This window comes from Panthera leo, chromosome C1, assembly GCF_018350215.1.
Source record: "Panthera leo isolate Ple1 chromosome C1, P.leo_Ple1_pat1.1, whole genome shotgun sequence".
In the NCBI taxonomy this organism is placed as follows: domain Eukaryota; kingdom Metazoa; phylum Chordata; class Mammalia; order Carnivora; family Felidae; genus Panthera; species Panthera leo.
The window spans coordinates 61,496,750-62,073,465 of NC_056686.1; the positions used below are offsets into that span (position 1 = coordinate 61,496,750).

The 576,716-nt window shown below is 37.4% G+C and overlaps 5 protein-coding genes, 1 non-coding gene and 2 pseudogenes across 12 annotated transcripts; 3 read left to right on the forward strand and 5 right to left on the reverse strand.

Annotated features, from left to right (window-relative positions):
- Positions 1–22,498: 22,498 nt before the first annotated feature.
- Positions 22,499–317,552, forward strand: LOC122227592 (serine/threonine-protein kinase TNNI3K-like). 2 transcript variants are annotated; one of them, XM_042952200.1, is made up of 26 exons: positions 22,499–22,526; positions 25,400–25,556; positions 26,147–26,255; positions 36,684–36,769; positions 37,893–37,990; positions 58,195–58,305; positions 118,972–119,070; positions 125,369–125,507; positions 131,948–132,092; positions 132,179–132,283; positions 135,611–135,705; positions 136,296–136,445; positions 149,858–149,944; positions 151,036–151,092; positions 152,063–152,155; positions 152,240–152,297; positions 152,424–152,618; positions 153,364–153,468; positions 217,579–217,631; positions 217,952–218,004; positions 221,837–221,969; positions 234,429–234,538; positions 261,429–261,488; positions 264,536–264,705; positions 313,733–313,812; positions 317,039–317,552. In XM_042952200.1, the coding sequence occupies exons 2-26, from the start codon at positions 25,517–25,519 to the stop codon at positions 317,113–317,115; spliced, it is 2,508 nt and encodes an 835-aa protein (XP_042808134.1). In that variant the 5' UTR covers positions 22,499–22,526; positions 25,400–25,516; the 3' UTR covers positions 317,116–317,552. The 2 variants fall into 2 exon arrangements, with proteins under 2 accessions (XP_042808134.1, XP_042808135.1); XM_042952201.1 differs by lacking the exons at positions 313,733–313,812; positions 317,039–317,552 and adding an exon at positions 266,376–266,522.
- LOC122228993 lies at positions 78,177–78,280 on the reverse strand. Its single transcript, XR_006206869.1, has one exon. It is a non-coding gene; the product is annotated as a U6 spliceosomal RNA (small nuclear RNA).
- Positions 239,791–254,019, reverse strand: LRRC53 (leucine rich repeat containing 53). The gene is made up of 4 exons (XM_042952468.1): positions 253,932–254,019; positions 250,771–251,586; positions 245,029–245,544; positions 239,791–242,090 (listed from the first exon to the last, which is right to left on the reverse strand). The coding sequence occupies exons 1-4, from the start codon at positions 254,017–254,019 to the stop codon at positions 239,791–239,793; spliced, it is 3,720 nt and encodes a 1,239-aa protein (XP_042808402.1).
- A 20,820-nt stretch (positions 317,553–338,372) lies between the features above and the next one.
- ERICH3 (glutamate rich 3) lies at positions 338,373–442,701 on the reverse strand. The gene is given in 15 exon segments (XM_042948614.1): positions 338,373–338,443; positions 338,446–340,761; positions 344,427–344,552; positions 354,929–355,378; positions 366,286–366,522; positions 371,444–371,742; positions 377,979–378,165; positions 385,820–386,000; positions 399,103–399,321; positions 403,609–403,767; positions 408,565–408,693; positions 410,598–410,669; positions 414,171–414,296; positions 416,751–416,844; positions 441,826–442,701. Coding segments are annotated over 15 exon segments (4,770 nt in total). The 5' UTR covers positions 441,930–442,701.
- On the forward strand, positions 397,069–397,643 carry LOC122227774 (annotated as a pseudogene).
- A 20,513-nt stretch (positions 442,702–463,214) lies between the features above and the next one.
- On the reverse strand, positions 463,215–499,212 carry CRYZ (crystallin zeta). Of its 4 annotated transcripts, XM_042952351.1 has the most exons (10): positions 499,102–499,212; positions 493,654–493,770; positions 492,053–492,205; positions 488,082–488,245; positions 483,010–483,061; positions 478,663–478,812; positions 475,490–475,591; positions 475,294–475,389; positions 463,874–463,967; positions 463,215–463,550 (listed from the first exon to the last, which is right to left on the reverse strand). In XM_042952351.1, the coding sequence occupies exons 2-10, from the start codon at positions 493,762–493,764 to the stop codon at positions 463,357–463,359; spliced, it is 1,116 nt and encodes a 371-aa protein (XP_042808285.1). In that variant the 5' UTR covers positions 493,765–493,770; positions 499,102–499,212; the 3' UTR covers positions 463,215–463,356. The 4 variants fall into 4 exon arrangements, with proteins under 4 accessions (XP_042808285.1, XP_042808286.1, XP_042808287.1 ...); XM_042952352.1 differs by lacking the exon at positions 463,215–463,550 and having other exon boundaries at positions 463,785–463,967; XM_042952353.1 differs by lacking the exons at positions 463,215–463,550; positions 463,874–463,967 and adding an exon at positions 473,754–474,855.
- A 70-nt stretch (positions 499,213–499,282) lies between these two features.
- Positions 499,283–516,913, forward strand: TYW3 (tRNA-yW synthesizing protein 3 homolog). 3 transcript variants are annotated; one of them, XM_042952357.1, is made up of 7 exons: positions 499,285–499,538; positions 502,058–502,138; positions 504,764–504,862; positions 505,093–505,164; positions 507,420–507,553; positions 513,309–513,399; positions 516,358–516,391. In XM_042952357.1, the coding sequence occupies exons 1-6, from the start codon at positions 499,365–499,367 to the stop codon at positions 513,385–513,387; spliced, it is 639 nt and encodes a 212-aa protein (XP_042808291.1). In that variant the 5' UTR covers positions 499,285–499,364; the 3' UTR covers positions 513,388–513,399; positions 516,358–516,391. The 3 variants fall into 3 exon arrangements, with proteins under 3 accessions (XP_042808290.1, XP_042808291.1, XP_042808289.1); XM_042952355.1 differs by lacking the exon at positions 513,309–513,399 and having other exon boundaries at positions 499,286–499,538; positions 516,358–516,913; XM_042952356.1 differs by lacking the exons at positions 505,093–505,164; positions 513,309–513,399 and having other exon boundaries at positions 499,283–499,538; positions 516,358–516,913.
- Positions 516,914–568,898: 51,985 nt separating this feature from the next.
- On the reverse strand, positions 568,899–569,010 carry LOC122229108 (annotated as a pseudogene).
- Positions 569,011–576,716: the final 7,706 nt, after the last annotated feature.

Below are 576,716 nucleotides of genomic sequence, written 5' to 3' on the forward strand. Positions count from 1 at the left end.
CCAAGGAAGGCATGGGGAAAAGAAATCCAACATTTGGTATTAATCTTCTACCTCAGCCATTTATTCTAGAAACTAAGCAAAACAATACTAAAGTGTGCATCAGTATATGCTGAGTTGAAGTAAAGCTTCAAATATCCATCGATGCTGACAATCACAAAAAATGATAGTATTAATCCAGAATTAATTCCTATAATCTGTGATGATCTATTCATGTTTTGAAGCTTAAGCAACTTCCATATTTATACTAATATTACCAAATTCAGCATAGAGTCAAAATCAGAATGTATGCAAAATGTATGTATGACTGTCACAGACAGCCAGAAACCGGTTTGCTACACAAAATCAGGGATGCCATTTATATACACTGTGATGTCCTTTGGACTTGAGTAACTTAGAAGCCCATAGTTTAGGCATTTTGATGTAGTCAAGCAGAATTAAGATGGAAAGAAAATGTTTTTAATTTTCTCAGAATTGTCTAAAGGATGTCAGATGCCTTCTTTTTTGTTTAGCTAAGTGAAACAAGTTTTCACCTATATCAAGAACTAAATTATTCTTGTTAAAGAATCAAGACCTTTGTAAATTTACTTGAAACGTACCTTGTTAAAAAATTTCCTTAGTACAAGAGAAAAAACTGAAGTAACTTAGCTTCTAGTTTACTTTAAATCTTTTGAGCATCTAAAATTTTGTTTAGACAATGACAATTTCTATTGAGGTTGAAGAACACAACTTTTGTGCTGAACTCTATATAACTTACTAGTGTTCATACTCTTAATTGTTTATATTTACAGACATTTCTGACTTTTTTTTTTAATGAGGGGCAAAATATCAGTCTCCCCAGAGAAAGAAACAGTCCTTGTTTCCTTAGCAGAGCTGTCCACATGAACTACACAACAAACAAAACTTGGCACATCATTCAACTTACCAGTTCCGCTGTAGTCTAGTAGATCACAATTTGGGGTCAAGTTAAAGATGTAAATAAAAGATCTGAAAAACAGTATGGAGATTCCTCAAAAATGTAAAATTAGAACTACCCTACAATTCAGCAATTGCATACTAGTTTTTTACCAAAGAAAATAAAAATGCTAACACAAAGGGATACATGCACCCCAATGTTTATAGCAGCATTATCTACAATAGCCAAACTATGGCAACAGCCCAAGTGTCCATCACCTGATGTGTGTGTGTGTGTAGTGGAATATTACTAAACCATAGAAAAGAATGAAATCTTGCCATTTGCAACAACATGGATAGAGCCAGAGAGTGTTATGCCAAGCGAAATAAGTCAGAGAAAGACAAAACACCATATGCTTTCATTCATATGTGGAATTTAAGAAACAAAACAAACAGGCATAGGGGATAATGGAGGGAGAGGCAAACCAAGAAAAAGACTCTTAAGTATAGAAAATAAGCTGATGGTTATTAGAGGGGAGGTAGGCAGAGGGATGGGCTAAGTACATGATGGGCCTTAAGGAGTGCACTTCTTGGGGTGAGCACTGGTTGTTGTATGGAAGTTTCGAAACCTAAATTGTACACCTGAAACTAATATTGCACTGTATATTAACTAACTGGAATTTAAAAAAAATGGGCAGAGGGTTTGAACAGACACTTCTTTTCTTGTCCTGAAGCTTCAGCCTCTGGGGCAGGCTTCAAGTTTGGCACACATCTAGTGGCCTACCAAACTATGCTCTCAAGGAACATAGACAATGGATCCCATCTTAGCACTCCATGCCTGCCGTGCTTCAAGTCACCAGTATCTCCCAGAAAAGAGCTTATACACTTGTGTAGACCCCTAGTTTTGCAACTCCTGCCCAAAGGACACCCAGATTGCCTGGGTCTGGTGACTCGTGGGGCTAATGCTTTCCAGTCCCACAAGAGTATACTATTAAAAGCTGCAGCCTGAGGTTCTGGCCCCTAGTCAGCCTGAATCTAAGCACTGAGATTCTCCCCTATGGGACACTGAGAGGTTTGGCACATCCTCAACTGCTAGGACTTATTAAAAATATAATAGGTTACATAGACAAGCACAAAGGGGTGAGAGAAAACCAAGAGCTGGGGCAGAGTTGAACAATATGCTTCACCGCCACTTTTTTAAGACTGAGGTGTTTGTTTTATCTCCTGCATATAAACCAACACAGAGAGTCAAGCAAAATGAAGAAACAGAAATGTGTTCCAAATAAAAGAATGATATTAAACCCCAGAGGGGAAAATGATGAAACAGAAATGAGTAATTTACCTGATGAAGAATTCAAAATAATGGTTAGAAAGATAGATAGATTGCTCACTGAACTGGAGGGTAAAATGGGTGAACACATTCAACAAAGAGATGAAAAGTATAAGAAAGTACCAAACAGAAGTCACAGAGCTGAGGAATAAAATATCTGAACTGAAAAATGCAATAAAGAGGTTCAACAGCAGACTAGATGAAGCAGAAAAAAGGATCAGTTAACTGATAAACAGTGCAGTGGAGCAACAATCAGAGCAATAAAAGCAAAAAGAAGGGAAAAATGAAGAAAAATTAAGGGACTAAAAGGACAGCACCAAATGAACTAATATTCAATTTATAGGTCTCCCAGAAGGAGAGGAGAAGGAGAAAGGAGGCAGAAATCTTATCTGAAGAAATAATGGCTGAATATTTTCCTAACCTAGAGAAGGAAACAGACATCCAGATCCAGGAAGCCTAGAGTGTTCCAAATAAGATGAACCAAAAGAGACCCACACCAAGACATATTATAATTAAAGTCAAAAGTTAAAGACAAGGAGAGAATTTGAAAAGCAGCAAGAGAAAAATAATTTGCTGCATACAAGGGAAACTCCATAAGACCTTAAGCAGATTTTTCAGCAGAAACTTTATAGGTCAGAAGGCAGTGGCACAATATAGTTGAAGTGCGAAAAGGAAAAATAAATCCAACCAAGAATACTCTGCCCAGAAGTTATCATTCAGAATTGAAGGAGAGCTAAAGAGGTTTCTAGACAAGCAAAAACTAAAGGCGTTCATCACCATTAAACTGGCCTTACAAAATATGGTAAAGGGACTTCATTAAGCTGGAAAATGTACTAATTAGTAACAACACATGTGAAAGAATAAATTTTGCTGGGAAGGTAAATATATAGTAAAAATAGTGAATTAATCACTTTTAAAGCTAGTTTGAAGCTTAAATGACAAAAAGTAAAATATCTATGTGATACATCACATTAACAAAATGAAGGATAAAAATTACATGATCATCTTAGGAGATGCTGAAAAAGCTTTTGACAAAATTCAGCATCCCTCTATCATATTTTACGATAGTGATTTAGGTACTAAGGGAATATACCTCAGCATAATAAAGACCATTTGTTTTTGTTTGGTTGGGTTTTTTTAAATGTTTATTTATTTTTGAGAGACAGAGCATGAGCAGGGAAGGGGCAGAGAGAGTGAGAGACACAGAATCTGAAGCAGGCTCCAGGTTCTGAGCTGTCAGCACAGAGCCCAACGCAGGGCTCAAACTCACAAACTGCAAAATCATGACCTGAACTGAAGTTGGATGCTTAACCCACTGAGCCACCCAGATGTCCCTAAGACCATTTGTGAACAGAGCTAACATCCTACTCAGTAGTGAGCAACTGAAAGCTTTTCCTCTAAGATCAGGAATAGGACAAGGATGTCCACTCTTGTCATTTTTATTTAACATATATTGGAAGTCCTAGCCAGAGAAATTCAGGAAGAAAAAGAAATAAAATGTATATAAGTTAGAATGCAAGTAAAACTGTCACTATTTGTAGAGGACACAATACTATGTATAGAAAAATCCCAAAAACTATAGCAAAAAAAAAAAAAAAAAAGATTAGAACTAATAAATGAAATCAGTAAAATTGCAGTATACAAAATTAATATATAAAAAATATGTTGTGTTTCTATACATTGATATCAAACTATCAGGGAAATTAAGAAAATAATCCCATTTACAACTGCATCAAAAAGAATAAAATACCTAGGAATGAGTTAATGAATTTAACCAAGGAGGTGAAAGACTTTTATATTGAATACTGTAAGATATTAGTGAACAAAATTGAAGAAGTCATAATGGAAACTTATCCCATGCTTATGGATTCTAAGAATTGACGTTGTTAAATGCCCATACTACCCAAAGCAATCTACACATTCAGTGCAATCCCTATCAAAACTCCAATGGCAGTTTTTACAGAAATATGACAATCTTAAAATGTGTATGGAACTGCAGAGAACCTCTAATTACTAAAGCATTCTGGAGAAAGAAGAAGAAAGTTGGAGGCGTCATGCCTTCTGATTTCAAGCTATATTACAAAGCTGTAGTAATCAAGGCATTATGGTATTGGCATAAGAGCAAACACATAGATCAATGGAACAGAATATAGTCCAGAAATATACCCATGCATATATGGTAAATTAAGTTATGATAAAGGAGCCAAGAACATATAATGGGGAAAGAACAGTCTCTTCAATAAATAGCGTAGGGAAAACTGGACTACTATCTCAAACCACACACTAAAATTAACTCAAAATGAATTTAAAAATTGAATGTAAGACCTAAAATCATAAAAATCCTAGAAGAAAGCATAGGCAAGTAAACTTTTCGAAATAGGTCTTGGTGATAATTTTTCAAATCTGACACCTAAAGCAAAAGCGACAGAATAAAAAAAAAAAAAAAAGTGAGACTGTATCAATATATAAAACCTCTGCATAACAAAGCAAACTGTCAACAAAATGAAAAGGCAACCTACTAAATAGAAGAGAATACTTGCAGATTATATATCTGATAAGGTGCTTACATCCAAAATGTATAGTTTCCCTTCAGGTGTTTGAGGATTTTTTTAAGTAATCTCTGCACCCAGTGTGGGCCGTGAATTCACAATCCTGAGATCAAGAGTTGCAAGATGTACCAACTGAGCCAGCCAGGCACCCTATCCAAAATATATAAAGAACTCAGAAAATCTCAGAAAAACAATTCAGTTTAAAGATGAGCAGAGGATCCAAATAGATATTTTCCCAAAGAAGACATGCTTATGACCAACAGATTTTTGAAAAGATGCTCAACATCATTAATTATAAATAAAATGCAAATCAAAACCATAATACAGTATCCCTTCACACCTGTTAGAATGTCTGTTATCAAAAAGACAAAAACAAGTGTTGACAAGGATGTAGAGAAAAAGGAATGAGGGACGCCTGGGTGGCTCAGTTGATTGAGCGTCTGACTTCAGCTCAGGGCATGATTTCATGCCTGCCGAGTTCAAGCCCCACATCGGGCTCTGTGCTGACAGCTCAGAGCCTGGAACCTGATTTGGATTCTGTGTCTCCCTGCTCTTCCCCTGGTCTCGCTCTCTTTCTCTCCCTCTCAAAAATAAATAAACATTAACTTAAAAAAAAAAAAGAAAAAGGAATGATTGTGCACTGTTGGTGGTAATGCGAATTGTTGCAACCACTATGGAAAACAGTATGAAGTTTCCTCAAAAAGTTAGTAGACCTATAATATGATCCAGCAATTCTACCCCTGGGTATTTATCTAAAGAAAATGAAAACACTAACTCAAAAAGATATATGGACCCTCATGTTTATTGCAACATTATTTATTATAACCAAGATATGGAAACAATCTATCCATCAAGGGGTGAATGGATAAAGAAGTTGTGACACACACACACACACACACACACACTCACACACTCACACAAACATACACACCATGGGATATTACTCAACTGGAAAAAGAAAAAAAAAGAAATCTTGCCTTTTGTGCCAACATGGATAGAACTTGAGAGCATAATGCTAAGTGACATGGTGAGAGAAAGACAAAAACTGTGATCTCACCTATAGGTGGACAAAAACACCTCATAAATACAGAGAACAGGAACAAATTGGTGGTTGCCAGAGGTGGGGGGTAGGTGTGGGCCAAATGGATGAAGGGAGTCAAAAAGTACAAACTTCCATTTATAAAATAATGTCATGGGAATGTAATGAAAAGCAGGGCAACTCTAATTAGCAGTATTAGAAAGTTGATAGAAGAGTAGATCTTAAAAGTTCTGTCACACAAACAAAAATTTTGTAACTATGTATGGTAACAGATGTTAACTAGACTTATCATGGTGATATTTTGCAATATATACAAATATAAAATTATCATGTAGTATACCTGAAACTAATGTAATGTATGTCAGTTATATACCTCAAAACAAAAAAAAAAAATGCACTAAAAATTGTAGTAAAAGGTTAATAAAAGCTTCGAGTTCCCTACCACAATGATATTTTCAAGAACAGGAGGTGAAGGGGAAAAATGCCTGTAAATTAGTCTTTATTATCATCCACCTGTAAAGCAGCTTGATTATTTATTTGTGTCTAAAGATGTTCATCCCAAAGGCATTATTGTCCATACAAGTAAATGATTGAAGCTAACAGACTTAATGTTTCCTTCTGGGCTGGTTGGACAAATAGTCTATCTTTTGAAGCCTCTGGCTGCAGGAATCTAGTAGACTTCCAAAGTATAAAATTCAACCATTCAAACAGAGCAATTCATCTCTGATTGCTGCAGACTGGTGTAATCCATCTGCTACTGTCATTTCTCAGCTCTCTGTGCCTAAATTATATTCCTTCAATTGTGCTTAAATGCATTGCTAAAACAATCTAAATTCTAATGTCTGTATTTTGGGCACTGTTTTATGGTGTGTTACTGATCTGCTTGTTGAATCTCCAGCCTCCTTAAAGGCTCTTAAAAGCTTTGCTACAACCAACATTTTGTGGTAATATGAATGATTTTTTAAATCTTTTTTTTCACTAGTATCCACTCTTTTCTCTCTGCAGAACATTCAGATGGTTCAAGTTGGTTTTCATTTACCACTTCATTGTAGGAGAGTATCACATTGCCCAGAAAAGAATTAAAGCATTTACATCTTGCGGCAAAAATCTTTTAAAACACAACTCTGTAAATCAAGTAAGTATTCATTTCATTTGCAGGTTGAGAAATGCTGTACTACTCAATGAAGTTTTACATGATTGGTTTCTTTTCTATTATTTTTAGCCTTGGGGTTTGAGAAAGTAAATTATATCCCCCAATATCCTGTTCTTCAGAGAAGTTTCAAACACTTTTATTAAAATCTAGAACTGGACAACTTTTACTACACAAAGAAATACTTATGATATAACAAGTGGTCCAAGTGCAGATTTTTAAATGTACAGGCAGGCACATTGACAAGGTCATAAATTATGTTATAAAATTCACTGCTTATATATCACTGGGATCAATTTTTAATGAAATTTAATAAGAAAGATCATCACTCATTATAACTGGTTAAAGTTAATAGAGTTTCTAATTAAATATTATTATCCAGTCAAATCAAAAGCTGTCTATGGAAGCTAGCCTATGAGAAGGAGGAGGAAAGTATAGTTTTAGAGAAATTCCTTTTTACTTGTTACAACAGCTGATATTTAAATACAAAAGAAACATTTGCCATGAGTTCAGTTTAAAGGGAACAATTTGCAAAATTATCCATGTTTCCTGTATCTGCAATCTAGTTCTCCCATATTTCTAGACTACAAACATGCTATAATTCCCCAAAACATAAAAATAAAGAAATAAGCAACAACAAAAACAAACTTCTTTTAGCCATATCATTTTATCAGGATACAATCTATTTTATATGTTTCATTTACAAGAGTTTTCTTAAGTTTATTTATTTACTAAATGACGCATCCCTCATTTACAAGAGTTGTAAAGTTGTCTCTACTAGCCATGGTAATATATCAATACTGGGTTCCAGATTTGTATACATACCTGCCTGCTTCATCTCTCTTCCTCACTGAAAACAATCCAATAGACATCCCTGTTTAGAGGGTTCTTGTCTTCCTCTATCGGTCCTGATGGACATCAGGTAAAGATGGAATGCTGTTTCCATCAGGTAAAGATGACTAAATGTTCTGGTCATCCGTCAAATTACTTATGGCAAAAACCTAAAAGTCATCTATGACTCCTCACATACTTTTCTTCATCCTTTCCATCCAATTCTCCTTAGGGTGCAATCTACACATTAAAAACAACATAACCAAAATCCAGTCACTCAACCCTTATGCAAACTGGCATCTATTGTTACCTAGGCTAGTACACTTTAACACCTTCTTATGTGCAATAATCAGAAACTATCATCTGATTTTTATCGTTATACATTAAGGTGAAGCTGCAGAGAGACTGCCAAAGATTGGCATTAATGGGCACCTGGTCAGTTAAGCGTCTGTTTTTTTTTAAGTTTATTTAAAATTTTTTTTAATGTTTTATTTACTTTTAAGAGAGAGAGAGACAGACAGACAGACATAGACAAAGAATCCCAAGCAGGCTCTGCGTTGTCAGCAGAGAGCCCAACACAGGGCTCAAACTCACAAACCATGAGATCATGACCTAAGACAAAATCAAGAGTTGGTTGCTTAACTGAATGAGCCACCTAGGGGCCCTTAAGTGTCCAACTCTTGATTTCGTCTCAGGTCATGATCTCACAGTTGTGAGATCCAGCCTTGTATAGGGCTCCATGCTGGGCATGGAGCCTGATTAAGGTTATCTCTCCCTCTCCCTGTGCTCCTCCCTGTGCTCAGACATGTATATGTTCCCCGCCATGCCCCCTCTCTCTCTGTCTCTCTCTTAAAAAAAAAAAAAAAAAAAAAAAAAAGATATCAGCTAGAATGTTATTTCCCCTTTAGATATAGAGAACATTAACTCAACCTCTCTTTTAAGCCCTGTGGATGTCTAAATTTTTCCCAAATATATGTTAATTCCTGGGGAGTATATAGTTTCACAATTACTTTTAGCTTTAAGCTTCCACTTATGGTGATTTAGTTCTGTTTGGGCTTTCATGTGATATTCTCACAATTTGATGAGTTACCTGCCTGTTTTTCACTATGTGAGTCTTTGTGAGTCTCAGACTTTTCATCTTTCCCATACCTATCACTTCACCCCACTCCAGAAAAAAAAAAGGGGGCTTCTCACACAAATTTCTCTGAATAATTGAAGCTATGGTAGTGAGAGGAAGATGGAAATATATTGGACCAATGAAAGCAGCAAATTGAATAATAACTATTTTTGTTCTTAGAAGTCTTTTGGCATCCTCATTACTGAAAATTTCTTTACTGCTCATTTTATTGAATCTAAAATTATTTCTGACAACTATGCCTCCCTCATGTCCATCACTATGTGTATACACAAGTCGCTGTATTATTTCTGGGAACTTAAATCCTTCTCATTCTAATAGGTTGCTCAGTTATGCTGTCTCCAGACCATATTTCAAACCCTAGGCTGATGTTTACATATTCAGACACAACAAGAAACTTAACAGAACCTGAGGACCTTTCATAACCAAGATCCACTTTCATTAGAACTTTATAGATATAAATATACATTTCCCCTGTTGTACAGATGCTTTCTTTAACTTAGAAATTTGGGCATAAAGTAAACTAATACAACCCAAAAGTTTCCCTGTTATTAGTAACTGGCCATATATCATTACTACAATGCTTTTCTAAGTAATAGCCTCTGCTCTGTATTATTAGATGATGATTCCTGTTGTTTGGCGAGGAGGCTAATTGTAAAAAACACTATGAATAGATTCTATGAAGAGAGTTTTTGTCTATAGAACTAAGATAGCTTACTCTTATCAACTGGGCTTGAAGCATGCTCCTTAAGGCTCTGTAATCTTGTCTCTGTCCTTGCTGCCTTATGCTCCTGACTCCAGTGAAACTACAACTTTTGAAATTGGTTTTGGGAATATACCATATTATTCCTAAGGTTGCCTACCCTCACGTGAACATCTATTTCAAGTTTTTTAAAACGCTATCATTTAGCAAACCACATTGAAATGTGATGATTTCTCTGTAACTTGACATCCTTATGAACAAGGATACCATTCCAGAAATTATCTCTTCTCTCTCTAGTTTCAACAGTTTTCCTTCTTTAATGGATCATTTTCATCAGTACACAAATATACTGCTATTTTTCTAATTAAAAATTTCTTTCTTGACTCTGCTTCCTTCAGCTATTCATTTCTTTGATCCCCATGCAATAAAAATTTTAGAATAAATTGTCTGCACTTCCATTCTCCAATGTCTTTTCTCCCAGTCTTCAACCCAGTTCAAACAGTCTTTACCCTCATACCCCCAATTCACTGAACTTATTCTTCTGAGGATTCCCAGTGCTCTCCATTTTGATAAATCCAGTATTCTTGTACTTCTCATATATATTCTCCTTTAGCAACATGTGTCTCAATTGATTATTTCTTCTTTGAAATGCATTCTTCTTTAGTTTCAAGGAACCCCACACTACTTTTTTTTTCCTACTCTATTTGTCACTTTCTTCAAATATCCTTAACTCACTCATTACCATCATTCTTACCTCCTATCACTGGAAAGTCACAAGTCTTTGTGTTTAGGTTTCTCTGTCCACATTATATCTCCTTTGGTATATCATCTATTCTCACATCATCTATGTGCCTACCAACTCTCAAATCTGTAATTCTAATTATCAAAGTATAATTCTCAAAAATGTTAAAAACACAGTTATATGTATTGTGAGCATACACCAGAATGTCATGTAATCTATTAATGATTAAATCAGCAGAATGTTGAAGCTGATGTTATATTGTTCCAGATGTTACAAAGAAGAAAACATTGATACAGTGTTAGAAATAACTTTTTCCAATAATGGAGTGGGTTGCCTCCTAAGAAAATAAGATGCCTAATACCAGAAGTGTTTAAGCAAAGTGACTGGAAGTCCATCTATCAAGAGTTTTTCCAAGAAGCTTTTGTTTTAGGTAAGAGGTAGGATTAGATAATGATAGATGGTTAAGTTTCCTGGAAAGCAGGATCTTAGATGGAATTTAGAGTATATTAGTTAAGGACTGCCCTTGGGACTAATAATTGTACAAGGAAGGGACAAAGCAGGATTGAGCAGAAGGGAGTAGTCAAGCTGTGATATAGGCCCAGTGACAATCTTGACAGGCTTATATCAGGAGGATTGTTGGTGCTGGAATGACACTTTAGTGCTATCCTAAGTTGGCCCTGAGTAGCCACAGTTTATACTGCACATCAGTCATTATTGGATATTCCTTGGAAAGGAATATCTTGGGCAAGATAGCTCTCTGTGGCTGAGGCCATCTGTGAATGTTGCTGACTGCTGAAAGCTCTCTACTGACTCCATTCCGAGTAGCTGAGGTAATAAGCCCTTTATTTGAAAGAAATTTAGGTGCCACATCATAGTGTTCACTACAATAAACTATGAAGTCCAACCCAGCACCAAGAGTCTCTTTTTGCATGCAACTATTTTAATAAAACATTTCATGTTCTGATTCAAGTTGAATTATGATGACTTCCAAATTTCCAAGCCTGCAATATTGTACCTAGTTTAAGTGGACTCAATCCATGATGAAAGAAAGAAACTCTGCTTTAGTAAATGTGTCAATCATTTATTTATAGAAGCAAATTTTTTTATAATATATGTCACAAATCTACATGATAATCCCAAGTGCCAGATTTTACTTTTGACTAGCTGAGCAAGCTGAAATATTCATAAATTCACATGGAGCCAGATGGCTTCCCACTGAATATGCATTTGAATGATTCCTGTACATTATTTATTCCAAGAAGTACACAAAATACACCATCATCATAGTAGGAACTCCTAATGTTTGTTTCAGAAAGGAATCAAGAAATAACAGGTGTCCAATGCTAACCATATTTTAGGTTGAGCTTTGAGTCCATGTGTATTTGAAAATTGCTAAGACAAAATAAGTATAATTACTTCCCAATAGTTTCTGAAATATCAGGAATCTGAAATAAGAGGTTTAAGCAATAAGTTAGCATTGGTAAAGAAGAGAGCTAAACTTTGTGAAGATCTTTTTCTAAACTAATTTGCTAGGTCTCTAAAACTTCAAATGTATAACACTTAATGAAATTGTTAATTATTTATTATTAAGTTGATCAGTATTTTTTTGAGGGTGCATATATTTTGTTTTTCTTTTCAGGTTGGAGTCCCAGATGTGAATTAGAAACAAAAACATAACTTAATCATTGTTTCTTAAAAATATTTTGGAAAAGATGAAATGGCAAGTTTCTGATTTTTTTCTTATTTTTGAATTCTTAGAGTTTCCTTTCACTGAAATCTTCTTTTCCCTTTTTAGAACTCCCTGTACTCTAGAGATATACTTATCATTGTTATCTATCTCTCTCATTCTTGTTCTTTTTTCCTTGAAATATGGTAAGCAAGCACAGTTGTTTTATAAACTGTATTTGTAATTTTACTACCTGAAGTCAGTGTAGAATCTTCTTCTGATGGTAGTTTTTCAGCTCTTGTTGCCATACTTTCTTGTGTGTCTGATTAACTTTCATTGTTTTCTGGTCATTGTCCTTGGTAAAGTATCTGTAGAAGTACTCCATGGCCTAAAATGAATGGATATTCCTCCAGGGGTTTTACATTTGCTTCTGCCAGGAGATTGGAGAGGCATTACCAATTGAGAACAATTTTAGACTAGTTTAGCTTAAGTTCTGTAGTCTACTAGTCTTTGCATATCCAGAAGGAAAATCCATAGTGGTTATATTTATGGCCATAAATTCTCAGGGACCTTATTTTACTTTCTTTTTAATTGTTCCTGCTTATTACCAAAGGTAACTGTCATACAGTTTCTTTGGTCTGGAGTAAAGTATGGCAGATTTACTTCTAGTTGATCCTTAATCTGAAGTTTTTTGGGAAGTTCCAGCTTAATATGTCCAAGATCCCCTCTAAGAATCCCCAGTCTGTGGGAGCCTTGGGCTACCCTCTGATTCTTTGCAAATTTTTGCAAATGCCTGAAGGCAAAAATTGATTCCACATTCCAGTTATATTTCTGAGTTCAAGCTTTTCCCTAACATGGCTGTGTTTTCTGTTTTATTATTTTTATTTCATAAATATTTTTAATATTTTATTTAACATTTAAATATCAATCCTCTACTATTATTTGTATGATGCATAAATTATAATTATTTCTTCTATTTCTTCTACATATTATTAAATATTTTTGCCAGCAATGGTGTATATTTATCAGTTAGAGGTCAGGTTATAGTAGCAAAGGGGATGGTACCAGTTAATGGTATGTTTCAATAATGGATATTACCATCACAGAATGTAATGGACATGGAAATGCTAAATTTGGGAAGAGAAAAAAGGAAAACAAAAGTGGAATAATGTAAACATCTAGACCTTCATCCCTTTAGTCCACATTAAAGAACCCATATAATGATAGCCAACACCTAGCATAATGCCTCCTATAAAATAAACCACTTTAAATCTGTTACATCAGAAGTCAGAGTGTGCATAAGCAGACAAAAGGTTTGTTCAATTGTATGTGATTTGAAACAGAAAATAAGTGTACATAATTAACTCAAGGATAAGGTTATTGTGTAAAACAAATAATACAGGCCATTGTTGTGCTCTCTCTGACTTTAAATTATCACATATATATTGAATGTTAATTATATGTCAGGGCCTTTTCTAGACAGTAGGGATATTTTTCATTGCTTTCAGGGTTTTCCAGTCTAGCAAATGATAAAACAGGGGGAAAAAAGTAATTGTAATAACTTGTGAGTAGACCTACAATGAACAAACTGCAGGGCATCATGAGGAGCAGTCAGCGTAAGGGACTAACAAACGGTACATGATCAGGAAAGATCTCTCAGGGGAAGTGAAATTTATACTAACACCTAAAGGAATAATAAGAACTGGAATGTTTATAAGGTTTTTTTTTTTTTGTTTGTTGTTAAGGAGCGTGAACAGTGGGAACAGCATTTGTAAAGATTGATAGGAAAGGGTACCTGGTACATTGGAGGCTTTAAAAGAAGCCCTGTCTGAAGTGTAGTGTGTGAAAGAAAGAGTTGCTTGAGGAAATGTCTAAAGTTTAGTTTAACTTATAGTCCTTTATAAAAATGTTCAGGTACTTTCTTAGAAATTAAATAAGGTCAATTATCTCTTTCAGAGAATACAGAAAGTGGAATAGTAATGTGTGTGTGTGTGTGTGTGTGTGTGTGTGTGTGTGTGTGTGTGTGTGTAATTGTACCAGTATTTGGCCACCAAATGACAAAGTTGACTCTTTGACAGTAAGGAATAGGAAAATCAATCAATCAATCAATCAATCCATTGTCTTCCATGATCACTTCCTAGTAAAACACTGTAAATTAAGGGAAGGGGTGATCTATGTGATAATTTTGCCTAACCATAAGTAGTGCACACAGAACACTATAGAATTGAAATGAGAGAACTGGAAAAGAAGTTCAAAAGCATATTAACATAGTACAAATATTTCACAGAAGCTTATTTACTCTGAACTTGAAAAAATAGATTGATTTCAAAACTTTAGTGTTTAATCCTATATTTTATACCCTCTTTAAACACATATTTCTGGGAAATGTTTTTGTTTAGACATGAATAGCTACCTTTTGTCTTTACAAGACTTTATCATCATCTGTGCTGAACTAAAAATTCAGTATGCAGGTGGCTTTTTTATTGATATAGAAATGACACCACATACAGTATTATTATATCAATCTGATTTAAAGAGCAAAAAGAATGTGTTTATGTAGTTAGCTACACTGCATAAACCTTTTCTTTCATGGCTCTTGGTAGAAAAATAACATCGGTAACAACTAAAGTACTTACATAAATGCATGTTTTATAGCTCATAATCAGACATTAGCTAAAGCAATGAAATAATCTTCAAAGTTTTCCAGTGAATAAAAACAGAATATAATTTTCTAGTTAAGCATAAAGCTCAACATAGGGCAAAGTATAAAAATTGGACAATGTTTTAGTTTGGTTCCTAGCTCCACTGTTAACTCACTGTGGTCTGCATTAAGCCAAAAGTCAAGATATACGAACACTAAGAGCCACTGGTCCACATGAGTCTGGAATGGTTTCATAACACTTTACTAGAAGGCCTTTTTCAAATTAAAATAAAGACAAACAAACAAAATCTTCAAAGTGGGTGAAAATATGCTGTCCGTTTAATTATGATATCTAGGAAAATTTAATGGATTAAAAGAGCATTTGGAAAATATGTTCAAATACTCTCATTAGCTAGGACTAATATATTTCATAGTCCCTTCCTGCATATCCAAAAAGAGTTTTCTTTCTATGCTCTTTTTTTAATGAGAAGGAGGTAGGTTCCCTGCATTGAACACTACATTTCAAATCTAATTTCAGTAGACTCACATGCAAAACTTTTATGATCCTCTTTGTAAAATGATGCTTCTGATTAAACCACTCACTTTCCTCAATGTGTTTCTTGCCATAATATACCATGCATTTATATATAATTTACATATTCCTCTCACTGATAGAACACTGGCTTATGCTACTCCCTAAGTGCTTCCTTCCTCTGATAATTATGGTTTTCTTCGTTTTTCCAAGCAATGTTTATTTGTCTTTTTTTTCCTTTTGAAAGTCTTGTTTTCTTTCCTGCTCTTATTTCCCACTGTTGCTCCCACTTTATGTAATTTTTTTGTCATTTGGTATTTATGACTTTGCCTAATTTAATCTCATCAGTTATTAGTCTCAAAAAAAAATCCAAGTTGAAGTTTAAATTACTTTGATCTCATCAGTTTTGTTTAATTTGTTTTACTGTGCAGAGCAATAATAGGGATTTTAATGAACACTGCCTTAATAATTTCTCTGAATCCTCTGAAGTTATATAATGATTTAAATTGTGTCCAAGCTCTCAATTTATCATATGCTCAAGATTAAATAGTCATTTCTGTTAAGGTTTTAAAAACTCCTCAAGCAGCAAAACTTATTTCAAGTCATGCTGTGCCCCCAAAAACTTCTGTAGCCAGCCCAATAACCCTTTCCTCTTCTTAACATATATAGTGTGTGGTTTTTGTGCCGTCCATTTGACACCATCAAAAGTTACTTTGTAGAGTAAGTTATACTTTCAAATATAAAATTAGGTTTTAAACTCTTCACAGGCAGGAGCCCTGCTGTACACTTATGAAAAAGCTGTGTCCAAAATGTTTGGAGATTTGTTTTTTCCTAACTCAAGGGACTAACTCTGGCAGATTCTGATTTAGCTGATCATGAATGCATCCTGGTAATTGTAGTGTTTAAAGTCTCCCTGAAAGTCTGATTTGTAAACTATTGTGGGAGCATCAAATACCTTGTATAAATGACGAATGCTAGTAATTCCAAGTAATTAAAAAACTTCTTAAGGTAGAGGTAAATACTTAAAAGGAAGATGAGAATAAAGAGATTAAAAATTGTTTGGATGATGTTTGCATGGAATTTCAAAATGCTGCATGTTTCTCTGCAGAATTGGCAATGGTTTCATCTAAATTCACTTTACCTCTTTTTAAGAACTTAGAAGTATTTCCCTTAATGAAAGGATTGATTCTATTCAATTCAATTGGCTCAATCCAATTCAGTTTGGTTCAGTCGAGTTCAATTCAATTCCATCCAAAACAATTACATTTATATCTCTCAGGCACTGTGCTAGGCTGTTGTGAATGCAAAAACGAATAAGCTACAATTCTTGTTTTTAAGTTGTTTTAGCCTAACAGGAGAGGCAAAGGCATTATTAAATATATCTTCTGTAATAGTGCTGTAATACAAATAGGTATTGCATTCATACGGGCTTAACTTAGAGTACGACTTAAGAGTGTTATCAGTTGGTTTTATTTTCCTGCTGCTTTTGAATATATATATATATATATGTATATACATATATATGTGTGTGTGTGTGTATGTGTGTGTATGCTAGATATAATGTGTATACATATATAGTGTACCTATGTATCTAATATATGCACTTTTGTATATAAATACTGTTTACATGCACATACCCACGTATGTAATTGTAGATGCTTGTGGAATATAAATATGCTTGGCCATCAGATAGGAACAGATATAACAGCCACCTTTAATAACATTAAAGGATGCAGCCCTGATATGTTATCTTAAGACAATTTTCTAGATTAATGCATGTCCAGACTCAATAGAAGAAATGAGAATTATGGAGTAGTTCAAAGAGAGAAAGTGTGGTCTTTAGAGGATCTGTAAATAACTATTGTGATTAGTTTACAAATTAACTATTATGTGTAATCAGAACTAGATCTCAACTTGGGAGACTCTGGGCACCAGTTACGAAATGGTGTCACATTGAAAGCCAACTTAAACAATTAGACTCAGGACTTGGAATTTAAGTCCAGCATATTCTGTCATGACTTAATAATCCAAATTAGACACCCACATTAGAAGTGTCTGCATCATTTGTTTTAGCTCTCAGAGGCGGTGATTCTAAATGGTTATGTTTGTACTATGGGAAAAGTGGGGAATCCTTGAGCAGGATGGAGATGCTTCTCACAATTTCTACCACTTTGTAATTCCAAACATGCGTCTTTAGTATTGATGACAAGGTTTTAAAACTGAGCTAAATTCTAATCTAATTCACGTTTTTTTTTCTATTAGTATGAATCTCAAGTGACCATAATTATGGGTTCAAGAGGCAAAGCAGGGTACTAGATACAATGAAAACAACAAGGAAAAGGTGGTCTAAATAGTTTATGGAATTATAAAGTCTCCTCAGAGGTACTGACACCTCAGCTGAGTTCTTAAGTAACAGTATGAGGTATAGACAAAAATAGTATAGGTAATCACTCTCCATATTACCAAACTAGGAAAGTATAATACACATTTATTTTAAATGCAGTGGTAACTTCTAAAAATGGCTTTACCTGAAACAAGTTATCTCGAAAATCACAGTTATAGTCTACTCTTGATAATTCATTTTAAGAAGGGGAGTAAAATTTTGGAGAAAATATTATGTAACCTGTCCACAAATTCATATATATATGTATGTATACGTATATATATATATATATATATATATATATATATATATATACGTATACATATATATACATATATATATACGTATACATATATATATACACTTAGATTATTAAATTTGAATATTGAGTGGAAAGCATATGCTATTTGGATAGCAATAAAATAAGATACAAATCTATTAGGAAATATGTTTAATATATACAATTGGAAACTTGTATTTATTATCATAGTATGCCTGACATTAGAATGTACTCAAACATTATTTGCTATAACAAGTCCACTTGACTTGTTGGCTTCAGAGACAATAGCCCGTACAACAAGAAATCAGAAGGCTGTGTAGCCATATATACTGAGACTTTCTATTGATTCACCTAACCAAATATATTAATACATTCATGGAGTTGTAAGAATTGACTTTTTTGTACCCCCAACAGTTTCACGCTAACTTAACCATAGCACTCCTTTTAATTTATATTCAGAGTATTCAAAATTATATGTATATGAAATTTCAGCTGAGAAGGGACACCACCTAGTTCCACAACAATAGTCTAAAATGGGTAGAATATGTTATACAGTTGAGTCAGTGTCAGTTCTATTGTTAGGATGCTGAGGTGGACTGCATGAACAGAAGGGAGATCTTAAACTTCTGAGTATGTGCCAAAGGCTGATGCGATTTCTGGCACTGAGATGATATAGAACTGCAGGAGGATGGCATGAAAGTGTATGGCATGATAATTATTATCTCCATTCTTCCACTAAGAAGATACAGGAAGAGATGTAACAAGAAATAATGATAACTATGCTTGAACAGACTACTTACTGAGATTGTTCTGTTAAAGGGATTAAGCAAATAACTGGTCATATGGATCACTCAGCAGGCTTTCTAACAACTATGTTATATAGATCCACTTTTTTGAACCTTTAAATAATTTGTTAAACCTACATCAAATTGTCTTTGCACTTTGAGGAATAGCCACAAGTGTTCCAAATAGAACGATTTTTGTTTCCCTCCCTCACTTTTTCTTTATTTGTTTGATTTTTTAGAAGAGATTGGGTGCATTCAGAGTGGTATGGCTGTAGACTATTTGATTTTTTGAAATGTTTATCTCTTTACTTTTGAGGGGAGGGGCATAGAGAGAGAGAGGGAGACAGAGAATGCCAAACTCACAAACCAGAGATCATGACCTGAGCCAAAATCTAGAGTCGGATGCTTAACTGACTGAGTCACCCAGGTCCCTGACTACTTGTTTGATTTTTAAATGACATATCTCAGGCATGGAAATGTTATGCCCAAAGACAATAATTACTTATTAACATAACTATAATTATGACATAGTGTTATTTCCTTATCAGGCCAGCTAACTCAGGAAAGGAAAAGGAAAGATGAAAGGGAAACACAAGTGGCCTGTGTCATGATATTTAGATTATTCTGAAGGTTTTAATGCCTCAAAGATGCTTTATTCTGAGTGGAATCTGGGCTTTATTAGATGTAACTTCTCATTACCAATCATGTATATTTATCATAGAGCAAATGTTTTACTGCAATTGCCTGTTTACTTGTATATCCCTGGCCCCTATGAGCTCTTTGGAGTGCTTGGTATAGTACATGCTTATTGAATAAATAAATGAATCAATCCATCAATGAAGAACTGAACTGACAATTAAAAGAAACCCTATCAATTTGGAAAAGAAAGTTTTAGCCAATGACAGAGGTGTGACTCATCACAGTTTAATTTCGATTCTTTAATAAACTTTACTTCATGTTTACCCATCAATAAAGGAAAGTATAGGAAAGATCAAGATCTTTGCGTTTGCAGTTACAGTATATAGGAAACAAAAATAGCAATATATATTTTTTCTTTCTTTAATATACTCTCACAGTTTGAGATACTGAGAACACCTGTTTAAATTACTGTGAAATTGATTTTTTTACCTTTACTTTCATTATTATATATTTTCAAGTCCTATTTATTTTTGAGAATTAATCTGAATATTACCTCAGCAATGTTCAGATTCATGACAGTAATTTATAGCTCCATCCAAAATACATTTAGATATTCTAGTGGAAAAGAAAGGAAATTTGTTTGATAAGTAAGAGTCTTACAAATTATGCTTCTTTAAGAAGAAATATATTGTTTAAAAGGAAATTAACCAAATAATTTTTAATTGGATAGTTTATTCATCTTAGATAATACACAATTTTTCTTTTAGAAAATTTCATTTTAGTAGGAGGAATTTAATGTTTATTAAACATAAGGAAAAAGCCTAAATGCATACCAATTAGTAATTCTGGGTTATTATGTTTAAAGCAATGATTCTCTTAATTGCTTGTCAAATGGATGCAACACATCAAACCTCTAAACTTCCCTAAAACTTGGGAACATATTAATAAGAATTCATATACAGTGAAAGAACAATTTACATTTTAAGTGTAAATGAACTCAGACTCCTAAATTTGATAAGAATTGTTCCAAGTGCATCAGTTTGATTTCATAGGATACATGTTCTTTATGATTTCTCTGTAGGAATCATAAGGCCAGAAGTGTCAAGGTCAATTTTTGTATTTTTCAATTTGAAAGCATCTTTTTAAATATTTATGAAGAGACTTGTATGAAATATAAATAGCAGAGGCACAAATGTAGATTGGGATAAATAAATAATATGAACCCAAAATAAAGGAATTCAGAAAGAATGTAAGTAGGTTTATTGAAAGAGTATTGGAACATATCTGTGTATATGCTGAAGTGGTCTGATAAATCAGTTGAAAAGATGGAGACATTAGCATTAGATTCAGGCAATTCAACATAACATGAAGGTTGGTCAAAATAGGAATAGTTGAAGAACTATAGTATTTACTAAATCTACCCTGACATTTTGAATGGAAAAAAAAAATGTGAAAGAAAAATAAAATACTATTAGCTATGTACAGTAAAACCTTGGATCATGAGTAACTTGTTCTACAAGTGTTCCACAAGACAAACAAACATTTCTAAGAAATTTTAATTTGGTAAACAAGCAACATCTTGCAATACGAGTAGCACATGATGCCAAATGTCAAATGATCACAATGCAACCAATGGACTCTCTCTCTCGCTCTCTCTCTCTCTCTCTGAGGGATTGTGGGTGGTCATCTCCCATGCTTTAATGCTCGGTCTCAGGCTGAGGTGTTTGGCATAAATCAGTGATTTTTCAGAACATTGGAAGGTGCCTACAATTGGCACTAGTGTATTTTTTTGTCACTTCAAAGCACCTATGGACAATCTTTTGCTTCTCCATACAAGAGTAAGTTTAGGAATGCTTTGCTTCTTTCTAGTTGGGCTGCCTGCAGTACAGACCCTTCTGCTGCTGCCTTAATTGCCAGTTACATTAAATACTGCATATGACAAGGGTTTATTAATATGGTGCTGTAGTCAACATCCCTACAAGCATATACAATGGCCCCCATGCAGAAAAAGATTCCATTGAGCCAATGGACAGCAGTGATTCCATTAGTGATAGTGAAAGTCATCCTACACAATAACCCTCCTCCCTCTTGTCTCCCTCACACCAGCCAGGAAGGTTTTTGAAAACAAGTGTTTATTTTTCTTTATATTTTGTATTTTTTATTTTGTATTATTTTATAGTATTGTAATAATTTTTATATGAATATTTTTGGGTTATGGAACAAATAATCTGAGTTTACATTATTTCTTGTGGGGAAATATGCTTTGATATACAAATGCTTTGGATTATAAGCATGTTTCCGAAAGGAATTATGCTCACAAACTATGGTTTTACTGTATTCCTTAGAGAAGGCTTTTCCTTATAAGTTATAAATATTCCTTGAAACACTCAAATAGCCTTGTGAGAGAATTATTATTTTTGGTCTTATTTTATATTTTTCTTTAATTTTTAAAAATTAATTGCCTTTTCTGTTAAAACACATTTACATTTACAGAAAAATTGAGCAGAAAATACAGAGAGTTCTCATATACTCTTTCTTTCTTTCCTCACCCCCACACCCCCCCATAGTAGTTTGCCTTTTTATTGGCATCTTAAATTATTGTGGTACTTTTTTTTTTTACCATTGATGAACCAATATTAATATGTTATTATTAACTAAAGCCCATAGTTTACATTTGTATTTTACAGTTCTATTGGTTTTTCCAAATGCCAGGTATTCACTATTGCAGTATCATACAGAGTAATCTCACAACCCTAAAGAATCCTTGTGCTCCACCTATTCATTCCTCCCACTCTCCCTGCTCCCCCCACAATACTGAACTTTTTGCTGTCTCTTTAGTTTTGCCTTTTCCAAACTGTCATATAGTTGGAATTAAATAGTTTGTAGCCTTATCTAACTGGCTTCTTTCACTTAGCAATATTCATTTAAAATTCTTCCATGCCTTTTCTTACCTTTGTAGCTCATTTTATTTATTACTGAATAAGTTTCCATTGCATGGATGTATATATAATTTGTTTGTTTATTCATTTACCTTTGAAAAGGCATCTTGGTTGCTTCCATTTTTGTGATTCATTTTACAATAGAGACTGTACATGCACATCCAAATCATCTATTGTCCTGGTGATTAGCATAGTATGGACCTCTTATAGAATCTGAACAATCTTCTTTTTCTCTTTACTCCAGTGTTTTCTCTTCTCTTACAGTGAATTCAGAAATGCAAAACCTTTCAGGTAAGTTCACTTTAAGCAACCTTAAAAAGGTGCTACTCAAAGTAGCATCTACCTGAGTGATTAGAATCGCTAGGTATTTATGTTGAAATTCAGATTCCTTGGGGCTAGTACTGATCTAGTGAATCAGAATTTCTGGGAATGGAACCCAGAAAGTTCCTCAGTGGCACCTATGCTCACTAAAGCTTGAGAAGTTTACCACTTTTGTACTTAGGTTGTGTTTTTGATAATATATGAGATAATATGCTTTCTGAACTTTTGGGAGTCTCAGAGCTGAGAAGAGCAGGATTCAGTCTAGAGCATGTGGCCAACTCAAGGTAGAAAGAAGTAATTTTTACAGAAATGTACTCAGTAGTGGGAAAAGTATTTCCTGCTTCCATGTGTATCCCCTCCAACATTCTTTAGGAAAGAAAAATAGGATATATTATTCTGGGTCATTTACTTATTCCAGCCTTTTCTTCACCTTCATGAAGGCATTCAGGAGGGTTATTCCAGTGCCCTCAACCTGTGACCTGAATCACATTCATAAAAGTGGTTTGTAGATATTGTTCCTTTGAAAGTAGGAAATTGTTATAGTTCAATAACATTAATATTTTAGGTATCGAGATGATCATTTTTCCTGAATTTTTATGTTGCTATCCTACCCTTTTTTTTGGGGGGGGGGGGTGGTAGGATAAATAAAATTTATTGCCTCAGAGTATAGAAAAATTCAGTTGAGTTGCTGATTGGATTTTCAAACTGATAGCACGAATTGTAGATTTTGAAAGCCAAATCTTTTATTTTTAAGAGCCAGCCTTTCTGAAAGAATAAAAATATTGTTGAAAATCAAAAGGAAAAATCCTAAAAATTAATGCTTCAAATTTATATCCTAAACAAGAAATTGGAAAAATAATGCAAAATGATATAAGAACTAGTTTTTCCTTCACCGGTACAGGCAGTAAACAGACACACACACACACACACACACACACACACACACACACACACTGGTGTAAGGTTTGAGGGAGAAATAAGAAAGAAGATAAAGAAAAACAGATTTAGATGTCTTTTAGAAGGTCTGCAGCCCTGCTTCCCATCCCTGTCCCTCTGGATTCAAGGTATGGAAACCATGGATTGTTTAGCAAAATTTGAGAGAAGGGAGAGCTTGTACATTATTTCCCAAGGTGTAGCCTTGGAAGATTGCAAGTCTCTTAAAGAAGACTAACCAGTATGGTCTCTGGGACTATACTGAATGCTTGGTCTTCAATACCAAGCATTGAGGACATCAGTGCCTGGGTCAATGACCCTTAATGTAGTATGTCTGGGGAAAGCAAAGATTTTCTGACCTGAGGGGATGAGGGTCTCACAAGGAAAATGCAGAATGCATGGACCAAGTAACCAGAGGCTCCTACACAATAGCAGACAATAAAAGCCATGGCAGATGAGAGATAAGGAGAGTTTTATCTAAGGGAGGACAGAGATGTCTATGAAGTCAGATATCTACTTCTTTAGCTATATATTATGATCAGTATGGAAGCCCTCCCTCTGGAGCTTAGATTACCTTTGCTGAGAAAAGGTGTGAGGAATCCTAAATTTGTCTAAGCATTGACTTCAAAAAGGGAAAATTCTTTGAATATTCAACTATGGTAAATGTGAAATTCATACCTGTCACATTAAAACTATATCCTCTGGAGATGAATTTCAAGATTGAAATCTGTATCTTCTAGGTATAATTACATTACCCAAAAGAAATACATAGTTAAAAATCAGATAACTTTTCTTTCTGTGTTTTCCATTTATTCTACATCATACCCTGAGTTCATTTATATCAATAGATATATGCATACACAAAGCGAATATCCCCCATGAAATAAATGGAAGGTGAATAAAAGAGGAATTACGGGAGATTTAACATTAATATATAGCTTGAATTTCAGAAATATATAGACCCAGAATTGATTCCAGACTCTTCCACCTACTAGCAAATATGGATTTTCTCATCCATAATATGGGAATAATATATACTTTGCAGGATTCTATGAGGTATAAATGACAAATGTGTATAAAGTACTCAGACTAGTATCCATCCCACAGAAGACATTTAATCTAATTATTCATAATCTTGTTATTTTATGAATTGCTGCTGGTGGAACTCAGTGTCTTAGATTCTTCTCCATGATTCTTATGATTAACATAATCAGCACATGCTAAAAATTAATCATGGTCGGGGCGCCTGGGTGGCGCAGTCGGTTGAGCGTCCGACTTCAGCCAGGTCACGATCTCGCGGTCTGTGAGTTCGAGCCCCGCGTCAGGCTCTGGGCTGATGGCTCGGAGCCTGGAGCCTGTTTCCCATTCTGTGTCTCCCTCTCTCTCTGCCCCTCCCCCGTTCATGCTCTGTCTCTCTCTGTCCCAAAAAAAAAAAAAAAAAAAAAAAAAAAAAATTAATCATGGTCTATGTTGAGGATTTCTTCTTACAATTTTGTACTTTTAATATAGGCTAAATTTACATTTATTTCTATTAGTAGCGTGACATAAGATGTGGGTTTCCATATTTATATGGGGAGACAAATTCTATCACCAGTTACTCTTTTCCAATTGGCATTACTTTGACTCAGGGGTAAATGACTAGAAAGAAGCTCTAGATAGTTTTAATAGCTCTTTGTGAACCTCAGATGTAACTGAACCACTTTCTAAATTTACCTACTAAAGAAATGACCCATGAACGTATTCATGGGTAGATAATCAATTGATAAGGTAAATAATCCCATTGAAACATTTACTATTTATTTTTGATAGAGCTGTTTTAAACAGACTGATTAGTTCCCTTTATGAGTTCACCCTTGAAAGCACAAACTATTTTGTTCTTTGTCATTGTTGCATGACATTCCATTTGGCAGTCAGCTTATTTTTAGCCAGACTATCAAAGTATTTTTCAACTGGACTGTCACTGCACTTGAACTTGGAATCTTGTAACCTGAGGAACTGCACTGGAGACAAGAAGACACCTCTAACAAATGGGAAATTATAAATCTAGACCAACCCAAACTTGCACTGGTAATTATTCTTATACCCTAAATGTAACATGGTTCTGTAGTTATAGATAATTAACATTTCATTGGAGTATCTGTTATTTTTTACATGGAGGATATGATAATGTATTATATGAAACCGTTAAGAAGATACCTGAACTCAAATTATTTTTCTCTGAAAGATTTTTAGAGAAAACAGAAAATTTCTTACAAAAGTATATTAGTTGCTAGGTATAATGTTCTTAGGAATACTGCTGAATATAGGGATTTTAGAATTATATCTTAAATATCTATAATTTGAAACCTAAAAACTTTTGTCTGGAAACTAGAGATTGCTGTAATTAAAATGCAATAAAATAAAATGAAATAAGTCAAATATATTCTTCTATGTAAATATATTATCCAATATCAAATGGGTTCTTAATTACTACAATTCAATATGATTGCATTTTAAATATAAACATCTGCATTTTAAGCTCACAGTCAGCAATTTAAATTAAGTATTGTAGAATTTAGAATTAAAAACTGGAGTTTTAATTACTTGTATGTTATGATCTGTGTCTACATTTTGCAAAGCGCAGCTATGAATCAGTCTCATTTGTCTTTCTTTACTAGATGAATGGAAGAAGAAAGTCAGTGAATCTTATGTTATTATAATAGAAAGATTAGAAGATGACCTTCAAGTCGAAGAAAAAGAACTTGCAGAACTAAGGCACATATTTAGGTAAAGTTCTCAGAGTTATTATTTCTTCGTATAAGTACGTTTGTTGCTTATCTTGTTTTTAGATACATCTATATTTAAAAACACAACCCGTATAATCTCAGTTGTCACTAATCATGGTAAGCCTAAAAATGTAAGGTTACCCCTTTCTTGGCCATTCATATAGCCCCTAACATGCAAATATCTTATCTCCTTAAAATATGACTTGCACGCTCCCATCACTAAAGTTTAAAAAGAGAGGAAAATAAGGGCTGACTTTTGAATACAGGCTATTGCTGATCTGAGTATCTTCCCTGGAGTTAGATTTCTTGTAAACCATGCCAGCAACGAACAGCAGGACTTCTCTTCTATTCTCAAATGGTGGTAGAATATTGGCCATATTGTTCTTTGTGAGCTACTAGGGTAAGTCCAATTTTTAACAAACCTTCTGGTCTCTTGACATTTAAGGGCTGTCCCCTAATGGAACTGAGTATCATTCTGCCCCCTGAACAATCATATAACAACATGTAATACTGGCTTCAAACTTTCAGTGAGTTTTGCTCATGATAACAAGAGAAAAATAATCTGGCATAGTGTCACAACCTTGGAAGACACAAAATGTTCAGAAAAGAGGGGCAGGACCCTTATATACACAAGCAACCTACTGGAGAAATTGAATCTGACATTGAGAAACTAGATGCATTTTTGAGGGTCAGTTTAAGTTAGCTGCTTGACTGAGGAAAAGTTCCATGTAAGCCAGTTAAACATGTTGACTTATACCTGTGTTATTAATCTAATGTACTCATGACAAAGGACCTCCTCTATTTTACTTGGAAAACAAGTGTAAACCAGTGACCAAATGACATATTCCAAAAGAATTTTCAGATATAGTAAATATATAAAGTTAACACGACTGGCAATTAAAGTTATCCACATATGATATAGTTGTCAGTGGGTTAATAAGGCTTTTTCAAGTGATCAGTTTACTGGAAAAGAGATACAAATGTAGAACTTAATCATAAGTCCTCTAGCTCTTAGTGACTCAGATAAATATGCTGAATGAAATGTGGTTAAACTGAAAAGACTTCCCTCAACTTTATGAACTCAAAATCTCATTTATTAATTTATTTTTTAATTTAAGAATTACTGTGCAAATATGTCAAGACTAATTTAACTAGACATATCCTTTTAAGGATTAAGCTTAACAATGGACTCGAGATGTAGGTTTTATTCTGTGTTTTCCATTTATTCTACATCATACCCTGAGTTCATCAGTACATCATACTCCATCAGCAACGGGCAGTTGTTTTTCCAGCTCCTGCTATAGCTGACTTTTCCTACATTTCCACTATATGCAATAAATGTGACCTCCTTTTTACTAATCAGTATTGGGGATGAGAGGCAGGAAACAGTGTCAGGGAGAATATAGTTCATTATTTATTGTGCCAAATACATTCAAGTTGTTATTCCAGACACATGAAATATAAGACATTATGTAATTCTCACCATGACTCTGTGTGATAAAAATTAATTCTGATGGATAATAAACTAAGGACTAGAGACATTGTATCTTATTAAGATCATATGGTCAGTAAGTGCTGTAACTCTGATTTGTAGCAAGGTCAGCCTGAGTCCATAGAGAGAGTTCTTCCTACTTACTATACCCTTCTTCTTGCTCCAGGAGTTCATAATCTGGTTTAGGGGAAAGACATATATAAAGAACTCACAGAAGACATTCTATGACAAGTGCTAAATGGGAAGAAAAATAAAATGGTTTCAAATACAAAAGTAAAAAAAAAAGAAGATTTGGGAGCTCTTGATTTATCCATTTTAAAAAACATTCCAGGTAAATGGCATAGTTAAGTAAAGATATATAGGCAAGAATGGATGAGTACCATGGAAGGTCGAGAGGAGTCAAGAAAAACTAATGTCTTGACCATTTTATCTAAGTTGAGTAAGAAGGTTAGGTCAGTCAGTATAAGGGTTTTACAGTGATATAGTTTTAAATGCAGTTTCTTCTTTTTGCAAACTATGTATCCTTGGATATATTATTTGGTGTCTTTATGCCTCATCTGCATCTGTAAAATGAGGTTAATAATAACAGCCTCATGGATATTTGCAAAATGATGTTAATTAAAAGCTGAGAGCCTAACACACAGTAGGCATGAAATAATTGGAGGTTTCTATTTTCATCATTGATTGGGTAAATAAGGACAGTTTGAAAGACTGAAGACTTTATTATCCAGTAGAAGTAACAGTTTATTAAAAGTTAGGAAGTAAGAAAGTTAGGATTAAATGTTTTTATGTAAACAGGATGTTTTTAAAAGTTTGGGGCGCCTGGGTGGCGCAGTCGGTTAAGCGTCCGACTTCAGCCAGGTCACGATCTCGCGGTCCGTGAGTTCGAGCCCCGCGTCAGGCTCTGGGCTGATGGCTCAGAGCTTGGAGCCTGTTTCCGATTCTGTGTCTCCCTCTCTCTCTGCCCCTCCCCCGTTCATGCTCTGTCTCTCTCTGTCCCAAAAATAAATAAAAAACGTTGGAAAAAAAAAAAAATTTTAAAAGTTAAAATGTAAAATGTTAGGACAATTCAAGATGATGCCAAAATCTGAGCTATAACTTTTAAAGATTGTGATCAAGAGAGATTTGGCTAGGGTACTAGAAGGCTCATCAAAATGGATGTCAAATTCCCTAAGAATAATGGTAGGGTATTTTGTGGAGAGGCAGACTGGTGGTAGCTGTTAAGGAGGTGACAGAAATGTTGCATTAGCCAGAAATGATAATAATGAAGCTGAGGAGAAGATTACTCACAGCCTAGAATCATGTTTCTCCAAGGGCTAAGAACCTCATACAGTAGAGTAACCAGCAGTGCTTGCTAAAATTTTAGATTCCATGATTCCACCCCATATCAAATGAATCAGAATCTCTGGGGCTGACTTCCAGAAACCTGAATTTTTAACAAGCTCCCCAGGTAATACTTTTGCATGCTAAAAATTATACTTCTGCTGAAGTTTAAAAACTACTTTAGAAAGATACTCAAGTTGCACTGAGAACTCTGCCTGAGGTGTTATTGGTGAAGGGATGAAGAACTGAGAAAAAAGAAAGCAGGCAACTAGTATGGTCTACAGAGATTCAAGGGAGCAAACAAACAAACATAAACAGAGTATTCTGTCTGATTCCATCAAGACTGATAGCATCATCGGGAAAGAAAGGCAGTCATGCCTAGGGCAAAGTTCTGAGGATTTTCTTTTCTCTAGAATAAAATGATGGATGACAAGGAAGGAAGAGAATGGAGTGCTGAGAATATAAATTGTCTTACTCATTGACTCACATGCCAAAATTTTATGGCATTTGGTAAGATTAAGCATAGTATTGTATGAGATCACATTTGAGTATCTAGGACATTTTGGGTGTTTCTTTCTCATCTTTGTCCATGCCTTGTATGATGTAATTAGTATTTCTGTGGTGAACAACTGTGTTATGCCTTATGACACCAGGCTTTCTCTAAACATGTCGATAAGAGGAAATGGTATAAGATGCCCAAAAAGAAGCACTTAACACCAGAATCACAAGTTGAGGATCACTGATAAAAACACAGATTTGGGAGTTTTTTGGAGGTTTTTTGTTGTTTTTGTTTGCTAACAAGTTTCTTTATGGAATTCGTGGTAGATACTAATTGCATTCATTCAAAGAGATTTTCCACACCACAGTACACCAAGGCTTCTGTTAGCTCACATACACAATCTCCTGGTATATCTTTCACCCACAATATAATATAGAGCAATATGGTACTAAACTTTAAAAATATAAAGATAACCATTATATTCTTATGCCAATTCATAGCAGCTTTGGAATGAAAGCTTGATAGGGTAATGAAAGAGAATGGAAATGGAATAATCTCTCTTCTTCCACAATAAAATTGCATTCACTCATAGCTTTGGACATTTGTTGGGATAATAGATGGAAGATAGGAAGAAAAAGGGAAGGCAGAAGAAGGAAAGACAGAAGTGGCCCATTGATTACCATTATCTGATTATTTCCTCTTCTATGCCATCTCTAATCTTTATGTTTATCAATATAATGGCACTTATTACAAGGTGTTGTCTATCCACTTACAGGACTGTCTAACCACTAGTATATATGTTTACTAAAGGCAACTTCTTTCTCTTATTTGTCCTTATTTATATTTGTATTTATTTGTAATACCTATTTGCATGGCACTTGAAAGAAAAACAAACTAACAACTTAGTGCCTAGCACATGCTAGGCATGCTACCAGGTATTTTAATATGCATTGGCTCATATAATCCTAAATATATATATGTAAAATGCTTTGGCACAGTGATCAGCACATGGCAAACACTCAAAAATGATAGTTAAAAACTAATCATTATGTTTATGTTAACAACATCTGAGGTAGTCATTCATTGCACTTGCCATTTTATACCTAAGGAAAATAAGCTCATCAAATTAAACCGGTTTGAACTAGGATAAACAACGTGTATAATTGTACTGGGATTGTACCCACTTGTATTTAATTTCAAAATGTGTAATCTTCATGACCTTGGTTCTCAGCTTGGGAGGTGGAGTAAGTATGGATCAGAATTATCTTTTAAATATTTTTATTTTCCCTACACCACTCCACAATTTTGCTATATCCTGTGTATTAGAACTATCCCTGGGTGTGGGAGTAGAAAACTATATTTTAGCCCCCGACTCCTACCCCTGGTGATACACGTATCCCACCCACAACCTTTGAAAATGTTTTACATAAGTAATGGCCCTCCCCATGTAACTTTTAAAAGCCTCCCAATTACATTACTTTGTTTCAATAAGTTTTAAAGTCATTAAAAATTTTAGAGCTGTGCTCTACTAATTTAATTGTCAAGGCTACTTTTTTATCTGCTTAATCTGCAGTATGAAATTTGACCTCAGTGAGGAGTTCCAGAGAAGTTATATTGTTCCAATGCCACGATATTTCAAAGTAATCAAAATAACCCTATTTTTTTCTCATTTTAAATCTTATTTTGACATTGAGTAGACATACCTTGGTTAATAATGATAATATCTCATTTTGAAATTGATTGGGTTTCATAAATAAACAAAAATATCAAAAGAATGCTTTGTTCCATGAGCAAGCAGTTATAATACTTGCATGATAAAAATGTATTAGGGTAGGGGGAAGGGAGGAAAAAAATATGTATGCCATTCCTGCTCATTTTCTCCCTGAAAAGTTCCTCTGGACCCAGCTGCAGTCCACCATACCTATCCTCCAAATGAAACATCTTCCAAAAATCAACTTTTTCAAAACTATAACCAATTATGAAATTTAGCTATTGTAGAGTGAATAGCTCCAGGCACATGGCAGGCTGACTTAATCTAAAATGAGTGAAATTCTCCAATAAAGTAGAAAATGGACTACTGAGGGAGGACATGTCATCTTATAAAATTAAAATAGAGTGAAAGTATTATTTGACATGTTGGTGCATTGTGCTAGTTAGCAACAAAACAAAAACAAACCACAATAACAGAAAGACAATTCACATTTCCCCAAGACTGCCTACCTCTGTACCTCTTTTCTTGCTTGTCTAGGTAAAACTAGTTATGAATAATAATTGTAAAGTAATATCTTGCTAAAACATTATGAAGCAGCTGATCTCAATCTCTCTCTTTCAGTCTCTTTCTCTCCCTCCAGCTTGTTACCTCACTAGCTTTATCTTTCCTCCTTTTATCCACCCTCTAGTCTTCCCTTCCATCCTATACTGCCCCCCATCTTCCTTTTTTCTTTTCTAGTCTCCCTTCTCAAATGCAAAGCAAAGCAATAAAGTTGTTAAAATACCAATATAATAATCAATATCAGTGCATTATTAAAAATAATTATTATACCAGCTAATGTTTGTAAGTCTTACAAAAATCTAAGCCTCATAATAAATCATTATTGTCTCAATTTTATCATCCTTCGCTATTCTTGCTCTGCCACCATATTTCAATAATTATTTATTGTATGATGAATTAATAAATATACTTCATGTTATTAGTTTACTGATTGGACCTGGGTGATATTGGACAAATACATCCTGGATATTTTGGGGGGATGTATCTTGGGAACAGATCTTATTGATGATTTTTCTGTTTCTGTTGTTTGATGGAGACCGGATCAGAAGCAGCCACAAAGAACTACATTAGGAAGTTATAGCCAGTCCTTTGAAACCTAAATTACCAAATTGGGAAACTAGATGATCTATAACAAATCCATTTCTCCTTTCTACCTTCTTGGTCTTTTCCTAAATTTCAGCAAATGAATTAATTTAAAAAAATGTAATCTACCTATGAGAATACTTTGGACAGTAGTATGTTATTTAGGGCCAGCTATTCAAATGTTACATTTTAATTGGTTTCCAGTTGTGGTCATGTCAAATATTTTCTTGAAAGGATGAGGTCATGAGAAAGGAGTTTAATTGGATCACAAAACTGCATACTTTTCTGGATACAAGGTAAAGGCTAAGAAAAGAGTTCATTATGCTACAAGAAAGAAAGTAACCTTTGGGTACAGAACTACCATTTTTAATGATTAAGGACAGAATTTACTGTTAGAAATATATTCATAATAGTGAGTTCATTTTAATTAGGAACTTCATCCATATCCCAGCAAGCAGTATGAACTCATTAGGATATGTTAAGTTACAGTCTGGCATGGCAGGTGATGAAAAATATAAAGGAAAATTAAAAAATAAATTGAGCTTAGGGTATTAGAATACATAAGTGATGTTCAATTGACAGTGAATTTGACATACACAGTTCCTTTAGAAGAGGCAAAAGAAGAGAATATGAGGTATCTCTCCTAGGAATGATTGCATTAAAACCTTGAATATTTTAATTACATGTTTCAAAACAGAAACATTTGACTAAAAGTTAATGGGAAGTGAGAATTAGGATTCAAATATAGCCCCAAAGTAACTCTCATTAAAAAAATTACATTCCAGTTATTAAAGTTAAGATAAAAATTGTACTATTAAAATTGCACTTGACTGCCAAATATTGTGGGAGCCTATTCTCAGTTAATTCATTTTTGTTGGTATTAATAGAAGTTGCATGAGTTCAAGGAGGATATAATTGAAGAAAGAACAAAAACAACAGGAAACAGTTCAGTTTTGAGCAAGGAGATATTTAGGACTGTACATTGAGTCACTTATGAATGGTCAAGTCTACTTTAAAATTCAGTGAGCTGAGAATTGATTGTTGAACAGAAAGTAACTAATATAATTCATGCTTTCAATGTGACTTATGTAAACAATAGATATTCATTCAGGGTTATTCATATTTTAAATAAAGCAATAAACTGTGGCATCTTATATTTTGTTTATTCAGTGTTTACTTTCTTTGCAAAGCTGGTCTGGGCATTAGAGATCAGAATTAATGCAAAGATCAGTTGCAGGATTCTATGTAGCATGCATTTCCCCAGGACTGAGGCACCTAAAGGATCCAGAGATTAGTGAGTAGTTTATATCCAGTAGACTGTTGAGAACATAGTAAAGTGAGCATTAAGAACAGAGGTGGAGCGTACAGTTGGTGTTGTGCCAGACTGACTGAATGCATCATCAAAGTTAGATCATGCAATAAGAAAGCAATTGAATCTATCTTCTTAATAAAACATTTCAGTGCAATCTTTTTTCCCCTTTGGATTTTTAATATCTCTCTTTTCCCTTCATTCTTCTTTTAATATCTCCAGTGTTGATAATAGCCTTCCCATTGACATGATGACCTAGGACTTATGTTATAAAATTGTGATTCTAGTAGTTGCTCTGAATCACTGACAGGTGCTAGGTGTCACAACAGTGAGCTTGGTAGCCATTTTTAAAAGCATGTGAAGACAGGGTCTGACATTGTCTAGGAGCCTAAATGAGAGTCACCATGAGCATAAAATTGTCAAAATCAGGAAATTTTACAGGTTGTCAAATGTGAGAGATTGAAGAAGGTCAAACTTGGTTTGAAAATTATGCTAAAATCTCCCAAGGCATAGACTATGCAGGGGAAGTTGTACATTCAGTGATCTTGATAATACTAGTAATAATAATAAAATAATGATTTATTGATAACATATGTGCTAGATACTATAGTAAGCCCTATCCTCATGTATTCTTCATAACAATACAATGTCTATGTATTATTTTAATCATTTTATAACTGAAGAAATTAAATTTGAAGAGGTTTAATAACTTGCCCAAATTGGAGGAAAAAAAAAAGACTACTTAAAAAGCAGAAGCAGGATAGGATTTCAATCCTGGTGTAAATACAAGGACAAGTTTTTAAGGATTACCTACATTTCAGCTACACTGCTGAAATGATTTTCCACTTTTAAAGCATCAAAACATGGGAAATATTGCTGTATAATATTAGAGATACACATTGAAAAACTAATTTTCTCAGGAGTTTATTGCTACAGAGGACTCCCAAGCCTTTCTTCTTTCACCGTTTGCCATTAAGTTCATTATAGTTAGCTCAAAAGGTACTTCCTTCCCTGTTCTTCTTTTAGGATGAAGGTTATATATTTCTTTACATTTAACAGAAGGCCTCCCTGTCCTTCTCCACCCAATACTTTGTTTTCTGTCTTTTGATCTTATTGTGTGTTTTCATTGCTGGATAATGGAAGGACCAAGAAAGAAAAGCCAACACAGATCAGAACTTCTAAATCATTGTCAATCAACATCTTCAATTGCTAGTCACAGTTTTCTTTCCCTTTTTATTTACGGACACTGATTTCCTACAGACTTCAAGAGAAAAATCCCATCTACCTAGCTTTAAAAAGCAGAGTTCAGCTTTTCAGAAAACCTGTATTATTTGAAATCATAACCACAGAGAAGACCTCTGTGAATGCACTTGTAAGTCTGGGCTGCTGAGTGCACTTTGTTTAGTACTACCTATTAAGTTTTTTTTCTCCAAGACATCTATAATACAATCAGCTTTAAGAGTTTAGAAGCCTGACTCAGGCAAAGGCCACACATTTCCAAGAATTGTGTTATTTTGTGAAGTTATTGCACATACCATAAAATAGGTATACCATTTGCAATTAGTTTCATTTCAGATAGATATTTTAAAAAGTAGTATTTTCATCAGAAATATTTTGGGGGGGGGCATAATTCATTGAACTGTGGGAAAGTACAGATAGAAATGGGTTAAACTCTTAGCCATTTCTCCTGAAATACTTGGCTCCTTCCTCTATTATATTATTAACATTTGTAAAATTGACCCTGAGTTTACTGCACTCCTACATATAATATTCCAAAGCAAGTTGAGGTAGATTTCTCAATATGAATAAGCATGTCTGTGGACTTGGCAGCTGGGAAGTTGAACATTCAAGGCAAGATGGTTATGAGGATGGGGAAGTTTTAGGATATTCTATGAAAACAAACCACTGGGATTGCCATTGCTAATTACGACATTTCACTGAGATCCTTTGGATGTCTCTAGATTTAAAGGCTTTCTCTTTTTAGCAGCACCCTAGAGAATAGCACCTTTTCTTTTCTATTTTAAAATTCCAGTAGCTTTTGAAGTGCTTAACTGGGTGCCTTGATGATAATGTCCTGAATTTATAGTACCTTTCAAGTGTAAGTACTTTACAAATGATATGGAAGGCTCACTCACCAAAGACTATGCTATCTCACTAAAGCTGCTGGAGATTTAAATAGGCAGGAAGTGGCTTGAAATTGACCTGGGAGGCCAAGGATATGTTCTCATTTCTACTGAAAAATGTCCTGGGAGTACCAACGATTTCAAAAGGTCAAGAATTTTAGCTTTACATTCCTTTTCCAAGGCTACCTTTGGCTCTCTAGGGCCCTCCTGGGGCAATGGTCTTTGTTCAGACAAAGGCAAGGATTTTACTAATTGAATCACTAACACTACTCCTCTCAGGGGACTGTGTATCATAGTACCCGATCAGAGTTTAGACCTTCTTTATCTGTGAAACCTGACCCAGTCAGAGTACAAGGAAAACTTTGCTTCAGGCAGAATTTGTGAAACTTTGGGATTATATTCCTCTCTCCAATCTCTTACCAAAATGCTTCATTTTTTTTTTCTTTTTGGAGGGAATTTCTTGACTTTCTCCATAAATATGATGTGAAATTTTGCATGTGAATGATTTACTTTCAAATGTCTGTTTTCTATTTCTACATTAATTTTAATTCATAAAGTTGCCTTGAAACGTTCAAATTATACATAGAAAACAAAATGCATAAGAGCCCTTAATTTAAACCTGGGCTCTCAAACTTCCATATTATTTTCTCTTGACTTAAGTTTTCTTCATATAGATGTATATTCAAAATTATTTTTCTAGGTACAATGAAATCCCACAAAAGATGTATTTTTTAATTTATAGTAATAGTAGTCCCTTTTATATTTTTTCCAGTAAAAACTAATAAACTAAAAGGTGAAATTTTTGATCATATGAAAAATTCTTTTTCAGCTCCGATGATGCCTTCAGTAAAGTCAACTTAAATTACCGCACAGAAAATGGGCTGTCTCTACTTCATTTATGCTGCATTTGTGGAGGTGAGCGCTTGAAACTCAATACTTTATAAACTCATTATATGTAAAGATGGTCAATGATTTGAGCTGCTTTATAGTCTACAGGAGGATTCTATTCATACTCAATTTTCTTTTTTGCTTTATCCTTACAACCCTGATAACCTTCAGGTGAAAAGTAACTACCAGGCAGATGTTCCAGTTGATTTAGCTCTGAATTTAAGTTTTATGGTGTTCGTACCCTGAACCAAGTCACTTAGTTTGCTTGGAAATCAAAAAAAGCATTTTTCAGCATTGGGTTTGCCAGTCAGAGATTAGGTTAATTTCAGAAGCACTTAAAGCATTCCCTAAAATATCATCATGCAATTACTTTACAATCTACAGTAAGATATGTGGAAGGTAAGATAAATGCCAAACATAAAATCTCAAAGTGAAGATTGATCAAAGTGAAGATCTAGAGTTAAATTTGGCTCATATTTTGTTCTGCTTTGTTCATTAATGTATTCCAAGCACCTAGCATGGAGACTGGCATTTGGTAGGTACCTAATAAATTTATTGAATTAATGAATGGTTAGTATTTATTTTGTTAATCCAAACTAGTATTCCTTGAACTTGGGTTTTTAAATAAAACACTAATGTAGAAATATCAACTCTAATCCTATTCCTTAACCATTCCTCCCAAACAAATTAAGCATACTCAACAGATTTTCCTCCCAAATTTAAACATACTTTCCCCAACCTTCATCATTTCTTCCAGATATCTCTAATCTAAATAAGTTCTACTGCTAATGATGTTCTGAGGTATCCTGGGCAACTCGATTTTTATCTAAGCCTTTTCACTAATAATTTATTAAGATTTTTTTTCCTTTTTTTAATGCTTTAAAACCAACTAATGATGAAAGCACTATAGAAAAATATAACACAAATGCATTAAAATAAACAGCATTGATATAACGTTTTATAAGTGTAATAAAATGTTCACTACTAAGGAAGGCTGTCAATTAATAGAAAACTTTACAAATTACCTGCAGAACAGCAGTCTGACATTTTCATACATCTGTGTGAATTTATCATTAAGTCAAAAAGATATTTTAAAGTCACTTGGTCTATCCCCACAACAACATAAGTTTCTTTCACTCTTCTCATTCAGGCAACAAGTCACATATTAGAACCCTTATGTTAAAAGGGCTTCGTCCATCTCGACTGACAAGAAATGGATTTACAGCCTTGCACTTGGCAGTTTACAAGGTATAATATCTTTGTTCCCACAATACTGTATTAGAACCAAGGATGATAATGTATCTTCAGGCTGCTGCTGCTGTCTTTCTTCTTCTTCTTCTTCCTCCTCCTCCTCCCCTTCCTCCTTTTTCCCCTTCTCCTTCCTATTCCTCTTCTCTTTCTCCTTCAACTCCTTCTTCTTTTTCTCCTTCTCCTTTCCTTCTTCTTCCATACTTTTTTTTTTTTTTTTTTTTTTGCAAATTGACAATCGTGGGAAACGTTCAGAGGAACCAGAGCGTTATTATATTACTGGATGAAGTTCTTTCTCTATATTTAACAGGTATCATCTATATATCAGACACATACTCTTTTCAATGCTTTCCATGTTAAATTAATTTAATTCTCATAGGAAACCTGTGTGTGAGTACTGTTATTGTCCCCAAGATTACATGGTCAGTGGGTTAGCCAGGATTTAAGACCTGGCAGTCTGGTCCCCTTGCCAGAGCTTCTGACCAGGAGACCAAGCTGCTTCCATGCAGAAGAGGATGTATTTGAGGATAAAAGCAGCACATTGAAGCTACATTTCTTTTCCTTCACATTATTAAAAATATCTCCAGATATTAAAAATGTCTCTAGATTTCCCTTTAGTTTCCTTCTTTTATATCTCCTACTTTTGTTTTAGTTTGTTTCCAGTCCCTGTTTCCAAGCTAATCTCAGTACCTCATCAGAAAGTAAATGTAAAAGTGGATTGGAAAAACTAGGATACTCCATATTGGGATAGATCCTTGAGATTGTCATAAATATAAATTTATAGAATATATAAAATATTAAAAAATAAATTAAAAATTTAAAAAGTTGGAGGCGCCTGGGTGGCTCAGTCAGTTGGGCGTCCGACTTCAGCTCAGGTCATGATCTCACAGTTCGTGCGTTCGAGCCCCATGTCGGGCTCTGTGCTGATAGCTCAGAGCCTGGAACCTGCTTCAGATTCTGTGTCCCCTCTCTCTCTGCCCCCACCCCTGCTTGTGCTCTGTCTCTCTCTGTCTTTCAAAAATGAGTAAACATTAAAAAAAATAAATTAGAATATATAAAACATATTATTCTCTAATCGTAATGAGTTTCTACTTACTCTGCACTTATTATGAGTTAACTATCACACTAGGTTTTATATGCATTATTTCTTTATTAATATAACTTAGTGAGATGCATAATAGGGTTTATTTTATAGAAAAAGGAAATTGAAGGTTAAAATTAGATATCTAGTAAATGTCAGAGTAATGATTAGAATCAAGTGCAGTTGGCTCATACTTTCAGACTCTCATTGTTATATTGCATATTTTGTTCTTTCTCAATTTCATGTGAATCTGTGACAGGATTTTATTTCAATTTTGTATGTGCAGGTATGGGGGGTAGGCAGCTGTTTGCTCGTACCAGGATCACTTTGCACTACATTCTTTCCTTCAACCTTTGGAGTTCATCACTGAGGGAAGAGAGCCATATTTTGCCGTGATTCAGATTCACATATTCCTGTGATTCATAGTGCAAATGCTCTAATGCATACCCTTTTCTACCCCCAGTCAATGCCCAGTCAATTTTTTTTTTTTTCTGGGAGAAAGCATCAGTTATGTGTTGATAACTGCACATAACTGTGCAGGTATTAGGAGGTATTTAATACCAAGTTTCCTGTGAAACTTGTATTGAGGCTGAGTTCAGGAGGTAGGAAAACAGTGTCTGATGCTGGCTTTTCTGCTGACTAGCAGGAGGTGAAAGTAGAAGACCTCCAAGGAATAGGAAGGGAATGATGGAGAGTTAAGGCAGTATGCAAAACCATGAATCCTGAATCTGACTGGGAGATTCCTTTTTGCATTAGTTTGTTTTCCTAACACTTAGCATGACACAACCACAGAAATGCATTCTCAATGATTTAGTGCTACAATCTTTACAGAATCTATTTCTTCCACTTCTGTTTATCAAACTAAGTTTCCATTTTTAGGATTCCCTCTATTTCTTCTGTTTTCATATATTTTACAGAAGGATATATGGACTAGCTTTCTTGTAGCAAGTTTAAAGAAATTTAGAATCTTAGGACACAGAGTAGGCAACGTTTTTAAAAAGGCCATAGTAGAGTACATGATTACTCATTCTTTAACAAGAGCAAAAACAAATTAAATTTACAATTTCCCTTAAAACACAGAAACCATTGCATTAAATCTAGTTCTAACTATCCACTCTGCCCTACCTAAGAAAAAGAAAATAGACTTACATAATCATAATACAATGATCAAAATCAGAAAATTTAACATTGATGCAATACTATTATTTAATCTATTGTCCAAAGTCAAATTTGGTTAATTATCCTATTAGGATCATTTATAAAAAGCTTTTTATTTTTTTTCTTGTTTAGGATTGATTCCAGAATCATTCATTTTTACTTTTCTTGTCTCTGTAATCTCCTTTTATCTAAAAGAGATTTCCTTTCCTTTGTTTCCTTTTCTTTCCTTTCCTTTCTTGATCTAATATTTTGGTGCATACAGAATAGTTATGTATTTATATGTACTTATTTGGATGTTTATAAATATTGCAAATGAACTGAATTTTTTCTTAACACTCACAAAACGAATAATTTGATTTTCACATTTTTTATTGGTCACATCAGCAGCTTTTTCAAGTATACACCCTGGCATGCTGGGCCTGCCTCAGACTTGGGTAGTTTTTACCAGCAGGGCAACTCTGCTTTTATTGATAATAATGGAGCAGATGTTTTATTTTTTAATTCCATGTGGATAGTTAGCACTCCTCTGACTTTTTTGGTTTATTTTTCCTTTGTTTCTGCTTAGTTTATTTTTTTAATACGGATTAAATTTATTGATATATAATTTATGCACAATAATTTCACAATTTTAAGTGGACAATTTGATGAGTTTTAAAAATGTATAGAGTCATGTACTATCATCACAGTTGTGGACATAGGACTTTTCTATCATGTAAAAGAGTTCCTTCATACCTTTTTGTGGTTAATTCCCTGCCCTATCCCCTGGCCTCTGTAAATACTATGTTTTCTTTCACTATAGGTTTTCCCTTTCTAGAATTTTACATAAATGCAATCCATTTAGTATATTTTCTTTTATATATGGTTTCTATCACTTAGCAGAGTGCTATTGTTGTGTGTTTAGTAATTCACTTCTTTTAATTTGTAGTTGTATTCCATTCTATGGATATACCACCATTTGTTTAACAATTCATCTGCTACGGATATAAGGGTTATTTCCAGATTTTGACTGTTATAAAGCTGCTATTAACATTCATGTACAGATCTTCGTTTGAACATACATTTTTATTTCTCTTGGGCAATATGTAGGAATAGAATTGATGGGTCATATCATAATGATGCCAAGATCTTTACCAAATTAGCTATATCATCTTCTATTCCCATCAGCAATGTGTGAGATTCTAATTGTTATGTTACACACTCTTGCCAACACTTATCAATATTTTTTATTTTAGTGATTCTATTGGATGTATATTAATATTTCAGGATTAATTTACATTTCCCTAATGACTAAGGAAGTTGAATAGATTTTTATGTGCTAGTTTGTCACCATTTTTTTTTGATGTGGTGTCTGTTCAAATCTTAATTCCATTTTTAAATTTGGTTTATTGTTTTCTTAAATTGTAAGAAGATATGTTTATATATTTTAGATATGGGTTTTTTGTTGGATATACATTTTGCAAAACTTTTCTCCAGTCCATGGCTTGCATTTCATTTTCTTAGCAGTGGCATTTAAAGAGAAAAACTTTTATGCATTATTTTTTAACTGATTACTTTAGTGATTACACTATGGATCTTGAACAAACATGTGCATTGTCTGTTAATATTGGCCTATATCACTTTAAATGTAAGCACCTTCCATATTATAGTTCCACTTTATCTTCATTCTTTATAGTATTGTTTCCATGTACATTATTTCTATATATGAATTTATATATGAATATACTGTCAGAATTTTCATGATAAACACTTCATATATTTTAAAGAAAACGAGAGAAAATATCTAGTTTTCAGCAGATTGGTCATAATAATATTATGTATGATTATCTCTGTATAATGCTTTTTAGAGTTCACTGAGCTTCTTAAATCCATAAGTTTATGTTTTTATCAAATTCATGAATTTTGATTATTGTTTTTTCATATATGTATGTTAGAATGTTTGATAATCTCCCATAGGTTACTGAGTCTCTATTCATTTTCTTCTCTTTTTTTTCTCTGTTTTTAAAATTTGATTATTTCTATTTACCTGAATTCAAGTTCAAAGACTATCACTCTGCCATCTCCCATCTGATGTTAATCTAAGAATTATTCATTTCAGATACCATACTTTTCAGTTCTAGGATTTCCCTTGATTTTTAAATATAATCTCACTTTCTCTTTTATGATTACTCATCTGTTTCTTTTATTTTTCTTTATTTTCCTTTAAATTCTGGAAGCTATGATTAATGACTTAAGTTTTTTTAATGTTTATTTGTTTATTTATTTATTTATAAATTTTTTTTAATGTTTATTCATTTTTGAGAGAAAGAGAGAGACAGAGTGTGAGAGGTGGAAGGGCAGAGAGAGAAGGAGTCACAGAATCTGAAGCAGGCTCCAGGCTCTGAGCTGTCAGCCCAGAGCCTGACGGGGGGCTCAAACTCACCGGCTGCAAGATCATGACCTGAGCTGAAGTTGGACGCTTAACCAACTAAGCCACCCAGGTGCCCCATGTTTATTTATTTTTGAGAGAGAGAGACAGAGCGTGGGCACTGGAAGGGCAGAGAGAGAGAGAGAGGGAGACACAGAATCAGAAGCAGGCTCCAGGCTCCAAACTGTCACCACAGAGCCCAATGTGGGGCTCAAACACACAAACTGTGAGATAATGACCTGAGCTGAAGCCGAACACTTAACCAACTGAGGCACCCAGGCACCACAACGACTGCTTTTTAAATGCCTTATCTGTTGTTTCTAACACCTGGATTACCTCAGTGTTTATATCTAGTGGACACTTTTCTCTTGGCTGAATATTACATTTTCCAGTTTCTTCACTACTTATTAATTTTTTATTGCATGTTAGACATTATATATTATTTGTTTTAGTAAATCATCATGTTATCTTCCTTTAAAGGGTGTTGAGTTTTGGGGCGCCTGGGTGGCTCAGTTGGTTAAGCATCAACTTTGGCTCAGGTTATGATCTTGCAATTCCTGAGTTCAAGCCATGCATCAAGCTCTGGGCTGTCAGCAGAGAGGCTGCTTCAGATCCTCTGTCCCCAGGTCTCTCTGCCCTTCCCCTGCTCATGCTCTCTCTCTCAAAAACAAAAAAAAACATTAAAGGTTGTTGAATTTTTCTTTTGTTTTGTTTCTGGAAGGCAGTTACATTTTTGGTGGATTCATTTCACCTACTCAATCTTGATTTGATTTGTTGTTAGGATGGGTCTATTTGAGTTTCAAACTAAGCTTAATGGCATACTTCTTGCTCCAGGATGTGGTCCTCATTCCTGAATATGGTTCTTACCTTTTGATATCTTACCTGAATGCCCAAGTCACTCAGTAAAGTCTCCATTCTGCCTTCTGATACTCCAAAATCTTCTATTATTGAATGACCTCTTCCATCATTACCATTCACCTTTAAGCCATAAATCAGCTGATTTTATCTACTATAGAGTTTTTCTCCGTTCCTGTGTGGCCCAACTCAAAAACTTGCAGTGAATCTCAATGCAGGTATCTGCAGTTCTCTGTCTGTGAAGCTTCTGCTGCTGCTCGGTTACCCTGCTTGACAAATTACAGTCATTTTATAATCCCAGAAATTTCATCTCCATTGTCAATTCATTATGATTGCCCTTCCACTTTATCTTCTGTGACAGGGAAATAATCTCAGGCAGAAAGCCACAGCAATCATGGAATATTGTGGAGGTTTCCTTTGTATCTTTCCGTTTGTCCGAAGATCACAGTTCTTTGTTCATGTTCTTCATATTGTCATATGTTTTGTTACATTTTGTGGGTTTTTTTGACTTGCCAGTAGGGAAAATCTATGCAAGTTATCCAGTTATACCCCCATCTATTTTTAGATTACTTCCAAAATGATCTGCATAAGACACACATCTATAATGTCAATATTCTGTTTAAAACTTACCTTTGTCATCCATTACCTGGATAATAAAATTCAAGCTTTTAAATAAGAGATTCAAAATCCTTTAATTCATAATGTTTGCTGGAATCACTTTTCAGACTTTTTCCTGCAGCCTCTATTCACCCAACTCTAATGATTTTCAAATTTAATATGCATAAGAATTATATGGTAACTACATGTTTAAAATGGATATATCTTTTTCCATCTCACCTCAATCAAATTTGATATATGTAGAATATACTGGGAATCTAAAATTTTAACAAATGGCCTAGGCAATTTTGATGTAAGCAATGTGAAGCTACCTGATGAAGATCATTGTTCAAGTCTTGCAAATCAAATTGTGGTAAGACCAGCAGCACCTGCTTCAATGAGAGATTTTTAGAAATGCAGAATGTCACTTCCTATCCCACCCCTAACCATCCAGAATGTTTGTTTGTCTGTTTGTTTGTTCATTTTTAATTCTAGCTGACAGGTTTGCAGGCTAATGTTTGAAAAGCAGTGTTCTAGATTACTTTATTCTTTAGGACAAGGGTTTTTCATACTCCAATGTTTTTATCCTTATTATTTCTTCTGCTTAAATGTATGTTTATTTCTTTTCCTAATAGGAAATTATTACTTATTTAAAATCAAGATAAATTGAGCCTCTTTGAGCTTTCTTGAACTCCCAAGCAGATCTTATTGTACTGTCTTTTGGGTTTCAATTACAAATTTACATTGTTTTATATTACAGCACTTATAATTATTTGTTTGGATATTACACATATTGGTCTGTGAACTTTGAGCATTGAGATAGTCTTTTTCTTTAATTCCTCAGTGTGTAAGGACCTATAAAAGATCCTTTATAAATACCCATGAGATATTAATGATGAGTATCCAAACACGAGCACAAAAAATACTTGATTGATGTAATGTACTTTAATAAAGATGGTCAGCTTAGAAGCTAGACTATTTGTTTCCACATCTCAGTTCTGAGACTTGTTAGCTGTGTATCTTTAGACAAATTATTCTCTCCTTAGTCTTGAAATGGAGGAAATAGAATTACCTATTTCATTGGGTGGTTTATAGTTTCAGGAAGACAAACCATATGTAATATTCAGCAAAACACATAGCACACAGTAAGTACTCAATAAAAATTAACTTCGTTGAACTTCTGCTTCAAACAAACATTTTTTGAAAACCTAATGTTCTGCCGTTTTCTACAGAAAAACAAACAAAAAGGATCGTGTCTTTTAGATTATTAGATTCTAAAGAGATGAGAATATGTAATCCTAAAAACATCAAAGTAGTGAAATCTGCACTTATATCAATGAACTCCAAACTTTTTTATCATAATCCATATAAAATTAGCATTCTCAAATGCATATATTTGTTTTTAAATTAAAATTATGAACAAAAATCATAAATTTGTGGGTGTAAATCCATATTTCGAATATCCTTTTTGATAATATCAAAATATTTTGACAAATTTGTTTTCAAATATGATTAGATTGTCATTAATTTTGCCTGGAAATTTGGCCTACAAAAAGCTCAGATTTTTAGAAAGAAAAGTGCCAGCTCTGCCATTTTCCTTCCCTTCTTCTTATATTAATAACATACATATCATCTGTGATGGCTTCACAGGAGTCTTTTAAAGATAGCCTCCTAATTTTTTTAAGGATAAATTCAGATAAAATTAGATATTAAAATCTATAAATCTACTTAATTTAGCTCACATAGCTATAATGCATCATTATGTACTAATTGCTAAAAAAAAGTGAGGAGCAACTCTCAGCTTATCTACATTTGGAATTATAAGTATTTATTTATTAACTTTGGGTATTGTATGTGACACATGGCTCACTGATGTATGAGCTGAGAGCTGAGACCACCAATATAAATTTTCATGTTCAATATTAGTAAAATTTAATTATCTTTATTTACAAATAAAGATACATAGAATTTCTAATTTTTTTTTACATATTAATTTCTTACTAGATACCTGTCATATATGCATCCCACTTTAAATGGAGCATACTTTGGGTAAATTCCTAGCGATGCTATTGCTGGGTCATAAGGTAGTTCTATTTTTAATTTTTTGAGGAAGCTTTACACTGTTTTCCAGAGTGGCTGCACCAATTTGCATTCCCACCAACAGTGCAAGAGGGTTCCCATTTCTCCACATCATTGCCAGCATCTATAGGCTTCTGATTTGTTCATTTTAGCCACTCTGACAGGCCTGAGGTGGTATCTCAGTATGGCTTTGATTTCTATTTCCCTGAGGATGAGTGACCTAGACCATGGGGGAGGGAAAGGGGAAAAAAGTTACAAACAGAGAGGGAGGAAGGCAAACCATAAGAAACTCTTAAATACAGAGAACAAACTGAGGGTTGATGGGGGCTGGGGGAGAGGGGAAAGTGGGTGATGGCATTGAGGAGGGCACTTGTTGGGATGAGCACTGGGTATTGTATGGAAACCAATTTGACAATAAATTATATTAAAAAAAAAGAATGTGAAAAAAAAAAACCTGTATAAAATTCTCCAGTGCACAATAAATGAATATAAATATTTAAAAAAGAAATAAATAAAAATAAATGGGGCATACTTCTTTAAATGGTATCTAGGTTGTAGTCCTAAAATGAAACATAAGACTCTGGGGGAAATTTTGAGATTTCTACAGTTTCAAAGATCTTAAATAAGAATTTTAATGAACAAAACCATATTATACCATCTAATTAACCTCACATATATCTTTCCTTCACATAGGCAAACCACTTAAAATTTCTCAAGTGAAAGAAAAATAGCATTTTGATTACTCAACTTTTTAAAAAGCATTTTATGTGATGAAAGCAGGTGTTGAATGGTCATTTATTCCATCCTACAGATTTCTAGCAAGATCTCTTTCCAATCATTCAGAAGAAGTCATTTAAATATTTATTACAAAGAGGAAGGGCATGGGAGGGGGGTATTTAATTCAACCTATGACAGTTTGGCTTACTAGACCTAGGTTCTTATTACCACAAAACAATGCCTGACAGAAAGCTCTGTGTTTTCTATTCATGGTGATCTATAGCCTGGAAACTGTTGAATCTTTTTTTTCCAATGCTTTTTTCTTCCATAACGTGTATTTGACTGCAAAATTGATATTTTTTTCAACTATCCTAAAATCCAGGTCACAAAGCATGTGTTTCATAGTTTCTGAATCCTTTACATAGATAAGATTTTATCCGCGTTAGTTCTATTCTTATTTTAGATTGGATTATTCCATGTTGTGGGGGCTGTCCTGTGCATTTGTAAGACGTTTAGCAGTTTTCCTGGCCTCTAGCCTCTAGCTGCTGGTAGCCACTGCACTCATCCCCAGTGTGACACCAAAAATGTCTGCAGACATTGCCCCTGGGGGACAAAATCACCCTCTGTTGAAAACCATTAATTTAGAGGACAAAATTAATTGATATTTAAAAAAAAATTTTTTTTATTGTCTATTCGTTTTTGGGAGGCAGAGAGAGACAGAGCTCGAGCAGGGGAAGGACAGAGAGAGAGGGAGACACAGAATCCGAATCAAGCTTCAGGCTCTGAGCTGTCAGCACAGAGTCCATAGCGGGGCTTGAACTCACTGACCGAGATCATGACCTGAGCTGAAGTTGGATGCTTAACTGACTGAGACACGCAGGTGCCCTGATATTTCTTTAAATCCAAGTTACATTTTAATTGAATAGTTTCTTGATTAAAGAGAGCATTTTCTCCTGATGGGAATTGGCCAAGATAATAATAATAAATTTCTTTGGAAAAAAAAGAAACAAAATTCATACCCACAAAAAAAAGAATCTTATTTTTTGCATACTTAACTAAACTTTATAGTTAGTTGCAAGTTTTAAACACTGTTTAATACTTGACTCTTACTTTAAGGAACCAGAAAACATTTATACCCACAAATGAGAGTAAACATTAATTTTTATATTTATATTTCTTCTTAATAATCCAATATATCTCATAATCTCTAAATGAACATATTCTCAATAAAACATTGATAGGATATTAACTGAAGACACTAACACATGCTTCAATTCTTATATTAGCACTATTTCCTGGAGAATCTTCCCTGACCCCTTCCAAGTCTGGATTAGGTGCCCTTCCAATGTACTCTTGTAAGCACCCTGTACCTTATCATATTGTGAACAATTCTGTATTTCATTTCTTGGTTATTTCTCTACATCTTCCTCTAGTTTAGGAGTCACAATCTGACATGCTTGCAGGAATGATGCAGGTAACGTAAATGAATTAAGATGATAGTGATATGACAAAGTTAAATGGAACTAACACTCAATGTTTCTGAGACACAAGAAGTGGTGGAGACTTTGGAAAATTAGAGAATTTATGCTCCATGTAAAGGGAGTAGTAATTTATCTCCAGCTAATCATTGCCAACTAGGAATGTAAGCCCAGTATTGCCCCAAATTTCAGAGAATCAGAAATTATATGAAGCTTCCTGATATGCAATTTCCATTCTTTCAAATTTTTAGTTGTGTTATGCAGGCCAAACCATATATATCCCTCCCCTCTGCACCCCGCCACCACCTGACTTGTGGCCTGTTTGTAATCTCTGGTAAAATTATGAGCACCACCAAGGCAGAGACCGGATCTAAATTCCTTATCATTGTAATCTAAATACTTAGAAAAATTCCTGGTGTATATTCATCAATAAATACATGTTGCATAAATAAATTAGTAAGTTATAATTCTATGGTGACTAGGAAAAAGAAAAGCACTCCAAAGGAGGAAGAATTATGTTGACATTGGACAAAATATGGTTCTATTTTGGCCATTATAAGTGGAAATTAGGAAATTGTCATATATCTCTTTAAGGGATATATTAGTGAATTTGTGGGAATAGAAAGTGCAAAAATGGATTGGAAATAAATGGAGTTGGGAAAATGTAGGCAATGAATATTGATTGTTCTTTCAAAAGGCAAAAGACTGGGCAGTATCTTGAGGAATGCCAGAATCACAGAAAGATTTCTACAATAGAATGTTTTTGATCTTTTTAAAGTTTTGTTCCTTTGGATAAACATCAACACTCTCCTTTTCAAAAATAAATAAGCATTAAACAAATTTAAAAGAAAAAACAAAGGGAGGGTGCCTGGGTGGCTCAGTCGGGTAAACATCCAACTTCAGCTCAGGTCATGATCTTACATTACAGTTGGTGAGTTTGAGCCCTGGTATGGGCTCTGTGCTGACAGTTCAGAGCCTGGAGCCTGCTTTAGATTCTGTGTCTCCCTCTCTCTCTGCCCCTCCCCTGCTCGTGCTCTGTCTCTTTCCCTTTCAAAAATAAATATACACTTAAATTTTTTTTAAAAATCGACATTCACTGCCTGTTTAGATTTTTTTTAATTTAAAATAATTAAAATATAAGTGAAAACAAATTAAAGAAATTATAATATTCAATTTGCTTTTCCAAACAGCATGTATTTGCATTCTCCCAAATTCCCAGAGATTTTGATTAGCTCCTCCCTATTAAATCATCACTATATTATTTAAAAAGAGAACAAGTGTATTCAAAAGCCAACTGGAGGAAGCCCATAGGAAGTCATTATAGAAAACAGATGTGGAAGGGTCAGCAGAGGTGATGAGAAAAAAATAGGTCAAAAGCAAATTTGGAGACATTACCTTTAGTACAGGTACTCAATCTAAGAGTGGGTTCCTTCTCTTTTTTTCTTTTTTTTTTCAAAATTTCAAGCAAAGTCAAGTGCTTCTGCCACACTGATACCTTTAATAAGTGATATCTTTTGTGAAGATAAATTCAGAATTATTTCAACAAGAGGCATGTAGGTGTGAACTTTCATGAACAGTTATTTTTATACTGATTAATGGATCCTTTCACTGAAGCTGTCTATGACGCATGAGGCAGCTCTAGTCCATTAAACTTTAATGCTTGGAACTAAATATATTTCATACTGAAGCTCTGCATAGTCCCTTGCTCTAACGTAAACCTTAATATTCTTTGAAGTCTACAAAACTTCTTTATTAATTTTTTCCCTACTAACACAAACAGGCTATAATAATTACTGGGCTGGCTAAATTGTGTTGATACAAAAAAAATACTTAAATAAGCACATTATTAAAATATTTATTTCTATACCCCTGTTTTCACACCCAGAAACCCAGTCTTCTTTCCAAACCCAGTTCAGGTCTTCCTTGTAACTTGATGTGACATTTCAGGGACTATCTGAATATTTGCATTGGGTAGGGTGTTACAGAAAACAATTTAGCCTAACTTACATCTTACAGGTGAAGAAATTGAGATATTTCATGATTAAATATATTTAGAAATAGAGTGGACTATGATGTAAGGTGAATGTTCTCAAAGGTCAGTCTTTGAGGTGATACGTTTAATATTAATATATAAACTTGTAAACATCTTGACTTTATAGACATTCATGTATACATTATACAATTTGATCCTGTTACAATGCTATAAGATAGATACAGCAGATATTAGATTCCCTTTTTACAGGTGAAGAGCACTTGGTCAGGGCTTATACATGAAAGGCAAAAAATTGAGAGTAGATTAGTTGGGGGTGGAGGGTAACATGTCATATTGAGAAAAGCATACTATTTAAAATCAGAAGATTAAGTTCAAATCCCAGTTCAGCTTTGATTTGAATGTACATTAAATAAACATATTTTATGGTATGGTGTGCCAGTTGAGTTCTTGAAAACCAGGCTTTGAAAGGGATTTTGGAGTGGAAGAGATTTATTTGGAAGTGACACCTGTGAAAAGGAAAGGAAGGTAGTAAAATTAGTCTGGGTAAGATAGTAGAGTTAGACTTGTTGAAATCTTTGCCACCCCAATGGGAACCTCAGAGCAAAAATTGCCTATTAGAGGAGTATCACTAGAGTGGCTAGGTCCTTCTACCATCAGCTTTCTCAGTCCATGACTGGGGCCACCTTGGAAAGATAGTGATCTTCTTGGCTCTACTGCTACAGTGGATCCTGAAAGAGCTAGCTAAGGGAGGCTTTCAGCTAACCACACTACCAGTACACTCTTCTTGAAGGGAGATCTGAGTGGCATATATCTGCATCTGCCATGCAAGGGGAAATATCCATGATTCTATAATAAATGAAAAAGGGAGATTACTTACCTCTATATGTAGTATGAGCTCAATTGTATACATATTAATAATAAAGATTATGTGTCAAGCATTATGCAAAAATGCATTACATTTTTTTATTGAGTCCTCACAACTCTATGAGATTGACATTATGATCTCCACTGAATAGAAAAACACTCCATAACCTACGAAGTTAGGGGACCATGTCCCAAATGTAGGAAGTAGCTGTCAGTATGCAAACACAAGTTTACTTTGTTGTGATATTCTTTGCTCTATTTAGTTTCGTGAAGGTTTGTACCTAGGGAAAGAATGGAAGGAAATAAACACATAAATGATAATAGTGATTATATGGTAGTACTACAGGTTATAAATTGTTATTTATTCCTTTACTTTCTACATTTTCTATTATGACATGTTCTAGTTATCTGTTGAGGCATAACAAATTACCCCAACCTTAGTCCTCTAATACAACAATCATTTAATTATTCTCATGGATTCTCAGTTCATAAATTCAGACAAAACACAGGAGGGATGGCTTGATTCTTCTCCACTGTATTTAGGGCCTCAGCTGAGAAGACATAAATGACTGGTGTGCTCCATCAACCAGGGAATTGGAAACCTTTGAAGGCCTCACATATCTGGTTGTGCCTGGACTAGAATGACTAAGTCTGGCTTTAGCTAGGTCATTTGATTGGAAAGACTTTATGTGATATGTAGCTTCTCTATCTATGTGGCCTGGGACCTAGTATAGCCTGACTGCTTCAAATTAGTAAGACTTCTTGCATGGTAACTAACAGCTTCAAGAGCAAGTTTTCCAGAAAATAAGGAGGAAGGAATGTGGCTTTTTATGACCTAGACTTGGAGGTCATAGTTTACTTCTACCACACTCTTTTGGTCACAACCCACCCAGATTCAAGGGGAAGGGCCACAAATTTCACATCTATACGGGAAGATCATAAATTAATGTGTGCCGTGTTTTAAAACTTGCAGAACACATATTTCCAAATCAGAAGAAAGTAAATTTTAGACATTAAAATTCCCAGTTTAGTTTTTATTCTGAAATAGGATTGGCAAAACAAAACAAAACAAATGTGTGTGTGTGTGTGTGTGTGTGTGTGTGTGTGTGTGTATTTAACTTATGTAATTTGGTGGTAGAGAATCTGAGCTCTCTAACACTAATGGTTACTTATTTTTGGCTTTATCCATAGTAACAATCACAAAGCTAACAACAGGCAAGATATTAGATGCTGTGTTAGAGTTTTATGCATAATACGAATTTGGAGTTGCTACCATTACAAAAAGCTTTCACCCATTTACTTAAATCTTTGTAGATCTATTGTATCCTGAATCCTATTTTTTCAAGGATTTCCTGGACAGATTTTTTTGTCCAAGCCTTACTCTACCACATGCGGATTTTATTTTTCTTAAAAATAAATATTGTATACATTAATGCATTACAGAGGCTTATTTGCCCCACACTTCAGAAAGCTTCTGTGTTCCACTGAGTAATAATGATGTAAATTTGGCTAGACAATGCATAGAGGAAAACCTGTCCATTCTCCAGAAGACTATTCCCTATCCAAGGCTTAAGGGTCATTCTTTTAAAAAATTTGCCATTAGATACTTGTTATGTATCATAGAGCAAGCAATTAATAAGATAAGCTTTATCATATTTAAAATTTACCTAATATTATTATTTTTATGAATTGTTTTTCTGGGAGCTGTGTACCATATTGCTGAATTTTAAAATTCTTCCATTACAACTTAAGACTTCTGTAGAGGAGGATAGAAATATTTGGGACTTGTCACTTAAATGCAACAAAATACAGCAAAAATCACCTCTCTTCGATATTGGAACAAAGGAAAGATCGGCACCATGGATCATCAAACATGCAGCATGGAATTTGAAGTCAAACAGGCTCAAATTTGTACCTAGCTCCAACACTTACAAACTAAGTTTCTACAATTACTTCAAATTCTTTGAGTCTGATTTTTATCAGGTATAGTAGGGATAGTTCTATTTTTCTCATAGGTAACTTGTGAAACTTGAAAGAGATTATGTCAAAACATTTTACATGGTACTTAATCATAGTAAGCAAATTTTAAGTAGGAATGAATGTTTTGTTACATTCTCTTTAGCACAGCTTGGAAAGAGAAAACTTCTATTTTTATCGCATTTGGTAAAAAAAAAAAATTTAGATCAATCAGAGATCAACTTAAGAAATCCAACCAAGATATGAAAGGATAATTTAGTACTTTGAACTGACTCAACATTTGACTGTTCTGGAGAAATCATGACAGGGCACCTGGGCTCAGTCATTAAGCATCTGACTTTGGCTCAAGTCATGATCTCACAGTTCGTGAGTTTGAGTCCCACATCGAGTGATCTCAAGCCCTGCTCCGGGTGAGCCCTATTTCTCTCTCTCTCTTTCTCTCTCTCTCTCTCTCTCTCTCTCTCTCTCTCGCTCCCCTCCCTCCCTCCCTCTCTTTCTCTCTCTGTCTGCCACTCACTCACTTTAACCCTCTCTCTCAGAAAAAAAAAAAAAATCATGACATACTTTCTCTTACATTCCACAAAATTCGGCTAAATAAGAAAAAATATATAAGAATAGTTGAGATTGGGGTGCCCGGGTGGCTCAGTCGGTTGAGCGTCTGACTTCAGCTCAGGTCATGATCTTACAGTTTGTGGGTTCGAGACCCGCGTGGGACTTGGTGCTGACAGCTCGGAGCCTGGAGCCTGCTTTGGATTCTGTCTCCCTCTCTCTCTGCCCCTCCCCCACTCATGCTCTGTCTCTGTCTCTCAAAAATAAATAAAAATGTTAAAAATTTTTTTAAAAACTTTAAAATATTAGTTGAGATTACTAGAATCTGCCTGATAAATATTTTATATATTCCATTTTTTACATATAATTATTTTAATATAGTCTAGTACAGTGCTTGTCAAAAGGTAGATATTCATTAACACATATTTGTCAAGTTAAAGAGTATCCATCTTTCTACTGATTTGTACGAGTTCTTCATATATTAGATACACAAACCACTTGTAAATTTTACATATTACAGATGTTTCTCTAATTTTTAATTTATCTTATTGTATTTTTAATCGCTTTATTTGCCTAAATTTATCATATTTTTCCTCTACTTTAAAAAATGATTTTGTGCTTAAAAAGACCTCCACTTCCTGCATTGCCTACCCATCTGCAGAGAAAAACATTCTAATTTTTCATTTACCTCAGAGACTACTCCTGTCTTTAGCCTCACCATTTAAAATTAAAAGTTATTGATGAAGTTGGAATTAATTCCCATGATTTTTTTTGTTGTTATTCCTGGAGAAAGCAGAACTCATAGACATTTCCTGTTTCCAGTACTGCTTTAGAGTTTTCCTATGTTTTATTACTTTGATTATTTCAGTGGGTAACTAATGAATCAGAGGAAATGAAGTTGTGGGGAGGAGGCAAGGGGAAAGGAGAAACAGAAGTTAGATGATGGAGTCAAATCACTTGCTTATTTGGAAGCTTTCACTGAGGACCAAACTGAGCTCCAGTCTTCTATGTCCAATGGTGATAAGTTTATTGAGTTATTATTTTTCCAGGTACCTTTTAAGTACTTTAAATGTATTATCACATCAGTTGTGAATGCACAGTTTGTATGTATATCACATCAGGAGATGCAGTTAATGTCCCCTTTATTGAAAACCAACGAACTTCATGTGAAGAGGTTATGTAACTTGCCCCAATTGACACAGTCATTGGCAGAGCTGGGATTCTAACTAGGGAGGTAATTCTAGTACCCACAGTCTTAACCTTATGTTGTAAGTGTCTCAAACTTAACATGTGACAAATTAAACATTTTATTTCTCCCCCAAACTACTTCTTCCTAATTCTTCCCTAGCTCATGTCATTCTATTAGCTATTGCACTTGGGAAAAATTCGAACACCAAATACCCTGGTCTGCAAGACTCTATGAGATCATGTGGCTTTGACCTCATCTTGAACATTATTTTCCTTTCTTGTTTTTTTTTTTAAGCCTTCTCTTCAACACTGGCCTTCAAACACACTAAGTTTATTTCCATCTTAAGAAATTATATGTTTCACACTAGCTGCTCCCTGGCCTTTAGTGGCCATCCTTGAAATTGTGGCTTGGATTTCTCCTTTTTGGTATTTACTACATATCTCAAGTGCACATTTACCTCAGTGAAGCTTTCCCTGATTACTCAGTTTAGAGTAGCCCCTTTATCATTTGCCTGTTTTCCCTCATAGTCATTGGTACTGTATCATTCCATACATTACTTTTTACGTGTTATCTCTCTACTCTTACATACACACAGTAAAAATATAAGCTCCATGAAGGCAGAAATTTAACTGTCTTACTGCAGTGTCTCCACTGCTCATAACAGTGTTTCACATACTATATATGCTCAATAAATATTTGTTAAGTATATGAAAAGTGTATTGAAAAGGAGAATAATGTCATAAAAACTGTGTGTAAGAATATTTGGTAGCAATATGGAAAATGGGCTGCAGTGGGAAAAGGCTTCATCAAGGAGACTAGTTAGAAGGTTGTAAAATGGAGGGTGATGTTAGAAATGAGAAGAAATATAGGAAGTACTAGTAAGTTAAAACCAGAGGAATTCTGAAACTGATTGAGTGGAAGAGATTTAAAGTCATTTGGAGTAAGAAAATGTCATTAACATGAATAAGAAATACTAGAAGATGACAGATAACACTGGGAAAATTATGAATGGTATTTATAAGAGCAATTTTGAATTTTTAATTTGAGATGCTATTGATAGGCAGGGTGCATAGAATTTGGACTTAGAAGATCTGGACTAAAGATAAAGTTATCTGGTTGTGTAAGAATTACCAAAGGTGGCATTTGGAATGAGAAAGTAGCTTGGGCCTAAACTCACTTTTTGGAGGCAGACAGAAATAAAGAAGAGGCAAAGAGAAAGAAATCAGGAATATATGGTTTTAAGACAGCAAAAGAGGTAAGGATTTTAAGAAAAAAGAGATAATCTGACTATAGAGAGGAGATGGAGGATTGACATTGGGTTTGGTGAACAAAGTTACCTTCTGAAACTTGAGGAGGTGATTCAGGACCATGGTGAGTCCTTAAGTCTGAGGTGGAAGAAACTAGCATAGTGATTTCTCTTGATAATATAAGGCAAGGACAAAGGGAGAACCGATGGTGTGAGAAAGAGCAGAATTCAATGTGTAAGGAGTATAGTGAACTCAGTTGGGATTATGTAAGATTTGTGTATACATGGCTGGGGATTACTAAAGAAATGAGATTGGAGCTGTCAACAGTGAGCAGCAATAACTTTATTCAGAAGCTTGGAAAATGAAGCAAGGATAGAGATAACTGTAAGAATAAGCTTCAGTGGAATAAATTTGTTTTGTTCTGTTTGTTTTGTTTAAAAGAATGGAGAAGAGGAACCTGGGTGGCTCAGTCAATTGAACGTCTGACTCTTGATTTCAGCTCAGGTCATGATCTCACAGTTCCTGAGATGGAGCCCTGTGTCGGGCTCTGTGCTGACAGCACCGAGCCTGCTTGGGATTCTGTCTCTCCCTCTCTCTCTGCTCCTCCCCTGCTCACTCATGTGGGATTCTACCCCTCTTTCTCTCTCAAAATAAATAAACATTAAAAATAATAAAGAATGAAAAAAAATAATAAAGAATGGAGAAAACTTAAGTCTCTATTCTGAACAAAGGGAGTCAATGGAACAGTAAAGAAACACAAAATCTTTAACTTACTTAGTAGAACAGATGTACAGAGTAGAGAATTTTGAAACTATAACATTAATTTTGCTATTTGGAATTCTTTACCAAAGTTTTTTCACTTTTTTATAATTTCTCCTAGACCTTCAGTTATGTATAACAGGATTAAGAAATCAAACTTTTTTTTTTTTAATGGGAGGATTTTCTTAACCAACAGTATTTGAAATAATACTTTCATGCATAAATGCAGTGGCCTATCCCATGAAGACTTGACTTTCTTGCCACAGAGTATGTTTGAGATGTTGGTGGGTCAAATATTATACAGAAGTTGTGGTTTGAATTCTTGCTTCGAGTGAGAAATAATCTTCTCACTCAAAAGAAAGAAACATGAAGACCTTTCTTTGCATTCCCTTCCAGCTGTGGGGTTTTATGAATATATGACCCTCCATATCACTCTTTTGAATGTTCTGACTTATAAAATAAGGTATAAAATAATAACTTTTCATAGGGTAATTTTAGAAATTTTTTTTTTATTTTTATTGTTTTATTAACCATCTTTGAAGTCTTATCATATACCAGGTTTAAATAAGTTAATGCATCTGAAAGGTTAATTACATAATAAAAATTCAATGAATGCAAATTGCTATTAATATTGTGAAAAAGTTCCTTGTCTCTCCAAAGACAGAAATACAGTGCAAATAATAGTATGAGGAAAGTAAGGACCCCTTTGGCCATTGCATAAATTATTCTAACTTAAAGGCCTAAATACTACTTCAAACATTTTCACTGTTAAAATAAGTGAAGTTAAGAAAGACACTACTGATTGATTATATGTAGGCCCATGACACTATGTGTCATTAATTATGTATAGGTGCTATGACACATATGCAGAGAAGAAACAATTACTGATTACCATGAAATAATCCCCTGCAGTCAGTCCAATATCACAGTTGCTGGAGAAGCACATTTGTTGGAGTGACCTACAAGTAAGATTGAGTTGAGTTTTCAAGAACCTCACCATAGGTAGTGTCCTTTCTATCTTTCATGGTCCAATGATAGAGGATTGATTGTAACTGAATAGCCCTGTCATTTGGTCCTACATTTCAACCATCTCAGAGTTGCTCTCTGCTGTCTCGTGTGCTCTTATGCCAGAAATCACACTTAGGTTTTCTTTGAGCACCTGAACTGGCTGACAGTTAGGGATCAATATATCCTGTTGCACAGTGTCCAAACCTGCTATTAGTAGAAAAGTAACACTAAAGATGTGTTTCCTTACAGGACAGTGCAGAATTGATCACTTCCCTGCTTCACAGTGGAGCTGACATACAGCAGGTTGGGTATGGTGGCCTCACTGCCCTACATATTGCTACAATTGCTGGTCACCTGGAGGTAAGTCTCACCTTGATCACCTGTAACAAACCTGACTCTTTTAATTCTTGTTCTTAACTGTTTTTAAAGGCTGGCTTTTAGGAGCTGGTTTATTTTTTAGCTACTGAACACATCATTTATTTGGAGGGTCAAGTTAAGCTATATAAATGTTCTTTTGATAGTCAATTCAGTCTGTTTTGTAACAATGTAATCAAACACCAATTATAAAGATGGCTGGGTACACACAGGCTATATAGCAGTGATTAAGAGCATAGGTTTCAGGGACAAAAAAAAAAGAGCAGAGATGTTGGAGTCAGGCAGTTCATTTTCCATCACTTGCTGTGTTTTCCTCAAGCAAGTTACTGTACGTGATGATATCTCTGTTTTCTTCATTTATAAAATAGAAATAGTAATAGGCCTATTGTAATTATTAGATTAGACAATCCATATAAAGCACTTTTCAGATTGCTTCAGTAAATACTCAGTAAAAGATCATTCATTCATTCACTTATGTATTAGTTGATTTATTAAGCATCAGTTGTGCTGTAGATACTGTTCTAGCTCCGAGGTGAGAGTAGCAGGAAAGACAGGCAAGATTCCATTTTCTTGGAATTTAGTTGTAGAAAATGAGACAGGCAATAAAAGAAAGAAAACATATAACATCACTAGTGAGTACTAGAAAAATAATAAAACAAAGTAAAATGAAAACAGAGTGGAGAAATGGGCACCATTTAAAATAAAGTATATGGTAAAACTGTATATAAAATATATATGATAGCACATGCAAAGACCCTGTGGCAGAAAAGACTCAGGTGTGTCTGAGTGATATGAGTGAGCCAAAGTTGTTTATGTGGTATGAGCTAGAGATAGAGTGATGGAGATTGAGATCAGGTGGATGCTTACAAACCAGATCACAAAGTATTTTAAAGCTCATGGGAAGGATTCTGAGTCATGTCTTAGATTTAATTGTTGAAATATTGATTTCATACATACAAAGCACTTTCATTTGTATTACTTATTTAATTCACTGACAAATTCTCATGAAACAATTTTTAGCAACAGTGCCATTTGACAGATATAAAGATATAAAACCACTACTCTTGTATAGTAATTGTCTTTACATATTGCAAATCCACTGAAAAAAAAGAGCCATGTCTGGAATCCTGGTCATTTTTCTCAAAATTTCACACTCTATTAGTTATGGTAACCATGGTACCTTTATTATTAAACAGTTATCTATTTCTCCCTTTTAGTCACATTGCAAGTTAAATTGTATTTTCCTTGCTAACACACTCACGCGCGCGCACACACACACACACACACACACACACACACACATCAACTGTGAACAAATAGAGCTGCATATCATATAAAATACATAAAACTTATGAAGTTGGTGTAATCTACTTCCCTTAAGAGTGTCACTTTAAGGGGCTCTTACACTCGATAAATATTGACATATTTCATCGAGAGAAAAATCGTTTCCTTCGTGCTTACATTTCCACCCTTACTATATCTTATTTCCCCCCAAAATAAATCTTTTGGTGAGATTCACTGTAATTATAAGTGAATCTGTGTTATTTATGAGTAAGGAAATTTTATTAGAATCACCTAAATAACTTTTCCAAAAAAGAAACCGACTGAGGCCAGTAATAAAGTAAATGGAAGGTAAACTTTAAGGAGTCTGGGTGGAAGTTTTATGGGATAGACATTAAGTTCCAGTGAGATATATCCAGCCTCTTAATGCCGGGAAAATGGCAGAATATGTTTTGCAAAACAAAATCCTTTTTGTCTAGTGCTGAGCTGATTACATTTGTCAGGGATAGAATTACAACAGGGTCAAAAGCAAGGTGGTTAAGAGCCTGGTCTCTTCTTCTCCTACTGAAATATCTATTTTCTTACTTATGTAAATCATAGTGTAGAATGAAATATAATTCTACTAGCCTTAGGGAAAACTTTACCAGAATAATTCCAAATATGTCTCTAGTCTTGTCTTGCATTTCTTTATGGGTTCTCCAACTTCATTAGCTGTTGTATAACATTTTGTGATTTTTGTAGACAATTACTGATGGTACATAAAGCAGGTGTATATTCATTAACCTTTATTCTCTTTTTATCTAATAGATGAATTAAGTTACAGGTTGGATAATAAAATGGTATTTAAAAACCTATAAGTTTCATATTCAAAATACAAAATTTTTCTCTGAATTATGTTTTCAAAGCTATTAATTGCAATAAATACTTACTATTAATGTATTTTCTTCCCTACTCATATTCATTCATTTAATAAATATTTTTAGCCTCTACTTTTTCTATAGCATAGCGTTAGAATATGGGAATGATAGAAGAAAACATGTATGACATACTTTTTCCTTCTAAAGGTATTATAGTGTAGCTGGACACACAAAATGAATACACAGGAAGGGGCACCTGGGTGGCTCAGTAGGTTAAGCATCTGACTCTTGCTCTCTGCTCAGGTCATGATTTCACAGGTCATGGGTTCGTGAGCTTCGCATCAGGTTCTGCATTGGCAGCATGGAGCCTACTTGGGATTCTCTCTCTCTCCCTCTCTCTCTGCCCCTCCCCACTTGTGCTCATGCATGTGCTCCCTCTCTCTCTCTCTCAAGATAAACAAATAAACATTAAAAAATGAATCTACAGGAAGAATTATATAAACAATTCAAAAGTAAAATTGTAAGGAAGGAAGGAAGGGGAAAGAGTCAAAGATCAGAGTGAGTTTGATAATTAGAAACAATTAGAAATGTGATAATTGCATAGCAAAGAATGACAACACAAAATGAGAAGTGTTACGTGTTCACTGGGAATTGAAATCAATGTAGACTGAAAGATTTGGGGAAGGATTTATGAGAGGGGTTTTGAAGTTGGGCTGAACTTTAAGGAGTGGTAAGAACTTGACAGAAAAAAAAGAGGAATCATGTCCAGAAACTGTAAGAAGAATGAGCTGAACACACTTAGGAGAGAGTGAATGTAATGACAAACAGGTTGTGAAAAGTCCCTTTGGATGTTAGGAATGGACCAGACTAAGGAAACTGAGCATAAAAGTCCAAGGAGTTTCATTCAACTTAGTAAGCATATATTGTAGTTTATGATGTACAACACACATGACTAGATGAATAAGGAGATAAATAAAACAAATAAATCCCTGCTCTTTAAAGACATTTACAGCCAGTAGGATTTTTTTCTAATAGGAAATAAGGAGCCATTGGAACTTTTTGAGCAAGAGAATGATTGGAGTTTTGATAAGTAATGTATTGAAGAGGATTTCTCTGAACAAAGAATTTACTATGGATTCCAGAGTGATGATATGATGATTAAACAGAGAGAGATAAAAGATTGGGTAAAGGAATCAATTTGGAGGAGAACTCAATTAGTCCCAACATGTTGATCTGATGACATCCAAAGTTTCAAGTGGAAATGTTCCTTAATCATTTAGAAATATACAACTAGCATTCAATGGAGAAGTTGGGGTTTAATGTAAGGTTTTGAAAATTATATGTGAAGAGATGATATTTTAAACCATAATAGCTGAAAGTTGTAAATTGGGTCTAATAGATAGCCAGGACTGAGCCTATCTATAGAGACTTGAGGACTTGCTGCCCCATTGAGGGACAAAGATGCATTGGTCACAGTGGAATGAAGAAAACAAGGATATTGTACTATCACAGTAATTAGGACTATGGAGTCTTTCAGTAAAGGATCCTGGGTATCAAATGGTGTAGAAAGTGCAATGAGAACAATGGGATAAAATACATATAGCTCTACTTATTATACCAAAAATTTAGATGCTTATTTCACTCCTGTTTTTCACTCTTGGTTAGCAGAGATGGTAGCAGTGGATCAGTGGGAGTTCCCTTTCATTAGTAGCCACTTTCTTTCATTGCCCACCTGTCTCTGTGCAACAATAAGTGATGCTAAGTCTGACAGCCCTCTTTGTCTACACATATCAAATTCAGAACCTCCATTAGTGTCTCAAGTGTGTTTGTCCTCCCATAATTGTGAATTCTATTAAACAATTTTACAATAAAATTTACATTGACTAGGCAGCTGTCTCCTTCAATAATAGAAGAGAACATGTGCTGTGGATTCCTGGACATGCTGATTGCAATTTGAGAACTCAGATTTAGATTTACTGTGCTTTGAAAAACAGGCAAATACTAGTTATCCTGGGTCTCACTACTTCTCCCTGACCTATCCATCTATCAATACATGTACACATGCTGCTTTACGCAAGGCCTAAGATCCTTTCAGCAATTTACAAAAATGAACTAAACCCTCATCTCCCCTTTAAATCCAAGGGGCACATGAGTCATATGTTCTCTCAACCATGAGAAATGAAAAATATTAGCTAACATTTGTTAGTGCTTTGGTATTCACATGCATTTGTCATTTGGCTCTCCTGTTAGATAGTTACCATTAGATTTAGTTTATTAATAAGAAAACTGAGGATTAGAGTAGTTCAGTGGCTTCCACAGAGCCATTCAGGCAATGAATAAATGAGATGAGTAGGACCCACACCTGATTATCTATTTCAAATCTGTAGTCTTGTGTATAGAAGGACAATTATTCCCTTTTGACTCTTGCCTGTGTTGCTAAAACAGACCCATAAGACACAAAAAATATATTCATAAAATAAAGCATAAACTGAATATCTTACTATTTAAGGCCCAGATGTTGCTACATATACAAATAAATCAATATTAAATTAATTCAAGAATAGCTTTATATGGCACTTAGAATATGGGCACCAGAACCCATGGAGGTATAATGCATATGTGTGAGAATACAACACACACATACACCACACATACACACACATATCCCCCAAGTGTAAAACACTTTATACTTAGTCAAATAATTCTTTTAAAAGCTGTTACACTGTGATACTTCATACAGTAGTTTCTAAAGTTATCAAGAGACAAATCAATTATCTGTAGCTGTAGACAGCTGTTTGAATAGCAAATAGAAAAGCATGTCTGGGATGACACAATATGTAATGTATAGGGGTTGGGGAGTGTTTTATTTGTCACAGAAAGTCACAGTTTCATATACACTTTGTGCAGGTGAGAGTATTATTTTTGTAGTTGAATTTATTGTATCCTACCTTATCCTTTCTTCAGATTGTAAACACTTCTCCAAACACTGCTTCAGAAAGCCTTCCTAGTTATTTTGGAATTTATTTCTGATTTCAAGGAAATGCAATTGATGTTGTTCCAGTTCATTCTTAACTAAATCATCTGAATGTTTCAGGAGAGAGTTTTGTTTACCAAGAAGCTTCTAACTCTCTCTAAGTTATTTCTTTTAAAATGGCTTTAGTTTTCTTCCCAAAGGCACAAACAAGTGAAGGCTTGGAATTATAAAATGTACTCTCTCTCTTTCTCTGCCTCTCTCTCTCTCTTAAAGAGATAATGTACTCAGGAGTAGTATAACTAAAAAGTATTAGACCTGTCTACAGTCTTATGAATAGGCAATCGTCCCTTATGAACTTCATTCGGAATTAGAAAAAACAGAACCCTATGTCATTTCACAGTGTGCAACACCATTACCTTGTCTCTGATGTCTCCCCAAATTTTGCAAGCAGAGAAACAAATATTACATGAAGATCATGAGCTACTACAATTCAGGTACAAAAAGCATAGATAGCAAGGGCCAAATATACCAGTTAATGCACATTATTATAAATGATTGTTTAAACATCACCTAGTGAATGCCATTAATGATTAATAGGTATTCTAATTACCATTCGTTGGCATTAACTTTAAAGTTGGTCTGAATAGTCATTTGCAGTTCTGTGATGCCAAAGTTTAATATACCTTCCTATCAAATGGCTAAGTCTGAAACTAAATATTTATTATACAAATAATCTTTAAAAACTGAGACCTGATTTAGGAACAGTACATCTCCTGTGGCCTTCAAAAGTGGTTTTCTCAGAAGTCAAAACCAGAAGTTCTATGTCCTAATTGCTGAATGTGCTACAGAGCATACTGTTTATTAAAGGCAAGGAGACAGTCTCCTACTGTCTAGGTTTTTGGTCTAGAGACTGAGACAAGATCATAGACCATGCATCATAGCCAGTAATCTTATGGTTTCAGAAGAGGTACCTTGTGTATGTATCAATTGTAATATTGATACAAGAGGGCATTAGCTTGAGTGTCATTTTTTTTGAGGGGGGGGCATTTGAGTCTTTGCCAAAGGTTCTATTAGCTATCATTAAACATTAAGTATTGCTTTTGGGGTAAGGTAAAAGAGCATAAGCAGGAAAAGCTTTATAGGCTAATAAAAATGTAAATGAACATTCATCAGCCTGCTACCATGGAAAATGATGAAAGAAACATTACCTGAGAAATTAGATTCATAGATAATTGCTAGTCAAATCAACCTGAATAAGAAATCCCTTTGTAACCATTCAGCATTTTGTGTGAATTTACCTCTCTATGCCAACCCTTCTGTGCACTGAATTTGATTCCAATACCCTAGGTCCTCCATACATTTTTAAAAAGATAGATATAGAGATAACATATATATATGTTATGCAGTATGTCATATGTTATGCAACGTGTCAGCTAGGCAGAAGTAATTTCTGTGCTAGGTATCTGTGACAGTTGATAAGAAACAGCTGTATATTTTGATGCATGTGCATTTAACCTTCTTTTTCAATGCCATACTCCCTACCAGGAATTTGAATGCTGAGTTATGAATCAAAGCTTCTATAGCTTGCTTAAGTCACAGCCCCAGAGTTTCAGAGCTTCTAAGCTCCCTGTGTCCTAAGCAGGCAGGAAATTACTACTCTTCTCCCCCTCAATTAGGAATACATTGGAAGACCAATATTTTCTATCTGATCTTTAAATACAGTAGTAAAGTAGATGATGAGTACTACCTACTTTCTCTCAGGGATGATTCATTCTGGGATAGTATTTAGGGAGTAGAGGACTTTAAGTATTTTATCTTTTCTGAACATTGTGTGAGTTATTCTCCCTATGGCTGCCTTTTGTGGATCTCAAAAGAACCTTTAGAAAGTTGCTGAGGTTGGACAAGTGAGAGTGAGAGGCTAGAGTCCCCATGAGTGACTCTCAACAGTTGCGCTCTGTCACAGCATCTCTCTTCTGAGGTGTCCCTCAAAGACACTCAGCACCTCTGCCTCTTATCCCTTATTCTTGCACAACTGAATATCAGACTAATATAGCTATTATAAAGCAGGGAACTGTTAAGGAAATCACACAAAGCTTTCTAGAGTTACTCTGAGATGTAATTCAAGTACAACCACTTGGAGCATCTTTAACCTTGATGCCCTTTCACTTTGTTCTGTGCCCTGAAGTAGGCTACTAGCTCCCTTAGTTCTGGGATGAGCTGTCTCATAATTACTGCAGATTTCCACACCTGAGAAAGATCCTACCAGGAGTTGAAGAATCATTTTCATAATACTTCCCTGAAAGGTATTCATCAAGCTATCCAGGAAACTTGGGGGGAAATTCCAAATTAAATAAGACAAAAGCAATGGATGCAAATCTTTTGTCTAGAACTATCAAAGACATTACTGGTAGTGATCAATATGTTGCCTCATTCTGTCATTCATACTGTCATTATCTTACTCTTTATTCACAGTGTCATTATCTTCCTGGACTTCCTGCAATAGTATTCTGACTTATAAGGCCTGTCTTCCAATCTTTTACAGTCCTATTTTATCCTAAATACTCCTGAAATTTTGCCAGGTTCTCTAACATGTGGCTTTGATTGAGTCATTCCTCTGACCAAGAGACTTGCTTATCCCAAAACACACCCAGCAGGGATTAAGTGATAGTGATCTAATTCTCCTACCTTTTCAGCCATGGGTTTTCATACTTTTCATTTTGCAGCCCATGCTCTAAATTCAGTGAACTGCTATGCATTTATATTCCCTATGTTTTTTATTACACTATAGTCTCTTTATAGTTTGCCTCTCCCACCCATCCTCAAAGTTCAGCTAAAATGCCACTTTCATTAAACTGCTGGATTCCTTTAGCTTGAGGTGTTTCCATGTTTCTAACCATGGTACTTTTTCTATACCTTTCTCATAGTATTTAACACTGCCTGTTTTATAAACATGGTTATATTTACTATTTTATTATATAGTTTTCTTGAGCATAGGAACTGCATGTTAAAATCTCTATATAGCTCTCACAGATTCTAGTATGGTGCTTTTGCATATACTAGTTTTTGTTTTTTTTTTTAACTTAGAGCATTTCTTTTTTTTTTATTTCTTTTTAAACTTTTTATTTATTTATTCATTTAAGTAATCTCTACAGCCAACGTGGGGCTAGAACTCATAACCCCAAGATCAAGAGTAGCACGCTCTTACAACTGAGCCAGCCAGGTGCCCTGAATATAGTAGGTTTTTAATAAATGTTTGTTGAATGACTAAATTAATGATTATGCAAGTGTTTTACAAATCACACAGAATGAGGAAAATGATTTCTCTTCTCCATAAATGCACAAGAGATTATAATGATATCTTTAATAAGGAAAGTAGCTTATAAAATCACAAGCAATTTTCATAAATAGCTTCATACAAATTACTCTTAAAAAAATCTATAAAATGAAATAAGGGGGAACCTGGATGGTTCAGTCAGTTGAGCATCCGGCTTCGGCTCAGGTCATGATCCCACAGTTTGTGGGTTCGAGCCCCGTGTCAGGCTCTGTGCTGACAGCTCAGAGCCCGGAGCCTGCTTCCGATTCTGTGTCTCCCTGTCTCTCTGCCCCTCCTCTGCTCTCACTCTGTCTCTGTTTCTCAAAAATAAATAAATGTTAAAAAAAAATTTAAATGAAGTATATAGCCTATACAAACAAAAATAATGATCAAGTTTTGTTTTTAAAATTTTCTCTTTGCCCATTCAATATCTTTTTTTAAAGTTTTTATTTATTTATTTTACATATTAATGTTATATGTGTTAATATTATTTTCTTTATTATTTTAAGTTAAAATTTAAAAATAGTAAAATACACTTTCATTTAAGCTAGAACTCTCTTTTTCTTCTCTTAATATCTATTGGTGGAATTTTGTATGTTCTTATTTTTTTTCAAGTTTTTATTTCAATTCCAGTAAATTTTTATTTAAATTCCAGTTAGTTAACATACAGTGTTAGTTTCAGGTATACAACTTAGTGATTCAACGCTTCCATACAGCACCCAGGTCTCATGACAAGTGCACTCCTATTTAAAACATAATGGAGGAATTTGGACTTAATCTATTAAGTTTGATCTAACAAAAAAAGTAACAGAGTTTAAGTTTATTCTACTCCACAAAAAACAAGCCCAACATACCCATTAGGGAGCATGGTTAGTCTTTGAGATCTGCATGTCTCTCTCTGTGACTTGGCCGAAATTTCCTAATCTCCATTCTAATCAGTACTGTTGTCTCCAATCTCACATGTGAATTGTGCTTTCTGACATAAAATCAGTTACTGACTCACAGCAGCCTCAGCACTGATAGCTTGTGATCCATTTATGAACTGTCAAGATAAATAAAGATCTTCAGATTATTTATATCTGCTTTTTTTTCCCCAGTAAACTTATACTTAGAGAATTACTATATATCTAATCCCTCTCCAACTTGATTTTATGTCTTTTAGCTTAATTGGTTGCCAAACTGAATATACAACTTTCACATTGATGATGCAAGAAGAGTGGAAATGTGTTGTTCCAATAAGGAACGTGAATTGGTTTAGATGTTGGCACTCCCATCAGCAAGTGTGATAACATAAATCCTTGAAATCCAGTCAATAAATTCTGGAACTGTAATATTTTATAGCAAAAGCCTTGGAAATTTTTTTAGCACTTCCTTCTTTTTGGCGAGTAACCAAGTCTAAACCCTCATTGGAACTTCTGGAATTGTTGAGATTGTGTCTAATATAGATAGCCAAATCTTTTAAATCAGAGTTTAAATAAAATTTGTAATTGAACAAAACCCAGTACCAGTATATGAATAATAAATTTATTTTTGTTGTACTGCTGTCAAAATTATGATGAAAACTCTCTGTGTTTTGGGCCTTAATATTTTGTGTGTGTTATGATCCAGCAAACTGACTTCTAGAAATTTATTTTATGGAAATCATAAGAGATTAGATCGTAAGGGTGCTCATGTAAAATAAATAAGAAAAACAATCTAAATGCCAAGAAACAAATATTGATTGAATCAAGATGATACATGGGTACAGGGGGATACTATGCAGTCATTAAACATGGCCTTGCACAAGTGTATACAGTTACAAGATGTAAGGTAGTGGTCCTGTTTTATTCTTTTGCACGTAGCTGTCCAGTTTTTCCAAAATCATTTATTGAAGAGATTGTCTTTTCCCCATTGTATATTCTTCCCTCCCTTGTCATAGATTAATTGACCATATATTTACAGTTTTTTCTGGGTTCTCTATCTTATTCCAGAGATCTATATGTCTGTTTTTGTGCCAGTGGCATACTGTTTTGATTACTCTAGCTTTGTGGTATGTTTTGAAATCAGAAAGCATGATATGTCCAGCCTTATTCTCTCTCAAGATTGTTTTGGTTGTTTGGGATCTTTTGTGGTTCCATACAGATTTCAGAATATTTTGTTTTAGTTCTGAGAAAAATGTTGTTGGTATTTTCATAAAGATTTTATTAAATCCATAGATCACTTTGGGCAGTATGGATAATATCCTTATCCATGAACACAGAATATCTTTTTGTTTATTTGTGTCATCTTCAATTTCTTTCATTAGTGTCTTATAGTTTTCAAAATACAAGTCCTTTTACCTCCTTGGTTAAATTTATTCCTAGGTATTTTATTCTTTTTGATGTGATTGTAAATGGGATTATTTTCTTAATTTCTTTTTCTGATAGCTTGTTAGGATATAGGAAAGCAACTGATTTCTCTATGTTAATTTTGGGTCCTGTGACTTTACTAAATTTGTTTATTTGTTCTAACAGTTTTTGATGGAGTCTATACTGTTTCCTACATATAGTATCATGTCATCTGCAAATAGTGACTTTTATTTCTTCCTTTCCAGTTTGGATGCCTTTTATATCTTTATCTTGCCTAATTGCTCTGGGTAGGACTTGTAATACTATTTTGAAAGAAAGTGGCATTCTTACCTTGTTTCTGATTTTAGAAGAAAAGTTTTCAGCTTTTCATTATTGACTATGATGTTAGGTGTGGATTTGTCATATATGGCCTATTTTATGTTGAGGTATGTTCCCTCCATAGTGAGTTTCTTGAGAGTTTTTATCATACATAGATGTTGGGTTTTGTCAGATGATTTTTCAACATCTGTTGAAATGATCATATGATTTCGATCTTTCTTTTTGTTAGTGTGGTATATCACATTGATTGATTTGCAGATGTTAAGCAATTTTTGCATCCCAGAATAAATCCCACTTGATTATGGTATATGACCCTTTTAATGTATTGTTGAATTTGGTTTGCTATTTCGTTGAGCATTTTTCTATGTTCATCAGGGATATGGGCCCATAATTTTGTGGTGTCTTTGTCTGGTTTGTTATCAGGGCAATGCTGGCCTCATAAAGCATTCCATCCTCTTTAATTGGAATACTTTAAGATGGATAGGTTCTAACTGCCCTTACCTATCTTATCTTCAAATGTATTTGAGTTACTTTTCCTACTTTTTAAAGAATTTCTTTTAAATTTCTTAAGATGGATACATGGCTTAGCTCATTAATTTTTAGCCTTTTTTCTTAATCACTTACAAGTCTATATATTTTAAACTTCTACTTTAGCTATATTGTCCAAGTTTTGATGTATCATATTTTGTTGATATTAATTTCAAACTACTTTCTTATTCCAGTGTGAATTCTTTTTTGACCCACAAGTTATTTAGAAGTAGGCTTCCAACTTTATAAATTTGGTATTTTTTATTTACCTTTTTCTTAATGATTTTTAAGTTAATTTACACTGTGGTCAGAGAACTATGTCATTGTTTCCCAGTATTTGAAATGTGTTGAGGGTGCCTGGGTGGCTCAGTCAGTTGTGTCCAACTCTTAATTTCTGCTCAGACTGTGATCTCTCAGTTGGTGGCATCAAGCCCTGCATTAGGCTCCGTTCTGACAGTGCAGAGTCTGCTTGGGATTCTCTCTCTTTCTCTCTCTCTCTCCCACCCCTCTTGAGTGCATGCACTCACTGTCTCTCTCAAAATAAATAAATAAATAAACCTCAAAAAAGAAAAGAAATATGTTGAGTGTTGGTATATGGGCCAGTATATGATCAGTTTTGTGAAAGTTCTATGTGTTCCTGAAATGCATATGCACTCAGCCATCGTTTGTTAATGTGTGTTGTAAGAGCCAATTAGGTCAAATGTTTATGTCCTTCATATCTTTTATGTATTTTGTGGGTTTCTTGTTTGTTTGTTTTGGCTTATGCTTTCAACTCTGTGTTAAAAATTCTCTACTGTAGATCTGTTTCTTTGTTTTAATTCTGTACATTTTTCCTAATTTATTTTGATACTGTGTTACTAGATATGCACAAATTTAACATGATTATAGTTTCCTGGGAGAATCAATCCTTTCATTACAACAAATTAACCTTCTTTATCTCCAGCAATGCTTTAATTTACCCAAGAAGTCTAATTTTTCTCATATAAATACAGCAATATATACCTCTCTTGCTTAGAATTTATTGGGCATATCTTTTTCTATCCTTTTACTATAAACCTATATAAACCTCTTACTTTACAGGTGTCTCTTATACATAGCATATAATTGGATTTTATTTTATCCTACCCATAAATTCATTATTTTAATTAATCCATTTGCATTGTATAGAGTTAAATCTACCAACGTATTTTGAACTTCCACTTGTTTCATCTTGCTTTTTTTAAAAAATTAAATGTCTGTATATGGATGGCCTATTTCTAGACACTTTATTCTATCCTATTGTTCTGTTTGTTTGCTGCATGTGAAAATCACTCAACTTTCATTGCTGAAGCTTTATAACAAATTTTGATATCCAGGGGTATAAATGTGATAATCTTTTTATAATTATTTTTAAAATTTTCTTTGCCATTTTTGGCCTTTTACATCCATTATAAATTTTATTTTATTTTCTTAAAGTTTTTATTTATTTATTTTGAGAGAGAGAGAGAGAGAGAGAGAGAAAGAGAAGGAAAGAGAGAGAGAATCCCCAGCAGGCTCCACACTGTCCACACAGAACCCAATGCAGGGCTCAAACTCATGAACTGATAGATCATGACCTGTACTGAAGCCAAGTGTCAGACACTTAACCAACTGAGCCACCCAGGTGCCCTACATCCATTATAAATTTTAAAATCAGATTGTCCATTTGTGTGATATTACAGCTATGGGTCCTTTTTTTTGTCATTTATTTACTTTAATATTTATACTTCAATATTTACCTATATTCAAAATATACTTAACCCCTCTAATACCCCTCCAAAAGCCACATTCTATTACCACATCATGCTCAAATTCCAGGCTCTCCTCAAGTAAATCAGGTTCAAGTGTGGATGAGAATTCTTAAGTTTGGTGCTTCTACTATGGTTTATCTCAACTGGAATTCCTGTGGAATAGCAACAGGTTGTTTGCCTCCCACACACCCAGCATACAGTGGTAAGTAGGCATAGATAATCACAATAGACATATCTATTCAGAGTAGAAGATGGACACACACAGCAGATAACCTCATATTGTTGTCATAGAGACTCAAACATCATAGTATGGTCAGATAGTACAAATAATAATGAATGATTGTAATGAGATGTGAGGGCTCTTGGTCATTTATACAGTTTTGAAGAACATTTTTAGGTAATAAATGGTAATGTATGTGTATGTTGCATTTAAATATAAATGCACAACTGCTGTTTGATTATTATAATTTTCATCATGCTATATATTCTAATTTCTTGATCATTCAGCTTTGGGAGTTAAATCATGTAAAGTTTTAGAGATAGCATGTATCTGGAATAGATTAGGTCCTAGGTATTCAGCGAAATCTTCCCCTACTGTACTTTTCTCTCCTTTTAAATCTTCAAATCATATTATAGTTTTGCACTTACCAAGTTTGGGCAATGAAAACTGAGGCTCTTCTCCCTTCTACTACATAGAACATGCTTCCCTGTATCTTACAGGGGGACACATGAAGGAATAATATTAAGATCAGCAAAATAGTAGATATCTCTTGGTTAATAAAATTCTATAAAATATTTTAGATGTTTTAATTTTAATTCTGAAGGAATGAGAAAGTGTCCATCTTCGCTTATAAAAGAACATCAGTATCTCTTCTAAAAGTGCCATAAATAAGACAGAAACTGGCAGATTTATTGTTGATCTATGTTTAATTTAAATTTGTTTTTAGAATATAAGAAAAGTGGTGAAAGGAAACTGACAGCTTTGAATAGATATATGGTCTAAAACTCTGTACTACATCACTCATTTTAAATTAAGACTTGATATTATTCTTTCTGAAATATATCAGATGTGGAAAGACACAGAGTGTGGTCCTCTGAAAAACGGGAGAGAGGGGGAGAAAAGCAGAAATAAAGTACCTCTTAAATTATTGATTTTGTGAAATATATCAAATTACTTGTCATCATAAATGTGGCAGCCTATAACTTGAAGTGTGTTGACCAGTGATGACCTTAATGTGTTTGGATGCTTACTGGCTTTTGCACCTTTATGGCAGAGCATTAAAGTATATTTTATGTTTAGATAATTTATCAATGTATAGGTGTGTAATCCTATTTATCTTGCTATTTTATCAGCTTGCTAGTGTGAGGCCAATATTTTAATAAGCTATGTATCAAATAAGTAGACTTTAGCAATTTGAAAGACATTTTTGATACAGTAGATTTCTATACTAATAGTATGTCATTGGCCAAACTATTGGGAAGTAAATTATAGCACAGATTAAGCTCCCTCTCTATGAAAATAACTTTTATTGAGTGTTTTCAATATGCCAGTTGTTTTCTAAGCACTTTACATTATCTCTTTATATTCTCATTATAACTCCACAAGATGGGTGATATTATCACCCTCATTTTATAAATGAGGAAACTAAGTCACCCTACTGGGTGTGGGAACATTCAAGGTGGGAAAAATAGTATAAGAAACATCATGGTATATGTGGGGAAATATAAGCAATTCTGTGTAAACCTAACACATTAACAAAGTCATATATTTCACAGTGTATTAAATAGCCAAATCATATCTCAGCTTTATATGTGTTTTCTTTTAACAAAACTCATATCTGACCTGCAGCCAATGTTTGTTACTGTTCCTGATTGAAACTCCTTGAGTGGAATTACAGAATTGTCATCTCAATATTAAAGGTATTAAAGGTGAAGATTAAAGTGCATAAATGATTTGTCAGGGGGCAGAGTGAAAGTCAGGAGAGTGCCTGGAGAAGAACATAGAGCACTGAAATCTTACCCCAAAGCTTTGGTTTTCTAGGTTTAGTTAAGACCAGCTCCAACTAAGATGTTGGAATAGAATTGAGAATGATTATTTATAAGTCCCATCCCAGTTTCTAGCAGACACCAGTCATGAGGCAACACATCTATTGATTAAAAGTGTAGGTATGCTCTGGAGACCAGAAAATTTAGGTTTAACTGAGTAGGGGTGGGGCGAATACTTTATCTCTAACCCTAAATTTATTTCTCTCTAACATAATCATAACAGGATTTACTTTTTATGTTGTTGTGAGGAATAAATGTAACTAAAGAGCTTAGAACCATGATTGGTATTGACATATGCAGGTTCTGTTTCTTTTATTCTTTATAAATATGCTGACAATGTGTGATTGTGCATTTCTATGGAAATGTATACAGGAATTCTGTTAAAGATATGACTATAAAATGCACACATATTCCCTTTGTTTTGTTTGACATTTGGTAAGAACATTTAATGTGACATCTACCCTCTTAACAAATTTTGAAGCATACAGTACCGTATTGTTAACTCTAGGCAGTATGTTATACAGAATTTATGTTTCTAGAATTTATTCAACTAGCATAACTGAAACTTTATACCCATTAAACAGCAACTCCCGATTTCTCCAACCCAACAGCCTCCAGCAACCACTGTTGTACTCTCTACTTAAAAAATTTGACTATTCTATATACCTCATATAAAAGGACTCATGCAGTATTTGTCCTGTGATGCTTATCTCCTGTAGCGTGATGTCCTCTACATTTATGAATGTTGTTGCAAATGGCAGAATTTTTTAATGGCTAAATAATGTTCTGCTGTATATCCATTACCACATTGTCTTTATTTATTTTTCAATGGATTCTTAGTTCGTTTCCATATATTGGCTATTGTAAGTAATGCTGCAATAAACATGGGAGTGCTAATATCTGTTTGAGGTTCTGATTTCAATTATTTTGAAATATCCAGAAGTGGTACTGCTGGATCATTTGGTATTTCCATTTTTAATGTTTTGAGGAATATCTATCGTGTTTTGCATGACTGCTGTGCCATTTTGTATTCTGCCAACACTGTATAGGGTTCCTATTTTTTCACAACTTCACCAACACTTTTTTTTTTTTTTTTTTAATAATAGCTATTCTAGGGATACCTGGGTAGCTCAGTTGGTTGATTTCTGCTCAGGTCATGAACTCACCATCATGAGGCTGAGCCCTGCATGGGGCTCTGTGCTGAGCATGGAGCCTGCTTAAGATTCTATCATGCCCTCTCCATCTGCCCCTCTCCACTCATGCTTGTGCGTGCTCTCTCTGTCTCTCTCTTTAAAAAACAATAAATAAATAAATAAATAAATAAATAAATAAACAAACAAACAAAGGCTATCCTAACAAATGTGAGGTGACATTTCATTGTGGTTTTTATTTGCATTTCCCTGATAGTTACTGATATTGAGCATATTTTCATATTCATGCTGGGTGTGTGTATGTTTCCTTTGGAAAAATGTCTGTCCAAGTCCTTTGCCCATTTTTTAATGGATTGTTTGGGTTTTCTTGTTACTGAGTTGTAGGAGATCCTTATATATTTTGGAACTTAGTCCCTTATCAGCTATATGGTTTACAAATATTTTCTCCTATTCTGTAGGTCGCCTTTTCATTTTTTGAATTGTTTCCTTTGCCATGCAAAAACTTTTTAGTTTGATGTCTCTTTGTCTCTTGTCTCTTTTTGTGAGATCATGACCTGAGCTGAAGCTGGACGCCCAGGTGCCCCAGTTTGTCACACTTTAAATATGAAGCCAAAGCTTTTCTTTTTTTTTTTTTTTTTTAATTTTTTTTTCAACGTTTTTTATTTATTTTTGGGACAGAGAAAGACAGAGCATGAATGGGGGAGGGGCAGAGAGAGAGGGAGACACAGAATCGGAAACAGGCTCCAGGCTCCGAGCCATCAGCCCAGAGCCTGACGCGGGGCTCGAACTCACGGACCGCGAGATCGTGACCTGGCTGAAGTCAGATGCTTAACCAACTGCGCCACCCAGGCGCCCCCCAAAGCTTTTCTTTACATGCAAGTCCCTAAGTTGGTATTCAGGAAACTCTTTTTTGCTTACATAATACTTGTTAATGAATTAGATACAATTTATTGCTTTAGTTTCTTTTGAATAAACAATTTAAAATATAGTAATTGGAATATGAAATACCACTAAGTTCTTTACTACTTTTTTCTACTTATATTTCATTAGTTTTTATTAATACCCCTATAAATTATATACATAAAATAAACAGGAAACTAATATTATCAGTTTGGGAATGAAATATGACTGGTTTTTGGAAAGCACGGGGTTTAAATCAGAGGAGAAGTTTTGAAAAGATACCGACAAGCTGCAAATGTTTGAGCAATATGTCACCAAGTCTCTGTTTTGCTGCATTAGAAACAGTTATTTTGGGACTGGCTAAGTGAGATCCCCAGGTAGGTTTTGCTATGCAGATTTTTTTCAGCTTTATTAAGGTATTATTGACAAATAAAAATTGTATATATTTAGGTTGTACAACATGATGTTTTGAATGTATATATGCATTGTGTAATGATTACTACAGTCAAGCTAACGAACATATTCATCACCTCTCATAGTTACAATTTTCTTCATGGTAAAAACACTTGAGATCTACTCTCTTAGCAAATTTCAAGTGTATAATACATTATTATTAACTATAGTCATACTGTATATTGGGTGCCCAGAATTTATTCATCATCTAACCACAGGTTTTTAGCCCTGAACAGCATCTTCCTATTTCCTCCAACCCTTCCTCCAATCCTGTAACCAGTACTCCACCCTCTGTTACATTGAGTTCGATTTTTTTTTTTTTTTTTTTGAAGTCCACTTGTAAGTGAGATCATGCAGTATTTGTCTTTCTGTGCCTGGTTTAAGTCACTTAGCATAGTGTCTTCTAGGTGCATTCATTTGTCACAAATGGCAGGATTTACTTTTTTAATTTATTTTAATGTTTATTTATTTTTGAGAAAGAGAGAGAGCACAAGCAGGGGAGGGACAGAGAGAGAGGGAGACACAGAATCAGAAGCAGGCTCCAGGCTCTGAGCTGTCAGCAACAGAGCTCAATGCGGGGCTCAAACTCACAGACAGTGAGATCATGACCTGAGCCAAAGTTGGATGCTTAACCTAGTGAGCCACCCAAGGAAAGCCCTTGGATTTCCACTTTTTTAAAAAAAGCCAGATAATATTTCATTACATATGTATGTCATATTTCATATATCTGTTGGTGAGCACTTAAGTTGTTCCATATCTTGACCACTGTGAATAATGCTGTAATGAACTCATAGTACAGCTACCAATCTGACATAGTGACTTTATTTTCTTTGGCTATATACTCATATGTGACATTTTTGGATCATATGATACTTTTTTTAACTTTATGAGGGAACTCCATACTGTTTTCTGTAATTGCTGTTCCAGTTTACATTCCCACCAACAGCGTACAAGTGCTCCCTTTTCTCTACTTCCTCACCAACACTTATTTTTGACTTTTGGTAATAGTCATACTATTACTATGAGGTAATATCTCATTGTAGTATCTCACTGTAGTTTTGATGTGTGTTTCTCTTATGATTAGTGATGTTGAGCATCTTTTATGCACGTGTTGTCTATTTGTGTGTCTTCTTTATAAAAAATATCTTTCAGGTCCTTTGCCTATATTTAAATGGACTTATTTGAATTTTTTTGCTGTTTAGTTTTATGAGTTCTTTATGTAATTTGGATATTAATCTCTTGTGAGACATATGTTTTGAAGATACTATCTTCTATTCCATAAGCTGCCTTTTCATTTTGTTCATTGTTTCTTTGGTTATGCAAAAACCTTTAAGTTTCATACTGTCTGCTTCATTTATTTTTGCTTTTGTTATCTGTGCTTTTGGTGTCAAATCCCCCCTGCAAAAAAAAAAAAAAAAAAAAAAACTTATTGCCAAGAGCAATGTCAAGGAAGTTTTCCCCTGTTTTCCTCTAGGAATTTCATGTCTTCATTTAAGGCTTTCATCCATTTTCAGTTAAATTTTACGGGTAGTATGAAATATGCATCCTTTTTCTTTTTCTTTTCTTTTCTTTTTTTTTTTTTTTTTTTTTTGTATGTGGATATCTAGTTTTCCCAAAATAATTTGTTGAAGAAACTTTCCACATTGTGTATTCTTGGCAACTTTGTCAAAGATTAGTTGAATACATATGCATGGTTTTATTTCTGGGCTTTTTATTCTGTTCCAATGGTCTAAATATCTGTTTTTAAACTAGTACCATAGTGTTTTGATTTTTATCACTTTATAATATAATTTGAAAGCAACAAGTGTGATGCCTCCAACTTTGTTCTTCTTGCTCAAGATTGCTTTAGCTATCTAGGCTCTTTTTTCTTTTAATTCCACTAGAGTTAACATATAGTGTTATATTACTTTCAGGTGTACAATATAGTGATTCAATAATTAAAAATCTGAAACACTTCACAAATATGCATGTCATTCTTGCACAAGAGCCACACTAGTCTCTGTATCATTCCAATTTTATTCTATGTGCTGCTGAAGTGAGTACTATCTGAGCGCTTTTGTGGTTTCCATATAAATTGTTTTTTTTTCTATTTCTGTGTAAAATGCTATTGGGATTTTAATAGGGATTACACTGAATTTGTGTGCTATTTTGGGTAGTATGGATATTTTAACAATTTTAATTCTTCCAATACATGAACAGTGGATATCTTTGCATTTATTTGTATCTTAAGATTTTTGTACAACTAATTTTTGTATGTTGATTTTGTATTGAGCATCTCTATTGATTTATTTATTATTTTTAACAGATTTTGGTGGATCTAGATAAGATCATGTCATCTACAAACAGAGACAATTTTACTTCTTCCTTTCTGATTTGGATGCCTTTTATTTCTTTTTCTTGCTGAATTTCTTTGATGGGACTTCCACTATTATATTGAACAAAATTGGGCATCCTTGTCTTGTTCCTGATCATAAAAGAAAAACTTTCAGCCCTTCACCATTAAGTATGACGTTAGGTGTAAACTTGTCATATATGGCCTTTATTATGTTGAGGTATATTCCCTCTCTACCTAAATATTAAGAGATTTTACAAGGAAGGGATACCAAATTTTGTCAAATGCTTTTTCTACATATACTGATATGATCATATGATTTTTATCTTTTATTTTGTTAATGCAGTGTATCACATTCATGGATTTATGTATGTTGGACCATTCTTGCATATGAGTGACAAATCCCACTTGATCATAGTATATGAGTATTTTAACATGCTATTGAATTAGGTCTAATCATATTTTTTTGAGGATTTTTTGTGTGAATATTCATCTGGGATATTAAGCATTAATTTTCTTTTCTTTTAATGTCCTTAACTAGTTTTTGGTATCAGGGTAATGCTAGCCTCATAAAATAGTTTTGGAGTCATCCCTCTTCTTTTTGAGAAGGACTGGTATTAATTCTTTGAATATTCAGAATTCACCTGTGAAACTATCTGGTCCTGGACTTCTGTTTATTGTGAGGCTTTAATTACTGATTCCATTTCCTTTCTCATTATTGTTCTGTTCTGATTTTCTATTTCTTCAATATTCAGTCTTGGTAGGTTGTATCTTCTTAGGAATTTATTTAATTTGTTGGTATATAATTGTTCATAATAACGTCTCATGATGCTTTGTTTTTCTATGGTATCAGTTGTAATGTTTCTTATTTTATTGTTGACTTTATTTGCATCTTCAAGCTTTTTTTCATAATTAACCTACCTAAGGATCTACCCATTTTGTTTATCTTTTTTTTTAAAACCACCCTTAGTTTCATTGATATTTTCTATTGTTTTTCTAGTCTCTATTTCATTTATTTCTCCTCTGATCTGTTGTATTTTCTTCCTTTTGCCAACTATGAGTTTTTTTTATTGTTCTTTTTCTAGTTTCTTGAAATATAAACTTAGGATTTTATTTGAGATCTTTCTTTTTTATTAATGTAGACATTTATCATATTAGCCTTCTTAGAACTGCTTTTGCTGCATCCTGTAAGTTTTGCTATGGTATATTTCCACTTTGTTGCTTTCAGGATACTTCCCTTTTAATTTCTTCTTTCACCCTTTGGTTTGGCAGGAATACGTTGTTTTATTTCCAAATTTTGTGATTCTCTTTTTAGTTTTACTCCAGTTATTACTTTCTATTTTCATACTATTTTGATCAGAATAGATGTGTGATATGATTTCTATACTGTGTCCTAACATCTGATTTACATTGTGACCTAACATATGATTTTTCTTACAGAATGTTCCATTGTGCTTGAGGAGAATATATTGTGTTGCTATTGGATGGCATGTTCTGTGCATGTCAGTTAGCTCCATTTGGTCTAAAACATATTTCAAGTACAATATTTCCTTATTATTTTTGGTCTGGATGATCCATTCATTGTTGAAAGTGGAGTATTAAAGTCCTTTATTATTATTGAATTTCTGTCAATTTTTCCCTTAAGAGCTGTTAACATTTGCTTTATATATTTAGATGCTCTAATATTGGGTGCATATGTATTCATAATTATTTTATTCTCTTGATGAATTAATACTTTTATCATTATATAATGATCTCCTTTGTTTCTTGTTACAGGTTTGACATGAAGTCTATTTTGTCTGGTATAAGTATAGCTACCCCTGCTTGTCTTTGCTTTCCATTTGCACGGAATATCTTTTTCCATCTCTTCACTTTCAGCCTATGTGTGAGTCTATTAATAGGCAGCATATACTTGTGTCTTGCTTATTTTTTTTGATTAAGACTTAATTTTTTAAAGCAGTTTTAGATTTACAACAGAGTTAAGAGAAAAGTACAGAAATTTCCTATACACCCTCTGCCCCCACAGAGGGTGGCATATCCTCCCACATTATCAACATAATTCATCAGACTAGTACACTTTTTACAAAGAATGAACCTACATTGGCACATCATAAATCACCTAAAGTCTATAATTTACCTTAGGATTCACTTGTGGTGGTGTACATTCTTTGGGGGTGTACAAATGTTTAATGATGTATGTCCATCTTTACATCATATAGAGTATCTTCCCTGACCTAAAAATCCTGTGTTCTGCCTATTTGTCTCTTTCCCACTTCCCACCCTTGACAATCACCAGTCTTTTAATTTTCTTTGAAAAGGCAAAGGTATCATTTTGCCTTTTCCAGAATGTCATACATTTGGAACTGTACAGTTTGTATCTTTTCAAGACCTTCCTTCACTTTGTAATATGCATTTCAGGTTCCTCTTTGTCTTTTCATGGCGTGATAGATCAATTTCTAGCAGTGGATGATATTCCATTGTCTGGATGTAGTAGAGTATATTTATTATTTACCTGCTGGAGGACATCTTAGTCACTTCTAAGTTTGGCAATTATGAATAAATCTATAAACATCTGTGTGCCAGTTTTTGTGTGGGCATAAGTTTTCACTTCCTTAAGGTAAATAGTAAGGAGTATGATTGCTGAATCATATAGTACGAATGTGTTTAGTTTTGTAAGAAACTGCCCAACTATCCTCTAAAATGACTATGCCATTTTGTTTTTTTGTTTGTTTGTTTGTTTTTCAGGTGCCCCTATTTATTTATTTAGTTTTTTTTTTAATATATGAAATTTATTGTCAAATTGGTTTCCATACAACACCCAGTGCTCATCCCAAAAGGTGCCCTCCTCAATACCCATCACCCACCCTCCTCTCCCTCCCACCCCCCATCAACCCTCAGTTTGTTCTCAGTTTTTAACAGTCTCTTATGCTTTGGCTCTCTCCCACTCTAACCTCTTTTTTTTTTTTTCCTTCCCCTCCCCCATGGGTTTCTATTAAGTTTCTCAGGATCCACATAAGAGTGAAACCATATGGTATCTGTCTTTCTCTGTATGGCTTATTTCACTTAGCATCACACTCTCCAGTTCCATCCACGTTGCTACAAAAGGCCATATTTCATTTTTTCTCATTGCCACGTAGTATTCCATTGTGTATATAAACCACAATTTCTTTATCCATTCATCAGTTCATGGACATTTAGGCTCTCTCCATAATTTGGCTATTGTTGAGAGTGCTGCTATAAACATTGGGGTACAAGTGCCCCTATGCATCAGTACTCCTGTATCCCTTGGATAAATTCCTAACAGTGCTATTGCTGGGTCATAGGGTAGGTCTATTTTTAATTTTCTGAGGAACCTCCACACTGCTTTCCAGAGCGGCTGCACCAATTTGCATTCCCACCAACAGTGCAAGAGGGTTCCCGTTTCTCCACATCCTCTCCAGCATCTATAGTCTCCTGATACGTTCATTTTGGCCACTCTGACTGGCATGAGGTGATATCTGAGTGTGGTTTTGATTTGTATTTCCCTGATAAGGAGCAATGTTGAACATCTTTTCATGTGCCTGTTGGCCATCCGGATGTCTTCTTTAGAGAAGTGTCTATTCGTGTTTTCTGCCCATTTCTTCACTGGGTTATTTGTTTTTCGGGTGTGGAGTTTGATGAGCTTTTTATAGATTTTGGATACTAGCCCTTTGTCCGATATGTCATTTGCAAATATCTTTTCCCATTCCGTTGGTTGCCTTTTAGTTTTGTTGGTTGTTTCCTTTGCTGTGCAGAAGCTTTTTATCTTCATAAGGTCCCAGTAATTCACTTTTGCTTTTAATTCCCTTGCCTTTGGGGATGTGCCGAGTAAGAGATTGCTACGGCTGAGGTCAGAGAGGTCTTTTCCTGCTTTCTCCTCTAAGGTTTTGATGGTTTCCTGTCTCACAGTCAGGTCCTTTATCCATTTTGAGTTTATTTTTGTGAATGGTGTGAGAAAGTGGTCTAGTTTCAACCTTCTGCATGTTGCTGTCCAGTTCTCCCAGCACCATTTGTTAAAGAAACTGTCTTTTTTCCATTGGATGTTCTTTCCTGCTTTGTCAAAGATGAGTTGGCCATACGTTTGTGGGTCTAGTTCTGGGGTTTCTATTCTATTCCATTGGTCTATGTGTCTGTTTTTGTGCCAATACCATGCTGTCTTGGTGATGACAGCTTTGTAGTAGAGGCTAAAGTCTGGGATTGTGATGCCTCCTGCTTTGGTCTTCTTCAAAATTACTTTGGCTATTCGGGGCCTTTTGTGGTTCCATATGAATTTTAGGATTGCTTGTTCTAGTTTCGAGAAGAATGCTGGTGCAATTTTGATTGGGATTGCATTGAATGTGTAGATAGCTTTGGGTAGTATTGACATTTTGACAATATTTATTCTTCCAATCCATGAGCAGGGAATTTCTTTCCATTTCTTTATATCTTCTTCAATTACCTGCATAAGCTTTCTATAGTTTTCAGCATACAGATCTTTTACATCTTTGGTTGGATTTATTCCTAGGTATTTTATGCTTCTTGGTGCAATTGTGAATGGGATCAGTTTCTTTATTTGTCTTTCTGTTGCTTCATTGTTAGTGTATAAGAATGCAACTGATTTCTGTACATTGATTTTGTATCCTGCAACTTTGCTGAATTCATGTATCAGTTCTAGCAGACTTTTGGTGGAATCTATCGGATTTTCCATGTGTAATATCATGTCATCTGCAAAAAGCCAAAGCTTGACTTCGTCTTTGCCAATTTTGATGCCTTTGATTTCCTTTTGTTGTCTGATTGCATATGCTAGAACTTCCAGCACTATGTTAAACAACAAGGGTGAGAGTGGACATCCCTGTCGTGTTCCTGATCTCAGGGAAAAAGCTCTCAGTTTTTCCCCGTTGAGGATGATGTTAGCTGTGGGCTTTTCATAAATAGCTTTTATGATCTTTAAGTATGTTCCTTCTATCCCGACTTTCTCAAGGGTTTTTATTAAGAAAGGGTGCTGGATTTTGTCAAAGGCCTTTTCTGCATCGATTGACAGGATCATATGGTTCTTCTCTTTTTTTTTGTTAATGTGATGTATCACGTTGATTGATTAGCGAATGTTGAACCAGCCCTGCATCCCAGGAATGAATCCCACTTGATCATGGTGAAGAATTCTTTTTATATGCCGTTGAATTCGATTTGCTAGTATCTTATTGAGAATTTTTGCATCCATTTTCATCAGGGATATTGGCCTGTAGTTCTCTTTTTTTACTGGGTCTCTGTCTGGTTTAGGAATCAAAGTAATACTGGCTTCATAGAATGAGTCTGGAAGTTTTCCTTCCCTTTCTATTTCTTGGAATCACTTGAGAAGGATAGGTATTATCTCTGCTTTAAACGTCTAGTAGAACTCCCCTGGGAAGCCATCTGGTCCTGGACTCTTATTTGTTGGGAGATTTTTGATAACCGATTCAATTTCTTCGCTGGTTATGGGTCTGTTCAAGCTTTCTATTTCCTCCTGATTGAGTTTTGGAAGAGTGTGGGTGTTTAGGAATTTGTCCATTTCTTCCAGGTTGTCCAATTTGTTGGCATATAATTTTTCATAGTATTCCCTGATAATTGTTTGTATCTCTGAGGGATTGGTTGTAATAATTCCATTTTCATTCATGATTTTATCTATTTGGGTCACCTCCCTTTTCTTTTTGAGAAGCCTGGCTAGAGGTTTGTCAATTTTGTTTATTTTTTCAAAAAACCAACTCTTGGTTTCATTGATCTGCTCTACAGTTTTTTAAGATTCTATATTGTTTATTTCTGCTCTGATCTTTATTATTTCTCTTCTTCTGCTGGGTTTAGGCTGCCTTTGCTGTTCTGCTTCTATTTCCTTTAGGTGTGCTGTTAGATTTTGTATTTGGGATTTTTCTTGTTTCTTGAGATAGGCCTGAATTGCAATGTATTTTCCTCTCAGGACTGCCTTCGCTGCATCCCAAAGCATTTGGATTGTTGTATTTTCATTTTCGTTTGTTTCCATATATTTTTTAATTTCTTCTCTAATTGCCTGGTTGACCCACTCATTCGTTAGTAGGGTGTTCTTTAACCTCCATGCTTTTGGAGGTTTTCCAGACGTTTTCCCCGTGGTTGATTTCAAGCTTCATAGCATTGTGGTCTGAAAGTATGCATGGTATAATTTCAATTCTTGTAAACTTATGAAGGGCTCTTTTGTGACCCAGTATATGATCTATCTTGGAGAATGTTCCATGTGCACTCGAGAAGAAAGTATATTCTGTTGCTTTGGGATGCAGAGTTCTAAATATATCTGTCAAGTCCATCTGATCCAATGTATCATTCAGGGCCCTTGTTTCTTTATTGACCGTGTGTCTAGATGATCTATCCATTTCTGTAAGTGGGGTGTTAAAGTCCCCTGCAATTACCACATTCTTATCAATAAGGTTGCTTATGTTTGTGAGTAATTGTTTTATATATCTGGGGGCTCGGGTATTCGGCGCATAGACATTTATAATTGTTAGCTCTTCCTGGTGGATAGACCCTGTAATTATTATATAATGCCCTTCTTCATCTCTTGTTACAGCCTTTAATTTAAAGTCTAGTTTGTCTGATATAAGTATGGCTACTCCAGCTTTCTTTTGGCTTCCATTAGCATGATAAATAGTTCTCCATCCCCTCACTCTCAATCTAAAGGTGTCCTCAGATCTAAAATGAGTCTCTTGTAGACAGCAAATAGATGGGTCTTGTTTTTTTATCCATTCTGATAGCCTATGTCTTTTGGTTGGCGCATTTAATCCATTTACATTCAGTGTTATTATTGAAAGATACGGGTTTAGAGTCATTGTGATGTCTGTATGTTTTATGCTTGTAGCGATGTCTCTGGTACTTTGTCTCACAGGATCCCCCTTAGGATCTCTTGTAGGGCTGGTTTAGTGGTGACGAATTCCTTCAGTTTTTGTTTGTTTGGGAAGACCTTTATCTCTCCTTCTATTCTAAATGACAGACTTGCTGGATAAAGGATTCTCGGCTGCATATTTTTTCTGTTTAGCACACTGAAGATATTGTGCCAAGCCTTTCTGGCCTGCCAAGTTTCAAAAGAGAGATCAGTCACGAGTCTTATAGGTCTCCCTTTATATGTGAGGGCACGTTTATCCCTTGCTGCTTTCAGAATTTTCTCTTTATCCTTGTATTTTGCCAGTTTCACTATGATATGTCGTGCAGAAGATCGATTCAAGTTACGTCTGAAGGGAGTTCTCTGTGCCTCTTGGATTTCAATGCCTTTTTCCTTCCCCAGTTCAGGGAAGTTCTCAGCTATAATTTCTTTAAGTACCCCTTCAGCACCTTTCCCTCTCTCTTCCTCCTCTGGGATACCAATTATGCGTATATTATTTCTTTTTAGTGTATCATTTAGTTCTCTAATTTTCCCCTCATACTCCTGGATTTTTTTATCTGTCTTTCTCTCAGCTTCCTCTTTTTCCATAACTTTATCTTCTAGTTCACCTATTCTCTCCTCTGCCTCTTCAATCCGAGCCGTCGTCATTTCCATTTTGTTTTGCATTTCGTTTAAAGCGCTTTTCGGCTCCTCGTGACTGTTCCTTAGTCCCTTGATCTCTGTGGCAAGAGATTCTCTGCTGTCCTGTATACTGTTTCAAGCCCAGCGATTAATTTTATGACTATTATTCTAAATTCACTTTCTGTTATATTATTTAAATCCTTTTTGATCAGTTCATTAGCTGTTGTTATTTCCTGGAGAGTCTTCTGAGGGGAATTCTTCTGTTTGGTCATTTTGGGTAGTCCCTGGAGTGGTGAGGACCTGCAGGGCACTTCCCCTGTGCTGTGGTGTATAACTGGATTTGGTGGGCGGGGCCGCAGTCCGACCTGATGTCTGCCCCCAGCCCACCGCTGGGGCCACAGTCAGACTGCTGTGTGCCTTCTCTTCCCCTCTCCTAGGGGCGGGATTCACTGTGGGGTGGCGTGGCCCATCTGGGCTACTTGCACACTGCCAGGCTTGTGGTGCTGGGGATCTGGCGTATTAGCTGGGGTGGGTAGGCAAGGTGCACGGGGGCAGGAGGGGCAGGCTTAGCTCGCTTCTCCTTAGGTGATCCACTTCAGGAGGGGCCCTGTGGCAGTGGGAGGAAGTCAGATCTGCTGCCGCCGGAGGTTTGGCTCCGCAGAAGAACAGAGTTGGGTGTTTGTGCGGAGCGAGCAAGTTCCCTGGCAGGAACTCGTTCCCTTTGGGATTTTGGCTGGGGGATGGGCGGGGGAGATGGCGCTGGTGAGCGCCTTTGTTCCCCGCCAAGCTGAGCTCTGCCGTCTGGGGGCTCAGCAGCTCTCCCTCCCTTTGTCCTCCAGCCTTCCCGCTTTCTGAGCAGAGCTGTTAACTTATGACCTCCCAGACGCTAAGTCGCGCTTGCTGTCGGAACACAGTCCGTCCGGCCCCTCCGCTTTTGCCAGCCAGACTCGGGGGCTCTGCTTGGCCGGCGAGCCGCCCCTCCGCCCCGGCTCCCTCCCGCCAGTCCGTGGAGCGCGCACCGCCTCGCCGCCCTTCCTACCCTCTTCCGTGGGCCTCTCGTCTGCGCTTGGCTCCAGAGACTCCGTTCTGCTAATCCTCTGGCGGTTTTCTGGGTTATTTAGGCAGGTGTACGTGGAATCTAAGTGATCAGCAGGACGCGCGGTGAGCCCAGCGTCCTCCTACGCCGCCATCTTCCCTCTCTCTGACTATGCCATTTTGTATCCCCATCAACAATGTCTGAGAGATCCTGTTGTTCCACATTCTCACCAGAGTATGGTGGCGGATTTTGGCCATTCTAATAGATGTATATTGGTATCTCATTGTTGTTATAATTTGCATTTCCTTGGTAACATATGATGTGAAGCATCTTATATATATATCATATATATATATGATATATATGTATAAATATATATATATAAGATATATATATAAATATATATATATATAAGATATATATATAAGATATATATAGAGATATATAGATATATAGATATATATCTTCTTTGGTGATGTGCTTACTAAGGTCTTTGGCCCATTTTTTAATCAATTTTTCATTTTCTTATTGTTGGGTTCTAAGAGTTCTCCTGTATTTTGAATAAAAGTCCTTTATCAGATTTGTCTTTTGCGGACATTCTCTCCCAGTCTGTAGATTGTCTTCTAATTTTCTTGATATTGCCTTTCATAGAACAGAAGTTTTTCATTTTAATGAAGTTCAGCCCACCAATTATCTCTTTCATAAATCATGTCTTCAGTGTTGTATATAAAAAGGAACCACTATATTCAAGTTCATCTAGGTTTGTTCCTAGGTTATCTTAGGTCATAGATCCATTTTGAATTAATTTTGTGAGGGCTGTAAGGTTTGTATCTAGATTCATTTTCATTTGCATGTGGATGTCCATTTGTTCCAGAACCATTTGTTGAAAAGACATCTTTGCTCCATAGTATTGCCTTTGCCCCTTCGTCAAATATCCGTTGACTTTATTCATGTCTGTATATTTTTGGTCTCCCTTTTCTGTTCTGTTGATCTACTTATGTACTCTTTTGTTAATACCACTATCTTGATTACTGTGGTTTTATAGAAATGATTGAAGTCTTTAGTAGCATCAATTTTCTAACTTTGTTCTTCTTCAATATTGTGTTGGCTATCACAGTAGCCTATCTATAAACTTCAAAATCAGTCTGTAAATATCCATAAAATAACTTTCTGGGATTTTGATGGGGATTGCATTGAATCTATAGAACAAGTAGGGAAAAACTGATATCTTAACATATTTAGTCTTCTTACTTGAACCTGAAATATCTATTTATTTAGTTTTTTTTTTTTTATTTTGTCTATCAGTATTTTGTAGTTTTCCTCATATAGATCTTGTATATGTTTTGCTAGATTTACACTTAAGTATTTTATGTTAATGTAAATGATACTGTGTTTTTTCATTTCAAATTTTACTTGTTCATCTTTGGTATATAAGAAAGCAACTGACTTTTGTACCTTGTAAACTTGTACCTTGCAACCTGACATAATTGCTGATTAATTTTAGGAATTTTTTGTTGATTCTTTCAGAATTTCCACTTGGATAATCATGTCATCTGTAAACATAGCTTTATAGATATATAGCTTCCTTACCAATCTGTACACTTTTATTCCTTTTCTTACCTTATTGCATGAGCAAGGAGTTCCCATACAGTATTGACAGGCATAATGAGAGAGGACGTTGTTGCCTTGTAACTAATCTTAGTGGGAAAGCTTTGATTTTTCTCATCATTCATATGATGTTAGCTGTGGATATTTTGTGGATAGTCTTTATCAAGTTGAGAAAGTTTTCCTCTATTGCAATTTTCTAAGACTTTTTGTTTTGAATGAGTACTGGATTTTGTTAAATGCTTTTTTACATCTATTGATATGAAGTGGTTTTTCTTTTTTATTCTGTTGATGTGATGGATTACAGCAATTGGTTTTCAAATTTTGAGCCAGGTTTGCATATCTAGAATAAATACCACTTGGTTGTAGTGTATAGTTATTTTTATGTGTTTTTTATTTATTTTCCTATTTTTTGTTGAGGATTTTCATATCTATCAGAGTTTTCTTTTTTTGTAATGTGTTTGGTTTTAGTATTAGGGTAACACTGGATTCATAGAATGAGTTAGGATCTATTCCCTTTCCCTCTTTTGTTTGAAAGAAATTGTAGAGAATTGATATAATTCCTTCCTTAAATTTTGATAGAATTCACCAGTGAACCCATCTGAATCTGATGCTTTCTGAGCTCCCTGTACCTAGATATCAGTATCAGTATCAATACAATTGTTTTTGTGTTTCTTGTAGCCTTGCATTGATGAGTGCACATTTGACAGAGCAGTCACTTCTAGAATTTATGAACTGCTTTAAGTAGAGAAAGACCTTCATCCACAGGTGAGCACAAGGGTGCCAGTTGGGTGTAGTGTGGCAGTTCCATCTCTGAGGAGGGCTTAGGAAAGTATTCTTCTTGTAGCTCTGTCAGCTAAGGTCAGCATTGATGAAGATTGTAGGGGTACTTAGCAGCCAAGTTTGTAGGTATCCACAGTGGCAGCAATGGCTATTGGGTTCTTTGGTGCAAAGGCTTTTGGGATTCTTTTGATCTTTGTTTTCTCCCATGGGAGAATTTGTGGCCAAGGGGCTCCCTCTTGGCATCACGTCTGGCCCATCAGTGCACTCATGGTTACAGTGGCACTAGTATCAGATGCTAGATCTTAGAGTCCATGGAGTCGTGGTAGAGGTAGAGGTCCAGAGCTCAGGCACAAATGGAACTATATTGGCTCCAGGATCTGGGTTATGGGCATTCTCACTGTGGCAGTGGCTTTGCCATTCTAGGTGAGAGTTCTTGCAGAGTGACCATGGAGCTTGCGTCTAGAGAATAGGCATATTCCAAGCAGCCATGGCTCTGGGGTTTGAGGAGCAGACATGCTCACTGTGGCTCTGGCTCTGGAGTCTGAGGTACACATGCATATGACACTGCCATAGGTCTGGAGTGCAGGCATGTGTAAAGCAGCTGTGGCTCTGGATTCCAGTGCATGTCCAGGGTTGATAGAAGGGGAAGCCTCAGTTCCAGGGTGGTAGAACATGTAGCAGTTCCTTCTGGGGCAGGAGTCACTAGATGTGCATAGCAATATCTCCTTCTCCAGGGGTCTTCAGTGACAGTGGCTGTTGTTTACCTTGGTGGCGAAAGCTGCTAGTGTCCTTTCTGGAACAGGCCACTGGAGTCCACATGAGTAAACATTATGAGCTTCTCCACTGTGAAAGCTGTGAGGGTCTGTGGCTGCCATATGCTTCAGAGGCTGTTGAGATACTCAGGGCAAAAGCTACTGGGGTCCTCTTCAGTGCAGAACACTGTAGACCGTAGTGGCATTCGCTGTATGGCTGATACTGATGGACTTTGACCTTCTTTGCTCCTAGCCATCTCCAGACATCTCAAGTATGCCAATGTCCCCAGCAATCCTACATGTGTGATTATTCCCCATTTTTAGTTCCATTGTGTTGCCACGGTTCTTAATTAGCCCCTGGGCCCTTCCAGGTCTATTTTCCTTCATGGATAGTTCATTGGGATTTTTTAGGGAGACGAATGGGGCAAGAGAACAAAGATTGGTACCTCCTATTCTACTTTCTTGCTGATACCACTCCCAGATGCTCCTTCACTAAGTTAATTCTGAGTAGCTTCTAAAGAGAGAGCTGACTACATGTAACATCATGGAAAATCAACTCTTTTCCTTTCTAGCCCACACATATATGCCATCCCTCCTACTTGAATTATGTGACATGACACCTCTTATTCATTTAGCTTCAGTGATGAGGCACCTCCTTCTAGCTGGGAAGATACAAGGTAGCCAAGTGCAAAAGCTCTACCACCTTACTGTGCTTTCTGTCCTTATCTACAAACAAAATAGGGCTAACTTTTAGACAACTCCTATCACTTAGTTGCTAAACATTGTATCTTTTCAGGATAGAGGTTTCAAGTTGTGGATTAGTTTATTGTTGGATAAATTTCCTCACTCACCCGGTCCCTGCCCACAATTAATTTCAAGGTGCAAGCTTCATTGTCTTTGAACTATGCTCTGTAGTAAATTTAGAGCTGTTTGATATTTGAAAACAGAACTTTGAATCATTGTTCTTCTTTCACAAATGTGGAGCAATCTAGGAGTTAAACTGAATTATTCAAATAAGTTTTCAGTTCTCATAACCAGATAAATTAATTCAGAAGTTGTAGGCTTCTAGCTGTCAGGGGAAAAAAAAAAATCTATCACATACAGTGAAGGTTTTTTTTTCTTTTTTTAAATTATTACTTAATTAGTTTCCCTCATAGTAAAAAAAAAAAAAAAGAAAGAAAAAAGAAAGAAAGAAGGAAAGAAAGAAAGAAAGAAAGAAAATCAAAAAGTCATTAGTCCAATTATAAGTCCCCTTGGTTCCAGAGAACTAGGATTTGATATGTTACACCCCCTAGTTTTTCTATGAAAATAGCTAAAAATATATTAACACAGAATATAATACTTAAAACATGACAAAAGTGGATGCAAGCCTTTCTTTCCATAATAAACTCCCAGGGCACATTTTATGAAGGTATCAAGGGCAGTAAATTATTTTTAATATAATTAGGAAATTTCTGTTATCTGGACCAAATTTGAGGTTTCTTTATTCTTAAGATATTTTATCATGTAAATGGTAGTGAGTCTTGCCATGGGTCTAAACATGAAATTTTGGTCTCTTTGTTCAATGGTCTTCTCTGAATACTGAAATTTTGTGTATAGAAAATCCCCTGTTCCTTACCTAAAGGTCTTTGCTCAATGACAAATACAATATATTTTGTGTAGGTATGTGTTGTGAAAGAATTTACAAATTTCATGGCATTCTGGCCTAATCATGAGTAATTGAAAGAAAAATATGAATTTTTGCCTCTCTAACTTTATAAAATAAACAGCCTTTGATAACCTCTGTGATTTCCATTTCATATTATATGTATTAAGATTGTAGGAGTTTCCTGTTACCTTATTTTTTAAAAAGATGAACAGCTTTTCTGAGGACATATGATTATTATACTTCTTGTGTTAAGATTTACATACATTTATTCATTCATTTATTATTTTTTTTAATTTATGAAACATATGGCCATGAAAAGAATGTCAGGAGGGAGATGTAAATACAGAGAACTTGTGGAACCTCTCTTCTATAGATTATTAAAAACAGGATAAATCACCATCAGTCTTGCTTGTCGTAAGTAGTTACCTGCCTAAGAGACCAGAAGCAGGAGGTCCTTCTAGCTTCTCAGTGATCCTCTATCCTAAGATATACATGTCCTACAATGTATGGCATTTACTGGTTTGGGGTTTGGGTTTAGGGAGACAACATTTATGTAAGATACAAGGCTATCACAGAATTTGTTCATGGAATCGCAGTAAAGATGAGTTAAGGACAAATAAAATGTAAAGAAAAAGAAATGGGGTGTCTTGTACTGAGGTTATTTATGACTGGTCTTCTTGCCTTTGCAGCTTTACTGAAAGATGGTGATGAGGTCTTATACATTTTCTGTCCAAATAAACATATGGATTTTAAATGATGTAATAAGGACAGGTTAGAATAAGAGATCAATCTCTAATTATTCTGGACTACTTTCTAATTGGCAAAGTGTCCTAGCTACCCCTCACCAAATGGTCTTTTTTGGCCATTTCTGTCTTCATCATTACCTTGATGGGAGAATTAGGAAAAGAAGAGACCATGATATCTGGCTATTTTACTAGTCACTGATTAAAGTTCCAAATAGGAGAAATGAGTAATCTTAACTAAGATGAGAGCCAGGGATTATGTGTGTATTTCCCAGCTTTACTACTGACTCCTCTATTATTGTCCCTGTTCTCCTTGCCTCAGTTACTTAGCCTCTGCCTTCCTAGTTCATCCCATTGGGCTACTTGAGCTTTCCTGAGAAGACTCAGTTCTGCTTGAAGAGTAACCAGTCTGAACCTAAACAGTATTCAAAACAGCCTTGGCCACATTTTACCTGATTTCTTCCTATGAAGTTGAGAATGTTTCACTCTTGTGGACACTAAAGACTGAGAGTTCTGTAGTCTTTATATAGTTGGAACCTTTTTACCTTTTTCTTGGATAGCTCCTATGAAGCCTTCTAAGCAAATCAATATAGGCACTATCTCTGGAGAAGTCACTCCCCCAATCCAGTGCCTCATCTTTGCCCCATAACACCAGGTTTATCTCTAGCATACTTCTCTCACTATATTGTCTGTCACCCTAGACAATGAGTTCATTAAATCCAGGACCAGGCATCTCTGTTTGTCTCACAGGCTTGGCACCAAGTAGGCATTAGGCACTTCTAAATGAATAACTGGCTGACACAGTCTGAAATTGCCCTGGAGTCACAATTTCCTCACACCAATTTTCTGGTCTGGCCTTATGTTTAGGCTCCTCCTTTCCTAGCTCCATCTTGTCAGATTTCTTTCTAAGCCTGCAGTCCTAGTTTTTGTTTTGTTTTGTTTTGTTTTGTTTTGTTTTGTTTGAGAGAGAGATAATCAGGGAAGGGCAAAAGGGAAAGAGAAAATCTAAAGCAGACTTCATGCCCACTGGAGCCTGACGTGGGGCTCCATCTCACAACCTTGAGATCATGACCTGAGCCAAAATCAAGAGTTGGATGCTTAACCAATTGAGGCACCCTGGCACCCTCAGTCCTGTCTTCTAAAGTCTCTCTGAGGTTAACTGCTTACCCAAAGGATAATAATCCACCTGCTAGACTATCTTAGTGCACTAAGAACTCCCAAGTCCTGAGCTTTCTCCACAAATTCAGCCCCAATGAATTATTTGCCCATTGCAGCTAGACTTGCCTTGCCTTTAAACATGGCATCAGGCATGATTTAGATTCCTGGACATCTCACTGCCTTTTCTATCTGGTAGGAAGCTGCTCTCTCTATCCTGTTGATAGACTTGATGCTCTAACCTGAGAGCTGAGGAAATTAATATTTATGAATAATTTACTTTAGTCATATCTTTTGCTTATTACACCATTTAATTTAATCCTTGCATAACTTTATTGAAGAATCTGAGGCTCAAAGAGATGAGATGATCTGTACCAAATCGCACCACTATTAAGTATCTTACCCAAACTGGCTGACACCAAAACTGAGCTCCTGATCAATTTTCTGTAGAGCCAAAGACAGAGGACCTATGGAAAGCTTCCTCAGAGAATCTAACAGGAGAAAGTCCATTGCTTCTGTATATTCTATAGTATTTCTACTTCTACATTTGGCTTTATTCTTATTTTTAAGATTATTCCCAAGATTTCTCATCAATAAGACAATTTTTTTTTTTTGGAAATTATACTTTCTATTATGTTCTTCATCTGTCTTTGGTGAAAGGCTAAAATGCTAAGGATATATTTCAAAAGAACTAGAAAAGAAAAAAAATCTTGCTTGTCAAAACTTTTCATGATAAATGTTTTCTTTATCAATTCTGATTAGACCTTATTTTCTGTAGCACTGAAAATGTTTTTTAACTCAGTAAGAAGAATATTTTTTAAAAAATATTTACAACAATGAAAGTGTCACTTTGTCATTTTTTTCTATCTTATCATTGCTGTATCATTTGCTTCAGCTGCTGTCTTAAAACCCAAGATTTTTGGTTCTACGTATTGCTTTCTTCTTTGGTCAGAATTTTTATGTTTTTGCTTTGCTTGAAGGTTGTACTAGTCAATTTACTTGGATTAGCCATCTTTACTGATTACATAATTTGCAGCTCTCAACAACAACAAAAAAATATGGAGCCCCTTGTTTAAAAAAATAGGGATAACTTCAAGATAGCAAAGCAGAGCATTTAACTAAGAATGAGGCCATTTTAAGTATGGGATCTTGTGTGACTGCATAGGTTGTACATCATGGTGTTTGCCCTAGTTCTCATACAGTTTAATAAATATTACTGAAAATATTATTAGCAGGAAAAATTATCAAAATCACAATTAAATGAAAGAGTGAGAGGGAAAAATTTATATATGCATATTCTGTGTTCTCTAATTCAGTTAGAATTAAGGGTGGGGAGGACAGTGTGTTTAATTAAATAATAATAATGAAACTCCACAGCCTCTTAAGCTATAGGTTATATTTTGCTAGAGCTTTGGAAAATTATTTGGGTTGTTCCTAGTTTATACTTGAGAAATAGGTTAAAGGAAATGAAAGCAATTTGAAATATATGTTTTAGGTCTCATCGCTTGTCCAACCATGAAAGAATTGCAAGGTGCCTTCTACTAAACCTGCACTAATAGTGACCAAAACATGAGCATATTGAAGGATATTTCTGGAAAGGAGGCAAACTCATTGGAACTTCTCTGTTATATGAATGCTGCATATACTCTATGATTTGCATACAAATTGTTCACGGAAAGAAATTAGGTTCTGTTTTGATTTAGTAATGGGAATTTGACACATAGTGAAAGAGAGCTCATAATAGCAATTTTGCAAATAAAGGTGTCTTTTGAGAAAAAAAAGTAATCAGAGATAGTGAAGACTCTATTATTAGCCTAGTTTAAATACTATTTCTAAACATGGTATTTAAAACATTATATACGTTTTAGTCCAGCAAAGAACCACTAGAGAATGAATAATGTATTTATTGTGTATTTAAAATTTATCAAGTATTCCCAAGCACAAAAAAATGTATTATTGTTGCACATTTCAGTCATCCAATTAATGCCTACATTTTTATATAACAGTGTTAGTAAACTGGACTGAAACTTGATTGGTAAATACTGTAGCTTTGGTTCTCTCAGTATATTTTTGACAAGTATGACCGAGTCTTAGTTTAGTTTTTCTTATTTTAAATTGGAGTTATAAGGAAACAAGATAACTTGCCCCATTATTATTGCTTTCCTAGAGGCAATTTTGCAACTATGATTATAAATAAACTTCTATTATCAAGTCTTATTTCCCAAAAGACAAGAAAAAAAATCCATCATTGGTTTTCCCTTGTGTGAGTTTCATAGTTTCTGGCAATATGTAAACCTTAAGAGTTCATGTTCCTTGTTTAGGCTTTTTAAAGTTTATCTCGACTTTTAGAAGTTTTATTTTGTGATTCTACAAGTTTTTCTTCAAGAATATTTATAGTGTAGAAGATGTGAAAGTTGACCAGGGAAGAACAAATCAAGTTACTAAGTATTAACTGAGCATTTATAGTCTAGTTGTGATAGAAATTGAAAAAAGCATAAATCATAAATTTGAATATCACCTAGGAGCTTGCAATCTGTTCAAGAAATAAGAAATTGGAACATAATAATATACATTCTTCTTTCACTCAATTATTCAACAAATATTTATTGAGGAATTAATAGGTTATAAAATCTATGTTTGAGGAGGAAATGGGGAAGATGGCGGCGTAGGAGGACGCGGGGCTCACAGCGCGTCCTGCCGATCACTTAGATTCCACCTACACCTGCCTAAAGAACCCAGAAAACCGCCAGAGGATTAGCAGAAGGGAGTCTCCGGAGTCAAGCGCAGACCAGAGGCCCACGGAAAAGGGTAGGAAGGGCGGCGAGGCGGTGCGCGCTCCACGGACTGGCGGGAGGGAGCCGGGGCGGAGGGGCGGCTCGCCGGCCAAGCAGAGCCCCCGAGTCTGGCTGGCAAAAGCGGAGGGGCCGGACGGACTGTGTTCCGACAGCAAGCGCGACTTAGCGTCTGGGAGGTCATAAGTTAACAGCTCTGCTCAGAAAGCGGGAAGGCTGGAGGACAAAGGGAGGGAGAGCTGCTGAGCCCCCAGACGGCAGAGCTCAGCTTGGCGGGGAACAAAGGCGCTCACCAGCGCCATCTCCCCCGCCCATCCCCCAGCCAAAATCCCAAAGGGAACCAGTTCCTGCCAGGGAACTTGCTCGCTCCGCGCAAACACCCAACTCTGTGCTTCTGCGGAGCCAAACCTCCGGCAGCGGATCTGACTCCCTCCCGCTGCCACAGGGCTCCTCCTGAAGTGGATCACCTAAGGAGAAGCGAGCTAAGCCTGCCCCTCCAGCCCCCGTGCACCTTGCCTACCCACCCCAGCTAATACGCCAGATCCCCAGCAACACAAGCCTGGCAGTGTGCAAGTAGCCCAGACGGGACACGCCACCCCACAGTGAATCCCGCCCCTAGGAGAGGGGAAGAGAAGGCACACACCAGTCTGACTGTGGCCCCAGCAGTGGGCTGGGGGCAGACATCGGGTTGGACTGCGGCCCCGCCCACTAACTCCAGTTATACACCACAGCACAGGGGAAGTGCACTGCAGGTCCTCACCACGCCAGGGACTCTCCAAAATGACCAAACGGAAGAATTCCCCTCAGAAGAATCTCCAGGAAATAACAACAGCTAATGAACTGATCAAAAAGGATTTAAATAATATAACAGAAAGTGAATTTAGAATAATAGTCATAAAATTAATCGCTGGGCTTGAAAACAGTATACAGGACAGCAGAGAATCTCTTGCCACAAAGATCGAGGGACTAAGGAACAGTCACGAGGAGTTGAAAAACGCTTTAAACGAATTGCAAAACAAAATGGAATCCACGATGGCTCGGCTTGAAGAGGCAGAGGAGAGAATAGGTGAACTAGAAGATAAAGTTATGGAGAAAGAGGAAGCTGAAAGAAAGAGAGATAAAAAAATCCAGGAGTATGAGGGGAAAATTAGAGAACTAAGTGATACACTAAAAAAAAATAATATACGCATAATTGGTATCCCAGAGGAGGAAGAGAGAGGGAAGGGTGCTGAAGGGGTACTTGAACAAATTATAGCTGAGAACTTCCCTGAACTGGGGAAGGAAAAAGGCATTGAAATCCAAGAGGCACAGAGAACTCCCTTCAGACGTAACTTGAATCGATCTTCTGCACGACATATCATAGTGAAACTGGCAAAATACAAGGATAAAGAGAAAATTCTGAAAGCAGCAAGGGATAAACGTGCCCTCACATATAAAGGGAGACCTATAAGACTCGTGACTGATCTCTCCTTTGAAACTTGGCAGGCCAGAAAGGCTTGGCACGATATCTACAGTGTGCTAAACAGAAAAAATATGCAGCCGAGAATCCTTTATCCAGCAAGTCTGTCATTTAGAATAGAAGGAGAGATAAAGGTCTTCCCAAACAAACAAAAACTGAAGGAATTTGTCACCACGAAACCAGCCCTACAAGAGATCCTAAGGGGGATCCTGTGAGACAAAGTACCAGAGACATCACTACAAGCATAAAACATACAGACATCACAATGACTCTAAACCCATATCTTTCTATAATAACACTGAATGTAAATGGATTAAATGCGCCAACCAAAAGACATAGGGTATCAGAATGGATAAAAAACAAGACCCATCTATTTGCTGTCTACAAGAGACTCATTTTAGATCTGAGGACACCTTTAGATTGAGAGTGAGGGGATGGAGAACTATTTATCATGCTCCTGGAAGCCAAAAGAAAGCTGGAGTAGCCATACTTATATCAGACAAACTAGACTTTAAATTAAAGGCTGTAACAAGAGATGAAGAAGGGCATTATATAATAATCACAGGGTCTATCCACCAGGAAGAGCTAACTATTATAAATGTCTATGCGCCAAATACCCGAGCCCCCAGATATATAAAACAATTACTCATAAACATAAGCAACCTTATTGATAAGAATGTGGTCATTGCAGGGGACTTTAACACCCCACTTACAGAAATGGATAGATCATCTAGACACACAGTCAATAAAGAAACAAGGGCCCTGAATGATACATTGGATCAGATGGACTTGACAGATATATTTAGAACTCTGCATCCCAAAGCAACAGAATATACTTTCTTCTCGAGTGCACATGGAACATTCTCCAAGATAGATCATATACTGGGTCACAAAAGAGCCCTTCATAAGTTTACAAGAATTGAAATTATACCATGCATACTTTCAGACCACAATGCTCTGAAGCTTGAAATCAACCACAGGAAAAAGTCTGGAAAACCTCCAAAAGCATGGAGGTTAAAGAACACCCTACTAACGAATGAGTGGGTCAACCAGGCAATTAGAGAAGAAATTAAAACATATATGGAAACAAACGAAAATGAAAATACAACAATCCAAACGCTTTGGGATGCAGCGAAGGCAGTCCTGAGAGGAAAATACATTGCAATCCAGGCCTATCTCAAGAAACAAGAAAAATCCCAAATACAAAATCTAACAGCACACCTAAAGGAAATAGAAGCAGAACAGCAAAGGCAGCCTAAACCCAGCAGAAGAAGAGAAATAATAAAGATCAGAGCAGAAATAAACAATATAGAATCTAAAAAAACTGTAGAGCAGATCAACGAAACCAAGAGTTGGTTTTTTGAAAAAATAAACAAAATTGACAAACCTCTAGCCAGGCTTCTCAAAAAGAAAAGGGAGATGACCCAAATAGATAAAATCATGAATGAAAATGGAATGATTACAACCAATCCCTCAGAGATACAAACAATTATCAGGGAATACTATGAAAAATTATATGCCAGCAAATTGGACAACCTGGAAGAAATGGACAAATTTCTAAACACCCACACTCTTCCAAAACTCAATCAGGAGGAAATAGAAAGCTTGAACAGACCCATAACCAGCGAAGAAATTGAATCGGTTATCAAAAATCTCCCAACAAATAAGAGTCCAGGACCAGATGGCTTCCCAGGGGAGTTCTACCAGACATTTAAAGCAGAGATAATACCTATCCTTCTCAAGCTATTCCAAGAAATAGAAAGGGAAGGAAAACTTCCAGACTCATTCTATGAAGCCAGTATTACTTTGATTCCTAAACCAGACAGAGACCCAGTAAAAAAAGAGAACTACAGGCCAATATCCCTGATGAATATGGATGCAAAAATTCTTAATAAGATACTAGCAAATCGAATTCAACGGCATATAAAAAGAATTATTCACCATGATCAAGTGGGATTCATTCCTGGGATGCAGGGCTGGTTCAACATTCGCAAATCGATCAACGTGATACATCACATTAACAAAAAAAAAGAGAAGAACCATATGATCCTGTCAATCGATGCAGAAAAGGCCTTTGACAAAATCCAGCACCCTTTCTTAATAAAAACCCTTGAGAAAGTCGGGATAGAAGGAACATACTTAAAGATCATAAAGGCCATTTATGAAAAGCCCACAGCTAACATCATCCTCAACGGGGAAAAACTGAGAGCTTTTTCCCTGAGATCAGGAACACGACAGGGATGCCCACTGTCACCGCTGCTGTTTAATATAGTGCTGGAAGTTCTAGCATCAGCAATCAGACAACAAAAGGAAATCAAAGGCATCAAAATTGGCAAAGATGAAGTCAAGCTTTCGCTTTTTGCAGATGACATGATATTATACATGGAAAATCCGATAGACTCCACCAAAAGTCTGCTAGAACTGATACATGAATTCAGCAAAGTTGCAGGATACAAAATCAACGTGCAGAAATCAGTTGCATTCTTATACACTAACAATGAAGCAACAGAAAGACAAATGAAGAAACTGATCCCATTCACAATTGCACCAAGAAGCATAAAATACCTAGGAATAAATCTAACCAAAGATGTAAAAGATCTGTATGCTGAAAACTATAGAAAGCTTATGCAGGTAATTGAAGAAGATATAAAGAAATGGAAAGACATTCCCTGCTCATGGATTGGAAGAATAAATATTGTCAAAATGTCAATACTACCCAAAGCTATCTACACATTCAATGCAATCCCAATCAAAATTGCACCAGCATTCTTCTCGAAACTAGAACAAGCAATCCTAAAATTCATATGGAACCACAAAAGGCCCCGAATAGCCAAAGTAATTTTGAAGAAGAAGACCAAAGCAGGAGGCATCACAATCCCAGACTTTAGCCTCTACTACAAAGCTGTCATCATCAAGACAGCATGGTATTGGCATAAAAACAGACACATAGACCAATGGAATAGAATAGAAACCCCAGAACTAGACCCACAAACGTATGGCCAACTCATCTTTGACAAAGCAGGAAAGAACATCCAATGGAAAAAAGACAGTCTCTTTAACAAATGGTGCTGGGAGAACTGGACAGCAACATGCAGAAGGTTGAAACTAGACCACTTTCTCACACCATTCACAAAAATAAACTCAAAATGGATAAAGGACCTGAATGTGAGACAGGAAACCATCAAAACCTTAGAGGAGAAAGCAGGAAAAGACCTCTCTGACCTCAGCCGTAGCAATCTCTTACTCGGCACATCGCCAAAGGCAAGGGAATTAAAAGCAAAAGTGAATTACTGGGACCTTATGAAGATAAAAAGCTTCTGCACAGCAAAGGAAACAACCAACAAAACTAAAAGGCAGCCAACGGAATGGGAAAAGATATTTGCAAATGACACATCGGACAAAGGGCTAGTATCCAAAATCTATAAAGAGCTCATCAAACTCCACACCCGAAAAACAAATAACCCAGTGAAGAAATGGGCAGAAAACATGAATAGACACTTCTCTAAAGAAGACATCCGGATGGCCAACAGGCACATGAAAAGATGTTCAACGTCGCTCCTTATCAGGGAAATACAAATCAAAACCACACTCAGATACCACCTCACGCCAGTCAGAGTGGCCAAAATGAAGAAATCAGGAGACTATAGATGCTGGAGAGGATATGGAGAAACAGGAACCCTCTTGCACTGTTGGTGGGAATGCAAATTGGTGCAGCCGCTCTGGAAAGCAGTGTGGAGGTTCCTCAGAAAATTAAAAATAGACCTACCCTATGACCCAGCAATAGCACTGCTAGGAATTTATCCAAGGGATACAGGAGTACTGATGCATAGGGGCACCTGTACCCCAATGTTTATAGCGGCACTCTCAACAATAGCCAAATTATGGAAAGAGCCTAAATGTCCATCAACTGATGAATGGATAAAGAAATTGTGGTGTATATGCACAATGGAATACTACTCGGCAATGAGAAAGAATGAAATGTGGCCTTTTGTAGCAACATGGATGGAACTGGAGAGTGTGATGCTAAGTGAAATAAGCCATACAGAGAAAGACAGATACCATATGGTTTCACTCTTATGTGGATCCTGAGAAACATAACAGAAACCCATGGGGGAGGGGAAGGAAAAAAAAAAAAAAAAAAAAAAAGAGGTTAGAGTGGGAGAGAGCCAAAGCATAAGAGACTGTTAAAAACTGAGAACAAACTGAGGGTTGATGGGGGGTGGGAGGGAGGGCAGGGTGGGAGGGAGGGCAGGGTGGGTGATGGGTATTGAGGAGGGCACCTTTTGGGATGAGCACTGGGTGTTGTATGGAAACCAATTTGACAGTAAATTTCATATATTAAAAAATAAAAAAATAAATAAATAAATAAATAAATAAATAAATAAATAAATAAATAAAAAAATCTATGTTTGATACTGGTAATTTAATAGTGAGTAGAATTATGTACAGTTCGTAGCCTCATGGAGTTTAAGATCTAGCAGGAAAAAAAAGGAAATCAAATAATCATATAATCACCCATAAAATTGCCACTTAATAAGAGCTATGAAGATCACCAAAGGTGCCATGCCTAAAAGAGGGTAATTTGGTCTCCCTTCTACTGTTTTCCCTTCAACCTATTCTCTGGCAAAGCAGCCTGAGTGAGTCTTTTAAAATGTATATCAGATCCTGTCACTCTTCTGCTCTCCCCAAAAAGCCTCCCATATCAGTCAGAGCAAAAGTTCTCATTTCCTACCTAACTGTAATACTCTTTTCTTATTCATTCTTCATCCACCTTAAGTTCCTTGAACATACCAGGAATGCTCTTGCCTTAGCACCTTTGCACTGTTCTTCTTTCTGTCTACATGGCTCTTAGTAACGGACTATTTTACCTTCTTATCTTCTTAAGATCCTGGTTCAAATGTAACTTTATCAATAAGATCTTCCCAGACCATCCTATTTTATAATTTCTTTCTTTAGTTTATTTTTGAGAGAGGGGCGCCTGGGTGGTTCTGTTGGTTAAGCGCCTGACTTTGGCTCGGGTCATGATCTCACAGTTGGTGAGTTTGAGCCCCGTATCAGGCTCTGTGCTGACAGCTCAGAGCCTGGAGCCTGTTTAAGATTCTGTGTCTCCCTCTCTCTCTCTCTGCTCCTCCCTGCTCACACTCTGTGTGCGTCTCCCTCTCTGTCTCAAAGATAAATAAACATTAAAATTTTTAAAAAAGGTTTATTTTTGAGACAGATAGACAGTGAGTGAGGGAGGGGCAGAGAGAGAGGGAGACACAGAATCCAAAGCAGGCTCCAGTCTCTGAGCTGTCAGCACAGAGCCCCACACGGGACTTGAACCCATGGACTATGAGATCATCCTATTTTAAACTGAAACCTCAAATCTCTGGTATCCTAATCTCTTCCCTCCTTTATTTTTCTCTGGCACTGATCACTATATAGTAGCCTATTGTTTATTTACTTTGCTTTATTGTCTGTTTCCTATACTAAAATATCAGCTCAAAAAAGACAGATTTTGTTGTTCTTTTCTCTCTATTATCAGTTCCTAGCACAGGGCCTGCCTGGCACATAGTAGACATACAATATTTGTTGAATGAATATGTCAATTGTCATGGAAGTTAGGAGAGAATCTCTGAGGAACTGATAATTAGGTTTATAACTCAAGGACCTAAAGTAGATGTTAACCAAGTAAAGAGAGGAAGAAATAGTACCAGTGATAGTAATGAGAATTACCTTTAGTGCTATGTACTAAGTGGTTTATGTATATTAACTCTGAATCCTTAAAGTAACTGTCCAAGATACATAAAATCACTATCTCTAGTTCACAACTGAGAAATTGAGACAGGGAGAGCTTTCCAGCAGTGGAAATTATATGTGTAAAAGCTTTCTGACTGTAGGAAATACAGCAAGGAGACAGTAAAAGAGTGTGTGTTTGGAACTAAGAGAGAGCCAGGGGATGTGATAGAAAAGGAATAACCTGGAGAAAAAAGTTAGGGGTCAGGTAACTAAGAGACTTATTTGTAGTGTGACAACATATGCCTGATGCCTCAGGAAAGTCCTGGGTCTATTGCTGTCTGGGTCTATTCCTGTCTGGGTCTATTCCCGTTGGCCTGGTGTAATTAAGCGAACTTCCCTTTACTCTCAAAATTTCCGTAGGTTGGATGATAAACTGAGTTAAGGAGTTCTGTCTCCTAAGAGTAATGAGAAGTCATTAAGAAGTGGTAATGTTATCAGATTTCCATTCTGAGAAAATAACTTTGGTTGAGATGTTAAAAATAAACTAAATTAGAAGAATCTATGCAGGGGGTTGTATTAGGAGGCAATAATCTATAATGAGTGACTGAATGCAGGTGGTATTCGTAAAGGTGGAGACAAGAACAGATTTGCAAAATATTTAGAGAATAAAATCAAATTATTTTAGTGATGGATTACATATGAGGGGGTTTTAGGAGAAGATGGTACCAACAAAGACTTCTAGGTTTCTGGTGTCAACAACTAAATGACAGATTTCCAGTTCATTATGATGGGGAACAATGAATAATGGAAGACCTTTGTACATAGCTTTATGTAGAATGGGAGGTAAAAATGTTGAAGATAAATAAGTGTGAAATTTTAAAAAGTTCATTTCATGATAAATTATCAAATAATGTCTCCAGTCAGTGCGTAGTATTCTACCATTTGAATTTGCCACAATATTTATCTATCCACTCACTGATGGGCACTTAAGTTTTTTTCTAGTTTTTAGTGATTATAAGGAAAGCTGCAATGACATGTATGGACATATACTTTTATTCATCTTGCACACATATCTAAGAGTAGAATGGCTGGATCATTTGGTTAATTAATATAACTCTTCAAGAAATTAAAAAAAAAACTGTTTCCAAAGTGTTTGACAAACTGTTACACTATTTTACATTCCTATCAGCAGTGTATGAGAGTTCTAATTTCTCCATATCCTCACCAACACTTAGAATATTCACTCTTTTAAAATTTTAACCATTCTAATACATATGCAGTGATGCCTTATTATGATTTTAATTTACATTTCCCTAATGCCCAATGAGTTAAGAATGTTTTCATGTGCTTATTTTACATTTATTTTGATATAGTTTTCTCATCTTTCTTATATTCAGGATTCATCGAGTTTCTTGCATCTATGAATTTGTGGTTTTCAACTTTGGAAGATTTTCTGCCGTTATTTCTTTAATACTTTTTTCTGTCTCCCCTCTAATTACATACACATTAGGCTGTTTGGTGTTGTCCATAACCTCGGTGATACTCTTTTCATTTTTCTTAAATTCTCTTTTCTCTCCATATTTCATTTTGTAGAGTTTCTACTGCTATATCTTCAAGTTTAGTAATCTTTTCCTCTGTAATATCTAATATGCTACTAATCCCCTCTAGTGCATTTTTATCTCCCGTAATATAACTTGCATCTCTAGAAATATAATTTTGGTAGTTTTTGTATCTTTCATGATTGTACTTCCTTATCCTATGGAATAGTTTTAATAACTATTTTATTGTTCTTGTTTGAACATTCTTAACATGTGTATCAATTTGGGGCCAGTTTTGATCGATTATTGTTTCTTTTTATTATAAGTCACATTTTCCTGCCTCTTTGAATTCCTGTTAATTTCTGATTGGATTCTGGATATTACAAATTTTATGTTGTTAGGTGGTGGTGGTAGACATTCTTTAATTCCTATATATAGTCTTAAGACAACCTCTCCAGTTCTAGTGGGATACAGTTATCTTACTTGGAAATAATTTGGTCCATTTAGGTGTAGCTTTTACAATTGCTTGGTGGGACTAGAGTAGTGCTCAGTGTAAGGCTAATAGCCAACTTTTGAGGGAAGTCTCTTAGAGTATTTTACCTAGTGTCCTATGAATCATGAGGTTTTTCCAGTCTGGGTGGTAGGGGTAGGCATTATCCCTGGACTTGCGTGATCACTGAAAATTATTGCCACTAATCTCCTTTATTGGTTCTTTTCCCAGTCAGTAGTATTTCTTGACATGCACACACTGATCAATGCTCAGCTTAATCTTCTGGGTGGAAGGGTGCTCCTCCAGATCTTTGTAGTTCTCTTGTTACTCTCTTGTCTCAGGTACTCTGTCTTATGAACTCTGTAGCCACCTTGGCTTCTCCACACTAGTCTCTGTTACTCCATATTGGATGAAAAGGAAGTCTCAAAGTCTCTTTTTTAAAATGCAGATTTGTAGTATCAGTAATTTTGGGGAGATTATCTGTAATGAATTCTTTTTATGATCCTCAATGTGATTCTAAAACTATCAGGCTATTTAATCACATGTCTTGATAATTAGTTCAATGAGCCCAGAGGTGTAAAAGGATTTCATGAGGCCAGTAAGCTTTGATCTAGATTTTAAGAAATAATAGAATTTGGTCAATATGTGTTCTGTGCTAGGTACTACTGGATGATCAAGAAAAGTTTGAGAGATGAACGAATTAAGTGATTGATCTTTTCTGTTTTGCAAACTCCTACTTCAAGTCCCATATTTACATTTCTCCTCTATAGCTTTCTCTATCTTCCTCAGACTGAGTTTATAACTTGTGCCCTTTGTCTCATGTTATGATACCCCATACATTATCTCCATGAAATCCATAGTTACCTTATACCATCATTACTTTTGTTTCTTCCACTGACTTATATACTGCTTTTGAGCAATTAATTTACCTTTGACCCCTAGAATGCAGCAGAATACTTAGAATACCTAGGTGCTTAAAACTATTTGTTGCTTTGAACTGTTTCTTTTCTTATAATACTCACAAATGGACAGTAATGAAGTCAGTTCTGACCTGGGTGTTTTTAGTAATGAACTGAGAGGCACAATAGTATATTAGTTAATTATTGCTATGTAAACTCTTACCCCAAAACTTTGTGGTCTAAAACAACAAATATTTATTATTGTGCAGTTACTGGAGTTCAGGAATTTCAGTTTTAGCTGGGTCCCCTGGCTTAGGGTCTTTCACAGGGTGTCAGGTGGGGCTGTGATTAGTTCAAAAACCAAAAAAGGAGAGAATCCACTTTCATGGTCACTCACATAGATGTTGACAGGCTTAGATCCCCTCTGGCTGTTATCTTGAGACATCAGTGCCTTGCCATGTGATCCTATGCATAGTAAAGCTCACAGTAAGACGTCTGGCTCCCATGAGAGAGAGTGATGGAGAGATCTAGAGTAAGCAAGTAAAATGAAATTACAGTCTTTTTGTAATGTAATCTTGGAATTGGTATTCCTTTGCCCTGTTCTTTTCATGATAAATGAGAAATTATGTCAAGCCCACACACAAGAGAACTACTTATCCTCATATATAGTCAATACCACTTATATTTTCTCAAAGACAATAGCAAATATATACAGACATGGATTCAAAGAGAGATTATGTGTCTGTTTGGAAGATACACTCTGTTAACCCAGGAAATTTGGCATAATGCTATACTCATGTTCTGTGGCCCAGTTTTCTCCTAGGAGCAGAAGGTCTAGCAAGTCAATGTGGTGGCAGTTTTATTCTCTAAAAACTAGCAGCTTTCTTTTATGGAATGATAATTTCCAGTATGCATTCTCTGGATACCTAGGGTTTTAGTAGTGCCTCAGATGTCATACAAGGAAAGAAGGAGAGTGCTAGGCCCATGCCCCTAACCCCCAGGTGCCACTCCACCCAATTCTGTCATAGTACCTATGCTCAGTTCTGAATTCATAAATAAAAGTTTGGAAACATATTGTTTGAAATGTCTGAAAAACTGGGATCCTAGAGCAATGGTTTCTGGCTGTAGCAATATAGTATAGTGTGGTGGTTAGGCCTGTGGGCTCTGGAACCAGCCTGCCTGAGCTGCTTTGTATTCAGATTCTGCCATTAGCTAGCCATGTTATGGGATTTAGAAAAGTCTGGGCTTGAGTCTCATCCACAGTTATTTCTTGGCCCTTTCTGTTTCTGAAGCCAAAACTACTTGGGCAGATTTGACACTGCGTTTCTTTTTATTTTCATTGTAGGCTTCTATTATTAGCCACTCTGTATTTATCTTAGTTTAACATGACCAATGGAATGGTTAATGTATTTACCATTGCTATGCCTACTGTTTTCTGTCCTGATAATAGGTCTTTGACTAGATGATGTGTGTTCTTCATTTTAATAAAGTCCTTCTCTAGAAAGAAAATTATCTATAATTGATTTCTATACCTGTCAATGTTTAGTGCTTCATAATCCATTAAAACATTTTTACAACTGTGGATTTATCAATTTCATTGTGTTGCTTTTTCTAAGTTATTACAGACCAACATTTTCAATTATATTGTAAAATGAAGAGCCATTAGGTTGCAATTAATTACCCACATCTGCTGTTCTAATATGAATTAAGGTAGTATCTTGCAGTTCATCTGATAGTGAGTTTCTGAATTAATGAAAAAGCTCACAAAGGGGAACACTAAATATTTCATATATTGTGCTCATAACAGGACTAATCCTTGAGCCTGAGACTTTACTGTTGATGATGCTGGAAATTAATCATTGATATCATTTTTAGGAGGATTGTTATTACTTAGTCTTGTATAAGAGCCAAAATCTTTATGTGTCCCTTCTTATGTTCTATTAGTTGACTACAACTCACCTTCAAAGTATAATTTAGAAGTTGATTTTTCAAGTGGAGGTAAATCATTTATATTCAAAATACTTTGGCAGAAGAGTGAAAAATGGAGGAACAGGTGACTTGGGCTGGAGAATAAAAGTCATGAGAAACCTGGTTGTCATATGGTACCTGCACTCCATAGTTAGGATGTCCAGGGTATGAACATGCAGGGAGGAACATTACTGAGAGGAAACCTAAATGTTACTACAATTTTCAAGTCTCCACAATTGGACTATAATGAAAAATGTTGGGCCTTTGGCAAGCTACATAAGTAAATCTCACAAGAAAAAAAATTGCGGCTTTTGAAATGCATAAAACATGATATATTCATAACAGAGTAAATGTTGAAAGCCTGTTTTCTCAGCCAAGGATTTTAAAATAAGACCCTTACATAAGGAAATGCTGCAAAAAAAAAAAAAAAGAAGATGAAGAAGAAGAAGTGTATTTATAAAGAAGAAAATAGCATAGCAAGAGGATGATTAGCTGGAAGGCTTAGAAAATTTTGTCCCTCTTTTCTTAAAACTATCTCTTCCATGGACTTCCTTAATAAGCATTCCTTTGTTCTCTTTTTCTTTCTTAGATGACTTCTCCCTTTTCTGGCTCCCTTTATTATCACTTTTTAGCAGTAAATATCCCATAAATATCTCCTTTTACCTTACGGAAGTGATGTTATCTCCTGGTTTCAATTATTACTTTCATAAAATGATACCACTTGTATCTCCAGCCTTGACCTCACTGCTTCTCATTACTGTTTTTCATATATCAGCTTTTCTACTTATGCTCTCATCATTTCCTGAGAAGTGATACATTTATAGGATTGATGAATTCTTTTTTTTTATATGTATATAAGTTAATATATGCTTCAGCTCTATTTCTACAACTTAAGAATATGGAGCTTCCCTTTAATTTCTTTGATAATATTATCTTGTGGAATCATTTTCTAAGTAATTTTCAGACCAAATTTAATTTTAACCTTAGATAATAAGAGAAAGATCACATAAGAGAACCTCATTTCTGTGACAGCCTGAAGAAACTATTTTCCAATAAGTTTTTGTACTCAAATATTTAATTAGAGGTATGTCAGGTAAAAAAAAAAAGTCATTACAAAAATATTCAGCAAATATTATAAGAGAAAAACTCTGTGACTACATGATAGAGAGTTCTCACCTAACATTTGTAGTAGATGTCAAGAAATGAGTGTACATATTTAAAAATAGAAAACTTTACAGAAAATAGAGCATAAAGCCAAAAGAAATGCTTATTAAATCTAAAGAAAATGCTACTATCTGAAATGTTTTCTAAGTAATATAAGCCTTCAATACAAATGGATAAGCAATTATTGGTATCTTTGATTAACATAATTTTTGGTAGTTGTTTGAAAATTTGAGAATTATGTTCACATCTTGATTGAAAGATTGGCCCCAATCGAGACACCTTATGGTATTGGATAAGAACACAGTGAACTGTCAAGGGGATTTGGGAGAAATTGGCTATTACAAGTGATTAATCTGAGAGACAGAAACTGTAGGTAATGTTCTCACTTCATAAATTCATGAAGAAGATAAAAGTTTTATCTTCACACTCATCTCCCCTAAGAGGCTTCTTCTTTTAAAGACATCATTTGTTAACAATTTCTCATCATCTCTCACCGTCCCCAGTCTCATCTGCTGAGTCATATGATGCCACCATCCTAATTATCTCTAAAGCCCACTCCCCATTTCCAAGCCACTACTGCTACCTCAGCTCATTTTATCCTTACCTCTCTCTTTTTACTATAGGACCTTGCTAACTGATTACCCTGCTTCCAATCTTGCTCCTTCTTCAGTCATTGCTATACTATTACTAGACAGGTCATTTTAAGATGCAAATCAGAATATATTTTACTCTTACTTAAAGTCTCTTGGTGAGTTCCTGTAAGGAAAAATTTTAGAAAAAATTCTAACTCCCTGCTGAAGTATATAATACTCTTTAAGATTCCTAACAAACAACTCCTACTTAGAATAAATTTTATTTCATTTGTTTTTTAGTTGACTGCAAATGATTACATAGCGAGAATCAATCTTACTCACATCCTGGCTGTTTGACCATGTTTGAAAATCCTTGAGGGTAATAACTACCAAGAGCTACACCTTTCTGCAGGACTGTATAAGGTAGCGAGGAATTGCTAACTGACCACAAATAATAACACACATAAGAAGAAAAACAGCAGGGGATAGTATGGTGCTTTGAACTTCCATAGACCTAAATTTAAACTTTGGTGTTTTTCCTTACAAGCTGTATAATTCTGAACTTCATTATTCTTATTTTTAAAGTGAGACTATTAATAAAATTCCATGAGATTGCTATAAGCATTAACTGAAACAGGTATTCTCATTTAGCTCATAGATATTCTCAAAGTACCCATTCAATAAATACTAGTTCCCTTTGTCTTCTAGTGCTTCATTCACTTTTACAAGAATCAAAGTGTAAGTGACAAAGAGATCAGTGCAGGGGGGCTCTATCCTCCCAGACAAAAAGTGGTTGGGAAATAGAGTGGAAATACATAACAGGAATAGCGGTTGCCAAAGGAGGTAGGTCTTATGTTAAAGGAAGTCTGGGAAAAACACATATAACTGGAGAGAGGTGTAGTAGTAGTAGTAGTAGATGGGATCAACCAGAGAATGTATACTGCAAGATGGCTAATAGCTACCACTTATTGAATACTTACTATTATGTACCAAGTATTGTGCTAAGTGCTTTGTGTATATTAACTTCAACAAGAGATCAAAAAGAAACACAACGAAACAGTTGTCAGTAAGGAAAAAGCAACACTTCAGAAACACTTAAGAGATGAACAGTCACCTCTATAGAGGAATAATAATAAGTTCGCAGAGGGGTAGGGAGCAGACTCAATGACTACAATGTCAATCAACCCAAGGGAGAATAGAATCTCAAGGAGCAGACAAATAGTAAAATAAATAATAAAATAAGGAAAAGACTAAAAGGTATCTGTTGGAATGGGCAATTAGGAGGCCTTTGATGTCATTTTACACAGAAATTTTACTAAAGTGGCGAGGTCTAAAGCCAAATTGTAGTGGGATGAGGAATGAATAGGAGGTGAGGAAATGTGGACAAAAAGTATGGACTAGTTTTAAAAGAAGATTGTCTGTAAAGTTTAGGAGAGAGGGCAATGGTTCAAGGGGACATAATTGAAAACTGGTTGTTGAATGTTAGAAATTTTTTTAAAAAAGGAAATAACTGGGAAATACCAATCTAAATCAACTTGCATGTTAATGTCTCTGGGATCATTTTGAATTCATGAAGCATAGACTTTAGAAAACATTTTCCTCTATTGTAAATAACACTGCTATAAACATAGGGGTGCATGTACCCCTTTGGATTAGTGTTTTTGTATTTGGGGGTAAATATCCAGTAGTGCAATTACTGGATCATAAGATATTTCTATTTTTATGTTTTTGCGGAAGCTCCATACTGTTTCCCACAGTGGCTGCACCAGTTTTCATCCCTACCAACAGTGCAAGACATGGATGGAGCTAGAGAGTATAATGCTAAGTGAAATAAATCAGTCAAAGAAAGACAAGTATCATATGATTTCTCTAATAAGAAACCAAACAAATGAGCAAAGGGGAAAAGAGATGGGGTTAGGTAACCCAAGAACCAGACTCTTAACTATAGAGAACAAATGGATGGTTACCAGATGGGAATGGGTGGGGGGATGCTTTAAATAGGTGATGAGGATTAAAGAGCACACTTGTGTGATGAGCTCTGAGTAATGTATAGAATTGTTGAATCACTATATGGTGCATCCGAAACTAATATAATACTCTATGTTAACTAACTGGAATTAAAGTAAAAACTAAAAAGAAAAAAAACATTTTCCTCTAAAGTTTTGCCGATACAGATTTTCCAATAAATGGAAATGGGTATTATCCTAATATAGTCTCATGATTCTGCTTTCTGTAAGTCTCAATTATAAAGTGTAGATAAAGCCATACTGAAGTAAAAATTATGGCTTTAAATAAACTATAAATCCTATAAATAAACTATACATCAGTATAGACATAAATTTGAGGAACACTACAGGGGCCCCTGGGCAGCTCAGTTGGTTAAGTGTCTGACTTTGGCTCAGGTCACAATCTCACAGTTCATGAGTTCAAGTCCCACATTGGGCTCTGCCACAGCTCAGAGCCTGGAACCTGCGTCTCCCTCTCTCTGCCCCTCCCCTGCTCACACTCCGTCACTCTCAAAAATAAATAAATGTTAATTTTCTTTTTTTAATTTGAGGAAGACTACAAAAAGTCATGGAAAATGATACCACTTAAAGCAAAGAAAATTTTAATTTAAAAGTATAGATATTTACTGAACATCTACTTGGTATAAGACACTATATTGAACTTTGACAATTTCAACTGGCATTGATTGCCATTTTATTCCATTCAGAATTTACCTTATTTTACTTCTTTCCCCTGGGACATTTAGTTCCTCTTGATATGATCTTTTTTTCTCTTCATTGCTATCAATGGCTTTCATAAAATGAAGTATGGAGGGGTGCTAAATGAGACCAAGTCAAATAAGTTAAAGTCACACTGTAGGAGAAGTATTCAGCAAGCAAGAACAATAAGGGCCTTACTCTTATGGACATTCTTTTAGCATCTCTGGAATTTTAATTTATTTTATTTTTTAATTTGAATTCAAGTTAGTTAACATACAGTGTAGTACTGGTTTCAATAGTAGAACCCAGTGATTCATCACTGCCATATAACACCCAGTGCTCATCCCAACAAGTACCCTCCTTAATGCCCATCACCCATTTAGCCCACCCCCCATCTACCTCCCCTCCAGCAACTCTCACTTTGTTCTCTGTATTTAAGTCTCTTATGGTTTGCCTCCCTCTATCTTTTTATCTTATTTTTTCCTCCCTTCCCCTATGTTCATCTGTTGTGTTTCTTAAATTCCACACATGAATGAAATAATATGATATTTGTCTTTCTCTGACTGACTTATTTTGCTGAGCATGGTACACTCTAGTTCCATCCATGGAGTTGCAAATGGAAAGATTTCATTCTTTTTGATTGCCAGATAATATTCCATTATATATATATATACATACACACACACACACACACACACACACACACACACACACACACATATATAATAAAACACAGATTTTTTATCCATTTGTCAGTTGATAGACTTCTGGCCTCTTTCCATAATTTGGCTATTGTTGATACCACTGCTATAAACATTGGGGTTCTGTGCTCCTTCAAAACAGCACACCTGTGTCCTTTGGTTAAATACCTACTATAGTGCAATTGCTAGGTCATAGGGTAGTTCTGTTTTTAATTTTTTGAGGAACCTCCATACTGTTCTCCAGAGTGGCTGCACCAACAGTGCAAAAGTGTTCCCCTTTCTCTGCACCCTTATCAACATCTGTTGTTTCTTGGGTGGTTAATTTTAGCAACTCTGACAGGCGTGAGGTACCTCATTGTGGTTTTGATTTGTATTTTCCTGATGATGAGTGATATTAAGCATCTTCATGTATCTACTAGCCATCTGGATGTCTTCTTTGGAAAAGTGCCTATTCATGTCTTCTGCCCATTTGCTCACTGGATAATTTGTTTTTTGGTGTTGAGTTTGATAATTTCTTTCTAGATTTTGGATACTAATCCTGTATCGTATATGTCATTTCCAAATATCTTCTCCTATTCTATTGATTGCCTTTCAATTTTGTTGATTGTTTCCTTCACTTTTCAGAAACTGTTTATCTTGATGAGGTCCCAATAGTTCATTTTTGCTTTTGTTTCCCTTGCCTCTAGAGACATATCTAGTAAGAAGTTGATGTGGCCAAGGTCAAAGAGGTTGCTGCCTGTTTTCTCCTGTAGGATTTTGATGGTTTCCTGTCTTAATTTAGACCTTGCATCCATTTTGAACTTATTTTGGCATATGGTATAAGAAAGTGGTCCAGTTTCATTCTTCTGCATGTCTCTAGAATTTTAAATTGTAAGCACTGGCTATTTTAGTTATGATTAAATTGCAGTGACAAATTATTTTTCCTGAAGTCCAAACTTTTTACACTTCACTGAGGCACATTTAGAAAGGAAAATAAAAGTTTAAGATTTTGTATAATAGTGGTTTACCCCAGTGATAATTAATGGGAAGGTTAAGTTGTGAGGATAAGTATTAGAATCATTCAGAGAAAGAAATGATCAATATGGTAAAGTATTTGTAGGAACTTCTCTTGAAGAACATGAGCTTGATCAGGGGCGCCGGAGTGACTCAGTTGGTTAAGTGTCCAACTTTGGCTCGGGTCTCACGGTTTGTGGGTTCAAGCCCCGCATCAGTCTCTGTGCTGTCAGCTCAGCACCTGGAGTCTGCTAAGGATTCTGTCTCCCTCTCTTTCTGCCCCTCCCCTGCTCATGTTCTTTCTCTCTCTGTCTCAAAAATAAATAAAACATTTTTAAAATTAAAAAAAAAAAAGAATATAAGCTTGATCTTGAGAGTGGTTATATGACAGGCAGAGAAAGAGAAGGGAGGCTTTCTAGGAAAAAGAGCAGAATGTACAAATACATGTTTAAATTACAGCCTGAAAATCGAAGAGGCTCCACTTTGATCTTTTGGTGAGTTAACTGGTAAATAAAAATATCTGTAAAGTATAATATATATAGTAATTCCTAGTATCAAAATAATCAGGAGCTCTTAAAATAATAAGGATCCACTTTCTATGCTCATAAAACAAGTACTTAATGGGAAGCACTTTTTGGTATTTATCCTTCAATCAGGAAAATGTACCTAGTTACCAGACCATATTTGAGTATCATTCCTTTAATCATAATAATAATACTGACATATATGTCAGGTATACAAATCTAAATATAATACAGTTCACTTCCTTAAAGTGTTTAAAGATTATTAAGATATTCTTTCTGTGATAACACTTTTTTCTACTTTACGATTTCACTAGTAGTTTTGATACTGCTTTCAAGGAAAAAAATCAAAACTGTATTTTATCAAAAAATCTTAAGCCAATAATTTTGTGCCCTGCAAAAAATGTTTTTAATTCTTTTTAACATTTATTTGAGAGAGAGAGAGAGACAGAGCATGAGTGCGGGAGGAGCAGAGAAAGAGAGAAACACAGAATCCAAAACAGGCTCCAGGCTTTGAGCTGACAGCACAGAGCCCAACACGGGGCTCAAACTCACTAACTGTGAGATCATGACCTGAGCCAAAGTCAGACGCCTAACCAACTGAGCCACCCAGGTGCCCCTGCCTTGCAAAAATCTTAATGAGATAATGTATACATATAAAACTCTAATCACAGTTCCTGGCATGGAGAAGGCACGGGGGTTTGCTAAATATTAATTTAAAATAAGTGATCAATTATTGAATTGAATTATTTAAAATTTCTATCATATAATTGAGTCCTAATTGTTAATATATAAATTCCCTTATAAATGATGATATACAATTTCTTGTATATCATTATATATCAAAATTAATGTATTTCATAATATATACTTTTTTTTACCAGAAATACAGACCAATTGAACAATTATTTGGGTGTCTATCATATACTTAGCATAGTGACAAATAAATAGATTTAGACTGTGACTTTATGGGGCTTCAGAAAGCAAGTGAAATTGCTTTACCAACTTTTTCAAGTTAGAGAGAAGGGAAGCATGGATAAAATGATCTGATACATATATGTTCCAGGCTAAATGCTAATACAAGTGTATTTGTCTTAGCCACATGACAGACATATTTGTACATCACAATACATTACATTCCCATAATATATGCCATATCCCATATGCCAAGAGATACTCTCCCCATATGACTCCAAAAGTCATAAAAATCAATAAGAGCATTCTACTCATATAAGTAACATATAACATTTTTCAGATAATTCCAGTGTACATTGCTCTCAATAGTTAAATATTTCCTTAAATTTTAAAACAAACTAAATAAAGCCTACAGTTCAATAATGACTCTGTGTGGTTGCATTAAGACTTACATTTTGACAGTTTCTCAGAAGGCCAGCACTCCATAATTAATGAAGTTTCAGCCAAAAGATTGACCTTCTGAATGACTGGATAAGTGCAAACTTAGGAGGAAAAAAGTTTGCTTTGGACCACTTATTGAAGCCTAAGAGCTGTTATCTTTTAAAATGAAAGTAAGTTCTGGAACCATGCCTAAGAAATTGGCTCTATATGTTAACATCGGAGAGTCCCTATTACAATAAAAATGCATGCTGTCTACTTTATTTTATGCTATATTTAAAATAAGAGAAATTGTAAAAAGCTTCATTTACTTGATATTTTGTGACCTCTGTAAAGGTTCCTAAGATTGAACTCTCAGGCATGTGAAGTCTAAAATATGACACGCTTTATGTAAATGGCTCTGGTATTCATTTCCAAGCTGAATCTACAGAGCTTCTACTGAGAGAAAGTTTCCTCTCATCTGGGTTTGAGTCAGTTCATTTACTTAAAGGTTAGCCTTAATGAGGTCAAGGTCACAGGAGGAGCCTGATGGAAAATGTTGAAAATCAATGAGAACCTAGATTTGAATTCCGGTTCTGCCCTTTACTAGCTGTAGGAACTTAACTGAGTTCATGAGGCTTAGTTTCTTCACCTTTAAAATGGAAGAGTAGCACCTATATTTCTGTGTTTTGTGTGAAACAGGACACTCCAATTACCATTTATGCACTTAGTGCAGGGTCTGACACATAATATATCCTCAATAAATATTAAATATTAACTGTGCTTTTGATTTGTTATTAGAAAAACAATTCATTGTATATATTATGTATTCTATGGATCATTAGTTAGCAATACCCAAATATCAGCAAAAGCATAATTCCGGGAATGTATAGAAGCCTATACACCTGTTTATATTTTTGAACCCAGCAGAAATTTCAAATGGCCCAACAAGAATTCCTTTTTTGTATGTCAATCACTTCTAATGTTATTCTAGTGATTGAATAAATTTTGAGAATAAACATGTAAAACAACACAGTTTTAGCTCATACATGCTCAATAAATTGTGTATTGATGCATGAATAAATGGATGATTGAGTGAATGAACTATTTAAAACTATGGAGCACTCAGACACAGAGGTCAAGCAAGAGCCTAAAGATTCATTTCTGTGCTGACAATTGCTCCATGACTTTGAGAAATTTTCTACTTCCTCTCATTTTCAATTTCTTTCTCTTTCAAACATAGGGGTTTAATACGTAATGTCTGTCCATGGTGCCTCTCCAGTTCTGAAAGGCTATGATTCAAACAGGAAAGGAAACTTGATAAGGACGCAATTTGTTTATTGGAACAGAAGAGTTGTTAGAACATAAGTCATTTGAGCTTTTAGATCTTATCTTCCTGTTTTCTCTCCTAAGTCTAACAGACTTTTGAAAATGTTCCCAAATGTATATTATTTTACCACATGACAAATAGATAGTGCATTAGGAAAATCTACAATAAAAATGAACACATCTGAAGGAAATGATTCTAAACAATTTTCCAGAGAAGTGAGACATAGAGATAGGTCTTTGAGAGGAGAAGAAATCTGAAGGGCTAGCAGATTTGTTGGCAATCTGTAATTTTCCATGAAGACAGTTGCCCAACAGTTCCTGGTAGTGTTTTTTACTTGCTCATTCATTCATTCACTCATTCACTCATTCACTCATTCATTCAATAAACTTTGGAATGATTACTATTTGCATGGAAACATGCCAGGGTAGGATTATAAAGATGAATGTGACATATTTTGTCCTTAAAGGATTTATTCTTTAGTAGAGATGAAAAGACATGTATGTAATTTTTTTATATTCTATGTGGCATGAAACAAAGTTACATGAGATTTAAGAAGAAGGAAGACAAATTCAGAAAGTCAGTTGGCAATGAAGGGAGGAAAATCAAAGAAAACTGGGAGTAGAAGGTAATTAGCTTGGGTTTAAATATCTGTAGATTGGGCAGCAGATAATTCCTGGCTGAGGAAATGATGTGATCCAAGACTCAAAGGAGCAGGAAATGGAATGCAATCTTACTACATTATTGAGTTTAAGAAAGAGAATAATGGGGAATACATTTAAAGGATAATGCCAGATTGAGGAGACCTTTGGAAGCCACAGTAAGGGATTTGGTCTTCATTTTCTGTACAAAAGCAGCCATTGGAGATTTCAGAGAAGGGAGATGGAAGAAAACTCATCCTGGATGGTGATTCCTGAAGAAGAGTTGTACCTGGTGGTTGTAAAATGAATTTTGATAGGCAGATGCCCCAAATAAAGGTCTTACCTGAGCTCTCTTTCTTGTCCAGGTTGCTGATGTCCTGCTGCAACATGGAGCAAATGTCAATGTTCAAGATGCAGTTTTTTTCACTCCATTGCACATTGCAGCATACTATGGACATGAACAGGTATGTCTGATGGTAGGATTTCCAAAGGCTGGGGAACCATTCCAGGCTTTTGTGGAACTGCCCTAGCCTCAAAGAAGGAATATTTAAGCTATCCTTTGGATTATTTTTGCCATATTATCATCAGTTCCACCTTGAGGATCTGATAGATGCATAGAAACATTGCACCTGCCAAGTGATTCATTTTCATTAACTGTTTCAGTACCCAAGGGAGGCACTACAGTAAGTGTACACTCCCAGGAATCACCCAGCCTGTACTTGAAAAATTCCTAGCTTTGTGACCATGTGTAGATTATATCATCTCCCTGATCTTCAGTTTCTTCATCTGTAAAATGGAGAAAATATTAATAGTGCCTACCCATAGGGTTGTGGATATGATGAGATATTAATTTCAAGTGTTTGGCAAATTCTCAATAACTGTCACTATGATGATACTAGTGCAATAACAATAAAACAAATCATAAAGACCTTCCTTTATGAAAAAATGTGTCTTTCAAAAACTGGGCTTCTTTTTTTTCTACTGTCCTGGAATGTGGTAGACTGAAAATATCCCCCAAAATATGTTCATGCTTTAATTTTCAGAACCTGTGAATGTTACCCTAAAAAGGATTTAGCAGATGTGATCAAGTTAAAGATCTCGAGTTGGGGAAATTAGGCTGGCATTATCTGGGTGGACCTGATATAATCACAAGGGTTCTTATAATAAGGAGCAGGAAACCTAAGTGTCAGTGAATGTAAGAGGTTAGAGTGATGCTAGAAGGGGTAACAAGCTAAGGAATGCAGGCAGCCTGTAGAAGCTGAAAATGCAAGGAAATGAAAGCCTCCAGAAGGAATACAACCTGCCAACACCTTGGTTTTAGACTTCTGAACACCAGAACTTTTAAGAGAATAATCTGTGCTGTTTTAATCCAATAAATTTGTGGTGATTTGCAGCAGTGGGAAATTAATACATGGAATAACCTAGAAAAATTTAAAAAACAGTCACTAGGGGCGCCTGGGTGGCTCAGTCAGTTAAGCATCCAACTTCAGCTCAGGTCATGATCTCGCGGTCTGTGAGTTCCAGCCCTGCATCGGGCATAGTGCTGACAGCTCAGACAGAGCCTGGTGACTGCTTTGGATTCTGTGTCTCCCTCTCTTTCTGCCCCTCCCCCACTCATACTGTCTCTCTCTCTCTCTCTCTCTCTCTCTCTCTCTCTCTCTCTCTCAAAAATAATAAACATTAAAAAAAATACTCATATATACAATGGAATACTACTTGGCAATGAGGAAGAATGAAATCCTGCCATTTGCAACAACGTGGATGGAACTGGAGGGTATTATGCTAAGTGAAATAAGTCAGTCAGAGAAAGACATATCATATGTTTTCACTCATATGTGGAACTTGAGAAACTTAACAAAAGATCATGGGGGAAGGGAAGGGGGAAAATAGTTACAAACAGAGGGAAGGAAGCAAACCATAAGAGACTCTTAAATACAGAGAACAAAGCGAGGATTGATGGGGGCCAGGGGTGAGGCAAAAATGGGTGATGGGCATTGAGGAGGGCACTTGTTAGGATGAGCACTGAGTGTTGTATGTAAGTGATGAATCACAGGAATCTACCCCTAAAACCAAGAGCATGCTGTATACACTGTATGTTAGCCAACTTGACAATAAATTATATTAAAAAATTAAAATTGAAAATAAAAATAAAAAATAAAAAACAATCACTGAATGTGCTTTAAATATAATTTGCTTTAGATATATAATTATATAACAGGTAATTATTTTAAAATTTGATATTCTGTAATAAAATAATAATATATATAGAATGCTTTAAAGTTTATAGTGTGCCTTCATTCAATGAATAGTTTCATTTGACCTTCACGGAAACCTAATGAACTTAATGAGTTACCATGTGAGTGAGCTCATACTATGGGACAGGAAGTTTATGTGGATTATTTTGTGTGTGTATGATTTTTCCACAATCCTAAAGTTAACTATTATTTTCCCCCTCTTGCCAATGATATGCAAGGGCTCACTCAGGTCAAGTAGCATGCCAGAGTCACACAGTTAATTAGAAGAGCTGGAATACATATTGAGGTCTGTCTGATCCCAAAGCCTATAGTTATTCTGTTGTACCTAAGAGCCTCTTCTTATTTGTTTTCTATCAGTGAGACAAATCAGAAAGTCGAGGAAATTTGCTTGAGGGGTAGGGCTAGTTATTCAAGGCCTAGTGCTCTAACTCCCAAGTGCATTGATTTTTTTTTAAATTGTTAACTTTATTGAGATATAAAGAAATTGTGGTTTATATACACAATGGAATACTACTTGGCAATGAGAAAGAATGAAATACGGCCTTTTGTAGCAACGTGGATGGAACTGGAGAGTGTTATGCTAAGTGAAATAAGTCATACAGAGAAAGACAGATATCATATGTTTTCACTCTTATGTGGATCCTGAGAAACTTAACCGAAGACCACGGGAAAGGGGAAGGAAAAAAAAAAAACTTAGGGAGAGAGCCAAACCATAAGAAACTCTTAAAAACTGAGAATAAACTGAGGGTTGATGGGGGGTGGGAGAGTGGGGGTGGGTGGGTGATGGGCATTGAGGAGGGCACCTGTTGGGATGAGCACTGGGTGTTGTATGGAAACCAATTTGGCAATAAATTTTATATTAAAAAAAGAAAGATATAAATCATCAATTTAAATTGTGTAATTCAATGGCTTTAGTATATTCAAAGTTGCGCAACCATCATCACAATTAATTGAATGAAGCCATTACCCCCAGAAACAACACTTACTTCCACCTTCTTCCCAACTTCTTTCTTCCAGCCTGAGGAAAATACTAATATTCTTTCTGTTTCTATAGATTTACCTTCTGGAGACTCCCTATAAATGCAGTCATACAACACATGGTCTTTTGTGACTGACTTCTTTCACTTAGCACGTTTTTAAGATTCATCAACTTTAGGGGCACCTGTGTTGCTAGTCAGTTAAGCAGCCCTTTTCAGCTCAGGTCATGATATCACGGTTTTTAAGTTTGAGCCTGGTGTTGGGCTCTGTGCTGACGGCTTGGAGCCTGGAGCCTGCTTCTGATTCTGTGTTTCCCTCTCTGCACTTCCCCCACTCACGCTATGTCTCTCAGAAAATGGATAAACATAAAAAAAAAAAAGATTCATCAACTTTATAGCGTTATACCAGTACCTCCTTGCTTTTTAGTGTGGCATACTATTTTGTTGTATGGATATGCCAGGTTTTATTTATCCATTCATCAGTTGATGGATATTTGTATTTTTTCCATTTTTTGGCTATTTTGAATATGGTGCTTTGAACATTCTAATTTTTTTTTATTCACATATGATTAACATACAGTGTTATGTTAGTTTTGGGTGTATGATACGATGATTCAACAATTCTATACATTTCTGAGTTCTCAACAAGATAAGCATGTTCTTAATCTCCTTTATCTATTTTACCCATTTCCCCCCCGCCCCATGCCCACATCATGTACAAGTTTTGATATGGACATCTGTTTGCATTTCTCTTGGGTATATCTAAGAGTTGAATTGATGCTCATGTGTTAACACTATGTTTAACATCTTACGGAATGGTCAAACTGTTTTCTAAAGAGGTAAGTGCCTAATGAGTTAAAAATCAAATTGTCTCCAGAAAAGAAAGCCTATGTGACATACCTCCCAGGACAAAATAAGCCCATTGATTTTAACCTTAACATATTGAAAGACAAAATTTGTATGTGCTACTTTCAAACATCGCCAATTAGCTATCCTTAGGAAACTAAACTGACCCAAATAAAACAGAAATAACAAATGTAATTGGATAACCAAAACTTAACTCTTCTTTTCACATCCCATTTTCACTCTTCCTCACTTTATATCTCTACATCTCTAGTCTTACTCAATTATGGAGTAAAATTATACCTTTTTACCTTTGTAGAGGTCATGCCATTGCACTGCCTCAGGATCCCAAGTTAAAAATCAAACTTACTTGTGTCTCTGTGCTCTTCTAGTCATTGTGCCTTTATTTCTTTGCTAGCTGGCATATGCTTGGACACTCTCAGACCTGTGAAGCGTGACCTATAGCTAGGAAAGATTTCTCATTTCATTTGATGTGCTGCTCAAAGTGCACTGGAGTGTACTGGAGAGCTGGGCACTGAAAATGCTTTTGAAAGTACAGGGTCTAAAAGCCCAGATGATGAAAAAAATCCGTACTTTTCTGACTTTAGGCAGAAACAGGATATACACAATGCATATTATTTGTAGAGTCATCCTCTTTGGTGATTAACCTCCTCACCCACAGAAATATAAAGAGCTTCTATGCATGTTGGATGGAGAGCTAAATTTGTTTACTTTCGCTGAATATATAGTCACAGTCTTATAAAATTATGCTAAAATGTGGATGGCCTTTTTATGATAAGGGACTCACTTTCTGTGTGCAAAGACAGCACATAAGTAATTTATGGATGCTATTGTCATTTGCTAAAATATGCTGACAGGAGAATGGTACTTTCGATATATAAATGTGCCTAATGTTCCATGTTCCTTGCCATTTGTTTATTTACTTATTTTTAAGTGGAAGAGTAGATGTTTTGGACCAAGAGCAATATTTCCTAGGTATATAATAATAGTGCTTAATAGGCAATCGATTCCAAAGATAGTTTAAAGCTGTCCATTATAAAGTCACATAATCAGAATTTATGGAGTCTTTGTAAATGGAAGTATCTGCTTAGGAATACACAGTTCTTGAGACTAACTTTTACTGCTCCAATTTTTCCTGAATCAAGTATTGGTCTGCCCATTAGCCAACAAATGGATAAAATACACATGTTACACATTTGTGCTACCACTTCTGCTAATATTTAATGAGTACCAGACACTTTCGTAAGTGCTTTACATGTAATAACTTATTTAATCCTCATAACAACTCTATGAAGTAGAACTATTGTGATTCCCATTTCAGCAATGAATAAACTGAAGTTTTGAAAGGTCATATAATTTATTAAAAGTGACATAGCTAATAAAAAGAAGCCTGACTTCAGAACCCTTATTCTTTACCTACTACACTCAATAGGATGTTTTTCTACATCCGATACTGCTAATTTTTTTTTTTTTTTGCCTAGAATTTCTATCAAATATGTACCATATTCTTGACAGTTTTCTGTTCAAGACATGTCTGTTTGCTGCCACATAGAAAGTCAAAATAGTTTTAGAGTTTGAATTCACTTTTATGGTAACACTTAAGTTGTCAGGTCAGTTGAGGGCTTCTCCCATAACTGTTATTTTGATGGCACAAACTTACCTCTAATTTACCTCTTGAGATCATTATAATGACTTCTGCAATTCCCAGAAGAGACAATGTCAGATTTGGAGAAATTATTTGGAAATAATAAGTAGTAAGAAGATATATAAGTAATAAGTAATATTATTATTTAATATATTACTTATAACTTATTATAAATAAGTAGTATAATAAGTAGTATAATAATTACTTAAGATTAATAATAAGTAATAAGTAGATATTATAAATAATTTAAAGAAATCCTATGAGGGGCGCCTGGATGGCTCAGTCGGTTAAGCGGCCGACTTCGGCTCAGGTCATGATCTCACGGTCCGTGAGTTCAAGCCCCACGTCGGGTTCTGTGCTGACAGCTCAGAGCCTGGAGCCTGTTTCAGATTCTGTGTCTCCCTCTCTCTGACCCTCCCCTGTTCATGCTCTGTCTCTCTCTGTCTCAAAAATAAATAAAATGTTAAAAAAAAAAAAAAGAAAGAAATCCTATGAATTACCTGTAACAATCCCTGGAAGACTCCTAAGTTGAATAACATTCCATATCTCTCTCTTCCTTTGGGTGTGGATCTCAGCTAATTGAGGAAGATGCTGATAGTTCAGCTATGTCCCATTTATTCATAAATTCAGAAAAGAACCTAGAACTCCGGTAACAAGATGGCCATCAGTGACCTATGCATGGATTTGCTGTGAAAATGAAGAATCAAGTAAATACTGCTGGCTTTAGCCAGAAGACAGCTTTGGAAAAGGTGGTTCAGGGCAGATTATGAGTGACTTTAGAGAGGATTATTTATGTACACTGAAGATCCAACCTTGAAATTGCTCCAATTTTTGACTTCTTGTGAGGTGATACAATAATAAATTCCTTATTGTCTAGGCCAATTTAGTTAAGATTTGCTGTTATTTTCAGGTAAAAATAATCTAAGAGAAGTATTTAATGATATGTCTTCTTCCATATTTTTGAAAGCTTTGCTTCATTGTTTGACTTTTGATACTAATTTCAAATGAATGGATCCTTTAGGTAACCCGCCTTCTTTTGAAATTTGGCGCTGATGTAAATGTAAGTGGTGAAGTTGGAGATAGGCCCCTCCACCTTGCATCTGCAAAAGGATTCTTTAATATTGCAAAACTCTTGATGGAAGAAGGCAGCAAAGCAGATGGTAAGATTATATGTTTAGAACACTTTTGCTATCTTCTACTTTATGTATAGTTTTTACTTGCATTTTCCTTATTTAGTAGTGAATAACCCTGAAGCTGATTAATTGCATATGCTAATTTGTTTCACAAATCATAATTTATTATTTTAATATAATAATGAATCTATATGTTAATCCTTTTTATACATTTTAGTTCAATTCTTAATATATTAGATACTTCAAGAAAACTAAGGTTTTTTTCTAGACAAATCATTATTTTGTTATTTTTCACTAATATGTTTCTTAATTGAGGTAAAACTTGCATATAGCAATTAAGTGAATATTGACTTAAGGGAATATTTGTCATCGATAAATTCATGCAAAACCACCCAGATCGAGATATAGAACATTTTAATATAGAAAATTAAACTCTGGGGGGGGGGGGGGGGCGCCTGGGTGGCTCAGTCAGTTAAGCCTCCAACTTCGGCTCAGGTCATGATTTCACTGTCCATGAGCTTGAGCTCTGCATTGGGCTCTGTGCTGTCAGCCTGCATCAGATTCTGTGTCTCCCTCTCTCTCTGGCCGCTTCCCCCCACAACTCACACTGTCTCTCTCTCTCTCTCAAAAATAAATAAAGATTAAAAAAAAGAAAAGAAAAGACAATTGAACTCTGGAAAGTTCCCTTGTGCTCTCTTCTTAGTAAATAGCTTTAACAACAAAAGGTAATCAATATTGTGGCTTCTATTGCCATAGGTTAGTTTTTTCTGTTCTTGAAGTTCATGTAATTTGGGACTGCCTTCTTTTGACTGACAACATGATTTTAATTTTTATCCATGTTGTTGCATGAATCATAGTTTGTTCTTTTCTATTGCTAAAGATTATAGGAATATTCTACAATTTGTTTATCCACCATCCTTCTAATGGATGTTTGAATGTTTCTAGTGTTTGGCTTTTATGAATGTAGATGCCAGAAACATTCTCATTCAATTTTGTGTGTATGTGTGTGAACATATATATTTATGTCTTTTGGGTATGTATATGGGAGTGTGTGCATGTATGTAGCATTTCTGTATGCACATGTTTAACTTTTTAGGAAATTTCAAAGAGTTTTCCAAAGTGTTTGTACTATTTTTTACTCCCACAGCAATATATGAGAGTTCCAGTTGCTCCCCATTTCCTCCCCAATATTTGATATTACTATTATTTATGGTGGAAACAACATTACAGCATGATCAAGATGGGAGGAAAAAAAGTTTCAGCATACACAGAAAGATTTTAGGATGTGGTTAACAGAATAGAATTTCCCACAACTTTTAATTTTCTTAATAATAAAATGAATTTTAGAAAATTGATTAAAAGTAGAGTGTTGAAGAAAGTTCTTCCTTTCTCTTACTTTTTCTCTTCCTTACAAACTTTATTTTTTGACACAAATTCACTTAGAGTTACATCTTGTCATTAAATTCTCTCAGGCACATCCAACATTCTTCCATTGACCCCCAAGAGACCTAATTAAAAGCCCAGCTGTAAGAGCTGCTGCCCTTTGCAGCAGAAACGATGCACATTTACAAAAGGACGAGGTTGTCAGAGCTCTAGAACTGCCAGTTCCTTGGTCCAAAATTGAGATCAATATTCAGTTCATAAAGCTAATCAATGTTTTCACCTACATGTAAGGAAAACACAAAGGCTTCCAGAGACAAGTGTAGCAAGAGGCAAGGGTAGTTTCCAGTTTCCATGTTGGAAAGAGGGCTATTTTATTTTATAAAGTTTGAGAAATATAGTTGGTGTCATTTTCTATGAGCCAGTATGTAATAACGGAGGTATTTCTTCTATAGCATTATCATAAATAACCTGTGTTGTCAGGATACAAGGAATGCCGTTCCTTAGACCTTGTTTAAGCAGTCTCTTTGATTCTGTTGGTTTAGAATAGGCAGAGGTACACCTGTATGAACCACTGAACACATAATTGTGTTTTTGAAACTGCCTCGCTCTTCCAAAGGGTCAGGAACAGCTCACTTTTTTCCTTTTATTATCAATGCCAACCTCAGCTTTTTATTCCTCTGTGCAACTCCAAAGCTCGGTGGTGTCAAAATGAGTATCATTGATCAGCATGTCTCCAGGATCAAAGTTCCTTTCATACAAAAGACATTGAAATGAATATTGCACCCGTATTCCCCCTACATACCAGCATCATATGATAGAATTTTCAACACTTTCTTTCTGATTCACACAAGCACTACATGCTTTCTACTCAATCATTTAAAATATCAAGAGACAGCATGACTCAGATTTTTATGTATTTTTATTTCTTTCTAATACACACTTGATATTTAAGTCCCTTTTGTACTTCAACCAATTGCAAAGAATAAGCCAGAAGATGTGTTGTGCTACTGCACACTGCACAGGATTTATTATCAGCTAGTTCATTTATTCCAAAGTGTAGCTAAGCCTCCAGATGATTTATTTTAAATCTGGCCCTTGCCTGTGGTAAATGGACATAAGAGGAAGAGTAAATTAATGACCCCAATAGGGGCACAATTTGAAATCTGGTATGTACAGTATGTTTCTATGGTAACAGAATGTCACAAATGAAAATAAATTCAGATTACAAAATTAGCCAACATGTAATTCTGAAAGCAACCTCTTCAGTTTAGCATGTTTGGGAGGCTGACCTATTCAGTCATATATATGTTTCAAGTCTCTAGTTTTCTTTGTACTCCTTAGGAAAATGAAAAAAAAAAAAAAAAAAAAAAAAAAAGGAGAAATGTAATGCTTATTGAATGAGATTGAAAAGGTCAAAATGTTTCTGGACTCCATAAGAAGAAAGTAGTGATCGAGTCCTCACAACTTATCATTTGAATAAAGTTAAATATGGGGGGTGCCTGGGTGGCTCAGTCAGTTAAGCCTCTGACTTCTGCTCAGGTCATGAGCTCGCTGTTCATGAGTTAGAGCCCCGTGTCAGGCTATGTGCTGACAGCTCAGAGCCTGGAGCCTGCTGCAGATTCTGTGTCTCCCTCTCTCTCTGCCCATCCCCTGCTTGCTCTCTCTCTCTCTCTCTCTCTCTCAAAAATAAATAAACATTAAAAAAAAAATTTAATGATGGGCGCCTGGTGGCTCAGTCAGTTTAGCCTCCAACTTCAGCTCAGGTCATGATCTCCTGGTTTGTGAGTTCGAGCCCCGCTCCAGGCTCTGGGCTGACAGCTCAGAGCCTGGAGCCTGCTTCGGATTCTGTGTCTCCCTCTCTCTCTGCCCCTCCCCTGGTCATGCTCTGTCACTTTCTGTCTCAACAAAAAATAAAACATTAAAATTTTTTGTTTAATTTAAGGAAAATTTTAAATTCAGTTTATTAATTTTTTGTCATCTATTAAATGCTACAGTTCCTTTCACATGGAACTGGATATTATATAAAATCACAAAAATTTCTAGGGCATGGCCGGTAAGAGGAAGTATTTTATTTCTAAAAGTATATCTTGTCAGAGCTATTACACAGATTTGTTATTTAAAATGTGTTTAATATACATTTGGGAGTTGTTTTACAGAGCTAATGGGAAGTACTTACATTGCTGGGTTACTATGGAAATTTTTATTTTATCTTTAAGATCAATAAGGAGAGAGAAGCAAGAAGTAGCACTCATCCACCCACCCATTTACCTAATCTTTCTTTCAAAAGACTTTACTGAACACATGTTCTCTTCAGAAGTAGAGCACTAGGCGATAAATATTTTCCTAATAATTATTTACATCTACTTCTTTGGTTGAAATTCTTCTTTATTTAAATCTCCCAATAAAATGCTAAATTAGAGCAAATAGAATATCATTCATACATTCACTTACCCTTGGACAAGATATAATGATATATAGGGTTTTTTTGGTCACTGAAAATTGGCTCAAGACAAAACTAAGTAGATCACAATGACTGACGCAGAAATATAGATGTGTATATATAAACTCTGTGTCTGATCTGGATATCTCCTGGCTTGTTCCTTCCTTTGGTTGGTATTTATCTCTTCTTTGATGAGAAGACCATCTAGGCCACTGCTGGTAATTCACCAAGTAGATAATGTACTTTGAAGTTTATTGATTCAACTAGAGAAGAATAATGTTGGGTGGGGCTAGGAATGGCCACAGGCAAACTATGAATTAGTGGAAAATTGTGCTGCACTCTGCTTTACAATGTCCCCTCTGGACCTCAGGAACTCTTATGTGACCTCCACTTGCCCTGGACTCCCTACTGTTGTAAAGCATTGACTCATGGTATTGACTTTCCCTGGCTTCCAACAGAATGTGAACAAAGGAGAAGTAGCATAAAAAGAAAGATAATCAAAATAACCGGGAACATTCTTCTGAAGCAAGGGTGTCCTTCTGAGCCACTCATTAATAAAAAAGATTCAAAGATTTATTTTTCAATAACGGCCATGGGAGGAGAAGTTCAGCGACTTTGTTAAAGATTTCCCTTTGGCTTAAGATCCTGCAGGACAATAAAATAAGAATCATTGTCTACAAATAAAGCAGCTACAAGAACTGTGTTCATTAAATGTTAAATGTTAGTTATAACAACAAGTAGTAATAAACTATTTGCACATTTTTTAAATTAACAATTACCTTCCCTTTCTTTTCTTTCCTATCCTTTCATTTTTTTTTCTTTAATTCTTTTGATTCTATGGATACTTTTTATTACAGATACATAAGAATGATAACATATGGGTTTTTTAAGGATTGTTATTTTCTATTTTGAATAAAATACCTTCTACAGATGAACAAAGTAATCAAATTCAATAAATGGCTATAGAGCAGATGATTCAGTTATTTTAGTTTTAAAAATTGTGCTACAGCAGATCCAGAATTTAGCAGGTTGGTTCAGTTATTATTACTTCAGGCCTGTAATTATTGAATGTTCAACTAGATTGCAGGTTATTTGAGGGTATAGATGCTATACATTTATAGCATATTGACCTTAACACTTAGCAAACATCTAGGAGGCAAATTAGTGAAAAATAAGAATACACATTTTTATTAAGTGACTAATATGTTACAGGAATCATGTTAGATATTTTCTCATCATGACCTCTTTTAATCTTTTTCGCATCCCTGTAACAATAGTGTTATCATATCCATTGTTTTTGATAATAAAAAATCAGTATCTTCAACACTTAGCACCCTGCTTGGCACACAGTGATCATTTTATACTTGTTGAGGAATGAGTATGTATCAATCAGGTGTTCTTATTTGCAAGCATTGGAAACTAACTCTTGCTAATTTAGGCGTAAAATGAATATATTAAAGGATACAAATTAGTGCAAAGTGTCTCCCCTGAGCAGGATGGAAACCCAGGTTTGGGATTCTTACAGTGAGGAACAGTATCCAAAATCACACCCCAAAAGTAGTGATTTAAAGACACATTGCCACCCCTGCTAGCCACACATGCCAACACTCTGTGCTCCTGGCACCAACCTTGCAAGGCACCGAATCTGTGACTGGAATCATTGCCTCTGGAAATCGGATGGAGCTACTCTACCATTACTACATTGCCAAGATAGATTAGGTCTGCTTTTCTGTGTGGTCAGCTGTGATGTCAGAGTCTTATATAATGTGTCAGCTGGAGGAGCCTATGGAAAGTGTCAAAAGCAGGACACTGTTGAAAGTAAAAGGATCACCATTAAAAATCATGCCAGGATAAGAAGTCTAATCCAGGACATACGGTCACTATCTGCTGATCCTGTGCCCTAGCTGCAAAGGAGGCTTGGAAAGCATATGATAGAACATGGGCTTGGCTTCTAGTCAGTTCTCTCAGGGTAGGAAATTCCCTAAATGTCCAAAGTGGTTAGGAGGTTGGCTGGGCCAAAGAGGAGGACAGATGCCCATTACTGAGTGAACACCTAAATATCAAATAACTGTGGTAATATAATTAACACGGGCTGCCTCACTCTAAAGCTTATTTTCTTTTCTTTATGCCATGCTTTGTATTCTGTCATATGATAATTCTCAGTTACTGGCACATCAGAATTTCCTGAACAGCGTTGTAAACATACACAGTGCTAGACCCCAACCTAACCTACTAAACCAAAATCTCTGGGAATGGTGCTTTAGCCAGGATCTGTAAGTTTTAACATCTTACAGAGGAGAAAAAAATCACTTTGGAAGGAGATACTTGTGGAAATAAGACCACAAAGATCTTTTGGATACTTATTAGTTTCCTGAACTATTCCATTTGTGCAAGGTAGATTTGATTAGATGCATTCCATAGAATTTATGGAAGCTAGAAGAAAGCCTGTTTAATGTGGCAATGGGCAATGGAATAGAGTTATAACTTCTTTAATTGGTTGCACTTAATTTCCTTTATTATTATCATTAATTGGTAATTTCCAGGAGTCTCTCAGGCACTTAGAAAAGTCCCTGACACTACACCTAAGAAGGCTGAGAAACAGAGGATTCCAGATAACCTACTTTTCCTTTCTTGTTGATGACAGTGAATGCTCAGGACAATGAAGACCATGTCCCACTGCATTTCTGTTCTCGTTTTGGACACCACGACATAGTGAAGTACCTGCTCCAGAGCGATATCGAAGTTCAGCCGCACGTTGTTAATATCTATGGTGATACCCCTTTGCACCTGTGAGTAATATGTATAGTTCCATACACCCTCCAGCTCTACTACCTGTACTTTCTTACTACTATAAAAACATTTTCTTTAATTTTAGGGCATGCTACAATGGCAAATTTGAAGTCGCCAAGGAAATCATCCAAATATCGGGGATAGAAAGTCTGACTAAAGAAAACATCTTCAGTGAAACACCTTTTCACAGGTAAAATAATGTTTAAGTGCAATAGCCACTAAGGGTGGCTGATACACTTTGGCACCTGAAGTTGTGCACATAAAGCAAGAATGGAGAGTGGCAGATGTTGCAATCAGAGAGCAAGAGCAGAGGGTGGGCAGAGGACAAGGAGCCCAAGCTAGATGCACAGAAGAAAAGGTAGAGGCAGATGCTGCAGTCAGTACAACAGATGGGGCCAGAGCCAGATGCTGCATTCCTGGCAGCAGCCACAAAGACAGGGACTGATGTTGCCAAGGCAACAGGCATATCAACATCTGTAAGCATGTTGCTTCTATTCCACTTCACTCAGCGGAAAGCTGCCAAAAGGGGCAATGCCCATAATCCTCCTCCGACAAGAATCTCATTACCAGAATTCATCAGCATCAAATGTGACACTTTTTTCCTTACCACTTAAACCTTATGTGCAAATGTATCTACCTATCTAAGACATCCATCTGTCAGCCTGTAAAAGCCTAGTCGCGGTGGCCACTGAGATACCTAAGAAGGCATTAACTCCTTTCTAGGAATGCATGAGAGTCCTCTACAATGTGCTCTAGAAAAGGAGGGAAAAGATTGCTAAAAATAAGATCCATAGCTCCCTAAAATATCCAAAAGTGAGGCAGATGTTTTATAAAAATTGATATGCTTGTTTTTAACAATGAGCTACTTTTGCTATAAAAATAATACAATACTTTGAATTTAATACACCTTGAATATAAAATCATTTACATACACATTACAGATTTCTTGGCTAGTTTGCAACATCTAAAAAATATATTTAAGACTACTATGTTATTTACATAATGCTTGTATTGCACTGGTGACTAATAGAAATGAGGAGACTTTTTTTTTCATATGGAATTAATATTAAGCTTGTGCTTCCTGATAAGGCATCACCCTGTCCAATTTTGCTTGGATGTTCAGATTTATCTTATCATACAAAAAGTCCAGCCAAAAGGGAGGTGAGAAAAACTATTTATGGAGTGGTGAGTATATGTCAGATGATTTGCACCCATTATCTCATTTAATCCTCATAACCTTTTATGAAGTAGGTTTTATTATCCCTTTTTGACAGACGAGAAAATTGAGGCTCAGAGAAGGTAAGTATCTGCCAGAGAATATTATGACTAGAAAATCATGTATTAAATACCTACCCGATTCCAAATTCTGTGCTTTTTATATGTCTTCATGTTCTAATACCAAAATATTATGTCTGTGTTCTGCATGTTCTGTAACAGAACAGATGCAAGAACTCTTTGGACCATGCTTTCAGTCAAAATTGGTCAAAGGGATAATTGGCAGAACTGATATGTACAGTTACTGGTGTCCTCTTTCCCCATTAGGTCATGCTTGTTAAGGCTGACACCTTAGGCTAGTTTTCAAATCATTTTGCTACTCTGTGCACATAAATTGGAACAAACTATAATCAAAGGATGATTGTCACCTCTAGAGTCTCTATGACAAGTTCAGTGAAGTGAGTTAAAAGTATGTATCGAATCGTTTTATTTTGTATAACCCTGTGGCTACTACGAATAACATATTAATATTTTTATTCTATTCACTTTAAGCACATATTTATAAAAGAAACTTTCCCTTTACATGAGGAGTTCACTCTGGTTCTGAAATTTTTTCTATGAAAAAATCACAGTGCTTTGCACTCAGTAGAAAGCATTCAATACATTTCTGTTATTGTTTTCGTGTGTGTGTGTGTGTATATATATATATATATACACACACACACAAACATACACATGTAATACATATGTATACACATGTATGTATATATTCGGAACTCATCAATTCCTGTAAATGGTCACTTTGAAAAGAAACAATGAGACAGTTCAGACAATGGAACATTAAAAGTATAGTGTTATGGGTCCTACTTATAATGTGAATAATTAATGGTGCTTAGATCTTTTGCACTGAGTGGCAGCTTTTTATCCATTCAATTATTCAAGAAAGACTTATTAAGGACCTGCCTTGTATTGGCACTGGTAAAAACATAAAGATGACACCGACCCTTCCCTCCTTAAAGGAACTCTTTTGTAAGATATCAAGGTAATCAGAGGTGTGTCCATTACCATAATGCAATGTGATAAGTGCCATAAGACTGAAATGACAAGGAAACAGTGGAGATAGCAATGAACTTTGCCTTTGGTTCATAAGAAGTCTTCATAGATGGACTAACAGTTCGGCTAGATGAATAATGTATTTCTTTGAAGAAAATAATGATATTTAATTAAAGAATAAGGATTTGGGCAAGGTCATCTCAGAAAGAGGAAATAGTAAGATCCAGAGAACTACCTCTTCTAGAACTGAGTCTGGAAGGAAAAAACACTCAATACTTCACTTCAAAATACAGGATCCTAGCCATGTGTGAGTTGTTCCCACACCAAGCAGTTCTCCAAATCTTCTGCCAACACCAAGTGTGTGTCCTATAATTCAATTTAATTCTGATACTATCTACCTGGAATTAGTGTCAGATCCCACAGGTTAAGGGCTCAGGCCCACAAAACTGCCCACCCCCCACTTCAGATGCCAATCACAAGTCCAAGTTTTCACCTAAATCTCTCTGGATCCTTCTAAGTTCCCCCATTCAGTTGTCCTGCAGAATGCCTAGGGCCTATAGGTAAAACTGAAAGAAACTTGCAATATCTTTCCTCCTTTTATGAAAAAGAGCATCATAAGAAATATTTAATAGTAGTACACTAGAAGTTTTATTCAACTTCTTATCTTGAAGGCCCAGATTTGGGAATCTCAGGATTTTATTGCCACATGTGCTTGTTTTTTATCACTTCCTTCTCTCTCCTTTCCTCGTTCTCCCTTCTTTGTCTCTTTAACACTCTTGTATACACACTAGCATCTGGAATAGCCTGGTGAATCAGGACTGTATTCATGTTCTAGGGTTGCCATAATAAAATACAACACACTGGGTGGCTTGAACACCAGAAATTTATTTTCTCACAATTCTTGAGGTTGGAAGTACAAGATCAAGATGTCAGTGGATTTGGTTTCTTCTCAGACACCTCTCCTTGGCTTGTAGATGGTCATATTCTTCTTATGCCTTTTCATGATTGTCCCTCGGTCTGTGTCATCTGTGTACTAATCTTCCTTTCTTATCAGAACAGCAGTAATATTGGATTAGGGCCCACCCTAATGATTCCATTTTAACTTAAATACCTCTTTAAGTTGTACCCTTTTAAATACAGTTACACTGTGAAGTTATAAGGGTTGTAAGTTATAACATATTAATTTGTGGGGCACACAATTCAACCCATAACAGAAGTCTTTTGTTTTCTTTATGTTGTATTTTTGCAGTGCTTGTACCTATGGTAAGAGCATTGACCTGGTTAAATTTCTTCTTGACCAGAATGTTATAAGCATCAACCACCAAGGAAGAGATGGGCACACAGGTAAGACATTAGTGAAACATAACCAGTTTTTGATGTATATCAATACTTAAGAATAGTGGGATGCTCAAGAGGGAAGGGAAAAGAGGGAGTGGTCAACCCTAATGAGGAGGGATATTTTATCAATGACATCATTTGGAATTGATGGTGCATGGTGATAATAAAAAGCAGACTGACTTTTGGTCAGTTTCATTATTGTGCTAAATTATCTACAGTTGATGTATCTATTATGATCTGTACCAGGAGAGACTGACCGCTTAGCCTGGCTTGCTGCTCAAGAAAAACACTTGTTTGGGGTCTTTGTTCTTGTAAAAGGATGCTAACACTTGTTCTTGGTAATTTCAGTGGATGTAGAAATACTAGAAATTGTGCTAAACATAAGGAATTCTGTCTAGAAGATCAACTAGAATAGGATACTTCTTTTGCTTGAAGTATGTCATGTTTGTTCAATAAGTAGAATTAAATTTTCATCAAAGAAATCTATCTTTGATTTATATCTCTGGCAAAAATGCTATGATGTGGTAATAACTATCTTTTGAAAATTGGGGTTCGGTTTGCCTCTTTTGTCCTTTCATACTTTCATTCTATTATAGGATTGCACTCTGCTTGCTACCATGGTCACATTCGCCTGGTTCAGTTCTTACTGGATAATGGAGCTGATATGAATCTGGTAGCTTGTGATCCCAGCAGATCTAGTGGTGAAAAAGATGAACAGACCTGTTTGATGTGGGCTTATGAAAAAGGTATATATTTTCACCATTGCATCTCTGTAGTGATACATTGAACTGTGTGCATAGATTATGTCAATGCATCAACAAGTCTTTTGCTTGTATGACTTGTGCACTCTGATTTCCTCTGTAGATTATATTTGAGACTTTGGGAACTTGATCAAAGAGTCCAATAGACCATCAGTAAGGCAGCCAACTCCTGGGCTGCAGGTGAGCTGAAGGCACTCTTGGTACTGGCACTTTAAAAAGAGAATGAGCTATAAAATTCTTAGGTATCATAGAAATAAAATTGTGATATGTAACAATAGTTACTTTTTTAGAGTAGACCTAGAACTACACTGTATCTTTTATATATGGGAATTTTTATGTGAATTCAAATTTCTTTTGATGAAATAAATACAAAGGAAAGGAATATTTATTACATCTAACCTTGCTGACAATGACTGATCTAGAAAAAGTAAGGGAGCCAACGATTAGTGAATACATATAAACTTACTTCAGCTCAAAATGATGAAACTTTGGACTCTGATGTGAGAACACCTGGGTTTACATCAAACCATGTTCTTTGATCTTGGACAAGTCACCTATTCTTGCTGACGTTCACTTTCTTCACCTGAAACAAAACGGGGAATTATCACAACTTCTTCACAAGACTGTACAGATTAAATGAGAGGATGTAGGCAAATTGATTACAACACTGGCTAGCACATAGTAAGTACTAAGAATTGGTATTTCAGTAATGGTAACAGTAGTAATAGCAGTAGTTCATAAATAAAGGTGACAAAAATTAATTCTTCATTTAAAGGGAGAGGAAATTAGAAATAATCAACAATGCAGCAACCTCTGTCATTGCTTAATGATGTATATGTACCTCATAAGCAAGGTTTGCTTGTACACATACTCTCCTATGGAGTTTAAATTTCCAGGTGAAAAATAAATAAATAAATAAATAAATAAATAAATAAATAAATAAATTCAGGTGAAATGAAATGGTATACATCATCATTGAAATCAGAGGGTTACAACTAAATACCTAAAATATATCAAACTTTGCTGCCCACCTTTGCTGTCTTATTAGGATGTTTAAAGCACATAAAGAAGTGTTCTTATCTTTTTAAATGCTAGTAGAAGTCCATACTAAAAAAGAGAAATTGCTAAACTTGAAGATTTCTCAGGCTACCAATTTGACCTAAAAGGTTTTCTGCCTGAAATAGGACATTAAATTCTATTAATTAAAAGAGAGATGGGGTTTCATTGATAGAAATGGGGAGTTGTTGGGGCGCCTGGGTGGCGCAGTCGGTTGAGCGTCCGACTTCAGCCAGGTCACGATCTCGCGGTCCGTGAGTTCGAGCCCCGCGTCCGGCTCTGGGCTGACGGCTCGGAGCCTGGAGCCTGTTTCCGATTCTGTGTCTCCCTCTCTCTCTGCCCCTCCCCCGTTCATGCTCTGCCTCTCTCTGTCCCAAAAATAAATAAAAAAAAAAACGTTGAAAAAAAAAAAAAAGAAATGGGGAGTTGTTGTAAGCACATAGAAAGAAAAGTATAAATCTGAAGACTGCTAGTGAAAAAATGATTATCGGAGTTACTTTAATAGAGAAAAGTGAACAGACATAGTATAGTAAGAAATGAGTTAGATGTAGGCCTGTTATGTTTTATACTTTTTATTTGGGTATAGTGCAAATATACATGTGTGCATGCGTGCACACACACAAATTTTCACATTATAGCTCGATGAATTTTCACAAACTGAACTCACATCCAGTACCCGGTATCCAGATGAAGAAACTGTACATGGCCAGCACTCGAAATATCCACTTACATTCTTTTCCAGTCATTCCCCAGAGAGGGTACCACTGCCTTCTTGGGGCATAAATTAGCTTTGCCTTTTTCTGTACTTTATAAATGGAACATTATGGTATGTACATTTTTTGATATGACTTCTTTTGACCAACAATTTGTGAGATTCACTCATATTATTGCAGGCAGTTGTATATTGTTAATTCTTGTTATAATGTTTTGTTATATCACTATTCATTCTATTGCTTAGGGTCACCTGGATAATTTTCAGTTGGAGACTATTAGGAATACTTTTGCTATTAGCATTCACATACATGACTTTTGATGAATTTCTGAATGCATTTCTGTTAGTTATAATGACCTTGTAATTTGTATAAAATAAATTCCTGGTAGTCTGTATTTGAGTATCTCTTTGAAAATCCTACATATTCTGAAGCCTTAGGAGGCCTTACTAAGTTCTAGTTACTCAACACATTGCATTTATTCAAGTGATTCTCAGACAGTGTCTCTCAAGAAACTTGAATTTCAGAAAAAAGGCTGTTTACAAAGCATTAGTCTTCCGGAAGACAGCTCAGATATAGCTGCTGTAGGTAACTCTTCACAGGGGTTGGCTTTGTTTGTTTTTAGTTGATTGAGAGTGATAGTTGAAAACTGGTTTTAGTTTTAGTTTTTCTGGAATTCCACATTTTAAGAAACAATGAGTCATTGTGTAAGTTCCCAACATTCTGTATTGAATGACAACAACAAAAATCTTTTAGCATAGAGGATTTACCCACGGGTCTCTGCAACATATGCCATACTTGTCACCCTTATTTGTTCAACTAATGTGATAGGCATCGGTGTTCCATTTCATTATTACTATGAATTTTAACAAACTGAATGTTAGTGCTCAGGAGACAGATGGGTGTTTTGCATATGTTCTAGAGCAGAACAAGTCAAAACCAACAAAATGAAAATTGTTGCTATTTTCTCTTGGTAGAAAAATGTTGGGTTGTTTTTGTGTGTTCAGGAAAGATTGAAATGACCTTGTTAAAATATTGTCAACAGTGCCCTGTCCCTGTTTCCTTTGGATAAAGAAATGCATTCCTTTCTCCCTTAGGTAGGGAGTCACCAAATTGACTGATGTAGCAGACTAAGGATTTTCCTGAGAAACTTGGAGATGGAGTTGAGAAAACACTAAGGCTTCACTTGAAGTTCCTTCTCCATAGGATAGAGATGTTATATAAATGGTCCCATCGTGGTTTACCCATACCTTATTCTCTCCTGGGAGAGATAAACCCAAAGGGAGCTTTATAACCAGGGTCTCTCTTGAAAAGGCGTACTCTTTGGATGCATCCAATTTGAATAGCTCATCCTAGTCTACCCTCTTAGTAGAAAACTGGGAGTTTTTTGCAACAGCACCGATCTTTTCTAAGAAAAATTTTTTACCTGACACCAACAAAATTTTTAGCTTACCCTCTGCTATTCTGACATAGCAAATTCATTTCAGGGATGCTTTGGAGTTTTGTAAGAGTTATCAACTCTCTTTTGGAAATTCAGAAAAGAGTTCACTTACTATGGGTCCCTGTGGAATCAGATATGAAGAACTGTTTCCACTTACATAGATAGCCCTTTTACCCTAAAGATATCAAAATCAATCTTGGAAATAATTTTCCCTGTGAACTTGATTCTACACAGAAGCCTACTGGTTAAGTTGCAATATTTCTCTGCTAGACTGCTCAGAGCTCTAATTTTACAATATTTAGAGTGTTTCCCCTCCTCTAGCCTGCCACCCTCCCTTCTTTTCTACTATTCCATCTAACAGTAGCGATAGCTGTCTCACTCACTTGGATTTGTTCTGCCCTTTCCCTGGGGTACAAAGGACTTGTATGAATCAATTTAAATTGGCCAGAAGAAATAGCCAGCAGCCTGCTTATGTTCAAATCCTCTGCCCTAATCACCAGTATGGAAAACCCATTGAAAAGACCTACACATAATCTTACATCCATTGCATTAAAGATGAAACTGCCGAATTGAAAAGATCTCAGCCAATTAGAATTGAACACATAGCTCAATAGTGTGTCTGGCAGTTAGATTTGAAAAGGCTGCCTTTGACAAAGAAAAGCGCTTCTTTATGTCAGGCTGTTTAGGGTCAGAAAATAACCCAAACTAGAAACAGAACTAAAAACTTCTTATTTGCTTCAGTACTGACACCAGTTAAAGTAATTTACAGAGGCTCCTATCCCAATATCTAATTACACAGAATACAATATTTGTATACATCGGAACCACTCTAATTCACAGTGACAGGGAGCTGCAGTTGGAGAATTAGCGAGTAAGTGAGCAAAACCAATAAAAATCAAGGCTCCCGTACCATGATATATACTTTGTTCATTCCTTTTGACAAGTGTAGTATGGTGTGAATTATTTACAGTAAACGTACTATCGTGCATCCTCTAAAAGTAATAAAGTCTTACAGTTGTGAGTTTCTACAGTTTTCAGCCAGTAAAAAAAAAATAACTAAAAGAAAAGAGTGGGGAGGAGTTGAAGGAAGAGTAGATTCATTAAGTTTTTTTGATAAATCTTCATCAGTGGGTTATAAGTTCCCAAGTTTCTTCTATATTGAATTCTTACTTATTTGGAGTTTAGTTACTTAGTTTAGTGTGCTAGAGTAAATTATGGGTGGGGTAGAAGAAGGAAGAAACAAAAGATTTAGATGGTATTTCAAACTCTGTGTTCATTTGATGCATACTGGTTACCTTTCTACATGTTTAGTTACTCTCTCTTTTAAAAATAAATAAATAGAATAATATCAACTCTCGTTAGAATGGTCAGAACTTTCATTTTTGTAGGGGGATAGCACACTGAAATATTTTTTGAAACATAATAACTATGTAAAAAGCTGCATATACTAAAATGGATAGTAGAAGAGAACTTACATTCATTACATGCCTATTACACAAGCATATACATGCATGCATAATTAAATTATCAAGATAACCCTTTACATTGGGATTACCTTTCTATTATAGATTAAAAGTTTGAGACTTAGAGCTGTTAAGTCACAATTGCCCAAACCACACAGCTCTTAAGTGGATAGCTGGTACCAAACAGAGTTCTGTCTTATGGCAGATTTCAAGCTCTTACCACCTTGCTCTAGAATCAGATAGATCTAAGTCCAAATTCCATCCTTAGTATTTAATGACTTTGGGCAAGTCATTTAACCATCTCTAACTCTTAATCTTCAAATTTAAAATGAGTAAATTAATAACCACTTTACAGAATTCTGAAGTTTTGGGATAACATCTAAGTGTCAGGAACATAGCAGATTCTCAATAAAAATAATGATATTTGTTATTATTATATGTATAACAAAGATTCAGTCAAACTTCATATAACCCCAAATCTCATAGTCTTTCCTAATTTACAACATGTTTTAGTGTCCAGTAAGAAATATGACATATTGACATATTAGAATCATTGAAGGGTTTATATCCCTGCCAAACACCACTAGACAAACCTGGAATATATAAACACATGTGTTGTTTTGTTGTGTTTATATTTATTTATGAATCAAGCAATACCATTTATCTTAAAACCTCAGGACTAAAGCAAGATCAAGGAGGTTTTGAAAATCACTAATCAAAATATTTAAAAAGTAACTTAAAAGCATTATTCTAATTTGTATGGTTGCATGAAGATATATTTTAAAACAATACTCTAAAACTTTAGCACAAATTTGCAAGTCCCCTTACTATAGCTGGGTTTCCCCCTCAGTCATGGACAAGTGTCAGAGGATTTGTAGCCATGTTTTCAAACCAGCATACCAACTAACATGCTGGGTCTTTTTACCTGGATATCTGACAAGTATGCAAAACTCAGCAAGTCCAAAATTGAACTTAATATCTTTTTTGTCCTCATCAGTCAGTTTTCCTACCATATCTCTTATTCATTCTGTCATTAATGACACCACCATCCACTCAGTCACTAAAGTCAGAAATCTGGATTGATGCTTGATGACTTTTTCTCCCTCAATCTGCCTTTCTTCATATCCATTCAATCAAAAATTCTCATCATTTTATTTCATAGGTACATTTTAATCCATCCTTTCTTCTTTATTTTTACTGTCATTGTTTTAGTTCATAACCTTTTCATCTTTCTTCTGATCCATTTTAATAGCCTCATAACTCCTTTTTTCTTTTTCTTTCTTTCTTTCTTTCTTTCTTTCTTTTTCTTTTTTTCTTTCTTCCTTTCTTTCTGTCTTCAGCATCTTTGATTCCATTTTTTAACTGTAGTCTTAAAGAAGTATTCAAGGTGTAAACAGGGCCATAGCATTCCCCAGCTTAAAATCTTTCAGTAACCCATTATTACCTATAGTAAAAGTTCCAGTGTATTTTCATGGCAAATCCTGTGCCCATGCCCTGTGCCCTCCTATCTCTCAAACCTCATGTCCAGTCACTCCTCTCACATGTGTGACCCCACATGCCACAATCATCGTTACATTCACTGCATCACTAACATTGACTCGGGGTTCACTCTGTGCCAGGCATATTCAAAATATTTCATATGCATTAACTCACCATGTGTACACAATTACTCTGTAAGACAGTATGTATTCACGTGATAGTAATACAAAATACTTGTTCTTCCCATATATACCATGTTGTTCCATGTTTCCAAGCCTTTTCTCATACAGTCCTATCTCTACACCCTCCCCATCCTCTCTACCCTACTCCTCGCTATCAATTTCTCATTTCTACCTAACTTTCAAAAGTCAGTTTACAGATCCTCTCTTCCTGAAAGTCTTCCCTGCCATTCCAGGCTAGCATACATGTCCTTTCATTATGTTTTATTAAACCTTATGTGCATCTCTATTTCTATATTTCCACTTCATATTGAAACACTGTGTCCCTTACCAAACTATAAACCTTTATTTTATTGTCAGCTGGAAAACTTTTTTGTTGTTTTTCTGAGATTTTATTTAAATTCAAGCTAGTTAACATATAGCATATAGTTTAGTATTGGTTTCAGGAGTAGAATGTAGAGATTCATCACTTACATATAACACCCAGGGCTCATCACAACAACTCCTTAACACCCATTACCCATTTAGCCCATCTCCCAGCCCTCTCCCCTCCATCAACTCTCAATTTGTTCTCTATCATTAAAAGTCTCTTGTGGTTTTTCTCTCTCTCTGTTTTTACCTTATTTTACTTTTCCTTCCCTTCACCTATCTTCATCTGTTTTGTTTCTTAAATTCTACATATGACAAATTATAAACTTTTTGAGAGCAAACATTTGAGATATTATTTTTTGTCTTCCAAAAAGCTAATTCAATGACTGATTCCTAATAGGTGCTCAATACATGTTTTTTGAAGTGGATTAGAGAATAAGCAGATATTTCAGTCATAACGTTCTGTTCTATGTCTCACTAAATAGCATCTGGTTTGTCATAATATAGTTGATGTTTTCAAGAATACCACTTATCACTATTCTGTTGTCTATGTAGATATTTCTTTAAATATTGTGGGTTTCTTATTATCTGTGCTTAAATTTTAATAGGCAGATGATTTTAAAGTGTGCTCTAAGTAAATCTCCTATTCCTATGCATTGGAATTGTGAAAATTTTCCCTCTGTCTCTAACACTGTTCTCCTCCCCTTTTGCGTAATCAACTCATATCCATCTTTCAAGTTCAGCTTAAAAGACAGTTGCTCAAGGAACTCTTTCCTGAATCCTCTAGCCTACTGTGAAATAACACTGCTATGCACATTCACAGCATTTGCTACCTTTTCCTTCCTAGAACTTGGCCAAATAAAATTTGAGCCAGCATTTATATAATTAATTTTTCTCTTTTCTACTAGAAATTGTTTATTACAAGATTGAGGACATTTATATTTCAACATTACATCTCTCATACCCAGTTCCATTCATTTATTCAAAAAAATATATTACATACTTAATATGTGATAGACACTGTGCTAGGAACTGAGGTGAAACAGTGAGTTAGACAGTATTCCCTTGCTCTTAGGAAGTTTGTATTTCTAGCAGAAGAGACAGGTCATAAGCAAGAAAACAAATAGAAACTATCAGATAATAAGTCCTATGAATAAAATTAAAAGGAAACACAACAGTGAGTAAAAAGTTTAGGACACTATTTAAAACTGAGAAGTCATGGAGGGCTTCCCTGGGAAGATGTTACTTGAGCTGGTATTTAATGGATGCCCAATAAATATCTATAGAAGGAAAAGTAAGGGGGGAAAAAGCCAAATAAGAAGAAGAGAAAAGGAGGAAAGAAGAATGCTAAGTGACTTGGTTTATATAGTGTTCTTTTGGCAAAAGCATTCGTGATTGTGGATTGTTATCTCAAAGTGAAGAAGGACTGACAGCATTCTTGTTTGAGCCTGGTGATTAAGGGACAAGAATATGGGGAGAAAGGGATGTGTGTACCCTTTCTTATGAAAGCATCTTTCAGATTTAAGTGATGAGATGGTGTAGCAAATCTTGAATTTTTCTTGCCTCTAATTTAAATGACAGTGTTTAGACCAGAACTGGCAGGAGGAAAAACAAACATCAGGAGCCATCCTCTGGTCCCACTTTTCAATGCTTTTGGAAGATGAGTTTTTAACATGCAGGCAAGGGGAGATAACAAAATTGAGCAAAGTCTCATCTATACCATTACTGTGAAAGTTTTCTTCTTTGAGGCAGTCCAAAGAAAGGCTGAGACTGCTCCTTTGATCACCTGGGCATTTTGGACATGTGAAGTCAATAAGAATTCCTTAGCTTATGTAATCAAGACCCAATCCCTATGTTCTCCACCTCAGACCCAGGGGGCTTCAGAGTCACAACATCTGGGAGAAGATCTTAGTACCAGTGTCGTTTACTGTTAATCTTCAGACCTAGTACTTAAAATAATTTTTCATAGCAATAAACAGCATCTGTTATTCGTAAGACGAAGTGGTGGGGGTGGAGACACAACTTTATAGGGATATAATAAGATGGGTCCTTTTCCTTCTTGAATAATTAGGAACCCTCTGTTACATATATGACCATGACATACATAGTAAACTGTCTATGTAACAGCCCTTTGAATGGACGTGTAGCCTTACACAACAACCTAGATTTTAAGATACAGATATTCAGAAAGCTGAAAGCAAAGCAATTTGGGGTTGGGAGAAATAGCTCCCAAGTATAAGGAAAGCAACAGGAGATGAATTAAAGGGAAAACATGGAATTTGAATGGTACAGACAGACTGGAAGAGTGGGGCGCAAGATATGAAAGACACTCCAAGCTGGCAAAAACCTTCATGGGCTCCAGTGAGTAATTCTCCGAATGTGCAAAGCATTATTATAACTGCATTAGGCTAATAGCATAGCAACCTCCTGTTTTGGGTAAAATACTTGGATGTAGATAGTAAATTCTTAGATATGGGAAAACATTTTATTTAATTGGTGGAAGTTTGATTATCTCTGGATGTGTTCCATTAGTGTGCCTTGGTTATCTGGGTATATCCATTATCAGGAGTTTGCCTTAACAAGTCCATTTAGTGAGTTCCATCAAGGCACTTTTCTACTTAACTCCTTGTGCCCAAGTATCAGGGAGCTGGGCCCTAGTGGTTTTCAGGTTTCTTTGCATACACTTTGGTAGTTTGTCAGAGCAGTGATAGCAGTGGAGAATTTCCCATACATGTGCGCCTCAGCCCATAGTTAGCAGGAGGTGGGAAATCAGGCGGAGATGCCTTCCAGAGCCAAGGGGCCTCTTGGCATTTCCCTGGCAGCCTCGTGCTTATCATCAGCCAGAACCCAGGCACTCATTAGGCTCTTGATGAAAAGCATCCCAAAGAAAATGCCAGCAAATTGTGCCACTGTGCTGGCAGGAAATTAAAACTGCTCAGAGCAAGTGGAGCCAAGAGAGCTGTTGAAATGAAAGGTAACATCAAGGGTGTGATCACGGACTTACACAGACGGTCAGGATTCAAGATGCGGCTTTCTGCTTCACTAGGGAAAGCAGGAGGCCCTCTCCCTCTCTGCTGTCAGCCACAGTCAGTCCAACAGAGAGGCTGAGACAGGCAGGGATGTGGGCTTTGTGAATTAAGCTTTGTTATGCTTGGGTAAATGCTTGGGGTTTAGGTTGTTTTATTTTTCCCAAAGGAAAAATGGAAATAAGATAATTTGTTTTGTTTTGTTTTGTTTTGTTTTGTTTTTTTGTTTTTCTTGGTCCCAAACACGTAAAGACCAAATTAAGTAAAAGAACAACTTAAAGCAACACAGGTCCTATTAAAGTGGGGGCAGAAAGCATAGAGAGGAGCAGACAAACCTCAGAACCTATGAATCTAGCAGCAGGACAGATGAAGGGGAATTTTAATTCCAGATAACTTTTTGTTGGTTGTGCTACTTCTATCTTGAGATTAAAATGACCATCAGCCCTGGGAAAGAAAGGGAGGTGCACAACAGGAAGCAGTACCAACACGCAAACAGAGCACACTGAAATTTTCATCATACTGGGAGTGGTGGCAGAGTAATGCCCCCCAAAACTGTCCAGGGCCTATTTCCTGAAGTTTATGAGTATGCCGCCTTACATGGGAAAGGGGAATTAAGGCTGCTAATTAGCTGACTTTTAGAGAAAGACTATCCTGGATTATCCCAGTGAGCTCTGTGTAATAGCAGGGGTCCTTAAATGCAGAAGAGGGAGGCAGAAGCAGAGGTCAGAGTGATGTGGAGTGAGAATGATTCAGCCAGCCATTGCTAGCTTTGAAAATCTAAAAGGGGGGCCACAGCAAGGAATGTCAGTGGTCTTTCAAGGCTGGAAAAAGCAACAAAATTGACCTTCCTCAAGAGCCTCTAGAAAGGAATGAAGCTTGCCAACACCTTGCTTTAGCCCATTGAGAGCTATGTCGGATTTCTAACTACCAGAGCTAGAAAATAATACAGTTGTGTTGTTTAAGCCACGAAGTTTGCAGTAATTAACAATAGTAGCAATAGAAATGGAATATATTGATGTTTAGAAAATTTATCTGAAGTTCCATAAAGGAGTTTCCAAGTTCATTTACAATTCTTGGGGCTAAACAGTAAGGCAAAAAGCAGTGAAAAGATCTGAGAGGCATATTTATATCTTAAAATTGTTAGGCCTATCACATGCATTATCTCAATCTTTACAACAGCCTTACGAGGGTGTATCATAGTTCTAACCTGTAAATAAGGATCTTTTTTAAAAGGTAAAACAAGTCATGTCCTTCTACTAATTAAAATCCTTCAGGGGCACATAGGTGGCTCAGTCAGTTAAGCATCAGACCCTTGATTTCGGCTCGGGTCATTATCTCACAGTCGTGAGATGGAGCCCCACATCAGACTCCTGGTGAGTGGAGCCTGCTTGGGATTCTCTCTCTCTCCCTCTCTCTCTCTGCTCCACCCCTGCTCACTCGCTTACATTCTCTCTCACTCAAAATAAATAAATAAACGTTAAAAAAAATCCTCAAGTGTTCCCCATTTCACCTACATTAAAATCCAAACTCTGTCGTAAAATCCAAAACTCCACATCAGTAGCATCAAAGTGTGGACTCCTAATCAGCATCACTTGGGACTTTGTCAGAAAAGCAACTCTCAGGTCCCACTGTAGACCTTTCAGTCAGAATCTCTGGGGGCACGGCTCAGGAATCTGTGGTTTAACATGCTCTCCAAGTGATGCTTAAACACACTAAAAAGTTTGTGAAGCACTACCTGACGTGATGTGCACTCATCTGTTTCTCCAGCCAAGTCTGGAACCACTCTCATCCTTGCCTGTGATGCTCTGGCCACACTGGCCTTCTTTCATTTCTGAAGGTGTCACATTTGCTCCCATCTTGGAACTTTACATTATCTGTTCCTTCTGCCTACTAGTCTCTTTAGAAATTTGCCTATTGGCTAATGCCATTCGGGTTCTGAGGTTTCCCTGATTGTGATCACGGGAGAATCCAAAGAAAAAGTGGGAATAGGACTGGCTCCTCATTATTTCGTTATAACCTATGTCTGTGATTTGAGAAAATTATAGATCTACCACTCACAAATTGAAATCTACGGATAAGAAAATGAACACCAGTTGTTAACTCGGTAGATTTAAGTTTTGCTACAAATTTTATTAATCGTCATCACAATGTTGTTTTTCTTGAAGAAGCTGGTGTTGAGATATTACATTTGGAAAAGCTTTTTTTTAATGTTTATTTTGTTTATTTTTGAGAGAGAGAGAGAGAGAGAGAGAGAGAGCGAGCAGGGGAGGGACAGAAAGAGAGGGAAACAGAGAATTCAAAGCAGGCTGTGGGCTGCCAGCGCAGAGTTACAACACCTGGTTTGAACTCACAAACAATGAGATCCTGACTTGAGCTGAAGTCGTTCGCTTAACCAACTGAGCCACCCAGGTGCCCCAGAAAAAGCTTTTAATGCTACTTAGTATCTTAATTACTCCATCTCATGATCTTGCATGCTCTATTAAAATCTTTTTCTCTTTTTGAAGGGGGATTTGGTAAGCAGGCATAACTCTCAGCATATACTGTATACATTAGCTAGGTGTTTTCTGAATCAATGTTAACTATGAACCCTCTGTGATGGATAAGCACTTCTGCTTTCTCAATTCCTAAAGTGTACCATTTTTACAATGAGTTCTGTTGCATTTCACAAGTCTTTTGGCAGGGTCTTTAAGGCTGACTTTATTTTTCTCTTGTATAAATTAGCTTCAGTAGATTATTTTTATAGTTAAAACATAATACAATATCAAAAAGTTTAGTTCTATTGAAAATCATTGGTCTACTCAGAGGAGCATTTAGCATTTTTTATCTTACACAATAAGTACCTATTACAATTAATAACACCCCCCCTGCCTAATTTTGGTGGTGTTATGTAGTAGAAATTTATTTCTCGGTTGCGTAAAAGTCTAGTGTGGGCATTTCTGGTCAGTAGATGGCTTTCTTCCATCTCCCATCTCCCAACCATCTGCATCCAGCCAGCAGATAGGAAGAGTAGAGAAGGTCTTTTTCTAAAAGCCCAGAGTTGGAAGCAGCATCACTTTTGCTCATGTTCCCTTGGTGAGAATTTCTCTCAAGGCCATAACTAGATGCAGGGATGACAGGGCACTGACCTCCCGGGGTGGACAGCCATTCCCAGTGACAAAATCACTACATGAATGGGGAGTACAAATATTGATAGCAAGCCAGCCAGCTGTCTCCTGTCACAAAAACCTATGTAAATTATCTTAGGGCCATGTTATATACTGCAGTTGCCAATGAAATGTAATGTTCAATCAAAGCAAACTCATCCCTCTTTCCTGGTTACCATATGTGCTTTTCACCCTTTTAATGGTGCCCTTAGCACCTCATATTTCCTCATTTAAAAATTCTCATCATTATTCAACTACACTAAGCTTCTTGGGGATAGGACCAGAGTCACTGTTCTTTGTATATCCCCCACCCAGTATAGTGCTTAACATAGAGTCTCACATGTAGTAGAGTCTCAGTGAATTATTTTGACTGACTGAATGAATGAAAGTACTACATTCCTATTGCAGTATATTATCTCTTAAGATAGAGCCTGTGCTTCAAGCTGTCTCTAGTCACTTTTGAGTTATATGGTGAGCTGAATAAATCAAACAGAAGTTAAGACTCTTTGTCCTTTTTGTCTTTTCATGAAGGACATGATCCGATTGTCACACTCCTGAAGCATTATAAGAGACCGCAGGATGAATTGCCCTGTAATGAATATTCTCAGCCTGGAGGAGGTATCACTTTCTTACTCAGTTTTTGTTGTTAGTACAATATTGTGCCCAAAGGTAAACCTTTTTTTTTTTAATGAAATTTATTGTCAAATTGGTTTCCATACAACACCCGGTGCTCATCCCAACAGGTGCCCTCCTCAATACCCATCACCCACCCCCCCCTCCCTCCAACCCCCCATCAACCCTCAGTTCATTCTCAGTTTTTAAGAGTCTCTTATGGTTTCGCTCCCTCCCTCTCTAACCTCTTTTTTCTTTCCTTCCCCTTCCCCATGGTCTTCTGTTAAGTTTCTCAGGATCCACATAAGAGTGAAAACATATGGTATCTGTCTTTCTCTGTATGACTTATTTCATTTGTTTCTATTACTATTATATTCTGGGGTTAGAGAGGAGGGCATGTCAGATTAGCTTTATTTTAAGAAAACTTATGTCTGGGTGAGGCTGAAAATAAAGAAGCCTTCACTTGGGGCACCTGGGTGGTTCAGTTGGTTGAGAATCCAAGTCTTGATTTTTGGCTCAGGTTATGATTTCATGGTTTGTGAGATCAAGCCCAGCATCTGGCTCTATGCTGATGGTGTAGGGCCTGCTTGAGATTCTCCCTCTCTCTCTGCCCCTGCCGCACTCACGCTCTCTCCTTCTCTCAAAATAAATATACTTAAAACGAGAAGGAAGCCTTCATTTAAGCTGTTTTTCTAATTTACCAATCTGCAGTTCCTTCAGGTTTAACTAACATTCCCTGGACTGGGTTTCTATGAGGCTTATGCATGACTAGGAAGGCCTGGGTGAGCTGAGAGCAGTCATGTTCCATTTTAGTAATCTATTAAGGCAGGCCAGAGAATATCATACCCAGACACAAATTAAATCTGTTGGAGTCTGCTAGACCTTGTTTTTTTTGTTTTTAATCTTTTTGTGTTCTCTCTAAATAAACACTCACTGTGCAGTTTCAGTATACAGAGAAAGACCTGGGTTAAAGCTATATTCTCACTTGGTTTTCTTAGCAAATTTCTTTTGTCACCTGCTTCTTTTTATAATGTTTAATGTTTGTGTAGAAAAAAATGATGGCTACCTTCAATTCTATAATCTAATTTGATTTCTAGATGGCTCCTATGTGTCTCTTCCATCTCCCTTGGGGAAGATTAAAAGCATGACAAAAGGTATTTCAATATGGGACAATTGTTACACTTTATCACTCAGGATAACAACTGGCTTACATACAATAACTTTCTATTTTGTTTCACATATTATACATGATGACTATTTTGCATGCATAAATAATATTACCAACAAGCCATTCTTCCCACAGTTAATCTTACCTCTGTACTATTTTTCATATGGCATCTTGCTTCATGAAGGTATAACAGTGAGAATTTCTTAAGTATTAAAGAAAGATCAAGTTCTTAAAGACATTTGTACTTTCAATGAAATCTAAATTACCAATGTTAATATCTTTGAGGAGAATTGGGAATAGGTTTGCCATAGGAAAATAAATTTGAACAAAGAAGTTATTTTTCAAAAGACCCCAAATAAGTAATACCTTGGAAAATTCTTGTGTGGATGCTGCACATAGAAATAAATAGCATTGAATCAGGAAAATTTTTAAAATATATAATTCAACTATAAATTTATATGTAACTAGAATTTGAAGTTTTTTTAAAAAATTATCTTTGGTTTGGGATGTTTCCTCTGAATGATTCACATACTTATTTTTTGACATCTAACTGGCATCCCTTTGAGATTTAGCTGATGGATATTTGGCTAAACCTACTGTGGTAGGCTTCTGGGGTTGACCAGATAAAACTCCTTATCATGATGTGATACGAACTGTACTCCGGGGTTGCCATGTCAGGCAGACAAGCCAGTTATTGATCAGATTAGGAATAAACCCTTAGCCCTGATAACAAAGGTCAGAGAACAGAGACAGAAAACTAACATGACTTTAATGCCGGGAATAGGGATCATTTGTGATAAGGTTTTAGTATCTCCAAAGAGTCAACTGTATTTGGAAAATTAGATGTTACTGGGGAATGACATTTTTCGTTAAGTAAAGCATGTATGTAAATCATGTGGACACATCCATGTGTGCTTTTTAATCTTAAAAAAGAAAATAACAATTCCTATTTGCAGAGAAGGCAGATGTCCTCCTCCTAAGGGCTGGATTACCCTCACATTTCCATCTTCAACTCTCAGAAATTGAGTTCCATGAGATTATCGGCTCAGGTAACCTAAGAAAACACTAGTCTGCTGTTAGTTTCAAGAGCTCAAGATAATATGTGTTTATTCATTTCTCTTAAACAATTTTAGGTTCTTTTGGGAAAGTATATAAAGGACGGTGCAGAAATAAAATAGTGGCTATAAAACGGTAAGCGAGCAAATGAGAAAATTTAGTATCAGACTGGAGTTGTGAACTTTAAGAAGCATATGCATGGCAAGCCCCTTGTTTTGATCCATCTGTTGACTGAGGATTCCCCACTCCTGCCATTTGCAGTTACCGAGCCAACACCTACTGCTCCAAATCAGACGTGGATATGTTTTGCCGAGAGGTGTCCATTCTCTGCCGGCTCAATCATCCATGTGTAATTCAGTTTGTGGGTGCTTGCTTGAATGATCCCAGCCAGTTCGCCATTGTCACCCAGTACATATCAGGGGGTTCTCTATTCTCCCTCCTTCATGAACAGAAGAGGTATGGTTCTCTTGTTCTGACTTATCCTTTTAAGTGTCATTGGAATTATCCTTGCAACACCTCAGAGACTTTCTGCTTGGGTGACCCTTTACCTTCTGACATCTCTGAATGCTAGGAAAGGTAGCATTTTAAAGATGGCTAATAATTTATGCCCAAGAATTATGTTTTAATGAATAGAAATATTTCTGTACTTTCTTAACAGGAATTCAGTTGAAGATAACAAATCCAAGGAATTTAAATTAGCAACTGAAGCTTACACTAATTAAGTTAATATGACATACCAATAAAGCAGATATATGTAAGCTCAGAATAAAATAATTATCAGGGGTCCAAGCATTTATGCTTTAAAGTTAAAAAAGAATAGCCCTGCACAATCAATTCTAATTTACTTCCTAGATATATGCATACAATAATCAGAGTGTGGTTTCTCTCAGTTATTAAAATAGAATCAATTTTATATTATTATAAAAAATTAAGTATAATATTATAAATATTATAAACTCAAGTAAAATATTTTAAATATGTGGAGTTGATATCTAAACTGATTTAGAATTAAGCATTTTCTGATGTGGAAACCTATTTTTCCAGATTTTTTTGAATTTTTAGCTTAATCTTCAATAAAGCAAAAAAGGCTGAAAGATACACAGAATAACAAATCACACACACACCATTGATTTCTTTTAGAAAGATGTGTTATTGGCTTTGACCATTTCATTCTCACTAAATCTTTTTTTTTAAATTCTAGGATTCTTGATTTGCAGTCTAAATTAATTATTGCAGTAGATGTTGCCAAAGGTATGGAGTACCTTCACAACCTGACACAGCCAATTATACACCGTGACTTAAACAGGTATTCCCCCCACCTCAAATAATGAACATAGGATTGTGTAACTAACTGGGAGTTTAAGACAGATTTAAGTGTCTCTTCACTGAAGATATGTGAAGATACAGTGCAAATCAGTTTTCTTCTTTGTGGGTAAGGGGAAAGGCTACTTTAAGGCTAGGTGATAGAAAGTTTTGTCATTGTCTTTTACAGAAATAGAAAGCTATATAACTGCCTCTCAGGGATCTTTCAAATCTATGAGAAATGGCCACAAAGAGAATGATGTCTGTAATATTCACCAGCTAGCTTGTTCTCAAGTCAATAAAGTCAGATCAAAAATTTAGGTCAAAGACTATTATAGCAGGTCTCATACAAAGTCAGGTATTATAAGAGGTCCTGATTTAAATTACCTACTTTTGTGCTACCATTCTGGTATTTTTCTAATAGTAAATTCAGCCAAAAACACAGCAGCTCATTTACCTAGTTTTCATGTGAAGTTATTTTCGTGTGGGTCAGAGACTTGAAACAAATACGGAATTATAGTATTCTAGGGGTAAAACCCCAAGGGATTTCAAAAAAACTATAAAAAAATTTTTTTTTAATATTTACTTATTTCTGAGACAGAGAGAGACAGAGCATGAGTGGGGCGGGGCAGAGAGAGAGGGAGACACAGAATCAGAAGCAGGCTCCAGGCTCTGAGCTGTCAGCACAGAGCCCAACACGAGGCTCGAACTCACAAACCGTGAGATCAGGACCTGAGCCAAAGTCGGTCGCTCAACCGACTGAGCCACCCAGGCACCCCTCAAAAAAACTTTTTAAACAGTGAAAGCTTTCTAAGCAAAGTCTTACAAGAAGGCCAATATACAAAATGTAGCAGCTTTAGTTGAAGGCAGAATGCAGAGTACAGAAATCTGTTCACTTACCATTTTCTACTGCCCAGGAGGGAGATCCCCAGGCCACGTCTGTGGAGTCCCAAAAGAGCTGTGGAGAAGAGCTGGACAACCACTGATCTAGTTTATGAAACGAGTCAGATTATTCAAAGGCAATAATTTTCATTGAATGATTATCAATAACATTCATATAGATCCCATACATAATCTTTTGTATAAAGTCCACAATTCTGAGACTACTAAAAAGTAATCACTCCATTCAGCCTTTTGTTCAACAACTATTTGGGGATCTACTATGTTTGAAGCCTTTATACTTGGCCCATTAGAGCTTATGATGTGAAGCTGCCATACACTCCATTCTCAAGGGCTTTTCACAGTTTTAGTAAAGCAGAGAAACACTTACCTAGTATGTTTTAGGTATAAAGTAACAAGTTCCATAAGAGAGACATTTTAAAATTCGATAAAATTTCAGAAAGAAGAATATTAACTACTTCTGAGGAATTTAGAAACATCTTCATGAAAGAAGGGACATTTGAACTTGGCTCCAAAGGATGGGTAGAATTTGGGAGAGTAGACTAGGCTTAGAGAAAACATTAAGAAAATAGAGATTAGAATGTTAAAGGCATATACAGGAACAATGAGTAGTTTATCTTTAGTGGATGAAGTGTCTATGAATGTATGTAATATGTGTAATGTAGGAAGCATATGATTGGGAAAGAAATTCAGGAAGATAAATTGGAACAATAGCACAGAAATTAGTGAATCCTAGACTTTAGGTAGTTTAGACTTTGTTCTGTAAGAAAGTAGGCAGTGCAAATGGTTGAGCTAGGAATCAGAAGTTTGGAACTGTGTTATGCAATAATTAATCTAGCATCATTGGAAAAGATCAACTTGATGGGAAAGTCAAGAAACTGATGAAGCAGTTGTTGCAGTAATCTAACTGAGAAGTAATGAAAAGCAGAATTTTACTAGTGGCAGTGGAAATGAAAGGGAGGACATATTAAGGATAGGGGAGATAAAATAAATTAGATATGAGAGTGAATCTTAGATATTAGAAGTAAATGTGTGTGAGATTTAATCCATTTAAAATGATTAGTTTTCATACAAAGGTCATTTCTTTGTTGTTATTAGGTTTTTGGGTTTTTTTTTTACCTCTCTTTTAAAAACATTTATGTTAATAAATATTTTTTTCTTTGAGTTTCAGTAAAAATATTTAGGAAATAGATTTAAGTGATAAGTTAGCATAATATAAACTGATGATTTGTGAGTTTTAGGAGTGTTATCTTATCATCACAACCATTTTGGATGTGGTATTAAAACAAATGAGTGATCATCGAAAGTTTTGTCTAGCTGTAACTCTTCAATTATGGGGCAATTGAATGTGTATTCTGTTGCCCTGTGAGTAAATGCAAGTTGTTACCACCAGGTTGTAAAGCAGGACCAAAAATATAAATGATGATTAAAAGTAGAAATAGAACATTTACTGTGTAACAGATATGTTTATATTTACAATTTTTCTGTTTCTAATAATTCAAATGCTTTAAATCATACCAAAAAGTCTTCAAATTTTATAAAACACTGTTTCATAGGTGCACCCAATATAATAGAGTCCTAAACTATTGCATTTATTATTTGTGAACTAGTTTTTACTAATCTTAATCTGCCAACAATAAAACATTCAGTTTTTCAGATTAATGCAGATATAACACTGTATATTGCTCAAAAGAGTATAAGTCTTTCTGCTTAGAGGACTTACTACAGTATGGTTGGGTACATAGAACACGTGCCCAGGAAACAATTTATTTCCCATGTAAGGTATAAAATTACTAGGAACCAAAATGATTAAGTGGCAATTTTACTGGAAATCAAAGGATTTCGAGTAAGTCAAAGATCAAAGTAGAGTGGAAAGCTTCCTGGAGGATGTAGGGCTAAAGCTGGACTTTGAAGAATAGGCGTGTATCTTCCCTCAGTGTTCTCACAGCATACTAACCCTTGCATGTCTACAATGCTTCTGAAGTCCCACTGAAAGAGGTAAAAGGAAAGATGCCCATCAGAGTGAGGAACTTGGACATGTTTGAGTTTTTGTATTGAAATGACCTGTTTACATTTTTCTTTTTCCCACTAATCTGGGTGTGTCAGGGCTTCAAGAGCAAAGATCCTTTTCTCTTTATCACAGAGATGTTCAATCAATGAGTTTTTAACTGAACCAAGTTCTAGGGGCGTTTTGGTGAATAGCGTTTCAGGAAGCAATGGCATAGTTGGTACAAGTATGGCTACTTTTAGGTAGTCTAATTTTCCCAATACTTTTTTATGGTGCAAAGTAAAGAGGCTGTTTGAGCTTATTGATCAGCTTACAGAGAGGGGACACTTCTGTCTTTGGTTTTGTGGTTGTTGATTTATATGAGTGAGAGGAAGGAACTCTGCCTTTCCTTTGGCAAGCTTCTCACCATACAGGTCTGGAAGTTAATTTTGATCTTTAAGTATGTACTAAGGAGAAGTTGTAGGAATGAGTAAGGAAGTGGTTCTTTCCAATGATGATGATTAGAATGATGATAATACCCACCATTTATTTACCACTCACAATGTGAAAGGAAGTCATGTATGCTCAGTTAATCTCAAGACAATTCTATAACATACCTATTATTATCTCCACTTTACTGATAAGGAAACTAATTCCAAGGTGACATCCATAACATACAGTATTTTTAACATTATATTATGCTGTCCCAAGAACAACAACAAAACCAAGTCAGAACAGAGAGATAGACAGAGGTTGATGGTACTAAATAAGCATCATCAGCATTTACCAACTTTGCTTTTTGTGTTTCCTGTGACCCAAATAATTTCTCATATCATCTCCTTGTGTTTCTGTGTCCCTGCTTTATTTCTTCTTTTACAACCCATGTTCTTTTCGTGTGGAACAGAAAATCTATATAATATGTTTCCTTTGGTCTATAGTGTTTAAATATTTTTAAAAAATTTTTAATATTTATTCATTTTTGAGAGAAAAAGAGAGAAAGAGCCCGAGCAAGGGAGGGGCAGAGAGAGAGAGACAGACAGACACAGAATCTGAAACAGGCTCCACACTATGAGCTATCAGTACAGAGCCTGAAGTGGGGCTCGAACTCACAAACCGAGATCATGACCTGAGCCGAAGTCAGACGCTTAACCAACTGAGCCACCCAGGCACCCTTAAATATTTTTTAAATGTATATAGCTTTAGACAGGAATGCACTTAACAATTTGTTGTAGACCCCACTACCTACCAACTTACCAACTTATACTTGGCCCAATTTATACATTCATTTTGTAGCATTGGAGCTTACAAAACACGGTTTACAGCTAACGGCTTTGAGGCTTTTTACTGAATACAAACAGCTCTCTGTGTTTCCTTGGAAAAGTACATTTTCCAAATTGTTTGACATTGAAACCAAAATATCATTGCAAACATATATGGATCAAATGAATGGTCTTTTCCCCTGTATAAGTATATATAACAACACTGTATGCAATGAAATAGTGATACTTCCATCATAGAGCGGCCATTGTACTCCCATGAGATATGTATATCAAAGCATTTTGTAAACTGTGAAGCACTATACAAATGACATTTGCTATTGCTATTAACCCTTCACTTGTTCCCTTATATGTAGAAGATGGAAAATACTCTACAATATTCTCATACATATCAATATTTCTTTTTATGTAACACAAGTAATTAGTTGGGGGTGTAGGTCTACATCTGAGAAAGACTACTATTGATTTTTGAGTGTCAGCTTATTTGGGTATCAATAAAGGAAAATAATGACAATTTAAAAACAGCCAACTTACTCATGACAAATGACAGATACTATAAACTGACAAAGCTGGTAAAGGCTAAAAGAAGGTTAATTTTGAAGATCACATTTAACTAAATTTGTGAAGGTTTCAAAAAGCATGAGAGAAAAAATTATTGGTAAAAAATGTTTAATAATTGTTTTTAAGCTGATGTGTGGATAAGCCTTTCAATTGAATACACATATAAGAGCCTTGCATTGAAAAAAACTCAGTCAAGTACAAATAAACGAATTGTTAACAGTTTCTTCTAACTACTGAACTGTTGGGTACAGTGGTATTCCTTAGTTCTTATAGTCTACTCTCAGCTATGCCTTTCCCTGGTGACTTTCCCAATAAGTGGTTATGTAGAGTTTAATATTCACTGGCAAATATTACCTTGCAAAGAATTCTGAAGTTCTAAATGCAAACCAATTGATTACAGTGCAATAATTATAGTAGATCATGAAAGAGAATCCACTGAAACTCATGAAATCCTTCATAACTCTACTTTGTAATTCTCTAGTATTAAACCGGTCACAGTGACATTTTAAATTTTGTCAAAATTTTCTCATCCATTTCCACTTTCAAAGTGGAATGAATGAATTAATTAATATGAATACTTGAGTGCTTAATATGAACCAGAATCTGTGCTATGCCAAGGGATACAGCTGAGAATGATAGCCCTTAGCATTTTTTTTCTAGAAGAGCTTAGAAGCTAATGAAGTATTTTCCCAAATTTCCCTATCATAAGCATCATCTGGGACCCTCATAAAAAAAACAAGGGGTGCCTGGGTGGCTCAGTCGGTTAAGTGTCCGACTTCGGCTGGGGTCATGATCTTGCGATTCATGAGTTTGAGCCTTACATCCGACTCTGTGCTGACAGCTCAGAGCCTGGAGCCTGCTTTGGATTCTGGGTCTCCCTCTCTCTGCCCCTCCCCCACTTGTGCTCTGCCTCTCAAAATAAATTAAAACATTTAAAAAAATTAAAAAACAAAAATTCAAAGACTCCTCCTTTAAAGGCACAGATTGAGAATGTCCTAAAATGGGCCTAAGAATCCATACTTTTAAACAAGATTACCAGCTAATTCTTATGATCAAACAAGAAGGGGAAATATTGTCCTAACAGTTTTCTCAACCCCAGCTGCACATTAGAAACTTTGGGAGAACTTTAAAAAAAAAAACAAAAACCTGATGCTTCTTTCATCAGAATTTCCAGAGGTGGGGCCCAGTTACCATATTTTTATAGAGCACCCCTGGTGATTCAACCTTTGAGAACAACCTTCAAGTCTCATGGCAATTACACTAACCATTTGCCATACAGTCTCACCCTTCTCTGCTGCCAGAGTGGAGTGGGAATATTGAGGAATTAATTCATAGTAGAATTCTAAATGTTTTGAGAATAATTGCCCAAAGTACAGTATAATCATTCATTCATTCATTCATTCATTCATTCATCTATTTAATAATGAATGCAAAAGACTGAGTCCAAAGGCCCATGATACCTACAACATAGAGTAGATCCCAAGACCCAGCAGTTTCCATAGGAGTTGTGCTATGTATACTTAAGGTACTCTGGAACATCTAATTTCTAATTTGTGGTTAATACTAAAAAGTTCCCAGGAGTGTAGAATCTTCAAAGCCAGCCAAAACAGAAGTATAAGTTTCAATATTGGACAATTGCAGTACACACAGGTGATATGGGTATTCAAGACTATAAACTCTGGAAGAATACAGAACTATATATAATAAATCAATACACGTATAGAAGGATAAAGACTCATATAAATTGTGTCTGTGTATTATGTATCAATACACATATAAGCATACACATTTGCAGGTTTTTGTAAGGCTTCCAGCCTTTCTCAACTGGAATCCTGAATGAATTAAGCCCTATGGAAATGATTTGAGGGACAATTTTCTTAATTCTCCCAAGGATGAGACATAGCTATACCATTTGAGATACATAGAAGAGAAATGTATTCATTACCTACAATGGATGCCTTAGAACTTAGGGCCTCAGGGTTAAAGAGGTGCCAGTAGTTCTGAAATGTTTTTGTCCAAAAATATAATGTGAGTTCAGATTTCCAGATTAATTTTTAAAGCAATCTCTGTGCATTTCATTACTGCTTTGAGTAATAGGGGAAAAAAGACACTAAACTATTCAGTTTTCTAAGATGAAATCTGAATTTGTTATTGTATTATCTGCTACAATAATAGACTAAAAAAAAATGGATAATGGTCCCAAAACAATAGAAATGTGTATCTTGATTATGTGAATAAATAGGTTGTTGGTGTGGCACCTTTCCATGAAGTCACTCAAGACCCATTTTTTTTATTTGTTTTTTATTTTTCATTTTTTTTATCTTTTTAATATGAAATTTATTGTCAAATTGGTTTCCATACAACACCCAGTGCTCATCCCAACAGGTGCCCTTCCCAATACCCATCACCCACCCACCCCTCTCTCCCACCCCCCATGAACACTCAGTTTGTTCTCAGTTTTTAGGAGTCTCTTATGTTTTGGCTCCCTCCCTCTCTAACCATTTTTTTTCCCTTCCCCTCCCCCATGGTCTTCTGTTAAGTTTCTCAGGATCCACATAGGAGTGAAAACATATGGAATCTGTCCTTCTCTGTATGACTTATTTCACTTAGCATAACACTCTCCAGTTCCATCCACGTTGCTACAAAAGGCCATATTTCATTCTTTCTCATTGCCACATAGTATTCCATTGTGTATATAAACCACAATTTCTTTATCCATTCGTCAGTTGATGGACATTTAGGTTCTTTCCATAATTTAGCTATTGTTGAGAGTGCTGCTATAAACATTGGGGTACAACTGCCTCTATGCATCAGTCCTCCTGTATCTCTTGGGTAAATTCCTAGCAGTGCTACTGCTGGGTCACAGGGTAGGTCTATTTTTAATTTTTTGAGGAACCTCCACACTGTTTTCCAGAGTAGCTGCACCAGTTTGCATTCCCACCAACAGTGCAAGAGGGTTCCCGTTTCTCCACATCCTCTCCAGCATCTATAGTCTCCTGTTTTGTTCATTTTAGCCACTCTGACTGGCGTGAGGTGATATCTGAGTGTGGTTTTGGTTTGTATTTCCCTGATGAGGAGCGACGTTGATTATCTTTTGATGTGCCTGTTGGCCATCTGGATGTCTTCTTTAGAGAAGTGTTTATTCATGTTTTCTGCCCATTTATGCACTGGATTATTTGTTTTTCAGGTGTGGAGTTTGGTGAGCTCTTTATAGATTTTGGATACTAGCCCTTTGTCTGATATGTCATTTGCAAATTTCTTTTCCCATTCTGTTGGTTGCCTTTTAGTTTTGTTGGTTGTTTCCTTTGCTGTGCAGAAGCTTTTTATCTTCATGAGGTCCCAATAGTTCATTTTTGCTTTTAATTCCCTTGCCTTTGGGGATGTGTCAAGTAAGAAATTGCTGCGGCTGAGGTCAGAGAGGTTTTTCCCTGCTTTCTCCTCTAGGGTTTTGATGGTTTCCTGTCTCACATTCAGGTCCTTTATCCATTTTGAGTTTGTTTTTGTGAATGGTGTAAGAAAGTAAGACCCATTTTAAACATGTGGTTTCCAGAGTCTCCTTTGAGGTCATCTCCATTCATGTGAGCAAAAATGAAACAAGGGTATGTGAGACACGCATGAAATGTTTTACAGGCCAGGCATTGCAGTGTCATGCATCACTTTGAGTTACATCTCATTGGCTAGAGCTCAGTCACATGGCCATGTCTTACTTATGTGTCCAGAAGAAGAGGGAATGAATTTTCATGGGCAGCCCATAGTCCGTGCTACCTTCGCCCTATTTGCACTAGTGATAATAATTTTTACTAGGGTTACTAGGTTTTAGGTAAAGATAATAATTGAGAAGCCTGGTCTAGATTTGCATGAATCAATTGCACTAATATAATGTTAATTGCATGCTAAATATTTTTTATGAATACAATTACACAATTTATAAACTAATACCACTAATCAGGAAATATACCAAAAGCTATTTAATAAAGCATATTACGTATGAGTTAATTTTGAAACAGTTCTTTTCACTTACTTTTGTTGGTTACATTGAAGATATGAGAATAGCTTTGGGAGTGTGGAGACATATGTCCCTGAATCAAAACATGGTTCGAGAGCAAAACATGTACTGTAATGAGATACAATAGTATAGAATAGACTATACAAATTGAAAACAGAAGTAAATTCCATGTGCTCTGTGTCAATTAAAACATGCACACACATTTTCCTTTAAGAGTGAAAATTAAAACACAGAAGGACTATCATCACTCTATCCAGAGAACCTTATTGTACCATATCCAGCAGAAAGCATTCCTTAACTATTTAATTCTACAAATTACTCTAATGGTGTTTATGAACTCCATTCAGGTGTTGATGTTCAGTCATAATTTCCATTTCTGACATGCTCAGTCTCCATTTAAAGTCAATCTGCCTGTCCTCAGCTACACAAACTTCCAGAGAGTTCCCTCAGACTCTCAAGTTCCTACCTATTATTTAAATAGAAATTTCACAATCCAACTTGTCCTCATCTCCTCTGAATGTAGATCCATCCCTGCCTCCTCACCTGATTGCCACGGTTCCCAGAGGCAGTGTCCCAAACATTCCTATCACATTTCATTTTGGTTCAGGTTCCTCATTCTGAATTAAAATAGCAGGCCCCTCCGTCTCTCCTGCTCCACTTCTAGAATGTCCTTTAGTCCTGAGTTGTCCTCTCTTTGTACTCCAGTGGAAATAGCTAAAGTTCCCTCCCAGGGCCAGTTAAAATGTTCTTCCTTTCTCAGCTGCCTCCATTAGAACGTCTCATTTAATTTTGGCTACATCCACTAATTCTAAAAATAGTGCTCTTACTTAACACCCCATTAAGTAAATTCCCTTAGACACACACTCCCTTTAAATTAAAACGGTATATTTAAGTCAAAGGAAAACTCATCCATTCTGTTCACACTATCATATTGTTCACACAAACCTAGTCAAACCTGTCATCTCTCGCTGGCTTTCATCAGAATCTTGGCCTCAATGGTCCCAGTCAGATAAATCGCTGAATCTCACATTTACATTATAGAGATGGGTTCTAAGCCACCATATGCCATTTGAAACACTACACAAGATTGTGTGTGTACAAAACAAATGTATCTGTGTGTATAACAACACAGAAAGGGTTTGACTGAAAACAGGAATTCTGTGATGCCAGAATTCACTTTTGAATCACTCTGGAACCTGGCCTCAGGATTTCTTATTCCTGAGCATTTTGTGATGAAGTCATCCATTCTGTTGCCTCTTTCCATAATACAACACAGCTATTCCCTGAGAATTCCCAAAGTCAGGGAGACAGGAGTGCTTTTCCTGTAACAGTGTTACCTTCTCTCAGCCCAGGGCTGACCTTGGAAGAGTAGAGGTGATGCCCCCTCTTGATCCTCTAAAACCTTTCAAATGCTTCCCTGTGACTGGTGGTGAACTTACTGGCCTGCAATTTTCTAGTGTTACTGGTTCCTTATATTGCCATTTTCCATTCTTCAGGGATACGGCCTGTATAAAGTCAGCTTTTGAAAATGTCAACAAAGGCTTTGCTCTGTTCAGCCTCGTTTCTTCTCTGCTCTCATTTCTTGGGAGGCACTGTGAGTGCCCTCTTGGCGCCTTGTCGATTTCCTGAGCAGCTAACCTTTCAATAATGATATTAATGCTGCCTTGTGGTTATCTGTGCATTTCTCAGTTCATCATTTTCAACCCTTGCTTGCTGAGATTCATTTACGTTGTTGTGTTTTTAAGATCCTGGAATTTAATTGAGTGCAACCTGACTAGGGACCCAGAGCCAGAATTTCTAGCTAATAAAGCAGAAACAATCTTAATAGGTGGGTATTTCTTTTCCCATTGATTGAATTTCCAATAGCTATACATTGTATTTTGCCTTGAAAAAGAGATTCAGGTAATTGTAAATTTCCTTGTCTTGTTTAACAATTTTTATTTCAAAATTTTCCCTGTCACTCTTGGGAGGAAGCAACTTTTCAGATAATGTCAGTATTCCCATTTCTGGGAATCTATGTTGGTATGGTTTCCCACCCTACTGGAAGGCTATAGGATGAACCAATTGAGAGTACAGGCTATGGAGCCAGACGGTGCAGGTTCAAATACCACCTCTGTAACACCTCATCTGTGTCCTTGGACAATTTGTGTAAAAACCAGTTTTCTAATTTATGAGGTGGTAATAATAATGTATATTGTATTGAGTTTAAATGAGAAAATACATGAGCTATTATTATCATTATTTTTCTTCTTTATTTTTCTGAAAACGTATTTTCACTACTTAATATTCTTGATGGTGAAGTTTATTTACTGAATTAAATGTTCTTAAAGGCCTGTCTCTCCCTTTGATTGTATCACTATAAACTTTGATTATAATATCTCAGATGGCTAATTTCTTCTTGTCATTAAGATCTAGGAGATAACTGGATGGGTTTGACTGTAGATCTCTTACTATATATGAAGAAGGACCAGGGAATTCTAATCCTGTATCACTGCATGGTTCAGATTTGCAACAGGGATTCTGACACTCCCCTTAGGCAGATGCAGGTCTGGAACAGAACAGCTAAAGGTTGGAGGGGGTTATTTAATTATCCAAGACCCTTCTTGGTAAATCTTCTTCCTATACCTCATTCACAAAATTTAAGCATACAATTTAAACACCAGCCATTCGATGACTCAACAATCATTTGTTGGTGAATATAATGGCAGAGAAGGGGAAGCTTCATCCAAGGCACATCCCAGAGATCATGCCAAGCAAAAAAGTCAAGTAGGAGAAGTTCTGGTTTGGTAGAGGATTTGTGGAGCATCCATGTAGTGTTAGGTAGCTTTTCTTCTCTATGCCCAGTGAGTTCACCTAATGACTCTATTCAGCAATTTTCCTGTTCATTACAAAGAGCTCTGTAAGAAAAGGACAGAATGTTTTCAAAATTAGCAGTGAAAATGTTGTTCTGCCCTTCCTTCAATAGAGAAAAGGAAGGATTCATCCCATCATATCTTTCTTGATTCACAGGAGACAATCATTTTTCTCATTTCTATTCCTATTCTTATTGTGACACTGTTGTCATGTCACTTGACTTCTTTCTGCCTCAAGTTTCTCATTTGCAGATGATAATGATGTCTAATGTGTACCTGTCCACAGAGATATCCTTGCAATTAATAGGGGTGTCAGGACAATGTTACATGAAGAACTCTAGAGAAAGGTTCTACAAGAGAAACCCATATATCATTTTTATTAATCACATGAAACTGGGTTGCCAGAAAGTCTTAGAGTAAAACTCATTTTGTATCCAGCTACTGGATCTGTACTATTTGTAAGGTAATTGGATTATCTTCTTCCAACTGAAGTTGAAAACTGTTGTGGTTACTAACTGGTGTGGAGAACAACATACTCCTCTTCAGAAAGGCTTAGTATTACCTTGACCAGCATGGGAACAGAGCATACAACCTCACAGAATGATTAGAACTCTTTAATCCTGGAGGGATGGTCTTTGTATCAATTATATTTTAAGCCTTGTATGTGATGAACTGTATTCTCAGTCACTAAACCCTTATTTAATGGCTTTAACAACCTACAGAAAGTTAGAGAAAAGCAATGCCTGGTGCCATAGATGAAACAGTGTTAGAGCATTGATGATGTCTGGCTTCTTTTCTTTGGGGAGGGAAATCCCCTTCTAAATTCTTAAAATAGCAGTTGGCTTTCATTAAGTCTATTCAGAGTTAAGGGTCTGAGGATCTTGAGTGACCCTTTCTTTGGGAATGGGGCACATTTTAATAGGCTTTTTCCTGTCTGTGGTCCCTGAAAGACTTAGCTGCTGGCAGTCTCCTGAATTGCTGGGATTTGTAAAGGAAAGGATTGATTACATGCTTCTTCTAATTCTTTCTCTTTCTTTAATTTTTTTTTTTTCCATTTAGTACAAAGAATGAGAAAGATACTCTGAGTATCCTTCTATTGAGATATGGTTGGCCTTAAGGACAGATATTTTAGCATTGAACTGTTATTAACCTCTTCTGGGTTTGACAAAGTTTCTTCTTTTTGGTTCTTAAATATGAGGCTAAAGAGCTGTTATTTGCCAAGCTTGTTCTCTAGCACTGTAAGCAGTAGACAGAAAACAAAGCTTGAGGGGTTTTTTAATCTTTTTTTTTTTTTTTTGTCTTTGTCAGTTGAATTGCATCTGTAGTCTCCATCTGAAAAGTTAATTTTTAAAATTTTTTTTAATGTTTATTTATTTTTGAGAGAGACAGAGATAGAATGTGAGTGGGTTAGGGATAGAGAGAGAGGGAGGCGCAGAATCTGAAGCAGGCTCCAGGCTCCAAGCTATCAGCACAGACCCTGACGCGGGGCTCAAACTCATGAGCTGTGAGATCATGACCTGAGCTGAAGTCAGACGCTCAACTGACTAAGCCATCCAGGCGCCCCCTAAAAAGGTAAATTTAAAAAAATAATAGGCTTTAACACATACTGTTTGCTCTGATGGAAGCATCCACCCCTGCCCTACCTCCTTCCCTACTTCCCCTCGTTGCTCCTTCTCTCTCTTCCTCCAGTATCACTTTTCTTCTAAGTAATTTCTATTCCCTCCTCCAGGAAGCCTACTCATATATTCCCACAGCTTATCCTACTCTTGCTTATCTCAGGATAGCACTCTATGGAAATTGGTCATGTATTTGCATGTATTCCCTACTACACATGAGGCTTAATTAGGACTGGGGCTGTGGATTTTGTACCATTTGATCCTAATAAAAGTTCACTTTCCCTCCCCAGAGAAAAGAAGCCAGACATCATCAATGCTCTAACACTGTTTCATCTATGGCACCAGGCATTGCTTTTCTCTAACTTTCTGTAGGTTGTTAAAGCCATTAAATAAGGGTTTAGTGACTGAGAATACAGTTCATCACATACAAGGCTTAAAATATAATTGATACAAAGACCATCCCTCCAGGATTAAAGAGTTCTAATCATTCTGTGAGGTTGTATGCTCTGTTCCCATGCTGGTCAAGGATTAATTAATAGCATTTCAAGGAATATGAAAATATCATTAATGGCACAATTTCTTTGTGCCAGGCATTGCTCTCAGTGTTTCATAGGTATTAGTTTATTAAATACTCATAACTCTGTATCTTTTTTAAAGTTGATTTATTTATTTTTGAGAGAGAGAGAAAGAGAGAGTACGCATGCAAGTGGGGCAAGGGCAGAGAGAGAAGGAGACAAAGGATCCAAACCCAGCTCTGTGCTGAGAGCAGACCAGAGCCGAAGTCTGATGCTTAACCGACTGAGTCACCCAGGCACTGCAGTGTAAAATGTCTTTTTTAAACAGATAAAGACTGGGGAGCCTGAATGGCCCAGTCAGTTAAGTGTCTGACTTCAGCTCAGGTGATGATCTTGTGGTTTGTGAGTTCGAACCCCCCATTGGGCTCTGTGTTGACAGCTCAGAGCCTGGAGCCAGCTTCAGATTCTGTGTCTCCCTTTCTGTCTGTCCTTCTCCAGCTTGCACTCTGTCTCTCTCTTTCAAAAATAAACAAACACTTAAAAAATTAAATAAAAAAATGAACAGATAAAGAAAAAAAGGGCTTAAAGAGACAAAGAAATTGTGATACAGATGGTAAGTGACAGACTAAGGTCATTACTTATACTATATAGTCACCTGTATCTATAGTTATCCAAAACATAGGGATATATAGCCATTTAATCACAAACCAGGAGTAACTCTGATTGAATAGCAAAGCAATATTTGTTAGATTGCCTCACCAAGGAAGGCATAGATTATGAATTCATAGCTGAAATTAAAAGGTTGTTTTCACTTAATATTAAACAATTTAGTGGCATTTAATAATATGAAAGTTATTCTTTTACTCAGTTAAGACTGCTATTCCACAAGTCACTTACCTAGCTGTTTTGTGCTATAATTATTTGTATGCTGGTCACTAAAGCCTGTCCAAAAACACAGTGAAGACAGTGAGAAAAAAAGATATGATCAGTTGTTTGACTGCTGTGATTTTCTAATTTACTCAGGTGAAAAGTTAGCCAAACAAACTGATTTTGCAATGTAGACATAGCCCAAGACTATCTGATGATTCTTTAGAAAAAATATAATCCTCTGAAATTCTAGTGATTTCTAGTCACTACTGACTATGTAGATTCGAACCAATACCTGCTTTTTCTGAATTGATTGATTTTCCTTCTCACAGGCAACATTTTTATTTTCTAACCTGCAGCATTTCTGTGCCTGACTAGAATATTTTTGCATTTGATTAATGTTTTCATTTGACTTTCAATGAGGTCTCAAAACTGTTTGGCTTGTCACAGTCAAATTATTTAAATATCCTCTGAAAAGAGTATGTGGGAGCTAAAATCAGATTCAGGTGAACCTGAAAAACCAGTGGCGACATTTCTTGAACTTGTTATATTTTTATGTCTAAATTAATCATTTCACAATTTTGCTTTATGTTGATGCTCAGCTTCTTAAATACAGTGATTATTGTATGCCTTAATGGAAAAGTTTTAATTTTTAGCTGACCCAGAAGTTACTCTCTGGCAAGAATTTATATTCCTTTTTTAAAATATTTTTTGTGGTTTCAACAGCACAAATATATTATGTCTCCTATTTATATATTTTTTAAAATTTTTCTTTGGTTTCTTTAACACAAATACCTAAGTCATCCTTTTCACTTCTCAGTTACTGTTCACTCCCTAATTGATTGGAATTATCCCAACCATTTATTCAAATATGGTCAGCATTCTCTGTCTATATTCAACTTACGCCATGTCAAATAAAGCACACATAAAAGAATATATACCATAAGATCTAATTTTGTACAATTTTAAAAAATGGAGACTAATCTCTGGCATCAACAAGCAGATCATAGGGCACCTGGGTGGTTCAGTCGGTTAAGTGCCCAGTTCTTGATTCTAGTTCATTGGTTAGAGCCCCATGGCAGGCTCTGCATTGACAGCACAGAGCCTACTTGGGATTCTCTCTCTCCCTCACTCTCTCTCTCAAAATAAATAAATAAACATTTTAAGCAGATCAGTGGTTTCCTAGGGCTGGACTAGGAGGAATGAACTGAAAGGGTGGTCAAGAATCCTACTGGGGTGACACAAATGGTTTGTATCTTGATTGAGACGGTAGTTTCACAGGAGTATACATCTGTTAAAACTCATTGAATTGCTGTCTTTAAATGGACAAGTTCTTTCTTCCAATGTGGATACAAGGAATTTGTCTAATACAAATGGTAAATATAAAAAATGAAATCTTTAAAAAGAAATATATAAAGTAATACGAATTGGCGCCTTTCTAATCATGAATGAAAGGTATTGTTCTTTTGAAAACCTTAAAAAGGAGAAATAATCATCTGCCAAATAATCTCACTTGAGGATATCGAAACCAATTCCAGCTAAAGGAGAAGAATCAACATAGCTGAACTGGAAGAAAAAAGGTTTACTCAGATGACATCACTGAATACAAATCTGTATTGTACTGAGGTTAAGTTGGCTGTCTGCAAACGTTAGTTTTTAGTCAGAGGACCGTAGACATTGACAGGGAAGAAGATGAGAAAGCGTCCTTGAGACTCTGCACCTACCCTCTATTCACTTTTGCTGGTTCAGTCTGATGCAATGGTATTCAGTATGGGGATCTACTCCTCAGCCAAATGTGAAAGTGCATTCTTTGCATTGAATGGCAAAGAAAAGGCCCAGATTGTTTACATATCATCAAAAAACTGGTGGGTTGGAAACATTAGCTCTCAAAAATTGCAAACTGGCAAATACAACATGTGAAAAAGGAAAAGCTACCCTAATGTCACTAAGTTGATTAAAAGTGATGTGCTGCTAGATAACACAGCATGGATCTGTGGATCAGGAGGCTTCGGCTAGAATGGCTTTTTCCATCTTCCAAATGTCATTTACAAGAGGAGGTCTATGAATCTAATGAATGTTGATGCTGTAACTCAGAAAAGATACAATGAATTAATTAATTTACATTCAAGTTCAGAGAAGTGAGATAGCATAAACAACATAAGTCATGTGCAAGAAATATATAATTAGACTCCCTCTTCAAAATGAGACTTGTAGAGCATCTCTATATAAGTCTCAACAAATTAAATTAAAAAGTATATATCAAGTAACTGGTCTGTGGAAAATGTTCCCATTGTACTCCGATTTGGGGTCAGTTTAGCCCAAATTCAAAAAATTGGATTGGACAATCCAAATTTAGTTGACAGAAGGAAATGAGCAAAGAGAATGTTCAACTTTCAACAGTAAACACAGTGAAGGTATTTGTGATAAATTGCATTTTTTTCTTGATGACTATAAGTGATTCAGAAAGATACAGTTCAGATGGTTTTCATTTGAGCAGTAGCTTATTTTCTAAATTTAACTGGATGCTAAGCATTTCTACTCATTGTCAGGACAAGGCAGCTTTAGACATTTCAGAGAGCCATTTGTTTATTGTGAATGTTAAAATTCATATAGAAAAGCTACATAGTATGTGTCATCTATATGTATTCTTTTAATTTAGCAAACACATTTAATAATTTTTGCTACAAAAATAAACAAGCAATGAAGGAAGCTGGATTTTCTGGCTTTATAATCTTACCTCCTTTTTTCAAATGTCTCAGTAATTGGAGATTACAACTAGTTTATATATTTTTTTTCTATTTTGCTACATATTTTTTCAGAAATTTTTTAAGGAAAACTATGTTTGTTTGTATGGTTGGTAAATAGAACCCACAGTAGTGAGAACTAAGGAGAGTATACTCTAGGTGAAAGAAACAAACAAAAAGCTTAATTAAATTTAACATTTTGACATTTTAACATTTTTGACATTGTTAACTAAATTTAACAATTTAACATTTTATTTTGAGCATTTCATCAGTGGAGTACTATTAAAGTCCTAGATTGGTCAAGTGCTTGTATAACCAGCAAGTTTACAAAACTTTGTATAAAAAAAGTTTCCACTTTGGAGGTGAACCCCTACAACTAGGATTTGTTACAAAAAAAAAAAAAAAAGAAAAGAAAACCTTTGAGACTTCGGGAACTGAAGCTTTTCTCCCAAAAGTTAGGTTTGGCTTTCCTGCTCTAGTTTTCAGTATCATTTCTTATAAAAGAAGTTTCTATAGGTTTTGGCCAACATTGCAGACACTAAGAATTGCCATAGCAGTTTTCAGAGCCCTGGTTGTATCAGAGAGAATGCATCCTAGTTATGGCAGAAAAGACTGTGCACTTTCAAGTCAAATATTAAGACTTAATCCAAGCTATGCCACTCCCTAATGGTCTAATGGTTGACAACTTATTTCTAAACATCATTTTCTTCATTTATAAAATAGGGATAGTATCTACCTCATAGCAGTGTCTGGCACATAGTAGACATTCAATAAATATTAATTCTTGGTGCCTTCACTGAAAATGGTTCCAGAACCATTTGAATGTATGTTATCAAAGTCCCAACTTTCACATCTTTGCTACAAATAAGGGCCACAAAGAATATGTCTAAGGAAAAAATGCTTAGTAATTATTTCTCTATCTTCCCACTCTCCCACTCAACAAAAATTCTTCCTCCTGATGGTCATAATGTGCTGTTTAGCTCCACCAATCATCCTGATAAAGAGAGAGAAAGAAAAAAAAAGTGAGAGAGAGAAGAAGAGGAAGAGAAGGAAGAAGAGGAGGAAGAAGAAAACATGCAGAGGGAATGGCACTGCAGAGAAAGTGGTAGCCAAAAGGTCAATATTCAAAATATACCTTCTTATGGTTGAAATCGTATGATATCTGTCTTTCTCTGACTTCCTTCACTTAGCATCATACATTCTAATTCCATCCACATTGTTGCAAATGGCAAGATTTCATTCTTTTTCATCACCGAGTAGTATTTCTTTGTGTATATATACCACACCTTCTTTATCCATTCATCAGTCATTGGACATTTGGGCTCTTTCTGTATTTTGGCTATTGTTGATAGTGCTGCTAAAACATTAGGGCACATGTGCCCCTTCAAATCACTGGAGACTCTTAAATATGGAGAACAAACTGAGGGTTGATGCAGGTGCATTAAATGGGTAACGGGCATTAAGGAGGGCACTTGTTGGGATGAGCACTGGATGTCATATGTAAGTTATGAATCACGGGGGTCTACTCCTGAAGCCAAGACTATACTGTATGGTAACTAACTTGAGAATAAAAAATATATACATGTATATGTGTATACATGTATATATTTTTATTATATATACACATTATTTTTTATTATATATACATGTATATACATGTTATATATGCATGTATATACATAAGAAGTTAATTGAACTTAAAATTATGTGTGTGTGTGTGTGTGTGTGTGTGTGTGTGTGTGTGTACTAACAGTCAAACCCACTCAAATAATCTCCCTCTCCTCTCCTCTTCTGCAATGTTAGGCCTTGTCTTAACTCAGCCACCTGAGATCTTCTTAAGTAAAAAGGAAATATTGGATCACCAAAAAGAATTTATATATAGATAATTTGAAAAATGACACTATTCTACTTTTGTCATTTTTTTCAATCATAGCTTAGTTCTTCTGACTTATCTGGGAAAAAAAAGAACAAAGGAAATTGTTCTCATATTTGTACAGTTCCAGGGTATTTTATTATTTTATTTTGATTCTTTGGAAAATATACCATCAAATAATAGGTATAGAATCCCATTCTAAACCTCCACATTGCCCTGAGAAGCAACTCTCGGGGATGTCTCCCCACCTCCAGTCTTTCAAATGGGGCAACAGCTGGGAATCTAGGACAGTGAAAGAGCTACTGTTCTTGCTAGAAATTCTTGTTTACCATCCATGATATTTGCATGCTATCTGCAGCAGGCAACTAATGCAAACTGTAACCATCCTGAAAGCACCCATTCCTCTGTGAGAACATTGTTGGATGGAGACAGTGTGCTCTACTTTATTGTTAGCTAACAGGCAAGAGAATGGACTACAGACTCAGGACATCGTAAGATAAATTTTCAAAAAAAGAAGAAAAAAAAAACCCTCTGGCAATGTTATAGTGACTTATTACAAGAGTATTTGCCATGGGTTAGGAAAAAGTTAAAATAGCTCAGGCTAGAAGTGATAAGGGTCTGCACTGAGACAGTAGCAATGGGAAAGTGAAGGAATGTAAGCATTATAGACCTGTGGTAGAGGTGAAATTGACTGAATCTGGTAACTGGTCCAAATCGAGAAGAAGGTGGAGGAAAAAAGATAAAAAGATACCAAAATTTCAGCCTGGGTGGCTGAGTAAATGGTGATACACACAGTAAGATGCAAAGATTGAAACTGATTTCAACCATATGTATTTTAAATGTAGTGAAATAATCATCTTTACTTTATGGGACATTGTGGGGAATACGGTATAGGACATTTGGAAATTGCCTGAATGTTACTTTCCTTTGGACATCTTTTCTAATCCACTTCTCTTAGATCAGGATAGGTACTTCCTTGATGTGTAATGACACTTGTTTCCTTCCTTACACTTACGTCCCTTTAATCAGAATTGGTTCTGCTCACCTTAGTACCACTACACTAAGCATAGATCCTAATAAATATTAAATGCTCAAAATCTATTTCTTGAATGACTAGTAGTGCCTTGGAATCTTTAGAAGTTGTAAAGTGCTAGTTGTATATTTCAAAGAGGTGATAACTATGCCTATGGGATTAATTGACTTTATGTAAAGAGTACGAATAGAAACAGCAGTGGAAGTAAGAGCTGATACAGGTTGAAAAACTTTTATTTTTTTAATGTTTATATATTTAAGATTTATACTGAGAGAAAGAGAGAGAGCATGTGCGCATGCACGTAGGGGAAGGGTAGAGAGAGAAGGAGAGAGAGAATCCCCAGCAGGCTCCACACTGTCAGCACAGCCCAATGTAAGGCTTGATTTTACAACCATGAAAGCATGACCTGAGCTCAAGTCAAGAGTCAGATGCTTAACTGACTGAGCCACCCAAGGACCCCTGGATGAGAAGCTTTTAGAGAAGGGAAAAAAGAATAGTCACAGAGATAAAGCAAAAAGGCAGAAATTTTAGAAATAAGATGTCAGAAATGCCAGGTATCTCAAAAAGTCCAGGATGTCTAGAGAGAGGATAATGATACTAGTGATCTTTGAAAGGTAGTGGACGGGGGAGACCATTAGCAGAGCAGAATAATAGGATGCCCATTATTCAGAATTAAAAAGAACAGGCTTAAGAAGAATAGGAGGGCATTATAATGATCTATATATATACTAGATTCATTAATTCAGTGTTTTCCTTAAGGGATATTTTTCAAAATTCTAGTCAACTGAGATATGCCATGGAAAAAAGCTTTCTGAAAGAAGAAGATTGGGTAAGGTTGAATATTACCTCCCACATTTAGAGATGCAGAAAATCCATTAGAGCTTCTGTAATGTTCAGTTTCAGCAAAGTATTTTACCAACTTCTTTGACAATTTACAACTTGCCTATTAACATTCCAGAGGAAATAATATTCCCTGGAATGCGTTTTAAGATATGCTGCTTTGATTGTGTCACTACAAACACGTTTATATTCTTAATTTTACAGGTAAAATGGTGGGTACTATTAGTGTTTGTCAGAATTCTTTCTGATTCAGCTGACTTTGTGAAAGTGATGTATTCTTTGAGTTCCACTGAAGTTCATCTTGTAGCAGTGATAACATTGTACATTGACGTTCCTTTATTCAACCAACACTTACTGTATGTCTACTATGTACCACATACTGTTCAGTGCTGAAGATGCAGGATTAAACAAGATGGCAAAAGTTCCTGTTCTCATGAAGTATACATATTAGAGGTGGATAAGGGGTGATGGGAGGCAGACAATAAGATAAATAAACAAGATAATTTCAGATAATTAAAAATGTGCTTTAAAATGTATAGATGTGATAGAAGGTGATTGGTGATGGAGGGACTAATTTTGACTGTTGGTCTTGGAAGGCTTCTGTGAGAAGCTTATATGTAGAGCTGAGATCTGAATACTACAAAGGAGCTAGCCTGATGAAGATATGGATGGGATATGATTCTGGAGAAAAAACAAGGCAGCAAATGAAAACTTTCTTAGTTAGAATGAAAAACAAAGATATGCACAGAAAGAGAGAGGGAGGGAGAGAGAAAGAGAGAGAAGGAGAGAGGGAGAAGACCAGGATGACTGAAGCATACTGGATAATGAAGGAATGATAGAAGATAAAATCTCAGTTTAACAAGAACCAGTTCACATATGGCACATGGGCCATTTGGAAGTTCAAATCTTATTTTGAATGTGATAGTAAGCCACTGAGATAGACGTTCAAGCAGGAGAAAAACTTTATCTGATTTACTTATTTATTCAACAAATATTTATAGAGCATATAATATATGCCAACACTTTGGCATTGGGGATACTATAGTTACCAAAACAGATCCTGCCTTTTTGAAGATTACATTTAGTAGATTAATGGTTTTAACATAGAATATTCTAAATGTATTGTAGAGAATGGATTAATATGGGGCAAGAGTGGAGGCAAAGAAAGCAGTTAAGAGTCTATGCTGGTGGGGCACCTGGGTGACTCAGTCAGTTGAGCGTCCAACTTCGGCTCGGGTCATGATCTCACAGTTCATAAGTTTCAGCCCGCATCTGGCTTGCTGCTGTCAGCACAGAGCCTGCTTCAGGTTCTGTCTCCCTCTCTCTCTCTCTCTCTCTCTCTCTTTCTCTCTCTCTCTCTCTCTCTTTCTCTCTCTCCTTATTTCCCACTCACACTGTCTCTCTCAAAAATGAATAAATATATTTAAAAACAAAAAACAAAAAAACAAGAGTCTATAGCAGTGTTCCAGGTGAGAAACAAAAGTGAATTGGGCTAGAATGTTAACAGTGGAGATGGAGAGATGTCAGTAGATTTTATTTTGGTTTTGTTTTGTTTTGTTGCAGGTAGAGTCTTCTAGGTTGTGGATAGATACATATGGGAGATGAGGGAAAAAGAAAATAGACACAAGATGCCATTTTTTGAGATATTATTTGGGAAACAGAAATCAAGAGATCTTTTGTGGCCATTTTAAATTTGAGGAGCCTATTTAAGAAAAGACCTTAAGAAGTCAGTTGCAAATGAAAATCTAAAGCTCAGGAAGAGATCAGTACAACTATGAATTAGATGCAGTTTTTATTCCATTTTAGTGTTAAGGAAGTTGAGGCACAGAGACACCCAATTACTGGCCCTCACAGTGCTGGGATTTGAGCCTAGACTGGATCTAGGCCGGCTCCAGTGTTGAGACTTTACTACTTTATTGCTTCTCTAAAACCTTAGGGGTGATATGGAAGGCAGGGAAGTGGAGACCAATTTTTCAAGAAGTTTTGAAGTAGGAAACTGAGAAATTGGATTATAACTAGAGGGGTCTGTGGGTCAGGCAGTGTTTTTAAAGATGGGAACTACTAGAGCATGTGTGCATGCTGATGGAATAATCCGGTAAGAGGAAAAGTTGATGTTGCAAGATAGAAGCATCTAATTGTGTGAACAAAGTCCTTGCACTTGGCTCGGGGGCCTGGCAGCAGTAGGGACTCTGTATGAGTCTGCTGAATTACAATAAGTTACTTAAACCTGGCAAGTAACAGAACTGGGATTTAACCCCAATCTCTGAATCCTCTGCACTTCTCAGGCCACTAGACCGTGCTGTCTCATAGCCCTTAGTCTAGTCTACTTCTCATCTAAAAAGTCATTTCCCTCTGGTTCTGTCACTAGCCCCACTGTTTTAGATGCAGAAGTCCCTGATTCAATTTCTTGCTGGAATGGATTCTCCACAAATAAGGATAATCCTCCATTTCATGTTTACTCACTTGGTTGACTTCCTCTATTCCACACTCTCTCCACAACAGGCTTTGCAGTTTCTATTTTCTGAGACATTCAAAGAACTGTGAGTTGGTATTATAACCAAGTACTTCCTAAAATGCATAATTTTCCCCCTTTATCGTTTTTTAAACAAATGGATAAATTGCAAAGGAGCTACATTAATGAGATGTTTAATTTGAGGTTTTAATTTTGCAAATGTTGGGAAGTATAATTAAGATTCAGGCAGTACATAAGGGTCTTCAGGAATACAAAATAAACCATATTTTGCATCTAGAATTTTGGGAACATTTTCTGCTTAAATACAAACCTCAGATGGCTGTGTTCCTTTGTTCCACAAGCACCCTGGGCACTGTGAAGAAACCGAACATGGAGTCCTCGCAGAGGTGGCAAATAAATAATCAGCATGCCTGTTATTGTGACAATTAGCAGAAAACAATGTGCTGGGGAGGGTGTGAGGTGAAGGTGGAAGGGAGTGGGCACTGGTTTTATATTTCTTTTATTCTCAGAATTGCAGGGCAAGTTTCATTTTCATTCTAGATGATATCTCAGATAATTAAAACAGTGAGGGGAGAAAGAAATAATGAATTAGAGGGGGATACGGGTAGGATGCTAAAGGCTTCTGGGTAAAAAAGGTAAGCACCGAAAGGATTTGAAAGGTTAAGAAAAAAATGTATTTACAAGCATTTCTCTAGATTGGCATATCACATAATTATTTTAAGAAAACAACAACAACAACAACAACAACAACAAAAACACCTTACACAGACATGATACATCCATCAGGATGGAAGAAGAAGAGAAAGTGAGTTTAGATGGTAGAGAGCTACCGGTCAAGTATCTGAAATAGCTCTTTCAAACCTAGAAATGTAAATTAATGTCCCAGGCAATTTCTATCTCAGGCTGGCCTAGACACACAAGTCAGTTTGAATGAAAAAACAAGATGAGTCAGGTAACAAATCCTCATAAAATGGCTATTTCTACTCCTGTTGCATAGTATCATATGAGGTAAAAACAGCAAAAATATATTGATTTATTGATTGATTTGTGAATTCATCTGTTAGGTTGAACCATATGAAATTGTCCTTTTTTGCTCAAAATTGTTGCATATCAACAGTATCATACGATTCAAGGTAATACTATCATTAAGCTAATGGAGAAAACTTCTCTTGTGATTAAAGTCAATCAATATATGTTTACTAAACATGGATTATAGATTCAGGACTGCACCAGATGTTGCAAATCAGTGATAACAAAGATTCTGAATATGACAATTATTTTAGCATTAAAAGTTTGGCAGACCTCAAGTCATGCTATTGCTATTGTTCCTTTAGATGCTTTTGTACCATCAAGTGAGAGAATGCATAACCCAAGTTGGTGTAAGGTCAATAACACTTATTTATGCACAATTTTTTCTGTATTTTATTTATTACAGTAGTGTTGCATATATCTGAAAAATATACGTGTGTGTATGTGTGTGTGTGTAGTATTTTTTTAATACTATTTAATTTCTAGACAAAGCTTAGTGTAAACTTGGATTGTTAGACTGTATTAGACAGGACTGTTCAAGTTGCAAATGGCAGAAAACCCACGTAAACTTGATTAAGCAAAACAGAAAATGATTTTCACTTCTGTAACTGAAAAGTCCAGCAGATGTGTTTTAAAACACAGCTAGACCTACAATTCCATATATCATCAAAACTTGTTCTTTCTCCACCACTAGGCTTTTTCTCTTATTAATTTCATTATTGTTAGCTTGATTTTTATTCTCCACCTGGTGACCATCGTTGTAGTGTAAGGAGGGCTTCTAGTTCTATGTTACCAACACATGTCCTAGAATTACATATCATAATTCCTGAGCTAATCACTAGAGATCAGAGAATGTGATGTTCTGATTGGCTAGATCATTCACAGACCACTCCTGGAACCTTAAATCTACATGAAACTCATGAACTAAAAGTGAGGAAGGGGGGACTCCCCATGGAAAATAAAGAAATATGAATATATGCTTAACAAGCAAAAATAACAGTTTTCCAACTGTGTAATCCCCATGAAATAACCATTGCCACACTAAGGACCATGGAACATGGGTTGGATATCACTGTTGTAAAAATTATACAATGAAAGTTGTGTAGCCTTGCCTTGTTCTTATGGCTTATTATTGACGCATGCATTTATTCAGTAAGAATTAAAAGTCTACTGTGTATGATTTTTTTGTACTAGGGGATTCAAATTTAACTAAGACATAGTTTCCATCCTCTAGGAGCTCTGAACCTAGTAGGAAAACAAAATTGCTGAATAATAAAATAAGTAGGTACCATGAAAGTACAGAGTAAAATGTAACCAACCATGTACAAAGAATGTTAAAGAGATCACAGACACAGTGAATTTTGTCTGGAACAAAAAAAATAAAAATAAAAAATAAAAACAGCAATGACTAAGCCAGGTTGGTTCTTAATCAAGACACCTAAACAATTAATGCTGTGTGAGCTGATAGAAGAAGTCCATGAGGGTCAGGAGGGAAAACTTGGAGAACTCATATGTACCACAGACATAAACACCAACAGAATGAGGAAGGTCAGGACCAGTTTAAAGTATTATGGGAATTTAGAGAAAATTTTAGAGAAAAATCCTATACAACATTTTAGATCACTGTTTGATAGTGCAACTTTTCTCAAGAGCAGTTTAGCAAGAGAGAGAGCCAATTACAAAAGGGAGGGGGAAAATGGTCCATCAATGCCTTGTGGTGAGAAAGAGAGGAGTGGGAAGAAATTCAGATTATTGCAGTGATGTCTTTGGAAGCAGAGAACTGAAACACTTGCATCTCTTGCCTTATAAGGAAAAACATATCAGAAAAGATTTGTGTGATTTTTGTAATCTCAAGGAGACCTAACCTTAGTAGCTCCCAGAAAGAGGATGTCCAGAATATTAAAATGTTTTAAAGTCTTGAGTTCAAGATTCACTTTATTACTTTTCAAAATTAACAGTACGCCTTATACTAAAAGACAGTTTCTAAGTAGCTACTATGTACTGGCAAAGGGAATGAGTGAGCATAACCTCTATGTTTTTTTCCTTCTATATAGATAAGAGCTTTGATAAAGACATAGATGTATTTCTTTCTATAACTCATTCAAATCTATATGTATACATATATATGTCATATTTGGGTGATTTTCCAGGTCACAGCAATTTTGATACTTTGTACATTTCTTTGTGATGAGCTAAAGAAAAGCTCTTTTTAATGCATTCACAGTGGGAAGAAAGATTTTTTTAACTTTTTTATGTATCAATTTTAGTACTTAACTACATAATTCAGTCCTTTGTTACTCACAAGTGGTATTGAATCTTTAATAACACTATCAATGAAAAGGCATGTACCTGTCTGCACTTCGAACAAAAAGGAAAATATATAAATAGCTTGCCATTGTTTGGTAAATTCTACCATTCGGGTATGGGGAAGCTAAATAATCCATAGTCCATGTGAACAGGTTAGAAAAGAGCATTTAATGAGCTACAGAGGGAAGTATGTTCAGAGTACTATACTCATTTTCATAAATGTTGCTGGAGAGGCAATTGCTCAAATATAATTCTCCCATTAGGAGGTTAAGAGAGATAATAGCAGCTTAACACAGAAGGAAATAACAAAAGAAATAAGATGTCAAATATGATCAGCTCTGTCTTTGCCATATAAATTCAAACAATAAAATTGCTATGTAATTATTTAAAAACTCTGCCTATTTTATTTTTCAATATTAAATTTTTCAAGCACGGGTCTGCCAGGACATCTGGGCTTTGGATCACCCATAGTATTTGCATCAGGAGGGGAGCTCATTATTTTGAGAAGAAAATGCAATTTCAGATCTATGCTTATTATTGCCATCCTAAATGATATTCATAGAAATGATACAGTGTTTAGATCTGTATGTATGGATCACTGAATGAAAAACTCAGGTTGGAATAATCTGAGTATTTTCATTCTTCATATTTTTTTTAAATTTCTTTCTTTCTAATAGCTAACTTTTGTTCCATCATAGAGTTATCCAAGTGTAGATAAATGAAAATGGCACTTGGTCAAATGACGTGACTGCTTATCAACTCTTGACAGTAATTATGTGACTCTTGGAAGTGATGGAATGATGCAGTAATAAGGTGATATTTCAGTAGGCAACCCAAGATGTCTAAAGCCTGCCTTGATGGTGATTATACTGCTTTTCCTTTAGAAGTCCCTGAGGGAAATTAATGTGCAGAGAACTATGACAAAATTAGGAATAGTAAGGAATCATTCACTTAGAACTTGGCCCCCAAACCCACTGAAAAATTTTTCTGTTCTGGACCATATGTAAAGCTCGTTTTCCCCCCTTATTCTAGGGGTACAATAGAGTCTTGAACTATGGCAAGTCAGATGCAAAGTCAGACCTCTAATCAGTATCCCTTCCCCAATCCTAACGTAGAACACCATGGATTAATCTTGCCTGTTTTTTTTTTTTAAATTTTATATATGTAGATTCATAGGCAATGCCTTATATCTGGCTTCTTATGCTCAACATCCTTTTTGTGAATTCACCCATTTAAAACATTCTATAGTATTCCATTCAGCAAATATATTTATTTTTCCTTTTTACTACTGATGTATATTTGGGCCATTTCTATAGTAAGAATATCCTCCTCTGAACATTCTTTTCATGTCTTTTGGGGGTCAAATACACGTATTTCTATTGCTTCTTTATTTAGAAATGGAATAGGAAGATTCCCAAAGGGGGAAATTGACTCCTCAATTTTGGGCTCATATCTCTGGGTTTTCTTCTCCTCCTGATCTTAGATCCTTAATTCTGCACTGCTTTTCAGCTGTTTTGTGCCTTCAAATAGATTTTATTTTTTTAACATTTTGTATAGCTTCTCTCAATCTGCTATTACCAAAAGTGGAACTCTCAAAGCACATCCTCTTTTAAGTGATTTTAACTTGTCAATGTCAGGTTTCAGGTTCATTTCCACATAGCAAATAGGATTATATTTTGTTCTGAATTTTCTTAGTTCAGAAGTAACATTTATATTTCTCCTCTTCTGTATTACTGAAGATACCAGTATCCAAACTTTGGATACTACATTGGTAATTTAATTAAGCATTGCTGAACATCTAGTAGGATTAAATAAACATTTGATCAATAGATTCAAAACAACAGCAAGTTACTAGAAGGAAAAAAGCACATTGTACTGGCTATAGCTACCAAAACATCTACATGAAAAATGAAACTGAATCAGTGACTTTGTTTTTACAATGCCAAATATTTAGGTTTGGGGAGATTCCCATAAAACCTATTGGGTTTTAATTCTTATATGAATCTTTGGCATCATGTACACAACCACATGGAAACTATGTTCCTTGTTAAGAATTTTGCTACATAGTTAATGAGGAATATAGTTGAAAGATTTGGCTGAAGTCCATGCTAATCACATTACCATGGATAATGAAGAGTAAGCTGAGTGTTCGTTTTTAAAGTTCTACTTCTTGTGCTTCATGTTGCCTACATCGTGTTCTTATTACCATCACGTGAGTAAGGGACTGAAACTTCACAGTCTTCGTATGTGTTATCTGCTTAAAAATTTGTGTCTGTTAAGAATCTGCTCTCCACACCAATATCTTACTATTTGAGCTGGATTGGATACTTCCTACCTAGGCTTAAACCTCAGTTCTGGCTCCAATTCAGAATATTTGGATAAGGATTATAATAAAATAATGCATCTCAGGGGAGCTGGTTAAGCGTCCGACTTCGGCTCAGGTCATGATCTCATGGTCTGTGGGTTTTAGCCCTGCATCAGGCTGTGCACTGACAGCTCAGAGCCTGGAGCTTCCTTTGGATTCTGTGTCTCCCTCTGTCTCTGCCCCTCACCCACTCACTCTCTGTATCTCTTTCAAAAATAAGTAAACATTTAAAACATAATAATAAAAAATTAAATTAAAAAATAATGTATCTCACTTAGGACCAAGTGGTAATACACATCAGAATCACCTGGAAAGACTTTATTAAATATGAATTCTTACTCTCATCTCTTTTATCACCTCTAAGGATGTATCAGAATCTATACCTCCCATTATCCACTAGTCTATTGAGACTTACGACCTTAGGAAATATTGTTTCAATACTACAGTCTTATTTGCTTTTGTTTCCTTATAACTATTGCTCTATCTCTCTATACCTGTTCAATTCCATCAGGATTGGTAGCTTAACTTTTCATATCCAGTGTCTCTTAACTTTGTGCCTTCTTCCCAGCAACTTGATCTCTTAGATATTTGGCACTGCTTGCTAAAATCCAAGTTCCCCATCTAATTCACTTGGCCTATGCCAGTGGTTCTCAGACTACAATCTGGAGGGCTTATTAAAGCATTGATTTCTGGACTCCATTCCCAGAGTTCCAATATAGTAAGTCTGGTTTAGGCTCAAAACTTTGAATTTCTAAGAAGTTTCTAGGTGAGGCTGATGCTGCTGGTTTGGGAATCATACACTGAGAACCACTGGCCTCTGCTGATCCCCCAGATTTTAGACTCATTCCACCTAAGTTCAATTCCCTTATGGTTCCTTTCCTATATGAACTTCCAATATTTTTAGTTCTAATTCTTATCTGTATTTATAGCCCACTCTTCTTCTACTAAATTCTTGGTTCTGACTCTGTTTTTTTAAAACGCTGAAGAACAACCAGAGTTCTGTTAACTTATTTGATTGAATGATTAATTGGTTCATTTATTCATTCCATCATTCATTACATATTTAATTCCTTGTATGTGATAGTCATTGTCTCTACAAAATGAGAAAAATTCATTCCATATTATTAAGGAGCTTATAGTTTAAGGAGAGACCACTGAGTAAGCTGATAATGCCAATATAATACACTAAGTTTTATGATAGTGTTAAGCACTGGGTTCTATAAAAACACACAAAGGTGAGAGATTTAATCCTGACTACACAAGGAGCACAGAAGGCTTCTGGAAAGAGAAGATGCCTAAGTTGAGCCTTGAATTACCAGCTGGGTCATCCAGTTAATGAATAAAGACAAGGCACTCAGAGAAGATGGAGTATACACAAATAGCTTAAGAATCTCAGTGTGGTTGACCAAAAGTGAATAGACAGAAGTCTAAAAAGAATATGAGGCTGAAGAATTGAGCAAGGACCAAAATATGCACGATTATTTAGGCCAAGCAAATGAGTATGGAGCTATGGGGAGTCATTGAAGGATTTTAAGCTTGTAAATGATCTGATCCTCTCTATATTTTTATAATTGGAAAATGATGAATAACACTACTCATAGGGAAATAAGCCATGATCTAAGTTAACGATAATGAGAAAATAAACTGACATAGTGAGAACCAATATGCAGAGAACTAAAGACATTTTTACAAACTGTTTATGAAATAGCATTTCTACAACTTCATGGTATAGAAAAGTGCCTAAGATTATTTAGCTCTCTTATGGCAGAACCAACTGGCACACCAGGAGGAAAAATTGAAGAGGCTAGTTAGACAAAAGAGAGTTAAAGAAGAAATTTTCTAGGAATAGAAAGAGAGAAACATGATTTCTTATGATCAAATACTAGGTTCCCAAAAAGCATCTTTGAGTAATATTAGAAGAAGCCAACTGAAGTAGTGTTCCCTTATGATTTTCATAAAGTCAGCTGAGTACTAATCTGACATTTTTACATCTGAATATTGATCTTTTACTCATATGAACACCTTCATATTTCATTATATTCGTGTGTTAGTTTTTGCTAATTAGTTTCTGCTGTATAAATTACTACAAATTTAACAACTTAAAACAATATAAATTTATTACCTGATAGTTCTATAGATGAAAATTGGGTCAGCTTGGCTGATTTTTCTGGCAAAGAAACCCCCCCAAAATGAGGTATTGGTTAGCCAGGATCTTACTGAAAGGCTCTGAGAACCCACCTCCAAAGTTATTCAGGTTGTTAGCAGATCCAGTTTTGTAGGTGGAAGACTGAAGTTCCAAATTACTTGCTGGCTATCAGTTGGGAGCTTCTCTTAACCCCTAGAGATGCCTCTCCAGCATTGCATGTCTGTCACTACGTCTCATAGCCAGCCAACAAGGCACACTCAATCTTTCTCATGCTTGGGATCTCTCTGGTTTCTTCTGCCACATCTCTTCTGCTTCCATACCAAGAAAGTTCTGTGCTTTTAAGGTCTCAGGTGATTCTGTAGCCTTAACTACATCTACAAAGCCCTTTTTGTCACATTTAATTAACATATTCACAGTAACAGGTGCATCTTGGGCTGCCATTCTGCCTACCACAATTCATATTAAGGTTTTCCATTTACTAAGATAAACAAAAATTATAGTCCAGTGTGAATGGACTATGCCATTTACCATTGTCATTACAGAATGTCTTAGTTTCTCCCCTAATTAGCACAGAAAACCTCCATAAACAGCCCACATCAGGCTACCTGCTGAAAGCTTTGCTCCTTGCTTCTTTCTTTCTCCGAGTCTTCCATCACTCCACTTGTCAAAATTAGGGTCTTTAGTATCAGTTAAAATACATTTCTGTCAAAGCTATCCACAATAAACCAGTTGTTTATTTGAGTTCTTAAGCTAATGAACACACAGGATTAGCATGTATGGTTGCAGGCATAATGGTTCAGTGAAAGCCAAAGTTAATGGGAGAATCAGCAATATTGCATGAAAAATAATTCAACTATTGATGATATGGTTAACATTCACTAGAAATCTACCAGCAGTTTCCAAATTTGCATTAACTTGAGGATGTCATTTCATAATATCCTTTATTGCAGTTGTGCTGCTTTGCCTTCTAGCAGAGACTTCTAATATATACGATACATGAAAATATAATTCTGATACCTAATGTGAAAAGGAAATATGGTGGCAGTAACAATAGGAAATTAAATTAGCATTTTTACTAAAATTTTATTCAGGGAATTTTTAGGTCTTATGATTAATAGTTGCATTTTTGCATTTGACACAAGTCATTAACTTTTTGTTTTTCTAAGAACAATGTATTTTTCTTTTTCTAAAAGTACATATTGGAGTAGAATTTAGGCTTGGGTCCTTATTTTTTCTCCTCACGACTTACACACATTCTACTTTTTGAAATACTTGAATTGTCATGCATTATTTTCTTTTAGTGTTATAGAAAAGATGGAAGCACAGCCGTATTGGTGGTTTGGAAGAATTCAGACAGGCAAATGATTATTAGAATATTTCTCCTATTTTTTTTGGCCTTTTCCTAGTTCTTTTTGTTTTAATTTCTGGAAAAGAAGGCTGAATTCATTCTCAGTAAGCCCAAAATATGTAGTATCAGAGACAGAAATATGTAAGATGTCAGGAGAATGAAAAGTTCTACACGCAAAATAAATAAATAAATAAATAAATAAATCGAAATGAAATGAAATGAAATGAAATAACAACAATGTGTGCTAAGTATAGATAATATTACAATCCAAGTGGAGATGATGCCATCTGATACCAGACAGCTATCTAGTCTCTGACCTCCCTCCCCTTTCTATATTATGAATTGTGCAAGAGGTACAAAATAAAACCTACCTTTAGCTCCCAGCCAGTGAAGATGTTAGGATTTTTGCTTCTCTACATCTGCTATAAACTAATGTAAGGAGACAACACTTCCGATGCCTAAATAAGACTAAACGTAGGCTTTAGTATTATAGTAGCCACCTTCTCCTTTTTCAGTCCCTGCAGGTATACATTCATGATTATTACCAAGTTTTTCTCTCTATCTCATCATGTCATCTGTCCTCATAGATCACACTCATGAATGTGAACTACTTTACTCTCTGTTTCAGTCACTGCTTGTACCACCGTTACCAAGCCCATGGCAGATGAAATAACCATTCTTCTCCAAGAAATCTCCCAAGTTCCTAGAAAACCCTCCTCTACCACTTGAAGAACAAGATGTTTTTCTCTCAAACTCACCACATATATAACAGCTAGATATGAGAACCTTAAACCTCATCACAACCAGTCAACCTTGCTTCCTACCACAAAGTTTTACAGATATATGAGTGGGGTTTTCAATGCTAAGCTGATGACAATTTTCATGTATAGCTAGCCTTTCTCATGAAGTACTGACTTTAGAAAGGATGTTAGTGATCACTGAGACTCATTACCTCTGCCACTTAGTACCTCATAGACTAGACCAAGTATCCAATCTTATTCACTCACACTTTCTTATTCCATAAAAACTGAAATTAATATTGCCATCTGCATAACGATCCAGAGAAGCAAAAAAAAATAAATGACAACATGTTTCTAAAATACCTTCCGGATGCATAGCAGATACATACCAAAAATTCGTTTCCATTCCTCAATTCTCCTTTTGTTGCTTTTGTCAGATTTGCATTCTTATTTTCTCAGTCATTCATTCTCTCCAGGCAATCTACATCTCTGTGACACATTTTCTCCCCCCACAAATCAAGTTCAGAAAGATCAACACCCTAATTTTGAATTCCCTATTAATCAAGTTAACTCAAGTTAGTCACAAGTCATAGGCTGAGCATGTTAAATCTTTCTTTATTTAGTGTGTCTTGATAAACAAATCAAAAGCCAGTGATTCAAATCCAAATGCAACATGGTGTTGTATTTTTGAAGTCCTTCAGACTAAGGCACACTTTGACACTAAACTTGACAGTTTCATATCCCAAGTCTGTATAAGATATTTTGTAGGGTTGTACTTTTTGTAGAAAGCTTATTTCAACCCATCACACATACCCCTTAATTAAAAAGTCTCTCTCTTCATTGTATATATGTAGAAGACTTCAAGAAAGATGACACTTACCTAATGCCTCCGTATAGCCAAAAGAACAAAGGATCTTCTTAGTACCAGAATTAGCTGCTACTTCATCAAATAAAATTACATTGGTATACACTTTGCAGTTTATAAATACTTTCCATCCATTACTCATCTGATCTTCTCAACAGCCTGTAAGACAGTCAGGAAAGACACACTTATCACCAATTTGCACAAAAGGAAGCTGAGGCTAAGAGAGGTTATGTTGCTTGCTCAAGATCATGTAATTAGTCCAGCACTCAGTGTTCAAAACCAAGTCTGACTAATGACAGAACCCAGGCTCCTCGCCATTATGACCAAGAGACACCCAAAATCCCTTTACTCAAAAGTCAGTGCTCTTTGCTCTAATCCATGTTGCTACATTTTTTGGTCATTATTTTTAAATATGCGGAAGAGTTCTTTATTCCTTTGGTTTTATTTGAGGTTCCATCCATAACACTTTGAACTATGTATTCTCCAGGATGTAAACTATTTTGTTTCAGACTTCTAATTGCATTTGTGTATATCTTAAATTTGAATGTACATTTTTTGTAGAGATTTTGCAAATAATTTTTTATTATTATTATTTTTATTAGCACTTAGATAGGTTAGTGACTTTATTGTGAAAGCCAGTATATGAAACCGTACCAACATTCCAACTGATTCAGTGATTCCTAGATACTCTAAGAAACACAGGTTCTGTGGAAATACCTCAACCACTGAGGTTGCTAAAGATGCCTAGGCAAAAAGGTAGTTGAGTTGGAATAACTTATTTTTATTTATTTTTACTTGTTTGTTTGTTTGTTTTAAGTCTTTATTTAAATTCCAGTTAGTCAAAGAGGTGGTTGCCTGTGTTCTCCGGTAGGATTTTAATTGTTTCCTGTCTCACATTTAGGTCTCTCATCCATTTTGAGCTTATTTTTGTGTACAGTGTAAGAAAGTGGTCCAGTTTCATCCTTCTGCATGTCGTTGTCCAGTTTTCCCAACACCATTTGTTGAAGAGACTGTATTTTTTCCATTGGATATTCTTTCTAGCTCTGTCAAGGATTAGCTGGCCATATAGCTGTGAGTCCATTTCTGGATTTTCTATTCTATTCCATTGATCTATATATCTGTTTTTGTGCCAGTACCATACTGTCTTGATCACTACAGCTTTGTAATATAGCTTACAGTCTAGAATTGTGATACCTCCAGCTTTGCTTTGCTCTTTCAAGATTGTTTTGGCTACTTGAGGTCTTTTGTGGTTCTATACAAATTTTAGGATTGTTTGTTTTAGCGCTGTGAAAAGTGTTGGTGGTATTTTCATAGAGATTGCATTAAATATGTAGATTGGGGGCGCCTGGGTGGCGCAGTCGGTTAAGCGTCCGACTTCAGCCAGGTCACGATCTCGCGGTCCGTGAGTTCGAGCCCCACGTCAGGCTCTGGGCTGATGGCTCGGAGCCTGGAGCCTGTTTCCGATTCTGTGTCTCCCTCTCTCTGCCCCTCCCCCCCTTCATGCTCTGTCTCTCTCTGTCCCAAAAATAAATAAAAAACGTTGAAAAAAAAATTAAAAAAAATAAATAAATATGTAGATTGCTTTGTGTAGTATAAACCTTTTAGCAATATTGGTTTTTCTAATCCAGGACCATGGGATATTTTTCCATTTCTTTCTGTCCTCCTCAATTTCTTTCATAAATGTTCTATAGTTTTTAGCATACAGATCTTTTACCTATTTGGTTAGGTTTCTTCTTAGGTATCTAATTGTTTTGGGTGCAATTGTAAATGGGATCGATTCCTTGATTTCTCTTTCTGCTGCTTCATTATTGGTGTAGGAGTTATTCAAAGCTTTAATGAAAGAACAATTTTGTTTTAAAATAATTCTTGATTGATGAATATACTAATGGGATTCTACATGATTAATTAATTCTGATAACATGTATTAGAGGACACAGGCTACTAATCACATCAATAAAGGCTTTTTCTATTTTTTTAGTTGTATATTTTCATTTATAGATACTTACTAAAAATATAAAATTAAAGTAACTACTAACTCCCAACTTCCTATTTTAAAAATGTAGAATTTAAGACTTCCCAGAGATTATATTAATCCCCCCCCAAATATACTGCTAGTTAATGGTAAAAGGGTATTATAATACTATTTAACTCTGACTCTTAATTTACTGTTCTTTTCACTACCCCAGATTCCCTCAATGTTTGAATCTCCAAAATTTCATGAGAAAATAAAAGTTGTATCTCTTAAGAAAAAGAAAAGTATATTTAGTTTCTAACAGAATGAAAAATTTGTATTTTTATCTGCATTTTACCATTTACCTCAAGTTATGCTACAGTTCTTTCATCAACCTGGTTTCAGACCTTGTCCTGTATTTCTCTTAAGAGCATACCAGTTATAAAATTAAGCCAGGAAAAACCAGAAATAAACTTGACATCTAAGGCAAAAATGGGGGAAAAAAAAGAAAGAAAGAAAGCCTGGCATTCCTTTTAAGATACAGTAGTATAATAGCCAAGATGATGAGATAACTGTCAGAAGCCAATAGAGATCTTAAATTGAGATTTATTCTTTGAAGGCCTGACTATACTCTTATGGTGCTCTCAAAATCAGTAGTGTCTTACGAGTTATCACAGCCTGAGACTTGCTTTGAATGATCTCACCAAGACTTTCAAACAGACTGATTTCTTTCAGTGCTCACTCATGTCCTGTGGCGATTAAGAGATTGTTGAAAAGAAAAGGTTTCTCTCCTTGACAAATGGTGGGTTATTGTGGAAGGAATTTTTTTGTCTTTATGTAGTTATACCTTAGAGCATACATTGCATGCTAAGTTTCAGGGCTAGAAAAGTACTAATGGTCTTCCACATTTCAATTTTATACCATAAAATTGAAGTTGCTAGCAAAATGCATAGCATCACTAACTCTATCAGCTTCTAGGCTTTTATGATATCTATATTCTGTAGGTTTTTATATTTGAAGATTTCTCAATGAAGGATAATAGTGTGACCGTTCCATTAAATAATAAGCGTGGCTGTAAGGCCCCTGAATAGGTAAGCTTCTATTTAAATGCTAATTATCATCATTACAAACCATTTGGGATGCGACTAAGTGTGGATACCCTGAGATAAAATCTTTTTATCTAAAAGAGAGAATAATAACCGTGGTTAAAACTTATTGGCTCTTGTAGGTATCAACCCGAGACAACCCTCAGTTAGAAATTCTCTTCGTACCAATGCAGCAAAAAGGGGTATAATGTGTGGGTCAAATAGGTAACAAACTATGTAGTATGCATTGAGTAAGGATCTCCCTCACCCCATGTACACACATGCACACCTCTTGTCCAGAAATAATGGCTTTAAAGGACTGTGACTGCTGTCTGAAACTCTTTCAATGCATGTGTTCACTAAAACTTTCTAAATTGCCTATTTTGTATCTTGTAGTGAAGGGACAGAGAGATAAATAAAAAACAAGGTAGGTAAAAAAAAAAAAGATATTCAAAAGAAAGAAGAGAAGAGATACAGATAAAGTAGGGAGATACTAATATCCAACTGTTGGAGGAGTGAGCATGGAGGAAGAAGAATTAGAGAAGGTATAATTTGAATTTGCCCTTGAAGAATGGACAGGATTTGGGCACACAGAAACGTGGAGAACAGGCATTCCAGGCTGAAGAAATCAAGTAAATTAGAAAATTATTCCCTATTAATGTCCAAATACCTTTTGAATGTATACCTGTCAATTGATGGCAGGTGATTAAGATTAATTTACTAGATTCAACAATAAGATAAGTAGGTGAGTCAAGGAGGACTGAAGCCTTTAACATCTTTCTTGAAGTTTCTGCCTGTGAGAATTTTGTAAATGTTCAAATTTTTCCTATCTCTAACAAATTAAAAAATAAAAGAAATAAGTTCATTGATTCCAATTTTCCTTCCAGGTATCTGGAAGGTTTCTCCCCCTCACAGGTAAACTTCTGGTAAAAGTTGGAGACACTAAGCTATCTCTATTTCTTCTTCAATTCCCTATGCTATACTCATCAGTTCAATTTCTACCTTGATTATCCCATTGCAATGGCTTTTTCAAGGTGATCTCATGACTTTAATTATTATCTGAAATTTTATCTTTGGCACAGACCTCTCTCTCCTGTATTCTAGACCTAAATAGCCAACTATTTGGCATGTCACCTGGATAACTAAAGGACTCTCCAACTCAAAATATCTAGCACCAAATTTGTGATCATAGTATTGTTCTCATCTGACATCTCTCTTCTCAGAAGTGGTGCCACCATATGTGCAGGTTCACATACCAGAAATTTTAGAGTCATCCTATGTAACACCTAATCTCTCACTCCTATAGCCAATCATACCAAAATTTTCTATTGTAACGCATAGATAGCTTTCAAATTTACCCACTATCCTCATCCCATTGCTATTCTTTTAGTTCAAGCCACCAATACATCTCCTTTAATGTTGAATAGGCTGTGAACAGGCCTCCCCAAATTTTGTTTTCTCCACATCTAATCTAAGAAATTAACTGATCTCCTCTGATGAAATGTCTTTAATGCAAACTATATGTGTCATTACTTTTAATATAACTAAAAAGAAATTCAACTTTTGTGGAAGTTAATTGCAGGCTCTTTAAGTTCTATATGAAGAACACCGGAGTTCTGTTTAATTTGAATGCAAGGAAGTACCAAAAGTTTTATGTGTATTGTAGGGTACCACATTACACGTGGTGTTTTAGTGTGTATCCAAATTATTTTACTTTTGAATGTTATTTCCTAAAAATTCCCAAGATGCCTTTCTTTCAAAGAGAATAAAAAAAGAAATATGAAGTTAGAACAATATATAGATCTTACTGAATTCAGTTGCAATCAGTTCTTTCAGCCACATGATGGTAGGGGACTTACAGTTGGTATATTTATTTTGCATTTAGAATGCTGTAAGATACATATTGTGTATTGGATTTCATAACAATGAGCACATCCTTTTCAATGGCTATTTGCTGTGTGGTAGTAGAGTAGGAGCATTCTGCAAGTTTTAGCTTCATCAAAACCTACTGTAAAAATTTTGAATCAATGGATCATTGAGTGCATTGAGAGTAACCGTTTTGTAGTTGAGCTGTCATATTTATTATTATCATAGTTATAGCATCTGAATTGACCACATATTAAAAGTCCCTTGAAGTCTTTGCTTGAAAATGTTCTAACCATACATAACAATATATGCTGGTTATTTTACAACTTTGATTACATAGTACCACATTTCTTATGACTTTTTTCTAAAATTTATATTTTTGACATTATGATGTAAGAGTCTAATAGCAGCTCATTTTAAAAAATTAAATATGCATGAAAAAATTATAACAGTGATGGAAACATATGCCCACTTGGTCTAGCATATTAATCTTAACCTTTCTTCCAGTTGTACTTTAGATTGTTATTCTTCTTGTGAACTTATGTCAAGTAATGGGCAGATAATTTCTGAGTGATACTGAGTGCATTTTGCATTGTTCAATGTCTATTACCATTCCACAATGCCCATTTTTAAATATCTGGATACAGAAATTAAATTCAGTTTTAAAATATCAATTGCTCATTATAGGGAAAATGCTATATTAGTGCAAAGGATCTAAGCTGAATAATACAGGTGTTTTTTTATTATGGAACTCTTAGCCTTATCAGGAAAATAAACAAGCAAATCAACAGCTACAAAAGGCATCTAACCAGTTAGGAAATTCTGTCAACTCTCTCCTGAATATATGTTTAGAATTGGACTATTCCTCACTATGTGTACCACTACCATCCTGATCCTAATTACTATTGTCTCTCACCTGGACCATCACACTATATCTCTAATTCATCTTTTCCTTTCCATTCGTGCTCCCCTAACCCTTCATTCTATTTCCAACAGCAACAAATGTTATTTTTTTTTTAAAGCCTATGACATTACTACTATTCTCAAAATGTTCCAGTGGTTCCTCAGATCATTTGCAATAAAAGTCAAAATACAATCACTTAAAAGGCTGATCCTGCTAACACTCTGACATGAACCCCTGTTACTCTCCTGGTTTATTCCCTTTCAGTCCCAATGGCCTCTTTATTGTTCTTTAATGCTCCAAGTATGTCCAATTTCAGCCCTTTGCACTTGCTGTTCCATCTGCCTGGAACATTCTTCTCCCACCTATCCACATGGCTGTCATCTTTGCCTTCCATTCTCAGATAGCACCTCCTCAGTGAGGCCTCTCCTGACCATCCTAGATCAGATAGCAACTCTTGCCCCTTCAGCTCTTCCTGCTTTCCTTACTATGCTGTATTTTCTGTACATCCCTTCTCACTCACTCACAAACTGTGTATTCAAATGGTTTGTCTTGTCCTACTGTATGCATATTTGTGAGTGTAGATTGCTTAATACAGTATATTTTTTTTTATTTTTACTGTCCCTTCTTTCATTGTTTTTGCTTATTATATTTGTTTCGTAAATATTTCCTTAAGAAATATTTCTGTGAAAATCTTTGTCTTTTAATACTTAACTACAATGACATTTATTATCATACTTAGATTTTACTGCTTTCTGGTTTCTGTGCTCTTTCTACTTTACTATTTTTTTTTTATTTCCTTGCTGTTTCCTTGTGTTTTTTGTATATAGATTAAACATTCTTTATTTTATTTTCTTCCCCAGTAATTTGAGCAGTACAGATTCTGTTCTTGGTTCTGGATTATGGTCATCTTTATATTTTATAAACCATATTGAACCTTTTTTTCTCTGTTTATCATGAAGGAGACAAGATTCCTAGCTGTAACCAAGTTTTGACTACTGATGTGCAGCCATTTCCAGTTTTCCCTTCAAGAGAAACTGTACTGGGGCACCTAGGTGGCTCAGTCCATTGAGCATCTGACTTCCGTTCGGGTCATGATCTCACCATTCATGAGTTCGAGCCCCACATGGAGCTTGCTGCTGTCAGCTGCAGAGCCTGCGCTTCAGATCCTCTGTCCCTCTGCCCCTCCCCTACTTGTGCTTTCTCTCTCTCTCTCAAAAATAAACAAACATTAAAAAAAGAGAGAAACTATGCTTTAGTTGGTTGCCATAAGGAGTTCCACGGACAGCAGGAGCACCAAAAAGTCACCCCTGTAGAAAGGGGAGAACTTTTAGCATAGCCCAGGCTCAGCCTGGTCCCAGACCCTTCCTAGGACTCTCAGTTCCAGAATTTTTGGCAGAAGCAGCTGTACCTTAGAGTCACAGCTCCTCTTTTCACAGCAGCATTGTTTGGTTCTCAAATGTTCAAATATGGCACATAATTGAGGAGAGGGAATTTCTGCTTTGACAGGAAGCAAAGCATAGCACTAGAATTTAAAGACCAGAGGAATTCAGAGCAGTCAGTATTTCAGTATTTCGTGGACATACAGCGACCTCTGGTGATAATCACCTTGGAAGTCATGATGCGTACTATCAAGAGACCTTGGGATGGTGTCCTCTAAGGTCTGTGCTAATAATAGAGACTAATGAACAGAACTGAAATAGACTGGTGAACTGGCATAGAGCAATTGAAAAGAAGTATTTTTTAGCATGTGTAATATAGTAGTTCTGAGCATCCTAGAAATTATTAAATTAGTTTTTTTTTTTCCAGGAGATAGAGGCCTTAAATTAGTAGATGCAGTTGTAGTAAGATAACTTATAGAGTTAAGTCCAAGAACCATATCAAAACTTTGGATTCCCCTGATTGAAAGCAAGAACTTTAATATGCTTTTATTTCCCATCTTTAATATTTTCTAATATGATCTGAAATTAGATACATAGATTTTTATTAATACATTTTTCTTATTCTTATTAAAGATCTTGTCTTTCAAGAATAATTTTTACTCTTGCAATTTAATTTTGCTATATCACCACTCTCATTTGATAGAAACCTATACATTTTGCTGGTACTAATGTTCTCTGGAGTTCTATGATGCTACAATTTCTTCATTTCTGTCTTTTTATTTTCCATTCATTTCTTCTAGAGAATATCTTTGTGTAAGACCTCATGATGTGTGTATAATTTGAGCCTTTGACTATCTTGATAATTTTCTCTCATTACTTTTAGATATTAATAAAACCTTGGCTTGGTTGTCTATAACTTTTTTTACTCTCCACTGAACTTCAGAAGCTTATCATCAACTGCCTACTGGTTATCTCCACTTGAATGTTTAAAAGATATCTCAGGTTATACCAGATAATGTAACTGTGTCAGTGTGAAATTTCAGAGGCATAATAATGGCATTGTAGTTATGCAGGAGAATAATTTAGTTCCTAGAAGATACATAATTCTAGTTCTTAGGAGATACATAAAAGATGGAGGGCCGTCTTTCCTTTTATATCAGATACAATATTAGATGTTGTGGCAGTTATGAAAATGTGCCACCCCAATGTGTTGTGAGGAGCATAACTGACTGCTTCTTGATCCAACCCCACATACGTTTCCTGTAGGCTTCTCCAAGCCATGACTCTGCACAGTCAGGGTATTAATGCAAGCCCGTTCCTACAGGGAGTGGACTTCTTTAACAGGTAGTTTTTGCTCAAGGACTTCCCACTGTGCTGCCTTCTGAGATTCTTTATCCCCAATCCTCCCTCCTCTTCTCCTTCACAGGAATTTCAGTCTCACCCCACCACCTTCTCTTGCTTCTTGCTCCCTCTACTTTTATTGCTCAAAGTTTTCCCCTCCGGCTGGCCCACAGGCAGTTGCTTTTGAAGCCCCCAAACGCATTCCTGCCTCAGAGCCCTGAAACTTTCAACTCCTCTCTGGGACACTGCATCAGATATCATTCTGGCTCACTCTGACTTTCTTCAAGCCACTGCTCAAAGATTGTCTTTTCAGAGAGGGCTTTTTGAGCCACTTTTGAAAACTAGAACCCCCATCTCCATATTCCCTTTCCACCTTACTCTGTTTTGTGTCTTTCCCTAACATTCATCATTATATGTTATTAGGTACTTGTTTGTTTGTTGAATATCTTCTCCTTGGATGTAAGTCTCATGAGAGAAATAAGTTTTTCTGCTTTGCTTACTGCTATACCCTCAGTGACTCTAACAGAGCTTAGCATATAGTACCCTTTCAATAAATAATTGTTCAGTAAATGAGTAGGAGTACAAAGGCTTAGTTAAAATCCTATTCCCCCAAAATGCTGTTTTTGTTACTCTATTGCCTTCTGTCATGCAAAGTTGCCAAGGAAAAACCTACAGTAAACATGATTTTTATCCCTTTTGTTTAACTTAGTTTCTTTCTTGGATGCTTGTAAGATATCTTTAATCATTAAAAATTTTTAGACTTTAACAAGATATGTTTAGATGCGGCTAAATTGTCCACATAATAGGTAGGCGATAATCATGAAGGGGAATTTGAGTGCCTTCTCATTCCTCCTTGGTGTCTGGTGTTGCTCTGTTTCAAAACTCTGTGTATGAGTTAGCAGGGAATTATTTTTTTTTTTTATCTAGTCCATCTATATTAGTTCCCTATGGCTGCCATGACAAATTATCACAAACGTGGTGGCTTCACACAACAGAAATTGATTCCCTCACAGTTCTGGAGGCTAGAAGTCCAAAATTAAGGTGTCAGCAGTTTCATTCTCTCTAGAGGCTCTAGGGGAAATTCTATGCCTGGCTTCTTCTACTTCTGGTGGTTCTCAGCCACATCATTCCAATTTCTGCCTCTGTCTTCAGATCACCTTCTCCTCTGTATGTCTGTCTTCTCTTCTGTCTTTATTTATAAAGACACTTGTCATTGGATTTAGAGCCCACCCAGAACATCCAGGATGATCTCATCTTGATAATCTTAATCACATCTGGAAAGACCATTATTTTCCAAATAAGGTAATATTCACAGGGTCTGGAGACTAGAAGATAGATACATCTTTTTGAGCCACCATTCAAACCACTGTGTTAGCCATGCTGCAATTAAGGTTGTTTCCTTCAAATGATTAGCAAATCACTGATTTATGCTACTGTATACTGTGTGTGTATTATAGTGCTTGTGTAAATTTATGAATATATGTATTTGTGATGTGTGTCTGAACATATGTATGTGTGTTTTGGGTTTTTTTGTGTGTGATATTTTAAAAGGAAGCTCAAGAGTACCAAATAACCTGGGTCTACAATTTAGATATTCAGGATGTGTATTAAATGTTACAGTCAACTGTTTTTCAGGCAGAATTTCTCCCTAGTTTTCTACCATCAGCTAGAATATTTTGATGTAATAATTTTATATATTTTAATATGCTGTATAGGATATTATTGAAGTAGCCTAACAAATATAAATAGATGACAAAAGCTAAGTATTATTTCATTTCTTCATTAATTACACATTTCTGGAATGACTGCTATATGCCAGGCACCATGCTAAGTATAAAGGTAATTAAGACATATATTGTACTGAAAGATTTTACAATATTTTAAAAGGGTATAACATAACATAAATGGCTATACATCAAAAGAGAAAATAATAATGTTCAAAGAGAGAATGAAATCAAGTGACATATGAATCAGGAAGAAAGACAAAAGACCAAAATTATAGATGTGTGCATTTAAAAAAATTAAGACTATTTTTAAGAACAATTTGAGGGTCACATCAAAACTGAGAGGAAGGTAGAGATTTCCCATATACCCTCTCTTTCCCAACACATGAATAGCCACCCCCCCCAACACACACACACAATGTCAACATTCTCTATGAGAGGGGTACATTTGTAAAGTTGATGAACTTACACATCATATGATATGTTACACATCATATCACCCAGAGTCCATATTTTACATTATGGTTTATTCTTGGTGTTAAACATTCTATAGGTTTGAACAAATTCATAATGACACGTATCTATCATTAAAGTATCATACAGAGTAGTTTTACTGCCCTAAAAATCCTCTATGCTCTGTCTATTCCTCCTTCACTTCTCCCCACTAATCCTGGCAACCAGTGATCTTTTTACTGTCTCCATAGTTTCGCCTTTTCCAGAATGTCATATAGTTGGAATTATACAGTGTGCAGCCTTTTCAGAATGGCTTCTTTCACTTAGTAATATGCAGTTAGGTTTCCTTCATGTCTTTTTATGGCTTGATAGCTCATTTCCTTTTGGCACTGAAATTATTATGTTGTCTGGATGCACCAAACTTTATTTATCCATGCAACTACTGAAGAGTAGCTTGGTTGCTTCCAAGTTTAAGAAATTGTGACTGAAGCTTCTATAAACATCCACGTATATACTTTTGTGTGCACATAATTTTCAACTCCTTTGTCTAAATACTTAGCACAATTGCTGGATCTTTTGGTAAGAGTTATGTTTCCCTTTGTAAGAAACTGCCAAACTGTTTTCCAAAGTGTCTCTGTCCCGTTTTGCATTCCCACCAGCAATGAAGGGGAGTTCCCGTTGCTCCACACTCTCACCATCATTTGGTGTTGAGATGCACATTTTGATCGTTTACCACACATGTATGAAAAGATTGAATACATAGATTTGCGTGTGTAACTACCAGAGAGGTAGAAATCTGTGTAAGCCAGAAATTGCATGGAAGAAACCCCAATATATTTGGAGGAGTAAAACTGCAAATAAACATTTGCTAGATGTTTTCTATGTTTAAATTTACACATTTAAAAACTGCTGTTTGGAAAAAAAAGTATTTTGGAATGCACACGATCCATTCTATGCATCCAATTGCTCAAACAAAAGGAGAAAAGAACAAGAAAGAATTCTAGCAAGACCGCCAGCGGCAGGTGCTGGGATTTGCTTCCATGAAGTGTCTTTCTTGACTTTCATTTTGCCTTTGAGGACAGTCACAGGGCTTGAGAAATACTTCAAAGAAGTTTTCTGGCCAGCTATGTTTTGCCAAGCTGTCGTAGCTTTCTCAAAGCTTTCAAAATTATCAAATACCAACATACATCTCCCACACTATTACTTTATCAGGAAAGGACACTGCAAATAGCATCACAACTTTCAGAATTTTTTATCATGTCATAAAGCAGCTGCAGTCAAACTGCAATGCCTCCACTCAAGCTGTAACAAGGCAACGTCGGCATTAAGATGTAACGTTCCACAGATGCCAGTTTTAGCAATAGCTGTAATAAGTGTCAGAGGAAACATTATCACATAGTACCTCTTTCAAGTTGGGAATGTGACTTGCATCAATCCTGGAAAGTAATTTTTTGACTTCACATTTCATGCCACCCTAAAAGGGAAAAAATGGTTTGTTCTTACTCGTAATATCCAGACTTTTCATTTGTTTTACTCTTTTTCTTATCTTTTGCATATTATACCTCCATCCTGGTTGGACCATCAGTTACACATTAGCTTCTAGATGGGAGGCAAAGATTTTTTTAAAGAGTTCCTATGACGTTTAAATGTTCGTTCTGATATTTGACAACCCCCACAACACTGCCAGCATGAATAATATCTATTGAATATCCACTGTGTAAAAAAATTGAAACTTCACCAACTTCTAATCCCTGAAGATTCAAAGACATGAAAACAATGATTCATGCTTCTAAGGTGTTTATAGCTGAGTGGCAGATACAAAAGCACACATAAATAATGAAGAGTTACGTTTTTTAAATTTTTTTATGTTTATTTTTGAGAGAGAGAGAACATGCATGTAAGCAGGGGCAAAGAAAGAAGGAGAAAGAGAGAATCCCAAACAGGCTGTGCACTGCCAGTGCAGAGCTCTACAGCGGGGTTCAATCTCACTAATCATGAGATCATGACCTGAGCTGAAATCAAGAGTTGGATGCTTAACCAACTGAATCACCCAGGCCCCTGAAGAATTACATTTAATAGTGTTTTGCAAATTGCTAAGGTCTTACAGACTTACTGTTTAATCCTTACAATAACCTGACAAGACATTTATAAAGATAAGAGAATTTAAGGTAACATATTAAGAAATAAATAATTTGAGTATTTTTTTAAAAGACTATTGGCAGAACTGGACTAGAGTCAAAGTTTTGTTTCTCTAAACCCACTGTTCTTTCTACTACACTATATAACTGTAAGAGTTTAAACTGAGAAGAAAGATGGTTATAAAATGAGGAAATTGGTAGAGACTTCAAAAGGAGAGGTGACTTAATCTAATTGCTAAGGATAAGAGGACGGACATAACCTGAAAAGCTGGCAGGAATAAAGACATAAGTCATGTCATAGCAGTAGGCATTTTCTGGATCTTGTCATGCCCACTGTGTAGATTACCACTATAAGTACTCTTACATGGAATGTCCTGATCCAAAAACTACCTAGCAACCTTCTGAAAGCTTTCCCAGAAATCTAAAAAACCAAGAGTAACATACAAGTCAGTGAAGAAACAAGAGCCGTGGATTGTTTTGCTTTTAATTTTTTCAGTGTAATGACTTCTTCTTAGGAACGTACTCTTCCTAAGAAAGAGCTTTTAAATTGGGGGCTAACCTAACCACTTTGAGATATGTAATCATTTATAATCCTTGGAAACATAAAGGGTTAGCACGTCTTCTAGAAGACTTAATGCCTTAAGGTGATTTCTACCTAAGGATATTTGTTTTTGTGTCCAATATTTAAAATTGTTCACACATCCCCATTTATGTGTCATAAAGTAAAGATACATATATGTATTTATTATTATTTATTATTGTGAGGAATATCATTTGTTTGCATTGTCATCCTCCATCTTTCTTTTGAGAAACCAATTAATTCTCTGATTCTGGCATTTCATTTCTTTTACTTATTTCTTTTATTGAGAAAACACTATGTGTCAGGCTTATACCACATGAATTTTTTTCCACAAGTATTATTTCATTTAATCTTTATTTAGGGAACTCACAATCCTGAATAAGAGAAATTTGAAGTTCAACAAATTAATTACTTTCCCCAGAGTCACTCAGTAGCCTAAATGGCAGAAGTGATTCTTGAACGCAAGTATTCTGATTCCCAGTCCGTTTTCATTTCCACATTCTACTCACATTCTTTAACCAACTTTCATCATCTTTTAGAGACCAGACACCCAAATTGCTGTTTGCAATTGTTTCTTTGACTATACAGGGTGTGTGGGTAACATTTGTGACTGCTGTTTCCATCATTATGGAGTTAAATAGAAGACTACACACAAATCAAAACCAAAATGAAAAAAAAAAATCAAAAACATAAAAACAAACCCCACTAAATTCTTTAGGAACAAAATGTTCTGCCGTACTGGGTAAGCCCAGAATACAAAGTATCCACAACTTGCTGGATAGCTTATAGACTTCTTTCGAATACTAATCATTTGTCATTTCCATGCTGCGTACAAAGTCTGGGTAGCTGTTGGTAAGCTCGAATAAAATCACTGGGTGTCTTTTGGCTTTGTTTCAGCTGGTGGATTCCTGAGTAACCCAGTCACATAAAGCCAACATCATGAAATATGCATGTTGTTGAACTATTTAGTCACATGCCACAGTTTCTAACACATTCTCATTAGATTTAAATACCATCAAGGCAATTCATGCTTCAGCTTAGCCCCTCCTTCATGTCCCATTGGATCCACCACATCCCCTACTCCCCCACCTTTCTGTTTCCTTCCTTTGGTCCTGTTTCTCTTCCCTCTCTGTGTTCAGCCTTTTCTCCGTAGTCATTATTGTTTCTTTGTTGCACGTACTTTCTTTGAACTTATAGATTTCATTATTTTCACACTCATCCTCTTTGCTTCCATTAAAAACAATATCAAACACAAATTAATATGACAGATGAGAAAATCAGTGCATACTTTCCAATTTAGCTTTCCTTAAACCACTCTGTGTGGTGCTTTCAAAGCATGTGTGGAGGACAGTAAATGAATTTTGAAGCCAACTAGTGGATTCTAATCATGATTCTGACACTTTTACCAAATGGGTGGCCTTAGGAAAATTATTTTAAGCTTCTCAGCCTCAATTCCTCAGGTGTAAGGTGAAATATTAATATCACCAAATAAAGCTATAGTAGGGTCTAAATGAGATGAGGAATTCAAAGTACTTAGCTGTGTTACCTTAGGGAAGTTACTTAACCTTGCTGCGATTCCATTTATATTTAAAGTGAGGTAATAATTATATCCACCTCGTGGGGTTATGTGACATTGTTAACCATAAATTGGTTAATATATATTGCTTAGAACCATGCCTAGCACATAGTAATACATAAGCATTACTTATTATTACCTAATACCTAGCACCATGCTTAGCTTGAAAGATCTCCTATCGGTAGTACTTTTCTACAAATGGGGTACTAACAAACCTGTTTTTAGATTACTGACTTGTCAAAATGGGATAAGGGCCCAATGCAAAGAAAGCATAAATGGACAGACATAGAACATATTAGAAAAGCAAAATCAGTAGGACATAGTGACTGGTTTTATGAGGGGTTTAAAGGACAGGGAAGAATCAAGGATGGTTCCCTGGTTTTTATTTGGGTAATTTGATTCATGGTGATATCCTGCACTAGGAGAAGAGAAGCAAGCTTTACTCAGGAAGCAGAGCTCAGGATTAGATGGCTCAAGGTTAAAGAGTCCATGGCATTTAGCAACACAGATGTTCATGTTGGAGAAAAGATTTATTGGAAAGGAAGGAAAAAAGGTGAAACTAGTGGATTGAAGAGGAGGAGCTGGCCAGTAAAGAAGCAGAAATAAGTGTAAGAAAACCCTTCAAGAATATTGACTATAAAGGGGAAGAGAACTGTAGAATGTTGTCCAGAGGATTACTTTGAAAAAAGCAGGATGTTGTATCAGTAGCTATATTGATTATTCACAATGGTAATGTTTCTTGAGCAGCTATAATTTGCCAAGCCCTAGAGATCAAAGGATAGAAACTGGTTTAGGAATAGTTTTACTCTCTCTTTGGGAAATAGGAGATATGTAGGAAAAAAAAAAAACAAAAACAAAAACTAGAGCATATCCTAAGTACCAAATGTATTGAACTGAAAACTGTGTTATTGGCATTCAGTCTCAGATTTATTGGAGTGGTCTAGAATACTTGGGTAATATTTCAAAAAGAAGGCAAGATTTAAACTTGTTCTTGAAGCAGGGCTAGGATTTAGGTGGTCAGGAAAAGCATGGCAGGGAGGGGTAAATGAGATGAATAGAACTTCAGGCTCATGCATGGCAGTCAGTGATTAGAGGGATAGAGTGAGAAGTGTTTATTCAGCTCATTTCCTTATCTTTACTGGAAAGGTGGGTTTGTTCTAAAGCTTTTTCTGTGTCCTGCATAATATCCAGCAGTGTGGTAGATGCCAAATAAATATTAACCAAATATTTGTTGGGTAAATGCTGATTATATAGAAAACTGACAGATAAGAATTTGCCTGGAGTAAGACTAAAATGGGAAAATTAAGGTATTGAGTCTCAGAGAATTTATTCTGAGTCACAAATTTTGATCTTTATAGAAAATATGAAACATCAATTTGGCCTGAGTAACTACAGAATTCATTCTATGGAACTTAGAAAAAGTTACAGCTGAATAGTTCTTTTCCTTTATTCTGCCAGTATTAAAAAGATATTTTAATTAAATAAGATTTTATTGATCGCCAATAATTTCCCAGGTTCATGGGTCTTCCTCCTGTAGAGCTTATAATCTTATTGGAGACAAGCACTGTGAAAGCCCAGATAAGAAGAAATCACTGGACAGGGTGTTGAAAAATTAGGATATTTGTTTATAGGATAATTGGAAGTGAATTGAAACTTGGAGAAGACAGCATGAACAAAAGGAAGGAGAGAAGGAGAAAGGAGCTGGGGGTACTGTGGGGACAGTCACACAGCATTGACAAAGGGTTAGAACTAAAATAGCCCTAAACTGTCATGGTTGATAACTTGTGTTTCTGTGACTAATACTTCTATCCCACGGGGATAGACTATCTAGTGTCTTGAAAAAAACCTACAGCCCTCTTCTCGGCAACTGAAGAGATGCTGAATGGTTCAGTGAGTTTTTAAAAAATAGACCCGTTAGTTTCTTTTGAATTTTCAAAGTGTCCTTGATGGAAGGCATGTGGGACTAAGCACATTTTTAACCTGGCCTTTTGCACAGATACGGGCATTTAGTCTCCCTGTGCTAAGACGAGATAGAGATACCACGGTAAAAGCCATAGCTTCAGATTAGTCCAGTAGGTAAACGGTTCCTTTCCTGAGTTACCTACAAATCCCTGCCTCCAAAGGGGCTGGAAACAAATTCCCCTGAAGCCGTACTTTTTTAAACACTTATTCATAGCTCAGGTTAGAAGGAGACACCCCTTTAGAGGTCAGGCTCTGCAGGAGTACAGCCTCTGTTTGTCAGAGATAGAGCCACCTCGCCTGCTCTCGTAGAGTTGCTCAAGTCCAAGACTGCTTTACTTAATTCAGGAAACCTTATTTGTTGATAAAGCCCAGCTCTCCCCTCAGCTGTTATTTTTAAGCTCAGTCCTCCTCTGCCTAACACATGTACACCTACTTCAGGGTCTTTCTTTACACAGGAAACTTGGCACACAAAATATCAATGGTGTCTGCCATGCCAAACTCGAGATTTTCTTCTCTTACTTACATATTTGTGTTCTTATTCTCTTCTCTCTCTGTCCTTGTTTCTTTGTCCCCATTAGTGTCCATGATTTTATTTTATCGTGAAGAGATAGAGTTAGAACACACCTTTTGTGTTTTAGTGTTTATGCTCAGAAGGCACATTCCCAAAGAATCAGTATTGGACCTGGTTTCTTAAACGTGGGTGGGGAGAGTCCTAGCACACTTTTCAGTGCAAGTTGTGGGCACCCTTAGCATCTATATGTCTGCACTTAACAGAGGCTGGAGACATGCTTAGATTCTCAAGATCAGGGGAAAGGAAGTAGATGAGGCAGGAAAAAGAACAGTTACTAGGGGCTGAATAAGGTAACCTAGGCAAAACATAAAACAAAAAAAAAAGCTCTTCAAATTATTCCTTTATAGAGTTCAAATTCTGCAGTTTGCATACCTGACAGTCCTCATCCTCCTAAGATTCTATCCTGTTAAAAGTAATAAGCAAAAGCTGTAGCCATCCCTAGAAGCTGAAATTATACTTGCTTGTTGATTCTAGGATACTAACTCATAGAAACCTTACAATCAATAGCATTTGTGCATGTGGTTCGATTTATCCAGTCATTATCACTCTTCCACTTGCATTTCATGGTGTTGAGCAAATAGTAAGTGAAGAGTATGGAGTTTTTTTTCACATTATTCTCAATAAATGGGTTTAACCACAATACAAATCTTATAATCCACCTCTTCAATCCCACTGGCAATGGGACAAATCCAGTAGCTTTAGAGGTAAGCCTTCAAATATACTTCTACTGACAGACTGAAGTTTGTTTTAGGAAAAGTCAAGGTTCTGCAATCCTTTGAATTTATTGGAGTGTTCTGTTTCCATGGTTTCCAAGGGTTCACTGAAATTAGGCTTTCAGTGTTTAGAAGTTAATGATATGGGGCTTTGGTAAATTCCTCCTCTCTTACCTATGTTATGTTCAAGATCTGTATTTTACTATTCCTGAATGAGTTTGGAGGTCTATTTTACTGTTAACATGGGTTTTCCCCAGCATGCCATCTCTAAAGAACCAATGGTGGATACAAGCTATCTTGTCAGTGTGTATGAAGCCTAACTAGGGTTATTTTCTGGCAGCATAAAAAATAAAATTAAAGTTCTTAGTTTTAGTGAAGAACTAGCTTCAAAGGGATTAATAGGAAAACTTAGGCTTGGGATTCCCTTGGCCTTTGTCAAGGAGGGGCACCTGATAAAATAAAACCCAAACAAAACAGAGTTCCAGAGGCCTCACTTTTCGGAGAGAAACAACAACAAGAAAATCTTCTGGTTACGGTAGGAGTTCTGGAGCACTTTATGTTGGGCCCAAAGGTACACAGATGACAAGAATAGAGGTGGAGGCCTTATTAAACTATGAATCAAAGTACATGATATCCAGTGGTACTGTACCATTGTTATCAGGTTTGTGTGTGCAGTCCAAATTGTGAGGGACCCTCAGGTGGTCGCCGAGGGCCCCACATAGCATGCATAATAAAGAGATAGCAACCAGGTCTCTGAAACCAAATGTGCTATCTCATTATCTGGGGCTCACACCCAGGATCCCCAGCAGTTATCCCTCATGATGACCCTGAATTTTTGAACTTTTTTTGTTCCCTAAGGATGTAAGAAGCAGAGATAGAAAAATAAATCAGAGGAAGACAGATATCAAAAGAGAGAGCATGTGAGACTACATCTGTGACTGAAAGGAGCTGATCTAGATGACTTGGAAGTGTTTCTTTTTTAGAAAAGAGTGCAAAGCTCCAAAGCGAGTAGATGTGAGCTTTACTGCATTTCAAGGATCTAGAAAGCACCTTACATTATACTTGAAACAAATTGGAAGTAACTCAGGGTATGGGGGTTACATACTCAGAGGTAAAGAGCCACATTTGGTTTGGTAGTGGCAATGGCTTAGGAAGGGTTTTCAAGGGGAACTTGATAAGTGAGAACAGTGTATAGTTGCCCATGCTGAAAGTCAAGAAGGTGGTACTCCCTCCCGGGATGTCTGTAGCAAGATGAGTCCTGGGCCATCAAGTAGTACCACCAGCAAAATGTGGCAGCAGGCAGATCCGGGACTCCTCAGCATCAGGTCTGAATGATTGCTTGTCAGGCAGATGTGTTTGTAAACTAATGACTTTCACAGTGTGATGAGATTGAAAATGAAGCCTAATTGCTTCCACTGATTTAACCCTTGGAATGCTTCCAGGCATGCCGATAGCCATGTGTCTTTAATCATGTAAGTTAATCACCTTCAGGCATTTATCAGAAAACAGTGGCTTATAGGAAATCTGGGGAGCATTGCTGTTGCATTATTAGGTTTACACTTCTGAGGCTGTCATCTCTTCAAATAAGGACACTGAGAGGTTGGCCATGGTGCCCTTAAACTAGTGTTTGTTAGTAGCAACTGACACAGGCAATTACATGGCTCTATAATTCAGAAAAAAAGTGAATTAATATTTATGTGGGGTTTTTTTAAGTGACTTAAAAAAAGTGCTTAATGGTAGGAGAGTAGCAACTCACCTTGATCCTTCTAAGGCCATCATGAACTTCAGTCTGGCTCTGGAAGAAAGTCAGAATTGGAAAATGGTCTAATAATCAGGCCAGTCTGATTAATAGTGACAATTAGTATTGGACTATAGTGCATAACCAACTGATTATGAATCATTTGAGCACTTTAGGTAAATTTTCAATATAGGCAATTAAAATGAAAAGACTTATGATGCTTACATAATGACTTCATTAAATTAACTCAGTTCTGAGGTTGGAGTAAAAAAAAAAAGTCACAAAGAACCAGCAGAATTTAACTTCCATTCACTTTTGTTTTAAAAAAATGGAGAAAATACTTAAAAGATATAAATACACCCACCACATTGAAAACAGCTTATTCTTTTCTGAAAGTGAACTGTGTTCCTATGGAAGAAAGAACTGAAGGTCAGAGCTTGGATTGTATTCACATTGGATGAAGTAAATCTTGCCCTCTGTTATATTTTGTATTCTACTAAGTGCATGCATTGCTAAGGTTAAAAGAACTTTATTGTGGAGTCATCTGTAAGAGACAGACATTTCAAAGAGATAAATACTCAGTTCTGTTACATAAACAATTGACCCAAATCATTTGCTTCATGATAAAAGACAAAGCTGGAGCCAACTCCCAATTCTGCAGCATCAGTGCAGTCAGGGGAACAAAGATTCCTTTAGGTGAAATGCAGTCATTCAATCAAAGCAACAATAGTTTTATAGAATTAGACAATGGGAATGGAAGGAGAAGAGACTCTCTAGGGCTAAGAATGAGTTGAAGTATTCCACAGTGAAGTCAGTTTCTACTGTGGGTTTTGATTCAGAAAGTCATATTGCTTCCAAGACTCATCGCTTAATACCTAACAAGTACATGGCTGTATAGTTTACAAAGGGCATTGTTTGTAAGTTGTACAAACACTCTGTAAGCTAGGTCTTTCGTGTATTAAATAATAACCAATACCTATTTAGCAGTTTAGAATTTACAAAACTCTATGTATTACCTCTTAATGTTCTTCATTCTTCTCAAAATTTTTAAAGATAAGAAAATACTATATGTCCAAATTCGTAGGATTTGTAACAAAAAAACAACAAAAAACAAAAAAACAGGCATTCTGACTTCAGGTCCCTTTCCCACATACTACCTTCTGTTCATCCTATTGCTTAAGACCTTCCCTTCTACTTCAGTGATCTTCTCCAGAATTAATTCTCATATCCACCATATTCTTTGCTAGGTCTCTGACAGTAAAAGCTGCTTTACATTCTAGCTTGTGATAATATTTCTCCCTTTCAGTTGACATGTCATCCCCAATCAGATTGTCATCTTTTTAAAAGCAGGTGCTGCGGTTTCTACCACAGAACAAAGCCTTCACAGCAGGATGGGTAAACCTATGCACATATCCACATTGGTGAACACCATTCCAGCATACCATTTCTCCTGTATTACATGATCACCAAAGACAGCAATAAAGCCCTATGAGCTACTGACGCTGCAAGGTTGACTTGGCATGCTCAATAGCTAAGCTACTTGCTTCTGAGCCTGAGCTTCATTTGCCACAACAAAATTATTGTTTTGCAAACAACGTGGACTTTTGGAATCACATCATATTAATAAAAGAAAGGATAAGAACCACATGATCCCCACAATAGTGCACAAAAAGCATTTGACAAATTACATCCTTTCTTGATTTAAAAAAAAAAAAAAAAACTCAAGGAAGTGGAAATAGAATGAACATACCTCAATCATAAAGGCCATAAACGGAAGACCCACCACTAATATCATCCTCAATGAGGAAAAATGGAGAGCTTTCTCCTTAAAGTCAGGAACATGACAGGGATGTCCACTCTCACCACTGCTGCTTGACATAGTGTTAGAAGTCTTAACCTCAGAAATCAGGCTTCAAAAAGAAATAAAAGGCATTCAAATTGGCAGATGACATGATACTCTAGGTGGAAAACACAAAATACTCCACCAAAAAATGCCTAGAACTGATAGATGAATTCAGCAAAGTCACAGGCTATAAAATCAATGTATCTGTGGCATTTCTATACACCAATAATGAACAGCAGAAAGAGAAATCAAGGAATTAATCGCACTTACAACTGCACCAAAAACCATAAAATACCTAGGAACAAACCTAACCAAAGAGATAAAAGATCTATACACTGAAAACTATAGTAAACTTATGAAAGAAATTGAAGAAGACACAAAGAAATGGGAAAAGATTCCCTGCTCATGAATTGAAAAAACAAATATTGTTAAAATGTCAATGCTAGCCAAAGCAATCTACATATTCAATGTAATCCCTATCAAAATAACACCAGCATTCTTCACAGAGCTAGAACAAACAATTCTAAAATTTGTATGGACCCAGAAAAGACCCCGAATAGCCAAAGCAATCTTGAAAAAGAAAACCAAAGCTGGAGGTATCATAGTTCCAGACTTCAAGCCATAATAAAAGCTATAATCATCAAGACAGTATTGGCACAAAAACAGACACATAGATCAATGGAACAGAATAGAGAACCCAAAAATGGGCCCACAAATGTTTGGCCAACTAATCTTTTTTTTTAAATTTTTTTAATGTTTATTTATTTTTGAGAGAGACAGAGACAGGATGCAAGTGGGTTGGGGCAGAGAGAGAGGGAGGCACAGAATCTGAAGCAGGCTCCAGGCTCTGAGCTGTCAGTAGAGAGCCTGATGTGAGGCTCAAACTCACAAGCTGTGAGATCATGACCAGAACTGAAGTCGGATGTTCAATCAACTGAGCCACCTAGGTGCCCCAACTAATCTTTGACAAAGCTGGAAAGAGTATCCAATGGAAAAAAGACGATCTCTTTAGCAAATGGTGTTGGGAAAACTGGACAGAGACATGCAGAAGAATGAACCTGGACCACTTTCTTACACCATATACAAAAATAAACTCAAAATGGAAGAAAGACCTAAATGTGAGACAGGAAACCATCAAAATCCTAGAGGGGAAAACAGACTACAATCTCTTTGACCTCAGCTGCAGCAACTTCTTAAAAGACTTGTCTCTGAGGCAAAGGAAACAAAAACAAACATGAACTATTGGGACCTCATCAAAATAAAAAGCTTCTGCACAGCAAAGGAAACAATCAGCAAAACTAAAAGGCAACCGACAGAATGGGAGAAGATATTTGCAAATGACATATCAGATAAAGGGTTAGTACCCAAAATCTATAAAGAACTTTCAAACTCAACACCCAAAAAACAAATAATCCAGTGAAGAAATAGGCAGATGACACAAATAGACACTTTTCCAAAGAAGACATCCAGATGACTAACAGACACATGAAAAGACGCTCAACTTCACTATCAGGGAAATACAAATCAAAACCACAATGAGATACCATCTCACACCTGTCAGAATAACAGAAACAGAATAACAACTCAGGAAACAATGGATGTGGTGAGGATGCAGAGAAAGGGAAACCCTTTTGCACTACTGGTAGAAATGCAAACTGGTACAGCCACTCTGGAAAACAGTATGGAGGTTCCTCAGAAAATTAAAAATAGAGCTATCCTATGACCCAGCAACTGTACTACTAGGTATTCGTCCAAAGGATACAAAAATGCTGATTTGAAGGGGGCACTTGCATTGCAATTTTATAGCAGCACTATGGACAATGGCCAATGTATGCAAAGGGCCCAAATGTTCATTGACTGATGAATGGATAAAGAAGATGTGGTATATATACATATATACGCAATGGAATATTACTCAGCAATCAAGAAGAATGGAATCTTGGCATTTGCAACAACTTGAATGGAACTAGAATGTATTATGCTAAGCAAAATAATTCAATCAGATGAAGATAAATATATGAGTTCACTCATATGTGGAATTTAAGAAACAGAACAGATGAATATAGGGGAAGGGAAGGAAAAATAAACAGAGACAGAGAGGCAAACCATAAGAGACTCTTAAATACAGAGAACAAACTAAGGGTTGTTGGAGGGGTGTTGGGTAGGGGAATGGGCTAAATGGATGATGGGCATTAAGGAGGGCACTTGTTGGGATGAGCACTCGGTGTTATATAAAAGTGATGAACGACTAAATTCTACTCCTGAAATCATTATTGCACTGTACGTTAACTAACTTGGATTTAAGTAAAATTTAAAAATTAAAAAAAAAAATCTCATTACTCCAATGAGATTTTCATTGATTACGTGTCACTCAGAGTGTTTTGGACTGAGTCTGTGGCTGGTTTTCAGAAGAGAGGGGCTGGCATTAATTGCTTGCAGAATTGAACAGTTCTGGTTCTGGTGACTACTTGTTTCTTTGGCCACACAGACCAATGAATCTTTTCAGTGTGTTTGAACTCTAATTGAATCCCAATGTTCACTGATGTAGTTAATTTTCATTGAAAATAGTTTCATTTGTGGGGAAAAATGTTAAAATCAGAAATGCCAAAAATTACTGTAAGAATTAAGGATTGTTGATCTTTACCTCTTGAACTTCCTTGTGTGGTTTTACCAAACCTACTGCCTTCTGGAGAGCATTCCTCAGCATCATGTGACCCTTAAAGATGTTTCCAGAGAGCTTACATGGCAAGTGTGCATGTATATGTATGTGTGTGCACTGCTTATGTGTACATATGTGTGTATTACAGCATCTGTTCATCATTGTCCTCCTTCCTTTCAGTGTAACCCATCTCTTCTCATCTCCTGCCCCTTCTTTTCTCATCTCCTTATGCCTCTCTCCCAGATGGTAGGACTTGGGCTAAAGTGCTAGTTCAATCAATTACTGACAGGTTTGCATATCTACCAAATTCACATCAGAAGGGTCTGACTCAAAGGGATGTTTCCACCCAATGTTATGTACATGAAGATGCTCTATAAAGCCTTATCTGTAACAGAAGACTGTCTCTCCCCAGAATTTTATACAAAAGCAAGTAGATAAAAATGAACCTCCCAGGTGGTGTCCGGGTGGAGAAAAAGCCTTAGAATTCCCATCACCTTGTTTTCTTTCACTTTTCTGATCCTCATGACATTCTCTGTGTACCTAGCTTAATTCCCAGGTCAGATTGCAAGTTTCCTGTTCACAGGGATTGTGTTTCATTCACCTACATATGACACATTAACCACACACTGGAAGGGAGGAAGGTTAGTATTTGTCTACTGGTTCTTGGTGGATCAAAGGTGTATTAGATTTATTTCCATGTAGCTTGTTGACTTCATTCTTTTTACCTTACAGTCATACATTGAACACAGGAATTTTTAGCACTAGCTGGAATTTTGATCACTTTCTTCACTCAAACTTTCTGGACTTTTGCCCTAGACATCAAGCTGGAAGAGTTCTGGCTCCTCAGGGCCTATCTGGATGATGTGGGAGTCAACTTCTCCTAAAAAAAGTCACACTTTGGAGACTGAGGTTTGAGTGCTTCCTCCACCTCTTACTAGCTATGATACTGGCCATCTTAGGTGACCACTCTGATCCTCAGTTATCCATCTGTAGGGTAGATATGCTAATATCAACCACACAGTGGCTTCATGAGGGATGGAAAAATCTCAAAAACACCAGTGCTTGCCCACAGGAGGCTCTCATGCAATATTTACTCACTTTTTTCTTTACTGCCACCCTCTCTGTTACCTCTCCTCAATTTTTATTGTTCTTCTTCCTGTCAAAACTTGCCATTCATGACAAATCTCAGGTAAACTCTTCAAATTATCACTAATAATAATTGCATCACTTCTATTGTCCTAACTGGCTTCTTCTACAAACTCATCCTCTTCCCTAGATATCCTCAATCCCAATGCCAGTGACTCTCTGACACAGCACAAAGCCTACTTCAAAGCCTTGCTGCTGTCACTGATAAAATAGATTCTCTCAGCTTCACCGCCTGCCTGTCTCTCTCCATTTATTTCACTCCAGATAGGAAGTATGACTCAGCACCAACTAATAAAATGAATGGATGAATTTTAGGGGTAGTTTAAAAAGCTAGTTTCCATTATTACTGAGTGGTTAGAGAAGGAGTGGACAAATCCAGAAGACTATCTTGAAGTAAGCAGAAAATTCCCTTTTATTCCAGCACTTCCCAAAGTTCTGCAATATTATTTGCATAGATTCCCTTTTGGAATTTGGCCACATTTGCTGCTATGAACTCAAATTGTCCAGTGTCCTAAATTGTCTCTGCATCCTTTGTTTTGTTTAATTTGCTATTGCTTGTTAAGAACACAAGAGTTCAGGGGTGCCTGGGTGGCTCAGTCAGTTGGGCGTCCAACTTCTACTCAGGTCACAATCTCACAGTTTGTAAGTTCGAGCCCCGCATCAGGCTCTGTGCTGACAGCTCAGAACTTGGAGCCTGCTTCAGATTCTGTGTCTCCCTCTCTCTCTTTGCCCCTCCCTTGCTCGAACTCTGTCTCTCCCTCTCTCTCTGTCTCTCAAAAATAAATTAACACTAAAAAAATTTTTTTAAAAACAAAAAGAACACAAGAGTTCATGTTGCATGTTATTTCAATTTGATAAAAATAGTAGTTATTTGTCTGGTGAGTCCAGTCTTGCCAAGCACAACATTGACTTTAGTCAAGTTTCTCAGCCTCCCAAGTCAGCCACTATCCTTTTCATAAAAATTCATAGAATTTTTAGTAAGACAACCCTTTCTAATTGGATATTTTATTGCTTTGTACTTAAGAACTCTAAACTAGAAAACTCATAGTGTGATGAAGGATGATCCTTGGTTTTCTGTTCTTTTTTGTCCTCTCTATCTAAGCTATCCCAAGATCTAGGCACTTTATTTTAGATGTTTTGATGGATTTACCCTATCTTATTTGTTTTCCACTCTTTTTACTTTTGTCCTTAATACCCAGGGCCTAAAATTATTCTTGAAGGCTAATCTCTCTGCTTTCAGAGCATTGCACCCTATGCATAAAAATGTGCTATTTCCTTGTATCAAGCCTAGAATTCCCTTCCCAGCTTTCATATTTCCTTGTAATAATCCAATACTACTTCCACCTGATTTTCCTCCATTATTCTCCAGTATGCACTGTCTAATTTAGTAAGTATATTCTTCTTATAATTCCTGATACCAACTACAGGCATCCCCAACTTTTGGCCTTTACTAAGATTATCCCCCAACTTGGATTTTTTTTCTCCCTTCATCTGCCTCATTTCCTCCTCACTACAACATAAGCTCACAAACGCTTTGCCTATATCCACTATATCCCAGTATATAGGAAAGTTCCTGGTATATAATCCACGTTTAGCCAATTTATATTTATAGACTTACTGACTGTCTCTCAAGGCCCACTTCAAAGATAATTTCCTTTTTTAACCTACACTATTTTTTCTGAATTTTTACATAACCCACATTCATCTTTACTTTTTATCAGCTGATTATAAGTTCTTTGAAGATGAAATCTATAACTTGCCTCACTTTGCACCTCTCAGAGTGTCTTGATAATGTGAGGAAAGTAAATATCATCCTTGAGGGGAAAGGTCCATAACACAACACAAAGATGATTCATAAAATCATTTTTCACCTACTGTTTGCCAGTCCCTGTTCTAAGATCTGGGATGGTGGCCTACATGAACTGGATTCTGCGTCTTCACTGTTACTACTTACCTGTGTAATCTCTGTTGATACACTTAAGTTCTCTGAATTTGAGACTTCTGCAGGAACTAAGAGGGTTATACTAAGTTAGTTCTAATGTCTCTTCCAATTGTAGGATTCTGTGAATTCTAAATATTTATCAGTAGACAGATGAGTGGTATTCAAACAGTACTCATGACTGTCTATTTTCAGTTACTTTTAGTTAATTTATTTGCTAACAAATGTTTATTGAATACTCCTGTGCAATGTATGTGCTAAAAATGCTGGAGGTACAGCAAGGAGCATAATCCCTGCATGATTCCTGATATACCCTGCTTCTCATACTGTGATGCACTGGGTGGCCCAGTGACTAAATTCATTTAAATTTCTTTGATAAAAGAGTAAAATTTTGCTAAACTCTCCACCCCAACTCCAGCTAGGTGGTATAATCAGTCTTAATAGCATAAAATACTTACTTTGGAAGAAATTTAAGCAAACGAATAAATATTCCAAACAAATGTAACTTATCTGGTGGCTTCTCAAGATCCATGGTTTTAAGCTATTGCCTTGATGACTACTATTGTGGAAAAAGTGAATGTTTAATTGGTGGTTCAGGGAGCCTTTCCCTCTGTTTAACTTGAACAGCTCCATTTAAAAATCTATATTATATGTTGAGATTATGCTCCTAAAAATGTTTTTTAATAACTGTTCTAGATAACTGTTCTAGATAACTAATCAAAATTAAAATAAAATAACAGACAAGATGCTATACATATAGGTGTATTGTGTTTAGGGAATCCATGCTCAATATGTGTTTTAATGATATCTCTAAAATGTAACACCCCATATCCTTTGATAGACCAAGATATTGTGGTATTGAAACTCCCATAAATCCCTCAGAGAATCTGGTGGTACAACATTAGATGCATTTTCTTGTCATACTTGAACTTCCAGAGAGTTCCTGATGCTATCAAGTTCTTATGACTGTTGTCTCATCATATGTTGCAACTGATAAATTTGAAGTTAAAGAGAGCATCCTGGGGGTTTTGTTTTGACATCCTTGATTACTTCTACACTGGGTTTTTCCAAGCAAATTGGCTTTAAACATACTCTAGATTTTAAGTAGTTGAAAGAGGATTAAGTCTATATTACTGAAATAAAATTTATTAATGATACTAGGGAAATTCAAAAGTAACTTTCTTATAACGCCGCAGTCAGCCCCAGAAAGTATTTATGTAAAGAATTCAATATCTTATTTGGGTCTTATTCAGGACTAGAAAATAATAGTGTTTTCTATATTGATCACAAAGCAAAACAATTAAGGATAGAGCAAATACAATAAATATAGTATAACCTATAGACACTAAAAGAAATCCAGTGGATGATCTCCTAATACTGAAATGCCCCATTTACAAGGCAAAAGTGAAATAAGCATTCAGTAAGAAGCACTCCGTGACAATCTTGGATCATGATGTGTTTGTCCATCCATAAGATATCCCACAACTCATTTTACCAATATGTGGGAGGAAGAATGACCTTTTTGGGGGCTGTCTCAGCCTTGATTTACGTTTTGAAAAAGCAGGACATTCTTAATCTCGCTTGAATTCTGGGTTGGAAAGACTTTGGTGATCTTTATAACTTTTTCTCCCTACAACCTTAAAAAGGGGTTTAGCTAGTATCAGGCTTAAAAACACTCCTTCTTCCTGGGATTGTAGCTAGAACATGTTGGCCAAGACTTATTCCACAAAGGGGTATGTTCATGTCAGGCTCTGACTTGAACTGCCCTTACTTACGCTTAGGGTTCCAGCAAGCTGGTTCCCTTGCTCTGGCTCTCATATGCTCATGGATGCCTTTGACCCTGCCTGTTAACAAGTGTATTAGCAAATGAACCACAGAGAGCTGGGATACTGATCTTCAGCGAATGGGTCTTTTTGACAAGTTTAGAGGGCTTATCCAAAGTGAGACACCGCGTATACTTTCCAAGTTAGATATAAAATGATTTTGTAAATATTCCTTTTGAATTAGCAAAAATAAAAAAAAAATAAGAGTCACTAACCTAAGATCTCTGCCAGTCTTTTGCAGCTTGTTCAGCCTCTGGGTAAACAAATGATGACTATCAACCTCTTCCTTAAGGCACCAGATTCAGAAATAATGAAGTTTACTCAAAGTCAGTGTTTTGTTTTTTGTTTCACTGTTTTTGTTTTGTTTTGTTTTTTACAGTCACAATATTCTTCTCTGTGAGGACGGGCATGCAGTGGTGGCAGATTTTGGAGGTGAGATTTCCATGAAAAATCCCCAAATGACATCAGTTTCTTTCTTCATTCTTAGTTGGTGTCTCATATTGTATGATGAAGCTGAAAAAGCAGTTCACACTGACAGCTATACTTTTCTAAATCATTCAAATTTCAGTGACCCTGGATTTTAAAAGTATATCATTTATTTTCAGTTTTTTCTCTTTGATATACCCAGCTACAAGAAAGGAAGTAAGCCTTTAAATAAGAGGTTTCTAGGGGTTTCAAAATTTTAGTTGTGATTTTGACCTTGTTTTTAAAGATGTTTTCTTTAACATGAATTCATTTTTTCTTTCCATCAGAATCAAGATTTCTACAGTCTCTGGATGAAGACAACATGACAAAACAACCTGGGGTTTGCTGCTGCTTATGTTCCTTATAATTATGAAACAATTAAAATGTGTAAACTCAGCATGACAGGAAGTGAGATGAGAGCAGCTTTAACTGGAAGCATTGTCATTGTCCCAGGGGCAGGATAAAGTTTTATGTTTTTATTTTCAGGAAGCCCTCAAAAGAACTCTTTCAAGGCTGTACCAGAAAAATAGATTAGATATATGTCTGGAAAATGACATGGATAAAATAATACAGAATTTATTTCAGATGTAACTGAAAAAAGTACCAAGCAGGCATGGTTAATTGGCTTTCATTTTTAGATCTTCTTATTAAGTAGAGGAGAGAGTTAACATTTAATCTGTAACTAACTATAGAATTTGTAGTTAACCAGCATCTAGTAACAACTTTTTTCTGCTTCAGCATTATAAGGTAATATGGCATATAACCAAGTATTAATGTTTAACTAAAATATAAGTTTTAACATCTGGAGCAAACATAATTGTATTCAAAAATGTCTGCTATTAAAATCATTACCTGCTCTCTTCTTTACTCTCCTCCCCTCCCCCAAAAAGGTAACTTCTCTTCCTAGACCACGTGTGTTATTTAACTACCTAAGCTTAGGGTAATTTCCCATTCCTTCCTTTTTCTGCTTCCACAGACGCATTACTCAGTCATGTTTTCTGTTTGTTTGCATGCTTGTTTTAAGTTCATCCCAAACTCTCATTTTCCACTTCAGTTCATGTCTTCATCATCCCTTTTCTGGACTAGAAGTAGGATTCTAACTCCAGTACTGTCTTCCAGTTCCTTCTTTGCAACATCAGCCAAGTGTTAGGTTCTGACAATTCATGTCCTCCTATAACCATCACAGATACCCAGTACCCACAGGCCAAAATCCAAATTCATTGTCTGGAAGCCTCCTGCCCTCCCAAATCTGGCCCAGGGCCCCTCTGTGACCTCTTCTCCCACAGTAAGTTCTCTCAAGTCCCCCACACCCTAATACACAAGCCTCCTGCTCATTCCCCAAAAAGACCATTCACATTCATATCCCTGTGTCTCTGCTAGTGTGGCTTTCTCTGCCTGGACAGTCCTGCACTCCACCTCACCTAGAAAGGGCTTGCAAGGCCTAGGAAATTTTATCCATTGTAAGTGCCTTCCCTTCCATAACATCCCACACACACACATACACACACACACCTGCTGCCTCCTCCCCGTGCATTTTTCTGTCTGTGCTTTTGTAGCATTTTGTACTGCTAATTCGTACCCTTACTCATTCAGTCAACAAACATTTATTGAGGGCCTACCATGTGTCAGACATTGTGCAAGGGACCAGGAATGCAAAATGTGAAGAAAATCTTGATGTCAAGAGCTCATTTTCTATGGGGAAAACACAGTAATAAGCAGATAGATTTAAAGCAGTATGGAAGTCCTGTGATAAATAAGGTGTGACAGAGCATCTTGGGATGAATGGGAGTAAATTAGGTGCAGGGAGAACAGAAAAGAGTGCCAGGTAGAATGAACAACAGCATGAGCAAAGACGTAGGGAAGGATGAGAAATATCAGACTTCCTGGGGGAACTTCAAAGAGCTTGTCATTGTTGGCATGGTCTGGGTGAGGAAGAGAAAGTGAAAGATGAGTTAGAGAGGAAGGCAGGAAATACATCATGGACCATGTTGTAAGTGAGATTAGGCATGTCTGGTTTCCCCAGTTAGATTTCATTCATTCATCCAACAAATATTTATGGACTACTTACTAAATGCCAGACATCCTTCTAGGAACTGGGAATATTGCAGTGAACAAATTAATTTTCTTATTCCCATGGATCTAATATTCTACTAGAAGGAGATAGACACTGAACAAATCAACAAAATATGTATCAGGTTGTGATAAGTGTTACAGAGTAAAAACAAAGCAAGTATGTGAATGGATAATGGGGGTATCACTTAGATAGGGTAAGAGGGAAAGATAACATTTGATGAGAGGCCTGACCAGGAGTCATCCATGTAAGGGGAAGAGCAATGTAGGCAGAGGGAACAGTCAGTGCAAAGGCCCTGACACAGGAAAATTCTTTGTGTGTTCAAAGGCAGAATGACTAGAGTGGAGTGAGCAAGAGGAGAATGGCAAGATATGAGGTAAGAGAGGAAGAATGAGTCCTCTTTTGATAGGACACACAGTACCTGAGACATAGAGATAGCTAAATCAGTGATTCTCAACCCTGGCACCACATTGGAATCACTTCAGAAACTTTTTAAAAAGTATTTTGCCTGAACCCATCCCCCAGAAATTCTGATTTCATTGGCCTGGGGTTGATCTTGGGTACCTGTATCTTTTCAAATTTCCCCCAGGTGATTCTCAAATACATCCAAACTCTGGCTAAATAAACTTTTGTTGAATGAAATTGAATTGAATTTCACCAACAGCAAGTAATTTTTTTTTTAATCCTAGCAGCACAGTCTTTAAGCACAGCACTACTCTAGATTTATTTTGAAGGCTATTTTGTTTCTTACTAGTTATGTGGCCTCATGTAAGTTGGCTAATTACTCTATTACTCCCCTGTGGGAAAATGGGCATACTGTATGCCTACTTCCACTTATGCAATGTTGTGACACAAGGCATAATCTGCTACATAAGTGGAGGCTATTTGGAAGGTGAAAGCCCATGTGGAAGAATTGCATATAAGCATCATAATCGGAATACATATATTCTTAGAATGCTATAATTATGCATGATTTCAAAATAAGGTAGACACTTGAAAAGAATTATCAGCAGCCAGCTCTACATAGAATTTCAGTAAGAGCAATAAAAGAATGCTGGTTTCTTCCAGTGGAAATACAAAGAAACAAGGTGTTTGGCAAAGTTCACTGATAAGGTTATGGAGCCATGGGATTTTAGAGATGGAAGGGCTTGCCTCTTCTGTTCTGCCCTTAAGGAATCTGAGGTCCAGGAGCATACAAGACTTGCCCAGGGCTGCTCAAATAGTGAATGGTAGAGCTGGAGCTGGAATTTTCTTCTCCTAACTCAAAACCTAGTGCTCTTTCCCCTAAACTACAAATCAACCAAATGTATGCCATTTGCATCTCAGAATGCAAACTTATATTTCAAACCAAAAAATACATAACTGCAAGTGAAAAGAATGTAAATAATGCCATCAAAACATGAATATAAAACTTCATACAGAGAAAACTATAACATTTTATAGGTTTTCTTCCTGGAATACTGCACAAACCATATTCAGAAATAACACAACTGGGCAAACACAGGAGATATGACAGACCTGATCCTGCCAGTGAGCTATCTGCTTCATAAGAATGTTCTGGGCACTCCTCTAAGGCTCTATCTCTCCTCAGTCATGAGAGCATTATTTATGGGTCTAATTTAGTGGCTTCCTAAACTACAACCTGAAGATCTAAAGGAGGAAAGGTGTGATTCACCCCCAGGGAGGCATAGAGCTCTTGGATGAATCGTGGTTGGCTATTCATAAGTTTATAAGGCTTCTAGGGGAAACATGCTCAGAAGTAAACAAAAAAAATGCTGCTGCTGTGATCATTTTACAAGATGCAGGGTTACTTGATGATTAATATTGTTGCAATATTTTTGGAATGATTATGAATTTCATGATCTTCCAATAATTAAAAAAAAATGCCTTTGTAAAACTGAACAATAATAGTAAACATGTTATTAATGTATAAACACATCAGCTTATTGCATGGTACGGGGTAATCAGTGTTATTTTATCTTTATATCTTCTGAGAACAATGGGAGAACACTTACCAAATCCTCACAGAGAAGAGCACTGTTTCTACAATGGGATGACTAAACACTTGGCAAATGACTTGTGGATGTTTCTGGACACACAGAACCTCCGCTGGATGGCCCCTGAGGTGTTCACGCAGTGCACACGCTATACCATCAAAGCTGACGTCTTCAGCTATGCTCTATGTCTCTGGGAACTTCTCACTGGTGAAATCCCATTTGCTCATCTTAAGCCAGGTAAGACATCCTGAAAGGTTTCCAGAGTTCTATGCCTTGTCACAACTTCAAGAAATATTTTTTTCCCCAAAATGATTACTCTTGGTGGGTCCACAAGATAAGAATTAAGTAAACAACTTAAAATTGTTTCAAGGTATGTGCCCAATCCAGAAAACTTACTGACCTAACTGTGTGACTTTAGGCACAGGCACACACAAGTGTAGGTATATTTTATTAAAGTGTAGGGCTTTGATTTATCTGTTGTTAACAAAACAAGCAAATGACTATGGTCACATGGCAGGTGGGTGCAAATAATGTGGACAATGTAATACTTATTTTTTGAGATTAGATTCTAGAAACTCCTTTTTAGTGTGTATACAGGGGTGAGCTGAAAGTAGCAACACATAAAAATAACCTACCAGGACCGTTTTCTGCTTGTCTCATGTTATATAAAAGAGAATTGCTTTTCATAATAATTTTGTATTACATAAATAGATGCGCTCCAAAAATGGGGCTTTGTGAGAGAGCCTATTTTTGGTGATAATATACATTACACTCTATGTACATGTAGACAGTAGAGGCAGGAAATCTAATCACATGAAAAATATACACATATTTGAGCCTTAAGGTAAATTTTATTTGCATCTGTCTCTTCATTTTATTTGAGTTTCAGCTTTTATGTTTTGTCAATCTATTTACTTACTTGTATTCACTGTTAGACTGGGAACTCCTTAAGGGCTTTGCATCCCCAGAACCTAGTATGCTTAAAAAGTAGTTTTCAAATTAAATCACAATAAATTTTAAGTGAATTACTTTGCAAGCTCCTGGTGGCCACCCTATCACAATATATCAGACAAAGTCAAAAGGGATGTTAGGGAAAGACAAATCCCATAAATGTGGATACTCACAAATTAAAAGTCTTAACCAAGATCCCAATAATTGTTAGTGCTCATTTGCAGAGCAAAGCTACATCTCACACTCTCTTTTCAAGATATTTCCCCATAATATCATATGGTCTTCAATTATCCTCTGCATAGTTTCTAACTAATTGTCCTAATATTTTTCTATATACTTTTCATAGAAAATTATGAGAGTTAGTCCTTATTATAGTGTGAATGTAAAGACTCTATTTTGAACTGAAACAACATTGCCATTTTAGGTTAATAATTCCACTAGTTTCAACAAATACATAACCATGATCATCACCATATAGAGTATTTCCATCACTGTAAAAAGTTCCTAAGTGCCTCTTTTGAGTTAATTCACTGTTCCCACATCCAGCCCCTAGCAATCACTTATCTGATTTAGGTCTTTATAGTTTTGCCTTTTGCAGAATGTCCTATAAATGGAATCATGTTGTTGACTTTCAGTCATTTATTCCTTTTTGTTCCTGAGTAATACTCCACTGTGTGGATGTATCTCAATTTAATAATGCATTCATACATGGATGATTATTTGAATTATTCTCACTTTGGGGCTGCTGTGCATAAGATACTAAAACCATCCAGGTATTTGTGTGGATGGTTTTACTACTCTTGAATAAATATATAAGAAATGATTACAGTACTAGATCTTATGATAAGAGGTTTTCTAAGGTATCTGTACCATGATGGATTTCTACCAGCAATGTATTATAATTTCAGTTGCTACACATCCTTGCCAGGATATTTTTGTTGTCTGTTTAAAATAAGACATTGGCCATTTGAGTAGGTATATAATGGTGTATCATTGTAGTAGTATTTTCTATTTTTCTAATAGCTAATGATATGGAAAATCTCACATGTTTGTGTTCCTCTTTCTTTGGTGAAGTGTTTGTTCAGGTTGCCTTATTATTTACTTGTAAGAGTTCATAGATGCTAGGTAGAAGTCTTTCATCTGCTATGCGTTTTGAAAGTATTTTTCTTTAGTCTGTGGCTTGCCTTTTCATATTCTTAGCAATGTGTTGAAATAAGTTTTTAATTTCAATGAAGTCTACCTTATCAAACTTTTAAATCACATGTTTTTATATTCTTTCTAAAATATGGTTGCATCACTAAAGCCACAAAGATTTCCTCCCATGTTTTCTTATAGAACTCTTACAGGTTTAGGTTTTATATTTATAGAATCTACTTATGTTCTTTTTTTTAATGGTTACAGGTATGAGCTTTTGTTATTCTTTTGTTAGTTTATTGTGTTTTTTTAGTTTATAGTTTTAGTTTATAGTTTAGTTTATGGTTTTTAATATGCATGTTTAAGTTTTTCAGCATGATTTTTTGAAAAAACTTTCTCGATTAAACTAGTTTGGTACTGTTGTCAAAAATCAATTGACCATATATGTGTATTTATTTTTGGGCTCTGTTTAACTGATATATGTCTACCCTTACACCAATGCCATACTATATTCAGAGTTTATAGTTAAGTCTTGAACTCAGGTTATATAAATCTTCCAACTATGCCCTTCTTTAATAAAATTGCTTTGGCTCTTCTAGGCTTTTGGTTTTCCATATAAATTTTAGAATTGGTTTGTTTATTTCTACCAAAAAAAAAAGCCCACTGGAATTTTGGGTAGATTACATTGAGTTTATAGATCAATTTGGAAAGAATTTACAACTTAAGAATATCAAATCTTCCAGTCAATCCACATGGTATAGCTCTCCCTTCAGTTAGGTCTTCTTTTATTTCTGTTATCAGCCTATTTGTAGTTTTTAGCATACAAACATGGAACATTTTTTTAGACTTATCTCTGATACTATTATAAATGTTATTTTTTTTAATTTCAATATCCAATGGTTCTTTGCTAGAAGAGAGACTTAATTAATTTTTTAAATAACAACCCCATACTCTGCAAATTTGCTAAATTTACTTATCAATTCAAGTAGCTTTTTTTCTACATTCTTTGGGATTTTCCACATAAATTTTTTGGTCATCTGTAAATAAAGAAAACTTTCTTTTTATTCAGTATGTCTGTTTACACCTTTTTCTTGCCTTCTTGCACAAGTGAATGTTGTGATGAACAACAATGAAGAAAAAGTGGAAGTGATGAAATATATACCTCAAATCTATCTACTTAATTCCATCCACCACCATGCTAGTCAGAGCTGCCATCTTTTTCACTATAACTACCTCAATAGCCATTTGACTTCTTTCCTTTATTCTACCCCCTTCCTGTCCACTCCTTAGATATCCACTGAAATGGTATTTTAAAAACATAAAATTGATTATGTCACTATTCCTTAAAATCATTCTATGTCTTTCTGTGTTCTTAGGATTAAAGCTCAAAACTATTAATATGCCCTGTACAATTCTACATGATTCTATAGCTCTGACTGGCTCATATTATTTCACATCCTATGTTCCAGCCACTGTGCTGCTTCCTTCACTGTGTCCCATTTCTCCTGGCCTGTAAGCCCTTTCACAAACTCTGTTTCCTCAGTAAATGCAGTTAATGATGACTCCACGAAGATTACTGTGAGGATCACATGAAATGGTATTTGTGACTGAACTCTGTAAACTGAAAACTCTCTGCAACTGTAAGATTAAAGATGAGGGCAAAGTGTAACACAAGGTTGAGACTTCCTATGATTCTCTACCTGCATGGCACTCAGTCTCCAGAATGCTCATAGGAAACCTGCAGTCACCTTTCACTCTTCTCTTTCCTTCTTTTCCTCATTATTCCTTTCCTTTCTTCCTTGATTTTCTCACTCATTTTCTTATTTTTGACCCCACTTTCTGAACATCTTTTGAATCTTTCCACTTATCTCCTCTCCCCTGCTACTTCCTTATTTTGCATGTAGTATTCTGCACAGTATCTTAAATGGTGTTCTCGTCTCCAGTTTTTCTGACTATCTTCACCAGTTGCCATACTATCTAGGTTTAGCTTTCTAAAAAACTCAAGTTAGGTCATCTGGCCTCCTTTAGTTAAAATCTCCAATGTTTTTTCTTTGCTCTTAAGATAAGAACAAAATTTCTTAAAATAATCTACAAAGCCTCACACTACATTCCTACTTTCCTCCCCAGATCTACCTTTGCCATCTGCAGTCTCTCATCTATGTTCCAGCCCCAGAGCACCATTTCTCTTCCCAAATGTGACTTGTTTCCTATGACTTCCTGTCTTTGCACACATTAGTCTCTGTCGAGATACTCTTGCCCACTTTTCATCATACTAACCCTAATTAACTTTTAGATCTTAGCTTAAATATCACTTCTTCCCAAACCACCTTCCTTAATCCTCTAATGTTGACTTAAAGCAGTCTCCTCCATGCCCCAAGTCATCATTTTTTTACAGTATTTATCATATTTTACTCATATAGTTTAAGAATTTTCCCTACTCCATTATCCTTTGCTAATTATAAAGTGAATATTTCAAAGAGATAAAGACCCCTTCTGTCATGGACCCCCAGAAATATTTACCCTTTTTGGAGGGAGAATATTGTATAATAAAACAGTTAAAAGGCTTGCCTAAGAATAACTTGATTCCAATATCCTAGATATTAGAATTTATAGTATTTTATTGGAAAGAGAGTTTGTTTATGATAGATGTTGATTTTTTTAAAGTTGGACAGTGACCATGCATCAAGAAATGAGGCTGTTTATATCATTGCAGTGGTTAGGCAATCTAGCATATGTTCAGCAATAAATTATGTGAAGCGTCAGATTCAATATAAGCTACATATTAGCCATTTACAAAGAGGAACAAATCCATGACTACAATGTATGACAGCATTATCAATTATGGTAGTAGCAATATTACACATGGCTCATCCTCCTGGATTTAGCCCTGGAAGCACTGGAAGAAATACAAAAGTAGAACACAAATATTAGCATTGACTTCTATGTAAGTGATGGGTATTCATTGAGAATAACTTGAAGTTAGAGTCTCTTTTGCATAGTACATGTTCAAATTAACCTTATAATCTCAGGTCTAGAAAGAACCAAAAATCCATCACATTCAGCATCCTAAGGGTCATCCAAGATCAAATGGCCAAAGGGCTGGGGGAAACAGGCAAACACTCAACAGAGGACAGTGTGATGGACAGGACAGGAAATCACATGCTCTGACTCAAGGGAACAGCTGCTACCCAGCTCCAGCCAAACAATCCATGTAGGAATGCAAGGATTCCTTTACCATATCAGCCAATTTCTGTGTGTTTGTTTAGATACCTAAAGGGTTTTAAATGTTGGCAATCAATTCAATTTTTAAGAAAGCATTTTTCAGGCCAACACAATAGGGGCTAAAGAGAATTGGCATAAAGTGTAAGAGCATGAGCCTTGTAACTATGCAAGCTACTTAACTTAGCCATACTTCACCTTATTTTTAAAAGTGGGGTTAATACTAGGACCTACCTCAAGAGGTTGGAAGGATGACTGGGAATAGGAAGCAATCAATAAATATTAGCTATTTTTATTATGTTTAGGCTATCATTGAGTGCTCCTCTGGCTGGGAACTATGGTAGAGTTAAGAGGAAAACAGAGAAGAATAGAGTGTTGCTCAGGGCTTCATAGCACAGAGCAGAGGTAAGTCCCAACTAGAGAGAAGCAGAGAGAGAGTGCTAAGGACGCTCCCTGGAGGAGTCTCCTTCTGAAATTGTGAAAAATGGGAAAATGGTATCAGAGAAGGACTCTGAGAACAGACGATACCTGACCTGCAAAAAGATGAAAGCTAATTAAATATGTAAATTAGTGGGGAAGAAGAGAAGGAGTCCCAACAAAAAGCAGTATGGGCAAGGTGCAGAGGCATGAGAGATCCACAAATAATTCAATAGGGATGAATCAGAGAACACAAGGGAATCCATCACATCTAGAGCTAGATGGTGAAGGGCCTTGTGTGTCAACAATGAAAGTCACTGCAGGAGTTCAAGCAGGGCAATCATATAATGCTATTATTATTTTAGAATGCTCCCTCTTGCTACAAAGCAAAGGCTGGACTGAAGAGGCTTGAAACCAGAGGTAAAGAAACCAGGTAGTCTAGATAAGAATGTATAAAACCTTAACTAGGGTAGTGACTTTAGAAGAAAAAGGAGAGGCTGGTTGTGGGAAATTTGAATGGACTTGTGGATGGGTTCAGGTGGGAGAACAAGGGAGAGGGAGGAATCAGGGATAACTTCTAGGTTTCTGGCTCAGCCAGCAGGAGGATGATGGATCCAGGGAGAAAGCAGATTTGTGAAAGAAGTGACAAGATTAGGAAGAGAAGGAGCCAAGGTGTGAAGCCAAGCAGAGAGAAAAGAACCAGGCAAGATGAAAAAGGAGCTGGTATGACCTGGCAAACAAGAGCTGTCTTGGATACATTTCAGAGAAAGAAACCAACACCTGCTTCCCAGATTTTATATCTCTCCTGGGTCTGTCTCCTCTGATGTATCATGAAAAACTAAAGAAGAAATCTAGGATAAATCAATCCATCGATATGTATTCTATCCAATCCCATTCCCTTACAACTAGGTACCAAGTTTTATGGATCACTTTCAGATTATAGTTTGAGACCAAAGAAGAACGCCTCTTGTTTTCCTTTTGTTTTCCTGTGTGATGCCAGCTGGTTCACAAGGAGACTCAACTCTGTGTCCTGGGATTCCTTAATGCCAAGCTGTAACTAAGTCTCGGATGTGGCAGCAAATTAAGAACATCTGCCAATTTATTCTAGCCAGATTTGGGTGAGACTTCATATTGAGATTTTAACTCAGAGTTGCAAACTGTAGTACAGGGGCCAAATATGGCTTTTTTTTTTTTTTGTCTCACATATGGTTGTAAAAAATATGAATTTAAGTACGTTTAGAAACATAGTTATATCACAGGATCTCATATTTGTAGTCATTTGTGTTTGCTACCGCTGCTTAGATATTCCATATATGATTAGGATCCTAAAGCGTCCTAAATATTGTAACCTCAAAAAGCATAAGCACATCCATGATGTGGACTGTGCCTTGACAAGTGATAGGAAAATAGGAGTGAGCTAACGTTCTGAAATCCTGTGTTTGCTGTGTTAATCTTTATCAGTTTATCACTGATAGAGCCAGCCAATCACTACACAGATCACTAGAAAGATCAAATCGTTCCAATGGATGGTGATATTTCTATGAACATAGCTGATATTAACATTCCAATACTTCATTACACTGACAAAGATTGCAATGAGAATAGACACTGGTGCAAATTAATCTATTCTTCTGACAGTCTGTAATGAGAATGGGATGTGGTTTAAAAAATTAAGCCATTCTTACCGCAATCTCAAGATTGCAATCTCATGGTCTCTCTCAGATGCTATATGCTCTGGTGATACATCATTGAAAAGTGTCAGTTTAACAAAGAGTGTGTCTTAGCTCTTGCTGGGATAGCCGTACGCATTTGCTTTGTTTCACTACAGCTCTACCCATAAAAACAATGAAGTAGAATCAATTGTGTTTTTAGAACACACATACACACAATCAAAATTGAAAAAAAAAAAAACAAATAAAAAACATTCTAGCAGTTTTATCTTAGTCAAGGCTTACAAGTAAAATATTGTAGTTTATTGCTCTCTGTTTTTATATGAGTGCCTAGATTTATTTTTATAAAACATAAGAGTGATAGTTTAATTTAGGAATTCAGAATCTAGTACCAACTTATCCATAAGCAATATAGCTAATTAAGTTCATCATGAAGAGCTGCATAGTCATCCTCTCCACAGTAGCCATATTACATTATGAGCTGGAGCCAATGACAGATGAGAGGGTTTGTAGCCTTGTAATTTGCAGTAATTCAATGCAATATTTTACTTGGTATTCATACTCCCAAAAAACCTCAAAAGAATAGATGATTTCTGGTCTAAACAGAACAGAAAATATTCAACAATGTTTCTGATACCTAGTTCTCTAGATTCAGACTAAAAGGAAAAGGCAAAACCCTTAGATCTGTAGATGATAATTATGGCAACAGCAACAGCTAACACTTCTTGAAAACTAACAATGTGCCAGATGCTCTCTGTACGATGTCTCCTTTAATTCTAACAGTAACCTATGGTTTAGGTTCTATTAGGATAAGATATATGCTCAACATAACATGCTAGTAAGAGGGATAGTCAAGACTTAACTAGCATGGCTCCTTGTCCCCAAAGCCCATGCTTATTACCATTACACTGTGTCCTCACTGTTTCATCTTACATGAACAGAAATTAATACTCACACAGGCAAATTAGCTTAATTAGGATCTCTCAGGGAGTTAAAAGCAAAGCCAGACTGGAAATTAGGCCCCCAGATTTCCTTGTTAAGGGCATTTCTTAATAGTCATACTGTTTTGGTTTATTAAAGCCACCTCCCCAAATGTTCTGAACAAAATATAAGATTATTATCTAAATATGCCACCAAATATGAATAATTTACCCAATTGTGTCATAATTTAATATTAAATAAACATTACATTCATTCTACAGTGTTTCTTGGTGACCAGGCATTGTGCTCTGTCCTAAAGACATATAATAAAGAACAAGATACTAATAGGCATTAATCCATCATCTTTATTCATTTATACAATACATGTTTACTGAGTCCTCTATGCCATGATCTGTATTATTTCCAATGAAATCATATTTTGAACTGTCTCATTTATTGATTCACTTAGTGCACATCAGTTGGATGCCTACTAATTTCCTGTCACCGTGCTAAGCACATGAGATATGATGGTGAAAAGATACAGATCCTGACTTCAAGGAGCTTGTGATCTATCTGCAGAAGCAAACAAATAAATAGGCAATTAAGTATAATATGACATATATGCTATTGTAGTACCAGGTGCTATGGGAGTACATAGGAAGCGCACCCAGAGACACTTCATTAAGCCAAGACCTAAGTGACATTAGATGTAATGTAGGAAAAGAGGGTATGAAAGAACATTTCAGAAAAAAAAAGGATCACAATTCTGAATTTATGTTTGAACCATAAAAAGCAAGAAAAATCCAGTAATTCATTTCTTTAATAATTATCCATTTATTTGCCAAATTTTATTGACACCCTAACACTTTATTTTTTCTTAGCTTATTATCACTCATATGGAATGTTCAATAGATTTTGTCACATGAATAAATGAAGGTTATCATGTGTTGTATTGAATGCCTTTTGACAATCTCTAGTCATATCCATTTTTTCTTGATAAATTATTAACGAACAATAAAGAACTTGAATCCACAAATAAACACCATGGTTATATAAACCCTTGAGGCTGACTCACAAAATCATGTTTAATTTGAATCTTATTCAGGAAAATAGGAGTGGGAAAAGGCTATGCTCTAGAATTGTGCAGTACAATATGGAAGCTTCTAGACACACATGGCTGTTTAAATTTAAATTTATTTTAATCGAAATGAAAATAAAAATTCGATTATTCAGTCACACATTTTAATGCTTAATAGCCACATTTTAAGTGCTTCATAGTCGTATGCTACCATATTGAACACTGCATAACATTTCCATCATTGTAAAAAGTTCCATTAGACAGTCCTACTCTAGAATCTAGATTATAAGCTTCACTAAATCATTGGTAATTATCACAGTGCTGAAGAAATGGTATGTACTCAATAGTTATTGATATTTTTATATTTAGCCTTATTCTCTCTTAATAGCAAAGTTTCCATTGTGAATGTAGAAACCAACATGTACATAAATCACTTAACATATTTTATGTAGCAGTCAAGGTAAAAATTTGATAAATGGGCTGACAATCCCTGTCCTGAATCTGGAATACCAGAAAATTTCCCAGATGTTAGTGTAGCATGGCCACTCAGGCAAGACTGACAAAGCAATTTTAAAGGTGACAAATTTCAACTCCATGACGCCTCATGTTGCATTGTCCACTTTCTGCTGCTAATGAGTAGCATCACTGCCAAGGGTGTATAAAGCAAAAGAGAGAAGGAGATGCCAAGGCCTTGCAGAATCTACTTTGAATAATGAAGAATTAAATAGCGTTCATCTTAAACTGATTTTCCAGACACAGTGCCAAGAAGCAAAACAAGTAACTTTATAGACTTGGTATCAGAGTCTGAAAGGGTTTCAAAGGAGACATTTGGCACCTGCATCTGAGTTTAACTCACTTTATGAATAGTCCCTCCCCACGCATTAGGATAGGTATAATTAGTTTAAATGCATTCACTACACTGGTTTATATGCTTATAGCTGCACCAGCTCAACAATATCCAAATGGTCATAAGGTGAAAAAGTAGAGTTAGAAGATCAATGATTATTAAGCATTAGTTAATGTGTTTGCTTATTTATTTACCTCATTCCAAAAAGGAATTTAAAATACTCAAGAGTAGCCAATGGAAGGAATCTAACATGCCTAGTTTTTTTTTTGTGTGTGACACAAAAGACATATTTTGTAAGTCATGTTAAGTTTGCTAAATATGTTTTGGCCGGTCTTTTGTTTCTGTGTTTTCTTAGTGTCACCAACTACGAATCTAGCTGATAATGGCCAGAAATGGTGGGCAAATGTGACAATGCAAATATTCTATAAATGGCCTTGAAAATAAAAGCAGAAATGGAATTCTTGACTCTGCCCTCAAACTGGAGCCATTGTACAATTAGAACGGCTGTTGCAAAGAAACATTAAAATGCCAGGCAGCAAAGGAAATGAACTTAAAATTTCAAATACAAATAACTAATAAATATTTGGGAAAATATTAAGCCTCACTAGTCATCAAAGAACACAATTTAAACAAGAAATGAGCTGATATAATTTACCTCTCATGTTAGCAACATCTCTCACAAAATGAGAAAACCTGATTCCGATGTAATGAAAGATTGCCGATGTAATGAAAACTCTCTCACACATTGGTGACTAAGGGAATAAATTAGTACAACTGTTTAGGAAAAAAGCTTATCAGTATGTGTCAAAAGTCTTATGCCATTTGACATTAATCTCACCCCTCAAAATATAAACAATGTGTGAAATTGGGAAATTCATATTGAAAAGATATACTTTTTGAAGTGTTTATGTCCAAATTTGAACAACCTAAACTTGAAGAATGATTAAGTAAATCATACTGAATATAGAACCATTAAAAATATGTTAACCTGGAGTTTTAATAACTTGGAGAAATGCTGATATTTAGGGGAAAAAAGCATTACATAATTGTATATTGGATTGGACATGAGCTCAATGATACAAACAATATATGAGAAATACTCAAAATATTTTAACAATTGTCCTCTATTATAATTGTGTTTCTAAAATTCTACAGAAAACAAGTATAAAGGTCACATTTGTCAAAATTAGATAGTAATTCTGACTGATCCATAAAGCAAAATGTTGATTAAGTTACACTACATATAATTTTACTAGATGAGTAGATCTTAAAACAGAATTGAATTGGAGCAAAGTTTAGTGGAGAGTAGTGGTTGTAGGTCATATCTCAAAAAAAGTTATTAAGATATAGACAAATGTTTATGACATCACAATCTAGAAGATAGGAAGCAGCATTGTCCTGGAACTTTAACCTCCTAATCGTACAGAGCAGTTTTTCTGAAGAATAAAAAGAGCTTCATGTGTTGTGTACAAAGTATTTTCAATGTGAAGTGGCTGAAGAGAGCATAGAATCTGGAACAAGAGGCTACACCAACTACTAATTATATTTAATTTTTTCACAAATTAAAAACTAATTACATACACACACAGAGTAATACCTACTTTGCATGAGTGTTAGGAGGTTTAAAAGAGCTTTGTATGTATCTTCCATGATGCCTAATACAAACATGTTCAATAAAAGTAGCTGTGAACTTGCTTTCCAAGGGAGTATAGAAATCACTGGTTGCAGAATCAAAAAATAGGCAACAGGCAGGTATCAAGAGTGAAGTCCCAAGAATTATGACACCATAACGGGGAGTGTAAGATGAGCAATATTTAGAAATCCAAGCAGGCAGGTAACACTAGGGAATTCAGTCAATGAGTGGTATTAGCTAAAATGATGGATTAGCTAAAAGTTTAAAAACTAGTAACTACTTTATAAATATTAAATATTAAAATCCCAACATTCTTATAAGAACTAATTGTATTTAAACAAAAACTCATCTGTTTTGCCCAAGTGATACAAGTGCTTTCAGAACTGCAAAGTTCAGTGGCACCCCATGACTTGCTGTGTATAGTATAAACCCTTTATTCTAGGACTTATGACATTGTACTGTCTAATCTGCCTTTCAGTCTTTACTTCCCATAATATCACATACATACACACCCTATACTTCAGACACACACACAAAACTACTTGATGTTTGTGTGTTCTTTTGTATGTGTCTTTGATCTTTTGTAAATTCCCTCTGCTCACAATTTGTTGAATGAACAACTGAATGAATGGAAAATTATAAAGATAATCTTATAGTATCAAATTATCCAACATTTTCTTTAAGCATTAAAAAAAACAGCATGGAGCTCTCTCTGATTCTCTGCTAATGTTGCACAGATTGATTTCTGATGACTTTTTGTTGTCTGTTCATGTTTCTTAAAATAAATACGTGAATTTCAAAATTGACATGATCATTTGGTTTGCAGCGGCTGCCGCAGCAGACATGGCTTACCACCATATCAGACCTCCCATTGGCTATTCCATTCCCAAGCCCATATCATCTCTGCTGATGCGAGGGTGGAATGCATGTCCTGAAGTGAGTAATTTTTATTTCCTCTTAGAAAATGTGTTATGGTCAAAATCTGTCACAAATAGTGTAACTCCAAAGTCTACTTTCAGTGTGTATTTTAAGACTGTCAAGGCAGGAAGACTGATTTGCCTTCTGCTCTTTAGTCTCTAATTGCCTCAAGAAGTCTGAGTATCTCATATTTCTTTGCTGCTGCTCTCTGATTTTGAAATGTTTCTCACAACTGATTAGCAAAAGAGAGACCGGGGTATGACAGATGACTCACAGTTTCATCTCAGCTGCAATTTTATTAACTATGCTTGAGCCACAGTTAGTCATTTTCTGAAGAAAGAAGTTTGGCACAAGATGGATTTGTGTTGGCTTTTCACCATGAGGCAGGCCTTCAGGCAAAGGCCCCATGACAAGTGGTCTTTAGTAGCACTGGCTCAAGCAGGAGACAGGAGACCTAGCCCTAGTCCTTCTCTAACTCTCTGAGTGGTTGTGATAAAGTGGTTAAGAGCACAGATGGAGGGATCAATGTTATGGAAGGAATAAGTAAAGCAGAATATGTAAACAGTGAAAAAAAAATTAAATGTGATCATAGATCTAAGATCGTTGAGGGAAACACACATACAATCCCAGAATGAAATCGCAGACCACTTGTCTACAGGAAAGGATTCTTCTTATCTATGCCAGACATTTCAATGCCTACTTTGTTCTCAGAGAATGACAAAGGAGGAGATTCCACAACTTTCTCCTGATAACACAGTGTCTAAAATTTCCCTGCCCGCATATATTGTTGTCTATTGGTATCCTTGTGTTTGACGTCTGCCACATTGATTCTCCTGCTCTGAGTAGAGAGAACCAGTTCACATCCTTCATGCTGGAGGTTCTTATACATAAAAGCCCAATGGCCCTTATTTGTCCAGTCCAAACCACTCTAGTTATTGTGCTTTTCTTATATGACCTTGTTTCTCATCCTTTGTCTCTCTTCAACAAGGGAGCAGATAAAGTGTAACTATTGTTTTCTCAGAAAGCACCTCACCAAAGGAGAAATAGAGTAAGCCCCTGTCCAGATATTGGAAGGAGAAAGCATAGTTCCCCACTTCTATTTTCTATAGGCAAAACCCACACGAAATCATTACCCTATCCCACAAGTGTACACAGAGACTCTTAAGGAGAAAAATAAAGATTATTATGGCATGTGATTTGAATTATCTCAAAAGAAAAAAAAAAAAAAAAAGAACTCTTCTCCTAAGCATTCAATCTGGCAGATTATGTATTTATTTGTGTAGAACCTTCTTTCACTACCAGAAAGCAGGGACTAGCAGGGACTAGTTTGTTTGCTTGTTCTGTTTGCTGCTGTAACCCCAGCACCTAGAACCATACCTAGTAGATGGTCAAAAATATTTGTTGCGTAAATGAATATCACTATTGCTTGTCAATGACTCCAATCCACTCATCTGAATTTCAGTGTCCAAAAATTGTCTTGAAAATTACATGACTTAAAATGTTTGAGAAAAGGCTTTGTTTTTTTGTTTTGTTTTGTTTTGTTTTGTTTTCAATATGAACCTTAGGCATATTTTCTAGGAATAAGTATGTCAAAGAGATAATGCAGAATTTCTTTCTCTCTTTGGTGTGTGAGTTGTTCCAAAGTATAACATAAAAAAAAATCACAAGAGTCCCTTTGGTTTCTATTAACTGACTCTTCATGATTATGATTATAAATAAGAAACCTATAGATGTTTTCATTTGGAGATAAAAGCAAGTTATTAGCAACTTCTAAAAGCATTTGGGCGGGGGGGGGGGGTAGATGGATATCACAAGTAACAGGTTAGGAAATGAGAAAGAGAACCTGAATAAAGCCAAAGGAGGGTACATTTAAGGTTTAAAAAAAATACTAAGAGGCCAAAATCAAGTGCTTACTGGAAAAGTTTTATTGCTAAGCAGCAAAGCCTACCAGCCCAGGGCCTGGACTCCAGGAATGAAGTTCAGGGTGAAGGATGGGGAGAAAGCATAGTAGGAAGCAAAGTATCTGACTAGCTGGCTATCTCTGGGCTGGACAGTCAGGTTGGGCCCTGGCTTAACCATGGTACCCATCTCATTAAGAAGTTAACTGCCTCTGGATGTGACACACCTGAATCATCTTGGCATTATGCAATAAGGTCTTCATGTGAGTAGCCTGAGTAGTGAGGAAAAGGGAAACAATGAGCTGGTTTTCTTTCTTTCCCTCAACAATTATTTATCGAGTCTCTACTATATACTGCCCCAGGAACAAGTTCTGGGGATTCAGTGAAGATGCACTCTCCATGGAGCCTAAGGGCCAGTACCCAAATGGAGATTAATTGAATAAACACATTAATGATTTTATAGTTACAAGGCAGAGCAAGGAAAACAAGATTAGATGAGAATGCATACTACAGAAATTGGCAAGTGAGGGACAAGGAGTTAGTGTAGGTCAGGAAAGGCTTCCTGGAAGAAGTGTCGCTAGATCTGAGATCACAAGCATAAATAGGAGTTTACTGAATGAAGGGGGTTGGTGAGAGAGAAAAACAGTCCAAGCAAAGAGACCACGTACAAACTAATTGAGAGAAAGGACACAAGGGAGAGACTTATTAGTTATGGAAACATGTAGCAACTGAGGGATTAAATCTCTATACCATCATTTGAAACAAGTTCACCTTTAGATCTGAGAACTAACACCATGCTGTCCTGGCCATTGCTTTCTAGGTTATCTAGTTTACCACTGATTCTTTCCTTCTTGTTTGTCTTTGCCTCACTCCTTAAATTGAAAGCACATTATTATTTCCTATGTGTGGGAAATGGAAAATGCTGTTTGGAAAATAGTGAAAGGTGGAGGAAAAGTCCTGTTAGGTCAGATTTTGGAAAGCTTTGGAAACCAGAATAGGGAATTTGGATATGAAATTCCAGGCAATTATGTTTTTTTGTCTCTAAAGCAGTGCAGAGATATGATAAAAGCAATTTTTTTTAGAAAATCCATCTGAATTTGGTATGAAAGTTTAATTTAAAAGAATTATATGTAGTCTAGTGAGACAGGCACTGAATTATCTTCTAGTGTGCATTGGGATAGCTGAGCATTGTTTCTTAACATGTAAGCTACCTATTACCTGCTCCAGTTTACCTGGGAATATTTGTTAAAATGAAGGTTCTGGGGCCCTATTCTAAATCTACTGAATCAAAATGTCTGGGATGGAGTCTAGGACTTGTCATTTTAGCAGGCACCTCAGGCGGTTTGTGCCCAGTAAAGGCAGAGAATTAGAGGGCTGAAACGGGAGCAAAAGACAGGGATGTCAGAGCTTCCAGCTGGGCTGCTAGCTGCATTAATCCAGTTGATTACAACACAAAGACTATAATGGTTACCATGGGGATTCAGGAACAAGGGTAAATTTGAGAACTACTTCAAAGGAAACAAAATATCCTAAGGAAGTGAAAGACTGGATTTAGGAAATGAAGAAGAGGAAAGAGCCCTGGAGAACTGTCAATGGCTGCCTTCTGAGAATCAGCTAGTGACCAGAGTACTGGTTCTTTAGGCCCTTAGGTGTCAGGGATATTGTTGACAATGAGAGAAGAACAAAGCCAACAGTTCTGCAGCAAGGTGAAGTTGCTTTAAAAAAAAAAAGCATAGAAGAAGGAAAAAAAGAAAGATAGCTACCAAGAGATAAAAAAACAAAAACAAAAACAAAAACAACTAACCTGGTCTACAAAACTTAGGGAACTGTCAATTAGGAAAAAGTTATTGCTCAAGAAGTTGGCATAGCTGCTCTTCTCACCTTAAAGGCGCTTAACCAAATGAAGTAGGATCAGGGTAGGCAGACAGATGGCATAGGAGCTAAGCTCAAGCAGAGAGGCTGAACAAAAATAGAGGGGAGAGGAGTTGGAGTTAAAAGCAAGGAAATTTTAAACCCAGAGAGAAAACAGAAGAGAAGGAATAAGGTTAGGGACTTTCAAAATAAGAAAGTTACATCATTTGCTGGCAATTCTGAATAGGAGAAAAAATAGGAGATAGGTGGGTCATCTAAGAGTATTTACATTATTCTAGTAGTCCTTTAAGCTTAACCATTTGCCAAATATAGACATAAAGATAGTGATATATAAATATATTAAGAAATATATAAATATATAAAATATATAAAGATACAAAAATATAAAAATATATTATATATAGATAGGAGCAGAGAAAGTACAACCTTTTTCCCCCCACTAGGAAATATAAAATAGGGTAATATTTTATACCATGAAGGTATGCTTTGAATGTTTTACTGGGATATCAAAAATAAAATGGTTTCAGTATACCTCTATTTTTCCAATAACTCTGGCTTTGAATGAGAGAGGCTTATTCTACTATTACTTTTAAATCTAATATTTATAAGGACATTTAATTTCTGTGCACAAGGAGTACTCACACCAAAAAATTGTGACATGCTAAACTCAAGAGATCAAACCTTGAAAGCTTATACACTAATGGGTTATTTAGTTTTCAAAATCTTAATAATAATTGGCAATAAGGCTTGTTAAAATTCCTTTTGTTCAGGATCCATTGTGTTGATCTTGAAGCCCCATTTGTTCTTCTAAAATGATTGAAGCTGAGATCCCCACCTAGTGGATTTAGAGGATTTTACAGATTTACAGAACAAGCCTACTACCCCTGGAAATCCTTAATTTTTTTTCTCTTACTGAAATAACAGGTTTTAAAAACTCTACTTAAGACCTAGGATAATTGTCAACAGAACAGTTGCAAATGGTTGAAATATACCAATATGCATATCAGCTAGACTACAGTTAACAAACAAAACTCAATTTTTATTTTCATACCATAATTAGGAAAACAGATCAGGCACAAATATGAATACATAATCATCTGTGTAGAAAGCAATATTGTAATACCACTAATTGAGATGTGTACAGTAATTTCCATAAAATAAACATCAAGTGTAAACTGTTCAAGTACTTTTTTCTTATTTAATCTTTCATTTGCTTAAGGCTTTTTTTTTTTTTTTATGTTTGCTTTCTTTTCCAGGACTAGACAAAACTTTTCTTTCCCATTTTTCTGTTCCTTAGAGAAGCAAACTCAATGAATTGTGTCAAACATATCTTGTGGCTCCATCTTTGATTTTTGCATTATATTCAGTCGTACTTTTATTTCATTGATAACAATGAGGTACTGAGGATTTTTTCCTCCAAAATAATGCATTGGAAATGTATGCAAAGGCTAGGGGGTGTTTGTGTGTCCTTTTGAAGAAAGCTAAAGTAGAAAATGATTATTAGTTGAGTTCTGCCTCTAAAGGTGATGTATTAACATAATCAGCAGATGGTGGATACAGTGTAGGTTTTGAAGCAGAGTTTTCAGCTTCAGTTATTTTTCTAGGAATTAGAGGCACCTTAGTTTTTGTCTCAAAACTAACGTCTTTTAACTCTGATAAGGAGGAAAGCACCTCATGTGTCTCCACTCTTACTGTACCTTCTTCATGTGTATTGTTATCTTTATCTGGTTGAATAGTTTGAATGGCTCCCAAATCTTGCATATTAGTGTTAATTTCACTACAAGAAGGTCTATTTTCAGTTTCAGGGGAACACGTGATACTCAAATCCTTAGCCGTAATTGTAGCCTCAACAGAACTCGAATCATACAACATGTGTTTTTCACTTTTTCCATTTCCCCAAGTTTGCTGCATTTCTTTTCTGCTGCCTTTTAAGGTCATCTGTGAAGTCCTAACTAATGTACTAGAATTTGCCTCACTTTCATCGAGCATTTTCTTCTCTTCTTTTTCTAATATTTTTATCTGTAGTGCTTCAGTGCCATCATCTCTAGGTAATGCATTTGTGCTGTCAATTTCTTTTTTGCCACTATTGGTTAGATTCCAAACGGCTTGAGTACTGAGAGAAGTACTGATATCTTTGGGAGTCTCGGTTCTATTTTGGTAGGGAATAGAATTTGTCTTCATCATTGTTAGGTCACCCTTGGCTTGTGTCTCAGAGGGAATGAGAGAGGAATCATAAGTTTCTGTTTGAAAAAGTTTTTTTCCTACATCATTTCCCTCATCCGTAATACAACTTTCCACAATTTGATGTGATAGTTTCGGTTTTGTCATTAATGTTTTTTCTTCATTTCTAAGTTGTTTATGACTTGAGTGTTGCTCTACGTGTTTTAAAGTTTGATTTTGATCTAAAGTATGTTCCTTATAGGTGTCAGTCTTGTGGACACCTACAAGTTGTGTTTGATTCCCCAGGGACAAAGAAAGCTGATTTGGCTCAGTGGTCTTTGGTTTGTCCTGCTCCATGTGCTGGGTGGGCTCTGTTGCCTCTTGGTCAGTCGTTTCCCTGGTACTGCTGGGTGGTAAAACCTCACTTCCTGTACTTTTCCAGGTAGCTAGTAAGTACCCAGGAACATCCAATGCAAGCGGAGTTGCACCTTCCATTTGCTCAGTTGAGAACTGAGAGCTTGAATGCCTGTGTTCAGCTTTGATGGATGTGGGCTGAGGCAATGTTGACAGGCCGCTAGCAAGAATGAGGCCAGTAGGGTGACAGTTGACTTCTGTAGAGCTCTGGTTGACTAGAGGTAAGTCATTAGCACTGAGCAGAAGAGTCTTTTTAGTGTTTTTTTTGTAATGTGGGGTCTGCTTTGGAGCATGTTTGAGAGGCACACTCTTTGAAATGAGTCTAACATAGTTGTTACTCTCTTGCTGTTGGGAAAATTCTGCAGAGGACACAAGGTTTATACTGGCTTCTTTCTGAGAAGCTTTAGATAATTTATTCGGTGGTAACAATATGTGTTTCCATTTCCTTGGAAGTTCTGGCAAGGATTTTTCTGGATGGACTTTGACTTTTCTAAAAGGGTGTAAATTTAATTTTATCCTTGAAGTTTGTTTTTTAATTTTCCCTTTGAGGTCAGTTTGATTGGTTCTCTTCTTTTTCAGAATCTGTGGATCAGTAAGCCATTTTCCTCCCTTGTTTTCCTCCTGATGATTGACACATTTTTTAAGATCCAAGTTGGTCAGGTGGCTACTTTGACTTTTCTGCTGTTTCCAATGGGTTGATGTTTTGGATACTAAATCAGGATCACAGAAGCTAACCCTCTTTGGGGAATATGTTTTCTTGATTTTTGTTGACAACCTTGATAACTCCATGTTGTCCTCACTCATAAGGAATTTTTCTATTGCACTGTTAATTTGGAATTGCTCTTTCTTAGCCTTTGAATGTTCTTTACGATTTGGCTTCTTTTCTTTCACATAATCTTGAAATTGATCACAGGGTACATATTTACAGATAAGAGAATTTTTTGGCTGAAAATACCTAGGCCTGCTCTGTTTTAACAGTCCACAAGGATCATCATATTTTGATCTATGTTTTTGTAAGACCCTTTGTACACAATGTTCCTCAGGCTCACAAGGCTTGGATGATGAGCCTGTAATAAAATGTCTCTGCCTGTGAGGTTGTAAGCCATTGTCTTTTTTTTCTATTGGAGGCTGCCATGATTCATTTGTTAAATGCTTTTCAAGACTTTCTCTTGCCAAGGCTGAACCGGATGTTGCATATCTTCTACTAAATGTGTCACTGTTGATATCTGCTGAACAATAAATGCAGAAATTTAGCACTGAGCAGAGTTTTATTACCCCAACCAAACAGATGCTTAGAAACCTTATGAAAGGTGCAAAAATGATTCCTCTGATTATGGCAATTCTTGAATATTTCCTGATTTTTAACCAAACTCACAAAAGACTTTGGGTAGTTTAGTGTGTTTACAAGGCTACTCTTTATGGCCACATTTTAATCAGTTGCAATGCTGACCTAAAAGTTGCAGAATTAGAAATGAAAACATTCATAGTTGTATGTTTTTACATTAGTTGTTGGTTATGTCAGCTTTAAAAATGAATAATAGCTAAACTCTTTTCACATGGCCAGCATAATTTTTTTCTGCATTAATTTCCCAGTTGGAACTAAATATTAGGGAGAACATGATACTGTATTGAGTAATGTTCAGATTTCAAAGATAGAATAACCTCAACAACAACAACAAAATAGTTATGATACTATTGGCTACAAAGCAGAGACCATATCTGCCTTATTTCCCATCACATAATATGGTATTAATTAAGGGGTGTCTGGGAGGCTCAGTTGGGTAAGCATCTGACTCTTGATTTTGGCTCAGCTCATGATCTCATGGTCCATGAGATTGAGCCTTGAGTCAGGCTCTGTGCTAACAGCAAGGAGCTTGGTTGGGATTCTGTCTCTCCCTCTCTCTCTGCCCCTCCCCCATGCACATGTGCACAGGTGTGCTCTTCCTCTCCCAAAAATAAACTTTTAAAAAATATATAGTATTAATTAAGTATTTGTTAAATAAATGAGTATTTTGGAATATGGCCTTATCTTTATTGCAGAAATCTCTGTGAGTTTTAAATTGTACATGTTAGCATAATATTAATGATACATGTTAAATAATATTAATGACAAAAGTAATAGAAATATTTACCATTAATTAAGCATCTGCTAAGAGCCAGGCATTGTGCTAAGTATTATACCTTCATTATCCCATTTAATATTCACAGAAGATGTGATCCACTGGACAAGTTCTATCATCCTATCACTTTTAAGGTGAAGAAATAAGCCTAAAGAGGTGAAACATTTCCCCTCATCACATGTCCATTAATGATATGGGCAGAACTTGACCCAAGTCTGTCTGACACCAAACCCCATCCTCTTAACCCAATGCATATTAGACTTAAAATTACATCTTATAAGCGTACTGTCTCTTGTCTTCTGAAATTGTTTTACCAAGAGGAAGAAAGAAGTATTTCTGTTCAGCAATAGAAAAGAAGAGGTGAACTAAGCTTCACATTAGCATCTAACTTGAAGATCTGCCTTCAATTTTCTGCATGACCTTGGAGAAGCTATTTACTCAATGGGTATCAAGAGACAAGACTTAGATGAGAATTATATGTGGGTGTAAAATTATTCTAGGGAAAGAATTTTAGCCTTTATCAGATTCTAAGAGAGTTCTATGACTCAAAGATAAATACTAGGAACTTTTGTACTACATAGTCTCTAAAGTCTCCCTTACTCCTGAAATACTATGGTTCTGTGTCCCCAAGTTTGAAGACATAATCAGAGTGACATCACCTCTTACTGACTTCTTTTGTGGTCTTGGTTGTTTTTTCCTCAAATACCTGTCTTCTCTATCTCCATCTGCCTGGTAGGTAGCAGAATTTCAAGTCTTTCTTAAAAGTAAATATATTGATTTGACAAACAAATGTGTTCTCTGTGTGAAACAAGGGACTGGGTTTTAAATGGTTAAGAGACAGCATTCCCTTCAGTATAAGAGTTTCCCATAGAAAAGTTAAGGCATTGGACAAAGCTAACCATCTGTCTAAGGTGTGACTCTGTTGAAAGGGTAAGTACTTACTTCTTTATAAAATAAAGCCAATCTGATCTGGTTTCTATGGCAGATGTTTTGTTGTTGGGGTTTTGTTTTTGTTTTTGTTTTTTTGCTTTTTTTCCCCCCTTAGCTATTCCTCTCTTGAATCAAATAATCAGTCCCCAGAAACTAGTAAGAACTGGAGTCTGGGGAATACAATGGAATAAATTCACATCCTGCCTTATGCCACATCTGAGACAGCATACGGGTTCATTCTTTTCCAATTGTCCCCAAATCCATCCTTAGGGCCATATCCTCATGGTGCGAATTTCTTGGTGCAGCACCTCTGCCATTCATATTTGAGAGAAAGCCCTGCTTGTTGTAAACCAATTCACATAAATGACAGGAACCTCTTTACAGAGAAACTGTCAAAGTTTTCACTGCTGATCCTGAAAGCATTACCTTACTATTCAGGAAGGAAAAGGAAGACATTTAATTCATTGCCTCCACCTAAATATTGACATTGCCCATGTACGGTGGGTAGATGTCATGGCCAGATTCACTTGGCTCCCAACATGGGACGATGAATTAAGTCCTGACTTTCCCTGGACTGGGAAGTTATCATCCCTGACAGCTCAGCAAGCAAAGTGTGTGTCTTCACATCATTCCTGAAATGAATCACTAGCATTAGAAGGCTCATTCTTCTAACATGTCATGCTCTGAGAAGGTTGCTTACTGCAGAATTGGCATTAGAGCTCGAAGGATGTTGGAATAGAAGCCAATACTCAGCCTCTCATAAATCTTAACAGTATATTGCTATTTAAAAGGCTTCTTTTCTTAAAAAAAAATGAACAAAACAAAAATAAAAACCAAAACACTGTTAGGCATTGGATCAGAAAATTCACTTTCAAAAGGCACAATATATACTTACTCTCTGCTCCTGGCCGGGGGCGGGGGGGAGTCCTCATCTACACGTCACCCCCAATCCACACCCACACCACACCCAGGGGGGTCCAGTATGTTTAGAAGAAGGATAGACTGGTGCTACACAATGATTTTTATGGCATTCTGCTATTGAGAAAATTAAAGGAGATTACCTCTTTCAGAGAAATTTAAACAGAGTGGGATTTTCTAAAACAAGACAACTCACCTATTGTTCTTGTTACATGCTGTGGCAGACTTTGAGGTTGGACTTCCCCCAACTCATGATTCCTTAGCTTTTTAACTCTCTTTGGACAGTATCTTGTAAGTAAGCTGGCTTCATTAAAAGCTGCCACATTCCCAGGAGGCTGTGAACATCCTGACTGCAGCAATCTGCCACCAAAGCAGAAGAAAGTGCTGTCTGCCCCATGGTCTTTCCCTTTCAGGTTTCTAAATGATCCGTCAAGGGCTGTGGACTCAGAGGCCAGTGCTGCTTGATGGCTGTTTTCCTGTAAAAGCGGCATTTCCTTTCTGGACCCCACAATGGACATGACCTTTATCTCGTTTTCCTGAGTTAAGTGGCAGTTACAGTATCCCTTAGTGTGGTAATTTCTTGCCTCATGAGCACACAGGGATTCATCGAAGGTTCTGCAACAAAGGTTTTCTGATGTGTGTTCATTTGCTTTGCCTTGTTGGAGTTTCCAGTTAAATACAACTAAACCTAGGCAAGTGAGACCAACAGCTCCTGTGACAAATAGAGAGACCATTAAAAGATAACATCATAGGAAGAAACGTATAAATCACCAAATGTGAAATCCACAAATATCAAGGTTAATGGTTTAAAGGGCATCAGAATAGGTGGGCAGTCTATCACCATGTAGAAAAATATCAGTCCAGACAGAGGCTGTTTATTCAACATTGTTCTGTTTGTTAATTTGGATCTTTCTTTGTCTCTATTAAAAATTTTAAGAAAAAAGTGTCATCTGGGATATCTTTGGTAGAAAAAAAAGGGTTTTTTTCATGGACTGAGATTCATCCAAGATAAAATAATTCTTGCATTAAGGTTCTTTTTCTGCCTATAGGAAACCAAATTTTCTATTTCTTAATCCCATAGTGAATAAAAATAGACTATATTTAGTGCGTACCTGGAAATTCCCATAGAACATAACCTCCTCCTATTGCCATATTTTCATCAGCCCTAAAGATTCACCCACACCTCTGTAAAAGTCATTGGCTTCCTATTAGCATAAAGACCAAACTCTTGGCATCCAAGATTCCCTGCAGTCTGGCCATAACCTCCCTCCCTTGCCTACTTTTTCATTTTTCATTATTAAAACACTGTGTTTCAAACTCTTCATTAGTCTTAAAGTACTTCTGAGCCTTTGTGCACACCCTTAGTGATGCCTGCAATACTTTCTCCTATCTCTGCTTATTTGAAATTTATTTATCTTTTAAAAACTAAATCAATACCTCAAAATTTCTTGATACGTTTGCTGTTTTTTCCATCTTGTAAAGATCATTCCCTTCTATGAACTCCCACAATAAAATGACTGACATCTAATCTCAGACTGTCTGGTACTGTTCTTTCATGTTCTTTGTATGTGTAGCTTATTCTCTGAATAAGTTTATTCTCTAAATAATATAGTTTATTCTCTGAATAAAATTATAAAGGGCAGTGTTTCTCAAACTCCCATGCAGAGTCTAACCTGTTTAGACATCCCTGTTTCCCATCTTGACAAACATCATGCTCAACCACCTAGATGTTCAAACCAAAGTCTCTGAGTTATACCCAACTCCCTCTCTGTCACAGTGATTTCCTTTTTTCCTCAGAGCTTATAACAGTATAAAATTATTGGGTTCACTTGCTTGCTTGTTCACTGTCTGTCTCTCCCCCACCCCCCCACCCCCCCACCCCCCGCCCTGCAACGCTAGAATTAAGCACTATGAGGAAATGGACCTTTTCAGTCTTGTTCACTCTGTATCTCCAGTACCCTTAACTCTAGCACAGGCACTCCAGAAATGTTTATTGAATATTCTTAAATAAACAGAAGGGATTCTGTTTATGAGTTCTAATAATGAAATGCACTGAGTGGTCTAATGTTACAAATGGTGATTGGGAAGACATGGCATCGCTATCAACTGAGCTAGGAGCTCTGTCTTCTAAGTCTAGCTCTGACCATAAATTGCCTTGTGACCTCAGGCAAGTCATTTCCCCTAGAGAACACAGTTTCCTGACACTGGAAATGAGAACAGTGAAAGAGATGATGTCAGCATTTTAGACTTTTCAATTGACTGCACCATGCCTGGTTCCCTCCACTGCAGGCAACTTTAATGAAAACATGATGTTATTTTTTGAACTTGAAAGAAAAGGGAAAGTGTCAGGCATGGTCGCTTCCTTGTTCTGTTAAGGATGAAGATTCCAAAGAGAACAGCAGCCGCTGATACAAACCTTCAACCTTTGGGTAGTTTACTAGATCTTGAAGTCTTATAAGCCCCATTTTAATTTAGTTGACAACAGTATATTCTTAGTGCTGTCACAGTTTGAAATAATTGAATATCTATTGAAGACTCAACATTTTTTTAAAAGTAGTAGCAAAATGTAGACCAGAATGTTTTTATTGCCAGATCCTAGAGCTAGGGTTATTCCAAACAACGGTTTCAGCTTTAAAATATTAAAAACATATGAAAATACGAAAATTTTGGAAACACTCCGTATCTCTTACATGGGGTAAGAAAACTCAGGATTCAAAGCTTTGTTCTGACACTTCCCTTGGGCAAGTTTTCTTTAAAAAGAAAGAAAGAAAGAAAGAAAGAAAGAAAGAAAGAAAGAAAGAAAGAAAGAAGAAAGAGGGCATTTATTTATTTATTTTGAGAAAGACAGAAAGAGCAAAAGGGGCAGAGAGAGAGGGATACAGACAGAATCCCAAGCAGGCTTCATGCTGTCAGCACAGAGCCCGATGCAGGGCTGGAACTCATGAGCCATGAGATCATGACCTGAGGGGAAACTAAGAGTCAGATGCTAAACCAATTGAGCCATCCAGGCACCCTCCCTTGGGCAAGTTTTCTAACCTCTCTGAGCCTTATTTTTCCACCTCTGTCAAACAGGGATGATTACTACCACTCAGAAATTAAGTGAGGTAATATATGTGACATATTTAATGCAGTGCTTTGATTAAAGTAAGGTTCAGTGAATTATCATCATGATTCATGGTTATGATTGTTGCTTCTATTGTTTAGGTTTGATATTGCCCTATTAGGTCCTAGAACACTTAATGTTTGGGGGAGGGGAGAAGGATTAAAAAGTCCAAAAAGTAAAATCATTAAGAGAATACTTTGTATGGCTGGTGCAGTTACTAAACCAAATAATAAAGGAAATAAAGACCTAAAATTTTTTAAACACATGCATCAGCCATTGAAATGAGAGTAGGCATAATCTGATTATAGGGTAAATTTCTCCTCTAATTGTGTCTAAATGGCAAGGAACCACTCACTCTCCTGCTGTTGATGCTAGAAGTATGTCTGTATCACATTACCACTCAGGTATGGTCACTTTCTATTAGTGCAGGGAGCAGAAAGCAGCAAATGAAGCTTGTAGGCAGGCTGAACGTGCTATTAAGGAGATGGTTGAATTTTCATTGCCATGGGCATTGTTGCTATTTTTAAGAGGTTGTTCTAACAATCTTTCTGAGTTGGAAAAACAACAATAACAACAAAAAACAAATTTAGTAAGTTCTCATTGGAAATGTTAGAGCTTCATGAAATCTTTCTCTTTTCACCCACCAATTCAGAGTAGGAAGTGTTAAGATGTTAGCGTTTGATGCCAAATAATCACTTAATAGTTTTAAATTCACTGAATATGATTATATTCCCTGGAATTGTAATGATTTACTGTAGCCAAAGAAGGAAAGGGAAATCAGAGGTCAAATTATAGTTCTAAGTCTTTTACCCCACAATCTACAGGTATAGATTATTGACTACACTTTTACTTCAAAAGGAGTAGAGTCTTAATAGAATAAATTGTACAAAATCAGAGTTTTTTAAAAGACAAACACCTTCTCAAAACAACATCTGTAACAATTACTCAGTGAAAGATGCATTATGATACTTTCACACTTCAAAACTTAACATGTGTGTATTCATAACTATAAGAATTTACCCATGCTTCCTATTATAAGCTTCCTATTATTTTAACAAACCTTTGAATCTTCCAGAATTTATATCCATCTCTACACTAACATAAGTTGTTAGTAAAATCTTTTCCGAAAATAGATATAAAAATACCTAGAAGATACTGAAAATCTCTATTGTAATATTTCCAAAATGATGCCCTTCAAAACACTAATGTAATGAAATCCTCTGTGAAAAAAGAGTTAATGGTTAAATGAATTTGAGAAGTGCTCCACATTGTATGAACTTTGGGGTTCATAATGCTTATTAGAAAATGAAAGGCAATGAGGAAAATACTGCAGTAAAGAAGCCCGTTTCACTTTGTTTAGTCCAGCATTACCCAAATCTATTTGAGCCCCACAACATTTTGCATCTGTGTATGTTCTTATCGAAATATGTATTAATTATTCCCTAGAACTAGTCTTTGAACTCTAGCATTCTCGGACATTTAGGGTAAAACTCCCTGCCCTATTACTTTTGTCTTTTATGGTAAATTATTTCTTAACACTTATAATTACTGACATGGTTACACAGTTTTTAAAACAATTTATCTTTCTGAGAGGATTAAGTTCACTTCCAAGTGAGTTTGATTATTGCCGATGGTAGTTCATTGTTTAGACCTGACTCTGGTTTCCATCTATTCTGATTAAAAGTGTAACTCTCAGGAGGAGTTGAAAATATGATGTTCAGATTTCACTGGAAACCTACTATAGAATAATTATATATAGCACATATTCAAAACCTTCATTTCAGCCCTGGATGTCATTTGCCCAGCCTCTGGTCTTCTAGCTTTGAGGCACCACCTCCCACCCCACCCCACCCTACCCACCACTCCTCGCCATGGTTACCTACAAGTGCTAAGGATTTCACCACGAACTACAAGCATAGGGGGAAAATACACATTCCAGGTAGATGACTCAAGAAATCTCATGTGTATTTGGTCTTTGACTAATGACACTAAGTGCCACTTTATATCATTCATCCAGTGACAGGTAACAATAGCTGATGCATAGTTAAAGAAATGGTTAAACTACCACAGCAAAATAATAGAGTTGAAAATTATCTTCTGCTTAGTCAATCTGGGGAGGTATGCGCCAAGTTTAGGAATGAGTTAGACAAACAGAAATCTTGTAAGAATTCAGAACCCCCAAATAGGAGGAAATCAAGGCAGAGAGAGGCTAAATAACATGCCCAAGGTCACATAGCAAGTAAGAGGGGAGCCAGGATTCAATCTTGGACAATCTAATTGCAGAGCTCGTGTACTTAATCATTGTGCTGTACAACCATTATAGAGCAGGATTGCATGTGATTGTCCTAATAGCACATCCTCGTGCACGTGGTTAAGCCCACCAATTCTTACTATCCCATGGGGAGACATACACATGTATGTGAGTGCCTTGAGGAAAGAGACCACATCTCATCACTTTTTAATCCCCATTTCTAGCATTTTAATGAATGTACCAGTAGTTCATGGCAGATGGATGATGGATGAAATATAGATACTATTCCCACACTAGACAAGATAACTGAAGTCTAAATAGCAAGGTAATAGACTCAGGATTACAGGGGTAGTTATACCAAGACTAGAGCCCTTGAATTCTGGTCCAAGCCCCTTTCTTCTGTTAGCTTCTCTGCAACAGGAAATTCTAACAACCTGTGCCAAGTAAATCACTATCCTCCCACATTCAATGACAACCTCTCCCTTCCAAAGCCCTGGAAAATTTCCCCAATTGCCTGGGATTGGCATCATTTAGTGTATTTTAAGAATATGGAGAAGAGTTGGACACATTTCTCCGTGGCATACCTGCAAAGCCAAGGACAGTCAGCAGGGCCACATCCTGCCCTGGGAGGAGGGAACTTCTGTCCTTTAGAACCAGAGTCAAGTTGGGAACCTTGGAATCACAGTTGGTCTCAGACAGCTTTAGCACACTCTTTGCAATGGCCACCGCTGTGTCAGACGGCTGACAATTTAGGTCCTTGGCATTCCTGAGCATGCGAGCAGAAGACTTAACGTAGTTTCTTAAAAACCGGGCAAGAGGGTAGAGATCACAAGAGCAGCTCCACTGGTTCTTATCTAAACTCAGAAGGATCAACTGCTTCAGTGGAGTGAAAACATCTGGCATGTGGGCCAACCTATTTCGAGAAAGGTCCACTTCCTGTAGTTGAGGCAAGGGCTGGAAGGCATCTTTCCCAATGTAGGAAATAAAATTGTTAGATAAATCCAGATGCCTGAGACTGTGGAGCTTTGTGCCTCCAAAAGAACTGTCTGTCAGATTAGTGATCTGATTCCCATCCAGTTGGAGCCGGGTCAGGCCCTTGGTGTTTCTGAACCAGGACCCTTGCAGGGTGCGGAGAGCGTTATTGCTAAGCACCAGAACCTGCAGACTGAGAAGCCTGCTGAAGGTGTGATCAGTAAGCGAAGAGCTGGATATGCGGTTGTGCTCCAGCAACAATGTCCGCAACTTTGAGAGGCCATGCAGGGCATCTTCCCGAACATCCTCGATGCCATTTCTGCTCAAGGAGAGCAAGGCAAGATTAAACAAGAGGGACAAGTTTGTGCTGTCTATAGTGGAGAGGTATCCATCAGTGATGATTAAAACCCTCGTGGTCACAGGGGCTGCTGTGGGGAAGAAAAGCACACACCAGAAACAAGGCACACACAAGTGAGAGGAGAGTACGGTGGAGAGCCGAGACAATCGATGCCCTCTGAGCAATCTTATCACCTGGGTAAGAACAATAAACAAAATGAAAATAATTCTCTGATTTCTCAGTTTAAAAGGAAGCTGTCTCTTTATCAGAATGATGGATTTTTATATTCTTTGTTTCTATGACATGTTTATTTGAGAAACATAAACCCATCTGTTCCTTTCCATGTTGAAGTTAATTCACCGTTTAGAATTATCACCACTGATTTTTTTTGAAGGTGGCTTTATAGGCTTCTCCTCTGTGAGGCTGTGCAGTGACCTGCTCCAGCCCTGTTGGCCCCAAGCAGATTCCCCCAAGAGCCAAGCCTGGGTCTGAGCTTCCTAACCCATTTCCCACCATCAGTGTATATTGATGCTGTGAAAGCAGTCACCTTTTCTTTCAAACTTAAAGGTATAGGTTGGATGGGAGGAGTGAAAAGGAGGGTTGGTTTCTGCTTTTTAGCTCCAGGTTAAAAGTTGGCAACTTGGTAAGGATCCATATTCTCTCCGGATGACCTGAGGATCTGTCAGTGGGGTTCTCATTATAGTCTGGGCCATCTTGGCCTCCTCCCTAATATCTGTTCCCTCCAATGAAGTATATCATGTGATGGCAGGTGGTACTCAGGGCTTCCGACTGTTAAATCCCTTCACCATAATCACCTCAGAGCCATCACTGCTCTGTCATTAGAAATCAAAGCATTTTAACTCAATAAAGATGTATTATAATCAGGAGTTATTGTAACACATCTTTATCATGCTAAAATTGTTTTGACTGCAAATGACAGTGTCATAAAGATGGAAGAGACCACTGTCCCTGGGAGGTCTACAGGTGATATTTGAACAATCAACCATGGGGGTAGCAAATCACAATTCCCTTATGGAATTCAGACTTGCATTGCTGAAACAAAGAGATAAAAAAATGTAAAAAAAAAAAACACAAAGAATTTTCACAGTGCCTTCTCTTGGAAGAATTGTTCCCATCTCTACAGCACCAGCAAGCTTAAGTCATGGTGGTTTTTTTTTTTTTCCTTTATAGTATTATCACTGATTATTTGAATTCTATTAATTCTGGCCAGTTTAGCATTTTGTTTCTCTCAATATTGTTTTTGATATGGGTTGAGGGAGTTTCATTTTTATGGATCCCCAGTTCTCTAGGGATTTATCGAGTCTGAGGGAGCAGGCTATTGATTCTGTCAATTACTTCTTGTCTAGGACTAGACAGACGCTCCACCCACAGGTCATCCATTTACTGCTCTGTGTTTATGAAATTTAACTTCACAAATGTGATGTACTGTAAATGAGAAGGAAGATAGAGAGGTGCGACAAGGTAGATGAGGAATATTTGTTTCTTACTGACATCAGCTATCTCCGATGGGGGGCTGGGGCAGGGGGAAGGAGTGAAGTCAGGAAATCTATTTGAGAGCGTAGGATTTTAGTGTTTAAGTGTTTTTGATACTAATTGGAAGCCGTGTACAACAAACTACCCTTGAAACTGTCTCTCTCCTGTCAAGGATGACGATAACTTCTATCTCTTAATTCTCATAGAGTCATAGGATTTTCAAAATGAAAAAAAAAAATCAGCTTCATTCGCTCCATCTTAACTCGGACTTGTTTCTGAAATTTTTCCATTGGAAGAACTTATAGCTTGTTTATCTCATCTTGGATATCGGAATGTAAATCACATTCTCCTCAAATTTGTTAATAAGGTGTCTTATTAAATTGTTGACTTAAGCAAGCAATATGTAATGAATACAGGCAGTGTATCTTGTTAGCATTTCTACAGCTCATTTACCACCAATAAAAAAAGACTAGACTTTCAAAATTAGATGCACTTTGATAATAATCTGTTTTGCTGGTACATCACTTAATCTTACTAATGTTGAGCAATTGTAGTTCAGGTTTCTGATTCATTGATATTTTTTTCCAGCCAGTGGTAGGGTTCACATATGCACAAAGTGTGGACAAAAATATAATTAAAGTGGCTTGCTTTTTTTTTCTTTTCTTAGAAAAAATATGTAGTTGCATGAAATGGTAGTATTCTTTTGTAATAGCAGAATATTTCAGTTGCCTCTGCAGGTCTTAACATAGCTTTGGTTGAGACCACCAGGAATAGGAAAAATAAAATAATAGTATCAGTCTTCAGTCACTGTGAAAAGCTTGCTCTTTAAAAATTTACCTCTTTCAGGCTGAGCCCAGAGAGCACTCAGTGTAATGAAAGCCATGGCAACGGATTTGCCAGATACATTTAACACTTTCTTTTAAGAGTTATTGGTTTTATTACCTACTATATAGGTGAGCTGGTGACAGAGGGTCACATCTTTGGCGCACACCACACATGACGCAGGGCAGGCCGCCACCACCTGCAGCATCATGGCGAAGAGTATGAGCCATCCACCTGAAAGGAGAGAGCAGGCACATCATGATGTTGGTATTTATTATCCGTGCTTTCAGTATAGTCAGCTCAGGAGCCATTTGGGTGATTTTTGCTATTTAATGAGCACCTTGGGTTCTCACAAGATGCCAGATAAATAGCTAGAATTCTTAATTTGTGTATAATTTAAACCAAACTTTTAAAGCATTTGGCCATAAATTTAGAGACCTCATATCCACGGCACACACATTAGTACAGATTACTTAAGAATTAAATTACTTTGTAATTTTTTTTTTTGCTCATACATTATCTTATTTAATTCTTTTAGCTCTGCAACTCAATTTGAGGCCGAAAAACTGAAGTTCGGAATGGTTAATCAACTATCTAAAGTCGCATAGCCCTTCAGTATTTAACCTCACCATCTTTTAACTCTCTGTTAAGTGTTCTTTCTAGTGTGCAGAAGTTAATCTCAGGCATTGAATCTTACATAAGTACAAGCAAATTATTCTGTACAGATTTAGATGCCATACTTAGAAAGGGAGTCTGGAGGAGCATTAAGATCACAAGCTCTACCTAGCTTTGAATTCAGTTCTGCTCTTTACTGATGATAGTATCTTAGGTAAATTACTTCTTTTTTCTTTTATGCCTTTTCATGTTTGAAATAGAAATAATAACAAATGTTTACATTATAGAGTATATTGTAAAAATTCAATAGAATGCCCTATTTAATAAATGTCAAATTCTACCATTATTTTTATGCTCTTTCAGCCCTCCAATGAAATGTTAACATAATTTGGATATAATATTCCCCAAAGCCTATTTATTTATAATGTATTCTCTCACTGATTTGGGGAGGGGGAGAATATGAAACACATTTTATAATAAAAACTCTCTATATGATAACATAGTTTGTGAATTAAATAAAATGTAAATAAAACATAAAATCATTAATTCTGTCATTCGTTCAACAATATATATTGAATGCCTTCTGTAGTCTGGACACTGCTAACATCAGTGGGAATAATGTAGTGACAACAGTAAATCCCTGCCCTCATGGGGCAGACATCCCATAAGAGATATAAACGACAAATAAAGAAATATGAAAATGGGTATTAAGTCATCTGGTAATAAGAGCTATGAAATAAATCAAGCGAAAAAGGGAGCAGATAGCACTGGCTTGGGGGTTCTAAATATGGTGAACAAGGGAAAACTCTGATAAAGTAGCGTTTGAACAAAGACCTGGAGGAGGTGAAGGCACTGGTCAGTTCTGGTAGAGAGAATAGAGAGAATACTGAAAGCAAAAATCCATGGGAGCCTGGTGTGCTTGGCCTGAGAAGGTCAGCGTGACCAAGTACACAGTAGGAAGGGAAGGTCAGGCAGTCTAAGGGCAGGCTATGTGTGCCTTACAGATGAATGTAAGGGTTTAGGTTTTTATCCAGATCAGATGAGTGTAATTGGAGTCTTTTATGAGTGATATTACTTGATCCGTAGTACATTTTTAAATGATTATTTTGGCTACTGTGTTGGTTACTCTAGCTTTGTAATATAGTTTGAAATCAGGCAGCATGAGGCCTCCAGCTTTGTCCTTTTTCAAGATTGTGTTGGCTATTTGGAGTGTTTTGTGGTTTCATACAAATTTTAGGATCATTGGGGCGCCTGGGTGGCTCAGTCGGTTGAGCGTCCGACTTCAGCTCAGGTCACGATCTCGCGGTCCGTGAGTTCGAGCCCCGCGTCGGGCTCTGGGCTGATGGCTCAGAGCCTGGAGCCTGCTTCCGATTCTGTGTCTCCCTCTCTCTCTGCCCCTGCCCCGTTCATGCTCTCTCTGTCTCAAAAATAAATAAAACATTAAAAAAAATTTAAAAAAAAACAAATTTTAGGATCATTTGTTCCATTTTCATGGAAATACGCCTTTGGAATTTTGGTAAGGATTGCACTGAATCCATAGATTGCTTTAGGTAGTATGGACATGTTAACAATATGAATTTGTCCAATCCATGAGCACAGAATATCTTTCCATTTATTTGTGTATTTTTCAATCTCTTTCATCAACATCTTATAGTTTTCAGTGTACAGATCTTTCACCTCCTTAGTCAAATTTATTCCTAAGGGTCTTATTCTTTTCAACGTAAGTAAAAATGGTTTTGTTTTCTTAATTTCGCTTTCTGACAGTCCATCACTAGTGTATAGAAATGTAACAGATTTTTGTACATTTGGTTTTGTATCTTGCAACTTCACTGGATTTTCTTATTAGTTCTAACAGTTTTTTGGTGGAGTTTCAAGGGTTTTCTGTCACACCATCTACATGTAATATCATGCCATCTACAAATAGTGACAGTTTTACTTCTTCCTTTCCAATTTGGATGCCTTTTATTTCTTTTTCTTGCCTAATTACTCTAGCTAGGACTCCCAATAAATACTAGGTTGAATAAAAGTGGCAAGAGTGGCATTCTTGTCTTATCCCTGATCTGAGAGGAAAAGCATTGAGTTTTTCACCATTGAGTATTATGTTAGCTGTAGGTTGGCTATCATGTTGGGAATACTTTTGATAGGCAAAGAACAAAAGCAGCAAAAGTAGTTACAAGGCAACTATACGACTACAAGAAAGAGATGATGATGGTTTAGATGAAAAATAGAGGTAGATTATGGATAATTTTTTATTATGATGCAATTTAATGTAACAAATTTGAGCTCAGACAAGCTATCCTGTGCAATGGAACATGTGAGGTAATCAGGAATAAATAAGGCATTGCTTATTCTCAAAGCACTTTCTAGTTAGTGACATAAACACATAAATATCTAGTTATAACACAAGGAAGAATGAAGTAAATCTAAACAAAGTTGCAAAATTAATGTTTGGAATCACTTGAACACTTAACAAAGGATGTATCTTGTGAGTTGGGCCTTGAAGAGAGCAGAGGATTTCTACAGGCAGAGAGTAAGAGTTAGATAATTCTAGTCTGAGAAAATAGTAACAATGTCCTACATTAGGCAAAAGACCTAATGTCAGTTCATTTTTTTAAGCCTACCTGAGCTGCTTAGTCAACCCCATGCATATGTGGTCCAGAGGTCAGCCAGAGATTTAAACAGAGTATATGCAGATCCTGGGGCTCCCTTTCTCAGACTCTTTTCTTCCAGAATCTCCCCTCATTTTCTAGCAGGATTCTAGGATGGCCACCAAGATCCCTGCCCCCTGGTATACGTGCCAAGGATAATCCCCTCCCCTTAAATATGGGCAGAACTCATGAATATGATGAAATATTACTCCTATAATTATGTTTCTTCATATGGCAAAAGGAAAAGCATCCTAGGTAGGCCTGATCTAATCAGATGAGCCCTTTAAGAACAGAGACTGTTTCTCCAGTTGTCACAGAGGAAGAAGAGAAACATGTCCTTGCTGGCCAGGAAGAAAACAAATGGCCATGTTGTGAACGACTTAATAGGGACCATGTGGCAAGAAACTGTGCATTCTCCAGAATCTGAGTCATCCCTGAATTACTATTGGCAAGAAAACAGCGACCTGAGTCATACAACCACAAGGAAATGAATTCTTAAAAAAAAAAAAAAAAAAAAAAAAAAAATTAACATGTATTTATTGAGACAGAGAGAGAAAAGCATGAGCAGGGGAGGGGCATAGAGAGAGCGAGACACAGAATCCAAAGCAGGCTCCAGGCTCTGAGCTGTCAGCGCAGAGTCTGACACGGGGCTCGTACTTGTGAACCATGAGATCATGACCTGAACTGAAGTCAGACGCCCAACCAACTGAGCCACCCAGGAGCCCCTGAAATTATTTCTTCAATAACCAGTGATCTTAGAAGAGGTCTTGAGCCTCAGATGAGAATCACAGTGCTAGCTGACACCTTGATTTTAGTCTGGTGAGACCCTGAGCAAAGGACCCAGTTATTCTGCACTCAACTCCTAACCCATGGAAACTGTACGATAATAAATGGGTATCGTTTTAAACCACTAAATTTGTGATAACTTGTTATAAAACCATAGCTAAAAAACTTTGATTGCCCTGAATTTTATCTTCTGGTTTTTTAAGCAACCAAGCCTGCAGGCTTTCATAAGAATTTTAATTGTTCCCTAAGACGTAGATGAGGTCTGCCCTTAGGGTAGGTGTTGTAAAAAAATTTTTAAAGCGGAAGACTTACTACATGCCTTTCCTTTTTTCTAATTGACTCCCCTCCAGAATCTACCAGCTTTTGTTCCCTCTCTTCTGCCTTCAGGTAGCTGTCTTTTATATTTAGTCCAGAGTTTACAGCTGTCTGGGGGAGGGTCCATCTGCTATAAATGCTATCTGACCATTCAGTTTCTGGATACCCTTTGAAAGCAGAATGAATGTGATTTCCTGGTAGATTAGGAGCAAGAGTATGACAAAGAAAGAAATTAGAGATTAGTCTATGGTTTTTGGCCTCTGTAAGTGAAAGGATGGTGTTGCCATTTACTGAAGCAGGGAAGACTATAAATATAAGAAATTGCATATGTGAATTTAGCCTAGGGAGTATACTGGGCTAGATATAGATATTTGGGAGTTGTTTTTTAAAACCATGAGACAGAATTAAACCCTCAACAAATTAACTCTAAAGATAGATGAGAAGAGACCCAAAGCCTGAGTCCTGGTGCAATCCAGAATTTAAAGATAAAGAAGAAAAGCAAAATTAACAGAGGAGACTAAGAAAGAGCAAGTGAGAGAAGAGAAAAATAGTGAGAAGTAGTGACCTTAAATCCTATTAAAGAATGTTTCAGGCATAAATGAATGATTATCTGTATTTAATGCAGTGCCAAATAGGCTGAGCTTTGAAACTTAACCTTTGAATTTAGCAATGTGGAGACAGGTCTTTGTATCCTAAACAAGAGCAGGGTTAGCAAAGTGTTACAGGAGAAAACATGATTTGGGTGGAGGTCACATGGAAGGAATAAAGTAAAAGACTGTGAATTTAGGCAATTCTTTTGAGCAATTTTGGCGAATAGAGAAAATGGAGTACTAGCTTGAGGAAGAAGTGGAGTCAAGAGTTTTATTTTGTTGCTTATTTGTTTTTAAGATGGAAGAATTAATAGTATGTTGGGATTAAATAAAAGAAACATTGGTGATGCAAGAAAAGTAGAAGAGAAAATTATTGTTAGAGCAATACCCTTGAAGATAGGCAGGGATAAGAATTGGCCTCAGAGAGAATCAGGCAAAATTCATCCATAAAAGTGAGACTGAAGACAAATTATGTGAATTTAGGCATTGGTGAGTGGTCAATGTAGTAGTAGGAATTAGACATTTGAGGAAAGAGGAGAAGGTACAAGACCAGTCTGGAGTGTGAAAGAGTGAGTGAACTAAAAATGTGTAATCTCCCAAGGGAGTACTGAGGGTGCACTTGAGGTTAGAGGGAAATGATTTTTTGTTGTTGTTGAGAAAGAAAAAGAGAGAGAGAGAGAGTGCACACACATGTGTGGGCGAGGGGCAGAGAGAGAAGCGGGGGGGGGGGGGGGGGGGGGGGGGGGAGGGTGACGGGATTCCAAGCAGGCTCTGCAGTGACAGCAGAGAACCTGACGTGGGGCTTGAACTCACAAACCATGAGATTATGACCTGAGCTGAAGTTGGACACTTAACCAACTGAGCCACCCAGGCTCCCCTAGAGGGACATGATTTTGAAGTAAGTCCAGTCAGGATGGATTCAGTCAAGATTGGGATTTTTTCCAATACTGTATAAAAGGCATGATAAGGCAAGGGAGTTGAGGTAGTATGGAAGAGAGTGATTATGATTGCCAGTGAAATCTAAGCTAAGCACAGGAAGAAACAAGGTGAGTAAATGACAGTGAAAAGGTGGTAAGATGAACAAAAAATAGGGGAGATTAGATGAAAAGTAGGTAGGTAGATAGATATGGACATATGTATGTACATAGAAAATATTAGCAAAAACATGTTTTTTTAAGGCTGAGTGATAGATACATGAAGGTTTATTGAATTGTTCTCTCATACTTTAGGGTATATTTGAAAATGTTCACAATAAAAAGTTGGTTTCTTAAAGTGGTAAGATGGTTTGTGTAGTTAAAGATTGTTGGAGTCAGGGTTTCAGAAGAAGTAAGCTAGAAAGAAAGGAGATATAGGGCCAAGATAGTGATCTGACAGAAATTGACAGATTGGAGACACTGAAGGGTTGCAGACCTTGTTAGTAACAGGGTCAATCTAGGGAGCTATGTGACTACCTACCAGGAAGGTGGGGTGTAAGATCAAGGCAGAAGAGGAGACAAAGGAACCCAGAGGTCAGACTATTGTGATGATGAGCTACATGGATATTAAAAGCACTAAGTAGTGTTAGCATGACAGGAAGCCAAACACTAAAGCCTTCAAAGAATGGGGGAGAATGACTGGTGGGAGAGCTTGATGAACCGGTGGTTTTTAGAGGAGAAACCATTCGGAAGTTGCAGGAACAGTAAGGAATACCCAGAACTCTACTCACCCCATCACCTCCCCCACCAACCAGAAGGTACCAGGAATATGCAAGATAAAACAGCTTCCACTTGAGTGGGCTCTAGGGGAAATACTGTCCTCAGGGGAGGGCTAGATATTAAGGGAGAAATTGTTCTACTAGGAATCTAAATTAGTCGGTTACTGCACCTGAATGTTAAATTGGGCTATCCACCTCCTGGCAGTAAAAGTTACATAAAGGAGAAATGATAGGTTATATAGTCCTTAGGATCTGACAAAAGGAGGCATATAATTTCTTCCAAAGAGAACAACACTTTCTAAAATTCCCAGAATTTTTTTCATAGATCCATAATCATTTTTGCATCCCTAGCAACTAGAACAAAGTTTGGAATATGATCAGAATACAGTAAATGCTTGTTTAAGCAGACTCATCTGACACAGAAGTTCATAACGAACAATGTCTTTAAGGGCAGGTTTTTTAATATAAAAAGCTTATCTTAACCCTAAAATAGGATATAGTCATGAGGTTTCTATTGATCTCAGCTTTGAATCTGAGGTGGCATTTTTCAAAAATGAAGCTAATTATAAAATTTGCTTTAGTCGTTCTTTTCCTACAGACACATTGTACAGTATATTATAAGGCACTGAGATAGTTAACAGTTTTTAGTATTCACTTTTATTCTTTCATTTTGAAGAGGAAAACCTGCCATTTAAAAGCATGCAAAGCTAATTAAAGCTTTTCCACTATTTCATTATCTGAATGTAGTTGCAAATTCTGACTTAAAACTCTTATCAGAAGGAGACTCAACATCCCTCCCTGAACAGCAAATGAACATTCAATTAACACTTCAATACAAGTGTATTTTAAATAAAAATATACTTTATTGTTAATCTCATTCTTTACAAATGCAAATACCCAATTTTAAAATCCAAAGAGAGTTGCCTCCCTTTTATTCTTTGGGGGAAAAAAGTCTTTTCTTTATTTACAGGGAAGACCCGAATTTTCTGAAGTTGTTACCAAGTTAGAAGAGTGTCTCTGCAACATTGAGGTAAGAACTTTAGCTTCTGAAATATATCCATAAAAAAAGTCTTGAGTATCCAAGGGTGTTGGGGAATAAGTAAGATGGTGCTTCTAGAAAGATAGTAGGTATGGAGGTTATAACTTCATTCATATTTTTAACCTGTTCATTAAGTTTCTAGGGTGGACTAACTGAATCTATAGGGATAAAAACAAATCCAGCATGAATCTAGGCCTTCCCAACAAATAATCAGTCAGGCAAATGGACACAGGTATGCCAAGCTTTAAAATTAATATGTAAAAACTTGAAAATACAGTAGTAACCCCTGGGGGGCTCAGTCCCTTAAGCATCTGACTCTTGATGCAGCTTACGTCCTGATCTCATGGTTTGTGAGATCAATAGAGCCTGCTTGGGATTCTCTCTCCCTCTCCCTGTCCTCCTCCCCTGCTTGCTTGCAAGTGCATGCAAATACGTTAGAAGTTAATTGTTTAAATCAACTTTTTTCTATACAAAAGCTCCTATATACAGTGAAACATAAATTAAATTTTAAGCCACTGTGTATTTATGCTCAATAAGAAAGGGAAAATTATCACTAAAATTAGTGCATAAATTAATTGGGATGCATTGCTTTTATACCACACATATGTTGCATAAAGTGATATATATTGGTAATCAGGCTAATGGAATTTTCTTCCCTTAATATCAAGGAGCTGTTTGCTTTAATTTTCTCTCTAATTGCCTTAATTTTCTATACACCTGGTCAGAAGATAGCATTTGAAAATAAGTAAGGACGCTAAAACATGAGCACTAATTCAAAAATAATAATATATTCCCAAGGCTGCAAGAGAGGGGGGTGGATATCACACATATAGGCTCATATATACATATGCATATGAAGGGAAGGGCCAAAACAGGGGGAACAGCATCAACCCGAGATTGCACAGTGAAATTCCAAAGTGGAACCATCCCACTTTTTTTCCCTAAAAAAAAAAAATTTCAACTTAGTGTCATTAGAACCCAGTTTATCGGGAAAGGGTTCCAGGTCTTCACTTACAGCCTGGAGTGAATGGCTCTGTCTCATAACTCTTTACCAGAACTTCTAAAAAGGAAGTTTTGTATGTAGGAAGTAGCTTCAGTCTTTGGACATTAAACTTTCATTCCTTTCTCTTCGGTCCTGAAACATATATATTTGGTGGGGCTTGAGCAGCCCCTACCAACAAGAGAATCTGCCAGAGGCCTTGAATGTTGAAAGACACTTTTAAGGCTTGAGTTCCAAGTGTCCTCTCACTTGGAACCTTTGAGTTTCCCAGGGCAAAACTGCTGGGGATATAGCCAATTAGATGAAAGAGATATCCAAGTCTGGGGAATATATCCAATTAGATGAAAGAGTGGATTCCAGAAACAAGAGACAATGGTAGGACTTCCTAAACTAGTTTGTCTTCTTATACTGACCAAGCCTCTTAGCACAATCTCCCCTCATAGAGAAGATGAATAACTATATGCAAGAGAACTTGCTGGACTGGGTTGTACTAAATAATGGACCCAAATCAGCTTTCAGGGGCTTGGTTTGTGGAATTCCATATCTCAGAAGATAAAATGATGGGACATGTCTAACAAGAATCAGTATAACATCACACACCAGGGTCAAAGAAACAACAGTAAGAATATCAAATGGTGGAGATATGGTTTAGGAGCATCATGAATGTCAATGGATAACAAACTCTGTGGAAGTTAGAATGTGAAGTAGCTGTCTTGCTACAGAATAAGGATGGGATTATTCCTCTCTCTTCTGAGATAGCCAAACAAAATAGTACCCAGTTTTGTCCTTTTAAAAGGATAATTATAACTGGAACACAAATTTTAGGGGAGAGATATCAGAATGATGAATGGATTGAAATCATGTATGTAAGAACCAATTAGAGGAACCAGGGGTGTTTGTCCCAGAGAAGAGAAAATCAGGATGAGTCCAAGAGCTGTTTTTTAAACATCTGAAAAATGATCACATGCAAAGGGATTGGTCTTGTTTTCTATGGGCCAACAGATAGAAATGAAGGGTAATTAAGGTTTTTGTTTTGTTTTGTTTTGTTTTGTTTTGTTTTAATGAGAAAGAACTTTCTTTCTAATTGTCAGATCTGTCCTAAGATAAATGAACAGATCTGGAGGCAGTGAGTTCCCCATCACTGGAAGCTCCCCATCAGCTTGTATAGCTAACTTGGAAAAGAGGCACGGAAAAGATTCAATCATTGAAGAGTTTGAAGGTTCATTTCAACACTGATATCACATGATTCTCAGAGCTTTACTTAGAAATGTCTTGGCTACTGTGAAGAGCCTAGAATTTACAAATATTATATTTTTGAACCCAAACCTACTGTCTACATGTCTTAGGAAATTATAATGTCAAAGCACTAATGTTCTCAGTTGGGTTAGGTAAAGTGCATAAACAGCAAGGTCGTCAGAAATTCAAGAAAACTACTTTCCTATTTTTTCTCTACTCCTTCTCATTTTCTTCCCTCAATACTCTTCTATTTTCTAGCTACATTTAACTATTTGTAACTATTTTTAAAAATGCTCTCCCAAAGACTCTCTTTAGTCCTCATGCTTGCCAGACATTAAAGCATCCTTCATTTTATAAAATGGATGTATTCTTGGAAAAGTGTATAAATTCATTTTATGTAAAGGAAATAATTTCATATAAGGGGGATAATTTTAAGCTACAACTTAAAGGAACTCTGCCATGAATCTTATCACCATTGTGAAAAATGTAATCTTTTAGCCATTAAATAATCACCTTCTAAATATCTATTTTATGAATCTGATTTAAGCCTACCATGTTTTCTGAAAGATGAGTGTAAGTTTAAAGGGCCAGCTCTCAGCATAGAACTGGGTCAAAAAAGTAAATTAAGTGAGCCATGTGTTGCCATCAGAGGCCGATAGGAAAAGCCAGAAGCAAGCTGAGATGAATAGAAATTAAAAATGAGAAATCCTAGAATAGAAAGCTAAAATAAATCTATATTCTATTCTTTGCCCTAAGCCTGTTGGTTTTATTAAAGGATTGAAACTACCCCTTCTTCACTCAGCTGATGTCTCCTGCATCAAGTAACAGCAGTGGGTCTCTGTCACCTTCCTCTTCTTCTGACTGCCTGGTGAGCCGTGGAGGGCCTGGCCGGAGCCATGTGGCAGCTTTACGAAGTCGTTTTGAGTTGGAATATGCTCTAAATGCAAGGTCCTATGCTGCCTGGTCCCAAAGGTGAGTAGCAATCTAAGCAACAATCTCACAGTCCAGATGAATTCCAGAATCTCATCAAGATAGTTATCTGATATGGTTAGTATCAATGGGGGATTTACCACCCCATGCCAAACTTTGAAGTAAGAGGATTTAGCCCATTTTTCTTATAATATTATATTAATATTATGGGACCAAAAAATAGGAATTTTATTATTTGTTAGTTTAGTAATTCTAAGTTTCAAGTAACAGCAGTTAACTCTAGCTTAAGTAAGAATTGTGTAGCTACAGCAACAAAGGGAATTTATTGAAAGTATTTTGTGGTTATCTTATGGAATCCAAGGAAGAATTCCTTGTGTGGCAACCAAGAAACAGCTTTAGGATCTGAGCACCAAAGGTTCAGCACACTGAGGATTACTCTATGACCCAGCAATTCCACTCCTAGGTATATACCCTAAAGAATTGAAAACAAGTACTCCAACAAATACTTGTACTCAAATGTTTAGAGCAGTCCTATTCACAATAGCCAAAAGGTGGAAACAACCCAAATATCCATTAACAGATGAGCAGATAAACAAAATGTGGTACGCACACAATAAGATGTTCTTCAGTCATGCTACAACATGGATGAACCTTGAAAACTTGCCTTCATTGGAAAGAGACCGAGCACAAAGACCACATGTTATATGATCCTATTTATATGAATATTCAGAATAAGTGTGTGAGTCAATTCAGGCTGCCATAACAAGATACCACAGACTGGATGGTTTAAATAAGAGAAATTTACTTTTTCACCAGGGGAGACTGAAAGTCTGAGATTAGGGTGCCAACATGGTCAGACTCCAGTGGGAATTACAGATGCTCATCTTCCTTGCTCACAGATGGCCTTCTTCTCACTGTGCTCTCACATGGCAAAGAGAGTTCTGCAATCTTCACCTTTTTATAAGGGCACCAGTCCTGTAGGATCAGGACATCACTCTTCTGACCTCATGTAAACTTAATCACCTCCTTAAAGGCCCCATCTCCAGTATCCTCACATAAGGGGTTAGTGCTTCAACATACAAATTAGGTGGGAGGGTGACACAACTCAATCCATAATTGGTAATATGTAAACCCATTATAAAAAAAAAAGAAAATATCAGATTGGTAGTTGCCAGAGGCTGGGGTGGGGATGGGAAATTAGGAATAAAGGCTTAATGAGTACAGGGTTTTGTTTCGGGGTGATGAAAATATTTTGGAACTAGATAGAGGTCATTGTAAAACACTGTGAATGCACTAAATGTCACCAAATTGTTTACCTTAACATGGTTAATTGCATTTATATGAACTTTACCTTAGAGAGAGAGAGAGAGAGAGAGAGAGAGAGAGAGAGAAACTTAACTAAAGGAGCAAGTCAGAAAAAGAGGGGAAAAAAGTTCAACATTCTTCCATAGCAAGCTCTACCATTTACATGCCCCTGTTCCTCTCAATAGGAGATCTTTTTGTCTCTCAGCTTAATTGTAAAGCTTCAAGAAGAGATATATTAGTTATGTAGTGCCATAATAATTCTTTATAAAATGCATACCAAAATTCAACAATATTTGATCATAAGCTTTTATTTCTTGCTCATGTGCCTGTGAACTGCTTATTGGTGGGCTTGACTCTGAGCACAGATTTTATCCAGGGCTATTCCACATGTCTTTCTCTGTCCTCAGACCAGCAGCTACCTGAGACATGTTCTTCTCATGGACAAAGGCTAGGAACTCAAGAAGACAGACCCAGCTTCCCATGCTCATTTAAAGCCTATGTTCAAGTTGCATCCTATGGCTTTCTATGGGCCAGCTCTAGGGGCAAGTCACATAGCTGAGTCCAACATCCAATAGGAAGAGAAAATATATATACACAGCCTCTAATAGAAAGAACTGAAAAGTCACATGACAAAAGGCATAGATACAGAAACCATAATGAATTAAGAATAAATGGAGTCTGCCATGAGAGAGAGAATGTGATTGGCCTTTTTTGGATCAAATGGCCACTGCTGGTATAAGCAACATGATTGGAGTGGCAGTGGGGTCATATTTCATTAATACAAGCATGGCTGCCAGGAACCCCTGTTCTGGATGGGAAACAGAAAAGGCATTTACTTGTAAGCTGAATGGATACCCTACTGCATATATACTGCAACCTATGGAAATCTGAAAAAAAATGGCTTAAAATATCTGTTCTTCTGCATGAGCTCCTGAGCATTTACACATGAGCTGCTCTACATGTATACTCAGGCACACATATAAATGCCTACACACTCACTCACAGTCTCCATCATCAGAGTAAGAAATTTTACCCTGAAGATGGAGAAGGATTATCTGGAGTTATCAAGGATCTTATACCATACACAAATTGCTCATGTTGCTTTATTAGCTGTAGTTATTATATTCTAGGTCTAACAAAAGAGTGGCAGCTACAGCTATGAAGAGATGGGAATCTGAATCATGAAGCCTTTAATCTACAGAATGTCATAAAATTAAGTATCAGCAGGTTGATTGATAACCAGGCAAACTGGACACAATTCTTTATTAGATTCCAGTCTCTTATATAATTTCATAAAGGGCCCATAGGCCAAGATTAGATTAGGCTCAGTCACAGCATTGTCTTCTAGTTCCATTTGGTCTTCCTACTCTTTACTTGTGGTTTTAAAATGAATTCTCTGAATGGTCAGATTTTGATATTTCCAAAGCACAGTCACCTGAAGTATGTCTACTCTGAGGCAGAGGTTAAGTTGTGGAGTCATACAGACTGAGGTTCACTCTCAGCTTTGCTATTTACCAACCCAATGACCTTAGGCACGTTTCTTAAGTCTTATACATAAAATAGAGATAATAACACCAGCTGTTAGGATTGTTATTGAGAGAGGCAGTATTGTCACAGGAGTGAGTGATTGATTAAAAGATGCCAGTAGACCCAAGCAAAAAATACAAGTTCCAGGAATGTAGGTAAGTCACACAATTTACAATACAGAGACAGCTACACAGCACGGGAGGCACAGGTGTGCTCCCAATCAGGTGAGTTGGGGGTGGAGGGAATACAACTTCTCTGGCCTTCAAGAACCCCGAGAAATATACCACTGCTAATAAAACTGCTCAAATGGGGTGGGAAAAACCCATCAGGTTTTTTGAGATGTTCCTTTGGATATTCTCATAAGATTTCTTCTACCTTTCTGGCCCTTCACAACTGTTGCAGAATTCTGCTAAGTCTTTGTCTCTCTACTTGGTTCAGGTTTCTCTTAACAATGTAGTACATCCTGAGTATTTGCTGTGAGGGTGCATTGAATGTCAGTGTGTTAGCTGTACTATCCCTCCAGCAAGTTCAGTCTCTGGACTGCTTGAAATCAACTACAGAAATAGGTGAAGCATTTAGCTAAGCTGTCAGATTCACTAAAATAGGAATCATGTCTGTTTTATTCATAACTCTACCCCTAGTATCCAGCAGTATGGTTGGCATAAAGTCGATACATAGTAAATATTTGTTTCCTAGATAAAGATTTGGATACATTGGCTCAACAAATTATAGTTGTTATTAATTTTAAACATAATCAATGAAAAAGCTTTAATTTCTCTGTGCTTTCCATTTATATACCTATCACTATTGAGTGCATGCTGCATGCTGGATGCTATTTTAGACACTGAGTTGTCATCTAAGTAAACCTTAGGAAGTAGGTATTCCAATTTTACAGATGAGGAAACTGAGGCTTAGAAAAGATAAGTCACTTTCCTGAGTTTATGGAGGCAGAGCTAGAATTCTCACCTAAGTCTCTTCTATGCTTACTGAATTTCTCTGGCACAGGAGTTGGCACTTTTCAGAAGCTTGATATATTTTGCCAATACTCATATTGTTGGACTTCTTCCAGTTTCTTCTGGAAGTCGGTCGGGGAAAGAATTCAGCTACTTCTCCTAAGCCTGCCTTTTCAGCTTTTATATATGAAAGACAGAGCAAGTGAGACCAGAGATCAATAGGTTCTTAAAGTCAAAGAGCCTAAGGATACAGGAACTGATGGAGTAAGCCCAGCAGGGCCACGAGTTTAACAGCCTGCAAGACAGTGGCTCTCCACTCTGGCTGCACGTTAGAATCACCCGGGGAACTTTTACAAGTACCGATGCCCAGGACTAATTAAACCAAAACACATGGGGGTGGCACCCAGACGTCAGAAGCTTGTAACATCTCCCAGATGATTCTAATATACCTCTGAGTATGAGAAGCACGCTGGAAGAGAATGCTACAGTGCTAACCTGTCAGTCACTCCGGGGGAAGGGTATACAACCAAGGGGATAAACAAGGAGAGGCAAGTGAGAGCAGAGGTGACCCAGCAGCTGTAACCAAAGGATATCGTTTTGAAGGTTGACTACCTGTGTGGCCTCTCCCAGAAATCCTTGCAGTGTGCTAGTGACTGCTGATCTAAGAGGCATCCTAACTCGTTAGAATCACACAGGTGGAATTTTTAGCCTGGCATCATGCTTTTAAGAGAATGGTGTAGTCCTAACTAATGTATGCTTCCAATTCTGGGTCTCACAGCCCTCAACAGTGCCTTTAAAATGGTGCATTTATTTTTCAGTTTTTGGTTATGAAGTTCATAGCCTGTACTTTTATGATGCAGGATTTGGTGATGGCTTTGGTTGCTGTTCCTTTGCATATTTGTTTTTACTGATTATTGTTGTTCTTCCTAAAATAAATGTCAAGGTGGGAAATAGTCAGATATTTTTTCCACAGGTTATAGGGATTTGCCAGTTCCTACTGAAACCACAAATTGCTGAAATCTGAGATTGAGGAAGGCGCTTCTGAAGTACTGCCTCTTTTAAAATATTTTGTGTCTCTAGATATATTTGGAAAACTAAGCATGTGGCACTTGCTCCTCCCACTGGGTATGAAATCTCTCCCATCTTGTACATGGATTACATCATGTAAATTTAGAAATGACAAAGTGATACACAACCTTTCAGATGCGAAAACCAATTAGTGTTTGTGTGGGGCTGGGCTCTGAGAATAGAACGCCACGACCTAGTTAGCTGTCCAGGAGAAGAAAACCAGAGATCCAGGGACTGCAACTGTAAAACAGATACATTTGGAATTAATTTTTCACATTACGAAAGGGTCCATCAAAAGGTTCCTTTAAATAGAAAGCTTGCCGAGTGCACTTGGAATGCAATTTGACTTATAAAAGTTGAATGTAAGTTATAAAATTTTAATTTACACATAGTTTTTCCGGAATGCAGCAATTGTGTAAGATGATAGCACCCTGAAACTGATGTTCCTGGGAGGAATGAAAAAAAAAAAAAAAAAGGAGAGTGGTGAGAAGAGTGTGGCCATTTGCTGTTATGGAGCAGAATGTTTATCAAGTACAAGCAATAGTGTCTCCTTCTTATCAGCAAAGGTCAACACTCTCTTTTTCATCTACCACCTCTCCTACATGCATCTTTGTACTGAACCTTCCCTCAGGCTCTTTGAATGTGCTCTTCCGTTCTTCATCCCCATTTCATTCCCAATTTATTTCTCTCACCAGCTCACCACATCAGCAATCTCAACACTGTGCTCATGAGCACTTTCAGCTCCTCCTACCTTGCTTCTCTCGTCTTCATGAGTTTTCTTGTGATGTCATATTAACCCTCAGCTCCAACTCTCACACACACACAGACACACACACAGTTAACCCCCCAGTCCTTATGTCTCACTTGACCATTCTGCTTCCTTTGTATGTAACCTTCTCTCCCCTTCCGGCTTTCTTCTGGCCTTAATCCACTTAACACTCTACTGCCAGCATGACCTTTCCTTCTGTAGAACTCCTGTTACATCATTACTCTACTTTGAAACCGCCAATAATTCTCCATTACCTCTAAAATTAAGTGAAATTATGTCATCCTGGAATCCAAAATGATCAATGGTACGTTTTCCAGTTATACCTTCTGCTGAGTATCATATGTTCCAATGGTTCTAGGCAGAGAGCGATACGGTTACTTCTCTTCTCAAATGCATGCTAGGAGTTTGGGATCTGTGTGAGGCACTTTTTGGTAGTCCCAGTGACTAAAGGAGGTGCAACCACTGTTTAGTTGGCTAAGGCCAGAGTATTGAACTTCCTACAATGTTTTGGACAATTCCACAAAATAAAGAATTATTCTGTACAGGGGTACCTGAGTGGCTCAGTTGGTTAAGTGTCTCACTCTTGGTTTCAGCTCAGGTGAGAATCTTGTGGTTTGTGGGATCAAGCCCTGCATCAGGCCCTACATTGACAGCATAGAGCCTGCTTGGGATTCTCTCTCTCTCCCTCTCTCTCTCTCTCTCTCTCTCTCTCTCAAAATAAATAAACTTAAAAAAAATTATCCTGTATAAAATAGCAATAACATCCCCAGTAATGCACACTGTTAGACAAACTAGGAGTTCTACTATGTCCCATACATACCCTATGTTGAACCTATTGTTAACCTATCCCCATACCCTATATTTTTTAACCTTGACACCCCCCAATCTTGTCAAAGTATTAATAAGCCATCAGTAATATCTCAATCAGCTTAATCACTAGATCATAAGGGAGGCTTTTCTGGGGCTACCCCATCGCCACCCATGCCTTACTATGGGTCACAGAATTTTGTGCCACTTCATGCACTTACATGATTTTGTCTTACAATTATTTACTTTCTTATTCTCCATTAACCCATAAACACTTATAGGACAAAAATTGTCTTCTCTTTTGTTTTTATTCAGATGCCTATAATATCTCTTTTATAATTTAATTGTGGATGGTGAATACTAAATATGTTTATTTATAGTAAATTAGAGGAATCATTAGTTGGGCTATGAATGCCATGCTTTGTATTTCTGCATTTTAAGTGAGTAAAACTCTACCATTCAGAGTTTTTGGCCCCTACATTCCTATCAAGTTCAGATATGTTCTTATCCAAAAATAATGAACCGCCAAATCATTCAGACCTCTTTCTATACCACTCTGTCACCATTAGAGTATTAAATGTCTACCCACATTTTTTAATGAACAAAAGGATAGAATGGAGGTACCTGAACTCTGTGAGGAGAGAAGTGACTGATCCATTCATTCCCAGTGTGTTTGTAAAAGAGAGAGATTGCTATGAGTTAAGGTATTTAGGAGAGGTCTCACTGAAGATGGAGATGTTGTCCAGGTATAAAGAGAATAGGATGAACAAACATGAAATAATGATTATAAACTTTCTCTCCTTCTTTCCTAAAAAGAAGAAAAAAATAAGCATCCCTTCCCCAACTGATCTGTAATGGTAGTTCTTTTATTCATCAAGGATCTACATTTAGATAGATCTCTTTTCAGCTTTTATATTCTGTCCTATTGGAATATTTGTTTATCCCTATGTCAACAATTCACAAGTTTAATTACAGTAACATTTTTAAAGTTTTGATATCTGGTAGGGCATGTCTCATCTTGGCTATTGTTGATTATTCTTGGATTTTTACTCTTCCATATAAATTTTATAATCAGCTTGAATTTTCCACACACAAAAAAATAAGATTTTGATTATATTTTTTCCAAGTTTATTTATTTTCTTTTAGTAATCTCTACACCCAACATGGAGCTCAAACTCACAACCCTGAGATCAAGAATCTCATGCTTTTCTGACTGGGCCAGCCAGGCACCCAAGATTATAGACATTTTAAAACTGTAGATCAATATTGGAAGATCTGACGTCTTTATGATATTGGGTCTCCCTTCCCATGAACTTGGTGTGTTTTTGCATTTATTTAAATGCTCTTTAAGATCTTGTAGTTAGATTTTATAATCTTCTCTGTAAGGTTCTTATATACTTTTTGTCATATTGATTGTTACATTCATTGATTGCTGAAATAATTTGAATTTGTTGCTAACATATTATTTTATTCTCTCTAGTTTTTCTTTTTTCTCACCCTATCCTGTTTTTGTTTGTTTGTTTTTCTTTGGATTCTTTGAATATGCACTCTGTTTTTCGATTCTTGGTGGGCACCCTAGAACTTTAACATACTTAACAAGTTCTATAAATTTAATATATGTTATTAAAATAAAAGATCTCCCAAACAAAAGGTTTTAGAGCATTTTAGTTGCAAATCATTCCCTCCTGAATTATCTTATATTTATGTCCATTGTTTTCATTTCATCACGATTTTTTAAAATTTAAAAAAATTTTTTTAACATTTATTTATTTATTGAGAGACAGAAGAGATGAGGGTGAGTGGGGGAGGGGCAGAGAGAGAGGGAGTCACAGATTCCAAAGCAGGCTCCAGGTTCTGAGCTGTTAGCATAGAGCCCGATGTGGGGCTCAAACTCATGAACAGCGAGATCATGACCTGAGCCCAAGTTGGATGCCTAACCGACTGAGCCACCTAGGTGCCCCCATCGTGATTTTTTTTTTATTCTACATCTTAGGTATTATTTTATTGTTTTATCCAACTATGGTTCATTTTGACTTACCCATATTTACTGTTTCATTATTAATTGTGCTTACATTTCACATCTTCCTTCTACATCATTTTCCTTTTCCTCAAATACATCTTTAAAAATTCCTTTAACATGACTCTGTTAGAAGTAATCATATGAAAACACCTTTATTTTCCCTCTTTCTTGAAAGATACTTTAGTGAATATGGGATTTGAAGTGTTTAATTACTCTTCCCCTATACCTTCAAGATGCATTCAACATGTTTCTGACTTTCCTTGCTGCTGTAAACTTTCATCTGTGGATCTAATTCTTTCTTTTATTTTCAATCTATCCTTTACAACTGCTGTTAGAACTTCTCTGTGTCTTTGGTATCCTACAGTTTAACTATGTTGTGTATAGTAATAGATTTAATTTATTTATCTTGCTTTGAATTTGTTGGGTGTCCAGAATCTGAGAACTGTCATCTTTTTATACATTCTGGATAATTTCTCACCACTGTCTCTGCTACTATTTTTGTACCCTATCTTCATTTTAACTTTCTGCAACTCTAGAAGTTTTTTAGATATTCTCTATTTTCCACATTCCCCAACCTCTTTACATATATTTCCCACCATTTACTTTTTCTTTGATGCCTTCTGGTAATTTCTTCAAATCTATCTTCCAGTTCACATAGTCTCTCGGTAACTGGATCTAACATGTTTTTCTATTCATCGCACTTTTATTTCAATTGATTTCTAATTTCTACTCCATATCTAGAAATTGTGTGTGTGTGTGTGTGTGACAATTTTGAAAGTCTCATGTTTCATCTACATACTTTTAATTGATTATTTTCTTTCTTCAAACACATTAACTTTATATTCTATATCAGAATGTCTGGTATTTCCCATCTCTAATCTCTACCATCTTTATAGTCTAATTATGTAGTTTGTTGTTTTTGCTAATTCTTGCTCCTGGTTTCATCACATATTTAGACCTTTGTGTTTCTACTGTGAGCTCATCCTCCTTGGAACTTTATCTCTGGCAATTTTTTTTGGCACTTATTTGGTGTAAACGACATCACAGATGCTTTGTATTTCTTCTTGCTAATCATATAGGTACACTAACCCCACAGAACCACTTTAAAACTTCAACTTATAGTTTTACATAAAACACATGTAGTACTATTTCTATTTTAAAACTTGGGTCTTTGTGGACTGTGGATGGGACTTCTCAAGGTAAATGTTTCATTTTTAATTTTTTTTTTTTTTCATTTTACCCGGAGCCAAAGATGAATTAGGACACATATCCTCTGCTCTCTTTATGCAGGGTGGATTTTACTTTTTCTGGTTCACCCTGGGGTTGTCCTTTGAGGATTTTAGCTTTATACCAGTGTTTCTTATTTGATCTCCCACCTTGCTTGAGCCCAAGCTGTGTTTTCCCCCCATGTGGTTCAACAAAATTCAAGCTTTAGATCAACAGGAATCAGTATCTTCGTAACCCTTACATTGACCTGGAAAATTTTGGCCAGTCATTTACTTTTTCATTGGTATCTACATTAACTGTAAATATCATGAGAGCATGAACTTCTCTTCTTTTTGATGCTGTCTCTCCAATACTTAGAACAGTGTCTGGCATATGGTAGGTGCTAAATGCCCCTTTGTAGAATGAATGAATGAATGATCATGATAGGTCTTCACAAACATTAACGCCATTTAATCCTCACAACAGTCTTATAAATAGGCCTCATGGTTTCCATTTTTTGGGTAAAACAACCTGAGACTCAAATGGTTTACGGAATTTGTATGAAACTAGATAGTGGGAAAATGGTAGTTAATTGCTGAACCTGGGCCTGCTGGTCGGGTTTCCATTACACCATGCTATCTCTGGATACTAAGCCTGACCAACATGTCTGAACCATCCATAAGAAGCAGAAGCTTGTATCCTCTCATTTGAGCTTTCAGAGTCAGCAGCAGCAAGCTACCTACCTCTAAAGTTCCGCCAGCTCTAATGGAACATAGAGCACTCTCAGTCTACAGCCAGTACAACGTGTGATGGAGGGAAATTGTCCCTTCTCACTCCCACTACCTCTGATACTAGCCACTTTACCTCGGCCTATGCCTGCTCATAACAGACCTTTATAATCAGCTGTCTGCACTGATATAGCCTAACATGAACACAGCAAAGTCCACATCTGCTGCCTCATCCATCAGCATGCCATGGCCTAACCCTGCCCTCTCTATTTTCTTTAATCATGTTTCTGAAAACGAGCCTGACTCCTTGGCCACATTTCAAAGGCACAAAAACCAATCAGAACATTAAAAAAGACACACTCTTTCCTTCTAGACACCATGGGGCCAGTTTTGAGGATAACTCCACTTTACTGTGATTCCTTTATTGAATTACATACATTGCAAAACTAGACCTTTTTTTTTTTCATTTCTTCATTATATATTCTCTAGTACAGCAGTCAGTTGCATTCACTGTAATTTTTTTAAGGAATCTTTTAGCTGACATTTTGGGGCAACAAGTAGCCTATCTAACAATGAGGGTTTCAAGAGTTTCTTAACCTGGAAATGAAACACCACACTTTCTCACTCATAAACACAATCCTCTAGCCAATCCTAAATTGGAATAATTTTAAGATTTATAAATGTAAGGAATAATAGAAAGATATCATCTTTGATTTCAGAACTCTTATTAAAGATTGTTGGTTTAGCCACCTGGGTGGCTCAGTTGGTTAAGTGTCCAACTTCGGCCCGGGTCGTGATCTCGCGGTTGGTGAGTTCAAGCCCTGCATTGGGCTCTCTGCTGTCAGCGCAGAGCCTGATGCAGATCCTCTGTCTCCCTCTCTCTCTGCCCTTCCCCCACCCCCTCTCTCCCTCTCTCAAAAATAAATAAACGTTAAAAAAATGCATGGCATCAAAGAATTTACAAAAGACCTCAGTGTGTATCAGGGCCTCACAGCAGTATCTACCTCTCACTTCAGCAATGTCTTCTAAGTTTGTAGAAAGAGTTGTCTTGGCCAGTTCTGTGGGCCTTGCTCACATTGTTTGTATAATGAGGACAGGAAGATGTTGCTTGCCTCATCTAGGGACAAGAAAACTTTTTTTCTCAGGATAGTTATCAGCCACAGGATGTGTAATTTTTGTGACATCCACTTGCTGAAGGTCAGTTATCAAGCTCATTAAGGGTCCACACTGAAAAAATATAAAAGCCAAAGAGAGCAGCTAGAATCTAAGCAAGTGCCATAATGCCTGTCAGTTGCCTTTTATCTCTTTCTTTTTAAGCTCAGATCTTTTCAAGGTGCCCATAAGTTTTTCTAATTAACAAAAGCAGAAAATTTCTTAATGCCACAGGGTATGGGGTCGAAAGAGAAAATATACGGCTATTCACGTTGATACGAGGGTGTGAAAGTACTCTGTATGCCTCCTCATTATGTCCCCAAATGTCATCTAATAAGGAGGGAAGATTAAAGAAAGCGGAAGAAAGTGGAGAGGGCTTCTACGGGAAGTTAAAACTATTTCCTCGAAGGGCCAAACAACAAGCACAGCTGTTTATATTTACAAACCTCTTTACCACAGCCCTAGGTGCCCTACCCAGAAAGCACTACAGTGAAATAAGCAAACGATTCCCATGTGTACACATACACAAAAAAACTGGAAAGAAAACTATAAATTGATTGCTCATGCCCTCTGCATTTTATGCTGCTGCTCTCCTACAAATCAGCAGAACTGGAAATCGTCTGTGCTGCAATGTGATAGAGCTCTAAGAACTTCCTTTCAGCTGATGTGAACCTAGAGCAATCAATCGTTATCAGTGGCTCTTGCCTAGTTGCCTTGCTCTCTAGCGCCACCTAGCAATCAGTTGACAAACCACACGTGGGGCCTCCAGCCTATCTGACTGCTGTACTGAGAGGCTTGGAGATTTCACACTGAACAAAGGCATTCAGCCTTAAAGTTAGGAGCCTGTATGTCAGCCCTTTCCTCCCGTTCCTTGACTTTTAAAACCACCCTAGGGTGGAAACAACGCTTTTCTATGAAAAATGTAAAAGAACACCAAACCAAACACTGTTCAGAAGAGGAAGTGATGAAAAACGGGAAATTAATAAAAGTGAAAATATGAGAAGCGCCCTATGTGTGTAGAATTGGCACCTTTTTATGAGTCTTAAGGACCTGAATGTATGGCCAGGCATAAAAGATTTACATGAAAAGAGCAAGCGAGTGACATATCTAGGTTACAACACGCACTTGAGAGAGAATGAGACGCAGCTCTCGCCGTGGCTATTCTGATGCTGTATTTTCATGTTCTTTTCTGTCCTCCAGCACCGCCAGTTAGCAACCTAAAATGGGCTCCCTGGTAACCCAAAGGGCGAGCCTGAGTGCATTCACTTCTTCGTGTTTTGTAATACTAATTAACTAATTCCCAGCCACGAGAAGGGAACCTGCAAAGATTCGCCAGAGGCAAACTGCTAAATAAATGGTGACAGATTTCTCAGTTTTCAATTAGATGAAATGACATATTGGGACAACGAATAGCCCGACTTTCTAATGATGAGCGTTTTATGAGTTTTTTTTTTTTTTTTTTATGATTATTATTCCTGGAAATGAAGAGAAACCCTGGCCCTTTCTCCATTCATAACCAAAACGAGGGCCCAGACCCACTCTTGGGTACACCAAAGCATACATCCTGCCTTTGGCGGTGACATTTGTTTAAGACCGAAAGTAAGACTTGGTCCAAAAAATGCTGCTTTTGAGACTGCTTCTGCTCTACTGAAATGTCTGACAGGCCACAGCACAGGGACCAAAGAGAACAACCGGCCTAATTAAATCTGTACAGGCAGCACAACGCTGTTCACCAGCCGTGACTCCAGCGCTGGCCCCGCCCTGCCCCCTCCTGACTCCAGTGTTTGTGCTGCGAATCTCTTGCTAGCATGGCAACTGTTGCTATGTTTGCAGTAATAAGAAGTGGGTGATGCTGGTGTGTCTGTAATGATTCAGATACAAGAGCAATGATTTCTAAATAGATTTCTGAAGCAGCTCTTACAATGGCCGTGCACCGTGTAACAGGTTTAATTCCTCCCAGACGTTTTTTCTTCTTTTCACTTTCAGCACCTTCCATGTGGACTAATTCTAACCCTCCTATAATGCAAAACTAGCAACATCCTTCCTTTTCCTTGCTAGTATTTGAAACAAAGTTTATTGTTAAAGAAGACATTTCACAAGTTATTGTTTCTCATTATCTCCTTGGCAACTATGAGATTGAGTTTTTCTTGGTATGTAGGTAAGCAGCTAAAACAAACAAAAAAATTGTGGACCCAGACAAAAGAGAAGTCATGTATTCACCAGAGTAGAAAGAAAAATCTCTACCATTAATATTTGTGATGTTAGCTGAGCATTTTCTATTAATGAGCAGATGTTTTAAAGGCCTCAATTGCAAAGAAGTACAAAAAATTCATTAGTGGATATATGTTTACCTTCCTGAATCCTCTTCCAAAGAATCAGGAAAAAAAAAAAAAAAAAGGAAGGAAGGCAGGAAGAAAGAAATCTTCATTTTTTGGCCCAACCAAGCACCTATTTGCCAGCCAGTGTTAACTGCCCCCGCCCCTACTTATCACTGGATGCCAGCACAGCCCACACCCTCGAGATAAGGCCTTGTTCCTTGATGGCAATATTAACATGGCCAAAAAAAGGGAGAAGAGAAGACACATTATGTGTTTTGATTACTTACTACCTGCCAGACACTATTGTGCCTTTTTTCTTCGTCAATCATAACTCTGACTTATCACAACTCTTCTACAAGGTAGGCACTATCTGTCTGTATTCCACAAATGAGAAAACTGGAATACAGAAAGAATAGTCTGCCAAGGCTTTGCACCTAGTAAACAGCAGGGCCAAGACTGAGCCTCGATCACTCTCACTGCAAAGCCCATGGTATCTCATCACTTCCTGAGCTGCCGTAATGTGAAACAGAGAGTTGCTCTCATACTGATCAGCTGTGTGGCATGGACAAGTCCCTTCCTTAGGAAAACCAAGCACCTGGGTTTCAGGATCCTCTTCTATCCTAATGCATGTGAACTGGACCCTTGCTACTCAAGGGGTGGCCCCCAGACCAGCAGCATAAACATCACCTAGAAGCTTGTCAGAAATTCAGACTCCCAAGCCCCACAGGGACCACCGAATCACAATCTGCATTTTAACATGACTTGTGAATGTACATTAAAATTTAACAAGCACAGGACTTACCTAACTCTGGGAACCTTTCTAGCTCTAGTATATTTGGAATGTTGTCCCCTCATCTCTATATTTCTAGATCCTACTCCTCTAAGCTTGCTTCACCTTTCCTTACAAACTTTCGTAATCCCATCTTTATGCTTGATGAAAAGATTTTTCTCTCTCATAACAAAAGTTTCATTTACCTTAATTCTTACACTTTCTACTTAGTATCATGTCTATGTGTAGGTTCCTATGTGTAGGCAGAGCCATCCATGTGAAACAATTTTATACCTGTAATGCCAACTGGCATAGTACATTACACTAAAGAAAACATGTTGAAAGAAATGTTAAATAAATCATTATATGAATTTAGTTATAGAGATCATATAGTGCACTAATCATAAGATCCCTGTATTGTCCACTATGAATATTTCAAGGCAATCACACTCCAAGAGTTCTATAAATACGGATCCAAAGAAGCGTGCAAATTGTACACATAAGAGCAGTTTTCAAACTTCCTCACCCCACTCCTACCTTTTTAGCACACAAATACATTAAAGATTCAATTAAGACCAAGCTCAACTCCAAATTCTCTCTTCCAGGAAGTTTCCCTGGATGCCCTCAACTGGTTAGATACCCATCATGGATTGTTGCCATCTTATCTTGTGCATACTTCATAGAAGCACAGAAACTATATTATAATCATATAATTATGTCAGCTGCCCCCCTACACACAGACACACACATACATCATACATTCCTCAAGGTCAGGAATTGTGTCTTTATTTGTGCATTCTTAATATTTATCACAATGTTTGGCATATAGTAAGTGGTAGGTATATGTATATTGAATGAATGAATTAATCAATCAATCAATCAATCAGTGCTAATGTTTTTACTCCAAAATATCATTTTTTTGCTCCACATTAGGGTTTGTTGACACCAAGAATGTGGAGAAGCACTGTCTGTGGTGAGATTTAAGAGGTACTTGTTTTAGGGGCACCTGGGTGGCTCAGTCAATTAAGCATCCAACTTCAGCCCAGGTCATGATCTCAGGGGTCCTGGGTTCAAGGCCAATGCTAGGACTCTGCTCTCAGCACAGAGCCCACTTTAGATCCTCTGTCTCCCTTGCTCTGTGCCTCTCCCCCACTCGCTCACTTGCACTCTCTCTAAAAAATAAATATTTTTTTAAAAGACTATAAGAGGTACTTGTTTTAGTCACAGTGACATTCTCTACCAATATGGCACTTTAATTTAGTTTCACGTGAGCTAGTTGTCTAGGCATATAAGCCCTGAGACTTAGGAACTCAATGGTCTTTGGGATACCAAAGATTGAAAATTGAATCAGTGTTTGTTTCCTTTCTCAGTAAGTTAGTCATCCATTCATTCAATAAACATTTACAGAGCACCTACATTGTGCCAGGAGTTTATAGGGATTGGGGATGTCAGGAAGAGTACATAGTATAATCTTTCTTTCCTTTCAGTAGTCTAGTCTTAAAAATATACCTCAAATGTATGTATAATACAATATGATACATACAGTAATGGGCAGGTGACTCTTGGGTCATGTGAACACAGAAGGAGTTATTACCGAGAATAAGGAGAGAGAGGCCATTCACTGGCCTGTAGGTGTGAACATCAGGTCACCCATTTGTCCTTCTCTGGAAAGAACAGTGAATTTGGGGAAGAAGAAGAACACTCCCTAGTAATGAATCTGTGCTAGGGAGGAGAAACACTGAAAACATAGAATGGAAGAGGAGGAAAGTTGGTGGGGCACAGACTCACTAGTGGCGCATGGTAAATTTAAACAGGATTTATAGGAGAAAGTTATAAACAGAGAAATATCCAAGTGCACACAATCTCTTGAGCTCGTATCATCCCTCAGAATGGTCTACTCTCTAGAAGGATCCTATGCTTTTACTCTCTATATATTTAAAAGGAAACTGGAGCAGGGAACATCTGGGTGACTATTTAATGATGAAATTCCCTGCCTGGGGTGAGAAATAGTTTTGTTAGAAAAGTAAAGTCACTAGTGCTGACCTCTACTATCTTGGACATAGGAAGCCAGCCCTTTTTCTTTTCTTTTCTTTTCTCTTCTTAAGTTTGTTTATTTATTTGTGTGTGTGTGTGTGTGTTTGTGTGCGTGCGTGTGTGTGTGTGTGTGTGTGTGTGAGTGAGAGAGAGAGAGAGAGCTCAAGGGAGGGACAGAGAGAGAGAGAGAGAGAGAGAGAGAATTCCAAACAGCCTCTGCACTGTCTGTACAGAGCCTGGACCGGGGTTCATGGGACTCACAAGGCTTGATATCACGAACTGTGAGATCATGACCTGAGCCAAAATCAAGAGTGGGAACTTAACTCACTGAGCCACCCAGGTGCCCCAGGGAGCCAGCCCTTTATTATGCTTTTAAAAAGGGAAAGCGAAAAGCCTTCAGGGACTATCAGATCTCTCTCTTGTAAAGATGGTGTCAGGATAAGGAATAGGCAGTGGGAAGGGAGAGAGATCATGTTCTTCCTCACCTACTCAATACATCATTAGTTACCTAATATCTAATTAGTCAGATTTCAGCTAACACTAACGTATCAGGTAGGAAAGCTTTCAGCTGAAAGTAACAAACTCAATGATAGTTATTTAATAAAGCAGGAACTTGTTTTTCACACATAAGAAGTCTGGAAGAAGGTATTCATGGGTAATCGTTCTGCTGCTCCCTGGGCCGTAGAATACCCAGGTTCATTTTCTCCCCTCATCATGTTCAGCATATTGGTCTTTCTCATGTTTGTGGCTACACGGCCACAGAATGACCGCAACAGCTCCAGACATCATGTCTGCGCTTAAAGCAGATGTAGAGGATGAGATATCACCTCACACCTGTCAGAATGGCTAAAATCAACAACACAAGAAACAACAGGTGTTGGTGAGAATGTGGAGAAAAAGGAACTTTTGTGCACTGTTGATGGAATGCAGATTGGTGCAGCCACTGTAGAAAACAATATGGAAGTTCTCAGAAAGTTTCTAAACACAGAACTACCCTACAATCCAGCAATTGCACCACTGGGTGTTTATCCAAGGAATACAAAAACACTAATTCAAAGGCATACATGCACCCCTATGTTTATTGCAGCATTCTTTACAATAGTCAATATATGGAAGCAGCCCAAGTGTCCATCCATAGATTAATGGATAAAGAACATGAGAAGACATGGTATATATACAATGGAATACTACTCAGCCACAAAAAAAGAATGAAATTTTGCCATTTGCAATGACACAAATGGAACCAGAGAGTATAGTGCTAAGCGAAACAAGTCAAGAGAAAGACAAATACCATATGATTGCACTCATATGTAGAATTTAAAAAACAAAACAAATGAGCAAAGGGGAAAAAGAGATAAACCCAAAAACAGATGCTTACTTACAGAGAACAAACTGATGGTTACCAAAAGGGAGGCGGATAGGAGGATGGGTTAAATAGGTGATGGGGGAGTAAGAAGTGCACTTGCTGTGATGAGCAGCAGGTGATGTATGGATGTGTTGAATCACTATGCTGTACAGCTGAAACTAATATTACACTGTATGTTAACTAACTGGAATTAAAATTAAAACTTAAAAAATAAATAAATAAAGTAGGCATAGGGGGCTAGTGCGTACTGCATGTTTTTTTCTGTCCCATATCTTTTTAGCAGGAAATCAACAGCCTTCTGGGAATACTGACTGTGAGTTAGTGGTTAGAACCTGGCCCAGAGAGGGCCAGATGGAAGAATGGCTCAGGAGGAAGGGGATGATTTGCTGATAACAGAAGAGAGGGTTAGCACGCTACACTACAAAAGTACACGTATCTTAGAGCCAGAGATACCTGTGTTCAAACCCCAGTTCCAGACTAAGAACAGTGTGAACGTGGGCCTGAGTTTGCTAAAATAGGCATCATGATATTCCCTTGGCTAGTTTTTGCAAGGATTGGAGAAAAGACATATAAAACAGTTAATATTATCCCTGGGAAATTTGTGTTGTTTTGTTTTAAACTAGAGTTAATTGTCCACTATTTTATAGTTCTACCCAGAGACAGATAAATACCTTTCTGAAACCGAGAAAGTCTATGTCTGCCTGGAGTTCAGAATCCTAATTCAGGCACTCTGTTCTCCTTGTTATCACTTATTCTCTTTGAGAGAGTAGGACATTCCCTTTTCTCATTAAATAGCAGCTTTACCCATAAATTTCTCATAGCTTCTCCTCACCTATCTACACTACTTGTTTGTCAAATTCAATAATGTTGACCATCCCCTCATTAGGTTGCCATTTGGATTAAAGTCAGGGTTTCTGGATGTTTTCTATCCAGCAGCTATTTCCATGAAAATGACAGAAATCAAGAGAAATTGCTTTCAAAGATTTCAATTTTTCTTTTTTTGTAGGCCTAGAAGGGAAAACTGTAGTTAATTGTGAATGTTCCTGCTAAATGCTAGCGTACTGTGTGAAAATGGAAAAGATTTAAAATGCTCGAGAAACAACAAATCTAAATATACAGGTTTTACCCCCCAAAAACATTTTTCATTCTATTAAAAAGCAATCCTTTATTATTCAAGGAAAGATGAGACTTACACTCTTATCTTCAATAATAGTTTACCAAATCAGTCCAGAGAAGAAAAATGGAATCATAAAATAAATAAAATAGGGGTGCCTGGGTGGCTAAGTCGGTTAAGCCTCCAACTCTTGATTTCGACTCAGGTCGTGATCTCATGGTTCATGTGTTAGAGCCCCACATCAGGCTCTGCGCTGACAGTGTGGAGCCTGCTTGGGATTCTCTCTTTTCCTCTCTCTCTCTCTCTCTCTGTCCCTCCCCTACTCTCTTTCTCTCTCTGTCTCAAAAAACAAATAAATAATTGATGACACGACACCATGTTAACATGTTGGTTGTTGTTTTTGATGTATGATGTATGTTAAGGAAGAGAGTATTTGACTATGAAAGTTACCTATGAACTACTTTCTGATATTGAGTGATCTGAAGTTCCTATTTTTAAAACAAGTTTTCTGCTGCTTGTGTATTCTTTGGCTCTCTTTCTTTCTTTTTTAAAGTGTGGACAATTCTGAGTTTAAAGATTACTTTAGGAAAGTTGAACTACATTATTCACTTCCAGATTTTTACTTACTGAGTTCTTTACCACAAAAGACAATAAATTCCCATCATTTTTTTTAAATATCTAAATGGAAGGGGAAAAAAGAGATAATTGAAGTATTATCAAGATTCTTCTATTTTTTTTTCAATTACTGCCCATTGAATTAGGCCAGCACCTTGCGCTATAATTTGTCGTAAAGTACAAAGATCTATGTGTTACGTTTATTTAAATAAATTCCTCTTTATCTTAGGGGAACATATAGGAATGTGAACAGTATACAAAGTTTAATTGAATATGGCCAGAATTGGAAAGTTCATGGAAGTAATCAACTAGCTCACAAATATGCATTGAGCTCCTGCTAGGTACATAGGACTGTGTCTGGCCCCATCCAGAAAGCACCCTATATTTTGATAGCTAGTCTTATGTAAACATTCTTGGAAAACTGAATAAATTGTCTTTTGTTCTTTCCTCCCTCTTTTATCTTTTCCTTTTTTTTCCCTTTACTTAAAAGATTAACAATATTTTACATATAGATGAGAAAAACCCAATGTGCATCATGTTCCCTTATTTTTCTGGCCCCTTCATGTATTCTATTGCTACTGTTGATTCTATTGCTCTTTCTTTATGTTGTTCCATGGAGATTATTCATCTAACACTTACTAAGCATCTACCATGTGCCAGATCCTATAGTCAAGCAGTAGTCTTTGATGAAATTGCACTGGGGCATGAGTCTAAATTTCATGTGACTGAATGAGCATGACCTCTGCCCCTGGGTTTAGAATGGGTCATCAAAAAGACTCAGGTGGGTAGAGAAAATGTAGTGATGCAGATGAGACAAGAGTGACATAGAAAAGCAGAGGTCCACCTTGAACCCAAGAACATTCTCTGGAACTGTGCAAACCAGGCCGCACTGCAGAGGTGGTTCTTGTCACTCAGCTAATCTTGCATTGATGACACAGTGCACATGATTATGTTTATGAGGCTGTCTCTTTAAATGGTGAGGAAAGGGAAATAAAGGTGTAAGGATCCTGGTGGAAGGAAGGAAGGAAGGAAGGAAGGAAGGAAGGAAGGAAGGAAGAAGGAGGGAGGGAAGGAAGGTGAGAGGAAGGGAGAGAGGGAGGGAGGAAGGGAGGAAAGATGGAAGGAAGGTAGGGGAGAGGAAAAAGAAAGGGAGAAAGAAATTAACTTACCCAAAGGTTTCACAGCTTGTAGTTTGCTAATCTCTACATTGAAAGGTGGACGATGAAACTGAGACCTACTGAGTTAACTGCCCAGTGCCTCAGCCATATGCCTTATTCCTCTTTATATGCATCTCCACTCCCACACCGCTCCCATCTGCCTTCATCCTTAGTGCCTAGAATAGCATCTAGCACATGGTAGTTCCTCATCAAAAGTTCATTGATGACAGAACCAATACCTACCACTGACAGAGTGCTATTTATACTGTCCTGTCTTCCCTGTAGGGAGCTCATACTATGTTTTTCAAAATAGGACTCTACTGTGGCATGCCTCACTCCACATGGGGAACTTCTCTCTTAACAAGCATAGGACTGGGAAGACTGTGCAAGCACTCCAAGTTGGCCTTTTCTGTCTCTCCCCCAGGAAAATGGCTCACCATGGAAAAGCATAGATGACTTTTACCCTCTCGTGAGCATTACTCATGACAAGACACTTAAAAAAGAAACACTCGACTCTGTAAAGCTGATGCTAGTTTTGGATTGCTAACAGAGGCTTTGTCAAAGGATTTTGTTGTTAGATCATCTGAACGCACAGGTTGCTCAGAGTCAATGCTGTTTGGCTGGCCCGAGATCACAGAAGCACCTGAGATGAGGAATTGGTTGTGGACAAGGAACTGGCATGAGCCAGAGGGCCACACGTGCTTTTCTGATTCATTCACTCAGCTGACATTTACTGAGCACTTATAGTGGGATTTGGAAATGTACTTGACTGAAGCTCCATCCCTTCTCTCCATGAACACATTATTTTAATCTAGTGCACTAAGTGCACTTATCGGAGTGAGTCCATGGAAAGGTGGAGACACAGTGACACTGCTAGGAGTTGAGATCCTGGTGGTGACTCTCTTGCCATGTTCCCTCAAGAGGAAAGGTTTGTTCAGTAGGCATATCCTTCTTCAGAATCCTCCACATCTGCTGAGAATTTTGGATTCTCACTACAAGAATAATTCCTTTCCCGTCCTTCCTTCTTTCTTTTTTCTTCTCCTCCCTTTTTCCCTAAACCAAACCTAAGCAAGTCTACATTATCCAGAAGCAGCTGGTGCCACAATGTGGGAGTGTTAAATGTTTAACATCTTGTCACTTGTGAAACTGATGGAGTCATCCTTTTTGTTTCAGAGTTTCGTGTTTAGGGGTTGAAAAGCTAGATTGATGAGCATTACCAGAGAGAAATATTTTTTGAGAAGTTAGTGAAGCTGATGACACGTTACTTTACAGTTTAGTGAAATTCAGCAAATCTAATTCTATTATCCTGTCAAAGTTTCACAAAAGGGAGACCTGAAAGCATATTTAAGATGAATCTTTAAAGATTTCAGAAGCCACAACCACATCTGCAAAAATCAGATGCATCTGGTGCTGACAGACCTTTGTTTTTTTATAGACTAAGAGGAGTAAATAATCTCCCAACAACTAATTAAGTTTAAATAAAGTTATCTTGGTGATTCAGTGCCTGCATTTTCTCCCTTAAAAAGACTGTCAAGCAGTAAACCATAACTACATTTTTTAATTCAAAGGCTTTAAGAGTTTACACAGCCACATTTACCCAGGCACACCAAAATGGAAGCTTCCTTTATGAATCAGAGAACAGAGCACTGAAATAGAGATTTTATAGAGCATTTAAAGCCAGATCATTTAGGCCCTTGTTTATTTTCACAATCAAGTATGAGATATGGTCTAATAAATGCATTCTTGCCAAAATGTCAGGGGTAATTGTTTTAAAGCATTTACCCGCAACTCTGTTTTATTTGAGGTTCACAAGCTGACAAGCTGAAAGGGCTTTATGATCCTTTCAGCAGTTGGTGTAACTATATGCAAACTTGTACTGAAGTGTTCATTATTAAGTCCAAGAGAAGCATTGATGTAAAGGTCCATCTTAATAGAAATTGCTTTTCTTTCTCTCTGCTATTTAATAATCATTCATTAAAGAAATATAATTAAAGAAGTTATATTGAGAATTTACTATGCACTATACTTATATTATCTAACTTAATATTCCTAGCTATCTGCAAAATAGATATTTTTATTTTGAAGATGGCAAAACTGGTCAAAACAGAAGTTGTGCCCTGAAATAGTCAGCAGGGAAGCTGGGGTTGACCCCAGTTGGACTAACCATAAAGCCCATATGTGCTCTTTCCAGAACAGCATAAGAAATTGTTGGGGGGGAAGGGGGCAGGGGGAAGAAATTGTTTGCAATGCATTATGGCAGCAAGGTCAAGGCTGTGGTTTCAAATGTGAGGGGATGTCGTGGATTGAATTATGTCCCCCCAAAAAGACATGTTTAAGTCTTAACACCCAGTACCTCAAACTGTGGCCTTATTTGGAGCTAGAGTTGTTGCAGATGTAATAAGATGAGGTCATACTGGAGTAAGGTAGGCCCTTAATCCAATATGAGTTGTGTTCTTCTCAGAAGAGAGAGAGATAATGGAGGTGGAGGTGATGGCATCTACAAGCCAGGAACATTGAGAATTGCTAGCTGTCTCCAGAAGCTAGAGACAGGCATTGAACAGATTCTCCGTCAGAGCTTTCAGAAAGAACCAACCTTGATTTTGGACTTCTGGCTTCCAGAACTGTGAAAAAATAAATTTCTGTTGTTTTAAGATGCCCAGATTGTGGAACTTTGTTATAGCAGCCCTAGGAAATGAACACAGGGATGATATTTACTGAGCACAGAAAGAAAACAAGCCCGAGACCTGATGTTAGTTAGGCTGATGCCCTATGTGAGGAATAACAGTCACTTGTAATTTTCCCTTCATCATTTGTGGTTCTACAAAAACCCACACCATAGCAAATGAGATTTGAAAGCCATTTTTTTTGGTGTCTTCTTAGAAAGAAAAAATATATGACTAGCCAAAGTTATGATTAAATTCTAATATTTTGTAATACCCATATGTGTCACAAGGACACTGGGAGACAATGTGCTCTCTGAGGTCTCATTGGGGTCTCTTTGATGGTTGCTGTTGGCAACCAGTTCTACAAGAGGCACAAGTGAAGGCCTAATTAGGGCAGGAGTCAGGAAGAAATTGCAGGTAATTGAGGTCAAACACAACTGAGGTCTGGGCAGGTGACTGACATCCGATGTAGTCAAACTAAGGAGATCAAGGTTTTAGGCGGGCAGAGATAACAGGTGAGGGCTGGAGACAGATCACTGATGGAAATAATTAAAAGCTGGATCTGACAAGGACATTCAAGCTAGGTCAAACAATAAGTGTGATGGAATCTAAGATAAGTCTGAGGTTTTCATCTCCAGAATCCTAGTCTTCCTCAATTGGTGCTTACCTTGAACTGAAGATCTTCAGTTGTTAAAAGGACTATACATACCCATGCCAGCCTAATGCCCTGTAGAGCCAGGTTACCTCCCTTATTCTCTCAAAATGCTGACTCAGTTGAGAAGGAGAAATTTACCTTCTGTGGAGAATATAAATAGAGAATAGCACTATTGGCTTAAGAGGCTCACTAGAACAGGGCACCTGGGTGGCTCAGTTGGATATGCGTCCAACTCTTGGTTTGGGCTCAGGTCATGATCACAGTTGGTAGTTTGAGCCCAAATCTGGCTCTGTGCTGACAGCGTGGAGTCTGCTTGGGATTCTTTCTCTCCCTCTCTCTCTCTCTGTCCCTCTTCTGCTTGCTCTCTCTCTCTCTCTTTCTCAAAAATAAATAAATAAACTTAACAACAACAACAAATGAGCCTCACTGGAGAGGTGGGAGAGATCATCCACTTACTGATAAAATCATCCTCTGGGGATCTTCGAGCAGGAAATGTTGCTGAGAATGTGAATCTGAAATGTAAATCCTTCACATCTATAATTTTATTGATGATAACTTGGACATTTCAAGATTTTAAAAAATCTGGCTATTTCTTTTTGTTCTGAATTTTCCCATTAGCCAGAAAAAAAATTAGCTAATGTTGAAAACTAGTCAATGAATGCTGCTATCCACTCATTCATTCATTCATTTGTTCAAGCATTACTTACTAGAATAGGGAGAGGGTTCCAAGTTTCCAGATGTTTCACTAAATGCTGAAAATAAAGGCAAAAATAAGAAATGGTTCTTGACTAAAGATGACAAAGGTCTAGGCAGGAAGCAATTATCAAATCCATACAGTATGATGCAGGAAATGCCTATAATCAAGACAGAGAGTCCTTGTAGTGTGGTGCTTATGTGAGGGTACTGTGACAAAGAAATTCACTGGGGGTGGGACCTATCCATATAAGGTGGAGAGCACCTGGAGATGAGGCTGGAGGAGTAGACTGGGTCTGCTGCTAGGGACCTGGGCCATGGGACCTCAGCAGTAGGTGGCATGGTCACCCTTATTTTATATGAAGGTCATTTTCACAACTTTGCTGTGGCTTGGAGAAGGAAAGGGGCTGCCTGGTAGTAGAGTAAATCAGTTACAGTGTTGTTAGATACAGGCTTTAGTTAAAACCTCACTAGGTTCAAAAGAGAAATGATAAGCCATGGAGAGTGTTACAGATTACAAGTGATACCATGATATCTACTTCATATATGGAGAAGGCATTGCTATTCCTCATCACCAATTCAAACATTTTATTTCTCCAGCGGTAGTAATGGATGCGCCCTCATACATCCACTTGACCCGACCCTTATTATCACAGCTTAAGGCAGATAATTTCTGGGATTTTCCAGTGTCCAAACATTCTACATGGATGATATGTCCTTATTGATAATTCACACAAATGATCTCAGGAATTGCTAACCACCCAACAGACAATACTTTCTCTAGCATCCTCTCCCCAAATGTGACAGAAGTCTAAAAGAAATATTTATAGTGCCTTTTCCCATTAGCAGAATTGAAGAAACACTGACAACAATTAAAAATAAAACAGATACACCATTGTCCCCAGTCCCCAGATCTGTTGATGAAGATTATGTATAGCTTTTCCCCCTTTTGGCAAACAGGATTCATTAATATTTATCAGAGGAATCATTTTCAACACCTGTGAGAACTTTCTGTGTGCAATGTATCTGTAGAGGTAATTCTTTTAAAGGAGGTTAATGACATTAATCCCATTTTACAGATGGGAATAAAAGCAACTGGTTTATCATATTTTCTCGGGTCAGATAGTAAATCAATGTCTCATTAACATTCATTAGAATTTTCACTGCATTCAATTTCAAACTAAGCTCCTTCCCTGAGGCACTTAATTATTATCAAGAATTTTCTGGCATTCGCTCCTAACTGATTCAAACAGTTGAACCCATATATGAGCAAGGCACTGTGCTAGTGATCTAAGACCTGCCTGGAATGGTGAGTGGGTCAACTGAGCCAGACTATGGAAAGTAGTTTAGGGTCAGTGCAGGGGTAGTCTTTAATAACAATAGTAATAGTGATATTTATGGAGGGCTCCATATGTGTAAGCCTTGTATTGAGCATTATATATCATCTGCTGCTTATAACTCATAGTAGCAATCTCAGTTAGACCCCCATTTTTAAAATGAGGAAACTGAAACCTAGAGAGAAACTTGTGTAAGGAACACAACGAGTAAACAGAAAGAAGATTTAAGGGGTGCCTGGGTGGCTCAATTGGTTGAGCATTCAACTCTTGATTTCAGCTCAGATCATCATGTCACAATTCCTATTGAGCCCCACATCAGGCTCTGTGCTGACAGCACAGAACCTACTTGGGATTCTCTCTGTCCCTCTTGCTCTGACTCTCTCTCTCTCTCTCAAAATAAATAAATAAACATTTAAAAAATAATAAAGGGGATTTGAGACTAAGCCATCTGAAGCCAGAGTTCATGGTCTTAATCACTAAGCCAATGGTTCTCAAATTTTCATATGCATCAGAATCACCTAAAAGTCTTTTTTTTTTTTTTTCTAAGCATAGATTTCTGGGTCTCCTCCCAGAGTTTTTGTTTCGGTAGGTGTGATGCAGAGTTAAAACTCTGCATTTCTTTTTTTTTTTTTTTTCATCTTTTTATTTATTTATTTAAATTTTAGTTAGTTAACATACAGTGCAATATTAGTTTCAGGAGTAGAATATAGTGATTTATCACTTACATATTACACTCAGCGCTCATCACAAGTGCCTTCCTTAATACCCATCACCCATCTAGCCCATCTCCCTCCATCAACCCTCAGTTTGTTCTCTATCATTAGTCATCTTTTTTTTTTTTTTCTAATTTACATCCAAATTAGTTAGAATATAGTACAACAATGATTTCAGGAGTATATTTCTTAATGCCCTTACCCATTTAGCCCACTGCCCCTCCCACAACCCCTCCAGTAACCCTCTGTTTGTTCTCCATATTTAAGAGTCTCTCATGTTTTGTCCCCCTCCCTGTTTTTATATTATTTTTGTTTCCCTTCCCCTATGTTCATCTGTAAAACTCTGCATTTCTAACCAGTTCCCAGGGGATGCTGAGGCAGATACCACACTTTGAGAACCACTGCTCTAAGCGAGACTTAATGTAATCATATTTGACCGTGTTCAGCATCAAATAGTGGACAAATAGTGAGAAGCCACTCAAAGTTTTTGAGCAAGTGGTGACCTAGTCAGAGTTCTTCTTAGAAAATATGAATCTGGAAGCTATGTGTAGGTGATAGAAGACAGGTCAAGAGGTTCCCAGTGAGAGTAAGGAGAAACAGAGACAGTAAGAGATGTTGGGAAATATTGGCCTGGTGGAGTGGACACAGAGGATTTGAGGATTGCGAATAAAGGGGTCATCATAGGTGACCCTCTACTTTTTGGTCAGGGTAGCTAGAAGAATTGTTGGGCCCTTAATAGGAATTGAGAGGACAGAAGGGAATTCTGCCTTCTTAGGTACTTTATCTCCTGCTTCCACATAGCTTCCTGCTATTTTTTCCCTTTATTTTTTGTGTATATTTCCACAGCCTTTTTCTTATTCCTCTTTACCTACAGGACCCGGTGTATCCTAAGGGCAGCTATAGATTCTTTTTTTTTAACTGAAAGAAAATTGTTTTTAATGTTTATTATTGAGAGAGAGAGAGAGAGAGAGAGAGGAGGAAGGGCAGAGAGAGATGGAGACACAGAATCCGAAGCAGGCTCCAGGCTCTGAGCTGTCAGCACAGAGCCCAACGTGGGGCTTGAACCCACAAACCATGAGATCATGACCTGAGCCAAAGTCGGACACTTAACCAACTGAGCCACCCAGGCACCCCAGGGAAGCTATAGATTCTTGTTCTCTTCTGAGATGCGGTTCTTATCCCCAGAGGACTTTTGATTCTCTTGCTTCTACATCAACTCCTCCTTTTTAGCTCTGCTTGAAGGTCTTAGTGGATTCTACTAATCATGACTAAGTTTCTGGTTTCTGTTTTACCAGAAGCCCACCTGGGGAGCTTGCTGTCAGCTATGGAGGCCTCTTAACCCATCATAAATGGTGTTCAAAACAATATCTGTTTTTTAAGTTCAAAATTATTGTACTGATTTTTTTTGGTCTCACATTTTGCTTTTATGTAATTTCTTTTCCATAAGTAAAGGATGCATTTTTAAAACACCATTTACAAATATGCATCCTTGAGAAAGCATTTAGTCTTCAATTTCAAACAAATTACCCTACCTTAAAAGTACAATTTTTAAAAGTCCTTAGATTGATTTTTTTATAAACTAAAATAATAGGGAAGCTACTGTAATACAAAACTTCTGAGAATCTCTTTATTAAGTAAATAGTTTTACCCAACAATCCCACAGAATGTATCTTTAAAAGAAATTTCTGTTTTATACATGGAATTTTCCTAAAGTGAGGGAGGTATCCATAATGAGGATACATTATGGCTGAGATAAACCAAAGGTTAACATTTAGAATGTTCACCATTGTATTGTAAAATATTTGTTACCTACGCCTTGATTATGAATGACAGTTCTTTTTTTTTTTTCTTCAAAACATTGACTGAACTAGGTTCAGAATAGGTTGTTAGTATGAAAATGTAAATGCATGTCATTTAAATACATTCACAGAATTCATGTGACCTTGCCTCCTACTTTTCTTAAAAATTTGAGACCATCTGGGGTGCCTGGGTAGCTTAGCTGGTTAAGCATCCAACTCTTGATCTCAGCTCAGGTCATGATCTCACAGTTCTTGAGATCGAGCCCTGCATCAGGCTCTGCCCTGACAGTGAGGAGCCTGCTTGAGGTTCTCTCTCTCACCCTTTCTTTCTCTGCCACTGCTCAACTCATGCTCACTCTCTCTCTCTCAAAATAAATAAATAGACTTCAAAAAACAATTGCGACCATCTCCCATGATTGCCACCAACTTTCCCCCTCAATCCCTCTAAACCTCTTTAAAACTTCACAAATCCTCTTCTGTTTACCTTCAGATAGAGAAAAAGTGCTTCTCCTTTTGATGCTGGCCCCTCCCTTTGCCCCAGATCTTTCCCCATCCATACACGGACTCTGATAAATTCCTCTGCCTCTGGCTCTTTCTTCCTCTGTCCCTACTTGTCTCCTTCAAACTTCTCTCTGCCTCCTGTCCTTTGACACCAAAATGTATGTCTTGCAACTTTAAAAAGGCAACAACCTTATTGTTCTGCCTCCGGTGTTGATATACTGATAACTAAAGAGAGGGAAGAAGGGAGGGAGCCCTGGAACATATTAAGAGGTAGGGAGTCTTGGTCCACTTGGGGGTGACAATGGAGTCCCCTCTGAATTGTAACATGTTTAAGCAACTGGGTTGGGGGGACTTGAAATCAGCCTAACAGAAAACAGGATTCTGACTCTACACTTAGACCTGGAAGTTCCACGTGGACTTGATTCATCTTGGGATACTTGCTTGAAGCTTTAATTCCCTCAGTTGTGAATAATGGTAATATGGGAGCAGAGGTAAAGGGAAGCTTGAGTAGTCCCTAGTGTTCCCTACAGCAGTGTTGAGGTCCCATCTACGAGAGCACAGATCCACTTTCTCTATGCTCTGGGTACCCCGGCTGGACAGGTTCTTACAAGTATTTCTCCTTTGGGCAAGAGCTCAACAACCAGCTTTAATCCCAGAACATTTTTTGGAAGTGTCCTAAATGTCCTCTCTCTCTCACTATGGGGGTTTGCAGAGGGAGGGATTTTGATACATCTATATGGAGGCTGTGTATAGCAGTGACAAGGAGCACATTCTTATGGCCCTACTGGCTGTGTTCATATTCTGGCAATGCGCCTTTCCTATATGTTATGTTGGCCAAACTAACTAAACTCTTTCCATGTGTTTCCTTACCTATAAAACAAGGAAAATAATAGTACTTACTTCATGATTACTGTGAAGATTAAGTGAAACAGTGTCCATAAACCTTAAAACAATGTCTGGCACATAGTTACTGCTCAATAAGTGTTAGCTATTATAGAAAATCTGTATTCCAACAGAATAAATTTCTATCTAATCATATACATACACACTCACACACATATTTTATATTAAATGCTATTTTCATAAAGATTTTTTCATTTTTTTTCTTTCTTCCTTCTTTTGTTTAGCAAATAATTGGTAAGGACCCACTATCTTCCAGGGGTGGGGCATACAGTGGTCAGCAAAGTGGACTCATCCCTGCCCTCACAGAGTTGTTGAACAGGCCATTTAGCAAAGCATTATAAACTTTATGATAAGAGGGGCACAGGGTTTAACAGGCAAATTCATGATTGAATAAATTGTGAATGGATGTTTCTAGTTACTTCTACATAGATATTAAGGTTTCGATCCTGAAAGTTAAGTAGAAATTTCTTTCAAACCCATGCCATTTCTGCTATGACTCCTAACTGCTCCAAAGCCCAGGGTGATTGTGGGTTTGCATCTGACCATTGTTAATCTCCTAAACAGGTAGCTGGGATCCAGGTAGAGCAGAGAAATCCAGATGAAGGAGATCTATCAATATCCTTCCAAAGATAGATCTTAGGAAGTAATTACTGTCTGCCTTAGTTCCCACCCTTCTCACTTTTCCAGCTCTCTCATGCTGAGATTCACTGGCTGGGGATTGTTCTTTTTAAAAATCTGGTTCAGGCTCTATTGGAAGCTTAACATAGCAGGTGAAGCATTCAGGCCGTGATGGATCAGAGCCAGACACAAATAGGAGGCTTGGACTCAAGGGCTTCAAAGAGAGACATTTAGGGCAGTTCTGTGCTTGGAGCTGCTGCTGCTTGCACTTGCGAGGAGCCAGAATCCAAAGGATACAGCTGCTGCAAATGTGCAGGAATAAAGGGACCGCGTTCCTCGTGTTCCTATGGGGACCTGGGCAGCTCGGCTTACCCACTCCCTTAACACGGTTTCCATTCAGCCTGGTGTCTTACATTAAAAGGTAGACCAAGGGGTACACTTCCAGAGTCGTGCTTGGGGGATAGTTGTAGTGGGCGTTGCATGACTAATTCCTCCAATGTAGTATGGAAGACTTAACTCCTCAGGATACTATATATTTAAAACACAGCACGAGAAAGAGAGACTCTGACTCTCCCCCACACATTCCAAAAATGTAGATCAGTTGTTTTCTTTCTTTTTTTTTTTTTTTTTAGTTTTTTTAAATATTTATTTATTTTTGAAAGACAGAGAGACACAGTGTGAGCAGGGGAGGGGCAGAGAGACGGAGACAGAGTCTGAAGCAGGCTCCAGGCTATGAGCTGTCAGCACAGAGCCCAACGTGGGGCTCGAACCCACAGGGCTCGAACTTGGGAGCCGTGAGATCATGACCTGAGCCTACCTGACCTATACTACATTGGTCACTCAACTGACTGAGCCACCCAGGCATCCCTGGATCAGTTGTTTTCTAAGTCTCTAAAGTGTGTGTGTGGCGGGGGTGGGGGTGGGGGGGGGTGCACACACCTGTGAGAAATATCTAGGGAAGCAATCCCAGCATAACATTCATTTTCTGGTTGGAATATTGATTATGGATTCAAATCTAGTTTAAAAATTGGTGTTTTTTCAGGTTCAAAATCCATTGTCTTTTTACCTTAGCCCCTGACTTTAGTGGAAACTTTGCCTATTTGCCTGTAGAGGGAAATCAGCACGAGACTGAATTCATAAAACTCAGCTTCTTATGGTCCAAAGCATCAATAGGTCCACGATCAGAAACCCAAATTTCTAACACCAAGCCCACTTCCACTGGAAATTGAAAAATCCAAATTACTAATGAGAGGAAAGAACCCCATGCATTCACTTCACTCCACAGATCACAAGACTTTCCGTGATATAGTGACACTGTAAAGCAGGATGTTCTGATTCTTCTCCTCCCTGTTAAGGCGAGCTCACTCACCTCAGGCAAAGCACCTAGCCTTTCCGCTCTGTAGTTTCTTCATGAAAATAATGATGCTAATAATAATAATAATACCCATCCCTCATGGTTGCTGGGAAGATTAAATGATATTTTAAATATATATGTGGAATAAATATTCTAACACTTATGATGTTAAAAAGTGCTCTTATAAACATTATCTTAATTGACACTTCTGTGAAACATACGGCTTTGTAAAGTCATGTATTATAGAATTGTGAGCGTGACATTCACTATTCTCTAGGCCATCCATCTAAGAGAACAAGGCAGTTCTCCTAAGCCACAGTTCCAAAGGTATGGGTGCATATGGAGTTCTTGCTTTCACTAGAGAAGTGCTTTTGCTAAACTTTGGCAGGGGTGACAGCCCAACTGTGACCAGCCACAAACACAGTTGAGTAATTTTTTGCTACAGTGTCCACAAAGACTCCAGTGAATTCTTCTATGTGAAAAGTCTTTAAAGCACACGGTAACTATGTGGTAATTGACAGCAGATAGTATTTGTAGGCATTCAGGAGAGCCTGTGGGGTTATTTTAAGAGCCTGATCTCTGCCCCATGCAGCTAGTTATGGAAATCTGCAGAAGGCATGCTCTGTGGGCCTGCCTAGAATACAGGGGTGTGGCCCTTGTATGGGGAGGTGTAGGCCCTCTTCACCTGGTACTCTATGCACTCCAGGGCTGATGCCCAGCCCCATTGGCTGTGGCCAGACCCAAGGTAGGGCCAACTGGTAACTCACTGGAGGGCCTCTACAAACCCTTTCATGCTTAAAAACTGTACACAAAAATGCATTGTTAGCAAAAAGCCACATAAACCCCTCCAGAAAGAAACTCGTAAATGATTTTTCATTTTTCTCAGTTCTGAGGGCTGTGGATATTCTTTAATTTAATTCATTCATTCATTTAGCAAATATGTATCCAGGGCTTACACTTCTAGGTTCTGTAGTACAGCAGCAGATAAAAACAAAGTAACCCCTTCCCTCATGGAGCTTTTATTCTAGTGGGGGAGGAGAGTGACAGACTTTTATTTTATTTTATTTTATTTTATTATTTTATTGAAATGTTTTTATTTATTTTTGAGACAGAGAGAGACAGAGCATGAGCAGGGGAGGAACAGAGAGAGGGGGAGACACAGAATCTGAAGCAGGCTCCAGGCTCTGAGCTGTCAGCACAGAGCCCAAAGCAGGGCTCGAACTCACAGAGTGTGAGATCATGACCTGAGCTGAAGTCAGACGCTCAACCCACTGAGCCACCCAGGCGCCCCAACAGACTTTTTTTTTTTTTTTAAAGAAAATTCTGTAGTATATTAAAACAAAGGTGAGGAATAGGGAGAGCAGAAAGAGATGTGGTTTGCAATTTTATTTTATTTTTTTAATGTTTATTTATTTTTGAGAGAGAGAGAGGAGGACAGAGAATCCAAAGCAGGCTCCAGGCTGACACCAGTGAGCATGATGTGGGGCTGGAACTCACAAACCGCAAGATCATGACCTGAGTCGAAGTCAGATGCTCAACCAGCTGAGCCACCCAGGCACCCCGTGGTTTGCCATTTTAAACAGAAAGATCAGGGAAGACCTCACCCATGAGGTAACATTTGAGCAAAGAGGTGAACAGAGTGAATTAGAAAACCAGAAGCCTCTAGAGAAGAGCATTCCAGATTGTGGGAACAGTAAGTGCAAAGTCCCTGAGGTGAGATCATGTCTGTGAATTCAGGGAATGGCCTGGAGACCAGAAGGAGCAAAATAATCATAGGGAAGAGTCATAGGAGACAGAATAGAGAAGTGACAAGGGGCCAGATCATGAAGGAGGCTCAGGCCATTGGGAGGACTTCGGCATATACTGAGATTCAGACACATGCCACCACAGGGATCCGAGCAGAGAAGTCACATGATCAGGCTGCTTTCTAAAGGATCACTCAGGGCACCTGGTGGCTCAGTCGGTTAAGCAGCTGCTTTTGGCTCAGGTCATGATCTCACGGTTTGAGAGTTTAAGCCCCACATTGGCCTGTGTGCTGATGGTGTGGAGCCTGCTTGGGATTCTCTCTCTCCCCTCTCTCTGCCCCTTCCCTGCTACCCTGCTTGGGTGCTCTCTCTTAAATAAACAAACTTAATTTTTTTTTTTAAATAAATAAGTAAAATAAAAGGATCACTCTACCTGATGTACTTTGTGGGACTGAGAGGAATGGCAATCAATTAATTTGTTCTTTTAAACCTAATTTCCTCTCATTCAATTATTTAATAAATATTTTATTTAGCACAGGCTGTGGGCTAGGTGCTGGGGAAGACAGATGTGAAAAAAAGCAGTGATGAACAATTTGACAAAGAACATACTAAAGAGGGCAGCTAACCAAGTGAGGAGGAAGCCGACACAAAAGTGAGGCACAGGAAGGTTATGTAACTTGGTCTAAAGCCACAGCTCTGCAGGGGAGGGAGGTGCCAGGACTAGAAACCTTATGCCCCTGAGCACGTGGCCAACCTGCACTGAGTGCCGGGGCTGAGAGACAAGGCTGGAGGAACCACCAGGAGTTCAGTTCCATCAAAGTCACTTTTAAAATACGTGTGGAGAGCATACTCTATGCCAGGCCCCAGATGCCGGGGCCACAGAGGTAAATAACCAAACGTGGCTCCTGTTCTGAAGGAGCGTGCAGTAGGGAGTGCACATATCAAGGCTTAATAAACACCAGTATAAAAATAACCATGGAGGTCTAGCTCACAAGCCAGCCACAGAACACTTCTTACAGAATCCATAGTCATGTTCCTGCCAAAACAGAAGGCAGGAGCAGTTGTGGGCTCAGCAGGAAATGTCAAACCCTGAGTTGCCCCAGGATTCAAAGAAGCTTCGCAGCACTTCACACAAGAGTGGGGTAAGAGCCCCCACGTTACTGGCAGTGGAAGAGTTTTCAATAAGAACAAGGCACCCTAGCAACATAATAACCATTTTGTTATTCAGGGTCTGACAGCAAAGAATACACAGAGGAGGGGAGGAAAGCTTTGGTGTTGTATGATGAGGCAAAAGGTCCCCGAGGTTTAGTATACATTCACTTAAAACAAAAAAACATTGCTTGTAATTTTGTAACCTCCTTAGGGTGTTTCAAATGGTTTGTGAAGATCAATGTTCCACATGTTCAAAGAGTTTAGGGAGTTTTAAAATCTCTCCATTCAGACTGGCCTGTCATAAAGAACAAAGGAACATGGAATTTCTTGCAGGGATCTGAATTCACACAACAGAGCCTGGAGATGTTAAATCAACAAAGATGGCCTTTGAACTTTCCTCAATCCAAAAGGGGAAACGAATATGTACTGCTCTGTAGGTGCCTATCTAGATGCCACTTTTATCTTCCATCAATAAAATTGGTTTTGCAATTTTTACTTATATACCCACCAAGGGACCATTATTATAAAATAGTGGTTAAAAGCTTGGGCTCAGACGGGCCTGAGTTCAAATTCAAGCTCCACCACTTATAAGCTGTGTGACTTTAGGGAAGTTAGTTGAGCTCTCCAAGTCTCAAGCATCTTACCTATAGGATGAAAATAATGATGTCGCAGTGAGCGTTAAATGAGAATACACTTTGTACACATCTGACATATGGTAAACGCTGAATACGTATAATTTTTTTTTTCTGTTTTGCCATTAGCTCATATATTTTAGTCTTAATTATTCCTCTTCTAAGACAAACTACTAAAATGAAAGATGCCTGGAGAGCCTACTTTCATTGGGATTGCATTGTTTGGCCCAAAGGTGGAAGACAGCTTCGAGAAGCACCACATAAAAGGTTTATCTCTTGCTCTAAAGGAGAGGTTGATAAACTATGGCCCATGGGCCAAATCTAACTCTGCCTGTTTCTGTAAAGTTTTTGTGAACACAAGCACACTCTTTTGTTTACATATTGTCTATGTCTGCTCTTGTGCTATCATACCAAAGTTGAATCATTGCAACAGAGACCATATGGTCTACAAATTCTAAAATGTTTACTATCTGGCCATTTACAGGAAACATTTTCTGAGCCTGGCTCTAGGAACTAAAAACTCCAGTTTTCTCAAGTCACATAGCTCTAAAACTGCTTACATTGGAAACTCCTCTCCCCATGGAAAAATAATAAGTCTACCTTCAAGAAGTCAACACATTTACTCCAACTAGTCAGTGCTAGGTGCTATGTGAGGCCCCAGGGACACTAAGATTCCTAAGACAGGGTCCCTCCCGATAAAGAATCCACAGCCCGCTTGTTGATCAGGTGAATATGCAATATGAGGCGAGTTCTGCCAACGGTGAGAGCAAATGGCTGGGGCAGCACTGTGGACCCTGAGGTTCCTTCTTCCTTTCCATATGGCCATCACCTCTATCCCAGAAGGCATGTTTGAAGAGACATCTCCATCGTGTTCCATTTCACTTTCATATCTGGAAAGCCATACCACAAACCAGTGAAGGGATGAGGATACCACAACAAAGAATCCTTCTCAGATTTCCCTGGCAATGAATGACATAGAGGGTGGAATAGGCTGGACAGGAAACAGGAATAAGGAGCCCTCAGTGGAGGTTACTGTTCCAATACATGTAGCTGGGGGAGCACAGCTTGTTCCTGAGGCTAAGAAAATGGAAGGAGGCTGACCAATGAATCAGAGGTAAATAAACAAAGATTAAACTTGAATCAATGAAGTTGCTAGGGAGGAATCATCACTCATTCATTTAATACATATTTATTGGGTGCCTAGTTCATGACAATGAGTTTAAGGCACTGGGGAACAAGACACAGTAGTACACAAGATAAGTCCCTGCTGTCATGAAGCTTACGTTCTAGTTGAAAGAGGCAGGCCATCTTAATTTGTATTTCTTCCGAAACAGACCATGAGACAAGGATGTGAGTGAAAATTATTTTTCTGGGGTATGATCTCAAGCACAGTGAAGGAAAGAGAAGGAAGAAAAAATAAAGGGATATGTATGTTAATGAGTAAGTCACTGCTGTGGGCAACGAAGGCTTAATTTTATGTTGTAAACTCTGAGGGTATAGACCATGTCTCAGAATTTCCCCAACAAGCAGCAAGGACACTGGAGTCTTTATCCACCAACTCTTGTTCCTCACTGATGGTGACTCATTTGGGTGGGTGGGAAGGAGCATTAGCTACCCCACCCCCACCCCACCTTTAAGTACAGAGAAACACAGGAAACCATGAGCATGTATGCAAACTTCTAAAGGTGACTTCCCAAGTAGACCAAGGTATACAGGCAGAGTACTGTATCTGCCTATACAGGTGACAATGGATAAATACACAAAATGAGATTGTGGTAAATACTATGCAGGCAGTTAGAATAGGTTGGTAGGCTAGAGTGACTGGAAAGGTAGTTTAGATGGGCTGGTTAGAATCATGAAATCAAGGAAGAAGCCTGGGAAACAACATTCAGCAGGGCTAAAGAGCAAAAGTGCAGAGTTCATAAGACAGGAAAAAGAGGAGAAATAGAAGGCCTCTGTTGTGGACACAGGATAGGAGGCAGGCAAGAGTGTCACAGGGTGAAGTCCCAGGTAGGTAGCTAGAGGTCAAACCATGAAGACTTCAGCAGCCAGGACAGGGCATTAGAAGGTTGATCAGCCACTGAGGGATTTTCAGCAGGAGTGTGACAGGATGTAATTAAGATTTTAAAAAGTCCATCCTTGTTACTCTTCTTTTCCTTTCTTCCCCCCACTTCCTAAATGCCTTAGTCCCAAAGCCATTAGATAGGGCTGAGCAAGAGTGACTTCTCCATGGGGTGTGGAACAGGATGTTTGAATCCAAGTACGGTGTGGAGAATGTCCATGTGGATGGTGAGAGTGGTGGTGGGTGGCAGCTGGCTAGCATGAGGTGTCAGAGCTAGAGTGGGAGGAGGAAAGAGTTTTCATGAGGGTTTGGGGCTACCCAGCCAAGGTGCTAGAGCCCAGGTATGGTGAGGAAGGCATCTACATGGGAGAGCAACCTGGCATGGGAGGCCAGAGTGCAAGCCTGGGAAGGAGGGCATGCATGAGAGGGGTCAGTGAAGAAGTTACCCCACATAGAGTGTCAGAGCCCAAGCACAGTGGGAAGGGCATTCATGAAGGTAGGTGGTGGCCACTGTGGTTCCATGCAGATTGAGAAGGGTATCAGTTACAGGAAGGTGCTTGATGTGGTGAAGTTGGAGCATGAGGGTGGTGAATAGGGTATAAGTGTAGACAGGCAGCCCTGTCCTAGTGACTGGAACCCACACAGGGTGAAGAAGGCGTCACACCGGGCACAGCTCAGTGGAGCCCAAGGTAGGTGAGGTGGCACCTGCTTAGGGCCGACAGGTGGGAATGTAGCCCAGAGTGGGGTTTCAGAACACAAGAGGGTAAGGAGAGCCACCTGGAGATGACAGTGGAGCCCAAGTGGGGTAAAGGAGGACATCTGTGTATGTGTTGATGGACGCGGGTGTGACAACAGTCAGGGATTTGTACTTTCCAGGGCACTGATCATATTAAGGATAATGGGAACCAGGTTTCTCATTGTCAGAGAAGAGTGTTAGAAACATGGAAAGGGAGAAAACTAGAATGGGCCTTGTGACGTTGGATTGTATTGGAATTATATGAGAGTGGAGGAAGAGGTCTGAATGTGTTTACACATGTATGTATGTACATACATGTTCTTCAGTTTTGCCTGCTCTGTGAGAGGGTCTGGGAGCAGCAGCATTTCAACCAAGCATCTAGGTCTTGATTTCTAAATACTATTCTCCACTAAAAGTAAACAGGGTACTTTGGAGAAATGGCAGATTTCAAGGCTGGGACAAGGAGTGTACAAAATAAGCCTGGAATGTCTGGTGCCACAGAGTAGAGAGGTTTTCAAGGGTGGGTGTGTATCAAAGGGACAGCTTGACGGGGCTCTTGCTTGCCAACTATGGGATAATTTAAGCATCAAAATGAATAATGACAGTAACCTTACAACCCCTTGAATAAAATAATAACGAAATTCATACAGAAATAAATAAATGAAGATACTGAAATTTGGTTGAGATATGGGATATTTATATAGTCTCAAAGTAACACCCCACAAAATCCTTACTAATTACAGAAAGAAAAAGAGTAGTTTCGTAGTTGAGAGTCCTGTCAGACACCGCCTTAACCAAGTAACGAAAATAAAGAACACAATAATGGGACAAATCAAAATGTGATGGGATAGAGTGAGGAGAACACAGCAACACCTGTGTGATGCTTCCCACATCACATGTAATTTTAATTTAATCATTAGTAAACCTCAGATAAAACCAAGTTGAAGGATAGTCTGCAACATCACTGGCTTGTCATCTTCAAAATTGTCATGAAACTCAAGTAATGACAGAGAAACTGTTTCCAACTGAAGGAGATTAAAGAAACGTAACAACTAAACACAGTGTGTGATTCTCAGCAAGAATCACACACTTCTCGCTGTAAAGTATTGAGATAATGGGCAAAACTTGAACGGAGTCCGAGAGAAGATGAAATCAAATGATTATATTAGGCTATGTAGGAGAATGTCTTTATTTTAGGAATACACTAAGGTATATGGGAAATGGTAGGCAATCAGATTGGCAACTTACTCTCAAATGGTTCAGGATTAAAAAGAAAATTATACCATGTTTGCAACCTTCCTTTGTTTTGAGATTGTTTCAAAACAAAAAGTTAAGAAAAAAATTCATACATTTACTTTGGCCACTTCATTTCCCAGGTCTTTGCACAGGCCCCAACCTATTTCTATCCCAGTAATTCCCTCCCTTTGAGAATCCACTTATCCTGCAGCTCCTGTGTGTAGGGAGGGTACCCTTTATAGTATACTGTGTCCCCAGGCATTGAAGTTCACCTGCACGTGTCTACATTTCTATTTACCCCAAAGGGTAGAGTACATGTCCATCACACTCATATCTGGGTTCCTAGCACTTAGCACTGAACCTGGCATTGTGCTTGACAATCAATCATGAAGAGAAGGAGAGAGACAAGGTTGTGGGTATAAATTTGGAATCATTTCTAGAGCTAACAGTGTTAAACGGGAAAAGCAGATGATTTGGGTCCTGCCTAGCCTACATTTGAATTACAGCTGTGTGATCCTGGACAAGACTTAAACTTGTTTTCCACATGTGTAAAATGGGTTGTTAGGTGCAGCAAATGTATGTAATAAGATTGGTGGGGCATCTAATAGACTGTGACACTTAGCAGGTATGCAACAAAATTTGGTTTCTGTGTTTTCTTTAAAAACAGGAATAAAAATTAACAAAGAAGTCTAGAACCCCAAGCTGTATCCTGATATCACTATAACCTTGATATATGAACTTGGGTAAATTATTTCACTTCACAAGGCTTCAATTTCATTCTTGGTAAAATGAGGTGGGAAAATGGAGGAGTGAGAAGTGAGCTTTATGACCATCATGCTCCTAAGATCTCCTAGTTCTAATATTTAAAATACTTCCCCTTTTTGAGGGGGAATGATAGTAAGTACAGAAGGTGAAGGATAAGAAGGATGTTTGCTGGGGTGCCTGGGTGACCCAGTCGGTTAAGTGTCCAGCTCTTAACTTCGGATCAGGTCATGTTCTCATGGTTTGTTAGTTGGAGCCCCCCATCAGGCTCTATGCTGGCAGTGTGGAGCCTGCTTGGGGATTCTCTTTCTCTCCATGTCTGCCCCTCCCCCACCTATGTGTGTGCACGTTCTCTCTCTCTCTCTCAAAATAAATAAATAAACTTAAAAAAAAAAAAAGATGTTTGGTATATTTAAAGGATGTTCCTCAGTTTTGAAAGCAGTCAAGGCATGCAAAGTTCACCTCCTACTGGATTGCACAATTCCTCATTTATACCTGCTTAAAGTATAGGTAAATTGAGAGGTGGTAGTATTGTTACGTTACTGTTAAGCACATTAAAAATTGATGAGCCATCAAGGAATTAGCGCACAGTTTCAATTCTTGCTGCATTTTTCCTTGTTCATAATTCTTTTCCTAATTGCTTTTTCCCTTAAAAATGGGGGAGCTGAGACCTTGGATATTTGCCTAATGGCTCAAACAGAGCCATGACCCATTGCCAAGTCTTTCAGGCCTTTTATAGCTGGGGACATTTGCCACTGAAAGAAAGCTGATGGGTTTGATTTTCCTGAAAGAGATATTTTGCACTGACCCCTGGCCCCATTAAATATTTTGGCCATTGCCCATTCACTGTAATGGGAGCAATAAATTTGTTTTAATTTAGGACATTATCAAGTAGGGAATATTGACAAAGACAAAATAATGTTCTGAAAACAGTGGGATGAAATCATGAATAAATAAATATGTTGAACTTAACTGATAAATTAACAAATGCTTATTCATAAGAGTCTGACTGGACTATTTCAAAGTTAGGCCAAAGGTGATCCCATTTCTAATAGAAATGTCGCCTCTCTTTAGGCCAGAGAAAAGGTGGGCTACATAGAAAGACATTGTAAGGCATGGAGAGGCATTTATCCCTTGTGACAGATCTGTTTTAAATAGATCTATTTGTTTTCAGCTAAATGCCAAAAGGAGCAGCCAGATGACTCTAGTAGCCTTTTCTATGGCAAAGCGTTTACTTTCCTTGTGTAAACACCTTTATTAGGGATCTCAGCAGGCTGCTTCTCTATCTTTTCTTTGTATTAGTCCCTTAGATTAGTGTCAAAGAACTGAAATTCTGGTTAGCTGTTACCTGTATGTGTTTCATGTTGAGTGAAAGAAATGACTTTTCACTTGGATACATTCCTCTTGAGGAAGGGGATAAAGGTGCATATGGCACTGATCTTCTTGCTAATATTCTTTCACAAGTAACATCATTATGACAGATGGCAAAAAAAAAAAAAAAAAAAAAAAAAACACACCACAAAGCATATTTGCAAAGCTGTGCGGCCTTGGATGGTGTTGCCTGGGCAAAGTCCAAATGACTAACTCTTCTAGGTTACAGGTAGCCTGAGGGCACTTTTAGCTGCGTAAAAACTAATTGGACCAACTTGAATGGAAGAAAATTGTGCCTGAAGTCTTTAATCACACCAGTAACCTAATGGTTTTCTGTTCAATATAGCCGGAGCAGTGTTTAGGAAGATGAATCCATGCATGCAGCTTAGAAAACCTTGCACAGGATCAGAGAGTTGTGGAGAGTTATAAACATCTTATTTAGAAAGGTTGGGTAGGGGAAAATAAAATTTTCTTAAAGATCTAACAAAGCAAGTCATGAGAAAGCTGACTCTGGCTTCTTTATGATGATAAAGGATATTTTTCTATGAGGATCTTAGTGTTGGTCTTTATATGCAAAGAGTGCAAAACTGTAACTCATGACTAATTCAGTGAGCTCCTCAGATGGAAACAGAACAAGAGTTTGACAGGGACTGCTATTAAATGTAGTGTGCTTTAGAAGAAAGAGCATGGACTGGAAGTCTGAAGACGTTTTTGTTCAAGTTCTGTCTCTGCCTCTTGTTAGCTCTGTGAGTTTATTCAGGTTGTTCAAATTCCTGAGCCTGATATAGAATGGAGGTAAAATTAATGCTTTCCCAGATACCTCATGGAGGTTTTGTAAAAATACTCTAAGCTAATTGATATAAAAGTATGCTCAAGCTATAAAACCCTCTACAAATATAAGAGATTATTATATCATTATGGTAGAACTTAATGTTGTAGGTCTCTTTGTTTTTATCTAGTTGTTTTAATTTCAGTCTTGCTTTCAATCCATGCAGACTATATTCATTTGCTCTAATTCACCCAATCAAAGACCCCAGCTCTGTGAAAACCATACTTGGACGAATATGATAAAAATGGTTTCTTTTGGACTCTATGCCCACCTGATGTCTTCTTTGGAATGTAATTCAGTCAGAAGCCATTATGACACTAGCAAATACTCTGAGAATTTATGAAATCCCACAGCCAAAACCATGATTCATTGCTCCAGTACCAAAAGCATTTGGCAGGCTTTTGTTTGGAAGCCACAATACTGGCTGATTTTGAGGCTCTAAATGGGGCCATTTGAACTCATTGTGGCACTGCCCGCTCCTGCCACTCTGAAGAGATGACACCAGAGTTCCCTGGACTCTCTTTAGACAGTACTTTTCTTACTTCCTCATAGGCCCTGGTTAACAATATACCTTTCTGGATTAAGAGATGACATAGTGTGGGAGCACCTGGGTGGCTCAGTCAGTTGAGCATCTGACTTCGGCTCAAGTCACGATTTTGTGGTTTGTGGGTTTGAGCCCTGCATCCAGCTCTTTGCTGTCAGCCTGTCAGTACAGAGTCCCCTGCAGATCCTCTGTCCCCCTTTCTCTCTGCCCATCCCCTGCCCGCACTCTCTCAAAAATATGTAAACATTAAAAAAGAGAGAGATGAATTAGTGTTTTAGAGTTTTTCTCCACCCCTCAGGCATTGCAACATGAATATTCTACAAATTTATCTTCTTTTTAAAAAATTTTATGTCTCTATTTTGAAAGAGAGAGAGAGAGAGAGAGAGAGCAAGCAGGGGATGGGCAGAGAGAAGGAGAAATGGAATCCTAAGCAGGCTCTGAGCCGTCAGCACAGAGCTAGATGTGGGACTTGAACTCCCGAACCATGAGATCATGGACCTGAGCCAAGATCAAGGGTGGGATGCTTAACTGACTGGCGCCCCTACAAATTTATTTTCTATAAAAACTTTTGTGAAGGAGCTCAGGAGTTTTTAATACCAGACTTACACAACCCGTCAGTCAAATCCTTAATGATGGGTTTATGTGAAAGTGATTTCTCCACACTTTTCCTTTGCTTCAACTTAGATGGCAATGCGGTTCTTCCTTTGAAATAGACCACGAAAAGAGATGGTTCCTTCAGGCAAATAGCACGGTTCAGTTACTATTTCAAATGAAAAGTATATAGACAAAAAGCTACAAACACCACCTTGAGTAGTAGCAGTAATGTGTAGCCAGGTATGCTGTGGCAGGTATAGGGAAATGAGGCACTCAGCCATGGACAAATGTCAGACACTTCAGATAAGGAAGATAAAAATCTTCTGCCTGAGTGGGAAATGTAATCTCAAGCTGCCTTTCCAACACATCAAAGCCAGTTTCACGAAATCTACATGGTTCATGAATACCTTCCAAAGAATCTTAGAATGTAAAAAACAGAGGGACCTGGAATGGCACATCACTTGGATCCCTCTACAGCACCCACGGCCACGATGTACTCTAGCCATACCTTCAAAATTTCCAGGAATAGGACAGTACCCCCTTTTAGAACAACTCAATCTATTTTGGGACAATTCTAACTTCAGGAAATGTGGTGTTTTCTTTTAACTATTCCCAGTGTCTAAGGCTCAGCTTAACCCTTTGGAGAATGTCACCTACCTGAAGTCTTGATCAGTCCTGGATATCCACCCAGTGACAGTTCAATCCAACCACTTGTCATTTGGCACAGATCTCCCCCTCTTACTTACAAGCAATCAGGAGAAACAGTGTCCAGCATCTGAGGAAAGTAGATGTGCATATTTCCCCCTTGAAATTTATCCTCACCAAAAAGAAATAAAGCAAATCTAACATGATGGATTTTTTCTTTCTGAATAAACTACTCATTCCCCAGTGCACCTTTGTAAGAAACGATGGCCAATGACTATGTTTATCTGTACATGTACATCACAGAACTAATTTGAACTATTTAGCCTAAAATAACTGAAATTAATTTTAGCACTAAAAGTGAGATGTATCAGTATAATGTGGTAGTGTGCAAAAACTAACATAAAGATTCTATTCTCTTTATTTTTTTAATGTTTATTTACTTTTGAGAGAGAGAGAAAGAGAGAGAGAGAGAGAGAGCATCAGCATGGGAGGAGCAGAGAGAGGGAGACACAGAATCCAAAGCAGGCTCCAGGCTCTGAGCTGTCAGCGCAGAGCCTGATGTGGGCCTTGAACTCACAAACTGTGAGATCATGACCTGAGCCCAAGTCGGACACTCAGCCGACTGAGTGAGTCACCCAGGCACCCCTCTGCTATTCTCTTCAAAAGAGAAAATTTCATTACACTGTCATTAAACATATACATGAAATCACTCATATAATATTCTATATCATTGATATATATGCCTCTGTATGATATATAGGTCCTTTTAACATAAAGAAGGCCACCTAGTTGACCAGCAGTATTGAAACACTGCAAAATCGAGTGCTTTTCTTACCTGCCATTGGTTCACATTTACTTTCATTCAATTCATGGGACAGCTGCATCACTGGAAATGCCTATTTTCACTGGCCACAACTTCAGCCAACAGAGGTCCCGGTATGTCTCTTAAACTCTGGGCTTCTGTGAAACTCCTGCTGAATTCTGGATGTGCATGAGTTGAGGACAACTACTTCCATGGATCAGGGTTTGGTTTCTTCTGCTTTGTTTGACCTGGGCACAGTTAGCTTCCATCTGTCTGTCATCCTAGAACAGCGTCCAGAACCAGCCAATGTGGTATCTCCTGGGCAGGAAGGTTAAGTCCCCTGGCATGAATTGCATTTAGCAACTGAATAAATAAGACAACTTGGAGATGGGCTTTTATTCATAGGAAACCAGATAGCCTTTTTGATGATAAAATATTTATTCCCTATTATCTTGTTGTTGCCAAGACCACTATGTACAGCACATTTCTTAAAAGGAGCTGGAGTGCTTAAGAGGTTCTAGTAGGTAGGTAAATTTTAGGGTATTAGTAGGGTAAATTTTATCTTGAAAAATATCTTGAATGACAGTCTGTTGCCCAGAACCGAGTGTGGTTTGCCATTTAATGTTGATTGAGATGATCCCATGTCCCACTTTATGGCAATACTTTTTCTTTTTTAATCATTGCTCCCCTCTAAGAAACAGCTTCACATTATCCCTTAAGAAAGTGAGGCCAAACTTGCAGTCATTTTAAGGCAGCTAAGTGGATGAAGCAGTGTGAATTTATATTAGATTTTAGAAAAATCTCACTTCTCCAGGTGAACATTTTGTAATAATTTTATTTTAACTATTTACAAAGTACCAGCTAAGCCCTGTGGGAGATCCAAAGATATCAGATGGGATGTCTGACCTCCGGGAATAGGCTGTTTAGTGGACTTCACTAGCATACAAATACAGGCCGTTGCCACACACAGAGGCAGACTCTGATAAGCACTGTGCTAGAAGTACAAAGTACTAGAGGGTATGAAATTCTAAGTGGGGTTTCCAAGAAGACTTTGAGGAAACGTTTCCTTTGAGTTGGACCTTGACACATAATAAAAGTAGGTAACATTTATTGAGCGCTTACTACATACTAGCACTTCCCAAAATCTTTTAAACTTCTTAATCCTTTAATTCTCATGATTAACCTTATAAGTCAAGTGTTGTTATAATTCCCATTTTATAGTTGCATAATCTAAAGCAAAGAGTAGTTAAATAACGTATGCCCAAGGTCATTGCTAGTAAGTAATAGAGTCAGGATTCAAATTCAGGGAGTGTAGCACCAGAATCTTCCTTCTTAATGCTTCCCCTTAGAGACAAATAAGATGTCACTGGGGCTCCTGGGTGTCCCAGTTGATTAAGCATTGGACTTCCGCTCAGGTCATGATCTCAGGGTTCATGCACTCAAGCCTCGCGTTGGGCTCTGTGTTGAGAGCTCAGAGCCTGGAGCCTGCTTCGGATTCTGCGTTTCCTTTTCTGTCTGTCCCACCCTTGCTTGTGCTCTCTCTCTGTCTCTCAAAAATAAATAAATGTTAAAAAAAATGTAATGTAAAAAAAAAAGATGTTACTAAGCAGACTCAAGTAGTGGGAGCGGCTGAACCACAACCGTGGAGGAAGGAAAATTCAGGATGTTTTAGAAAGTACAAAGTCTATTAGCGTGGCTTGAACTTGGGGTGAAAAGATACTGAGGAATTGTAGAACATGAGATACACACAGAACACAAGTAGGTTTGGAAGCAGAGGGTTTGGAACATGGGCCTGAGGAACCGCAGTGGGGAACAGGGGAAAGTCCTGGCAGGATTTTTGTTACCAGAAGACCTTGTACAGGGGAGGATTGAGTGACCTAAGAGAAGGACATTATTTAAGGACCTATCAATTAATTAAATTGTTCAAAACTTTTTTTTTTTTTTTTTTTTTGGAGTTTCTCCTACGTGCCAGGCACTGTAAGTGTTGAGTATATAGCAGGGAATAAGGGAGATAAGATAGACAAGGCTCCCAACTTCATCGTGTGATAGAATATATAAGTAAATGGATAAATGGACAAGATAATTTTATATAGCTTCATGTCAAAGAAACACATTGACATGAGATAGAAAGTGATGATAAGCCAAGGAAATGCCACTTTGGAACGGTGGTCAGGGAAGGCCTCTCTGAGGAGGTGATGTTGCAACTGAGGCCTGAATGACAGAGGATCCAGGCATGGGTGAAGGCAGGGCAGTGGTTCATTAAAGCAGAATTTGGGTTCATTAGGAAGATCATTCCATGCAGAGGTAGCAAGTGCAAGAGCTCTGGATTAGGAAAGAGCTTGGATGGTGTAAGGGACAGAAAGAACATCATGAAGTGCTTACCAAAAGATGGGGAGAAGGGTACGAGTTGAGGTTGAGGTAGGCAGGGCCAGGGCCTTGTAGGTAAGGGGAGAGCATTGGAGTACATTTTACTCTAAATGAACTGGGAAGACACTAGAATGATTTAAGTAGGAGAATGTCTTAATCTGTTTTATACTGTGAAAAGAACATTCTGGATAATATATGGAAAATGGGTTATCAGGAGACAGGAGTGAAAGCAGGAACATCAATTAAGAGGCAAACTGCGGAGATCCAAACAAGAAAATTATATGGCCCGGATCTTGAAGGAGAAGGCAGATGAGTGGATTAGGGTTCCATGATGGAGGCAGAGCTAAAAAACATTTGCATTAGGTGAGAGTTGTGAAAAAAAGAAAAATTTTGGCATAAGTAACTGAATGGTGTAGTGCCGGGAACCGAGATGCGAGCTCTGGCTTGGGACGGGGGAACTGAGAGTTCTGTGAGCACAGTGAGGGGAGCACTGGGGGGAACTAGGGAAGCCTCCTGGAGGACGCTAAAGTTTGGGTGAGACATGGACACAAGAGAAACCACAGATATATGATTAACTGACAGATGTGATTCGACATGAGGGTGAGGGTTTTGATGACTTCAGGTTTTGAGTCTGAAGAGGTAAAAAGAAAACAAGCCCATTAACCAGTGTGGTAAAAGGGTAGCAGAAGTCTGAGGAAGAGAAGGATTAAAGAAGAAATTCCTGTTTGAGTACCGGATAAGCACACAGGCTTTGGAATCTAAAAGACCTGGGTTTGAACCATAGATGAGCCAGTTACCAAACCTGGGTAACAAGTTACTTAACTGCTCCGCCTCAGTCTCCTAATCTGTAAAATGAGAGAAACGTTTGGTAATAAGGATTAAATGAGATGATAGATTTATGCGTTTAATGCATTGGAATCATGCAGTAAATCTATTATCACTATCTCATGTAATTCCGACTATAATAACAGCAATATAATAATATCTCTTGGCATGTGTTTTACTGATAGTGATTATTACTAAGATAATACTCTGGCTATTAGTTCCTTTTAAGAAATACTTGCAATTATATTAACTCAGGATTTAGATTCAACACTCCTTTTTGTTACATTTAATCATCCAAACAAACTGGAAATCATTTATGTACTTTTCCCATCTTACAGGTTAATAAACTGAGGCTCAGAAAGGGTGGCGTGCCCAAGTTTACACAGCTGGGAATCGTAGCCTACCTGGAAGAGCCAGCACTCACACCGAGATATGACTTACTCCAAATAATTCTGAACTCTCTCCCAACTAGTCACTTGTAGCATAAAAACACCTTTGTATTACTTTGCCAGTTTTCTGGGATCTATCCTGAGTGAATAAGATGTGTTTTATAAAAATGTTGTTAGCAAACCACCACCGTAATTTTCACAGTGCGAAATCATGTGTTGCATGGAATTTTCCAGTGCTGGACAGTGTTCTTCTCAAGGCCTGTCTTTGGAGGAGATGAAGAGGGGTCTTCAATTATCACCCATTGACAAATATGGTAAGTACATAGATTGTTCAGAATGATTAAGGAAACTTCCCCTAGGAAGGTGATATTTATTCATAATAAGGAAGAATAGATTCTATTTTATAATAGGATGCTTTAAAAACAGTATGTTATAAAAGTACAAACTTTGATCTTATGTAACTCTGCATTTACCTTTGAGTTTACTAATGTGTGTGCATAAGTGTGTAAGGATATGTGCAAGTATATCAGAGTGTGTATATACATGGAAGAAGAGATAAGTCTCCTGCATCTTGTGATATTCCAAACACCCCGTTGCCACCTTCCTGAGTTCACTGCCTGTAAGCCTCACATCACAGGTATGTAGGGAGGAGAAAAACAAGAGATGAGTTTCTACAATTATGTCATATGCTGGGGGAGCTCCTCCCCTTTGGCAAGTACCTAAGGGTAAATTGTAAACCCAGCCATCCCCTCAAAAACCTAGAGAGGCGATGGAGGTATCACTGATGGTATCTTTTTGCACAGGTCTACTTTAGAAGGAATTAATCAAGCTCTTTGAAATAATTAACACAGTTCTATGCAGGCCCTTGGAAGCCAGAGGCTGGGTAATCACCCTTATCACCAGCTGCCATATTAATGTGCTAGGCCTGTAATGTCCTTTTTCCAACCTCTAAGCCCGAGAGTCTCTATATTTAATTGGAATTTTAGCACAATGGGCTCATTTATTCATGGGAACTTTCCTTGACAATATGGAGGACCGAAAAAAAATGTATGTCAGTTAAAGAGATCAGATTTATTACAAGAACTGGGTTTGGGGAAGAATAAATTGGATGATGTGTTCCTGGTTCTCTGATTTAGTGAATGGTAATAGACCCTGGAAACCCTCAGCTTTGGGATCCTCACCAGTGCACCTCGTTTGCCAAGTATTATTACCTAAGGCATTAGAAAGCCTTTAAGAAACGAAGGAAAAAAAAAATGTTCTGGATAGATGCAGACAAACTACTTGGGAACATTAAAGAAAGGAAACTTTGTGCTCCGACTCCCAGGACGTGTCTAGAATGCAGCCGAGTGCTTTTTATCATCAGCTTTACAACATAATTGGCCAGTCCAGTAACCGGGGAAAATGTGCTCTAAGTGTCACATCATCACATTTTTTATAGATATACTATCGTTTTTTCAAACCTTTACAGATGTGACCACACAACCACAAAATATAGGGCACGCTTTGAAATGTGTGCTTTGACCAGAAGTCTTTCCTTTCATGGTGGATGAAACATTTCAAGATGAAGCATTTCGTTAACCTAACGATCTGTTTCTTAAAGGAATAAGACTTTGGGCAGAATTCTTCAAGATGGAGAAGACAAAAGTAATGCAATAAGGCAAAAGTTGGGTTTCCCTATGCATGTTTGTGCCAGAGTTGAAGAAAACATTAGGGTGTTTGAAGGGAGTGAGAGCCCCAACAGGCAAAGAAGATATATTTAAGATCTCCCTCTAGGAACATCACGTAGTACAAGAAAGAATGCTTTAATTGCCCTCCATTTCCATTTTATAAACCAAGTGTGGTAAAATAGCTACATTATGAACCGTTTCTTCCTCTCCACCCTCAAAGACAGGGCTAGAAAATGAAGATAAAATTACATGCATTGCAATTTTCTCTGTATGTGAGACCTTTCTCCCTACAGCAACAAAATGTGCAGACACGGCTCAGTCTTTTCCTAAAGCCTGTGGTCAAATTTCAGTTGGGTTCCTCTTAAGCCAAGTGGCCACACAAGGGCCTGTCGTTCAACTTTGGCAGGATGCATCAATAAAAAATGTCAGCACCCAGGCCCTGCTGGTTTTGCTACCCGTCCCAGAAGGAGAGTGTCCCCCCTTCTCGCCGCCACACACACACACACACACACACACACACACACACACACACACGAGGGATGTGCACTCACAATCAGATTTCCACTGGAGCATCACAGGCCAGTAAAATCGCATGTGGTACACTAGAAGGTTATTGATAGCAATAAAAGGATTGCAAGCTTATGAAAGCATCTATCCAAGCCTGGAATGAAGGTGCAGTTTCAGTCTGAACAAAAGGAACTATTTTGCTTTAGGATGTAGATTTTATGTAGGTCCACCCGAAATTAGGATTCAGTGGTGTGTATCCTGCCTCCCCTCATCTCAGCTTCCCCTGACCACAGCCTTCCTGCCAGCTGACCGGGGTCAACCCTGCTGGAGGTGAGCGAGACAGGCCAGTCAGCAGCAGCCCCAGCACCTCCTCTCTGGAGAGTTTATGTGCTGCCTGAGAGACGTTGACAGAGACCCTTCTTATGAAAATAAATAAGCCTATCCAACTGCATATTGCTAGATGCCTTGATGAAAATGTAGATGGCTGAGTTGGTTCTGAAAACTCAGCTATCACAGGGAGCAAAAGCAGCAATAGCTGTTGACAAATGTGCCCATTTTCCCAGAAGCAATGAACGGCTTCCTCACTTGCACTGGAAAAGTTAACTGCTTCCCTGCACGTGTCCTGTGTTCTCTAGGACAGCGGCCGGATCCTGAGCCACTAGCTGCATTCTGTGGACACAGGGCTACTGCTTCAACGAGCAGCAAATACCACCGGTATTTAGACCTAAGCATTGAAGTACACTTAAAAACCGGGTGCTCAGGGAGGAAAAACAAAACAAAACCCAACCAGAGCTGACCTGCTGTAGAGAGTGGCTCTTTCCTTTTTCTCTCTGCTAGTTCCACCTTCTTTTTAAAATTGCCATTTGCTCAACACTCACTGTGTCACACACTGTACGGATTGTCTTACCAACGTTACCAACCTTACAAATAAGTGACGTTAGTGTTCCTATTTACAGATGAAGACACTGGGGCTTAGAAAGGTTAAGTGGACAAAAATCACAGAACCGGTAAGTAGTGGGGCCAAGGTTTAAACCCACACTGGCCTGACTTGAAAGCCCATGATTTTAGCCATCGTGATACACCCCCTTCTGGAACAGTCCCCTTCTTTACTCCAAACTTGGCCTGCGTGGGTCTGAGTCACACATCCATCATTTGTGTTCCTCTGGTCTCAGCTCTATGTTTGCATTTTAAATTTTGCCTGTGTTTTACGACTGCCTGCCAGCAGCCTTCGCCCAGACTCTCTGTTCACGTGAGCCGAGAGGAGCCGCTTGGCAGCTGTGGTGCACTGGGTGAGGCCGGTTAAGAAAAATTGGGAAGATGGACTGAAAGGCCGATAAGTAACAGCTGAACTTCTATTCTGATGCAGGCTACGTGTCCGATCCCATGAGCCCGATGCATTTCCATTCTGGCCGGAATAGTGGCAGCTTTGAGGACAGCGGCTGACAGCGTTCCGCATATACCTAAGGAGAGATTTCCCCCAAACTGACAGCAACAATTCCTACCGTGGCAGGCTTGCTTCCAATTATAATATTTTACCCTCTAAGGTCTCCTTAAATTGGCTTGTTTATACTGGTCCTCTTTAATTCCCTACCACAAGTTGGGCTTTGGATTTATGGCTAAGGAATGAAATGCAAAGGAACCAAGACAGAATGTATGTAAAAAATTTGTTTGAATTTTGTAACTGAAAGAGCAAATTTATATCATTACTTGGAGATGGGGCCTAAGACTATGGTGGGCACTTCACAATGATTATGTTTTCCTAGACTGAATTATGTGGACTTGCATTTGAGAGCCACGGGTTTGATTTTGTAGAATATTGTTCTTTTTCTTCTCTCATTAAGTTACCTCTAGTGTTCAGCTCTGTGATTAAAGGTTCTTTGTTGGCATCCAAAATGGATTCAGAAGTGTACTGACGTCTGAGTAAGTGTTCTTTAAGACATATTGGTACAAAGAAGTAATGACCTTCAGATCAAGACGCTTGCAAAATACTGCATGTACTTACTTAGCCTCCTTTCTACCTCATACCGAGTGCTCTGTGGTGTCTGGGCATCCTGTTACTGTCAGCATCAAGGTGTCATAAATGCTACTGGTACAGTTATGACAACTGATCTGCAAACGCAAACCTGCTGTTCATACCCGAGTCCGGCACAGTGCACTGGGAGGATGTCTGAGGTACCCCTGGCCTTCCTTCAAAAAGTGAGAAAGCTGGGGGCACCTGGCTGGCTCAGTCAGTAGATCATGGGCCTCTTGATCTCAGGATTGTGAGTTTAAGTCCCACATCAGGGGTAGAGTTGACTCAAAAAAGAGAGAGAGAGAGAGAGAGAGAGAGAGAGAGAGAGAGGGAAATCTGCTATCCATGTTCATTCCACTCAGGAAGAAGGGAGTCCTTCCACCAAACAAAATAGTTTTTCTACTGAAAGGCAGACTTGGGAAAAAAAAAAAAAAAAGAGGCAGGAAACTATGAAAATTCAGTGTGATAATTACTGCTTTTAATCTTGCTAATGAAAAAAAAGAGTTAGTAAAGGAAGATTGGGTAGTCGCTAAATCAAGGTTTCTAGATCCCAGCACTATTTACAGGTCGGAGGGAATCATCTTTGTGGGGGCTGTCCTGTGCACAGTGGGGTGTTTAACAGCTTCCTGGCCTTTACTCCCAGATGCCAGTAACAGCTCCCCTAAAAAGCCTCCAGACATTTCTAAATGTGCCCTGGGGGACAAAGTTGCCCCAGGATGACAGGATAAATCCTGAGAGGACAACTAGGGTCTTGAGGAGCAATGAAAGGAATCTAGAGCCGAGCTTTGACTACATTTAGACAAATCTGCTTTCTTCTCCTGAGCAATGTGGGCTCATAGACAAATGGAACTGGATGGGAAAAGTGCTGATTGTTCCTCCCATGTCTGTGGTGAGCTCCTTCATCCTCCCCTCTCCCCCTACAGATTAGAAATTACGTTTCTTGAGGGCAATTTCTATCAGAACAACGACCCCATCTCTAAAACCTCTCCGAGCCTTTTCTATGACCTGTGGTTACAAAGTTGTAAGTCCTCTGAACAGCTTGGGGCTAGCCTGTTACAGTCCAGTAGAAGTTAAAAGCACGGAACTTCCATTTACATTCATTCCTTTTTAGCCCCCAGCCTCTTCGTCTCCCCACCCAGTCATTCTGGAGTCATAGATGCTCTTTCCCACCGTGCAATTTGCCAAGGGGCTCTCTAATACACAGGAACAAGGAGCTTGAAGTGGTCATACAAGCACAAAGCTTTCTAGTAAGGAGCTGGCTGAAGAGCCCCTGTCTCTACATCTCTCTCTCTCTAGGCCTCTCCTCTGGCTGCTTTAGGAAATGAGCCGGCACCTAGCCTGGGGTGGCCTTGATCCTTTTATGAGTTGAGTTGAAAGGAATACCTTAGAAAGTTAACAAAAATAATAATATAAGTAATTAAGTAACTTAATACCCAGTTTTAACTAAAGATTCACAGTAGGGGTGATGATTATATGTATAATCAGGACAGCGCTGGGGTAAACCTGCAGTCCTTCCAGTTTCCCATGGAATGCAGCCATGTCCTGAGGAAGGACAAAATTTATGTCTGAAATTTATGTCTGAAATACCTCTTTTAGAGGGGGATTTTCTAGAACAAATTTGTGACACTCCCTTTCTTTGTTTCCTTTAATTAGCCACCTCCTCTCTCCACAATGTATCTCCCTACGTTAGTGCTTCCCTCTGGCTCTTGTCAAGTATCTGCAAATAATGAGACTAATACGTCTTGATTCCTGAGAAGGGGAACCTTTTCACAGATGCCAACCTGTAGCTCGCAAGCCCTTTTCATTACTGCACCTTTAATGGGGCCCAGCTATCATCTCAGAGCTAGTCTTGAGATCATGAGGCTGTGTGTGTGTGTGTGTGTGTGTGTGTGTGTGTGTGTTTTTTCCTCCTTGCTGAAAAATGTCTCACTAATTGCTTTCTTTTTCTGCTGGTAAAAATGAACTTCTGTGATCATGTTTTTGCATGCTTAGCACATTACATTTTTTTCTATGTGCATGCAGCACTGAGCTCACTTCGAAGATGTTCAATTAGCTATAATTGTAAGCCAAATTACAGCAGCACCAGGAGAGAGTTATTCCAACAGAGTGATTATTTGGGTTAAATTATTTCCAAAGCTGACATTTCCCTGGGAAAGAGGAAAAAATGGATGCTAGTGGTAGAGGAAAAGGCTAGTGCTAGATAATACATCTGAAATGAAGGACCTGATTTCTTTCTCTCTCTCTTGCTCTGTCTTAATTTCCTTTCCTTTTTTTTCCTTCCTTCCTTCCTTCCTTCCTTCCTTCCTTCCTTCCTTCCTTCCTTCCTTCTCTCCCTGAAGTCACTCAGACCTTCTACGGTACTTGTATAGCCTTGGGCAAGTCACTTAACCTATCTGAGCTCCAGTTTATTATTATTTGTAAGATGGTAATAAATAACATTTCTCTTGTAGAATTGCTATAAGAATTGCATATAATATAAAATGCATTGTATAGTTCCTGGAACACCATAGCAGATATTGTTGTAAATATTGTTTATTGTTATTCTTAAATCACCATGCAGCCAAAGAGCTGTACTACAAGAGGAGAGCATGAGAAGGGTGGAGATTTTTTTCTCTCATGCGGCAATAACCATCAGTGTCCCTAAAACCCCCTAGCAAATAGCAAACTTCTGAGCTTATCCTTCTGAGGCAGTGTGAGCCAAGATCCAGCAACCTTAGGATGGTCTTATTTTGTAATGTCTTATTTACACCTGAAATCAAATTAGAAATCAAATCCTTTAAATCAAATACAAGAACCAAAAAAGCATTCTCCAACAAGGAGGATGCTAAGTAAAAATAGCAAGAAAACACATTTATTGAGCACTTACTATGTGGCAGGAACTGTTTTTGGTGATTATAAGTGCTATTATTTCACTCATTTCTCCAAATAACTCTGGAAAGGGAGAAATATTTTTTTTCTTTATTGCTTAAGTGGATAATGAATCTAAGCTAGTATAGACTGGAACCAGGTGTCAAAACTAGGTTTGCCTTGCACTAGTATCCGTGATTTGTTCACTACCCAGTACTGCCTCCTTTGTGTGGAGGGAACAAAATAAAAATAGCAAATGTTCACAAGCCAGAACTGTGGTAAAAGCAAAGAAATCTGCACTTTTGCAGTCCTGGGGAAAATTTGGGAATTACCCAGGAGAAGTTTCAGGGACCAGAAAAAACAAACCTTTCCTGATTGCTGTGGCTCATTATTGCAAAGTAAAACCAAAAATATAATCATCATCATTTTCTCTGTGTTAATTATGGAAAAGAAGGGGCTGGAATAATCTCAAGGCTCAAAAAATACACATTGTTATTTTCTAGGCAGAATGAACCAGAAATGATTGACAGAAGCAAGACTCTCACCGTGATAAGCAGGAACAAAAAAGTTATGAGGGCAAAGCACAGCAATTAGGGAAGCCAAGGAGTTTCACGTTTTCCACTCCTCATTAGCACACTGGGTAGGAAAAGCAGGGAGAGATAGTGTAGCCATTACCGGTAAGATTTGAATACCTTATTCCTTCCTAGTTTTGTGTTGCTTGAAGTTACTCAAGCATGCAGACTGAAGAGCTCCCCCTGATCCGTTCCCTTCCATATTTCAAGAGCCACGAGGGCAAAGATGAGCCATTTGACATTTGCAGTCCCTTCCCCGGTATCAGCTGAAGGCTCAGCTGCTGAAGTAACAGACTGTGGTCCAAGACTGTCAGCTCAATTAGCACCGTATGCAAAACATGATGGAGAAGCAAAGTTCCTCTCCCTCCTTGGACATCCTACCTTTTATGAGGCTAACTGGAAATAAAAAGAGCAGGGGTTGCCCATTTCTCCTCAGGCCAGAGATCCAAGGCAGCACAGCGGCCGACCCAGTGGCAAGGCACTAATTAAATTAGGCTTCTTGAATTGAAACACTGCCACGGGTGCCAAGCCCTGCTGATGAGGACACATCTCCAAAGCACTCTCAGTCAGGCTTTCTGTGTAATTAGTGAGATAAAAAGAATATTATCTCAAGTATCTGTCTTTTAAGCAATGGGCTCATATGCAGAAGAAAGGTATCTTCGCCATCTTTAAAAAAGGGTTTGAAGCTCACTGATTTCACTAACCTCCATCTCTTCTTTTATCTCAACTAATCAGTAAAGGGTAAGACTCCAGCCAGACCATGAAATGCAATAAAAATCATTTGAATGTTGGTTTGCCCTTCAGTTTTCTACTCATATAATAATTGGTGGTCTGCTCAACGCCACTTCAAAAATGAATCCTCAGTGAAGAATACCAGATTCTTCTTTCAGGGTTTTTTTTTTTTTCTTTCCCGAAACTCAAATTAGTCTAAGGGGGAAAAAATCAATGTCAAGATTGAGGATAATTTGAAGTAATCAGAATAAAAATGAATGGGACATTCGATGACGTATGTTTATCCTATACCAAGTGCAAAACTGCAGGAAACAGAATAGCATAAAGCAGTTCTTAAATGTCAGCCTGTGTCAGCATTACTAGAGGACTTATTCAGATACAGATTTCTGGGTCTCAGCCCCAGGGTTTTAAAATCAGAAGCTTTGGAGTGGGGCCCAAGCCTTTGTATTTCCAATAAGTTCCCAGGAGATGCTGGTGCTGCTGGTCCTGGGACCACATTTTGAAAAGCACTGACATAGGGGTACCTGGGTGGCTCAGTTGGTTGAGCATCTGACTCTTGATTTCGGCTCAGGTCATGATCCCCAAGTCGTGGGATCAAGCCCTGAGTTGGACTACACACTGAACATGGAATCCACTTGGACTCTCTATCTCTCTCTCCCTCTGCCCCTGTCCCCTGTTCTCAAACTCTCTTTAAAAAAAAAAAAAACAACAAATAGAGAAAGAAAGAAAGAAAGAAAGAAAGAAAGAAAGAAAGAAAAAGAAAAGCACTGACAGAGTGGTTAAGGGTATAAGTGTTAGAGTCAGACTTGGTGAAGTTCTATTTTTTCCCCTCATTGTGTGACCTCTTGTGGGCAAGTTACTTAGTCACTTTCATCCTCAGATTTCCCATCTGTACCTCACAGAAAAGGTTAAGTAAAACAATGCATGAAAAGCACATATCCCGGTGTGAGGCACATGATAAATGTTCCATAACAATTGGCCATGCTTTAATATAACATGACTGAGAGGGGAATCAATCAAGCACTAAGGGCTAATCATTTATTTCCTGGGAAACTAATGAAAGGATTGTGGCTGAGAAAATTTAAGTGTTTGTAAGACAACACCTAAGTTAAGGTCCAACAATTTAGGCCGTATAACAAAAAGAATGAGAATAACACAAAAGGCACAACATGGATAAAATTATAACCAGACTTGCAATGCAGTTAAATTAAACATAAACAGTTAATTACTAATGTCTCCAAGATTCAAGCATTAGACACCTCTTAAGGGTCATTTCAGATCTTCTTGGCCTCACCTATGCCATTTGCCATTAAGTCACCCACCATCACCATAACCAACTTCTTGTGGGCAACCTGACCATGCCTTGCCTCAGGTCAGGCTAGGTCTCTACTGCCCTGCACCTCCCAGATCACTGCTATTAAGCTCCCTCCCTTATTGCTTGAGGAGACATGTCTCAGGTTCTGTAGACCTTTGCAACAGAACCTGGCTGTTAACACCTGTGCACCTGTGGAGTAATCCTTTGACCAATGAGACACCAGAGCCAGGAAATCAGTTCTTCTCCTCTCTTTACCACAACCCCTTGTCCTGAGGTAGTCATAGTGCTTCAGAAAACAATTTGGTGAGTCGCCAATCAGTCGCCCTTGATACCAAATGGCATCCAGCTCAACACCACACTGTAGGGTTGGCTCTCCCTCCTCTCCTCCATATTCCTATTTTCCTGGTTCCTGCTACCAGGGATTGCATTACTGAAGAAGTAAACAGTTTATGAGCTTTTGCTGGGGGTCTGCCTTCTTCTAAGACCAAACTAGGATAGCAGGCATGCAAATGATTTGAATTTTGACCACTAGCTCCTCCATAGTAAGGAGTGGTTTGTGGAATGAAGGAGTAAGTGGTCAAAGAATAATTCAATTAGAGTAAGAATGAATTAACAAATGAATGAAAGGTTCAGGAGGCAGCTAGGCTAAGACCTAATTTTAGCCTTGTTTCTTTCAGCACTTTTTGAGTATCCTGTTTATCTTGTTACAAGATAAAGTGAGGCATATTCAAAATGTTAAGTTTGAGTGAAAATCTATTTGAATAGGGCAGAACCAAACCAGAAGTGATTAGGACTGCTTCACCCACAGGAAATGGGACCAAGACTTTTATAGAAAAGACAAGGAAGCAAAGCAAGGAAATTATTTGATTGACTACAGCTTAAGCAGTTGCCTTATTTGGGAAAGCTTAGCTGGCTGCTTGTGATTGGTTGTTCTTAGGTTTTAATTTCTTAACCTTGAGACATTGAGAGGCCTAGGTTTGGGTTCGCTTACAGAACGTACTGAGGTGTTAGAACCACCTCACTCTCGTGGCCTCCTTTTTTAATGAATCTAACACCATTTTCACTCTGTTTCAGCTGTTAGGTGTGATGTACTCAGCACGACTGTGTTTGGTCATGTCCTCTGTAAGTCCCCCTATCACCAGCAAAAGTGGTAACAGTTCTGGATGTTTGTTACCCTTGCTCTAAATTTCTATAAGCTGATTTTTACCTCTTTCCTTTTGATTCTTGGGATTTCTCCCATTCCACCAGTCTCTCACTCATTTTTCTACTTTATTAGGACATTCCTATTTAGCCTTCTCATCATCACTGGTATTTATTCTCCTCCCTAGTTGTGTGTTCAGTGTCTCTCTGCAAGCTGGAAATGACTTTTTGCATGCCTTTTGGGAAGTCCTGTCATTTGCATGAAAATAACTGGCTTCCTGACAGTGCCAGGAGGGTACTAACCCCCCCACCCCCCCACCCCCCTCCCCATCCCCATCCCCCACCCCCTCCCCCTCCCCATCCCCCATCCCCTCCCCCTCCCCATCCCCCACCCACCCTCCCCACCCCACCCCCGACCCAACAAACTCTGTGTGTGTGGTGCTCATTCTTTCAGCGGAAGCATCCCTCACCTCCATGGAGGTCTAATTAATGAAATGTCTTTCTATTACTTTTGCTTTTAACTCTTCAATGCTCATTAAATATGGGCTTTGTGTACTTTTTCGTACCAGTCTCAAGAGAATAAGGGAGCACACCCTCAAGTTTTGTTATAATAGAGCCCACCTACTACCTTATAGCTCCTCCTTAGTTTCGGTAATTGCCTGCTCATCCTTCAAGCCATGGTTCTTCACAAAGAGAATAAGGAAGCTGAATTAATTAATTAATCAAGCAATAATTATTAACAAAAGACTGCTGGATTGGAAAGGCACCAAGTTAGAGAGGAGGATGAAAAGCAATGGAGTATTGACACAAGATTGTTAGTCTGCTGCTCTGCAGAACCCCAAAGTTCTACAAGTATTTTTGGCATCCACATATTCACCAAAAACCTTCCATCTTCTAGAATACAAAGTCCATGCATTTGGGGGAGGGGGGGGAAATTCAACTGGTCAAATCTATGCAAAGCAAGCACATTTTTAAAAAAATTCTAGTAATTAAAATAATTGGCTAGCTTAGAAAAGAATGTCCCAGTTAATTGGTCTCCACTGAAGAAACATTAGGCTTTAGGGAAAATGCATGTTTAATAGAAGTAATAAGTTATTAATACAAATGGAAATTCTGCAAAACGTAAAATAGTGAGTGGTGGAGAATGTTCAAGTTGCTTGCTAAAGCTAAATTAGTTTGTTCCTTTCTCCCACCCTATCCATTAAGCTTTTAATTGCTTTAAAATATTAATACAGCTCAAGAATCACAAAGAGACACCTCCTTATGTGCAATTTTCCTGTCAAATGTCTTAATACTGTATCAAAAGTGATTATTCATAATATAAGCATATATTGCAATTAATCAGAACCGCAGTAAATACTCCTGTTTACAAATGTTTATGTGTTTACAAATGTTATCAGTGTTCTTAGCCTGGTTAAAAACAGATCCTCCTATGCCCCACATTTTAAACAATGTGCCTTGAAAGTCATGTTTCCTCCTATTTTCATAGACTCTATGGAGTTCATTTTTCCCGTGGTGCTAATTTATGGTGTTTATTTGTAAACATCGCATGAATAGCTATCAACATAACATTTGAAGGGAGCCATTAGTTGGATCTCCAAGGAGAAGATGACTGGTTGTCTACACTCTCATCCAGGGGCTTGTCCTTGCCGGGACACTCAGGGATCTCACAGCAGGCAAATGATGTTTGTTATAACTAGTTAGGGCTCTGGCCCACTATGCCTTTGGAGAACTAGGACAAATCCCAAGGGTGCCACAAAGAGTCCCTTCTTCCAGCTCTTTGGAGGCCTGGTAAGAGCCAGGTACAACGTTCTCCCTCACACCCCCTTGCTAGCTTCAGCCTTACTCTAGTCTCCCCACTGCTATTTTTTTTTCTTGTTACTTTTAATTTTAAATAATGATCATTTCACAGGAACTTGCAAAAATAGAGAGTGCAGAGAGGTCCTGTGTATTCTTCACTTAGGTTCCTCCAGTGGGACATCTTATAGAACTATAGAACAATATCAAAACCCAGAAATTGACATTGGCCTATTCCCCTGTTCCTCGCTTCTAAATCGAAAGAGGACCTAAGCCCTTATTCTACCATCTGTAGTGGACAAGTTACAGGAGAGTGAAAGCAATTGAAAAATGAGGTGAGTACTCAGAGGATAGACTACGTCAATTCTTTGCTTCTCTAAAGTTTCATACAACCTAGTTATTTCCATGACCCATACATGAACTCTCCCTTGGAGTTGAAATATGGGAAGAAATACCACCAACAAGAGAACTACAATTTTAAATGCCACTAAAAAGAGCACTACAATGTTAAATGCCAATAGTAAGAGCATTGCAATTTTAAAATCTCTTCACAACCATTTTAAGACAATTGTGTTAAACCATCATTTGAGAAGCTTTAGTTGCTGGAAAGTTTAGTCTCTATTGCTGGTATCTTCACAGTCAATCCAAACCTTATTTGGGGGAACTTGTACCTATGAATATTTGAAAAAAAAATATTCTCTTACTTTACAATTAGATGATGTAATTATTTTGAAGATTATGTCAAAAAGTCTGCCTTTTGTAATATAGAGACTCACTACCTCAAGAAATTTCTGACTACAAAACAAATAGATTCTGCCTAAAACTTAAATTTTTATTTTACTGCTGAACTTGCAGGGAATAGGGAAACTCTTTTTTTAAAAAGTGAACCAAAACCATCAGTGATCTGGGTAAGCACAAGGGAGGAGCCAGGGTTCCCTGAGAGTGATGGAATATTAGAATTGAAATTGGAGATTAAGCCTTGAGCCCACATGAGGGGAAGATTTATTAAAGACTGACACATTAAACTGGACCCCAAGAGAATTATTCACAAATTCAGATTAACTCAATACTCACAAACAAATGAGAAACAAACCACTATGAATGAAAGTCAGCAGAAATAACAAACTATAGATCCAGGCTTCCAAGGATGCTAGATATTAGAAGAATCCATTTCAGAATAGGAAATAACTAAATTTTAAAAAATGACATGAAGTAGGAAAAATTTAGCAAGCAGCATGCGATCACCAAAAATGAACAGGTAGACTTGGATTAAAGAGTAAATACAACTTGAAGAAATGAAAAAATTGTTGAAAGCACAAGCTTAGAAGATTAGACACAGATAAATCAAAGAGGATTGGAAGATAGCCCTGAAGAAATTTCACAGAATGCAACATTTAGGAACAGAAAGGTAGAAAAATTTCAGGACCTTTTTACTCATTTGTAAAATAAAAATTAGAATTATTGCCCAATTTTCTTCTGTTTACTATGCGATTTTACTTCATGAGAACAATGCAAGGTTTATGTGATAATGACCTGTAGGCACAAACCACTATTATACACCAAGGTATAATCCAGACTCTCTCTGTCCCTTTCCATCTCTTTTCCTCAGGCTACCCTTTCTGATTTATTTTTCTCTTTATCGGTTTTCCTCAAACCATTGTTGTTTATTTTACCCTGATGTTCCGTGGACCTAACTTTCGGAAGGCAAGGTGGATATATACTGTGATTTTGCCTTTCCCCAATGCTTGAGGATCAACTGAAGCACTTGTTTTGTTAGGTGTGAACTGGACAAGTCTGAAGCTGTTTCTCATCCTGGTTAGAAGTACTCAGTATAGTGGAAATCCCTTGACTTGGGTCGCTCAGAGTGCCTAACCATTTTACACTGATTCTTAGGAGACACATGGGCTAGAAATTGCCATGTGTACAGACTCTCTTGGTTGAGAAATGGCGTTTAAGATGTGATGGCTGGCCATAAGCTAAATCACCCACAAATCCACCAGGATTCAGCTTCACAGATCTTACAGTTTGCAAATGATTTGAAAACAACAGCATCTCACTACTGATGGAGAAGTGTTTATTCTCCTCTAGAAGGGACCTCCTTGGTAATGGGAAGAACATTTATAAGCATCATGGAGCCTAACAGAGTATAACTCAAATACTGCCTCTCCAGTGACAGAGCAATGATCCCAGCCTGATTCTTTTTTAAGTTTTTATTTTAATTCCAGTTAGTTAACATACAGGGTTGTATTAGTCTCAGGTGTATAATATAGTGATTCAACACTTCTATCCATCACCCGGTGCTCATCACGACCAGACCAGTGTTGTAACTGTGGCAGTACAGTGCTTTCGAAGCCTTCATCTCCACATGGAGGGCAGGATAGAATGTTGTGGCTAAGAGAGTACACTCTAAAGCAGTGATTCTCTACCGTAGCTGCATGGGGAGCTTTAAAAAAGACTGGTGCTGGTCCTACTCCCCAGAGATTCTAATGGTCTGGAGTGCAGCCTGGCATCAGAGCTTTTTAAAGCTTCCCAGTAGATCCTAATGTGCAGCTCAGGCTAAGAGCCATTGAGAACAGGGTTTCTCACACTTAAGTGTGCATCCATATCACCTGGCAGGCTTTTTAAAACACAGTTTGAACTCTAGATTCTCAAAGTCTGGTCCTTGGCCCAGCAACATCAGCATCATATAGGGACTTGTTACAAATGCAAACTCTCAGGTACCCTGCAGCCCTAATGAATGACCAACTCTAGCAAATTCTAATTGAATCAGCCCTCCAGGACAGTCTCATGCCAGGTAAATGTTGAGAACTTTTACAGATGGAGCCATTTTCTTTTGGGTTAAGTCCCAGTGGAGACACTTCCTAGCTCTGTGATTTGAGCATGTTACTTCACGTTTTTGTGTCTCAGTCTCATCTATAGAATGGGGCTAATAATACCTTCCTCATGGCATTGTGAGGCTTAATGAGTAAAGGAGTAAAAGAATAAAATGAGCAAAGTAGTAAAAGCAAAATGTGTTAAGCTATATTATACCTGTTAAGTTAGAATTCTGAAATCACATTACAGTCTACCTTTTCAAATCAGGAGTTATTCAGACTTGAAGTCTGTGGTGTAAAACCTTGACTACATGGATTAATCACCTGTGGAGATTTTTTTAAATCCTGAAGACTGACTCTCACCATCAGAGATTTAAAAAATTTCCTCAGGAGAATTCTTACGTGCAGCCAAAATTGAGAACCAGAGATTTAGATTTGAGTTGTTAAGCCAATCTGTACATGCTTAAATAGGTTTGTAGTTTGTTGAATTCTCCTGCAGAATTCTGTGCTAAGTAGACAGCCACTAACATTATGATTATTTCAGTGGGGAGAGTTTGTTCATTCTCAGAGATTTTCTTTTCTTTAAATTAATCCATGACAGGCATGTGTGTGTGTGTGTCTGTACGTGCGCATGCACACACGCGCCTGTGTGCGTGTGTGCATAAAATAGCTAGCATGTGGGATTTCTGCTGTCTCTAGCTATAAACCTTTGCATTGTCAGTGGGGATTACAAACAGGCAATGATAACCTTGGAGACATCCATAATCCACACAACCAAAATGTTTCACCTACACTGCGTTTGAAAACTTGCATTTCAGTGTTTGCAAAGCAATGACTAGGTTAGCAGTCCTAAAAAACAAAGTAAAAACAAGCCAAGTTTTAGAGAATGGATTTGATTAGAAATCAAGATTTTGCATCTCCAAAAAGAAAATCTGGCCGACGAGCAGCAGCATTGTGAAGTGAAATAGGCTCTGGACTAAAGATAGGCGTTCTAATCCCACTTTGTCCTTAACCAACACGTAGCCCAGTCCTCAGAACTTTTGGGCCACTGCTTTCTCAACCTGGTATCTGAAAAGGAAATGGTGGAATCTCTGATCTCTAGTGTCCCTGTTACCTCTAAAATTGTATGAAAATATCATTTTCAGTCAACAAATTTAGATGCTTCCTGCATCTTATCAATTTCAATTGAATTTGGGCTTAAATGTTCAGGACAACCTATAAAACATTATCTCAATCTGCATTTTATATCATTTAGCCATTCACTTACCAGATATTTATTGAATGTGTGCCATGTGCCAGACAGTGTTCTTGGCACAGGGAATTGAACGTGGGCCAGAACAGAGCATGCTTCTTCTCTCATGGAGCTGACACTCTATTGCAGAACAAGTCAGCCCATGTTACATGAAGTGTGATTGTCAGAACTCTCGGGTTCCTTTTTCCTTCTTCGCAGCACCTCATGTTTGCACCCTAACAGATGTACCAGAGAAGATGGCGAAGGAGAGGAAGGATGGAGCGAAAACATGGCTAAGATTTAACAACAGTCTTAAAGAGAAAGAAAGATTCTAATAAATCATCCGTTCCACCGAGGGATTAAAGGGCAATTTGTTCCTCATACCAGTCATTTCCAAACCTTTATGATTCGGGAGTATTTCTGACAACTAAAATTTCTGTGGCATATTGGGAAGTGAGGATTAGTCTACGTAGTTTTAGAACTACTTGATTGCTTTCTAGCGCAGGTTAGAAAAATAGTGTTCAGGCCAAATCTAGCATTCTACCTTTCTTTTGTCAGTAAAGTTTTATTGGAACACAATCTCTCTCACATAAGCATTGTCCATGGTTGCTTTTGCCCTAACATGGTAGGATTGAGAAGCTGTGACTATACATCCCACAAAACCTAAAATGTGTAACATCTGTTCCTTTATAGAAAGACTTTGCTGACCCCTGCTCTCCAACCCTGAGTCACTGTTTGAGTACAACTGTTGACTGCCTTGACTGTGTACTTGGACACACCCCAGAGGCACATTTCCTTCCCTAGAAACAGCTAGACATTGTGCTAGGATTCTTCTTCCCTGTAGCACCCCCAAGCTGCATGACCCACTCATTTATTTTTCTGACAATCACTTCAATAGTACGTAGCCAAAATAAACTTCATGCATTACTCGACCTTTTAGCAACTCACTTGAGAAAGCTGCCATGCCTTGCAGCTAGAGGAACAGCAGCCATGTGCTAGTCACCTGGTCCATTATACCAGTGCTCTTCAAATATGTTTGCTTACATAACCACTGAGAGAACTTTGGAAAGCTGTCAGGACCCCCTCACACATTTTTTTTCATTGACATCTACAAATTTTCCTATAAGTTTAAATAGTACTTACAGATGTCGTTTCTAGCATGTTATAAAATGGGATGTTTTAGGTAAAACTGTTATATCTCTTTCTTAAATGGGTCCAAAGAAATCAAAATGCTATCGCAGTTTCCTATGCATTTTATCCATGTATTGGATGTTGGGGGGGTGCCAAGATACCCCATTCTCAGTCAATACATTCATTCCCTTGCTGGGGTGGGGTCTGCTGCTGGCTCATATCTGAGTCTCTCCACAGGAAGTGATTTTGACTGAAGGGAGCTACCACTCAAAGGTTATGCTCCCTCCTGAGGAAACAGCCAACATCAGTGACTGGCCTATAGTGGGGACTCAGAGACCCGGCTCCTTCTGCCTTTTTTTGCCATCAGAGCTCCAGAGCTCCCCACAGGATGGACTGCGGCCTTAGCGGCAATAGAAGTTTCTGGGGTGATGACATCACAGCCCATCTTCTCCTTCCACCCATTTCTGCTTCCCTCACTCTCCCATACTGTTATTCCCAAGAGCATGCCCCGGTAAACATTCTGCATGCAAGCTTTTGTTCTGGAGCATTTCCTGGGGAAACTGAACTAAGATATCCATTTTCAAAAGTATATGGCTAAGCTCTTCTTTAGCATTAGGAAATCTCACATTCTTTTTTTTCTTTTTTAAAAAATATTTATTTTTGAGAGACAGAGCATGAGCAGGGGAGGGGCAGAGAGAGAGAGGAGGGCACAGAATCCAAAGCAGGCTCCAGGCTCCGAGCTGTCAGCACAGATCCTGATGCGGGGCTCGAACCTACAAACAGGGAGATCATGACCTAAGCAAAAATCAGATGCTTAATTGACTGACCCACATAGGTGCCCCTCACATTATTTTTTTCTTAATTTCCATTCCACTTGGCCCACAGATTTTTATCCTACTGTGGTGTATTTTTATGTTTGAAAGTCTTTTTTTTTAATTATTTATTTTTTTTTAAATGTTTATTTTTGACAGAGAGAGAGAGACAGAGCATGAACAGGTGAGGGGCAGAGAGAGAGGGAGACACAGAATCCGAAGCAGGCCCCAGGCTCTGAGCTGTCAGCACAGAGCCCAACGCGGGGCTCAAACTCACAGACTGCGAGATCATGACCTGAGCTGAAGTCGGACACTCAACCGACTGAGCCACCCAGGCACCCCATGAAAGTCTTTTTTGATTGTCCTGTCATACTTCTCTGTAACTAAATTATTGTATAATATTTAATTCAAATATTTCTTTTTTTATTTGAATTCCAGTATAATTAACATACAATGTTATATTAGTTCCAGGTGCAAAATATATTGATTCAACAATTCCATAAATTAATCAGTGTTCATCATAAGTGTGCTCTTAATCCCCTTCATCTATTTCACCCATCCCCTCACCCACCTCCCTTCAGTTCTTCATAGTTCAGAATCTGCTTTTTTGTCTCTGTAAAAATTTTCTTTTTTTAAAAAAAATGTCTACTTATTTTTGAGAGAGAGGGAGAGAGAGAGCGAGCATGAGCCAGGGAGGGACAGAGAGAGAGGGAAAGAATCCCAAGTAGGCACTGCTCTGTCAACGCAGAGCCCCATGCCACGAACTTTGAGATCATGACCTGAGCTGAAATCAAGTCAGATTCTCAGCCACCTCGGCACTCCTAGAAAACTTTTCTTATGAATATGTTTCTATGTGTTAAATTTCTTCTGGGCTGAGCTATCATTGCAATAATGAGTAATATGCATTTGATCGAAACAACATACATGTATGATAAGGTTTTATAAACGTTACACATAAAAAGTAAAAGTAGAAATGCATCTCTCAAGATGGTGACTTCTAGAAGCATCTGGGTGGCTCAGTTGGTTAAGTATCTGAATTTGTTTCAGGTCATGATCTCGTGGTTCTTGAGTTCGAACCCTGCATCAGGCTCTGTGCTGCCAGCTCAAAGTCTGCTTCGGATTCTGTGTCTCCCTCTCTCACTGCCTCTCTCTCTCTCTCTCTCTCTGTCTCTCAAAAATAAATAAACATTAAAAAAAAAGATGGTGACTTCTATTTTTAATTAGTTTGTGTATCTGTGAATGGATACTTTTACACTAAATGAGAGTGTTGACCATCAGTTCTATTGCATTTTCTGTTTTATTCGTATAGGTGAACAAATGTCGGATTTGTGCACATTGCACAAGAGATGGGAGTGGAAGCGGTTTGGTGTATTGTGCTGCAATATCTTCTCCGACCTCCTTCTGAGTGATTTGCCAAAAACCACAGACTGATCAAATACCAAAACTTATTTTAATGGCTTATCAGCTGATAACTCAATTAAGTCCTCAGTTGGTTTTCTTGAAAACAAAGAATTGAAAACCACTTGACTTTCAGAAGGATTCATTAACCAGTCACTGAGGTCATTCCCATTCTCAATACCTACAACCATATTTCAAATTGTTCAGAGACCACACAGAAAGTTGGTAAATGAACGGAGACTTATGATGACACCTATGGTGAAGAGAGAACAGGAACCTGGCAAAGGGAGACCTTGAGTGCAGGCTAGTTTTTAAGTCCATTTTATGACAAAAGTGCATGTGGAGGCTGAACACTTGGAAAGTAGCCTTGCCTGTGAATCCCTTGAAACGCTTCATTTCCCTTCAGGGGACCCCCACGCCAGCTTGAAGATCTCTGTGTCACATTAGTAACAAGCTCCTGAACAAGTAAGAGATTTCTCCTATAATTATTTCTTTAGCGTAACCTTTAGTTATAAGTAGATATTTAATAAAGACCAGGAAACATTTCACAAAGGAGGCAGAGAGCTGTTTCTTAAATAGATTTTGGCTCCAGAATCTCTGTCCCAGGAATCTTCCATGTACTCTCGTTTCCCTAATAAAACATGGGGGTATTGCATCATTGCAAAGTATTGTAAGGGTTGCACAGATTATTAAATAGTCTGAGACTTCTGGAAGGAATTTCAAAAAGAATGTGTATTTCTCAAATAATCCAGCATTTTATCTTACAGAATTTATATTTCCCTTTATAGATTTCCTGTCACAGGGCACAGTATTAAAAGAAAGGAAAACACCTAACAAAGTAAAAAGAAGGGTGAGTTTGAGAGTCACTTGAAAAAAATTCTAGTTGTATTTATTCCCTGTTCCCTTGTACCTCTTGTTCCTGGCTGTGGTGACAGGGAGATTCTTTTAAAGGACACAATCAGGTGGTATAGAAGACTGGAAGGAAATATTGTCCAAGGTCAGAAGTGGCCTCTCCTGGGCTGTCCTTGATGCTGTTGGAATATTTCACTTATTAGATGAATCTTTAAGGCTTTCTTTTCTTTTCTCAAACAATCATTTTCCAGGGGCAATAATTGTGGCAAAATTATTGGTCTTAGAAATTTTAAGGAACTCAACTATACTTCAAACTTATAACAAAGAATTTATAAAGCCATTGAAAAGGCTTAATTAAAAAAATAAGTAGCCTATTCTGCCTACCTTTACTTTGGTTGTCTACCTTTCTCTCTTCAATTATTTAAATAATTTACCATATTCTTTGATTGGCTGTAAATATAATTCCCTTCTTGCTGATACAGTATATATTAATGAGATTTGTTCGTTCCTCTTCTAAGCCACCTGAATACATCATTTAAAAGAAGTTTCCTGTCACTGTAGCCAGCTGTAAGAGATAAAAGAGAACAGGGGATAAATACAGCTGGAATTCTTTCAAAGTCACTCTCAAACTCACCCTTCCTTATTTTCTCTGTAAGTTTTTTCTCCCTCCTTCTACAAGTAAACGAAAACATGTATAAGTGTGCATATAGTATCTTAGTATCTATTAAAACATCTCTTCCTAGAAGATAGTGTGCGAGATGAAAAACATCAGTGTTTGGGGTCAGAAGACCTGAGACCGACCATGATTTTAGACAAGAACATGATTTTGAGCTTTTATTTACTTATTTATGAAATGGTGATAATTTTCCTAATATTATCTCATGTATATGAAAGACATGTTTGAATATAGACAGTCAATATAAACAGCTCAATAAACTAATTTTCTCTGCTTTATGGAGTCTAAACTTTGTAATGAAAGGACAAAGAAGATGTTCAAAGTCTAATCTTGATAAAGAATCATTCACATGTCTCATCTGTAAACATATAGTTTGTTTATGCTTTTAATGATGAAACTAGGGGAAAAATCAGTTCAGTTTCACATACAGTTTTATCAACATAGTATTTGCAGAGAAAGAATTAATTCATTTAATCAAAATATCACAACACTGAATTTCACACTTAAACCCACATGCAGATTGTAGAATTATGTTGCAGAATGTTTTGACGGAATGTGTTAAATATAAAAATAATTCAATGCAATTTCCATTTAGCACATTGTACAAAACTCATTCTTCAATGGAATTAACAAGTTTACAATCTTTCCCATAAGGTGCTATGTATTCACAGTGCTCTATGGCATTCAGGTTGAGATCAGGAAAAAATACTGTAGAGCTCCACAGTAATGCAGCTCAGTAATAAATGGAATTGGATATAATGTAGATGAAACCCACTCATAAAACTTAAGACAGACGATGGAGATCTATGGTATGCTATGGCTGATGTTCAAGCCTCAATGGGGGATGGGGCTGAAAGACCTCATAAACACATCATTGCAGCCAGAATAAAATTGAGCTTAATATGAATCCATCACTTTTATAGTGAGTGCCCTTTCCTAGAGAAAGGAAGAGAAATAGACAGAAAAAGAAAGAGAGAGACAGAGAAAGTTCACAATGCTTCTGCAATCCATTTTCCAACTGATACTAATCCTCGGTACAATCCATAGTCCACAACAGCAGTTTCCAGACTTTAGAGTACATCAGAATTACCTGGAGGGCTTGTTAAAACACCACTGCGAAGCCCCAGCCACAGAGTTTCCAATTTAATAGGTGTGAGATGAGGGCGGGAATTAGTATTTGGAACAGTACCAGGTGATGCTGATATCCTGATCAAGGGACCACATTTTGAGAACCACGGTCCATTATAGCTTTGATCACTCAACAGCTCCTTTATTAAAATGAAACATACCTAAAAAGATAATATGCCTGGCCCCTAGGGACACAGAGTGTAGGGCAGCCAGCATAGATTATATGATGATTAAGAGCAGCTCTTCTCAATTTTAGCTCCACAGTAGAATCAACTGAATTTCAAAAACAAACAAAAAAACCCAAAAAACAAAACAGCTGACATCGACACCCATCTAAAACTAATTAAATCCAAATCTCTGGGGGAGGGGGCCAGGGGTTGAATCATTCATGAAAGTACTCCACGCAAGTCTAATGTGTACTCCAGCTGGAGAATCACCGCTTTAGGAAATTTTGTTTCACCTCCTCATGTGAGAAAAGATGGCCAAACATATGTGCCCTTTAGGGTACTGCTATATGAACAAAGATGTCTTCAAGGAAATCGAAATCTCCAGTAGGCACGCTGATGCACAACTATTTCTAGTAATATCAAGGGGTAATTTAGAAAGTGATTCTGACTGTTGATTTACAATGCCCTGCAAGGTTAGTTCACAGGTTTGAAATAACAGAACTTGGGAAGGTGAGCAGCACATTAATTTAATCCGTTTCTTTTCCATCAAATGACATCAACCAAAGAATCTAGAGTTTAGAATGTTGGTGTATGTGCTCATGTGCACTGTTTACCTGCTATAATTATTGCTACTCATTTCAGTCAGCTAAATTATTTATTACTTTGATTTAAATTTGAATGGACCTATAAATAAGGCCCCCAGGGACAAAATGCCACAAGCATTTATGTCTACGTCAGAAAGCAGAAGTACAGAAACCCACACACACAAAAACAAAGGGCATTTTGAAATAAGATTGCCACTTTACCCTTCTGGTATAAATAGGATGAATGACTATTCCTAAATGTAAGTGAATATACATGCCATAGAATCCCTTCCTGGGAGGATTTACAGGGTTAGAGCAATCCTAGTACTGAGTGTTCAAGGAAGGACCTTTAGAGCTCATTCTCACAAATCAAGTCATTAACACCCCAAGCCACGGACTTGAAATAAAACTCTGATGTTTGAAACTGGGACTAACATTCGATTAGAAATAAAAAGGAATTTAAACAGATGTGAGGACTGAGCCTTTCAGGTGCTCTTTGGTAAAAGTCAAACACGTGAGAACCATCAGTTTGGTTTGAACAGAGACACGTTAACCATGTTGAATACGTAACAGCCTCACCGCCCTCCATTAGGAACCAGTGCCCCTAGAGAAGGTCCTACAGATCTACTCAGCTATTCTCAAGGTGTTCACCATGCTACTGACCAGCACTGCCAGATTGGGAACCAGCTCAGACAAGCACAATGATTTTTTTTTTTAAGATAAAATCTAAAGTTCTAGTGAGACGATTGGGTGCATCTTTCCCCACTCTTTCAGTCTTCTGGAAGACATCTTTGAAATATCCTGAAAAATAACAAAAAGGATAGAACTATGAGTAAAATCACTCAGGGTAGTAGAAACAGGCACTTAAGGACATGAGGCATCAAAGAATTAGCAGGAATGCAGGAAATGCTAAAAAAATATTTTTGGCCTTTAGTTACAATCTTCAATATTTTACATATGTTTTCATAATTTGTATATATTTTTAATATTGTCATATATTTTATAATTTATGCAATATCTATATTAAACTTCACGAAAGCTGCAGAAATGAAGGCAGAGAGCCCATTGCAAGGCAAATAATCACAGCCATCCTTTTAACCACTAAAAGGGAAATGAATTCGGGAATAGAGAGTGATTCTTTTTGTCTGTGGTACATCCCTGTGGCCCATTCTCTTGATTTCATCTCTGGAGCCCCGAAAAGGAGCCACGGATTTCACCACTGCAGAGAGCTGTGCCCGCAGAGCAGAGTGTGACTCAGGGGCAAAAGGAGTAGAAATGGGTCGGGGGTGCATGTTGGCTCCACCTGGGCCTTACCCAGCCTCCGTCCTCCTGGGCTTAGGGTTAAGCAGCACAGAAGTGAAGCCGCTGTGTGCAGCTGCATGCAAGGACTGATGAGGCTTTGAGCCCACGGGGAGAGCAGAGGACCTCAGGTGGGGAATCTGTTTAGTCCTGCGAACAGAGCAGGCTTAAACTCACCTTCTGCCACAAAGTCTCTTAGGCCTTCATGTTGCTCAGGGAGACATCTGCGTTCTCACTTTCTCTTTCTCTCTCTGCACTGTAAACGCTTGCTTCTCTTGGGTTTCAGGGCAATCAGGCTTTGCAGGGAGTGTTTCCACCCCCTGTAGACTCTCTCTCCCAGGCTCTGACTCCCTCCCTGGGGACATTCTCAGGCTGAATTCTTTAGCTGCACCCAACTCCTTCTCCCTGGCACAGCCCTCCAGGCCTGCCTCGGCTCCCACCGACTCCGCTCCCTGCGTGGAATCAAGTCCCCCGCCCTCTGGATCCTGCCCTAGCTGTGGGGCCTTCCCTCCGGGATCCGAAGGGTCTCGTGGAGCCCCCACCCAGGTCCCTGTCACCATCTCCACGGCCGCCACCTCCCCCGTGCCCAGCGCTGTTTCCTCTACCACTTCCACCTTCTCTGCAGCTGCCATTTTCCCCGGTAAGTCATCCACTTCGTGCCAAGGCCCCTTGCCAGCATCATCTGACAAGGAGGAGGCTTTATTTGCCTCTGTTTTCCCCTCAGCCGTCTTCACATCTGCCAACACCTCCCTCTTCTCCTCGGTGGCCGTTCCTGCCGCTTCCCTTGGGTGGAGATCTTCATCAGCCACCGCCACTCCCCCTTGCAAACTCCCAGCCCCGTCTGTGTCCCCATTGGCCAACACTCCTGTCCCCAGGGGGCACTCTTCATTAGCCTCCTCTTCTGCGTCCCCACCCATAGCTCCTTCACTCAGCTTTTCTGCCTTCATGCAGTCTTCCTCAGAAACACCTTGGGTCATCACTGTGACCCCGGCTCCTTGCTGCCCCTGCACGGGCCCTTCCTTATCCCCGCCTTCCAATCCTGCCAGGCTATCTTGATCTTTGGCTGCACACTCCTGGGCCTCACCTGTAGCTGTGGTCATCACCTGGGGCACCTGCCCCTTTCCCGCTAGCTCAGTTTTAGGAGCTCCTAACACCCCCTCCCCTTCAGGGCCTGGCCCCTGGTTCTGCCCTGAGGGAGCCCCGTCCTCCTGGGGGAGCAGCTCTGCTCTGTCTTTGGGCTCTGGGTCCTGGGCTTCCCTCAGTCTTTCCCCTCCTTCCTCTCTCCTCAGAGCTGTTGTGTCTTCCAGTGACTTTTCGTCTGCGGGTGCCGCTTCAAACATGGTCACCTCTGTCTCTCTCAGTGAATCTCCTCCTTGCGGCCCTGTGTCTCCAAGTGATTCAGATGCCCCCATGGGTGCCTCACCCTCAGCATCACACTCCATTTCAGCTGGGGGGACTTGTGTCTCTTCCTCAGGTGTCACTTCCTTCGCGGTTCCCTGCTCTTCCCCTTTAAAGTTTTGCTCTTCTTCTAAAATGTCTTCACCCTGATGTGCATTTGCCCTCCTCACCTCTCCGCTCTCAGATTCAGTTTCCTCCAGAGGTTCCTCTGGCCTCTCAATTTTCCTCTTCTCTCTCACTACACCTAATTCCTTGGGTAACATTTCTTTCCTGTCATCTTCTTTATTAGATTCTGGCTCAGTCTCAACCTCCTCCCTTTCAGCATCTTCCTGACAAAGCTCTTCCAGGCTGTCCTCCAAAACTCCCATCCGGGGAGCCTCAGCCTTCTCAGAAGTTGAGGAGCTCAAGGGTGTCTGCCTTCCCATAACTACCTTCCTTTCTTTGGCTGGTTCTTCTCCCCCAAGCACTGCCTCTTCTGAACCATCCTCTCTCTCAGATGCAGCATCTTCCATGGCTCCCAGGTCCTCTACCTCTGTAGATGCTTCCTCTTCACTGTTCATCACATCAGGCTTTTCAGGCCCTGCCTCACTCACGGCCTCCCCTCTCTCAGCCTCTCTCATTTCCACTGTCACTGCCTCCCTCGGGGCTGCTGCCTCCTGCACACACTCTAAGTTCACAGCCGCTGCCTGGCTTGCAAACACTGTCTTCTCCGAGCCCTGCTCCTCTTTGGCAGCCACTTTCTCTGTCTCTAGCACTGTAGGCAGCAAGGCCCCCCCTTCAGGAGCCTCATCCTGACCTTCATGCAGACCTCCAGAGGCTCTGGCTGCTTCTTTCCCCCTGGGGCTTACCTCCTCTTTACCCAGCCTCTTATCCCCTTCTGCTTCTGCCTCAGCCCCACGAGTTACGCCCTGAGGGATCCCTCTTTCCTCTGTAAACTCTTCTACTAATACTGGCTGCTCTGCTGTTGGCTTCCACTCCCCCAAGGGAACCTCATTAACCCCAGCTGTTCCCCACCATGCTGCATCCCCTTTCCCTTCTATTGTGTCCACATCCCTGTGCTGGGCAAGTTCAGCTTCCTCCACTGCCTCTTTCTTCTCCAGTGTGTCCACTTCCGAAACAACTTGATTGGATTCCTTGTTTGAGTTGAGTGGTACCCTTTCCTCCAACACAAAATTCCTATTCAGTGCTGCAAAATAAAGTTAGAAAGCAAGGTTGCTTTAATCAAAGTGCACAGGGAAGAGAGATTGTGTATAATCATACATGAGATATATATATATAATATCAAGGAGCCACTGATATATATAAAACATTTCCTCGATTCTAGGATGCCATCGACTACATCATGCACCATGGTTAAATAATGGCTCTTCATGATGAAAAGAAGTGCTATCAATTTAATGGACACATTGATGTTAAAGGAAAATTGAATATCAGAAATGTTAAAAACAAACAAAACCCCCATATCTTACAGTAATCTCTCTCTCTCATGCACACACATACCCCTGCACACACACACACCTCCTACTTTCATTTGAAATATTAGGACTTGCAGAAAAATACACAATAAGAAAAATAGTAATTCACTTCTTAGAAATCATTGTTCCCTATAGCATCATAATATGCCTGTCCTCGGCCTGTGTTTCTTGTACTCATGTGGGCATTCGGCAACACAATCACAAAAATACAGTGTGAGCTGATTATTATCCCACACATTACTCCCACATTTTAAAGCTACTATATCTAGATTTAGTCATCAAATAACTTTATAGCTCAAGGTAAGACTTTTTACTAAAGACACCAATTTGTATTATAGGTCAGGATACCTCCCATCTAAGTTCAGAAACTGATTTGCCTTTGGCAAAACAGGATCACAGAACAAGACAGAACTTTGTAGTCTGGGACAAATTTCAACATAAATAACCTTCTTGAAGTTATTTCATAAGTTCTCATCCATAATTCCCTGGCAAATCTGGGTGTACTAGCCATCATACTTCAATAAATGTAAGTTCAGTATGTTTCTTAAAAGCTTCAAATACATTTCTTACTATTTAACAAATACATGCATTTCTGTTGAAATGACCCACGCAAAATAAATAAAGGTATGCCGTGCCAAATACCCAAAGCATTTAAATTTTCCATCTGCAGAATAATACTTAGGGAGATAAGAATTTCTAAAATGGTCATCTTAATAATTTCGCCATCAATCTAGTCTTTTTCATTTATAGAGGCTCCTGGACTAGATACTATAGGTTATCACACCAGTGTGTCAACCTCCAAATTATATAAACTTATAAAGTGGGCAAATGTGTCTTCCTCATATTTTTTATTGCTTGGCTTTTTGGTTAGCCATCTAATCCCCACCCCCCACCCCACTGCCAACAATCTTCCAGAAACCTAAAGCCCTGATCTTCTTCCCTATTCTGATATCCCATTCAGGACTGTCTTATCATTCCATTTCCTAACACAAAACACATCTGTCCTTTGTGGCATTTCCTTGGTCTCTTGCAGCTATTACAATAAGCCATTTTGAAGTAAGGCAGTGATAGCTGATATTACATTCCCCTTAAAAATATATTTGGAAGGTAACTTTTGATGTCTTCTTTCAAAGAAGTAACAGAAATTTCAGGCCTGTCAATAGGGTTGGTGCTGACTTTTATAGGTGGTCCTCAGCATGTCACAGCAGTTATTTACTAAATTGTACCTAAAAGCTGCCAGAGGGAAATGTAGAGCCAAATGTTCATTCAGAGAACACGTAGCCAATTCACCTGAATTTTATTTCATTATTCATATTTCATTTCATCGGTCCATTGTATCTCATTTTAGATTATTACTGGATTTAAAACAAATTAAAACAAAGTGTGTCAAGTCTCTTTAATAGTATATTTGTTGCTATTCAAATTCTTGCATGAAATTATATTAATAAGTCAGTTATGAAAAACATTTAAATAAAATTCTCTGTTTTGCTAAGCTAGCCTTTAAATTTATGGATTAATTAAAGAACATTAAGGAAAATGGGGGAATAAAACTGCCTAGCCACCATATAATAATATACTGTGCCTAAATTCTGGGAGAGAAAGGGCTAATGGCATCCAGCTGAGCTATTATATGAACACGAACACCACGGGGTAGTCAGACATGACATTCCTGAGGTAAGAGAGAGAAAGTAATTGAAAGCCTTCTAAGAAGTATCAGTATGAAAACATGACATGTTTTTGGATAGTAACATCATGGACTTTTGGGGGAAAAGGAATATAAGAGACCAAGCAATATTCATAAACAGAGGCAATTTGATTTAGTGGAATGAGTGTGGACTTCAGGGTCAGATAGATCTGGATGAGAACATCAGCTCTGCCACTTCTATGTGTGTGAACTTAGGAAACAATACCTCTCTAAGCCTTCATTCTTCTATCCATAAAATGGGAATAGAAATGCTTGACTCACAGAATCCTTGTGATAGTAAACCATAAAATGCTTAGCATAGTTTCTGGCACACAGGAAGCCCTGCCGAGTCTTCCACACTGCTCTTCCACTGCTTACAATAAACCAAATTTTCTTGCTTGAATCAGAGTTGATCAAGAACAACTGCCAGGCCCGCCTTGCAGAATGTCTGTGAGCACATTGGAACACCTCTGGTGGAATGCCCACCACAAAGGATTTGAATTCTCTAAGCCCTCGGGCTCCTTCTCCTATAACTTGTCTGCTGCATATTCAAGCATCACTGGCGGTCTCCACATTACTCAGGGGGGAACTGGAGCTCAGGGAACCGGCATATGTGCAAATATCCTTGCTACCATTTATTGTGAGTAATAATGTCCTTTTTCTCTGACCCAGGAGACTTGTGTCTTCTGCTAGCACCATGAAACCATGGCTGGCAAACTTGTTTGCTTGAAAATGGGGTAAAATCTCAAATAACCTCACAGTGCTTAATGACTGTCATTAAAAATTAGAAGTCGGGGTGGGGGGGGAGGGAGGGTGCCTGGGTGGCTCAGTCGGTTGAGCATCCGACTTGGGCTCAGGTCATCTCACGGCTCATGAGTTCGAGCCCCACATCAGGCTCTGTGCTGACAGCTCAGAGCCTGGAGCCTGCTTTGGATTCTGTGTCTCCCTCTCTCTCTAGCCCTCCCCCACTCATTCTCTCTCTCTTTCTCTCTCTCTCTCTCAAAAATAAATATTCAAAATTAGAAGTGGGGGTAAAGTGACCATAGGATGAATGAAATGAATAACCCCTCCCCCTATATATACATACATAAATTCAAATCAGGGTGGTTTTAAAAAGCCTGCTACTAAATATGGGGAAACCTGATTTCAAGGACATGGGATGTTTGCCCCAATGCATAGGAGTCATGGTGTGTTGAGTCACTCTAATTGGAAATCTTGCAGCTGGAATACTCACCACCAAGAGCCAAGTCATATGCTGATGGCAGCAAATTCTTCCCCAATTTTAAAAAATAAGGAGTTCAAATAAACCATTATGAAATGTGCCTTGGCTCTCCGGGTCTCCAGTGGGTCAGTTAGGCAAATCTTCCTCTCTAGTCAACTGACTGGGAGGCCGACTACGAAATAAGACTGATCTGAAAATCCCTACCAATATTTTGTTTTATAACCTAAAGTCTTTTTTCCCTCCAAGCTAGGCACTAATGCATTCAAAAAAGAATAATAACCTTCATATCTGATGTCAGCTTTAAAGCTCCCCTAAGGCCTCTCAACCACCTCCTGCCATCAAATTCATTAGTTGAAAAGAAAATAAAGGTGGAAGAAGGAGGAAGCAAGGGTCGGAAGATGAAAGATGGAAACGAGGCTGTCTTGCAGAGGATTTCTAAAGGTCTTTCCTAGGTAATGATGTGCCCTTACCTGCACCTGTGTCAATCTCTGGCTTCCTCCAGTGCTTCTCCTCCTCGTCTGTGCTGCTAACACCAGGCTCAGTGTCAGAGTGACAGTGGCAGCCAGGTTCCACAGCTTCTGCTACAATCTGCCCAACTGATTGGAGATCACATGAGATATCAAAAGGCATAAAAACAGGTCATGGGAACATTGCTGAGCTATTTCATATCATTTCAACAAGTGGGGTTAATTTTAAAGCATTCACATTAAAATGTGATCTTGTTTTTAAAATCTATTAAGATTAAATAGCTTCCAAGCCGTAATTTCAAAAGCACAATGGAAGATTATGAAGTACAGAAATCCATGCAAAGAAGTACTTCAAACAAAAAAGACAATAGCCAGAAGCAGTGACAGATTTGGCAAATGCACATGCAATGAAAAGATTTAAAAAGAGGTTTAGTTGCCTTTTCCTTTCTAGAAATACGTGTTATGGCTTTTATAACACCAATCATCACTGCTCTTTGAAATTGCTGAAACTACCAGAGCTGACTATACTATGAACATTTCATCCATTAGATTTTAGTGATTTGACCCCAATACTTGCTCCATGTGGACAGAGCAAAAAAGGCTATTGCATGATTCCTATATATTTGACAATGAAAGCTGTTGTAGAAATTCCTGTTATCTGCAGCTGATTACTAGTCATGGAACTTCAGAAACACAACAACCTAAGTTCAAGTCCCATATTCCATACTAACTGTGTTACCTTCGGTAAGTTCTTTGACTTAAGCCTAAGCCTCAGTTTACCCATCTGTCAAAAAAGATACCTACTCAGTGATTATTGGAAAGATTTAAAAAGTAATATATGTAGAGCATGCTTATCTTTCACTTATTAGCAGGTGCCTAAGCATTTAATAAATAATAGCTCTGATGTTGATGAGCATGTCTATTATAAGTATAACCACCCAATCTGGTAGGATTCTAGGCAACACTGTAATATCAGTTGTCTTTAGCTTCTGACATGTTCCTGTCTACATCCCTTGCCTATCATCTGATGATCCATGTTCCTAAATCCCTGACATCTACCATTATGCCACCTTCTGGTTAATTAAAGCTCACTGGAATAACACATTCTAAATAACACATTCTAAATAAACACATTCTAAATAAACACATTCTAAATAACACATCTAAAACATTAGACCTAGATCTGCCCTCCCAGATAAGAACCTATCTCCAAAATACCCTTTCCTTCTTCTCTCCCCTCCTCCCCTCCTCCCTCCCTCTATATCTATATTTCTCTTTCTCTTTCTCCCCCTCCCTCCCTTCCTCTCTCCTTTCCTTCCCTCTTTTCTTTCTTACTTTTTCTCTTTCTTTCCTCTTATGTATTGTGATTCAATTGACCCAAAGACTGTACTTCAAGAACAGAATTAGAATGGGTCTCTTGCTCACCTTAAGGTGAATTGCTAAGGGGTAGTTACTTACTGATCCATCTGTGTTTGGAAGCAAATAATGAAATGTCTGTGTCATGTGGCTTTTGGGGGGGAAAATGGAATGACTTAACTTTATTAATCTTAAGAGAACAAGCATGAAAGTGAAAATAGGTGCATCAAATAGTTCAAATATGTATTCTGTTTAAAAATTTTTGAACATCAATTTTCCTCATTCATCCAGTATGCCAAATAAAAAAGTTTTTTACAACAATATAGTTTAGAGATGACATCAACTCATGACAATTAGATTATAGTTGGGTTTGTTATCAAGTCAATCTTTATTTTAGGAACATAGTACATATAAGCTAAATATCATCTTGCCCACTATAATAATGTTAACAGTATATTACTAATGAGTTTAAATAAGCAGTGTTTTATGTCCTTGTGTATAAATTTGCTTGGCTGATTTCTTAAATAGAAATCCCAAAGATGGTGGGACAGGAGGATGGGAGCAAGTCTGATTTCATAGCAATTACTTGAAGCTTTGTTTCATCAGAGCCAATGAGACATCTGGGTTTTTTTCTAAGTAACCTGTAGACTATAAAGGAATATGGTTTATTATATAAATATGGAGTCATTAGGTTGTACACCTAAAATAATATAATGCGCATCAATTATACCTCAATAAAAATTTTTAAAGAAATATGGTTTACAATAATAATAATAAAAAACAATGATTAAAATACACAATTAACAACTATTGAACCAAAGACTATTCTAAGAAGCCAAAAGGTATTAGCATAATGTGGAAATGACAACTCACTCAGAATGGACAGTGAAGCATGTAGTCACTCTGTCTCAGGACTGTCATCAGCACCTGGCCACGTCTGCTGGCTTGCCCCTGGAGGGTTAGGCTTTGGAAGTAGATGAGAAGGCTTTTGGAAGTAGATGTATAGTTAGGTGATGCCTGCTTCAGATTTAGCAAGAATGGGACCCTGGCCTGAGCATCAAGGACTTATTAGGTATGAGACCAGAAAAGGCTTCACTTGGTCATTTTTTCCTCAGATGTTCTGAAACTGAAACTTAAAAGCAAGAACTTGGCCAGGGTCTAACCTTGAGGGTTTCTACACAGAGGAAAGGACTGTGCACGCTGATCCCTGGCACCAGCAATGTGACACATCACTTTGTGTCCTTAACTACTTAGCTCTTCACCCCCCGAGGCTCCTCTCCTTCCCTCTCTCTAAAGATGACCATTAAAAGCAAAGGTAACTGTCAGTTCTCATAGCCTTCATAGCAAAATAGAAGAGGCTCACACAGAGAATTTCTTAGAAAAGCACCTTTTCCACTCAAATGATGTAGAATATTTTAAGATGTTTTTTAAATACCAAAATATTATTATCTGATAATGTGAGCTTTTTCATTATGAAAACATTTTAAAATAATATATACAATACTTTCCTTAACTAGGGAAATATTCTTACCTAAAACCTTAAAAGACTATAAAGTACCAAAAAGAAAAAAAAAAGGGGGGGCACCTCTGTGGCTCAGTCAGTTAAGCATCTGACTTCCAGTCAGGTCATGATCTCACAGTTTGTGAGTTCGAGCCTTGCATTGCACTCTGTGCTGACAGCTCAGAGCCTGGAACCTGCTTCAGATTCTGCATCTCCCTCTCTCTCTGCCCCTCCCCTGCTCAAGCTCTGTCTCTCCCCCTCAAGAATGAATAAACATTAAAAAAAATTTGTTTAGGTGGATTAAAAAGAGTGGGTTCTGTGTCTTTGTCTCTCTCTGCCCCTCCCCCACTCATGTTCTCTCTCTCTCTCTCTCTCTCTCTCTCTCTCTTTCGAAAATAAATAAAACATTAAAAAAAATCCTAGTTTCACCATTCAGAACTACTACTTAACATATGGGTGAATCTATGTATTTTTTTAGCCTCCTGTTAGTATAGATGGCATTTTTACCCCATTTTATTCATTTACCAATGTATTGTGACTATTTCCACATATCATCAAATAAAAAAAGATTCTTCAGTAACTGCATAGAATGTTCTAATAAGTTTTTACTAAAATTTGGCTAACCAGGGGTGCCTGGGTGGCTACACTGTTTAAGCGGCGACTTCAGCTCAGGTCATGATCTAGTGGTTCACGAGTTTGAGCCCCGTGGGCTCGAGCATCCGGCTCTGTGCTGGCAGCTCAGAGCCTGGAGCCTGCTGCAGATTCTGTCTCCCTCTCTCTGCCCCTCCCCAGCTCATTCTGTCTCTCTCTCTCTCTCTTTCAAAAATAAATAAAACATTAAAAAAATTTGGTTAACCAACTGCCTGCTGTTAAATTTTGAGTTATTTCTATTTGTCCGTGTGTGTGTGCGTGTGTGTGCATGTGATTAGAAAGCTATTTTAAGGGGCGCCTGGGTGGCTCAGTCGGTTGAGCGGCTGCCTTAGGCTCAGGTCACGATCTCGCGGTCTGTGAGTTCGAGCCCCGGGTCAGGCTCTGGGCTGATGGCTCAGAGCCTGGAGCCTGCTTCCGATTCTGTGTCTCCCTCTCTCTCTGCCCCTCCCCTGCTTGCTCTCTGTCTCTGTCTCTCTCTCAAAAATAATAAACATTAAAAAAAAAATTTTTTTAAAAAAGAAAGCTATTTTAAATACCACTTATAATCATTTTTGTATTTTTTTCTGACTATTCCCTTAAGGCAAATTCTTGGAATTGGAATTACTGGCTCAAAGAGCGTATTTTTAGAAGCTTTGATACATGTTTTTTATATGTTCTTCAAAAAATGAGGTATCAAAACTAACAACTTCACCTGTAATGATGAAAGGCCGTATGTCCCCATGCTTTGCCAACAATGCCACAATCTCCTCCAATTATTTCTATATTTGATAATTTTGTAATTGAAAAGTGGTGACAAGAATAGAGTTTTCACTATTAGTAGGCAAGCTTTCTAAATACATTCCTTCTTCTCTGCTTGTTTTGAAACAAAATAAACTGATCCCATCTGAAAAAATGCTAATAATCCTGAACATTTCAGTAGCAGGAGAAAGTTTTGCTAAGAACTTCTCATCTTAATTTTAAGAAGGTATGAAGTCCATAAAGGCAAAGTGAAGACATATCCAAGTTTATCCCAAGTTCCGGGTCACCTTGAATACCATCCGTGTGTTTCAATCGTTCTTTGCGTGGCCAATTACGTTCCCAGCTAGTCACCATGACAAACTTCATGACTAACACCATCTACCTACACCGTAAAGATGCTCCTGTGTTACCTCCGGCATTGAAACATGGCCCACACAAACCCAGGATTAATTACAAACTCAAGACCACAGCTGTTCGGAGATAACAGCTGCAGAGAGCTAAAGTCTGTCTTCCACACAGTAGCTAGAATAATCTTTCTAAAACTTCCACATCATGGCATCTGTATGCTAAGACTTTTCCAGTGGTTTCCTATCTCAGAATAAAATCCTCCCTTTGGCATGCAAGTATCCTCCCCCCCCCCCCCCCACCTTACCCCCATCATCTTCCCCCACTTTCTGTCTCTCCCATTCTGATCCTGTCACACCAGCCTCCTTTCCGGACCCTTCACTCAGCAACTATGCTCCCCATATTTAGAGTTTCAATTTGTTATTCCCTCTGCTTCCTGTGCTCTTTCTTCAGATGACCACCCCTTTCTCAAACCATTACTCTGCCCTCTTCCCCTGATTTATTTTTCTTCTACACTTAGTCCAGGATACCTCATTACTTGTTAATTTTTTACTTCTCAGGTATATCTCTCACTACAACATAAACTCTGATACGGGCAGGGACTTGATGATGTTCACACCAAGAACAGTGTGGCATAAAGCAGATAACCAAAACATATTTATTGGCAGACGAAATCTATTGGAACAAATAACTGTGTGCTTTCACAATTCATCCAGAAATGGTATTTGGACTGCAAATCATAACACATGATTGTCTTGTTCTCTCATCAGGACCATCTAACTTGCCTGCATGATGATCAAACTGAATATTACTTTAGCCATAACATTATTTAGGTTTATATTTCCTAGCCAAGCACTATGACATCTTCCCATTTACATATAAATATATATTTTACTTTATATTACAGTACTCTATTCTTAATATTTTATTTATATTCGTGATGTATAAATTATATTAACCTCACAAATTAATCTACCTTAATTGTTTCGCCATTACAACATAAAACAAAGATCGTGCCATAATGCATTAATACAGCTTAAACTGAAAATAACAGAGAAAAATAGCACAAAAATAACACTGTGCCCTATCATATTGAATTACTTCCCAAGGACACTATCTCATTGTAGCTAGCAATTATAATCTTTCACTTTACCCACTTCACTGCATATACACATCTTTTATATCAATTCATCTGATTTGTTGGTGACAAAGCTCAGTTAATAATGTGAGATATAACATAGAAGGAAAATATCACTTTACGTTATCAGTCTGAAAGGTATGTAGGCACTGAATATAGCACTTTACTACTTTATCCACTGCTTTGATTTTAGGTAAAAACAATTCAGATTAAGTTGTGTTACTTTGGACACTACAAAACATCATTAACTGAATGTAATTTTTATAGCCCACAGACCTATTCTTAACATAATCACGGCTTTTATTCTAAATCTGGTTGAAAATGATTAATTTGGCACCATACAAATATGAGAGATAATCTTCTACACATTACCTCAGCCCCCATTTTGACCTAAGGTTCTAATCAGAGATCTAAGTAAAATAGTACACATTTCAATCTTTACCACGCCTTCTAATCTAATTTACATAAGCTGTGTTTTGCAGCATAGTCACCTGTGTGACCTTCACTTCAAGCATTAACTTCGGTTCCATCCCTCTCTCCCTGAGCCATCTAACTGAAGGCTCAATTAAGAAAAAGGAACTAGCCATAACCTCTTTGCTTGGCATCAAGCAAATCAGGACCCAGCTTATTTTATCTGAAATTTTCTTAGAATGTTTATTCATATAAGGGTCTTTGAAACTATTTATGACTTCTCTTAATCTGTTATTTTAAGTATTTACAAATTCATTGTATCATTTCCTTGAATATACTTAAAACATCAGCACCCAAGAGTTATAATCTATGCATCCTTGAATTTTGATAGTATTAATCCTTCTACATCATTCTGAGCATTTTACATGTTTTTTTGTTTGGCTGTTTTTTTGGGTTTTGTTTTTTTTTTTTTTTAGTCTACCAATGTTTTATTTTCTACCCTACTTTATTATCTTTGTCTCTGGGCCTCCATAACCCAGAAATTTTGTTCTTTTGTGGAAGATGGGTCATAGAACAAATCTACCCATTCTTGCACAGAAGGCAACATATTTTTAAGAAAATTTGCAAAGTTATAAAATAAGCACTACGATGGAATACTATGTATAGTAGATAAGAGTAAAATACAGTTATGTGCAATGATATGAAAAGATGTCGAAGACACAGTACTAAGTGAAAAAAAGCAAGTTGTAAAACAAAATGTATCATTTCCATCTGTATGCAAAAATAATATATGTATATATGTAATACATACATTCATTTATATATGTGTATAGAGAGAATTTTTTCTGGAATCAGACCTAAAAAAATATTCTCCACAGTTATGACTCTGTTGCATGGGAAAGAATAGAGGGAGAAAAGGAAAACTAGCTTTCATTTCATTTTCTTTTCATTTTCTCTGTCCCATATTGTTTAAACTTTTCAACCAGGCTTTTGTAAAAAACACATTTTATCAAAAGCATTAAAATGTAATCCAGAAATTACACTTTTTGGAACTTATCCTAAGAAAATAACTATAGGCTTTAAATTACCCTAGGTAATAAGATACTAAAGTCCTATTAACAATAGTGAAAATAGGAAAAATATAAATATCAATAATCGGGTAATGATTAAATTATATGAAAACCACAAAACGGGATAACACGCAGACACGAAACATATTTGTAAAGATTACATAATGACATAAAAATGCTTATGGTATAACATTAATAATAAAAAGCAAGATAAAACATTTTATAAAAAATATGACAACGTAAGTTTGTAAACCCAAAGTTTAGAAACTGACCAAATGTTGAAAGTAATTCCTGTGTGTGTGCTAAATCTATGGGTCATTTTTTAAAATCTGCTCTTCTCCATTTTCTAACTATTATTTCATAAGCTATTAATAAAAAATAAACACTAACAGAGAGTCTTAGTACATGTGTTAAAGCCTAAGAAAGATTAAAAATGTCACAAACCTTGCCATCTAGTGTTGAACCTGCCTTAATAAAAAGATAACAGGGGCACCTGGGTGGCTCAGTCAGTTAAGCGGCCGACTTCGGCTCAGGTCATGATCTCGCGGTCCATGAGTTCGAGCCCCGTGTCCGGCTCTGTGCTGACAGCTCAGAGCCTGGAGCCTGTTTCAGATTCTGTGTCTCCCTCTCTCTGACCCTCCCCTGTTCATGCTCTGTCTCAAAAATAAATAAAACGTTAAAAAAAAAGTTTATAAAAAAAAATAAATAAAAATAAAAAGATAACAAAATGCTTTAGAATTATAGATGTTATCAAATCAAGAGTACAGACTTCTCATAATATTTAAGAAAAATATTTAAGATAAATCTACACACTCTTCATTTCACACATCTGGAAAAAAATAAACCACCTCACTTTCTTCCAAGTGGCATAATCCTAGACTAATGTTTCTGCTATTCCATCCATCATCTAAATACAGCCTGCATTATATGCATCTTACTTTTCAAAAAGATGTCTATGTACACAAGTCCAGGCAAACAATCTATTTGTCTGAAATGGAGGTAAAAGAAGTCATAGCATCAATGTTACTAATGAACTTTAACATCTCTACCTTTTTTGAGCAGCAGCTTGTCAAATCGTATAAATTTCCTAGATTATACATTGTATGCTCCAGAAATGAGCAATGAAATCCAAGATTGAAGACTTGAATTATTTTATAAAAGGGTTTCAAATTATTTTAACAAGAATCTCAACTCTTATATGAAAAAATCCTTTTGAAAATCTCAGGGGTCTGTGTTATAATCCCAGGGCAGAAGATGGCAACCTTTTTCTATTTAGGGCCAGTTAGTGAATTCTTAGGGCTTTATGGGCTATACGGTCTCTGCCGCAATGATTTAACTCTGCCCTTGCAATGCAAAAGCAGCGTTAATAACAAACAAATGAGCATGGCTCTGTCACAGTAAAACTTTATTTTCTGACCCTGAAGTTTGAATTGAATTGAATTTTTATGTCACTACATATTAATATCCTTTTGATTTTTTCCAACCATTTAAAAATTTTAGGGGCACCTGGCTAGCTCAATCAGAGGAGCATGCGACTCTTGATCTTGGGGTCATGAGTTTGAGCCCCAACGTTGAGTGTAGAGATTACTTAAACAAATAAATAAATAAATTTTTAAAATTAAAAAAAAAATTCTTAGCTCACTGACAATACAGGAAAAAAATAAAAGTGGTAGGCCAGATTTGGCCTGTGGGTGGAAGCTTGTCAAGTTGTTCATTCCAAAATTATTCAAATTTGCTACATAACACCATCTGAAATGTTTTTATTGTCCTCCATTCCATCTTAATAATCATACCTAACCTTTAAAGCCTTCCTCAAAAGAATCCTTCACAAAAACGTTCAAGGTGTGCTTAACCAAATGGGACTTTCCCCTTCTTTTGAAATGCCGTAGCATTTGTACCTTCTCTGGTTTTACGAATGACTACTTACTGACCTTTGTCTAATTATTGGCGTGCCAAGATTTCCCCTTAGCATTTGATGGCAGGTACCCTCTGTTTCACATTACACATTTCTTATTGACCATGGTGTCCTGCACATAGTAGAAAGTTAATGATAATGATTGAATTGAAAGATAACTATTCAACATCTTCAATTCCTATATGTAGGCCACAGTGGTTTCATTACAACTTTTAAGGTCCTATAAATGTTAGAAACATTAAAAGTATTCATAAGTTTTAAGCAGATGAATTTTAGTAATACTAAAATATGAGCACAGATTTTATCTTGGAATTAAGAAGAATGCCCACTATGTTGGCAAAGGAGACAGACGAGAGGGAGCAGGGAACAGAGAGAATTACAGGCCACAGGATCTGTGTGAAAGCCAAATATCTGGCAGGTCCAGCTGTCCACAGGACACAACTTGGTCCCTTACCTGTCCTACTAAAGTTGAGAAAGACATCAAACTTTCCACATGTCTAACGTCCTGGGACCTGATTACTGTGGGACACTCTCCACTCTTCCCATGTCAGATGGAACTATGCTGCATACTCATTCAGGAACCCCTGGGTCAGGAAGTTACTTAGTTTCAGAGAAGAACTCAAAGTAAAGTTAGGGGTTTTCTATGAAATTTTCATATTTTTATCTAAATTTAAATTCCTATTGCGCAGATACAATAGACAATCTTTAAAATCTGGAACTACTGTGCTTGAATTCAAATCCTAGGAATGCTTCTTATTAGTTGTATAATCCTTGACAAGTTATTTAACCTCTCTGAGACATAATTTTGTCACCTATGAAAAAAGAGATGATGATAATAGAACCTAACTATGGGGATATTGGGCTATTATGGGGAGTAGATGAGTTAATATATGTAAGTGTTTAGAACTGGCACATAGGAAGTACCTACCAATGTTAGCTCTGTGTGTGTGTGTGTGTGTGTGTGTGTGTGTGTGTGTATACGTATATGTGTGTGTGTATATATATATAAATGCATATATAGCTAAGAACAAATAGTATTCCTAGTATTAAATAACCTCTAAAAAGCCACACATACCCTTGCCTTCAGACACATATTGTGTTTTATTTGATTCTTGAAAGAGAATTACCATAAGAAGGAATTTACAGAAAATAGGAAACAAGCTATATAAGGTTTATCAAGTAATTTTTAAAACGCAGTAGAAGAAAAACAGCAAGCTGAGTGTACATGTATGATTATGTGATGAAGAGAGAAATAAGAAAATAATTGAATGACTCTGGCATTATCACAATAGTATTTCCCAAGCTTTGGCAGAATGCAATGACCAAAATCAGCTTCCATGCATGGGAACAATGGCAGGTCAACTCAATGGCCATACTTACCACCTTTCTCCACCCTATAGGGACCTGCTTTTTTGTCCTTCACCTTAGCAGTGCTTCCTTCCCAAAGCTTACTTTTATCCTTTTCTTTTTCTTCCTTGGAAACATGTTCCCTGGACTTCTCAGATATGCCCTCTGCAATCACTTGGGTTCCTTTCTCCATTTCTTCTTCAAGAACATTCTTCAAGCATTCCTCTATTGGCAAAGGCTTGGTCTCTACATCTGCTGTCATTATTTCTTGGTCTTCAATTTCAACTTCTTGGGAATCCTCAATTGGAAGGCAGGATTTTCCTGCCTCATCATTTTCACTCGACTCCTGAAAAGATGAACTTCTGGAACTTTTGTTTGGACTGTTCTCAGTGTGGGCTTCCCTATCCCCCAGTGTGGATTCATCTTCACTGCAACTAGAGCATGGGTGACTTCTGGATGAGGACGATGAAGCAGTTTTTATATCTAAAAAACAAAAATGATGATATCATTGTTTTTCCATTAAGCAATTGGTTTAATTGTGGGAATTTTGTTAGCAAAAATAAAACTAAAATTTTTTAATATAGGTTAATAGACTTGATACCCTTTTCACATAGGTTGTGCATAATTATCAAGATAAAAATCTATGTAATCTGTGAGTCTCCAGAAGTTTTCAATAGGAAACCACATCTAACTGAAACCCAACTGTATTTATTGATTGATTGATTGATTGATTGATTGAAAGCCATTTTATTGGAAAACATTTGTAAGTATCTATTTCATTGTAGAAGTAACCGATTAATCTTTTATTTATTTAGTAAGAGCACTTATTTCATTATCATCCTTGGTAGCCACAGTATTCTCTGTGCGTAAAATTTAAATTTGTATCTACTGTAACATCCACCATATCCAGCTAGCAAGGTGTACTAGAAAGATCTATGTGTTTGCAAACTACCAAGACACTTTAAAAATATTTTGAGGTGATGCTTCTGTGTGTGTGTGTGTGTGTGTGTGTGTGTGTGTGTGTGTAGGAGGAGATGTTGTCTGATCTCAGGTTCCCCCAAAAGCAGACCCTGAAGTCAGGATTCATGAGCAAGTGATGTATTAAGGATATGTTCCAGGAGAAACTCTTACAGGAATATTAGAATTTTTCCTCCCTTAAGGAAGGAGTTTGGCTTTCATATTCTGCTCCAGTCAGACATGGCTACCGGCCACCCCAGGGGAAGATAAACTCCTTGGCACTTTCAGGTGCCTTGCACCTGTGGGTGAAGCAGCTCCATGGCCCAGGGCTGTCCTCTAAAGAAGTATCCTCTGAAGAAGGTAGAGAGTGCAGGAGCTGGGAGACGTGCACATGGAAGCAGTAAAAGGGATTCTAGGAGACTTAGGCAGTAATGCTGATGTAATGCAACCGATACACAGTCTAGAAACTAACTGAAGCCCAAAATGTGCTTACTACCCAAAAGCACTTTCAAAAATCTCCAAGAAAGCAACATACACACTGAATCTCTGTAAGGAAGATGCACATCCTGAAAGTCATGGCATATGCTGTGGGCCAGAGAAAGACAAACTTGCTTTTGAGTTTTTAATCAACAGATCTGTGTTAACAATTGTTTTTTACAGAATATATTTTCAAATGAAATATCCTACACTTAAAAGCTTCCTAGGTTTCTTGTTTTCTCTGTGTTCTCCTTACTCTTTTCTCTGTTTCTTTTATTTCTGCTTGGCAGCTACACAGATGGCTCTAGCAGCTGATGCAGACTTTAAGGGAAGAAATACCTGTCTTTACTCTTATCCTTCTCCTTCACACCCTCCAGCCCAAATGGCTCTCCGTGACAGGGCTTAGAATTTTAAGTATAGTCACAGAGACTTATCAGAGTTTCCACAAAGATTTGAGAGATGCTACACAGCGGTAAAAAAACAAACTCTAAAAAGCCTTTAAGCAACAGAACCCCTTAAGCACAATTCCATTTGTTCTTATCTCCCAACTACCTTGACAGGCACCAGATGACCACTGTTTTCCAAGGAAACGCATACTTGAACCACTCTTTCTTTATCTCCATTTTATAAAATCTGGATATACCGTCTCTCAGTAGGGAGCACAGCAGATCAAGGACAACTGTTCTCTATCTTATTTGTCCCAATTCAGACACTCTAGGGAGTATGATCTCCCTCTCTCTAAAGCATCTCATTTTTTTTTAAAGGAAAAGAACTCTTACTTGCTACTTGTTCAATCGGTAGCTTTCATTAACTGCACAATGAGCTAGAAGGCCATATTATACTCGTTCTGCACTTCCGAAAATATTCGTGTCTACCATCTTAGTGTTGATATAATGGCTCTGACTTTTGGCTCTGAGAGTTGTTCACATAATAAAAAAAAAAATGAGCGTTCCTCGACTTTTCTTTAGTAGCTACCTTTCTTTGGCTTCTATTAATTGTGTTACTTTAATTCAAAAGGCTGGAACACACTCTGGCTCATTTTGAGCCAGTCCCATAGAGAAGAGAGATCAGGAGAATGAATGACCTTCAAGAGGCAAGGGTACCTGACCTCCCATATAAACTCATTCCAGTTTTCCAATTTCTCTCTAACCTTGCCATACAAGTTAGTTTCTCTCTCATTCCTTTATCTCATTTTCATGCAGACACTGGGGCAAGACTTTGCCTAAAAAAAAAAAAAAAAAAAAAGCTCAAAATGAAATGTTTTAGGGCCATGGACTGGGATTTTCAACACTAATTTTATTTATTGTCTTAGAAATGAAGCAAATTTTTATATAGAAATTTTTGCCTAAAAGAACTTTGAGGTAACATATGTAATTTTTTTTGTCATTAGTAGGGAAAAAATTAGCTGGAAGTCATGTTAGTAAGCAACTCTGCCTCCCACCCAATACTATTTGTCTCTCTGGTGCTCCCTCCAGGTACTGATGCTGAAAGAATCTGCTCTTGGTGTTACAGTAAAGAAATGATCTGCACTCATTGCCCAAATCTTTGGCCAAAGCCAGCATGTGTGGTACTATGATTCCATATCATAAGCAGGACCTCTCACTTTCCACTCTGCCCATTCAGTCAGTCTCCACATCCTTCACTGTCTTCTCTTTTCATGTCATTGACAACCATTCCTTCTTCTGCATCACTACTACTTCACACAACATGAGACTGAGAGAAAATAACATGTCCTCCTGTAAGATAAACCTTGGTGTTTCAATCATGACTCAGCTACTTACTAGCTTTCACTTTGGCTGTTTCACTTACCCTCTCTAGGCTTCTGTTTTCTTGCCTATAAAATGGGGCGAATTCTACTTATTTTTCTCTGTAAGTCATTGTAGAAATCACATGACACAAAATTAACATAATCAAATTGAATAATGATTTCTTTATGACTTTTAGTCTTTCCCCCTCTATGAAATCATCCATGTTAAGTATAGCTTAATACATTTCTGTCTTGTGATTTCACCCTGTGTTATATGAAGCATAGTAACTGCAGCTACCAATTGCTTAGGAAAAAAAAAAAAAAAAACAATAAAACCTGATCATGGTTATGCACCTACTGTGTACCAAAAAATGAGGTAAATACTTAAAAAACATCTCACTTAATCCCACGGAATAGCTATGTTCTTTTCTAGATCTAGAAAGTAAGGCCCAGAGAAGTTAAATAATACCCAATGTCCATTAGCTATAAAGTAGCAGGTTTTGCAAAACATTTTTTTTAATGACCCACTGTAGTAAAGCCAAGACCACTCTTCTTGCCAAAAGGCCTTCAAACAGAGAGCATCCACTGTCATGGACCTACTATTGCTTCTCTTAACTAACTCTCTACTGTCAGCACCCTAGAACAACAAATAAAAAATAGTTCTTTCCAAAACATCTGAACTCATGGAATTCAATCTGTCCTCCTTTTATATCTCTAGTGGTCATTCTCCATTTTGGCCACTGTATATATATGTGTATATATACACACACACACACACACATATATATATATATATATATATATATATATATATATATACACACATATATATACAGTAATCTCCACTGTTTATACTGCCTGCCTAGCCAAGTCAATACACACCTGAACAAGGGTGCCGACACTCACACATCCACAGTCAACACCAGTCTCACAAATTCATGAGGAGCTATGCTATCCCCTCTCATAACTGCGCTGCTGAGTTGTTTACCTTTCTACCCACTTACATAGATTCATTCATTAAATGCATATGGAGCACCCCTTATGTGTCAAGCAATGCGTTAAGGTTTAAGGACCCAGAATAAAAAATGGCAGGCCAGGTCCCTGCTTCCACAGAGACTACACACTCTAGCCAGACACTGCTTCCTTTTGTGAGAACACAATGGATCAACCACACATGTTCACTCAGATGTTTATTCATTCTCCTTACAACGACCATGGCTAGCTCTCTCAGAAGCTGCTGTTATACTCTCACCATGATCTCACTATGTTGTTTGCTTTGAACCAATCTTAAGTCCCAACCTTAGCTTTCAATCATTTCCTCACCCTCTAGCATAGAATGTTTTTTTTAATTTTTAATGTTTATTTACTTTTGAAAGAAAGACAGAAAGACAGAGTGTGACCGGGGAGAGGGACAGAGGGAGAGGGAGACACAGAATCCGAAGCAGGCTCCAGGCTCTGAGCTGTCAGCACAGAGCCTGACGGGAGGCTCAAACCCACAAACTGCGAGATCATGACCTGAGCCGAAGTCGGATGCTTAACTGACTGAGCCACCCAGGTGCCCCGAACATGGTTCTATTATAGTTTAAATTCACCATTTTCTCCATTAGTGTCCTGATTTTAACTACTTTGTTTTGGGTTTACTAGCTTGAAACCCTATGGACACTTTAAAAAGTGCATAAACTCAAATATGTAAATTCAGTTAATAATGTAGATCACCCCAGGAACATACCATGCATCCCAACCCAATGAACCCAATACTCTTTCGAACTCTAATACAAATTGCTTCTCTCTCCCATTCTTTAGTCCGAGGGTTCACAGAAAAATCTGCATAGGCACTGTTCCTACTGTCTTCAAATTGACCACGACACATGAGTTTATACATCCTGCTCATACTAATAGTTCTATCTTGATTATACCCATGAGTTCATAAAACTGTTTATATTTTATATTAGATACTATGATTTAGTCAATAGTTTCATATACAATAATGCCTAATTAGGCAAGTGCTTTGTACTCATAAATATTATCGAATGAACGTATGCTTAAGAAAATAAAACTAGAAGTCATTAAATTCTAGCTATGAACTAGTTATTTGTCTTAAGGGAGACCACATGTCTTCACACTAATAAGTCATTACTCAATTCATCAATGAGACAAATATATGCATTACTTTGTAAGAATAAATATCTATAGGTAAATACAACTCTGTTAGGGGGAGAAGAAAAAATTTTAAAAAACTTAAAAGTTTCTCCATATGTACCTTTAATTGCACTTTTTAAAACACTACAATGAATACTTAAAATACTAGGAATATAATCAAATCCTGTGTCACACTGTCCTGCCTAAGTCCTTTTATATTTATCATTAATCTACTCCATCAGCCATATATTCCACAAGACTTTACTGGGTGTCTTCATAATGCCTTTGTTGTGTACAAGGCAGATTCAAAACTGTAGAGAAATACCTCATAGGAAAGTATTTTATGTGGACTAAAAGATGAGTCTGCATTTAAATATTCACCTGAAAGCCATGCCTTCTTGCTTCAACAATCAAAAAGTGAATATGGATTGAGGAATTCTTGCCATTCAGAAAAATTAAAGTTTGACTAATCATGTAAAAAACCAACCAACCAACCAACCAGCCAACAAAAAACCCACACATATAGAGTCTGACCAGAAGGCCACCTACAATCTTCCCCTAATCTTCTCTGCTCCAAGGAGCAGTCAAGTTACACTGAAGTCCACAGAATGTGGTTTCACATCACTTATAATTCAACACGGAGGGAGGAGGCTTCCCTCATGCTCCTCTTCAATAGTCAGGCCAAGAAATGAAGAGTGAGATTGTTGAAGTCAGTAAGTCCAGTAAATAGAATATCTTTTGTGACTCGGGAATTTTATAAGTCTATAAGGACTATTTCTTCAACAGACTGGAAAATAGCACAAGTGAAATATTATATTTCTTACTAGAAAAAGCATTTGTTTTAATTATTATATTCTATCTTTTGCAATTCTGGGAAGAGTTTCTCTCTCTGTCTCTCTTACTCTACTCTTTTTTTTTTAATTTTTTTTTAACATTTATTTTATTTTTGAGACAGAGAGAGACAGAGCATGAATGGGGGAGGGTCAGAGAGAGGGAGACACAGAATCTGAAACAGACTCCAGGCTCTGGGCTGTCAGCACAGAGCCCGACGCAGGGCTTGAACCCACGGACCGTGAGATCATGACTTGAGCCGAAGTCGGCCGCTTAACTGACTGAGCCACCCAGGCGCCCCTCTCTTACTCTACTCTTAAGGAGCTATTTATTCTTTACCTCTTACTCATAAGCATTATCAACCAAACTGTCCATAAAAGCACAAAAGTGTATTGTCAGTGACATGACACTTTTCCCCTCAACCTTATAACATTCATCTATGACAATATATTTTCAACTAGTGAATTAGCGCCTAGGGTTGCCAACACAAATGCAGAGAAAAGGAAGGTGTCATTCTTTGTAAACGATGGAAAGTCTCACCCGTCATTCCTAAACCAGGGTGCTCTCCTAGTGGCTCTCGGTCCCTAGCGCTCATCACTCATGGGCTGCTCAGCAGAGAGCATTCATCAAGGCAGGCCCACGCAATTGTTAGCTGGCAGTTTAAATGGGACCGACTTGTCACTAGAGTGACAGCCTGGGCAATTGTTTGCCCTCTGGGAACAGGTGCAGGCAGGTTCAAATGAAACACATCCAAATACTAACAGCAAGATTCTTAATCATGTCAATAAAAAGGATGAACTGGTGTCTCAGATTCAGTGGTCACAATATGCCTCTTACACTTCTGAAGATGAAATGCTGTCTGGCTTTTTAATAGAGTGTTCCAAGGAATCTATTGTGTCATTATCAATTTTAAAGCATGCTACTTTGTTTGCTGGGTGAAACCTCTAATTTTGATACTCCACATGCTAAAAGGAATGTTTCTGAATAACACAAGGCCAGATTATCAAAATCAAGGGAAGGGAAATAAAAGAGCCTGGAGGTAGAAGAAAGAAACAGTAATAAATGATGAGATTTTATTTCAGAATAATGGCAAAGCTTTATTGTAAATACCAAAAATGCAAAAGAGCTCTGAAAAAGGATAGCTTAATAATATCATTATTGAAACAACAAAATAAAATAGTTGGTGGGGGCGCCACGTGGGCTTAGTTGGTTAAACATCTGACTCTTGATTTCAACTCAGGTCATGATCTCACAGTCCTGAGTTCAAGCCCCACGTTGGGCTTTGCATTGGGTATGGACCCTACTTAAGATTCTCCCTCTCTCTCTCCCTCTGCTCCTCCCCTGCTCTCTCTCTCTCTCTTTCTCTTTCTCTTAAAAAAAATAGTTGGCAAATTTAATTTTTGCCTTTTAAATTTCCCAACCTCTGCGTGCTAGATTTCGTACATTGTGGTAGCTTTTATTACATATCTCTTTAAAGTATTATATATTCTACACCTAAATTGCAGCTAACTCTATACAATCTTTTTCAATAAAATTCTAATAATAACATACAGTGTAAATGTAACTAGATATCATGGCATCTTAGTATTCTTGGTGTTAAAACAATCAAGTATTCCTGGTGTTAAAACAATTAAGTAATTAGGGTGCCTGGGTGGCTCAGTCGGCTGAGCATCCGACACTTGATCTTGCCTCAGGTCATTATTTCATGGTTCATGGGTTTGAGCCCCACATCAGGCTCTGTGCTGATGGTGTGAAGCTGCTTGAGCTTAGCTCTTCGCCCTCTCTCTCTGCCTTTCCCTCGCTTGTGCATGCTCTCTCTCTCGCTCTCTCTCTTTCTCAAAATAAATAAACTTAAAAAAAAACAGTCAAGTAATTGCTTAATATTTATGAAATATCTTTTAAGAAATCACCTTTGTGAGGAATAACAAAGACAGCATACAGTCCTAGCTTTCATAGTGTAAATAACTTTGTCAGTAACTTGTGTAATGAACTTGAAAGGTAAAATTTAACATATGAAACAATAAAAGAATAAAGAATTACTGAATGATAGAGTTTCATAAAATAAAGAGATCAATGAAGACTGCTAAAGGAGGAGAGTGTGGGTGGAAGAGAAGGGGGCTAAGCTGGAATTGAATGAAAGGCCTGGAGGTGGACAGGGAGGCCCATCCAGGGAAGAGAAAGGTAAATTTGAGTAAAAGCAGAAAATGTCTGTTTTTATCTCCTCTGTTTAAAAACAAAACAAAAAACAGAAGCTAGAGAATAAGATGAACTCAAGATAAGTACCTCTAAACTGTATTGTCTTAAGGAAGCAGAATCCTTTTATTAGGGGGATTTTCTTTACTTTTAGATAAATAGATATTTTCTCATTTGGAAAAATCATAGTTCTGTTGTTTCTCCAAAATGCAGGCTCTAAACTTAAGTAATGTTTATGTCTTGGCTCTGTTACTTTCTGGCTATGTGAGTTACTTAATCCCGCCATTACCAAGTTTATTTGAAAAAATGGAGATGAAAAGAAAAAGTACCTTCCTTTTAAGATTGTTTGAAGTAAATCAGATAATTCATATAAAATATTTGGTATAGTGCTTAGCACTGAGTTTTAATAAACAATAAATACCTTTGGAATACCTTTCCAAACATAGGGTTCCAATTATTTATATGCAAGCAGTATTCAATGATAAAGCTTACCAATCTCTGCCTGTTATTCAATAATTACAGGTCTAAATGACTAAAGCTTTTCCTCCAGGAATATCCAGGTACTGCCTACACCCCTCTCTGTTTGAACATAAAAATTAATCTGTCATAGAAAAAATCCATTTGATCCCAAGAAAAAAAGATGATTAAGCAGCACAAAAATAATCCCAGATGCCCAACTACTGAAAGAATGTATTGAATCTTCATGAAATCAGCCCTTGATAATTCTCCACCATACTGAAGAAGTGAAAAATTGAGTCCTTTGTGTTTTGAACCAGTTATATTTACATGCAAACACATTTTCAAGTATTTTCCAGGTTCAAGTCATTTGTACAGCTTCTTTAAAATTTGACTCAGGTGACATCACTTTTTCATAGAATTCTTTAACTTTCCCTATATCAGATAGTAATGTAAATTTAAATTCGATGCTCACATTCAAATTGAGGGGGAAAAAAGCTTACATATTAAGCATGCCTGGAAACATAAAATATAAGTATTAAGAGAAATTATAGAAAAGGGCTAGTTTAAGACTTCACAAAAAATATTTCAATGCCAGACCGTTAATCTTGAGTAGTTCTTTCAACTATAATGAAAGTGACAGCAAATCTTGTTTTCAAGTTTACTAATAGTGAACATCATTCTAAATTTTCACATCATGCTTCACTCTTTGCTTTGACTGTCAGGAAACTCAGGGTTAAATTTTTAGTTCAAGCTTATTGATGGTCTCATCTATGGTTCCTAGTAAAATTATCTTCCCTTTTACTCTAAATTATTTCTGCATGTTATTGCCTTGTATATGTGTGCATGAAATTTTAGAATAGGTTTGCTTAAATTCTTTCTTGAAGAGAGTGAAACTATAAATATTTGCTCTTGTGATTACTTGATTACTGAATTTACTTTTATTTTATATTATCCTAATATATTTGCTGAATTCAAAATTTTGAGATTTAAAAAAAATATTTATTTACTTTTTGGAGAGTGTGAACGGGAGAGTGGCAGAGAGAAGGGGACAGAGAATCCAAAGTGGGCTCTGCACTGACAGGAAGACAGTAGCAGTTAGCCTGATGTGGGGCTCGAACTCACGAACCGGGAGACAATGACCTGGGCTAAAGTCGTACACTCGACCACCTGAGCCACCCAGGTGCCCCCAAAGTTTGAGATTTTATACAGAAAAAATGCTGAGAGCTGGAAAGAATGGTGAAAATAGACAGCAATTCAAAAAGTCATCATGGGGGCACCTAAGTGGCTCAGTTGGTTGAGTGTATGACTTTGGCTCAGGTCACGATCTCGCAGTTCCATGGGATTGAGCCCCTTATCGGGCTCTGCACTGACAGTGCAGAGCCTGCTTGGGATTCTCTCTCTCCTCTCTCTGCCCTTCCCCTGCTTGTATGTGCTCTCTCACTCTCTCTCAAAAATAAATAAATAAACTTTAAAAACAAATAAAAAAGTCATCATGATATAAACTTATTTTCTAGCCCAACACAAACTACAAAGACATACACATACTTAAATATGACAGTGTTACGGTTATAACTATTAATGTTCTGGATGTACCAGGAAAGATCTCTGATTAACTAAGAATCACATAGCCTTGGCCAAACCCTTATGGGACAAAGCAGGAAATCGGTTCCTTCTTTGACCAAACATTACTTCGGTAAATTGACATATTAAAAAAAGTCTTCAAATGTTTGAGATAAGCCTCAGATGATGGTTTCTTTGTCTACCTGAAAACCTCTCTGTATTTTTCCCATGAACACTCAGAATCATTTTAGGCTTAAGGACTATGAGGAGGTCTCCTTTGCCATGAGAGATGATCCTTACATGAAACTAAGACGTCAGCACCCTGTGTTCAGGTAAGTTAAGACAAAAAAGTGAACCTAAGGCAGGAGTTTTCAACTTTCCCTTTAACTGAAAAGGAGCTACTTTTCATTTTTCTAAGGCCACAAAATGGTGTGTGTATATGTGTAAGAGGGAATTCTTTGGGATTAAAAAAAATAAGAAAAAGAAAAAGGAAAAAAAAAGGAGGGGCACCTGGGTGATTTAGTTGGTTAAGCATGACTCTTGATCTCTGCTCAGGTCATGATCTCAGTTTGTGAGTCCAAGCCCTGCTTGGGCTCTTTGCTGACAGTACAGAATCTGCTTGGAATTCTCTCTCTCTCTCTCTCTCTCTCTCTCTCTCTCTCTCTCTCTCTCCCCCTCTCCTACTCATTCTCTCTCTCTCTCTCTCTCTCTCTCTCTCTCTCTCTCTCAAAATAAATAAACATTAAAAAAAAGGAGTAACTTTCTAAGTAAACAGAAGACATGTCACAACAAGCTTTACCTGACCCCTATTAAAAAATCCCAGCAAACTAAGGAAAGAGAAGGGGTTAAGGACCCACCCCGTAAGTTGGGTATCTATGGAAGACTGATTGATCAGCATCCTCTGGTTAGGGAACCAGCCTCTAAAAGTTCCCTTAAAAGAGGGTCATCTCATCAAATATAAAGAAAAGAAAAGTAGTCAGCATCTTTGCTGAACAGCACACATCACATGGTAAGTAGAACAACTTGCCTTGTTTCTCCTCCTCCAGCTCACTGTCAGAGCATCCGTCACCTTCATCTTTCACATTGTCATCAGCATCTGCCGCCTTCTGCCACGAGGTTTCACTCTCCTTTGCAGGGTCTAAATGATCTTTTTCATCATCTGAGGGTGACTTTGACATCCCATTCATTTGATCATCAGCCTGTCCTTCTTCATTAGCTTTCTCATCTTGTTTCTCCTCATCTGCTTCAAAATCTTCTTCATATTCTGAGAAAAAAAAATCTCCACTATGAGAATGAAAACAGAATCCCTGATACTTAAGCCATTTTACTTTAATGAGAACCTTGACTCCATGACTTTCTCTTCTCTGGGCCTTTCTTCACATCTTTTTCACACAATTAATGAACATGGAAAACTAATAGCAAATGATCAAAGACTGCAATCAGTCACATATACAAGAGCACAAAAGAAATAAGGCTCCAAATGACAAGCCTGCAACCTAATGAAAGTTCATTTACAAATGTACATCATCATCTACAATAACCAAAATGGACAAGAGAAGAACTTGATAGAAAACAATAAATTAGAAATAAATTAAAAATGAAGAGAACAGGGTTATAATAATGAAAGTTAATTTGGAGACTCAGTGAGGTCATATTTCATATGAAGAATGTTCAAAATATTTGGATATCAAGTTAATGAATAGCGAAGTGGAAAAATTCAATTAATCAAGTCCAAAGGCCCTGAGAAGTAACACCATGAATAGCACATTCTCTGAGAACCAAATGGACATCAAGAAAAGGCATTATGAGGGATTCTATACCTAGACCAGAACCCAAATCATATGCATTATTCATCCTTACAGTCAATGAAATAATTACATTCCAAGGATAAAAAAATTCTTATAAAATAGAACATTCCTGTCACAGCCACTAATTTGCTTCATTCCCTACAGAGGTGCAACAAATCTGTAGCAGAAAAAGGAAATTGTCACATCAGATAAACTCCAGCTGTCCCTTGTGGTTATAATTTTTCACCTTTCATATTTAATTGTTCCCCTTTTTCCTCCACCAACAACTAAAAATCTTGAAGTGACAACATGCCAAGGATGGAGAGCAAAAGGATTTCATGCAGAACCAATTAAGCACATAAACAATTATCTTTAAAATAAAAATTACAGGGAAAATAAAGCTTTCCTCATTTTGTGTGTTTTAGTTATTAGATATTCTGGCTTCCTTTCCAGTGGTGGGGGCCTCTCAGGTAATTACTTGAGAGCTACCCTGCTGCAATGAAAGAAACTTAATTTAGAAATGCATGCCCTGTGCATATGAAGAAAGCGCTGTTAATGCAGAGATTGTATGAGGGAGATGTAAGGGGAAAAGTGAAATCAGAAACTGTAACGAAGAAAGGCAAACAAAGAGAATTCATCACAAGAATGTTTTCATGAGAGAGATTTAATATGGGGAACATGAAATGCAAATTATTATCAGCAAAACAAAATTATAAATGAACAAGAAGATGAAAAATTTGGTTTATATTGCATGAAACAAATAGGAAATACTAATAAAAACAAATATTTGGATCCAAATATTTCAGACCAAATAATAGAATAGTTCCTCACTTGGCCTAGTTAGCTATCAATCAATAAGCCTTTATTGAGAATCTTTAATGTGCAAGCAGATAAAATAGCAAAATAAGAGACACTACAATAACACAACCCCTGCCATCAAGGAATCTCCAATTTTTGTTGAGGAAATAAGACTCAGGTACAGAAGAGATAACTGTACTCGTAGTAGTTTTTATACATGGTTCTCAGTAGTGTTAGTTTCAACACTACTGTGCTTGATTGCCTATGGATTTTTATATAGGACTCATGATTAATTATATGAAATAATGTCAAATGAGTAGAATGGAATTTTAAAAAAAAAGGGCAGAAAGTCATCTGGAGATCTTGGAAACTTCATACAAAAAAGAATTCAAGTTAGCTACAGAACTTGCATGTGCATGCATACACCCCCCCCCCCCCCCCACACACACACACGAGGAAACACAGGAATCTGTCACTTTACAGATATTTCTTCCTGGTCACAGGATAAGCAGGGGGCCCAACAGAACATGAGTGAATTGCTATAATTCCATCAATAGTATTACATAGTGGTGACATATGAGGGTTTTAGAAGCAGGCTGTCAGGTGCCGAAGTCCAAGTTAAAACAGTCGCTAGCTGTGTGACCTTAGGCAATTTGCTTAATATCTTTAAGCTTCAGTTTCTTCATCTGTGATGGTAGCTCCTGCCTCACAAAGCTATGGTCAGTATTAAAGCAATGATCCCTGGAACATGCTTAGTACAGTGTCATGGACAATATGTGTCTAGCGATTACTAGAGATTAGTAGTAATAGTGATTGTGATTGGAAGTAGAAAGAGTTGGTTGTAGACCAGGAGAAATACACTTTAATGGAGGCACCTGACTAAAATTGCAGAAGTACTAGGGCCCACAATTAGGACACAATTGCTGTTAAATTACTGAAGCAGAGAATAAAATTAAAGGAACATGTAGTGAACCATAAAAATAGTCCCTACATCCTATTTTACAGGACCTTCTGTGTTTCTCTCAAAGTATGGGCTTCAAGGCTGTCCTGGCTTAGCCCTACCCACTACTGCCTTCACATCTAAGTAAATATCATCCCTCCATTAACCACAAGTGCTCAATTAGCATGGCAGCTCAAAGCCATATACTTTGTGTTAGCTATTCATGTTCTCAATATGAATGAACTGGTGGCATGCTTTCTGGATTCCTTTTCATATTTCTTCTGTTTCTCCCATTTTATCTTCCTTCTTTCAGAGAATTTAATTAGCTTGTTGTTTACCATCCTCACTAATGAGGAAGTGAGTCGACATAAGGTTGACATCAATCCAGCTGCAACTCTCTCGCGCTGACCTCCACTCAAGTTTCCTGCTGCTCTTACCATCAGTGGATGCTCTGCAGAGAGCAGAAGCCTTGCTGCTACTATTTTTTCTTCTTCTTTTTTTAAAGAACAAGTCCATTAACTAGCCAACACAGAAGAAGACCTTAGGAAAAGCTATAAGCATAAAGTACACTACTCATAACACTGGCCATGTTGGTTTAAGGAAAAAAAAAAATGAAGAAAATGAAAAGCCTCTCTTGAACATAGCTTTAATAAAACTATATGTCTTGAAAGTTAAAACACATAAAAACACAACCCATTTGTTAATCTCTCCACTATTGCTGTTGCCGTAGATCATTTTAAATTCTCAGTCTAAGATAATAAAGACTAGAAGGGATCACAGAGATAAACTGAGTCAAAGTGTTATAAGTGAAATCCATTTTAAGATGATCATGTTATTTCAGTAATGAACAAAGTGCAGTGTTATAATAGCTCTGTAATTATTCCCTGGGATTTCTGAACCCTTGAGCAAGATGAGATGAGAAGGAAGTACCTGGAATCTGCCCCTTGCCTGATGCCAGCTCTTCCACAAGTCACCCCAGCCCACAGCTCTGCTCCCCTAATCCTGCTCTGTCTCCTTGCTGTAGGAGGGACACCCAGGCAGCTCTCTCTTTCTGACTCTTTGACATATCACCCACAACCAGGCAACATCTAAAATAGCTTTTACAGAATAGGAGGTTGTACAGTGTGGGAAGTCTGGGTTTTTGAATTAGATAGGCCTGGCTACTAGAGTATGGCAGAGTATGTGGCCCAAAAATACCCACTTTGGTATAAGATTATTTTGAGCTTAAAGCAACTGAGTAATAGTAGATGTACGAAGAGCCCTCTGCCCTCTCCCTAAAAGCACAGCATACATTTTTGAAGGTGTCTCCCCTCCTCTCTCTACCAAGATGGACACAAGTTAATCATAGGAGACAACTTTAGACCCTTATCAGCCCAGACAAAACACCAAAGGAATCAGCATAATAAACCTCACTGAAACTAGCCCGTATATCATTAGTTTTGCTACATATTTGCCTTCCCACAATTTGCTGCCCCAGAAGCTTAGTCCTTTCCTTTTTTTCCTGTCACTTCTCTAAAAATGATTGTTCTTTTGTAAGATGCCACATAAGCCCAAGTTCTAACCACCCCTTTGAGTTACTCAGCTGAGTGCTCCTGCGTGTATGTGTGATGCACATACTAATAAATTTCTTTGTTTTTCCCATTTTAACCTCTTTTGTCAGTCTAATTAATTTATAACGACCCAGCCAATGAACCTAAATGGGCCCAGGAAAAAGTTTCCTCTCCTACACTATGAATCTTAGTTCTGCTGCTTTCTGTCTGTATTCCTTAGCCTCAGTTTCCTGTCCTGTAAAATGGAGGGAATAATAATATCTATCACAATGAGTGGTGAGGATAAAATGAAATAGTGTGTGAAAAGCTCCTGACCTGGTGCTCAGTGACTGGCACTTCCATTATTGTTATTATCACTACTATACATATGAGTGAGTGTGTGTGTGTGTGTGTGTGTGTGGAAAGAAAAAGGAAGGAAGGAAAGGAAGAAGGAAGGGAGGAGGAAGAAGAAGAGTGCAGGAGAGGAGAGAAGAAAAGGGGAGAATAACAAGGCAGACAGATAGGCTCTAGGACCCCAAGCCTATGTCAACTGTTTTTAGTTATGGAATACTCTTATTGCTACATAAGCATCGATTTCACCAAAGCAAGTACATGGAAATACTTAAAAAAAAAAAATGGTAAAATTCTATTTGGTCAACCTGGTCTCTCTCTGTAGAAGTGAACAGACCTTCTGGTTCACACAGACATAAACTCCCCTTCCTCTCCTGCCCCTATGAGCATCTTCACCTCTCCAGAGTTAGCTGCCTATGGACTATAACTGAGTAACATTTAATAAATATTGTTGCAAATTTTGATAATGGGTTTTTATTTTTATTTATTTATTTATTTATTTATTTATTTATTTTGAAAGTGCGATTGTGTGGGGGAGGGGTAGAGAGAGAGGGAAAGAGAGCGAGAATTCCAAACAGGCTCTGCACTGTTAGCTCAGAGCCCGACATGGGGCTTGAATGCACAACCACAAGATCATAACCCCGGGATCATGAACTGAGCCCATATCAAGAGTCAAACACTTAACCAACTGAGCCACCCAGGAGCCCCTGATAATGGCATTTTAAAGACGTAAGCAAAACAACAATAGCAACAACAAAAGAATTCCATGTTATCCATTACCGTATTTAAATATATTTTCCTGGTCATCTTCACAAACATCTTGTCCTGGATTTCCTTTACGTTCCATTTCTTCCACAGCTGTTCTCACTTCTCCATTCCTTGTTTTTTCTTGAGCTGAAAAAATGACTGAAGGGGAAGTTTTGCTCCCCGCCATCTCATACCTTCTTGGTATCATGTACCCTCTATCCTTCCTCAGTTTCCCCTCACCTTTCTTTAGTTCTTCTCTTTTCTCAATATTCTTTTCTTTCCTAGGTTTTGGTGAAGTTGGATTTTTGTCAAGGCCCATTGCAATAATGCACCTGTGAAAAATATAAACACAAGGTGATGCTTAACCTGTATTTATACCACAGTGGAACCTCAGAGCTTTTTAAATCACTTATTTCTTACGCCAGTAAAAAATGTTATAAGAAATCTTCTTATTATAGTATACATAGTTAATTAGAATAAACTCTTTTCTCCTTATTAATACTAAAATCTTGTAAGTGAACACAGTATTAACAATTTTACCCACAGTAATAAACAAGAAAACAACTTAACAACTAAGAACGGTAGTTTCAAACTAAAACTTGTGACTTCAAGCATATTTTTGGCTTTATAATGGAGTCCAGTAAGCATATCATTCAAGTCCTTAAATGAGAATTATGTGCGAAAAGAACATTCAGGTTTATAAACATATGGAAGCTGAGATAAAAATAATCGGAAGAAGAAAGATGTCAGTCTTTGATAATTTGTTATTCCAACAACACAGCAACAAAAGACCTACATACAAGGTTGACTCTCAATAAATATGATTGATTTTTTAAGAAACATATACAGTCAAATGTTGTTGTGCCCTTTAAGTAAACACCTCGGGAGCCTGCATGCTTATTTTAATAGAACTGTCATCATTGTTTTTAGAATGGCCTTTTGAAGCCTGTACAACAATCTTTTTTTGACTTTTCCCTGCAATAAGCTTTTTTTCTTTGGAGATGGCAATAATTTGTAGAGGTCATAAAGTCATTCCAAGTCAAATCTGGTGAAATAAACATATGATCTGAATGTACTGAGACATTAAAAAATATTTTAAAAATCAGTTATAACAAAAGTAACATGAATAAAACCTTCTATAGCTTTTTTCCTATCTCTGAAGTTAATATTGAAATAAGAATTCCAGTCATGACAATAATACAGACATTAATAAAAATATGATTGTGATAATAATAAGATTCTTGAGCATTTCTTCTGTGCCAACCTCTTTGCTGGGCACCATATACACATTTTCTTGCAGGATTCATTACCCTGCCCAGAACAATAAATTAAGAACCAACATCACAACTTTACAAATGAGGAAACTGAGGCTGACAGTTGCCCAAGCTCACCCAGCAGGTTAGTGATGGAGGCAGATTCTGGCTCAGGACTGCTAGACTCCATCACCTCCCAATGAGGTACACAGATATTGTTAGATTACAGCCCGCTCAGATGAACAGCCACATGGACAGATGATACACTGCTGGGCTGCCCACTGGGGAAAGTGCTCACACTCTTCCCCAGAAACTAGCACAAACTGGAGAAGTTTTCACCAAGGCTTAGAGACAATCTGTGACCTGAAAAAGGTGCCTGGCAGTTGTCAGTCTCCACCATCCTTCTCCTCTAGCACCAGTTGCGTCCCTTTCTCTACAGGTTACATGACTTAGCGGGAAACTGAGTCAATATAGTGCATAGGTGAAAACAGATCCGAATGCAGTCAAGACGTGTCAGTCCAGAAGGAACAGAAATAATAAGTAAAATTTGAATCAAGGTGAATCAGATCCAATGGAGAGTTCTTGAACTAAAGATTTCACTGAATTTCAGCCATTCCCACTCTAGAAATAGCAAAGGAATCAATTATCCCAGCTTACGAGAACTTAGTTATATCACTTATCTTTTCAATATCTCCCCACAAAATAAAGCTAAAAGGATTTGCACTCAAAGTAACTATCAGGCTGCAAAAAATGAGATAATAAGAATACACTTACCTCCCCCATATTAAGCATGATAAATTCTTGACTGTAATGATGATGTACTTAGCACACCACTTTCCTTGGAATAAAGGTGTCATGAATCTTCACAGAATATGATTACTAGCACTGCCTTCTGTTCAAGCTGTTCTTCCCTTATCAATGGCAACACCAAATCCATCGATTTGGGGCTTCTGATATGCTGTTACTTTTAGTTTATGTTGTGGCTGTGTGGAGGCTTTGATGCCTCCCTACTGCACGCACAGACTTTTTATTGCCCATCTGCTTGAGGGAATTGGACGAACAAAGTGAGCAACATCTGTGCTCTCCTCGTCACTGACTACCTATTTGACTTCTGAGTATAATTTGAGGTGTTGATTTTGATTACTAAAGCTCAGAGCTGTCTGCGTTCCACTTGGCTAGGCAATTCTTCCTCCTGGTGTTCCACTCTAGCGACTGGAAATAACTACCTTGTCTTTTCAGTTTCCATGACTGAGGGATGGGTGCACCGGTGGAATCTCCACACCTGTTGGTGACCGCTGCTGAGCCTTTCTTGTTTTCTGAGGACCTCAAACAGGTAATTCCTAGTCATGTTCAGAAACAGAACTCCCTCTTGTTGTATCAAACACTTCCCTCCTCATAACAAAAGTTCCAGAGTCTGTATTTTTTTTAAATGTTTATTTATTTCCAAAGGAGAGAGAGACAGAGTGTGAGTGGAGGAGGGGCAGAGAGAGAGAGAGAGAGAGAGAGAGACAGAATCTGAAGCAGGCTCCAGGCTCTGAGCTGTCACCACAGAGCCCAATGCAGGGCTCGAACTCACAAACTGTGAGATCATGACCTAAGCCGAAGTCGGACGCTCAACCGACTGAGCCACCCAGGAGCCCCTGGAATCTGTATTTTTAAAATGAGTTAAAATTAATTTAATTTTTAACAAATTAGAGGAATTAATGTACACCCCTTAAAATGGCTAAAAGTGGGGCACCTGGGTGGCTCAGTCGGTTAAGCACCTGGCTCTTGATTTTGTTTCAGGTCATGATCTCACAGTTTGTGAGTTCAAGCCCTGCCTCGGGCTCTGTGCTGACAAGCATGGAGCCTGCTTGAGATTCTCTCTCTCCCTCTCTCTGCCCCTCCCTGCTTGCACTCTATTGCAAAAATAAATAAACATTTAAGTAAAATAAAATAAAATAAAATAAAATAACTAAAAGTGTTACTGTAGATATGATCCTGCCAAAAAGTTATATAATATTACAAGTGAGTTTATATATATATATAATATATAACATATAATATATAATATGTAATATAATATGTAATATAAAAGTAATAATATATATTATAAGTGATTATATTATATTATATTATATTCATTATATTATAAGAGGGGTGGTTCTCCACTGGAGAACATTCACTGGAGCTGTGCAGTGTAGGTGCTTCCGGAATAATCTGAGTAGTCTCATGTGGGGCAGACCCAAACAGGCAAAGCTCTAGCATATATCACCCATATATCCCTGCCCCATTTAAAACATTCTGCCTTGACTTCTATTTGGTCTGCAGCAGGGAGGCATGAAATGACACCACACTTTTCTACTTTGGCCATGCACACATTTCATTTGGAGAAATGATGATGAAGCCAACAAAACACTGAAAACCAGTGTCCTTAAAAACTATGCATTTTAGTTAAGGATAACAGGTCTTATTCTTTAATACCACAACCATTTTTTTTTTTATTTGAAAAGGTCAAAGAAAGAAGCTACAGTGAACCAAATGAAATCATATAAAAATTGACTATTAAGTGTTAAATAGGAAAGTAGAGGTCATCAATCAGATTTCGGTACTGATTATTAAACCTGCATAGAAGGTGTTTACAACCAAACATTTACAGCTTGGATTTATATAGTAACTCTCAAAGAATGCAATGTGTTTGTGCTTGGAGGATTGTATGTAAGCTCATTAGCTTTCCTAGGAGTTAAACAGAAATTTGCTATGTGACTTGCCCAACAAATATGGAGAAAGCGTGTTTGTGCTGGAACAGGAAAGCAGCCTCAGGTGGGTCCCAAGTATCCTACTATATTGCTGTAGACCATTCACTCTGCCACTTGCTGCATGACTCCTCCACACCTTTTCTCTCACCAAAAACCTCCAATCCCTCTCCCTTAAGCCTTAACCTAAGCTGATAAATTATTATTTGGCTGAAAAAAATAGAAACTATCAGCAGAGAACTTCCAGTTGGTCCCAACACATGCATCAACTTACCTCTCCCTCTACCCTATATGCCATCTCTCCTACAGTTACTCTAGAAGAATGATTCTCCTCCTCTAAGGCTAACGTCTTAATTTCAGCCCTAGATCCCACCTCCTCTCGTCCACTCAAGCCCTTGCTCCAGCAATTTCTCCCTCCATGTCATGCTTGATCAAATTCTTTTTTTGATTTTTGATATCTCTCTCTAGTGTATCAATTCTATCTATCACATATAACATATTACAATATCTCCCACCTTAAAAACTAAAAAGCCCCCTTTGGCCCTTACATCTTCCTTCTTGGCTGTCACCCAATTGACATCTTTTATAGCAAAATTCTTTAAAAAGAGTAATCTGTATTCTCTGGCTTTACCTCTACTCCAATTATTTGTTAAACCCACTCCAATCAAGTTTGCATTCCTCTTCACTACAATAATTTGTGTCAAGGTCACCAATGACCACCACATTACCAAATCATACTCAATCCTCAGACTTCATTTTACTTCACATATACACACATTTGACCTAGTTGATTATGCTGTTCTTTGTTCATTTCCAGGACACCATGTTCTCGGCGTTCTCTTTGTAATCCCTTGCCTTCCTTCTTAGGCCTTTTTCCAGTTCCTCTTTATCTCCTTCATCTTTAAACTGGAGTGACCTGGACACCAGACATCTCTATCTGCATTCAATTCTTAAACAGTCCCATCCCATCTTATGAGTTTAAATGCCATCTACATGCAAACCATTCTCAAATTTATATCTCCAGCCTGGACCTCTCACCGGACCCCAGATTCACATATTCAAACACTTAATTAACATCTCTGCTTGCATACTCATAGATGTCTTACATTTAATGTGCCCCAAATCAACATCCCTTCATTTCACTCCCAAACCTGCTTCTTTCACAGTCTTCTCCATCTTAGTACATGTTAACTGGACATTTTTGCAATTGTTCAGAACAAAAGCTTTTCAATCACCTTTAACTCTGCTTTTTATCTCATGCCTTGCATCCAATCCATCGATAAATCCTGTGGACTCTACTTTCAAAATATATCTAGAACCCAATCACTTCTAACTCTACCATTCTCTCTCCTCTGGATTAAATTAGTTTCCACTCTTCCCTTGCCCCCACCCCCTTGTTTATTTTTCCCATAGGAGCTACAGTCAAATCAAGACAGGTCATTGCTCAAAACCTACCTTAGAAGCTTTGCATCTCGCTTAGAAAAAGTCAAAATCCTTGCAATCACTTTAGGATGTTCCATGTCTTGGCCCTACTGTCCCTCTAATCTCGCCTTCTATTATTGTCCTATCCCTTACTTTTGCTCTGGCTACGGTAGCTTAAGCACACCAAGCATGCTCCTGTCTCATGCTCTTTGTATATTCTTTTCGTCTACTTCCAAAACTTTTTAGAGGGACTATTTAGGGAAAAACTATTTAGAAAACTATTTTTCTGATTTCTGCTCAAAAGACATCAAAGAGGCCTTTCCTGATCATCCTAGATAAAATAGTACCACCTTCTGCCCCTTGTTCCCCTTAACTCCATATATCTCACTTCCCTGCTTTGTGTTCATCACTCTTAATGCCATCTGGCACCTATTAATTGGTTTACTTGCTATTTGCCTTCCCCCATTAGAATGGGCTCTATGAGAGCAGGAACTTTGGTTGGTTCACTCCTATTTTCTAGCTTGGCATACATTAATTCTCCATGAGTACATTCAGAAAAAAATTAAAGAAAGCCTGCACGTAAGTGTCCTAATTTCAAACAGAATGTCCAATATGAAAGCTGGTAAACAACAGTCAAAATTGACCTTTTATCATGCCTGAGATAAAAACCAGTCATTTCATTATGTCTGAGATTAAAACCAGGAGCATGAGAATGATAACCGGGCCACACCATAATGAAGCACACCTCTGGTATGACCTGTAATACCCAACCATACAAGACACATGCAGGACACATGCTCGGGAATTCCCCAAACCAGTTCCTAAGAAGACTGAGAATAAAATACCCTTTCTCTTTCACTTCAGAAACAGAATTTAAAGCAGTATGAGAAAGGGAGAGAGAGAGAGAGAGACAGACAGACTTTGAAACACCACCAGCTTTTACCCCCATTATATAATGCATCTGGAAATCTAACTCATATCTTATAATTTCAAATACAACACACCCGGTTATAGTAAGCAACCTTTAACTTAGACATTTTAGGCTCATCTACACTGATATCTTTGTTAACAGACTGTGCTGAGAAATGCATCAGTAGAAGCATGAAAAGAAAAATGTAGCAAGACTTGCCCTCTACCAGAGGACATTTGTTTCCATACTTGTAGCAAGGAGATGATCTCTCCACGCACACAAACCCAAAGTAGCCTCGTTTGCCTCCAAGTCTGGAACCTTTCCGATGCTTATATTCACAGCAGGAGCTCAACCTGTTCACTTGCATCCCATTCAGGAAAAAGGTGAGACTGAAGGGGAAACCATGGTGCCTTTTGGAAATAAACTGAAAGGTCTCTGGAATTAAAAAAGTAAATACATCAGTGAAAGCAACTGACTTTGGACTAATATGTTCAAAATCACAGTTTTCTATTAGATAAGTACAATAGTACGCTCTAGATCACCTTTTTAACTTGAGGACAATTTTTAATCATAAGAACACCTTCTATTACTTTTATTTACAATAAATACTCCAAGGCATTATAAAAGTCTGATTTGTAATAAAATAATAACATTATATGAGCTCTTACTATGGCCGGGCATTCTGCCTGATGATCTTAGGTGTCTTATTTCTCAACAACCACATGAAATGAGAATGTTATTATCAGTAGTTATATGCAGAAATTAAAGTTTAGGAGGACTCAGTAATTTATCCAAGATCATACAGTAAGTAGGACAGTTAGTATTTGAGTCCAAATATCTCTCTTGAGTCCATCTTGCTATGTTAGCTACTGTTAAAGTATATGACAAAAGGTTACTGTGAGCTCAGTAATGCTTTTAAATAAATTTGTATTTTTAGCTATGACTTGAAACAGCCTAATACGTATGGATGAGGGGGAGTTATTCCACCTCCAATTCATTCTCAATTCTGCCTGGATTGGTTTCTCCCACTTGCTCCCCCACCCACCCAAAAATCCCACCAATGAATTAAGAACCACTGCTTGTAATTAGTAATTTTTAATCATTCCAAGTCTTTATAATGCTCTTTGAAAAGGTTTCACCTTAGAGAGCCCAAATTCTAGGTCCAAGAAAACCCTATTCTACAGAATGACTCAGAAATCTTCTCATGACACTTCTAATGTTACTTCCTACAAAAGAAGGCTCCCTGGACTCTTCCACTTGCACTAATAATGGGGTTGATCATTTAATCTCTCTGCATGTACACCTTTCTTGTTATTGCAGTATTTCAATGTATAGTAAAAATTTGGCTGTACCACTGCTTCTCAAACTAGTGTGCATCAGAATACCCTGAAAGGCTTATTATAACGCAGATTGCTGGGCTTCCTGCCAGCGTTTCTGATTCAGTAGGGCCCAAGAATTTGCATTTCTATCAGGTTGCCAGGTGATGCTTGCGATTCTGGTCCAAGGACCATACCTTGAGAGCCCTGAAGTGGATGTCTGTGACCTGCATGCTTGTGAAATCCATGAGAGCTGGAACTCATCTTCCTCACCTTTGTTTCCCCAGATCCCAGGACAATGGCATAGGAGGCCCCCGATAAATAATTAATTCATTATTACTTTAACCTGTTTCTTTCACTGTCATCTAGAAATACTACGTTTGGACCACGTTCTGCTCCTAAAAAAAAGTCTAAATCAGATGCAACTTGTATAAAGAACAGAATTATTGAAAAAGTAATTCCATTATTTACACCTTAGTATTTGTGATGCAAAATTAAACACACTAGGGAGGAGAAAATTGAAAAGTTATTGTCTAGGGAAACTAAAATACAACAGATTTAAAAATCTACTTGTCTTTTGGTGCCTGAGTGGCTCAGTAGGTTAAGCATCTGACTCTTGAGTTTGGCTCAGGTCACGATCTCCTGGTTTCCTGGGCCCCAGCATTGGGCTCTGTGCTGACAGTGCAGAGCCTGCGTGGGATTTGGGATCCTCTCTCCCTCTCTCTCTACCCCTCCCCCGCTGCTCCTCTCTCTCTTTCTCTCTCTCGAAATAAATAAACCATTTTTTAAAAAAAGTTCATAAAAATCCACTCTTCTAAATGACATATGGGCTCCTACGTATTGACTAGAAAGCTAGTTTGGCTGCTTTCTTTACCGAAATTTGAATGGGACATTCATGTAACAATGATCTATTCTGCTGCAGCATCACACACTGTAACTACCTAAGTTCCCAGCCTGGGAAGAGGGTATAGGCAATGAAATGCTGAGAACGGGCACAGGAGATGAACTGCTAGACATGACTGCCTTTCCATTTTGTACTCATTTGGCTAGAGAGCACATCCACCTATTATTCCATTTCTTTCATTTTTTTTTTCCAAACTTACTGAACAAGAATTGACACCATCTGCTTTTCTTTCCTTGTTATCTATTTTTTAATTTTATATTTTAGTTTTTTTAGTGTTTATTTTTGAAAGAGAGAGAGAGAGAGAGAGAGAGAGAGAGAGAGACAGAATGCAAGTGGGGGAGGGGCAGAGAAGGAGACACAGAATCTGAAACAGGCTCCAGGCTCTGAGCTGTCAGCACAGAGTCCAATGTGGGGCTCGAACCCACGAACCGTGAGATCATGACTTGAGCCAAAGTCGTACACTTAATTGACTAAGCCACCAAGGTGCCCCTAATTTTACATTTTAAAATTTATTGATGCTTGGCAACCCTGACTTAATGGTTTCTGTGTGAAATGATGGAATGCATATAAAACAGAAGTCAGAAGATTTGGGTCCATGTCCTAGTTCTTCCCTTACAAGTTGAGTGTCCATTGGTAAGTCATTTAATTTTGCTGCATTTCAGAATTCTCATCTATAAAATGAGGATGGCCGGGGGTGGGGGTGAAGGAGTGGGGTGGAGGGAGTGACCCAGTCTGCAGAGTAGTCTTAATTAAGGATTATATAATGTCTAATGTTAGAAGGCATTCCAGACTATTTGTAAAACGTGGTTATTCATTGTGGACTGGCAGTGGTTCGCACTGTTTTAGGCACTAAAGAGAAACTAAAATACCAAAAAAATATCAAATATGGTCTTCTCCTTCAAGAAGTTATAATTTAGCAGGAGAGATGAAAATAATAGACCAGCTTTCTGGAGTGAGGTCACCAAATCCTCTCCCCTTAAAATTTTGTCTCTAAAAATGGGCCAAAGACTTAAAACAAACTGAGCAGCAGTTATTCATCAAAAATGACTGAATGTTATGTAAGAACAGAGGGAGTCTGAGGCATTCTTGCCTGGGGCTGTTCCCCCCCCACCCAGCCACCATTTCATCACCTCGTTCTAATATGGTAGGGCAGGCCAGAAATAACCAGCAGCTTCACTGTCAGTGGGGGCTGGCTTCATTGGGAGCAGAAAACAAAAACTCCTTGGCCAGTAGCATTACCAGTAATAAGTAGCAATCTTGGAGGCAAGCTAACGTGGAAGGTCAGGGATTCTGCTAGCTGAGACTGTATTTTTAATTAGGGCAAGCAGCAGGCCAGTGGACTAGTCAGAAATTTAACAGGGAGATGCGGGCCATAAGGCAATTATAGACACATTCAATAAGCTCTCAACACATCCCCAGCTAACGGGAAGTGGCATGGATTGGAGTAGACCCAACCTATTCACACATCCCTGACCTGCTCAGAGCTTCCATCTGTGAACAAAGAAAACACAAGAAAGCCTGGTGGAAAATAAAAGTTAAAGCAGACTTGGAAACTGCCTGAACTTTGTACTCCTGAACCCGTTACAGCGGGTTGAATATTGCCCTCTAAAAATCCATGACTGGGGTGTGTGCAACTCAGTCGGTTGAACGTCCAACTCTTGGTTTCAGCTCAGGTCATGATCTCAGGATTCGTAGGAATGAGCCCCATGTCATGGCTTGGGATTCTTTCTCCTTTCCCTCTGCCCCTCCCCTGCTCATTCTCTCTCTCTCTCTCTCTCTCTCTCTCTCTCTCTCAAAATAAATAAGTAAACATTTTTAAAAAATAAAAATAAAAATCCATGACCATGCAAAACCTCAGAATGTAACCTTATTTGGGTATGGTTTCTTATTTCTTTGGATAAGTAGTGAAGGGTAAAGATGAAACTATGTTGGATTTGTTCTATCAAACAAATCCAATGACGGACGTCCTTAGAAGAAGAGGACCCAACACTGACAGAGACACAGAGAAGAATGACATGTGAGGACAGATACAGAAATGGAATTGCCAGGAGATGGAAGAGTCAAGGGAAGATTCTCCCCTAGAGCTGCTAGATAGAGTATGGCCCTGCTAATACCTTATTTTAGACTTCTGCCCTCCAGAACTGTGAGAGAGTTAAATTTCTGCTGTCTTAAGCCACTAGTTTTGAGGATTTGTTACATTAGCCCCAGGAAACTAATTCACCTACAAAGAGATCCACCAGCAGAAGTTGGAGGCTGTAGTGGTTCAAAGTGTTTGAACACAACTTCTGACAAATCACTAGATGATCAATACACTATGAAAACACAGGGATAACCCTAAGAGACCAGCTGAAAAATAAAAATAGATAAAATCTGAGCAGAGACATCACACTGGCTGTCTACCAAGGAAAGGGGGCATGGATTTCACAGATTTGTTTCAGAGAAGTTACTAAAGAACAACAAAAACAGCAAGAACAATAACCTTCAAGTGGGAAAAGTCAGAATCTAGAATCCACAGCTGCTATATGATCAAAACTATTCTGTTTTCAACAACAACAAAAATCAAAGAACATGTATGTAAAAAACAGAAAAGTGTGACCCTCACTCAGGAAAAAAAAGGCCATCAAATCCACCTCTAGGAATCTACTCAAGAGACATGACCAGATGTCTGCACAAAAACTTGTATTTGTAGGGGCACCTGGGTGGCTCAGTCGGTTAAGTGGCTGAAGGGTGTGAGTTTGTTTGGGATTCTCTCTCCCTCTCTCTCTCTGCCCCTCCCCTGCATGCACGCTCTCTCTCTCAAAATAAATAAATAAACAAACATAAAATAGACTTAAACAAACAAAAACCGAATTAGAAATAGTACGAATGTCCATGTAGTGGAATGCATTCAGTGGTACAAGAGAACAATTATTGATAAATGGTATGAATTAGACGACTCTCAGAAACATTATGCTAAGTAAAAAAGCAAGACACAGATACTGCCTATTGTGTGACTTCATTTATATGAAATGTTCAGAAAAGGCATATTTGTAGAGATCGGAAGCAGATCAGTGGCTGCCTGAGGCTGGCTACAAAGAGTGAGGATTCTTTGCCAATGGGCACAAAGGAACTTTCTGAAGTGATAGAGATATTCTGAAACTGGTTTGTGATCATAGCTGCACGACCCTATAAAAATGTTTAAAACTCAATGAATTGTACACTCAATAGATGAATTTTATGGAATATAAGTTACACCTCAGTAAAAACTAAAAACTCAATATATATAACAAGTAAAAGAAAAATAAAAACACAGTTACTCTAAGTCACAGTGTAATGAAATGTTCGGTTTTCGGTGGAGACTAAGAGCCAGAGCCATGGAGGGAGGGATAAAACGGTAGAAGTCAGCTGAGAAAGCCTCACAGCCTCAATCTGATTCTTAAAAGATGGGTACGATTTGAATTTAAAATCCTATTTTGAATTTAAAATCCTTTGTCCTATTTCAGACAAAGGAAATAGCACCAGAAGAGACAAGCTAACAGCATGGGGGTGGGGACACGGCAGCGCCACCGGTTTGTGAGGGAGTAATGAGGAATGCACAAATCAGTACAGCAGGTTATGAAAATATGGGAAAATGGGGCAGAAAAGGAAGGGATTATAAGGGGCCCAGAAAAAAAAAAAGTTATTTTGCTCTTTGATTCCACATGAACCCAGGAGGCCAAGGTTTTCCTTGTTTGAAAGGATGAACATGGTAAATAAAAATGCCTGTGAAGAACCAGACTCTTTACAAGCAGCAGAAAGAGTCCGTGACTTCATAGGTGTACCTAACAATCAATATGAGGCTTGATATCTACACTCAAACTGTAAGACATCAATGAATTACTGTGGGAATAAAAGATGCACTTGCCACACTCCTAAATAATTAATTTTATTGTTATTTCTCATCCCAAAGCAAGACAAATTAACGAATGCCACATTTTTAATTAGTTTACTGCTCCAAGCAGAACGTTAAACGCCTTTTTTTTTTTTAAACAGAACTCTTCTAAAAACCTATTCACATTTCACTGAATCATGCACAGCTTTGATTTGTAAAAACGGGCAGATTCTTTTCAGTCCAGCTAAATTGCTAAGATTGCTGAACCGCAAGTCAACTCTGAGCCAACCAACTTTTCAATTTTGAACAATTACTTTCCTGGCAATCAAAGGGCAAGCTGAGACAAAATTATTGTGTGGACAGGATTCAATTATTTAAGCTCCCATTCCATCCTATTATTCAAGTCCATCAAGTGACACAACAAAAGTCAGTCCCAGGATCAATATGTATGCAAAACAACACTTAGCCAAGTCACACTCTCCCTTACTGGTTTTGCACCGTTCCTACAGAGTATGTATCATCTCCCAGAGAAGCATTCAGCTCCCCACTTCTTGTTTTTGTTTCATTTGTATGTACCATGTTTTCCAGTGGGCAGAAAGGCATGTAGGCATCGTCTGAAATAAAGCGTGATCCAAGACCCAGGAAAAGTTTCATTGCATTTGTTCCAATTGTAGACTATAGCTAATTTCAGCTGTTCTTCTAAATTAATAGTTGAAAGTCACACTTTCAAAAAATAAGTCTATCTATGCCACTATCATTAGGGGTTTCATGCCACTCATATTATGAAAACGTAGGAAACCCTTTGCACTGATCGCTAACTGAGCAAGGATCCTGCACCAATTCAGAGGCCCAGTATCTGCTCTTGACCATGCCCCAAACTGTACATGGGACCATACGAAGCCACTATATCTCTGGTCTCCTCATTTTCCTCACCTACAAAGTGGAAGGAATGGACTTTCAAATGCTATGACAGAATGACAAAGTAAATTACATTCCAGCAAAGTAGAGAAAATGAGGAAAAATCATTTCTAGAATATACTGAGGATTATTTTTTATAAGTTTTACAAATTTTTATAAAGTAAAAGTTAAAACTAACATTCAAGTGTTTACTCTTTTTTTTTATGTTGGAAAGTTTTATATATGTAATCTTTAAATCTGTTTAGTTTCTTTTTAAGTACCTGAAATTTTTAAAATTAATAGTCATTATTTTTGAGTGATGAGGGAAATCAGAGAAGCCAAAAGTAATAATTCCATGCTTGCCCCCAATTCCTAAGACTCCCTAAACCTATATCAAGATTGCCCAAGTGTAAATATTTCTTTCAGTTAGTAAAAATACAATAACTTTCTAAACAGAGTTTCTTAAACAAGGAAATAACAAATATAATCCTATATTATATCCTCGTCCTTTTAACTGCTACTCCAAAGAACTAAATATTGATGAAAACCATTTCAGTACAATATGAGAAACCCTGTATTGAATATAAAAATTATCTTATGGTAAGAAACATGGATTTATGATCAAATGAAAGCAGAAATGTACTAAAATCCATCTAGCCAAATTCTGCACCAAGTTATTTAGGTGTGATTCACCCTGAAGTTTATTGGATTTGTGATTTTATCTCAACATTTTTCTAAAGAACAAATTGCCAATCTGGTATTTTTCCCTTAGAATAATGTGTGATATAATTCATTATGGCAAGCCAAATAGTTAACTTGTAATTTGGGGGACAGTTTATTCGTGCAACATTTTAATGATCATATATCTCTATCCCAAAATTAATCTGTTAGTGGGTTAAATCACTCCAAATTCTTTCTTCCACAATCTTCAAGAGTAATTGCTGCTTCGGTTTCAATCACGGAGCAGTAAATCTAGATTTACTTTTAGGCAGCTGGTTTATAAGTCCCTGGATATGCATAATTTCATAGAGTGATTGAAGTCATTTTGATATTATATCAACGATAGCTTATCTATAGCATCAACCTCAAGCAACTTAAAAAAAATTCACATTTCATGTGTACCTTTCTCAAGTAGTTTGCCTTTGTAAACACAAAGGTTTTCCCCACCACAGTGTTGTTGATAAACTTTTATTTCATCCCGGAAGTCTGGGTGATCATGAGATAGGTGCACGTTTTTCCCCAAATAGATCATTGTAATAGCTGCATTACTATGCAGTGGTGTTCTGTGAACTTTTCTTGAATCCTAGAGTAAACAAAAGAAGGGGACTTATTAATTAATTACCTTCTAATCAGAGGGTAATGGTACTGTAATACGAGTAGAGAAGGCTCGTTTTATGTACCTAGCAACAAAACCTTTATAAAATGTCAACCTTCACAGTGCACAAAAAGTCAAGCCCATTACAAAACAAATCGCTCTAATAATTACATGCATTTTGGGTTTATATTTTTCATGTAAATGCCAGGGGTCTGGACAACGTTTGTCACTTTTTATTTTAGTTGTGTATGTGTTTTACATACAATGAAAATACCAGAGATCCCAAGATGAAACTGCGCTTGGTTCTTTTAGCTGATTCTTGAATCAAAATTCAAATCAAAATAATTAAATACCGGTGGCATAGTTTTGTTCTAACTTGAATTGATTTTGTGATTTAGCAACTGTCTTTGCAATTGAGTGCTTCATCTTTATACTTGAGCACTGACAATATATCCTTCCGTGATCTTCTATGTGAGAGGGGGCCGGCACATGTCCGATTCCTTCTACGGTTGCTCTGGGGATTAGAGACATGTGCTATATGCCTAGGACTCTCCGGTTTTACAGGAGACATTCAGTTCAATGAAAAACCAACATTATTAGTATTATTTTTAATATCAAACAGTACACCCAATCAAAAAAGTCTGTTCTATGGTGTTCACAAATTTAGAACATAAACAATAAATTGATATGCCAGAGAGGGAAAGAAATGTCCTTTTTCTTGCCTCCTGGTTTGTATTCGATTTTCACAATAATGAATGAGCAAAGAGTTTAATCTCTAAGAGGAATATGAGGAAAGAGAAGCAGAAAAAGGAAGAGGAGGAGACAGAGAAATAGTCATGTAAGAATACTGTCAGATCAAGAATTATACAGAGGCCAGGCAATAATTTTAATCTACTTCACTTTTCTAAAAATCAGTTTTCAGCTAAATGGAAAATGTGAAGAGACCAACTTTCACTGAACTCAAAGCAATTATTTAAGTTTGATTTCCCTGAATTACGAATGCCTTGGAAACATGCATTTTTTTAAAAATAACAAAGCTACAACAAAAATTTCTGAAGGAACTCCTAAAATATTTCCATCTCCAAATCCATCCTCTTCCACTTCAGAGGATTCTTTTTTCCTCATTCAATTCCATTTCTCTGAAGCAAAAACCAGAGGAAGTACATCTGATTAAATGAAATTCTGCAAATGACAGTCTGAAAAGTATAAATGGGGAAGAAATCCCAAGATTTAAAATTTAAGCAAATGGTCTTGCCTATGGCAGACAGAGCTCCCAAATAGAGAGGTAATCACCAGAAATATTTCAGGAACATCAGTAGCCATGAAGGTAAATCAGCAACCTGGATAATTCTTTGCAGATTAGAAACATCTCTCTGAGTCACAGTGGAAAGCAAAGGGGTGATGGCAGGCCTGACTCCAAGTTGCAAAAGCATGCCACGTTTGCTCTGGCCCGGGTAGCTGTGGAGCTGTGACATGCACTTGTGCGGCCCAGTGCACAATCACCCGCCTACAGCAAATCCAGTTCCAAGCTCCCACTAGAACATTTAATGATATGACGATTAAATAAGAGCATCTCCTTTTTGTCAAGCAATACTTTCTAACGTGGCACAGATTCAGAAGTAGCCCTGTGAGCTTCTGGGAGATAAGCTCTATATAAATGCAAGGTAATAGTGAGATTATGGTGGAGGAAAGGCCTGCCTCATATGTACAAAATGAGAAAGTGGAAGTTGAAATGTTTAAAAATAAAATAAAGGAAATGACAGCTCTTCACCTTTTTCATTTATTCTTACTCATTTTTTTTTCCTGCCAAAATGTGTTCCTGATAACATCTCTTTTCTCCTGGGTCTAGTTACTTCATTCTTTTAAAAAATATTCCCCAATTATTGCCACCAAGTAACCTTTTTTGGATTTTAACAGGAGGCCCGAGTGACAGCTCGTGATTAAATACGTGCAGTAGGAAATGAATAATTGTTTCCTTCAGTTGACTCAATTGCCTCTATACTTACCATCTTCCAAGGTTATAAGGACCCAGGCTGATGAAACGTTAACAAGGTTTCACGGCCCTTTCTGCTGTCCTCAAGCAAGTATCAAAACCTTCCATGAACATTCAGTTCCATTTCAGGAACCAGAGCAGGGCCTCATGCCCTTGCACAACTAAGGGTTATCTTTCTTACTTCCTGTACCACTTGCTTATGACTTTCCTTCTCATTTCTTTCCAGATACCTCAGGCAAGTATAATCTGAGCTGACAAAGAAACAGCATGCTCGTTGAGTGGTTAACTAGTCAGCCATCACATATGTATAATATTTAGCATTCAATTAATATACTCAATCTTCAGGGGCACCTGGGTGGCTCAGTCGGTTAAGCATCTGACTCTTGATTTCAGCTCAGGTCATGATCTCATGGTTCCGGACATACAGCCCCACATCGGGCTCTGTGCTGACAGTGTGGAGCCTGCTTGGGATTCTGTCCCCCTCTCTCTCTGCCCTTCCCTGTCCCTCTCTCTCTCAAAAATGAATAAATTTAGTATATATATATACTAAATGCTCACTGGGCCCTCTTTTATCTCTGCTTAGGCCTGAGTGAGAGGTGGACGTAAGAGACTCTAAGGGGATCAAAGGGCCTGTTCTTGCTGATAGCATTGGGCAGTTACTCCTCTTCATCCACTTAGCCAAGCCCTGATGAACTCCAAGCACCATAGAGTCTTTTTCCAGGCCACTGGGATAAATCTGTAGTTAGTAGAGCGGCCACAGAATTTATCATCCAAACTGGGAGACACAGTGAAAGAGGTATCACTAATAATTATACTAGAAAAAAACAAACACAAATTTGAACTGTTCCAAGAAAACAGATGTTACTCTATTCGCTGGTCTCCCTATTTCTAGCCTGATGTCTCTCAAAACCTCCTTCCTCTGTGGTATCACAGTGATCTATTGTCACTAAATAGATTACGTGACTCTTTTGCTTGAAGTCCTCCAAAGATTCTCAATATCCATGGGATAAGGTCCAACATTTCTCAAATAACAAAAAAATGTCTTATATTCTTAACTTCTACTATCTCTCAACTATTTGCAATTTCTTTTGATACCTTTAAAGGCCCAGCAGCTGCACCAATTGTAGTGGTCCGAACACTACCAAATACTTTTAATCTCCAGACCTATATAAGTCTGTAAGTCACATGGCAGTGAAACCATTCCCCTGTATCCCTCTCACTGTCAGTAGATAAGGACAGTATCTTACTGAACTTTATGCCCCCAGCGTCTTGCCAGTGCTGACACCTAGCAAGGGCCTAATAAACATTGATCTGACTGGACACAGCCATGGAACAGTTAGGGATTCCACATTCTTTCCTTTGCTGAGACAAAAGCTACAGTGCCAGTATGATGACACTGCCCTAAGTCAGAAGCTCTGCATTTATAGGAACTCGATAGGTACCACATCATGAAAACAGATTCACAGGGGCCTGTTAGACAACACCTTTGGTAACTAAGCCGTGACAAAGATGGATTCAAAGCGTGGATAAGGAGTAGCAGGCAGTCCCCACGTTGACTCTGATTCAGGTCTTAGGGAGAGAAAATTCCCAAGTGAGCCAGAGTTAAGAGTGTGCCATTGTTCGATGTTCGTATCCTAAGGATTCAAGAAGCAGCTGGTTGTAAGGGAAACCTCTTCTCACAGTATTCATTTGGTTCCTCTCTTTCTCTTTCCTTTCATGCTGGTGTTTCCTTGTTCTCTCCTCCTCCCTCCTTTGCTTTCGTTATGCTTCCTCTTTTCCCTCTCCTCTTGCCCATTTTTCTTCCCACTATATCGCATGTCTGGGGCTTATTCCTGACATGCCCCCCAATGCCTCAACCCTTCTGGAGGTATCAGAGCTCCAGATTTTGAGGAGGTGGGGTTGACACATGAGCCTTCCCTTCCTCATCTCTTTCAACAGAACACATTCAGTAACTCTGCTCAGAGGTAGAAAAGATCTGGCTGCGTTTTGCTTTTGGTGAGAAAGTCTGGAAAGCTTACAAGATCTGCCAGTTGGACTGGCTTTTGCACCTTTTTAAAAGTCTTTTTTAGTAATGCAGTTACCAAACTGCGATGTTAATTTTAAGCGAAAACGTTCTTTAAAGGAAAGTGCCTGAAATAAATCAAGCCTATATGAAATTTGTTGAATTATCCTATATTAAAATCATGCTGATGCTTTCCTTTTTCATTCTCAAATCTGAGTCCACTGGTGAGGAAAACCAAGAATAAAAAATACCAAGATAATATGTTGACTAGAATGGAAATTAAAAAAAAAAGTTAAAGTAAGTCAAACAAAGGAAATATGCAATCTCTCTCACAAAGCTAACATTTGTTAGACTTTATTTGTTGTTGAAGAAAAGGGATCTATGTCTGAAAGGCATAATTTATTTCTATAATATTTCCATAAGCTAAATAGTACAATTCAGAGTTTAATTTTTTGTATGCATAATAAGGTAATACCTCTTTATGAACACAATACTAATAAACACTTGATTAAGTGTAAGTGAAATCAAATGCCTGCCCTCAACAAGCTTCATAATCTGGGAGTAGAAGTGACAATTAACAAAAGTACATGAATATTGATACTAAGCAGAATATATGAGGGACATAAGAAAGTAACAGAATCATTTTTTTTTTTTTAATTTTAGAGAGAGACAGAGAAAGAGAGAGTGCACGAGTGAGGGAGAGGGGCACAGAGAGAGAGAATGAGAATCCCAAGCAGGGTTCATGCTCAGTGTAGAGCCCAACTCGGGGCTCAACCCAATGACCCTGGGATCATGACCCGAGCTGAAATCAAGAGGGAGATGCTCAACTGACTGAGCCAGCCAGGTGCCTCACAAAATCCTTTTGAAGAGAGGAAGAGATGGGATCCTATTAGGATGTATAGCAATCACTACAGAACATAAGGCCTCTCACAGGGGCTGGGAGAGGTGAGAAAGAAGATACAACCTCCTTCTTATATCTCAGGCACTCACAGGCAATTCATAGAAGAAGAACATCTCTGCATTGAAGAAGCACCTGACCAATTGTGATTAATATCTTCAAGGATTTGAAAGAAAAAAGACTTGTAGATAAATTCCATATAATATGGATTTGAGGATTACAAATGTAGGCTCTTAACTGTAAGTATAGTGAGTGTATACACTTAGTCTGCCACTAACTAGTTATGTGATGATGGCCAGATTATTTAACCTTTCTTGCCTCAGTTTCCTCATCTTTAATATGGATAAATTATCTCATCTCTTTCTTGAGTTTATTGTGTGTATTAAATGAGAAAATGTATGTAAAACACGGAGCAAAACTCCTGGAACAAAACTCCTCCTTCTATCTTCAAATGGAAGATAGAATCATTGCTGCCATCATTGAATATAAACATAAACATTTTATTTTATTAAAAGCTAACAAAGGTAATTAAATAAGAAAAAAGTTATATAGATGATTTAAAAGGGAGTAAGCATCAAGCAGAAAGTAATAACAGAAAAAAGCACAGATCAGAGGTGGGGAAGTGGTGGGCCAACCAGCTGAGGGTCCAGGGAGTAGCTCAGTTTAGCTTGGATGGGAGCGGAAAGCTGGAAAGGAGTCAAAATATGAGAGTCCTTGAATGCCAGTGTATAAGCATATGTTTTTATTCTGATGTTTTGACATCTGGAGCCTTACTGACTCTGGGGAAACTACCCCTCCCAAGACATTCCTAGAGAGGGTAAATGACTTCCCTGGGAGCATGCTTTTCATGTACAAACTAACCAACCCAAAGCTCACATCCACCCTCCCCCTACCTCTGTGACCTGGCTCTTAAAGTCTGGGCCAATATTCCCCTGCCCTTAGAACCCCCTTCTCTAGGACCAGAAAACTCAGGACAGCTTCCACACTCTGGAGCCTGTCGAAATTCTTCATACTGTTCAATCCTAAGCCTGCTCACCCCATCTTTCCTGTTCCTTCTCTCAGAAACCACAACAAAGGCTCTTGCCCATGTTTCCCTCCCACTTCCCAATCTCCTGACCAACCCTGGTGCTGCCTTGTGTAGTCCTGAATGACTTATGTGATGGTTAGTTTTATCTGTCAGCTTACCTGGGCCACAATGCCCAGATATGTGGTCAAACCTTATTCTGGATAGAACCCTGACTATCGTACATGGCATGCCCCTTCCTTTTGGGAACTGTTAAGTGCAAAGTGTCCTTTCAATGACAAACATCTCCTGATCTATAAGTCTCAACATACCTGAATAATCATAAAACCTACATTTTAAAGCAATGAAGCAGAAAACATACCTGCTTTCATTAGGAAAGAAGCTGGTGAAGGTTTTAATCAGGGGAGGAGTATGTTGGGAGCTATTCTATCAAGTTTTATTTAATTGCATCATGTAGATTCTGTCAATACTGAGATGGACCCAGCTTGCTCTTGCTTCGCCTTCCTGCCTTTTACCCTCTGCTCCCTGAGTCCATCTGCTCGCTTCCTACTCTTCTTTCAAAGCCCATTTCAAATGTCATCTTCTCTCTGAAATGCTCTTCAATCTCCTCAAAGCAAGTATTTCCTTCATTGTGCTTTATTTATACCACTATGACTATACTCACCACAATGTGTCATGGTTAATGGTAGATATTTCTGTCTCCCTTGCTATACTGCAATCCTTCTGAGAATAAGGATTTGGCTTCACTCATCTTGGTAACCTCAGCACCTAGCACAGTGCTTGTCACAATCAATAAGAGCTAACTTGAGCTATTTGTTGACTTAAAGGCATAATGGAAGTATGTAGATGACTGCAACAGCCCTGTGAAGAGTTAGGTAGCCAGTCCCTGACCCGGGGATGTGGCACTGAGAAGGGAAAGGGATTATCAGACACATGAGCCACCGTCCAGGTGCTAGAGATGTACAGCCTGGGACAGCAGCCACTTACCACATTTGGCTGTTGGGCATTTGAAAGGCAGCTCATTTGAATGAGATGCACCATAAATATAAAATGCTTACTGAATTTCAAAGACATAGTATGAAAAACATTGTACAGTGCTCATTAAAACTCATACTGATTACATGTTCAAATGATAATATGTTGAATACACTTGATTAAGTACAATATGTTAATAAAATTAATTTCACATGTTTCTTTTTACCCTTTTTGGTATAGTTATGAGACATTGAAATTGCATATGTGGCTTGCATTATATTTCTATTGGATATTTCTGATCTGGAGGACTTAGCAATTAACTGATGTGTGATCAGACAGAAGAAGGAATCCTAGATTTTGAGCCCAAATTACTGGGAAAAAGGTCATGCTTTATGAGATACGTTAACTGAATGGATGGAGAAGCTGGCTAAACCATGTCAAATTTAAGGGGAAGCAGAATCTACCAGTCAGGCACCAGTAATTGCACAGGACTCATGGGGACTGTAGGAGGTAGGGAGGGGACCTTGACCAGATACAGAGAAAGCCCAGACTAGTTCATGCCTGGAGAAGCTCTTTGTCCTTTATTTCATAAAACATATAAAAAAATAAAAACAAACCTTGTTTGTTTGTTTTTTTAGATTAGTAACTATAATGATTAAGTAGCTTCTTATTTAAAAGCTTATGTTTTCACATTTATATACACCATTTATGGAACCATTCACATTTTAATAGAGGTGACCAGCAATATTGTGTGAGAACATAAAAATCTGCAGATGTGTGAGGTAAACCTCAGGGCAAAATCTAACTAGTCTGTAAAAGCGGTATAACTAGTCTCACAGATTCTGTAAAAGCAGTGTAACTAGTCTCAGATTCTGTAAAAACAGCGTAACTAGTCTCACAGATTCTGTAAAAACAGTGTAACTAGTCTCACAGATTCTGTAAAAACAGTATAACTAGTCTCACAGAGTCTGTAAAAGCAGTGTATCTAGTCTCACAGATTCTGTAAAAGCAGTATAACTAGTCTCACAGATTCTGTAAAAACAGTGTAACTAGTCTCACAGATTCTGTAGAAGCAGTATAAAAGCTCTGCTGGTCCTAGAACAAAAGGAAACAAAGCAACAGGGAATAGTAGCAACTTGCCAGGCTGTAAGATCTACCACACCTTGTCATTTAGCTCCATGGATCATCCCCTAGAGACACAGATCACAGAAGGCAGAGACTGTGCTCTACAGAAGAACAGGCCTTATTTCTTTGCCTTTTCTGACATGGTTTTTTTTTTTTCCTTTTAAGATGATTTGGAGGATGCTTTGGGGGTGTTAGGCATAAAATGAGTAAATTTAATGTACAAACTACTCATGAGAGCCACCTCTCCTTAAATAAATCTTTTCTAGATTTCTATAAAGTAAATCAAATTACTGAAGGAAAAGTGCAAGACTTTCCCCACTGTGACAATTTTATTCTATACCTGAGGACCCAGGAGCTAGTGACAAATCCAAGAAACATCTAGGAAGTTCCTGAAGTCATGTGACAAGATGACTACATCTGGAATACAAAAACAAGAGTCAAGGTTTAAGCCTGTAGTGATGGCTAATAAGTGTGAAGAAGAGTCACAAAGGAGGCAAGATGAGAGGTAAAAGGAGATGGCAAGGAAAGATGAAGGTAGAGTGTCATGGAAGGCAAAGGAGGAAAGTTTCAAGGAAGAGGCAATAGGCAATAATAGCATAAAATGCTACTATCAAAGAAAAATCATGGTAAGTAGAAAATACAAATGAAGATGGCAGAAGTAAGTCTAAGTATAATACTAAATCAAATAAATGTGATTGACCTAAACTCACTTATTAAAGAACAGATATTTTCAGATTGAAATAAACACAAAGCATCCACATGCTACATAAATACATTTAAAACCTAAAGTTTAAATTCAAAGATATTAAAAGGCTGAAAGTAAAATGAATATATATACACACACACACACATATATATAATATTAAATACTATATATTAAATACTAATTTAAAGAAAATAAGTACTGAGACAACAGAGATCTTAAGGCTAAAAGTAATGTGATAAAGAGGAACATTTTTTAATCATAAAGAATAACTTCACCAGTAAAATAGAATAATCCTAAATCCGAGAGCATATGACCAGGGATTCTCAACATTACAAAGCAGAATTTGACATAATTATAAGGAGAAACTGACAGGTCTACAATTACAGAGAATGAATTATCTCTAGAAGTTAGGAACTGAGAGAGCAGATAAACAAGAATGCTAAGCATGTGAAAACAGGAAAGACATAATTAACATTTCTTATCTACTGGACATTTATAGAACTCTATTCCCAATATTAAGAGATTCACTTTACAAAAACTGAATATATATTAGTCCACAAGGAAGTCTCCACAAATACCAAAGAATCAAAATCATAGAGTAAGACATGTTTTATTGATTTTTTAAAAAGTTTATTTATTTATTTTGAGAGAGAAAGGGGGCATGAGCAGGGGAGGGGCAGAGAGAGAGGGAGAGAGAGAATCCCAAGCAGGCTCCATGCTATTAGCATGGAGCCTGACCCTGGGATCCATCACGCAACCATGATATTAAGACCTAAGCCAAGATCAAGTGCCAGATACTTAACTGAGCCACCCAGGCACCCCAGAGAACAAGATGATTTTTAAAAGTAACATTGAGTGGCGGGACCTGGATGGTTCAGCCATTTAAGCTTCTGACTCTTGATGGTTGTGAGATTGAACCCCACATTGGGCTCTGCACTGGGCGTGGAGCCTGCTTAAGATTCTCTCTCCCCCTTTCTCTCTCTGCCCCTCCCCTGTGTGCTCTCTCTCTCTCTCTCAAAAAAAAAAAAAAAAAAAAGTAACATTCAGTGAACCAAAAGTGAGTTCTTAGAATTAAAATAAGGCACCAAAAGAAAAAACTCAGTAGAATGTGTGGAAGATAAAATTGTGGAAATCTCTTGTCAAGTAGAACAAAAAAAAGAATGAGAAAATAGAAGAGAAAAGCTAAGAATATTAGAGTTTCAGTCTAGTAGCTCCAGCATTCCCCAAACAGAGATTCCAAATAGAGAGAATAGAAGTTTGGAAACAAAACAAAAGACCAAGTCAGGCTAAAACCCTGTAACTCAAAAGACAGACATGCTAAGGTCTATGGAAGCCAGGACGCCCTCTGACACCATGGTGTTGCTAACCCCAGTGCAGAATGCCCAGCAGAGGCTGGCTTACATGCTTATCTGCACTTCACTTGTCATGGCCACAGGGTGGAAAAGTCCCTGCTCTCCCCTCCGTGCCCAGTACAGAAGCCCAGCCCATCCAGTGGCTGACCCACACTAGGACTTGCCTAGATGCCCTGACCCTGGTGAGCCCCATCTCCCTGGGAAACTCTCATGACCTGGCTTCTCTGACTTATCCAGAAGAGGCTCTTAAAACTATCAAGGAACCAAACTTGGACTCTGACCCAAAGACTCCATTCAGCTTCTTTCTCCTTTCTCCTATAAACATTGTTCTTTCATTACAATGGTAGATTTGAGCTTATTTCTGAAGTTTCATGCATCTAAATCAGAGAACTCTGAAGAGAAACAGGACTCAGTTAAGAAAGAAGTCAGTATGATGGTTACTCTGGGAAGCAGTAGTGGATGTGATGGGGCAGGAAACGGGGGCTCATAATATGACAGCAGTGTTCTACTTGGTTAAGAAATAATGATGTGTACATGGGTGCTTGCTTGATTACTGTTATTTAACTTGCACATATAGATTTAATATGTTCTTATGGTTTATGAGATATTTAAACCCTTTTTTAAAAAAATTAAAATATGAATGGGTCGAGCTTATTCCTGTAATATATTTTAACATCAGAAGATCAAATGCTGCCAGCATGGGAATATCATGAGAAACTCACTATTCTCATTAAATAGAGGCCACAGACTTCAAGAGCACATGTTTGCTGGCTTAGTGCAGGGGGACCAATGCCAGCATGTACAGTTCAGAGGTAAGTTAGTAGACATGGTGGGTTTTATTATTGGCCCAAATATTCACTGCCCCACTCCGTGGGAGGAAGATACTTCTTCTTCCACCGCTGTCAGGCTTTGGTAATGGAATTCAAACAGAAGTTTCCCTGCTGAGTGGAATCTTAAAAACTTTCCATGGTTCTGTCGTCCATGAAGGCAACATACCCCAGACATACCCCAGACAGGGACTGTTTCTCCAGTCTGGGTCTCAGAATTGCAGCTGATCAACAACAGACGATTATGCGAACAAGAAATAAACTCCGTTCTTCCCTTCTGCAGCCAGCCACCGCTGAAGAGCCAGCAGCCAAAATGAAGCCTCAACTCCTTGTGACTTCCGACCCAAGCAAGAACCATAAAAGGCATCCCAAAGCACCTTCCCACATTCGCAGAAAGATTAGGTCTTCCCCTCTTTCCCAAGAGCTGAGACAGAAGTACAACGTTTGATCCATGCCCCTCCAAAAGGATGCTGAAGTATAGGTTGTGCAAGGACACTACAAAGGTCAGCAGACTGGCAAAGGAGTCAGGTTTACAGGAAGAAATGGGACATGTGCATTGAGCAGGCACAGCGAAAGAAGGTGGGCCTTCACCCTGGAAAGGTGGTTATCACTAGACTAAAACTGGACAAAGACCACAAAGAGATCCTTGAATGTAAAGGCAAGTCTCGCCAAGTAGGAAAGGAAAAGGGCAAATATAAGGAAGAAACCATTGAGAAGATACAGGAATAAAGTAATCTGATATACTACTTTAAATAAAAACTGTTAGGGGTGCCTGGGTGGCTCAGTCGGTTAAGCGTCCGACTTCGGCTCAGGTCATGATCTCACGGTTCGTGGGTTCGAGCCCTGCATCTGTCTCTGTGTTGACAGCCTGGAGCCTGCTTCGAATTCTGTGTCTCGCTCTCTCTCAGTTCCTCCCCTGCTCATGCTCTGTCTCTCTCTCTCTCCTTCAAAATAAATGAAAACATTTAAAAATTAATTAATTAAAAACTGTTAAAATGAAAAAAGAGAGAGAGAGAGAGAAATCAACCTTTGTTGTTGTAAGCTGAGCTGCCTGGGGTTGTTTGTTAGACTAAACCGACAGCCAACTACTCTTCAGGGGACTTTGTTGGAGGAGAGAAGACGAATCTCAGGCTACGCACATGAAGAGAAGATCCAGTTCCTCTGTGGAAGCCTGGGTACGCTGAGAGACAGAGATGTATGTTACAGGGAGGATGAAAATCCAAATTAGAGAGGAGAATGACAGGCAGTGGAAAAAGGTAAAATTGAGGACCCATGGGACAGTGGACCTCTGACATGAGGAATACAAAGTTCTTCAGAAGCCATAACAAAGGAAGAATAACGGTGAAAATGGAAAAGAGAAAATTTGGGCAAGTGCAAGGAAGACAGCTCCAATATTTTGAGGTTATTGATGCAGAGAGCTGTGGGATTCAGATATGGAATGAGGTCAAAAAAGAATGCTGGAATGAGGCTGGTTTAGAAGAGTCAGTACGCAATCTGCGTGCAAGTCAGAACTTCACTCCCTGATTCTCAATCAGTGAAAGGTAGACCTACCTATCTGCTAATAATCACAGAAGTTACACATAATTTTCATTAGTTGTGTATTTACATGATAAAAATTAAGAGATCTTTTGCCTTTGTCCTATAAAGTGTCCCCGTACAGTCTAACTGGTCTTAGGGCTATTTTTTTAATCAGTATTTTGAGAAAATGAGTACAACAAGCTCTACTATTTTCAAAGAACACTGAAAGAAAAGATTATACAATATTTTCCCAAAAATCACTAAAAGGAAGCTCTAATAGGTACTTGATGTGGGATTTTATGTTTTTTGGTATACTTAAGTCTCTAAATTTTCACAAATTACATGTTAAAATACTTCTGATAACACGTGATTGAATGGGCAAATTGAAGGAAATAAATAATTTGGAAATGGGCATAGTACAAACTAAATTTGACCTCAAGATTTACTGGATTTTTTAATTAATTGTGCTAAATTACTGAACTGAACTACTCAAGTATCTGATTTCAGATTCATTCAAGCTTACAATTACATTTATAAAATTATTATATTTATTTTTGTAAGGCACTTGCACTTGATTTCCCTAGATTCATTTTTACTATACATCCAGAAATTTAAAAGCATAATGTAATCTGTGCTAAATTAATAAAAGAAAACTTGATTCCATATTCACCCTGGTAAAGAGAGGCTCTAAGCCATTGGGAGCAGTGGTTGGACGAAATCTTCTCCTTCTCCATGATTCAAGTCTATTTTCCCTTGTGATTTTTCCTTTGTGGGGAGGAGGTGAAGGAGGAATAGGCATCATGTAATTGTTAATGTTTGGAAGTTGATAGCGATTCACTTCCTGTGAATTGTCCATGGAGTTCTTGAACTTCATCACTGCTTTCTTGCCCTGCAATCACATTTCATGACATAACAACCAGTAAAACAGAAGTAGTGACCAACATAGCCCCAAATTTTAAGACTATGGTTTACATTGCATGTAAACACAACTGACATCAATAGGCAAACTCAAAACACTTCATGTTTTTATCGAAAAGTGGCTTTTTGTAATATCCACAGCAAGTTAAATTTTCAAAAATTTTTAACCTTAAGTCTATTTTTAAGCCAAATACACAGTTATGGCATTTTCAAAGTACTTTGGGATTTTTCTTCAACAATCCATTAAATCTATGAGGACCCAGCACAATTAAACAATTTAAAGTCAGGAAGTTTGGAGTATTGTACTTTGAAGCAGGGTTAGATAGTCCACTTAACAGTGGAGTGTTATTATTACTTTTTTCACACTGATTTTCACCCATCCTGGTGTTATTACATTCCTTGATAATATAATATCTAGGAACTAAATGCAGACTCTGACCCAAAGACTAGAAATTTTTCTCCTAGAAATTCAACTTGTAGGAATAAATCCTACTAAGATACTGCACAATACATTGATATAAATGTGTATAAGGGTACACACACACACATGCACACCAAATTTAGTTGAACCATCAAGTGCAACAATAGAATATTTAATTACAATTTTTTGTGTTTTTTGTAATAGATTCTCACCAGGCTTCAAAAAGAACAGTATGAATCTATTCATCCTGACATAAAAAGGTCCATGCAATGTGATCACACATTTCTTTTAAATAATTTGTATGTGGATTTTGATAAAAATCAAGGATGACAGGAAGACTTTGAACTAAGGGTTGCCTTTGGGGATTTGGATTATTGGAGCATATCATTTTCCACCTTATATTATTTCCACCTTGTATTATTTGCAAAAAATGTATCAATCAAAAATTAAAGAGCACCAAAGGTATAATCAATAATTATATCACATTTTTCAAGTATATTTGAGTATTTGAATTTTCATAAATTGGTCATTTTTGTGTATCTGAGGTAGTTTCCCACACTTTAAGGCATGTTTAATCACTTTTATCCATTTTATACCCATTTATTTGGTATGGTGTTTTCAGTCAATTTATTCTTTGAGATGCTTTAATATAATGAAAAGTTATTGTTAATAAAGGGGAGTCATTCTCCAAACATTTCTCATTGCTAAATAAGTAAAGGAGGATAAATAAAGGCACATATGGTTCATATTTTGATTGAAAGCAACATTTATGTGAACATAAAGGGATTTAAATAGGCACCAAGGAATTCAGAATTGTTAAATAGTTGATATGTAGGTGCCATTTATGTTCTCATTTTTCTTTTTTCACATTTTCTGATTTTTCTGTGATGGGGTGCATTGATATTGTAATACAAATATAAATTAAGTGAAAATAATAAGAACAATAAAATAAGAACAATGAATCCAAACTTTGAGGCTTTGGGTTTGTTTTTTTCTAAGTAGTTATCAGTCAATAGTATGCCTTATTTGGAAATGGATTAGTGAATTTTTTAAAAAATTAATATGCCATTCCTTACCTTGCTTTTTTAGCCCAAAGTGTCTTGGACATCTTTCCATGCTGGTACAGATAAGTTTACCTTATTATTTTGTTTAACATACTTTAATAAACTATAATATTTTTATACAACATCCTATTACATTGTTAGGTGTCTTCAATTGTTCACTATTGCAAATATTATAATATTAAATATTCTTGAATCTATTTCTTTCCACATATGTGTATATTCCTAAATTCCTATATATAAAAATGCTTGAGCATGTTCATTTAAAATATTGATATTCCCACATTGTCTTCACAAATAGTTGTACCAATTTCTACACCTATCAGTAGTGTATGAGAAACTCTCATTCTAAGGATAATCATTTTCAATCAAGTCACTATTTTTACTCAGTTGCCTCTTAACCACCCTGTTTTGACCAAATTGCTTTTGCCTGAATCAAAGATCCTCATTCCTGATGCTTAGAAACTTGCTTATGCCTATTTTCCCTTCAAAAGATTCTCCTCATATGCATAACTTTGGGAATGCTGGCATCTTTGTAAATAGTTTCTTCATTAAACTCTTTAAGAAAGCAATAAGAATTTAGTGGGTACTCATTACATACTCAGCAATCATACAGACTACTATTCTTGAGAAATTTCTAGTCTGATTTTATATTAAATCATCTTCATCATCAAGGCAATGGAAAAAATTACTTGTATTTCTGGCCAGTAGAGTTTGCCTATGTATATTACAGTAAAAACTCCAATAAGTTAGAGACTTTTGTCTGCCTTGATAATTGACATATCATCAATGCCTAGAGCGGTATCTAGTCCATAGTAAGTACCTGATATTTACTAAATGAAAAGTGTAAGTTTACCTAATTTAAATTAACATGGAATTGATCTCAACCTTGTCAGCCTAAGTAAGCTACCACTAAGTGGCTATCTCTTGCTCATACCCCAAAATTTGAAAACAGGAAAATATAAGGCCCTATGCAGATTTAATAAATCTACCCAGTGTCTCAGAGCAGAGCTGGAAAATCACCTGAAAGAAAAAAAAAATCCCTCCCTAGCCAGCAGAACTTGAATATTACTTGACTGATAGTATTTATATATCTAACAGGAAAATGTGTCTACCAAAGTATAGGAGCTTAGGAAAAAATATAATCACGTTGGCAAATGTGGAAAGTATAAAGTATATCCCAGCACTATCTAGGGGAGAGAAAATCCCACCTATTGGACTTTAAATATTTCCAGTCCTAATGGCAAAATTATCCCAGGAAGATACACAGGATTTTAGCCAAAGACCTTTGAGTTTTCTGGTACCTTTGGCAAGCCCATTCCTAAGATGAGATAGGTACATCAAGCCATTTTAATCTGATTCCATCCCCCTACATACCATCATTCTGATTCCATGCTCACTAGGCAACCTTCTCATTGTGATCTGACTTCCCATGTGGGTCTATCTACAGAGGGATAATGACCTGCTTCTACAGCTTTGATTATTTGATGTCTGGTGAATTAATGGCACTTGATTATGATTTGGCTCCCTATTTTGGTTTACTAAAGGAGAAAAATGAACTTGTTCTGTATTATTTTAGTTAACCTGAGACAATCTCTCAGGATCTGACCGTTCCTGGACACTAGCTGAAACAGGAAACCTCTAGGCTTTCTAGCTGATCCTAGAAGGTCAGCTTAATTGACTTATGAATTCACAAGCTTCTGCCTAGCCCTAAGCACCATTCCCTATACAAAGTGCTACCACTCTTGGTTTAGTTTCTCCTACTTTCTAGGAAACAACTATTAAATTAACTAAAGGTTTGGGAAAAGTGCTTCATAAGCTGAAAAGCATATTAAATGGATAAAATATTAGTTATTTGTTAGAGTTATATTTATACTTTTATCATGAAACACAATCATTTGTCTGAATTAATTTCTTAGTATCAAGGTTATCTGTCAATTGTAGATGAAAAAATCTTAATTTCAAAAAAAGAAAAAAATATCTTAATTTCATATGTCTTATATTTCCTAATAAGAAATGGAACTAAATTCACCTATTTGAATTCAGTGACAACTGAACTCGTGACACAGATTCTTTCTTAAGCTCGCAAATGTTTCTTCTTCATGTTGGAAATACAAAGGATACCCTCCCTAATTACTGAATGTTCTAATGATTCCTCCCTGCTTAACTAACTCATATTTTATGTTTACCACATCTCCCTCCTCAGCTCTATTAAAATAAGTTCAAATTACCAGAGATATAACCTTGAAAATGAAGCAAGTCAAGCTCCTATGTGTGATTAATTCACCATTTTTTAAAGATGGACATTCTTTTTCTTCTGTATCCAACTTTCTCCAGAGTCAAACTTGAAGCAATTTCATACACTGATGGTAAAGTAAGTCAGCATGCAAATGTAAGCCTATTCTTGGAAAGTTTCATTTTCTAGGTTTCATGCATTTAAAATTTAGAATCAGTCAACACTGGGTCTATTCTGATAGAAGTCATACCTGGCTATAAAAAGTTTCTCTTTGTTTTTTACACATCCATTCGAATTAATGAAAGGTGACCTTATATTATTACAAATCTATTCCTTACTCTTTTTGCTTAATAGCACAGAAATCATAGGCCTTCCAGTTAGAGTAAGATGTAATTAAACAGAAGTACATAGTAAATGCTTAATAAGTGCACAATATAAATTTCACTGAGTAGATTAATTGAATCTTTGTATCTTAAAACCTTGGTAATCTAATATTCTAATGAAGGATAAAAAGATATTTCTTGAAAAAGTAACATTTACCCCAATGGGAAATGGAGCTTCATTTTCCAGCAATGAGGTTTTCAATCTGGACCCCGAAGTTATCTTTGGAACGGTTCCTACTGCAGGATTACTGGGAAGAGGCTTTAATCGAATTGGAGGCTGCATATTTCCTGGGGCAGTGTATGGTCGAGGGGCTGTCTAGACAATTAGGGAAAAAAATTCCATTTAAATTAGTATCTTGACATGTTTCCAGAACCAATTAATAACCCAACAAATTGCCTAGAGTAATTAATGGTGCCTTTTTACTGAACAGATTAAACTTTAATTATGTCCTTCCATTATACATAGCCTTATGACCCAAAGTATTTGTTAAAACATATGGTGTGGAAGTCCTCTACATAACTAAATGCCACAATTATAGAGTATTCTAGACAAAGGAGATGTTCTCTGTTAGGTTCCTGTATTTTATTCATTTTGTAAACTTGCTGACAATACCTAATTTATTCGGTGCATGAAAATGGCTTTGCTCAATTAAATGTTACCTTGAATAATGTTCCTATTTTAGAGATCTAAAGAGATATGATTGGAATGGACTCATTTCCATTTAAATGTTTTCAACATAAACTACTGTTGAGTCCTTTACATCTTAAGAATGGTGCTGAAGTAAAAGCAAACAATATGATTCAAAAAGAGAAAAGGCAGATGCCTACTATAATACATTACCATTTATTCAACTTCTCCCTTGAAATATCAGAAAAGTAAAAATGAAAAACGGTAACCGGCAAATGGAAAACACTGTGTAAAAATGGAGAGGTTTTCTAGGCTGGATCTTTTCCATTTGCCCCTCTTCTGCCTTCTCTGCCCTGCTCTGCCCTCTGGGAGTCATTTCTTTACTGACTGCACCAACTAATCTCAGGATTCCAGTTGGATTTGGCCGATGATAGGCACTGGCAGGGGATCAGAAGACAAGAGGCAAGAGGTTGGGGTCTTAATTCTCCTGGACCCTTCCCACCAAAGGTTGTGTGTGATGGGTCAGCTGAGTCCACAGCTCCTGTCAGGCAGTCCTCTCCTAGCTGACAAGTCCTGCCTGCTGGTGCTGATACCCAATCATTCCATCTCCCTCTCTGGTCTAGGTGCGTGGTTTCCCATCGTGTTGACCCCAGCACGTTTAACATCCCCAGTTGGTTTTCCTTAACCCTGGCGGCATCTTTGTAAATAGTTTCTTCATTAAACTCTTCCTAATTACCCTATTTGTGTGAGCCATCTGTTTCCTGCTGAGACCCTGACTGATGCATTTTCTAATCAAGAATGTACTATAAAGAATATAAAAAGTGCGGGTATGGAGCATCAGAAATGCTTTTTGTGCCACTGACAGAACACTTTAAGTTTAGTATAAAGATCAGCAACCTTTCAAGAAGGAAAAACAAGGTTTTTGGCTCCATTGTTCTATTACAACAAAAAGTAGGAACTTGTTAAGAATAATACATGTATATTTGGGCAAGAGAATTAGAAGGATGGTGTATAAATGCACTGACTCAAGAACAGTGAACAACAAATATTCAACTCTGGAAAAGTGTTGTGTAAATACATAAAAAATGATGAGACAGCTCCTACCACCACAATTTGGTCTGAGTGCCATCTTTACAAGTATGTCATATGTCACTAAATGTCTGATTTTGTTAAGTCAACATTCACTGGATTCCAACTATAGGCACTATGAGGAAAATAAAAAGTAATTTTTAACATCTAATGCAACACAAGACAATTAGTGCCAAATAAACCACACAAATACTGCCAAAGAGACAATAGCAACAATAACAGAATATCTAAGAACTAACAGGACTTAGAACTAAATGTTGTTTGGAATAAACCAATGAGACTAGGACAAATTCAAGTTTTCACAGAAGCATTTTATCCAAATGGATGATCAAGGGAAGAAAATGGATGAGCAGAGAAGAAGAATGATAACTTTGAACATCGAAGTAAGGAAAGCTACTTGTTGAGACAGACATGGGAAGGGTATCAAAAATAATATTGTTCAGTATCTGTTTTTCTTTCTTCACTAGTAATAGAATTTTTATCAGGGAACGTGGCTCTCATAAATAAAAACTATATTTCCCAGCATCTCTTGCAACTCTGTACAGCTGTATGCCTAAGATTTGGCCAACTAGATATGAGCAGAAGTGATACATGAAACCACTATATCGAAGAGATGTGCTGTCACTTTCCCTTTACCCCCTTCCCTCAGATTGAAATATTCACATGGTGATATGCCGTCCTGGCTTATGTATATGAAGACAACACACTAAGTTTGGCAGATCAATGACACAATAGGAGTCTGAGCTTTTGATGAGCTCACACAGTAGCACTGGGCACAACAGCTGAAACTCACATAAGTGTGTTACAGTAGGGAAGGCACCGTTATATTTAAGTCATTGCTATCTTGGGTCTCTGCACACAAACCTCTTTCATGACCTATATGGAATCCTTAGTGGATTGACTAAGGCAACATTTGATTTAAAGAAATAGAACACAAGATTCTATGAGTCAAAAGGCAAAATGTCTTAAAACCCACAAAGATATATCAAACTAGAGGTTTCTGAACAAGGAAATCAGATCATCCAAAAGAATTCTTTAACACTCTGTAAAACAAATATGCTTAAGACTCTCTCTTGTCAAATAATTCAACTGAACACAAACACATTGAAAATCTAATATAGGATTCAAGAAAGCAGGTTACTATAAACTAGAACATGATCTATTCGCTTCTGTGCTCTAAATTTTATTTCCCCCATTTGCATACAGATATCATTCAGTTAGATGAATATGGCAGTCAAATGTTTAACTGATTACATTTATCTCTAAAAACAAATCTGCATCATTCAACTAACAGCTGTGAGCTACAAACTGTTGTAGTTCACATCAGAAGCCACCTTAAATTTTGCTATATTTGAAACTGTTTGTAATATATTTTCTTGGAATAAATACGGCACTGTAGCTTAACATTTTCAAAACTGTACCAGAATGTGAATTGAAAGTGACTACCTGGTGGTTACTCAGCTTAGCTGAGCATTTTTAATTCTTAGTAGAAGATCTCCAGGGGTGAATTTCCCAAGCTTGTACAGAATTAGTTGAATGGTTTTCCACAGTTTTAATGGGAATGGTGTAGCTAAAAGCCTATATGCTACTCTGAAAGTTTAGGTTCAATTAGTGACCAAGTGCAATAACTATTCACTGGATGGTTTCTTTCTTTATTCAAGAAAGTTAAAAGAAAAATCAATGGCAATATCCCAAAAGGATTATTTTCTCCATCTCAATGGCACACGGAGGTCAGGAGTCAAATTTAAAGGATATGTATCCAAGTTGGGAGAATTAAAAGGAAGATTTGAATTTCTGTAAAATGGGAACTACAATTCAGAGATCACAATAGGTATCCCCTATGGTGCTTTTGCACCATAGGGGGTGACCAAGTGAAGAATGGTGGCTTACCAGATAGAAAGGCTTCTGAAGTGCTGGTGTCAGTGTTTCCTGTAATTTTTAAATTACTTTCTCACTCCTGCCACATTAAGATCTCCTGGATGTATCATAAACTACTTATTGAGGGTGTTCAGCTGGAAAATTGAAAAGAAAGCCTTTCAAGGGTTTTTCCTCTCTGAAACAGGTGGGAAGATGGAAAACAGCCCTTGATTGTTTCTTTTGTTTCAACCAGGTTAAGCTTTTGAGAGCCTAGTGAATTTGCCATCCAAAACCAAAAAGAATTATTTGTGTACGTATACATTTAAATGAAGCTTGGAAATATGGTATCAACAAAGGGAAAACGGTTGCTTTTCATAACTTGAGCTGTTCATCGGGAAATGTCAAAACATATTTACCTTTGAAAAATGTCAAAGCTTAACACTATATGCGATGAACCTACTTCAACAATCTGGGAAAGCTTTGCAATTTCTCTACAAATATTGTGCAATCCAAAAAAATGTTCATGCTAACAAGAAAATATATTAGGCCACATAAAATAAGAATAAAGATGTGATCAAGCAATTCATTTACAACTTAAACCATCAACCTCCAGCAAATATTTTGCAAATCTTTTCCTGTATCTATATTGTTTCAAGCTACCTTACCTTCTTTCAAACAAATATCATCTCTATATTATAAGTGAATCAAACTGGAATGAAATGTCGGCATGAAATTTCTTTAAACAGAATCTCTGTATATTTAAGTATTTTTGTTAGGGTATGTGTACATGCTTTTGATAAAAGAAACACAAATATAAGTATATAGCCCACCATGCTATACAGTATGACTGAGTTTGTGTGCATAAATAAGTTTTACAGATAAGGTGAGAGTGGAGGGAGCAGCAAGACAAAACCCAGAGGTCAGAAAACACAGAACATATGTGGAACGACTCATGGTTCCACAATCTTGCTGTATTGTAGGGTGCTAAAGGGTAATCATGAGGGGAAATATTGAGTTGGCTAAATTGAGGTCATAGGGCTTAGAGTTTTAAATGTCAGGTGGAAGGATCCAGGTTTTTCTAAACATGTCACAGAGCCAGTAAAGTCATTTCGGTATGTAAGTAACATAAATAATCTTCACTTCAAGAAAACTAATCTATGGGGCACCTTGCTGGCTCAGTCAGTTAAGTGTCCGACTTTGGCTCAGGTCATGATCGCACGGTTCATGAGTTTGAGCCCTGCATCTGGCTCTGTGCTGGCAGTGCTGAGCCTGCTTGGGATTTTCTCTCCCTCTCTCTCTCTCTCTCTCTCTTTCTCACTCTCTGCCCCTCCTCCACTTGTACTCTCTCAAAATAATTTGAAAGGGGTGATATTGATTGTAACTGGGACATTCAGTAAAGACAGTTGAACAGATACAAAACCACATTGTCATTTAGTAGGATTCACAGAATTATACAGACAAATAGAATTCTTTCTGAGAGTCATTGGAAATTATAAATTAGTTGGGATGGCACATGACAGAGTGTTTAATAAGACTCACCAGTGTTATTGGACTGGAATGTCCTTCATCAACCAGAACACTATGGCCACGGTTAGTCTTTGGGCCAACTGGGGGGTGAGGAGATAGGATTGGCATGTTATTTTCTATAAACCATCTTGTGGATTCTCCCTAGGATAAGAAAGTGATTTGATAAGTTGATGCATCATTAGTAATCTAGGTTAGGTTATTGCCTGACAGGTAAGAGATACTTTATTATTAAAGAAGTCCTTTCTCATTACTTTCGAAAGTGTTCCTTCTGGGGTGCCCGGAACGGAAGTGTTCCTTCTGGGGTGGCTCAGACGGTTAAGCATCCCACTTTGGCTCAGGTCATGATCTCGTGGTTCATGAGTTTGAGCCCCACATCAGCTCTGTGCTGACAGCTCAGAGTCTGGAGCCTGTTTCAGATTCTGTCTCTCTCTCTCTCTCTCTGCCCTCCCTCGCTCATGCTCTGTCTCTCTCTCTGTCTCTCTCTCACACAAGAATAAATAAAATATTTTAAAAAATTTAATTCAAAATAAATAAACATTAAAAAAAGTGTTCCTTCTGAAGTCTATCATGACAGTCAGAAAAAGTTTCACAGCTGTACTGGGGCTTTGGGTGTGTTAGTAAGAGTCAGGAATTTCAGTCTCCTATGTTGGAAGAAACAGCTGTACTCAAAGAAATAGCAACGGATACAGTGCATCCTGAGTTTTAGCAACAATAATATTTATTTATCTGCTTTAAGCAGATCATTACAAGAAGCACAATGCTCTTCACAGCTCTGATTAGTAAAGACTACCAGCAAGTATTACTTTTCTATCTTAAAAAATAATTAAATCATGCCCCAAGCAAGAGGGTTGCATATTACATACAAGGAGCCTAAATCATAGGTCTTTCACCAAGTACAGCTATAAAGTGAAAACCGTTATAAATAAAAATCATATAGGGAGGAAGTGGAGTGTCCATCAGGAATTTCTGCCACTGTTGTAATACACCCGTGTGCTTAGTCAGTGTGTCTGGCAACCTGGGTGAGGGTGAACCACACACTGCTTCAAGCAGTGTTCGTCACTATTTCCAGTGACCATTCTTCTCCATGAGTATTTAATCAGTAAATCAGAGAATCTAAAACTCAGTCCTTGATGCAGGACAATATTGGCAAAGTTGATCTCTACATACCAACTTTTCTGATCTTGAAAAACTCCCCTATCTGCTGTTATTTAACAACACTTTCCTAACAAGATTTTCTTTTGACCATGATAAAATAGATTTGAGTCTATCAGGTAAGAGGGAAATATGACTGTCTTCTATGGCAAGTTGTTCTACAGAAGCTTTACAAATAGTTCTCAGTCTGTGAAATGTGTCTTAGGTCCCACATTTGTAATACGACACGGAAAATAAAGAATAACATGTGAGTTTGAGTGGCTCAAGAATAAAACTGCTAACCTAAACTGAAGCCTTTCAAACATGCTTAATTGAATCTCTTATCCTCCCAATTCAAATTTATGTTTTATAAGTTCACTTCAAAGAAGAGATGTCAAATACAAAAATGGAAAAACAAGGAATTTTTAAATGCCTTGTACAGAATGTCTAAATCTTATGCTTTTGTTTGCCAAATAGATCTTTCCTGCCATCTATTTCCAAGGGTCATGCTTGCATGAAAATGTGCCATTGTATAATTTTTAGAATGCCATTTCCCACCACTTTGGGAACATCACCATCTATTTTCAGCTTTTTAAGACAAAAAACAAAAATCCTTTGGCGTCTATCACATATCAATCAAGAAAAGATAAAAGCAAAATTTCAAACTTGAAAAGAAAGTTTTCATGTTTCCTTTGAAAGGTTTGTACCTTGTAAAATTTATTTTGCACAAGGAGCTCCTATTTTGCCAAGATCTCCTGAAATAATGGTGGCCAAGACATAGTCTTGGTGAAACTATCACCTGACTTCAGCTGAGTTACCCAAAGGTAAAGTGCCTTGAAAAACTTCAATAACAGCACCACTGACTTTTAAAATCATAAAATAATTTAGTAAAAGAGAATTGTGTAGCTCCTTACCTTAAATCTCTGAATTCGCTCCTTCCTAGCCAAGCTCTCCAGTTTTTTCTTTATTTCAAGCTGATGATAACGCTAAGTACACAGGAAAGAATGGAGGAAAGGATCCTATCAATTATAGCAAAGAGTTTTTTAGAGGAGAATAATCCCCCCAGCTAGCTGTATTCCAATTCCCCACCTTGTCATTGAGATGGAGAAGAATCACCTGCATACGTGTGCAAGTGGGAATATAAATTGATACAACTCTTTGGAAAACCAATCCCTAACATAAAGTGGTGAAAAGGGTCCCAATCCTTTAACCAATACATTCCACTTCAAAACCTAGGAGAAAATCAGAATTAAAAGACAACATATCTGTGTGGTACACAAAGATGCTATCTGAAAGGATTTTTCTCTTCCAAGCAAAAATTCAGAAGCAATATAAACCGTATAGAGAAGGGTTAACTTTTGGCCACATCTGTATAATGAAATAGAATATAATCGTTAGAATAAGATTCATAAAGACTTTGTTTAAAAAGAAAGATTGAAAATGCACGTAATGCAGGAGCAAAGTAAAATACAGAATTGCACAGAACTATGATTTAATTGATCACACTTATACTGTGCGGCTGTCCCTGTGCCAGGAAGTCACATCCTGGGCAACATCTCTTCTGGAACAATGCTAATTGCTAGGCAGTCTCACTCCACAAGTGCAGAAGCTGAGGCAGAGGACCATGAATTTGTCCCAGGTCACATATCTAGTCAGTGGTGGAAATGTAATTTGAAGTTCAATCTATTGGACACTAATTTCCTGTTTGTTTGGTTTTTACTTACTTATTTTTCATAAAATGTGTCCCTGTCACAACATAGCATATTTTTATCAATGTATATGTATAAATAGAGACTAAAAGGGAATGTGAGTATGTTAACAGCAGTTCTTTCTGAGACAAAGATTTTATGTGGTTATTTTCCTTTTTATGCTTTCTTGCATTTTCCTAACTTTCTGTAATATATTAATTATATAATTTAGAAATAAACCCCATATGAAAATAATCTGCTCACAATTTTGTTGGAAATCATTCAGACACATTTGAGAGCGTTTTAAAGAGTGGTTTTTTCCTGTTTTTGATCTCTTCGTGCTTCCTTTTGGACCCTGCAGGCTCCATCCTTCCCTACCCAAGTATTATCAACCTCTTCAGATACTTCCCTTTCTTCTCTCCCTCTTCCTTGCTCTCTCACCCACTGATCACCATTTTGTGAGATTCGCTACCAATCATTTTCCATCTTTTATTTATTTCCAAGTCTCTGCAGCCCTCTCTCCTACTGCCCCTCCTCTTCACCAAGGCCACCAATGTCTTTGCCTCTGGGTCAGACCAAGGTCCTTTTCCCCCCAGTACTTTCCTGTTTAAGCATTGCACATTAAGCTTGTGAGAGCCTGCTGGCTTCCAGGACACCTTTCCATAGGGCCCAGGTTTCCACCACGCGAGGGCTCTCTCCTACTCCCTGTGGTAGGTAGTTCCTGAGCCCCAGCAGTGCACTGCCACCCGCCAGGTTAGCGCCCCCAGAATTGCTCTGGCTCCTTCTTCCCCACTCCATCCTCATTCAGTGTCAGTCTCTCTCCCCCTTCACATCTCTAGGGACAGCTGCCTTTCCCCAGCGTGTCATGACTGCTGTGAGTCCTTACCCTTGGGCAACAGCTTCCTAACTGACCTCCCATTTCCACATCTTTCTAATGATGCTCTGCTCACTCATTTTACGCCGTTGCTGAAAAACGTCTCATCGCCTCATCACCTATGCTCCAAACCTAGTTAGGAATTGAAGGCCTTCCAGAAACCAGGCCCCAGCTTACAGAAGAGTGCCTCTTCCTGCTGCTCCTTCAACCAACCTGCCTTGCAGTCTGGCCTCAGTGAGCTTTCCTGCCCATCCACAATGGCCTTTCCCCTCTAACGTCGTGCCAGCTGTCCTCACTCTCTCGAATGTTTTTCTCATGCTTTCATGTGCAGCTTCACTCAGCCTTCAAGGTCCAGTTCAAATAGCAGGACCTCCGTTCTGCTTCCTCTGACTTTCATAGAGATAAGTCATCATTCTCTACTTCCTGGAACTCGGTCTGTTTTTCCTCTCTTCTAACACTTGATCACTTTCTACAGTAGGTTTTTGTTTTTGTTTTTGTTTTTTTTGCTTTTTTGTTTTTATATATCACAGCTATATCACATAGCTTCAAACTGGTACGTGGTAAGCCTACAATTAATGATTAATGTTTGTGGTATGAACAAATACATGAATATTAATGTAACAACATTAGTAAATAGCATCAGCATAAAATAAATGTGAGATAAATGTAACAATTTAGAGACAGCTATTCTATTTGTTAATTATATTAATATATTACATATCATAGTTATATATATTACATCATATGAAATTATATTATATATTCTATATTAACACTTATCTAAGACATTTATTCCAAATTTTAAGAATATACAAAGACTCTTAAATGATAGCATATTCTAGTTATGATATGTAAGTTACATGAAAGTTTGGAAAGCCAAAACTTCAAGGATTAAAGCTAATACAAAATTTAGTGCCTATTGGGTAAATTTGAAACTAAGTATAGATTAATCTACTGTACTATTTTTTTTTAACATTAGTCGCAGAATTCCAACTAATACTTTTATAAGCAAGTGAATTTGAATGATTCCATATAACTCATGCACATGTCATAAAGCACAAAATGAATTCCTAAATTAACAGATCATATACATCTTATCTGAATGCAACACTTGTTCGGTATAATGGTAGCATAATAATAAATATTTTCAGTGCCACTACACTTAGTATTGGTTTACTGGTGATTCTACAGTTGTTCATAAATGTTTACTGCACTCACAGGTCAATGATTTTACCAGCCAAGTTTTCTGATTTACTGCTGTATGGTCAAGCCAAGAAGTGACATGCTTTTTCACAGAGATTAAAATGGTGTTGATGCTTGAAACTATAAGTTCCATGGAGCAAGGCTAAAATAATTTATCAAGTTAGCTATATATCCTACTAAAAATGCCATGTCAGGTTTGAAAAAAAAAGTTGTTGATGCTCGGTTTATGAATCTATGCTGACCAATGTGGCCTAAAGTGGGAGGGACAGCAGATGTTTCAATGCCTCTTCCCTGAAATTTAGCATACGGCCCAGCTTCAGAGCCTTAAAAGAATAACAAATCTGAAATAATTCATGGCAGTGGAATTACTGATATTTAAACAGATGTCACTTTTTTTTTTTTTAGCAAATGGAAATTGGGGTACAGATGGTGAGGGCTGGTATGTTTAAGAGTAGCCATTATGGATTAAAAATCTACATTTGTTAAATTAAATATCACAAAATATATAATGATGTCCATATTTTTCTGTAACTGAAATCGAGAAAAGCTTACTTCAGTCTCTTGGCTCCTTGCTACCCAGAGATTATAGAGTATTTCTCAGGGCACCTTGTTCCAATACTTTTTAATGAAATACAGGAGGAATTCCTCTGCTTCTAGTACAGAAGTAGTATTAATTATCATATTAGAAACTATCTACTATAAAGAAAATATGAATACTTTACCTCCATATCAAGAACCTTATGGAAAATAGCCTGAGCTAGGCACTCCCGGATATATTTTTGGTGATCCCTCTTCATGATATTTAGTTTGTATTCTTTTTCGGAAAGTATTCTCCCACTTCTTGTGATCTGTCATGAATAAATAAAACATACATGGAAATACAAAGCAAAAAATGTATTGTTTGTTACCAAAAATGGAGAGATGGCGTGACAAAGAGACAGAGAGAGGGGCAGCATCTTCTAAGCCTAAAAGGGCATACTACTATGGCTGGTAAACTCACTCTTCATGAATATTTCATAAGGGAAAAAAATCGGTCTCATATACCAGCATTGGCAAAACACACACAGGTGGTGCACTTGACGTTTAAAACAAGGTTTTCATTAGAGTCACAATTTCTCCTTGATGGAACCCAGGTGTTCTTTTCACGTCTGTCTTTTGAACACATTTGGGAAGAAGAGGTGGAGCGCTACCTTGAAACAATGAATAGGAGCAGTGATCACAGGACTGATGATCTCACAGGAAATAACGTTGAAGGGCAAAACATGTAAGCTATAGAGGTTCTCATCAGTTTGTTTTAAAAACAATTGGTTTCATTACTTTATTTTCACAGTTTTTTCTCCTTCCACTCTCCAACCCAGAATGTAATTTAATGTGTCATGATTCAGATTTCTTTCAGATTATGCAGTGCTGCACATATAAAAGACTCCAGATTGCTTTCAATTGGCATCATTGAAAATGCCAGGAGTGGTAGTTTCTGGTTTTTATTTACTTATTTTTCTTTGCTTTTGCTTTTAATCCTTCCTGAGAGCATATTTGTGGTATTTTTCTGTATCTTCTATCCTGGATTGTTCATCTTCTTCCTTTCCACTTAATTATGCCCTGCTCTTTCAGGTCTAACCCAAGCCCACATATTTCTTAATTTTGAAAACTGTAGTTTTTTAACACTGTTGTGGCAACATATTGGAGCACTGCGACCAAGGAGATTGGTGTTACAAGTGATTGCTTACTGATGATCTTTTTTTATATCTTTTTTTTCCCTGATGAAAAAAAAAGGGTGTGTGGTTTCCCTGATGAAAAAAAAAGTGTTCCCAATCACAAATAACTCAGTTACGGTCTTTGAGATGTGTTCTCCGCCCGGGATATCGTGCCATATGTTTCCAGATGAGAATAAATGTTGAGAACATTCTGCACTGTGGCTCCCTCCTCAGTTAACAGGTGTCATTGTTCTCCCCCCCCCCCACCCCCCCTGGGGGAAATCTGATCTCCCCAAGTAGACTGGAAGCTCCTATAGGGCAAAAGTTCTTAAACTGGAGCTCACATTAGAATTACCTGGAAAAGTGTTGAAAATAGATTGGTGGGCCTCACCCTACAGCTGTTGACTCAACAACAGGTCTGGAGTGCGGCTCCAAAATTTGCATTTTCTAACAAGTTCCCAGATGATGCTGAACACAAACAAGTTCTAGAGAAATCTTCCTTATTTGAGTTGGCATGCTACATAACCAATGTTCAATAAATACTTGCTAATGATGTTAATAAGTAAATACAAAGTCCTTTCCATTTATACATAAAGCTTACCAATTGTTATCCAAAGAAGGAATGTTAATAGTAACCACAATAATTGCAACAAGCATTTATTACACCTCTCTTATTGCCGCAACGATCCTGAGGGCTGGGTATCATTATCTTCATTTCACAATTGAGGAAGCTGGAGCTGAGTAAGTTAAGTATGTGATTTGCTCAAGATTCTATGACTTGTAAATGGCTGAGCCAGGTTTCAGCCAGGTCTGTCTGATAACAAAGCCCCAGGAGACAAAAAGCAAGCTCTCAGGAGATCTACCCTGCCAGAGTTCCAAGCACAAAAACAACAATTAGAAACACAATGCATATCCTTTCAACACCATGGCAACAATAGTTAAGGAAATCTTTGTGTTTTAAGAAGGTAAACAGTTAAAATCATTACTCACACTTTGTATAACCACGCCTATTTCTTTCAGTGGAAAACTGTAGTATTTTTTTAAAGATTTTCACATTAAATACATTTAGAGGAATAGAAATTTTGTGGAAATGATAGTTTTAGAGCTATGAAAAGACACTAATGTTATCAATAAACCCAGGAAATGAAACAGGTTTTCAAAATTCAAGGGGAAATTTTGAACTGTTCGTGTCTTCCACACCTTATTCTGTGATTATTAAAAATAATATTTTTTTTTTCTGAAGACAGTAAAGTCTTCTCTGTGCTTAATCCCTAACAGTTCCTGGCTCATACAATGTGTTCAATGAATACGTGTTGAATAAATAAATGAATTAACAAATAAATAAAATATGCTATTGGAAGCTCATAGGGTTTTTCCTCAATAATTTATAAGTAGCTTTAGCAGTCATTGTGACCTCTCTTCCTATCTTTTGAAACACAGCTTCAAAAAGATAATCTGAGCTCTGGAAAAGAAGTAATTTTTCTAAAAAAAAAAGGGGGGATGAGGAGGTAGGTGTCACTGATTAGCTCAAAAAGAAAACCAGAAAAGGGAGGAAATTACTGGATTTAATGAAACAAGAGGGCAGGTAGAAAGTAAACCAAATCTTACCAGCCCTGATCTTAAAAGATGCCGTCTTATCCTTGTGTTGTTAAAATATCCAGTCAGGTGTTTATCAGTAAGACTATTATATGCTGCAAGTAATCTGGAAGATAAAAATGAAACCATTAAGGTTTTATGAAGTGTTGCTTGATAACCAAGGCAATTCTTGACTTTCTCATCCCCAAACTGTGCATAATCATTCACTTGTCCAGACAGACAATCATTCATGTGTTTAATAAACAGGTTTTGAGCAATTACTGTTTTCCAGGTTTTATGATAAGAACTGGGACAGTCCTGACATTGTTTATTTTGCACACAAGTATGGAAATCAGGCATGAACAATTAAATTGGGTGTGAAAAATCCAACAACAGAAATATGCATAACTCACGGGGACACAGAGAGTTATGGACACCACCAACTCCAGTTGTCAGGAAAGCCCTCACAGAGGAAGCCTGATGGAAAACTTGGGAATTCCTTCAGAGGACTCTTCAGCCTCCTGCTTCACCCTAAATTCTAGCAACAAACTTACGTGCACCTCCTCAACATATTCATTCATGACTTCAGCATACCACGCATGGTCCCTCTACTGCCAAGGCCTTTCCCCGACCCTTTAGCTAGTGGATAAAGACCCATGATTAACAATCATCTCTTTCCAGAAAACATTCCCTGACACAAACTGGATGGACCTGCCACTCCACTCCCCCCACCCCCTGCGAAACCTTGAGTTATATTACACATGATTGGAAGGTCAGAATCGTGTGTTATTCTTGGTATCCCTATAGATATTATTTATTGTGTTCCCAAATAATGATGTGTCAATAGATGAAAACACAATTTTGCTTGAGACTTATTTTTACTGGTGTAAACTTCTAAATTTAAGGTCAGCAGCTTAGAACTCTTAACTTCCAGATAGATAGATAGATAGATAGATAGATAGACAGATATCTCCAGACAATGTCATTAATTCCACATCCAGAACTCCCCACCCTTCCCCCAAAATTCACAAATTACTTTTGATTTCTAGGATCTTTTATTTTAAGAGTTAAAAGAAAACAAATTGATTGATGTTATACTTGGGTAGATGGTCAATCCGAGCCTATAAATCAAAGTTTGAAGCTATTTTTTCTAAGTTTTAACTTATCCTCTACTGATTACTATCACCTTACAAAAGCACATACACATACATGTACATGTAGGTATATATGTTCATCCATATACGTCCATATACATAAAGGTGAATATATGTACATATATATATATATGTATACATACAGAGCGAGATGAAGACAGACAGAGGCAGAGAGAGAGAGAGAGAGAGAGAGAGAGAACACAAGTCTAAACATAACCCTAAAATAAGGCTGTCTTAAAAAAAATGTATACCCTATTACCTGCAACACAGATTACAGTGTATACATACTATGAGCAGTTGATCCTTAACTTACTTGGAGGCTAGAGCAGGGACTTATAAAATCAAGTAAATGTCATTAGTGACAATTTTATTTAGCTGCCTTAATTACATGGAGATGGTATTGGTGACCTTTTCCTTTCTCTTTTCTCCTTAATGCCCATCTTAGGAAAGTTATATACTGTCAAATGGTAAGAAAAGTTTAATTTTGTCCACAAAAGACACCGAAAGCCGTTACAAAACCCAGAAGGCAAGATGCCACACGAGGGTTGCCGACGTGTGAACAACTGTGGAAACCATTATTTCACTGGGTTTATGTAAAAAGACAACCTGAGGGCTTCAGTAATGCACATACGAAACCAGCCCCAGATAATGCTTTGAAACTATCTTTTAAATGAACTGTCTTGGAGTCCTATAGTTCATCAAAGGTTTCCTGTCTCCAAAAGGTCAACACTGTATCCCTTACCCTTTCTGAATCTCAGAATATCTTTTCAGCAACTCATTTCAGAAAGGTGAGCAGGTGTCTCTCGGTCCTAACAATCATGATTCCACAGCTCACAGATTCTTAAGATAAATCATTAGACAGATATCATATATAGTCTTTTGTCTGTTTTTCAGGCTCAAGTTTTTAAAAAAAGTCAATAGTTTTAGGATAGCTATGAGCGCTAAAACCCTGATTAAATGAAATAGGGTCAAAAAGTTAGGATAACATAAACTTTAACTTCCCTACTGACTGAAAATAACCCCCTTCTTTCCATTCAGAATTTGTTGCAATATTTAGGTCCTAAGGATAAAGCTTAGCCAGCTTTGGCACCACTTCATCTTAATTCTTCTCTCTCAGGCTCCTACGAAACGAGTTTGTGTCCACGACACCCCTCCAGTCTTACTAAAATGCCCAGTTGAGTTGAAACCTTTGAACACATCAGCTTTCTCACCTTTAGGAAAGACTGAAAATCCCTGGTTGGGATACCATTTGTAGAGCTACTCTTTCCATGACTATCATTTACAACTGGACTTGGCAGAAAAGCTGAAAAATAACTAGCTGGGTCGATCCAGGGTCAGTCATTTCTTTTTCAGCAGTACCTAATTTATTTTTTGTACTGAAACTTTAGGTTAACAAACTGATAACAAGACATTGTACTAGAGTAAACTGTATATGGATTTAGTAAAACAGCTGTTATGGACTCAATGTTTCCCCCCAAAATTTATATGTTAAAGTGCTAACCCCCAATGTGATGGTATTAAGAGGTGGGGGCTTTGGGAGGTGATATGGTCAGAGGGTAGAGCCCTCATGAATGAGATTAGTGCTCTTATAAAAGAGACACCAGAGAGCTCCCTTGTCTCTTTCCCCATGTGAGAATACAGCAAGAGAATGGCCATGTATGAACCAGGAAGCAGCTCTCAGAAGACACTGAATTTGCTGACACCTTGATCTTGGACTTTCCAGCTTCCAGAACTGTGAGAAATAAGTTTCTATTGTTTAAGGTACCAGTCTATGGTACTCTGTTAGAGCAGCCTGATGGTACTAAGATAGCAGTCAATGCAAACATTTCTCTTGTATACATATAAATGTACCCTGTCCTGACCATGAAGCCTCCTCCACAGGGAGATGGTAGTAATCCTGTGTCTCAGCCACAATCATGGTCTGTTTGATTCCTCCTGCTCTGCTTCTCTTCATTTGTGCTTGGTATGGGTTTGTAGCCTCCCTTTGCATTTACTCAACTATAAGAACTTTACTGACCTAGCCACAAATTTATATTGGTAGAGTTTTTCTAATGTTTCTGCCTTTGTCCTCACCACTCACTGCCACTGTTTCCCCAACACACACACACACCGTGTTCTTTTCTTTCTTATACTCAGCAGAGCCCTGGGCCAGATGAGGTCACCTCACCTGAACTTGGTGATTGTGTTGGTAATTGTGTTGCACTGGGAGCACTCCACTCCCTTTGTAAGTCACTCTCTGCATCTCAGGTCAAAGCTGGACTTTTGGTCACACTACCCAGTCCTGAGATCCTCCCCTGCTGCCATCCATAGGATCAACAACAGCACTGGTCACAGCAATTACCAGGCCACTGGGACTGTATCATTTAAAGTCCATGCTGTTCATACCAAGTCCCACAGCTAAATGCCCAGATCAGATTAACTCATCGGCTTCTTTATCAGATGCACAAGACTGCTTACTCACCTCCTGGTCTCTGGGTGGAGAACAACCGGCCACCTGGCTCAATGCACCAGGGAAAACAGTACCCCAGGAAACAAAGCAGCCCTGTCCCTTTCCTCCACTTCAATACACACCCCACATTCCTGTGGTGCATCGGGATTAGAGGAGCAGGCTGCTGAGACACTGGGAGTGCTGTCTCTCCAGCTGCAGCGCTTCAACACTAAACCCTCAAACCCATGCAATGTTGAACATATAAATAAGGCTCTGAAATAATAAAGTTGGGGTTTCTTATCAATCCCTCCATCTGCCCCCAAAGAGAGAATCTATCCCATAAAACCCCCAAATGAACAGACAGACACTATAATATTATTAATCACAGACATTTATTGAGCACTGACTATTTTCAGGGTATTCCATAAGGTACTAGGGATACAGAGACAGCACAGACCCTGCACCCACTGAGTTCCCAATCTAGTGGGGAAGTGTGTGTGCACATACAGAGTGTGTGCATATGTGTGTGTGCATGCACATGTGGGCATCCTTCATTTCTGCCTGTGTCATAAACTGATTCATTCACAAATAGATCGTGAGTGTTTACATGTCTCCATGTCAGATTCTGTGCCCTAAGCTGGGCAAGGAATGTAATATTCCCATCCCATGCTGCAGATTGCAAGCATCCCCACATACATAGTCTCATGTGATTTCTTTTAGGCCCCTATTATAGATCTTCCATTTTCCTAAAGTATAAAAGCTCTAAAAAAAGATTATCATTTAATGAGTCAGTCCTGGGAAAACCTAAGGTAACACTTTTTCACAGTGATAGAATTTCTTCAGGCCTCAGCACTCTTGAACCTCAACCTCCTCTCCCAGCACTGCCTGTTCCCACACTGCTTACCCTTGGTGAGAGGAACAGATGTCGTGGTTAAGACTCAGTTCCAGTTCAAGCCTGGCTTCACCATCACTGGCTCCATAACTGAGAGCCAGTGACCTAACTATGCCTGGATTGTTCCACCTTCCACAAAACACTAAAACATGAACACAACTCAGCCAAGTTCCTTGACACTTTCTAACAAGGATCACCTTCCCTCCAGTTTCCAATAACATGTTCCTCATTTCCATCTGAGACCTCATCAGAATGGCCTTTACTCTCTGTTTCTACCAACATTTCTACCAACATTCTGTACATGATTATTTATGTATTCTCTGAGAAGTAAACTTTCTCTTCAGCTCTCTTTTCTTTCTGAGCCCTGACCAGAATCACAAGAAAATCCCTTCACAAGAAGATATTGGCAAACCAAATATCTGATAAGGGGTTAATATCCAAAATATATAAGGAGCTCATTACAACTCAGTAGCAAATCACCATCATCATCATCACCATCCAAATAAAAATGAGCAGAAGACCTGAATAGACATTTCCCCCCCAAAAAGCATACACACGGCCAACAGGTATATGAAGGGATGTTCAACTAATCATCAGGGAGGTGGAAATCAAAACCACAATAAGATACCACCTCACATCTGTTAAGATGGCTATTATCAAAAAGGTAGGACATGAGTGTTGGTGAGGATGAGGAGAAAAGCGAACACTTGTGCACTGGTGGTGGGAGTATAAATTGGTGCAGCCACTGTAGAAAACAGTATGGAGGTTTCTCAAAAAATTAAAAATAGAATTCCTTATGATTCAGCAATCCCACTTCTGGGAATACATCCAAAAGAAATGAAATCATGATCTTGAAGAGGTATCTGCACCCCATGTTCACTGCAGCATTATTCATAATAGCCAAGGCATGGAAATACTCTAAGTGCCCATCAATGGAAAAATGGATAAAGAAAATGTGATATATTTGCATTGTAAATGTGATGCCATTTGAAATAACATGGATGCATCTTTAGGGCATTATACTAAGTTAAATATGTCAGAGAAATATAAACACTGTATGATCTCATTTGTATGTGGATTTTTTCCTCAATTTTAAAAATTTAATAGGCTGGAGAGCCTGGGTGGCTTAGTCGGTTAAGTATCCAACTTTGGCTCAGGTCATGACCTTGTGGTTTGTGAGTTCCAGCCCCATGTCAGGCACTGTGCTGACAGCTCAGAGCCTGGAGTCTGCTTCGGATTTTGTGTCTCCCTCTCTCTCTGCCCCTGCCCCACTTGCACTCTGTCTCTTTTTCTCCCTCAAAAATAAATAAACATTAAAAAAATTAGGAAAAAAAGATCTAATAGACACAGAGAGTAGAATGATGGTTGTCAGGGATTGAGGGTGGGAGAAATGAAGAAATGTTGGTGAAACGGTACAAATTTTCAGTTAGAAGATGAGTAAACTCTGGGGATCTAATGTACAATACAGCATGGTGACTATAGTTAACGGTATCATATTATATAGTTGGAAGTTGCTAAGAAAGGAGATCTTAAATGTTCTCACCACACCAAAAAAAAAAAAAAAAAAAAAGTAATTATGTGAGGTGACCGATGTGCTAACTAACCTTACTAAGGTAATCATTTTTCAATATATACATTTGTCAAATCATCATGTTGCACACCTTAAACTTACACAATGCTATATGCCAATTATAGCTCAAGAAAGCTGGGAAAAAAAAGTTTTTGCACCTTAAAACTTTTCCAGTCTCTACCCATTACCAGTTCCAAACCTGCTTCCACATTTTTAGGTATGTGTTATAGCAGCATTCCACTCCTTGGTACCAATTCCTGTCTTAGTCTGTTCAAGCACTGTCACAAAATGGACTAGGTGGCTTAAACAACAGACACTTAGTTTTCACAATACTGGGAGCTGGAAGTCTGAGATCAGCGTGCCAGCATGGTCAGATTTCTTGGTGAGAGCCCTCTTCCTGGTTGACAAACAGCCATCTTCTCTTTGTACTCTGCACAGTGCAGATAGAAAGGCAAGCTCTCTCTCATCTCTTCTTATAAGGGCACGAATTCCATCATGAGGGCTCCATCCTCATGACCTATCTCTCAAAAGCACCAGCTCCAAATATCATCACACTGGGGTTGTGGTTTCAACATATGAATTTGAGCCTTAGGTTAAGTCACTTGTTGAAGATCATATAACCTAAAACCTGTTCCTGACAATATTTGTCAGATCACAGTGAAACGCCACTCACAAGGGCTTGCTCAGGTAGGGACCAGAATGCTAAGTATGATGACAGAAAAATAAGAATCATGAAATATTCACAGAAAAATGTAATTCCATAAATTCCCCAGTATAGAAATAGAAAAATTTTAATGAAAATTCTTATAGACAAAAATTAACAAATACATAACTTTCCTTTATAAATGGCCATATCCTTAGCATAAAAGAGATGTACCAAAATCTTTAAATTATCTTATTCTTTAATATATATTTCTGTAATTTGCTTTACGATGCAAATTTCTCTAGCAAACTTGTTCAGAGAGAATATAAAGAATAATTTTGACACAACCAGTTTTATTTAGCTCAAATTGTGACCTCGCCCATCTGAAATAATGAAGCTTATACTAATTTATTATTGCTGTTGTACCAAAGTACATTAGTAGCTTAAATAACACAAATTTATTATCGTATACTTCTAGAGGTCAGAAGTTCAAAATGGGTCTCACTAGACTAAATTCAAGGTGTCATCACATTTGCATTCCTTCTGGAGACTCTAAGGGAGGATCTTTTCCACATTCCAGAGGCTCCCTACATTTCCTGGCTCCTGGCCCCCTTCCATTGCCAAAGCCAGCAATGGCCGGTCAAGTCTGCACCATCACTGAGTGGAGCTCTATCTCACAAACTGGGAGATATGACCTGAGCCAAAATCAAGACTTGGACGCTCAAACAACTGAACCACCCAGGCGCCCAAGGTTCTGGCTTTTCTGCCTCCCTCTTGCCTATGCAGATACACTTGTGATTACTTACAAAAGTCTACCCACATTAATCTAGAATGATCTTTTTATTTTAGGGTCAGCTGATTGGCAACCTTAATTCCATGTGGAAACTTTACTCCCCCTTGCCACATAAATTAATATGTGCACACGTTCTGATGACTAAGACGTTGACTTTTTTGGGGGGCCATTATTCTGCCTATCATGTGCCTTTTCCTATATTCCAGATGCCAGGGAGCAGAAACACTGGCTGTTGAATGTTATGGCAATTAGGCTACAACACATATTTTCCAATGACCATGTTCAATCGTGTCAGTGATCCTCACTTTCAAAAAGGACACTTCCCAGATGGAAGAAGGCAGTTCTTGGAAACACACCAGGAGGAATAAAATAAACGGGAGCCTAAACTTTGATGTGCCAAATGTGAACACTAAGGCAAAAGAACAAGAGGTATACTGTGGGACAAATATATTCAAACAGTATCTTTTTCTTAAAAAAAATTTTTTTTTAACATTTATGTCTTTTTGAGAGACAGAGACAGAGCATGAGCGGGGGAGGGGCAGAGAGAGGAGACACAATCTGAAGCAGGCTCCAGGCTCTGAGCAAGCTGTCAGCACAGAGCATGATTTGGGGCTCCAATCCACAAAGAGTGAGATCATGACCTGAGCATGACCTGGCTCAACCAACTGAGCCACCCAGGTGCCCCCATATATTTTTCTTGTAAGGATAACAATATAGAGATAACTTCTTTAGGTGAATCTAATATGTGAAATGACAGATTAGCCCATAGGATATAATTGTAGTCACGTCAAACACTAATTAACCAGCATTTAACATATCTCATTAAATTCAAATAATTATTATATGAAACATTAAGAAAGAAGAAAATGTTGCCAATTACACCGCAGCATGCCACTGACGTAAGCACAAATGATTTTAGTAATGTTAAAATGTGAAAAAATAATCTTAGCATTGATGACATAGGTTACTATACATGCTTGATTACTGCACATATATAGATATATCTGAGGAAGAGGAAAAGAAGACATATATAAGAATATGGCAGGGTTGCCACCATTAGAAGCCTCAAATTGAGGTTAGAGGATTTTACACATAAAATAATCAAAAAGCATACAAAAGTATATTTTAAAAGTAGTAACTGTGGAGTATTGGAGCTGACTCATACTGGATCTAATGAGATAATTGTTAAAATTTTCATGAGTTTTGCAAGCCATTTTTAGCTTGAAATTGGCCATTGTGGGAATAGTTACACCACAGAAATTAACAGACACTATATAAATCAAGGTTCTTTTTCTTTCTGAAAAGCCAGTTTACCAGCACACCACTAACTAAATTTCAAAAGTAAGTGGCAAGATATATCATGGGAGCTATTAAATAAAACGATTCATTATATGAGTCAACATATAGAAGTATGCCTTACATAGTATTATCCAGAAATTCATCTTCTATATGCAATATTTGACCAAAGGGGCTTATATACCTGTTCAGCCATTTCCTATCCCCAACAAAAAGAGCATGAGGACTCTGGAAAACACATTGACATTTGTCAGTGGCATTTCAATCAAGAAATTTTATGCAAGATATCTCTTTACATTGCCACAAATGGAAAGGTTCAACTCACCTACCAGTCTGGAAAAACTGATTACATCATTTTATGCTCAACAAAATCAAATGAGACTTAGGTGAATGAGCACGGTTTTATTACTAAAGATGATCAAGATGTGCTTTGCATCTACAAATCTGCAATTTGTAGAGTCTGATAGTGTTCAAAGAGGGCCTACCTTCACTTGATCTTAGCCAAAAGGCCGAGAAGTGATGGGGAGGGCCTACCTTAAGTCTCCACTGGCAAGATAGGGTTCTAAGCAATGACAACCAGATAAAATGTTTCTGCAACTCACTTATCAAGTCTTTGTATTGGGAAAGCAAGTTAAACAAATCATAGAATATTGTGGTTTGATTGGCATTATGTTACAATTCACAAGCAATGGAGCTCCATCTCCTGACCCAAATAGATTTCTCACTGTCCATTAAGAAGACTTGTAAGAATCCCCAGAATTTCAGCTCTGTGAGGAAACTCATCATACTCAAGCCAACAAACCAAGACTCAGATTTTGAATCTCAGTAAGATTCTTAGCAAAGAAGTAAATAAAATCTAGATGGGAACAACTTCCCCAAATAAAATCTCTGAAAACAGCACCAATAACCAGAAAACTAAAGAAAAATTAAACTACATAGCTTCCAATCACTGAACACTGCATGTCTGTCATTTAAGAGTGAAAAAATTTAAGAAATACGTGACCAGACACTTAAACTCTTAACAGATGCAATGATTTTCCTGTAGTTATTTAAGGCAAATAAATCTATATCAAATACTTCAGCCCAAAGTAAATTTGATGAGATAAAAAAAAGGATGAGATTTGGGGCTAGAAGGCTTGAGGTCAAATTCTAATTCTGCCCTTTATAGGATGCATGACCCTGGAGAATTCAATCTTCTCCCTTTTGCAATTATCACCATGAAGTCAAACGCTGTGACTGCTTCCTGAAGTGGATGATCTAAGTTTACTGGTCTGGAAACGTATTTACCTGGAGCCACAGGATTATTTATAGAAATGACCACATGAGGTCTAGTCAACTCTCTCATTTTATATTCAGGATACTGAGGTTATATTTATAAAAGTAGGCATAACTCATCAGTAAACTCAGATCAAAGGACTCAAAAAGAAGATGCCTGAATGTCACAGAAATTCTCATAGAATTCTACCTGTCCCTTTCCTAGGGTCCTTGTCTCCCTACCTTACACCAGAATTTCTTTCATCATGTTTGAGCACTCCTTTTATTTATTTTTTATATTTAAATCTATTTATATTAATTTTGAGAGAGAGAGAGGATGAGCAGGATAGAGGCAGAGAGAGAGGAAAGACAGAATCTCAAGCAGGTTCTGCACTGTCAAGGCATAGCCTGAGACTGGGCTCAAACTCATGAACTGCGAGATCATGACCTGAGCCAAAATCAAGAATTGGACGCTTAACTGACTGAGACACCCCTGATCACTCCTTTTAGATTCATGTAAGATTCCTCCCTGTATCCCTCTTGCAGATTGTACTGTGATGCCATGTCTACAGTAAACACTCTGCCAATTTTTGTGGAATAAATGAATAAATAGTTAATGGAAACAAAATCAATTGGCCAAATTCCTTGACATAGATCCTTTCAAAAAATCCATGTGTAAGGATCATAACCCCTCTTTTGCTTCAGGATAATAACTGAAAAGAGTTTATACCAAAAGAGATTCAAAAGCTTGCTTTGCCTAGATTGGCTTTTTTAAAATTCAGAATGCACAGTGTGGATGATCATGCCAACAATATGTTTTGTTGTTTTGTTTTTGTCAAATAAGTGCTTTTGCAGTGTAATACAAAATTGCATTGAAAGAAAAGTTCCTAGGGAGGTAGGACAAAAAAACAAAACAAAACAGAACAAAAATCTTTTGAGGAAACTTGAAGAAAGACCAATACAGAAGAGTAATTGACAGAAGGGTCAATTATTTTCCAACACTTTATAAGAAAAGTCTTTGCCAACTAAAATTAGACCATGAGTCTCTGCTGCCTGCCACTTTGTAGAGGGTGATTGAACTACTATTATACTAATGATTTTATATTACATTCTTCATTCCTTTTATTTGCATCCAAACCTGCCAGATCTCTGCAATTATGCTAAATATTGATTTACAATTTCTCTCAGCTTATTCCAACGATGCAGACAGATGAGAACCACAACATTATTTTATTTATAGCCTTAATATGATGGTTTGAAGTGACTAGTAAAACCAAAACTACTCCAACTGTGCTGACCACTGGTGGGATAGTTTTGCAATGTTCACAGATGAGGCAGTAAGAAAACAGCATGTGGGAAGTCAGTAGGCCTGGGCCTCCCTGAGGTCGACAGTTCCCAAAAGATGAAGTTTGAGCCTCTAAGCTCTTCTCTGGAGACTTAAGAATTTTGCTTCTTTGAACAGGAAAAAAAATTGTGGCCACTTAAAAAATATGCATTAATAAAAAAAATAGTATGCAAACCAAGGGAGATAATGAAGTTGTTTGGAGAAAAGATGATGGGGGGGTGGGGAGTTCTAGAAATCAGTAACTTTCATCACTAGTATTTATTGATCATTTAATTTTTTTGTAGTGCACACAGTAAACACTCTATATAACATGAGTTATATATTTTAATTCTCAAAGCAATCCTGCAAATTACTATTATCTGCCTTTTTCACAAAGAGTAAACTAAGGTATAGAGTGCTTAGATAAGTAGCTTACATCTAGTTAAAGACAAATCCACAGTTCAAATAAAGGGCTGTTCTGCTTTAACCACTACACTGAACTATGTTCTACAAGGTATGATCAATAGTCCTGAAGAGCTCAGCCTGAAGAAGAAAAAGCATATGGGGGCCAGATAAGTGAACAGTTGATCTGTGAAAGATGCTAAGAAGGCAGGATCATCTAAAACCACGAGTGAAAGTACAGCGAGGGCTGTCTGGCTCAATAAAAGGAAAATTGTTTAAAAGTCAAAGGAATGACCTATAAGATATCACACCCAACAAGCCTGGGACTGGACAGTTTTGTAACAGCAGTGAGGGTTTTAAGCGGGGAAATAGCATGACTAGATTATTCTAAGTCTCCTTTTAATACTAAAGTCTTTCTGCTGTGTCTTGAGGACGCATAGTATGGTAGTTGAGAGTTTCACTTCTCAAGTCCAATTCCCTGAGGTTGAACCTTAACCATTTAACTATCTCAACTATTCAGTAGATTAGCAATGAGGGGCAAGGTAATTAACTTCCCTGTGCCTTATACCTTCCTCTGAAAATGGAAATAATAGTAGTGCTACTTTAGAAAGTCATTTGGTGCATTGAGTGAATTAATACTAAAAAATTATCAAATTACCAACCACATACTAAATGCTCAATGGATTTTGGAAGTTATCAATGAGTTGATGTACTTTAAGAATTAATTGCTAAAGACTTAAGGATGTGTTAACTAATCTTATTGTAGTAATCATTTCATAATATATACATATATAAAATCATCATTTTGTACACTTTAAGTTTGCATAGTGTTATTTGTCAATTACATCTCAGTAAAGCTGGAAAAATAAAAATGAGAAAAAAACAAAAAAGACTTAAGCAACATACGTTGTGGGGTTTTTTTTAAGATTTTCTTTTTTAAATGTATTTATTTTGAGCAGGGGTGGGGGGCAGAGACAGAGGGGGGAGAGAATGCCCTCTCTCATGTGGCTTGATCCTATGAACTGTGAGATCATGATGGACACTTAACAGACTGAGCCACCTGGGTGCCCCTTAAGCAACATATATTTTGTACAAATATCAAAATAAATACATAATAGCTGCCACTCACTGAGTCTCTAATATGTGTCAATATTCCCGCAAGGAAGGTAATTATAAGCCCCAATTTTTGAAAGAGGAAAGTGAAGCACAGGGAAATTAACTTTTCTAAGTCCATGTAAGGCACGACTGAGATTCAAATCTATGTCTCTCTGACCCCCAAAATATTCCTCTTTCTACTATAGCATACTTAATCTCATATTTTTAAATGAAACACTGATTTTCCTTTTGGAATGTCATCCCTTTTCATTTAAGAGAACACAAACAATAAGATGATTTTCAGACAGTTCTAATCTTTTAGACACTTTAATCACTTGTTTGTGCCTCCTTTGAAATGCTCTAACCTTCTGTTCACACTCTCCCAACAGTTTCTAAGTTTCCTTGGGCCTTATCTCCCGGCGTCCTTCTTGAGCCACCCTGCTCCTTGAAATAGGACTTTGGGATCTGGTTCATGCCCCATGCTCTTGCATTTGGCCCTGATACTTCAGGCTTTCCTTTTTTTTTCTTCTGTGGGCTAATTTCTTCACCAAGGACTGGAACCTCAATAACCCACTTCATAGACTACAGCCTGAGGTCAGCCTCACTCACTCCTTAAGCCCACTTTCTATTCTGGAAGGTTCTAGCCTGGGCCAAAGCTCTAAGTCTCAAGTTTGACAGAGAAGAAAGAAGAATTTGTAGGAAAGAAGAACTTAACAGTGCTAACCTCATATAAATCCCTATGAATTATGATAAAATAGTCATTTGCTAGTAGTTTGAGAGAGAGATTCCAGGTGACTGATTTCAAGGGGAAGAAATATTCAAACTCACTTTTATAAAGGTTGACAAGATGAACAGAAATAAATCTGAAATTAATTTAACCTAGAATTAAAGGCAACGATCTTTCACTTAAAACAAAACAAAACAAAAACAAAAACAACTAGTGTGCACATTTAGTGTTGTATCTGAGGTTCCAAAATGGGCAAAAGACATTACGTGGAACCTAATGGTAAAACCAAATTTGAGGTATCAACTTCTCAGGCCAGGCCAGCTTTCACTTGGTTTTATAGCATCCTTGCTTGCTCCTAAGAAGATGTCAGCTAATAAACAAGAAATGTTGTCTCCTCTCACTTATTCAAAGTCATAATAGGCTACTATTACCCAGGCAATGATAACTACAATTATAATACAGTTTTCTGTTAACTGAAACCAGAACATTTCTATGAAATCTTTCATAAACCAAAATGGCAGAAAGCAATGAGGTGATTACCATTGATTTATATGAAAACATTTTTTAAGTATTCCCAGACCCAAGAAATAATCTCTTTTAAACTTTTCTGATACATTTGGACACATCTTGCTAATGATTGAGCAAAATAAATCAATATAAAGCACAGATACTAACAGACACAGATCAAAGTTATAGTGGCTAATGCTGATATGCAACGTGTAGTTCCCAGGGAAAGAGCTTGGCGGGGCCGCTCTTGCTGCTTGGACTGCATGCTACCTGGCTAAAGACTCACTGCAAAACACATGCTGGATGCTGTTCTTGCTTTTCACCTTGTTTTATAAAAGCAAAAATCTTCTCCAGATTTCTTCTGTTAGCAAAAACAGGTACTAATAACATAGGTCTTTAGTAAACGCAAAATGGCTTAATGCAAATGCACAAAAAACAGGGAATATCTGTATTATGTTTTTAGAGAGTACTTTTTACTCTCTTTAAATGTTTCTGGATATTTTATGTATCTCTACATATTTTTAATGCACCCTCTTTCAAAACTCTTCCTGAAAATTAATCTCTCCAGAATGCCTTGTCCAATTACTCCAACTCTACATCTAGCTCAGGACTTAGGAGTGGAAATTCTCCTACAGAAATCTGGCTTATTCTTGTACATTAGTACCTACCTTACTGCTATGAGGCACTACGTTAGCATATTTAACACTTGCTATGTGGCAGGCCTTGTGTTAAATGTTTTAAAATAATTCATTTAATGCTCACAACAATCTACAAAACGGACATATTTTCCACATGGATGAAAAAAAAAACAAAATCAGAGAGATTATACAGAATTCATGTAGGGCCACATGTGGCATATCTGAACTCAAACTATCCAAGTCTAGAGCTAGACAGCTAACTACTAAAACACTGTGCTACCGGACACGGTTGACTAGTACCAGAAGCAGTTCCCAAACCCTTCTCCCTTGACTGTCTCCCACTAAAGTTACAAAGATCAATACACTCTTTCCCGCTCTCTCTTGCAGGTAGGCATACCCACTGATGCAGTTCTGGTCAACAAGATATTAAAGGAAAGTGCTGGAATGTTCTGGCAATGTTTTCCCCCTTGACTTAAAAAAAAAAAAAAAAAAAAACCTTCTTTCACCCATCTTTTTCTATTCTGTTTTGGATGCTTTTATACAAATATAATGACTGGATCTAGGGTAATCATCTTGCTACCGTAAGGAAAAGACCAAGAAAATTGTACAGGTAAGAACCCAAGTCCTGATATTACAAAAAAAATAGTCACCTACCTCCAGACTACTTGTGAAATAAATAATGAATGTTGTTATGGTTTAAGGCACTTTTTGTTTGGTTTTCTATTACTTGCAGTTGAACATACTCCTAACTGAGAAAACTACCCCACTGCCCCTGGACAGCAAAACTCAGTGAGGTTCAGTGACTTTTGAAGTCTTAAAAAAAAAAACCCTCACTATTTAGGTTTTCTTCAAGAACTCAAATGAATTTCTGGAACAGAGTAAGTGCTTCCTATGATAGCTTAGTAACTAGCACATACTCGGCACTCAGTACATATTAACTGAATGAATGAGCAAATGTATTCTTGAAATAATCATAAATGATCACTAACTTAGGAAACGTATGTCAGCAATTATTGAGCTAAGTTCAGGGCACAGTCCTGAAGTACACAGAGGACCAAAGTATGTAGAGGGGTGAGGCCTCCACCCTCAAAACATTTGTAGGTATACGGGAAATACGAAGACGACTGCAATGCAATGAGGAATTCCCCTCCTGGGATTTGTTGGTGTAATTTTAAAAACAGTACAGTCTTAGAAACAGCTTTTCAAACAATACATCATTGTCAAGATAGCTTTAAAAGTAGGTTAATACATAGGAAAATGGAGAAAAAAGAAAATGACAAAAAACCTGATTCTAAATGGTAGGATTTCAAGCAAATTTTATTTTTCTTTGTATTTTTCTTCTCAAAGTAGAAATTTTTAAAAATACAGATAAGAATAAGGAGGAAAATTAAAAACTACTTGTAACCCTAATATCCAGAAATTTGAGATCCCTTCTAAGTATATTATTCTAATTTACAGCAGATCATTTTTATTTGAATCTAAACAACAGAAACAATATTATTATAAATGTCTTGGAGCAATCTATGAAAAGAGACAACTTCTTAATATGAGAGCCACATAATATTAACAAATATAAAATATTACAATCCATGGTATATCAAGAATGTCAGATTAACTGCTACTATAAAACACTACGATTCAATTCAATTTAAAATCCTTAGTTTTTAATGCTGTTTCATAACTACTATGTGCAATTTATACTCTCTGTTTAGTTTCCTGCTGGTTTTCTCTTGTTTCAATATTTTGCCCTAAGAATTTTCATTAATTTATAAATGCTCATTACTATTATAAGAAAATAATAACAGTCACAGAAAAATGGATCACCAGCTTAAAAATGTTCAATTTTCTGTCCCAACTAGTGTAAGATGCTGAGAAGTAGGGAGTAATTTGATTACTAATCAGACTAAAAACAAAGTTTCAATACTTACCAGTAGAGACCATTGACTTATTATCTTAATTACTTCTCCTCACTAGTGTTTTAACCATATTTTATGTTTGCTTTGAGTTTTATCTCCCTGTTCAACTTTTGGCTTCCAATTTCCACTCTTCATGACCCTTATATTGTTAAATCATTTATTTTCAATGACTGCTTTTCTCATAAAGACCATCTTTAGTTTTCGTAGGGCTAAGAAAGAAAGAGCATCAGCAATGACAAAAGGTTGTATTAGTGTGGTAGGGCTGCCATACAAAGTAGTACAGACTGGGGGTCTTAAACAACAGAAATTTGTCTCATAATTCTGGAGACTAGAAGTCCATGATCAAGGTGTCAACACGGTTGGTGTCTTCTGAAAGCCATGAGGGAAAGGTCTATTCCAGGCCTCTCTCTTTAGTGTACAGATGGCCATCTTTTCCCTGTATCTTCACATGGTCTTCTTTCTGTGTGTGTGATTGTGTCATAACCTTGTTCTTCTTATAAGAACACCAATCATATTAGATTAACTGACCCAACTGACCTCATTTAACCATAATTACCTCTTAAAGACCATATCTCAAACTATAGTCACATCTGAGGCACTGGGAGTTAGCACTTCAACATATGAATTTGGGTGGGGTACAATTCAGCCCATAACATAAGCACAGCCCAAAAGATGACCAACTGAAGTATGTAACATTGACTTAGATAGAAACAAGGAATGTATATCCCAAGTACAAAGAAACCTACACTTTGATTCTGAATTATCTGTGCTGGCAAACAGAAAAGGATCATTGATGATCCATCCGAAAGGGGAACAGATACCTTCTGGATCCCACCACATCCATGTGGGTAGTTTGGATGGATGTGGAGAAGATAATGAAGCTCTCCAAAGAGAACCCCCAGAGCACTGGGCAGAAGAAGAAATTATACCTCACAATGGCTTTCCCATAAGCCAAAAAAGAGTTAACCATATAAAAGAGACCAGGAGACAAGAAGAGTGGGGGTCAAAGGGGACTCTCAAGAGAATGAAAAGTTATTAAGGAATCCTGACCCATACATCTGCACTTTGAAATGTTCTTCACTTTTAAAGTATATGTTTTGTGGTTCACTATAAAAGCAATGCTTTGACAACAATTCTCAAAAAACTTTTAGTCCTAATATTGACAGAATCTCAGTAAAGCGTGATTTTTCAAGCTGCATCTACTGAACTTATAACATCTTTTTCTCTTTCCCCTGGAAAGGCATTAATCCAGAAAGGCAAGCTCTCAGGTGACTTACTTTAATCCAAATATATTTTCTGATATAACAATCTGCAGCAATGATGTTGTCAATGAAGGATGTGTTTCCTAATTGGAAGTCTTGGAAGGAGAGAGTTATTTAGAGCTTCTAGCTAAGAAAAAAAACAAAAACAAAACCAAAAACAAATGGCTTCTGATCAGTTAGAAACCAGAGGTATAATGGAATCCTATTTAACATTTGGGTTTACTTTTTTTAGTCAGCACACAATGCAAATATATTATACGGTCTCAAATATCATTAAAAATCACGAGCTTAATCCATAAAGTACAATACTCATGGTTTTGTGTATACCACACTATCCAGTAATTCTTTGTATGCCTTAGTTTCAGAGCCATGGAGTTAGGCCAAAGCAAGGAACTAAAGAGAAATAAAATGCAGTGTCTATACCCTCAAATAATTTGCCTTTGTGGGCACTACCTAAGATTTATTCAATGAAGTCAGGACCAGTAGTTGAATATTCAAACAAAACATTAAGTTAATGAGGTAACTATATATAAATGTATTTACCTTAAATGTTTATTTTAACTCAAGGCATAAATGTATGTCAGCTTACTATATTTACTTTGTTTGTAGTGCCAAGGGTTTACTTTGACTGTGACTCAACTTATTATCATCTTTCCTTATCCTTTTTAAAAATATAAATCATATTTGTAACACATCATTTGGGATTTCAAGTTTAGGGAAAGGTGATAGAGATACTTGCAAACCAATATGAATGTTGAATCCTAGATATTTTTTCTTTTTTACAAATTTTACCCCCCATCTAATTTAACAGTTTATTTTAAACTGATGGACATATATGGAATTATTCCAAAGCCTACACTACTTTCAACTATTTGTGTGGGGAACTAAGTTATTGGTGGGAAAGATCCAGTAATTCAATCTGCATACTACTTCTCTTGATCTGTACCAAAATTATTAATTAAAGCTTAAACAATTATTTCAGTACTATCTTCCAGAATCTGGAGTTTTCATTGAACATGGTATTGGGAAACTTAAAGTCTTGAAAATACATCAATACCCCAGGCCCAGATTATTTCAGGCTGATTTTAGTTTTGAAAATTGGGTCACAGAAGTTTTGTTTTCTCCTCTTCCTGAAAAACTTTTTGTAGTTATTAGCAATCAAAGTAAGTTGGGCAAGTCTCCACTTTTCCCAGTTAGAAATACGTTTCTTCAGCAGAGACTGGGAGAAAGGAAACAGGATGCCACAGTGACTGCCCCTGACGGTACACTGTTCTCTACACCAGAAGTGTAGATACTGGGATACTCACATCCCTTAGAGACCTAAAGACTTTCCTAAGGGAATCTAGGCAAGGACCGTTTTAAGGGAATTAATTTCTAGATGCTCTAGCTTCCTCTGCTCTCCTAAAACTGATCTGACTGAAAATGCACCTCCAAGTCATATTGATCTGCCAGACGCTTCCCTTTTATAATCATCTTTCCATTTTTACCAAAGGAAGGCACACCTCTCACCATTTGGTGTCTTATTAGGGTGCACTGAACTTGGGAGAACATCTGAAAAATAAATGGACCATTTGAAGTATTGTATAGATGTTAATACAATTCGCTTTCATGATCAGGCAACAAATATGATTGCAAGTAATTTCCAATCCTTTGCTTTCAGCACAGTTGAAGAATCACATCTGAAAGATCATGGAAAACATTTTTTGGTGATAGATCATTATGTGATTTGGGCATATAACACTGAAGGAATTCAAAGAATTGAGTGATGTTGAATAAACAAATATCTTTCCAATCCCATCTACGTATGTGAGCAGATTTGTTAAGCAAAGAGCTGAGAGAAGACATCCCACGCATAACAAAAAGGGCAGACTCTAGAACAAAGGATCAGAGAGGAAGTGAAGACAAATGATCATATTCAATTCACCTCGTTTAACCAGAAACAATTTATTCCTGAAGTTAAATTGTTAATATGTAATAGGAGAGTGAGTAGAAACTACCCCATTTGAATTCAAATAATTAATGATTTCAAGTCTGAAATTTTGTGTCACAGAGATAATTTTGGTGGTGGGAGTGAGTGGGGAGCAACAGACTAGAATGTTACCTCAGCCGTCGAAAGTACGACACTTTACTAAGAAGGCAGAGACACCACAATAAATCTAGTTAACATTCATTAGCATACATAGTTACAAATTTTGTGTGTGCGCATGATAAGAACTTTTAAGATCTACTCTTTTAGCAACTTTCAAGTTAAAAAAACAGTATTATTAGCTATAATCACCATGATGTACATTATATTGCCGTGATTTATTTATTTATCAGTTGGAAGTTTGTACCTTTTGACCACCTTCACTCACTTCACCACCACCTTCCCGCCACTCCCTGTCTCTGGCAACCACCAATCTGTTCTGGTCTCTGTATCTATTAGTTCATTCGTTGCTGCTGCTGCTGTTATTGTTTTAGATCCCACATGTAAGTGACATCCCACAGTATTTGTGGTGATCATTTTGCAATATGTACAAATATCAAATTATTATATTGCACACCTGAACTAATATAATGCTATTTGTTAATTATATCTCAGTCTTTAGAAATACCATGTTGGATCAAACAACCAAAAAGGCAGGGACAAAGTACAACAGGCACTCCAATTGTAAATGAATGGTGGGTTATACTTTCTTGCCATTTTTGGATATATACATATACATATCCACTCTCTAAAAATTGACAATTTTACTCACAGCAGTTTTTATTCTGCCTTTCATGAAGAAGGACTAAGTTATCCGGGAGTACTAGGGATGTGTTCATTCTTTCTATACCACTCTTAGGTACACAGACAGTCCCCAACTTACAATGGTTTGGCTTACGATTTTTTGACTTTATGATGGTACAAAAGCAATATGCATCCAAAAGAAACCATTTTGCATTCTGAATTCAGATCCTTCCCCAGGCTAGCAATACGTGGTAGGATACCCTCTGGTGATGCTGGGCAGCCCCAGCTCCCAGTCAGCCATACGGTCACAAGGCTTAACAACTGATATACTTACAACCCACACAACCATTCTGCTTTTCACTTTCAGTATAGCATTCAGTATAGATTCAGTATAGCATTCAGTATAGCATTCAGTATAGATTACATGAGCTATGGAGAACTTTATCATACGACAGGCTTTGGGTAAGATGATTTTGCCCAACTGTGGGCTAATATAAGTGTTCTGAGCACATTTAAGGTAGGCGAGGCTAAGCTATGATGTCCAGGTTAGGTCCATTAAGTGCATTTTTTTATTTACATTACAGTGGGTTTATTGGATCATAACCCTACCATGAGTTGAGGTAGATCTATACTCTGTCACTACAGAAACACTTGTTTACATTTAAAAAGATACATTAATAAGTCTAAACAAAAAAAAAAAGTGTGTCTAAACCTTGGAACAATTTTTCCAAACATACCTCTTTTGCATTTTTATCTTGTCATAAACCATAATGTTCCCCATTCTTCCAATTCCTCAAAGCAAATTTACAGACGAGTGTGACTATCACTACTTAGAGCCAAGCTTATCTTTCACACAGGGAGTCAACTTCACATGGATTCAGTGACGATCCTTTGAAGGAGTTAGAAGAGCCGTATCATTTTATCCTCATGCATGACCGAGGGGTATAAAATCCCCATTCCACCTCCGGGACTAGTGCCCAACCCACAAATACACACACACACACACACACACACATACACAAATAGTAACCCAGGGTGAGATTTAGCAAACCAGAGGGACTATCGGTTGAAATTTTCCACACTGAAACAATTCCATTAGAGATGGCAGTGCCGGAAGCAGTATTTTATAGTTGACTTCCCCCAAATTACAATGCAGCTCAAATTCAAAGTCTCTATTATAATCTTTGGCAGAAGTTTTTAAGACCATTTTTATTTACTCCAAACTCTATCCGAACTAAGTCAGCACAGACCTTTAGCAATTTTTTCATCAAGAGTTTCATGCTGTAATTAAGTGAGCAGTGGAACTCAAAAGGAAGCACCAAGAGAAAGCATCAGGGCGTCTCTTATTGATTGGTGGAATTTTAGGGATTTAAAATTTCTGTTTTATTGTACAACTGCACTTCATTACCATTTATCCTTAAAATGTAATAAGTACAAACTGCTTCAGCAATGATGGAAAAGCTTTCTCAGCTTTAATGAAACCTTTTATTTGCTACTGAAACTTTTATTATTTCCAAATGGTGTCACAGGCAAGAAAAATGATCACTACTTATATTGAGGAAAAACTTGAGCAATTTGAATAATTTTGTTCTTGGATGAATTCTAAGGCATTTAGATTTGTTACACTTATGTTTATTGCTTTCATTTACTTTTGATGAACTAAAAACAAAAAATATACACATACACACACTATTACAAAAGAATTTTCTAATTGTATATCAAAATACTACATAGTTATGTACAGCAATCACTTGTCAGATGTTGGTCTGATGTATCTAGGGCTCCAACGCATCTCAGCTATTGGCTGTGAGAGGCAATGGAGTGTAATTGTTCAGTGCACGTGCTCTGAGGCTGGACTGACTGGCTTTGCATTCCAGCCCTGACATCTCCCCACCCCACCTCTGAGACCTTCAAAACTTTTCAGTCCTCCCCAGCACCTGGATGGATTAGTCTGTTGAGCACCTGACTTCAGCTCAGGTCATGATCTCATGCTTTCTGAGCTCAAGCCCAGCATCAGGCTCTGTGCAGACAGCTCAGAGCCTGGAGTCTGCCTCTGATCTCTCTGACCCTCCTCTGCTCACCCTCTCTCTGACTCTCTCTCTAAGCTAAGTAAACATTAAAAAATTAAAAAAAAAAAACAAAAATGAAAAGCTTTTCGGTCCTCAGTTTCCTTCCCTGTGAAAATGAGGGTGAGGTATTTCATGTAAAACATTTTAAAAAATGTTTTTAAAATTTTTTTAAAAATTTAAAAAGCCTGGCACATTGTAAACACTTAACACGTGTTCAGCTCTAATACCATTTTCATATGTGAATATGTCTACCTTTAGACTGGATGCAGTGTCAGAATATGCCATTCATTCAACATTTATTCAGCTTTACTTTATGCAGAACATTGTCCTAGGTAAAGGGGGCACAAAGATTACTGAGACATTCCGCCTGCTCTCCGGGGGCTTACAATTTTAGTGCAAAATCATTGTCGCCATCTTAATATCTTTCTTGAAGAGTATCATGAAGCATACTCTTTCCCTAGATCATAAATTTTCCTTTTGTCCATGGGCTTGGAACTAATGGAGCTTCAGAAAAATTTCACTTCAGTTTCTGAAATCTTAATCATGCACAATTTAATAACCAGCTACAGGTTTTTCCACATTTTAAAATGGATGATTAAATGGTCTAATAAGATTCTAACTTAGCCTAAAACTTGAAAAACATAGGAAGACAACCATGACTGACACATTCATTTTCCTGAATGTGGACATACTGCAAACAGCAGCTGCAGAAAAATAGTGCCATTTACATCCCACATGACCCACGGCTAACTAAAATTGCACAGGAGTTCAGCATCAAAGCGTTAAAGTACCTAAACCAAATTCAATTTGAGATAAAATGAGAAGCTTGTTTAGTCATAGCTACATCACTTTCCAAAAAAAAAAAAAGTTCTTAAATTGACTTCCAACATGGCACCTTGTATACCTTGAGTTTTTCAAACGTTTTGTTTATGTCATCACACTCAGAGAATTCATTAAAAAATAAAATCTTTAAGTTCAGCTATGAATCCGAAACACAACTAATGTATTTCAGACGTCACAAACTCCAAATGATCTTAAATATGTTGTCCTTTGCTAATTTGCTGCTCTTGAAAATGTGCAATAAATTCAATTAAAAAGGAAAGCATTTTCAAATTAGTTGCAAGATCAACTAGGATATTATCTGCTTACTAGATGTATCATAATAAAAAACCATCTAATACGCATTACATTGTTTAATTCGGGAGGAAATTGGATATTCTCCTTTCCAACAAAAGGACTTTTTTTTAACAACAGCCAATAATGACTGTGTTAACTTTCTAGAATAGATTGAATAATTGCCAGATATATCTTCAGAGGAGTCACCCTGCCCAAAGCAACAGGATATCCTGTGTAAACACACAAGGACACAATTCCTTCCTTCTCTCCTTCCTCTCCAGTATCATACCACCTTCCCTGTCAAAACACTTTTTAAGGATCCCTACGATCCTGAAATAAGGGGCATCCCTCACAATAAAACCTCCCTCGACATTAAATCAACTCACACCTCGTTTCTATGCAAGACGCCACAGTGAAAATTTATCTTAGTTCCAAATCTCCAAACGAACGCATATTTTGGTGACCTCTTCTTTTACATTCAAACACACATGTCCCACACTACAGGATCCTTTTGATCCCAGCTAACGTCCCTGCTTAATGTATGCGTTTTTCACATCCATTTTTTAATCCTTCCAGAGTGAAAATTTCAAAGAGACAACGTCAGTGAAAGAAGCGAGGAAAGGGAGGGAGGCGATACGAAGCCTGGGATTTCTGCCATCCTCAACGCAACCCAGAATTCGTATTATTTGTTTCTTCTTCCCCAGCCTTCCCTCTCGCTTCCCCTCTCGCCCCTGTCTCCTCAGCAGGAGGGAGGAGGAGGAGGGGCCGCTGGCTGAAGCCGCCACCTGCCGCGGGGTGGAAAAGCTCCAGTTGTCACTTACCCAGCGGGTTGAGAATGGCTCATTTTTGCAGGATCCCTTTTGGACCCCGCGGCAGGTGCGGAGGTAGGGTGCGCGGCCCCCGGTGCGCGCTGGCGCAGCAACACTCGCGCTCGCGGGGTGGCTCCGCACTGCGGTCGCCGGTGCGCGGGGCACCTGAGCTGGGCCGCCACCGCCCCCGAACTACCCCGTAGCCTCCGGGGGCCCCCACCCGCTGGCGGTATCCACAGCCTTGCGGTTGCTAAGGGAGGAGGGAAGGCAAACGCAGAGGTTCTGGAGAGGCCCGAGCACTGCTGGAACGGAGCCTGGGGAAGCTGGAAATGAAGCTCGGTCTTCCAGCCCCGGTTTGCGGGCCCTAATGTGGGAGGAGACCCAGGCCCCTGCTCTGTTGCTCTGGGCGCGCTTTCCCCAAGCATCTGTAATTTGAAAATACAACAAACACACACACACACACACACACACACACACACACACACACACACACACACACACACCTGTTTAGGTGCCTGTGCTTCCTGCTAGGCCCTGGGGAAGGAAGGGCTGGGTGTTGGCTGAAGCTAAGGTAATAAAAGTCCAGAGCTGCTCCACTGTGATGCATTCCAGTTGTAAAACACCCTAGCTTCTAAGTTCAAGGGAAGGAGAGGTCCTTTCAATCTGTTTAACGTTTTGATTTTCACTCTGATATCCAACGCATGGTAGTTGGTTCATTTCCTCTTTGGAAAATCTCCATCTTTGCTCCTACTGAGGTCCCAGCTCCCAGCAGGCAGTGCTGATGGTTCTGAAGTTGAGAAGGTGGGAACGACCTAGCTTCTCAGTGAAGCATGCGAGAATCGTACTTGTGTTTGAATCCAGCACATAGAAGGCAGAGCTTAGATGAAGAAGCCTGGATTTATACGAGAGGGACTTGATGTGGAGGAAGCTTAAGGCACTGGACTTAGATGATCTATCCCTAGTCCTGTGTTGCTTTGTCAAATTCTTTGTTGCCTGACTTGCTCTCTGGCCTCAGGTTCCTCCTGTGTAAGTGACAGGTTGAACACATCTGTGGTGACTGAGCTCTCCATGGATCTCTGTTCTAGCTCAGCCACACTTATAGGAAGGATGGGTGTCAGCTCACTAAATGGCATTTTGCTTTCCCACACATCATAAAGGCCCACGGACAATGTCAGAGTCCACTCTCCTTTGCATATTCAAGGTCCTTCATCACCCAGCTTTCACATCCTTTATCAGCCTCACTGTGACCACTTTGTCCACCTCTGCTACCCTGAACTCTAGCAAAACCAAATCTTGCCCTATCCCATGAATGGAAACATGCTTCTTCCCTTGACTGCTGGACAAACTTCTAATCTTTCTTTTCTTTCTTTCTTTTCTTTTCTTTTCTTTCTTTCTTTCTTTCTTTCTTTCTTTCTTTTTCTTTTTCGAGGGACGGAAAGAGCAGGGGAGAGGGGCAGAGGAAGAGAGAGTGAGAATCTTAAGTAGGCTCCGTGCTCAGTCCAACGTGGGGCCTGATCCCATGACCCTGGGATCAAAACCAAGAGTTGGACACTCAACTGACTGAGCCACCTAGATGTCCCTCTATTCATCTTTCAATACTTAGTTTGCACACTGCCTTCTTTGATGTCCCAGGTGTGGTGATGACTCCCATTTCTGGGGCCCCACTCTGCCTGGACATACTTCTGTGTTACACTCACCTTCTGTACCACTGTAGTTACTGGTATATGACTGCCTTTTCTATGTTCTATGCCTCTGTTTCATGTGGTGCATTGATTTTGTTTCTCTGTATTCTCAGAAGCAAACAACAGTTCGACAAATGTTTGGTGTATAAATGAAGGAAAAAAAATTTAAATCTCTTCAAAGTGGTAGTATTTTTATTGACTGTTTACTCAATGCTCTCCTCAGCCTTTTATCAAGCACTTACTAACTGTTCATTATCTCACTTAATCCTCCTCTCCACTCGGTGAGGTAGGTTTTCTCCCCCATTTCATAGCTATCCAAACTAAGACACAGAGGAGCTAATTATTTTGCTTGAAGTCTACAATAGCTCCTAAGTGGAAAAACCAGGATTCAAATCCAAGTCTGTCTGATTCCAAAGCCCACAAGTGTTTTTTAACAATGACAACATTCCTTCCCCCGTAATTCCTGTGAGTTGCCGCAGGAGTCAAATTTCCTACACTATCAGAGTTTTCTGACCTGAAAGATCAGAGCCATCCCAGCAGGGGGAAAATAGAGTTCTAGTACAGTAGCTTAGATCCTGAGACTGAGGACTCAAGGCTGCTTTGGGGACCAGAAGGCTAGAGCTAGAGAGAAGCAGAGGTTGTCAAAGAAAAAAAGATGTGAGATGTGAGAGTGGCATCTTATGCTTAAACAAGGAAGATCTATAGATACCTAATCACTGTGCAGCTGTAAGTGGGACTTGAGCCAGTTCTGTCCCATATGTGTCTACTCCCACAGACTGTGGTTCCCGTTTGATGGTGTCCTTATGCTCCCTGTGACTAGGTTTCGCCTGGATAAAAATTGGCAAGGAGGGAGGAGGTACTCAAGAGAGTTATTATAATTTGCCCAAGTCCTGCCAACCCCTAAGGATGGTGTAAATAATATAATCTTATGTAGGTACTAGTTGTTACATATTAATTCATTTGTGCAAATAGAAAATGGTATTCTCTCACTGGTGGAATGAGAAAGAAAATTCAAATACACTATTTAGATACTCAGGATTCTGTAGAAAAGGATCCCCGGCACTCAGCAGACAGCAAGGTACCCTTGGCAGCATGTATTAATTCATAAATGGGGTTTGAGTTCTCCACCCCTGTGAGCTGCACAATTTCACGTCCCTGATGAAAACTGCAAGGAAGCTACTAATTTTCACTTCAGAAAATGCTCACTGTGAAAATGTATTGGGAATTTAGCCAGAAAGAATTTTTATGTTAATTTCTAGTACGGAGAGAGGGAAAGGGAGAAAAGGAAAAAAAAAACAAAAAAACTAAATTAAACTGTTTCAGAGACCAAATAGTCACTGGAGTCATTTTCATTTTCTCACAGGAAAACAAGTCCCCAGATGTCCCCAGTAGTATCATAAATTTATAAAAAGATTTTTGTTTTGTAGAAAGATCTGTGGAGTTGGGGCTTGGGGGCCAGAGACTGATATCAGTAGGAGTGACGAAAAGACAAGTGGATCTCCACTTTGGTTAAACAAGAGCTAGACATAGAAATCACAGATTTGAACTACCAGTGACCATCTCCTAGGTCAGGAGTGGGCAATCTATGGCTCAAAGGCCAAATCCAGCCCCCAGCCTCTTTTTGTGCAGTCCACAAGCTAAAAATAGTTGCTACATTTGTAAATGGTTGGAAAAAGACAAGAATAATATTATTATATGATAACATGAGGGTTACACAAAGTTCGTATTTCCTTAAATAAAGCCACATCCATTTATGAATCATCTATGACCACTTTGGTGCTATAAAGGCAGAACCGAGTAGTTACAACAGTGCATGGCCCACAAAATCTAAAATATTTACTATCTGGCTCATTACAAAAAAGTTTGCTGACCCCTGGCCTACAGTGTTTCTGCAATCAGAAAGGTAATTTCCCTTTATGGACTTTGAGAACAGATACCACATCTTTCACTGTTTTATCCTTAGCACCTGTCACAGTGCCGCTCACAGAGTAAGTGCTCAATAAACAAATGAAAGAATGAATATATTGTTGGGAAGAATACACCTTCCCACCGGTTTATCTTTCTCCCACAAAATAAAGGTGAAGTCATCAAGACTTCCTTATAATATAATAAATATATATCATATCATATCATATCATATCATATCATATTGTATCATGCATGATGATTTGATGTCACCCCAGGATGACTTTCTTTTATCAACACCATATAAAGCCCCAGTAAATAATGTAAGCGTTTCATTAGGGCACAATTGTACAGCATGCTATATCCTTCAACATTAGCTTAGGTCACTCAAAGCTATAGCACTGAGAAGCTGGAGAATGAAGATCACATGTACAAGGATTTAACTTGAAACCCGAATTGTTTTCCAGCCTTCCCTAATAAGCTTCCTTAATTAGCTTAATTCCAGTAAGCCATTTAGTGAAGCATGGTGTTATAGATATAGAAAAGGCTGAGAGGGCATGTACAACAGGTAGAGTGACAAACTTAAAGGGACATTCTTTTTTTTTAAATTTTTTTTTTTTAACATTTATTTATTTTTGAGACAGAGAGAGACAGAGTGTGAACAGGGGAGGGGCAGAGAGAGAGGGAGACACAGAATCCGAAACAGGCTCCAGGCTCCGAGCTGTCAGCACAGAGCCTGACGCGGGGCTCGAACTCACAGACCGTGAGATCATGACCTGAGCCAAAGTCGGATGCTTAACGGACTGAGCCACCCAGGCGCCCCTTAAAGGGACATTCTTAATTCAGAATTCAGAGTAACCCAGATAGGCAGATAGATCCTTCTATCCCTATTTGTGGGTTGGATTGAATCTGCAGACAGATCAGTTGAATTAGGGCAATGAACTTTTTTGGTGGCCATGGGAAATCTATGGTATTTACTACACCTGAGATTTCAAAGATGACCAGGACTCCCTTCTGCCCTCAAGCTTGAAGTCTTAACTGGCTCTGCAGACATGCAGACAAAGAATGATAGACTGCTAAGTGCTATGATGAAGTATGCATAAGGTGCAATAGAGGTGCCCTCTGACTAATGCTCCTACCCTATCCTATGCTCATCCCCCACCACTTCCAGCCACATACCCACTCTTTGTGATGCTGAATATCACTTCTCAGTAATCACATTATTCCCTCTAGCTTTGACCACCCTAATTCTTCCTCACCATCCTCTCCCAGGTATTCTGCACCAGGAGAGAGGGAAGACATTGGCCATGAGGGAGGGGAGAGAGAAGGAAAAGAGAGAAACATAAAGACTGTTGGGGGGGGGGGGACACAACCACTACAAAATCTGCAAGAAGAATAAAGGGTATTCATTATTTTTATTGTTTTCAAGTAATCATATTACTGATAAATACATTTCCCCACCTCTACCTCAAAAAGCTTGTCTAGGAAAGTCAGAGAAAAACTCAGAGGAAGCAGTGCTTCAGATAAGCCCTAAAAGATGTGTAGGAGTTGGCCAGGTAGATGGGGCCTGGGGAGAAGAGGCATGTCTTCCCCAAGCTAACACCTCCTCATTTAAGCTTCTTAAGCCAACACAGGACTCAGCCAGTGTCTGTAGACCCTGTTATTCTAGCCCAAACGTTAATGGAACAGAGAAAAGGGAAAAGGAAAAAAAGGGGAAAAGGTAGGAAGGCAATGGCTTAATCAAGGAAATGGGATCTGAATAGGGCTCAGGTATGAAGCCGCAGCTGCAGGGTCACCTCCTCCTCTAGTGTGTACTGTCTGGAGGGATCATGCCACACATTCATACACTGTGTTGGTTGCATGCATGTCTTACTCTCGTCCAGCCTCAAACTAAGTTCTGGTTCTCTCCTTCAATGCCAATCAAACCCCCATGAATTTAGAAAGTGTTTAATACGTATTTCTTGAATAAATAATAGAAGAAGTATAATCCATATTTTCCTGGACACTCCAGTTGGAGTAAAGGACGTCAAGAAGGTTATGTAATAAGAGTCATAAGTAATTATTTCCCTGGCTCTGGACCCACCCACGCATGAATGAAGTTGTCAGATGTCAAGGAGCTCGCCACATCCATGATTGTTCACCATCAGCCGAAAATGCATTTGAAACCACAGGCATTACATCTGGGGAGAGGAACTGAGCAGAACCATCACAATGGCCTGGTGCAATGGAGGCCAGGTTTGCTTACTTGATCCAGTGCTTCCCAAGCAGCTGTAGATGGCAGACACCACTGTTTGCCAAGAGAAGAGACCATGCTTGGAGTACACAGAACTCAGAGAGTTCTGAGGCTCCACTGGGCCTAAGGTCAGAGAATATCCATTGACTTTACTATTTATCAGGCTCTATCCTCAGGGCTTCACTCATTGAATCCTCACATACTTTAATCCCTGTTTTACAGATGAGAAAGCAGAGACTCGGGTAAATTAAGTACCAGCTGGCAAGCGTCCCAGTTGAGATTTAAATCCCATTCTCCATGATTCCAGAACCCACACTCTCTCTTTTCCTTTTTTTTTTTTTTTTTTTTAAACCAGTAGTGCCATCTGGGAGCTGGTTAGAAACGTATAGTCTCAGGCCCCACCCAGACCTATTGAGTCAGCACCCGTATTTTTTTTTACTTCTAAATTTTTTAAAGTTATTTTATTTTATTTTTTTATTTTGAGAGAGAGAGAGAGAGAGAGAGAGAGAGAGAGAGAGTGTGTGTGTGTGTGTGTGTGTGTGAGCAGGGGAGGGGCAGAGAGAGAGGGAGAGAGAGAATCCCAGGTAGGCTCCGTGCTATTAGCACAGAGCCCGACACAGGACTCGATCCCACGAACCTTGAGATCATGACCTGAGCCAAAACCAAGAGTCAGATGCTTAACTGACTGAGTCCCCCAGGTGCCCCCAGAACCCATACTCTTAAACACTTCGCTTGATTCCCTCCCACACCTCAGAGGTAAGGAAGCATGACCACACAATGGGGAGGGTAATAAGTGTAAGGTCACTGATCCCAAAGGAAAATTGTTCTCAGTTGTAGCAACTATTCTCCTCCTCCCAACTTCTCTAGGAACAGCAGCTCGATAATGTGACTGGTGAAAAGAAACTGAAGAGCAGGAATTTCATTTATTACTGCACATCTGTTTTCTGACACAGTAAAGCGAACATTCCACATTTTCTAGCCCTTAAGAGTATCCATCTCTAAAAAACTTTACAGCTCCATTTGGTTTAAATGACAATGGACTTGGCTCTTCCCTAGAAGCAGAACAGCACTGGTCTTCAAGTATACCGGCATCACAGACTGCTGACTGAATTATTCTGTTCTCCTCCTCTCTACAGCTAGAGGGAAAGGGGGAACTGTAACCCCTTGGATTTGATCATATAAACAAAACTGCACTTCTTAAACTCAGGTTAGAAGTACATCCATGGCTTTGAGCAGAAGACTGGGATTGTTCACATGGGAGGTAGGTGATAGTCAAACTCATAAAACAAACATCAGGACTACAGCAACTATTTTAAAATAAAAGCATAGCTTTATTACTTACAAATTCATGTTGCAACTCAAAACTAGATTGAGAAAGTGCTACCTGATAGGTCCTCAGCAAATAGATATTGACTAGATAAAGATTTTTTTTTGGTAATTAATATTTTAGCTTCATGTAAATAAGCACCCCTAAAGGAGTTTGAGGGTGCTTTCACTAACAATTGCTCAAGCCAACACTTTCTCCCTAAGAGCACAAAAGTTTAAAAACAAGTTTCATCATTGTCAGAGTGATCACAAATTCTAAACTAATGGGACTTTCCTACTGTGACAAAAGAAATGGAAGTATGGATCAAGCCTCAGAGAACATGCAAGCAGGAAAACCATTCTGGAGTGGGAGTTACAGATAAAGATTATCCACCGGTCAACTGCAGGAAAACCCAATGCAGATTAAAATAGCAAAACCATGAGCTCCTGAGCTGTATAAATGCAACTGGAAAGAAAAACCTGGCAATTCCTTGACATATGTATAGGTTTGTAAGACAGGCCCCACAGGTGAACCAAGATCAGAATTGTGGGATTTCTCCCTTCCTTGAAGTTTCGTTTTTAAATAAGTTTTTCTCTCATTTAATAAAGGCCACTTCAGATTCCACATTTTGGTTGAGGAGAGCATGCTCATGACTACAGGGTTGATTGTCTGCACCTGTGCAGGGCTGTCACCGCAGGGAGCTTTTATCCCTGAGCTAAATGGGCAGTCAGGCAGGGATGCAGGAGAATGCTCTGATGAGCCCAAGTTCCACAACATAGGAAACAGAAGCATACAATGTCATGGCCTTGTCCCTCCAATGTGTTCTATAGTCACACGTAGCAACTGAGCTATTTCCTCAGCTGTAAACAAATTGTGGGGGGAGGGGAAGCAAACTTGTTAGCACTGGGGTCTGCTGTGATGTAGAGAAGCATTTAGCAAGCAGGAACAGGAAGTCAAGAGGAGGAAAATGCAGCTTTACTGACCTAGAAGGCAAATAAATGACAAAAAGAGGCAAAGTCTTATGTGGAAAGTATTTACTCCGTTCCAATTATCCATAATCACAAAAGGTAGAACACTCATAAATGCCCTTCGTTTTGCTTGGCATCATGCCTTTACACTTAGACTTGAGTAGTCACACCTAAGTGATCTTGTAAATTGTGAGAATTGTCTTTAGATGTACAGTGGAGCCATGTTATAAAGAACTGGTTTAAGAAGAGGTAAGAGGTTCTGGCTACCCTATTTTGTCCCTATTTAAGTCAAGGGCTTGGGTTTGATTTGGAATTCTTTCACTGTGGAAGGTGTTCCTATTCACCAACGTCTGGTTCTTGTCCACTTCAGGATACAGGAGAGGCTTCCATGTCTCCATTATCTTGAAGGTAGGCATGGCCATAGGACTTGTTCTGGTTAAAGACACGTGAGTGAAAAATGATATGTTGCTTCCTAGTAGAATATTTTAAGAGCTCGTGCAGGATTCTCTGTCTTTCTTTCCCTGGGCCAAGCAACCAGCAACATTCTAGATGGTGGCACTTTCCTCAGCATGTCCTCCCAGGTGAGGGCAGCATGGAACAGAGCCCCCCCAAGGCCCCCACAAACCCAAGATCGGCCAGAACACAGATGAGGAACAAACCTTTGCCATTTAAAGCCACTGATATCAGGGGGTTGTTCATCACAGCAAAGCTAGCCTGTGGTGATCAATAAGCCATATAATAGTTATGTGACTTTGGGAAAGTCACTATCTTCAGTTTTTTCATCAGAAAATGAGGAAGACCTGTAAGCCTTGAGGAATATAGTATTGAGGAATACAGTAAGCATTCGGAAAATGGTAGCTTGTTCATCCTCATAATAATAACTAAGCTTTAATAACTACCTACACTGTGCAAGTCATTATCTTCTCTACACATACATCATCTCTCATCCTCAAGCCAATCTTATAAAGTTATAATATGGGTTTGCAAGCTATTCTCAGGATTTCCACAGGTCTAGAAGAAATAATATGTTTAGAAAGGGCAAGCTGACCAAAGCTAAATCAAGATAAGTTTTCATTTTTTTCTTTTTTATCAGAATTTACAATGATCATCTCATTGTGGTACGTTTGTACATTGGTACAATGTACAATGTGCTTTGGTCCATTTATGATGATTTTTTTTTTTAAAAGTATACAAGGGGGGCACCTAGGTAGCTTAGTCAGTTAAGCTTCCGACTTCGGCTCAGGTCATGATCTCGCAGGTTGTGAGTTTGAGCCCCGCATTGGGCTCTGTGCTGACAGCTTAGAGTCTGGAGCCTGTTTTGGATTCTGTGTCTCCCTCTCTCTGCCCCTCCCCCGCTCATGCTCATGCTCTGTCTCTCTCAAAAATAAGTGAACATTAAAAAAAATTAAAAATAAAAGTACACAAGGAACTCTTGGTTATATAAAGGTTGTTAAATACTACTATATCCCAAATCTCAATTTTTGGCCAGTACAAGCCTAAATTAACCTTCTTCTCTCTCTTTGCAACTTAGCTCCTAATAATCCAGGTTATCCCCTATAGTTCTGAGATGTACTGGGAAGCACCACAGCAGAAACACAGATGGCTCTTTAGTTAACGTGATAAAAGGAAGAGCTGATGAATGAAATAAAAGTGACAGAGCAGACTTGTCACTTTGGGGGACATGGACAGGACACCTAGAATTTGGGGGAGGATACCTCTCATAGGAATTGGCAAGAAATTTTAGTAGAAAATATGGGTCAAAATTAAGGGGAAACCATCAAAATGGCATTCTGTGGGCATTCCTCCCTCTACTTCCCTCTGCTAGAAATCAGCTAATCATTTTCAGACCAAATTAAAGGCACTTAGTTGTCCTCAGAGCAACCTTGACAGTGGTCAAGGTATTTCAAATAGATCTTTTGTTCAGATTTCTAGAGGATAGTTACAGGCCTTGTCATCAAAGAAAATAAGAAACTATTATAGTTGCGGGAGTAATGACAATTTTAAAAATTACCGAATACATGCCATGTGCCAGGCTCTGTGCTAAAATACTTCACATGTTATGTCTTATCTTATACTCAAATACCATTATTTTCCCCTTTTTACGTAGAAAATTTCTGAAAAGCAAAGGATTGAAGTAATTTGCCTGGAGTCACCTGCTTGTTGTAAGTGGTGACATTTCCTTAGCAATGGCTCTCAGTCCCTGTGTTATACTGTCCCCTGCAGGGTGTCTGGGGATGACACAAACCGAGGGTGTCATCAAGAAGGCAGAGGGGAACCATTTATCAAGTACGCCCAAAGTGCTAACCATACACTCGCACCAGCTCATCAAATTCTCAGAATTCTGAGGGTGGGGGAGGTGAGGTACCATTATTCTCATGCCACAGATGAGATAACTGAGGCTCAAGGAGATTAATGGGTCAACCAACAAAGAAGACAATGAGATACAAACCAAGGAATTCTAAATCCACATTGAATGATCTGTCTCTGTAGGAAGCTGGTTCTGATTTAACTGCAAAAAATTATGTGCTCATAGAAAATATCAAGATACCTAACTGAGAAGATATCTAACAGTCGGTATGAGAAATACCTGGAAGGTTGCTTGGAAACTCCACATAAGGCAATTTTGAGATCAATATAATCTTAAAACTAAAGATCAATACGATACTGGTTTACATTCTCAGATATGCAAGTTCTTCTATATTTTGCCTTGATATGATCACATCTGGAACAGTGAGCTTCCATGAGGCATAGCTCAAGATGTGTATCATTCACTGCATTTTTCAAATTCAGAGGCAAGGCCAAAGCTCTCTGAGTTGTGCTCTGAAATCCTTTCTCATTTGGCTCAAGGTAAGGGGAAAGCATTCCCTCTCATCCATGGTAGGTAGGTGTAGGAACAGGGAGAAATCAACACACTTATAGCTCTCTCCAATGAAATCCTCATCACCAGCTTGTTCCTTCTTACAATGAATTTTCTTCCTTATACCCTGGTAGTAAGTGAAGGACTAATACATATACTACACGTGTGTCCAGCACTTCTCTCTGGAAGCATCTGGGAATTTCATGCAGGGTCACACAGGGTCATGCAGAACTCCAGGGTATACTGCTGGTACACATGTATACTCCAGGGTATACTCCATGGTACACAGACCATGATGTGAATGGTGCCCCCTGCATTTATGCAACTTGGCGGCCTTACTGACATCTATTGTTTTATTCTCTGCTTATTATGGAGCCTCTCCTGAAGCTTAGATAGAAAAAGCCTGTTTCACTTACTCCTGGGTATTACAGTCACCATTTCAAAATAAAAGCGTGATACTTAAAAATGCAATTATCAGAAAACAACAGATGTTGGTGAGGATGCAGAGAAAGGGGAACTCTCTTACACTGTTGGTGGGAATGCAAGCTGGTGTAGATACTGTGGAAAACAGTATGGACGTTCCTCAAAAAGTTAAAAATAGAGCTACCCTATGACCCAACAATTGCACTACTAGATATTTATCCAAAAGATACAGGAATGCTGATTCAAAGGGGCACAGGCACCCCACTGTTTACAGCAGCACTATCGACAATAGCCCAAGTACAGAAAGAGCCCAAATGTCCATTGACTGATGAATGAATGAAGAAGATGAGGCATATGTTATGGCTTTGTTACTCAGCCTTAACAAAGAGTGAAATCTTGCCATTTGCACAACAACATGGATGGAACTAGAGTGTACTATGCTAAGCAAAATAAGTCAGTCAGAGAAAGATAAATACCATATGATTTCACTCATATGTGAAATTTAAGAAACAAAACAGATGAACATAAGGGAAGGGAAGCAAAAATAAGATAAAAACAGAGAGGGCGAGACTCTTAACTACAGAGAACAAATTGAGGGTTGCTGTTGGGGATGGGTTAAATGGGTAATGGGTATTAAGGAGGGCACTTATTGGCATGAGCACTGGGGATTATATGTAAGCGATAAATCACTAAATTCTACTCCTGAAACTAATATTACACTATATATTAACTAACTAGAACATAAATAAAAACTTGAAACATTAAAAAAAATAAACTTAAATATCTGCAGAAGGTAAAACAAATAAAAAATTAAAATGCAATGATAAAATATGTTTATTAAAATGGGGAATACCTTGGAAATCATTTTATAGAAGAAACCATTGAAATAACTTGTGATGTCTAAATTAAACATGATAGGACTATGGAAAGTATCAATGCCATCAAATATTTGAAAGGGTTTGATGGAGAAGAGAGAAGAGACTTGAGAAGTTTCATGGGAGATAATTAGAAATCGTAAGATGATTTTTGGCTCAGTAAAAGAAAGAATTTTCTAGAGCCAAGCACCAATTAGAAACTGTGTTGCAACAACCCTAAGTAAGAGCACACCTCTGTTATACAGAAATGTATCCAAAAACGGAATGGGAAGTGTTTGATAATAAATAGTTCCTTATCCTGAGAAATGATCAAGGGGAATCAAATGTCCTAGAGGAGATTTTCACATAGAGTTATACTGAACTAAATGGATTAAAAGGCTTCTTCTAGGAAACTCTATCTCTGTGATGGTATAGAGACTGTGACAGTTCGCTATGAACCTCCACCAGCCCAGAAAGAAGGAAACTCCTTCACCTTCCCCCTGAAGGAGGCTGAGGCCTTATATAAGGTACCTGATCCAACTTGATATGTGACCATTTCAAATCTCCTATCAGGTCTTATGTAGTTAAGCAAATAGCCAGAGAGTAGATGGTATAGTAACAGACCTGTTTTATTTTTTATTACTTCATGATCCAAGAATCACAATTTTAAGAGGGAGAGGGGTGCCTGGGTGGCTCAGTCGGTTAAGTGTATGACTTTGGCTCAGGTCATGATCTCAAGGTTTGTGGGTTCAAGCCCCGCATCCAGCTCCGTGCTGACAGCGTGGAGCCTGCTTTGGATTCTGTGTCTCCCTCTCTCTCTGCCCCTCCCCAACTCACGCTCTGTCTTTCTCTATCTCTCAAAAATAAATAAACATTAAAATAATTTATAAAAGGGTGTGAGAATAGAAATAAAGAACATAACACTGCTCTGTGTATTAACGAGTTCTGCCAACTCCACTGTGAGAGAGATGTTCAATCTTGAATGTTTTTCTTCCACGTTATGGTTTTAAACCAGGAGTCAAAAACTCAAAAGGGAGGAAGAAAAATGTAAGATGCCAGGGAGTGACAAGCCTGTACAGATGAGGCTGCATGGCCAGTCTTAAATTAAAGGCCGGTTTTATAAGGCAACTGCCCTTGGGCTCAGCTGCTCGTTGCCTTCTAGAATGTTTTCTAAAATTGCCACATCTTATTTTTCCAGAAAAGCTAAAAAAGCTTTTTTTTTGGTGAATTTTTCTAATTTTGAGAACATTATCAGGCTGCACAAAAATTACTTGTTGTGAGAAATCTGTTCACTGGCTTCCAGTTTATGGCTGCAGGAAGGCTGATCCTTCCCAGAAAAGTGATGGGAAGCCCATGCATGCACTTACATCTCCATGCGAATTACCACGTAGCTACCGGGCAACTGAAGATAAAGTACAGACAACACTGTTGGTGGGAAGATCTAAGGGAGGCTGGATGAAAGTTTCTGCCCCCCATGAGATTGCTCAGCAGGGTTTGAAGGGTAAGAGGATGCCCTGCCCTGTGCTGCTCGAGCTCCTGTGTAACAGACCTGGGAAGGCCACTGGATCCTCAGGCAACTCCAGCCCCTGTAGAACTCCCTGTAGAAGGGAGGAGATTTTTCCCCAAAGGGTAAACAAAAATTCTCAGGGCAAAGAGAAAATTATTTTAAAAAAAAGTTTATTTATTTTGAGAGACAGAGAGAGCCATGAGCAAGGGAGAGGCAGAGAGAGAGAGGGAGACACAGAGAATCCCAAGCAGGGATCCCAAGAGCCTGATGCGGGGCTTGAACCCAGGAACCGTGAGATCATGACCTGAGCTGAAACAGAGAGTCAGATGCTTAAGCAACCAAAGCCATCCAGGCACCTTAAGAGAAAAATCATTTTTATTTTTTTTTATTTTTAAATATATTTTCTCTAGTTCTTTTTTTTTTTTTTAATTTTTTTTAACGTTTATTTATTTTTGAGACAGAGAGAGACAGAACATGAACGGGGGAGGGTCAGAGAGAGGAAGACACAGAATCCGAAACAGGCTCCAGGCTCTGAGCTGTCAGCACAGAGCCCGACGCGGGGCTCGAACTCACAGACCTCGAGATCATGACCTGAGCCGAAGTCGGCCGCTTAACCGACTGAGCCACCCAGGCGCCCCGAGAAAAATCATTTTTAAAGAGAGAGGCATTCTTATGAAGGAGCAGAGATCTAAGAAGTTCAGCAAGGACAGACATGGGGAGGCCACCAGAAGACCTCATGAATGCTTTCGTTCCTCGGATTTTGTTCCCCTCACACTGGAGGGAAAGTCTTCTTTGCTGTGTAATTTCCTCTCTCCCTGATTAAGGTATAATCCTTCAGTACACGGTGCATCTGACAGCAGTCCTGTGTTTATTTATTTTTTTCATGTTTATTTATTTTTGAAGAAGACAGAGACAGTGTGAGCAGGAGTGGGGCAGAGAGAGACAGAGACACGGAATCTGAAATGGGCTCCAGGATCTGAGCTGTCAGCACAGAGCCTGACGCGGGGCTCGAACCCAAGGACGTGAGCTGAAGTCGTATGCTTAATTGACTGAGCCACCCAGGCAACTCAGCCCTGTTTTTAGATGGAAGCTCCAACAGCTTGTTCATGTAAATTTGAGTTTTGGTAGAAGTTTGGTTAAACTGCAGAGCGCTAGAAGCACCAAAAAAGTGACAGCACAGAATGATGGTTTCCCTGTGTGGGGGAATGTGTTTAAAAGGAATAAATGGACAAAGAACGGAGTTTGAGATAGACTGTAAAGGTGATGGATGTAATATATAGATATTATAGCAATGTATTTTATAATCATGTGTGTTTCCTAAAATTATAGGCAAGTCACAGACAGGCAGTCTTTATAATTTTCTAGATTGAGAAGAAATGTGATGAGCGGCATCAGGGTTTGTGCACTGTGTTTTACTTAGCTAATGCCTGACACACTCTGCTATTCAGGGAAATCCATCAACGTGGAGAACAGCCGCATGATGAAACGGCTGGCCAAATCAGGCCAGATGGCATCCGGTCTGAACCACCCCTGCACACAAATGGGTGTCAAACAAGGTCATCGAGAGGCCCTAAGCCATCCAGCTTTTCCTGTACGGGGCTGGTCAGTGATGCAACAAGCATTGTGAACACCTGGGTGAGAAAGTGCTGCCGCTCCTCCCCGGAGCTCTTCGGTCTCATCAGATGGCTGGCCTCCACTAATGTCTGTGGGGCAGGCCACCCTGAGTGACTGAGTGCTAATGAGTATGAGCTGGAAGGTCACATACCTGAGGACGTATATCCAGTCGTCAATCATTTCTCAAGTTTGGCACCACCATACAGGATGACAATTAGCCTGAATAAAGCTAAGGTGATGTTTTTAGTTGCCCCAGGCAAATTAGGCGAGCAACCAAAACCTACCATCAATGGCGTGGAGTTAAAAGCCATATCCAATTCCCATTGCCTATGTAGTCCGCTGTCTAGTGACAGGTCCTCTGCTTCTCTGTGGTTCTCCGAGCAGCCACCAGTGGTGCAGCTCATTATTGGAACAAGAAGTAACAACCTGTATTAATAAATCCAGCTTATTTGGGGGGAGCTTGACAGACAGGATTTTTGGTGCTAAAGCATCTGATTACAGATAAAGACCAAAGTGCAAGACTGCCCTGCTGCCCAGTCTCCACTATGGATGTGAAGTTTAAGTTCATTACCATTACCTCCTGGAACAACATTAATTCCACTCTGCAGAAAACATCATATGGCAACACTGGTAAACTAATCAAGGAATAGATCTACTAACTATCAGCTGACATAATATTTGCCCTGCCTTTTTACTAACTGGCAATAGTTTCAGCTCAACAGTCTTGGAAATAATGAAATTCTGCAGAAGTACGCAAAAAAATCTATAGAAATTATGATCCATTGCATAGATTGCTAATATTCTAACAGTGTGTGATACCAATCCAAACTTCTACAATGTTTTTAGGATGAAAATTTAATTTCCTGCATTATTTGGTTTCTTTTGGCAGCAAATACCTCAAATATAATCTCTATAAAAGCTAAGGATAAATAGAAGGATTGCATTGAGGACACACACTGCTGCACGGTTTGCTTTCTACACCTTAACCCGAGTAAGATCTTGGAATTTCCTTACTTTCACTATATTATTTTTGGCTACTTCTTCACCCAGCCCACATGATGTTCATTAGAATAATAACCCCCTTGATCCCAGTGCATCCAAAATTATGAATGTGCAAGAAAACATATTTTGCTTGTCCAAATCCAATCATTCCTGGAATGGAAATCACAAACTACTAAACAAGTTATAATTCTGTTCATGTATTGATAACAATAACCTTAGAAATATGGATTGCTAATATTGTCAGCTATAGGAACTAATCTTAATTTATTTCGTAAACATTGATTGAGAGCACATCCAGGGCTAGGTTATTCCTGCTGTCTCAAAGTGTCATCTTCCCAGGTCATGATCTCATGGTTCACAGGTTCGAGCCCTGTGTCGGGCTCTGTGTTGACAGCTCGGAGCCTGGAGCCTGCTTCAGATTCTGGGTCTCCTTCTCTCTCTGTGCCCCTCCCCAGCTCACTCTCTGTCTCTCAAAAATGAATAAATGTTAAAACAAAAACCAAAAAACAACAACAACAACTGGTTTCACCCTGTAATAGAAGGAACCTTTTCAGGGAAAAACAGTCTCATCTATTCACCCCATGAGGTCTAAAAGGTCTATGTATTCTTGATCTGATGGCAGATTCCTTTACGTCTTTTTCCTTCAAAAAAAGCTTCCATGAGGAATTTGTTAGCAAACACATCCAGAGGTTCCCCAGAAGCACTAATTCTAACTGACCACTACCCCAAGGCACCTGGAAGCTGAAAACTACAAGTTGCGATAAAGCTCACCGCTGGTGAAGATCCTTCAAAGTTTAGGGACGGCTAGAAATATCCATACTTTCTATATGTAAGGGATATTTATTGGAACATGGTGATAGGGCCAAGAAAGAAAGGGGATATGGGAAAGAGGAGGGCGGTGGCTGCAGTTCATTGATTGGGAGAGAATCTCACCCAACTGGAAGAAATTGAAGGTGTTTTTATGTGAAGTGCCCAGCACTTACCTGCTGCAGGAAATGCTCAAAAAAAAAAAAAAAAAAATGTTGCCTTCACTTTTCTCCTGTAAGACTACTTTATGTTAATGTAGCATTTTAAAGAGCATGATTTATGTTTACATGCATTATCTTACTTGACACTTGTGACACTGGAGGTAACACTTTATTTTTTGTTTGGAAACACGGATGATGCAAGGTCAGATCTATTGGCCCTAGGGCACACAGCTAGTACATTTTAGAGTCCATAACCCGGATCTTCTAATTCCAATAACTATCTCTTTATTGCTCTGAGCTGCAAGTACTCAGTGATTGTACCTGGCCGCTTTTTTTTTTATTTAAAAAAAATTCTTCCTCACTTATGTCTTCATATCTTCAAGGATCATGTTATCATTTATTTCCTCACATTTCCTTTTCTTTCTTTTTTTTTTTTTAAATTTTTAAATGTTTATTTATGAGAGAGAGAGAGAGAGAGACAGAGCAGGAGTAGGGGAGGGCAAAGAGAGAGAGGGAGACACAGAATCCAAAGCAGGCTCCAGGCTCCAAGCTGTCAGCACAGAGCAGGACACGGGGCTCGAACTCATGGACCATGAGATCATGACCTGAGCTGAAGTCAAAGGCTTAACCGACTGAGCCCCCCAGGTGCCATCACATTTCCTTTTGTTTGCTTCTCAGTTTCCTCTGGTTCTGTTTGTAAAAGTGTTACAAGTATGATGTTCACGGATCCATGATTAAGAGTTCTTTACACAGGATCTTGAGCTCTTCAAAGTTAAAGAAACTCTACAAACAAGGCACATTTCATTCCAGCCCTTGTTTTTCCTTTCAGCACTTTTGCTCAAATACCAAACACAATTTGCGTTTTGAGATGGAAAGAAACACTTGTGTAGCTATAGCTATTACTGGGCCATTACCATTCCGAGGTGTTGATTTTGTGCTTCACATTTTTCCTGTGTTCTTCACTTGATGCCCTATCTTGAATTTTTATTTCACTCTAATCATTTTTTAAATTTGAAGTCTTCCTTTTTACTTTGGCAATTTCAGTTGGAACGCTAGGTTTGGGGGAAAAATGTTCGCAGAAAAACTGAAGGTTAAATCAGTTTTATTCTGTAAACACTGCCTAAATTATCATCTCCTTCCCATAACAACCCAATTAATATGTTAGAGCAAAGCTGGAAAGCCAAAAACTGTGCTGAAAACGTAGAGTTAGTGTGACACCTTCTGGTGAGGAACAAACTGCATTTGTCAACAGCAGCAAAAACTAATTCTGACAAGGGTCCTCCCGGATAGCTTTTATTCCAGCAAACCCATCTTTTGTGAACACCCAGCATATCTCAGGCTCTCCTGCAAGTTACCAGAGATACTGACACATTCAACAGTCTAACCACCTCTTGGGGAAGAAATATCTCTTATCTACACTCCTACCTACAGAGATGACAATCAAGTATGTTGGCAGTCTAGTTAGGTTGGGTGTTTCATAAGATGCTACAGGGGCCCACAGGGCCAGCCAGTCCTTATGGATCAAGGACAGCCTCACAGAGGTGGTGCTGCTTAAGTCTTGAAGGATGAGCCATTTTTGTGAAGCAACGAGGTAGGAGGTGGGTATATAGTGAGGAAAGTGCCACACACTGGAAACTAAGGGGACAGCACGTGGGCAAGGCTGAGAGGCTGAGAATGCGGGTTTACTGACCAGAACTTATTTCAGGTGCCTGGAGAAGACAGAGCGTGGAGAGAGATGGGGCTAAAGCACAGAGAGAGCCTCAACTCAGAAGAGCTTTGGAAGCTTAGTTTAAGAAGTGTGGGTTTCACGATCAAGGCTTCAGGGACCCACTGGAAGATGTAACCGTGACAGTGATTCGGTCAGATTTTTCCACTACTAAAATCAGCCTGGCTCCAGGGTGGAGGGAAGGGAGGAGGACTCAAGTCCTTGTAAAATAGGAAGCTGTTCAAAGCGATGAGAACCTGAACTGCGCAGGGAACGGGTGCAGTAGAAAGTGTTTTAGGAAAGAGTGGCAGCCGGTATTAGAACACGTTTAAACGTGGGCTCTGAGAAAAAAGAAGGATTATATCTCATGCCCCAAGTAAAAGGAACATTTCTTTTCCTTAAACAAAGAGAGGAAAGCCCCTCCTGTGAATGTAGACGTCTTACTTCTCTTTGTAAGTGGTCTTAGGAAAGAGTTAAAAATATTTCTCATCACATGAGAGCATAATTGCTCCACAATCCAAGCATGCAATTTTACAAACTAAATTTGGAGACTTTCAAAAAAATATTGATCGCACCTGAAAACATTTAATGAATGCAATTTGGAAACAAGGGCCCAGAGACACCAATTTGTATCAACAGTGCTTAAATACTCCCATAAAAAAACAACACACCCAGGGCCTTGGGAAATTTGGATCACTATAATGTGTTTTCAGAGGAAGGTTTGAAATTTTTAGATGAACAGCTATAATTATAAATTGAAATTAAATACAATGCGAGAGAGGCTATGATTTCCCTTGCCGTCAAAATAAATCTAAGGAATATATCGTGTCCACTGAGTATCAGACAAGGGCGTGCACTTATTCCCTGTATAAACCACGTCCTGCTTTACATACCAGAGTGCTTTTACTTCTGTATCCAAATGCTAATGGATACATTTATCCATCTAACTCACATTTAAAATCTAAATATTTCCACTGATGTGCAAGGCTCCCTGTTACCTCACTGATGTCATCTTCTGTTACTCTCCCACTCCCTCATTCCACCCGGGTCAGGGCACCTTCATCATCCTGAAACACTACAGAGATGCTCCTTCCTCAGGGTTTTTGCACTCACTATTCCTTCTGTCTGGAAAGCTCTGTTCAGATATCTACTTGCATGACTCAGTCTCTCATTTCCTTTAGGTCCTCTGTTCAAATATCACCTTCATAGGAAGGTTTCCCTGACCACACTACATAAAATAGCACCTGCTCTCAACATTCTCTTGCCCCTTACTCTGCTTTATTTCTCTGTATAGCTCTTATCACCACTCCACGTTCTACGTAATTAATCTATTTGTGTATCATTGCCTCTCTCCACTAAAATTCAAATGTTATAAAACCACAGACTGTCACCGACGTTTAATCAGGGCATAGAACAATGTCTGGTTCAGAGTAGGTGCTTAACAAATATTTGTCAAATGGATGATGTTTGTTTGAAATATTTATTAAGTTTTTAGTTAGATGGGCAAGCTAGAGGTTTTCAATCAATTTACCAACCACTTACTCTGTGGCAGGTACTATTCTCTAGCTTTTATGAGACAAAAGACCACCCATGGATCCCTGGATAAACAGAGCAGTGGGGGTCGGACAAGTCAGTTGATAATTGTAGTCAATTATACTTCAATAAAGCTGGAAAAAGAAACAGATAGCTGTAATCCACCTGTTCATTCAACATGTACTTATTGAGTACTTAATAGAAGAGAGCGGAGTTTCTTCACAGGCTTTTTATGTGCCAAGCATTGTGCAAAGGCATAGAAAGATGTATCTATTATATTTTTTAGAACAGCCGGTAACCATTATCCCCGATTTACAACCATGAAGTTTGAGGCTTACCAAGGCCCAAGGTTGCCACACTAGTGAAAGATTAAGACTAGACCAGGTCTGGGGGCCTAAGTGGCTCAGTCGGGTTAAGCATCCGATTCTTGGTTTTGGCTCAGGTCATGATCTCAAGGTTTATGTGCAAGTCCTGTATGGCACTCTACACTGACAGTGCAGAGCCTGCTTGGGATTCTCTTTCTCCCACTCTCTCTCTCTGCCACTCCCCTGCTTGCTCTCTATCTCTCTCTCTCAAAATAAATAAATAAACATGAAAAAAAAAAAAAGCCTAGGCTAGGTGTAACTAAACCAGCCCTGCGAGAAATATTAAAGGGGACTCTCTGAGTGGGAAAGAAAGACAAAGCGACAAAAACTCGAAAAGAACAGGGAAAATCTCAAGACTAGACCAGGTCTAGGTCTAACTCTGTATTATAGTTATTCTGCTAAAGAAACTCAGAGAAGAACCATCTAACCTATGAGTGAGCTCAGAACAGCCTTCCAAGCAGAAGTAACACCTAAGGTAAACCTTCAAAGTAATGGGCCAGAATTGGGCAGGGTGGAGGGGAGGGCACGCTGAGCTGGATGGACAGCCTGTGTGAAGTATCACAACATTGCACTTTCCATAAAGAAACTTCTGGACCTTTGTTTTCATTAATACAGAAGGTTAAATTTTGGCTCTCTGAATTACTGAAATATAAAAAACACAAACACACACATACACATCCCATTATAAACAATAGCAAAATCAATTTAATATGTGATATAACTCAATCATGCAATGCAAATAATCAGCAGGAAAGAATAATATAAACACAAGACTGAGGAAGATCCAGTATTCCAGATTTTAACAAAAGAGATATGATTGCCTATAAACAACATTTTCCATTTATAGCATATAATTAAATAACTTATGTGGCAATTAAATTACATGCCAATTAAATAGAATTGCAAGCCTTAATAAAACAAGTTAAAAACAAATGGAAGTTATTACTGAAGCACATCAATTGCTTTTTTCCTACTAAGTTGAATTGACATCTAAAAATTAATACTTACCTGTGTTATATACTTTCTGTATTTAGAATAGAAGTTTAAAAATTAGACAGTTACAGGTTTTTCAAGCTAAAATTAAGTAAGGTTATGACGTCTGGATGTTTGTTTCATTCAAGTAAAATAATAAAGGAAAATGAATGTTTTAATTCATCGGTTTTACTTTTATTTTCTTCAAAATTCCATTTTTTTCCTCTTAACCATCCAGAGTGAGATTTTCTTTGAAGCAAGATGGCAGGTACCCAGAGCTGAGCTTTGACAGTATACAAAGCCAAATTTTTCATACTTGATCCAAGTGTTAAATCTGCAATTTACAGTTAATGTACCAACATGTTTACATACCTCTGTGGTATGTAAACCATAATACAGTTTAAACTTCAAATTAAATATATATATATGTATATATATGTGTGTTATATGTGTGTGTGCATATATATATATATATGTAAATTGCAATACAGTTTCAACTTCAAATTAAATATATATGTAATATACATCGTGTGTGTGTGTGTGTGTGTGTAATACTTGAGATATAGCATTATTTGTAATAATACTTGATAACCAAGTATTGTTTCTGGGAGATGTGCCTCTCCCTTGTTTGTGGTTGTGCAGGGTTATGTTGCATACCTGAGGCTTCATATGCTTCAGTGAGTTTAGATAAACACTGACCAGGATTACTGGGAGCAAAAGATCCATCTGTCCACTTGAACCTCCTTTGTACCTGTCCAGAGAAAAAATATAGAGTACACTAAACCTAACTAAGGTTATTATGGTCTGGTTGTTAGAGTACCACATTGCCCTCATCCTGTCTTTTCTTCCTACTTTGCAATGTACTTGAGAAAACTGAAAAATCGTAATGGATCAATTTACAATATTTTATTTTCTAAAATTCTCTTTTGCGTGTTTACGGTGCAGAGCCCCCTTCTCCTCTGATAGGAGAGCTAGGCAGTTACCTGAATCTAGTTCAAAAAGGTTATATAAAAAGGGGCCCCTGGGTGGCTCAGTTGATTAAGCGACTGACTTCAGCTCAGGTCATGATCTCACACTCTGTGAGTTCAAGCCCTGTGTTGGGCTCTGTGCTGACAGCTCAGAGCCTGGGGCCTACTTCGGATTCTGTGTCTCCCACTCTCTCCGCCCCTCCCCAGCTCGTGCTCTCTGTCTCTCAGAAATAAATAAACGTTAAAAATTTAAAAAAACAGGTTATGTAAAAAGAAATTGTAATAAGAGGCATACTCTGCTTTCCAAATCCTTGTTTTCTCTTAATCTATGTAAGGCATACCCAAAATAGACAGGTAAAGAAAGAAAAAAGTTGTCTTTATGGAAGAAACAAAACAAAAAGCCTTAAAAACATATATTCATAATAAATATAAGTGGAGCTATAAATACAACTTGATATAGCAAAGCTTGCAGGTAGGAAAAACCTAACTGGCCATTATAATCCTTCACTCCCCAAACACTTGAATGCCTGCCCTCTACAGCGCTATTAGGTTTTATTCCTCACCTCAAGAAACTTAAGTTCTAGTGCAAAAAAGTTAAATCAAAAGATAAAAACATTCACTCCTCCTGATTAGCAACTGCTTATCCTACTGAGCTTCAGCTATTCCATGCTCTTCCCTAGCTTGTGGTTTACAGCAATTTGCTTTCGTTAAGTTTCAGTGATATCTGATTAGTAGCTGCTCCCACATTCTATCTACCGTCCAGAGGGAAAAATGCCTTGCTCATCTTCCAAACACTGCACACAGGGATATAGTGAGATCATCTTGTGATTAATCAAATGCTTAATTCCTGAATATATATGGAGAAAGGGCAATAACGGGACATAAATGGCATGAACAGGAGTACAGGCGGGAAAGTTCTGGGTTTGAAGGGCAAGTGAGAGGGGGCAGCTCAGCGGCACATGTTTCATTTGATTGGCTAGAGCCTCAGTGGGCAGATGACATGGTGAAAGGAAGACTGGAAACTGGAGGTTGACTACAGGTTTGATGCAGGGCTAGGTTTCATTGAGTGATTCTGTAGATGGATGGTGTCCGTACTAGTTGAGGGTATTCCAGTCACCACCTAGGCCTGGTGGAATGCGAGGGCTGGTTATGGCTAACCCACTGAAGAGCAATGAGGGATCAAATGAGTGGAAGGACTGAATGCAGTCAAAGAACAGGTATATTTAAAAATGTTTTAAAGGACTTTAAACTACCTCTGCTTTGGAAACTGATTTCTTCACTGTCTAGTCACTTTAGAAAGGTGTGTTAAATTAAATCTTCCCAGTCCTCGCCACCCCAGGGGCTGGAAGTGAGGTCACAATAATAGTAATAACACAAATCCTATTATTTCAAGTGAGTCCAGTGTCTGGCCTAGGGCATCCAGCTCCCTGAAAAATCTTCCCCAAGTATTTCTAGGGGATCCAGAGCTGTCTAGATCATGGCTCTTTCCCTGGTCCTATGGCTGCTGCTTTTCTTCTGTGTACCCCTGTCCTCCAGTCAGCCTCTGACATGCCTCTAGGAAAAACAGGCACAGTGCTAGGATCCCACTGGCTGCAAATTCCCCATTCCTTGGTCAAACCATAGTGTTTGGAATTTACATCTGAAAAATGCATTATGAACATAATTTCATGCAGAAGTTAAGGCACATTCCACAAATCAGTGCATAATAAATATTTATTAACTTATTCAATAAATGTTTGCTTACCAGTGAGGTACAGAGACAGATTTAGGAAATAAAAGACAGAGTCCCTTCACTCAAGAAATATATGCCATTCTCGTCAGGAAAGCAGACACATCAATAGTAAACTGCAATGGTGTAAGGTGTGCTTTTTTGTTACCATGTTTATATGAGGCATCTGTGTGTGTGTGTGTATGTGTGTGTGTGTGTGTGTGTGTGTGTGTGTGTGTGTGTACTCACCTTCTTCCAAAAAGAAATGACTACCCTAGGCAGGGTGGCAAGTGTTCAGGTTTATTTCAGGAACAGAGTGGAAGGGTGCTTAACTCCGATTAGGGGTGGTCAAGGAAGATTGTCTGCAGAATGCTATCGTATTTAGTAGGGCTTCAGATTCCATGTGCTGCCTTCACATCTTTGAGACTCACAGGGCCCTGAAGGCTTAGCTGTGAGTTCCCCTACTCTTGCCAGAAATGTCCCTGACCTGGTGGGAAAGGCTCCCCACCCTTGTTCCTCTGTCAGCTGGGCTGGTTGTGACCCGTCCTGTCCTCAGCAAAATGAGCTGGACCTCTCTGCCAGCCTGTAAAACTCTTCAAACCCATCACATTCCCCAGTGGGAGCCAGGGGGTACCCTACCCTCTTGTTACTACAAAGCCGACCTCCCAAAGTGCCTTTTGATTCATTTGGCTCCCAAGTACAACTACCCATGTGGCCCTCTCTGGCATTCAGTGCCCTTTCCCCTGGGCTGTGGGTGTATATGACAAGTAACTGTTGCCAACCTCACCTGGCCAGTGTTGGGTGTTGCGTGTTTGGCCTTCTCACACTATTTCGGGTGGAGGAATCCCTCCTTCACCAGCAAGGTGGAAAGGAGGTGCTCAGAACAGTCATGTTGGAGGAGTTTTGAAGGATGAATAAGATTTACATAGGTGGAGACATGGAAGAAAGCATGTCAGAAGAGAGATACAAAAGAGTATGATGCATTTAAGGAAGGACAAGCAGATTGGTAGGATGGAGAGATAGTGAGGGTAGAGGCTAAAGAGGGAGTGCCATTTGTGAGAAGGTAAAGAGGTTTTTTGTTTGTTTTTTTGTTTTGTTTTGTTTTTCCTGAAACAACATTAAAGGATTTTAATGAGACATTTCACAAAGATCACTCTAGTACTGTGTGGCCAATGGATTCAAAGTAGGGCCAGAATAAAGGCCAAGCAGCCAGTGAGAACGCCATGATAGAAAGTCAAGCAGGAAGCAACGAGAGCTAAGACCAGGTTCTGTAGGTACAAAGAATGGAAGCCATTCAGGTTCCTGGCCCATAGGATGCAGTACTGAGGACAAAGGAGGGGGAAGAATTGGAAATGACTGCTAGACTTGGGTAGCCAGGTACAAGCTGTCTTCATTCACTGAGTTAGGACATGCAAGAAGAGGAACAGGTTTGAGATTGGGAAGAATCCAATTCTGGACATATTGATTTTGAGATGTCTGTGGAACATCCAAGCACTGTCCAGTGGATGGTTCATCCTATGGATCTTAGAAGAGGCTAGAGATAAAGGTTTGAGTGCACAAAGGTGATACTGATGCCTGGGCTCTGATGCAAGTCAAGAGGAACGTACAGAGAAAAAAAGTCTCAAAGTAAAGCATGCCAACATTTAAAAGGTGAATGGAAGAAGAGATGTTTACAAAGGAAACTGCAAAGAAACCAAGGGTATCAGGAGAATGTTGTTCTGGAAGTCAGGATAGGAAAGAACCTGGGGTGTTTATATACTTAGGGAGATGATGAAGCAACAGGATTCAGGAATATTCGACAGAGCAAGGTTCATGAAGAGGTCAGAGCAAAAGGATTCAGAGAAAAGATGGAGAAATTAATGCTTAATAAACAGAATGGTCATCACTTCCAATGAAAGAGATGAAGACAAAGGATACAAATAAACTTGTAAGTATAAATAGCTTAATGTTTTCTTCATTGTGAAATAAAAATTCCAGATAAATTGCCTACCACTGGGTGGAACAAAACTGAAAAACAGTGCTCCTCATTTAGTTAGCCAGCAGGCTGACGATAAAGAGGCAAAGAATTCTAGCAACTTAAGAGTTTTCATTTATGTGGAAATGTAGTTTGATAGACATAAAAAGGAACATAATCTGAGAAGCACTTAGAAGCTATAGTGATAGGTCTATAAACAAGACTATGTGAAGCCAGCTAATAAACTCAAACCTACTTTAGGATAAAAGAAACTGCAAGACATGTAAAAACCCAAATTGTATGGATACACTGTGAAACAGAATTACAGTGTTAATTCCTAAGCAAAATATTTCACCAAATAATACATGGGTACAATTTTGTTACAATGCATTTGTCACACCTACTAAAAATGCTTTGATTACAACTGATGCTTACAATTGGATTTCAAATGTGATGTTGCAATCAAAATAAACATCCAAGACAAATTGATAAGCCTAAGTTATTCTTGTTTTTTTTTATTAACCCTAATTTAAATCTGAGAGTTCATTACTAAAAATGTACATACAAAGCTTTCCCAAGATCAGATAGTTCTCATCTGAAGAATATTTTATCTTTTCAAAACAAAATGGACTATTTTCTGAGGACAACTTATTATCTCAAAAACAAGAATAAAATAAGTAAATCATTACAATCCACTTAGTGCAAATTTAACACAAATGCACTGCAATAATTTTTTAACAAGCATGTCATAAGAATAAATCATAAATTACCAACACAGATAAAAACGAATTCTGAATGTGCAGGCATACAATTACAGATGGTTCATGGTAAGATACATACTTGTACTCTGAAACTTAGTCATTTGTTTTGGTGTTTTTATATTAAACTCTTTAGAACCTAATATTTATTATATAAGGAAGAATTTCTCTTAAATAAAATTTAGCTGTTGGTTTGTCAGAAATAACTTTTGTTCAAAAATATTTGAAAATGTTGAAAAAATAAAAGTGTTGGGGGAAAATCTTTATAACTCCACCACTAAATCAGAACCTTCTGATAAGTATCTAACAGACATCTCTTGAAATGCATAATTAACTGCAGTGAAATAGAACTGGAATTATACATATTTTGTATTTGCTCTTTAAACTTAATATTCCTAATACTGTGTCCTGAACATCTATCTTTCCATGCTAATAGCTAAAGATCTACCTGATCATTATAATAGCTACATTGTATTGTGCTATACAAATATATTAGCTTTTTAATGACTTAACTGATGAAAATCTGGGTTGTCTCCAATATTTTGTTATAATTAGCTATGCTGCAGTGAAAACAACCTTGACATATGCCTCTATAGACATGTCTATCTCGTTAGAATAAATTCCTGCAGTGGAATTAGTGGGTCAAAGAGGATCCACATTTTAAACTTAAGGACATTACCTACCTGCTGTCCAGAACAAAAGCAATTTCATACTTCCATCCATAGTCCATGAGTGCCCATTTCTTGAGTTACCAATGAGGGTGAACAACTCTTTCTCTAGGTTTGCTGCCATATGCATCTATTGTTGAATGGGTTATCCACTCATTTTCATTCTCTTCGAGGGTGTTCATCATTTAATATAGAATTTTTTTAAGATGATTCATCTTTATGTGTTATTATGGATTTTTTTCTACTTTTCCTATTTTGTTCTTTGATAGTTTGGGCTTCTGAGTAATGGTGTAAGGGGATGTTCACCTCTCAAGATTATAAAAAAAATACTCTACCATCTGTTTGTTGTATATAATTTTATTTATTATATTCAAGTTTTTGAACCATCTCAAAGCCTATTGTCAACCACAAAAGTGAGAAGCATTTCTAGACTCTCTTTTGTTCCACTGATCTTGGACTAATATTTTAGTAACTCTAACTTGGGAAAAAAATTTTCATATCTGCTGGCACTCGTTCCAACTTTTTAAGTATTTTTTTAATGTGTCTGGCTATCTGCCTACTTTTTTTTCCCCACAAAAAAAGCTTTGGAAACATTTTTTCAAGATTCTAAAAAGTCCTATTGAGATTTTGGTATGAATTACGTTGAATTTCCAGAGTACAAGAGGAAAATCTGTACATGAATCTGATCAAGAAATCTTTAAGTATTCCATTATGTCCTCCAGGAGTTCTGTAGTTCTCTTTTTAAGGGTCCTGTATGTTTCTTGTAAATTTGGTCACTTATATTTCACTGCTTTTTAAATTTAAGTAGTATTTCTATTGCTAATAGATCTTTCTCCAATATATTTTCTGATTGATCAGGTTTATATTAATTTTTGTAGATTTCTTTATTATTTTTTTAATTTTTTAACATTTATTTATTTTTGAGACAGAGAGAGAGAGAGTATGAATGGGGGAGGGTCAGAGAGAGAGGGAGACACAGAATCTGAAACAGGCTCCAGGCTCTGAACTGTCAGCACAGAGCCTGACACAGGGCTTGAACTCACAGACTGCAAGATCATGACCTGAGACGAAGTCAGACACTTAACCGACTGAGCCACCCAGGCACCCCAATTTCTGTATATTTATTATGCAATTAGCTACCTTTTTGAACTCATAAGTTTGAACTCTTTCCATTTATTCTCTTATATTCTCCAGGGTTATTATAATATAACTGTAAATAATGATTCTTCTGTATGCTCCCTTCTAATATCTGTATGTGTGACTTCTAAAAATTTTAAAGGATAGGGGCGCCTGGGTGGCTCAGTCGGTTAAGCAGCCAACTTCGGCTCAGGTCATGCTCTCGCGGTCCGTGAATTCGAGCCCCACGTCGGGCTCTGTGCTGACAGCTCAGAGCCTGGAGCCTGTTTCAGATTCTGTGTCTCCCTCTCTCTGACCTTCCCCTGTTCATGGTTTCTCTCTGTCTCAAAAATAAATAAACGTTAAAAAAAATTTTTTTTTAAATAAAAAAAATTTTTAAAGGATATATTTTATTACTAGTAGTTTTTAAGGGCATCTGGGTGGCTCAGTCAGTTGAGCGTCTGACTTCGGCTCAGGTCATGATCTCATGGTTCGTGAGTTCAAGCCCTGTGTCAGGCTCTGTGCTGACAGCTCAGAGCCTCGAGCCTGCTTCGGATTCTGTGTCCCCCTCTCTCTCTGCCCCACCCCTGCTTGTGCTCTGTCTCTGTCTTTCAGAAATGAATAAACACTTAAAAAAAAACGAGTAGTTTTTATTAATTTGGCATAGATCTAATAAAAACTATCAGTAAATAAACTTAGCTCTTTTGGTTAGTTTAGGAAAATATTACTTTGATCTTTCTGTTTTCTTTGGGGTGGCACACTATAATTCAAAACTCGTATTTTTCTTTCTTTTGTTTGCTATATCTTTTTTTTTCTCATCTCTTTCTCCACATTTTTAGAGTGATCAAATTTACCCATATGACCATTGAAGTTCAGTAGCGTCAGTTATGCTGATTTATTCCTTGTATGGGAATTTGCTTTGGGGGTTTGCTTTTATTTTATTTTTTCATATTTCAGGATGCTTCCCTTTCATTCCTCCTCTATTTCAACTTACTCCTTCTTTATGCCTAATAAAAATGAAAGACTATTTGTTTAAACACTTCTTTATGCAAGACAGAGCACTAAGTACTTCACAGACTTGAACTTGTTAACTTTCTACAAACGCTAAGGTAGATATTACTCCTGTGTTATGTGTGAGGAAACTGAAACTGAATGACTAGTTAATTTGCCCAGGACTCTACAGCTGGTCAGTAGGAAAGCCAGGATTTAAAGCCAGGTCATCTGCCTCCACAACCCATGCTTTTAACAACACTACCAGACAGTTAGTTTCACATGCCCTTGCGTCTGTTCATAGGGGAGTTCAGTTCCTTTCAGATCTATACCTGGAATGAGGTGGCCTCAAAAATACCTTGAGTCAATTCCACTGCCTGCTGCACTAATGCAGGAGCATCTTCTGCTCCAATTCTTAGATAATTTGCCATTGCTCAAGTCAGACAAATGTTCTCTGTCCAAGGGTTATACACCTTCCAGCATTTGTTACAATCTAGGGATTCTCCACCCTCCACCCATTAGCAAGATTTTCTCTGTGGTGACTGTACACTCAGGGGCGCAAAGTCCCCCTCACTCCTGAGTCTGCAGGTGTACCCCAAACTGAAATCTGTAGTTTCTATCATGCAGGTGAAAGAAAGGGGCAGGGGACTACTGAGGGGGTGGGCATAGATCTCAATTCTAGCTAGCTCAGATGATGTCTGGGCAGCAGGGACTTGATTTTCTAGGTAGTGTAGCTCCTGTGCCCTGAGTTTGAGGCAGTGACTGAGTTGGAGCTTTTTACTAACTTCTCTCCAGCTAATTTGGGTCAATGAATCAAATGACGGACACTGGAGTTACTATAAATTCCCAGTGGATTCTGGCACAGGGTTTCTTCTTTAGTTTCTAGTACTGTTATAATCTTTGTACGAATTTTTGCACGAAGCTGGGAAAGGATAACCAGGGATTACCAATCTCTGGCATGTTTAACATGTTTAACAAGCATCTGTATCACACAGCAGGTTTGTGATTTGATTTAGGTTCACTTTTCTTTTTTTTTTTGAGAGAAAGGGAGAGTGTGGGTGCGTGAGTGGGGGAGGGGCAGAGAGAATCTTAAGCAGGCGTGGGCTCAATCTTATGACCTTGAGACCATGACCTGACCCGAAATCAAGAGTCAGAAGCTTAACCAACTGAGCCATCCAGGTGCCCCTAGACTCACTCTTAAAGAGTATACATAGACTGTCTTCATCAACACCTAACAGTCTGACTCACTCACCAAAGTGAATCTAGATCACTTTTTATGATATAACATTTCTGGGCTCTCGTCTTGGATATAGGAAGTTCCCCAAATATGAGCTATTCCTAAAGCCCTATAGTGAAACTGTCCTATGGAAATTTTCAAATGACGTATTTTTTAAAAATCACCATGCTAAAAAATGGTAGTGTTGGAAAAAGAATTAAGGATTGATCTGAGGTGTTTTCCCATCTATGAGACGTGGTTGAGGAGGCAGAGAGAGCCAGGTCAAAGCAACCTGATAGGTTTTGCTATTCTTTAGTGTTATCTTGCACACAAAAAAAGCTCTTTACACCATGAATTGTGGAAGTCCCTTGGCACATAGAATTTCTTGCCTGAGTAAAGCTGAGCTAAGGACATTATAAAATGCTACCTCTTGGGGCACCTGGGTAGCTCAGTCAGTTAAACATCTGACTTTGGCTCAAGTCATTATCTCACGGTCTGTGGGTTCAAGCCCCGTGTCAAGCTCTGTGCTGACAGCTCGGAGCCTGGAGCCTGCTTCGGATTCTGTGTCTCCCTTTTTTTCTCTCTGCTCTTACCCTGCTCACACTCTGTCTCTCAAAAACTAAGCATTAAAAAATTAAGAAAAAAATTGAAATGCTACTCCTCCACCCCCCCTTTTAGAAGCACCCAAGTTTTGTACTTCTATGGCCAAAGCTACTCTGGATAGAGGCAGGTAACAAATGCATCAAAAATATTAAATGTGTAACTAGAAATCTCATGCTACATTAAGTGCCCTTCATCTGTGTTCTTATGTCACTCCCTTGTGATGATTGGTTTTACGTATCAATGTAATGTCACCATGTTTTATTTATGTGCTTACAAAAAGTCACCACATGACTCTAGGTAGATTACCCTCATAACGCAGATGGGCTGCATGCAATCGGTCAAAAGTCTTAAGAACAAAAACTGAGGTTTCCCAGAGAAAGAATTCAGCAATATAGAAACTCTGTTGGCCTACCCTATAGATTTAGACTTATCAGTCCCCATAGCTGCATGAGAAAATTCCTTAAATCTCTTTATACATACGCATGTGTGTTTGTACATATATAGGAGGCTGTGCTCATATAAAGAAAAACAGGAAAAAAATAACAATCAAACCTCATTTCCTTGCACATAACATTGATGGCATTTATTTAGTATAGATAAAGACTTCCAACACAGAACACTGTTAGGAATTAATCATTAGGAACTATGTAAGAGATGTGATGTAAGGCAAGTATTATATAAAGATGAAATAGATAAAGTTTTTATTTTTCTACAATATTATTTCTATTCTTTCCACTGCAAGTTACCATGCTATGAAAACAAAAGCCGCCCACTCTTAATATGTCAAATTTGTTTAGTAATTTAAAGAAAAATATATGACTCCCATCACACAGATAATTCTAAATTTACTTTGAAAATCAAATCATCAAGAAGTATCTATCTGGAGAGACTATGGACCTACTATCACATTATAACAAAGATAAGGCTGCTATCTTCACAGAATATATGGATAATTAGTAATCAACCATTAACACAGTGAATGTTCTAATATTTGGGGAAATATTGGAAAACTATTTTTTAAAAAACAAATTTCTGTGGACATTGTTTATCTTGCCAATGAGATTAGTTTGGAAAAGGGGTCTTGTTTAGTTTAGAAAATCTTCAGAGTCCAATAGAGTTCTGGGCTGAACATATACTGAAGATCCTTTACAAGCACAAATAGGCTTGGAAATCACGCAGTCTTACTTTGAATTAGCTTGCTTTAGTCCAAGGTATGGAATTAATGATCAAGTACTAGGAATTTCTGTAATGTACCCAATGCCAAATGGCTACTAACATTCTACTTCCTACTATGATGACTCCTTGATTAGAGCTCGGTGGGAGGCATAAAGCATATTGTGAACTATAAAATAAATTGTACTCCAATTTATTCCAGATCTCTAAAGCTAAATCTTGTTTTTCGATATAAGAAACTCACTATTTTAGCAGAAGTAGTATAAGTAAAACTGGGGCAGGAAACTTCTAATTGCACAAGAAATACATGAAAGACTTAATCATTCTAAGAGAAGAATCATTTTCCCAGTAGCCCCACTGCTATGGATGATATTTTCATGAGCCTGGGCCACCTTCTCCAATGAATACTGAGAACCTATTACAGGTTTCAGCCAACCAATTTCCATTCCAGCTTGAAGGGCCGCTGCATATTGCCTAAATTCCTCCTAAGTGAAAGAAAAAGGTATGTCTGTAGAAGAACATACGACCTAAGTTTCAGAAGCACTAGAAATTTTCAGATTCTAAGAGTTAGAACATAAACGGTTTCTTACAAATATGTGGCTTTTGTCAACTTGTCCAGAACTACAGAAAAAGTAGTTCTATATAGAATAACCATAAGCCCAATTTGTCTGAGACAGTGTCAGTTCACAAAATACCTACTGTCCTAAAGTAATTACTAATAGTATGTCTTTTCTCTCTCAAAAGTGTCTTGACTTGGAAAATAAATCACACTGTCACCCTGGTTATCTTATAGTGACTAACACTTAACATACTCATGTAGTCAGATAACTAAGTTTAACATCTGCTTAAACTTTCAGTCTGTCTGACTAGGCAAATTGTCTCAGTGTTTAAGTTACCAAGATCAGAATCACTTCTTTTCCTACCTTAGTTGATGAGTAGAGAGCAACCCCAATTATACTAGATTCCTTTGTCATGGTGTCCCGTGGGTTTATTTCAATAGGACCTCTGCTGCCAACAACCTATTATGAAGAATAACACGTCTATAGTTAAAGATTACTGTAAAATAGTATTAAATTATGGTAAAACTTCAAAGTGGTAAAAAGAAACCAAAATACTTACTATTACTCGTCCTCCACGTGACAGAAGATTCAAATCATTATTAAGATTTACATTAGCTAACATTTCAATGATCACATCAATTCCTTTTTCACCAACAGATTTCTGTGTAATAAAAAAGAACCCAGAGTGAGATAAGAAAACAAGTAAAAAAAAAAAAAAACCCTGTAAAATAGTTATCATAGTCCTATATATTGCAGAAATGTGTTTCAAAAGACATAAATACTACATTTTTAAGACTATAACACAAATTGTTAATGATCTAATTATATACTGAGGATGTAATTCCAAGGTACTAGTCACAACATCTAAAGTGATAAAGATTTATACTAAATAAATTTCACGTGCTTCGACTCGACTATAAAATACTTTTTATTTTATAAATAGTTGAAAATTTTCTGTCTTCAAAATGTATTTTCACAGAGAAAAAAAACAAAAAACAAAGCGTAAATCCCAAAAAGGTTTTCACTTTAAAAAAAAAACAACAAAAAACAAAAGAAAAGCACTGGCTGTCTGGCATTGCAGATTTTTTCTGTGTGTGCATTCAGTTTTGTCCCAAGTGGTTTACAATCAGCTTGGCTACTACTTCTTTTCTTTTGGGTTTTTTCAGAGATCTTGGCCATCCCAAACTGTCTCTTAAGTAAGTTATACATACACACCTTGTATTCATTTTATTCTAACAAAAAAAAAAAATGAATACCTGTGTCAGATATTGTTAAGTACTGGGAATTCAAAGATGGACACAGAGAACTCAAAACACAGCTAGGGAGAAAGATGGAAAATACCGCTGACACAGCTGTGATGGAATGGGCCAAGTGCTGCGTGAGCAGAAATAAACCACAGGTTATGGAGAAAAACAGAGTTACAACCCTGATCATCTGTAATGATCACAGAAAGTTCCACAGAGGTGAGGACCTGGGCCCTGAGGAATGAACAGGAGTCCTGTAAGTAAAAAGGGAGGAAGAAGAGCCAGCGGAACACACATGAGGCATAGTCCCTCCAGACAGAAGAAACAGAAAAGCAAAGAGCTATGGACTGAGAGTCCAGGTCAGGATCAGAAAGTAGCCAAGCAGAGCTGAGGCATGTGTTTGGGAATGGGGGGGGGGGGGGAGGAGGGAAAGGGAGAGAGGTAGAGACTATAAGTTGCTATGGACTGGGAACACACATTGAATGCCACGTTACAGGATCCAGACTTTTGGGGGGCAGGTATCAATTAAGTTTTGTGTCAGACACTGTTTTAGGATACTGAGCTGCAGCAGGTAACAAGAGAGACAAAAATTCCTATCCATATATATATATATATATATATATATATATATATATATATATATTTTAGGAGAACAAATAACTCTGGAGACAGTGAAGATAGAAGGCGATAGTAAGTCAGTTATAAACAAAAGACAAAGCTGGAGAAGATGAAGACTAAACTAAGTCACAATGGAGAACAGAACAAAGAAGATATATTTGAAAGGCATGTCAGAGATGAAACTGATAGAGGGAGGTGATCGGCCTGATGGGTAGGAAGGAGAATGATGATTAAAAGATAGAAATATAAAATAAAACTTGTGACCCTGTCTGGGGGGAGCAGATGAGTGGAGACATCCAGGAGGTCAATGACACAAAGGCAGGGAACTCCCGCCAGAGACAGTGCTGGATACCAGCAGGATGCAGGCACTAACTGACCAGGGGAGATGAGACTGGTCAGGAGGAAGGTCTAGCACCAGGGAGGATGGCAGACCAAGGGGAAAGTCTAAGGAGCAACAACATTTCCAAAAAATCAAGCAGGATGAGGCCTAAGCCAAAAGCAGCAGATGGGTAATTAGGAGCCCACCGGTGACCTCTGACAAGAGGTATAAGTAGCTGGGGTGGAAGCAACATGCGGGGGAAGGTGACGGGAGGTAAGGAAGTAAAAGATGTCCTCACTACTTTCTCAAGTGTGGTGGTAGAGGGTGTGGAGGGTTTGATAAAGGGTTAAGGGAATGGTCTGGAGAATGAGAGAAACTTAAGCAGAAGGAGCCAGTAGAAGACATAGAAGCCATAAGACCTCAAGGTCTTAAGGTCAGATTTCTGCAAAACAAAAACATATTCTTAAAATAACTGAGCATTTTTCATCTTTATAAATATTCTTGGATAATAGTATCAGGCATGAATATTCAATTAATTTTAGGTTTTCTAGATATATAACAAAAGAGTGCCTTTACACAGCTTTTTTTTTTTTTTTTTGGCAAGATGATGTAGTGGTAATACACAAACCCTCACTCATATTTTCCTCAATTTGTAATGACCTAGGTTACATAGTAATCAGTGCCTGGAAAATTCTAATTCTTTCTCAACATGAGCAAGTAGTCTGAGGATTAGGTTGAATTCTGCTCTAGCAATGAAATATATGCAACGAGTAACAAAGCCTACCTCACCACTCTGGTTGTGGTAGTGATTATTCTTCCATGGCATACAATTGACAAGTAAACTTTGTCCCCTAGCTTAGACAGATCCAATTTGTAATCTGTAACTACCTCACCTTCTCTGGAAAATTTAAACCAATAGAAATTATATTAAGAAATTAAGAAAACCTCATGGTTGCCAGAGGTGGGGGTGGGAACTGGGTGAAATGGGTGAATGTGATCAAAAGGTACAAACTTCCAGTCATTAAAAAAAAATAAGTCATGGGGATATAACGTACAGCATGACAACTATAGTTAATAATACTGTATCACAGATTTGAAAGTTGCTAAGAGCATATCTTAAAAGTTCTTATCAGAAGAAAAAAAATTTGTAACTATGTATGTTGATGGATGTTAATGAGACTCAGTGTGGTAATCATTTCACAATATATGATATATACAAATATCAAAAAAAAAAAATTTAAAAGAACACCTCTCAGCTCTAAATACAAAGCTATGACTTTACTCAAAATGTGACTGCATTAAAGAGTACCAATTTTTATAACTAAGACTCTGGAAAGGCTATATTTTATTTGATAAACATAAACAAGTCAAATGAGAGTGAGGTCTGAAAATTAGACATCTCTGCTTTTTTAATTAAAACTTTAAAACACACATAGGCATAAAAAAAGAAAACAAACAGCTTTAAGAGAGTGGTTGCTTAAAAAAGGTTACAAAAAAGTAAGTCTGTCAAGAAACAAAATTTACTTTCATAAAACTGTGGACTAATTTTACCTTAATTTTATCAATATAATTATGTTCTCTGTGGTTAAACACTTCATGGGCTCCATTTTGCAAAACGATGTTTTGTCCTTCCCCGGTACCAGCTGTGCCCAGAACCTTTAAACCATAAGCTCTAGCAATCTGGCATACTGCCAGTCCAACCTGAAAACCAAAATATAAACGCATACTTTCAGATTCTTTGCATCCCTGCAAATATTTCTTAAATATATCTAATAAACTGAAGGTTCCCCTAGGTCCTACCCTATCCTTAAGGAATTTCGAGTCTAAATGAAGAAATAAGAACAACAGCTAACTTTTATTGAGCATTTATAATGTGCCAGGTACCACAAAAAATACTTTCTATGCATTGCTTTATTTTATCCTCACAGTAAGTCTAAGTAGACATGAAGTAGATATGACTAGTGTCCATGTTCTGTAGATGAGAAAACTGAAACTTATATAATGTAAGTGACTTGCCCAGGTCACAGAGATGGGAACAGAACCAAGTCACAGAGCTGGATCAAATCAGTCTGTAGAACTTGAGCCTTTAACCACTGTATCAAAACGTGTACTTAGCATCTGCTTTGCACAGAAGGTACAGAGTTTAAAGCTATTCAAAACATGCTCACTGGCTTCATACTTTCACTGTACATTTAAAGTATTACACAACAAATGTTACACCATTTAAGTGGAAGAGACAGGCGTATGAGCAAATTAACTTATTCATCCATATGATGACCATTAAATGTTTACTATGTGCTAGACATGGTACTTTGTGTAAGAAACATGTTCTAAGAAAGAGGAAAAATAATAAACACAAACAAATAAATGAATAAATTAAATTCAGAAAATAAAAACATGCTGTGAAAAAAACCCCAGCCTATTGTGTTACAAGGAGATAGAGAGAAGGGTTAGTTAGATCATCACCAAAGGCCACTCTGAAGAGATGAGACCTGAGTGAAGTGAGGCATGAGCCATGTGCAGATCTGGAAAGTCTGGTGGAGAATGCTGTAGGCAGAATGGCTGTAGCTCACCTTGTGATGTGGGAATGAGCCTGGGGCATTAAGGACAGAAAGAGGGTCCATGCGGCTTAAAGGCAGGGCACATAGGAGACAGAGCAAGATGTGGCCAGAGGGGTACACAGGGCCTTGCAGGTAAAGGCTCTGGATTATATTTAAGAGATAACTCAGAGCTATCAGACAGGTGCACCTGGGTGGCTCAGTCGGTTAAATGACCGACCAACACTTGATTTTTTCGGTTCTGGTCATGATCTAACAGTTTGTTGAGTTCGAGCCCCACATTGGGCTTCGTACTGACAGCGCTGAGCCTGCTGGGGTTCTCTCTCTCTCCCTTTCTCTCTGCCCCTCCCATGTGCTCTCTCTCTTTCTCTCTCAAAATAAATAAATAAATAAATAAACAAATAAATAAATAAAAAGAACATTTTATATGGGAGACAGAAAGAGGGGAGTGGCGATAGGAGTAAGATGGACCTTCCTCATGGACTGCATCCGAGAAGTGAGGCACAGAGAAAAGTCAAGGCTGTCTCCTGGGTCTCTGGCCAGGTTAACTGGGTAGATTAACAGGGCTGAGGAAGAGTACAGAGAATCAAGTTTGTAAGAGTATCAAGACTCACTCTGAGCAAGCTGAGCTGTATTTGCTCACCTAAGTGAAAATGTGTAGTAATCAGCTGAATAAGCATATGGAGCTGGAAATATAAATTTGAGATTCATCAGTTTAGAGATGGTATTTAGAGCCACAGATTGCACGAAGTAACTAGATCATTACATAAATGTGCTTAGGATAAAGGAGAAATAAACGTATATTAGGAATATGGATAAAAGTAATTATTTAAATTACAGTGCTAGGAAATCTATGTTTGGTTACATGATCTATGAATGGCACAAATAAGTGTCACGTACATTTAGAGCAGGGCTTCTCAAACTTAGCACTATTGACATTCAGGGCTGGACAGTTCTATGATGTGGGTGCGATCCTGTATGTTGAAGGATGTGTAGAGTAGCATGTACCCATTAGAGGCCAGAAGCCCTCCATCCAGTGACAACCGAAATGTCCCCAGACACTGCGCCAGCCAAATGTTCGAGGGGGAGAAGAGATGATGCCAAACCACCCATCGCTGATAACCAATGATTAAGAGGAAGGTAAAATCATGGACTAGGCATGACAGTAAAGAGTTTAAATGAAAAATGATGATAGAAACTGATTAAAATTGTAACAGAATCACAGACTCCCCAGGCCTGAAGTAGACTTTAAAGATTGTATGGCATATGGGAGTGATGAGCCTGAACTCTGTTGGGTTTTGGCAGGGATTTGTTTGATTTAACCAAAACAAACAAACAAAAAAACTCACTGTCTGATGAGAGAGACATTCAATTCCATGAAATACATTATACTACGGAGTTAGCCCTATTGATTTGCTACTTTAAATTAAAAAAAAAAAACAAAAACAAAACAGGCCTGTAATAAAACTACACCTATACTAAAAACTTACTATAAATATATCTCTTCATATTCTACTTTAAAGAAGCACCTAATTGCTGTTCTGAAGGTACTGTTTACTTTATTCTTGTCAACAATTATATCAGCAATACCCCTTTGATAGGTGATATACCGTTAATGTGTCAACTATTTTTCTTCTATTTACTTTGCTGACACTAAAATAGGGCACTCCCCACCAACATATCTGGATAACAACCGTGTTCATAAATTCCACACCATTTTAAATACACACCATAATCCCAAAGGAATTTGCATTAAATGAGGACAGAAAGTACAAACAGAAGCAAGACAAAACCCAGTACTATTTCCCTGTGGTAGGGCAGGGAGGATCAGAAGCGCTTCACACACCAGGCCACCAGCCTATCCCTGCCAGCCAAGGATTTAACAAACTCAGCCAGCTCAGAGAACAGTATGGATTTTGCCTTAAAAAAAAAAAAAAATCATGGTGAAGCGACTGAGCTTTTTACAAGAGGGTGAAGGGAATAAAAAGATTTTCTTTAAACTCTTCTCTCCCCTTCCTACTGAAACCTCTCTCTTTTATACAGAGCACAAGGTTAGCTCTCTCAAAGCCAAAGCAATTTAAATAAATGCATGTTTGACAGATCCTTTAGTTATTTTGGGTGAAATTTAATTTAACCCAAAAATAGCCTCTTCAGTGAAGGTATGCAATGGGAAGTTTTGACAAGGTATATCTGTCATATTTTCTCAAGCCCCCAAAAGACATTCTTGGTCTTTTCAGGAAATAGTCTGATCTGTGACATCCTTCAGAATTGATCTATTTGAGGTAGACAGGAAGCTAAGTGTGGTACCTCGGGCTTCATCTCTCTAAAGTAACAGAAACACAATGGGCTGAATTCTCTGTTTGTACCACCTGGCCACCTTTAGCCATTAATTCACATTTTCAGGATGCCACTCATTATGCTGGGTACAATGTGCCATTTTTAATAGGTTACTTGTGTCGATTTACTCTGCAGAATACATAATGCTCTGAAAGGGTTAACCAGCTTCCTCAAGGTTAGCCATGGAGCCCCAGGAACTGTATTTTAAAAATGTGAAATCTCATCTCCAAAATTTCTAAAGCCTCTACATGCAGGATAGAGGTCATGTGGATTTCTTGTTAAATTCCAACCTCAGAGCTCTAACTTTTCCTCTAAGCTCCTCAGAGGCAGACTGACAGCCGGTTTCTTGAAGAAGCTTCTGACAGCCCAGTGTTGGGTTATTTCACTGAAGGGCTTATTTTAAAGTTCTCCGTCCTCTCCCCACCTCCCCACATTAGCATTTTAAGCCACGGGTTGTGGAGTTAAGGACACAGCTGTACACTGTGCCTTCCATGAATGTCATCAAAGCGCAGCGGGCGAGCAGTAGAAGGAAGATAGAAGGGCCTCAGAATTCACAGTGCAGCTTTGCAGTGCTGTCTGGGGCAATGCAGGTAAAGCTTTAACGAACCTTAGTTTCCTTATCTAAGGGAATAAGGAATTAATATTAACTTTAAAAAACTGTTTCAAATTCTAAATAAATATTATTATAACATAGGCTACTTGAAGGCAAAAACAAAGCCAGTTTATCTTGGTCCACACCCAACACAGGTGGAAAACCTAATACACACATTTTTAATGGGGTGGTCTGTTGAATCTATTAACCAAGAAATGCTAAACTAATGACAAGGAATCACCTTCAGAAGATAGAACTTAAAAAAGCTTTACTACAAAAAGGAATATTTATTGACTATAAATATTGACTATGTTTATAAATTTGGCTTTTAAAAATGACTTAAAAGAAATATAATGTGAAACCCATTAACAAAATCTCATTTAAAAATAAACTTAAAAAACAAATACTTACTCCTCCACTAGCCCCGTGAACCAGAACACTTTCTCCAGCTTTCACACGGGCACTGCAAAAGAAGGCATGATCATCACCTCACTTTGAAGCTAATTAACCCAGGAGTTTGTCATTCTTAAGAAAACTCTACCCTCAGTTCAGCTAACACTTCCCCAAATAGGAAGCTCATTCTACTTTACAGCCCCAAATTTTCTCCAGGTTTCAGAGGATCAAACAATGGCTCTTCAGAGCCACAAACAAAAGACAACCTTAAATTTATTTATGCATTCAACAAACGTTTACTGGGAATCTGTTATGTGCCAGGCACTGTGCTGCATGCCTGACTCTCGAATTCATTCCCCCAGAAAGTGTCTCAAAACAGGCTTTTTATAGCCTAATTGTTATTCTGTGGCCCGGGATAATGTCCAAGTAAACACAGAAGTCAGATTATTTAAGGAAACATTTTCCTTCTCTGTGCCTTTGAACATCAGGTTGTATAACCTCTAAGCCTGCATTTCAGAGAGCAACGCTGAATTGGCATGGTAGGAGAGTAAGAAGTACGATAAATCCTGTCACAAAGGTTTCTATGTCACCCCCAAAATGTCTAGATCCTCTGGTGAAATGACACATTCTTTTTAATTCTGGTTCATACTACTACTTTTCTATTATACCAAAAATAAGGCACAGGCAGCGAGACAGACAGGAGATGCTTTATTATTCCAGATGGACAAGTGCTAATGTCACAATCCAGCAGCTGTTCTATGATCCAGATCTGACTCTCAGGAGATCTCTTCCTTCCTAGAACAATAGGGTGGCTGCACCATACAGACATTGTGGTCAGACATCTGGGAGTAAGAACAAAATAACCCTGGGTCCTGCTCAAGGCTCTATGCTAACAGCCGACAAATGGCAATTGTGAGCAGTAAATGAAGCTTTTCCCAATACTCTTGCTTAGAGATAAGGAGACTGAGGGCAGTGAGTTAAATGGAGAGTCTGAAATGATAAACTTAAGATAACTATCACCAAAACACTTTGATACTTTAAAAAGTAAAACATAAATAAATGTAAGAGAAAGAATAACTAACGTTATACTGTGGGATATGAAATACTTTTCCCAGTAACGTTTTTAAAAAACTTACAAACAAGCCCTCAAACACTAAAAGCACATTCTCCCTAAAACACTGGGCTTGGGGTGGGGTGGTGAAAAAGCAGGCTAACGCTCTTCTGGATGCCCACTGCTCTGATCCTTCGACCCTTGCACAGAGTCACTGTGATGGTTAATTTTATGTGTCAACTTGGCCTGAGCCATGGGGCCAGATATTCGGTCAAACATTATTCTGGATGTCTCTGTGAAGGGCCTCTTCCAATCAGCTGAAGGCTTTAATAGAACAAAGACTGGCTTCTGGAGCAAGAAGGGATTCTGCCCATAGATTGACTTTGAATTTGAACTGCAACTCTTTGCTGGGTCTCCAGCTTGCCAGTTTACCCTCTCAGACTTTAAACTCACCAAGCCTCCACAGAGCAATCTCCCTGCCTCAATCTCTCTCTAATATATATATATATATATACATATGTGTATGTATATACATATGTAAGTACGCACAAATTCTGTTTTTCTGCTCCTCTGGAGGACCCTGACAAACACAGTCATCTCCCCCTGGGGGTCACGGCAGGGGCTGGAGCCTTGGCCTGGCCTTCCATGATGCTGTCCCTTATTCCCTCCCAGTCACTGAAGACTAGTACATGGCACACAGACTTTCTCTCCCACCCAAAACCAACCCTAATCTAAAAAGTTTCAACATTCCCTGGGAAGAAAACCTTGAATCACAATCCCTGAATTTTCCTCCCCTTTGGCCACTCTCTCCCAAGGTTGAACCTGGTAACTGCCCTCAACCATTCCACTTGAGAAATAGCAGACCCTAATAACCAATGCTATGACAGCAACCTCCTCTCCTAATTCTGTAAGCCCATATTCTCTCAAAAATTTACTTTCCACTTCCCAGAGACTGGCATCTCTCAATTATTCAGTTTCTGCCCACTTGTGCTCCTGGCCTCGCTTCCTTTGCTGGACAGCTGGACCCTGAGGTAGGTTACCCCAACTCCTCCCTCTCTTCCTCTCCAGTGCTCTCATTTCCTTTGCACTGTTCCATTTTGCCACTAGTACTCCAGGCCTAGATGAATGTTAAAATCTAACTTCTTTGATAATCTATCCAAATGGCTTAGTACTATTAAAAAAAAAAAACAAAAAAAAAAAACCTCACATGACCATGCATTTTGGTGCCACTTCAGTTCTGATTCTCAAAAGATCACTTTGCATATTTAATTATGAAAAGTGAGGCAATCACATATGAGTTCCTTCAACACTCCACCTCCCTACCCACAAACTTTTCCGTAATTATGCCATTTTCACATCTTATAGGTTTAGCAGATGAGCTGTCCTTCGGATAGCTGAAGCCAATCTCCCTACATATGTCCTAAGTCCTTTCCATCTTGCCTTCTGCAGGATCTGGTTCCATCTGCCACTCCACCCTCTCTTCCAAACCTTCCATCGCCCCCTCTCTGCTAGATCTTTTCTCAGCTATAAACATGTTCAACTCTCGCCCAACCTTTAGAAAATCCTGTTGTCCCCACACTGTCCTCGAGTATTCTTCTGCTCCCTCCTCCCTCCCTACCTCCATTCAAGGAACCAGTTTCCGCTTCCTTCTCTAGCCCACTCACTCAAGCTTCTGTCCCACCACTACTGAAAATGACCTGATTCAAGTCACCAATCACCTCCTCACTGCGAAGCCTGTTCTTTTTATTCCCCAAACACCTCGCTGCTACATTTGATGGCTAGCTTCCCTCCTTAGTAACAACATCAACTACTGTCCCTAACACTGCCAACACTGATGGGAGTACTTGCTCTGCGCCAGACTCTGTGCTGATCTTTACCAGTGTTACCTCATTTAGTTCTCACCACACCCCTAGGAGGTAGGTGCTATTACTATCCACGTATTTCAAATCAGTAAACTACAGCTCAGGCAAGGAAGTAACTGGACCACGGTCATAGGGCTGGTCGTAGGACAAAACAGTATTGGCCTTGGCATACACTCCCTTTGGTCTCTTAGGACTCTGTCCCTACCTCTGACTATACTCCTACATGCTGATATTCTCAAAGGTTCTATTCTCACTCCCCTGCACTTCACTCCCTGAAGGCTTTCAGTCACTTTCATCTCATCAGCTCCCACACACAGGCTGACAGTCCCTCGGTTACATGTTTAGCCTTCAGGCTTTCATCTAACAGGTTGCTGGTCTTCTCCATTATGATGCCTATCTTGGTTTCAACTCCAAAACTGGACTCAGCTTCCATCTGACACTTTTTCCTCCTTTTCTTTAAACATTATCCAAGCTAAAGAGCTGGAAGTATCCGTAAGCTCCTCTTCTCTCTCATTGTCCACATGCAAACACTCAACCAAATAAACCTGATTTTACCCTCCAATAGTTATCCTTTCCTCTCCACCTTTTCTACTCTGGCCCGTAAGTATTATGCCTAAGAGATATTCACATAATACCCCCCTATCTCTTTCTCCATTCCTGTCACCAAATCCTGTCACCTTTCACATAGCTGACAGGTGATCTTAATAAAATACTCATATGACAGTATCTCTCCTGAATGAAACATTTCACGATCCCCAATCCCTTACAGAACCAATATGCGAGCTCTATCATCTTGTTTTTCATAATATGAAATCTATTCCATGTGATAGCTAACATTTATTGAGAAATGACTATATTCTAGCCTAATTCTATGCCACTCTTTGCCTTGATATCTTCTATTCAACAAAAGCAAATTGCTATAGCTCTCCTTAAATATCAAGATTTTCCCAATGCTAGGCTATTCCTATGGTCTAGAATTCCCTCCCTGCTCCGAACTATCCTTCCCCAGGATAACCCCTTCTGATTTTTTTCAAATACATAGGGAATTTGATGAAAATACAGATTCTCAGAGGGATGCCTGGCTGGCTCAGTCAGTGGAGCATGTGACTCTTGATCTCGGGGTTGTGAGTTCAAGCCCCACACTGAGTGTAGAAATTACTTAAAAATAAAATCTGTGTGTGTGTGTGTGTGTGTGTGTGTGTGTGTGTGTGTGTGTGTTAAGGACAGCTAGGTAGCTCAGTCGGTTCAGCATCCGACTCTTGATTTCGGCTCAGGTCATGATCTCATGGTTCGGGAGTTCGAGGCCCACATTGGGCTCCATGCTGACAGTGCAGAGCCTGCTTGGAATTCTCTCTCTCTCCCTTGCCCTCTGCCCCTCCCCTGCTCACACACACACTCTCTCTCTCTCTCTCAAAATAAATAAATAAACATTTGCAAAAATTAAAATATATACAGGGAGATTCTTAGATCCCAACCATGGAAGCTGACCAGTGGGTCTAGGGTACTATACTTTTAAATTGCAGCAATTAGTTTCTAGGGCTAGATAACAAAGATTTTTGAACCAGGACTTTAAAATAATCCAAGCCTTATGTCTTGGCAGGAAGCCCTATCTCATCACCACTGTTACATCCCTTGTGATCCCACAAATCCCTATGCACATCTACACCACTGTACTTCCTCCATATTATACATCAATAATATTACTCTTTTTTTTTTTTTTTTTTTTTAATTTTTTTTTTTAACGTTTATTTATTTTTGAGACAGAGAGAGACAGAGCATGAACGGGGTAGGGTCAGAGAGAGAGGGAGACACAGAATCGGAAGCAGGCTCCAGGCTCTGGGCCATCATCAGCCCAGAGCCCGACGCGGGACTCGAACTCACGGACCGTGAGATCGTGACCTGAGCTGAAGTCGGACGCTCAACCGACTGAGCCACCCAGGCGCCCAATAATATTACTCTTATGTCTATCTCTCTTACTAGACTGTCAGATGCATCTTAAAGATAAAGACAGTGTTCTGCTCTTCTTTATATCCCCAGTGATTAGAATAATTTCCCAAATTAGTATAGTTTCCACTCCATAAATACTTAATGGTAACCAAATATGAGAGACGGATACATGGACGCATGGCAGGAAGGAAGGCAATACTGGCAGTATAAGCGACAGTGTATGTTATTACCTGTGGAGCAGAGCTCGATAAGCAGTAAAATATGGGATACCGATGGCAGCTCCTTGTTTAAAGTCCAGTTTTTCTGGCAGTGGGTAAACAGTGTGATCTGCTGCAAGAGCATACTCGGCATAGCCCCCAGAGATGGTGCTGGTAGTGAAAACTCTGTCACCTTTCTGGGGAAAGCAAGAGATTAATAAATGCACCAGGGGTTAAAAATTATGTCAAAATGGGTATAATCCTTCATAATGTAACCATTATAACAACAAATAAGTATTTATGTATTGCTTTCTACATCTTAGGGTCTTGTAAAAATAGCTTCAGAATGCTGAACGTTAAAAAAAATTTTTTTTTTTTTTTTTTTAGAGAGAGAAAAAGCATGAGCTGGGGAGAGGGGTAGAGGGAGGCAGGGAGGGAGAGAATCCCAAGCGGGCTCCGTGCTCAGCACAGAGCCCAATGTGGGGCTTGAACCCACAATCCTGGGATCTTGACCTGAGCCAAATCAAGAGTCGGATGCTCAACCTACTGAGCCACCCAGGTACCCCTGAACATTTTTGAAGGTTTTATTCGCAGAAACAAAGAAGAAGAAAAATTAAAGGAAATAGAAAAAATAAGAGGAAAGAGAACCTCCAGAATGGTATAACATGAAGACAACTAATCTTCATTGAGATCTTACTGTGCAAGACACTGTATTAGGTGCTTAATGAGTACTGTCTAATTTGATCTTCTCAAGAGCCTATGAGGTAAGTACTTTTCTTATCACCACTTTAGATTAATTCCACTATACAAATGAGGAAACGGAGGGACAAAGAAGTTCAATAATTTGCTCAGATTAAGCAGTTAGTAAATGGCAGTTAATAAAACCATTTTTTTCCCTCTGGTATACTAGGGAGAAAATAAAACATAAGATTTCCTCCACACACTAAATACCTGTTCTAAATCCTTTCTACATGTTCCCCCTCATTTTTCATGCATACACCAAGCGCAAGAAACTATCTGTGGATCCTGATAGTAAAATGAGCCGAAACAGGCTTCTTCCCTTGTTACAGCACCAGAAACACAGTAGACTTTCAGTAAACTCTGCTGGGTCCTTGCTATTGAACAGTGGATGCATAGTTGAGGGTCAGGTATGGCACTATGCAAGCATTCAAGCCTGTCCAACATGACCTGCATGCTAGGGAAATTAGGCTATCACTGTAAACACCTGCCCTAACTCTTCTTTCTTGGAAAAAAAAAAAAAAATGTAAATATTCCTTGGAAGAAGCACAACTTTAAGGCAATAACTCTCAGTATACTTAAATTTGTACTATAAGAGATCTGAAAAAGTAACAGCACTATGCAGTGCGATAGAAACAAAAAAGCCTCACAAGGCATCCAGGAGTCAAAGACAAGCCTCACTACTTAACAGTGTCACTTGCAAATGGTCAAATATGACTGTACTAAGATCAGTACCATTTTTTTACAGCTTAAAAAGAGGTTGTATTCCTTCTAATATAATTCAAATATTTTCTAGGAGTTCACTATGAAAGCAGTACTTTTTGAGTTCTGTGATGGATATTAATAACAAAACACCCTCCTCCACTAAAAGCATCTTAAACTCTAGGATGACAGAAAAGAAAAGGGTAAGAGTAACTACAATGCAAGACAAAGATGATGCGCCATCAAAGACGGGTAGCAGGAAAAGAAGGAAATTATTTCTAAGTAGAAGGAGTAAAAAACAGCTTCATTGGGAAGCTAATATTTAAGGTAAGTCTTGAAGAATAGGACAAGATTTTAAAAACTAAAGCTGAGAAGAGTCATTATGAGTGAGGGAAACAAAGTAAGTAAAGGAACAGTGGCAGGAGGAAGTGTTGAGAAATCGCTGGCATTTGTGCCCAATGAGTAAGTAGTCTAACATACAGAATCTAATAGTTTCAGGGATAAAATGAAAGGGAATTAAAGCTGGAGGGTAAAATCTCTTCCACCTATGCTTATAAGTTTCAGTTTAATTCTGCCAAGCGGCAGAACCAATATGAAAAAAGATAGAGAAGAGCGAGCATGGGGTATGCAGGGAAGAGCAGCTTTACTAAAAAATAAACTACCAGGTGAGAAGGAATAGAGATAAGAATGGAAGGATAGTAGAAAGGAGCATGAAATATCTTCTCTAACAACATAAGCAGTCTCAGCAATACTCTGAAATCTGCAAGGAACTAATGTTAAGAATTAACTGTAAAACAATCAATTACATTTTAGAAAACACCCTTTATATAGCAAGAATTGACTGGAGGAGGAGGGAGGGCAGGTGTTAAATACCCATTACAGATATCCAGGTAAGGGACTAGGTAGAATAACCTGAACTATAGGCAGTGGGAATGGAAAGAGAGAAAACAGTTCTAGTAAGGGAGAGCTGAGTGGGGGGAGTGAAGAGATATGCCTCAAAGCACAGAAGTCACCAAGACAGTCATACAAGAGAGGAGCAGATCTAACGTGACAAAAGATAAGCTCAGTTTTAGACATACTGAGTAAGAGGTTACCAAGGGTTGACTATGTGGGTCTCATACTCTCCAACACAACTTCCTGTGATGATGTAAATGTTCTATATCAGCACTGTCCAGTAGGGTAGCCACTAGAAACAGGGGGCTATTCAGCATTTGAAATGTTGCTATTGTGACTGAGGAATTGACTTTTTTATTTTAATTTTTAATAAGAATTTTAAATAGCCACATGTGGCTACCTTATTAGACAGCACAGGTCCACAGCTTCATAGACAATTCTTAGCTACAGATATCATATGTGATAATGGACACCATGGGGGTGCATGAGATCTTTGTGAAGAAGGTACAGGATACAAAAAGCAGAGGTCTAAGTAAGGGGCCAAGAGCACTGGGCAGCACTAAGATTTGAGGATTATCCAGAGAAAAACAAGCTTGAAAAACAATGTCCAGGAGGAAGTGGGGAAGAGGACAGGAGAAAATGATGTCATAGAAGCTGAAGAAAAAAAAAAATTAAGAAAAAGTAAGTGGCTGAGAGTGTCAAATGTCACTGAGAAGTCAAGAGAGATAATGACATAAAAGGCCCCATTAACTCCAGCAATAGAGAGGCCATTAGTGACATTAGCAGGAATCGTTTCAGTGGAGTGATGGGGGCAGAAGCCAGACTGCCATAGGCCGAGGAGTACAAAGCTGTAGGAATCTGACGGTCTTCCTGTGCAGAGGTCACGTTAATCTTCTCTGTCTCAGTCCAATTTTGGTAAATGTGCTGCCAAAGTTGAGCAGGTCAGGGAATTATGAGAAAAGGTGCTGGGACATGAATATACTATCTGTGTTTTATATTTCTTTTGGCATATAAATAACGAAAGCCCTGATCATAACATTTTCATTGACTCAGTCACCTTGATCTGAGTCAGAGCTCTAAAAATGTATAGTTGACCTTGCATTTTTTTTTTCATCTTTTACTCATTATTCAAAAGAATTAGCCTTCCCTTTATCCTATGAAACTGAATTTATAAAAGGAATGAAACATCATCTAGGCTTGTTTTTATCGAGAGTTAGGAAATAGTATAATTTCCTTGCTTATTTTCTTTCTTACATGTTTCTGCTACATCAAAAGGATCAGCTGAATTCTATGAGGGGAAGTGAAGATACAGAATTACCCAGCACTTGTCCCCAAAAATGCAAACAAGGAAGACACCTAGACAAGAGGTAATCTCTTTTTTGAATAGAGGAGTCCCCCAAGTGGCAGAAATTGTGTAATGGGGACTTTTATTTATTTTTTAAGTTTTTATTTAAATTCCAGTATAGTTACCATACAGTGCAATATTAGTTTCAGGTGTACAATATAGTGACTCAACACTTCTGTACGTCACCTGGTGCTCATCACAACAAGTAAACTCCTAATCTGTAATGGGCCTTTTAAAGATTTATATACAGACACATTTGAAAGCTATGTCAGAATATTTTAAGAAAAATATTTCGCCAAAATAGAAATAATTTAAAATGTAATACCTTGAAAGTAGATGCATTATCTCCAACAGCTTCTATTACCCCAGCTACATCTGAACCAGGTGTATAGGGTAAGAGTGGTTTTATCTTGTGAGTACCAGAACGAATATATGTCTCCACTGGGTTTACACCACATGCATGGACCTTGATTAGAACCTGCAATGCCAATGTATTTTAGTTAAAACAAAACACTAGGCATTCATTCAGCATTATGCTAGGACTATACAGATTATGGGAGCTATAAAAATGGAGGGGGAAACCTCGCCTTCAACAAGTTCACATTACAGTTTTGCAAACCAACATATAAATAAAAAGATAAGACAGAATGGTTTATGTGCGCAAAACATTTTGGGAAAATAGTAGTGGAAATATTTAAGAAGTCATGTGGCACAAACCTCTATGTGCCCATCAAACCTATCTCCTCCTCCTCCTGGGTATGTGGGAAGAATATTATTTCTTGGCGCCTTTAGTTATGAGCAGCCAAATGATTGAGTTTGGGCACAAAATGATAACTACTCTCAGGGCTGGCCCATAAAGACCTTCTGGGCAATCCTCACTGTGCCTTCACCCCTTCATTAGAAGGGACCTCAGAAGACAGGCATTGAGGGTGACAGAGCCACAATGGAGGAAGGAATGATGGAGGAAGCCTGGGTCCCTAAATCATTCTTCAAGAGTCACCCGCAAACGTTTCAGAATTCTGCAATGCAGTGAATGAGAAACAATTTTCTATTGTTGAACCATTGAGATTTTGAGGTTACATCTACCACAGAAGCTAATTTTACCTTAATTAATATCTAACGATTACTTCTGGTGCAAGAGTAAGAGAAGGCCTTCCAAGGAAAGCGGTATTTGAGCTAGGCCTTAAAAGAAGAGTAGACATTCTTTCAGAATGGGAGAAAAAGGACAATTCAGGTAAAAGGAATAGTATGTGCAAAGACAGAAGGAATGAAAGGGCCTCCTGGGGAGACCAGACAATCCTCTGGGGAGACCAGACAATGCTGCTTGTTATAGCACAGTCTACTGAGAAGGAGCAATAAGAAATGAAACTCTAAAGCTAGGATGTGGCCAAACTGTAAAAACTCATAAGGTTCAAGTTTCGTTAAGGAAATGACACTTAAGAGTTACGGAAGGTGCAGTAATAAAAATACATAATTTTTAATGAGAAAGTATATCGTTAAAGTCACAGGAAATGAATAAACTCTTCATTTAAATTCCCTTAAATCATATATGGAAAAGCATGTATGCAGAAGAAAATTATTTTCCTACTGTGCACAAAAAAGAAATCATGGAAGTTTGTAATAGAATAACTTGTTCAACAATACTTATGATTTTATCCAGAAAAAATCAATTACTGCCCTGCATAGATGATTCCCAACTTTAACAATTTTCTTGTAACAGGGTATTTTTCCTTTTCATAGATCTACTTCACTAACTGTTATAATTACGTTCTCTTTGTCAGACCTCATATATATCATCAGTATAAACTCTGTCCTAATTCAATGTCTTTTACAAATTATTGTGAGTCTGCTTCTTTTGGACATAAACCTGATGTGCTGGAGACTCATCAGTGTAATTATTGCCTGTTTTTATGTCATTATATCTACCTGGTGGTCTTTTGGAGTTGGTACTGCCACATCTGACTGGAGTTTCAGCACTTCTGGTCCACCAAATTCAAAAACTCTAATTGCTCTCATCAATTTCAGTCCAGTTGCCATGGTGACCTAGATACCAAGAAAAAAAAATTATGTATTGTCATATGCATCTAAGCTACCATTATGTTTTTTTTCCCCTGGAGGGGGTAGATCAAACAATTTTTCAAACAACAATTTAAATCTTGAGCTTACACAGATCTCATTTCATGTTTAAGAACCTTTCATCTTACAAATCCTTCAGCTACAAAGCAAAATACTTCATACTACTTCCTGTAGGGATTCAGTGCCTTCAACAGGGGAATCAAACATGCAAATAAAAACATCTGGCTAGACATAGAATGATATAATATCTTAGGTTTCTTTTTGTGTAAGCTTGTGCTGCAACATCTTAGAAATTTTAGGAGCTGATGTTAAGTTTTATTAACATTAGAAAAATAGACCTTCCATTAGATTACAAAATATTTCAAACATACAGAAAAATATGAAGAGTATTTATAATAAACACATTTACCTCCCACTCTGCTTTACCAAATCTTAATATTTTAAAAGCCCAGAACATTATAGACATAACTGAAGCCTCTGAACCCATCCCCAAACCCATTTATAGCCCACCCTTTTAAGAGGTGATTATTACCATAAACTCGGTGCCCCCCATTGCTAAGTATGATGTCATACCACTACTACACATATATTCATTAGTCAAAAATATGTGCTATTGTGTTGCATGTTCTCAAACTTTATTTAGATTGGATCACACTGTACTTAATTCTGCAACTTGCTTTTTCCACTCAACATTAAGTTTTTGAGATTTATCAATGGTGAAACACTTGGCTTTGTGAAGTTCATTTACTCTCACAAAGGAGGAAAACATTAAAAACTAAAAATACTTCTTTGTATGTAATCTTTTATAAATTATAAGGGTCATTTGCAGTTAACCTTTCTGTCCTACCACTGTTGTTATTTTTGTCTACCACTGTTATTATGAAATGAAAACTCAGAGCTAAAATAAACTCTAAAAAAAGGTAAAGGACACTTGAATATAAAAATAGGTAATGGGGCACCTGGGTGGCTCAATCAGTTAAGTGTCTGACTTTGGCTCAGGTCATGATCTCACGGTTTGTGAGTTCAAGCCCTGCGTCGGGCTCTGTGCTGACAGCTCACAGCCTGGAGACTGCTTCGAATTCTGTGTCTCCTTCTCTCTCTGCCCCTCCCCTGCTCATGCTCTGTCTTTCTCTGTCTCTCAAAAATAAATAAATGTTAAAAAAAATTAAAAATAAATAAAAATAGGCAATTATGGAAATTTTCCATACCTACAGAGATGTAATGAAAGGCTTTTGACTGTATCTCCATAACTTTGCTTGTGTGTTATCACAATTTCTTGAAATTAACCACATCAAATATTTAGTTAGATTCTGCCACCACCTAGAACATTGTTGCTAACTTTTGGAATAATTATATTCATCAACCATGAATAGCTGAAAGATCAAAAACAGTTGCAGAGGAGCACCTGGGTGGCTCAGTCCATTGAGCGTCCGACTTAGGCTCAGGTTATGATCTCGCGGTTTGTTGAGTTCAAGCGCCGAATCAGGCTCTGTGCAGACAGCTCAGAGCCTAGAGTCTGCTTTGGATTCTGTGTCTCCCTCTCTCTGCCCCTTAACTGCTCACACTCTCAAAAATAAATAAACATTAAAAAAATTAAAAACAAACAAAAAAAACAGTTGCAGAAACTAGGACTTGAAAGAATTTAGACTTTTACCATATTGAAGCTCAACACAGGGCTACTTAGAGTACATGCTAATGATAAAATGTCACTGCATGTACAGGAGGTAATCAAGAGCATTCGGATAGTGTTATTAATGGAAAGTTCTTGATCTAATTAATCAAAAGTTGTATCATTTTAAAACCCTTGAAGTGATGCAATATAGTACCTAGCACAGAGGAGTAAGTAAATATTCCATTGCTAGAAGGCTGTTTAGCAATGACACATCCTGAAGGGAAGACCTCAAACACAAGGAGGCAGAAGCAGACAACACAAGCCTAAGGTCACTGTAGAGCAGTGAGGCAGTCCTGAGGGTGACACCTGTGTGGAGTGAGGACTAGGAAAAGGCAGTTCACTCCGTAACTACCAGCAGTCTCACGACTATATTTCTATTTGGGTCTTCACTCAGGCTGGGTATTTGTTAGACAAGAAAGTGAAAATGTAAAGACCAGGAAACAGAAACAACAGGAACAAACGAAGGTTGCTCTGATCAGAGTTTTCCATTCTGGAAATAAGAACACAACTTTCTTTTTTTTTCCTTTTTGTCTTCAGCATAGTGTTATAGAAAGAGTATGGGCTTTGGAATCTGACAGCTTTCAGTATGAATTCCATCTCTTATCATTTACTAGCCATATGGCCTTGGGCAAGGCAGTCAACTTTTTTGAGCTTCTTCATCTGAAAACTGGCTAACCACTCAGGGTCACTGTGCTAGGGACACAGCAAGCATCAGGCACTGAATCTGGCAAAAATGTTTACTCTTACATATAATAGATATCATTATTCCTTTCCTATCTATTTTCTCCTTTCCAATTTCTTACTGATTAAAATACTCTTGATTCTATAATTCCATAATCACTTTTGATTATAAATATTTGTAAGACTCAGATTATAAAAACAAGACCTTGGCCTCAAAGAATTCAGTCTAGAGAATCCTTGACACATTAATATCAAACGTTGTTATTCATTCAACACATATTTTGTGAACATTAACTGTAAGCGAGGCACTGTGCTAACCTCAGAGAACAAAAAGGGCAAAGAGAAAATGTCCCAGCCCCCCTCCTAGCTCCTGCTCACTCTGCTCTCATTCCTTCCCACAGCTACATACACTATGTAAGATCTGTAGCTCCTTTTCCACTTTCTACCTAATTCCTACCTATTTCCTTCTTTCAAACACTCGCATCTACCTTTTCACCAACAGAAAATTATTATTATCATTATTATCCTCAAAGAACTGCAGCAGTAATAAAAGCAAAATTACCCTGAAATAGGATCTCTCAAAATTATCTAGCACATACATTTCCCCTGCTACATTTGACATCTACCAAGTTGGGAGAAAAGAACAAAAGAAGGAGGATACTCATCCTTAATAATGGATTTAGAAGACCCTGTTGCCTTGTCCAGTACTGCCATCTTATCCTATCCAGTTTGTAAGGAGACAGGGCATAACCTTGACAGCGCTGTCTTCTACTTTGCTTCTGTCCATCTTATTTCCCACTGAGCCTTTGCCACTATGATTGATTAGGCTCCAATCTGCACAAATTGCCTCTGAAAACCCCCTCAACTACCCACAGGGTCATCATCTGCTTCATAATACATAAGGTGATAAGTCAAAAGGAATAATAAAAAGAATAAAATAATACAACACACTAATAACAATTACAATTCTTAAACCCCTGTAATACCTGAGTTCTTCTACAAAGCATGCCTTTCATGTTCATTGGGATAATTATTTTCACCATGGGTTAAAAAAAAAAAAAAAGCAACCATTTAATTGTATGCAGAAATGGAAATAAAATCACCATCCATTTTATGGATGAGAAAACATTCCAAGAGGTTAAGAGGTCACACAAAAGCAGAGTGAGAACCCAAGTCCTCTATCTTAAGTGTTGTAAAGTGATTTTTCTTCCCTTTACTGTATAATCATTTTCATCTCATCCTTTGAAATGTTGGCATAGAGGAGCCTTAATTTCTTAAAAATATACTTTATAATGATGATAGCTGAGACAGGCTGAGCTAGAAATATGAAATTCAACTAACCTGAAGGTAGGATTACATATTTTATGATTAAGGCATCTGCTCAGAGTTTGAAATTTTCCAAATGCCTAGAAGTTCGGGAGATCTACTGTTGATACACAGAACATGACTCAATTAGGAAAACTAATAATTTTCTTATCTGTAAAATGGGGCCAGTATCCCCTAGCAGAGGATCCCTGTGAAGATTAAACTGCAAGAGCACACAGGTGAGTGCTTCAGAGCACGCCCAGCATGCAATAAGCTCTACTATTCAGGTTAAATCATTTGCATGTCAGCAGACCTGCCACCCTGCTAGTGTATTTAAATATAAAATTTAAACCAGAGGATCCTGGTTTAATTTTTGGTTGTACTTTTTACCTATAAAAAGTTGCCAAGTATACTTCGCAAATCAGAATTTAAAATTCTTCCTCAAATCTTTTCTATGCTCTGTTTGAATTGTTTGGTTTCAATAAAAACTAAAGGGATAGGGTAAATGTTAGAAATATATGTTAACATGGAATGAGGAGATCAAGTCACAAAGTCAGAGCAAAGGCACAGTATGAGAGAAGAGCATTAAGTGAAATTAAGAATTGCTGGCAAGACATAAAAAATAAGAACTTGGCAAGAGAATCATTACTAAATGTGCTGTTGATCAAGAAAGACTTATGTAAGCCTTTTTTTTTTTAATTAGCCTTAAGCCAGAAATACTAAAAAAAAATAGAAGTACCCTAAGAAAAGTCTCTCTAAGGCTATAGGTTACTCCTCTGGCCTGGATCTCAGTGCCCACTTCTGATAAGAGGGGGGCGGCAGGGTGTGGAGAAGGAGTTGAATGGATAATTCCAAACCCCTCTACGTTCTGGGAAGAAAAGATTGGATGGAACTGGGCAGGCAGCTCTCTGGGTTCAGGAAGAGTTCAGTGGGATTTGTTGCTGCTGACCAGACACGGTGCGTGCGGCTGGCTTCAGTGAGAATTGCACAACCTTTCCCGCTGGCAGTCCAAACTTTAGCCTTTAAACAGTTCAAATATTAACACATTCCCTGGTCACTGAGGTTAAGTCTCGTCTCGGAACTAAGTGAACATCAAACGATGTGTTTACGCAGTGTTCTTTAAGTTTTTTGCCTTTGAAAATGATTTCAGGTGGGGGCCACGGGGCAGGGGAAGCCAAAACACTACGCATTTCTCTCCAAAAGTAAGACAGCAGCTCTGATGGCAGAGCCGACATAGGGCTGGGCTGGAGCTCCGCAGACGCAGGGACAAGCCGTTGCCCGCCGGGCTGAGCACAGGGGCCACGCAGCCGACGCGCGCGGCCGCGGGAATGCCCACGTCCAGGCCCGGCGGCGGGGGCAGAGCCAACGGCGCCCTGCTGGGTGCAGCGCAAACGCGGATCTCACTGGAGACCAGGGCCGGGAGGTCGCGGGCATCAAGTTAAATACCCGCGCGATTTACGCCTGAGGAACAAGCAGCCCGTAGAGGAAAACGTCCTCGGCCACGAGCTCCTTTTGCAAATTCTTCAGGAGGACAGAACGCGGGGTAGGAGCGCCACCTCAATCAACTCGGCCCCTTTTTGGACAAGCGGCGGGGAGATCCGCTGCCTGGACAACTAACGGGACTTTTTAAAACCACTTACCCGGTTCTAGAGAGGGGAAGCAAATTCTGCGAGGGCTCACTCAGATTCCACAAAAAAGGGGACGGACCTGGGCGTCTTCTACGTTTGATGGCTCCTCCTGGTCCGCCCGCCTCTCCCCGCCCCCAGACGAGGGAGCAACCAGCTCCCGAGCTCGGAACGAAGAGGAAGTTTGGGCCTTTCCGGCCACCACCCGCTACAATATGGCTTCCCCCAGGGAAAGGCGAGACCTAACGTCAAAGTATAGACTCTAAATCCTTCCTCACATGGATCGTAACGCAGAGTTCAAGAGATGGAAGGCACAGGGTCTGAGCAAAGCAGACCTCAGCCGAAAGGGCAGTGTGGATGAGGATGTGGTAGAACTTGTGCAGCTCCTGAATGGGCGAGAACAGTACTTCACCACGAGTTCCTGCGCTGGGCGCATCATCCTCCTAGATGGGGTGAGGCCGTTTTTTGTCCTTTCAGTGCCCACTCTGTGGTGTGCAACACCAGAGTCCTGTGCCCACCTAAACAACACCCCAGTCCGAACACCCCAGTCCAGCCTGTGTTTGTCCTTCTGATGGGTAGTCTCGGCTTCTTTATGAAACTTACAGGTTGAATTAAACCAGTGCTTCTAACACGTTAATGTGCCTATTAATCATTGGGAGCTTTTTTATAATACAGATTCTGATTCAGCAATTCTTGGGTTGGGCTGATATTATGCATTTCTAACAAGGCCCCAAGGGATGCGGAAACTGGTGGCCTGGGAATGATCTTGAGTTGCAAAGGTTAGAGAATTTGATTCTGAATATTAGGGGGAATTTAAAGACTTTAACAGCTGGGCGAGGCTCCTTTTCTCTTCAATCGTCCTATCAAATCATTGTTAACTACTTTATAGAACGTCTCCAGGGTTAAGGAGTTTACTGCCTCCTGGTGGTCAAATCCCTTATTACAGCTCTGGGAATTTTTACGTTAAGCCGAATACAATAGAATATTTGGTATGGTGTAGTCTGAGATAGTGGTCAAGCCCACAGGCTTTGGAGTGATAACTGCTTAGATTTTAAACCAGTCATGGGACTTATTGGCTATGTGACTTTAGGAAGATTACCTAAACTCAGCCCCTCCCTGTTCCATGAACTGAGAATAATAGAGTATTTGCTTCATAGGGATTCTGTGTAAAAGAAATAGGATAATTTGAAATGTTTAGTTAGCATCATGTCTGTCCCATGTTAAGTGCACCGTAAAAGTTAGCTCCATGTTAATTTTAGCGTTAGGACTAAATTCAGAGCATGAAAGACAGCACATTCATAAGCTCATTCTTTAGATCCCTCATTCACTGATAATTTGCTGATCTCCCAGGTTAGGAGGGCCTGTATATTTTTATATCGCCTCCATTGCCTCCTGAACAGTGGCACTCCAGCTGGGCTTACTCTCTTCCACCATTTCTACTACACTGTTTTACCTAAATTTCTGCAGTGTTTTTCTAACAGGTCACTGATCTACTACCTTAGGCCCCAAACTACGTTACGTACTGTTAACAGATTTACTTTCCTAAAGATGACTCTGTGTATGTCACTCATCTATGCTAAAATCTTTTATTACACATTTTTCACCATCAGAAAATCCGAACCCCTACCCTAGTATACCTTTCAACCCTTCTGCTGCTCCCTTATTTTCTGCTACTTCTCTTCATGTTTATCTGTTTACTAAAACTGAACTGTCATTTCTCAGATTTACCGGCCTTTGCCTTTTTCATGTTTGTTTTTCCTGAAATGTTTTCCCCCATCTCTGTGTGTTTGAGATGTGACTCCAAAAACTCCTCTCTCCCATCTGAACACAAGCATACACACCCACTTGTAAGTAATGACTGCTTCTCCTGAACTGCCTTAGGACTTTTTCAGAACCTCTTTTCATTCTATGTAGATTATTTGTTTTCACTTAGCCTTATTTCAGGAAGGAATTGCATTGAATTACAGAAAAGCAGTAGAGGAAGAAAAATAAAAAGTAGGAAAATGGAGGTGAAGGGAGTATAGATAAGATGAAGCTAGAAATGGCATTAGTTACCAAACATGCCCCCATATTCTATAAATTTTCTAGAGGTGGGCCACACATTTGACTCTTAAGATTTACAGCAGCCAGCATAAGATCAGATAAATGTCACTCAATGAAAGCAAACCAGTTATTCAGGACAAGCAGAGCTTTTCCGCTTTTCAAAGCCAGATAGTCAAGTCTCCTGTGTACCCATTGTAAAAATAGTTACTTTGTAGAAGTACAGTGATTTACAAGTACTTGTGGTTTACTGCATTCTCTTTCCAAGAGGGTAGGATCTGTTTATACCCAAAGAATCTAATGAACTTTAAAAATAAACATTTCCCAGTTAATAAACAAACAAACAAATCTGATGTTTAGGTATTTGCCTTATTTAAACTTTGACCTTGCAGTCCTAGCTCTGCCCTTTGGGACTACATATAAAGTCTAATCCACATGTTACAAATATATGCCTCTAGAGGCTAGAGACATAAGGGTATGAACAGCTGAGGTGTCAGTAAAAAGTAGTAAGCCCTGTGTGGGATTGGTATAGTGCTTTCTTAACAAAAGGAGTTCAAGTTGTTTTTTTGTTTATTTGTTTTTTTAATATTGTACAAGTCAAATAAAACAGCTAGACTAGAGTACAACTCAGGGCCGCTAGTGCACAACCTCTTAGAATAATCCCTTTTCTCCTGACAAAATCATGACCATATTTCAGAAAATATTAAGTTTTTATGATAAACAATTTATTTTCTTTCTATCTCAGCTAATTTCGTTTCATTTTTGTTTTGGGTTAACTTTACCCAAAGCCTATTGAATTGTTCTCAGTAATACTTAAAATTACCACTTGGGATTATTCACCTAAGAAAGCTTAGAATTATGCTATGCATTGTATTTGTTATTTTTATAAATATGATAGAATTAAATTATATTTATTATTTTTTTATTTTAGAATATAAATGGTTTTGAGGTTCAAAAGCAAAACTGTTGCTGGCTACTGGTCACACACAAACCTTGTGTAAAAGATGATGTGGTAAGTTTTTATATATAAATTTATATATAAACTTTTAAAATTTATTTATTTATTTACAGAGAGAACACACAAGCAGGGGAGAAGGGCAGAGGGAGAGAGAGAGAATCGCAGGCAGGCTCCACACTTAGCGTTGAGTCTGACCTGGGGCTTGAGCCCACGGCCCTGGGATCATGACCTGAGCCGAAATCAAGGGTCTGATGCTAAACCAACTGAGCTATCCAGGCGCCCCTAGAAATAAACTTTTAATTCATAGTCACATCAAATAAAGAACATAGAACACTAGAGGTAGATTTATGTACACAGTCATAATGACTGAAGATGAGAGAGCCTGAAGAGAATTCATTACAGTGGCTTTTTGATTTGTAGAGATAAAAGTATGTATGCATGTGTGTGTGTGTGTGTGTGTGTGTGTGTGTGTGTGTGTATGTGTATGTATATATATATATGTGTATATATATATACACACACACATATACATATATATACACATATACATACATATGCATTACTTGTATATACATTTATATACATATACACATATGTATGCATTACTCATATACATGTATATAATTATGTATGCATTCCTCTTGGACATAGAGAGTTTATGGATATTGGACACATAGATCAAAAATACAGGAATATTGGGGCGCCTGGGTGGCTGGGTCGGTTAAGCGTCCGACTTCAGCTCAGGTCATGATCTCGCGGTCCGTGAGTTCGAGCCCCGCGTCGGGCTCTGTGCTGACAGCTCAGAGCCTGGAGCCTGTTTCAGATTCTGTGTCTCCCTCTCTCTGACCCTCCCCCGTTCATGCTCTGTCTCTCTCTGTCTCAAAAATAAATAAACGTTAAAAAAAAAAAATTAATAAAAAAAAAATACAGGAATATCAGTTCTACCATTTGATGACTTTGTAACATGGAACAAATTATAGGAGAAAAGAGCTGAGTGAAAGGGATTAGCACTATCTGTATATTACCAGCATACTGATATAAATAAATTATACATTACTGGAGTGCCTGGATGGCTCTGTTGATTGAGCATCTGACTTCAGCTCAGGTCATGATCGTGCAGTTCGTGCATTTGAGCCCCATGTCATGCTCTGTGCTGACAGCTCAGAGCCTAGAACCTGCTTCAGATTCTGTGTCTCCCTCTCTATCTATGCTCCCCTGCTCACGTTCTGTCTCTGTCTCAACAATAAACACATTAAAAAAATAAATTATACATTACTTATCTGGATTGCTTCTAGAAAATCTTCCCATCTGTGCGAGTTATTTAGTTTCCTAAATTAAAATGTTTAGATGAAGTTCATATAAGTTTCTATTAGGTACTTTACCCTATGTGTTTATATCCTCACATGTTGTCTTCAGGGTGCTCACTCAGTCTCCATCTCCTTCTTTGGGTCCTGGTTCTTTCTGCATATCTACCCTTATTCTTTTCTGCTGCAGATAAGCTTTTGCAGGAAAGTTAGCTGCCGGCACGCCGTGCAGAAAAAGATTCTTGCTAACATCCAGGTGTCATTCCCAGAGGAGTCTGACTCCCCTTGCTTGGGCATGTTCACCCCTTAGATCAGTTATTTTTGCCAGTAGAATGAAATGCTATCCTTGATCAGTCCTGGGCACTCGGCATCTCTGATATTATGATAGCAGCAGTCATAGTGTTAGGATCATGATTGACAGTCCCACTGGAATCAAATGGGATGAAGAAGAGAGGATACTTCCCAGGGATACTAGACGGACAGAAATAATAACTGCCTTGTATAAATTCTAGTTCAGACATACATGTGTCTCAAATCTCAGTCTCACAACAAAGCATTTAAAGAGCACATTCATAACTTATTCCTTAATGAAAATCTGTTATGGAATTAAATAGAATACTAGTTTACTGTCCAAGTAATGGTTGGAAAGAATGACACAAAATGTTTATGGGAGAATTAGAAATCAGGTCTTTTATTTTTTATTAAAAATTTTTTTTTTTTTTGGGGCGCCTGGATGGCGCAGTCGGTTAAGCGTCCGACTTCAGCCAGGTCACGATCTCGCGGTCCGTGAGTTCGAGCCCCGCGTCAGGCTCTGGGCTGATGGCTCGGAGCCTGGAGCCTGTTTCCGATTCTGTGTCTCCCTCTCTCTCTGCCCCTCCCCCGTTCATGCTCTGTCTCTCTCTGTCCCAAAAATAAATAAAAAACGTTGAAAAAAAAAAATTTAAAAAAAAAAAAAAAAAATTGTTTTTTAATGTTTATTTGTTTAGAGAGAGACAGAACACAAGTTGGGGAGGGGCAGAGAGAGAGGGAGAAACACAGAATCCAAAGCAGTCTCTGGGCTCTGAGCTGTCAGCACAGAGCCCAACACAGGGCCCGAACCCACAAACTGCAAGATCATGACCTGAGCCAAAGTCGGATGCTTAACCAACTGACCCACCCAAGTGCCCCAGAAATCAGGTCTTTTAAAATAATAAGCAGATTAATCAGTTTTTGGAGATGGAGGACCAAAAAAGCAGAGTAAAAAGTTTTTGCAGAAAAAGGTTGCTGGATGAGTCTGAATGTTTCTGGGAAAAACTGAAGTTGCATATGATAAAGGGTCACCAAAGAACAGAATCATATTTTTGTGTCCTATTGCTAACATTTTTCATTTATTTAGATTGTAGCTCTGAAGAAAGCAAATGGTGATGCCATTTTGAAATTTGAACCACTTATTCTTCATGTGCAGTGTCGACAGTTACAGGATGCACAGATTCTGGTAAATTTTTATGATTATACTTGAATTTATAGGCATGTGGGTAGATTTAATTTTAAAATTTAAATCTACCAAAAAAAAAACCCAATGCAATGTTAGTTTAATTAACTAGTTTTTAAATTTAATTATAGATTTGGGGTTATATATGTTTCTTCAGTTTATGTAGAGCTAAATAATCAGAGTTTATCTGATTAGCCAGATTATTGGAATTTAAACAATTTCTTTTCTTACAGCATTCAGTGGCAATAGATTCTGGTTTCAGGAACTCTGGCATAACTGTGGGAAAGAGAGGAAAGACTATGTTGGTAAGATAACTTTTGGCAAAAAGCAATTCTTTGGGCACAAAGTGACTCAGATTATAGAATAACCTCATTAGATTCTAGCCTTTAGTCTCTCCTTACTCAAATCTTCTTGCCATGCCCTTGCCCAGAAAGCTTCAGTACCTTACTCTTTGCTACAGAGCAGAGTCCAGAGTTCTTAGATTTGCATCTGAGATCCTATACTATCTTCCTCTATTTATTTTCAACCAGATTCTCTGTGCCCTCCTCACCATAGTCAAGGCTGAATTTAATAAGTACTATGATATAGTGGAAAGACTCATAGGCAGAGGGCCTATAAAGAGGGTCTACATGGGTATTGGTGGCACCACAGCTGTTCTGTATTAGCTTGGGCAAGCTCCTTAATCCCTTAGGATCTGAATTTTCTTAGCCATATTATGAGTCCAGCAAACTACTGCCCTGGGACCAAGTCCAGTCCACAGGAGGTCAGATCCCACTACTCCCACTTGATAAGTTATTGTCTAAAGTTGCTTTTGTGTTACAGTGGTAAAACTGAGTAGTAATGACAGATATTTTATGGCCACAAAGTCAGAAATATATACTATCTATCCTTTTATAGAAAAAGTTTACCAACCCTGGACTAGATGATCTTTAAAGACCTTTCTATGCCCCCAGCCTCTGAGTCCTTTTCCTGGCCAAGCCAACTCCTAGCGATTTTGCCCTGTTTCCTGTAGCATTTACTATTTGTAATGGCATGCATTCTTTGCTTTTGAACCATTTCAGGTTTTCCTCCATTCTAGCTCCCTAGACTTTCCTATTTTTCTATTTTAACAAATTGCCCATTCTCCAAATAGAGATGGCGTACAAAAGAAGACATCTATAAAAAAAGCATGACTAAATAGAAAGTCAGAGTCCACAGTACTGGTTTGTGTCCCACCCTGTCTCCTTCCCCTGCACTGCATCTGGTAGCCCAAGCAAGAACAGAGTTGTTCTTTCACTTTCCTTTCCTTTGTCTTCCATATTCAATTAATTACAAGTCCTATCACATCCACGTCTAATTTCTTACACCCGACCCCACCTGTTCAAGCCCCTTGTTACTGCCCCTACATAAGTCCTCATGGTCCCACACCTCAGTCTCCTGACTGGTCTTCCTGCTATCCATCTTCTCCGTCAGTCACCCTGAGCCATTACTATCAGAATCCCCCTTTTTAAAAAGTCAGGGTCTCCATATATTTCCCCTGGTATTCAAGGCTTTACCTAAGGCTTTACCTAAGGCTTTACCTAAGGCTTTACCAAGGCTTTACCTTAGGCTTTACCTAAGGCTTTATGCTCCTCTTCTGCTAGCATACTTCTGTTCCAGCCAGATAGAAAACTATCTGTTGTTTCCCAAATGTATCATGCTCTTTCATGTCTCCATGACTATAGATAAGTCGTTCTCTTGCTGGAATACCCCTTGCCTCCATTTTTATGTGTGGTGAAATTGCACTTATCCTTCAAAATCCCAACTCAAATGCTACCTTTCCCATGAAGCCGAGGCCTCAGACTCAATTAGTTGCTCCTCTTCTATATTTCCTTAGCATCGTGTGTATGGGTATATGTACACGCATGGGCATATTGCACACATACGTGCATGTGTCTCTCCTGTCATAGCACATGAAACATCGTAGATGCTCTTTTGTAAAAGTCTATTGAGAGCATTTTTATTTCTCATCATAGTTTTTGCTGCTGTTCTTAACCTATTTCCATTGTTTGGATTTACTTGGCACATGCTGACTATTTCATCAACAGGTTTGCTAAGATGGGCAACCCTCAAGCCTGGAAAAAGCAGCCACTTTGTGAGATAGGACAGGCTTGGTTTTTTCTTATAACCACACTCTGCTCAAGCAGCACTAAGAGGCTCTTCCGCATCCAGTCCATTTTGATTTTCCCTTGAAGCTGCTGTTGAGATTTCATTAATTTCTTTTCTTTAAATAGGGCATTAAGTCTTACTAAGCTTTAGTGAGACTGAAACTGTTAAAGTGATTGGATTCTTGGATATTATCTGCTTTTCTGAAAAACAATGTGTAGAATGACTTTCTTCAGAAATAACTTTATGTGTTGGGAAAATCTATTTAATCTCCTTTCATTCAATTGTGTTTAGCTAAAGTATATTAAAGCATAAACTTAAATCCTGTAATGGAACCCAACTATCTTTAAACACTGCCCTGACTGGGACTTTTCTTTAGTTATCTTCAGTGTCTCTAGTACATAAATCATTGTATCTAAATTGTTTGTCCTCGTAGGCTATCCGGAGCACACATGGCTTAGAAGTTCCATTAAGCCATAAAGGAAAACTGATGGTGACTGAGGAATATATCGACTTCCTGTTAAAGATAGCAAATCAAAAAATGGAGGAAAACAAGAAGAGAATTGAAAGGTATATTAATTGGATAGTTCCATGTTACTCTTATATATCTAGGTCATCTTTGAAAACATTGATACATACCATCTTCAGTTTATACTCCCAACTACTTTTCTATTTGTAGCCTTATCACAGATAATAAAAAAAAATGATCAAAGTAATAGATGAGAGTAGCCCAGACTGTAATGGATACTAAATAGAGCATAAAGGGGAGGCTCCATGGAGGGCAGTGGGACATGACTGCCAGCAACATGCATAAATGTGAGAAGCATAATCACTCAGGTAAGAGAGCCCAACAGCGACAGGGACCATAACTGATCAACTTGAAGGCAGCCAGGGAAGAGGGACACACTGCCCCCTGGATGTGTTCTACTGGAGATTACCTACAATCTCTTTTTGAGGAAAGCAATCTGGTTAATTTTAGTCTGATAAATATTTTACATATTTGGCTGGTTCTTAGGGATTAAATCTAGAATTGCCATAATTGTTCCAGTGGGAAGGATTATGGCTATCAATTCACATCTTTAGACTTTTCTTCTTCTTAAACTTTACCTCCTGGTAAGTAAAACTCTTACATTACTTTCTTCTCAACTTTTTCCTAAAAACCGAGTTTTTGACATAAAGCAGTGACTATGATGCTGCTTTTCTTACATGAAGGTAATGCCACTGAACTACCATCAGCAAGATGTATACTTCTGAGTTATTCAAGGAGTGATGGTCAACTTCTTGTCGTTTGGAATTTCCTTTTTCTCTTCTCCTTGGTTACCTCACAACCAGTCAATCCTTGCCCAAGTAATTCTTAAGTCATTCTTCTCTCCCTATCTGTACTGTCACTTTCCTTATTCAAGACCATTGCAATAGCCTTGTTAGCTGGTCTCATAGTAGCATGCTTCTAATGTGTCTCTCTGCTAAGCCATTCTCTGTTCTCACCCTCAGAATCCTGACTGCAGGGGCACTTGTGTGGCTTAGTCAGTTAAGCGTCTGACTTCTGCTCAAGTCATGATGTCATGGTTCCTGCATTACAGCCCCACATCAGTCTCTGCACTGACACCTCAGAGCCTGCTGGGGATTCTCTCTCTTCCCCTCTCCCCTTATTCTCCGTCTCCCTCTCCCTCTCCCTCTCTCTCTCTCTCTTTCTCTCAAAATAAATAAATTTTTTAAAAAGTTAAAAAAATCCTGACTAAAATGCAAAGGAATATTATTGTTCAACTTGCCTGCGTAACATTCTTTAATACCTACAGTTTCCTTCTCACCCCCTTTGGAGAAGCTAAGGCTACAGGTGCCAATGGTAGCAGTGTAAGACGGTGGAAAGAGAGAGAATTTGGACCCAGAGGCAGAGCTGAGTTTGATTCCAGGTTCTACCACAATTTACTCAACTCGCTTGGCTTAATTTTTCTTGTGTCTAACTTGGGAGAAATACTTGTCTTAAAAAACAGTTTTAGTATACATTAAATAGCATATGTAAAATGACCAGCCCTATCCATGTCATGTCATGGATTCTCAGGATAGAGTAGTGCTTTTCTTTCTTCACGGACGCATATAGAAAATAAACCTACAATCACATCACTACCACCATCCAGGCTTTCTCAACCAGAGCTCCTCATTTGAACCATAGAATTCACAAAATTATTCAAGTGACTGTTTCTCATTTCTCTCAACAATGGTATACATCTTCCATCCTAGATACGTTGGAGAGAACTTAAGTCATTATGTACAGTGCATGTCTTAGGGCATTAGAGCTTAATTTTCTGGTGTAACCCTGGTTGAAAAAAGCAGAGGGGTTACCTGGCTTTGAGCAAACATTCTAAATGAAGTGATAATTTCAAGTAAGTACTGAAGAGCACCCAGCCACTTGAGCAGACTACAGAGTTTGAACTACATGCAGGTACTTATTGGTACCATTCCAAAAGTTTACTACTTTTCTTAGATCGTATTCCAGTGAGACTCTTTGCTAAAACATAGGAAGTAACAAATCAGTTTCTCTGTTTCCTTACTTGAATTTCAACAAGATTATAAATATAGCCCAAGAGCAGCTAACTATACACCTGGTGAAGTTAATTGAGCCACGTTCACCAACTATAAAATCAAATTATACTTTAAATCCATTGACTCGAAAATATGTTTTGAGATTATAGTGTGCATGCTGCTATCAAGAGAGCCATGCTCATCATATGAAATCAGTGAAAAATTACAGAAGGGTAAAAAGTGTCTCAAGATACTGATTAGAAGATTACATGTGAATTCAGAAAGGGGGAACAAATTAGAGAGTTCCTGTGGGAACAGCTGTACATCCAACCAAAGGCAGAGAAAAGTCACCCTTCTGATGTTGAAAAGTGAAAAAATAATAAACACTGGAGGTGATAAGTCATGCAATCAGAGAGAGTACTAAAATTGGTTTGTCGTAGGACCAAAGTTTCACAATTCAAATGACTATAGTAGAATTTTTATAAGTCAAATCCTAATGAGTAACATTTCAGCAATAAGAAATGATCTAGAAATGCGAAAATTAAAGTTAACAGGTAAAATGTTCTTAATATAAAAAAGGTCTTGTTTGTGTAAAACAGTTCCCCAGCCCACTTCTTAGTGGAAAGAGTAAGATACATTCATACATAATGGTTTCTAGGCAAAAAATACCAAGTTTGGAGATCTATTTACTACTAATTACAAGAGGAAGGCTATCTTTGGATCTATTAATAAGAGATCAAGACAGACTTGGGTCAGATGAAACCACATTTGGCTATGAGTACAATGAAGTTAGTCGTGTTCTTCTCTTCACCAACTGTGTAGTAAGAAAATGCTAAATATAGAGTAAAAGGGCTGAGTACATTGGCATATAATACTGTTGATAAAGCAAATTGGAGAGAAAAAGTAAATGAATCGATATCCGATGGTTGGTTGTTTTTTTTTTTTTTAACTTTTCTTTTTTATGGTAAAATATATGTACATAAAATTGACCATTTAAACTGTACATTTTGATGGCATTAAGTACATTCACATTGTTACTCAGCCACTACTATCAACACTATCCATCTTTAGAACCTTTTCATCATCCTAAACGGAAACTCTGTACCCATTAAACAATAAATCCCCATTCCCTAGAATCCCAGTCCCTAGTAACCACTATTCTATTTTCTATTACTATGAATTTGACTCTTCTAGGTACCTCACATAAGTGGAATCATACAATATCTGTCTTTTTATGTCTGGCTTATTTCACTTAGTATACTGTCTTCAGAGTGTATCCATGTTGTAGCAGGTATCACAATTTCATTTCTTTTTAAGGCTAAGTAATATTCCAATATATTTATATACCACATTTTATATATCCATTCATTCATCAGTGGATGTTTGGGATTTTTCTGCCTTTAAGCTATTGTGAATAATGCTGCTATCAACATATTTGTACAAATATCCAAGTCCCGACTTTCAGTTCTTTTGGGTATAGACCCAGAAGTAGAATTGTGGGATCATATGGTAGTTCCAGGTTTAATTTTTTGAAGAATTGCTATGCCGTTTTCCACAGGAGCTGCACTGTCTTATATTCCCACCAGCAATGCACAAGGGTTCCTTTCCTTGCCAACACTTGTTGTCTGTGTGTGTGTGTGTGTGTGTGTGTGTGTGTGTGTGTGTGTGTGTTTAATAATGTCCATCCTGATAGGTGTGAGGTGATGTCTGTGTGGTTTTGATTTGCATTACCCTGATGTTAGTGACATTGAGCATGTCTTCATATACCTATTGGCAAGAAATTCTCTTATATCACTTTGCTCCTTTCCTTCCTGTTTGTGGTGCTCCTTCTCAGCTTCCTTCTGGATTTCCCTTATTAATCTACCTGGTGGTTAAGTATTACTATTCTCTAACACACTGCCCTTGGCCCATTGCTTCAGCTACTTCTCCATATAAATGGTAGGTCTTCCAAATTTCTCCCAAGTCCCGAGCCTATATATACAATAAGCTTTTGAACATATCTAACTAGAATACTCACTCTATCAGCCTTTCTTTATTATCTTTCTTATCCTAGTCTCAACCCCATAGCCATTGCCTTCGTTCACATTTGTTTACCAGCATTATTTACCATTTACCAGTTATTATTTACCAATATTATTTACCAGTATTTATTTACTATCATTTATCAGTATTATTACCACTCAGGGCAAAACAGAAATGTGAACTGTGTTGAATTACAATTATTTACTTGTACGTATGTCCTTTTTTTCCACTACAATGTGGTCACATTGGAAATAGGACTGACTTCTCCCTGTCACCACCCCCCACCCCATGCACACACACGCGTGCGCACTTTAAATACTCTTATCCTAAAACCTTACACAGTGTCCAGCTCATAGTGGAAAACCATACACGTGTATTGAATTAATAACAGACAATAAAAGAACTTAAAAGTTAACACATTAAGTGTTCCCCAAAGGCAAAGACCGTTTCTCATTTTCTGAATATCTGGCATGAGAATAGTGGTTAATAAATATTTGCTAAATTCATTAACTGACTTTTTACATCAACAGTGCTACTTACAAGGCTTCAGAGCCTTAGATGATTATTCTGGAAGATGTGTAGGATGGCTTACAGATAGGGCGAGCAGGTGTAGGCTCTTGCTACAGAGTCCCGGTGAGAAGTTAATAGGACCCTAAATAGCAAGATGAATGAGAGCGATAGTGCAGAGTGTAAACTGAACATGGAGACAGACTAGAAATGGGGGTAGAGAGAAGGAAGAGACAAGGATAACAGAGGTCTTAGACTCCCCACTGTTGCTAGTCTTATTTTTAAAATGGAATTAAAGCAAGTAAATAACTCGCACGTTTCCCTAGGTACTTCAGTCAAAAGAAGTAAATAATATAAAGTGAACACACACACTTTATTTTTGCATAGTTCCCCCTGGATATTCCCTCCCTTCCTTTTTTTCCTTTCCCATACCTAGTCCACTTCTGTCCATTCTTACTATTCAGCCCTGGCATTGGGTTTTTTTTCCAAGGAGAGTTCCATGATCTCACTCAAAGCAGAGTACTGCCAGTGTGCCCCAACTTTGTCCTGTCTTTTTTCATGGCATGCTGAATGTGTCTTACCAGTTCTGCAGAGCCCCTTAAACCCTGAGCTCCCTGAGGGCACAACTGGGTCTCTTACTTCTCTTCCCAGCACCTGGCACAGGCAATGTTCACATGCCTGTTCTTTGAATAAAAATGCTTGAGTTTAATCCAGTTAAAATCTAAATACATTTTTATGAAAATAGCCACCTTTGTTATTTGTGAATAATGGAAGCCTAAAAGGTATGAAATTGTGTCCAGCTTTCATTAATTTTATGTTCCTATTTAAGAAATCAGAGAAATATCAGCTCTTTATTGCAAGTGGTCCTCTAACTGACCTGAAAAACAAGAATTCATTTTCCCAGGGCTGGTCTGAAAAATTCTGTCATGAAGAGAACTAAGTACAAGTTGCCCTGTGGCATGATAGTCTTGACTGCAGAAGTAGAGAAACTGAAGACAATTTGATTTTCTTAGGGGGTAGGGAAGACTGTTGCCTGTGCATACATTTCCTTTTATCTCCTGAGCTCTTTTTGTTGCCTGTGAGAGCTGAGAAAATTGCACTTTGAGAATTGGGCTGTAGAATGCTGTGTAAAGGGGCATCATACGAGGGCAGAGCATGTAATTGCAAAACAAATTTCTGAGTTATCGAGAGAGATAGTTTCCCAAAGAACTTTTTAAAAATTGTCTTAAAAAAGGAAAAGGAAAAAGTATTTGAAATATTTATTCTTGGCTTTCAGCACAAAGGGCCTTTGTTCCATTTCACCAGTTGTTTTTTGGTACCCCACGGATGTGGCTTTGAATTCTGAGGTTCTTTAATGGAAGATTAAAGTAAGGCACCTGTTCCTCTTTAATTACTTTTTTTTTTTTATGTAATTGCCAAGGTATTTTACACAAGCTATTAATTCTCTGTGATCATAAAAGAGCAATTTAATCTTATCTTTAATTTTCTAGGAATGAAGTATAATCCACAGAAAAAAAAAACAACACTTGGTTACCTGAGTCTAAAGTTCAGAGTTGGGTGGGAAATGGTAGAAAATGAACTTGCACATCATGGATAGCCTCTTATGATCAAATAAGGGTGATTCACACCATTTTGTGGTATCAATTTTTGGATTTATGTTTTATATAAAATGAATCATTCTACAGGGTCATTTTATTAAGCTATTCTAAATAGACAGTGTGGAAGATGAGAAGAAAACAAATCATTGAAGTCACCCAGGATGATGGTAAGACCTGGAGAGAAAGATCATGCCAAGTACAGAAGTTTTCATGAATGTAAGGGACTGAACAAAATACCAGTAGATTGGCGTGAGGGGCAAATGAAGGAGTTTCGTCTGGTGAAGTGTTGGTGAGCCAGCTGAATTCTGACCTCACCTCAACTCTGTGTTAGGTGGGATATGGAAAGAATAAGCGTCTCCACTTGAGAGGAATGCGAGCAGATGGTGTCTTTGTGGGGGGACCAGATTTCAGTTAAGTAAGGATATAAGGGGTACATTAAATTAAAAGACCGTTACCATGGAACAGCACAGGGTCTAAAAAATTATACATCAGTTACTATTTTTCAAAGCCTTTTGCTGTACCTCCTACTATACTGTTTTTCCTTGTACTATACCTCCGTCTTTGAGATTGATTTATTAATTGAAGAAATATCTATTGAGTACCTATTACTTGCCAATCATGGTGTTGGGTATCAAGGTATACAATGGTAAGTACATAGTACTTGAAATACGGACAGGATATGTAGCATTCATGTTAGGTATGTATTAGAATTGTGTGGAATGTTTGGAAACAGGTGAATATATCTTGGTTTTTTTTAGGGCAGTTTAGAGCCTTTGCAAGTATAACTTAACCTGTTCGTTGAATTTAAGATAGAAGAAAATTGGTCCAAATAGCCATCTATCGTATAGGTCTCAAAATTCCCTGTCACAGTTTGCCGTTATAATAGAAAGTAAAGCGTGATGAGATCCCCACAATGGCAAGGGAATTCTGAGCTTCCAGATTACTCTAATTTGGGACCTACTATAACACATCCATATTCACCTTTTTGTTCAGCATTTATTATTTGTTCACTTATTTGGCATATTTTTCCCAAGTGTGTCAGCATCGCACTACAGTTTAAGAATATTAACAGAAAACAAGATAGATGGGGTCATTGGTCTCATAGAGTTTATATTCTGTAAAAATAGTCATATTGAGAATTTACTTTGTGCCAGGCACTGTGCTAGGTACTTACATATATAACCTGTAACCTCCTGACAACTTAGCTTGGTACAGGATAATACCCACTTTTATAAACGAGGAAATCGAAACTCAGTAAAGTTGGAATTAGCCTGGCTTAGCTTTCCCAGTGGAACACATCTGAAGCACATGCAACACACCATGCCACCTCTCTGCCTTTCCACATATGCGGAAGGCTACTGTGTGAGGCAGAGCATTGTATTAGGTGCTAACACGGAAGAAGAAAAGACATGAAGAAAAATTTTCAGGGAGCTAACAGTTTGTTGTACCACAAAATTAACACTAACATGGAAGTAGGAAAATGAGGAAAGGAAAAGAATAATTTATATTTAAAAAATTAAGATAGCTAATAAGCAGATGAAAAACAATTTCACTTGCAAACAAACAAAAAATAATGGGACATTGTTGTCACCTATCAAAGTATGTTTTTTGATGGTAATATTCAATATTTGAGTGAAGTGGTCTGTCAAGTATTGCTATTAGAAGCATATTTTTTTGGGGAGGTGCCTGGTGGCTCTGTTGGTTAAGTGTCCAATGTCAGCTCAGGTCATAATCTTGCAGTCCCGTGAGTTCAAGCCTCGTGTCGGGCTCTGTGCTGGCAGCTCGGAGCCTGGAGCCTGCTTCATATTCTGTGTCTCCCTCTCTCTCTCTGCCCCTCCCCAGCTCGCACTCTGTCTCTCTCTCTCAAAAATAAACATTAGAAAACATTTAAAAAGAAAAAAGAAGCATATTTTTTTTGAACACCCATTCTGGAAAACAAGTAGTATTTATCAAGAGCTTTACCATGTTTGTACCCTTTAACCAGGTAATTACATTTCTAGGGGTCTGCCTTAAATAAACAGCTAGAAACTCAGGTCACGTTATTTTTGAAAATGTTTGTCACACTGTTGTTTGTATTAGGGAAAGTTTGAAAATTAATTAAGGCCAATCTAGATGACATAATGTTATACTATCATTAAAAAGTGTTATTCTGTAGTTTATTTGATGATATAGAAAAATTTTTCAATAAATATATAACAGAAAATGTAAAATTTTATATATAAAAATTCTGTAAAATACAGTAGATATATGGGTGCATGCATAAGTACCTTAATTCAGAATATATTAATAAACTGGAAAGAATTAATATATTGACAAGTTTTTCTAGGTAGTTATATAGAGGTAGTCCGTATTTGTAACCTCATGTATTTGCCAAATTTTTGAAAATGAGATTTTATTACATTTGTGATTTTTTATAAAGGAAAATAGTATCTGTTCTGTTTTTACCTTCTTTGTTTGACTCCTACACGTGGAATAGAATTTGAGGTAGAATACCAATTGTCAAAAGGTGATTCCAACCAATTTTTAGGAGTGTTCTTAAAAAACTGAAAACACATTTCCTAATTAAATGATCATACCAAAAAGCAAGAAGCGTATTATTTCCCTAACTCATTTTATATTTTAAGGTTAATACAAAACATAAAATTTATATAACTTATAAGTTCTAGATGTATTTCATTCATGCTATTTCAGAACATAGATATAACAATAGTATTTATTTCTTTATAGGTTTTACAACTGCCTACAACATGCTTTGGAAAAAGAAACTATTACTAACTCACATCCCAAAGAGAAAATCAAAGACAAAAATAATTCATCATATACTCATAAGAAAAAAAGAAACCCAGAAGCATGTGGCAAATGTATTGAAGAAAATGATAAAGAACTTGAAAATGATGATGATCCAGGAATCAGTGTTACTATCTTCCCTGAAGATTACTAAGATTGGGTCTTGGTAGTGTAATGTTTCTAATAGATATTCCAAAGCTGCTCTTTATAAGAGTATTTTAGTTTCTTGAGCATATGAGCCACTCAGAAAAGCAAGATTTATTCTTTCTCTATATTTTAGAGAAATCCCTAACTTTTAAAAATAGCTGTGTATAATATTTGCTTATTAAATACCATCTGTTTTAGTCACATAGAGATTTCCTTGCAAAAATAAAATTGACTGGGGCACCTGGTTGGCTCAGGCAGAGGAGCATAGGATTCTCCATTGTGGGGTCATGGGTCTGAGCCCCACGTTGGGCATAGAGATTACTTAAAAATAAAATCTTTTAAAAAACAAAGCAAAATTGACTTTTTAAATGACTCTTTTTTTTTTTAAGTTTCAATTTCTACTTCTGCAAAACACAACTATAATACTCTTTCAGTTGAAGAACCTTAACATTAGGAATACTTGAGTAAAAGTCATCTCCACATTTTACTTCTTTTTAACTTTGAAATCTCCAGCTTTTAAAGGGGGATAAGTCTGCTTCTTGTTGCCATGGAGTCCAGTAACAAGTTCTTCCCTTTCTTTTGACCATGTGGAGAAAAGAACTGATAGGCTTTTTGTTCAGGACAAAATACCTGAACCCTGTTTCTCATTATTTCTCACAACCCAGAGCTTGCCACTGACACACGGTCTCTGTGACACAGGTGGGATCTAGTTTTCCACTAAACCTGGTCAGAAATGATAACTTAAGACATAGGAATCTTTGTAGAATCTTTATATACTATTTTGGAGAATTTCAAGGAATCGGAAACCTTGGGTTTGAGTTCTGACTGCTGCAAGGAGGTCCTTGAGCAAATCACTGAATTCCCAAGGCCTTCTCTTTCCTCTTCTGCATAATAGCAGTTCTGACACCTGCTGTATTTACACCACAGGAGTGCTGACAGCATCATGTTAAATAAAAATGAGAAAGTTATTAATAGACTTCTGCATATATGTTACCATTTACTTTCCATTTATTTTCATTATAAAATGAAGATCCTTCATACCGTATTTTCAGAAAGTATCAAATTGTAAATTTTATATTTAAAGAGAAATTACTAGTTAGTCATAGGACTAAGGATAAAATTAACCAGAATATCAAGAAAAAAATTATACAACGTAGTAAACATTGTGATTTTGCCATTTCTTAGTATTTTTATAATTTGTCTAAGTTTTCATGTAAATATGTTTAGATTTGCATCTCAGATGCTTACCTTCTGAGATCTGATTTTGTACTTGTATTTTTAAAATAGGTAGACTTCATAAACATCTATTATCCTCTAAGTAAATGCATCATGGATAATGGCCAAGGAGCTTTAAAGTTATTGAGAGATTTTTCTTTGACCTTCATAATAAGATACCAATATTTACTTTCCTAATTTCTTTTAGCATCCTTACAACATTTAGGAAGTCTTCCAACACAATCTTCTCTTTCATTGTTCCAGAAAGAAGCTCCTTGGAGTCCTCAATCTCCTTGCCATCCTGCAGCATTTGGTGCTGTTAATTATTCTTTAAAATTTTTTTTTTCTACATTTATTTATTTTTGAGGGAATGAGACAAAGCACTAGCAGGGGAGGTGCAGAGAGATGAAGGAGACAAAGAATCTGAAACAGGCTCCAGGCTCTGAGCAAGAGTTCAGCACAGAGCCCGATGCGGGGCTCGAACCCACGAGCCATGAGATCATCACCTGAGCCAAAGCTGGACACTCAACCGACTGAGCCACCCAGGTGCCCCAATGCTGCTGTTAATCATTCTTGCATCCATGGGCATCCCGAACACTCTTCTCATTTTCCTGTTTAGGGCAAATCCTTCTCAGTTCTTTTTTTCTAAAACCCTTCAACAGTTTTCAATATTCACTGCACCTTAGAATCATCTTCAGAACTTTGGGAAACTACAGAAAGGATCTGAGACTCTCCAGGGAGGGACAGTAAGCATGTGTACTTTTTTTTAAGCTACCAAATTGTTCTCTAATTGTAAACCAAAGGGCAATAATGTGTAGGCATTCCTTATTTCTGCCTTTGCCTTTCTTGCGTTTCTCTCTTCACCCCAGCCATCTCATACATTCCAGCAGCTCTGACCTCAGACAATGACTCCTAACTCCTGCCCTGATCTGTCTGCTAAGCCCCAGCTAACTGCCGGGCTTCTCCCGTATAGCTGTTACTTTCTAAGTTTTCTCTCCTTACAAGGTTTCCTGGTTCTTTGGCTAGAGAGAGCAGGCTTTTACTGGGATTTTATTTATTTATTTTTTTCTGAGCCCATTGGCATTTCTGGGCTCTGGCTTTTCCAGTTCCCAGTCTGGGATATGTGGGGTAAGAAGAAAACCCAGAGCACTTACCACTGTGTTGTTCTTTAGGTCCCGAGATCCCTAGCTGGTCCACCTTCCCCTCTTCACCTTTCAGTCTTCTTATGTTTGTTTTCTACACATGTCCAGAGTTTTTAGTTGCACTTAACAGGAAGAAAATATATCTACTCCATCTTCCAGAATCAAAGTCTAATATATTTTTTTTTAATTATTGGTAATGTCACATTGTTGGGGGATTGTTGACACCTTTGGAATCTAATAGCCACAGTTCCCTTTATTTAGTGCTGTGCCCCATCTCCCAGCTTGTATGCTTTGCTGCTCTTGCTTTAGGCTTCTGGAGCCTATCCACTCTAAAATAAAGAAAAAGGCTGGAGTCTGTTTCCAATCCACCTCCCACCCTGCTGCCACATATACACCCACTGTCTCATAGCCAATAATGACAAGTGCAGAGCTTCCAAAGGTAACTCTGTTGCCCAGAAATGGGATAAACTTGGACATGCATAAGCTCCCAGCAGCATCGGGCTGAGGCTGGGACTTCACCTGAATCCTATCATGTTTTTTCCATTTCCTTACCCGTTTCTCCTGGGAGAGCCTGCTTAATAAATCACTTGCACTAGCATGGTGTCTTCTGCGAGAACCTAACCTAAAACAGGTACTGTGATTACTTTGGATCTATTTTTTAAAGGGATAGCATACATTTATTATAAAAAGTTGATGTTTTACTATGTTAGAAATTATATCATTGGTAGTGATTAAAATTTACCACATAAACATAATGCAAAAAACTTATGATGTTAAGTGTGTAATTTTAAACATATTTTGGGGAAGTATCTGACCAACAGTTTTTGAGAATCACTTTTTTTTTTTTTTTAAATAGGCTTCATTCCAGCACAGAGACCAATGCGAGGCTTGAACTCACGACCTTGAGATCAAGACCTGGACGCCTAACCAACTGAGCCACCCAGGTACTCAGTGTAATACATACTATTGTAAGAATTTAGAGGCAGGAATAATTGATTCTATGTGTGGGAGTACTAGAAATACAATTCAAGAGGGTATCATTTCATTTATGTCTTAGAGGTCAAGAAACAAGTTCACTTAACTGAAAAAAAGTCCAAGAAAAACTCTTGCCAGACAGAAAGAATGCGTAATGTAATTAAGGCACTGAAGAGCATGATATATTCAGTGATGGTGAATATTCCAGAAAAGCTGAAATGCAATATATGGTATGAAGTCAATTTGGTTAAAGCCCAGTTGCGAAGGGCTTTGCAATCCACCAGGGACATAGACCAGTGTTGCCTAAACATAACTATGCATCAGAAACTCCCAGGCTAGCAGTGTCTGGGGGAGTGCTTTTCAGAACACGGACTCCCAGACTTCACTTGTCCTTCAAGCCAGAATCATCAGTCTGGAGTCTAAGAATCCATTTTTTATAGAGATTTTGTTTTTATGTTTATTTATTTACTTTTGACAGAGACAGTGTGAGTGGGAGAGGGGCAGAGAGGGAGAGACACAGAACTCAAAGCAGGCTCCAGGCTCTGAGCTGTCAGCACGGAGTCCAATGCAGGGCTCAAGCTCACAAACTGTGACATCATGACCTGAGCCGAAATCAGATGCTTAACTGATTGAGCCACCCAGGTGCCCCTAGGAATCCATTTTTTAAACTCATGCAAGGGATGATGATAAAATCAGCCCACCACTTTTAGAATTCACTGATAACAGACTTTATCCTGAAGGCACTAGAGAGAAATTAAAGCCTTTTTAATGAAAGAAAGTAGCATGATCAGATGTTGCCATGTACCTATGCCACAGATTTTGTGTATACACATTATAGGAAGGTAAGCAGAGGTTCTGATAGATTAATTAATGAAGTCACTGTCCTTATCCTTGTGTCTAAAGCAGCTGCTAGGAGGAATGACAATATGTATAGCTGTGTCATTTGAACTCTGTTCAACTCCAGGCACTCCTTAAAGGTATACAGTGCACATTCTTCTATACTAACATATACAGCAGTCTTGCCAAAAAGAAATTGGGGCAGGAAAGAAATCTTATAGTCTCAGAATGTCTGCAACATTTCTTCTAATTTAATGAATAAAATGTGGAAATGCCTGGCAGCAGGTGGATGAAAAGAGAAGAGAAACAATTTAAAAATAAGCCCTAAATACATATAGAAGTGGGGGGGGGGGGGAAGGGGGAGGAACCGGAGGGAAGGGTGTCCTGTGATGGAATAACTATGAGTTCTGTTGTGTAAAAATATCTCTAAAGATCTCATAATCCATTGGCTTTCATAATCCCTCAACACATTTAAACTGAGCCCATAGGGATTTATGGATCCAAAAATTTTATAAAGTGAGTATATGCATAAGAATCAGGAAGAGAGGGGCTGCCTCCTAATCCCTTTATCTAAGGTAACAGAATTATCCTGTTCCTCTTAGATTAGCAGAGAAGAGAATACAGATGCTGGCCATAAGCCCAAAAAGACATTGAACCCCACTTGCTTCTCAGCATAGTACATTATTTTATATTCAATTCACATGCCTGATCAAGAATATTAATAACTATAGCAAGGCAATTAGTAATAATTTAATATGCAAGATAACCTACTGAGAATTACCTTGTGGTTTCTTTTCATTGTTGTTGTTCCAACTAAAATGAAGGGGATCTTTTCCCTTCTCCCAGGATGGAGGCAGTCATTTATTCCTAAAGCCTGGATTCCTCATTTCTCCACATCATCTACAAACTAAATGCTTTTTTGCTCTAACACAGAAAAAAAAAATCTGTTAGCTTTATTGAGAAATAGGAAAGAAAATTTAAAAACGTGCTTTTGTTTTTGAAATTCTGGGGCAGAGGTCATAAACTAGTGGTGGAGGTATATACAAACACCCGTTTTGGCCTACACAGATTCTTTTTTTTCCTAATTGAGCCTATAATTTAAAATATGATGAACTGTTTTGTCTTTTTTTAAGTACATCTCTAGTTTTTCTTTAAAAATTGGAAGATCTGACTAAACTGGGCCAGAGACAACACTCAGTCAAATACTGGTATCCACAAGGCTTTTCCACTTACCACCGCTGCAGCGCCACCTGCAGGCTCTCTGACTCACCGGCTGCAATCTTTCCCACTTCAGGGCTTGTCGGGGGGCATCAGCATTGGCAACTCCTGGTTAGAACTTCAGGGAGAATTAAACTATATAATGATGTTCGTTATGATATTACACAATAAATAAGAGCTCAGAGTAGGACTGGCTACACAATTTGCAGAGGACAGTGCAAAACGAAATGCCACAGGGGCGCCCCTGTTGAAAAATGTTCAAGAATTACAAGATGGCAACAACGCGATACTTGTAAGTATGGGGCCCTGTGCAGCTGCACAGGTTATACACCCATGAAGCTGGCCCTGGATTGGAGGCGTGGTGCTTCTAGAGTTGAAGAGCGTAACGTGTGTCAGGATGTTTGGCCCTCCTCCCCCCTTTCGGAATGGGGCAGAGTGCTACAGACTCTGCGATGTTCCTGGTCAATGTGCCTGCTTTCACATAACACCCCTGAGGGGGCAGCACCATAGGCAGCTGCTTAGGAGCCTACAGGGACTGAATACTCATCACTGACGTTTTGAAAGGTAAGGCAAAGGTCTCGTGGCTAAACTTAGACCAAGTAAAATGAAACCGTTTTGAGCCACCTGATTGCAAAGGCAAAGGCGGTGATGAGCACCTTGTTTTGAAAACAAAGGTCTTCCCCATTTTTTTTTTTAATTTTTTTTTTAAATTTATTTATTTTTGAGACAGAGAGAGACAAAGCATGAACAGGGGAGGGGCAGAGAGAGAGGGAGACACAGAATCGGAAGCAGGCTCCAGGCTCTGAGCCATCAGCCCAGAGCCTGACTCGGGGCTCGAACTCACGGACCGCGAGATCGTGACCTGAGCCGAAGTCGGACGCTCAACCGACTGAGCCACCCAGGCGCCCCTCTTCCCCATTTTGACAGGAGTTGTCGAAGCTCATGGGTGAAGTGTTAAAGAACCTTGAAAAATGACTGCCTTCCTCCTTCGGTGGGTTGACCTTGAACTTCTTTAATTTTGTTGGGGGAGGGGAGTAAAACTTAACTGCCATATGAAATGTATAATAAGGAATATCTTTTGGTTAGAATTTTTGGTCTTTAAAAATGGGATTTGACCTTCATTCAAAGTGGGCTTTGACGCTCAAGTCTCTCTTTTCCCTACTCTACTATGCTGCTCTCAACATGCAGATGTCTCTTAATGCAAAAGAATTGCAATACCCATAAATGCTTATGTTCTTAAACTCAATAGTTTAATGTACTGGATTTTTATGCATTCAGTTCTTGCTAAGAATTTCTCAGCCCTCTTTCTTTCTGTCTTTAAAATGGTTCTGTTTAAACTCTAATTTTAACTCAGGCAAGTTTTAGGTTTACAGAAAAATCAAGAAGAAAGTACAGAGAGTTCTTATACACTTCCCTCATCCTATGCCCCCCGCCCCACCCACTTCAGTTTCCCCTGTTTTCAACCTCTTACATTAGTGTTGTGCTTTTGTCATAACTGATGTGCCAATATCAATGCAGTAATATTAACTAAAGTCCATAGTTTACTCCTCTTTTCATCTCTATTCTCTTTTGAAACTATTAGCCATCTACTGGGCCTAATTTATCTATCTATTCTCCTTATCTTTCATCCCCCCTTCCCCTCCATCTCTATCTTTATGCAGTTTATTCTTTCTCATGTACTCAGGTTATCTTTCAGCAAACTCATTCTTGTTTCTACTGTGTCTAATCTGTCTAGCTGGCCTACTGAGTTTTAAATTTCAAAGACTATATTTTATTTCTAGAAGTTCTGTCTGGTTCATTTTTTTTTCTCTAAATATAATTTATTGTCAAGTTGGCTAAGATACAGTGTATACAGTGTGCTCTTGGCTTCAGGAGTTGATTCCTATGATTCATCGCATACATACAATACTCAGTGCTCATCCCAACAAGTGCCCTCCTCAATGTCCATCACCCATTTTACCCTCCCCCACCCCTCCCATCAACCCCCAATTTGTTTTCTGTATTTAAGAGTCTCTTATGGTTTGCCTCCCTCTCTGTTTGAAACTATGTTTTCCCCCATCCCTCCCTCCATGGTCTTCTGTTAAGTTTCTCAAATTCCACATATGAGTGAAAACGTATGATACCTGTCTTTCTCTGACTGACTTATTTCATTTAGCATAATACCCATGTTGTTGCAAATGGCAAGATTTCATTCCTTCTCATTGCCAAGTAGTATTCCATTGTGTATATCAACCACATCTTCTTTATCCATTCATCAGTCAGTGGACATTTGGACTCTTTCCATAATTTGGCTTTTGTGGATATATAAACATTGGGGTACATGTGCCCCTATGAATCAGCACTCCTGTATGCTTTGGATAAATTCCTACTGGTGCTATTGCTGGGTTGTAGGGTAATTATATTTTTAATTTTTTTCAGGAACCTCTACACTGTTTTCCAGAGAAGCTGTACCAGTTTGCATTGCCACCAACAGTGTAAGAGGGTTCCCATTTCTCGCCAACATCTGTTGTTTCCTGAGCTGTTAATTTTAGCCACTCTGACCGGTGTGAGATGGTATCTGAATGTGGTTTTGATTTGTATTTCCCTGATGATGAGCAATGTTGAACATCTTTTCATGTGTCTGTTGGCCATCTGGATGTCTTCTTTGGAAAAATGTCTATCATGTCTTCTGCCATTTCTTCACTGAATTATTTGTTTTTTAGGTGTTTAGTTTGGTAAGCTCTTTATAGATTTTGGATACTAACCCTTTATGGTTTGGTTCATTTTCAAGTCAGTGACAGGTTATACAAAGTTTCCAGAAATTTATTTCCCTTTCCATATACCCTTTTCCAGATATTTCTGTCAAATTTACTAACACAAACTTTTCACATGCCTATATATCATAGAAGTGACCTACTTTCTTTAGCTATACCAATAATAATTTAAAAACTCCTTCTTCGAAATATAAATCTTGAAGAGGAAAGTGAAATCTTTCTCAATGACCAAATTGTTTACTTGCCATTCATACATGTATACAACAATTGCACAATAGTTATTTAACAAATATTTATGGAGTGCCTAACTATGTGTCAGTCACATAGAAACAAGACAAAGCCCCTACCTCCACAAGGCTTTCCATCTTGTAGCATTATTAAATACTGTATTGTGTACACCATCACATAGTTGCGTAGACCTTCTGTGCTCTTTACTACTCATCAATCAAATCCCATTCAAATGTTGCCTCTTCTCAGAAGCTTACCAGATAGCCCATTTCAGAATTAACTACCTCCATTTGTTTTCCCATAGCACCCTCCCATTATTATATTTCCATAGCACTTTGTATCTCTATAATCATACAAATCAAGGAGTAGCTTGATATTTGTTAATTGCACACATATACGTCCACCAACACCATCCTATTAAACTTTGACGACTTGAAGGAGAAAGGTATATTTCTATCATTTTTGTATCTCTGATTCCTTGCACATTGTTGGTTTCTAACAAGTACTCTCTAAACTATTTCAGTTTATAGACACATTATATGTGTGAGAGTTCAGAGCATTATCTAATTTATTACTTTATAGACAAATCACAAATTCCTGGTCAAATCCTACTATTCATTTCTTGGAAGAATCTTTATATGATTGATAAAATCAAGGGATAGGGTGAAAAACTAAGCTTCGAAGACACTGTGCATAATATCATGCTTTATGTCTGATGAGGTATCCACATTTCCAGATTCAGCATTCCAAGATACACCTTGTGACCAAAGGTTATAGATCCTGTTCTTATAGAAAGCCTTTTGAAATCTTTTTATTGTGAAGTAATTTCCCCCATATTGACTACTCCTTTTCCCTCTGTCTTTTTATGTATATCGGTATATACATATATGCCCATAAATATAAGTATTTTTTCTGAACCATGTGAGAGGAAGTTGAAGATACCATGCTTCATTATCCTTAAATACTTCGATGCATATTTCCTAAGAATGAAGACAGTCTCATATAATCTCAATAAAAATATAAAAACCTAATTATATAATCCACCAATCCTATCAAATTTCATCAGTTGTCTCAATGATATGCTTTTTAATCATTTGTTTTTCTGATCCAAGACCCAATTTAGGAACTTAACTTAAATTGCATTGACTCTTGGGGCGCGTGGGTGGCTTGGCCGGTTAAGCGTCTGACTTCGGCTCAGGTTGTGAGTCGGTCCGTGAGTTTGAGCCCCACGTCCAGCTCTGTGCTGACAGCTCAGAGCCTGGAGCCTGTCTCAGATTCTGTGTCTCCCTCTCTCTCTGCCCCTCCCCTGTTCATGCTCTGTCTCTCTCTGTCTCAAAAATAAACGTTAAATTTTTTTTTTTTAAATTGCATTGACTTTCTATCTCTCTTTAGTCTCTTTTAATCATTAGTAATTAGTTAGCAAGTCTTTGTCCTCATAGCACTGACATGCTTGAGAAATATATGGAGAACATTTTTAAAAATAGCTATCAGTGTATATTTTCTCATATTTATTCATAGTTAGATTCAGGTTATGCATTTTTGGCAAGAAAACTACACAATGATGAGTTCTTGTCAATATATAATTTTAGGAGACATGTGACTTCAGTTTATCTTATCAGTGGTCCTAATATTAATTCTTAATATGATATCTGCTAGGTTTCTCCATTCTTAAGATAATATTTTTTCCTTTTATTTTTAATAAGAAATTTGTAGGATGCTATACTTTATGAGTATGCAAATAATCTGTCCTTCATCAAACTTCTATCCATACATTGTAGCATAATTCTTGTTTGAATCAGTTATTACCATGATAATTACAAAAGAGTAATTTACTATTCCTTTATTCCTTCTACATTTACTAGTTGGCATTCTACTTCAAGAGAAAGTTTCCCCTTCGCCGTGTGTGTGTGTGTGTGTGTGTGTGTGTGTGAGAGAGAGAGAGATCACTATGGATTCAAATATTTTATTCAATGGCTTATAATCTGTTGCTATCATTCTTAATTGTCCCAGATGTAGACAGTGTGAGTCACTTCAGGTTGGCTCGTGTGCCCTTTTGATATGTTCCCATCAGGTTTTAACCATTTCCTTATTATTTTACACAAGAAGATGTTCCAAGTTCATCATGTACTGCCCCCAGCCACAGAATCAGCTGAAGAGCCCAGTTCCTTGGCATTTAGAAATTATTTTCTGAACATTAGGTGTGTTCATGACAGCAAGTTTAAAAAACACACACACACATAATTATGAAATGATTCATCAGTGTATAATAATCAGTTAGTAAGTGATCATTATTCAAAGCCTGGATCTTAGAGTTTACAGCATCCATGAGATGTGTTGACAGAAATGACATCTCAAACTGTCTCCTAAGTTTATTTCCCTGTAATGTAGCAGCAGGAATGTTCACATTAATACACAGAAATGCTATCTCATTATATTCATTTAATGAGTTCCTTTGTTCCTCAGTTTTTCACCATTTCATATCTGCCCTTATCTATTTTCCAGGACATGGTAAGTCTTAAATAAACTTCTCTTAACTCCTTGGGGAAAAAAGCACCATGCAGAAACCAAAAAATTCTGGCTAATTTCGTTTTACTTAACAATTGCCAATAAGTTACTCAAACCTCCTGTGAATCTTGTGGCTAATGTGTACTGATGCTTTGAAATGAGGCAAAAGCAAATTAGTAAGTCACACGAACCAGCCAGTGTTCCCACAGTAACAGACATATTGTCAAATTGAAGTTTAATTCATTAGTTCTATAAATGGGAGGGTAGAGAAAGAAAAAGAAACACATTCTCTAGAGTTTTCACAAGCAGCCAGCAGGTGGCAGAATACTACAAACAGTGGACTTGGCTGAGCGGTTTGAGCATCATTTAAAACTGAAATGGTGAGTGTGGGTTTTTGGTTTGTTTTCTTTTCTTTATAAAACCAATTCCAGAATATTTTGATGTTTTTATTTTTAAGAAAAAAATAAGAACAAAAAAACTCTGCCACTTATTCCTCTAAAAATGAAATCAAGTAATGTCAAATGATACTTGGTATTTTAATAACAAAAGCCATATACTCAGAAATAGTCACCTTTGTTATTCCAGTAAGCCATTAAAATTGTATCATGTCTATGGTGTACAATAAAAGAAATACTGGGAACAAGTTTTACTTCAAAATTTTAGTCTGCTTGAATCTAAAATTTACATATAGTTAGAATTGTAAGATCATCTTCTTAACTTCAAATATTTTTCACACACACGTAAGTAAAACGTATGTGCAAGAATTAATAACCAATGTAATTTTGTACAAATTCATAAGATGAATCTATATATCTATAGATGACTCTATATAGGCCTGAAAAGAAAATTGCTGTGTCTCTCTGTATATTTGTATTAAATCTATAGGAATCCTAGAGAAAGAGTGAATAATTACATTTATTTGGATTATAGATTTCCAGGTCAAATTTTTTGTTTAGTATTTTTATGTTATTATTCCTCATGCAATCCTGTTTATTCTTTACCTTAAATAGAAGCTCAACACTTAGACGACAATTAGTTACAAAATTTAAATATACAATGACCAACTCTCTAAATAATCCATTGCTGTTGGTCTAAAAGAATTGTCCTAAAATGGACGCTCATTGATTCCCGGTGATTTATTCTAGACAACACTTTCTAGATTTTGTACACCGTTTATAGGTTTTTTTGATCCCTTGATTTAAGGGGCTTTTGTGACACTGAATTTTCTTTGCGATTGTATAGAGGAAATGTAAATGAAAGCACACTTTCAATGTAGAGTGCAGGGCAGAGGGTTTCAAAACACAGCACAACTGGGTATTTAGGACTCTGTGGTTTGGCGGTAAAAAGTAGAAATTAGAGAATCTAAAAGTAAAGCCTGGTAAGCAATAGTGTTCTTAATTCAAAGATAAAGATAATCAAATGCTGAGGAATCTTCAGTGATTTGTGTGTGCTTCCTACTGCTATTGTGTGTTGGATGTCGTTTTGGGAACATCTGGCTTAACCTTGTAATCTCTAGTTCACACTGTGTATTTGAAAAAACAAAGGAGCGTTTTTCTTAAATATTGCATTTGCATTTTCACTTACAAACTTCTGGAGGTACTTGGCATGTGTTCCTTTGTGAACTTACGTTTTTACTTTCTTGCCTGGATCTCTTTTTTGGATGCTCTACTTAACTATTTCCCCAGACTTCTCTATACTGCACTCTAAGCAAATCAATCCTTTAAGTGGGAAAATACTATTTGAGGGGACATTCTTTCACTCAAGGAATGAAGACTAGTTCTTTAAAAGGGTTACCTTTCATCAGTCATTTCTATAGTCGCTTCTTTTTTCTGTCTTTCCTTATTTTTTAAAATCAAAAAGCTACATATGTTGCCTTAACTCTTGGTTGGTCTGTCGGTGACTGCTGCCCTGTTGACGTTAGCAGCCTAAATATAGAAATGTGCATATAGCTCGCATCAGCTCCAGTATCATGCCTTGTTTCTATGGAAAATACACGATTCAACTTAATTACATAATCTGTCGTTCTCTAAGACAGGGCTTCCAACAGGGCCAAACAATTCTAAAGCAGGTTCGTCTCTTTTTTAAAGAGGGCTAATCAGAAGGGATTTGTGATACTGAAATCACTAAGAGGTAATTATAAATGATTTTGTGCAATTCAGAAATGAAAAATTCCTCCCCAAAGCCCCAAATCTTTGGGTCTATTTTGTTGTAAAATAATGGAAGTTTGTGCTTCACTTACCTATCATGCTAATGTTGTGCCTGGATTTCTTTAATGCCAAAAATGAAAATATGTTCCTATAAAGAAAGATGAATGGATTCCAAGTGACAATAAGAAATGACATGTAATATACTTCTTGAAGCAGAAATTTTCACGATGATGAAAGACAAGGGAATTTATTCCGTGAAAATAATATTAATGATGGGTTTCAACACTGATATTTTTCATTGTTTCTTTACAATCATAGAAGAAAAACATTTTCCAGAAAACTTTCCATAGTCTGTTGACATGCACATCAATTTTTGCTGTTAAAGTAGAAACTAGTAATTACATTTTTAAAAATGACACTCTGGTAATTATATATTTTAAATATGAATCCTGATGTTTAATTAGGTCATATGACTGTAATATCAGCTTGCATTAGCAGCAGATTATCAAATCCTAGCAATTCATCCCATAGAGAAATAAAGAAGAAAAGGCTGCTATAATTGTGAGATTTAAATAGAATAAGCCATAATGCAGTACAATATTCTTTAAATATTTTAATGTTTACTCATGTTATTGAGTAATGAAATTTATCATCATGGCGTATTCTTTGTAGATAATTACTGTGGTAGCAGTAAGCACATAGGAAGGAGCTTGGTGTTTTTTTCCAGGAAAGCTTTCAAATTAGGCTTAGAGCAGAATTCAAAATGTATATTTGAAAATGGTTTTGTGTATTTTCAATATGCATATGTATATGGTATTAGTTTTTTTTTTCTGAAACTAGTTACATTGTGCTTGGATATTCAGTTAAGCAATTTTTATTTTTTAACCTATATCACAAATCTGCATTTTATTAGCTCTTACTATCACTTTTTTTCTAATTTTCATTGATAAATAATGCAGTGCAAATAAAACCCATTTTTATCATATGTATCTATCATTTGCAGTCAATTGTTTCTAAAACACTTAACTATATGCCTATATTTTCTATCTTAATGTTTCAGTTTGAATTTATTACAGTGCATTCAGGGTTTTTGTTAATTTGTGTTCTAATTCCTCCTTGCTTCTCTAAATAGCACTGACTGGTATTTAGTTTCATTTTTTTGCCACAAACACAAAAATCATAATAGATTTAATAGAGAATCTTAATACAACACTCTTTTGGTTGTATTTTTCTCAGTAAAGAGATACCTTTACAGTGTATATGTTGCTCTTCTATGATGCCTTGTGGAACTTCATTCCATAATATTACATTCTCCCTCCAAAATTTGCTCTTTAAGATATAACTGAATTGTTAAGTAGCTACTACAAAATTTATTTGTATAGGTTTAATGAAACAAGTGTTTTTAAGTACTTCTACATTTTAGAGTCTCTTTATAATGTGTCTAATGATTTATACAGCTAAAACAACTTGAGTACTTTTCCATTTCGCCCATAAAAGCTAGGATTTCCCATATATAGGTGCCTTTACTACTCAAGAAGCCTGCTTGAAATTGTTCCACACATTGTCCTGGATGATGCTACCAGAATTTTTATTTAAAACGTCTTCCTTTTTTTTTCTCCTTGCACGCATATCTGCTATAATTCATAGCTATAAACATATATTTTGTAATGAGAGCAAAAGTCTCTCTGAATGACAAAAATCTAAAACTGCTTGTGTGGATCTGAGGATTAGATATTCTTTTATTTTATGGGCAAGAGAAAAGAGATTGCTTTTATCGCACACTTTGTCTTTTTGTGTTGACTAAAGCAGCTAATTGTATTAAAGGCAGTGACCAGATGTGTGCGCTAACATTACTGTATTTATAAACAATATTTGGTGCTTTTGATTCACCCTAAAGAATCTATTTCCTAACACTAGAGGTCATTTTAGCTTGTGTGAATATTCTAAAATACTTCGTTTTAATAAAACAGAAGGTTCGGAATATGACACTTCTTAGAAGAGTGCTATCCTTGAAAAACATTTTCCTGGGCTCAGATCCCTAAATTTTTCTCCTAGTTGGACTGTGAGTAGATTCTGTTACTTTATCTAATTTGGAAACTATTAAATGAAAGAATGCTTTGAGTTTCTTATCTAAAGTTCATTTTAGTTAATTCTAAAATATCCCGGCTACTTCACAGGCCTGGTACTTTATCTCGTGTTTTTGCCTACGGTAATTACTTTAAATTTTATCGACTTTTGGATTTGCTATTCCGTTTCTTTAAGCTTTTACATTCCGATCCTCCTCAGCCACAGTAAAAGTCTTACTTATTTTTCGCTAATTTTCAAACATCTGTGAAGTACAGCAAATACATCCATTAGAACAGAGCTTTTCCTTCCCATAACAAAACGAATACCTTCCATTACAATATCTGATTTCCTACTCTTTAAAGATTTAAAATTTTAAGCTCCTTCCTAAAAATACTTTGTTTTTCGTCTCTGAGACTTAATAATGTCAAGTCTTTATTTATTTTTTAAAAAAATCACTTTCAGGTCATAGTGGTGGACATGAGAGGAAATTTCTTTTTCAGAGTAGCATTATATATTTTAGAATATGCTATAGATTATGTAATATGAATTATGATCCTGTTTATATTGAATGGAGTAGGTAATTACAAGCTATAAATCATTTCTGGGTATCTGAAAAATTTAGCCTTCTTACTCTAGTTACACACATAAATAAAGATAGTTATATTTGTTTTTCTAAATCCAATTTTTAGATCTGCTTAAAATCTGTTGTGCTTCAGAAAGCATGGTGTATTCTGTTTAACATTTTCAATTTAAATCAGAGTATTTCCTTTGATTCAACACTAGAGGTATTTTCTATACCTAGTATTTGCTAGACATATGAAAAATACCAAAAGAAAGTGATTCTTTTCTGCTAAAAATGAATAAGTAATAAAAAAACACATTAATTGGGCTTACATTGATTCAAATGATAGGGAGTCCCACGTTTGCTAACTTAGAATCAGAATTACCACCCGATTTTCCAGACATGCCAGTTGCCTGTGTACAGCTACAGCTGCAGTGGCCTGAATTCTGTCCGCAGAATTCTTCTGTCGGTTGCCTACCCGAAAAGAGAAATGCAAGAACAATACTGTGTTTGAGTTCTGCTACTCATTGTCTATTGTAGTTGTTGTGGGCAACTGGTCTTCATTTGGAAAATAAAAGAGAATGAAATATATTTTCAACAGGTGACATTTGAATCTTCTCATCCCTAAGGATGAAAGGGTTCTAAACTACAGAGAAGTTTCATTACAAGGATAACAGAAAGTGGTATCACATGCAGAAACAGTGCTATTGCTCACAAAAGCATCATATTTTCTCACAAAAATCACTGCTGTCTGTACAAGATGGTACTAACGTGTCACATTCCTAAAAAAAAAAAATACATAATTTAAAGGCATTTGGAAGAAAGGATATAATGCAAAAGGTGCAATGGTGGGAGTAAAGATATCCAGGTTTTAATTTAATCTGACATTTACTAGCTGTGTGGCCTTTAGGAAGCTACTACCTTTACCCAGCCTTTGTTTCCTCATTTGTATAATAATTAAGAGGCTGAATAGGGTGGTCTCCAGTATCTTTTCTGCCTCTGTTATTCAATATACCTCTGTCCCATACTCTTATCAAGTAATTTTCTTTCATAGAAAGCAGCATGGTCCTAACCTCTTTCATACAATATTATATACACGTGTGTGTGTGTGTGTGTGTGTGTGTGTGTCTGTGTCTGTGTGTGTGAATGTTTTGCTCAGTAGAAAACAATTAATTTCCAAACCAGTACCTATGTTTATATATATATATATATATATATATATATATATATATATATATGAAATATATATATTTCATTCTAATGTAGAAGTTCAAAAATAAGAGTGTAGAAGATGATTATATATTACTATATTTCTAGTAATAGAAACCTTATCTGACCCAAGTCCATCAATACTGCAATAATGAAGGAAAAAGCCAGTGGAGTATTTAACAGTATAAATTTTTTTTGTATGAAGTCAAATTCTCCAAAAGGTCAAAATCCCTTCTAAAACAGTGATACTCGAGGACATTCACTCAAACTTATTTGGGAATATTGTAGGTAAATGTGTACGAAAGAACTGACACCCCTTCTTCCTCCAGTTTTCTTTGGAGACCCATAACTTTGACCGTATTGAAATATGTAACATGGCATAAAATATCACCATTTAAAAGATACAGATTTCCAATATATTTTAGTTGCTATTCTAGCATGGAAGCAATGGGATTTGATGTCATAAAAATGGTAGCCCACAAGAGAAACATGTTACAAAAGCAACTCCTTTCTACCCCCCTCCCCTCCCCCTGAAATAATAACAATTTGCTAAATTGTTGGGAAGTTGTTATAATTCCTTTTCCAAATTATTACTCGCCCTTTAGATTAGAAATGAGGCCAGGGTTAGCAATCAGCTATAAATGGTAGGATTTTTCAAGTAAGAAGCACTTGTCTGATTGTGAAGTGGAGGCCATTACTGCCTTGATTGGGCCTTTTTTTTTTTTTTTTTTTTTCAGTTCCCTTGATTTGTGGTTGAGAGCGCATATTCACTCCTGTACTGTGAGCAATCAGAGCCTCTCCTCTCTCATTTTTGCTCAGCGATTTAGGGTCCACTACTTTGGCACAGCTGCCACCTTTTAGCTTCCATCATGCAGAACATATCCTTGAAAAAAAGAGGGGGAGAGTGGAGGATGGGAGCAGGTAACTAACAAACATTTGGCTTCTTAATGTGTGCCTATTTTACATTTTCAGACAAAAATTTTCACTCAAAATGACAATTGTGTTGGAACTTGGACCTCTACACTTCATAAGTAAGTTTGGACAGAGACTTGAAGCTTGTGAGACCATGTTTTCCGTTTCTTTATTTTTCTCACCAGGAAAAAAAAACAGGTGTAGGGGTACAAGCAGACACTAAGGCATTGAAGGCACACTTAACTTTATTTAGCACTAGCATAGTGTCTGTTCTCTGGGAAATGATATCAAAATAAGAGCTTTTTTCTTTACTTTTGTTTTGGAGGGAATTTCATAAGTTTTTCCACCATATTTAAGGTCTAGAGAAAGATGCTATTAAAAGCTCTTGAAATTGGAGTCCTGTTTGTCAGGTTTAAAATTACTTAATATATCCTCCAATTTAAGACAATCTATTCTTGTTGTCAACAGTCAGGAAATATTTTTGTCAGGAGTTAAGTTCATTGCATCTTACTCCTTGAAACTCATTAAAGAATCCCCGGAAGAAACTGAAGCTTCAGAGTTGGAATTAGCTGATCATCTTGGGCACCTTCCTGGATCCTGTCAGTCATCATCAAATAGCAATGCCCATGTAAGAGCATGTGTCCTATCACCCCAGTTCTGCTCCTGTTTCCGCAAACCAAGCACCCATATAACTTCCATAAAATAAATACCAAACCTGCATTTTTCTAAATTCATTGTCCAAGTCTGGGTCCTTACTAACCTTGTACAATACAGAGAAGCTCACCAAAATTAAGAATACCATCTGGTAAGTGGTAGTTTCCCTCAGGATCTGGGTTAGAACTTACAATTTTTTTCTCATAAACTTTATTGATATATAATTTACCAACCACCATAAAAGTCACTCATTTTGATGTACAATTCAATGAATTTTAGTGAATCAATAGAATCCAATTTTAGAATGTTGTCATCATCCTTAAAGGAAATATTATGCCTGTTAACAATCACCCTCATTTTTACTCCCAGCCCTATGCAACCAATAATCTACTTTTTTGTCTTTAAATGTTTACCTTTTGGGAACATTTCATATAGATAGAATAATATATGCCCGTTTACATCAGGATCTTTTACTGAGATGTTTTTGAGATTTAGAGGTTCATCCATGTTGTAGCATGTTGTCTCTTCTTTGATGAATAGTATTCTATTGTACAGATATTCTACATTTTGTCTATCCATTCATCTGATGAGAGATACTTGAATTGTTTTGACTTTTTGGATGTTGTTATTGATGCTGCTACAAACATTTGTGTACAAGTTTGTGTATGGATACATGTTACCAATTTTTTGTGAGGAGTAGAATTACTGAGTCATATGGTAAATCTATGATTAACTTAAGAAACTAACCAGCATTCCTGAGTGGTTCAGGCAGTTAAGCATCTGACTCTTGATTTCAGCTCAGGTCATAATGTCACAGTTTGTGAGCTCGAGCTCTGTGGGGGCTCTGTGGCACTCTGTGGGGCTCTGTGTTGACAATGCAGAGCCTGCCTCTGATTCTCTCTCTCTCTTTACCTCCCCCGCTTATGCCCAAACATGTGTGCATGCTCTTTCTCTCTCAAAATAAATAAAATTAAAAAAAAAAAGTTAAAAAAAGAGAAACTGCCAAACTGTTTTGCAAAATGGCTGTATCATTTTACATTCCCACCAGCAATGTATGAGTTCTAATTTCACCACATTCTTGCCAACACTTGCTACTGTCAGTCTTTTTATTATAGCCATTCTAGTGGGCAGAAAATTGGTTTCATTGTGGTTTTGATTTGTATTCTCAACGACCAATGATGATGACACTCTTTTCATGTGCTTATTACCTACTTGCATATCTTTTTGGAGAAGTGTCTATTCAAATCCTTTGCTCATTTTTAAATTAGGTTGTTTTCTCTTTATTGACCTATAAGACTTGTTCATGAATTCTAAATACAAATCCCTTATTGCTAATATGATTTGCCAACATTTTCTTCCAGTGGGTTGACTTTTCATTTTCTTGATAGTGTCTTTGAAGCACAAAAGTTTTCAATTGTGAGCAAATCGCCTTTGAACTCCTAATGGAGCACACCATTATATCAATTCCGAATATAATTGCTTAAAGAATCAGAGAAAAAGAGAAGTAAAAGGTTAAAAACAAAATCAGTAATTATACTTGAGTCATTGTAAGGAGACACATTTTTGCTAATCCATTTACTTTAAAATAATCCGAAACTTTTCACTTCAAAAGAACAAGTTTTTTGTGTTTTGTTCTTTTAAACTCTTCATTGTTAACTTTATGTGGGTCATTTGAATCTTTTCTTACCTAGGATCACAGAAATTAAAAATTCAGCCCTGCCCAAGTCACAAATAGTTTTGAACAATGCACGTATATAAATGAACCTGACGCCACAAATTCTACTCTTTGTGCTTCTACCTCTGAGTAAATGGAGGAAGAAAAATCAGGATGCAAGAAGTTTATTGTCAGGCAGGAGACTCTGAACTCAGCCCTCCCAGGCCCACTTGCATTACCTCATTTGTGAGATGTTTTCTTCTCAGGTACACCCACATTAGTGATTAGTGGCAGTAGCAAATTTACAACCACTGCTAAATGCCAAGTTTTCCGAACAAATTTGGTAGAGATGTGAATAAAACTGTTAGCAAATCCATCTGTTTAGAAGTTCCTTGTGGGAGAGGTGGAGAAAAAAAGGAAATAAACTTGCCTGTGAGGCAAACCCAGAACCTGTTTGTAGGTGTGGAAGGGGTGCATACACCTTTCTTTTAGTAATCAACGTGGCAAGCATTGTAATACTTTGCACTGCCTACAATTTAAAAATACCCAGCAGCGAAAGCTTTCAAAAATTAAATAATCAACTGTTAATGGGTTTACTTTGCAAGTCCAGATTTTTATCTGGCACTTGTTGTGTATCATACATAAGATATACCTCAAATGCAGTCTGGTTGCCCTAGGTGCCTTTCATTTCTTTCCCACCTTTGTACCAGTATGAATGTATCCACCAATACCCAAAAATCACACTCACTTGCACAAATATTGAGGAGTATTCTTATTTGACTGTATAGTGAACTTTAGTGTTTTTTGAAACCAAAACTCTGGATACATATAATTAAGAATTCAGTAACTACCATTGTTACATTTTATCTTATAGATGCAAGTGTTGTTGCAAATACAGAGTTAAAAATCACAAGTGTTGCAGGGTTTAAATATTCCCATCAGATTCTGTTGCACATAAATTGAGGCAACTCATTATCTGTATTATTTTTATACTTAACTTACTACTGTATGTTACGTGTATTATCTTTTAAAAAGTGGCTTTTCATTGGAGCTCTGTTAAGAATATTACTGAGTCTTAAGGATACCAGCAATCCATTTTTACATTAACCATTTATCCATTATTAATCCATTTTTGACAGGGTTGCATACTTGTTCAAATCAATACACTGAAACCTGAACTAAAGGCTGGTGAAGTTAAAACTGTTGATTGTTATCAACCAATAGAGTTGAAATGCAGTGCTAATAAGTAATTAATTAAGATAGAAAGGTCTATTAAGTATAGTTGAGTTTCACCAGAAATAAAAACAGGTGAGCTGAGAATAATACATTGTCTAGATAAACGTCAGGTAACTAAAATAGCTCCTAGTAGCTGTTATAAAATGAAAATAGAAAAGGCATAGCTTCACACAATAAGCTGTGCTCTGGGAAAAAAGAATGCCAAACAAAAGGAGAGAAAGAGTGTTGATTTCTCCCAATAACAAATGGAAAGGTTAGTGGAACACCTGTGGTTTAGATCAATAGGACTTATACTAAAACAAGGTGCATATTCTTTGAACTCTTAAATGAATGTGTTATATCAACTGAGCAACTTTATACACAGAAGGAAATAAACCGCTTTCCATGTCATGAAAGTTCTGGAAGAAAGGAAATTGATTTGTTGTAAGTTATCAAAACCCGAATTCAAGCAGGCCTCATCAACCTATTTTATAGCTGGAATAATATTAACAGTAACCATCCAGGCATCATTGCTTTTGCTTTTGCTTTTTGCCTCCATGTGTTCTGCAAGCCCCCAGAGCTCTGCAAAGTCCTCAGTACATGTTCTTGGGAGTCCCCAAAATATACTATATTTTCATGAATAAACTGAGTGAGTCATCTTGAGATACTTGCTGTTCTACTGTTCCCATGGGGTGTTAACACATTTACTGACCTTCATTGCCACTTCTATTAGGTACCATACTGTACACCAAACATCACTATTCCTCTCCCTCCTCCTCCTCTTCCTCCTTTCTAACTTACAGCCCTCTCTGCATGGGGATTGCTGGGCATAGATCTAAGTGCTGAGCACCATTCACACATTACTCAGATTGGCTCCTCTATCCCAGTTTTGGCTCTCTTTTATAGTTTCTGTGTCTGTGCTTACATTTCTCATTTCTTCATGCATGTTTTTTACCTTTTTCCATTAGATCCTTCAGTATTTGTATTACTGTTATTTAAAAGTCCTGGTCTGACAATTCTAACAACTGGCTCATCTCTGAGTCTGCTTCTACTGACTGCTTCCTCTCTTAAGCACATTTTCTTGCTTCTGTATCTTGTAAAATTCTATTTTATTCCAGATATATTTTACTAAAAGAATAATGGAGAATAAAGTAAAGAATATTTGCCTCCAGAAAACAATACACACCTCTTTTCCTGCCAAAATGCTTGAGTGGGGATGGGGTGCTGAGTGATTCTGACTTGTGGTCAAGGTGGATCTGGTCTTTCTTGCAACATTAGTTTGATCCAATTCACAACGGGCTTTAAATGTTTTGAGGATGGGATCGAGATTTTTCCATCAGTAGGAGATAGGCTCTGAGCACTGATGAGACTCCTGAGATCTCTTTATACCTTATAGCAATGCCTTCAGCTTTCTGAACTATGGGAGCTCTATCTCTGCCTATAGCAAGGATGTCAGATTTTGGAGTTGCTTAGAAGTTCTCTTTGCTTTCTAGTCCTGCTTCAGGATTTATAAACCTGAAGTCTGTCTAGTCCCTGATGCCCTGCTGCCAACTTCAAAGGGTAGCTGCTAATACTCTGTGAAGGTCCAGAACGCCTTGGGAAGCTTTCTCTTAGCTCTCCTGCCTCACTCCAACTGAAATTGCAGTGTGCCTTGAATGGGTTTCTTCAGTGTTCCTGCCTTATCCCTGTTCTCCACTGGCTGCCTGCCTTGCACTTGGTCAGCGCTCCTGCTCTGCCCTCAGGCTTTGGTAAACTACCCCAAGCACTGTGTGAAGGCCTCAGAAGAGTAGGTGGGTGGGTGCCCATCTGTCTGCAGCTGTGATATGTGGAATTCTAAGCTGTGATACCTACCCATTGGTAGCCATTATAAGTTCCTTGAAAGTTTTTGTTTTCTCCTTATCCTTATCTCTGGTAAATTCTTCTTCCCCTGTTTTCCAAAAGGCATGAAAACAGCCATGTGTCTTTTCTCTTCTATGAAGGCATGTCATTTTCTGGAATATGGTTAATTTAGGTTTCTTTGTGTTCTCAGCTCTATAGTGGTTTCTAAATCTTATCCAGCTTGTCTTTGGTAATTAGGTAGACAGCAATGGTTTCTTACAACCTTGTATATCCAAACCAGAGACCTTCCCACCTTGTTCTCAGAGAAAAAATAATGCTCCTTTACTCTCGTATTTCATGGGCTTATATAATATTCAATTAAGTTAGGTGATTAGTATTAACTGTATTGTTCCCATGATCAGTTTGGGGACAAAACTGAATCTGAGTAAACATAATACTTAACTGGTAGAAAAACAAATGCAAGAGCAGTATTAGCTTGAGTATTTATGAGATGGGCTTCAACAAATAGGTTTTACATTGGGTTATGGAGAACTCTCCAACAGCCTAAACAAAACAAAATAAAAAACACCCACCAGATTTTTCTATATTACCTGTAACAAATTTGACCCTACATAATATTGACTTAAAAGTACTGCTTTAAATAAATTAAAATTCTGTATTAGGCATGCTAACTATGTATACTACTCAAACTAGGAAACAAAGTATAAAATCTTTACTGATTCAACTCAAATGTTAGTTTATTCAACAAACATGTTTATATTTTCCATAATGCTCATTTGTTCTATTTGGGCTCTCTACTGTTAGGAAATTAATTACTCATATGTTGGATTGTTTTTCTCTGTCCTGCATACCTATTAATCAGCCCCTCCTAATTGCTTTAATTTCTCTTTATCAGTATTTTTTATGATTCTAAATATTTCTTTTTTTTAATTTTTTTTTTAACATTTATTTATTTTGGAATATAAATATTCCAATATTTATATTGGAGACAGAGCATGAACAGGGGAGGGTCAGAGAGAGAGGGAGACACAGAATCCGAAAGAGGCTCCAGGCTCTGAGCGATCAGCACAGAGCCCGATGCGGGGCTTGAACTCACGGACCATGAGATCATGACCTGAGCTGAAGTCGGACGCTTAACCGACTGAGCCACCCAGGCGCCCCTGATTCTAAATAATTCTATTATGTTAGCAATTTAATTTTCAGCAATTATTATTCTGTTCCTTGTTCTTTATAATTTATCCATTGATTTCACAATAATGTTTTAATTATCACTTTGTTTCTTTAGGTACCGAGTGTCTCTCTTTTTGCCCTGATTTACACACTCAATCCCATGACACACACACATTCATGCATATACAAATACACACACATACACACGCATATTCTGATGCTTGTTGAATTTATATCTCTATCCCAGATTGCTCAGAACTCCACACCCACATATCCAGCTGCTTACTTGACAATCCTACTTAAATGTCTAGTAGGTGTCTCAGACACAACATGACCAAAACTAAGTTTCTTATCTCTCCCACCCACCTACCTAAACCTACTCTCCTGTAATCCTGCCTAACTCAGCTAGTGGAAATTCTTTATTTTCAGTTCTTCACACCAAAAGAACTTGAGACCATCCTTGCCTCTATTGTTTCTCTTTTACTCACATCCAATCTTGTAGGCTCTACCTTCAAATTATATCCAAAATTTAATCATCTTTCAGGCTACTACTGCTACCTTCCACCATCTTGATCCTGATCTATCACCTGTTTCTCTCCTGTTATATTTGACCATTAGCTCTTTTCTGAGATCTGATTAAATGCTTTCCACAGGGTTTACAAAACTACCTGGACGGAAGGACTTGCCATTCATGTGTGGGAGTCACCCTCAGGCTTCGGCTCATTTCAGTTTAGTTACCAAACTGGTGTTCAAACAAACAGGGTACAAGGGTGCTTGTTTGGGAGCCAAGACTTTTCACAATGCAGTTCTTATTCACAGTTGCTAGATTTTGAGGTTTACTGGTCATTTTATTATTTGGTTGTTGGGTTTTTTTTCTTTGTTTTGTTTTTGTTTTTGTTTTTCTCCCTTAAGGGACACATTTCTCTGGTACACTTTTGATCTGCCATCTTAAACTTGGAAACTATCTCTGCTTCACACTTCACATGTATTATCCTTTGAAACTTCACAGCAACCTTGTGAAATAAATAGTATTATTCTCTTTTAAGGACAAAAAATTAGGCTCAAAGAAGATCCAGGATTCAAAGTCAGGTCTTCTGATCCTAAACAAGAGGGTTTTTTGCTTTTGCCATTTATTTCTCCGTACTACATGCATGTCAACCCTCCTTTAAAAGACCAGCTGTCTTCAATGTAGTAAGATACCTGATACACAAGCTATAGATCCCAGTAATCCTTTGTTGGTCGGGAAGAGGAGAGTAAGTTCCTCAGTATGGGGGTGGGCCCAAGAAAGATGACTCTTTTGAACATGTTAAAAGTTTGGTTCAGACAGAGGGTAAGATGGGAAGGGGAATGATGATATCCCAGTGTAAAATCTTGTCATTTCTAGAGAAAAAAAAAAAGAAATTGTCAGAAATATGGTAAAATACAAAATTTGATATTGTATGAAATCAAGAATGTAAATTGAGAGCCATCACTTCAAGTTAAAAATGGTGAATTGAATACACAAATTTGCATTCAATTCTTCCCTGAAACCTATTGAGTTCTTTGTTTGTTGTTAAATAGACAAATTACAAAGACAAAGAGAATGGGAAAGGAGGCAGCAGCAGCAGCAACTTCAGAAGCTAGAAAACAAGTGGCTGAGAGCTAACTGACCTTGAAGATGTGAGAAAACAGCACCTTAAGCTCTCAGTGGGAAAACCTGATAGACAGCAGGATTTACACCCAGGAACCCTGAAGAGTCTTCAGGAACTGGTAGTATTTCTACCTCTGGAAGTGGAAATGAAGGTGAGGCTAAAAATTGGGGGAGGTAATCGAATTCAATTAATTTGTCAGATTCCTTCTTGCACCCCACTCAGCTGAAGGACTACAGGTTTGTTCTCCAAACAGGGATACCAGGTACATTTTAGGGATCCAGTGTACATTTACCCACTTAATCTTGAGGTCTCTAGTCTCCTGCCATCTCTCAGCTCCCAAATGTGTACAGCTAAACATATGCCCTCCACAAACATGACTGAAAGAGTCTTTTCTGGAACTGACCAGTGCAAGAAAATAGACCCCAAAATGCTAACAATGAAGGGTATGTGAAAGCACCCAATGACATCACCTTACAGAAAGAATCCAGTAGGCAAACCACACCCACAATCACAGAGCTTCCACTCAGCTTTTTATTCCACATTCTTAAATATAAGCCAATAGTTAACAATCACTAGGCCTTTGAGGCAAGCAACTAATATGGAAGATCAAGACCCCCCAAAAAACAGGTAAAAGAAACTTAGAAAAACCAAAGCTATGCAGAAAGGAGAAATATTTTTTTTTTAATTTTTTTTAACGTTTATTTATTTTTGAGACAGAGAGAGACAAAGCATGAACAGGGGAGGGTCAGAGAGAGGGAGACACAGAATCTGAAACAGGCTCCAGGCTCTGAGCTGTCAGCACAGAGCCTGACGCGGGGCTTGAATTCACGGACTGTGAGATCATGACCTGAGCCGAAGTCGGCCGCTCAACCGACTGAGCCACCCAGGCGCCCCAAGAAAGGAGAAATATTGAAAAATATAACAATTGTTAAAACTCTTTGAGATAAAAGGAAATAATACATCCATAATATATGCACAGAATTCTATAAAAAGAAGGAATAGTCAAAGAAAAAAAAGGCCCTTGGATATTAAAAATTCGATGGAGGATTGAAAAAAATTCTGCAATCACATTTTAATTAAAAGGTTTTTTAATTTAAATTTAAAATTTAATTAGAAATTAATTTTTTGAAAGTCATATGCTTAATATCCAAGGCCCCTTTTTATTCTTTGAATGTCTTTTTCCCTTTTTAAGGAGTTCTGTACTTATAGTGTTTGTAAAATGTCATGAATATTTTTTATTTATCATTCCACTTCCATTTTCTTTTGCTATCTATAGTGGACCTTAACTTGACTACCACCATCCAGTGCTTCACACCCTATATAATCCCTCCCTTTGAATGTGAGTGGGATGTTGGCCTGCTACTAACAAGTAGAATATAGTAAAGGTGATGGGATGTTACTCCCATGATTAGAGTAGATCATATGGCAAAGTATTATGATGATACTGATGGGTTGACACTTCCATAAGTAAGTAAGGGATATGGTAAATGTAATAAGATGGCACTCCTATGTTAAGCTGATAACTCAATGTTATAATATAATACACACACACACACACACACACACACACACATCTTCATCTTGCTGGCATGCACTAGAGAGACTCTCCTGCTGACTTTGAAGAAATAAACTTCCATGTTGTGAATTGCCTATGGAAAGGCTGACATGACAAGAAATTGCAGGTAGCCTTTCAGACCACAGTGTAGCCACCAGCCTACAGCCAGCAAAAAGCCAGATTCCTCAGTCATAGAGTTGTAAAGAAATTTGGCCAACATACCTGAAAAACTTAGAAGTGAATTCTTCCCCAGTCAAGCCTCCATGCCAATAACTTTTATTATAGCCTGCTGAGATCCTGAGGCAGAGAATCTAGCTGAGAATCAGGCATGACACCTGTTTCACAGAAGCTGCAAGATCATAGATAGGTGTTGTTTTAAGCCACTAAGTTCTGGTAACTTATTCCACAGCAATAGAAAACCATGGAAGTGTTATAGAACTGCCTCAGTGGTTAAGATGCTGGTCTCTGGGAACAACTGCCTGGGTTCAAAATTAAGTTCTACCACTTACTTACTTGAACAAGTTATGCAACTTCCTTGTTCCTCTGTTTCATCATGTATAAAAAGGGAATAATAATGGTACTTATCTCAGTGAATAATTTTAAACATTAAATGAATTAATACAGGGGAACCTGGTGGCTCAGTCAATTAAATGTCCGACTTCGGCTCAGGTCATGATCTCACAGTTCATGAGTTCAAGCCCCGCTTCGGGTTCCGTGCTGACAGCTCAGAGCCTGGAGCCTGCTTCCGATTATTTGTCTCCCTCTCTCTCTGCCCCTCCCCCATTTGTGCTCTGTCTCTTTCTCAAAAATAAATAAAATGTAAAAAAATTTTTTTTTAATGAATTAACACGTGTAAAGCACTAGAAACATGTCTGACACATAATAAGAACTATTTGTTTGCTATAATTATGATAATTATAGTGATAAACTAATAAATATAAATAAATTATATAAACTAAAATAATGAAAGTAAATAACCATAATTAGATAGTTGTGATAAGTAATACAAAATAAAAGTAATACATTACTAATATTATATCAATTATGATAGACTAGGTTATTCTCCAAAAACAAAAAACTCAAAATCTCAGGGGCTATAAGCACACATATTTATTTAGTGCTTACATTAAATGTCCACTGCTGACAGCAGCAGCCTGTTTGTTGTATTCTCATAGATGCAGGCTAATGGAGCAGCTACCATTTTAAATGTTGCCAGGCACTGTACCAGGGTGAAGAAAGTTCCGGAAAGTCTCACTTTCATCATTAAGTGCTCCAGCTGGGAAGTGACACACCCCTTTTCTGCTTACAATTCACTGGCTCCATCCAACTATAAGGGAAGCCAAAAACATGCAATCCTATCATGCACTCAAAACTGGAAAGAACCAAAATGTTTGGCAAAAAGACTACCATGTTTGTTACTGTCAGTGTTTGACTTTTTATTCTATGAACAGATTTTGATAAAAATAAAAACTAAATTTAAGAAAGAAAATAATGTGCCATCTAGACTCAAAAAGCGTTAATCTTAATTCTTGTTATCCAAAGTTGTTTCAGAAATTGGACTCCAAAGCCTCATTTGGATATAAGTTATTGGAAAACACATCACTGATTTTTCAACATACTTCAAATACACAAGATACCTTTGTTTCTTAGTACTACAGACATTTTATTAAATAAATGTGTTCTTTCAGAAAATGTAAACTACTACAATTCTGCTTGTTCTGCTGTACTGTAAAAACCTAGATTTTTATTTCTTCAAGACAGAGACTACAAACAAAAACAAGGGCCATCATGTGGAAGGTTTCATTGTACCTGATTGAGTCCCCCCGCCAAACTGTACAGTCACACTCTATTTCTGGAGCATGATGATTGCTTGTCCTCCTGCTCCAAGAAACGAGGCCTATAAATAAGGCATATATTGGTTTGAGAGAGAGCCTCAGAGTCCAGGAGCAGACCAAAGTAAGCAGGATTCATTGTAGTTTTGTTGTCGTCACAATGTTATCTTTTGAGAAAAAGCTATGTCCCTACTTTACTCTGTATACTTAAGAAATTCCAACACTAAATCACTTTTAAAATATATATAAATAGATGAATATGTATAAACAGATGATAATCAGGTGGTAAATGCATTTCTAAGCTTGACTCTAAATAAAATAAATATATTTGGCAATGTAAAAACACTGAAAGACAAATCACAATTGAGAAAGTTTTTGTTTCCTGAGAATAATGAAAACAGAAACAATGCCAATATACACGGAAAAGAATATACCTACATGATAAATGAGAGAAAGAAGGTTAATATCATTCCACATAAAGATAATGTATAAATATATTCAATAGAAAAGGGTACTATTGCAGGAAATAAGCAAAGGTAAATTTCCAAAAGAAGAAATACAAATGACAGATATAATGTATAATCTACTCAAAACTGAAGTGAAAATTAAGATGATATTTTATTTGAACTCTTTGCTAAAAAATAAAATGGTTTATAATAATCATTATCTGTGAACTTGTGGAAAAATGGTCACTAATGTTAGATAATAGCAAAGTAACTTGGTTCAACTTTTCTGAAAGATAATTTTCAATATGCTTTCAAAACCCGAAATTTATGCATATTTTTCAGCTCAGAAATTTCATTTCCATATAGAAATGAACAGAAGTGAGCTGAAAACAACCAAAATGGCTCTGCACAGGAAGGCTAAGTTTGTCCAGAGTACAGTACAGAGTTACTCCAGTGGTTGGCCTTTGGCCAGTCTTCAATTCTTCAGTTTTTCTTTTAGTCAGGATGAGTGAAAGGTCAGAAGTGGAGAAGTTTGACAGACTGAAACTAAAGACAACTAAAACTAAAGAAAAAAAATTATCTTCCTTCAAAGGAAACTATCCAGCAGGAGAAAGTGGGTTCAAACACTTGTAAAATGGGAATCTCCTCCCAAGAGCAAATTTCAACATTGCCTAAGTATTTTGGTTTTGGACTTGTGTTTTTGTAAACCTATGTGTTTGTAGAGATTTTAGGCACCTTCTCATCCGTACTGCCTGGCTAAGAGGTCAGGAGTAGCCGATGTTCCCTTATGTTCATTTTTAAACTTTCCATTGGTGCATAAACTCCACCTGGCAAATGCTGTCAATAATCTCACCATGGATGACCTTTGTGTGAAAAGTCCTATCACCCACTACAGGATAAGCCCCTTTTTTAAAAGTAATCTCTACACTCAACGTGGGGCTCAAACTCAAGATCAAAAGTCACATGCTCTACCCACTGAGCCAGCCAGGCACCTACAATTGGGGCCTCCATTGTTCTATAATATTCATGAAGTGGCATGTGTTTGCACCTGCTCACAGTTTATTTTCATTTCTAATGTAGCAGTAAAATAATACATGTAACTTAATAAAGAAAACCTAAATGTTCTAAAACAAGAGATTGGTTAAATAAACTGTCATAATCCAAATGATGAAACACTAGCAGACATTTTATGTTATTTAGTAATAAAAACATTAAATGAAATGAGAAAATCATCATGCTTATTGTTAAGTAAAAAAAGAAAACTATAAAATATTAAGAATGGTATGATCATATTCATAAAATAATAAATTATATATATATATGTATGTGCATATATATATATGTATGTGTATATATGTATATATATCAACAAAACCTGGGAAGCTATAAACCAAGGTTACCAATGGTTATATCTCTAGATGAGAAACTCACAAGTGACTTTTTACTCTTCTTTTAACTTAAAAAAATTGCACTAATTTTGAAACAGTCTCAAATTTACAGAAAAGAAAAAGGGATAGGTGCTGTGCAAAAAAATTTCATTTCCTGAACCATTTGAGAGTCACTTGACAACATGTTGCCCTTATATCCAGGAATACTTTAGGGTATATTTCCTACAAATGAGAACATTTTTATACAAAGCTACAATAAAACTATAAAAATCATAGAAATAACATCGATACTACTATCTAATGTTCAACCTCATTCAATTTCCACTAAAAGTCTCCAAAATGCATATTTTAGCAAAATAAATCTGGTTCAGAATCACATGTTGTATTTAGTTCTCATGTCCCTTTAGTCTCCTTTGTTCAGCAATAGTTCTTTAGTCTTTCTTTGACTTTCATGATCTTGACACTTTTTAAGTTTATAAGCCAGTGATTTTGTAAAGTGTCTCTCTATTAGTGTTTGTCTGGTATGCCCTCATGATTACAGTCTGGCTAAGCATCTGTGGCAGGAATATCTAAAAGTGATCACATGTTCTCATCGCATCATATCAGGTAGCTCATGATTTTGATTTGCCAGCATTACAATGATGTTCATTCTAATCATTTCATTAAGTTGTGTCTCCCAGGTTTATCCAATGTAAAGCCATTCTTCTCTCATTTGTAATTAAGAAGCATTTTTATAGGGAGATATTTTGGGGCTATGTAAATATCCTGTTCTTCATCAAACTCCAAATTTTAAATTTATATCACTAAAGATTCATGTAGATTCAATAAATCTATGAGTGTTACATAATTCATACCTAGAAATGAATTCTAAGAGGGTGAGGTGATGGAAAACTTTGTAAAGATCAAGCAAAAGAGTTTGGATTTTATAATCGCTAGTGGATATTTACTAATTTAAAAATGGAATATGAGGAAGACATGAGTGATTCAGGGAATGCAAAAATGAACTTAAAGCTAAGAGCTAAGAGGTGTTTGCTAGGGCTTATGTATGGTAATAGAAATAATTAGGTCCAATATAGATGAAGGAGGAAGAGTCAGTGGGTATGTACAAACACTATACCAAGGAAGATATATGATGGGAAGAAGAAAGGAGAGGGAGAAGAGGAAAGGAAAGACAGCAAGATGGGGGGGGGGGATATTTTGTTAGATTCGTTTGCATAACAAATCGCCAAAAATATTCTGTCAACAGGCTGTAGCCACTCACACTGAAATTTTAAAAATACTTGAGCTTTAATTGAACATCACACTTTTTATATCAAGGAAATGAAGCAAGAAAGATTTGCTTAAGTCGACATTAATTTACTACATTAATTTAAAAGTCTCAAAAGCTAAATAAAGGTTTGGACAAGAAATGTGTTTAATATGGTATCAATGTCATAATGAACAAGTTCATTTCCGTCTCCTGCTATAGTACTTCCTAGGGACCTAAGACTATTAACCAGTCTTAAGAACATCTGGAAACTTTCCCCATTGGTTTTCCAACTTTATATGTTTGTGAATTTTGAAGCTCTTTGGTATCACTGGTCCATGATTCTAGCTTGTTGGTGAGAAATTGCTCAAGATAAAACATTTGCCATATACCTTTTCAGAACTATTCTGAAAACTGTCACAAAATTCTCAAGGAGCCTAAAATTGGGTTATGAATTTTTGGCTTATTAAAATAAATCTGTTGTAACCAACAAAACTAAAAGGCAACCAACGGAATGGGAAAAGATATTTGCAAATGACATATCGGACAAAGGGCTAGTATCCAAAATCTATAAAGAGCTCACCAAACTCCACACCCGAAAAACAAATAACCCAGTGAAGAAATGGGCAGAAAACATGAATAGACACTTCTCTAAAGAAGACATCCGGATGGCCAACAGGCACATGAAAAAATGTTCAACGTCACTCCTTATCAGGGAAATACAAATCAAAACCACACTCAGATATCACCTCACGCCAGTCAGAATAATGACCAAATGAATGGCCAAAATGGCCAAAATGAATAAATCAGGAGACTATAGATGCTGGAGAGGATGTGGAGAACCGGGAACCCTCTTGCACTGTTGGTGGGAATGCAAATTGGTGCAGCCGCTCTGGAAAGCAGTGTGGAGATTCCTCAGAAAATTAAAAATAGACCTACCCTATGACCCAGCAATAGCACTGCTAGGAATTTACCCAAGGGACACAGGAGTACTGATGCATAGGGGCACTTGTACCCCAATGTTTATAGCAGCACTCTCAACAATAGCCAAATTATGGAAACAGCCTAAATGTCCATCAACTGATGAATGGATAAAGAAATTGTGGTTTATATACACAATGGAATACTACGTGGCAATGAGAAAGAATGAAATATGGCCTTTTGTAGCAATGTGGATGGAACTGGAGAGTGTGATGCTAAGTGAAATAAGCCATACAGAGAAAGACAGATACCATATGGTTTCACTCTTATGTGGATCCTGAGAAACTTAACAGAAACCCATGGGGGAGGGGAAGGAAAAAAAAAAAAAAAGAGGTTAGAGTGGGAGAGAGCCAAAGCATAAGAGACTCTTAAAAACTGAGAACAAACTGAGGGTTGATGGGGGGTGGGAGGGAAGGGAGGGTGGGTGATGGGTATTGAGGAGGGCACCTTTTGGGATGAGCACTGGGTGTTGTATGGAAACCAATTTGACAATAAATTTCATATATTGGAAAAAAAAAAATAAAAGAAAAGCAAACTTCTGTGGTGGAAAGCCAAAAAAAAAATAAATAAATAAATAAATCTGTTGTAACAATGACATGATTTGGTTGTTAATGTCAGCAAAAACATAAGTTGTAGATCCCAGGCAAAAATAATTATCATAATGTGAGAGATAACAGTTTGAAAAAAATAAATTGTGTGTTCTTTCTTGTCTATGGCTATCACCTATCCTACCTGGAGAAATGTACCATGGAATGGCTGTACCATGAAATCTATACCATGGAATGAATTGTCAAAATAAAACCATAACATGGCAGAAGATCCTTTTTATACTTTTTTTTTAACGTTTATTTATTTTTGAGGCAGAGAGAGACAGAGCATGAATGGGGGAGGGTCAGAGATAGAGGGAGATGCAGAATCTGAAACAGGCTCCAGGCTCTGAGCTGTCAGCACAGAGCCTGACGTGGGGCTCGAACTCACAAATTGCAAGATCCTGACCTGAGCTGAAATTGGACGCTTAACCAACTGAGCCACACAGGTGCCCCATATACTTAAAAACAATTAGTCCAGGTGTGAGGGAGAAAATATAGGAAGTAGAAACAAAAGTGTTTTGTTTTGTTTCCTGCTTCTTTCTAGTCTTGGCTCCACTTCTTTTTTAGGACAGGGCATATTTTCTTATTCCTGCTCTATTACAAGCATTGAGCACAGTGCCCAGAAATTGTAGCTGCTAAATAAATGAATGAGTAAATGTGAGACCTCATAAGTCATTTACCCTATCTGGATCTATTCTCAAAATTCTAAGTAGTATTCTCATTTTAATTTGCTGGCCCTGTAAATGAGTTTTGGAGTGTTCTCTCCTTTTTAATTTTTGAAAGAGTTTGAGAAGGATTGGTGTTAATTCTTTTTTAAATGTTTGGTAAAATTCACCAGTGAAGCCATCTGGTTCTGGGGTTTTCTTTGTGAAGAGATTTTTGAATACTAACTTAAAATTCTTACTAGTGATTGGTCTATTCAGATTTTCTATTTCTTTCCTATTCAATATTGATAAGTTGTACGTTACTAAGAATTTTTCTGTTTCTTCTAAGTTATCCAGTTTGTTAGCATATACCTGTTCACAGCAGTTGTAATGTCTCTTTTTTCATTTACAATTTTGTTAATTTGTGCCCTTTCTCTTTTTTTCTTGGTTAGTCTAGCTAAAAGTTTGTCAGTTTGGTTTATCTTTCAAGCAACTCTTAGTTTGGTTAATCTTACTGTTGTTCTGTTTTTTATTTCATTTACATCTGTTCTAATCTTTACTATTTCTTTTTCTTTGCTAACTTTGGGCTCAGTTTGTTCTTCTCTTCCTACTTCCTTAAGGCATAGAATTAGGTTGTTTATTTGGAATCTTTTTGCTTCTTAGGTGGGTGTTTATGGCTATGAACTCCCCCTTAGAACTGCTGTTGCTGCATCCCACAAGTTTTAGAATATTGTGTTTCCATTTTCATTTATCTCAAGAAACTTTTTTATTTTCCCTTTAATTTGGTTTTTGTTCCATTAGTTGTTCAGAAGAGTGTTGTTTAATTTTCATGTGTTTGTGAATTTTCCAGATTTCCTCTTGTTATTGATTTCTTGTTTAATGCCATTGTGTTCAGAGAAGATACTTGATATGATTTCAATCTTCTTGAATTTGCTAGGACTTGTTTTGTGATCTAACATGTTCTATCTTAAAAAATGTTCCATTTGCACTTGAGAACAATGTATGCTGTTGTTGGATAGAACCCTTTGTATATTTCTGTTAAATCCATCTGGTCTACAACATTGTTCAAATCCACTGTTTCCTTACTGAATTGCTGTCTGGATGATCTATCCATTGTTGAGATGGGGTATTAAAGTCCTCAACTATTATTGTATTACTATGTATTTCTCTTTTTAGTTCCGTTAGTTTTTGTTCTTTATATTTAGGTGCTTAAATGCTGGGTGCAAAATTATTTACAATTGTTATGTCTTCTTGATATATTGACCTCTTTATCATTAAACAATATCTTTTTTTGTCTCTTTTTACTATTTTTAGTTTGAAGTCTATTTTTCCTGATGTTAGTATAGCTACTTCTGCTTCTTTTTGGTTACCGTTTGCTTTTTACATCCCTTCACTCACAGTCTATGCGTGTTTTTAAGGCTAAAGTAAGTGTCTTATAGGCAGCATATTGTTGGATCTTGTTTTTTACCCATTCAGCCATTATATGTCTTTTAATAGGAGAATTTAATGTTTATGTTTAAAGTATTGACAGGGAAAGATTTACTATTACCGTTTTGTTAACTGTTTTCTGGTTGTTCTGTCAATCTATTGTTCCTTGTTTCTTATTCTGCTGTCTTTTTTATGTTTTGATGTCTTTTGGTATCAGTATGCTTTGACTTCTTTATTGTGTTCTCTTGTGTAATTATGCAAGATTGTCCCTTGTGATTGCCATTGAGGCTTACATAAAATATCTTAAACTTATAATGCCATATTATAAACAGGTAATAACTTCAATAAAATGCATCAACTTTCCACTTTTACCTCTCCTCTCCCTCACATTTTAGGTATTGCTATTACAATTTACATGTTTTTTATATTGTGTAACTAATAACAGATTATTGTAGTTATGGTTATTTTTACCGTCTTTGTTTTTAACTTTCAAACTAGAGCTATATTATGTAAATTATGTACCACATTACCATATTGCAGAATCTAATATATACTTATGATTATCAGTGAGATTTACACTTTTCATATTTTTATCATGTTAGTGTTCCTTAACTTCTTTAACAAAAAAACTGTCATTAGCATTTCTTGTAAGGCAGATCTAGTGGCAATGAACTCACTCAACTTTTGTTTTTTGGTGGGAAAGTCTTTACCTCTCCTTTGTTTTTGAAGGACAGCTTAATGGAGTATAGAATTCTTGGTTGACAATTATTTTCTTCTGAAATTCTAAATATGTCATCCCATTCTCTCCTGGCCTGGAAAGTTTCTGTTGAGAAATCTGCAGTTGCCTTATGGAGGTTTCCTTGTACAAAACTTTTGTTTTCTCTTACTGCTCTTAAAATTCTTTGTTGTATTTTGACAGTTTAATTACAATGTATCTTGCTGTAGCCTTACTTGGGTTCAACCTATTTGGGATCCTCTGGGACTCATGGATCTGGATGTTCATTTTTTCCCTAGGTTCAGGAAGTTTTCAGCCATTATTGTTTAAAATGTGCTTTCTGTCTCTTTCTGTTTCTCTTCTGCTTCTTCATAATGTGACTACTATTTCTTTTCATTGTGTCTCATAATTGCCATAGGCTTTCTCTACTCTTTATAATTTTTTTTTCTTCTTTTTGGTCCCTTGACTGGGTAATTCCCAATGTCTTATCCTCCAGGTCACTGATTATTTCTTCTGTATGGTCAAGTCTACTTTTGAAACAATTTATTGAATTCTTCATTTATTATATTTTTCAACTCTCAGAGTTTTTTTGATGTTTGATATTTCCTTGTCAAGCTTCTAATTTTGTTCACACATTATTTTCCTAATTTTTTTTAGTTGTCTATTTGTGTTCTCTTGTAGTTCACTAAACTTATTTAAAATGGTTATTCTGAATTCTTTGTCAGACAGCTAATAGATCTCTGTTTCTTTAGGGTCAGTTATTGGAGCTTTATTATTTCCCTTTGGTGGTGTCCTATTTTCCAGATATTTCATGATCCTTGATTCCTTACATTAGTATATTCATATTTGAGTAACTGGGCTCCTCTTTTAGACTTTACAGATTAGTTTTGGTAGAGTCAGATCTTCAGTCAGTTCAGTTTGGGTTTCTGGATGTTATCTGCTGGTAATATCTTTGGGCAAGTGGAGCCTGATATCTATTTTTGGGTGATCGATTCCACTGGGAATTGATTGACCTGGAAGATTCTCCTGCAATCCTCATGGTTGGAGATCAGAGTAAGGGTTTTCATAAACTGACCCACAATGCTGCGGATGGTGCTGGTGTCCACTCTGGGTTCTTTTTTCCCACTGAAGAAACTAGAGGCTCAGGGAGACCTCTCCATGTAGTGCTACACTGGCCTGAGGGAGGGGCAATGTGGTCAACATTAGCTGCTTCTCTTACCCTTCTAATGTAGTCTGTCTTAATCTCTGTGAAGCAGGTGGTGGAGGCTCTTCAGCCTCATCCCTGTGTTCTAGAATTCTCTCAGTGTTGTCTTGCTTTTGAATAGTTGTCAGCTGTTCTTCTCATGAGGGGGAGCAAAATCAGGAATGACCTATGTTGCCATCTCCCTCTCATTTTAATTTGATATGAAGAGATAATATGTGATCTATCAATATTAAGTCAAGAGTAATGTTGACTTAATGTGATGAGTAGAAAATGGTATTGTGATATCCCCCAGACTTCTCTGCACATTTTTTCTTTTAGTCAGAAAAAATCTGGACCCTTTGCTATCTGAAGGAAACAGAATCAAAATGTTGCATAAAATTCTGGAAGTAAATCTTTTTCTTTAATGTAAAGAAAGAGTGATGTTTAGGTCCTAAGATAATCCCAGCCCAATATTATTCTAGGAAAAAAGATGAAGGACAGAAAAGGAGAAGGGTTGAAACATTCAGTTTTATGTGACAGAAGAAGCCATTAAAATTTTTCAGAAAAGGTAGGGGCAAGAATGCTAATGGACTGGCTCAGGCACTTGCTTTGATGCTTAAATATAACAAGGAAGAGAGCCCAAATTACCCAATTCCCTGCCCTATGCTACAGCTCCTTGTTGCTTATTATACATACTTCCTCTTTAATAAAGTTCTAATTCGAGTGTCTATGTCAGATGGGGATGATTTGGAAACATTTTAGGGACCCAAGGCTTATCAAAGTACTTAAATGGACATGGAATGATTAAAAGGAATGCGTGTGTTCAAATACAAATGAAGAATGATTTGAAGGTTGGGCACAAGGGATAGCAGATGGTAACTATTAATTATTAGCCGATTACCAAGGTTTCAGTCCAGTAAGAAACAAGGTATTCTATGTCTGACTCATCATCATCTAACCCTAGTAATGCTTTGATTTCTTGTAAGAACAGTAAAGAAAGACATTTTCTCCCTCTGTTGATACCAAGAGATCTCTCTGATGTTCAAAAGAGTAGAATTGTGTGACCACTGATGGAATAATATCACATTAAATTCCTGAACATATGTATCATAGGCTCAATAGACAAAAAAAGTCAGAGGCATTATTACTAATGCATAGTTCTTGAGAAATTATTTGGTATTTCTTGTTCTTAGTTAATGCAGTTCTATAAGACTGAGCTAGGCACATGGGAATTTAAGACCCCCCCCCCCCCCCCCAGCCTTGAATGCATTTAGGTAGCACATAATAAGCATGTAGTCAGTTTGTGCCCTAGTCAAGAGGTTTTAATAAATCCCTACAAGCATTTCAGATCTGAAGCCAGCAAGGGTGTGTGTGGGGTAAGGCTAGACATGAGCTGAGCCCAACTTTATGAATGAAGTGCCTACATGTCATTAATGTTTCAATAGGTCCCCTAACAGGGGTAACTGGGCCTCTAGGGAGCTTCTCAAAGCCTCCCAGTTAAACCTGCCAATGGCAAGGATGCTCAGGCCTTGAAGGTAAGCGGAACCATTCCTGTTTTACCCTGAACTCAAGGGTCAAACAGGCCTAAGGGAAATAGTTTGGAACTGTCATTTAACATTATCACCAACATGTACTGTATTTCCAAGCAGCCTGCAAAGGGAGCCAGCGGCATGCGTGCGTGCCCCGAGCTGCAGGGTGGTAGCATGTCACATGTCTGGTAACAGAACAGGATAACCATCCCAGTACAAACTTGACATATATAAATTGATTACATAAGTGGGCAGTGGTGGTCCTTTCAAGTACACTCCTTTTGTTTGAGCTTTACAGTAAAATTACCAGCAGCAGTTTACAATTAAGGGGAATAATAATAACTGAATATGCTTTCATCTGCACATACAATTACAATGAACTGCATGCCTTAATAGGATTGTGAAAAATCTGCGTTTGACCCATACAAAAAAGTAAACATTCTTGTTCTGGATACTATATCATTATCACAACAAAGAGAAACTCCTGAAATCTGATGATTTAAACATCTGGAGAATGTTAATCACTTCAAAATGACGGATGTTTTTTATTTCAGCTTTTGACAGACACACTCCTTTCATAGATAGATGATTATTTACATAAATTACATCATCAATGTGAAAAAAAAATCAGAATAACTTCAAAGGACAAAATGCTTAATTAAAAAGAGACTTGTATTTCTATTTTTCTCCCTTTCTCTGTGTTTTTCCTTTAAGGAGGAATAAAATACTCACTTACTTGGCAAAGCCACCAGATCCTTTGTAGGTAAATAAGAGAGAAATTATCTCTTTGAATTGCTTCATGTAGAAGGCAATCACCTTTAAGAATAAATTACTCTGTTTTTAGTGCCCTGAAACCCATTAATTGCTTTGAGTCCACTTCTAACTTCTAAAGTTTCCCCTCTAGTAAAAATTACAATTTGGAGTTTACTCCATTACTCCAGTGGATAAAACTGAACAGATTCAAGCTCAAGTTGAGTCTGAGACTCACCTTCATTTCCCATTCAGACTCCTCAATTAGCCTTAGTTAGATGGAGGGAAATAAAGTGCTTTCAAAGCAATTCAGCTCTGAACCATTTTATTGCTGATTGGGGAGGGTGGGGGGTGGGGAGATAAAATTCAAGAGCAGCCCAGAAAGAAAGGTTTGAAAACTCTGCTCTTGAGGGGCTGTGGTCCCTCAGGGCTGGCCTCTGACTGGCGGCGTGCTGCCTGATCCTGGTGGGTAGAGCTGGTGCAATTTGGCTGATCCACTACAATTTCCTCCTACACTCGGAGCTGATCTGCAGGCTGACCTTAGACAATTTGTCTTCTTTCAGGGAGAAATGTCACCCGAAAGGAAGCTATTAAGTCAAGAAGGTAATTCTCTCAGAACAGTCCACTGTATAAACAGAACTTGACCTCAGGTAATTTATTGCTGGTCCCTAACAAAGAGACTTAAGATATAGGTCTGATATAGCTGAGATGTGAATCTGTCAATAAAAAGGGCAAGCCAGAACCTCATAAGATTTCTTTCAAGTGGCCATATTTAGAGTATAAACCACATTAGTATATTCTTCAAATAAGAAGAGTGGCATTTGGTCATTTAGAATGAAAAGTTTGTTTCATTAACAAATCAGAAGTTTGTGTTTACATGGTGAAGCCATAATTATCTTATTCTTTAACATATTCTCATTAATTTTTGTTAGGCTAACATTTAAACATGATATAAGATTACATTTTCTTAAAACCAGTGAGTTGGATTCAGTGCTCAAGACCCAGGTATGTCCCAGATTGCCAAGAGGTTGATTTCCTGTTTTCATAGGGAGTGGAAAATGAAAAGCTGATTTCTTACTTGAGTGGAATGAAGTATGGTACTTGGGGTCTGAGAGAACAATGGCTGATGGCATTTCATGGTTTGGGAACTGAGAAGGTGGGGCTCCTGAGATGTCTCTTGACATTATATCATGGACCATCTTTAATGGAGAGTAGAGAGGCTTTTGAAAAAAAAGGAGGAAAGAAAGGAAGAGGAGAAGAAACCAGGGAAGGGTGGGGGGGGTGGTGGACAAAAATGTCAGAAGAACTGGTTAAGTCACTTTGAAACTCCTTACTTTGTGGTTACTGAGGTGAAATTTTCCATTTCCAATGCCCAAATGAGATTTTCTGCCTTTCTTATTAAAAAGTAAATACCAGCGCTTTAATTAATAGTTTTATGCTTTCCCCTCTAAGGTCCAGATTTTCCACTCTGACACTGAGTTTCATCAGAGAAAACCTTCCCGACCTCCAGCTTACCATTCACAGCCCTCTTTCCCAAGTACCTCTCTCCCTCTTCAGTCTCATCCAATTCACTAGCCAGCTCTACCAGGGTCTGCTGCCTGGAGACCACCCACAGCCTACAGGAAGACTTGTCAACTACAGCTGATACAGAGTCCATCAGGTTAGATTCTAGTGCTGTGAAAAATTTTCTGAAATTTTTCCACAAAGCACTGCTCAGTGTTGACATTTTAGGTCTAAGAGTAGCAACTCACACTTTGCTTCTTGAATGGCACTAACTTTCAAAATGATGGGTACGGAACCCCGAAACTCTCTGGGATCTCCACTTGTCCAGTCTATAAAATGGGGCTAACACTGCTACTGAATTCCCTGGACAAATTGCAACACTTTTCTTGAATGCATGAAGTGCTTTGAGATCCTCACAGGAAAATTCTAAAGGAGGAATTGGAAAGTATAATGATGTTTTTTTAAATTGAAAGTGACAACCAGCATTTAGCGGGGGAATCAGAAGATAGAATTGAGAGCAGGAAGCCTTATATTCATTACAACAGATGGTTTAGTTTTTACTGAATGATGAGGAAGAAGCTGAGTGAATGAACAGCAGTATGTCCTTAAAAGATTCAGCAGCCATCCAATTACACAGGAACAATCTAAAGACTTGGACTGGTCTGTATTATGCAAAATGAAGCATCCCTACTGGGTTTGACTTCAGCTGGTTCAAGTCATAAGCATAGTGTTCCATTATTAAATAACACTGGTACAATTACTACTGACATGGCTTTAAAAAGTAGGATTTCATTCAAATTCTTAGCACAAAAATAAGTCACATAGCAAGTCTGTAATAAATGTCTGTTGAAAAAAAAAATAGTGAATGATTTTCAGTTCAAGGGATTGTTTTCTTTCACTGCTTAGTCTTCCCTTAGCTCTTGCCCACCTCTGCTTTTTCTTTCCTTTATAAAACATAATCACACATTTCATACGAAATACAAAACATCCAGGGAAGTCCAGAACACAATATAACAGACCTGTTTTCCACCAAGATTTAGCAGATATTAACATTTTTCAATATGTTTGATCTCTCTCTCTTGTGTAGACATACAAGATTATATAGATATATCTTCACCCCTCATCTTCACCCCTCCTCAGAGGTAAAAACTTATCTGAAATTGTTTTGCATCATTTTTGTGCCTATATTTGTAGTTTTACTACATAAGTATGTGTTTTGGAACAGTTTGCACTATCTTTTCATTTAATTACTTTCATACATGTCATTCTGCTGTATTTATCCTTTTTCAACTTTTAATTAACATGTTTTAAAGATTTATTCATATTGCTAAATGTAGATTTAGTTCATTCATTTAACAGCAATATAACATTCTTTCATGTGTACCTAACCCATTCCACTCCCAGGGACCAGTCTGAATCCTCAGTAACTGTTGGCCGGCCCTGTTTAATAGGATGGTAGGTTGTTTTTTTCTAATTGAGTGTTTTTATTAACATCATATGTATAAGAATTCACAGAAAAATGCAACTCCTGATGGCAGGATTTTGTTTGTTTATTTTTTACTATTACAAACAACGCTGAAATAAACATTTTTGTACATATGGCCTTGAGGAGAAATCCAGGAGGCAAACTGATAGCTCCTGTAGAATGATCATCTTTGCCTTTATCTGGTATTGCCAAATTGCTCTCTAAAATGGCTATGGGAGCACTTGGGTGGCTCAGTTGGTTAAGTGTCTGACTCTTGATTTCAGCTCAGGTCATGATCTCATAGTTCCTGAGTTTGAGCCCCATTTTGGGTTCTAAGCTGATAGCCTGGAACCTGTTTGGGATTCTTCTCTCTGTCCCTTGCTCTCTCACTGCCCCTTCCCCCTTCTCAAAAATAAAAGAACTTAAAAAAATGGCTATAACAGTTTACACTGCCATCAGCAATAAATAAAAATCGCTGTTTCCTTACATCATCACTAACCCTTGGTGTCATCCCTAATTAATTTTTGATAATTTAATAGTTGGGGAATTATATCCCATTGAGGTTTTATTTTTAATTTCCCTGATTACTAATTATATTGAGAATAGTTTTTATTAACTCTTTACAGTCCTTCTGTGAATTGTCTGTTTATATCCTTCATTCATTTCCTTTTTGGCCTGCAGGTCTTTTTTTTCTTACTGGTTTTTAAGATACAGTTTGCAAAATATGTCCCTGTCAGTCTTTTGTTTTATTTGTGATGTCTTTTTCATGAAAATTGCTTTCATGTTTAAAGTGCTCAAATTTATAGATCTTTTCTTTTATGGTTTTTGCTTTTAGTATTCTGTTAAAGAAATGTTTTAAAATGCCATATAAAGGTATTCTCTAATATTTTCATTTTAAAAGATTTAGCTTCTCTTTTCATATTATTTTAAATACTTATTTTTGCATAAATATAATAGGAGGATCTGTTTTTAGCTTGCCCCTGTGCCAAGTATTAAATAATTTATATTTCACCCTATGATTTTCAAGTGTTCTTTTTAATAGAAGGCTTAAATCTTGCATAAAAAGCTAAAAGCAGGTGGTGGGGCGGGGGGAATGTTAAGTCAGCGGGGGCAAAGCAACATGGAGACCCTGAGCTTGTCTCATCTGTGAAATGTAGCTAGATCAGCACAAAAACATTTTGCACACCTAGGAAATTGATTTGCGGATTAATACAACAATGTGCATAACTTGAGCCACAGAACTCAGCAGGTACACAGTGTGGAGAGGTGAACTGGGGGAGAGAAAAGCTGCAGAGAGTAGGGAGCTGTTTTCGTGGAGAGAGGACAGAGAAACAGAGAGGGGGAGAGTGCGGCACATCTGGATCATGCAAGAAAAGCATTCCCCTTAAAGTTGCTGGAGAGAAAGAGAAAGAGTGAAAACACTGGCAGGGGATAGAACAAGGAATCTGTTCCCCCAAACCATTGATGGTAAGAAAGGGGAGGGTTTCAATACCACAGGATTCTATAAACAGTGGAGGGCAGAGTCTGAAGTCCTGGAGCTCAGTGCCTGGTATTGCTCTGGTGAGGAAGTAGGACGAATCTCCAGGAGCAGGGAGCAGAGTCTGAGGGGTCTGTGTGCCACATGGAGAGAAGAAGTTCCCCTGCTTGGAGTGCATTTGGTAGGAGCCATACAGTCTTCCCACAGGCAAAGGTCCTGGCAGACCCCAGAGAGCAGCCATGTTTGCTGATATTGGGACAAAGATGCCAGGATGTGGTGAAACCTGGCTCTGGCTCTGGCTCTGTGTTATGATTTGCCATAATCTCTGAACCTCTGCCACTGCACAATCACATGAATGTTTTCTGGGCAATCCAGCACCCAGCCATTGCTCAGTGAGACTCTCCCCCAGAGAGCAGTGCAGGTCCAAGCTGCAAGGGTCTCTGAAGCATGGGGTTTTGAAAAACAACCCCATATGAGATAAAACTCTGGAGGCAGTTGCTGTCTGGCAAGCTTGGACATGGACAGAGTAAAGGTGGAGAGTGGACGGTGGACAGAGGCCTGAGACAAAGGAAGGGTGTTTGATTGTAGGTCAGTGAGAGCATGAAGTTCCTGTGCTAGAGACTAGGGATCTGGGTGAAGCCATTTCCACCTCTATGTGCGCCCACACTGATCCACCGCAGTAAGCTAAGCAGTGCCACCTAGTGGAGAACAGAGCCGTTACACCAAGCCCCGCCCAACTACACCCTCCAAGCACATCCCCTAAAAGACCAACACAAGTCACTCCATCTGCTTAGTGTATGACCTATACAGGGTTTCAGAGTCTGAGTTTTAGGGGAAAGTGGATGTAACTTCATTTGGATTTTATTCTGTTTGCTGGTTCATTTATTTGTTCATTTTCTTTACTTCTATTTTTGCTTAAATTGTTTTATCTTCTTTATTGGATACAGAAAGAGAAAATTTTATTTTTCTTTTATTCTTTGACTTAATTTTTTGTTTTTAAAATTTTCATTCTATTTCATTCTATTTCATTTTATTCTATTTTATTATATAATTTTTTAAATTTTTAAATTTTTTTCTTACTTTTTTTCTTTTCTTTGCCTTTTCCCCCCTCTATTCTATCAAGCTTCTTTCAACAAGCAGAGCAAAACATCCCTAGGATCTAGCTTCTCTTATTTGAATTTTTGTTCAGTTTTTAATTTATTATTTTATTTTATTTTTCCTCCAAAGTGACAAAATGAGGGGATTCACCCCAAAATGAAGAATGTAAAGCAATGACAACTAGGGGCTTAATTAGCACAGATATAAGCAAGATGTCTGAACTAGAATTTAGACCCATGATAATAAGAATACTACCTGACGTTGAAAAAAGCATAGAATTCCTTGCTGCAGAGATAAAAGAAGTAAAATCTAGTCAGAATGAAATTAAAAATGCTGCAACTGAGATGCAGTCTTGAATGGATGCCATGACAGCAAGGATGGACAAAGCAGAGCAGAGAATCAGTGATATAGAAGACAAAATTATAGAGAATAATGAAGCAGAAAAAAAGAGGGAAGCAAAGGGAAAATATCATACAAGACTTAGAGAACTCAGTAACTTCTTAAAATATTCATCTGAATACCAGATGAAGAGAGAGACTAAAGGGTAAGAAGGTTTATGTGAGCAAATTATAGCAGAAAACCTTCCTAATCTGGGGAAATACACAGACATCAAAATCCAAGAAGCACAGAGAACACCAATTAGATTCAATAAGAACTAACCATCACCAAGGCATATCATAGTCAAATTCACAAAATACACAGACAAGGAAAGAATTATGAAAACAGCAATGGAAAAAAAAAAGTCCTTAACCTATAAGGGAAGACAGATCAGGTTTGCAGCAGACCTATCCACAGAAACTTGGCAGCCCAGAAAAGAGTGGCAGGATACATTCAATGTGTTGAATCAGAAATATGCAACCAGGAATTCTTTATCCAGCAAGGCTGTCATTCAAAATAGAAGGAGAGATAAAGAGTTTCCAGACAAAAACTAAAGAAGTTCATGACCACTAAACCAGCCCTGCAAGAAATTTTAAGGGGGACTCTGAATGGAGAAAAGACAAAACAAAACAAAAAAGACCAAAAGCAACAAAGACTAGAAAGGATCAGAACATCACCAGAAACACAAACTCAACAGGCAACAAAATGGCACTAAATTCATACCTTTCAGTGCTCACTCTAAATGTCAATGGATTAAACACTCCAATCAAAAGACACAGAGTATCAGAATGGATAGAAAACAAGACCCATCTCTATGCTGCTTACAAGAGACTCATTTAAAAAATTATTTTAATGTATATTTATTTTTGAGAGAGAGAGAGAGAGAGCATGAATTGGGGAGGGGCAGAGAGAGAGAGGGAGACACAGAATCTGAAGCAAGCAAACTCCAGATTTAGCTGTCAGCACAGAGCCGGATGCAGGGCTTGGACCAATGAACTGTGTGATCCCAACCTGAGCTGAAGTCGGATGCTTAACTGATTGAGCCACCCAGGGGTCCCACAAGAGACTCATTTTAGACCTAAAGACACCTGGATTTTGAAAATAAGGGGATGGAGAACAATCTGTCATGCTAATGGTCATCAAAAGAAAGCTGGAGTAGCCATACTTTGAATGACACACTGAACTGGATGGACTTAACAGGTATATTCAGAACATTTCATCCTAAAGCAGCAGAATACACATTCTTCTCAAGTGCACATGGAACATTCTCCAGAATAGAATACATACTGATTCACAAATCAGCCCTCAACAAGACAAAAAGATCAAGATCATACCTTGCATATTTTCAGGCCACAACGCTATGAAACTCAAAATCAACCACAAGAAAAAATTTGGAAAGACCACAAATACTTGGAGATTAAAGAACATCCTACTGAAGAATGAACGGGTTAACCAAGAAATTAAAGAGGAAGTTAAAAAGTACATGGAAACCATGAAAATGAAAACACAACAGCCCAAAACCTTTGGAATGCAGCAAAGGTAGTCATAAGAGGGAAGTATATAGCAATCCAGGCCTTTCCAAAGAAGGGAGAAAGGCCTCAAGCATGCAACCTAAGCTAACACCTAAAATGGCTGGAAAAAGAACAGCAAATAAAGCCCCAAACCAGCAGAAGATGGGAAATAATAAAAATTAGAGCAGAAATAAATGATATCAAAATAAAAACAGTATAACAAATCAATTAAACCTGGAATTGTTTCTTTGAAAGAATTAACAATTTATAAACCCCTAGCCAGACTGATCAAAAAGAAAAAGGAATGGACCTAAATAAATAAAATCATGAGTAAAAGAGGCGAGAATATAACCAACACCACAGAAATACAAATAATAATAAGATAACATTATGAGCAATTATATGCCAAAAAACTGGGCAGTCTGGAAGAAACAAATTCTAGAAACATATAAAGTATCAAAACTGAAACAGGAAAAAAAAGAAAATTTGAACAGACATATAACCAGTAAAGAAATTGAATCAGTAATCAAAAATCTTCCAACAAACAAGAGTCCGGGGATGGCTTTCCTGGGGAAATCTACCAAACATTTAAAAGTATTAACACCTATTCTTTTGAAGCTGTTCCAAAAAATAGAAATGGAACGAAAACTTACAAACTCATTTTATGAGGCCAGCATTACCTTGATTCCAAAAGCAGACAGAGACCCCATGAAAATGGAGAACTACCAACCAATTTCCCTGAAGAACATGGATGCAAAAATTCTCAACAAGATACTAGCAAACTGGAACCAACAATACATTAAAAGAATTATTTACCATGATTAAATGGGATTTATTGCTGTAATTCAGGGCTGGTTCAATATCTGCAAATCCGTCAATGTGATACATCACATTAATAAAAGAAAGAATAAGAACCACATGATCCTCTCAATAGATGCAGAAAAAGCATTGACACAATACAGCGTTCTTTATTGATAAAAACCCTCAAGAAAGTAGGGATAGAAGGATCATACCTCAAAATCATGAAGGCTATATATGAAAGACCCACTGCTAATATCATCCTCAATGGAGAAAAACTGAGAATTTTCCCATCAGGAATGGATGAGGATGTCCTTTCTCACCACTGTTATTTAACATAGTTTGGGAAGTCCTAGCCTTAGCAATCAGACAACACAAAGAAATAAACAGCATCCAAATCAGCAAGAAGGAAGTAAAACTTTCACACTTCACAGATGACATAATACTCTATATGGAAAATCCAAGATTCCAGCAAAAAACCGCTAGAACTGATCCATGAATTTGGCAATGTCACAGGATGTAAAATCAATATACAGAAATGGGTTGCATTTCTATACACAAATATTGAAGCAGCAGAAAGAGAAACCAAGGAATTGATTCCATAACTGCACCAAAAACCATAAAATATCTGGGAATAAACCTAACCAAAGAGATGAATAATCTATACACTTAAAACTATAGAAAGCTATGAAAGAAATCGAAGAAGACACAAAAAAATGGAAAAATATTCCACGCTCATGGATTGGAAGAACGAATATTGTTAAAATGTCAATGCTACCCCAAACAGTCTACATATTCAATGCAATCGCTATCAAAATAATACCAGCATTCTTCACAGAGCTAGAACAAACAATCCTAAAATTTGTATGGAACCAGAAAAAACCACAAATAGCCAAAGCAATCATAAAAAAGAAAACCAAAGCTGGAGGCATCACAATCCTAGACTTCAAGCTATACTACAAAGCTGTAATCATCAAGACAGTATGGTACTGGCACAAGAACAGACACTCAGATCAATGGAACATAATAGAGAACCTGGAAATGGACACCCGAACGTATGACCAACTAATCCTTGACAAAGCAGGAAAGAATATGCAAGGGAAAAAAGACAGTCTTTTCAGCAAATGATGCTGGGAAAATTGGACAGCGACATGCAGAAAAATGAACTTGGACCACTTTCTTACACCAAACACAAAAATAAACTCAAAGTGGGTGAATGACAGGAGGCCATCAAAATCCTAAAGGAGAAAACAGGCAACAACCTCTTTGACCTCAGCTGCAGCAACTTCTTACTCACATGTCTCTGGAGGCAATGGAAACAAAAACAAAAGTGAACTATTGGGACCTCATCAAGAGAAAAAGCTTCCACATAGTCAAGGAAACAATTAGTGAAATTAAAAAGCAACCAATGGTATGAGAGAAGATATTTGCAAATGATATATCAGATAAAAAGTATCCAAAATTTATAAAGAATTTACTAAATTCAACAAGCAAAGAAACAAATAATCTGGTGAAGAAATGTGCAAAAGACATGAATAGACACTTGTCTGAAAGAGGCATTCAAATGGTTAACAGACACATGAAAAATGTTCACCATTACCCATCATCAGGGAAATACAAACCAAAGCCACAATGAGATATCACCTCACACTTGTCAGAATGGCTAAAATTAACAACTCAAGCAACAACAGATGTTGTCAAGGACCTGGAGAAAAAGGAACACTTTTGCGCTGCTGGTGGGAATGCGACTGGTGCTGCCACTCTGGAAAACAGTATGGACATTCCTCAAAAAATTAAAAATAGAATGTCCCTATGACCCAGCAATTGCACTACTAGGGTATTTATCCAAAGGATACAGGACTGCTGATTCGAAGAGGCACATGCACTCCTGTATTTATAGTAGCACAATGGACAATAGCCAAATTTTGGAAAGAGCCCAAATGTCCATCAACTGATGAATGAATAAAGAAGATGTGGTATATATACACAATGGAATATTAGTGATCAAAAAGAATGAAATTTTCCATTTGCAACAATGTGGATGATACTAGAGTATATCATGCTAATTGAAATAAGTCAGAGAAAGACAAATATCACATTATTTCACTCATATTTAAGATACAAAACAGATGAACATAAGGGAAAGGAAGCAAAAATAATATAAAAACAGAGCAGGGGAAAAACCTTAAAAGAATATTAAATGCAGAGAACAAACACGATTTTTGGGTTGGGTGTTGGATGTGGGGATGGGTTAAATGGGTGAGGGGCATTAAGGAGGATACTTGTTGGGATGAGCACTGGATATTATATGTAAGTGATGAATCACTGAATTTTATTCCTGAAGTCAGTATTACACTATGTATTAACTAACTTGGATTTAAATTAAAAAAAATAATAATGAAATAAAAAATAATAAAAAAATAAAAAGCACACATGAGGGGTGCTTGGGTGGTTGAGTCAGTTAAGCATACTACTCTTGATCTGCACGCAGGTCATGGTCTCGTGGTTCATGAGTTTGAGTGCAGAACCTGCTTGTGATTCTCTCTCTCTCTCTCTCTCTCTCTCTCCTTCTCTCTCTGTCCCTCCCCTGCTCATGCTCTGTCTCTCTCAAAATAAATAACTAAACTTAAAAAAAAAGCCTACTTCTAAATACACATGATTTTTTTTGTAGGTCTCTAACCTTGTAGACTTATACCAGTACCACAGTGTTTGATATAATATAACTTAAAATTTGATAAGTGGTATGGCAGTCAGAAAAACTCCTCCCCAAAGATATTCACATCCGGATCCCTGGAACCTATGAATATGTTACTTTGCATGACAAAGGAACTTGGCAGATATGATTAAATTAAAGCTTTGATATGTAGAGATTATTCTGGATTATCTAGATGGGCTCAATCTAATGCCTAGATTTTAAAAGGGGAGAAGCTTTCCCAGCTGCGATTAGCATGAGAGAAAGATGTGATAGAGGAGATTGGGAAGATACATGCAATATTCTTGGCTTTCAAGATGGAGGAATAAGGCCATCAGCCAGGAATGCCAGCAGTCTCCAGAAGCCGGAAAGGGCAAGGAAATTATACCTCTAAAGCCCATAGATATGAATACCACCCTGCTGACACTTTGATTTTAGCCAAGTGAGACCTGTATTTGTGCTAATCTACAGAAATGTAAGAAAATAAACACACACATAATATGCAATATATAATATAATATTTTATATCTACCCATATTTATATGTGTATCTATACCTATAGATATCCTATCAGTACTTTTTCTTTGAGGAACCTTAACACACATATTTTCTTAATTATTTCAATAATCTTTTCTAACATTTCTTCATATAAAGCTTTCTCTTACATCTTTTATTAGATTTAGTCTTGATTGCCATAGAGGTTTATTGATATTATAAACAGTACCTTTTTTATTTCATTTTATAGTTTGATGCTTGAATATAGTTTTAACATAAATGAATTTTGAATATTAGTCTCATTTTCAGCAATATACCTGAGCTCTACCATGGTTTCGAATAATTGGTCAGTTCTCTTGGATGTTCTATATAGAATATCACATCAGTAAAAATTAACCATTTTGTTTCTACTTTCTAATCCCTTTGGGCTCCTTCTCAGTGTTGTAAAGTGTGTATTTGTGAAAGTAGGCTAAATGATATAATAAATGTAACATTTCAGTGGGCACATAGAGAAAGAGAGAGAGGGTGCCTAGAGGGTTGTATGGAAGGTTTCCTTGTACCTCAGGTCTTGAGGTAGTGAACATCACTTATTCCCATGTTTCTTTACCCAGAATTCAGTCACATGAGTCTACCTAACTGCAAAGGAGACTGAGAGATATGAGCCATGGGCCCAGGAAGAAAGATAAATAGCAGTTGTTAGTGGTAGCTTGATGTTCTTTGGGTATCTATTTGGATAGAGGAGGTATCAGATATTAAACTGATAAAAACAGATACTACACTTGATCTTAGCCAAAAGGCCAAGAAGTGATGGGTATCTATTTGGAATGAGAATTGCTGGGCCAAAGCATATCATTGTTTTTATACTTTCATATTATTTTTATGCTTTATTTTTGTATACAACATAGGGATATTGATATAATTTCAAGTTGGCCTCAAATACTTTGTAACAATACACAATTAGGACTCATTTAAAAAAATGATCTAGCTCTGTCCAAGACTGCTATTTTCTATGAAGTTCTAGAAATAGCCTAGTATTTCTTCTATGTAGAAACAAACTTTTAAGGGAGAACATTGCTCAGGGGCTGTTAAGGAGGCCATCTCTGGGAGGAAAAAAAAAAACACCCTGTACTAGCTTCTCCATTCCATTGGAAGCATCTGGGTTTTTTTGTTTTTTTTGGTTTTTTTTTTTTTTTTGTTTTTTTTATGTTTACTTATTTTTGAGAGAGAGAGAGAAAGACAGAGCATGAGCAGGGGACAGGCAGAGAGAGAGGGAGACACAGAATCTGAAGCAGGCTCCAGGCTCTGAGCTGTCAGCACAGAGCCCGATGCAAGGCCCAAAACCATGAACCACGAGATCATGACCCGAGCCAAAGTTGGACACTTAACTGACTGAGCCACGCAGGCACCCTGGAACCACCTTTATATTTATTAAATCAAATGATAATAAAAGTCATGAAAGAACACACTGAAGCTTTTGGAGAGGAGAGGAATGTCTTTTTGGTCACAGAGATGATGGAGGTAAGAGAGTTCACATGACTGTGAAGTGTGCAGAGGCCACAGGCCTTCTCTAGCTCTTGCTGGAAGAAATTCCTCTTTCCCCTCCAACAGATGCCTCTTCGAATCTCATCCAACTCCATTGAAAATGATCACATCAATACAGAGCTTTATTTATATGAAATTTTAGTACCTGGAAGAACAGTTCTCCCTCATTGTTTTCACTTTTGCTTTTCAAGCCCTCACTTAGAAATTGCCACGAAAGCCTCCATACCATTGGTCAAGTAGGCACTAAGTTCTCTGTGATGGGCACCAACACTATTAGACTGTAGGTCTAACAAAGGAGTGCTGGGCTTGTAACAATGAAGAGTTTCATTTCAACTTGTTTTATAGAAGAATATAAGTCAGGCATGATGATATATTTAGATATCCAGTGTTCAGGTTAGAGAAAGTTGATTACCTAGGTAACACGTGATTAACAACAGGAAAAGTAGTGACCTGATGATCTGTATGTGACTAAAGTTTAGGTTACCAAACATGATACAGCCCCTATCTCAGATTTTTCCAGTATCTCCTGTTGTTTGAGCTTGGTGGCTACTCAGATTAGGAAATCTACAAAAGCACCAGATTGGGGTGATTTTGCCGTCCTATGGCAAAAAGTGCTGCAGAGAGACATCTTCCCTCTAAGAAACACTATGGTTTAGCCAACACATTGCTAGCTGAAATTCCTAGCTGTGAGAAAGGTTAGCAAATTTGCTAACCAGAATTGCAAAGAAGGTGGAAAGAACGTGATAATTTATTCTGAAGGCTAATTTAAAAAGCAGGCTCCCCTTAAAATCTACTTAGACCCTTCTCACATTTTTCGATTTCTCCCTGTGTAACTGTATACCTCTTTTCCCTTCCTGCTTCCAATTCTGCTTCTGTCTTATATTCTTGTATCTCTCTCAATTTCCCCAATATTTACCTTTTGTCTTCTTTTTTCTTCTTCTCCCACTCTTTCTTCAACTTCTTTATCATATTTTCTCTTCTCTCACCTCCCACCTTTTTGTCACCTCCTCATAAGTCACAGGAGTAAATATATTTCTATTATTGGCCATTAATATTAAAGACAGACTTTATTTATTTCTTGGTCTTAATACAACATTCAAATTAATTGAATGTTCCATATACAACTTCATGTTATGTGACCTCATCTGAATACTCGGTTTAGAATAGGACTGAGGGCTCTACATTCTTACCAAATACCCACAGGTGATTCTGCTGTGGGTGTTCTATAAGATTACTAAAATCCTGCTTTTGCTCATTTTTCACAGTTACCAGTACTACCTCCCATGCTGCAATTTGAAAACCTCCTCTTTTCTTAAATTCCAATGTCCACTATTTACAGATGACCTTTCATATTACTTTATAGAGAAAAGGTAATAATGTGAGTTTTTTCAGTTTTCATCTTTTGACAACCACTAAGGATGTGTCTCTTTTTTTCCCCTGAATTCATCCTTGCAACCCTTCTTTTATCAAAGCTGAAAGTGTGCTCTGAAATTCCATCATTCAGAAGACAAGTCCATCTCCCCCAGCCCCCATTATTCCTTCTCTTTACCTTTCTCTCTCCCTCCCTCTGTTCCTCTTTTTCTCTCTCCCCTCCTCCTCCCACCCCTCTCTGCTCTACTAATTCCTTAATGTTTTTGTTGTCACTGCTACTATTATTGATATGAAGATATATCTTTTTTACAAACTGATAAGCTTCTTGAGGACAGGGTTCACATAATCATCTTTATATACCTACAAAGCACCTAGTTCTATCCTTCAATAAATATTTGTTGAATAAACTATTAGTTATTCTTTTCCCTAATACAAAATAAAACTGAATTGGTCATTTTGTCTTCATGCATATTCCTCAACTGAATATTTTTCTAAATCATGGAAGTGACAAACCTCAGCCTTGGATTAAGGAATAGCTGTTCAGGGGCACCTGGGTGGCTCAGTCGGTTAAGTGTCCAACTTCAGCTCAGATCATGATCTCACAGTTCATGGTTTCAAGGCCTGCATCCAGCTCTGAGCTGACAGCTCGGAGCTTGGAGTCTGCTTCAGATTCTGTGTCTCCCTCTCTCTCTGCCCCTCCTGTCTCTCAAAAATAAAATTATAATCTTTAAACTGATTTGATTCTTCCATTTTACTGTATAATAGTTCTCTGCTTCTATATAAAAATAACACACTAAAATTACTTAACCTTTGAGGAAAATTCATATTAAAGGAAAATGTATCATTATTTATCCTTGGGCATTGTCCCTTGATTCAATCAGCACTTACATCTGGAGGCACTCATATCCCCATTTGAGAGGATTAAATCTAATTTAATGATTAAAACTATCATTTGGGGTGCCTGGGTGGTGCAGTCGGTTGAGCATCTGACTCTTGATTTTGGCTCAGATCATGATCTTAGGGTTGTGGGATTGAGCCCTAGGTTGGGCTCTGCACTGAACACAGAGCCTGCTTGAGACTCTCTCTCTCTCTCTCCCTCTGCCCTGTCTCCTGCTCTCTCTCTCTCCCTCTCTAAAATAAATAAAATGAAAACAAAACAAGCAAAACTATCATTTGCCTGGACCTCTAAAAATTGTAAAATATTTTCCACATAAATTATTTCACTGGGCCTCTTGGCATCTTTTTTTCCAGGCTTTGCCTACTTTACCTAATCTTTCAATACTGGAATCCCTCCAGGCTCAGTCCTATGCCGCTTTCCTTTATAACTTTATATTCTCTCCCTAGATAATATTTTTTTAAGCCATGGTTTCAAGTACTTTGTACATTTCAGTGATACTCAAATCTATATTCTTAGAATCATGTATACAACTGGTTGCTCGACATCACATCTTGGGTGTTTCACAAGCATTTTAAAATTTAAATATCCAGCATGGAATTCATGATCTTCCTCCAAATCTTGGCCTGCTCCATTCAAAAGCACCACCATCCATCTAGCCATACAAACCAGACACTGGTATCATCTATGACATCTCAGCATCTCTCACATCAACATCCAATATATTAACAATATTTACCCATTTCTGAAAATGCCTCCAGTTTGTCTATTTATCACAAGTTCACCACCACCATCCCAGTTCAAGCTACAATTTTTTCTACTAAAATAGACATTTGTATTTCTATGAGATGTAGGCATCTTGTAATAAATATGTCCAACCCATTCTTTTCCAATCTTCTTCATGGGAAATGGAACCACCATAAATCTAGTTTCTCAAGTGAAAGTTAAGAGATAATTCTAAATTCACCTTCCACCATGCTCTAAACCCAGTTCTCATTGTGTTCTGATGACTATATATTCAAAATATATGTCTGTTTCATCTCTTCTCTTTATTTCCTCTGTTAACATTCTATTGTAAGCCACCAACATCTATCAACTGGATTCCTACAGGAACCTCCTAACACATCTTCCTACCTCTACTATAGCCTCCTTGTATTCTACTCTCAGTGAAATTCTTTTTAATATTGTGAATAAGATAATGGTGTACCCATTACAAAACTGTCCACATTCAGGAAAAATCCTGCAAGCCTTTCTATATCTGATCAGCTTATGTCTCCAACATCTTCTCCTACCAGTCCCTCTGTCTTTCACTAGACACATTGGCCTTGTTCTGTCCTTGAAACTCTACAAGTGTGTTCCCACTTCAGGGCGTTTACACTAATGTTCCCTCTGTTTAGAATTTATTTACACCAATTCTTGGCTTGGGAAGTTCCTCCTTAACTTAATTCATATCTCTGTTCAAATGCCATCTTCTCACAGGGGCCTCCTCTAACTACCCTTCCACCTCCTCCCAGTCACTTCTCATATCCTTACCTGCTTTATTTTTTTTCAGGGACTTCTAAATTATATATTATTATTTACTTACATGTTTATTACTTATATTTGTTGTCCACATCCCCCATGAAGGTAGAGATGTCATACATCTTGTTCATAATTATATCCCCATTATCAGAGTACTTACAAATAACTGGTGCTAAATAAATAAATATTTCTTGAATGAATGAATGAATGAACAACCTTATGAGTTATATAAGACTGATATTAATGCATACCTATTTGACAAATAAGTAAGCGAAAGCACCAATGTTCATCTCAGCTTTTATACAACATTACCTTCTTCCAAAGAAAATAATAACAGCTTACATTATTGAGCTCTTACTAAATGTTAAGCACCCTTCTAAGCACTAAGAATGTACTGTGCTATTAATCCTCCCAACACTCCTATGAGATAGGTGCTATTATTATCCTCATTTATTGATGAGGGATCTGTGCAACTGAGTAATTAAGAAACTTACCCAAGCTTATAAAATGAGTGAAGAGTGAACCAGAATGTGAACCCAAACATTCTGATTCAAGAATCTATGCGCTTAAATACTACATTAAATCTATTAAATTAATTAATAAAGGTAAATCACTAACACAGTGTCTGGCACATAAATGTTATGTTAACTAGGTATAAGTATTATTATGTTGCTTTGTTGGTGAAACTCTTTTTTAAATATTTGCCCATGTTTATTGGTTCTACCAAGAGCTTTAAATCAATATTTATTTTTTCCCTTGAAGATATTGAGTCAATCCAGCACCATTTATTGAAAAGGCTTTCCTTTTCTTCATTGAATTACTTTGGCTCCTTTGTGGAAAATCAGTTGACTATATATGCATTGACCTATTTCTAGACTTCTATCTATTCCATTGATCTATGTCTTTCTTTTTGATAATACCAAACTGTCCTTATTAATGTAGCCTCTTATAATATGTTTGTGCTATTCAATATAGTATCCACTAACCTAGCTATTTAAATTTAAATTAATTAAAATAGAATGAAATTAGAATTTCAGTTATTTAAGTGAAGGAGCCACATTTAAAATGCTTAACAGCCACATGTAACTAGAGACTACTACATAGTACAACACATAATTACAGCACATGTCAACTATCATAGAAAATTGTATTAAACAGTGCTGTAGAAAGTCTTGAAATTGGATAGAACTTTTTTCTTTTAAAAATTGCTTTTGTTGATAATTTTATATATCTATAACAATTGTAAGTATCTATGCACCAAACATGAAAGCACCTAATACATAAAACAACTATTAACAAACATAAAGGAAGAAATTGACAGTAATACAATAATATTATGGGATTTAACACTCTACTTACATCAATGGATAGATCATCCAGAGAGAAAATCAACAAGGAAACGATGGCTGACACATGTGAATGACACATTAGACCGGGTGGACCTAACAGTAACACATATGTTCAGAATATTCCATCCAAAACCAGCAGATTACACATTCTTTTCAGAATAGACTTCATGTTAGGCCACAAAATAAGTCTCAATAAATTCAAAAAGTTTGAATTCATATCATGCATCTTTCTAATCATAACAGTATAAAACTAGAAATCAATCATAAGAAAAAATCTGGAAATAACGCAAATATGTGGAAGCTAAATAATGTGCTGCTAAACTATGAATGGGTTAACCAAGAAATGAAAGAGGAAATTAAAAAATATGTGGAGACAAGGAAAATGAAACACAGTGGTCCAAAATCTTTGAACGGGAAAAGCTGTTCTAAGAGGGAAGTTTATACCAATACAAGTTTATACAGAGGGAAGTTTCTACCTCAAGAAAAAAAAAAAAAATCTCGAACAACCTAACCTTAAACACAAAGAGGCTAGAAAAAGAACATCAAACAAAGCCAAAAATCAGTAGAAGGAAGAAAAATAATAAAGATTAGAGCAGAAATAAACTAAATAGAAACTAAAATAATAATAGAACAGATCAATGAAACCAGGAGCTGGTTCTTTAAAAAGATCAACAAAATTGAAAAACCTTTAGCCAGATTCATCAAGAAAAAAAGAGAGAGGATTCAAATAAATAAAATAAGGAATGAAGAAGGAGAAATAAAAACTAACATCACAGAAATAAGAGGGATTATAAGAGAATATTATTAAATATCATATCCAACAGTCTTAAAGAAATGGATAAATTTATAGAAACATATAACCTTCCAAAACCGAAGCAAAAGAAATAGAAATTTTGAACAGGCCAATTATTAGCAAAAGAATTGAATCCATAATCAAAAAGTGGACTTCAAACAAAAAATTCACAGGTGAGTTCTACCAAACATTTAAAGAACATTAATATCTATTCTTCTCAAACTACTCCAAAAAATGGAAGAGAAAGAAAAGTTTCTAAATTCATTCTAGAAGGCCAGCATTACCCTGGTACCAAAAACAGATAAAGAAAGATACTACAAAAAAATAAAACTACAGGCCAATATCTTGAATGAACACAGACGCAAAAATCCTCAACAAAATATTAGCAAACAAAATCCAACAGTACATTAAAATATCATTCATGATGACCAAGTGGAACTTATTCCAGGGACAAAGAAGTGTTCAATATTTGCAAATCAATAAACATCACATTAACAAGGGAAAAAATAAAAACCATATGATTATCTCAAAAAAGTGATTTGGTTATTTTATTCTAGGTTCTTTGTACTTTCAAATAAATTTTAGAATCAGTCAATTGGTACGTCAAAGCTACTAAAATTTTGTTTGGGGTTGTGTTGAGTCTATTGATCGATTTGGGAGATCTACAATGTTATTGAGTCTTCCAGTTCAGAAACATCTTTCTCCATTTATATAGGTCTTCTTTAATTTCTCCCAGCAGTGTTCTGTTTTAGTATATTGAACTTGAACATCTTTTGTCAGATTTATTACTAGGTATATTGTTTTTGTCATGATTGTAAATAAAAGTTTTAATATTTTATTTCTAATTGCTGTTCGTATGTAAGAATTCATTTTTTAAATTTATGTCTGTCTGTATTTATTTATTTATTTATTTATTTATTTATTTATTGTATGTAAATGGGATGGTGGATGTTAACTAAACTTATTGTGGTAGTCATTTCATAATATATATAAGTCAAGTCAACATGCTGTACACTTTACACTTAAACAGTGCTATGTGTCAAT

Bases quoted from the DNA above. Each gene is read 5' to 3' on its own strand.
- LOC122227592 (XM_042952200.1), top strand. From the start codon at position 25,517: ATGGGAAATTATAAATCTAGACCAACCCAAACTTGCACTG. The intron at 26,256-36,683 runs GTAAAGTTCTCA...ATTCTTTTTCAG, and splicing joins GAACTAAGGCACATATTTAG to CTCCGATGATGCCTTCAGTA. The intron at 135,706-136,295 runs GTAAGACATTAG...ATTCTATTATAG, and splicing joins AGGAAGAGATGGGCACACAG to GATTGCACTCTGCTTGCTAC.
- LRRC53 (XM_042952468.1), bottom strand. From the start codon at position 254,019: ATGCTGCAGGTGGTGGCGGCCTGCCCTGCGTCATGTGTGGTGTGCGCC. The intron at 245,545-250,770 runs GTATGCCACGGA...TATTTGTCACAG, and splicing joins GACTGTCCTTGGCTTTGCAG to GAGCTGTTGGTCTCACTTGC. The intron at 242,091-245,028 runs GTGAGTTGTCTT...ATTGTTCAGCAG, and splicing joins GCATGTAACAAGAACAATAG to ATATCAACAGTGACACATTT.
- CRYZ (XM_042952351.1), bottom strand. From the start codon at position 493,764: ATGGCAACTGGACTGAAATTGATGAGAGCAATTAGAGTTTTTGAATTT. The intron at 478,813-483,009 runs GTAAGTATTTGT...TTTGGTTTTCAG, and splicing joins TTCACGGGGCTAGTGGAGGA to GTTGGACTGGCAGTATGCCA. The intron at 475,592-478,662 runs GTAAAATTAGTC...TTTATTACACAG, and splicing joins ATTATATTGATAAAATTAAG to AAATCTGTTGGTGAAAAAGG.
- TYW3 (XM_042952355.1), top strand. From the start codon at position 499,365: ATGGATCGTAACGCAGAGTTCAAGAGATGGAAGGCACAGGGTCTGAGC. The intron at 502,139-504,763 runs GTAAGTTTTTAT...TCATTTATTTAG, and splicing joins CTTGTGTAAAAGATGATGTG to ATTGTAGCTCTGAAGAAAGC. The intron at 507,554-516,357 runs GTATATTAATTG...ATTTCTTTATAG, and splicing joins AACAAGAAGAGAATTGAAAG to GTTTTACAACTGCCTACAAC.